This window comes from Caretta caretta, chromosome 7, assembly GCF_965140235.1.
Source record: "Caretta caretta isolate rCarCar2 chromosome 7, rCarCar1.hap1, whole genome shotgun sequence".
Taxonomy (NCBI): Eukaryota; Metazoa; Chordata; order Testudines; family Cheloniidae; genus Caretta; species Caretta caretta.
Genome location: NC_134212.1, coordinates 61,051,088 through 61,623,441, shown reverse-complemented (window position 1 = coordinate 61,623,441; position 572,354 = coordinate 61,051,088). Strand labels below are relative to the sequence as shown.

At 45.7% G+C, this 572,354-nt stretch overlaps 7 protein-coding genes, 2 long non-coding RNA genes and 1 other non-coding gene across 30 annotated transcripts; 6 read left to right on the top strand and 4 right to left on the bottom strand.

Moving 5' to 3' along the window:
* The first annotated feature begins 71,635 nt into the window (after positions 1 to 71,635).
* On the top strand, positions 71,636 to 82,668 carry LOC125640186 (CWF19-like protein 1). Of its 13 annotated transcripts, XR_007357720.2 has the most exons (8): positions 72,897 to 72,975; positions 73,257 to 73,310; positions 74,295 to 74,353; positions 75,288 to 75,397; positions 76,182 to 76,308; positions 78,541 to 78,649; positions 78,928 to 79,956; positions 81,144 to 82,668. XR_007357720.2 is itself a non-coding variant. In XM_075130747.1 (7 exons), the coding sequence occupies exons 2-6, from the start codon at positions 72,125 to 72,127 to the stop codon at positions 79,000 to 79,002; spliced, it is 423 nt and encodes a 140-aa protein (XP_074986848.1). In that variant the 5' UTR covers positions 71,636 to 71,729; positions 71,963 to 72,124; the 3' UTR covers positions 79,003 to 79,956; positions 81,144 to 82,668. The 13 variants fall into 13 exon arrangements, 3 of the variants coding, with proteins under 3 accessions (XP_074986848.1, XP_074986850.1, XP_074986849.1); XM_075130747.1 differs by lacking the exons at positions 73,257 to 73,310; positions 74,295 to 74,353; positions 78,541 to 78,649 and adding exons at positions 71,636 to 71,729; positions 71,963 to 72,152 and having other exon boundaries at positions 72,893 to 72,975; XM_075130748.1 differs by lacking the exons at positions 73,257 to 73,310; positions 74,295 to 74,353 and adding an exon at positions 71,649 to 72,152 and having other exon boundaries at positions 72,893 to 72,975.
* Positions 75,874 to 76,016, top strand: LOC125640731 (small nucleolar RNA SNORA12). The gene has a single exon (XR_007357883.1). It is a non-coding gene; the product is annotated as a small nucleolar RNA SNORA12 (small nucleolar RNA).
* A 4,243-nt stretch (positions 82,669 to 86,911) lies between the features above and the next one.
* On the top strand, positions 86,912 to 167,342 carry CHUK (component of inhibitor of nuclear factor kappa B kinase complex). Of its 2 annotated transcripts, none has more exons than XM_048858427.2 (21): positions 86,912 to 87,105; positions 87,915 to 88,009; positions 92,001 to 92,115; positions 97,258 to 97,327; positions 108,232 to 108,320; positions 109,055 to 109,144; positions 109,307 to 109,431; positions 110,433 to 110,540; positions 113,495 to 113,630; positions 114,072 to 114,266; positions 130,613 to 130,715; positions 132,731 to 132,854; positions 134,717 to 134,868; positions 139,575 to 139,636; positions 144,658 to 144,767; positions 147,778 to 147,827; positions 155,331 to 155,427; positions 156,196 to 156,343; positions 157,169 to 157,305; positions 164,064 to 164,163; positions 166,126 to 167,342. In XM_048858427.2, exons 1-21 carry the CDS (start codon positions 86,983 to 86,985, stop codon positions 166,150 to 166,152), a joined length of 2,256 nt encoding a protein of 751 aa, XP_048714384.1. In that variant the 5' UTR covers positions 86,912 to 86,982; the 3' UTR covers positions 166,153 to 167,342. The 2 variants fall into 2 exon arrangements, with proteins under 2 accessions (XP_048714384.1, XP_074986847.1); XM_075130746.1 differs by lacking the exon at positions 86,912 to 87,105 and adding an exon at positions 87,116 to 87,135.
* Positions 167,343 to 167,979: 637 nt separating this feature from the next.
* Positions 167,980 to 182,233, bottom strand: LOC125640187 (uncharacterized). 3 transcript variants are annotated; one of them, XR_012669334.1, is made up of 6 exons: positions 182,046 to 182,233; positions 180,453 to 180,623; positions 179,512 to 179,591; positions 174,813 to 175,950; positions 172,566 to 172,705; positions 167,980 to 171,642 (listed from the first exon to the last, which is right to left on the bottom strand). It is a non-coding gene; the product is annotated as an uncharacterized LOC125640187 (long non-coding RNA). The 3 variants fall into 3 exon arrangements; XR_007357730.2 differs by having other exon boundaries at positions 180,453 to 180,577; XR_007357729.2 differs by lacking the exons at positions 179,512 to 179,591; positions 180,453 to 180,623; positions 182,046 to 182,233 and adding an exon at positions 178,154 to 178,288.
* LOC125640185 (erlin-1-like) lies at positions 178,774 to 237,044 on the top strand. The gene is given in 13 exon segments (XM_048858429.2): positions 178,774 to 178,911; positions 191,643 to 191,766; positions 204,121 to 204,202; positions 205,604 to 205,650; positions 218,754 to 218,815; positions 221,273 to 221,398; positions 224,547 to 224,620; positions 227,483 to 227,541; positions 230,143 to 230,234; positions 231,478 to 231,567; positions 231,955 to 232,034; positions 232,301 to 232,438; positions 232,440 to 237,044. Coding segments are annotated over 12 exon segments (1,236 nt in total). The 5' UTR covers positions 178,774 to 178,911; positions 191,643 to 191,653; the 3' UTR covers positions 232,713 to 237,044.
* A 1,524-nt stretch (positions 237,045 to 238,568) lies between these two features.
* On the bottom strand, positions 238,569 to 338,537 carry ADAM8 (ADAM metallopeptidase domain 8). 2 transcript variants are annotated; one of them, XM_048858423.2, is made up of 26 exons: positions 338,393 to 338,537; positions 331,431 to 331,540; positions 324,162 to 324,238; positions 322,086 to 322,164; positions 319,335 to 319,411; positions 297,305 to 297,491; positions 292,971 to 293,036; positions 285,241 to 285,309; positions 284,040 to 284,209; positions 283,189 to 283,270; positions 278,684 to 278,832; positions 278,175 to 278,352; positions 273,227 to 273,316; positions 271,133 to 271,328; positions 270,269 to 270,368; positions 257,727 to 257,910; positions 257,422 to 257,499; positions 255,939 to 256,023; positions 255,562 to 255,676; positions 249,804 to 249,993; positions 247,164 to 247,226; positions 242,185 to 242,253; positions 241,334 to 241,384; positions 240,549 to 240,659; positions 240,263 to 240,373; positions 238,569 to 239,959 (listed from the first exon to the last, which is right to left on the bottom strand). In XM_048858423.2, exons 1-26 carry the CDS (start codon positions 338,442 to 338,444, stop codon positions 239,909 to 239,911), a joined length of 2,790 nt encoding a protein of 929 aa, XP_048714380.1. In that variant the 5' UTR covers positions 338,445 to 338,537; the 3' UTR covers positions 238,569 to 239,908. The 2 variants fall into 2 exon arrangements, with proteins under 2 accessions (XP_048714380.1, XP_048714381.1); XM_048858424.2 differs by having other exon boundaries at positions 238,569 to 239,956.
* A 19,736-nt stretch (positions 338,538 to 358,273) lies between these two features.
* TUBGCP2 (tubulin gamma complex component 2) lies at positions 358,274 to 451,685 on the bottom strand. 3 transcript variants are annotated; one of them, XM_048859473.2, is made up of 18 exons: positions 451,273 to 451,685; positions 447,392 to 447,549; positions 438,200 to 438,328; positions 434,311 to 434,487; positions 429,841 to 430,000; positions 415,071 to 415,278; positions 408,313 to 408,512; positions 406,089 to 406,278; positions 399,026 to 399,171; positions 396,058 to 396,238; positions 393,456 to 393,636; positions 392,539 to 392,711; positions 389,481 to 389,609; positions 376,053 to 376,173; positions 373,992 to 374,135; positions 372,459 to 372,587; positions 360,520 to 360,683; positions 358,274 to 358,651 (listed from the first exon to the last, which is right to left on the bottom strand). In XM_048859473.2, the coding sequence occupies exons 2-18, from the start codon at positions 447,539 to 447,541 to the stop codon at positions 358,537 to 358,539; spliced, it is 2,697 nt and encodes an 898-aa protein (XP_048715430.1). In that variant the 5' UTR covers positions 447,542 to 447,549; positions 451,273 to 451,685; the 3' UTR covers positions 358,274 to 358,536. The 3 variants fall into 3 exon arrangements, with proteins under 3 accessions (XP_048715430.1, XP_048715428.2, XP_048715432.1); XM_048859471.2 differs by lacking the exon at positions 451,273 to 451,685 and adding an exon at positions 451,150 to 451,238; XM_048859475.2 differs by lacking the exon at positions 447,392 to 447,549 and having other exon boundaries at positions 451,273 to 451,682.
* LOC125640651 (uncharacterized) lies at positions 436,158 to 446,963 on the top strand. Its single transcript, XR_007357847.2, has 3 exons — positions 436,158 to 436,353; positions 444,750 to 444,986; positions 445,270 to 446,963. It is a non-coding gene; the product is annotated as an uncharacterized LOC125640651 (long non-coding RNA).
* Position 451,686: 1 nt separating the features above from the next.
* ZNF511 (zinc finger protein 511) lies at positions 451,687 to 465,110 on the top strand. Of its 2 annotated transcripts, none has more exons than XM_048859478.2 (6): positions 451,687 to 451,963; positions 454,243 to 454,316; positions 455,580 to 455,781; positions 457,211 to 457,335; positions 458,817 to 459,002; positions 464,948 to 465,110. In XM_048859478.2, exons 1-6 carry the CDS (start codon positions 451,823 to 451,825, stop codon positions 465,015 to 465,017), a joined length of 798 nt encoding a protein of 265 aa, XP_048715435.1. In that variant the 5' UTR covers positions 451,687 to 451,822; the 3' UTR covers positions 465,018 to 465,110. The 2 variants fall into 2 exon arrangements, with proteins under 2 accessions (XP_048715435.1, XP_048715434.1); XM_048859477.2 differs by having other exon boundaries at positions 458,814 to 459,002.
* A 9,833-nt stretch (positions 465,111 to 474,943) lies between these two features.
* On the bottom strand, positions 474,944 to 478,951 carry LOC125640649 (homeobox protein MSX-3-like). 2 transcript variants are annotated; one of them, XM_048859476.2, is made up of 3 exons: positions 478,619 to 478,951; positions 478,001 to 478,584; positions 474,944 to 476,725 (listed from the first exon to the last, which is right to left on the bottom strand). In XM_048859476.2, exons 2-3 carry the CDS (start codon positions 478,431 to 478,433, stop codon positions 476,304 to 476,306), a joined length of 855 nt encoding a protein of 284 aa, XP_048715433.1. In that variant the 5' UTR covers positions 478,434 to 478,584; positions 478,619 to 478,951; the 3' UTR covers positions 474,944 to 476,303. The 2 variants fall into 2 exon arrangements, with proteins under 2 accessions (XP_048715433.1, XP_074986846.1); XM_075130745.1 differs by having other exon boundaries at positions 478,001 to 478,951.
* Between the last annotated feature and the right edge of the window lie 93,403 nt (positions 478,952 to 572,354).

Sequence of the window (572,354 nt, the reverse complement as noted above, 5' to 3'; positions counted from 1 at the left end):
CACTTTTCTCTGAGCAAAGCTTGTACTTCACAATGTCTTCTAGAGAAGTTTGCAGCTCCATCAAATCCACAAGCAGCCATCTGTTTGTGGTCCAATTGACAAGCATTTAACTCTTCTAAGATGTGGGTTGTCACAGATGCAGCCAAGGTGTCTTCTATAACTTGAACATCCAGAAATGCATCGACTGGCCTACCACTGACATCAAGATAACGTACACAGTGACTTAATACTTGATGCCCATTTGCATCAGTGCATTCATCAGCCATGTATGCACATTTTTTTTGTGGTGAGAGAGATCTTCACTTTTTCAGCTGTTGAGTCTTTCACTGTTGCACCACATGTGTCTAGCCAGTCAGTTGAGTTTCTTGCAGAAAGATAGTGAGCATTTGCTGGTCTTGTTCAGAACCAGTGTTCAACTTCAGGATGAACAAGTGACAATGCACTTAACATTGGCCTCCAGTTCGTTGTGTGTGGTATCTCTTGCTTAAATAGAAAGTATGATACCACAGGCATGTTTGTTTGCATGAACTGTGTTGTGTCTCCAGCATTCTTAACAGCCTCATTAACACTCACCGGTATTGTCCTTGGTCAATGGAAACTCAGAGTTCAGAGGTGCTTTCCCATGACTTCACCTCCCAGGTGGGGGGCAAGAAGGCACCTTGCTCGTTCCTCCAGCTGCTCACTGTTCACGCTGGCCACTGCTGTTCGTTGTGCCACTGTTCACTCCATCACTCTGTTGCCAATGGCCCTGTGCCGTCACCTTCTGCTGCCACCTGCCACTGTGACCTCTGCGAGTTGGTCTCTTGAGGTTCCACCCAGCTCTCAGTGATTTCAACTGAGCTCTCAGTAAGGGAACCTCACTGCTAGTGCAGGCGGGGCTGTCTCTTCCACAGAAACACTGTCCCACAGCAGGTCTAAGCACTTAGATCTGATTTCAGCTGTAGTGGTCACTTAACAAAACAAAAGACTATCTATGGAGCCTAATCAGCTCTGTCTTTAAACAGTGGAGGGGACAGGTCAAATAGTACTTGTGACTCAGGCAGACCATCAAGCAAAACACCTGTCCCCACCCTCTGTCTTGATGCCCTCAATCAGCACAGACTAAGTACAGTTCTACTGCCCTTTACTCATACAATAAGAACAACAACATTTCATTACCTGCCCTCCCCACACATTCAAGTGATTTGTAACCCAACCCCAACCAAAATCTATCACTTGGGCAATACAGCTCTATTTGCTGGACACCTAGGTAGATCAGGTATGAATGTAAATACAGTCTGGTCCTGAAGCCTTTCCCCACAGCCCCTAGCTCATCACTACAGCTGTCAGGGAGAGCTCATTTAGACTTTGTTTACAAATCATAATTTGAAATTATTAGGTTGGCCAACATCACCGAAATGAATGCACTGACATTGTCATAAAAAACAACAGCTGTATAAGGAAGCTAGTCTATGTTTATACTTTTCAAATCTATTATACTTTTTCAGATACACATAGTTTATCATACACTGTATATGCTTTTAAAGTGTGTATTAATGTTTCAGTTTCAATTCAAATTTCCAAACAGTCACTAAACAGGCAACACTGCACGTAACTAGTTCACAAAATTAGGTGGGGTGTTTGGGAAATTTGGGGGGGGGGGGGGAATCCCTGCCTGATAATCCCCCTCTTTCACCTTCTGCTCCCAAAGCCTAATACTAGCACCATCCTTCTGGCAGAGGAGCAGACACAGTTAACCCAGTCATGCAAGGCACTCCTTCCCTCTACCCCTGAGGCTGAATTCTCTGCTTCGGCAGAGCTGCCACCCACAGCCATGCCAAGGGAATCCAAAAGCAGGGCAGATCCCCAGCAATGCAGAGTGCTAGCCAGTGGATCAGCAGCCTGTTCCCAGAAAAAAAGAATGAATGGCATATAACTTACATTCAGAGGGACAAAAAAAGTGTAGGATTAAACTAAGAGAGGAGAAAACCAAAGAGATTTGGGGCTGGGCTCATGTTCAGGTGCTAGGCAGAAAGGCTGGCAAACGCTGAACAAGCCATGATAACGTTTGTATTGCAGTGTTGCCATCAGTGTCACAAAGCAAGCCCAGAAAAGGCAGGGTAGCCAGATCATTCACCAGCATGTGGGCTCCTCTCTTCTTTCCTCAGTGCTGCCAGCTTTCATGATTTCATAGCAAGTCTTGCATTTTTGGTGTTTTTTCTTAAAGCCCCAGCTCCTGGAGGCATGTGATTATGTGAAAATCTCAGCTTTCATTTGAAAAAATAAGTAAAGCCTACCCCAGATGCTCAAAGGCATTGAGGCTCAATTTCAATGGAAGTTTAGAGCCTAGATACCTTTGAGGATTGGGGCCTTCACGGTTCTAGAGAAAGGTTTAAAATGTGAACCCTACAGGCTCAAAAACTAGCCAGCAAATAAGAAGAACCCCAACATTTATTGTTTTTTAAAAAATTCATGATCTCTAAGCAAATCTCATGATTTTAGGAGCCTGACTCTTTTTTTTTTTTTTAAATCACTTGGGGTTGGCAATACTGCTTCCTGCATCCTGTGGATGACCTCCTGATGCGGCACAAAACGGGGTATTTGCAGGGTGATGTGATGTCATGATAGGGCAGTGACACAGACGCCTGTCAAGCCAAGCCCACTGTGCTTTGGGATCAGGTTGTAAGCTTGGAACTAGCGAGCCACTTTTCTTCCTGGGGAAGACCAGTGGGGTCAGTGAATGAGCTGACAGGGATGAATCTGCTCCAGTGTGTTTAGTGTTTGTCTCCAAGGAGCATGCTGCCCGGCATCCTGACTTCTGCAGCAGTGCTTCTTAAGGAAGTGCCGCCACCAAATTGCAGTATAAGCAACAGACACCACAATGAATCATCTCAACTGCTCTAGATGAATCACGATTAACCTAGTTTTACAACATGGGATTGTAAAACCCAGGGCCGGCTCTAGGCACCAGCAAACCAAGCACGTGCTTGGGGCTGCACTTTTCAAGGGGCGGCACTTTGGCCCTTATTTTATTTTATCTTTTTGTGCTTGGGGCGGCAAAAAACCTAGAGCCGGCCCTGGTAAAACCAGCCTCCTTGCCCCTTCCACTGCACGCAGAGGGGATTAAGCCCTGAGTGGTGAGCGCTTGGTAGCTCCGCAGCTGCCCTATCCCAGGAGGTTTCTCCAGGGGCTGGAAGTAAGTTCTGCCAGGGACTCCATATGCCAGCAGGATACGCTCAATAAATAAATGCATCCCAGGCTGCCCTGGCCACCCCTCATCTTCAGTGCTATCCACAGTTCCTCAGTGCATGGGTAGCTACAGATGTAGACACTGGGGACCATCTAGCAGGTTCTGTCCTGGCTTCTGCTATCATAGACCCCAGAGTGAATCTGCCCCACCTTATTGCTGATAAGAACAGATTTAATAATTTTATTAATATAGTGTTGAAGTAAAAAGAAAACGGTACAGAGATTAAGCATAGAAGTTTCTGGTTATCAGGGAATAAGGTACAGATTATCAAGGGGTGCGAAATTCAGTTTAGGAACGGGTAGCGTAAGGAATACATAATCTGCAATCTCCCCAATTGGGGATAAAAGTTTAACCAGTCAAAGTACAGACACTGAGATATAATGGCTATGTTCAGGTGGAGTATAATGAGCGGATACGATGAGGGGGATGGATCTACCCTCATTTGGTGGGATTTAATGTTCAGTGAGTTTATGGTTCCAGTTCATATGGTCCAATGGAAAAAGCCTCTCAGTCCCTTTCCCATAGTTGATGCACGATGTCGTACCGGCTCACACCTCCTGGTACTGTCAGTGGCCGGTGATGTGCTCGATGTATATGTCCCTGGACCATCGGATGGTGTCCGAGACCATGAGGCACTGCATGAGCTTTTCCTAGCACGACAGGATGGGGGCAGCTTTCTAAGGCAGCTATTTCCATGGTAGGTTTTGCATAGAAGATAAACACCCTGCTTCTGTCTGTATCCTCCCCCGCCTCTGTTGAGTCTCTTGTCTGATATCCATGTTTAAAACAATATGGCAATTTTTACTCTCAGTTACAGTGGTATAAATCTGGAGCCACTCGCTGTACACTGAGAGGACGATTTGACTCATTCTTGTCCCTCCTATTGATGCTCCCACAAAACTGGCAGATTAACAATTCTTAGCTCACAGCTGCAGCTAAAAGACCTCATTAATCCGTACAAAACTCCATGAAAATTAATGTTATTTATTACTGAATTGTGCGTAGCTGCCGTCTTGTGGGGAAAAGGCCCACCTGCCAAGTCACAAGAAACATTGCGAGGAAGAGGTTGGATGGTAGAAGGGAATCTGCTTAGTTGGAAACAGGAGAAGAGCAAATGTTACAACAGGGTGCCCATTCACACCCTAACCACTCACAGCTTGACCACCAAATTGCTAGCCAACAAAAACAACTGAAATCCAATGAATCATGCAGATTGGAGCAACCAGATGTCATAAAAACTTACTCTAACCACGCAGAAATGAAAACAGAAAATGGAGGGGAAATATTCTTCAATATTAATGCAACATCATCTTTAGATGGAAATAATCCCATGACAATATTGTTCTGGTTTAGAGGAGATTAAAGATTTCAACATAAAATAATAGAATTGTCATGCCTGGGCCAAACTATGCTCTGACGCACTAGTGCCACTCCACCAAACTGCTACGGTGATTGATCCGGTCTAACTCAGAGGGGAATACCCTAGTGAGTAAGTAGCTTGTGGAAGATTTTTGTGCATGTGTGAAACTAGACCTCTTGTCAGACATCCCTGTATAATAAATGGAATCCTGTTAAAATATTGAAATTAAGGTATTTAAGAGGGAGTCCCATGAAGTTTACCATGTTTATGTTTCGTCTCCGTTTACCTGTCTGACTTAACGTCATTGCTTAATGAACTGCCCTCTATGTAAACAATCCCACCTGACTTGCTTTAGCCTGGCTTTTAAAGCTGAAATTTTCAAAGGTGCCTAAGGGAATTAGATGAAACTCAGTGGGGTTTGGGCAACTATTTCCCTTAGGTGCTTGTGGAAATCCCAACCTAAACTCATACCTGCTTTGTGCACTACATCAAATCACATGTAGTGGCTCATTTCTGTATTCTGATTCTAACGTCTCTTCATGGGAGGATGCTAAACCTGATGAAAGCCAGATTTCTGCATGCTGGGGTGGGCAGCAGTGCTTTGTCAGTAGTGGGTTCTGCGTCATGCTATCCTTTAAGGTAGGAGCCAAGAATCATTGCTTTTGATAGCAAGATAACCAGCTACGGCCTGTATAAACTCTATCACCAAGTTCTGAGTCCTTCCAACTGAGGAGTAAATTCTCCTCTCAGAGACACCATGTAATGCTGGGGTAACTTCATTAAGTGGAGTTACTCTGGATTTACGTAATATAAATGAGATCAGAATTTGGCCCAAAGCTGCATTTGGCAGGGCCCATTAGAGAGTTCTGTTCCTCTGTCTGGAGGGAATTATTGTCATGTCTAAGGTTACTCTTGTGATACAGCATGGCCAGAGGACAGCAGGAGAGTGCCCCACACTACAAGAAGGATGTGGAAAAATTGGAAAGAGTCCAGCGGAGGGCAACAAAAATGATTAGGGGACTGGAACACATGATTTATGAGGAGAGGCTGAGAGAACTGGGGATGTTTAGTCTTCAGAAGAGAAGAATGAGGGGGGATTTGATAGCTGCTTTCAACTACCTGAAAGGGGGTTCCAAAGAGGATGGCTCTAGACTGTTCTCAGTGGTAGCAGATGACAGAACAAGGAGTAATGGTCTTAAGTTGCAGTGGGGGAGATTTAGGTTGGATATTAGGAAAAACTTTTTCACGATGAGGGTGGTGAAACACTGGAATGCGTTGCCTAGGGAAGTGGTGGAATCTCCTTCCCTAGAAGTTTTTAAGGTCAGGCTTGACAAAGCCCTGGCTGGGATGATTTAGTCGGGGATTGGTCCTGCTTTAAGCAGGGGGTTGGACTAGATGACCTCCTGAGGTCCCTTCCAACCCTGATATTCTATGATTCTATGCTAGAAGGGAGCCTTATTCCCTGTAGAGGGAAGAAAGTTTGCTAAGATTAATTAAAGCACCTGAAGCCAATTAGAGCACCTGAAGCCAATCACTTTATAAAAACCCCCTGCCTCAATCAGAGAGGAGGAGGAGTTGAAGCAGAGTGGATTGGTGTTGGAGCAGAGAGCAGTTTGGAGGAGTTGAAGCAGAGTGGATTGGTGTTGGAACAGAGAGCAGTTTGGAGGAGTTGAAGCAGAGGGATTGATGTTGGAGCAGAGAGCAGTTTGGAGGGAAGCAGAGGAGAGTTTGGAGAAGTGCTGCGGTGGGCTAAGAAGACCAAGACCCTAGGTAAAGGGACACCTGGTTTGTGCAGAGGGAGGGCAGGAAGCCCTGCAAGCTGAAGGATGGGAGAGGGAAATAGCCTAGGGGAAGGAACTGCTAGTTCAAATGGTTAACTGCTATCCCTAGGGCCCCTGGGCTGGGACCTGGAGTTGAGGGTGGGCCTGGGTCCCTCTTTCTCCACTCCCCTCCTCTAGGACACTAGTGGGGCAGTTAATACCCCACCCCTCCACCAAGAAGAGAAAGTGTGAGACCCATCATAGTAGTGCTGGCCATTTGCCACACTATGTAATGGATTTTCAGATAGTATCGGTAGTTGTGCCTTGGAAATACATAGCATGCATAATTGTTATGCAGACCTCACCCTATTATACTGGCCAGCAGTTTAAATGAAAAATTCCATTACCTTGTCCTGTTTCCTTTGTTCCCTGTTGGTGGGGGGGATGGGACAGGGAGAGGGGGACGATGACAGTTATTCACTTCAAACAAAAAATGTAGCCACAAGCTCTCATGTGATGTGATGTAGGGTGGGTGGAATGAAACAACAAGTGAGTCAGGAAAATGCTAGTGTTGTGTCGGCAGCCACATATACATAGTATATGTTAGTAGCTGAGAGGCCTAGGTCTATTCGACATTGGTGAGGCCTCATCTGGAGTACTGTGTCCAGTTTTGGGCCCCACACTTCAAGAAGGATGTGGATAAATTGGAGAGAGTCCAGCGAAGGGCAACAAAAATGATTAGGGGTCTGGAACACATGAGTTATGAGGAGAGGCTGAGGGAGCTGGGATTGTTTAGCCTGCAGAAGAGAAGAATGAGGGGGGATTTGATAGCTGTTTTCAACTACCTGAAAGGGGGTTCCAAAGAGGATGGCTCTAGACTGTTCTCAATGGTATCAGATGACAGAACGAGGAGTAATGGTCTCAAGCTGCAGTGGGGGAGGTTTAGATTGGATATTAGGAAAAACTTTTTCACTATGAGGGTGGTGAAACACTGGAATGCGTTACCTAGGGAGGTGGTAGAATCTCCTTCCTTAGAGGTTTTTAAGGTCAGGCTTGACAAAGCCCTGGCTGGGATGATTTAACTGGGAATTGGTCCTGCTTTGAGCAGGGGGTTGGACTAGATGACCTTCTGGGGTCCCTTCCAACCCTTATATTCTATGATTCTATGATTCTACACAAATGCCTTTATGGCCTGAGTTTGAGAGATGCTGAGCACTTGTGGGTCCCATTGCTTTTAACTGGATTTGTGGGTGCTGAGCATTTCTGAAAACGAAGCGCTTAGGGTGAAACCCTGGCTCCATTGTCAATGGGAGTTTTGCCCAAGGAAATCTGTGTATCAAGTGATTAATGTGACACTGTCAAAAAACCGGCACGAAATTTAAACTACTGTCATTTTCTTTATTACAAAGTTCACACATTTCTTCTAGATGTGTAATTTTTAATTAAAAACATCACTTTATCCATTACAGTAAACAATAAAAATCTGATCTCCACTTAGGAGTGGTCATACAGCGACAAACCAATGCATCTGCATAGCTCAGCATTTACAAACAACCCTACCATAACAAACCTATGCAAACGTCCAGCTGTTCTGAGAAACTCTGCAGTAAAAAAGTCATTGGGGAAAGCCCAACAGTTTAGGACAGTCACACATTGACAAACTAGAGTGTGCAACTCAGCACAGACATGCTACGCTACAATAACAAAGCAGTATGAATGTGTGATGGAAGGAAAAACATTCTGGGAAGTAAACAGATTTCATATTCAAATGTAGAAAGAATGAATGAAAACGAGGGTTTAAAAAAATTAAAATGTCATTTAAAAGACTGTACCGGTGTCCTGCTGAAATGCTGTAATGTTTGAGACTAGGATACTAGGATTGTTTCTACGTTGTAGTTCTTTGTTAGAACCATAAGCCCACACTAACTAAGGATGGGAGAGGCAGGCTAGGATAGTTTGGACAGGAGTGGCAAGTGCTGCTTAAGAAGCTGTTCTTTCAGACAAAAATTCTATGGGCTTGGTCCTCCAGTGCACCCAGGCTCTGCTTCCAAGGGGCTTGTCCCAGCTCCTTGATTGTCAACTGCCTGGCATGGGTGTAAATTAAAGCTGAAAGGAGGCAGCTTTAACTTATACCACTGATGTAAGTCAGATGTAGATGAACCTACATTACTATGGCTTTTCCCTTCCACTCTCCTGCCCCAGAACACCTTTCCCTTTCCCTCCCCAACACGCTCTCTCTCACGGAACTGACACAGCGCCTGCCGCCTCTTATGCGAAGAAGAGGAAGGGTTCCAGTGCCGGAGGTCTGAGGCTGAGCAGTGCAGCTGGCACAGGAGATGTCACTGCTGCCTCTGGTAGCTTTGCAGTGTTGAAGAGTCCCTTGCAAAGGGCAACTTTGAAGGGGCACTCTCCAGCTGCTTTACGTTCGCTTCATGCCTTGTGAACCTGGTGGACCAGAGAATCCACCCCTGCCTCCTCCTGGTGGATTTTTTTATTCTAATATTCTGCTGTTCCTGCATGTGCTGAGCTCCTCTTGATGTCCCTGGGAGGGCATGGATGGAGGGAGGGCAGACGATGGTGTTGAAATCTGCCATGTAACTCCAAGAAGAGAGTTTTATACTCAAGCCTCGCAGCCATAAAGCTATCAAGTTACCTTGTCTTCTGTCACTTAGTTTTCCTTCTCACCGCTAATGTGACCTTTGACTGTTTTATGCACAGACAAACATGGATTTGTTACAGCTGACATTTGAGGTAAAACTCCAATTACTGAATGCATTTAGTGCTGAGAATGGAGTGAGGAATCCATGCCAGGAGCTGGATACACAATAAACCATACTTGCCACAACCTATCAAGCATATTTTTCAGACTGCATGTAGCCTGCAGAATATATAGCATTTGTTAGAGTTTGGGCTTTAACCACAAGCAAAAGTGTGAGCAGAATGAGAATCCATGCACAGCACAAACCACCTTTGTTCTGCAAGTCTTTAGCATGTTTTTGCAGAAAGCATTTTCATTTTCTGGCTGGATTAAGCAGTGACAGCTAAACAGAGTGATCATTCTGGGTTTGCCAAACCTATGTGGAAATAGTTTCCTTTCGCAGGTGCTTCCTATGCTGTTCCCTACTGTTGCAGCATGTCCAGAGAAGAGCAAAACTTCAAACTGTGGAATTGTACATGAAGTGTTTTTAATTGTGATACCCCATGGCCCATTTCTCTAGGGTGTAGAAGAGCTCTCTCTGATAACACTGGGTCTCACTATGACAGATATGAGCTCTTACTGCTGGTAAAGGAAATATACCACAACTTCTGAGGCTTCTCTCACTTTTTCACAACAACCCGAGATCAGTGACACTGATATTTCTCTCACTACCACAGCAGTCAGGGGTTACACACAATAGTTACTGGTGCTGCTCTGCATGCCAGCCATAGGATCCACCACAGTCATTGCTGCTCCTCTCACTTCTGGGAATGAATGGATCATGCATGGGGCAAAAAGTAGAATCCTTCAGAATTCAGTATCCCATATCACATTGTTCCGGCCACCCAGTCCTGCTGTGTAGATACCATTTACCCCATGACATTTCCCCAATATTTTGGGAATATTTCCAGTTAGCAGTACAGATGAGCCTAACTTGCAAAGGTCAATCCTGATGTGAATTTTTCCTAACAGAAGGTGGTCAGCTCCGTGGTTTTGCTTTAGGCTTCTGTTTGTTCTGATAATGATTAGATGGTAGGACATGAGTACACAGAGTGGCTAATTCCCAGTGGTTACTTCTCTGCACCATGTAGATTGAGGGATAAACTGTTATTTTTGTTCTTAAATCAGCAAGATCCAATATCCTGATTCATAGTGTGGAAAAAAGATAAAAAGCTGAAGAATGTAAATGGGCAAGGAAACAAATCTGACATCAAGGGCCTATGATACTTTGAGTCAAGGACTGTTGGAGGAGGGAGCATCATACAGCTGTGTTGTAGGGAGTGACTCATGAATATACAGTATGAATCTCCAACTGTCCCATAATTGTAGTGTTGTGGTTTATGGCGCATAAAGATTAGGAGAATCTGGTAACAGTAGAAGCTAAAAATTATGGTTTAGACAATCATGTACAGGCTATGATTCAGTTCAAACACAGTGGATACTACCAGCTAGAGAGCCAAACTTTAGTTGCATTCAGACAAAATCCAGCCTTCCTCAGGCAGAATGATCTATTTTTCTTTGTATCACCCCTGGAAGTTACATGTCCTGGAAATGGGAACATTTCTAGACCTGGAAGATAAAAATTGGCCCATTACAAATTCTCCTCATTCCCATTTTTACACTCTCTCCATTCTCTGTTAGCACACTGTAGGCTCTAGTTTCCTCTCAGAAAACAGCTTTACCCCGTGGGGATGAAACTTGTCCAACATTCAGGAATTATGCACCATAGTTACTATCCCCAAATTGTGACATATCAGTGTTTGCCAAAGGCTCTTGGATTGCTCAAATAATAAAAGATTAGTGGTGAGTCAGCCATCTTGGCCATAATCCAAACCCTTCTCTGGGGCCAGTATTGCTGGAATGTCTCTGATGCAAATCCGTCTCCAGTTTTAGCAACCACCACCCCTTTTTACACAGGTTTTCCACCCAAATATCTATTGGGGGGCTCCTTTTCTGCCTGCTTTGGTCACCCTTTAGCCTGTTCCTGGCCATAATGAATAGTTGTATCCAAATGGTGGCTGACCAGCAGGAGACACGGATAGCAAAAGTGAGAATTAGAATGGATTGACTTTGGCTGGGGGTGAACTGTGAGCCTTCCCCACCAGCCATCTTAGTCACCAGGCATTGTGGTCCTGCATCTCCTCTCATTTACTCTGCTTTTACATCAGCATAGCTCTGTTCAGTTACTCCTAATTTACACCAATATAAGTGAGAGGCTCCCAGGCCTTGTCAGTTCAACCTGGCAGACTAAGTTAGGACATAACAAATATCTCTCCATCATACCACCCCACAAAGAGGCTGATGAAGAGCAATCTTCTCTGGTGAGAAGCCATCCCCAGTGGGTAAGTGCTAGGAGACAGCTGGAGGCAGATGGCAGGAGAGGATCAGTTATTTCCCTCTGACACCCAGGGAAGAATCCTGCACTCTGAGACTAGTAGTAAAGATAAATAATAGCACCTTCTACTGTGGCTCCCGAAGTGCTTTGCAGCCTAATTAATTAAACTTCTCAACTCTCCATCATCATAGGCACTTGTTGTTCTTACCCTTTCACGGTTGGGGAAACTGAGACACAGTGTCGGTGACTTCCCAAGGTTACACAGCAAGTGAGTGGCAGAGCTGGGACCAGTTCCCACATCCTTGGACTCCCAGTACTGTGCTTTAGTCAGGAAACCATGCTTCTGGTCTCCAAGACAGGAGCACAAGAAGCAATGGATGGCTGTATCCGGGGGCTGCCCAAGAAGATACCTCTACTCCAAGTCTGGGATTTTCAAAGGTACCTATTAAAGTATGTTGCTGCTGCAGGCGTCCACTTGCTGTGTCAAGTCACAACCTGGACTCTATGACCTTAAAAATAGCTGTTTAGATGTTGCGGCTTGAACTGGAGCTCAGGCTCCGAAGCCAAGGGAAGACTTCACAGCCCCAGCTGCAAAGTCTACACAGCTATATTTAGCACCGTAGCGTGAGCCTAAGTCTGTTGACCCCCAGCTCTGAGCCTTGCTGCCGCAGTCCATGTAGATGTATCCCAAGAGTTTGGTACTCAATTTCCCATGAATTTGGATGAGACTTGGGTGCCTAACTCTGTGTTAGGCGCCTTTGAAAATCACAGCCCAGAAGCCCATTCTCAAAGGGAAGGTGGCAGGAGATGGCCAAGTGTAGCCTGCTAAGAAGAGCCCTGTGCTGTAGAAACTCATCCATGGATTGCAGGCAAGAGGAAGGAGCTGGGGTTTGGACGGATGAGTTTTGTGACTGATTGCCTGGCCCATGGCTTTCTATACTGGTTGTGATCACTTGCAGTGACAATGTGACACGGAATGGAGTGGGTGGGACAGATTCACAACACATCAGGGAAAGCCAAAAAACTTAGAAAATGTTTAGAATTAGCTGAAAACATTGAATTGTTTATGGTGTATTATTCTCAGGAGAGACAGATACTGAGGGGGATGCATTAGAGAAAGGCATGCACTAGAAGCAGCATCTAAAAGGACTGTATAGGCAATTAATACACGTTCTGTCTCCATAGATTTCACGAGCCACAAATCATTCCCATGCTGCTTCCCTTAACAGGTGATGCTATGACCACCCCGGGCATCTTAATGACATGGGCCCACCCGGCCCCACTTCTGGGATTTTAGAACACCCAGTTCCAGCAGGCAGCCCTGAGTGATGCACTGACTTGTCTAGTCTGGCACTGCAATGTATAAATGGTGAGTGTATTACATAGCCCCATGTCCCAACCCACTTCCCCTGAGTTCTCTCTGCAGTGTCCTTGACTTTGTGGCTCAGAAGTAGCAGAGTAGTATTCTGAGATGAGGGGCTAAGTCTCCTCCGTCAGGTGTCCCCTCTCCTTTCTGGGAAGACTTATGATGCTATAACACTGTTAAATACACCGGAGAAGGTTGGAGAGCTAGTTTGCTCTAACAGAACCTTTTCACTCATCATAATTAAGGAGTTTCTCAACCCTGCTGTCAATGAGCCAGAAGGGTTGTAAAAAGCTGCTTGGGTCTCAGGAGGAGATTTTTCCCCAACGGAACATCACAGCGAAGACATCCCAGGTTATGAGAGACAGAATGGAGAGAAACCAAAGCACTGAAAGCCACCCTGAAAAGATTTGTGCAAAACAGGAAAGAATCAGAGAGGGGAATGAGAGAAAAGTAACATGCTACTTTGGGGATTCTCAACAGCAGCCTGGGTTTCAGTGCAGTGGGCAAGAGTTTAAGGATAAACAAGCTTGCGTTAGGAAGAGGTTTTAGGACTAACAAGGCTTGTGGGGCTAGAGACGACAGTAGTGTTTTAAAAGGGGAGGCTGCCTGAGACCTGAGTAGGTCACCTCTGTGGTAGTCAGTGATCACTCAGTGCTTGCAAGAGATCTGCTTTATTCTGGCCTTGTTCCACCTGGCTGTGCATAATAACAAGAGCTTCACAGCATCCAGCCCAGAGTCTCTGTCTGAGATGCTCAGCCCTTCTAGGCACAGTCCCCATTTCCCTTCCAAGCCAAAACTCAATAACAGTAACACTTAAAAAACCAGCATTGACATATCACACAATTACCAATACTTAAAACCCACCTAAAAACTAAGCCTAACAATATTCAGTGAGGCTTTGAAGTGCCCTGCGCTGTTGGTTGGCCCTCAGGACTCACCTGCCATAACAGCATCACTGCTAACAGGAAGTGGTATGTCCACTTGTTCTGCTTGTGCCAGGAGCCTGGGCTCTGTTATCTTAACCTGCTGTGGTTGTTGCCTGTCTGAGATGACCTCAAGCACAATGTCAGACTCAGTGCCCCTTATCTCCCTCCATTCGGGGATTTGGAGAAGGTGCAGCCTAGTCCACAGCAGTGTGTGTACGTCTCGGGTGGCACCTCATGATCACAGGGCAACCTCATATGTCACCACTGTTGTTTGTGACCCTTTTCTCCCATTGTAGAGATACACAGCACTATTGTTGTTAAGTGGTGGCAGCTCCCTGGACTCTAAATCACAGTGATTTCTTTTTGTTTTGCTTTATCTGATTCTTTATACATTAGCAAGTCTTCAGTGACTCTGACTTCAATTTCCTATTATGCAGGCATTCTTCTTTTCAGTGTGCTGTTGAACAAACTGTCAGCAGATGACAACCTATGCGTCATTGGTGCTGTTCTGTATTTTAACAGTGCTAGATATGGGCCAGCATCAGACCCTCAGCCATTCTCCACCAAATCATTGGATTGGGGATAATGGGGACTAGCTGTTACATATCTTAACCCCAACTTCACTGCAAACTGCTTAAACTCATGCTCACTAGACTGTGGCCCATTGTTAGACATTACTATGTCAGGTATACCATGCCTAGCAAAAATAGATTTGATATGCATAGCCTTCTAGTAAGGGAGAATAATAATAATAATGGACAAATACATAGTTTTTTCCAGACAACGTAAACAAATCTGCTTATGTTGCTCCATGGGGCCATTTTTTCCTGTGCCACCAACATAGGCTCTTTTGCTTGACTTGGGCTGAATTTTTGGCGTATGTGACAAGCCTTAATTACTTCCTCAATGTCATTGTTCATTGGAGGCCAGTATAAAATGTCTCTGGCCCTTCTCTTAGGTTTTTCCATCTCTAAATGTCCTGCTTTCCATGTTTCTCTCCCACATTGAATGCCTGTTATTCTCCAGGTTCAGCAGCTCCCTAACATAATCCCCAACCTCCCCGATCCCATGGAAACCCAAACACCTCAACCCATAGGGTCAAGGATGCTTGGGTCAGGGAGCAGATTGCTGAGAAGTGTCAAGGGGAGCAGTAACACTCCACAGCAATGTGGATCCACATGGGAGTTGTGATAAATGAAAGGGGAGGGAGGGTAGGTCCTTTTTATGGACAGCCAGCCAGTTAGCTGCGAAATCCCTTTTAGTAGCTGTTCTCTACTTGCTTTTCCTGTAAAGTGTTAAAAAAGCCCATAGGTAAAAGGAAGGGAGTGGGCACCTGACCATAAGAGCCAATGGGAGGGCTAGAACTTTTTAAAATTGGGGAAAAAACTTTCCCCTTTCCTGTTTGTTGTTCTCTCCGGAGATAAGACACAGAGCAGCAATGCTGTAAGAAGCTTGCGCCAAGTATGAAAAATCATCAAATCATGCCTAGAAACTACTTATTTAAAACCCCAGATATGTAAGTAGATCAGAAAATGTCTAGGAAGACACGATTAGGTTTATCTATTTAATTTCTGTAAGGCTTGTGGGCTCTTCTTTGCTAACCCCAGGTGCTTTTGTTTGCTTGTAACCTTTAATCTGGACCTCAAGAAAGTTATTTTAATGCTTAATCCTAAAAAGTGGTTCTTTTTAAAAATCTATCAATAGTCTGAGTTTTTAGATGTATTTTCTTTCTTTTTGTTTTTAATAAAATTTACCTTTTTTAAGAACAAGATAGGGTTTTTGTGTCCTAAGAGGTTTGTGCATATGTTTAATTAGCTGGTGGCGACAGCTGATTTCCTTTTTCTTTCTCCACTCTTTCACGGAGGGGGCAGTGAAAGGGCTTGAGGGTACCCCACAGGGAGGAATTCCCAAGTGCGCCTTCCTGGCTTCAAAGGGTTTTTTTGCATTTGGGTGGTGTCAGCATCTACCCATCCAAGGTCAGAGAGAAGCTGTAACTTTGGGAGTTTAATAAAGTCTGGATTGGCCAGTATTAATTTTTAGAATCCTTGCAGGCCCCCACCTTCTGCACTCAAAGTTCCAGAGTGGGGAATCATTCTTGACAGGAGTCAATGCTGCTTGAAGCTGCATTAATTCCAAACCCTTGCCTATATCCCTACTAGATGAGGTGGGATGGGATGGCAGACCTGCAGGCTGAGGAACAGTAGCAGCTTGGCTGCAGACAGGATGGCCAGCCATCATCTGCATACCATGTAAATGCAGCTTTCTGTCCCAGCAGGAGTGGGGGATGGGGGTATGCCCCTGGTCGTCACCATATCCTTCCCCTCTGTGGTGGGCATTCACAGGAAACCTGGCAAGATGAAGCTCAGGTTGTGTCCTAAGTTCTCTGTCCCACAACCTGGGCTTTGGGCCAGGAAGGTTGTATATGTACATGGTATTGATTTCAGACCCGTCTCTCTTCCATCCCTCCTTGCAGTGTGGAATTGGACATATTACCACTTTACTCAGGAATACATCGTTTTTTCTTCCAATTAATGCAAGGCACCAAACTATGATTGTTTTATACATGGTCAAACAAGCAGCTGTGTTGACATGGGTGTAGCTGCCTCTTGTAATCCTTGGCAGCTCTATGTGCCTCTGCTCAGCAGTGCTATTCTGGGACTGAGCATCTTTCCGCAACATGAGAGAACTGAAACTGTCTGATGTGACTCATGTAATGGGCTTGCCAGAGAAGGTCTGCTAGTAGAATTTACCTGAAGGCATTTCAAAACAGCTTGCTGTGGATGGATATAAGGCATGTCAGTAGATCAGAAGAATTAGTCAAAGCCTGGGAAACAGACTTAATAGGTGGAGTGGCATAGAGACAGCAGAGCCTGCTGGAGTACACAGAGACTGGGCCACTGATTTCTTCCCAGGGGGTCAAGGCAGCAAGGCTCATTCACAGTTGTGGGGACTAGTGTATGGAGATAGGGTCCCAGGCTTTGGAAGGGAAGTTGTAGGGAGATGTCAGAATTGATAGGGCCATGGAAACTTATCTGGAGGGAAGGGTAAGGGGGTTCTTTTAACCTGAAAGAGCTGAACAGCTGGGACTTACCTTCATGGGTTGGGGATGATCTTTAACTATAAGACACATAAGACATCAGAGGAGAAAGAAAATAGACTCTAACTCTCCTTGCACCCTTTAGGACATCACTAGTATTCGCTTGACTAGCCAACCCCCAGCAGTGGTTCCACAGCAAGCAAATCTGAACTTTACAAATGAAACCTGCTGGAACTCAAGGAGAGGCATTGAGCCTTCCTCTGCTGGGAACACGGTTTTGCTTTGTGGGGGTTGGATCTCAGTGTAGCAGGGGAGGAGCATCAGATGCCATAAACCTGCATCAGTGCCAAGTGGATGCCTTGAAGATCAACTAGTGTATTAAGCTTGTGTGTGTCCCTAATGCACCCCTGGGCATAAGAGGCCTGACCTGATTTTAACTTGCTTCAGATCCAGCCTCCAGTTATGGCTGTACATTGTTTGGAGCCTGATCTCCCCTTAGACTGATTTCACTTGGAGTTAGGAACCTAAATACCATTCAAAATCTCGGCCCTAACCTGCTTAGGTGCCTTTGAAAAATCCCATTAGGCATCTATCTGCATCTTTAGGCACCTAAATATTTTTGCAAATCTGACCCTTCGTTTCTGTGGGCCTTATCTCATCTGTAAAGTGGGACTACTACTAATTCCTTACTCCCACCCTTTCTCTGTTTAGACTGTAAGCTCTTTTGGGAAGGGTCTGTCTTTTACTCTGTGTTTGTACAAGCACCTAGCACAATGAGGCTCCAATCTTAGTTGGGGCCCTTTCAGCATTACCACAATACAAATACATAATAATAAATTGGAATTAATCCACGCATGGAAGGATAGTACTTTTTGGCACCCACTGAAGGTATGATCAGTGAGACATACACACTACATGTAAAAGTAGCATAGCATGCTACTACCTGTTAGAACAACTCCAGCAGGTCAACTCCAGCAGGCCTGGCATCCTGTCTCCTCTTGCCACAGAGTGTGGGGAGATAAACACTAAAAATAAAACCCAGCTCAGCACCTGAGTAATGTGCTGCATTTACTGTGAGAGAGCTACCAGCAGGGAGTTTCCAGTTAGCACATACATGAAGATAACAATATTTTAAGATAGCATCCATAAAATAACTCACTGCAGAAACTGGTTTTGCTATTGCAGGTAAGTTTTTGCTTGGATCATTAGCTGCTTTCAGGTGTACTCAGAGGGAACATAACTTTGAAAAGTGAACTGCAAAGAGAAAATAAAAACTCCATTTACTTCATTGCACTTCCTGGCAAAGTGTCTCACCAGCCAGAGCACCCCATTATGCAGGGTTTCATCCTCTGTAGTCCTGCCAGGTCTGCTGGTGGTCCCCTTTTGCCTTGTGACTCACTTCTGGCAGGACCAAATTTGGTCTCACCCCTTTCAGGGTAACCCAGGGTTTTCACCCAATAGTCCCAGGCCTAATAGTCTTTCTGACCCCTTCTGTCTTGGGTGTTCTCTCTATTCCTTCCAGTGAGGCTATAAGGGAACTCTCTCTCTTCCTCTACCCTGGGTTCCAGACTAGGGACCCTGTAGCAAGTGATCAAGGTCTGTCTGGTCAGACCTCCTGATTCTTCCCTGGGATGCTTCCTACAATATCTCCACCTTCTCCTCAGGGGGGCTCTTATTCTCAGCAGGGGTCTGCTCTGAGGCCCGGCCCCTAGTCTCAGCCCTTGAGGTAACAAAGGAAAAGAAAATAAGGTAACAGAAATAGATAGCTCCACCTTCTCTGTCTGGTGCCCAAAAGGGCTGGGGAGGAAGATACCAGTAAAAGGAGGACACTCAGGCCTAAGAATAGTAAACTATGCTTTATTGAAGGAAGGAAGAACTTACGCTCCAATCTGCGTGGGGAGCCCCTAGGACGCGTGGAGGGGCTGCAGGGGACTCTGGCCATTTGGGACAGCTGACCAGGCAGGACTCCACCGGAGGGGAGTCCTCTGCAGCGCTATATTCTCTGTGCTTATATCGGGGTTACATGGGGTCAACAGCTGGCTACATTCTTACATGTATGATTCATGCTTATTATATAAACTGACTCGTTTACAGGCAAAAATATGCTGAGCTATGCTACATCTTTTGGCAGGGTCTGTCAGGGTCTGTCAGACAAAGTTCATTGAATCTTCATTGCATCTTCCGCTTACATCCAGTCACATACTCAGTCCACCACTTAGCTCCTCGCCAATCTTCCGCAACCCTGCCCCCCCTACACTGTCCTACCTGGGTCTTCCAGCCATCTGTGCTGACGCTCTGCGCTCACAATCTACCTGAGGTACTTGGGTCTCTGCGGTGCTCCTCTCTGGGAGTTGAGAGTGAGATGTCTTTCCACTTCTCCAGGCTGGCCTCTTCTGAATGGAGCTTCTCCCCTTTTAAGGTTCCTCTTCCAAGATCAGCATGCTTTGCAGATGCAGTGGGACAGTGCTACCTGAGCTCAAAGCTGCTCTTTAACTCCTTCTTGCCTGGTGCTGGGTTTGTACATCCTGTCACAGGGTAATAATAGCTTACACTAACACAGCGCTTTCCCTCCCAAAGGGTCCTCCTGCATTTTACAAGCCATATGTACTAAGTATACACCAGAATTGCTCCATCAGTCCATGAATTCCCTTCTCTCTGGAGTAGGAAGTGGCAACTCTTTAACAGCACACAAGTATACTATACAAGTTTAGGATAGACAGTAAAGGCACATGTGCCATCACAGAGCAATCTATTCTAGAAGAGTTACGGTCCAGGACTAGCTGTATCTTTGACCTCTTTTTCTTTCCTTCATGAGCCCAGTGACAGGCCCAGCACCTTTATTTCTCTCAGGGTAGAATCCTGCAATTCACAGCACTTTTAGACTGGGTCTTATGACTACGACATCTCTGTTCACCAACCGTGATGACTCCTCAGGCCTGATGTGTTCGTCCATCAGCACAGACTCCCTTTGGGAGCTGAAGCAGAAGGTGACAGAGTGACTCAGAACAGCTTCTTTGGAACAAACTACAGTGGAGTCGCATCTTACATGGGGGTTAGGTTCTAAAGTCAGCATGTAAGGCTAAAATTGTGTATAGTCAAAATTACCCTTGAAAATCTCTTAAATCGCCCATAAAGTACAGTATACTGTACATGGTTTTGTGTATACATCCCTGTACAGTAATATGTATAATGTATACAGCAATGTACAGTATATAATAGAGTACTTATGCAAAATATAATTTTACAGTACTGTCTAATTACAGGGCGTCGTCAGGGCTTGATGTCGATCCAGGAGACGGAGGTGACGGAGAGCTTGGGTGACGGAGAGCGAGTCATAGACAAAGTGGTTGGCTCTGGTACAGCTCGAGAAGTTGATTGCATAGGCTCATCTGCTGCTGGTTGTTTTTCCTTGAAAAACATGGTGATTGGCAACTGTCGCTGTTGTTGTCTCTTGAGCAGCTCAAACGTTTCTTGATAGTCTCAAATCATCCGTAATACTAAGTGTGATTTTGAGGCTTCGTTCCATAGAGGGATCGTATTCAGAAATTAAATCATTCTTCATTGGCAGATGCAGCTTCACCAGTAGTCTGCACGTTTTTGAGGTTGAAGCGGTTCCTAAAACTGTTAAACCAAACTTGGCTGGCTTTGAATTCCTTCTCATCAGAAGGCTGTCCCTCTTTGGTGGGAGGTTTGAACAGCATGTAGAGGCTAAGAGCCTTTTCTCGCAACGTGTTGCCATTGAGAGGCACACGTTTACGGTTCATGTCCTCCAGCCATAAGTTTAATGCGTTTTTAGTCTTGTCTTATCACACACTTGGCTCGTCACCTTAGCAGTTATTGGAGCACTTGATGCCACAGCTTGATGAATTTCTCTCTCTCGAATCTTGATGGCACGGATGCTAGATTCATTGCGGCCATATTTACATGCCACATTGGAGACCGACATACCGTCTCTCTAAGTCCAACACAGCCAGTTTTTCCTCCAGTGTTGGAACAGATCGCTATTTTCTTGGTTGAGCACCAGATGAAGTAGTTGGCTTGCGTTTAGGGGCCTTGCTGTACAAAAAATACATATCTTTAAACACTAGAATCACATTCAGCACGGCAAGATGCTCACACTATGAGAGGCATGTGGGAACTGAGGGAACAGCAGATTCACATCTCCCATCTCACGCTCACTCTGGGGCGTACGCTCATTGAGTGGAATGGTGGGTGGAATCGCCCGCACTATTTACAGGTATCTTGTTGTTTTTCTTTTTTTTGCTGAGTGCGTATAGTTGAATTCATGTAAGTTAAATGCGCATATGATGTTTATTCAAGCAGCATCGCAATCAGAGAAAAGGGTTAAAGCCACCAAAGGCCTACACATGCTTAATATTTTCCTCAAGACTTAGGGAGGCCCAACTGATCCCAGACACCCCTACTTCTGGGAGCCAGGGTACAATCTTACTTCCTGTACACCCTGCCTCTCTCCCTCTGATCATTAGGGATGCTCTGTTAACCATTTCCAAACTCTTCGTCTGATGTTTCCTGTCCCAGTTACCGGGTGTTATGTCTCGCTTGTTCAGAGACAAAACTTCAAAGGCCTTGACACCTGTATTGTCAGTTAAGTACTGGTGGTTGGGTTAGCTAAAGACATTGACCCTGATTCCTGCAGAAGTCTCAAACCACCTAAGACTGACTTATCCATAATTATTCTTTAGCAAGCAACACAATAACCATGAAATAGTCACAAAATATTATAGATATCCACCATGATTTTCACCAGGACATGACAACAGCGTTTATTATTATTACTTGCCTTACATTTAGCACCTAGAGGTCAAAACTGAAATCAGTCTCCATGGTGCCGTGGACTGTACAAACACTTAACAAGTCACCCCCTGCCTTGAAGAACTTCCATTCGAAACAGACAAGACAAACAGAGTTCGCTCCAGTAGTCTTTGGATCAAGCCTTAAGTGATTTGCTAAATATCACATAGGGAGTCTATGGGAAAGTCAGGAATCAAATCCAGATCTTGAGTTTTAACCCCATGCCTGCCTCTCAAGACCATCCTTTCTAGTTAAAGATTGATGAGCCAACCAACAACTTTAGTCTAGCTAATTTTTTTTTTAAATAATACATTTGTATCCTGGTGAGTGCAGGCATTCAGCACATGTTGAAGAAATAAATGGGTTTTTATATTTCATATGCAGGCTTTTTTATTCTTTTAAAAGCACAGTGTAAAGGGGGAAATGCCCAGTTTTGCAGATGAAGTGTATATCCAAAATCCTGTCCAAAATGCTTTTTATGCATAAACAGATTGGACGTAGGGACCTCACTTCAGTTCCATAGGGCTAAATCTGCAGCCTTCTCTGCAATGCCATGTTTTCAAAAGAGATCCAGATTGGTTTCTGCTTCTGTTTTGCATTGTTATTTACCTTCCAGTTTTCAGAATGGAGAGAGATAAATAGTGGTGTCCCCCAGGGATCTGTACTGGTCCCAGTCCTATTTAACATTCATAAACCATTTGGAAAAGGGGGTAAACAGTGAGGTGGCAAAATTTGCAGATGATACAAAACTACTCAAGATAGTTAAGTCCCAGGCAGTCTGCGAAGAGCTACGAAAGGATCTCACAAAACTGGGTGACTGGCCAACAAAATGTCAGATGAAATTTAATGTTGATAAATGCAAAGTAATGCACATTGGAAAACATAATCCTAACTATACATATACAATGATGGGGTCTAAATTAGCTGTTACCACTCAAGAAAGAGATCTTGGAGTCATTGTGGATAGTTCCCTGAAATCATCCACTCAATGTGCAGCGGCAGTCAAAAAAGCGAACCGAATGTTAGGAATCATCAAGAGAGGGATAGATAATAAGCCAGAAAATATCATATTGCCTCTATATAAATCCATGGTACACCCACACTTTGAACACTGGTCGCCCCATCTCAAAAAAGATATATTGGAATTGGAAAAGGTTCAGAAAAGGGCAACAAGAAGGATTGGGGTATAGAACGGCTTCCATATGAGGAGAGATTAATAAGACTGGGACTTTTCAGCTTGGAAAAGAGGTGATTAATGGGGGCTATGATGGAGGTCTATAAAATCATGAGTGGTATAGAGAAAGTAAATAAGGAAGTGTTATTTACCCCTTCTCATAATACAAGAACAAGGGACCACCAAATGAAATTAATATGTAGCAGGTTTAAAACAAACACAAAGTGTTTTTTCATGCAACGTGCTGTCAACCTCTGGAACTCCTTGCCACAGGGTGTTGTGAAGGCCACTACTATAACAGGGTTCAAAGGGGAGCTAGATAGATTCATGGAAGATAAGTCCATCAGTGGCTATTAGCCAGGATGGGCAGGAATGGTGTCCCTAGCCTCCATTTGCCAGAAGCTGGGATTGGGTGACAGGGCATGGATCACTTGATGATAACCTGTCTGTTCATTCTCTCTGGGGCACCTGCCATGGGGCACCTGCCATTGGCCACTGTCAGAGGACAGGATACTGGGCTTGGTGGACCTTTGGTCTGACCCAGTATGGCCGTTCTTATGTTCCTTTTTGGAAAAAACAAAAACAAAACCCTCTCATGGGAAAACATTACAGTTTATTCCATCTGCATAAGAAAAGGCAGGATGCTTTGCTGGCTAATTCATCATGTGTGCAAAAAAAAAAAAAAAATTGTGGCCAAGACCTACTTAAAATATACCTCCAAAGTAAAGCAGGCCAAACTACATTGAGCCTAAAAGAGCTTTAGTCAGCATAGAAAGCAAGTCAGCCGTTTTTACTGAACCAGCCAATCTGTGATCCCCATACCTGGCCAGAATGTTGCGCCTGTATTATGTTGTACAAGGAGTAACATCTAACATATTGCCTGATAACAAATTGCTTGCTTCCATTATGAGCAAATATAGAAGTTTGGAGAAAATCCATGCAAAATCTTATTAGACATCCTCTACTGTCCTCCTTCATACGCTGAGACTCAGAATTCCATCTAGAACTGCTTAAAAGTTCTGAGCCTGTTGCTCCCTGTAGGTATAGGCAACTGATAATGATGAACTGGAAACTTGCAGATCATTTGTCTGTCACCAGATGAATCTCATCAATTTTTGTTGGAAAGGACATGAGATGTACAGTAATGCTTATGAGGACAAGTTATGTGTCTGAAGATGACACATGACCTGAACTACATGTCTTGTTTAAAAACTGTACAGATTTCCCTAATCCCCATTTTACTGATGTAACACCCAATCCTGCAGCCTTAATGCAAGCAAAACTCTCTGAGTGCTTTATTTGCATGGAATTGGAGGAATGGGTGTTTAAAGCCTGCTTCTGCAGACACTTACACAAGTCATCCCATTGATTTTAGCGAGATGCTGTATGAGTAAGTAGCACTCACGTAACTTTGTAGGATCAAAGCTTAAGTTTGTGAATAAGTTTTAAAATTGCTTTGGGATCTTTCAGGATGAAAAGAGCTCTATAAAGATCTGTATATAAATAAGCCATTATCAATTAAATGTAGTTGATGCAGTAGCAGATAAAACAATGTACATGTTTTAGTCCCTGCTTTTATTCCTTGAGAGATGGCTGCTTATTTCTCCATTGCATCAAGTGTAAAAGTATTACTAGTCAGCACCAACCATTCAGCTTGTCAGCAGGAAGACAAGGAATCACACACCAGGCAGGAGAAACTTCAGTGTTTCTTTCCCAAGGGAATCTTTGGCCTGAGGTTTGACTGACGGGGGGGGGGAAGAAATCAAAGGTGATATTGAAATAACTGGAAAGAATCATGAAGGCAGGCTTTTGAGACTCACACTCTCTTCATCAGGCAATGGGCATCAGAGCCAGAGATATCAGGCCAGATCTTTAGCTGATGTACATCCATGCAGCTCCACTGACTTCAAGGGAGTTCAGCTGATTTACACCAAGTGAGGATCTGCCCCATAATAGTGGCAGAGTGTGAATTTGGAGATACAACAACTCATGGAGGGGACTGGGCATATTACAACCAAATAACACAGGGCTGGGGTGTGGACTGGAGCTCCTTGACGAATGAGACATTCTTAAGGAATCCACCCTTACAGATAAAAAAAGTTTTGCTAAAAATTAACAATTTCTCTGGGTGCATTAGTCTGACCTAAGACAAAAGGTGCAGCACTCCAAGTAGGCAAACACCTTGGTGGACTTCATAAAGCCTTTAACTGAACAGTGGTTGGAACTTGGGGAATTTACCTCACAGCTACGAGTGTTAAGTACGCAGGAACATCCCACAGCAATCTGTAAACATCTTTCTGTCAGTGCCAAGTGGTTTATAGGGACATATAGGAGTGAATTCTGGGCAGGAAATCAGGATGAGCTCCTGCACTTTTAAAAACAGTGGCAGTGTTTCTGGATTCCAGCTCTGTATTGTCCTGCAGCAGTTTGAGTTACAATTCATCAGCTGTCAGAGTAGCAGCCGTGTTAGTCTGTATCCGCAAAAAGAAAAGGAGTACTTGTGGCACGTTGGAGACTAACAAATTTATTTGAGCATAAGCTGAAGTGAGCTACAGCTCACTTCGTCTGATGCATGCAGTGGAAAATACAGTGGGGAAATTTATATACACAGAGAACATGAAACAATGGGTGTTACCATACACACTGTAACAAGAGTGATCAGGTAAGGTAGGGAGCTGTAGCTCACGAAAGCTTATGCTCAAATAAATTTGTTAGTCTCTAAATTGCCACAAGTACTCCAATTCATCAGCTGCTAATCCACTCAGTCTGTGCAGCTCTCGGTGTTGTTTTGCAGGGTCATCGCTCTCACTCAAACTAGACACGCTGGGGTTAGCACTCATATGTCACTCCACTCAAGCTAGCTGCGGTGGAGTAACAGTTGTCACAGAGTCCATGGGCAATGCTCTGGAACTGCGCCCCATGAAGCCAGTCAGGACTCTGGGGAAGTCTCCTTTCTGGGAGCAGCCTGTCTTCAGGACACACAGCTCACACGGCTTCCACCTTCCTGAGTCTGACCTCGGAGCATTCAGCATCCTCTGCCCCTCCGTGTGATTCCCACAGTGAATCCGTCCAGGTGGGGTCCTGGGGAAGCCAGAGGGTCCTGCACCCGAACTTCACAGTCAGACGTGACTCTCAGCCAGCCAGTAAAACAGAAGGTTTATTAGACGACAGGAACATGGTCTAAAACAGAGCTTGCAGGTACCAAGAACAGGACCCCTCAGCTGGGTCCATTTTGGGGGGCAGTGAGCCAGACAACCATGTCTGCACTTCACTCCATGTCCTCAGCCAGCCCCAAACTGAAACTCTCTCCAGCCCCTCCTCCTCTGGGCTTTGTCCTTTTCCCGGGCCAGGAGGTCACCTGATTCCTTTGTTCTCCAACCCTTTAGCTTTCACTTTGCAGGGGGGAAGGGCCCAGGCCATCAGCTGCCAGGAAACAGAGTGTTGGCCATCCTCTGTGTCCAGACCCCTGCACACACCTGCCCTCTAGGGCTCTGCAAGGATCATACACCCTTATCCCACTGCCTAGATACTTAAGAACTGCATAGGGGAAACTGAGGCACCGCCACACTATTCAGAGGAAACATTAAGAACAGTCCCGCTTTGTCACACTAGCTGGGGTGGAGTAACTTGAGAGTACTAACCCAAGCTAACTTGCAATGAATGCCAAGACTCATCAAGCCCTTGGATCGCTACCCCTTCTTGCTTCTCCACGTGGGCACCAATGATACTGCCAAGAATGACCTTGAGCAGATCACTGCAGACGACGTGGCTCTGGGAAGAAGAATAAAGGAGTTTGAGATTCAAGTGGTGTTCTCGTCCATCCTCCCTGTTGAAGGAAAAGGCCCGGGTAGAGACCATCGAATCGTGGAAGTCAACGAATGGCTACGCAGGTGGTGTCTGAGAGAAGGCTTTGGATTCTTTGACCATGGGATGGTGTTCCAAGAAGGAGGAGTGCTAGGCGGAGACGGGCTCCACCTAACAAAGAGAGGGAAGAGCATCTTTGCAAGCAGGCTGGCTAACCTAGTGAGGAGTGCTTTAAACTAGGTTCACTGTGGGAAGGAGACCAAAGCCCTGAGGTAAGTGGGGTACCAGGAGGAAGCACAAGCAGGAGAGCACGAGAGGGGAGGGCTCCTGCCTCATATTGAGAAAGAGGGACGATCAACGAGTTATCTTAAGTGCCAATACACAAATGGAAGAAGCCTGGGAAATAAGCAGGGAGAACTGAAAGTCCTGGCACAGTCAAGGAATTATGAAATGATTGGAATAACAGAGGCTTGGTGGGATAACTCACATGACTGGAGTACTGTCATGGATGGATATAAACTGTTCAGGAAGGACAGGCAGGGCAGAAAAGGTGGGGGAGTTGCATTGTATGTAAGAGAGCAGTATGACTGCTCAGAGCTCTGGTATGAAACTGCAGAAAAACCTGAGAGTTTCTGGATTAAGTTTAGAAGTGTGAGCAACAAGGGTGATGTTGTGGTGGGAGTCTGCTATAGACCAACGGACCAGGGGGATGAGGTAGATGAGGCTTTCTTCCGGCAACTAACGGAAGTTACTAGATCGCAGGCCCTGGTTCTCATGGGAGACTTCAATCACCCTGATATCTGCTGGTAGAGCAATACAGCAGTGCACAGACAATCCAGGAAGTTTTTGGAAAGTGTAGGGGAGAATTTCCTGGTGCAAGTGCTGGAGGAACCAACTAGGGGCAGAGCTCTTCTTGACCTTCTGCTCACAAACCGGGAAGAACTAGTAGGGGAAGCAAAAGTGGATGGGAACCTGGGAGGCAGTGACCATGAGATGGTCGAGTTCGGGATCCTGACACAAGGAAGAAAGGAGAGCAGCAGAATACGGACCCTGGACTTCAGGAAAACAGACAGACTTCCTCAGGAAACTGATGGGCAGGATCCCCTGGGAGAATAACATGAGGGGGAAAGGAGTCCAGGAGAGGTGGCTGTATTTTAAAGAATCCTTATTGAAATTACAGGGACAAACCATCCCGATGTGTAGAAAGAATAGTAAATACGGCAGGCGACCAGCTTGGTTTAACAGTGAAATCCTTGATGATCTTAAACACAAAAAAGAAGCTTACAAGAAGTGGAAGATGGGACAAATGACCAGGGAAGAGTATAAAAATATTGCTCAGGCATGCAGGAGTGAAATCAGGAAGGCCAAATCACACCTGGAGTTGCAGCTAGCAAGAGATGTTAAGAGTAACAAGAAGGTTTTCTTCAGGTATGTTAGCAACAAGAAGAAAGTCAAGGAAAGTGTGGGCCCCTTACAGTGACAGAGGATGTGGAAAAAGCTAATGTACTCAATGCTTTTTTTGCCTCTGTCTTCACGAACAAGGTCAGTTTCCAGACTGCTGCACTGGGCAGCACAGCATGGGGAGGAGGTGACCAGCCCTCTGTGGAGAAAGAAGTGGTTCAGGACTATTTAGAAAAGCTGGACGAGCACAAGTCCTTGGGGCCGGATGCGCTGCATCCAAGAGTGCTAAAGGAGGTGGCGGATGTGATTGCAGAGCCATTGGCCATTCTCTTTGAAAACTCATGGCGATTGGGGGAGGTCCCGGATGACTGGAAAAAGGCTAATGTAGTGCCCATCTTTAAAAAAGGGAAGGAGGATCCTAGGAACTACAGGCCAGTCAGCCTCACCCCAGTTCCTGGAAAATTCATGGAGCAGGTCCTCAAGGAATCAATTCTGAAGCACTTAGAGGAGAGGAAAGTGATCAGGAACAGTCAGCATGGATTCACCAAGGGCAAGTCATGCCAGACTAATCTAATTGCCTTCTATGATGAGATAACTGGCTCTGTGGATGAAGGAAAAGCAGTGGACGTGTTGTTCCTTGACTTTAGCCAAGCTTTTGACACGGTCTCCCACAGTATTCTTGCCAGGAAGTTAAAGAAGTATGGGCTGGATAAATGGACTACAAGGTGGATAGAAAGCTGGCTAGATCGTCGGGCTCAACAGGTAGTGATCAATGGTTCCATGTCTAGTTGGCAGCCGGTATCAAGTGGAGTGCCCCGAGGGTCGGTCCTGGGGGCGGTTTTGTTCAATATTTTCATTAATGATCTGGAGGATGGCATGGATTGCACCCTCAGCAAGTTTGCAGATGACACTAAAGTGGGAGGAGAGGTAGATACACTGGAGGGTAGGGATAGGATACAGAGGGCCCGAGACAAATTAGGGGATTGGGCCAAAAGAAATCTGAGGAGGTTCAACAAGGACAAGTGCAGAGTCCTGCACTTAGGACGGAAGAATCCCATGCACCACTACAGATTAGGGACCGAATGGCTAGGCAGCAGTTCTGCAGAAAAGGACCCAGGGGTTACAGTGTTGTACCAATAAAATAAAAACCAGCAGGATCTTATTAAAGGGAAAAAGGCAAAATACCACATTTATTGTGAATACAGAAAGAATCATAGTAAGCAGTTAGTTATAGTTATAACATTCCATTCAATCTCATATTTATTCACTCATTCATTCATACAAACAAACACACACACGCGCGCACACACACAGGTTCTGCAAGGTTGTTATCATAGTTACCAGCCTTAGAGTTGCTCATGCCAAGCCACTGGCCAGGTGGCCTGAACATGAGGAGGGAGCAGGGCCTTGTCAGATGCTCATCTGATGCTCCTGGAAGTTGGTTTGCAGAATCAGACCCCAAAGTTCTCACTTTCTAGAGTCCATTTTTATAGGAACTTCTTCCTCTGCCAGTCTATGGGAATTGCTTCATCATGCTGTTGCTGAATCAATCAGCAGATGGCACATTCCTGACGGCTCCGTGCTGCTAGATGTTATCTTGTTCTTTGGTTCTCCCATTCTTGAGGCTGTTGGGTGGATTCCAGTCTGCCCTCCGGGGGTCCTCTGGTTATTTCCACTTGACGCCTTCTTCAGCAGATGGACACTGGATTCTTAGGCTGGCACCTCCCTGATCATTCAGTTATTATCCACACCAAGCATCCATCCACATACATCCTCTATCTCTATTTTAATCACAATTGTTAATACAACAAAACAGCGGGGAGTCTCTGGGTGCTGTTTCTATTGTTAGAATGTACTAACACAATTAGCAGCTTGCAAGTTTCACACATAGAGGGAGAGAAACAGTACCAAAAACCAAGAGACCTCTTAATTAATAATACCCTGGAATTTAAACTATGGGGAATCAAACTCATTTGTGATTTTAATACAGAACTTCTTTAATATGATCCAACAACAGTAGACGAGAAGCTGGATATGAGTCAACAGAAGGCCAAGGGCATTTTGGGCTGTATAATTAGGGTCATTGCCAGCAGATCGAGGGACGTGATCGTTCCCCTCTATTCGACATTGGTGAGGCATCATCTGGAGTACTGTGTCCAGTTTTGGGCCTCACTCCACAAGAAGGATGTGGAAAAACTGGAAAACGTCCCGCGAAGGGCAACAAAAATGATTAGGGGACTGGAACACATGACTTATGAAGAGAGGCTGAGGGAATTGGGATTGTTTAGTCTGCGGAAGAGAAGAAATGAGGGGGGATTTGATAGCTGCTTTCAACTACCTGAAAGGGGGTTCCAAAGAGGATGGATCTAGACTGTTCTCAGTGGTAGCAAATGACAGAACGAGGAGTAATGGTCTCAAGTTGCAGTGGGGGAGGTTTAGGTTGGATATTAGGAAAAACTTTTTCACTAGGAGGGTGGTGAAACACTGGAATGCGTTACCTCGGGAGGTGGTGGAATCTCCTTCCTTAGAAGTTTTTAAGGTCAGGCTTGACAAAGCCTGTCTGGGATGATTTACTTGGGGCTTGGTCCTGCTTTGAGCAGGGGGTTGGACTAGATGAGCTCCTGATATCCCTTCCAACCCTGATATTCTATGAAAACAAGCCCAGAGTGTGAAATGGAGGAGAGTTAGAGTCGTCTGATGATGAGAGAGCCTGTGATTTTCAATTTGTCCACTGTGGAATGGTGAGATGACTGGAGCCCATGCACACCCTGACCGGTATGGAATGCAGGGAACCATCTTTGGAGAGGAGACTCATGAGCTCTACTAGTTACTGAAAGGAATAACTTCACTAGCTCAAATGAAATGGGATAGCATTGTCTACTATATCAGAACTCCGGGTTTCTGCCCCCCTGTCACTGTACTGATGTCTGACTTAAGGCAAGTCTCAACTCCTCCATGCCTCAGTGTACATGTTTGTTAAGTGGGGATTAAAAAAGCTTCCCCAGCTCCCAGGCACACTGTGAGGTTTAAACAATGAGTGAATTGCCCACCTGGGATGGGAAATGCTCCAGAAGTGTAATGTAAAAGGAGCTACTAATTGAAGGGGTATAATGGATCGATCATTGGGCTGGGCTTCAGAAGACCTGAGTTCTCTTCCTACTTCTGCCGCTGGATGACCTTGGATAAGTCATTTTGTTTCATTCTGCCTCAGTTTCCCTATCTGTAAAATGGACGTCCCTTGTGAAGTGCTTTGAAGTCTACTGATGATAAGAGCCAGTCATTTTTATTAATAGAGAGGACTGTGGACATCCATGTTAGGTATCACTTGTTTTTGTTCCCATGTTTAGTCCTCTTTGACAACCCACACTGGACCCAGCAATAATTCATAACCATTACAAGTTACACTCAATAAATAAGGTTTCAGAGGAACAGCCGTGTTAGTCTGTATTCGCAAAAAGAAAAGGAGTACTTGTGGCACCTTAGAGACTAACCAATTTATTTGAGCATGAGCTTTCGTGAGCTACAGCTCACTTCATCAGATGTTTACCGTGGAAACTGCAGCAGACTTTATATACACACAGAAATCATGAAACAATACCTCCTCCCACCCCACTGTCCTGCTGGTAATAGCTTATCTAAAGTGATCAACAGGTGGGCCATTTCCAGCACAAATCCAGGTTTTCTCACCCTCCACCCCCCCACACAAATTCACTCTCCTGCTGGTGCTAGCCCATCCAAAGTGACAACTCTTTACATAATCAAGTCGGGCTATTTCCTGCATAGATCCAGGTTTTCTCACATCCCCCCCACCCCCATACACACACAAACCCACTCTCCTGCTGGTAATAGCTCATCTAAACTGACCACTCTCCAAGTTTAAATCCAAGTTAAACCAGAACATCTGGGGGGGGGGGGGGGGGTAGGAAAAAACAAGAGGAAACAGGCTACCTTGCATAATGACTTAGCCACTCCCAGTCTCTATTTAAGCCTAAATTAATAGTATCCAATTTGCAAATGAATTCCAATTCAGCAGTTTCTCGCTGGAGTCTGGATTTGAAGTTTTTTTGTTTTAAGATAGCGACCTTCATGTCTGTGATTGCGTGACCAGAGAGATTGAAGTGTTCTCCGACTGGTTTATGAATGTTATAATTCTTGACATCTGATTTGTGTCCATTTATTCTTTTACGTAGAGACTGTCCAGTTTGACCAATGTACATGGCAGAGGGGCATTGCTGGCACATGATGGCATATATCACATTGGTGGATGTGCAGGTGAACGAGCCTCTGATAGTGTGGCTGATGTTATTAGGCCCTGTGATGGTGTCCCCTGAATAGATATGTGGGCACAATTGGCAACGGGCTTTGTTGCAAGGATAAGTTCCTGGGTTAGTGGTTCTGTTGTGTGGTATGTGGTTGTTGGTGAGTATTTGCTTCAGGTTGCGGGGCTGTCTGTAGGCAAGGACTGGCCTGTCTCCCAAGACTTGTGAGAGTGTTGGGTCATCCTTTAGGATAGGTTGTAGATCCTTAATAATGCGTTGGAGGGGTTTTAGTTGGGGGCTGAAGGTGACGGCTAGTGGCGTTCTGTTATTTTCTTTGTTAGGCCTGTCCTGTAGTAGGTAACTTCTGGGAACTCTTCTGGCTCTATCAATCTGTTTCTTTACTTCTGCAGGTGGGTATTGTAGTTGTAAGAAAGCTTGACAGAGATCTTGTAGGTGTTTGTCTCTGTCTGAGGGGTTGGAGCAAATGCGGTTGTATCGCAGAGCTTGGCTGTAGACGATGGATCGTGTGGTGTGGTCAGGGTGAAAGCTGGAGGCATGCAGGTAGGAATAGCGGTCAGTAGGTTTCCGGTATAGGGTGGTGTTTATGTGGCCATTGTTTATTAGCACTGTAGTGTCCAGGAAGTGGATCTCTTGTGTGGACTGGACCAGGCTGAGGTTGGTGGTGGGATGGAAATTGTTGAAATCATGGTGGAATTCCTCAAGGGCTTCTTTTCCATGGGTCCAGATGATGAAGATGTCATCAATATAGCGCAAGTAGAGTAGGGGCTTTAGGGGACGAGAGCTGAGGAAGCGTTGTTCTAAATCAGCCATAAAAATGTTGGCATACTGTGGGGCCATGCGGGTACCCATAGCAGTGCCGCTGATCTGAAGGTATACATTGTCCCCAAATGTGAAATAGTTATGGGAAAGGACAAAGTCACAAAGTTCAGCCACCAGGTTAGCCGTGACATTATCGGGGATAGTGTTCTTGACGGCTTGTAGTCCATCTTTGTGTGGAATGTTGGTGTAGAGGGCTTCTACATCCATAGTAGCCAGGATGGTGTTATCAGGAAGATCACCGATGGATTGAAGTTTCCTCAGGAAGTCAGTGGTGTCTCGAAGGTAGCTGGGAGTGCTGGTAGCGTAGGGCCTGAGGAGGGAGTCTACATAGCCAGACAATCCTGCTGTCAGGGTGCCAATGCCTGAGATAAATAAGGAATCAGATATTCTGCTGGAGAAACTTCTGAGATCAACAGCATTACATCAGAAGAGAATTTGGCCCATGAGCTTTCTTACAGGTTGGTTTCTGAAAGCTCAAGCCACCGAGTGCTGAGCAATGGCTCCTCTGTGGAAATGGTTGTACAGATGCACTGAGGTCCTTTATGCTGTAACAGATGTTCAGCCCCAGGGAGGGTAGACAGAATTGTTTCCACCAGCTGGCATCCTCCCTAGAGTTCCTGCCACATGGAACAAGCTTACAGACACACGGAACAGCTGCAGGGAGGTGTTAAATCAGCCTCTCCCGTGTCCAATTCTGGCCCAGCCCAGCAGCTCACTTTGGTTTAGTGCTAGCCCCCTACACGCCTCCTGCTGCAGCAGCTGCCTTGTGCTACCACAACCTCACCTCCCTACCCTGGCAGGCTTTCTCTGCAGGTGCTTCCCAGTCCAACTGCATCCAAGCAGGATAATGGCAGATTATCTAGGCATCTGCTCCTTGGCTAGGAGGAGCTGCTTTTAGGGCCTGATCCAATTCCCATTAAAGTGTACTGGAGTCTTTACATTGTTTTTAATGGGAGCTAGATTGGGTGCTTAATGAAAGGGCCATAAGCATGACAATACAATACAAACATCTCTTCATGAGTCAGGGTGATTTTTCTCTGGCAGCCAGCAACATTTAGGAAGTGAACTTGTCAGATTCTCAAGTGACTCATTTCAGAGGAACAGCCGTGTTAGTCTGTATTCGCAAAAAGAAAAGGAGTACTTGTGGCACCTTAGAGACTAACCAATTTATTTGAGCATGAGCTTTCGTGAGCTACAGCTCACTTCATCAGATGCATACCGTGAAAACTGCAGCAGACTTTATATACACACAGAGAATATGAAACAATACCTCCTCCCACCCCACTGTCCTGCTGGTAATAGCTTATCTAAAGTGATCAACAGGTGGGCCATTTCCAGCACAAATCCAGGTTTTCTCACCCTCCACCCCCCCACACAAATTCACTCTCCTGCTGGTGCTAGCCCATCCAAAGTGACAACTCTTTACATAATCAAGTCGGGCTATTTCCTGCATAGATCCAGGTTTTCTCACATCCCCCCCACCCCCATACACACACAAACCCACTCTCCTGCTGGTAATAGCTCATCTAAACTGACCACTCTCCAAGTTTAAATCCAAGTTAAACCAGAACATCTGGGGGGGGGGGGGGGTAGGAAAAAACAAGAGGAAACAGGCTACCTTGCATAATGACTTAGCCACTCCCAGTCTCTATTTAAGCCTAAATTAATAGTATCCAATTTGCAAATGAATTCCAATTCAGCAGTCTCTCGCTGGAGTCTGGATTTGAAGTTTTTTTGTTTTAAGATAGCGACCTTCATGTCTGTGATTGCGTGACCAGAGAGATTGAAGTGTTCTCCGACTGGTTTATGAATGTTATAATTCTTGACATCTGATTTGTGTCCATTTATTCTTTTACGTAGAGACTGTCCAGTTTGACCAATGTACATGGCAGAGGGGCATTGCTGGCACATGATGGCATATATCACATTGGTGGATGTGCAGGTGAACGAGCCTCTGATAGTGTGGCTGATTTTATTAGGCCCTGTGATGGTGTCCCCTGAATAGATATGTGGGCACAATTGGCAACGGGCTTTGTTGCAAGGATAAGTTCCTGGGTTAGTGGTTCTGTTGTGTGGTATGTGGTTGTTGGTGAGTATACATTGGTCAAACTGGACAGTCTCTACGTAAAAGAATAAATGGACACAAATCAGATGTCAAGAATTATAACATTCATAAACCAGTCGGAGAACACTTCAATCTCTCTGGTCACGCAATCACAGACATGAAGGTCGCTATCTTAAAACAAAAAAACTTCAAATCCAGACTCCAGCGAGAAACTGCTGAATTGGAATTCATTTGCAAATTGGATACTATTAATTTAGGCTTAAATAGAGACTGGGAGTGGCTAAGTCATTATGCAAGGTAGCCTGTTTCCTCTTGTTTTTTCCTACCCCCCCCCCCCCCCCCAGATGTTCTGGTTTAACTTGGATTTAAACTTGGAGAGTGGTCAGTTTAGATGAGCTATTACCAGCAGGAGAGTGGGTTTGTGTGTGTATGGGGGTGGGGGGGATGTGAGAAAACCTGGATCTATGCAGGAAATAGCCCGACTTGATTATGTAAAGAGTTGTCACTTTGGATGGGCTAGCACCAGCAGGAGAGTGAATTTGTGTGGGGGGGTGGAGGGTGAGAAAACCTGGATTTGTGCTGGAAATGGCCCACCTGTTGATCACTTTAGATAAGCTATTACCAGCAGGACAGTGGGGTGGGAGGAGGTATTGTTTCATATTCTCTGTGTGTATATAAAGTCTGCTGCAGTTTCCACGGTATGCATCTGATGAAGTGAGCTGTAGCTCACGAAAGCTCATGCTCAAATAAATTGGTTAGTCTCTAAGGTGCCACAAGTACTCCTTTTCTTCAAGTGACTCAGTGCTCTTCCTGCTCCGTGTTATTTAAAACTGTACTGCACTGGGCAGAGGTGCCGATTCCGTGGGTGCTCCAGCTCTGGAGCACCCACAGGAAAAAAATTAGCAGGTGCTTAGCACCCACGAGCAGCCAGCTTTCCGCCTTACCCCCAGTGCCTCCCACCTGGCGCAATCAGCTGTTTTGCAGGAGGCACTGGAGGGGAAAGAAAGGAGGGGCAATAGGGGGCGCTCATGGGAGGGTGCAGGAAGAGGCGGGGTGGGGGTGGGGGCTTGAACGAAGGGGTGTGGTGGGGGCTGAGCCCCCTGGGTCGGAGCGGGGGTAGGAAGAGGTGGAGCAGGGGTGGGGGGGCGTGTGGCAGAGCAGGGGCGGGAAAAGGCTGCACAGAGGTGGGAGTTTGGGGGAAGGAGCTGGCTGGAGGTGGGCCCTGGGGTGGAGTGGGGGTTTGAACACGCCTGTGTCGAGAAAATCATGTCAAACCAACCTAATTTCCTTCTTTGATGGGGTTACTGGCTTAGTGGATAAGGAAGAAGAAGTAGACGTGATATATCTTGATTTTAGTAAAGCTTTTGATACAGTCCCACATGACATTTTCATACGCAAACTAGGGAACTGTGGTCTAGATTACATTACTATAAGGTGGGTGCACAACTGGTTGAATGGTTCACTGTCAGACTGACAAGGTGTATCTAGTGGGGTCCCACAGGGGTTAGTCCTGGATCTGGTGCTGTTTAATATTTTCATTAATGATTTGGACAATGAAGTGGAGAGTGTGCTTCTAATATTTGTGGATGACATCAAGCTGGAAGAGGTTGCAGCACTTTGGAGGACAGGATTAGAATTGAAAATAATTATTTGACAAATTAGAGAATTGGTTTAAAATCAATGAGATGAAATTCAATAAAGACAAGTGCAAAGTACTTCAGTTCAGAAGGAAAAATCAAATGCACAACTACAAAATTGGGAGTAACTGGCTACATGGCAATACTCCTGAAAAGGATCTGGGGGCTGTAGGGGATCACAAATTAAATATGAGTCAACCATGTGATGTAGTTGTGGAAAAGGCCAATATCATTCTGGGCTGAATTAACAGCAGTGTTGCCTCAGTGTAGGAAGCTAGTCTTGATGACTTCTTGAGGTCCTTCACAGCCCTATATTTTTATGATTCTGTGCTAAAAACAGCAGCATCTTGTCTATTGTAGCACTTGTACTGCTGGTGGCACCAGTACTGCTGTCAAGAAATCTCCTCGTGTAGGTGCATCCTCCGCGCCAGTCAACAAGGCACTGGCCCTCTAATCCCATTTCCATTAAAGTCAATTGAATGACTCCTGCTGAGATCAGTGTGAGTTAGATCAAGTCCTTAGTGTGACTAAGTAACTTAGTCAACCTCATTGCCAGGGGATGTTGTGAAGGCAAAAATGAAAACCTGGGTTCAAAAAAGAATTAGATAAATTCATGAGGGATCAGTCCATCAATGGTGATTAGCCAAGATGGTAAGGGACGCATCCCCATACTCTAGGTGTCCCTAAACCACTGGATACTGGACAACAAGGGATGGATCACTTGATAAGTTGCCCTCTCAAGCACTTGGCATGAGCCACTGTCAGACAACAGGATACTGGGCTAGATGAACAATTGGTCTGACCTAGTATGGCCATTCTCATGACTGAAAGCTTCGTCTTACCACACAGCAGTGAAACCCTCTTTTACTCTTTCCTGTTTCTCACTCTCCAGGGTTAGTCAGTGATCAGTCGCTAAGGAGGCGGTAATGGGCCTGACTTTTCCTCTCAGAGTGGTTTGAAACCAGCGTAACTTTATTTTACTTTAGTGCAGTTACTCCTGACTTACACCAGCGTGAAAGGAGAATCAGGCTTAGTATATGTTTGGGTAGTTTTACCTTCACACTCCTGCATGGTGCCGTAAGCTTCAGATAATGCATTTTCCAGACTGGAGGATATAGGTATATTGCAACCAAACTCTCCTGTTTGGGTCACCATGAATGTTGAGGGAAATCAACCCCCCCTGGAAACTGGGTAGCTTGCCAGTTGTACCCTGAGCTTGAAGAGAAGTATTGTACCCCTAGGTTGTATAGTCTACAGTCTGGGGCCAGCCGGAGAATCAGAGAACTGTAACTGGCTCCCTTATAGCCCTATCCCTGTGATTGTAAATTAAGATAAGCAGAGAATCTGGTCCCAAGTCTATTATGGAAGATTGTTATTGGGATTACTAGAGACGGGACCAAACATCCACAAATTTTGGTATGCCTGAAATCCAGATCTCGGTTTGTACGCCATTGCTTGGGAATATCTTCAATCATTGTTAATGCAGCTGATAACTGCAAAAGAATGAGGGGTGAACCCCTCCCTCTCCAGGTGAAATTCTGCTGGCTGCATGGGGAGCTAATAAACACCTGTGAACCTTGCTGTAAATGTACAAATGAATGTGTGCCCATTGCTGATTCACGCACAGTGCCTCCTGCATTCCAGTTTCATTACTGAGAGTGGGTTGGGTGAGGGACTCTGTAGAGAGACAATCCATGGCTGTGTTCCATTGAATAATGTTATGGACACTTAATTCTGTCCACTTCACTGGTTTATTCATATACCTGTTATTAAACCATTCCCATGATTCCTGGTTGGGATTAGAATGCTCCTGAAGAGTGGTGGGCTGCTGAGACAAAAGGCATTAGCTGTATTTGGATCCCACCCTAGAAGGAAAGGAGATTTCTCACACCATATCAGCACTTGAAAAGGAACGCTTGACAATCTTACTAATCATCTGTGGATCATACCCTGGGAACTTGTGAGTCACGAACACTCCTTAGCTTACAATGAGGGAAGAGGCATCTTTTCAGTGATCTTACTTGACTCTGTTCACCATTGCACATCTGCTCTCACTTGCAGGCAGATAAGAAAGTTGGGTGTGCAAAGAGTGTATTCACTTAGCAGTTATTCATTTCAAGAGATTTCTCTGTACTAGGGCTGGTCTACACACAGAAGCTTTAGTCAAAGAGGTGGTGTTAAACTGATTTAGTTAAATGGATACAAACTTGTACTTGAACATGTCTACATCGATTTAAATCTGGTTTATATTGATTTACACCTGTAAATGATGACGGTGTAACTTTCTGTGTAAACCAGACCTCAGTGCATGGGCCTGACACCGACACAGTCAATGCATAACTTGGTCTGCTCCATGCTTGAATGTGCTCCTCAGTGACTTCCTGTACGACAGCTGGAAGACTGAAGTGGGCACCGTATCTCCAGACATGCTAGTGTAACAGCCCTATAAACACAGAGCAGCCAGTCATGGCATTCTATTCATCCTCCTCCTTTCCCAGCTCTATTAAGCAACAATGTGTTTTCTGTTCTGTTTTCCTGCTTTCTCATGTTTCAGTGGGTTTTTCCTCTTCTTTCATGCTAGGACATGAAGAGGGAATGCTGAGGAAATAACACTAGAAGCAGCTTCCAATCACAACAGGTCAATTTTTTGATACCAAACACCAGACACACAGTTGTAGGGGCACCACCTAGTCAGGTTACCTGGCTAGCCTAGTTTTGGTTTGTTGTGGAGCCAGCAGGTTGTGTGGGAGCGTGGGTCCCCAGGCAGTGACCAACACTCACCCAAACCAGTCGACAAGGAGGCTAGAGAAGCTCTGGCTCTCAAGGGCTACACCCACAAAGCTCATCCTGGGTGGAGATGTGCAGCCCCACTGATTGGCTGGAGTGCATTGCTTACACCAGAAAGAGGCACAGGGAAGTTGTCTAAGCAAATAGGTGAATCTCTGGCTAGCTGCTATTATGGACCCTGCCTACTTTCCTGACTCCTAGTTCCTGCCTCCCAGCCTGCTCCTGCACTCCTTGTCCCAGGTCCCTGTTTGTTCCCAGTTCCTGTTTTCCTGCCTCGTTGCAGGTCCATGCTCCTACACTGTACCCTCATGCCAACTCCAGCTTCGACCTTTGGCTTGACTTCTGACTTTGTCTCCAGCTCTGACCTTTGGCTTGGCACCTGACTCTGACCATGGCTCTCACCCCAGCTCTGGTTCTAGGTGCTTGACTCTAACCATTAGGCATGACCACCCTCACAGGTTTAGGTAGGTTGGCTATTTCATAGGGTCATAAAATAAAAACACTGGTCCATCAGGTTTGGTATCCTGTTTCTTTAACTGGTCTATATCTGAAAATTCAAAGGACAGCACAGCAGTTCTCTTTCTCCCTAGTCCTAGTAAAACCTAAACAACTGTGCAAAGGTATAGCCAGCATGGTGAAATGGAGAGGGGACTGGTCTAGGATTGTGGAGAGCTAGGTTTTATTCCCAGATCTGTCACTGACTCGCTGGGTAACCTTGAGTAAATTAATTAGGTCCAAATTATAAAGAAAAGACCACCCATTTTGGGTGTGTCCATCGTTGGATGGCCAGTTTAAGCCACCTGGGGCATGGTTTTCAGAGGTGCTGAATACCTACAACTCCCACTGGCCTTATTTCTTAACTCCTGTAGGTGACTAATCTATGCCCTGAATCATTAGATTTGAACACCCATATTTTAACATCCATAACTACACATGCTTTTAATAGCCAAAAATGTATCCAGCCCTCTTGAAAACACCACCAGAGTATCTGACTTAATGATTTTTTGTGTGTTCTAACTAGATGATGTCATTAACACTATGTATGTGCCATCATTGTACACAGAATCATTTGGCTGAATATTTATCCTCCAATAAACTGAGATGATTCTTTTCCAAGGAGTCTCTTTGAACTTCCTAATAAATTTGCTTTTAAGCATCTATGCCTGGTTAGCTTCAACTTTGTATTTGTCTTAGTCTGTGTCAGTGGGTTTCTCTAGTAAAAGTAAAATTCTTACAAGGAACAAAAATAACAGATGTTCAATAATCACATGATGAAAAGCAACTGGGGAAATATCCAAAGCCTTGGTGGGCAGCTTTTCAAGAAGGTGCATGTTTGTGGGGCACATCTCTGAGCTATTAACAGCCACAAAACAGGATGTTTCCATTAAAATGGGTAACCTGAGAAAACACTGAAAAATATGATAAAATTGTTACTAAACATAATGAGCTAGTTGGAGGGGAACGAATGATCGTCTGAATCTCAGTGATTAATCTTTGAGATGATTGCACAATGCTACAAGAATGCTTGGACTGGAAATAAGATCAATGTTTCGTACTTCAGGATACAACCAGCTTTTCCTTTTGGCTTTGCTTCTGAGCAATTTCACATCTATTGATTTTACCACCAGTGAAAGGTTCTGGACCAACTACTGGAAACTATAAACTTCTATTCACAGATCATGTGCAGCATAGACGGAAACCCTGGCACCAAAGTGCCACAAACGTGACCTCTCTCTGTAGTTTATTCTCTTTGGCCCATTCAATCCTTGGTCTCTGCTGAGACTGACAACAGTTATTGGCCAGTGGTGATGGTGGGTTTTGTTTTCACTAGGAAGTGAGAATACTGAGAATACTGGATCACTAGGAAGTGAACTGAGACTAGATCCCTTCACTAAAGCTGCTGAATAACCATCAGTCCGTTTCTGTCACTGCTTAGCTGAGCTGAAATCACAGCAGTGGCTTAGAGATGAAAGGCTCCATTCCATTAGCAACCCCTTAAGTTATACAGTCGTTTGGTTACATAGAAGAATGCTTGGTCTCAAAAGTGAAAAAGAGAAAGAGAGGAAAGAGCATAAAAAAATCTGGCGTTAAATTACCTGGTTCAGCTTTTCCTGAGAGGACAGGATGTTTTATGGCTCCCTTTGTAGCTGTGTTTTCATCATATTCTATCTCCACCTGGAAATGATTTTTTCAGACATTTGAAAAAATTGGAAAAACGATCCTCAGCTGGTGTAAATCGGTGCAGCATAGAAGTCAATGGCTCTAAACCAATTTACACTAGCTAAGACTCTGGCCTTTTCGAATGCCTTTGTAGATAGTAAGGGATCAATTGAGAGAAAGTAGTCTCTTCCCCTGTAGTATTGGATAGGAAACAGATATGCAGATTCAGGAATCAAGTAGATCTGGCTTGCTGAATTTGGACCTATTAGTAAAATATCAATCTGTATATTAATTATGTATTATTATTATTATTTATTATTTTATTTTAATTTAATTTATTTAGTGTGGTGGTAACACCGAGGAGACCCAGTCATGGACCAGGTCCCCATTGTGCTAAGTGCTTTACAACACAGAACAAACAAAAGATCCCTGCCCCAAAGGACTTACAGTCTAAGTGAAATTAGATTTCTACATTTCTAAATCTAAATTAGACCTTATTACTTGGTACTAAATCTTGGTACTAAATCCTGTATAAATCTTATCTTATTTATACAATTTAGAGCAAATAAATGACAATATTGAGCCAATGGATGGGGTCATTTGGTTTGGAATTTTTTTCCATATTTGATGGAACTGTGCTAAAATAAAAAAAATAAAAATATGGAGGAATATCATGCTTTGTTCCACAATAGTGAGTCAACAGGTAGATTTACCTGCCATGTATTTGAGCATAAGTTTTCGTGAGCTACAGCTCACTTCATCGGATGCATACTGTGGAAAATACAGAAGATGTTTGTTTTTATACACACAAATCATGAAAAAATGGGTGTTTATCACTACAAAAGGTTTTCTCTCCCCCCACCCCACTCTCCTGCTGGTAATAGCTTAAGTAAAGTGATCACTCTCCTTACAATGTGTATGATAATCAAGGTGGGCCATTACCCTCTGATCCCACTGAGAGTTATCAAAAGAAACTCCAGCATTTACTCAAGAAACTCCCTGAAAAAGCACAAGATCAAATCCTCACAGACACATCCCTGGAACCCCGACCTGGGATATTCTATCTACTACCCAAGATCCATAAACCTGGTGATCCTGGGTGCCCCATCATCTCAGGCATTGGCACCCTGACAGCAGGATTGTCTGGCTATGTAGACTCCCTTCTCAGGCCCTACGCTACCAGCACTCCCAGCTACCTTCGAGACACCACTGACTTCCTGAGGAAACTACAATCCATCGGTGATCTTCCTGATAACACCATCCTGGCCACTATGGATGTAGAAGCCCTCTACACCAACATTCCACACAAAGATGGACTACAAGCCGTCAAGAACACTATCCCCGATAATGTCACGGCTAACCTGGTGGCTGAACTTTGTGACTTTGTCCTTACCCATAACTATTTTACATTTGGGGACAATGTATACCTTGAAATCAGTGGCACTGCTATGGGTACCCGCATGGCCCCACAGTATGCCAACATTTTTATGGCTGACTTAGAACAACGCTTCCTCAGCTCTCGTCCCCTAACGCCCCTACTCTACTTGCGCTATATTGATGACATCTTCATCATCTGGACCCATGGAAAAGAAGCTCTTCAGGAATTCCACCATGATTTCAACAATTTCCATCCCACCATCAACCTCAGCCTGGTCCAGTCTACACAAGAGATCCACTCTCTGGACACTACAGTGCTAATAAACGATGGTCACATAAACACCACCCTATACCGGAAACCTACTGACCGCTATTCCTACCAAATGCCTCCAGCTTTCACCCTGACCACACCACATAATCCATTGTCTATAGCCAAGCTCTGCGATACAACCGTATTTGCTCCAACCCCTCAGACAGAGACAAACACCTACAAGATCTCTATCAAGCATTCTTACAACTACAATACCCACCTGTGGAAGTGAAAAAACAGATCGATAGAGCCAGAAGAGTTCCCAGAAGTCACCTACTACAGGACAGACCTAACAAAGAAAATAACAGAACGCCACTAGCCGTCACCTTCAGCCCCCAACTAAAACCCCTCCAACACATTATCAAGGATCTACAACCTATCCTGAAGGATGACCCAACACTCTCACAAATCTTGGGAGACAGGCCAGTCCTTGCCTACAGACAGCCCCCCAACCTGAAGCGAATACTCACCAGCAACCACATACCACACAACAGAACCACTAACCCAGGAACCTATCCTTGCAATAAAGCCCGTTGCCAACTGCGCAACATATCTATTCAGGGGACACCATCACAGGGCCTAATAACATCAGCCACACTATCAGAGGCTCGTTCACCTGCACATCTACCAATGTGATATATGCCATCATGTGCCAACAATGCCCCTCTGCCATGTACATTGGTCAAACTGGACACTCTCTACGTAAAAGAATAAATGGACACAAATCAGATGTCAAGAATTATAACATTTCACAAACCAGTCGGAGAATACTTCAATCTCTCTGGTCACGCGATTACAGACATGAAAGTTGCGATATTACAACAGAAAAACTTCAAATCCAGACTCCAGCGAGAGACTGCTGAATTGGAATTCATCTGCAAATTGGATACAATTAACTTAGGCTTGAATAGAGACTGGGAGTGGCTAAGTCATTATGCAAGGTAACCTATTTCCCCTTGTTTTCCTAACACCCCGCCCCCAGACATTCTTGTTAAACCCTGAATTTGTGCTAGAAATGGCCCACCTTGATTATCATACACATTATAAGGAGAGTGATCACTTTAGATAAGCTATTACCAACAGGGGAGTGGGTTTGTTTGGGGGTGTGTGTGTGGGGGGGGAGAAAATCTGGATTTGTGCTGGAAATGGCCCACCTTGATTATCAGACACATTGTAAGGAGAGTGATCACTTTACATAAGCTATTACCAGCAGGAGAGTGGGGTGGGGGGAGAGAAAACCTTTTGTAGTGGTAAACACCCATTTTTTCATGATTTGTGTGTATAAAAACACACATCTTCTGTATTTTCCACAGTATGCATCCGATGAAGTGAGCTGTAGCTCACGAAAGCTTATGCTCAAATAAATTGGTTAGTCTCTAAGGTGCCACAAGTACTCCTTTTCTTTTTGCGAATACAGACTAACACGGCTGTTACTCTGAAACCTGCCATGTATGTTTTTCTGGGGTTGGATGAAGACAAGATCCTTAGCTAGAGTAAATCAGCATTGCTCCATTGACTTCAACACAGCTAGGCCAATTGGCACAAACTGAGGGTCTGCCTCCAAATCTGGAAGGATTATTGTTTATTACAGCATCAGGTTCTACACTGATGCACTTCAGTACTGATGACCCACAAGTTCAGAGCTGCGGCTTTACTCCTGCTGTTCTGCCTGTATCTGTTGCTTGTTTCTGGTAAGTTGCTTAACTAGTCTGTTGTTCAGTTTTGGTTCTGGATTTTCGAGCATTTGTGGAATTAACTGGCTGTGGGGGCTGCAAAGCAGAGCTCAGCTGCAGAAAGGCTGGCTCACCCTCACGCATGTCACGTTAGCTGGTGAGGAGTTTGCTCCTTGTTTAGGACTGCGACCCTGTACTAATCCCAGGGAAAAGCCTATGCATGCAGTCTCTGAAGGGCTAAAAGGAATGTATGTGTTGCATCATTTCCCATCACACAAGTGTAATCACTTGTGATCGGAGCTTCCATCTGGGCTGTCTCCCACTCACTGTCTGGGAGAGTCAGCAATCCCATTGTCCAGGGGATCAGCATACAGATCTCTCCACGAAAAGAAGTGAATTAGAAATATTCATGAAAATACATTCATACATTTCCAGCTTGGCCAAGGGTCTCTAGGAAACCCTTAGGAAACTGACTAACTCTCAGCTGTACTTTAGTCTGGGACTGACACATTCACCAAGGTGTTGGGAAGGCTCTCTGGGTGCTTTGTCCGGAAGGATTTCTGGCTACTGAATTCCATTCTAAATAGAAAGCCATTGATTTCGAGGTGGTTTCACAGTTTGGCCAAATAACTTTCCCGCATCCCCGCTACAACTGATGTTTGACTGTATCTCAGTTCAAAATAAGGGGTTACCACTGTATCTCAATAGCTAGCTGTCCTTAATGTATGAGACTATGACAAAGAACCTAGGCTGCCATTAATCCAGTTCCGATGTGAATTATTAATTAAAACTCCTTGGCTGTGTAAGGTACTCCAGGAACCTGTTCTTTCCCCACCCCTCTTTTTACTTACTGTTTCGGACACAGCATAGCTGGGGCATTGGCAGAGCTCAGTGGCAATCTTGCGTGACACATTTTGTACTATGCCAGCTCCAAAACAGAGCTGTTAGCTGCCTCTCCCCTTCCTTTTTATGAGTATTTGTGATGTAATTTCATTCCCAACTTTTGGAAAGTTTTGAAAAACAACAACATGCAGCTCATTCCAGATGCAGTAAATAGTTTCCCCACTCATGGCCAGACAACAGGCAAATTTTAGATACCAGACAGCAGCTACTCTCTTTGTTTGCCAGAGGGCTATGCATTCAGGGTCAACGCAAACAAACTTGAGCATCTCTGCATTTGAATTTGTTTGTCTTGCACAGGCCATTTATGGGGCGAAAAACCTGCAGAATTTGATCTCATTTTAAAACTGAAATAACCTGAGAAGAAAGGATCCTGTTATGCTGGGCCCCATCAAAAAAATAAACACTAATCCTTGGTTTCAGAGTAGCAGCTGTGTTGTACTCCTTTTCTTTTTACTAATCCTTGGCACCCCCATATTTATTGTTCATTCCCACCAGCTACGGATTTCCCCAATGTATCACATGCACTACTATTAATTGGTTCAATGGTGTTACATCAATAGTAATTAGGACTCTACCAAATTCATGATCCATTTTGGTCAATTTTATGGTCATAGGATTTTTAAAATTGTAAATTTCATGATTTCAGCTATTTAAATCTGAAATTTCGCAGTGTTGTAATTGTAGGGGTCCTGACCCAAAAAGAAGTTGTGGGAAGGTCACAAGGTTATTGTGCAGAGGGTTGTGGTACTGCTACCCTTACTTCTGCTCTGTTGCAGGCAGCAGTGCTGCCTTCAGAGCTGGGAAGCTGGATAGCTGCAACCGGGAGCCCAGCTCTGAAGGCAGAGCCACCATCAGCAGCAGTGCAGAAGTAAGGATGGCATGGTATGGTATTGCCACCCTTACTTCTGCGGTGCTGCCTACAGAGCTGGGCCCTCAGTCAGCAGCCGCCACTCTCTGGCCACCCAGCTCTGAAGGCAGCAGTGCAGAATTAAGGATGGCATGATAAGGTATTGCCACCCTTACTTCTGCGCTGCTGCTGGCAGGGGGCTGCCTTCAGAGCTGGGCAACTGGCCAACAACCACTGCTCTCCATCCATCCAGCTCTGAGGGCAGCATCACCAACTGCAGCAGTGCATAAGTAAGGGTGGCAATACTGCAACCCCCCTAAAATAACCTTGCAACCCCCCTGCAACTCCCTTTTGAGTCAAGACCACCAACTTGAGAAACGCTGGTCTTCCACATGAAATCTGTATAGTATAGGGTAAAAGCACACAAAAGACCAGATTTCACCAGGGGGAGACCAGGTTTCATGGTCTGTGATGTGTTTTTCATGGCCATGAATTTGGTATGTCCCTATTTATGGGAGTTAGGAACCTAAATAAGTTTGAGTATCTGGATCAGGGTGTTTGGGACAGAGCCTTGATGTCAGCATGTCATGGCATGGTCATGCAACATAGAAATACAGAAATTGCATCAGACGTGTGGTCTGTTTAGTCCAGAATCTTGTCTCCAACACTAGTCAGTACCTAATACTTCAAAGGAAGGTGCAACTAACCCAGTAGCAGACTTGCACTTGGAAATAACCTGCCGACAGCAGGAGTTTGTTCCTAATGTTCATCAGATAATGATTGATGCCCTGAGATCCCTTATAATATTTTTATCCTTTCCAGTGTAACTTTGGCCACTCTCATTAGCCATATTAATGTCTAGTCCTTTTATCTAAATTCTGCCAAGCTCTGAATGTCACGCCGAATGACTTGACACCCAGGCTGGCATCAATCTGCTGGCTCTGTATTTCTAAAATGATGACAAGCATAGGAAGATTCTCACAAGCTGCTTTGGAGTGTTCATGCAGTATGACAGGTTTCAGAGTAGCAGCCGTGTTAGTCTGTATCCACAAAAAGAAAAGGAGTACTTGTGGCAGCTTCGAGACTAACAAATTTATTTGAACATAAGCTTTCGTGAGCTACAGCTCACTTCATCGGATGCATGCAGTGGAAAATACAGTGGGGAGATTTTATATACACAGAGAACGTGAAACAATGGGTGTTACCACACACACTGTAATTTGCAAACTGGCCACCATTAAATCAGGCTTGAATAAAGACGGGAGTGGATGTGTCATTACACAAAGTAAAATTATTTCCCCATGTTTATTCTCCCCCCCCAGTTCCTCACACATTCTTGTCAACTGCTAGAAATGGCCCACCTTGATTGCTCAGTGGTTTGAGCATTGGCCTGCTAAACCCAGGGTTGTGAGTTCAATCCTTGAGGGGGCCATTTAGGGATCTGGGGCAAAAATTGGGTTTTGGGGGGAAGAGGGATAGCTCAGTGGTTTGAGCATTGGCCTGCTAAACCCAGGGTTGTGAGTTCAATCCTTGAGGGGGCCATTTAGGGATCGGGGGCAAAAATTGGGGATTGGTCCTGCTTTGAGCAGGGGGTTGGACTAGATGACCTCCTGAGGTCCCTGCCAACCCTGATAGTCTATGATTCTATGATCACTACAAAAGGTTTTTTTTCTCTCCTGCTGGTAATAGCTCACCTTACCTGATCACTCTCGTTACAGTGTGTATGGTAACACCCATTGTTTCATGTTCTCTGTGTATATAAATCTCCCCACTGTATTTTCCACTGCATGCATCCGATGAAGTGAGCTGTAGCTCACGAAAGCTTATGCTCAAATAAATTTGTTAGTCTCTAAGGAGCCACAAGTCCTCCTAGACTCTGTAAAGTTTACAATGGATAGTGCACTGGGAATGGAGGCAGGACATAAATCATTTCCCAGAGGGATGCTGTCATCAATTTGCCATTGAAGGAAGTTCCTCTAAAGCAGGTACGGAAGGAAACAATCCTCTGCTAGTCATAGGAGAGCCTGAGGGACTAATTAATACGTCTCACCAGCCTCTTAATTTAGCTGCTTCCTGCACATTGGAATTGGACCTGATGTACATGCGACATCTGGAGGATTTGAGCTGTAACCGCAGCAGCGGCACTGTAGTCTAATTACTGAGAAGTTTAGAAAATTTCCCTACCGCACAAACAATGCAAACTAAAAGTACATTCACTGGTGAGGACTGTTCCTTGGAGTTCATTCCCCTAGTTGCTCTCTTCCAGACTAGCTGTAAATAAGGAAAAGTTTTCTATTTCTTGGGCAGTCTGATGTACTCTGTGCCACTTTCCAGTGCTTTTTGCAGCACAGCCCTCCTAGCTAAATAGACTCCAACAACAAATGATTTCTGATTCCACGGGCCTCACTTTGGACATGCCCACATTTCTCTGGTTTTCCTATGTATTTTACACCTTTAATATAAATTTCTTTAAATGCTTGTGCTAGTCAGTTCAATGGGACCTCCACTTGCACAAAGCAGCTTGCAGGATTGGGGCCTAATAACAACACAGGAGTCTGTTAGCAAATGGGAAAAAGGATCTCTTTGGGGCTGAGCCATGCACCTTGCACAAGGGGGCTTGGGACTTAGGGAAGGACAGAATTTAAAACTCAGTTAGGTTCAAGAGGGAAATAAGTGAGAAAAGAAAGCATGCCAATAAATCTCTGCAGAAACAGCAGCCAATTTGCCATCTGAGTGAGGTTCCTTCCATTTTCCCAAAGGCTTTCTGTCTCTGGGGGAAGTTGTGATGAGTCTCAGAGCTTGGCTACACTTGCGAGTTAGAGTGTGTAAGCAGTGTCAGGATGAGCTCCACCCTGACATCTGGTGGTGAGGTATGGCAAGTTGTGGAAAAGAACTTCAGGGGCCGATCTCATTTGCATAGGCACACCCACCACGCCTAGAATGAGACCATAGCTGCCCAAATGGTCACTTTGGCTGCTGTGGGATCCCCAGTGTCTCTGTTATTGGGGCAGGAAGAATAAATTGTTATTACCCTGATTATGGGAACTGTGCTTGGAACTGTACGTGGCCTTTTGTTATGATGGAGCGATTCACCATCAACTAAGTAGCACTCGCTAGGCAAGGGTCATGGGTTCCAAAACTGTGTGAATGGAGAGAGGCTGGGGACAAGTATTAACACTTGGTGGTATGGGCCCCTTGGTGAGGGCCTTACATGCTAATTGCACTTCCTCCTCTCTCCACTGTGGAATATCAGAGCTAATTTTGATTTCATTAGAAGTCTAGCTATAGGCTGCTGAGCTCAATTTGGGCTGACAGTGCACCAGCACTGGGGCTCCCCTACTACAAGCTGAAATCACCTAAGAGCTGAAATCACTGAGTGTTGTGTTAAGTAGTGGGGGAGCCTGAAGCTATATTGTGGAGCGGTTGGCGGGCGGGCTGGCTGGAGTGCCTTGCGGACCGGCTGGTGGAGCAGTTTGTGGATGGCAGGAGCTGCTTGTGGAGCTGAGCGAAGGAGTTCGTGGGGCGGCTGGCAGAGCGGAGCGCAGCTGAGCGAAGGAGTTCGTGGGGCGGCTGGCGGAGCGGAGCGCAGCTGAGCGAAGGAGTTCGTGGGGCGGCTGGCGGAGCGGAGCGCAGCTGAGCGAAGGAGTTCGTGGGGCGGCTGGCGGAGCGGAGTGCTGCTATGGAGCTATGGGGCGGTCAGCTTCAGATCATGTAAGGTGCCTCTTACCCCCGTCCCATTTCCACCCAGGTTGGGAGGTAAAGCTCCGCAGATAAACTTTCGAACTCTGGGGCTGCCCTGACCAGGGACAGAGACTTTTGGGGCATTGGACTTTTGGGACTTTGTGTGATTTGGGGTTGCTGGACTCAAGAACCAAAGGGAAAAGGGCATGCCCCAATTTGCTTGGGGTGGGTTTTTTTTTTGCTCATGGGTTGTGTTATGAATCCTGTTGGTGGTGTTTCCCAAACATAATGCCACATTGTTTCTCTCTGTTATTAAAAGGCTTTTGCTACACTCAGACTAGGTGCTTGCGAGAGGGGAAGTATTGCCTCTTGGAGGCGCCCAGTGGGGGGTGGTATATATTTATCCCAGGTCACTGGGTGGGGGCTCGAGCCGGGTTGCATTGTGTTATTGGAATGGATCCCCTAGATATTGAACCTGGCCCTTGTTGCTGCCAACTCTGACGGGCAGAAGGGTTACAAGTGCATTAAAGCAGCCCCGGGCACCCTAACTTATGATGCCTGGCAAGGCACGTAGAGCACCTGGACTCCACAGCTGGAGTGCTCCTGGTAATCCACCTCCAAGAGAAGCATAACACTTGCTGCGCCCCGGCTGGAGTGCTGCGGCACCAGTGTGGACGCCCTGGTCTATTAATGCGCTCTGATCGGCCTCCAGAAGTGTGTCACAATGCCTGTTCTAACCACTCTGGTCATTACTTCGAACTCTATTGCCCTGTCCTCAGGTGACCAGCCATCAGACCCACCCTTTAAATTCTCTGGGAATTTTGAAAATCCCCTTCCTGTTTTCTCAGCAAGGCGTGGAGTGCTCTCAGGGAATCTTTCTAGGTGACCATGCCTCCACGCGCCAGGCGATTCCCAGTATGGAGCAATGACAAGGTACTGGACCTCATCAGTGTTTGGAGGGAGGAAGCTGTCCAGTCCCAGCTGCGCTCCAGCCTTAGGAATTATGAAACCTTTGGGCAGATATCAAGGGACATGATGGAAAGGGGCCATGATCGGGATGCTCTGCAGTGCAGGGTCAAAGTGAAGGAGCTGCGGAATGCCTACCACAAAGCGTGCAAGGAAAACCACCACTCCGGTGCTGCCCCCAGGATCTGCTCTTTCTACAAAGATCTGAACGCAATACTTGGGGGCAACCCCACCTCCACTCCAAAGATCACCATAGACACTTCAGAGCCCAGTTCAACAAGGCAGGAGGAGGAAAGAGGAGCAAGGCTGCTGAGGAGGAGGGGGACAGCTGCACTTCACTCCTGTGCAGGGCACCAAACATTGCTGGTGGCTTTCAGCCTGAAATTGCTCCCTCAAGGCATCCCTAATCCTTGCACCCCCATGCTGGGCCCCTCTAAATGCCTGAGTGAATCTTTCACCCCTCCCTTCACAAATTTTATGGAGTGGACAGCATGCGGATATAACCGTGGGGATGTTGTCATCGGCCAGGTCCGGCTTCCCATACAGACAGCACCAGAGGCCCTTTAAACGGCCAAAAGTACACTCCACAGTCATTCTGCACCGACTCAGCCTGTTGTTGAACTGCTCCTTACTGCTGTCAAGGCTCCTTGTGTAGTGTTTCATGAGCCACGGCATTAAAGGATAAGCGGGGCCTCCAAGGATCACAGTGGGCATTTTGATTTGCCCTATGGTGATCTTCTGGTCTGGGAAGAAAGTCCTGGCTTGCAGCTCCCTGAACAGGCCTGTGTTCTGAAAGATGCATGTGTCATGCACCATTCCAGACCAGCCTGCATTAATGTCAGTGAAACGCCCACAGTGATCCACAAGCGCCTGGAGAACCATAGAGAAATACCCCTTCTGATTTATGTACTCGGAGGCTAGGTGGGCTGGTGCCAGAATTGGAATATGCGTCCATCTATCACCCCTCCGCAGTTAGGAAAACCCATTTGTGCAAAGCCAGCCACAATATCATAAACGTTATCCAGAGTCACGGTTCTTCTGATCAGGATGCGATTAATGGTCCTGCAAACTTGCATCAACACAATTCCAACGGTTGACTTTCCCACTCCAAACTGGTTAGCGACTGATCGGTAGCTGTCTGGAGTTGCCAGCTTCCAGATTGCAATAGCCACTTGCTTCTCCACTGGCAGGGCAGCTCTCAATCTCGTGTCCTTGCACCGCAGGATGGGGGCGAGCTGGGCACACAGTCCCATGAAAGTGGCTTTTCTCATCCAAAAGTTCTGCAGGCACTGCTCGTATCCCAGACTTGCATGATGATGTGATCCCACCGCTCACTGCTTGTTTCCCGAGCCCAAAAGCGGCGTTCCCCTGTGGTGAGCATGTTCGTAAATGCAACAAGCAATCTCACGTTGTATGCATTATGAAGTCGATATCATCATCGGACTCCTCACTGTCACTTTGTAGCTTAAGGAGTAACTCGACTGCAATTTGTGATGTGCTGTCAAGACCCATCAGCATATTCCTCAGCTGTTCGGGATCCATTTCCGCAGACTGAAAGGGAAGACAGAACATGCAGTACAAAAAACATTGAAAGATGGTGCCAAATGTGGACGGAAGTATGGGGATTGCTGGGATGTGAAGCGATGCATCACAGGGCATTGGGACAGGACCCAGAATGCCGCGCACCCCACCACCCCCTTCCCAAAAGCCACAGCGCCAGAATGGGAAGAGGTGCTCTGTGGGATAGCTGCCCATAATGCAACACTCCCAATGCTGCTGCAAGTGCTGCAAATGTGGCCATGCCAGTGCACTTGCAGCTGACAGTGTGAACACACTGCAGTGCTTTCCCTGCTGCGGTCTCCGAGGGCTGGTTTAACTCACAGCGCTCTACATCTGCAAGTGTAGCCAGGCCCTAAAAGATACAGCTGAAGACCCTGGGTGGGTGTTAATGGAGGCGAGGGGCTTAGGCTCTCACCTGGCTCTGCAGGAATTGTAATGTGGAGGTTTGTCCAATCCCAGCTGCCTGCATCAGACATGTGGTCTGTTTAGCTCTCAAACTTTTTTACTGGTGACCCCTTTCACATAGCAAGCCTCTGAGTGTGACCTCCCCCTTATAAATTAAAAACACTTATTTATATATTTAACACCATTATAAATGCTGGAGACAAAGCAGCGTACGGGGTGGAGGTTGACAGCTCGGGACGCCCCATGTAATAACCTCGCAACCCCCTGAGGGGTCCCGACCCCCAGTTTGAGAACCCCTGGTATAAAGGGATTAGCATGAGAGTACATAGCTGCCTTATAGCTTGCTGGATGGGTAGCATAGGCGCAGTGTTGGTTTCCTTTGGCACTTGTGTGCTTCTGGGTGTTCTATTGCCTGTTTGCTCTGATTTTGAGAGTTAAGGGTGGTGGGAGGGATCAGGGGATGTTAGAGGACCCTAGCTTGCAGTTCTGTGGCCAGAGAATCATAGCATCATAGGACTGAAAGGGACCTTGAGAGATCATCTAGTCCAGTCCCCTGAACTCCTGACAGGACTAAAATTATCTAGACCATCACTAACAGGGGTTTGTCTAACCTGCCCATAAAAATCTCCAATGATGAAGATGCCTGCTTCTCACAAACCGGGAAGAATTAGTAGGGGAAGCAAAAGTGGATGGGAACCTGGGAAGCAGTGACCATGAGATGGTTGAGTTCAGGATCCTGACACAAGGATGAAAGGAGAGCAGCAGAATATGGACCCTGGACTTCAGAAAAGGAGACTTTGACAATGGCAGGGAACTGATGGGCAGGATCTCCTGGGAGAATAACATGAGGGGGAAAGGAGTCCAGGAGAGGTGGCTGTATTTTAAAGAATCCTTATTGAAGTTACAGGGACAAACCATCCTGATGTGTAGAAAGAATAGTAAATATGGCAGGCGACCAGCTTGGTTTAACAGTGAAATCCTTGCTGATCTTAAACACAAAAAAGAAGCTTACAAGAAGTGGAAGATTGGACAGATGACCAGGGAAGAATATAAAAATATTGCTCAGGCATGCTGGAGTGAAATCAGGAAGGCCAAATCACACCTGGAGTTGCAGCTAGCAAGAGATGTTAAGAGTAACAAGAAGGGTTTCTTCAGGTATGTTAGCAACACGAAGAAAGTCAAGGAAAGTGTGGGCCCCTTACTGAACAAGGGAGGCAACCTTGTGACAGAGGATGGGAGGGATAGCTCAGTGGTTTGAGCATTGGCCTGCTAAACCCAGGGTTGTGAGCTCAATCCTTGAAGGGGCCATTTGGGATCTGGAGCAAAAATTGGTCCTGCTTTAAGCAGGGGGTTGGACTAAATGACCTCCTGAGGTCCCTTCCAACCCTGATATCCTATGAGGATGTGGAAAAAGCTAATGTACTCAATGCTTTTTTTGCCTCTGTCTTCATGAACAAGGTCAGTTCCCAGACTGCTGCACTGGGCAACACAGCATGAGGAGGAGGTGACCAGCCCTCTGTGCAGAAAGAAGTGGTTCAGGACTATTCAGAAAAGCTGGATGAGCACAAGTCCTTGGGGCCGGATGCGCTGCATCCGAGAGTGCTAAAGGAAGTGGCAGATGTGATTGCAGAGCCATTGGCCATTCTCTTTGAAAACTCATGGCGACCGGGGGAGGTCCCGGATGACTGGAAAAAGGCAAATGTAGTGCCCATCTTTAAAAAAGGGAAGAAGTAGGATCCTGGGAACTACAGGCCAGTCAGCCTCACCCCAGTCCTGGAAAATTCATGGAGCAGGTCCTCAAGGAATCAATTCTGAAGCACTTAGAGGAGAGGAAAGTGATCAGGAACAGTCAGCATGGATTTACCAAGGGCAAGTCATGCCAGACTAATCTAATTGCCTTCTATGACGAGATAACTGGCTCTGTGGATGAAGGGAAAGCAGTGGACGTGTTGCTCCTTGACTTTAGCAAAGCTTTTGACACGGTCTCCCACAGTATTCTTGCCAGCAAGTTAAAGAAGTATGGGCTGGATAAATGGACTACAAGGTGGATAGAAAGCTGGCTAGATCGTCGGGCTCAACAGGTAGTGATCAATGGTTCCATGTCTAGTTGGCAGCCGGTATCAAGTGGAGTACCCCAAGGGTCGGTCCTGGGGGCGGTTTTGTTCAATATCTTCATTAATGATCTGGAGGATGGCGTGGATTGCACCCTCAGCAAGTTTGCAGATGACACTAAAGTGGGAGGAAAGGTAGATACACTGGAGGGTAGGGATAGGATAGAGAGGGCCTGAGACAAATTAGGGGATTGGGCCAAAAGAAATCTGAGGAGGTTCAACAAGGGCAAGAGCAGAGTCCTGCACTTAGGACGGAAGAATCCCATGCACTGCTACAGACTAGGGACCGAATGGCTAGGCAGCAGTTCTGCAGAAAAGTACCTAGGGGTTACAGTGGACGAGAAGCTGGATATGAGTCAACAGTGTGCCCTTGTTGCCAAGAAGGCCAATGGCATTTTGGGATGTATATGTAGGGGCATTGCCTGTAGATCGAGGAATGTGATCATTCCCCTCTATTCGACATTGGTGAGGCATCATCTGGAGTACTGTGTCCAGTTCTGGGCCCCAAACTACAAGAAGGATGTGGAAAAATTGGAAAACGTCCCGCGGAGGGCAACAAAAATGATTAGGGGACTGGAACACATGACCTATGAGGAGAGGCTGAGGGAACTGGGATTGTTTAGTCTGCAGAAGAGAAGAATGAGGGGGCATTTGATATTTGCTTTCAACTACCTGAAAGGGGGTTCCAAAGAGGATGGATCTAGACTGTTCTCAGTGGTAGCAGATGACAGAACGAGGAGTAAAGGTCTCAAGTTGGAGTGGGGGAGGTTTAGGTTGGATATTAGGAAAAACTTTTTCACGAGGAAAATGGTGAAACACTGGAATGAGTTACCTAGGGAGGTGGTGGAATCTCCTTCCTTAGAAGTTTTTAAGGTCAGGCTTGACAAAGCCCTGTCTGGGATGATTTAGTTGGGGCTTGGTCCTGCTTTGAGCAGAGGGTTGGACTAGATGACCTCCTGAGGTCCCTTCCAACCCTGATATTCTATGATTCTATGCCACAATCTCCCTTGCCAATTTATTCCAGTGCTTAACCACCCTGACAGGAAGTTTTTCCTAATGTCCAACCTTAGCCTCCCTTCCTTCAATTTTAGCCAATTGCTTCTTGTCCTATCCTCAGATGTTAAGAAAAACAACTTTTGTCCCTCCTCCTTGTAACAGCCTTTTACGTACTTGAAAATTGTTATCATATCCATAGGTGCTGACTTCTAATGGCACTGGTGGGTGTTTGACCCTCCTCTGTCCCCGGCCCCACCCCGACTGCACCCCCACCCCACCCCCACTCCAACCCCTTCCCCAAAGTCCCCGCCCCAACTCTGCTCCCTCCCGGCCCTTATTTGACTCCTACCACAAATCTCTGCCCCAGGCCTGCCTCTTCACTGCCTCCTCCCCTGAGAGCTCCACATCCCCGCTCTTCCCCACTCCCTCCTGGAGCTTGCTACAGCTGTTTGGTGGCGAGAAGCGCTAGGAGGTAGGTGGAGGAACAGGGTTGTGGCGCGCTCAGTGTAGGAGTCAGAGGTGGGGTGAGGCAGGGAGCTTGGCTGCTGGTGGGTGCAGAGCACCCACATATTTTTCCCTGTGGGTGCTCCAGCCCCTGAGCACCCATGGAGTCGGCGCCTATGATCATATCCCCCCTTAGTCTTCTCTTTTCCAGACTAAACAAACCCAGTTTTTTCAACTTTCCCTCATAGGTCACGTTTTCTAGACCTTTAATCATTTTTGTCAGTCTTCTCTGGATTCTCTCCAATTTGTCCACATCCTTCCTGAAATGTGGTGCCCAGAACTGGACACAATATTCCAGTTGAGACCTAATGAGTGCGGAGTAGAGCGGAAGAATTACTTCTTGTGTCACTTACAACACTCCTGCTAATACATCCCAGAATGATGTTTGCTTTTTTTGCAACAGCGTTACACTTTTGACTCATATTTAGCTTGTGGTCCACTATGACCCCCAGATCCCTTTCCGCAATACTCCTTCCTAGGCAGTCATTTCCCATTTTGTATGTGTGCAACTGATTGTTCCTTCCTAAGTGGAGTACTTTGCATTTGTCCTTATTGAATTTCATCCTATTTACTTCAGACCATTTCTCCAGTTTGTCCAGATCATTTTGAATTTTAATCCTATCCTCCAAAGCACTTGCAACCCCTCCCAGCTTGGTATTGTCCACAAACTTTATAAGTATGCTCTCTCTGCCATTATCTAAATCATTGATGAAGATACAGTAACTCCTTGCTTAACATTGTAGTTATGTTCCTGATAAATGCTACTTTAAGCAAAACGATGTTAAGCGAATCCAATTTCCCCATAAGAATTAATGTAAATAGCTGGGGTTAGGTTCCAGGAAATTTTTTTCGCCAGACAAAAGACTGTATTTTATATCTATATATACACACATATACACAGTATAAGTTTTAAACAAATAATTTAATACTGTACACAGCAATGATGATTGTAAAGCTTGGTTGAGGTGGTGACGTCAGAGGGTGGAAGAGGGTGGGATATTTCCTAGGAAATGCCTTACTGCTAAATGATGAACTAGCTAGCACTTGGCTGAGCCCTCCATGGCTAACACATTGTTGTTAATGTAGCCTCACACTCTACAAGGCAGCATGAATGGAGGGAGGGGAGACAGCATGGCAGAGAGAGACAGAGACACACACTGTGAGTGTGAGAGAGAGATGCGCATTGCCCCTTTAAGTATGCTGACTCTAAGTACATTGCCTTTTTAAGTAGATCAGCAAGTTGAGACAACAGCTGCTGCCAGCAAACTCCCTCCGTCCTGAGCTCTGTCCTGTCGCCCCCACACCCGGCTCTATGGAAATGGGGTAAAGGAATGGGGGGGGGGAATGGGGGACACCCTGACATTCCCCTTGCACAGCAAGCAGGAGGCTCCTGGGAGCAGCTCCAAGGCAGAGGGCAGGAGCAGCACAGGGCAGTACGGGGAGGGACGGCTGAACTGCCTGGCAATTGATAGCCTGCTGGGCAGCTGCCACACAGGGAACTTAGGGGAGCGGGGAGCTGATGGGGGGCTGCCGGTCCACCCTGGTTCCAAGTCCCCACCAGCTAGCTTCAACGGGCTGCTCTTTCTGCAAGCAGTGGACAAAACAGTCGGCTGCCAAACAACGTTATAAGGGAGCACTGTGCAACTTTAAAAGAGCATGTTCCCTAATTGGTCAGCAAGGTAACAACGAAACAACATTAACCGGGAAGACTTTGGGTATGTCTACACTACGGAATAAGGTCGAATTTATAGAAGTCGGTTTTTTAGAAATCGGTTTTATATATTCGAGTGTGTGTGTCCCCACAGAAAATGCTCTAAGTGCATTAAGTGCATTAACTCGGCGGAGCGCTTCCACAGTACCGAGGCTAGAGTCGACTTCCGGAGCGTTGCACTGTGGGTAGCTATCCCACAGTTCCCGCAGTCTCCGCTGCCCATTGGAATTCTGGGTTGAGATCCCAATGCCTGATGGGGCTAAAACATTGTCGCGGGGGGTTCTGGGTACATATCGTCAGGCCCCCGTTCCCTCCCTCCCTCCGTGAAAGCAAGGGCAGACAATCGTTTCGCGCCTTTTTTCCTGAGTTACCTGTGCAGACGCCATACCACGGCAAGCATGGAGCCCGCTCAGGTAACCGTCACTGTCATAAATATAAAGGGAAGGGTAAACCCCTTTGAAATCCCTCCTGGCCAGGGGAAAGCTCCTCTCACCTGTAAAGGGTTAAGAAGCTAAAGGTAACCTCGCTGGCACCTGACCAAAATGACCAATGAGGAGACAAGATACTTTCAAAAGCTGGGAGGAGGGAGAGAGAAAAAGGGTCTGGGTCTGTCTGTAGTCGTCTTGGCCAGGGACAGAACAGGAATGGAGGCTTAGAACTTTTAGTAAGTAATCTAGCTAGGTATGTGTTAGATTATGATTTCTTTAAATGGCTGAGAAAAGGATTGTGCTGAATAGAATAACTATTTCTGTCTGTGTATCTTTTTTGTAACTTAAGGTTTTGCCTAGAGGGGTTCTCTATGTTTTGGAATCTAATTACCCTGTAAGATATCTACCATCCTGATTTTACAGGGGGGATTTCTTTATTTCTATTTACTTCTATTTTTTATTAAAAGTCTTCTTGTAAAAAAACTGAATGCTTTTTCATTGTTCTCAGATCCAAGGGTTTGGGTCTGTGGTCACCTATGCAAATTGGTGAGGCTTTTTATCCAACATTTCCCAGGAAAGGGGGGGTGCAAGTGTTGGGAGGATTGTTCATTGTTCTTAAGATCCAAGGGTCTGGGTCTGTAGTCACCTAGGCAAATTGGTGAGGCTTTTTACCAAACCTTGTCCAGGAAGTGGGGTGCAAGGTTTTGGGAAGTATTTTGGGGGGAAATACGCGTCCAAACAGCTCTTCCCCAGTAACCAGTATTAGTTTGGTGGTGGTAGCGGCCATTCCAAGGATAACGGGTGTAATATTTTGTACCTTGGGGAAGTTTTGACCTAAGCTGGTAAAGATAAGCTTAGGAGGTTTTTCATGCAGGTCCCCACATCTGTACCCTAGAGTTCAGAGTGGGGGAGGAACCTTGACAGTCACCCTATGTCTCCTGGGTGCTGGCAGACGCGGTACGACATTGCTACACAGTAGCAGCAACCCCTTGCCTTGTGGTAGCAGACGGTACAGTACGACTGGTAGCCGTCATCGTCATGTCCGAGGTGCTCCTGGCCACGTCGGCTGGGAGCGCCTGGGCAGACATGGGCGCAGGGACTAAATTTGGAGTGACTTGACCAGGTCATTCTCTTTAGTCCTGCAGTCAGTCCTATTGAACCGTCTTATGGTGAGCGGGCAGGCGATACGGACTGCTAGCAGTTGTACTGTACCATCTTCTGCCGAGCAGCCATGAGATGTGGATGGCATGCAGTCCTTCTGCACCATCTGCTGCCAGCCAAAGATGTAAAAGATAGATGGAGTGGATCAAAACAAGAAATAGACCAGTTTTGTTTTGTACTCATTTGCTTCCCCCCCTCCCCTGTCTAGGGGACTCATTCTTCTAGGTCACACTGCAGTCACTCACAGAGAAGGTGCAGCGAGGTAAATCTAGCCATGTATCAATCAGAGGCCAGGCTAACCTTCTTGTTCCAATAAGAATGATAACTTAGGTGCACCATTTCTTATTGGAACCCTCCGTGAAGTCCTGCCTGAAATACTCCTTGATGTAAAGACACCCCCTTTGTTGATTTTAGCTCCCTGAAGCCAACCCTGTAAGCCATGTCGTCAGTCGCCCCTCCCTCCGTCAGAGCAACGGCAGACAATCGTTCTGCGCCTTTTTTCTGTGCGGACGCCATACCAAGGCAAGCATGGAGGCCGCTCAGCTCACTTTGGCAATTAGGAGCACATTAAACACCACACGCATTATCCAGCAGTATATGCAGCACCAGAACCTGGCAAAGCGATACCGGGCGAGGAGACGACGTCAGCGCGGTCACGTGAGTGATCAGGACATGGACACAGATTTCTCTGAAAGCATGGGCCCTGACAATGCATGCATCATGGTGCTAATGGGGCAGGTTGATGCTGTGGAATGCCGATTCTGGGCTCGGGAAACAAGCACAGACTGGTGGGACCGCATAGTGTTGCAGGTCTGGGACGATTCCCAGTGGCTGTGAAACTTTCGCATGCGTAAGGGCACTTTCATGGAACTTTGTGACTTGCTTTCCCCTGCCCTGAGTTGCATGAATACCAAGATGAGAGCAGTCCTCACAGTTGAGAAGCGAGTGGCGATAGCCCTGTGGAAGCTTGCAACGCCAGACAGCTACCGGTCAGTTGGGAATCAATTTGGAGTGGGCAAATCTACTGTGGGGGCTGCTGTGATGCAAGTAGCCCACGCAATCAAAGATCTGCTGATATCAAGGGTAGTGACCCTGGGAAATGTGCAGGTCATAGTGGATGGCTTTGCTGCAATGGGATTCCCTAACTGTGGTGGGGCTATAGACGGAACCCATATCCCTATCTTGGCACCGGAGCACCAAGCCACCGAGTACATAAACCGCAAGGGGTACTTTTCGATAGTGCTGCAAGCTCTGGTGGATCACAAGGGACGTTTCACCAACATCAACGTGGAATGGCCGGGAAAGGTGCATGATGCTCGCATCTTCAGGAACTCTGGTCTGTTTCAAAAGCTGCAGGAAGGGACTTTATTCCTAAACCAGAAAATAACTGTTGGGGATGTTGAAATGCCTATAGTTATCCTTGGGGACCCAGCCTACCCCTTAATGCCATGGCTCATGAAGCCGTACACAGGCAGCCTGGACAGTAGTCAGGAGCTGTTCAACTACAGGCTGAGCAAGTGCAGAATGGTGGTCGAATGTGCATTTGGACGTTTAAAGGCGCGCTGGCGCAGTTTACTGACTCGCTTAGACCTCAGCGAAACCAATATTCCCACTGTTATTACTGCTTGCTGTGTGCTCCACAATATCTGTGAGAGTAAGGGGGAGACGTTTATGGCGGGGTGGGAGGTTGAGGCAAATCGCCTGGCTGCTGGTTACGCGCAGCCAGACACCAGGGCGGTTAGAAGAGCACAGGAGGGCGCGGTACGCATCAGAGAAGCTTTGAAAACCAGTTTCATGACTGGCCAGGCTACGGTGTGAAAGTTCTGTTTGTTTCTCCTTGATGAAACCCCCCGCCCCTTGGTTCACTCTACTTCCCTGTAAGCTAACCACCCGCCCCTCCTCCCTTCAATCACCGCTTGCAGAGGCAATAAAGTCATTGTTGCTTCACATTCATGCTTTCTTTATTCATTCATCACACAAATAGGGGGATGACTACCAAGGTAGCCCAGGAGGGGTGGTGGAGGAGGGAAGGAAAATGCCACACAGCACTTTAAGCACAGCACTTTAAAAGTTTACAACTTTAAAATTTATTGAATGACAGCCTTCTTTTTTTTGGGCAATCCTCTGTGGTGGAGTGGCTGGTTGGCCGGAGGCCCCCCCACTGCGTTCTTGGGCGTCTGGGTGTGGAGGCTATGGAACTTGGGGAGGAGGGCGGTTGGTTACAGAGGGGCTGCAGTGGCAGTCTGTGCTCCAGCTGCCTTTGCTGCAGCTCAACCATACACTGGAGCATACTGGTTTGGTCCTGCAGCAGCCTCAGCATTGAATCCTGCCTCCTCTCATCACGCTGCCGTCACATTTGAGCTTCAGCCCTGTCTTCAGCCCGCCACTTACTCTCTTCAGCCCGTCACTTACTCTCTTCAGCCTGCCACCTCTCCTCCCGGTCATTTTGTGCTTTCCTGCACTCTGACATTATTTGCCTCCACGCATTCGTCTGTGCTCTGTCAGTGTGGGAGGACAGCATGAGCTCGGAGAACATTTCATCGCGAGTGCGTTTTTTTTTCTTTCTAAGCTTCACTAGCCTCTGGGAAGGAGAAGATCCTGTGTTCATTGAAACACATGCAGCTGGTGGAGAAAAAAAAAGGGACAGCGGTATTTAAAAAGACACATTTTATAAAACAGTGGCTACACTCTTTCAGGGTAAACCTTGCTGTTAACATTACATACATAGCACATGTGCTTTCGTTACAAGGTCGCATTTTGCCTCCTCCCACCGCGTGACTACCCCCTCAACCTTCCCCCCTCCCTGTGGCTAACAGCGGGGAACATTTCTGTTTAGCCACAGGCAAACAGCCCAGCAGGAATGGGCTCCTCTGAGTGTCCCCTGAAGAAAAGCACTCTATTTCAACCAGGTGACCATGAATTATATCTCACTCTCCTGAGGATAACACAGAGAGATAAAGAATGGATGTTGTTTGAATGCCAGCAAACATACACTGCAATGCTTTGTTCTACAATGATTCCCGAGTACGTGTTACTGGCCTGGAGTGGTAAAGTGTCCTACCATGAAGGACACAATAAGGCTGCCCTCCCCAGAAACCTTTTGCAAAGGCTTTAGGACTACATCTAGGAGAACCGCAAATGCCGGGGCAAAGTAATCCTTTCACATGCTTGCTTTTAAACCATGTATAGCATTTTAAAAGGTACACTCACCAGAGGTCCCTTCTCCACCTGCTGGGTCCAGGAGGCAGCCTTGGGTGGGTTCGGGGGGTACTGGCTCCAGGTCTAGGGTGAGAAACAGTTCCTGGCTGTCGGGAAAACCGGTTTCTCCGCTTGCTTGCTGTGAGCTATCTACAACCTCCTCCTCATCATCATCTTCTTCGTCCCCAAAACCTGCTTCCGTATTGCCTCCATCTCCATTGAAGGAGTCAAACAACACGGCTGGGGTAGTGGTGGCTGAACCCCCTAAAATGGCATGCAGCTCATCATAGAAGCGGCATGTTTGGGGCTCTGACCCAGAGCGGCTGTTCGCCTCTGTGGTTTTCTGGTAGGCTTGCCTCAGCTCCTTCAGTTTCACGCGGCACTGCTTCGGGTCCCTGTTATGGCCTCTGTCCTTCATGCCCTGGGAGATTTTGACAAAGGTTTTGGCATTTCGAAAACTGGAACGGAGTTCTGATAGCACGGATTCCTCTCCCCAAACAGCGATCAGATCCCGTACCTCCCGTTTGGTCCATGCTGGAGCTCTTTTGCGATTCTGGGACTCCATCATGGTCACCTGTGCTGATGAGCTCTGCATGGTCACCTGCAGCTTGCCACGCTGGCCAAACAGGAAATGAGATTCAAAAGTTCGCGGTTCTTTTCCTGTCTACTTGGCCAGTGCATCTGAGTTGAGAGTGCTGTCCAGAGCGGTCATAATGGAGCACTCTGGGATAGCTCCCGGAGGCCAATACCATCGAATTGTGTCCACAGTACCCCAAATTCGAGACGGCAACGTCGATTTAAGCGCTAATCCACTTGTCGGGATGGAGTAAGGAAATCGATTTTAAGAGCCCTTTAAGTCGAAATAAAGGGCTTCATTGTGTGGACCGGTGCAGGTTTACATCGATTTAACGCTGCTAAATTCGACCTAAAGTCCTAGTGTAGACCAGGGCTTTAAGTGAGGCATTACTGTATTGAACAGAACCAGACCCAGAACCGATCCCTGCAGGACCCCACTCATTACGTCCTTCCTGTGAACCACTGATAAGTAGTCTGGGAACGGTTTTCTAACCAGTTTTGCACACACCTTACAGTAGCTCCATCTAGGTTGTATTTCCCTCATTTGTGAGGAGGTCATGTGAGACAGTATAAAAAGCTTTACTAAAGTAAAAATATACCACATCTACCACTTCCCCACTATCTACAAGGCTTGTTACCCTGTCAAAGAGAGCTATCAGGTTGGTTTGACACAATTTGTTTTTGACAAATCCATGCTGACTATCATTTATCACTTTATTTTCTTCAAGATGTTTGCAAATTGATTGCTTAATTATTTGTTCCATTATCTTTCCAGGTACAGAAGTTAAGCTGACTGGTCTGTAATTACCCAGGTTGTCTGTATTTCCCTTTTTATAGATGGGCACTATATTTGCCCTTTTCCAGTCTTTTGGAATCTCTCCAGTCTTCCATGACTTTCCAGAGATAATCACTATTGGCTCAGATATCTCCTCAATCAGCTCCTTGAGTATTCTAGGGTGTATTTCATCAGGCCCTGGTGACTTGAAGACATCTAATTTGTCTAAGTAATTTTAACTTGTTCTTTCCCTGTTTTAGTCTCTTCTGATCCTACCTCATTTTCACTGGTATTCACTATGTTAGATGTCCAGTCACCACCAACCTTCTTGGTGAAAATGGAAACAAAAGTCATTAAGCACCTCTGCCATTTCCACATTTTCTGTTATTATTTCCCACCTCCCCATTGAGTAACGGGCCAACCCTGTCCTTGATCTTCCTCTTGCTTCTAATGTATTTGTAGAATGTTTGCTTGTTACCCTTTACGTCTCTAGTTAGTTCAGTCTCATTTTGTGCCATGGCCTTTCTAATTTTGTGCCCACATACTTGTGTTATTTGTTTATATTCATCCTTTGTCATTTGACCTAGTTTACACTTTTTGTAGGATACTTTTTTGATTTTTAGATCATTGAAGATCTCTTGGTTAAGCCAGGGTGGTCTCTTCCCATACTTCCTATCTTTTGCAGTGGGATAGTTTGCTCTTGTGCCCTTAATAATGTCTCTTTGAAAAACTGCCAGCAGTCTTCAATTGTTTTTCCCCTTAGACTTGCTTCCCATGGGATCTTACCTACCAATGCCCTGAGTTTGCTAAAGTCTGCCTTCTTGAAATCCATTGTCTTTATTTTGCTGTTCTCCATCCTACCATTCCTTAGAATCTTGAACTCTACCATTTCATGATCACTTTCACTCAAGCTGCCTTCCACTTTCAAATTCTCAACCAGTTCCTCCCTATTTGTCAAAATCAAATCTAGAACAGCCTCTCCACTACGTGTTTTCTCCATCTTCTGAAATAAAAAATGATCTCCAATACATTCCAAGAACTTGTAGGGTAATCTGTGCCCTGCTGTGTTATTTTCCCAACAAAAATCTGAGTAGTTGAAGTCCCCCATCACCACCAAGTCCTGTGCTTTGGATGATTTTGTTAGTTGTTTAAAAAAGCCTGTTGTTTACCCTATGTCAAAGCCATAGGGTTACCAGGCGTCAACTGGAAAGCCCGGTTGAAAAGGGACCCTGGCAGCTCTGTTTGGAACTGCCGATCAGGCCATTAAAAGTCTGGTCGGCAGCGCAGCGGGGGCCTAGGGCTAAGGCAGGCTCCCTGCTAACCCTGGCTTTGTGCTGCCCCCGGAAGCAGCCGCCAGGTCCCTGCGACCCCTTGGCACTGGGGTGGCCAGGGACGGGGAGGCTCCGCACACACCCCCAGTGCTGGCTCTGCAGCTCCCATTGGCCAGGAACTGTGACCAATGGGAGGTGCAGGGGGTGGCACCTGCCGGCGCAAAGGCAGCGTGCACCGCACAGAGACGCCTGGCTTCCCAGGCGCCTATGGGCTGCAGGGACCTGGCAGCTGCTTCCTCGGAGCTGCAGTAAGTGTTGCCAGGATCCTGTACCCTCTCCTGCACCCCAACCCCCTGCTCCAGCCAGCCCAGCGTCCCCTCCAGGACCCCAAACCCATCATCCGCCACCCCACCGCAGAGCCCACACCCCCAGTCAGAGCCCTCAGCGCCCCTCCCCACACCCCAACCCCTGCCCCAGCCCAGAGCCCCCTCCTGCACCCCAAACCCCTTATTCCCAGTCCCAGCTGGAGCCCTCACCCCCGCAGCCCCCTAGCCCAACCTGAAGCCCCCTCCTGCACCCCAAACCTCTCATCCCCAGCCCCACTCCAGAGCCCACACCCCCAGCTGGAGCTCCCAACCCCTATCCCAGCCTGGAGCCCCCTCCTGCACACAAATTCCTCATCCTTGTCCCAACCCCAGAGCCCACACCCCTTCCTGCACTCCATACCCCTTGGCCCCTGTCTGGAGCCCCCTCCTGTATCCCAAACCCCTCATCCCTGGACCCACCCCAGAGGCTGCACCCAGAGCCCATACCCCCTCCTGCACCGCAACCCCTGCCCCAGCTGGTGAAAGTGAGTGAGGGTGGGGAAGAGTGAGTGATGGAGGGAGGGGGGATGGCGTGAGTGGGTGCATGGCCTCGGAGAAGGGGTGGGGCATGGACGGGGCCTCAGAGAAGGGGCAGGGCAGGGTGTTTGGCTTAGTGTGATTAGAAAGTTGGCAACACTACTAAACTAGGATGAGCAGACTTCCTTCACTGACAGCTTGGCGTAAGTGAAGTTAATAGACTGGTAATTGTCCTGTCTGGAAAACCTGAGAGATGCTTCAGGTTACTGAGTCTGCTTATCTTGTTCCTCTAAATATCAAAGATGGCTCAGGACTGCTGAGTCTGTTTTGTTTTAGTCCCTTCCAGTGGGTTACTGGAATCTGATGTAACTTAGCCTAGGTTTCCTACATGGATTTCACTATGACAGAGGTGGGCAAACTACAGCCCATGGGCCACAATGGGCTCGCGGGACCCTCCTTCCCGGCCCCTGAGCTCCTGGCCTGGGAGGCTTGTCCCCCGGCCCCTCCCCCGCTGTTCCCCCTTCTCCACAGCCTCAGCTCACTGCTCCACCGGAGCAATGCTCTCGGCGGCGGGGCTGCGAGCTCCTGGGGCAGCGCAGCTGCAGAGCCTGGCCTGACCCGGTGCTCTGTGCTGTGCAGTGGCGTGGCTGGCTTTAGCCGGGTGGTGCGGCTGTAGCGCCGCCAGCCAGCGGTGCTCCTGGCAGTGTGGTAAGGGGGCAGGGAGCAGCGGGGGTTGAATAGAGGGCAGGGCAGTTTGGGGTGGTGGTTGGGGGGTGGGGGTGTGGATAGGGGTCGGGGCGGTCAGTGGGTGGGGAACAGGAGGGTTGAATGGGGACGGGGGCCCCAGGGGGGCAGACAGGAAGGAGGGCGGGTTGGATGGGGCAACGGGGGGCAGTCAGGGGCGGGGGTTCCGGGGCCGTCAGGGGACAGTGAGCTGGGGGGGGTGGATGGGGCAGGGGACGCGGGGGGGGGCTGACAGGGAATGGGGGGGTTGGATGGGGCAGGAGTCACAGTGGGGGGGCGTCGGGGCGAGAAGTGGGGGGGCTGGGGGCCGGGCCACGTCTAGCTGTTACAGGAGGCACAGCCTCCCTTAACCCGCCCTCTATATAATTTCTGAAACCTGATGCGGCCCTCAGGCCAAAAAGTTTGCCCACCCCTGCACTACGACCTTATGAGGCCTCCCGATAGTTAGGGAGGCTGTCACCACCACCGGGTTGTGGCCCGAGAATGGAGCTGGCCTAATGCTGGTGGAGTCAGTGGGCCCATGAGTTGTGGAAGTGAGAGATGTAAATGCGGTCTAACCATGAATGACACAACTGAGTGTCCTCCACCTGTTCACAGGTGAAGGTGGTGGAGTTGTCTGGGTGGTGGTCATGCCAGACGTCCACCAGGGAGTGATGGGCGACAATCTCTCAGAAGACGTCCTCAGTGGTCTGGCTCTTCTCTGCCCCAAAGCATTTCATGATCACTTTCACCCAAGCTGCCTTCCACTTTCAAATTCTCAACCAGTTCCTCCCTATTTGTCAAAATCAAATCTAGAACAGCCTCTCCACTAGGCGCTTTCTCCATCTTCTGAAATAAAAAATTATCTCCAATACATTCCAAGAACTTGTAGGGTAATCTGTGCCCTGCTGTGTTATTTTCCCAACAGAAATCTGAGTAGTTGAAGTCCCCCATCACCACCAAGTCCTGTGCTTTGGATGATTTTGTTAGTTGTTTAAAAAAGCCTGTTGTTTACCCTATGTCAAAGCCATATATCCACGGTGGTGTTAAAATCCCCAGCCACAGCCAGGCATTCATGAGGATCCAAAGCACTGGATGCCTGCCAATAGAAGTGCACCTGCTCCAGGCCCCGTATCAGGGCATAGATGTTGATCAGATTGAGAATCAGCCACTCCACACACACCTGGAGGTGCAGCAGGCATCCAGGCATGACTTTGGCAACCCCCTAGCACCTTGGAGCATAGATCTATGGAGAACAGGGTGGCCACTCTGCTTAAGAGCATGGTGGGGTGGCTGAAATATACTGTCTCCCCACTGCAGATGCCTGCTGGCTTCGGCGGCCAGATTGATAAGAGTCTCCTGCAGGAAGATCACAGAGTACCCCTCTGCCTGAAGGAAGGAGTGCACCTGTCACCTGCAGTCACTCTACATCCCCTGATGTTCATGGAGGCAAAGGTGGTGTGGGCCTCATTGGGGAGGCAGAGGATCTTCAGGGCCAGGAGTGCTAGCTGCAATCTGTGGCCCAGCCTGAAAACATTCAGGGAATGGAGGAGCGGTAGGCTGCGGTGTCCTGCTTCATGGTGCCCTTGCCAGTGCTTTTGTTTTCTTGCTGAGGGAGATGATATGTGTACGCCAGCAGTTACAAGTTACCACACAAGTATATTTATTCTTAGTGCAAAAGTTTTACGGAGAAGATATATAAAGAGCAATAAATGGATTTACATAAACACTAAACATACCAGAAATAGTGTATTTTCCATGTGGGCCATTGGTAAGCCTTCCAAACCTTCAGCAAGGGGTGGGGCCCCAAGGCCAAAAGTTCTCTTTGCCAAATCTAAAAAATGACCCTGAGTCTACTTTAACCCAGCCTTTTATACCAAATGTCTTATTGTGTCTCCCTGCCTCCTGAAAACAGGAAAAACCTTCCCACTGCCTATTATCCAAGAGGTCAAGCTTCAAAGCTAACCTTGGGGTTCTGCATTAATTGCATCCATGTGGTACAAAGAGCTATGGATATTCCACAGCTCATACTGTCTGGCCCATCGCAGTAGAATGTCTCTTTGATGTTTTTTTCATACTTTCAATGTAAAATACAATCTAGTCCCCAAAGATACTGTTGGGGACACTGGGGCATGGCCACTAGGTAACTCGAGGGAATGGAAGACCATGAGTGTCGATGAAGCCCCCTCACACTAGGCCCAAGTGTCCTTGGTGCCCTCCCCCTCCCCGCCTGGAGGCACTCGCAGCAGCTCTGTGTACTAGGCCCAAGTGTCCTTGGCCCCCCCGCCTGGAGGCACTCGCAGCAGTTATGCTGAAGATCTGCAACAATATGTTGCAGAGTCAGACTGCCTGAAACTAAGCTAGGCCAAACAGGGCACATATGGAAGAACAGTGCTGAATAAAGCAGCTTTATGTATGGTTTAAGAAATGATACAGAGCACAAGGGCACTAGCTGGGAACTGGATTGGCTGGCTATATGGATACTTAGGGCAGCTTGCTATTGGATAAGTATGCTGGGAAAAAGGATGTATAAAAGCCTGTGTAACTTCCTGCTCTGTGTGCAGGATTTGAGATTCTATTCTCCCTGTACCTTTTTGCACTTGCAAATAAACTTTTCTGCTTCTCCACCCCGTTGTGATTATTGGGTGTAGCACACCGGGTAGCGAACCAACTCCAGCTGTTGTTTAGCCTCTCGGCACTGGGTGCTGGCAACAATACCATATGTGGTTGCAGTATCTGTCTAGGGTTGCCAGGCATCCGGCTTTCAACTGGAACGCCCGATTGAAAAGGGACCCTGGTGGCTCTGGTCAGCACCGCCAACTGGGCCATTAAAAGTCCAGTCAGCAGTGCAGTAGGGGCCTGGGGCTTAGACAGGCTCCCTGCCTTCCCTGGCTACGCACTGCCCACGGAAGTGATGGCCAGGTCTCTGCAGCCCCTAGGTGCTGGGGTGGCCAGGGACTGGGAGGCTCTGCGTGTTGCCCTTGCCCCCGCCCCCAGGGCCAGCTCTGCAGCTGCATTGGCCAGGAACCATGACTTATGGGAGCTGTGGGGGGCGGCACCTGCAAATGCGAAGGCAGCACACATCGCACAGAGCCGCTTGGCCACCCATGCGCCTAGAAGCTGCAAGGACCTGGAGGCTGCTTCCTCGGAGCTGCGGTAAGTGCTGCTCGGATCCCGCATCCCCATCACCTGCCCCAGCCCGGAGTCCCCTCCCGTATCCCAAACCCCTCATCTCTGGCCCCACCCCCGAGCCCACACCGCCAGCTGGATCCCATATGCCCTCCCGCACCCTAACCCTCTGCCCCAGTCCAGTGAAAGTGAGTGATGGTGGGGAAGAGTGAGCGATGGAGGGAGGGGCATGGAGAGACTGGGAGGTGAGTCTGGGAGAAGGGGCGGGGCAGAGCTGTTTGGTTTTGTGTGATTAGAAAGTTGGCAACCCAAAATCTGTCACCGCTAGCTCTGGGGGAAACGGTGTCAGCGACACGCACACATACACGCACTCAGGAACAATCCTATGGAGCTGTGAATTCAGTGCCAGAGGAGTGGTGCGGTTGACGTGTATGGTGAGTGTGGCCGTAGGGAAGGGCTGGGCTGATGCGGGCACGGTCACAAGGATGTTGATTCCAGAGGCTGTGGGGGGAAGGTTTTAGTCCAGTAATGGCTGCAGCCAGGGTAGCCAATAGGTGCCAAATCTGCACCGCCAGATGCTTTTAAAAGGACCTTGAAATCTTTGTATTTACTAATTATTATCAATATTTTTTTAAATTATTTTCTCTGGAAGCTGGACCTTGACCATAAACAATTGACTTGACTATGCCCGGCCTGAGGTGAGTGGGCTGGTGTTTTGGAGCTGGTTCCAGGGGGAAGGGTTTGGGTGACGCACACAGCGATCAGGACTGTGTGTTCTGCAGGGGAAGGGTTTAGCTGACGCACACTGCAAGCCGGGCGATGAATCAGGGGAAGGGTGTGAGTGATGCACGGGGTGGTCAGGGTTGTTGGTTCCGGGGAAGGGGGCCGGGTCGCTCCGATGTCATCTTGCTGCGCGCGAAGGGCCGGTTCTGGTATGTCCGCGCTCGGCGGAGGGTGCGGCCGGAGCCGGGCTCGGCGGGGCTGCGGCTGTTTCGGTCTGAGCGCCCGCTGCTTTCAGCCCTGCCCCGGGCGGGGCGCCGATCGAGCTGTTCCACCCCCCGCTAGGGCCGCCCTGCTGGCGCCCCGGGCCGGTTGTGCTGGCTGCTCCCGAGCCGCGCGGTCCATATCCTGATACGCTCTGGCGCTTTCCCCCGTTTTCTTGTAGCTGTAATAGCCGGGCCGGCAGGGAGACTCTCCGTGCCAAAGGAGAGGTCTTCAGGAGGAAGTTGTTAGAAAACAGGCTTCATAATGGAAACCGTGTTGCAGTTTAAACCTTGTTATTGCTGTCAGCTAGCGTAACTGGAGAAGTAATGACACGGTTCCGAAGATGCCGAAGTATTTCCAATTTGATTTCGGTAAATAAAACGCTTTTGCAATGTTTTGTTTTTTAATACCTCTTAACAGAAAGTTGCACTGTGCCAGTGTCGTATATTTTTTTAGTGGTTTTAATCACCATTTGGGATGGGGTGTGACTTAGACTGTACTAAGCCTGAAGGTGAGTAAGGACTGAGCTAAAGGGCTCCATATCTTGTAGCCCAAATGGTGAGGCTTCCATTGGCATCACACACTTTTTTCTGTTTATTTAAAACCAAAAATGTCGGACGTTTCAGAAAAAATTGTAAAGAGAACATTAATATTCCATGGTTTAAACACCTAACATTCAAGATATGCTTGTTATGGCTACTCCTGTAATCCTAACTCTGCCCCTTGTGTGTGTGCGTTTCAATATAAGTTTTAATTACATGATATTATGTAATAAAGTTGACATGGTTGTAGAAAAATGTTGTCTATTTTGGGGAGATGTACATTACATGAGGCAGCACTTGTTTTTTCCTGATCCTCAGAGGTTTCAGGCGGTCTGTCTCTTAGGACTTCTGTTCTGGGAAAGTGTGTCTGTTTGAGTTAATCAGCATTTAGACAGTAGTGGCATTTTGGGCAGGATTTTCCCCAGCCACATGGGTGAATTGAGTGTGTGAATCCTTGGTTGTAAGCAAGATGGGGTCACAATATTTAATATTACCAATTCAAAAATTATAGATGCACAAACTCATTATGGTGTCATCTTGTCTTTATTTCTACTTTATTTCTCTCCTGGACTGGCCTTTGGGGATGTTGAAGAAAAATTTAATGTTGTTCAACATTGTGCAAGCTGTACAAGAGAAAAATGGAGAATTTGATGTAAGATTTATCTTTCTACTTCTGCATCGTGGTCTATGAGATTAGGAGTGTGTCACTGTATCGTGGCTACCACTGGCAAGTGAAAAAGTTCCTGGTCTTCAACAGTGTTAAATGAAGCCAAATGCTTATTTTATTAGACTCCTCTAAATCTAATGTGAATTAGAAGCACAATGCTTAACATGTGCATAGTGCTTCCCATCTTTAAGATATTGAACAAATATTAAGTCTCACAACCTCTTTAAAGTTAGTACTACAGCTATGTTTTATTCTCATATTTGCAGGTGGGAAACTGAAGCAAAGAGATGCAGTGACTTGCTCAAGGTCACTCACTGAGAGTATGTTTACACTATGGAGACTGCATGGACATAGCTGTGGAGCTGTAGCTATGCTGGCATAATCCCATAGTGTAGATGCAGCCTACACTGATGAAAGGGGTTTTTCTGTTGTCATAAGAATACTACCTCCCCAAGCAACAATATGTGCATCTTCACTGGGGTTTAGGTTGGAGTAACTGGCATTCAGGGGTGTGGATTTTTCACAGCCTTAATTTTAAGTGTAGACCGGGCCTTAGTTAGTGGCAGAGCCAGAAATAGAACCCAGGAGTTCTGGCCTTTGGCTCCCACTCTCATTCTATATTAATCGTAATGTAGAACTTGGATTACTTTACCAAAATTGATTTTTGGTTTCTGAGTGGCAGTTCATACAAAGGTAACTATTTTTCATAAAACCCAGCCATTTCTGAGTTAAAGTGGATGAAAGGAAGGGTGTCTTTACTTGTAAACATTTTGTAAGTTATATTTTTTTTTAAAAAGTGAGTTAAATAACAAGTGTTGTTACCTGTCACTTCATTTACAACCCCAAGCACTTAAGAGTGAAAAAATTAATAGCTGCAAGATGCTGTAAATCTTGCTCCTACACATATGAGAAAATAAATATTTATTTTCAAATAGAAATGCATATTTCATTATAACACATCAACTTGAAATCTGGTTTGCTTTTTAAAAATATTTTGATAAGTACTTTCTTCAGATTCCCTTAAATGGGAAAACTTGTGTTCTTTATCAGTTGGCATCAGTATTTTTGGGTGAAGTGTTTCTAATTTTTGTTTCTTGAGAATGATGTATGTAGCTTAATAGGAAAAGTGTGTTCTGTGTTTGTACAGTGCCTAGCCCAATAAGGTCCTGGTCCATGACGGGCTCCTAGCTGTTACAGGATTACAAATAAGTAATAAAACAGTATTGATTTATAATAAAATTAAGGATGTATGTGGACTTGCATTTGAGACTGATTAACGTGTTACTGATGCCTTTGTTTTTCAGACATGTTTATATTTTGAGACTGGTGATGAAAGAATATTGATTTTTGCGTTGGAGCCAAGGTAGCTGTGATATGTTGCAATAGACATTTATCATATTTAATAAACACGTTACTCTCAAGTGGGAGTGTAAAATGGGATAATCTCTAGACTAGTAAATATTGTTTTGAAGAGCTTTAGTGTAGTAAGTGATATAACAGGTATGTACAGTGTTGTCACTTTTTGAACCTTTTACTGCTTTTTTTAATGAGATTTTTGTTTTTGCATGTTTTAACATCTTCCAGTTTTTTATTTTTCTTGTAGTAAATTAACATAATTTTTAAATAAATGGGAAGGAGAAACATGGGACTCAGTGGCCTTTTTTCCTAATTCTGAAAGATGCTGTGAAAAAAGCGAACCAAACACCTTCACCATCTCATGACTCTGTCTTGAGCAACTGCAATTCAGTGACCTACTGTGAGTTAAACAGTGTTAGTAGGAGTCTATTACACTTGCCTAAAACTACTGTTGCTGTGGAATATAATCCAAATTTTGAGCTGAATATGAACTATTATAGGATCAAATTAATTCATTGTTTACTTTATATCCAACCATAAATTCCCAAGTGGATTTTCTTTCAGGCTGCATCCTATCCATAAATCCCATTCATTGCCATACTGGCTAATGCCCAACTCACCTGCATTCAAAGTAATTTTTTGCAGTTCCTTACGCTTTTTTAAGTCAGCTGATAATTGACAGACTGCTACAAAATCTCCTCTCAGATAGGGCATGGGAGGTTTCATGGCTTTTGTATTTTGAATCTTGCAACTGTGGGCCTGGTTAGCCATGAAAGTCACTCAATGTATTTTGTGTTCAGGCGGGAATTATCATGGCAAGGTCTGAGTTAGTTTGCTGTGAATAGCTGCTTATATATTTTCTGACCTCTTGTTATGTTCTCGTGCTTCCTTGCCCTGGCTAAGGGTGGCTAGTCAACAGATCATGTCTGGATTTTGCCTAGGCATTTGGTGGGCATTACCAGTCAGTGGTTGAACTCTTTGCAGAGGTGGTGGAAGAAGTAAACAAGTGTCTTTTGAAAGAAATTACCAGAGTCTGCACCTACAGTTGCAGGTAGGGTTATAGCATATCAGTGGAAGAATGCAACCTCAACTGCCTTGAAAGGGAACAGGTCACATTTAAACCTAAGCATAGGCAAACCCCTCTCTCTCTTTTTTTTTTTTTTTCCTTCTTGGCATCCCACATGGTAGATAAAAATTCCCAACCAGCAGATAGGGAACAGGACAAAAGTAAAACCTGTGACCACTTAAATGGCCACTTGAACATGCTAATTTTTCCTGTTACAGCAAGTGCAGAGAGCTGATTTTGTTGAAGGACAGTGACAATAGACAGGAATGTTTATTGTCTTCAACTGATAAAGACCAGAGGGGCTTCATATAATCCAGGAGGCTTTCCTCTCTGTTTGGGGTACTGAGATAGGAAGGAAAGCTTAAAAGTGTGTGCTGTAACATGTGTAAATCTTTTTGGTCAGTGTCCACAAACATGGATGCTCAGTGACCAGTTTCTGCTGAATTGATTATGGAAGGGTGCATTGTGGTGGTTTTCTGCCTGGCGGATCTGTGACAGTGTCAGAGTGGCCTCAACCTACCACAAAGAGTATAAAGGAGAAGGACAGTCATGAAAACTTTTCCAGAACTTTCAGTTTTCAGTTATTCTTCCAGCTCCTACAAGGCGGACCTGCCTCATAAGTTTAAGTCTGTAGAGACAGGTGATCATCTGTCTCACATGATGACAAGCAGTACTGAGGGGTGTACAAACCCCCGTGATGGATTTATTGTCTTACCTAGGAGAATAGTATGGTTTGTGTCTTTTTTCTTATTGTGTCTCCCATCTCCAGGTCTCCAGGTGATTCCTGTACCACTCACTCTTGTGCTACTGAAGATATTAAAGAGTCCTTTATTGTACAAGCGCAAGAACAACGGATCGAATTACTAGAAATCTCAGAGCACTTGGATATCACGCAAGTATGAAACAAGATTTTCACTTCTCATTTATTTAACCGTAATCCTTTCTGGTTTGTCATTTCATCGAAAAGTATCCTTTACATGACCAGAGTTAAGCTGTAGGCAGTTGTTGTAATAGAAGATACTGTAGGCCTGATTTTTTCAGAGGTGCTGAGTACTTAGTTATCCAGGTGAAGACATTGTGCCCTGCAAGTGCCCTGCATCTCTGAACATTAAGCCCTGTATCAGTAATTGCTGTAGGTAGATGGTTTGGTGTAGCATTTAGTTAAACATTGCTTGTATAACCTCCTATTCCTTTTATTTAAATAAAACCCCTGAGTTTCCCAAAGGTAGGTGCAGTTTTTTCAGCGTTTTTCTTAACGATTTAATTTATAAAAACAGCCTTTATGTTTTGTAGATTAGTCACCTCTCTGCTATACGGTGTCTGTAAGTAAAGCTCAGAAGCCAGGGGGAGTCAGAAATGTCTGAGGTGAGGGGATATAAGAAATAAGTCTTCATTTGGTGTACCAGTCATGTGCACACGGTCAGCTGAATTTGTTCCTGGAAGAGCAGGTACACCTCCATTTGCTCCAGTGGAATAGTAGTAGTGTATGCCAGCTGACTGGCTTTTTGGTGCACTTGCCTGGGTAGAGTTTAGAAAGCTCTTGGCCTTCTTGTTTGATCAATGACTAATAACTAGCAGCAATGTAGCTTGTTGTGTCCTTTGGACCCATTACTCCTTGGAAATCACATCTGCAGCAGAAGTGAGACACAAGCCAAAAATTAAGTCCCTGCTTTTTCTTTTAACTTGGGCACACCCTGATTTATCTTCATGCAAGCTGCCTGGTCAGCACTACACAGAGAAGCCTGACTTCAAGCAAAGCTGAGGCTTTTCTCACCCTGACTCAGAGAAAGCTCCTGTGAGGAAATGGGAACATAAATACTTAACTTTGTAAAGGACCTAGATGCCATGAATAAAACCAGACTCGCTTTTCAAGGTGAATATTAACATCCCTTCAGTACAGGAAGGGCCAGATCTTACCTCATGATCCTGAAGAGTTGACTGGCTAGCGTCTCGGCAATGGCACAGATGTGTTTGTATTACTATTTAAAGGAATGCAAGTGTTTAATATACCCTCTGTGCATTGGGAAGTAAAAGGGCTTGATTTTCAGCAGGTGGGGATGTGCAAATTATGTTTATATGTTGAAACCAAACTAAAATAATTAAAGATGCTTCATCCTGGGCTGTGTAAAACTCCACTAAACTGAGACAAAAACAGCATTAGCCAGACCAACTGCCTTGCTGTGGACAAAACCAGACATCAGCATGAGATGAACTTCCTCTCTCCTTGCATCCTGCAGATCCCCTCACACCACAACTTCTTTACAAACTCCGCATTCTCCAAATGCTTTTCACCATGTACTAATGGTGAGCATATTCAGACAGTTTCAGTCAAGAAAATGAATTTCTAAGTTGAGGGCCCTGTCCTACCAGCAGCATCCTCTCTAGTAAACCAAGGAGGCTGTACTCTGAGCACTTCCATTGATCTTGTGTCAGCAGCTCAAAAGGGCAAAGGCATCTCAGGCAGGCAAGCCTCAGGCCATCTAGAGCTTTACAGGCCAAAACAGACATCTGAAACTCCACCCAGCAGCCAATAAGCAGCTGGTGTAGATCACAGAACACTGGTGGTAGGAGCTCCTGGCAAGTTACCCTAGTTATTCTGAAGCAACTTTAGTTTCCAAATGGATTTAAGGTACTATAGTCCCACATTGCACTAGTGAATGATGAAGGCCTGCATAACAGAGGCCACCCAAATTGGGTTTGACACACATGCAGAGTAAGCTAGCTGCCTGTCTTGCTGTGTGCATGCAGAAAGTGGGGTGTGCATGCAATGCATTCATGTGCATATGTGCCTAGGAATGTACTGAAAAACAGGCCCAGTGAGTTGGTAACAAATTTCAGACATGCGAAGTCTTCCTTTCAGTGTTTTATAAATTCATCATCAGTATCATCAAATGTGCACAATATATTGAGGGCCATTACGCAGCTGGAGTGACCATAGAATCATAGAACTGGAAGGGACCTCGAGAGGTCATCTAGTAGTCCAATCCCCTGCACTCAAGGCAGGACTAAGTATTATTTAGACCATCCCTGAGAAGTGTTTGTCCAACCTGCTCTTAAAAATCCCCAATGATGGAGATACCGACAACCTCACTAGGCAATTTATTCCGAATGCTTAATCATTCTGACAGGAAGTTTTGGATGATGGCATCGTACCAGACATTGCAGAGTGAAGTTCCCAGATATGGCTCAATTCTGAGAATCCATGAATCTCTGGGGCAGTCCTGCAGGTGATGTCAGGTAGGTGTCAAGGTGCATCAGTGAAGAGTTTGAGAGCACAATGAGCTGGGGTGTTTTTGGCCCTCTTGGCAGCATGGCCAAAGAGCAAGCAATTGGAGGAAGACCAAATCTCGCTCGAAGCTGAACCATTTTATGCACAGCATATAGAATGCCTCTAGCTGCTCCAAGTCTGCTTGTAGGAGGGTCCAGGTTTCTGACCCATACAGCAGTGCAGGCAGTACACAGGTTTGTTAGATCTTGAACTTTGTCTTAATGCAGAAATATTTTTGCATTCATAGGCAAGACATAGACTTCATTCAAGAGGCAGTGAGACCTATTCTTCAGTGGATGTCCAGTTTGTTGCGACCATTTGAACTCGTCCCCACCTGCACCAGGGTTTCTGGTAGCCCAGCTCTGAGGCCTGGTCTACACTACAGAGTTTTTGTTTGCAAGGCAGCTTATGTTGACCTAATTCTGTAAGCATCTACACTAAAATGTTGCTCCCACCGATGTAACTCACCCTCTCCACTGACTTAGTAACTCCACCTTCACGAGAGGCATAGTGCTTAGGTCAACATAGTTTGGCTGACACAATATCAGTGACCCTGCGTTACTTATGTCTCCATTAGTGGCTTCCAGGAGGTGACCCATGATGCCCCATCGTAACTGCTCTCGTCACCTTTTAGAACTCTACTGCCTGGCAATCAGATGCTCATGTACATGCCCCTCCCCCTTTAAAGCCCCACAAATTTTAAATTCTGTTTCATGTTTGGTTGGTGTGGAGAGCTCACATAGCAACTGCCCAGCTGACCATGCTGGCTCCACACAGCAAACGTGCTCTTGCCTGGAGTACACAGCAGGTGGTGGCTCTCCTCGGTCTGTGGGGAGAAGAGGCGATGCAGGCACAGCTCTGATCCATCCGTAGAAACGTTGACATCTATGACCAGATCACTTGGGGCATGGGGGAGAAGGGCTACAAAAGGGACGTGCAGCAGCGCCGTGTAAAAATCAAGGAGCTGCAGGAGGCGTACCAGAAGGCAAGGGAGGCAAACTGTCACTCTGGTGCGGAAACGCAGACATGCTGCTTCTACAAGGAGCTGCAAGCCTTCCTTGGTGGAGACACCACCACCAAGAGCCCCGTGGATACTTCGGAGGAGCTAAAATCAGAGGCCCCTGCAGTCACGACAAGCAGGAGGAGTTTTGGAGGACAGGTGAATGGGGGAATCCAGTGGCACAGTGAGCCAGGACCTCTTTCTGACTGCTGGAGCAGTTGAGCAAGTCCCTACTGTCCAGTACCGGCGAGCCTGATGCAGGGGTTGGAACCTCTGGTAAGTATGCTGTTTGTTTTGATGTTGCAGGGACATGTGTTCATTTACTCTTTTTTAATCAGGCAAGAAGAGAGAGCAACTCTGCCTCTACTGGTTATTTCACTCTGTGCCTCTCATTCCCCTATTCAGCTAGGCAAAGGGGGCCCTGTGGAACAGTCTATTTATGTGCACCGGGATGTCCTGGGAATCTTCCATAGAGATTTCAAGAAAACTTTCCTGGAGGTAGTCTGCAGTCTTTGAAGGTTTCTGGGGAGGACTGCTTTATTTGTTCCACTGCAGTAGGACACTTTCTCACACCAGTGAGCAGTTACATCAGCAGGCACCAATGCAGCACACAGGCTAGCAGCAGACGGATCCAGTCTCCAGCCAGACTTGTTCAGGAGTTGTTCCCTTTCAGCCTCTATTACCCTTGGGAGTGAGATACCAGCTAAAATTACCACCACCTGTAGAAAATGGTGCTAGTATTCCGTTCAGTTGCCCTATCAACATATACTGATGCCCGTGTGCTCACCCCTATTATTGTCCCAAATCATCCCTTTCCTACCCCGGGCCATAATCATGGCTAAGGCTATGTTTCAGTCACGGGTATTTTTAGTAAAAGTCATGGAGGGGCGGTCCGGGGGTACCACAGGAGGTGGCTTGGGGCAGGGGTGAGGGGGAGTTGGTGGGGCTGGCAGGGTCTTCCAACCTTGCTCCACATCTCTGCAGCTCCTAGGTGGTGGAGGCAGGGGTCCTGCTGCTCCCCCACAAGCACCAACTGCCGCAGTTCCCATTGGTTGGGAACTGCAGCCAGTGGGGGGAGCAGGGCCTGCGGCTCCCCCTACCCCTCTGCTGCCTAGGAGCTTCAGGGTGGCCATGTCAGTGGGAGCTAGGGAGCCCCCGCACCCCGAGGTAAGTTCCCCTCCCCCCTGCACTCCCCCTGCCCCTAGCCCTGAGACCCCACCCACACACCCAAACTGCTGCTGCTGGCCCAGGGGCTGCCCAGCTTGGGCAGTCCCTGAGCCAGGACCAGCCGCTGCAGAAGTCATGGAGGTCACAGAAAGTGATGGAATCTGTGACCTCCGTGACAGACTCACAGCCTTAATCATGGATGAATACCAAGGGAGCATGTAGTGATCCACACAAGTTACAAGCAAGGAGAGTGAAAACACTTAAAATAGTACCTCTATGCATTGTGCTTTTTGCAGCTGGAAATTTGGCCTTGAGGCTCCCTTCATCCACACCACTGGAACAGCTCAGATGATGAGAAGAAAGGGGATGAGGGATGACATGTTCCAAGAGATTCTGCAAGCCTCTGGTGTTGCACATCGAGCAGAGGGCTTGGAGAAGCACCCTTGTGGACAGAATGGAAAGAGATAATGCAGAGAGGAGTGACACACACAGCAGGTCATGATGTTGGATCATATTAAAGAAGTTCTGTATTAAAATCACAAATGAGTTTGATTCCCCAGAGTTTAAATTCCAGGGTATTACTAATTAAGAGGTCTCTTGGTTTTTGGTACTGTTTCTCTCCCTCTATGTGTGAAACTTGCAAGCTGCTAATTGTGTTAGTACATTCTAAGACAGAGTCTATTCTCAAAGCAATTCACAGAGAGAGAGACTCAAAGCAATACTCTAACAACAGAAACAGCACCCAGAGACTCCCCACCCTTTTGTTGTATTAACAATTGTGATTAAAATAGAGATAGAGGATGTATGTGGATGGATGCTTGGTGTGGATAATAACTGAATGATCAGGGAGGTGCCAGCCTAAGAATCCAGTGTCCATCGGCTGAAGAAGGCGTCAAGTGGAAATAACCAGAGGACCCCCCGGAGGGCAGACTGGAATCCACCCAACAGCCTCAAGAATGGGAGAACCAAAGAACAAGATAACATCTTGGAGCCGTCAGGAATGTGCTATCTGCTGATTGATTCAGCAACAGCATGATGAAGCAATTCCCATAGACTGGCATAGGAAGAAATTCCTATAAAAATAGACTCTAAAAAGTGAGAACTTTGGGGGTCTGATTCTGCAAACCAACTTCCAGGAGCATCAGATGAGCATCTGACAAGGCCCTGCTCCCTCCTCATGTCCAGGCCACCTGGCCAGTGGCTTCGCATGAGCAACTCTGAGGCTGGTAACTATGATAACAACCTTGCAGAACCTCTGTGTGTGTGTGTGTGTGTGTGTGTGTGTTTGTATGAATGAATGTGTGAATAAATATGAGATTGAATGGAATGTTATAACTATAACTAACTGCTTACTATGATTCTTTCTGTATTCACAATAAATGTGGTATTTTGCCTTTTTCCCTTTAATAAGATCCTGCTGGTTTTTATTTTATTGGTATAACAATGATAGCGCTTCTCAAGCTCCAGACAGACATGCTGGAGATTCTTATAGACCTTCAGGTCCAAGTAACCCTTGCTTGCCTCCCACTGCAGTCTGTTGATAACTGCATTCTGGGACCTCCCTACACTCCCTGCCTCTACATTCCACATATATTTCTGGGCCATTGCAGTACCCCTACCACTCCACCCCGAGGGAGAGTACACGCAATCCGAGCTGAACATACACTGACCTATGAGAGACATGGTTGGTATATTTGTGTTTGAAATGAGAATGACTGTTCTTTCTCCTTCAAAGGTTCTTTTCCCTGTATTTATATAGTTTCATTCAGTTACAGTTATTTTTGTTTGCATGAGTTTGGAATAAAAGTCTATTTACGGAAACTTAGTTCATCTTTAATAGTTCACAACATATGGTAGCTGGGGCTGACATTCAACGATAATAGCAGTTGGTGCATTTGCAATGTGTTATTACTACACACACAGCACTCATAAGGTTCAAAGCGGAGTGCTAAAAAACAATGCCAAGTAGAGTACACTACACCAACACTCACTACTGTGGCTCACTTTTGAAATGGTCTTTCAAAGCCTCTCTGAGCTGTAATGCTCCCCGTCGATCTCTTCTTACAGCCCCGGTATCTGGCTGCTCAAAATCAGCCACCAGATGTTCTACCTCCATATTCCACCCTTGCAGAAGCTTTCCCCTTTTGCTTCACAGGTATTATGAAGCATGCAGCAGACAGCTATAGGCCTGGGGATATTTTTTCAATGAAAGTCCAATCCCATGAGTAGACAGCCCTAGCACTGATTCAAATGACCAAAGGCACCTTCAACAGTTATTCTGCACCTACTGAGCCTGTAGTTGAAGCACTCCTTGCTGCTGTCAAGGTGGCTAATGTAAGGTTTCATGAGCCATGGGAACGGGTAGGCTGGGTCTCTAAGGATCACTATTGGCATTTCCATATCCCCAATGGTAATCCACTGCTCTGGAAAGGAAGTCCCTGCTTGCATCTTTCTGAACATCTTTATCTGTTTTTAAAGATGTGTGTGTCATGCAACTTCCCTGATCAGCCCGCGTTGTTGTTGGTGAAATGTCCCTGGTGATCCATCAATGCTTGTAATACCATAGAAAAGTAGCCATTTCTGTTGATTGTACTCCTTGGCAAGGTGGTCTGGTGCCAAAATAGGGATATGCATGCCAGCTATTGCCCCCATTGGAATTTGGGAACCCTATTGCTGCAGAACCATTCAGAAGGTCCTACATGTTGTCAAGAGGACACGATTAATGGCCTTGCACACTTGCATCACATCAACCCCCCTGGTGGATTTCCCAACTCCAAATTAATTCTTGACTTATTGGTAGCAATCTGGCATAGCCAGCTTTCACACAGTGATTGCCACTTGCTTCTCCACCATGAGTGAAGCTCTCATTTTGATGTTGCTGCACTGGAGGGCTGGGGCGAGCTTCATGCACCATTCCATGAATGTGGCCTCGTGCATCTGAAAGTTCTGCAGCAACTGCTCGTCATCCCAAACCTGCATAACAATGCAATTGTGACAGAATCCAGAGGTCCGGTGCTCTGTGGAACAGCCCCTAGGATTACCCCTTCAGTATGTTACCCCCCTGTGGGTCATTCTCGGAGGGATAAACCCCTTGGCTTTACTGCCTCCTGGGACCAAACCTCTGAGCCTTCAGCACCCTGGTTTCACTCAGTGAGCTCCCCTCAGTGAATCCTTTTGAATTGGACTCCTGGAGAAGGCTTGCACATCCAAAGGGAGCAATGCACCCCTAAATTCCGTAATCAGGAGTGACTCTCAGACAGTGTTGTAAAAAACAGAAGGATTTATTAGATGTCTGGAACACAGTGTAGAAAGTCTGTGGTGAACATGAGAACAGAAGGTTACAGCAACGTCCTTCTGGGTCGGTCCTGAGCCGAGAGCTCTCTCTGACCCCCCTTGAATACCAGTCCAGAAGAATGTGCTGCTTCCAGGCACGTTGTGTTCGTAACGGTCAGTACAATATTGAAAAGCAGTGCAGGATCCATGTTTATTACAGAGATGGTGCATGTGCGGGTTTGTGGGGCTTTTGAAAAGATGCATGAAACATTATGGGATGCAGATGATAATATGGGTTGGAGAAAACTGCATCATGGGATGTTGAAACCATGTTCCTTGTCACCCCTGCATGACTTGTTTGCCCCCATGAGGCTTTTTAAACCCTTCCCAAAACACCCTGCACCAGATGGTGAGCTACCCACAGTGTACTGTTCTCTGCATCGATGTAAGTGCCGCTAGTGAGGACTTGCACTGCTGACACAAGGAGTGTAGTGTGGATGTAGAAAAGTGATTTTAATTACTGCGGCAGCTGTATGTTGACATCTTTGGTCGACCTAATTTTGCAGTGTAGACATGCCTTGAGGTTTTTGAACCTTGATTTTCTGCTCTGAGATGTTTTAATCCCATAGTGCTCGTGGTATCTTGGAAACTTTGAAGGGCAAAGCTGAAAATCTCTGGCTTCTCCACAAACAAGGCAGCATCCCCAACTTGGGTGGCAGGTATCGAAGGCTGGGGAAGGCTGAGGCTCCCCAAACAACCTTGCGTGGCCCTGCTCACGCTCCGCCCTGGCCCCTTCCTGTTTCCTGGTGCTGTGATATGGGGGGCTTTTCCTGCCAGGGCCCTAGGCTGGGGCTAATGCGGGCTGGCTTGCACTCCAGGGATTGGTGGGGGGCGTGCCACCTGCTCAGTGCTCCGTGGCTGGAGGGGGCCATGCCGCCAGCTCTCCTGCCCAGCACTTGGGTGGGAGGAAGTGTCGCCTGCTCACCCGCCTGGCACTCCAGGGCTGAGGGAGGGGGGTCACTCGGGTGGCCTGGGACTGGTGCCACACGGGGGCTCTGGGCTTTGGCAGGAGTGGTGGGGCCGGGGACTAACTTCCCCGAGCCCAGGGTTCAGAGGTGCTGACTTTCTAATTTCCCTGGGTGTGCCCCAGCCCTCCCTTCCCTCAAGGCTCCGCCCCTGCTCCTTCCCACCCCTGCTCTGCCTCTTCCCACCCCATTCTGCCCCCTCTCCTGAGCATGCCCCACCCTCGCTCCACCTCCTCCTGACCCCACTGCTTCCCCTCCCACCCCCAGTGCCTCCTGCAGGCTGCTAAACAGCTGATCATGGGTTGAAGGCGCTGCACAGGAGGCAGAGGAGCTGATCTGCAGTGCTGTTGGTGGGTGCTATTTTTTTTCCGTGGATGCTCCAGCCCCGGAGCACCCACAGAGTCAGTGTCTATGCCGGGGTTCACCCACCGCCCATGATCCTAAGCATACTCTTAATTGGTAAACATTTCTTGACCAACCTTGATTCTAATGTGTAGAGCTGCCAAGTCCTTGTTTCCAATTTTTTTTTTTTAAGCAGAAAAGAGTTTTATTTGTGTAACGCTTACAAAGAATCACCAAAAAGGATAAAGCAATCAAAACAGGAATAAGTATTTAAAGATGAGGAAACTGAGGAACTGAGATGCGAAGTCACTTGAGCAAGGTCAGGCAGCACCATGGTGGCAGAACAAAGAATAGAACGCAAATGTCCTGACTCTCAGTCTTGTGCTTTAACCAGAAGACCCTCCATCCTTTCTCTTCTCCATTTGTGGAATGAGGCCTGAAGTTTTATATTTGTTTGCAAAGATTCCATATGCTTCCAGTTAGTTATGTGTTACCTACGTAGCCACCTTAAGATAATAAAATCATAGTACTTAAAATGAAGAGGTTAACATAGTCATGCAAAATCAGGTATGTATGACATTCGGTATAAGGTAATGCTCTGTGGTTTACATTTTATTTTCCATAGTAAAATGCCTTTTAAAATTGAAAAGTGGGGGATGCATCTGAGTAGCCCTAATTCTACCTTAATAATGTTTTTGGCTAGGAATTGTATTTGTTTATAAGTAGGCTTGGCAGAATTTGATTTTTATTTGTTATAATTTTGACAGACATAGTTTATTCTTAAGCAATTTTAGATGTTTATTTAAATTTTCAGTTGAAGAAAATTATGGGGGTGGGGTTGTCAGACAAATATTTAATGACAAATATAAATAATACTTTATAACTTCTAAAACACAAATTGTCAAACTCACATATCAAAATATACCAAATATACTTAAGTAACATTTTCTTACTTTGCTGATCATCTGTAATCTTTGAAGATTAGTGCTAGAGATATTTTTCCATAGGTTTATGTGCCTTTGATGAACTTGACAGTCTCTAATAAAAATCAAATCCTGCCAACCCTATGCCTGAGTGTGATGTAGTGGCTCTACGCCCCCTTGAATTCAGGGGCAGTTTTGCTCCTGTACTCAACGCAACACAGCCTGTGTGACATCAGAGCTTTGACGCCAAATCTGCAACCTGCCCTGCCAAGGCTTTCGGGGAGCATTTCTGCGTCGCTGATTTGGGTTGCTGTTTTGCCAGGCGGGGGCCTGGTCAGAGGGGGCGGGGCCCGGGGCGAAGGGGGGCCCCCTCCCCCCGCAGCCGGGAGCCGGGTGGGGTCGGGGCCGTGGCTCCAGCACGCGCTGCGCCTCGGCCGTTAGCAGGGAGGGCGAGCGAGTGATGCTTTTACCCGCCGCCCCGCCCCGAGTCTCGCGGGAAGTGACGTCGGCGAGCTTGGGGAGAAGCCCTGGTTTCCGGGCTGGTGGGGGGTTGCTGCGGGCCCTGGCGTGGGATGGAGCGGCCCCCGGTGGGCGCGGCGCTGCGGGGGCAGCCCGGGGGCAGCTGCGGCCCCTGGGAAATGCGGGAGCGGCTGGGAACTGGCGGCTTCGGCAACGTCTGTCTGTACCAGCACCAGGTGCGGGGGAGCCTCCAATAGCCACCCGGGGTAACCGCCCTGCTCCCCGCGCGGGTGTCAGCCGAAGCCCCGGTAGCCCCCCCTTGGCCCTCGCGTGAGCCGCTGTCCCGACATTAGGGGCTTTGTCTTACAGAGGCAGCCTGTTGCCGCTCTCCAGGTTTTCACACTTACTATCTGGTCACCCCTCTTCCCCCCCTCCCCGCCCGGGTAATCTGCCCCTGGGTACTACTCCCCCCCGGCCCCACCGAGTCCATAGCTACCCCTATCCCCGGTAGCCCCTGCCAACTACTGGGTTATCCCAACGGATCCCTGGGTAGTGCCCCCACCCCTGGGTAGTCCCTGCTGATCATCTAGTGCCCTCTCAGCCCCCCCCCCCCAGCGTAACCCTTCCACCAAACCCACTGACCCCTGGATAACCCCTTCCCCACTGATAATTCCCTACCCCCATCAATTTCATTCTGGCATTTCGGTAACTCCATGTTGTTCTCTTCACTGCTTTCCCCAACACTCTCTGATCTCTGTGACCCCTGACCGCACTGACCACCCCCAAATACCTAATAACCCTCCCACCTCAGCTCCACATAGATGCCCCTGATAACCTAATGAACTGACCCCACCAACATCCCTTCATCCTGACCCACTCATTCCCCCCCTTGTTCTGGCCCTACACTGATTTCCCCCCCCCCACCCATTGATCCCCAGTATCATGCCCCTCTGCTACAACCATCCTACTCCACTGTGCTGAAACCTGGCTAATTCCCAGACTGATTGTTGTGCCATAGCACATTGATTGATTGTTTTTGTTGTAGGATTTAGGTGATAAGATAGCTATTAAATCTTGTCGACTGGAACTAAGCATGAAAAACAAAGACCGGTGGTGCCATGAAATCCAAATCATGAAGAAGTAAGTATGCTCCATCATGATCTTTTCCCTCGCTTTTGGGAGCGGGTGTCCTCAAATCAATTGGGGAGCATTTGCATTTCAGACTCAGAAGTAGACCATAGACTTTTCTTTTGGTCTTAATCTTATCCTAAGAGGTGAGAGTGAGCATCTTTAGTCCACTGGAAAGAAAGCTGTAATTAAAAAAAAAAATCAACTTTACACTGATACTGTAAAGGTAAAACGCTATAATTATGATAAATTAATAAGCTTCTCTTTTCACAGTCTTATAGTTTTATGGAAAAACTACCCTCTGCAGTGAGATGTCTTGTTTGCTCCTGGCCCAGACATGAACTTTGCATGTGACAGGATTTCATAGAATTCCAGTTGCCTGTTTTACGTTCACATTACTCGGTTTATCGAAGAGAAGGTTGAGAGGTGACTTGATCAATGCATTTAGGCACTGCTATGCAGAAAAGAGATCTGAGCAGTTTTTTTTTTTTTTTTTTTAAAAACCTGGCTGACAAAGGGTCCAAGGGCTGGAAGCTGTAATTGGACAAATTCTATCCTGAAACAAGACATGGTTTCCTAGTATTGGAACAGCTTACCGGGGGGAGTGAGGCACCTACCATTGCTTGGAGTCTTTAAAAATCTTTCTGTCATACTGACTGCCAGTTTTGGGGTTGGGCAGAGTGGTATGGGGTGTGGTTCACCTGCAGGGATCATCTGGGCACGACTCACCTAATCAATTTCCTGCCACTGCTGGGGCCTCCTGCATTTGTGGCACCTCAGTCGCTCCTGTCTTCTGTTTGTGGCACACAACAGTTTAGTTTAACCTCCAAGTTATTGGACTCAATATGGAGATAACTAGGTGAAATTTAGTGGTCTATAATTAAGGCTAAGATTATGTCATGGAGGTCACAGAGTCTGTAAAACTTTCTTGACATTTTCTGGTTCAGTCATGGGGCAGCAGGGGGCATAGTATGTTGAGAACTACTGGCTATGCTCTAGTGATCTAATATTAATGTATTTCCATTCTCCGTCTCAAACAAAATAGAAACTAAATTTTTATTTGAAGATGCCATAGATGCTCAGAAGCTGTAAATAAATGTTAACACCATTAGAAATTACATTTAAGGACAAGATTTTCTATAATTTGTAACATGGAAAGATGACTGACTTTCTTAAAAGGGTGGTGTGTTTTAGGGTAACTTGTAGTGGACAGACCCCTTAGCTGAGCTATTAGCTGCACTCCTGACAATTCAACATAAGAAGTGCACAGGGCAGAGCTGGAGCTGCATTTGGCACAGGAGTGCAACTCAGGGCTTTGCTATGTACACAGTACCCATCTTGAGAGCACCTGCACAAGTTCAGCAGCTGTTCTGCAAGTATGAAGCTATTATTAATGCATCTTGGGCACTTAACTCTTCTGTGTCCCCAGTACATTTGTGAGACATATATGAATCACAGTAAGCCAAAGTCATCCTAATAGTAACTGCTTATTTTAATTATTACTATATAGTGCTAGAAGTATGCATTTCACTTTTCACAAGTGAAGTGCCTGGCTCTTGGAGCTTCTGATCTCAGTTGGATAGATACTCTATAATGAAAGGCTCAGGCTGGAGGGAGGGAGCAGAAGTATATGGGCCCAGATCCATGTTTGTGTCCAGTATATTCTGTTGTATAGACTTTCTGCTACTGCTCTGATTCGTGTCTTTGCTGCAATGGGTTTCATCCTGTTTTTCTCTGAATATTGCATGTGAGTGATGTAGCATATATAACCGATGAACATAAAACTGAAAGAAAATGCACAAGTGTAAGTGATCACATAACTAGAGCTTGTTTTATAAAACAATATTAGGTTAACATAATCCCTATCCACGGAATTTCCGTGTAAACCTGTATGGCTTTCTATGCTGATACAGCACTACCTTGTATTTCGATAATGGAGTCCAGAGCACTTTGGCCTGAATATGTGCCAAGAAATGACATCTGCCTCTAAAATTCAGCTACCTCTCGGATGGCATATGGCCTGCTGTTTAACAGTTCATTGCTGTGCTTTAGAATAGAACATGAAGTGAACATTACAATAGCCATTTAAAACTGCAGGGAGAATTTTAGATAAATTATAAGTACTACTATTGGTATTTGGTCAAAACACCAGGGTTCATACATGGCATAGACTTCCTAATAAACATGAAAAGTCAGAACTTCTGTTCTACATCTCATCAGACTCACCGTGCCTTCAGTAGCATAGTAACATTTAATATCATACAGGTTCAGTCCTGACTCAGAGAAAGAGTGTCAGCTGCTGAATCCCTCTTTGCCTTGGTTTTCTTTGGTCTCCCATCAATGAACTAATCAGGCCCAGCCCTGCTTAGTTCAGTAAGAACAGAAGGGTGACATGCAATATCTGCCTGCACAGGCTGAAACACCACTCCTACATGTGAACAAAATCTCTCTTCTTACAAGAACTGCAGTAGTAGTTTAAAATTTTTGCTTTCAGCATTGTGTTCCTTTTGACAGGATTTCACCACTTGCCCAAAACATAGTACTTCGAAGGGTCACAGCAGATTCCATTACTTGACTCAGTTCACTCAGATTTGTCAGCTAACTGCTTCATTGGACAGCAGTACTGTGACGGTGAAATAGTCAGGAATGGATAAGGGCTACCGGTCTGTCACAGGACTGAGAAGGGGGTTCAATAAGGGGCTGTGTTCTCTTTGGGGGCAGGAGGCTCGGAAAGGCCAGAGTTGAGTTGGAGCATCACTTTATTTTTGAAAACTTCATAAATTTGTGTTGAACAAAATGTTGAGACCATGGGGCGCAAGCCTGAAACAGACTTGGGCATGGCACTGGTTCTCTCCTGGGCGCTGGTCAGAGCACTCACCTGATTACAGATACCCTGTGCATTCACTGTCCATGGGCTCATTCTCCAAAATCCTTAACTGAAGTTAGAGGTCAGGCCGGGCCAGTGCTTTTGCCCACATAAAGGCACTAGAGGCTGGGTTAAAGTGAGGAAGGAGAAGTAGAAGTGGGAGAAAGGGAAGAACAGTGGTAGGGAGAGACCGGGAAAGAAGAGGGACAACACTGACCGTAAAAATGGATGACAAGGTAACCACCATATAAAAGCAAAATTTCGTAGAGCGAGAAACAGCCTTTTGAGAAGGAACTAGCTGAAAACTGAAAAGGGCAAAAATTGTAGAAAAAGCCAGTCTGAGGGGCAATTATGATTGAAAGGTAGATGATATGAGTGAGGCTGCAAAATCTAGAAGGGAAGTAGAGACTAGGAAAGAAAATATTACTAGACGAGTTAACAAAAAAAAAAGATGGAAATGTTTAGAGTGTTATGGAGAGTTTGCTTTATGCAACATATTGAATCTCTTAGTTGACACTGAGTTGGCTGTGTGTTTCCATCAGAAGTACAATCTCAGTATTCCCAACTTTGGCTCTTTGGATCCTCTGTGTTCCCCTCATGTTGTTTTGAGAGGTTGACAGGTGTATTTTCAGACATGACCAGGAAATAGATATTAAATGGCTCCCCCTTTCCTTATGTACACATCTTCTACCTATGTAGGTATTCACATAGAAAAGTATCTGAGGGCATCACAGACCTTAACAAATGTATCTTCCCAACACTGCTGGGAGGTAAGGAGGTATCATCCCTCTTGTACAGATACAGAAATTGAAGTGCAGATTAAGTGACATTGCCCATCGTCACACAGGGACTTGAACCCAAATCTCTTGAGTCCCAATCCAGTCCTTAACCATAAGACTAACTTTCCACTCATCACTGATCTGCTTGTTCTTAGAAAGTATGAACTTTGTTTACTGTCCTTGGGTAACACTGGGATAACTTGATGACAATTACTTGCTGGCCATCGCACTTTTAACATTAAATGTTTTTGGGAAAGAAATCTTACTGTGCACATATTTGAAACACATTTTGCTTCTGTTGCTTGATCTTCTGCTGAAATATGTGTCAAGATTTTCATCACGCTTTCCATTTGTTTAGGTTAAACAACCCCTATGTAGTAAAGGCCTGTGATGTTCCAGACGAGATGAACTTCCTAGTTAATGATGTCCCTCTTCTTGCAATGGAGTACTGTTCAGGAGGTGATCTCAGAAAGGTAAAACCTGCTTGTTTGAAATTATAGCTGAATAAGTGATTTCAAAGTTGACTGTCTGTGCGACTAAGTGGATTGGGATTTTTGCACCTGTGTAACAAATGCAAGTGCAAATCCACAGGTGCACCCACACCAGTGTAAGAAGGGGTTTGCACCAGAGTATCTTACAGTGGTGAGTAGTACAAGTGCAATCCCCTTTTTACACTCCCGTCATAGGAACTAAATTAGTGTGGTACAAATTCTAGTAGTTAAATCAAGCTCTTATTTAACCAGCAGTGTGTTTGATACAGATACATAATAGAGAAGTTATTCTGGAGTATGTAAAAGTATGAAAGATGTCACACTAAATTGTCGATTTATTTAGATTCTCACATGGCTTCCATCAGTGTAGAATCTTCCTGGGCTGAAGCTACCAAAATGCTAATATTCCCTATTGATTTAGGAATGTGTTTAGGCCATTGCATGGGCGACTTTCATTTAGGAAGACACTAGACAGCACCTTGGAAGAAATGCTTAATGGTGTATTCACCAGCACTTTTCAGTAGTTTTAATAGAGGGCAGTGATATAGATCAGCACACTTTGTACTCCCTTCCCTTGCAGTGGGAATTGGGAATGACACACTTTCATTTGTAGACTAAGAAACAAAGGTAACTAAATGAGGGATTGGACAAGAATTTGATCTTGTATCTAAAATGATGAGGAAGGCTCTTGACTACAGTGTAAATAGCAGACAAGTCAGATGTGCCACAGACTAAGGACTGGGAGAGAGGCAAATGGGCTTTAACAATGAGAGACTTTGAATTCTGTTTAATCAGTAACTAACTTTTATCCTATTATATCCATGATTTTTTCCATTTCACTTTCATCTTCTCTTTGTTTTCTATGTTAAATACTTCTGGCTTTATTTGAAGCAATTGGAGCAATCCCTGGTTGGATATTCTCAGGAGGAGGAAACTGAAAGTCTGAACCCGGAGGGGACAGGTTAGGGATATACAGAGATACTGAACTGATAATATGGATAGCAGGGCCCCACTCAGAGGTTCTGCCTTCGGTGAATAGGAGCATGGGGAAACCTGAAGGACTAGGAGGAGGGCCAGGCTCAGGCGACCTTGGTTACATCAAATCTCATTTCAGTGTACCATTTGTTAGGTTTTTCAGACCTTGAAAGCTGTGTTGGTGCCTGTGGCTGTTCTGGAAGTGAAATGCTCTAGTCCAAATGATCACCTCTAATGCTTCACACCTAAAGAGGGAGAAGCACTACAGCATATTTTTAATCATCTGTGATCTCATTTTCATCTCTTTTCTGCACTTGTGTGGTGACATCTTTATTTTGCACTGATGTCAATATCTAGTTAAAGTTCTGTAACAGCACCAAGGCTGGAAAATAGTCTGATACTAAATTGTGGTCTTTATCAGTTACTGGTCATCTTGATCTGTGGGGAGTGTTGTCTGAAGAGAAATGAGCCTGATTCTGCCAATGACTCCTTCTCTGTCCTTAGGCATGCTGTGTATGCCCTGTCTACACTAGTAGATCACTAATGGCACCAACTTTTAAAAACATGATCACCCTAGCATGTATTTAAGATGCTTTGTTTGGTGATAGGAGACCCAGGACAGAGGATGGAGTCACTAAAGCCAAGGGAGGACAAGATTTCAAGGGTAGGAGCATGGTTGTCAAAGCCAGCTGATAAGTTGAGGAGCATGAGGCTGGAGGACAGGCCTTCATGTTTGGGCAGAAAGAGATCATTTTAGACTCTGACAACACTTTCAGGGAGCATAGAGGGTGGAAGGTGGATGGAGCTGGAGGAAAGAAACTCCAGGGGTGGTTACAGTGATTGAATGAGAGTTTTGGAAAGAAGAGATTGGGTGTGAGATGGGGGTCTGGGTGAGTGTTCTGTAATCAGGGGACAAAAGCCTTTTCCCCTGGGTGGAGAACACATGATGAAAGTTAGAAGTTGAGAAGAATGAGGGAGAGGGGGGAGCCTCTGGGTGACATAGGAAAGCAGGTGAGAACTCTGTAAGTGATAGGAAGAGGTCATGTTGGATGTTACGTTTTTTTCCTTGAAGAAATCCTGAGTAGAGGTAGGACTTGAGGGGATCAAAGATGGGGGGGGGGGGGATTGTCTGAGTTGTGCGTGTGGCATTCAGTGAGAGGGGAGAAGTAGAACTACTTAGCTGAGACAACGGAGTGAATATGTAGCGGAGAAAGCTTGCATCGTTGTGGGACTGCTGAGATGTGAGAACAAGGGTGGTGAAAAGCAGAAGAGAGATAATAGATGTTGATGAATTGGTGGTTCCAGAAGTGGTGTGGGCAGTGCTGAGGAGATGAGGTAATGGTAAGAGGGAGGAATTCAGTGATGGAAAGGTCAGAGAGAGTAGTATTTGATGAAGACCAGATCAGGTGAATGAAGGAGCTAATCAAATGAAGAGATGAAGGCAGGAAGGTGGGCAGCTACCTAGGGATCATTTGGGACATCAGTTTGGAGGCTGAAGTAGCCAAAATGAAAGTGAGGGATTGTGAAGCATGGGAGCCAAGAGTCAGTCATTGAGGATGGTCAGTGAGATGGAATAAGGTGGGCCATAGATCACAGCAACATGGAGTGGAAGAAAGAGGAGGGTAGTCCAAAAGATGAGTGAAAAGAAGAAGCAGGAAGGCATTGGAAGTGATAGAAATAAGAGAGGGGAGCCAAATACCCCAACTATAACCTGTGCAGGACAGTTTTGTGCAAGGAGAGTTGATGAGGAGTGATTGCAATAGGAAAGTTGCAACAGAGGCAGTATGAGGGGGAGAGAAGGGCCAGGGAGAGTCCAGGTCTCAGTGAGAGCTGGGAGATCGTGAAGTTGTGGTTGGAAGAAGTTTTCTTTTAGATGGACTTGGCATTTTAGTGGGGACAGGAGGAAGGAAACAGTTGAGGTTAAAGGAAGCAAAGTGTTAGCGAGGGAGGATTGGAATGGGACAAGTGATTATGGAAGTGAGGAAGGCAGAAGAGGTATGTGGATTTGTGGGAGTGAGAGAGGTAGAGCAAGGACAGGAGGAAGAGATGCAAATGTACAGATGATGGTGGGGAGTGTGTGTGGTGTTAGGATGGAAGGGTACAGGGGTGGGGGAATAGAGGAGCAGAGATGAAGATCGCACATGTAAGAGGGTAGCAAATGGTTAGTAGAGCCAGCCATGCTGGGGGCAATCCAATGGACAGTTGGTTAATAAGGCAAGCGCTTAGCTTTCAAGTAGATTGAAAAATCGAAGAATGAGAGACAGAGTGCTTAAATCCCAAATAAATATTCAGTGATGAAGAGGGATTAAATGATAGATAACACACAGCTAGCTAGGCCTTATGATGAAATACCAATCACTTGATCTGCCTGGCTAAATATATGATTAGTAGGTGAACAGAAATTAGGCGAAGTGACCTAAAAGTACTCACTGACTGCTCAATGGTTCAGAATGCCAGCTAGCATTTAATGAACTCAGTTGATCTGGTAAGGGCAGTAACTTGCAGGCCGGCATTGGATGGATCAACGTTAGAGGGTTATGCAGTCATTGCAGAAGAGAGCACACCTCTTTCTGATACATTCCAGGCATCAGCATGACTGAAGGGCAGGCTCTCTGCACTGCTCAGGTGGTGCAAAGGGAATGGAGACTAATTGCAATGCCCTAGTCAGGGATGCCCTAGTGTTCGGGAGGGGGAGTCTCCAGCAGGTGCAGAGCCCATGTAGCTGGCTTGTGTGCCTTCCTACCCATTGCTCCTTGTGCTGGTGTGTGTGGCTAAGGTGCCATGCAATTCCTGCTGATGGATGGTCCATAGCCAACTTGTTCAGATTAAAGCAGCTGTCACTCTGGGTCAAGCAGAGAACAGGGAGCTGTAACTGGTTCCCTGACTGCCCCTTCACCCCCTTAGACATAGCAAAAATCTGGCCCCGTGTGTTTCCTTCCTGTTCTTTTCATGGAGTACTAACCTAGGGACTACAGGGCATCATGCTCCGTGTGTGTGTGTGTGTATGCATGCATGCATGCATATACATGTGCTCCTTTCTGTTTCTTCTTGTCACTTGGCCTGATTTTCCTTGGCTCCTCAGAAATGGTTTAGACCAGGGGTCTCAAACTCAATTTACCTTAGGGCCAGTGCCAGTCCTCAACCCCCCCCAGCGGGCCAATAATGTCACTGAAGATGGTGTTCACGCCACCTCCCCAGCCCGTTTCCCACCCTTTTCCCTTGCTCCCTTGGCCTCATGCTGCCCCAAATGACTCTGCCTGGCAACTAATGATGCTGCCTCCATGGCTGACTCTGCCCAGCGACTAGTGGTGGTATCTGTGTCCCTCTCCCCCAGCCAATGGGTGCTGCAGGGGGCGGCGCCTGCAGTAGACAGCATGGCTGCATGGATCTCTCCTCCACCGGCAACAGCGGGGATATGGAACCGCTTGCAGGGAGACGAGCTGCCCGAGGTGAATTACACGTTGCCGAGTGCAACCCCTGGGTGGGTCCCAGGAGCAGCAGGATGGAGCAACGTTGTGGGGAGAGGCATGTGAATCTCTCCTGCCAGCTCCCCTCCTGACCCTCCCACCCACTTTCGGCGGGCAGCCTTGAGGGCTGGATGAAAGAACTTTATTAAATGTTTCCGCGGGCCGCAGTGGGGAGGTTCTTGGGCTGCAGATGGCCCGTGGACAGGGACTTTGAGACCCCTAGTTTATATTATTTGTTTAGCGCAGTTGATCCTCCAAGCAGTGATCTTGCTCCTGAGACTTGGGTCAGTCATAAATTTCATTTGTTTGCTTTCATATAATGTTTTGAATTTGTCAAGTTTTTGGGGAATGTGCAGACTCTCTGGGGGCCATGATCTCGCCGTAATGGCTGTCAGTTTTGAATCTGTCATTGCCTGGCCTCTAAACAGCCTACAAGACTGTGTTATATGTAACTACAACAACCTTCACACACTTGGAATCTTCTTTTCAAACCAGTTTCTTGCTCATATATACTTTTGTCTTTCTGTACCTTTTATTCTTTTTCACAGGACCAATTAATTTTGTAGCCCATTTTAATTAAGTGTGAATTTAATTGTTTTCTCATGTTGTAGTGATTGAGGACAGAAGATCTTAACAAATAATTCTTGCATTGCCGACTTAGACTTATTTTTCTTTTCTGTAGTTGTTAAACAAACCAGAAAATTGCTGTGGACTTAAGGAAAGTCAAATACTTTCTCTGCTTTGCGACATTGGTACGTAATCTGCTGCCTTTCTTGCCTTTTCATGTTCGCTATATGTAACTGTTTTGATGTTTCAACAAAACCCTGCAAAAGCAAGTTGTCAAAACAAAGCAGGTATCTCTAGTAGTGGAAGGCTCTTTTGTCCTGCTTACTGGGATAATTTGTGACACGTAGGGCTTCTCTGGAGGTTTAAATCTGCCTTAACTTCAGGTTAGTCTGGGTGAAAATGCCCACATACACAGTGTGCAGTTAATTACAGCACATTAAGACTAAGTCCACACTACAGGCCTTACAGCAGTGCACTACAGTAAGGTCTCCTGCGTAGCTGCTCTATGCCAGTGGGGGAGAGCTCTCCTGCCAGCATAATTAAAATCACTCCCAATGAGTGGTGGTAGCTAAATTGGCAGGAGAGCATCTCCTGCTGACATAGCGTGGTCCACACTGGCACTGTGTGAAGCAGCTCTTATAATATCAGATGCTCAGTGTCATCCTCTTGTTCCTCGTCCTGCTTTCTCCGCTGCTGCTGAGGGAAGAGCTGCATCTGCAGCCACATCTCTGCTTGGTGATGTGGTGGGTGAAGTCCAAAACCAAAGCCACCTGGTTTTGAGTGCTGAAATAAAGCCCAGTCCAAGGAGTGTCTGCATATTCACAGTTGTCAGCATAAGGTCCATGCTGGCCAACAGCAATTCAAAAATGGTGCTAGCTACCCAGAAAGGAAGCAAGGGATTGAGAGTGTAGAACCATAGGATTTAAAAAAAAAAAAAAATTTGAACTTGCCTGGCTTCTGCTATGCATCCCACAATGCATCCTGCAATATGCAGAATGAGAAATTCAGAATGCACCCAGTTCAGCAGCAAAGAACCATGGGATTCCCTCCGAGAATGCCATGCACTTAATATGCAATAAACCTCGCCGTTTGTTGTGAATTGAAAGAGGGCACAGCCATCCTGGATGCATGCTATTAGCGTGGCTTACAAATTGCATGCTAACTCAATGTGGATTAACCCCTCACCATGGTGTAGTCAAGCTCCTAGAGTTGTGTTTCCTGAGAAATTGATGAATTTGTATTGTCTATATTTATCATGCAACCCAAGATGCTTTAAAGAGCATACCTGCTAAGCATATTTTACTAATAGTAAAGAGTTTGTGAACACATAATGTATATACATGATTCTCTTCTTCTTGGGACTACAGGGTGAGTCAAATCTACCAAAAGAAATCTCTTTGCTTTTGCAGGGAAGAAGTGTTGTTCTTTGAGTGTTTGCACAGATCTGTTCCACTTTAGGTGTGTGTGTTTGCCTTATGAACTGCTTTTAGAGAATATTTTTCCCTCAGCTGTACCTATGGGGGCAGCTTGAGCCCCCTCCTATCTGATGCCACCGTGGGGTGGTACAAGAGGGCGGAGCCACCTCTGGACCCCTTTCAGTTCCTTCATGCTGCCCGTGACAGTTGTCATAGCAACCTTCAATTTATTATAAGTGCTACCTTCAATTCTTTGTCTATATACCCTCTTATTGTTAGGAGTAAGTTCGTTTAGCTAGTTATTAGGGCTGTCAAGCGATTAAAAAAAATTAATCATGATTAATTGCATAATTGCGCTGTTAAACAATAGAATACCATTTATGTAAATATTTTTGGATGTTTTCTACATAATCAAATGTATTGATTTCAATTACAACACAGAATATAAAGTATACAGTGCTCACTTTTACTTTAGATTACAAATATTTGCACTGTAAAAAATAAGAAATAGTATTTTTCAGTTCACCTAATACAAGTACTGTAGTGCAATCTCTGTCATGAAAGTTGAACTTACAAATGTAGAATTATGTACAAAAAAATAAGTTGTTTTTGAATGCAATGTAAAACTTTAGAGCCTACAAGTCCACTCAGTCCTACTACTTGTTCAGCCAATTGCTCAGACAGATAAGTTTGTTTACGTTTGCAGGAGATAATGCTGCCCACTTCTTGTTTACAATATCACCTGAAAGTGAGGTGTCACTTGGCTCTCATATGGCTCTCTTGTAGACAGCATTGCAAGATATTCACATGCCAGATGTGCTAAACATTCGTATGCACCTTCATGCTTCGGTCATCAATCCAGAGGACAAGCTTCCATGCTGATGACACTCATTTAAAAAATATGCATCAATTAAATTTGTGACTGAACTCCTTGTATGTCTTCTGTTCTTGTTTTACCTGCATTTTGCCATATATTTCATGTTATAGCATCTCGGATGATGACCCAGCATGTGTTCCTTTTAAGAACTTTCACTGCAGATTTGACAAAACACAAAGAACGTACCAATGTGAGATTTCTAAAAATAGCTACAGCACTCGACCCAAGGTTTAAGAATCTGAAATGTTAAGAGTAACACTCTGATGCGGAAACTACAGAACCAGAACCACCAAAAAAGAAAATCAACTTTCTGCTGATGGCATCTGAGCCAGATGATGAAAATGAACACGTGTTGGTCTGTACTGCTTTGGATCATTATTGAGCAGAACCAGTCATCAGCATGGGGACACGTCCTCTGGAATGGTGATTGAAGTATGAAGGGACATATGAATCTATAGCGCATCTGGCATGTAAATATCGTGCAACGCCAGCTACAACACCATGCGAACGCCTATTCTCACTTTCAGGTGACATTGTAAACAAGAAGCGGGCAGCATTATCTCCTGCAAATGTAAACGAACTTGTTTGTCTGAGCGATTGGCTGAAAAAGAAGTAGGACTGAGTGGACTTGTAGGCTCTAAAGTTTTACATTGTTTTGTTTTTGAGTGCAGTTATGGAACAAAATTCCTTCGTAAGTTGCACTTTCAGGATAGAGATTGCACAACAGTACTTGTAGATGTGAATTGCAAAATACTATTTTGCTCATCTTTACAGTGCAAATGTTTGTAATAAAAATATGAAGTGAGTACTGTACACTGTATTCTGTATTGTAATTGAAATCAATATATTCAAAAATGTAGAAAAACATCCAAAAATATTTAATAAATTTCAGTCGGTATTCTAATGATTAATAGTGCAATTAAAACTGCTAATAATGATCAATCACCATTAACTCATGCGATTAACTAAACAAAATTTAATCGACAGCCCTACTAGTTATACTGGTAGTCCTAAGACTAGACTAAGTTTGTTTTCAGATAACTGGCTTTTGGTACCAGAACGATGCTGTGCTCACTGGGATTTAAATCCTGCCACAGTTGCACTAAACCCATGCCAGTTAGTGATCCCCATCCAACCTGTTTAATGTGACATTGGGTGAATCCCGTATCAGTGACAAACACATCTCCAAGAGGTTTAAGCTCCTCCGAGTGGTGGACATCTTCGTATCAGCAGCCCCTGCCAGGGTGGTCCTGCCAATTGGTGAAGCCATTATGGAGCCAGTCAAAGTGTTATGACACCATTCTCCTTACCCCACACAGCAAAGGGTGCTGAAAGGAAATACTACATCCCCTCTAAGGATTATAAATACTTGTATTCCCATCCTCCCCTGGGTTCCTTGTTGGTGACAGCTGCTAATAAATGGGAGAGACGTGTACCTAGTGACAACACTGACAGGCAAAAAGATGCAAAGGAACTGGACTTGTTTGGATGCAAACTTTATTCCACAGGGAGTCTTCAGCTCAAGAATCAAATCAACAAGCACTTCTGAGCTGCTCTGACTCCACCCTCTAGGAAAACAACATCTTTAAATTTTATAATCTGCCAAAGCACTGTAAGCAGGAGTTTGCAGTAATAGTAGATGATGGCAAGTTGATTGCCAGAACTGTTCTCCAGGACATCGTGTGCAGTGCAGATGTGGTGGTTCGAAACATGGTATCAGCTGTTACAGTGAGAAGAAGTTCGTGGTTACAGTCATCCAGGATTTTGCCAGAAGTCCAGTAAACCATCATGGACCTCCCTTTCAAAGGTCCCTGTTTATGTTCAGATAAGATGGACGATGGGCTCTGTAGCTTAAAGGATTCCAGTGATCTGTATTCTGGTGAAAGAGAGGAAACATTTTGGTCATCAACAGCCATACAGACTCCAGGGTTTTCCTCCTCTGTCTCAAGATTTGCCAAGGAGAAAGGGCAGGAGTTATACAGGGCAGTCTCTACCATCCTCCTCTTCAGCATTAGTGGGCTCATGCTTTCCAGCTGCTGCATTCCAACAAGCATTTTGACGCGTTTGTTGAGGACAGTACACCAGTGTCTGTAGTTCCCTCTATTTCCTGCCCTTTGTTTTTCAACTGATTATCCCACTTTCTAAGACTGTGGGTCCAAATAACCTCAGATCAGTGGGTCTTAAGCATGGTAGAACTGGAATATTCCCTCAGGTTCATTTATACACCCCTCTCCCTCCCCCTTCCCTACTCTCCTTCAGTGACTGCTCTGACAAGATCATCCGTCATTAGGAGATCTGGTTGCTTCTTCAATTGGGGCCACAGAGGAAGTTCAATTAGGCCTCAGAGGGGAAGGCTTTTATTCCTGATCCCCAAAGCCAAAGAAGTTCTCAGGCCTATTGTAGATCTAAGAGAGTTAAACAAATTCCTGAAGAAAATAAAGTTGCTCATGGTTAGTGGTTACCATAGCCTTGATTATTCCTTCCTGGAACATGGGGACTGATACACTTAAAGAATGCTTGCTTCCATGTTGTGATTTGACACTGCCATTGGAAGTTTCTCAGATTTGTGGTAAATGGGTCCCACTGTCAGTTCAGTGCTCTAGTTTGGTCTCTCAGCCACTCCTCAGATACTCAAAGTGCATGGTGGTAGGTGGGAACTCATCTGCATAAATCAGGAGTCCATGTGTTCCCATACCTAGGGTACTATGAAATCTGTGTTCATGGATAGAATCATGGAATCAGAACGTTAATGCAGAATTCTGCTCTCCCCAGCATTGAGACCACAGCGGCAGGCAAGGTGGGCTGCATGGTTGAGCTACTGTGCAGCTACACTTGAGTCAAGCTGCTCTGGATCAGGAGCCTCCTGTTTTGTGTTGAGCAGAGCCTGAGGGGTGGGGGCTGAAGTTGGGGTGTCCCCTTCCCCTTGCTGGTCTCCATTGGGGTGGGGGTCAGGGGCGATCCTGTCTGTGTACCAGCCTTTGTCTCAGGAGTCAGAGTAGCAGCCGTGTTAGGCTGTATTCACAAAAAGAAAGGAGTACTTGTGGTACCTTAGGGACTAACAAATTTATTTGAGCATATGCTTTCGTGAGCTACAGCTCACTTCATCGGATGCATGTTTCAAGAGTGGTTGCTGCCACCTGCTGTTTGAACAAGTATTTAGGCTCTGAGTGCTCTGCTTAAAGAAAGAGCATACATGCACCTGCCCCCCCATGCGTGCCCACACGCTTCTGTGGACTTTTTGTATTACTGTTTAGCGACATCTGTTTGGTCACCTGAGCAAGTGCTACTTTAAAAAGTGATTTAAAATGTGTTAATTTTCACATGTACTGTATATCTGCAGCATGTTTTCCTTAAATTGTAGGATTTTTTTTGTAAAATATGTTTTCCCATTGCAATCCAATTCTGAACATTTTAATGCATTTATAGAAAGGCTACTTAATTGTCAGTGTATCAAAGAATTTTGATTTAAAAAATCCATAGATCTTTTAAAAATGGGAAAAAATCTGAATAAATCTGAAAATCCATAATAAAACATTTCATAGGGCCCTATGTACCTGGATAACTGGTTGAGGCTCAGGTGTTATACAGCATCTTCACTATCGTATCAATGTTCGATGCACTGGGGCTCCTGGTGAATGGAACAGATCAGTTCTACTACCTGTACCCCAAGATAGTTTATTGGTGTGGTCTTAGATTCCACAAATGCCAAGGTTTTACCACCTCAATCCAGGTTTGAGATGCTACAGGATCTGGTGCTATGTCTGAAATCATATCCTCTCACCATGGCACACAACTGCCTCCTGTGTACCTGTGTGGTTCAACACACCAGGCTACACCTCAGAAAGCTTCAGCCATGGCTAGCATCTGTGTATACCCCAAATCAACAACATGTGGAAAAGATGGTTCAGGTGCTAATATCAATTTTGTAGTCCCTGGATTGGAGGATAGACCGTCTGAAACTCTGTGTGGATCCCCTTTGCCCCCCCCGCGACCAACCCTAACTTTAGTCACACACACTTCAGACCTGGTCTAGGGCAGCAAGAATGCCTGATGTGTGTTCCTGCTCCTGGTGGCCAGCATCTTCTCATTACTCTTCCTGCTGAGTTGGACTGGGGTCTAGAGTCACAGCAATGGTATCTTTGCTATACTGCCTTTTCAGATGCCTGCTCTTGGCTTCCATTGCTCTGCCAGCAGCACTGCTAGGAGAGAATAAAAAGCACCAACTCTATCTCGAGTCAGCACAGCTCTCTGTCTAGGGAGATAGTGTTGGTCTTGGCTGGTGAAAATGTCTTCTCTACACCCAGGTGGGTGTATCTGCAGGAGGAGCTCCTGGAGAATGGCCTAATGAAGTCATTCCAAGGAAATGTCCAGCCAGATACTTTTAAATGGCCATATGCATGTTAACAACACTGAATTGTATTGTTAAATAAACAATTGAACACTGGAAAGTGGAAACTTACAAGTAATTTTGCAAAACAAGTCTTAACTCTGTCTTGTATTCCTGCCTGCCTTCGACTTTTAGGAAAGGCCCTATGTACTCTGTGGGGAGCTGCATCTAAATTCTTTGGCCTGGCCTATAGGGTCAGAGATTTCCCCAGTGGCTGGCTGGAAATTCTGTTGCCTGGCCCCGAGGGCCTGTGGTGCTCCACTCTAGCTGGCTGGAAATTCTGTTGCCTGGCCCCGAGGGCCTGTGGTGCTCCACTCTAGCTGGCTGGAAATTCTGTGGTGCCTTCAGGTAAACTCTGACTTTAAATTAAATTACATACTAATACTAATAATACGGTATCCCTCATGTGTGTTCCTGACATAACATTCAACTTATTTTACTGTGCCTCTACATTGCCAGTCCTCCATTTCCTGCAGATTTTTGTATTGACTGTGGATAAGTGCATTTTTGAAGCTGTAAATTACGGATTGAAGATTTTTAGCAGCTGGTATGGAAGAGGTGGGGCTTCTGGTTCCTGGCTCATGTGGGGAAGGCATTTTGGAATTGTGAGCTAAGCACATTAGTTAGATATTTCTGAAAAAATGATCTATAATGAAATACATTGTAGCAGGGTTGAAGACTCACCAGTGCGGCACCTCCTGCTGGTAGTCTTGGGAATTAGCTCTTGTCCAGCCCAGAGCGCCCTCTGCAGGCCCATGGCTCACCTGCCTCAGGCCCCTCTGTCCTTCCCGGACCCCGCTGGCCCTTTACCTCAGGGTTCTATCTCCAGCAGTAATCCACAGTCTGGGTCTCCCCTCCCAGGGGAACCCCCAACCCATTATCCTCACCTTGTCTCAGTGGCTACTGCCAGTCATCATCTAGCTCCCACTCACTGGGGCAGACTGCAGTCTGTAATGGCCACTCATCATTGGCAATGGGGTCTGGACCAGCTGTTTCTGCCTAACCCCAGACTGTACCTTTGCAGCCCCAGTACCTTCTTTAGGCCTTGCACAAGGCCTGCAGCCTGGGGAGTTACCGGGCTGAGCTCCCCAATTCCTCTTGCCTTTCCCCAGCACTACTCTACTTCAGGTACCTTCTCTCTCCAGAGCTAGAGAGAGACTGACTCTGCTCCTGGCTCACAGCCCTTTTATAGGACCAGCTGTGGCCTGATTGCGGCGTGGCCCTAGCTGTGGCTGCTTCCCCAATCAGCCTAGCCTTTCACAGGAGCGGGGTAACTCCCCTGCTACATACATAACAATGTTCATGGTTATTATTCATTTTTATGTTTCAGAGTTAACATATGGTCCAGATTTAATGGTTTGTAGTGTGCTAAAATTAAAAAGTTGCACTATTGCTACTTATTGCCACATCATTAACAATTGTTTGGTTTGGGGGTTTTGTTGCTAGAATCTTGGTTTTGCTTGCACATTACCAAGCCAAAAAATAAACACGAAGTGCATGCACAGTTGAATCCCAAAAGAGCAAATATATCTTCATTTTAACAAATTCCCTTTTTCCTTCTGTTTTCAGCTCTGTAGTCTCATATTGGGAAACCCCTAGTTTGATCATCTTATAGGTGTGGCTCAGTGCCCTTGTATGGATAGGGGAAGAGGATGCACCTTTTTAGATGGTTGTATTTAGTGCGCAGGATTTTGTAGTTAGTCTGATCCTGTTTCTTCTTAAATACATACACTATGAAGGAGAAGAAAGGAAAATGCAGCTGTAGTAGAGAGAGAGAGATTGGAACACTGAGCCTGGTGCAAAATTTAAGGCCTGAATCAGAGGCTGTAAACCAGGGGTTCTCAAACTGGGTTGGGACCCCTCAGGGGGTCGCGAGGGTTATTACATAGGGGGTCGTGAGCTGTCAGCCTACACCCCGAACCCCGCTTTGCCTCCAGCATTTATAATGGTGTTAAATATATAAACAAGTGTTTTTAATTTGTAAGGAGGTTTCTCATTCAGAGGCTTGCTATGTGAAAGGGGTCACCAGTACAACAGTTTGAGAACCACTTCTGTAAACCAAAGTCAGGCCATATTTTAAAGCAAATGAACATAAGTTCACTGTCCAGTACATGAACTTGGCAAAGTTGTTGCTAGTGTACTAAGCTACAGTATTTACATACATATATTTTAACTAGTACAAATGCATCCAAAACAAAATAAAATTTGACAAAATAATGAATAAGGATGTTTTGTCCAAGAGATTAGGAACAAGGGGAAATAACAAACAAATGTCATAAAACATGTATAAGGATATGTAAGTTGTTTGTTTCAGTCTATAAATGTTGTCTTAACCCTTTTTGTGGCTGAGGAGACAGCAAAAATTCCTCTGCTCACTAAGCTGTTCCTTGCCCCTGGGCACTAATATGTTAGTGTCCTTGTAGCTCCTATAAAACGCTAGTACTGTGCCTTCAGGGCAATAAACCTGGCCAAGTGCCTTTGTTACAAAACTGTGCCTGTTGTCTTTTTTTATAAGTAGCATTAAGGTTTGCTAAATTAGCAGGCTGCACTGTTTGCTATTGCTGATAACACTGGAGCTCCAAGGACAAAAGCACCAAGGGGTCGGAACAGCATTACCGAGGCAACAACGTTCCATCCTTCAATACTTAGCAGCATAAGAATGGCCCAACTGGGTCAGACCAAAGGTCCATCTAGCTCGGCATCCTGTCTTCCTACAGTGGCCAGTGCCTGGTGCCCCAGAGGGAATGAACAGAACAGGTAATCATCAAGTGATCCATCTCCTGTCGCTCATTCCCAGCTTCTGGCAAACAGCTTCTGACACCATTCCTGCCCATCCTGGCTAATAGCCATTGATTGACCTATCCTCCATGAATTTATCTTGTTCTTTTTTGAACCCTGTTATGGTCTTGGCCTTCACACCATCCTCTGGCAAGGAGTTCCAGATGCTCCAAAAAAGGAAATGTCTAACTAAGGGGAAGTGTTGTTCAGTCAACATTTAGTTGAAAGCACATTTCTGATTGAACCGACAGAGATGCTTCCAATTTAAGAAAGTTTCTGGCCTGTAATTCTGTAACTTCATGAGAAGTTTTGTAACCCCTATTTAGCACTTCCTTTAGGTCAACAAAAACTCAGTTCTCTGCATTCCTTTGAATCTGTTCTGTGCTTTCTTTAAGCAACCCTTTACATAACATGCTCTTAACTTAAAACAACCTTTCATTCACTCTGAACAAAGACTGTTCCAACACCATGCATCTCACTGAGATAAATGAGGCAGTTGACACTTCTTAGACCGGTTGTTTCAGGCTTTCTGCAGGTGCAGGAAGACTGATGTAATGGTTTACACTCAGTTCCTGTTTTTAATGCTTACTTTGCAACCATAAGCAATAAAAAAAATTTAACAAGAAGTCCAAAACATTTGATGTTTAGAGCACAATTATCCTGCAAGGTACAAATTCTGTAGCAGTCTTGAGTACAGGGGCCTGGATTATAAGGTGATGTGTTGGGGTGCATTCTTGTGGTGCTGGGATCTGGCACCCTATGCAGGTCAATGTGTAATGCACAGCTGATGGGCAGTTTCCAGTAGAATAATCAGGGAGACTCAGTTAACTGAGCTGGGGCGAGATGTCTAGGGTGCATTTGACACCCTTGTGTGTCACCTGACTTGGGGACTGTCCTAAAGGGAGGGTATAAGGCAGAATATGGCAGCGATGTGCTGCCAAGGGCATGTGGAGTTTCCCAGGCTGCACTTACTAGCTCCCATCTTCCTTCCATACAGAAAGGGTAGAAATATGGCCCCAATTTAGGTGTATGTAGTACTTGGAGGGCTGAGGCTTCTTTGTGCTGAGAGAGTAAGGTAAAGGTAGATTTATATATTATGTCATAAAGGATTGACCCTCCACGTCTTGGAAAGGTGAGAGTAGAAGATACTATGGAATTTCCAGGTTGTTTTGGCACAGTGGGGGAACTAGCCTGGGAGGTCTGGTCTAGTGAAATGGTAGGTGAGGAACCTCATGTGACAGGTAAAATACAGCATGCTGCCGTGTCCTGCAGCAGGAGAGTGGGCTGGAGAAGACAGCTGTCTGTACGAGGTGCTTCACCAGGCAATTGATAGGCCAGCTGGTTGGTGGCCAATAATGGAAATGCAGATGGCACTTGGTAGGGTAAAAGGTTCTCTGATTTGTTAATGCGGTGTGGGGAGGTTACAGAGGTGAAAGTGTAAATTCGCCAATTACAGAATTTTATTATATTTTAAACCATTCTTGTTTTTAAAGGGAAATACATAGACCTTAACTTTATTTATTCTTTTTTGGTCAGGAAATCGTATAGAGGTGTTAGAAATTCTTATAACTTGATTTGTACTGGTACTGGTGCTGTTTCTGTTTCTTATGTCAAATACTTGATTTTATTCAGGGTCGGGTATCCAGTATTTGCATGAAAACAGAATTATACACAGAGATCTAAAGCCTGAAAATATTGTTCTCCAGGATGATGGTGGAAAGGTAAGTCATATAACTGTGCCAAAGAATATCACCTTTGGTGTCCCAAATATCAGATCTGGAAGTCATGTAACAATTTTGCCTTGACTGATTGAAATGAAGAATGCTACTGCTTTCTTATTGAGTATAGCACTGAATCCCATAGAATGATGCTCATGCAAAAGACAACCATGATTTTAATAATGTTCATATTCCTTCTTAATATTACAAATTCTATTTGCTTATCCTTGAAGACTTGTCAATTGATCAGTCACTTTACTGTAAAGTATCAACTTTTTTTTTTATCCAGTGTTTTTGCTTCCTGCCAGTATCAGCAATGTGACATTGATTGTATCCTGGCATATGTTTGGATTTCTGCGGGGTACATATCTAGATTGTCCTTGTGCTCAGTTGGATACATTTTTTAGTAAAAGTGGCATTCTTGATTTACTATTTTTCTGTTTACTTTTCTTGATATCAAAATACTATATCTTGTAAATTCTCAAAAGTTTAGATGCTGTGTTCAGTCAAGCCTGTTCTAATTAGTTTCAGGACAATAATGAATTGTATGTGCATGTTGATGTAAATTAATGAGCTTGGCTTACATGGCTGAACAGCTCTGTGTAGCATTTCATGTTTTTTTTTAAATCTTGTTTGTGGATTTGTTCGTCCCATCCCTGGGTTTGACTCTGCACCTTTTACTTTGAATTTGCCCTTTTCATCATGCTTTATCAAATATTTGTCTTGGATATTGACAGATAATTCATAAAATAATAGACTTGGGATATGCCAAAGATCTGGATCAGGGAAGTTTATGTACATCATTTGTTGGGACCTTACAATATTTGGTAAGTGTTTTTGTTTTTTTTTCATGTTTACAATTTACTTTGGCATAAATTAGCACAATTCTACTTACACATGTTCCTCAAATCATACATTTTCCAGAAATAGAAAAAAATACATTCTCTGGAGTTTTGTCATTTTAAAAATAGTATGATATTGTTTTTTAGGCCCCAGAACTCTTTGAGAGTAAGTCCTACACTGTTACTGTAGATTATTGGAGCTTTGGAACAATGGTGTTCGAGTGTATTGCAGGATTTAGACCCTTTTTACACAATCTACAGCCATTTACCTGGTAAGACATTTGCTATGAGAGAAGGTGCGTGGGTTTGATAGAGTTGCTCTTTTTGTGGGGAGGTGGCTGTATGAACTAGAGCAGTGGTCACCAACTGGTTGATCGTGATCGAATGGTCAATCCTAGAGCATCTCCCAGTCGATTGCGATCTCCGGCAGCACAGTGTGTCTACCGTTAAGGCAGATTCCTTGCCTACCCTGGCCCCACGCCGCTCCCAGAAGCTGCCAGCGTAGCCCCGCGGGGGGGGGAGGGGGCAGCAGGAGTCTCCCACCGCGCACTGCTCCTGCCTGCAAGCATTGCCCCCATAGCTCTCCCGGCCAATGGAAGCTGTGGGGGCGGTGCTTGCAGGCAGAAGCAGCGCGCGGAGACACAAGCCCCCAGCTTCCCTCCTCCCCCAGGGGCCTCAGGGGTGCGTTTAGCCCCTTCCAGGAGCGGTGTGGGGCCAGGGTAGGCAGGGAGCCTGCCTTAGCCTCTCTGCACTTGCCGCCAACTGGGAGCCGCCAGAGGTAAGTGCTGCCTGGTGGGAGGCCACACCCCAACCCCCATCACTGAGCGCCCTCCTGCACCCCTGCCCCAGCCTGGAGCCCCCTCCCAGAGCCAGCACCCCATATCCCCTCCTGTACCCCAACCCCTGCCTCAGCCCAGAGCCCCCTCCTGCACCCAAACTCCCTCCTAGAGCTTGCATCCCTAACTCCCTCCTCCATCCCAACCCCCTGCCCCAGGCTCAGCCCAGAGCTCCCTCCCACACTGCGAACCTCTCAGCCCCAACCCCCTGCCCCAGCCTGGTGAAAGTGAGTGAGGGTGGGGGAGAGCGAGTGATGGAGAGAGCGGGGGATGGAGTGAGTGGGGTGGGGCTTTGGGGAAGAGGCAGGGTAGATCCTGGGTTGCTCTTAGATTCAAAAAGTGATCTTGGGCGTAAAAAGGTTGGAGACCACTGAACTAGAGCAAGTAAAATAAGAGTACATAAAGTCAGTCTGTCCACAGAGAATTTTATTTTATAGGCATGAAAAAATCAAGAAAAAGGATCCAAAGCACATTTTTGCTTTTGAAGAGATGACTGGGGAGGTTCGGTTTAGTACCCATTTGCCACAGCCTAACAGTCTTTGTAGGTAAGTATGTTTATAGTTTTGTGCACATTAATCTCTGAGTTTTCTTTTAAACCATTAAGAGCCAATAGTGCATATGACCAGATTAATTATTTCAGGTAGTTTTGCAAGAAAATGGCCACAATTTTACTACAAATCAAAAATATGAAAATTGCAGCAGGTTTCCATTGGTTACTGTGTTTTGCAGCACAATAAAGCTAATATCTAGCAGTTGTCTAGAACTTTATCCAAAACTTTGAAGGTTCTTATGTTTTATGAATGAAAAAGAGGATTACTGGAGTACTGTGGCTCTCCTTAGAGTAGTTGTCCACGTGTACATTCCATGACTGATGGTGCATGTGCACCTCATGTGCTTGTGGCCGGAAGTATCCACCCAGAGCATATGTGCCTTGAGTCTTGTCATGCTGTTCTGCAAGGGGATATAAGAGAGAAGGGCATTAGTTGCCATTAGTCCCTAATCACCTTGTGACTTGGAACACTCATGGTATCTGCAACTGTCAGCAACCTTCCCTACCAGTTAGTTAGCTTACAGTTAGTAAGCTATCCATTTCAGATGTGTTCTAGATCTACTAGGTAATATGTATCCTCTACGCCTTTCTCCCATTTCTTCAAATCCAAATAGTAGTATGGAAGATAAAGCAGACAATGCCCTTGTAATTCTGGTTGTTATAGCAAGGGCAAGATTGCAGTGGTTTCCAGTTCTCCTTCACAGATCTTGCACCCGCACCTGCAGTCCCTATACGTAACAGCATGGTCTATAGGACTAACTGATCTGGGGGAATCTTGTTTATCAGATGTGCAACACATCATGCAAAACTTCTGAAGCAATCTATTCATAAGTGCTATGACCTCAAGTGGGTAAGATTTGTCTTCTGGGGATCTGATCTTCATTGTCTGCAACAAATCAGTCCCTGCTTACTGCACCTGATACTATCTAGTATCTGTATCCTCTCTGAAAGTCCATTTAGCACCCATTTCAGCCTACCACGTATTAGAAGACAACAGAACCTTAGTTACCCAGGACTTGATTGAGAAGTTTGACAGGTGTGGTGAATGTATAGCCACCTTGCCATCCTGGGACCTTATCTTAGTCCTTACTCAACTTATGAGACTGCCCTTTGAGCCAATAAATTAGTGCTCACTGCTTCATCTATCAGTCAAGACAGCATTCGTTATAGCAGTATTATCGGCCAGAAGGGTAAATGAACTGCAAGTCTTGATGGTGGAACCAAATTTCCACAAGGACAAAGTTGGTCCTCTGTCCACATCCTAAATTCCTGCCCAAGGTGGTAACTGATTTCCATCTTAACCAATCAGCTTGTCTACAGATATCATAGAATATCAGGGTTGGAAGGGACCTCAGGAGGTCATCTAGTCCAACCCCTGCTCAAAGCAGGACCAATCCCCAACTAAATCATCCCAGCCAGGGCTTTGTCAAGCCTAACCTTAAAAGCTTTCTCAGATTTCATGTGCATTTAGGCAAGTCAATACTCCACAGACTAGATGCTAAAACAGCATTAGCATTCTATTTTGATTGGACTAAAAACTTTAGAAAGTTCCCAGATTCTTTTATATCCTACAGAGAGAATAGTTAAAGGTCAGGCAATTTCATCTCAGTGCTTGTCTAAATGGGTTACACTGTGCATTGAAGAGAGCCACACACTAGCCCATGTCCCTCTTCCTGTAAAGGTTCCACTAGGATTAAGACAGCCTTAGACATATTCCCATTACTGAATTCTGCAGATCTACAAAGTGGACCTCTATAAACACATTTATGAAATGTTACTTATTTAGCATTCAGATCTGACATGCACTTTGGTAGGGCAGTACTCCAGTTGCTGTTTAATTAGGACTCTATCCCACCTTCTGCAGAAGACAATATTGCATAACAAACTATCCCAACAGTGGGAATGTGTCAGGGGCCTCTCGAAGAAGAAATAAAAGTTACTCACCTGTAACTAGGGCTCTTTGAGATGGACTCTGCACATCACATTCCCTGCCACTCTTCCTTGGGGTCCTAATAATAGTCTCAGACTTGAGGAGGTAGCAGAAGGAACTGAGGTGACTGGAATGCCACGCTCCCTTTCATTGCCCCTCCCTCAGAACATGCAGCAACAGTGAGGAGAAGGGAGGGATGTGAGAGCTCTCCAGTTGGCACTGCTATGGAATGTTCCACAGTTAGAGCTGCACTACAGCACATCCCAAAAGTGGGAATATACAGAGTTAATCTCAAATGTCAGTATCAGATGAGTAATCTTCATTTCTCTTGGCCCCCATTTGGAATTGGGGGCCTGGGATGGGATTGTCTACTTGCCAAGAGCAACAGCAAAGGCATACTCCTCTCCATTTTTCTCTCTATGGTGTGAACACCAAAGACTAACCGGGACCATTGAAATGCGCACATTAAATACAGGCGAATTGTTTTTCCTTTAATAAATAAATAAAGATTAAATCTACATAGACTGCATTGAAGTGGGGTGGTTTCAAAAGTCAGGAGATGCAGGAGTTAATGTTCCAGAAGCAACATTCTGGAACCTTCCGCTGCCTTGTTCTTCCTATTTCTTGTTTCATATGTAGATTTCTATTACAGTTTCATGTAAAACATGTAAACTGTACACTATACTGGATTCCCAGTGTGGCAAGATGATGTTATTGTTGAAACCTTAACTTTTGCCTTGCCTATGGTGTAACTGTTCTGACATTAATGTCGTAGTAATAATTTTCTTGTATTGAATAAGTGTAACTACTTTATAAGAGGGAAATAAAACAGAGGATACATACTTTGGGTGAAATTCTGGTCCCACTGAAGTCAATGGGATTTTTGTGTCTCTTAGTATTTTTTTTCCTAGTACTGGTAGAAAACACGTTTGAATTAACTGTACTCTTCGTTGTAGAATGCCTGCCTTCTTTATTTGTATTACACATGTCAATGTATGGTTTGTTTTTGTTTTGTTTAGTATAATTGTAGAACCAATGGAGAGTTGGTTACAACTGATGCTGAATTGGGATCCACAGCAGAGGGGTGGAGGTATAGACACAGAAACCAATCGACCGAAATGTTTCCTGTTAATGGATCACATACTGAATTTGAAGGTGCGTTTTTTAAATGTGTTATCTAAATACTGATGGTAAAGACCTCTCAGTGGACAATGAATGTGCTAATTGAGTGGAAATCCTTGCACCCTCCAAATCCAGTGTCGGGGGATGCATTCTTCCTTTCCTCAGAGAGAAAACGCTTCTGCCTTAATTCAGTTCATACCTGAAAGCAAGAATATTAGTAGTAATGTGACTCTTTCACCCTTATTCTGGAAGCGTAAGGGTGGCCTCAGACAAATATGTGCCACGTGTTAAGGATGCCACTATTGACAGTAATTAAAACTCAATTTATCTAATCAGCCTAACTTTTATTTATCTGTATATCAGCACATCTTCTTTCTAGGACAGCGTATCATTTAGCCTGATACCTTAGTGCCATTTGTCTCTTGAAAGAAATTACGACTAGAAATGAAGATGACTTTGTTCTTGGTTTTACAGATAGTACACATCTTAAATATGACTTCTGCCAAGATTGTTTCTTTTCTCTTGCATCCTGAGGAAAGTCTTCATTCACTTCAGTCTCGCATTGAGCTTGATACTGGAATAAGTACTGGAAATCAAGAGTTGCTTTTGGAGATGGGAATTTCCCTGGATCCTCGGAAACCTGCTTCCCAATGTGTTATTGATGGTGTGGTAAGATTATTTCCATTTTACTCCATTTGTGTCATATCTGTTTTAAATTTTCACATTGAAAATCTCAGGGAAAATTAATTGCTTTCATTTCATCATAGTAGAGATTGTAGCTTAAGCTGTGGTCTTTCAGTTTAGTTAGTGGTTAGATAAGTTCTAGCACCGCTTGCTTTACAGATTTAATGTGAAGTCAAGTGAGTGGCCATACAGAATTCTACTCTTGGTGCATATGTACCCCATATGCATGAGATCACATTCTTTTGAATATCAGTGTCTGCTGTGGCTGTGCTTGTACCCCTCTTTTTCTCTTGCTTCCTTGTAACAGGGAATAAGGGGTGTGGCAGCTGCAAACTGCACTCAGTTCCTTCTTATCGCCTGTGGCTACAAGATAGAAAATCATAATGTCCTTGTTCTTCGTTTAGTGTCCTCTGCAGTATTCCCACTCCTGGGAATGCACCAACCGGTGCAGCTTGGATGGGGGAACCTTCTGGTAGCGTCTGAGTGCTCATGTGCTCCCCCCCCCGCCCCCCCCCCCAAAAAAGTCTGATACCAAAATGCTTAGGAGAGAAGTGTTCTCCTTCATATTGCGATGTTTGCCGCACATTTACTCCTCAGGCCCATAGAGAGAGAGAGAGAGAATGGATTTCAGGCCCTTTCGTTACACAAGGCTTGTCAGCCAAATCTCCAGGATCGGATATAGCTAGAGGATCTGAGTGGAAGGATAGTACTTCTGGATCCAAGAAGGCTTCAGTAGTTAAGGCTTTGGTTTCGGGACCGAACTTCACTTCCAAGTCAATTTGAGCTTGCAGTAGCCAAATCCTCTGATCCAACTCCAGAGATATTACAACCTCCATCAGAGCTTGCTCTAGCTAAGGATCACAAAGCTCAGGAGAAATTGCCTCAACCAAGCACTTCAGTTATGAGGAAAAGAGAGGCCAAACTGAAGCATATCTCAAGTGGTTCTTTGGGCCATTCAAAACTCAGTGTGGATCCAAGACCTAAAGATATAACAACTAGGGATCATTCTAAGGGAATGGATCTGAAAAAGAGACCAACAGAATCCTGTACCTCAACTACTAAGGATCCTTCAATTACAGTGCAGGTTCACATAGATCCGCAACATAGACTGATCTGACTACATATAATTTTTCTCTGAACAAGAGACCAAGACAGGAGCTTGAACATGATAGATCTCCAGAGACTGTACTCCCCCCATCTAAGATTCCAACTGCCTCTCCAAGAAAGACTGTCTCCATTCTCTAGATCCTAACTTCATTCGTATCTCCTACTGTTTCACTATTGGATCAGGGTAGGAGCCAGATCTGATGATAGCATCTAATAACAGTTTCTCTGAAACAGGGCTTTCTTTCTCTAACAGACATCTCAAGACATTCTACACAGCAGTGTCTGCTGTGGTGCTAGTATGGGGTAATTGGCAAGACTGGCACATGCCACTGTGGATGCCTTGCCCCTGTTGGCCAACTCCTGCCTATCCATACTATGCAAGAAGAGCCGACTCCTGAGCAGCCTCCATCTAAATCTACAGATTTAGTTCAAGTCCATGAACTATTAGATGGGATGATGTTAACTTTAAATTTGTCATTAGTAGTTTTGGAAGAAGCCACCCACCCAGTATTTGACATTGAGTTCTTCTGCCAAAAATAACTTTTTTTGCCAATACTGGAGGGACTTTGATAACAGGACCGGCTTTAGGCACCAGCAAAGCAAGCACATGGTTGGGGGGGCACATTGTCAGGGGCGGCATTCCAGCCATCCTTTTTTTTTCGGGGCAGTTGCGCTCTTGGAGCTGCACCACTTAGATGGGACGAGGGCTCCGTGCCCCTGGTCGTAGTGGGAAGGGGAAGCCCCAGCCCCTGGGTGCTGAGCTGCCAGGGCACAGCCGCTACCTGGGGAGGAGAGGGCGAGTCCTGCTGGGGAGCCGGGGCTGCGCTTCCTCATCTGCACACTGGCTGCTGCGCTGCCTTGTGCCACCCCTTATATCAGGGCTTCTCTGCGCGGCCAGGCAGAGGAGGGGGTATGCCCCTGCAGGCACTGGGAGACGGTGACATCATTCTGTCCGCTTCCAGTGCCGCCTGCGAGCCCCAGTCCCACCTGAGCTTGGGGTGGCAAATTTTTTGCTTGGGGTGGCAAAAAACCTAGAGCCAGCCCTGTTTGATCATCAGTAAAAGCTTATATGGACCAATACTTCCTCTTGTCAACCCATTTAAAAAAAGGCTGACAAATTCTGCTAGATCACATATGAAGGGTTCTCTTCTTTTCATGTTTACCCAGTACAAAGAACCAGTTCAGATCTTCCACACTTTATTCCCTGTGAAAGAGAAGGGGAAAAGTTGTACTCCTTAGGGAGAAAATTATTTTTTTCACGCAGAGGTGGCCAGATATTAGTTTCACCTGTGGGAAAAGACTTTGAACGTTACTAAAACTCTTCCAAAGAATCAGAGAAAATTAATGGTAGCTCTTGTCAAAGATAGTCAAAACATTGCCAAATGTGCCTTCAGGTGATCATTTAATGTTTCAGGTACTGCCTCATGATCAGTTGCATCAGCAGTAGATCTCCATAGGCACACATGGTTAAGATCATCATTACTTATGGGAATGAAATCAAAGATAGAGGATCTTCCCTTTGAAGGGGATGGACTATTCAGTGCTAAAACTGATGAAGTATTGGAAAAGATGAGACCTTCCACAGCTAACTCTCTTGACTTACTGCATTTGTTTAGAAGAGTGGTTTTCAACCTTTTTTCATTTGTGGACCCCTAAAAAATTTTGAATGGAGATACAGACCTCTTTGGAAATCTTAGACATAGGGTTCTGAGGAGCATGGGTTGAAAACCACTGTTCTATGGTAATGACTATCTTTCATGGATCCCCTAGATATAGTCTGTGGACCCCTAAGGGTCCATGGACCACAGATTGAAAACCACTGGTTTAGAAGGAAACCACCTGTGTTGGGATACCATAAGCAGTACTGTCCTCCTTCCTTTCTCTTCATACTATACAAAAGGAGACAAGCCGTAGCAGCACCAATCATTTTATCAATCCCAAGAAAGAAGAAAGCCCTTTAAACCTGGGATGAGGACAAAGAATTCTTCAGCTGCATTTTCGTTGCCCCATGTCAAGCCTCAGATTTTACATTGAAATTGAGAGCTTTGAACCAGTTTTAGAAAGTACAACCCATGTTTTTGGAGACTTGTCATACCATTTCTACAATGCATGATCAGCTATCGCCTCTGAGAGAGAATTTGGAAACAGTAAGGGAGTGTTATACTATCCTGTTTGAATCCCTTTCTCCCTACAGCCCTCTCCTTCCCTCCTTCTTCAGGTATCCTTCTCATAAGATTATATTAAGAACAGAAGTTCTACAGAGGTGGCCCCATTAACTTACAGAAACATGGGGTTCTTCTCTGTAACTTTCTGATCTCAGAGAAGAGTGGAGCTTTCAGACCAATTCTGGACCTCAGAGCTCTAAACAAATATATCAGAAAGTTTCAGTTCAGAATGCTACCCCTGCCATTGATTCTTCCTTCCCTGTCCACTCTAGCTTGGTTTGCTGATCTAAGTCTTAGATGCATGCTTTCTTATTTCTATAAGACCCTCACTGCAAATGTCTTTGTTCTATGCTTGGTCAAGACTGTTTTGAGTTCAAAGTTCTGTCTTTTGGCCTCTCTACTGCACCCAGAGTTTTTACCAAATACCTGTCTCTACTAGCAGCTTACCTATGGAGACAAGGAATTTTTGTCTCCCTAAGCTTAGACTATTGACTGCTGAAATAGCACTCCCAGGAGGAATTGAGAAGAGCAATTCAAGTCACTTGTTCTCTCTTTGAAACGTTGGGCCTTCTAACAAACAGAAGTCTCTACTCTCTGCATCCCAGAAGGTCCCATTCATTGGTGCAATTCTAAAGTCCAGGAAAGAAAGGGCTGTCCTCTTAGAAGAGAGGTTTTTGAAACTACAGACGACTATCTTGAAACTACTTTGGGAGCCCTCTCTAAAACTAATACACTTTTTGACTTTACTAGGCCTTAAGATCTCAATGACATATGTGGCACCATATGCCAGACTCGGAATGAAGCCACTTCAGCCCTGGGTTTCAAAAAATTTAAGATGGGCTACAAACAATATGCCAAAGAATGCTTAAGATGCTCAATATTCTGAGAACAATTCAGTTAATCCCTACTGTGGTAGCTAAGACCAGACTACGTTCTCAAAGGAGTTTTGGGTTTTTTTCAGCCCTGCTCCTCCTGTGTAATAGTTATGACAGACGCTTCCAAAAGGAGTTGGGGAGCACCTCTCAACAACTTTTCCATTTGAGGGCTTTGGAACCAATAAGAATCTGTATTACACATAAACGTATTAACTCACAGCTATTTGGATCTCAAATCCTTTCTTCCTCGGGTGCAAAATTCAGTAATTCAAGTAGACACACGCAGTATATCAGTTATATATTACTTGAATAAATAAGGAGGCTCAGTTGTCTCAGAACTTGTCTTCACTACCATGCTAAATCGGTGCCGCTGCAATCAATACAGTGGCGTTGATTTGCAGGTCTGGTGAAGACGCAATAAATTGACAGAGTACTCTCCCATCAATGTAATTAATCCACCTCAACAAGAAGCAGAAGCCATGTCGAAGGGAGAGTGTCTCCCGCTGACCTACTGCGGTGTAGACACCGCGTTAAGTCGACGTAAGTTACGTCGCTCAGGGGGGTGCTCTTTTTACCACCCTTGAGTGACATAACTTACATCGACTTAATCAGTAGTGTAGACAAGGCCTCAGCTATGCAGGAAGGCGATAAAATGTTGGGACTTGTGTATCCTACACAACATTTATCCGATTGCCTTACATATAGCAGGAGATCACATTGAGTTTGAGAACCAACTGAGCTAGGATCCCTCACAGATGCATAAGTGGTCTCTAAAAGACTCAGTGATTTAGGATGTTTTCAGTCTTTGGGGTCTTGTACGCGTAGACCTCCTTATCACCAGGTTCAATCCCAAATGTCCCTGGTTTTGTTCAAGAACAGGCTCAGACACTCAATCAGTGATGGATGTGTTCCTCCTCGATTTGGAGAAGGGTCGTGGTATCTGAGTGTTTTCCTCCCATTCCCTCTGAGCTTAACGGTAGTAAAGAAAATTAAGACCGGATTTGGCCAGGGTGATCCTGTTTGCTCCTGCATGGCTGAGGCACCATTAGTACATGACTTACTCCTTTTATCCAAGGGCAAATTCAAGATGCTTTCAGTAATAAGGGTCCTGTTGTATTGCAGGTGGAGGGGGGGAGTTTTCAATCCAGATCTCCAATAATGGGCAACAGGACTTCGACAGATTTAGAATAGTCATGTTCTGTGGACATGCAACACATTCTCATCAGTCTAGAAAACAGTCCACTAGGAAAAGTTGTGACTTAAAGTGGAAGAGATTTGCTATATGGGTATCTAATAAAGGTGTTGATCCATTCTCAGTTCTTCAACATATTTTAGATTTGTTAAACTTAAAAGTTATGGGTTTCTGTCTTCTCTAATGATGTTCATTTAGCTGTATTAGCAGCTTTCCATATACAGATGGTTGGCAAATCTGTTTTTTCCCCCCACCTTAGTTAAAAAAAATTTTTAAGGGCTCTTGTATTTATCATTACAAGATCCAGTTCTTCCACTGGATTTAAATCTAGTTTTAACACAATTTTTGTCTCTTCTATTTGAACCTCTTATGGCTTGTTCCGTGTTGCATCTTCCTATAAAGTTAGCTTCTATAATTGCAATTACTTCTGTTGGAAGAATCTGAGAACTACATGCATTGGTGGCTGCCCCCCTCCTCCCATACTGTTTTCCTTAAGGACAAGGTAATTCTTAAGCTGCACCCCAAATTCCTTTCAAAAGTAATTTAGGATTTTCAAGTAAATCAGTGTATTCATGTATTGGTATTATTTTCTGGTAATACTTATAAGGGAGAATCTAGATTGTATCCTTTTAGATGCAAAAAGAATGCATTATTATTATTTGAACAGGTCTCAAGATTTTAGCCCCTCTCCTAAATTATTTCCTATATTGGTCATTCCAAGGGTCAAGCTATTTCTACCTAGTACCTGTCTGGATGGATTATACAGTGTACAGAACAAGGATATAGAAACTCTTCAATCTCCCCTCCTGGTCTTAGAATCCATTCCGCTAGGGTAGTTGCTGTATCTGTAACATGTGCTAGACATGTTCCTCTTATTGAAATATGTGGACCTGCTACGTGGAGTTCAGTTCTCATTTGCACAGAATTTTGTGAATTAGATTTGGCAGCCAGATCTGACACATGGGTTGGCAGAGAATTTCTTCAATCATTATTTAATTAGAACTCCATGTCCCTCCCATCCATTTTTAGTTTACTGCTTCCCAAACTATCCCTCGAGTGGGAATATGCAGAGGACACTCAAAGAAGAAACAAAGGTTGGTTACTTGTAACCACAGTTCTTTGAAATGGACTCTGCATATTCTCACTCCCCTCCAATCTTCCCCACTTTTGGATGGTCTGTAGTTTCTATAGTTAGCATATTAATAGGTGGTTCTTTGAGTAGATGAGATGCAGCTATGTATTCCACCTGTGTGCATGCCCAGTTTACCGAAGCCAGAGAAGTTTGCTTAGCAGTACGTGGTGCTTGTGCCTTGTGACCATAGCCCCTCCCCTGGCTATATGAGGTGGGGCCACCCCAACACTCTTCAGTTCCTTCTTGCCACCTGTGGCTGGAGTTGGAGCTCTGTGTGGTGTTAACCTCACATTCCCTCACTAGTTTAGTGTTTTTATAGTTGTATATAGTTAGTAGTACCCTTTCTGTTAGGTAGATTAATGTTCATTGTATTTAGTTAAGTATTCCCCTGTGATTCCCTCTCAGAGTCGGGAGTGATCCATAACAATGATCATCGCTCATGGTGCTTGCAGTGCTTGGATGAGGCCCACATCAAGAAGTAGTGTATCTTCTGTAAATCGTTCATGAACTGGTCTCAAGTGGCGAGGAACGTTCGCCTATAACAGCACCTCAAACAGGCCATGTTTTGGCACCAACTCCTCGTTGGATTGGAGGTCACCCTTTGGTTCCAAGAGTGCATCCACCTGGGGCTCTGGAACAGGTGCCTCTCTGAAGAGACAGAGAAGCTGTTCCCCCTCAAGTGCAGCAAGGAGAAGGTCTCATAAGGCCAGTTGAGACAGCTCCAGGTCTTGTGGGGCTTTTCCCGCCTTCCTCAAGAAAAGCATCGGCTAGCATAGTGTTAGTGCTGGTGCATGGTATGGTGAATGTGTCTCTAACTGCTCCCCGGTACTGAGTTAGAGACTGCATACCATCGACTCTGGTTCTGGCCCCAGGGCATCAGTTTAGTCTAGCATTGACAAGGGCAATACCAGCACCAACTGTTTCTACATGGCATACCAGATGGCTACAGACCACCTTTGCCTTTCAGTCTCGACCTCTCCTTTGGTCCAGGACTTGGCCAGGGCTGTATCAATTTATAGCTCTGTTGGCTGGACAGGCTGCTGAACCCTTGGGTCTGTCGGCACTACTTCCCAGTGTTCCCCTGCCACAGTCCGTGGAAGCAGGGCCAGTACCAGGCTCAGTGCAAGGGACCTTGGCCCTTGGAAACTCCTACGTTGTTGTCAGCACCACAGATGTTACTGTAATGGATTTCACTTCCCTCTATTTCAGTTTTATCAGCTGTTTCAATACTGCTACTGACATCAGGGTCAATACAGATTCCAGCACCGACGTACTCTGTGCCGGTGGTACCACTTCCATCATTGCCTCTGGTCCCTTCCTCATTCTCGGTGACCAATGAGTCAGACCAGTTACTCGCTCCATCAGGACTGGCTCCACCTTTCTCCCTGGAGACTCGGGATTCCTTGGCATCAAGGTCAGGATCTTCCTCCTCCTGCTCTTCTTCATCCAATCCACATCAGGGACCATTTATGGAGCGCTACAGGCACCAGGATTGGCACTCGTCTTGCACTGGGGTTGGGGGCCCCTGGCCCGGTGCCTACTGGCCATCAATGCCCTATCCTTAGCAGTGGCCTCCTTGGGATCCGTGGGACCTAAGTTCCCCCTAAGCTGCCCAGCTGGCTATCAAGTGCTGCACAATTTAGGTGTAGCACTTCAGGTGTCTCTCCCCCCACTGCTGTACTGCTCCTGCCCTCTGCTTTGGAGCTTGCTATGCAGAGCAACGGAGGAGCAGGGCACTGATGTCAGTGTGTCCCCCTGCCCCGTACCGCATCTTTACAGAGCAGGGGCGGGGGTACACAACAGGGTCAGGACGGAGGGAGCTTGCTGGCAGCTGCTGCTGTGTCTGAACACAGTGATCTATTTAAAAGGGCAGCATACTTAAACCGGAGGCAGCATATTTAAAGGGGCAACGTGCGTATGTCTCTCTCTCTCACACACCGTGTGTGTGTCTCTGTCTCTCTCTCACACGCTGTATTTCACACTCACCTTCCAACACATACTTGTGGTGGTGTTGTTACTTCTTGATACTTCTTTCAAAGTGTGTTGTTTTAGTTTTTTGACTGGTCTATGCATTTCATAATTTTTATTTCTCTCATATGGTTACATTTAATTCTTTGAGTAATGAGTTCTAAAATGCCTAACCTGGCTGGAGTAATTATCTCTGTGGTAACTTTTAAAAAATATATATTCTATCTCGGTTTTTGGTTTCTAACGGTGGTGCACATCGCACATTACCTCGATATGGTGTGCATAACAAAATTCATTCTGCACTTGGATGGAAAAAAATAGAGGGAATGCTGTGTGGGACGCTCATTGTAGAGCTCGCATGCTTCAGCTTGCTCTAAGGCAAAGTCTCACTGGGCAGATTGGTGGGAGGAACTGTGGACCTACCGCAGATTTAGGCACCAGTTAGCCTTCCCCATGCACAGCCTGTGGAGCTGCTCCTTCCAGCTCTGCCAGTTCAGGAATGGGAGCCAGCCTTGGCGAAGTTAACCACCTCTTCTTCTTTGAGTAGTATCCCTATGAGTGCTCCCACTCTAGAAGTGTTTGCGCCTCAGATCGGATATTTTATGTAGCAGTGTCCATTCAGCCCACACATACACTCCCTCTGTCTCGTGCCCTGCATCTGAGCTTCTCAACTGCGTCGGTCTGAGCTGGAGCCTCAGCAGCATCCAAACTGAGATGACCTCATTTATGTTTTGTTCTCTTGTTTTGAAATAGTTAATGTTAGTTCATGGTTTCTGTTAGTAGTAGTACTACCTTTTTTCTTTTTAAATTTTTTTTTCAAAAAAATTCAATGTTTTTTTCTTCCCTTATTAGAATGTGAACTAATCCTCATCTTTAGTTATATTTTTCCTTGTCTTTTCCCTCTGTGGAAGTGAAATCTGGACAGGGTATGCCTGTCTCTCCTGGGTTTAAATGTTGCCTTTCCTGCTGAGAAGCAATCCTGGTCAGTGATAGACATTCCCACTACATATGCTGGTCTCGGGGAGTCACATGTGCCTCAAAAGTGTATTTTCTGCCCTGAGTTAAAACTGCAGCTGCAAATGATGGAGAGTTCACTCCAATCAGCTTCTGATCCCAGCCCAGGGACTCACTCTGTACAACAGTCCCTAATGAGGCTGATTCCATCAACTTCCTCGGTGCAACATTCCCCCATGATTTTGAAGAGGAAATCCTTGGATTCCTCTCAAAAAGACTCAAAAAAGCTGGCTTCAAGTCCCCTGGGTAGAGAAGATCCCCAACAAGGTTGACCACCTTGGGACCCACCCATCTCCGACTCGGTACCCATGAGGCTGCAGGCCAGACTTAGTCTGTGGTCCCTGTAAGAGTGATATCTGCCAAAGAGACATAGTATGGACCAGGTGGTCAGGCTCCCCCAGAAGTCCTCTCCTCTCTAGATTGGTGGACAATTCCAAATCAAGTAGGCAGCAGAATAGCCTTCTTAGACATTACCAATAAAGATTGATCACGGATGCCTCCATTGCTGGGTGGGGAGCACACAAAGACTGTCTGAAAACTCAGGGACAGTGGCCCGTCTCCAGGCTGTTCTGCACATAGACACCCTGGAACTCAGAGCTATCAGACTGGCTTACAAAGCCTTCCTACCCCAATCAAGGATCTGATGATACACATGCTTAAAGACAACAACAATGCATTGTGTAAATCAGCAAGGGGGAGCCAGATCCTTTCCCCTTTGTCAGGAAGCTACATGCATGTTGCACTGGTGGTCCTTCATCTCCTGGGTTTCCAACAGGTTGTCCACCTCAGCAGGGACTTGTTGGGGAACCACAAATGGTCTCTTAAAAACTGAGGCCCTCCTGGAGGTCTTTCAGAAATGGGGGCTCCCATAGGTGGATCTTTTTGTGATGAGCGTTAATGCCAGGTGCAAACAGTTCTGTTCCAAAGGGGGCTTGTGCCTAGGTTTGCTGTCAGATATCTGTTCTCCTGGGCCCCCAGCCTGATGTACCTTTTCTCTTATTGCCTCAATATCCACTGTGCTAAAGGAGTTAAGGCAGGGTCAAGGGTCGAGTTATCATGATAGCACCAGCATGGGCCTTGTAGTTTTGGTTCTCAACCTGGTGAACCTGTCCATTTAATGGCCCATCACTCTGCTCGACGTGCCAAACCTTGTCTCTCTCAGAGCAGCGAATGGATTCTTCATCTGGACTTGATGTCTCTCCTGACCACCTGGATGCTGGCTGGACCCAATCACCTGGTTGCTGGTTATGAAAAGAAACTGCTTTGCTGCAGTGCAAGACATTCTCCTTCACAATAGGAAACCCTCGACCAGGCTGACACACAGTGCCAAATGGAACAGACTCTATCTGGGCAATGGAGCTGTTTTGTTAAAGCTGACATTGCAATACCTGCTATTCTTCTTCAGAGAACTGCAACACAAAGTGGAAGACTTGCCCTTCGACAGAGACAAACTACTTTTAGCCAAAACCGACGAAGTTCTCCACTCCATGAAAGACTCCAGGGCGACCATTGGAAAGTTAGGGCTATATACAATCCCAAACAGGAGACAGCTTTATCAGCCATACCACAGAAGTGACAGCAGAGACCATATGAAGCAAGGGGACAAAGAAATAGACTACAAAGATGCCGACAGACCCAACCCCAGTATTCAGCATCTCAGCCACCACCAAACAAACCGCAATTTTGAAGTATTGGTCAAGGGTCTGCATGACCTTCCCATAACACCAATGTCAGTGGACAACATCCAAATCTTTGGGCACCGACACAGGCCATTTTACACCAACTGGGCCTCGATCACATCCGATCAGTGGGTTTAGAACTAATTCTAATGGGCTATACCATCCCTTTTGCATCTATCCCAACTACCCACCCCCCTTCCCTGTCCCTCTTCAGGGACCTTTCCCACAAGCATCTATTGAGACAAGAGGTGCATCACCTTCTGCAAATAGGTGCGGTGGAACTAGTCCCAATACAACACACCGGGAAGGAATTTATTCCCATTACTTTCTGACTCAAAAGAAAAATAGGGGGTGGAGACGCATCCTAGACCTGAGAAAACTCAACAAATTCGTCATGCCCACAGATTCAAAATGGTCCCCCTGAACTCGATCATCCCTATGCTGGAAGAAGGGGACTGGTTCGCAGCCCTCAACCTACAAGATGCATACTTTCACATTACAATCCACCCGGCTCACAGATGCTTCCTAAGGTTCACAGTAGGACAAGAACACTTCCGTTAGAGTCCTACCATTTGACGTATCGACAGCACCGAGAGTGTTCACCAAAACACTGGCGGTAGTAGTAACACACTTATGCGGACAAGGGATACTCCTATTCCTTTACGTAGACGACTGCCTAATCAAGGGCTCCACAAAGGCAGAAACAGAAAGAGGTGTTCAGCTAACCATCTTCCTCTTCCACTCCTTGGGGCTACAAATCAACAAAAAGAAATCAACCTTCACTCCAGTACAGCAACTGGAATTCATAAGTGCTCGCCTGGGCTCACTCACGGCCAGAGCATCCCTTCCAGAGCCCCACTTTACAATGATGACCTCCCTTATATCGATGGTCTCACACAGTTCATGGGTGCATGCACGCACCTGCTTACAGCTACTGGGGTACATGGCCCAGCACCCCAGACTATACATGCAGTGGTCAAGCACGCCAGACTACACATGCAGTGCCTACAAAGTCTACATACCACGAAGGCACAGCTTAAACAAGAGAATCACACCCATCGCAGAGGTGATTCAGTCACTGCACTGGTGGACAAACCCATCAAACGTGCTCAGGCATACCTTTCCAACAGGAAACACCATCAGTTCAAATCACAACAGATGCCTCCCTGATTGGATCGGGGGCCCACCTGAAACAATGTACTGCCCAGGGCAAATAGTCACCAACAAGAGAGACACCTTCACATAAACCTATTAGAACTACGCGTCGTCTGCAATTCCACTAATAAGAAACAGAACATTAAGGATATTAAAAGACAACATTGTATGCATGTTCTTTATCAACCGCTAGGGTGGAGTGTGATCCCATTCGTTATGTGTGGAAGCTCTAAAGTTATGGAACTGGTGCATAAAGCACAACATCACTATAACAGCTTCACATCTACCAGGCCACCTGAATATCATGGCGGACACACTAAGCAGACATTCTCACCAGAACACAAATAGGAACTGAATGAAGAAATAACACAATGCGTCTTTCGGAGGAGGGGAAATCCGTCCATAGACCTATTTGCCACATGAGCAAACAAGAAATGCCCAAGATCTTACTCATGAGCAGGACAGGGAGCGCAATCACTGGGAGACGCATTCCTGATCAAATGGAATGCCCCTCTCCTTTATGCTTTCCCTCCAATTCCTCTAATCTCCAGAGTCATACACAAAATACAAACAGGGCCAAGATCATCCTCTTAATGCCAACATGACGCAGACTAACTCAGTTCCCTTACCTGAATCGCAAGGCAATATGCACTGCATTCACTATCCCTCGATGACACAATCTCCTCTCACAGGACAATGAACAAGTCCTCCATCCCAATCCAGGGAAATTTCTCCTGAGAGCGTGGCTCCTTCATGGCTCTCAGAGGACGAATTAACCTGTTTGGATCAAGTATTAGTAGTAGTGATTAACAGCAGGAAACAAAACACACGACATGCTTACCTCCAAAAATGGGAGATTTTTCATTTGGTGCCAAAGCAAACAAATATCGGCAAACCAGGCCCCACTTCCATTGATCCTGGAGTACCTACTATTGTTAAAGAAATCAGGACTGGCTGCAAGCTCGATCAAGGTCCACCTCGCGGCAATAACTGCCTTTCACCAACAGGTAGAAGGAACCTCAATCGCCCACCCAATTACAAAGAGATTCATAATGAGCCTACAAAACATGTACCTGGACATCCGTGAACCCACTCCGGCATGGGACTTAAACCTAGTGCTCAAATCCTTAACCAGAAAACCATTCGAACCCTTAGCATCTTGCTTTATGCTCCGTTTATCAATGAAAATAGCATTCTTAATATTCATCACATTGGCATGAACAGTGAGCAAGATTGGGGCACTCATGGCTCCCCCCATACACAATATTCCACAAGGAAAAAGCAACTCTGAGGACTCACCCAAAATTCATGCCCAAAATATCGTTCTCATTTCACCTTAACCAGCCAATTCACCTACCCACTTTCCACCCTAAACCATACAACAACCCACAAGAGGTGGCATTACACATGTAAGAAGTCTACCACACTCTGGCCCTTTACCTAGACAGGACAAAGACCTTTCATAAGTCCCCCAGACTGTTCATATCGATAACGGAAAGGTCGAAAGGCGCAGCTATATCAACATAAAGACTATTTTAATGGATATCAAACTGCATCCACTTGTACAACTCCGTATGCAACACTGAAGCTCTAAAGGGTATCAGAAGATATTCGACAAGGGCTGTAGCAGCTTCTACAGCATTTCTGCACAACGTGCCCATTCTTGTCATACCCAGAGCAGCTACATGGGCATCCGAACACACTTTCACCAATCATTAGCTCGAGCGCAGATGCTAAATTAGGCTGCACAGTCCTAGCAGCAGCTACACAATCAACTCCGAAGCCCCTTCCATCCGCATGCGGGCACTGCTCTACATTCACCTGAAGGGGAGCACCCACAGGGACACGACTCAAAGAAGAAGAGGTTACTCGCCTTGTGCAGTAACTGAGGTTCTTTGAGACGTGTGTCCCTGTGGGTGCTTCACTACCCACCCTCCTCTCCTCTGCTTTGGGGTAAGAATCAACTGCTCCACGATAGAGAAGGAACTGAGGGGGTTGAGGCGTGTGCGTGCCAGAAGAGGTGTCAGTGCCACCACGAGACAGCTACTGCACATGCGCGCCCCAACCAGATGCTGCTAGCAAAATCTCAGATCGATGGCGCTGGGACGCACCTCCCCCTGAAGTGGAGAACACACAGGGGGACACGTCTCGAAGAACCTCAGTTACTGCACAAGGTGAGTAACCTTTTCTTTTGGACTATTTACTCTTATTTAAGCTTGGTACAGCTACATCTAGCGGTGATATCCGCTAGTCATCCCCATATTCAAGGTCACACTGTTTTCTCATGCCCTATGGCAGGTATGGCCAAACTGCTGCTTGTGAGCTGCTGTGGCTCTTTTACAGTTAAAGCACGGCTTGTGGAGCCACCTTCCTCCCCCTCCCCGCCCCTTCGTCTACCATACTGGGGGCGGGGGGAAAGCTCGGGGCTTCTGTCTTGTGGCGGGGTGGTGGGCTAGGGGCTTCTGCCTTGTGGGGAGGGAGATCTCTGGGCTTTAGCTTCACAGGAGGTGTTGGGGCAGAAGCCCTGCACCCTGGCATACGCCGTCCTGCGGGGCAGATAGCGAATGTCTTGCAGCTCTCGAACTTCTGAAGATTATACTATGCAGCTCGGAGGGTCAGTAAGTTTGGCCACTCCTGTCCTATGGCATCAAAAAATTTTAAGGGGCTCATATGTTTTCGCCCATCATCAAACCTCAGCATGGTACTGACAGATGGATGGGCTCTCTCTGTTTGAGTTTCAGGCTGTGCATTCTCTTTACCATCTGTCAATGAACATTGCCGCCTTGATATCCTTCTAGCTGATATGATGGCTAGGAGAGATTCAAGCTTTCAGGGCAAGACCTCCATGTATGATTTTCCTCAGGGACAGTCTTCCTTAAGGCTCACCTGATATGTCTGCCTAAGTTAGTGTCCAACTGTCACACCAACCAATCTATTCACTTCCTGGTTTTCCTTCTGAAACCTCACTCCTCCCTGGGCGAAGAGATTTCACACTCTGGATGTTGTTGTTTTATTTGAACAGAACCAGACCAAAGATGTATGTCTAGACTTTTCATGGTGTTTTCTGAGCGGGTTAAGGGTCAATCAGTATTTTCACAGAGACTAAGTGGGTCTTGGACTCTGTCAAGACCTGCTATCCCCTAGCCAATAAAGACACACTTGGACAAATTAGAACTCACTCCATCTGCCCAGGAAGCCTCTGTGGCCTGCCTTAGTGTCTCCATTTCAGAAATATGTGGAGCAGTGGCATGGAATTCGGTCTGCACTTTTATCTCCCAGTATTCCCTCGTGCAATCTTACAATCACTGTTCAAGTAAATGTCCCCTCACCCACCTTCTGGCTTTCGGGTGATTGATTGCTAATCATGAAGAGAGGAACCTGTGTGGGCAAATACTTGAAGAAAATATGGTTACTTGCCCTACAGTGATTGTAGTTCTTTAAGATGGGCTATCCACACAGATTCCACATCTTCCCCATGTTCCTGATGATGGAAGTCCTATTAATGGGATTTTTTTTTACTGGTGAAGGAACAGAGCATGGGTTGCTGCCACCCTGCCCTATATACTTTCTGCTGTGGAAAGTGACAGGATTTGGGGGTCACAGGCGCAGCCCCAAAGGACACTGCTATTCAGAAGAATCCAATCTTGGGCTTGTGTGTGGGGTCTGAGCCTAAGCTGTGCTCCATGTTTCTATCCCTCTGTAGCCAGGGGCCAATATTATAAAAAATAGGTGCTTAACTTTAGATTCATAGATACTAAGGTCAGAAGGGACCATTATGATCATCTAGTCTGATCTCCTGCACCATGCAGGATCCTTAATCCCTGTTTAAGGACCTAAATAGAATAGCTCTATTCACCAAAGTGCTGAGTCCTCATCAGCTCTGTGTATAAAATGATGGTTGTATCTGAGATCAGCATCTCCTCTAACTAGTTCATAAAATTGCATAGTAGCAAACCATTGGATTGGTGAGATGTGTTGAAGTCTTTCTCATGATAGTTTGTGTTTGGGATTCTCTCTGTTTATAATCTTTCTTTTCCTCACCAGAGAGGCTGGGACAGTTACATGGTTTATTTGTTCGATAAAAGCAAAATCGTGTATGAAGGACCCTTTGCTTCCAGAAGTCTGTCTGACTGTGTAAATTACATTGGTAAGTGTATTCCAATAGACTTTGAACCTGAATGCCCTTCAACTAGTTTAATACCCAAATTTGTCTTGTCTTAAAAATCTGCATGGGTATTCTACAGAGCGTCTGTCTGAGCTATTTTCTCTTTAAGCTCTTTAAAGATTTATATTAAAATCCCTGAGCATTGAGGGAACACAGTCCATCTCCACTGTCAGTAAATAAATCCCAGCTAAATAGAACCACAACCGGTGTAGCCAAAAACTCTATAGTGTGAGTTCTTGTGGGAGCAGATTGCTATGGAATCATATGAATTAGAAAGGGAAAAGATCTGTGTTACCTGACCATGTCTCCAACTATCACCTCTTAGTCCCCAGGTGTTCCATTACAGCCTTTGGTAACACAGCTTGGTGGAAGTGGACACCTTTGCCCATGACTTATTGACCAAGATGAGTCAGGGAGGAGATTAGATTCCAGAACCTCTTTTCTCTCCTGTTCCTGTTCGGAGTGTAATAGATTGTATTGTTATGTGGCATGAACACAAGGACTAAGGTTATACATGCAACCTTAACTTTGGCATCTAACTGTTGAGTGCTCAACTGTGCAACACTAGTGTTCTTCAAATGTAGTGGATTATCTGGAATTATGTGTATAGCACCATAGATGTGCATGGGATTTGACTGACAAATAGCAGTTCTTCTGTGAATGATTGCACATGTCCATTCCACTGTAGGGGTGTGACTGCTCCAGGGCACAATTGTCAGAGTTTTTCCCCTGTGGGTACTCATTGAGGCAGCACAAGCCCCCTCTGTGCCTTGTGCACAGTACGCAGGCAAACAGGGTGGAGCCACCCTAACCCTCCTCAGTTCCTTCCTGCTGCCCATGATGGTTGTTGGCATTCCCTTTTATTGCTTCTGCAAGGCTTTTTGTCAAGCATGTAAATAGTGCCCATTTGTAAGTTTCTGTACAGTTAGTGTAGGTTGGTTAGTTAGTGTAGTTTAAAAAAAAAAAAGGTTTTGTTGGTTTTTTTGGCTCTGGCACCCAGTCTGGGTACCAGCTCTAGTACTGGAGATATGCTAAGCTCTCTGCTTTTCAAGTCCTGCCACTCTTGTAGTAAGGTAATGCCTAACAGTGACCCTCATCCCAGTTCCCTTAAGTGCTTGGGGAATGCACACATGAGTGACAAATGTAGCATTCGTAAGGGCTTTCAGTGCTGCTTCAAGAAGGACAGGGCAGCCAGACTTAAATATCTGCTGCTGGGATTGGTGCTACATTGTCTGTCTGAACCATCTACCTTGGTCCAGGTATGAAGTGCCTTGGCATCCGTCAGTAATGCACCTCCAGCGTTACTGGTACTGAGAGGCAGATTGGTGTTGCTGGTACCGAAGAGGAGGCATTGTAAATAGGACTTGGTGCCTGAATCATCAAAGCAGACGAAGAGGTTGAGCTTATCTAAAGACTTGGGAGTGTGCCCATAGAGGAGGCACTGTCCAGGGCACACCTATAAGCAGGGAAGTTCATTGACTCCAGAGCCCAGTATGGGCCAGTTGAGACCGACGGAAGATCAAAATCCTGTGTGTCCCTGCCTAGCTGTTCTCACTGTCAGGAGTATATGAGAAATCAGTGATAATTTGGCTGAATTAGTCTTAATTCTGATGATTTGTAATTTTTTAATGAGTCTGAGTGGATCTTCACCCACTACTTTATTATTCTCTTCAAATAGATTATTTTCGTAGCTAAAAGAGTTTTGCAGTGTGAACAATAACACTGTCAGTGGTACAGAAATGCAATGTTAGCCTCTTACAAATATTCCAGGAAACTTCATTTACACAAAAAGAAAAGGAGTACGTGTGGCACCTTAGAGACTAACCAATTTATTTGAGGATAAGCTTTCGTGAGCTACAGCTCACTTCATCGAATGCTTATGCTCAAATAAATTGGTTAGTCTCTAAGGTGCCACAAGTACTCCTTTTCTTTTTGCGAATACAGACTAACACGGCTGTTACTTCATTTACACAGTTTTCTTTTTCTCTTGTGTGCAGTTCAGGACAGCAAAATCCAGTTGCCAATTTCACAGCTGCGTAAAGTGTGGGCAGAAGCCGTGCACTATGTGACTGGGCTAAAAGAAGATTACAGCCGGCTATTCCAAGGGCAGAGAGCTGCAATGTAAGTTGGTGCAAATTCAGTAGACCAGGAAGAGAGATGTGAACATGGAAGACATTTGAACTGAAAGCTGTAGGAATTAAAGGATTCTTGGATTCTTGGCCACTCTTTTGAAGTGCATTGTTCTTTTTGTCCATAAACGTACATTGTAAACCAGATGAGAACTTGTCCTAATCTGTTAAATTATCAGTGCTTCTATATATGATTAATATTTATCTCAGTAAAAGCAACTTCAACTTTAAAAATGAATAAGCTAGAGGTTGTTTCTCTAGCATTGTTTATTGCAGCTGGTCTGGGTTTATGGTGGCAGTAGTTTTATTCTTGAAAATGCATTTCAGCAGTAAATGTAAATTGAGAATTCAAATGGCTGGTGGTCAAGACTATTTGGTCAGAAGGAATGTTCTGTGGTCTTCATTAGGTCATAAATCATAGCAGAAGATGCTGAGCATTTTCAAAGGTGTATTTTCCATCAAATGTAATTGTATCCCAGATAAAATCTATGTTGAGTTGGAGTTAAGGTTGAACTCAAGTTAGTAATTTTGAGTAAAATTACATTGTCATAATGATGTAATTGTCCCCAAAACAAACATTAATAAGCCCAGGAAATGCCAAGTTAAAGTTAAACTTTAAAAGAAAAGATTATTGCATGATAGCAGTTGTAGTCCCAGATTAGTTTAAAGTAAACTGATGTTTAAAGATGCATTAGATTTTTTTTTCTTCTTCATAGTGTCACAAAGACCATTAGTCCATTTAAAAAAAGAGTATTCAAATGTAGCCTCTGCCCAAGATTTCAGTGAGTGTTAACTATATGGTAAATTGGAAGTTTCTGTTACTCTAAGACTGTTCGGAACACAAGGTAAATACGTTATCTTTAGAGAACCCACTTCAGAATTTAAATTTTTAACTCCTAAACTAATGGATTTACCTGTAAATACTCAGAAAATTCATTCTGTGTTCACAGTAAATGCTGTAAGTTTGGTGAGGGTACGCTGCATTCTTCTTCGTACACCAGAGTGGTCGAATCTCCACCTTATGTGCAAAACTCAACTCAGCCTTAACTGTGGAATCACGCCTAGCAGCTCCATTATATTTACTCAGTTTTATTGAATGTAGCAAAACGGTACTCCTCTCATTGAGGGGTACCTTCACAGGCTAAATTTAAAGTTTCAAAGTTCAGTTCTATGAAATAACACAAGTATCCTGTGTGTTGGAAAATGGTAGCAGTAGAATTTTCAGTGGGGAAAACTGTACTTCAGATGTTCATAAACCAGAAAAAGCTAAAAGGGATTTTCAAAAATATTTCACCATATTCCAGGAACAGATAACAGATGATGATAAAGATAGTTTTTGCGATTTTAACTATGATGGTTACTCTGTGACCAATATAATAGTACTAATATAGATTGTTCAGAGTAGTTTGCGTGTGCAGGGATAGATGGTCTTATTTATTATTGGTATTATGGTAGCACTGGGAAGCCCCAGCCATGAACATGCCCCTGTTGTGCTTGGTGCTGTACAAACACATACCCAGTCAGTCCCAGCCATGGAGAGAGAGCTCACTGTCTAAATAGCCAAGACAACTAAAATGGGGGAAAAAGAAGAATTATTCTCCCCAATTTACATATGGGGAATTGAGGCCAAGAGGGATTTAAGTGACTTGCCCAGGGTCACACAGGGAGTCTGTCCTTCTGCTGGAAACCTTATGCCAAAAGGTCGTAAAAAATTCAGTGCCACTGATGCATTTCCTTTAGATGTTAGAATTCAGGTTCTCCATGCATTGATTATAGCAGTTCATTCTTTGTTACTAACTCACAGAATTCCAGTTGTATTAATTTTAACAGGCTCTGTTTGCAATTATTGTTTAGGTTGAGTCTTCTTCGATATAATGCTAACTTAACCAAGATGAAAAATAATATGGTGTCCGCATCTCAGCAACTGAAAGCAAAGATGGAATTCTTTCATCAGAGTATTCATCTTGATCTGGAGAGATACAGTGACCAGATGGCTTATGGAATATGTAAGTATTTTCGGAATAGTTGAAGGTCCCAGTGAAGGTCATGGTGGGTAGACAGTTCCTGCTGCAGAGAATTTGTAATGTAAAAGATATAGATAGAGGTTTGAGGATGACGACTCTCACACAAGCAAATTAACTTATTGGGGGTTCAGCACAGTTTTGTTAGTGTGCTGTATTTTTTTAACTGGGGACAGAGGTCAGGGGACCTAGTTAACATTTTTATTAATGACCTGGAAGAAAACACAAAATCATCAGTAATAAAGTTTGCAGATAGACATGGTAGGTGAGTGATGCATTTTATCAGACCTAATTCTGTTGGTGGAAGGTACAAACTTCTGAGTTACACAGAGCTCTTCTTCAGGTCTGGGCTTTCCAATCCTGAAGAAGAGCTCTGTGTAGCTCAGAAGTTGGTACCTTCCATCAACAGAATTTGGTCTGATAAAAGACATCACCTTTGTTGTGTTTCTCATACCTTGGGACTAATACTTCTGCAACACCACTGCAAACAAAGTTTGCAGATGAGACACAGATTGAGTGAGTGGTAAATAATGAAGAGGAGGTAACTGATACAAAGTGATCCACATCGCTCTGTAAGCTGGGCGCAAGCAAATAATATACATTTTAATATGGCTAAATGTATGCAGGGAGTCCTCGAACTTACAACACAATTCATTCCTCAGAATTATGTTGTAAGTCGAAACCACTTTTCCCATAGGAATCCACGGTATAAAGGAGGGATTTGTTCCTGAACCAAGACATGATACACTATTTTCACCACAAGAACACAGATTTTTGTACTAAATGAATTATAGATGACTAACATAGCAACATCAATGTGTTTATTTGGTAAACAGCATTCAAATATCACACAAAATCACATATGCTTTGACTTCCCAGAACTTTTTGAAGGGCTCTTGGCTGGGGGCTTCTCTGCAATCTTAAAGTGTCCAAGGAAGTTTGGACAGATGTTCTCCTCTTCTCCTTTGTAAATTTCTCTGTAGCAGCTGTTACAATGAATGGAGCTGGAAGGGGAACCCTTGAAGTTGCTTGTCTGATTGGCTTTTATGGCTAGGCTAGCTTGTTGCTGGGTAGCCTTGCCGTTTGTTTTTGATTATCTGAGCCCGGGGCCTGGAGCCAATGAGAAAGCTTGAACAGTGAAATCAGTGATTGGCTGAGGCTCAGCATGTGATGTGTGCTGTTCTCCCTGCCAGCTTTCGTCATAAGGGCGAAACAAGCGTCGTAGGGGCGAAATGGGCAGACAATTGAAAAGCGTCATAAGTGGCATCCGACGTAAGTCAGGCATCATAAGTCCGAGGACTCCCTGTACATCTAGGAACAAAGAATGTAGGTCATGCTTGCGGGATGAGGGACTCTATCCTGGGAACCAGTGACTCTGAAAAAGATTTGGTGGGAGAGGTGGATAATCAGCTGAACATGAGCTCCCAGTGTGATGCTGTGGACATGAGGGCTAATGCAATCCTGAGATGTGTAAATGGACGTCCTGAGTAGTAGAGACGATTTTAAGGCTATATTTGGCCCTGGAATGCTGTGTTTAGTTCTGGTGTCCGTGGTTCAAGAACGATGTTGAACAATTGGAGAGGATTCAGAGCAGAGCCCTGAGAATGATTTAAAAACATTGAAAACATATCTTAGAGTGATAGTCAAGGAGCATAATCTATTTAACTTAACAAAAAGTAGGTTAAGGGGTGACTTGATTGCAGTTGCCAAGTACCTATATGGGGAAAAAATACTTAACAGTGAAGTCTTCAGTCTAGTGGAGAAAGGTATAATATGATCCAATGGCTGGAAGTTGAAGCTAGACAAATTCAGACTGGAAATAAGGTGTAAATTTTTAATAGGGTAATTAACCTTTGGAACTATTTACCCAAGGTTGTGGGTAAATTTGTGGTGGATTCTCCATCACTGACTATTTTTAAACCAAGATTGGATATTTTGCTAAAAGACAGGCTCTAAGAATTATTTTGGGAAGCTTCTATGGTCTGTTATACAGCAGGTCCGAGTACATGATCACAATGGTTCCTTCTGTACTTGGAATCTGTGGATGGCAGAAGTGAGGGAGTTCATGAGAGAAAGGGAATAGGAAAAAGAAGAAACAGAAGGACAGTCCCATTTTCGCACATACCTTGTCATGGTAGGGTTTTGCAGGCATCGCGGTGGGCATGTCCTAAAGAGGGATTTCTAGGAGATATGGGAAGGGCATGGCTCTATGAATTTAGTTACGGAATTTTCCTAGGTAGAAGGGCTGTGGGAGAAGGTGGCTGGTGGGGAGGGAAGTTGAGAATGTTGGCAGAGTGAAAGTGGGGTCAACATTGCAATAAACGAATAGAGCAGCTAGGTAGGGCAGGACTAAGTTGTCGAGGACCTTAAAGGTGAAGACAAGATGGCTGGTGCTTGATGCAAAGTGAAGGAAGAGCAAGGGGTTAATGTGGTCAGTAACAAGCCAGAAAGGTGAGTGCAGCATCAGCTATTTGAATAGGTAAGTCTGCTGTAATCGAGGCCAGAAAGGTTGCAGTAGTCAGAATGGGAAATGATGAAACCCTGGATGAGCATTTTGGTGGCATAAACAGAGGATAGGCTGTTACCTATGGAAAAGCAGCAAGATTTATACATGGTTGGTATGTTTAGCCATAGAGAGGGCTGAGTCAAAGAAATGCCACCTGAATGTCTGTTAGGATAGTCATGTTGTTCACAGATATGGAGGAAAGGAGAGAGAGGGCTTCAGGGAATGATTACAAGATAAATTTTTCCCATGTTGTGTTTAATCTGCCAACAGGACATAATCCTTGAAGAGATATCAGAGAGGATGAGATGCTGGGTTGGATGGAGGTAGATTTGTGAGTCATCAGCAATGATGGTGGTGGTTGAAGCCATGCTTGTTAGATATGTGCACCTAGACAGGACATAGAGGGTGTCAATGATTGCGCCAATCAAGAGAGTGGGTAAAGAGCCTGCTATAGGAGCGGTCAGAGAAGCAGGAGGAGGACCCTGAGAGAACGGAGCTAGGAGAGCCATTGGAAGAGTTAAAAAGTGAGGGAGTGGTCAGTGGTGTGAGAGGCTATCAAAAGGTCAAGGAGGAAGATGATATACGAGCCCTGAGATTTGGCCTGGAAGAGGTTGTTAGAGGTTTGGTGTGAGCAGCTTCCATGGAACAGAAAGGGTGAAAGCTGGATTGAAGAGTTAGAGTGTGAGGTGTGGGATCTTGGGTTCAGAAAGGCAGTTAAGTAAAGGACTAAATTTTTTTTTAAGATAGGGGGGACTCCTATTGGGAGGCGAACGAACCTGAAGTGAAGAGTGAGTTGAGGGGGTAGCGAGGAAGCTGTTCTAAGCATGCTTTGCTAGGCCTCCAAAAAATCTAGTTGCTATTGTGTTGAGCAGCATTTATCTCAGTTCATTTCCTTCTCACACCTCAGTTTGTACTTTCCTGAATCTGTTCTCTTAATCATAATCCGTGTGGCTGTCAAGATGTGTGGCACATGTTCATTCCATGACCTGCCCTCCTTCCCCTGTAAATCAGAGTCTATTCATTCTGGATTCTGGTGCGAAGGAACTGAAGGGGGATCAGGGCAGCTCTGCCTTTTATACTTTGGCCTGGGAGCAAAAGCATATGGAGGATGCAGATGCCACCCTGATGGGTACTGCATTGGGAAAAAGTCTTTGACTTTAGAATGTGCATGCCCAAAACACCAAAGTGGAATGGGTATGTGGAACACATCTTGAAGAACAACTTACAAAAGAGGTGAGTAGCTGTCTTTAAAAAATCTGCCACATGTTCATTTCCTTCCCTGGAGTTCCTGCCCATTCCAAAGTTTGAATTCATTGAAGGAAGCAAGGCTTCCTTGCCCCCTTTGTATAAATTTTTTTACATTTGAAGCAATGGGCAATTGGCATTGTTGACAACTTTATACATAGTGCAGTTTTGTTGATCATTTCTCACTTTTGCCATTCTGGTGGCACGTTTCTTTCTATGGTAATGGGGTACATGTTCCCCATTACCATAGTATCGGAGTCCCTTGCTGTCTCTAATATATTTATTCTCACAACAATCTGATGAGGTAGAAAAGTGCTGTTACCTGCATTTTTGATTCATAGATGTTAAGGCTAGAAGGGACTGTTCTGATCATCTAGTCTGACCTACTGTTTGACACAGACAGGAGAACCTCATCCAATGATTCCTGCCTCAAGTTCATAACTTACGGTTGAGCTATTTTTAATAGTGAGGGTGATTAAATGTAGTTACAGCTGACATAGGGATGTGCTGAATTCTCCATCATTTGGAGTCTTTGAATCAAAATGAGATGTCTCTTTCTAAGAGACCTGCTCTAGCTCAACCAGAAGATACAAGTTTGATGCTGGAATGACTGTGTGAAGTTCTTTGGCCTGTGTTATACAGGCCATGAAAATTTCCAAAAGTGGGAACTTGAAGTTATGAGATGAAGTTTATAGGCTTGATTTGCAAAAAGTAGCTGAACTCAAGATAACTGAAGCCATTGCAAGCTGTTTGGGTTCTCAGTACTCTTGAAGTTCAGGACACTTATTTATGTGCCTAACTGTGGACTTCAGAGTGTTTCTTTAGGCACCCATTTTCTAAAATTTTTGTCTGTATATGTATGCATTTATCTAGGTTCATTCCCAGTTCATTTGATATCTGTGCCTTTTTTGTTCATTAATCAAACTCCATTTCTTTTAAGCCTCAGAAAAGATGCTCAAAGCCTGGAAGGAAATGGAAGTAAAGGCCATCCAGTGTGCTGAGGTATGGGAGTGAAACCAGGATGCTTGATGTCTCGGGGAGGGGGACTTGGCAGGCTGAGATACTGAAAATTTTTGCATTTGGGTCAGTTTCCCCTCTGAAGCTTTACCGAGGAATAACTTATGCAGCCACAGAAGATGTGTATGGTGTAGAAAACTCAAGGGACTCTCTCAGGCAATTATAGCATGTTTAAAGGAACTGAATCATTGAGTCTGACTGATGAAATACATTCACTTACATCAATGTTAAATCATGACTTATTAAACTTAAGCTATGATGTGTGCCGTAGCTGAAGCACCTGTTCAAGATGCCTCATGTACTGAGTGAAATAGCAATAACAAAATTACTATTTCAGCCAGAGATCTTCCTCAAGAAACAATTCAACTGTCACCATGTTGTTCAAATATAACAGTTTATTTCTCCATTGTACTCTTTCCATTGTCTCCTTAGAGTCCATATTAGAAACACAAGATCATAGAAAACTATTACTCATTTGGGAGGTGATTTGGGAGTAACTGAGATTTTGTAGTCATTCCCACTTCCACAAGATTGACAGGGAACCAGTCACTTAACATCTTACCACTTCATTTTAAACTTGTCTTGACATCAGAGTAATTGAAATACCTAAACCCTCCACTTTGATGATCTCTTTATAAGGCTCACTTTTCATTATGGAAGCATCTCTTATGATACTGTTCATAGCTTCCAAGGCCAGAAGGGACCACTGTGATCATCTAGTCTGCTCTCCTGTGTAACACAGGCCACAGGACTTCCCTGAATTAACTCCTGCTTGAATTAGACCATCTCTTTTAGAAAAACATCTAATCTTGATTTTAAAATTTCTGGAGATGCAAATCCACCACAAACCTTGATAAGTGTCACGGATCCACAGGTTTGGTGCTACATCCTTAGCTTTTGAACAGTCTTTTGGAGGAATCCCCATAGTATGCCAGACCCTCAAGGGGTCTCATTCTTCCTTCAAGGAAGACAATGCAGACTCAGTGCATCCTTGATTGGAGGCTCCAGCATTCCTGCTTCACAGCATGAATTCTGCTCAGCAAGTCCAACTGAGAAAGACTCCTGGTAGAGACTTGTATGCTCTTCAGGGACTAATGCACCCTAGCCAGTATTTCCAATGACATCCTAAACAGTGTTTTCAAAACAAAGTAGGATTTATTAGAGACACGAGTGAGGTAATATTTTTTTTCCCAGTCCAGTAAAAGATATTACCTTACCTACCTTCTGTCTCTAATATCCTGGGACTAACATGGCTACAAATACACGGCATACAACAATGTAGGATTTATTAGTCAATTGGAACACAGCGCTGGAAGTCCTTAGATTAGCAAAGAGAAATAAAGGTTAAAGCACGGTCCATTCAGGTCAGCCTAGAACATTTCACCAGCCGAACCTAAATTTACTTATGGACAGTTTATTGCCCTTGCTCTTGTGCTAACATTGTCCTTTAGCTTAAATAGCTCTTCTCCCTCCCTGGTGTTTACTTCCCTCATGTGTTTATAGAGTGCAATCAGATCCCTTCCCAGCCTTCATTTTGCTAGGCTAAGAAAGCCAAGCTCTTTGTCTCTTCTCATAAGAGAGCCTCTCCATTCCCCTGATCATCCTTGCAGCCTTACTCTGCACCTCTTGCAGTTTTAATTAATTTTTCTTGAACATGGGTGACCAGAATTGTATACAGTATTACGGATTCCTTGTATAATGGTATTAATACTTCCCTATCTCTGCTGGAAATACATCACCTTATACATCCGAGGATCGCCTTTATCCTTTTCATGGCCTTGGTACATTTGTGGCTTATAGTCATCCTGTGATCAATACACCCAGGACTTTCTCCTCCTCTGTCATTTCCAACTATGAGCTCCCAGTTTATAGCAGAAATTCTCGTTTTTAGCCCCTAAGTACATGACCTTGCACGCTGTACTATTACATGTCATCCCATTTTATTCCTCCAATCCTCTAGGTTATTCAGTTCTTACTGGATAATATTTTTCCTCCTCTGTGTTGATGCCTCCCAATTTTGTGTTGTCAGTGAATTTCATTAGTACATTGCTACTTTTTGTCCCGAGATCACTAATTAAAATATTAAATAAGAACTGTCCCAAGACTGATAGTTGGAAGGCTCCACTAATAACCTTCTTCCAGGCACAACCCATTGTTCTTTCCCTTTTAGCCAGTTTATATTCTCGAATTCATCTAATAATTTCCAACGTGGAACTTGAAATCCGGGTAGATTTGATTGATTGTATTTTCCTGGTCTAGACTATCATTTATCTTACCTAAGAAAGTGGTTAGTGGTGTGATCTGCCTTTTGTAAACCCATGTTGCATTTTTTCCTATTTTCCATTTACCCCCATGTCTTTAAAGAAAAGATTAATTAAAGTTTTTTCCAAAGTCTTGCATGCTATTGAGATCAGACTAACAGGTCTGTAGTTGCCTGGAGCCTTTTTTCCCTTAAACTGCTTTTGATAGTTTCCAGTCTATATGGTACTACTATCCATTTACTAGATTTATTAAAAATCCTTGCTGCCGAATTTGTAATGTGTGCCAGTTGGTCCAGTATTCTGGGATGGAGATTATCCAGTCCCTCCACTTTGAATATAAAGATTGGATGGCTCTTTTTAAAAGATAAGCTCCAGCTCAACTACCAGATGTGGGTTTAATGCAGGAATCGTTGGTCTGTTTTCAGGTCTGTGTTGTGCAGGAGCTCAGACTGGGTGGTCATAATGGTCCCTTCTAGCCTTAACATCTGTGAAACCTTTATTCCAGCACAATGTTGATTTTGTCTTGGAATTGTACTGTTTTTTTCTCCAAAACAATAAAGCGTCACTTCATGTGTTCTGGAAGTAGTTGTGGGCCAGTCAGATAAATATATTGAAGCAGCTTTTACACAGTGCATTCAGATGGTGGAGGTGATTCCTATATTAGTGTTGCCTAACACTCTGCATTTTATTTATTTAAATAAAGTGTGTCCTGTGGAAGTGGGGTGTTATATAGAGTCCTGTCCCTTTCCACAAATTGCTCAACCTTTTTTTCTAGCAGGGGCCAGTTAGGAAAGGCTCAGTTTAAAGGCTTCAGGATCTGACATCCATAATCCTGTTCTTCTGGATAGGGGAGTTTAGGGTCCTACCTCTGATTTTTCTGGATGTCCATAAGATGCGGGGGATTCCCTCTTGATGGTTGTGCTTGCATGACACAGGAAATGTGTCCTTGGTGCTACTGCCAGCACACTAGCTGAATTATGGTCTTTACTGCAGCTTCCCCTGTTGACCATTCTTTGTTCAAGTGTCCAGGATGATTAGAAAATGCTACATCTAGTGTTTCCTCTGGTTCTCCTGAATCAAGGAGGATGTCCATATGTTTCCTTGGTGTTTTTCCCCCACCAGCCTAGGTATGCCATTGTAATGTCCAGTGTCTGGGTCCCGGCAGATTTAGTTTGATGACTTGGACCTCGAGGTCCATCTCCCAGAGTAATTGGTAGACGTTCTCTTCTCTGTCTATAGCTAGTACTGGAAGCCTTCTAATCAGTGCACTCTCAGGATAGCTTTAATGCCACGTCAGCATCTAACAGAACTTGTCTTTGGGCCATATTGGGTGGCTTGACTAATAAGGCTTAGTCTCAGCACTCTATTGCATGTTCCTGTCTTGAGCACCCTGAAGATGGAGCAGTGTTTTGATCCAAGTGCTGCTTCCACCTGGATTCTTTTTCTTAAGAATTAAGAAGTTAAGGTTGTCTTGTCAAACTCCAGTTGTTTCTCTTAGAAGGATAAGTGACATTTTTATTTTATCCTCAGGGTTTTTTCAACCCAGAGTACTTTTTGAAACTACTACCAGGTTTCTTGAACTACTATAGTTGCTCTGTATCATTTCTGTGAGGGGACAACTTTTCTTTCTTATGGCTTAACTTTCATGCATTTCCAAGGAAACAGATGCAGTCACCTGGATGTCAGCAGAACAATCCAATTCCATTTGATTAGGACACAGTCCATCTGGAATTCAGATACCTAATTCATATCCTTGCTGGCAAAATCAAAGATCGAAAAGATTCAAAATCTACCATCTACTGATGACTCAGTTTAGCTATTTTAAAAGAATTTAGGGAAAAAATCTGAACATCTACAAGTCTCAGAGCAAGGTCAACTCATTTGATTCCATAACCTGGGTAGAAGAAATGGAACCTCTTATGAGAAGAATTGCAGATCTCTGGCAATCAAAGCGTATGTTGATCAGACGCAAGGAGATACAACACCTTCTTCCAATGCTGTCTTTGGTCAGAGTCATTCAGTCTGCCATTCTCCCTACATGTGTCTCCTCATCTCATCCTGGTCTCTTCCATACCCCACACTTGGAGTAACAATATGTTCACTTGTCAACATGACTCCAGACTAGTAGATTCCTTCTACGTGTGAGAACAGACCATATGGACTTACCGCAAGTTTGTCTCCTCTTAACAGAGGGAATCACTACAGTGGCATTTTCCTATTCAGGTACATAGTTTATCTATTTATAGCTTTTTCAGTTTTGCAAGTTCTGGAAGCATCTCAACTTGGACTGTAATACAGTTCCACAGATTATATATGGGAGCAGTTTTGGCACCAAAATTGAGACTATCTGCTGATTCTGTGGTCTTGTGGATGTGGTTAACGCAACAATGCTGACTCCAGAGGAATCCTTTGTTAGAAGAAGATACGTTTTCAGTTTGTTGGTATTGTCTTTGTCTATCCAAGGTTGTTGAGGGTATCGTACATTGTGTGGAAATTGGTCTGATTTCCGTAGTAGAACTATAGCAGCAGCTGATCTAGTGAATGATTATTGTCCCTCAATGACAGCAAGACTCTCACTTTCAGTAAATTGTTTGTTCTACTCAGATTCACTTGTCTATTGAACAAAGTAATTTGGGGAATCTTTGTTGATTTTTATGTATTTCTGCTCCTGAAATTGTTTAATACGTGGACTGTCACTTTCCAGTCAAAACTTGAGATCTATGGCGAGTTATTTTTTCTCATTAGGCTGGAGATATCGGATACCTAGATGAACAGATTATGGCTCTGCACACAGAGATTGTGGAACTGCAGAGGAGTCCATATGCAAGGCGCCAGGGAGATGTCATGGAGAGTCTGTAAGGAAAAGGACTATTCTCTCATACTTGTTGAAATCATTTTACATTGTAACAGGTTTTATATTTTTTGTTCTTTTTTGGTTTTATTCTCCATTTTGAAGAGGTTAAAGTAAGTGTGTGGGTAGTGGGAGGGGGAAGAGTGGGTGTGTTTACACTTCAGTACTCTAGAATTATATACCCAGGCTATTTGAAAACTGCACGCTTGAGAGAGCTAAGGTTTTTCTTGCTTTGTTTTTAGCCCAAAGAGGGAAGTAAACTTCACTGAGCCATTATTGTATGAAAATGACAATATTTTCTCAAACATCAAGTGTTTCAGATGTGGTTTTGGAGCAATAATAACATTTGTTTAAAAAAAACAAAAACAACCTTGAACTTGAAAATCGTTAGTATATTCCATTTAAATCCTACTTTAAAAGAACATAAGGGTTGCAAAGTGAAGCACTCAAGTTAGGAAGTGCCAAAGTAAAGTTTGCACATGCAGTCTTAACTTTGTCCCTTTGTGCATACGTATAACCATATAGCCTGTAGTTATTGGATCTGTTATTTCCAAAGAAACTCTTTTCTATACAGTGCTCAGTGAATGTGTACTAACTGAGGTAGGTGTCTTCCTGATCTCTGCTTTATTCACTGTACATCCCTGAATGATTCCCTACACACTGTCCATCCTGGGCGTTCTGGGGCCGTATCTGCTCTGAGTTACGCTGCTGTCAATTCAGAGTAAGTGCACACATTTCAGTATATTTACTTTGGAGTGAAAGCAGCCAACGGGGGCAGGAGGAGGGGTGCTGGTTACTCTCTGATAATGGTAGTGGATCCAGCTGGCTTGGTGTGCAGTCTCCAGCAGTGCCACAGGTCTGATCAAGGCTGCAGACTACTGTCTGATGTGTTGATGAGTAATTTGTGTCATGAAATTGCTGGTTCGGCATTGGGGTTCAGAGTGGGTGGAGGAAGCCTACTTGAAACGGATAAGGGAAAAAATGTGCTGCTGAGTATGTAACCAATTATCACGTAAACCACAGACAGGCCGAGAGCAGAGAAGAAATGTCCCTTCCCTTCCTGAGTAAGTGAATGTTTAGAGCCAGGAAGTGAGAAGAAAGGATGATCTTGTGGTTAAGGCACTGGACAGAGGCACAGGAGATCTCGTTTTTTCCCCAGCTGTGTCAGTTTCCCTGTATGACTTTGGGCAAGTCACTGTTGCGGGGGGTGAAGAGCAGGCTGGGTGCCTGGCCTCTTGGCAGTTGGGGGCTGGCAGGATTGAGAAGCAGACTGGGGTATGATGGGGTGGGGATTTTCTCTCCATCCTTTTCTCAGATTTTCTCTCCTCTGTGTATTGATTTTTCAAGCACCAGTGCATACCAACAAGCACCGGGCTGGGATTAGGGCACAAGAAAGACTGCTGGATCTTCACACTTGTTTGCACAGCATCTAAAACTTAATTGAGGGAGTTGAATGCCAATAAGCTCTCTTCCCCCTACATTACGGGTGCAGTGTAGTGGTCTGCTGTCTAGTTTGGGGGTGCCAAGAAGAAGGCCATCTCTTAGCTATTTCCAGTGCTTATTTAACTCGTGACGAACTGGCGGTGGCTGTGTAAGCTCTTGTGATCTTGAGACATCAGCTGTTGTAATTCCCTCTTGTGGGGCTATCAGCAAGACTGATGCACCGCTTGCAGCTCGTTCAGATTAAACCGCATGACAGCTTGCGAATTTGAGTTGTTGAGCATATTCAGTCTGCATTGTGTTCTTTACATTAGTTGCCTATTTAAGTGGCAGATTCAGTCAGTTATCCTTACTGGTTTATAAAGCTCTGAATGGGACTGGCTCTGGTTATATTTAAGACTCCCTTCTTGAGTCTCTATCTAATGGAATTTTGCTCTCCCACACCACCTGGTGCTTTGGGGTTCTACCATCATGCCTGAAGCAGGCCTGCGGTCGAGCCTTGGCTGTGGCCGTCCCTGCAGTGTGGAACTCCCTCCTTCCTGAAATCTGGCTACTTCATCTCCCCACTCAAAAAACACCAAAAACTTGGTTTTTTCAGAGGTGTTTTTAAATTACTCCTGCTGTTGCTGCTGTTCTGTTTTTTTTCTTACTGTTTTTGTTTACCCACCCTGACGGTAATTTTGTTGAGGTTGGGGTATTTTCTGATAGTTAACAAGAAAATGCTGTTGTGGTTGTTCAGCAACCCCAGCATTTTTGTGGAGGAGGGTGCTCTATACATATATTATTACTGGGACAAAACACAGGACATTTGACTGGAATATGTGATTCCCTTGAAACTCCTCTGGGGGTGAGTAAAGGTGGGTGGGTGGGCTGGCCAAGGAATGGGAGATTCCAGGTTTATGAATGGTCTGCATGATGGGAGAAACTAATCTGCTGTGAAAGATTATGCTGAACTTTTTGAAATAGGAAAGGGAGGATTTGACATGACATTGGAAGCTTCCACATGTAGCTGCTTTTGAGTTATTTAAGGTAGGCAGAGTATCAAAACTTACTTTAAAGGGAGAAAGAAATGTACCTTTTTGGTGATCTCTTCCTCGTACTCTTCCTAAATGTCCACAATGGAACTGAGAGCAATCAAGGAAACATGAGTGCAAATGGGGAATTTGTCAGGCAGTTATACAGAAGAAAAGCAAACAAAGTTACTAAAATCAAACCTTCAATGTTTAAATGTTATATGGGAACAAAATCCTGGTAGATTTTATGGAAATAATAAATATGTTCAAAGTAATTGAAGAAAGCATAGAATTAATGCCATTTAGACTGAATATCAGCAAGGTAAATACAGAATTGTGAAGAAAAGGGGCATCTTTTTAGGAAATGTGGACTTCTATCATGGAATGAATTGACATGGATTCCTAATGTTGGAGGGGCAGGATATCTATTAGTAAGATTTAAAAATTGGCTCTATCTTAATAAAGACCTGAATATGAAATCTTGTTACTCTTGAATATTACAGATGATCAGTTCCTCTGTGTGTTTGAATACATGTATGAAGTGATTTCTTCTTTTTGCAGTGAACAAAAAGCCATAGAACTATACAAGCAATTAAAACCAAGACCTCCAGGTACGGAACAGGCTTATTCTATGACCTACATAAAACTCAAACCTTGCAAGTAATCTTTGCTTTCAACAGTAAATATCAGACTTTTTACATTTCCATTTGCAGCAGGGCAGAGGGAATGCTGGACAAGGAGGGGTGGAGATACACTTAGAGTGATGGGGTGGGGAAGACCGCAAAGTCTTGGTGGGAGCTGAGGGGAGTGGTTTGATGGTGTGCCTGTCCAAAGACATAGGTGGTGAGTGGAGGAAATGTCGGCAACATTTGTGAGTTGTGTAAATAACATCATATATCAATTTCACTACCAAAAAATTACATGGCCCATAAAATGTAACTTGTTTAGTGATCCTTTTCATTACACGTTCTTTTATATAGTGTCAGAACTGCCACACCCCTTAACTTTGGCCTGGACCTGACCAGGTGGGTCTGGGGTAGAGGAGGTAGGTGTCATGATGTATATATCAGTCCGGTGTTACATAGCATCAGCTATAAGGTAAAAGGTGATAGGGTTCTGGTCTTGTTGTCTAAGGCTTAATTGCTCCAGGGCTGTGCATGCTGTTAACCCTTCTTAGTCAGTTACTAAGGTTTAAAGAAAATCATGCAGATCACCAACCCAGCCTTGTTGCTCAGATCTTATTTTAGTGTGGGATGGTACCGTCAAAACCTTCTATGCTACTTACAGTGCTTTCAGTTTGTCAGGTCACTGTCACTGGCCAAACCCAAGCAGACACCCAGATGAGAGGGGAGAGAGGAAGAACAGATGCTCTAATGTGATCGTAGTGCCTTGATGGGCCACACTGAGAATGTCTACCCTATTACTTACAGTCTGCCCTGAGTGAAACAATCTGCCAAACTGGTGGTTTATTCTAAAATTAGATTCACCAAGCCAGTAACAAAATAGCTTCTGAAGTATTGCCACCCTTACTTTTGTGCTGCTGCTGTGACAGTACTGCTTCAGAGTTAGGCAGCTGGACAGCAGCTGCTGCTCTCCAGCCATTCAGCTGGGAAGGCAGCGCAGAAGTAAAGGTGACAATACCGTTTTTCATGGCTGTGAATTTGATAGGTCCCTAACCGTATTTAAAGTTCTACCACTCCCAAAGGATCAGATACATTGCCCACCAGGTCAACTAATATTTTAGATCTTACCCAAATGCATGCTTACAACCAATCCTTATTAACTAAGTCTAAGATTTATTAATATATATAAAATATATATAATATATAAAAAGAAATATGTATTTCTAAGAGCTCAATATACATACAAATGTGTGTAAAGTTCTTAGGTCAGCTTCGTAGCTGAGATGGTAAGGCTGCTGATTTGTAAAAGTCTTTCTGGAATCCATATAAAAAGGTTACAGTCCAATAGACAGTCCAGTTATAGAGTCTGTTCACGTTCTTCCATGAGAAATTCAGGGTAAACCCGGAAACCTCAGTCTTATGGCTTAGACCTTCCCTGTTAAAGTTTAAGCAGACCTGAGATGCAAAGGATCAGGCCCAAAGCTTCCTTTATAGTTGAAGTAGGTAGGGCACTGACAGGTAACTCTACCATGTGGGCTTTGATGAAAGTGAGCTGACAGTTTGTGATCTCTATTCAATGGGTCCTTTCACAGACAATACTTCTAGCAACAGCCATTCAAACTCTCAAGACAGTTCACAGGTAGTTACTATTTGGAATTACAAGCTTTGAGAAGAGATGAGGACAATAATATTATTACACCACCAGTCCCATCTAAATGATAATATCCCCCTTTGATCTCTGAGTCAATAGAATATAGTAATGAAGCATTAGAAGATAGGAACAGGATTTAGCAACTACAAGGTAATCAGATCACATTGTTAGATTTCTACTGGGATGCAGACAAACAGATACATTTAGCACTTACTCTTTGATTCTCTAACCATACAGGCAAAAAGGATATTCTAGTCTACTTAACATGGCTTTGATAACTATCTACGAGGAATGGCCCTGAGTGTTAAAGACAGAGAGAGGAACACTTTTTTTCTGAACTGGTGATGGGGGTGGTAGTTACTGTGAGCCTCAAGCTGGAGTCACACCTCTTCCACTGGGTAGGGGAGTCCTGGCCCTGGTTAGAAGGTTGGGCTGGAGCTGGTGGATGGTGTTTCTCCCTGTTCCTGTGCCAAGAGCCAGGAGGACAATGTCAGGGGAGCAGGTAAAAGCCACACCTCGGTCTGGTTAGGTAACCCTGAGAAACATCATGGTCTGAGGTTGACAGGGCTCAAGGCTTTATAGAACCAGGAGTTGATGCAGAAAGCAAAAGTCAGACATGGAACAAACAAAACGACCAAAATGCAGTTGTGCCACACCCTGTCCCTCCAGTTACCCTAAATGTTATAAGAAGAAAAGGAGTACTTGTGGCACCTTAGAGACTAACCAATTTATTTGAGCATGAGCTGTAGCTCACAAAAGCTCATGCTCAAATAAATTGGTTAGTCTCTAAGGTGCCACAAGTACTCCTTTTCTTTTTGGGAATACAGACTAACACGGCTGTTACTCTGAAACCTAAATGTTATGCTTCAGTTCATGGAAGCTGATCAGCCGTCCTCCCAGAGTTTCCCAGTGGCCTTTTTAACCCATGCGTATGGAATTGTTGAGCAAGATCACTATGACGGACACTGCTGTCCTAAAACCTCACCAAGAACTCAGCCTTTGTAACCGTTTCCTATATGGCGGAGGTGGTCCTACTGCAGTAGTACTAGAGTTCCCCGTCAGGAATGAGGGCCCCATTGTGCTGGTCACTGGACATATAGAAAAAACAAAGGCAGCTTTTGCCCCCTGAGAAGCTCACACTCCTAGTAGAAGGAGGTGGAACAGATGGATAAACAGTCAAGTCCTTCTTAGCATTGTTCTGGTTAAATGATTTTTTGGCTTTTTCTCAAAGGTCTGGAAAAATAGCTCATAGGCCTTAAATCCATTAATCTATCTGTGGTAACCAGTCCTGTGTCTGATTTCACTCCCATGACCTAGTCAAGTGTAGCTGATCAAGCTAGCATGCAAAAAATAAGTCTATCCATGGCACCACAAGTGATGGGAGGGGCCAGGCACCTGTGTATATACTTATGGGCTTAGACAGGCACATACTCAGATGGCTAGCTGCCACACCACCACTTACAGCTATACTTCTATTTTTAGCTCTCTAGCTAAATGAGAACTAGCGCGGTTATGCCTCTTTGAGTTGGAAGTTACACCTCTAGCTCAAAAATTAGATGGACTTTTAGCGAGTGCTTTGGTGGAGGCCTGGAGTGGGAGTGCTGTGGAGATTGTAGCACCCTTCTCTCTGAATGTCCCAACTTGTGCACATTTACATACTCACATGTGACATTCTCTTCATTTATTAGTTTGTTACAGTTATTATTTTGGGGGTTTTCAAACATTTATCGGGTGTTTCCTGCTTACTTAATAATTGTATCCTGGGCTAAACAAACTCTGAAAACTGAAGTCCAAGTCAAGTTAGTCCCAGGTTTCCATTTTTACTGCGTTGATGAGTCTCAAGTTAGTGCTACACTGAAATCATAGAATCATAGACTTTAAGGTCATAAGGGACCATTATGATCATCTAGTCTGACCTCCTGCACAACACAAGCCACAGAATCTCACCCACCCACTCCTGTAACAAACCTCTAACCTATGTCCTCCAGCAAGTGACCCATGCCCCCACGCTGCAGAGGAAGGTGAAAAGCCCCCAGGGCCTCTGCCAATCTGCCCTAGAGGAAAATTCCTTCCCGACCCCAAATATGGCGATCAGCTAAACCCTGAGCATGTGGGCAAGACTCACCAGCCAGACACCCAGGAAAGAATTCTCTGTAGTAACTCAGATCCCACCCCATCTAACATCCCATCGGGCATATCTACCGCCAATAGTTGAAGATCAGTTGCCAAAGTTAGGCTATCCCATCCCCTCCATAAACTTATCAAGCTTAGTCTTGAAGCCAGATATGTCTTTTGCCCCCACTGCTTTCCTTGGAAGGCTGTTCCAGAACTTCACTCCTCTGATGGTCAGAAACCTTCATTTAATTTCAAGTCTAAACTTCCTGTTGGCCAGTTTATATCCATTTGTTCTTGTGTTCGCATTGGTACTGAGCTTAAATAATTCCTCTCCCTCCCTGGTATTTATCCCTCTGATATATTTATAGAGAGCAATCATATCTCCCCTCAGCCTTCTTTTGGTTAGGCTAAACAAGCCAAGCTCTTTGAGTCTCCTTTCATAATCTGATGAGGTTCAATAAGGATAAGTGCAGGGTCCTGCACTTAGGACGGAAGAACCCAATGCACAGCTACAGACTAGGGACCGAATGGCTAGGCAGCAGTTCTGCGGAAAAGGACCTAGGGGTGACAGTGGACGAGAAGCTGGATATGAGTCAGCAGTGTGCCCTTGTTGCCAAGAAGGCCAATGGCATTTTGGGATGTATAAGTAGGGGCATAGCGAGCAGATCGAGGGACGTGATCGTTCCCCTCTATTCGACATTGGTGAGGCCTCATCTGGAGTACTGGGTCCAGTTTTGGGCCCCACACTTCAAGAAGGATGTGGATAAATTGGAGAGAGTCCAGCGAAGGGCAACAAAAATGATTAGGGGACTGGAACACATGAGTTATGAGGAGAGGCTGAGGGAGCTGGGATTGTTTAGCCTGCAGAAGAGAAGAATGAGGGGGGATTTGATAGCTGCTTTCAACTACCTGAAAGGGGGTTCCAAAGAGGATGGCTCTAGACTGTTCTCAATTGTAGCAGCTGACAGAACGAGGAGTAATGGTCTCAAGTTGCAGTGGGGGAGGTTTAGATTGGATATTAGGAAAAACTTTTTCACTAAGAGGGTGGTGAAACACTGGAATGCGTTACCTAGGGAGGTGGTAGAATCTCCTTCCTTAGAGGTTTTTAAGGTCAGGCTTGACAAAGCCCTGGCTGGGATGATTTAACTGGGAATTGGTCCTGCTTTGAGCAGGGGGTTGGACTAGATGACCTTCTGGGGTCCCTTCCAACCCTGATATTCTATGATTCTATGATAAGACGGGTTTTCCTTTCCTCGGATCATCCTGGTAGCCCTTCTCTGTACCTGTTCCAGTTTGAATTCATCTTTCTTAAACGTGGGAGACCAGAACTGCACGCAATATTCCAGATGAGGTTTCACCAGTGCCTTGTATAACGGTACTAACACCTCCTTATCTCTACTGGAAATACCTCGGCTGATGCATCCCAAGACCGCATTAGCCTTTTTACGGCCATATCACATTGGCGGCTCATAGTCATCCTATGATCAACCAATACGCTGAGGTCCTTCTCTGTTACTTCCAAGTGATGCATCCCCAGTTTATAACAAAAATTCTCGTTATTAATCCCTAAATATGACCTTTCACCTTCAAAATTTTTTCCAAGACCTTGCATACTACAGATGTCAAATTAACAAGCCTGTAGTTACCCGGATCACTTTTTTTCCTTTCTTAAAAATAGGAACTATGTTAGCAATTCTCCAATCATACCATACAACCCCTGAGTTTACAGATTCATTAAATATTTTTGCTAATGGGCTTGCCAGTTCCTTTAATATTCTTGGATGAAGATTATCTGGGCTCCCCGATTTAGTCTCATTAAGATGTTCAAGTTTGCCTTCTGCTTTGGATGTGGTAATATCTACCTCCATATCCTCATTCCCATTTGTCGTCCTACCGTTATCCCTAAGGTCCTCATTAGCCTCATTAAAGACTGAGGCAAAATATTTGTTTGAAAAGGTCTCTATCCATATCCAGATCGGATCCCGGCAGTCTATAGCACACCCCAAGCACTATCCCAGGGAAGGCTCTAGTAGCTTTCTTCCCCAATGTGATTTTTGCCCAAACTCAGAAATGCTCCTTCTACCTTTTGATTCATGCACTCTTGTGACTTTTCTTCTATGCCCAATGTCCTTGCAGTTCCTCATCCTCATGCCCACAATAAACATGATCGCTTTCTGGCATCTTCCCTTCCTTGCCATTGCATCTAACATTCTTAATCTTTCCCTCTGCTCCTCCTTCCCCACTTTTTAAATTATACTGGCTGGCGTGATGGTGGGGAGGGTGGCAGAAATTGAGACGGCCCTGAATATTGTGGCGAGGGTATTCTAAGGGCAGTCAGAGGAGGGATTTTTGCATAGCTATGTGATGGGTAAATAGCTGTAGTCATTATGGAAAGTAGTGCTTGGGCAGAGTGCCTGGAATTGTATAGTGAGTGTGGAGAGGTGGGTGATTAGTGTCAGCTCCCCTGTGCTCTGACTGGTTCAGATGATTGATGTGTAGTATAACTGCGTGCACTGGAGAAGGCTTTTTGATTTAGTAGACTTAACCCCCTTCTTTTTTAATTGGGTCATAAATGATCTGGAAAAAAGGATAAACAGTGAGGTGGCAAAATGTGCAGATATAAAACTACTTAAGATCATTGAATCCCAAGCAGACTGTGAAGAGCTATCAAAGGATCTCTCAGAACTGGGTGGCTGGGCAACAAAATAGCAGATGAAATTTAGTGTTTATAAATGCAAAGTAATGCCCGTTGGAAAACATAATCCCAACTATACGTATACAATGATGGGGTCTAAATTAGCTGTTGCCACTCAACAGAGACATCTTGGAGTCATTGTGGATAGTTCTCTGAAAACATCCACTCAATGTGCAGCAGCAGTCAAAAAAGCAAACTATGTTGGGAATCATTAAGAAAGGGATAGATCATAAGACAGAAAATATCATATTGCCTCTATATAAATCCACGGTACGCCCACATCTTGAATACTGTGTGAAGATGTGGTCGCCCCATCTCAAATAAGATATATTGGAATTGGAAAAGGTTCACAAAAGGACAACAAAAAAGATTAGGGGTATGGAACGGCTTCCATATGAGGAGAGATTAATAAGGCTGGGACTTCTCAGTTTGGAAAAGAGACTACTAAGGAGGGATACAATTGAGGTCTATAAAATCATGACTGGTGTGGAGAAAGTAAATAAGGAAGGGTTATTTACTCCTTCTCATAACACAAGAACTAAGGGTCACCAAATGAAATTAATAGGCAGCAGGTTTCAAACAAAGAAAAGGAAGTATTTTTTCACACAACGCACAGTCAAGCTGTGGAATTCCTTGCCAGAGGATGTTGTGAAGGCCAAGACTATAACAGGGTTCAAAAAAGAACTAGATAAGTTCATGGAGGATAGGTCCATCAATGGCTATTAGACAGGAAGGGCAGGGATAGTGTCCCTAGCCTCAGAAGCTGGGAATGGGTGACAGGGGATGAATCACTTGATGATTACCTGTTAATTCCCTCTGGTGCACCTGGTATTGGCCACTGTGGGAAGACAGGATACTGGGCTATATGGATCTTTGGTCTGACCCCGTATGGCCACTCTTATATTCTTATGTAGGTCTCTATTTCTTTGGCAGAGCTTGTTGGGTAAAATCCTTCTTTGACCTGTGGGTTTGTGTCTGAACTGTTTGCTGAGAAGCACTCTGCTAACCAGACGATTGGTATCCCTTCCAGATCACGCCTACAGTGACAGCACTGACATGGTGAAGATTATCGTGCAGACAGTGCAGAGCCAGGATCGAGTTCTCAAGGAGCTCTTTGGACACCTTAGGTACCAGAAGAGCTTTCCTTTCTGGAGGAAAACAGAGACAAGATGCAACTTCCATCATTCTGAGCTGGAGACCTTTTAACATACTAATTCTGTTGGGGAGCAGAGAGAGCCCTTGCATTCATATTCCAAGAGCAAAATCTTCATTCAAAGACCGTTCAGATTGCTGAAGGGCACATTCCCATCACTGTCCCTAAACCTTCAAAGCTAGTAAAGGGGAAGATCTGTCTCAGAACTTGCTATACATCCCCCTCAAATTATCTGTTGTCAGTGGGGCACTGCAGCTCCCCACCAAGAATTGCTTTCCCCTTCAAGGACATGCAGACACTCTATACTCCTCACATTCATTTGACTCATACTGTAACACAACCCCTTAACGCTTTTCCTAAAAGCATTTCACATCTCCTCTGGGAACCTTCTCTCAAGAAACAGTACATATGTGACTGTTGCTGAGGTGGAGGGGTCCATGGCAAGAGGTTTCTTTGTGAAGAAAGACTAAAATACAGCAAATTCTAAGTCCTGAAGCCTTCTTTCATTGAACTTTTTGTGCTGTGTACCTTGATCATTAGACCCGAAGACTTCCAGGAGCCACCGTGGTCCTAAAGAATCTTTCAGTTGTGCATCTATCAGTGTAAATGCTGAGGGTCAAGTACATGTTTATCCAGTTTTTCCTTAAATAGCAAGATGTAAAATCAGTGTAGCTACATTGATTCTTCCAAAGCCTGTGCCCCACTGAATGGCAAAGTGATTGTGATTTCTCCTTTGTTACAGCAAGCTGTTAGGCTGTAAGCAGAAGATTATTGATTTGCTTCCAAAGATTGAAGTGGCTCTGAATAACATCAAGGAGGCTGACAGCTCTGTGATGCAGATGCAGGGAAAAAGGCAGAGGGAGATCTGGCATTTGCTGAAAATAGCTTGTGTAAGTGACTTTAGGATTGAAGTCTCTAAACGCTAACAGTAACCTCTTTAGCCAGGCAGTGTGTGACCTGTCAGATCTCTGATGGTTGGTAAAGTGTTGTGGAAGGTTTGAAGCACTACGTGCTGAGTGTACAGGAATTGTTCTGTGGCTTATGCATGCTGTTTATTATTTGTTACAGTGACACTCAGAGGGCCACGTTTTGCTGGGTGCTGCACAGACACACAGCAAGAGACAGACAGTTGCTACCCTAAAGAACTTAGTCTAAATAGCCAAAACAAGGAAGAAGCCTGCTGTGAAGTAGCACATCTGCTTCCTACATTGCTGCTGTTTTGCTGGGGAAGCAAAGACAGACTGTGTGGCTGGAGCACCAGTCATATCAGTTTGAGTCTCTGCTCCCCAAGGCTACCCCCTCGGGTCCTGCAGAAGTGCAAGCCTTGCATCTCCCGGCCACTTGCCTGTTCAGTTCTGAAACCATATACAGCCCTCCCCAGCGAGGAGGGTTACTATAGTGCATGGCCTTGGGAGGGCGAGTGCCATAGGTGACTTCAGCTTAAAATGTACAGTATGTGCAATGTGGGTGAGTTACTGTGGATGTGAGAACCTTTAACACTGGCAATTCATCGCCCTCTGGGGCTTGAATTTGTTGCCTTGATGTTTCATTGCCATAGCTTTTGCATTAATGTACATTTATCTTGAATGATGCTCATAATGCACTATTCGCAGGTCTCTTGGCTTGTATACACAGTATAAACCCAAATGAAGCAGGACTAAAATCTGTGTGTCCAGTGAATATGTGCAATGAAAATAATTCTGCTTCTATCCTAGACTCAGAGTTCTGCTCGATCTCTTGTGAGTTCCAGCATCGAAAGTGCAGCCACCCCTCCAACTGCTACATGGTTGCCTCCGAACTCCTCTGGCAACATACCCCATCCCCTCTCTTCTATGGCAGCTCCTAGAGATGGGTAAGAGCCAAGGAAGGGAGGTTATTGCTAAGACCAGTCTGTCTCTTTTCTGAAGAGTATACCTATTTTATATGCAAAAGCTCTGAAAGCTTGCCCTCCCTCACTGAGTTGTAGTGTAGACAGGCTCCAACTGTGATACATTAGCACGTTGGACTTCTTGAAAAGCACACAGCTTGTGTGCTGCCTGGTACGTTTTGGTAGAGTAACTGTGACTTTAGACATACCATTGTGATGGCCGTGGTGTAAGAACCAGAATAGAATAAGGCTGGCCTATGAAACACTGTGAACCACAATCCATCCTCTCTTCTTGTCGAAGTCCTCTTGTTGGCAGAGGCTGCCTGGCCTTTCGTTAATTCAGATTAAAGCTGGCCGCATTTGGCGTCCATTGCAGCTGCAATAGCCTGAATCTTCTTCAGTTCAAGTGGACTCTGATTGTTCAGTTTCTCTTGACTGATCTGGAGCTGGGGTCACTGAGGTTGCCTGTGCTCAGGGCAGCAATTAACCTGTGATCTTGAGCTCCCGTTCAGTTGATTGTTGGCGAGTATGTGGAAGGACAGAGTCCTAATACATCTCGTATGTTACAACCATGCTGAATATCAGAATCAGAAACGAGGCTGAAGTTCTTTTATGAAACTTGCTGGCCCCGATTGCTGCTCTTGTGCTGCTATGAGGGTCCACCCAAACTAGCAAGGGGTTCTGGCACCGCCTGCTTCTGTGCTGTGCAGCTTTGGCTCAGAGCCCACATACCAGCAGCCTGTTCACTGCACAATGATCTCACCTTGGTTTCCACCCACCTGGTTACTCCGTGCAGGGTGACACCAACAGCTCTTTCAATTCTGAGTCTCCTCAAAACGGTGTCCAGTTGCTCTCTCGGATACCTAGAAGTTGTATGTGCTGCCTCCAAAGAGACAGAACACACACCAGCCTGTTAGTTTAGCTGAGGACTTCACCCTTTAGTTTAGTAGACAGCACTGAGATGGTTTTGTAGTAAAACAAGAGCAAGTTTTATAACAAAGAGCACATATTTAAGTGATAAGAATAGAAGACACAGATGTGGTTACAAGTAAAACAAAACAAAACATGCTTTCTAGTGACTAAAACTTAACTTCAGCAAGTTTCCAGAGACTTCAACTCACTTAGCTAAAGGATCCACCTTTTTCAGATTACTAGAGCTCTATCCTCTTTTGTCTGCCCAGTGATGGATGCCAAAATGGCTTTATGCTTCCGCTTGTATTTCCCAAAATCTGTTGTCTATTTCAAGAGCTACGAAGGCTTCATGGAGTGTGGGCTCCATCATGATAGCTAAGCGGTCTTCCCCTTCGCTCATTTAGCTTGATGGCTTTGTTAACTTTATATGTAGATGTACTTTTCCTCTGAGATGTTACCTGGCTCAATTTACCCTGGAGATGCAGGAAAGCCAGTGAGATGACATTCCTTTGTCTAGGACAGGCTGGATTTATGCACTCCTTGCAAAACACCTTTTTCCAGCACACATGTATCATTCTTTATACACCACCTGTTACATACATCACGTGATAATATTAAAGACCAGCATCTTACTGGTTTGCATACCTTCCATGATGCCTTGTGTTTACAGATTACGACAACACTGTGTTGAGGCAATGAATGTCAGGCCTGATGTGAGTTATGGTATGGTATGCCCTCTGCCAGTTCGCATTGAGGGACTTCCTGGGTTACACCTAACTGCTGTAAAAGTTCTTGTCTTAGCTCAGAGCAGTGTGCTTCTTTGCAGGCACCCTACAATGCCGAGATCATATCTTTAAAAATGGGTAGCTGCTGTGTCCTACTTTTTGAGTCTGTGGTTGAATCTGGTGTATCTGCTGTCTCACCAAAACTAGCTTTTTCTTTACTTTAACTAATTTATGTTCAGTGAATCTAGTCAAGTTGTACACTGGCAGAGGAAAAGTAATGTGCGCCTCAGAGTTACTCTTAGGCCACTGGAAGTTGGATCAGAAATCTCTTAAATTGGGTTTATCTGTGTGAAAAAGATTCATGTGATGTCATTCACTCTAGAAGCAGGACAGGTTCTTTTCTGAGTTTGGGAGTTGGCTACTCACTGAGTGGTGCAGACCTTGTCTGCTTGCCCCATTTGGAGTAAGAGAAGAATATATTAGCACCAGTATCACCACCTCCATTTTGTCTTTAGAGTGAAGATGCTTGCTAGCAGACATACAAGTTGCCCAGCACTGACATCTGCTGTATCTGAAGCACTATGAAAGAAAATAAATTAAGGGGCAGTTCATAGAGTTAAAGGCCACAAGGGACCACTAGATCACCTAGTCTGATCTCCTGTGTGTCACAGGCCACCAGTACCCACACGCTAAACCCAACAACCAAAATTAGACCAAAGTATTACAGTCCACAAGAGACTAGACTAATTAGATGCCACAAGGAGGGAAATAGGAAGGCTCAGGGTGCACCAATGCCTAAGGCATGGTAGGGAAATGATGAGAGAGAATCCTGGCAAGTGAGCCACACTCCACGCTGCAGAGGAAGGCAAAAAATCCCCAAAGTTATTGCCAGTCTGACCTGAGGGGAAATTCCTTTCTGACCCCACATTTGGCAAAGTGTTCATTCAGTTTTTGGGCTATACATATATCTTTAATCTCCTTCCCATCTATGCTACATAGCAGCCTGACCTCATCCTTCCTTATTCTCTTTTTATTTCTAGAACTAAAAAAGTCATATGTAGTGTTGTTGTAGCCATGCTGGTCCTAGGATATTAGAGACACAAAGTGGGTGAGGTAATTTCTTTTATTGGACCAACTTCTGTTGGTGTGAGAGACAAGCTTTTGAGCTTACCTGAAGAAGAGCTCTTTGTATGTCTCTCTCACCAATAGAAGTTGGTCCAATGAAAGATATTATCTCACCTACCTTCTCTCAAAAAAAATTCTTATTTATTTTAATCTCCTTGACAAGAGCTAATTCATATAGACTTTTAGCAGTTCATTTTATTCTTACATTTCCTAACCTCCAAGGTGTCACTTTCATTCCCAAAAGGTTCTCTGCTTACTATTAATAACTTTTTTGAGGTGGTTATTCATCCAGCTGGGTCTGGAGTCTTTCCCTACAAGATTTTTTTCCCTTGCTTGGAATGCAAATTTCAGACAGTTTTTTGAATAGTTGATCTGAAGAAATTGCAAGCCGCCTCCAACTCTTAAGTCTTTGAGCTCTTTAGCCCAGTTCATTTCTTTAATTAATTCCCTTAATTTTCCAAAGTTTTCCCTTTTGAAATGAAAAACCATAATTGATGCCTGGTTTTGATTATCCTTCCATTTAGTTGAAACTGAATCACTCGATCCAAGGTTATTTCCTACGACCAGCTCTTTTATGATGTCCTCACTACTTATCAAAACCAAGTATAAAATTGCATCACCTCTTGTTAATTCAGTGACAAGTTGAAAATGAAAACTGTCATCTATCGCATCCAAGAATACCTGGGCCATATCAGCATTAGCAACATTTATTTTTCAATCTCTATCCAGCAAGTTAGTCTCCATTATGACACAATTCCCCAAAGTATTTATCTCTCTAATAATATTAGAGATCTGTATCCATATCTGAGTCCAGCCCTGGAGATCTGTTGCATACCCCAACCATATCCTAATAGAACCTCTTTTATAATCCTTCCCCAAAATGATTTTGACCCAAACAGATTCAGTTTTATATATACTATCACACTGTATTTAACAGTTTACTGCATCATTGATATAGAACTCTATCCCTCCACCTTTACCTTTATTGCTATCTTTCCTAAACAGCACATACCCTTCAATGCCTGTATTCCAGTCATGAGCACTATTCCACCATGATCTCTTATCCCTATAATATCTGATTTGGCCTCCTGCACCAGTAGTTCCAGTTCCACTGTTTTATTGTCCTGACGACTTGCAATCATGTTCAGGCATTTCAGTTGTTTCCCTCAAACCTCACCCAGCTTTCTAGCTGAATTAGGTATACTCCTTTTGCTAACTGTAACACCTGCCTGACTACTGTTCCAATCAGTGTGTACTATTTTTCTCCTTGTTGTACATATTCTTCCCTTGTGGTGTTCCATTCTTCTTCGAGTCCTTGTCTATATGTGCTCCACATGCACTGGAGATCAGAATGCTTTAGTCAACAGTGTCCGTTGGCTGCAGCTGCTTCCTGCATAGCCTCAAGCTCCTCCCCTGTGAGGTTATAAAAGGGGATGAAGTGACCAACTGACCCCTCAATTCCTTTCAGCACTTTTGGCTGTGAGATGATGCCAACTGACAGTGCCATCTCATCCATTCACACATTAGTTTATCTATAAATAGTTTAGTTAGGGTGTATTGTAGTAGTTGATGGGTTTTAATTTAATAGTATTTTTTTTTATTTGGTTTGTTTTTTTCCAAGTAGGGAGACCTCCTTGTGTCTGTTTAAAATTTTTGAGGTTTTAAATGTTTATGTGAGGCTGTTATGCATGTTAATAATGCTCACTCCAAGGCTATGTCTACACTACGAATTATGATTGATTCAAGTTACATGGGTGTACAGCTGCGTCAGAACTGCGTGTAGTCACCAGCAGTGCCTGTGTCGATGCAAAGTGCAGTGCGCCACAGGTAAGTATCCCACTGTCTGGCACAATGCCTTTTGGGAAATTTTTGCAATGTGTTGTCGGATAGAAACAACTTGCCCAGAGATCTCTGGGAGCTGGGGGCCATGGTCCCAGCATGCAACTTTCTCCATTCAGTAATGCCATCCATAGTCCATAATTTTCATACCATTTTTTAAAAATCCCACAAACCTGTGCAGCACTTCTTGATGTTTCCCAATTATGTCTACTGCCTGGGTGAGTGAGATGTTAGGAAACGTTTAAGGATTGCAAGTCCTTATCGGAAGAGCTGCTAGATCCAGAGAAAACTGTCTGAAAACTATTGGTTAGAGAAATCAGCGAGGCCTGCATCAGACTGTAACATTACCCAGGGTACAATCTGGACAGTTGAACAGCTTTGTACCCATAACTCTCTAGCCTGGGGTGCCTTTTACACTGTGTTGCTATCAGAACAGCCAATTCTTGCCTGTTCACGCAGCCTTCAGCATGCAGATTCACTCCCAGCTAAATAATGAGCACTCTGACCAATCACTCATGAATTACATACAGGGCAACACCCGCAAGCTCTCTAGTCCCAGCCTTATTCCCACAGAGATGCGCATCTTGTACTGCTCAGTACCTTTCTGAACAGTATTAGATCATAGGAAGTTTTAACAGCTCTATTGGGGCCTCCATTCGACTCTCTTGCATCCTGTCCACTGCCACCTCTGTCTCAGAAAACTGCATTCATGATAGCCATTACCTGTCAGGAGGGTGGGTGAGTTGCAGGCCCTGATGGTGGGGCCTCCTTACATGCAGTTCTCCAAGGACAAGGTAATGTTCCAACCACACCCAAACTTCTTATCCAAGGCAGATTCTGTTTCATTTGCACAGGCTGTGTATTTGCCTGTATTTTTCCCTAAGCTGCATCGTTCCCTGGAGGAGTAACACCTCCATACGTTAGACTGCGGTTCTTCGACATGTGATGCAGACATGTATTCTAGGGGGCATGTGTGCACCCCACATGCCGGAGACTTTTGCCTAGCAGTACTCTTACACTGGTAGCGCTCATGTCTTTGTACAAGACGTTATCACCTAGAGATGGTCCGCACAGAAATTTTGTCCCTTCATGCAATCCGGATACGATATGAACAGGCGAGGCAAGCATGAAACTGTTCAGTCCTGGTCAGATAAAAGGTTAGACAGATGTGTATTCCACAATGGACCCTCTGTCCCCTCTGCATCAGAGTCTTCCTCTGGACGTTTGGTGCAAAGGAACTGAGCGTTGTTGCTTGTGAATCACCTACCTGGTGGAATATATTCATCTGCATCTACTCGAAGAAGAAACAGTTACTTATAGTAACTGTGGTTCTTTGAGATGTGATGCAGACGTGTATTCCACAACTCACCCTCTATTCCTCTGCATCAGTGTCTTCCCCTGGGTGTTCAGTGCGAAAGAACTGAGAGGGGTTGCGGTGGTGCGGCCTCATATAGTCAGGAGAGGGGCTACAGACATGAGTGCCACCCCCCTAAGAGTACTGATAGGCAAAAGTCTCTGGCCTGCAGGGTGAATGTGTCTACCTGGAATACACGTCTGCATCACATCTTGAAGAACCACACTTACAGTAAGTAACCATTTCTACATCATGCAGTATTAATGACCAGAGGGTCACCAGTTCTTACAAGATGCTTTTTGGATAAATATTATGACAGCAGCGTTCAGATGCAGTGAGTTTGGCAGGCCTGGTAACCGTTGTATTTACAGAACAGTGAGTCTTTTGCCATTTGCCATCAAGGGGCTCTTAAGGTCATACTTGGTTACTCAGAATTTTAGAAATTGGCTGCTTCAGATTAGATCCCAGGTAATTCATGATATTTCTATTCATCTTTGAGGTCTCCAGTATTATGGCACCTCTTTGGAACTCTGCTCTGTCCTGAGTGAAGTGCAGGATATTATTGTGCAGTGAATCATTCCTAACTTAATCTTTGCCCTGTGGATGGTGGCTGGAAGCCCTCTGTCAATCCCTTGGCATCAGCAGAGTGGCATGCCAAATACAGTTGCAGAGTAACTTTTTGAATTGCAGATAAACTGCTGTAAATTTATCTCCTCCTCTCCCTGTCCTCCTTCCGGAGGAGTGGGTCAGTCACAGTTTAAATCTGCCCCCTTATGCCTTTTTTATAGGGAAGTTTTTGCCCGTGTGATAGAAGAGAATCTGAACTATCTGGACCGCTTTAGCACTATCATTCAAGAGGCAAAACAGGAGCAGAACAGCAGCATGATGGTAAGTCTGTTTCTATGATTCAAAGGCTTGATTTTCAAAGCTGTCATTGGCTTGGAAGCTTTTGCTTACTGAGCGTATCTTAAAATATATCTCTGGTCCTTTGTGACAAGTCAGGCTACTGCTGTCAAGTGTATATGTGCAGTGTCCTGGTGAGTTGCTCACAAAGGATAGCAGGTGCACTGACAAAAGCATCAGCTAAGGAATCCTATTCCTGGCTCTGGAAATAGGCAAGCTATTCAAGCAGGGATGTGGCAAGCAGGGGACGGTGGTGGGAGCATTATCTCTCAAGATCTTGTTATAGAGTAGAAAGAACTGCCTGCAGTAAACCTTTTCTCCTGTTCCTGAGCCATGTCCACCCTTTGACTTGACAAGAGCAGAAGGGGCAGTAGGAATGGGCTTAAGGTTCAGAGTGAGTAGGGAATAGGAGGAACAAGTGGTGTGAGTGGACAAGTATGATGTCAATCTGGGACCTAGTGTCTGAGCAGAAGGATATTTCACCTTTCTCTAAATAATGAGAAACTGGAATTCATAAGTCATTGGGCTAGGCAGAAACTATGGGCCAGCTAGTTCTTCTCCTCCTATCCTTCCCCTTGAGCAGGCAAGGATCCTCACCTGTTTCAGCCCATCTCTAATGGATGAAATGAAGCTGTTCCCATGAGCACTCAGTATGGTGTCCAAACTAATGATGATGATCTGTGTCAGATGCCACACTCTTTCCTGGCAGCTTGTTCTGTTGCAAGCTCCTTATGCAGTTACATTTATCTAAATATCCCTGCTGTGACCTTGGGATTAAGATTTCACTTCTCCTCCAACTGTGACATTAAGCTACTCCCTAGCTGGAATGTTAGATGTTCCCTTCAATACACGTTTCCCTGAGAATGATTTCCTATGAAGCCATGCTAAAACCTACATATACAACATGCTTCCACTCCTCACCAGCCACTTGAGAACATGTTAAGGGGATCACTGCTCTGACCCCTATAACCTTTGTGGCAGTTGTGTAAGAGAACAGTAAAGAATTTTCCCAACACGGGAACAACATATGGCCAGCATAATCTGTCCTTTGTGGACCCCACAAACCCTAGAGTAGGATGGGGTAGGGAGGTAGAGTAGCCAAAGTGAGCACCGGATTCTTGAACAGCGATAGGCAGCCCTGGGGAGGTTACTGTAAGTTAGAGCAGCTCCCAGGGCAGAGCCCAGTTGCCCAGAATCTGGAGGATGAAATGTTATCTAAAGCCTCCTTGGCCTCCTCTTCTGGGCTGCACCTTTCAGGGGCACAGCACAGAATCTAGCCTTTAGGGTTTAATGTCTGGTTTTGATGACCCTTTGTTGCTTACTACTTCTCACCTTATTTTCTGCTAATTTACAAACCAACTGCTTATCAGTAGCTCTGACACTTTATCAAGTATTGCTGCTGAGACCACCACCAAGGTCCAGTTAGTGCCAGCTAATGTGGTGGGTTTGTGATAGTAGGGACTGAGCTGACACCATTAACTCATCTCCTGTGGTTACCCAATAGCCTTCAGACAGTAAGGACTTCTGGTCCCTGCTGATCTGTGTCAGATGAAACCAGTAGCCTAGAGGTCAAAGGTTAACTGTCTGCCAGTATACTGAGTTTCAGTAGCTCACAGTCCCTGGCCACACAAATTCTTCATTTCTGGTTTCTCATCAGTTCCTCCCCAATGCTGAGAATAGATTCAGGGTGACTTCTTTTCAGGCTCTTGATCCGGAAAGTAGTTGCTGTTTGTGAAATGTCAGAAGTCTTTGAAATACCTCGATTTGCTGTGGTTTTTACCAGCGGGTCTTGGATAGTTAAAACACTACCCACTTCAGTCTCTCCTTATAATTCCAAGACTGCCATCAGTGAGTGGTTTTGGACAATGCAGCTCCCAGGCAGGTGGTCATTGATTTGAAAATTGATAAGCTGACTGAACTCTAGTTGCTCTTTTGCTTCTTTTCTAGAGTTTTGATTGGAGTTGGCTGAAATAATTAAGGAAGTCAAGCGGGCATTGTTGCCATCCCCAATATGTCCATGTGCTCAAGGTTGGCTGACAGTCTGCGATGAGATGAAACAGCCCAGTATCAACGTTGTGCTGTTGATTCCACACTCTGCTGATTCAGGACTGAATAATCTTCTCTCCCACTGCATCCGGATGACAGTTAGTTCTGCAAGAGGCATTTTGTGTTTTGTAGATGTTAGCGGACTTGATTATAAAGTACATGGGCAGCAACAGAGACCCTACCTTGTATGTTTTGCTGCTAGAGGCAAATGTTTTCCAACCTGCTGCCTCATTTCAGGGCTTTTAAATCCATATTAAGCTACCTAAAGAAGTAGCCTGATTTTCAGAGATGCTGAGTGATCCTGGCTCCCACTACATCCCTGGGCACTGCAGATGCTCAGCACATTTGAAAATGACACCCTTTATATTTAGAAGCTTTTTAGGCACCTGGGTTTGGTTTGAAAATGTTTGCAATGGCCAGTCTTTCTGGCAGTATGACCCGTCCATGCAGTCTGTGCCTGATAGGCACTGCTAAGGGAGGCAGCTGTTGCTCTGACAGATGAGCTGAGATTAGAGCACTGTTCGAAATGTTCTGTCTATGGAGAACCTCTCCTGGCGGGATGTCCTCTGCCTCAGCATTTGGCGTTAATTTGTTTGGTGCTAGAGCTGCTGTGAGCTCTAGGGGAAAGCAGAGGGGGCAGGTACCAGGGAGGTGTTCTCCTTATTTCCTCTGAGTAGGGAGAAGGCAGGGAGTGCCTTCTAGGTGCAGACAGATATCTGCCTTAAGTGGACAAGATGCACAGTACAGGCTACAGCAGTATCTGCAGTGTCCTGCTGGGGTGCTGGGCTACTGCACCCTTTTCTCCTGGGGCAGGCATCTCACATGCAAAATGATGTATTACTTACGTTATCTTGCACCCCAACCCCCACTAAATCCCAACCATCTGAGCCCTGGTCTGCGGAATGCAATTTCTGATGGATGAAAGAAAAACACTACAGCCATGGCTTTCCACCCCGATGTGCACTCTTATCTACCGAGAAGCAGTTTTGACAGGTGTTTCTTACTGATCAGGAAATACTCTCCAATTCCAAACAGACGGAATTTTATATCCACTGGCTACTTTAAAATATTTAAGACTTCTATTTGTTCATTTGTGATAAATATTATATTATGTAGAACCTCTTCGTGATTCTTATTATGTTCCAGATTTGCGTCATTTTAAAGATGATACCCTCAAATGGTTTGACTTGCCAATGTTCTGTTTGGGCAGGACACAGGAGCGGAAAGGTAACAGGCTACCTGGACTTCAGTTTATGGGCAAGATTTTCAAAAATGGCTAGTGATTTTGGGTGTGCAACCCAACCTCTTTAATAGAGGGCAGGTGCTCAGCACTTTCTGAAAATTACGCCCTTTTAAGATGTCTTAAGTTGAGCACTCAAAGCATAAGCTGCTTTTGAAAATCTTGATCCATGCTTGTCTCTCTCCATATAAGGCTGAATTACTCTAAAACCAAAACATTTCAAAACCAGGTAGCTATGAAGTAACAAGTTCACATCACTTACCAAATCCAAATTCTGAATAGCAAGAAATAAAAAGCGAAGGAAATTGTAAATTTCACATCATCCACAAAATAACCAGCAATACACTAAGTGGGCCTCCATTCCCTTGCCTCCTTGTGCAGTCATTTACATCTGTGCAAAGTGGGTGTACATTTTACATGCACTTTGCACCAGTATGAGTGACCAAGGATACAAGGCAATAGAGAATTGAGCTCACTAGTAAACGAAGTACAAAAAAAAAAAGGAGTACTTGTGGCACCTTAGAGACTAACCAATTTATTATATTTCATCCCAAAACAGCAAACTGAGTTCTGATCATTGGGATTAAAATATATTCGAGCACTTGTCTAAATGTCTTCTGTGTCTATACCTCTTCATGCGGGAGATTGAAGATCCCTGATCCAGAGATCAGAACATTTTTGCCAGCAGTGTCCATTGATTTCATCAGTTCCCAGTGTAGCCTCAAGCCTCTCTTCTCTTAAGGAGATGGTCACGCCATCTACAAGGGGAAGGCGTGACCAAAGGACCCTGAGTTCCTTTCACCACTTCTGGCTGTGAGACAGAACCAGCTGGCAATGTTCCATTTTGTCCACTTACACATTACTTTATCTCAATGGTTCCCAAACTTTAACAGCCTGTGAACCCCTTTCACTAAATTGTGAAATCTCGTGAACCCCCTCCTAAAAATGAATATTTCCAGGGTTTTAAGTTTAAATTTCCTCAGTGTGATGGCTGCGCTTGCTTTTCCTGCATATCTCTTGGAAGTCTGGAACCACTGGAGAAAGATAAAGTCTCAGGTCTGGTTCAGCATCAAGTCTGTTTCTGTATTTGGTTTTCAGATGTGCATACGAGGAAAACGCTTTCTCGCATAAGTATGTTGTTGAAAATGGTAACAAAACTGCAGCAGTTTTTTCTGCCAGAAGGGGATATTTGTTTCTTAAACTCAGCCAAAAGTTGATCAATGACAAATTTCTGAAACTCCTTTTCAGTTCATAATCACAGGAGATCTCAATCAATTTATCTTTTTCCTTAGTGTTCAATATCTGTGTTGAGAAAGTGGTATAATCAAATGGGCTTGCGAATCCAGTAATGATCATCTGACATAGCTGGAAAGTATTCCCTGAAAGTTGTGCAAAGTCCTTTTAGGTGTGCAATTACATTGGTTTTAGTGCACTGATCCAACTGAAGTTTATGTTCTGCCAGGAAGCCATGAAGATTACTGAAACACTCAGTTTGATTGTTTTCCAAACAACTTTCCCAGAACTGCAACTTCTTTGTCATGGATTCAACTCGCTCTTGCACATTGAAAATTGTTATATTGAGGCCTTGAAGAGATAAATTTAGGTAATTAATTCTTGACAAAATATCTGCTAAATAAGCTATGCTATGGAGCCAGGCATTATTTTCCATACAGCTGACAAGGTAGAAAGGGTGGCTGTTGAAAAAAAACCTAGGATTTCTGTTCTAAGCTCAAACAAGCGCACAAGGATTTTGCCCCGTGACAGCCATCTAACTTCAGTATTGGTCAACAGACAATTGTGTATACTACCCATTTCTTCACAAAGTACGTGAAATATTCTGGAATTTTTTGGCCGTGATTTTATGAAATTCACCATTTTCACTGCATTGTCCAGCACTTCCTTCAGTCCCTCAGGCATGCGTTTTGTTGCGAGGGCTTGTCTATGGATGCTGCAATGAGTCCAAGAGTCTTTTGATGAAGCCTTTTTTGTTCGAGCTACAAATCCAGTATACTTTCCCGTCATTAATGTGGCCCCATCAGTGCAAATGCCTATGCAACGAGACCAATCTATTTCCTTTTCTTGAAAATATGCATTAGTCAGATTGGCGATATCTTCTCCAGTTGTACATTCTTCCAATGGTCAGCAAAACAACAAGTCGTCTTCAACCATACCTTCATTCACGTAACGTACAAACAGTAGCAAAATAGCTAGATTAGCTACATCAGTTGATTCATCCAACTATATAGCATAATATGGACTATTTTTCACTCTGTCTACAATTGTGGTCTCTACATTATTTGACATGTAATTAATTCTTCCTGACAACGTAATATTGGACAAAGGTATCATGTCAATCCTTTTCGCAGCCTTTTCTCTGAGCATGCAATGAATTACGTCTTTTATACATGAACCAATCAAGCTCTCTGCTATGGTATGGGCTTCTGATGCTTTTGCTAATTGGTAGCTCACGTGGTATGACGCTTCAAGTGAATTTTCATTATCAGTACTTGCTTTGGATATAAAACTGTTAATGTCACTTTTCCTTTCAGCTAATTTTCGCTTGAAAAAATCAACAGGCGTGTTGAGTTGTGCAGGATGCCTAGTTTCTAAATGGCACCGAAGTAGAGAAGGTTTGAGGCTGCTGTTTACTAGAACATCACCACAAATCACACACAGTGGTTTTGGACGTTCTTGATCACCAATGCATGTAAAACCATATTTTATATAATCGTCGTCATATTTTCTTTTTTTTGTAAGTGACTTTCTAGGACCATCATGATCATTAGACTTAATTTCCATAGTGTGGACTTGAGGAAACACTAGCTGATTCTTGCATCTTTACGCTTTCCCCTTTCAGCCACTTATCCATTGAACTTGTGTACAAAAGTTCTAATAAAAATAAAACAGAGAGACTGCTAACAACCAACAAACTAAGAAATGAGAAGATTCACTGAAGTCTCACTGAAGCAAAACAGCACTCCAGAGAGAATGACAATTACTGAGGCACCTTAACACTGCTACACTGGCTACAATGTGCTTCCAGCTGGTTTGGCTTGCAAACAGCTTTTCTTCTGGCATGAGGTCCATCCCTACGAGGGTGCCCTGCGAGGGACAAATTAGCTTGGACCACCCCCCACGTACAGCGTGGCCCCTGCTCACTCTGCCCTTGATGACAAGCCAGAGGTCTGAGCTGCCACCTGTGCGCCTGGGGTCTCAGCTACCGCCCTGCCCACCACAGGGCTCCGGCTACTGGCCCTGCACCGGGGTCTGGGCTGCCGGCTCCGCACTCTGTGGGGCTCCAGCTGCTGGACCCCGTTGACTGCCCCAGTCAACTGAGCTCAGGTTGCAGGTCCCGCTGACTGCCGGGGCTCGGACTGCTGCCCCCAACTGCCCAGCCCCACTCTCCCTGGGGCTTGGGCTGCCAGCCCCACATGGAGTGCTGGGGTTCGGACTGGTGACTCCCCTGCTGATGGGGTCAGGGCTCAGGCTGCCAACCCCAATGGCCCGGCCCCACTCTCCCTGGGGCTCGGGCTGTCTGCCCTGCAACCGGGTCCTACCTGCTGTCTCCAATGCTCAGGGTCCTCTGGCCGCCGTTAGTGAAATTTTTCTGGTGAATCCCCTGTAACGTTCTGCGAACCCGTTTGGGAACCAATGAACTAGGGTCTCTGGACCTATCAACACCCTTTAAAAGTATCCCTAAGAATAAAGAACCAAAAAAGTTGGATCTCCTGGGCATAAAAAGTCATTTGTCCTCGAGCGTACAACTTTGCTTAGCAAATTATCCGGCTCTTCTTTCTCACTATGACTATTTTCATGGGATAAGACTGAGGAGTTTCTGGATAAATGTCCATGTACTTTAGAAAGGACTTGAAATCTCTCATCTCAAGTCAGTTAATGGCTAAGACCTCTGTACAAGTTGCAACTGGTGCTGCTGATACAGCATCAAATTCTTTGAGTGCTGTTGTCTCTGTGCGTACACGGGCTCCATGCTCTTGAGACTGAAAGATTGTTGCAAGAAGTGTCCATTGGTCCACGTCTGTACTTTTCCACTCCTTGTGCCCCAGATGAACGGTATAAGGGATGGTGTGGACCGTCCACCTCTCCATTTCCTTTCTACTGCTGTGTGGTGTGAGACAAAACCCTCCAGTGTCCATGAAGCTGATCATTCGACTTCATTTCTGTAAGTATTGTAAAAAATAAAATTTTGTTAATAGCAGTTTAGAGTTAGTTTAGTTAGATAGATTTTGGGGACTCCCCTGTCTGGGGCTGCTGCCATTCTGGTAAAGGATTCAGATTATGCCCAGGATTCCAGGCTTCAAGAACAGCATCTCCTGCCCCCGATCCTTCGTGGTCAGCAATGACCATTAGAGGTGCCCATACTTCTTTGGAGAAGCTCATATCTCTGCTAAGTGGAGTATCTGCCATTCCATTCCCAGTTGAGCCCTGTAAGCTCAGGAATTCAGACGTAGGAAACATCTCATGGAACGTGCTGTGAGGCCCCAGCCTAATATGCCAATGTACATGGGCGGGTGGGGGGTCTGCCTGGCCCAGAAGCATTGAGGAACATACCACCCAGCTCCATTGTCTCTGAGACAGGGGCGAGCAAAGATAAGGAATCCTTTTCCCAAGCTCACCATGAGGGTAGAAAGCCTCTCAAAAGCCTAAAGAGAGATCCCCCTCCAGAACAACCTCCTAAGGTGAGGGCTGCTTCCCCAGCACCTTCACGAATGAGTGACTCTTTGTGCCTGGTTCCAAGAGGTTTAAGAGCACGTACGAGTTATGATACCATCCCACTGGATCCAAATAGTATAAGTACCTGCATGTTGGCACTGTTGATACCAAGCAAAGAGAGGCATGAGCCAAGGCTCGGATAACCATCGGTACTGGCAAAGGACGTTCAAGAACCCCATGTACCACTGGTACCAATGTGAGCGCATAAGGTAACACCAGCTCCCAAGAGAGAAGACTCTTCAATCCCCTCGTGACAGCTTCACTCCAGGGGATCTCTTTGTTGTTCTGGACCCAGGTTCTCCCTTTCTATTGGACCTGGTCTTTACAAGGGAGATTCTTACACTGGCAGTCCACGAACACTACTACTTACTGGACTCATGGATCATCCTTTCAAACCACTGGGTTTCTTGTTCCCAGTTGTCTTCATGGACAAATACAGCTTTCCTTGTGGCTATTACATCAGCACGTAAGGTGAGTGAGTTGTAAGCATCTTCTGCCATATATGATTTTCTGCAAAGACAAGGTTATTCTCAGACTGCACCCTAAATTATTTTCTAAAGTGCTGACTGATTTTTCATTTAAAAAATAAATCTGTCTGTTTACCTGTGTTCTTTCTGAAACCACACTCAACCAAGGGTGAAGCTGAACTACACATATTAGATATCATATGTGCCTTGTCCATTTATTTCACTAGGAAAAAATCTTCTCCAGTAGGAATAGAGAGGTTATTTTACCTGTGTATTTAGCACTGGTGCGACTGCTGCAGAAAAACTGTCTCCACTTCAGGTGTTCACAGTTCAAGAAGGATATTAATAAATTGGAGAGGGTTCAGAGAAGAGCCATGAGAATTATTAAAGGATTAGAAAATGTGCCTGATAGCCATACTCAAGTAGCTCAATCTACTTTGCTTAACAAACAAAAGGTTAAGAGGTGACTTGATCACAGTAAGTTAATATCTACATGGGGAACATTTAAAAATGGGCTCTCCAGTCTAGCAGTGAGAAGTGTAATGTGACCCAATGGCTGTAAGCTAGTTAAACTTAGGCTGGAAATAAGGCGTAAATTTTTAACAGTGAGAGAAATTAACAATTGGAACAATTTATCGCTGGCATGGTATATTCTCCATCATTGACAATTTTTAAATCAAGATTGGATATTTTTCTAAAAGATCTGCTCCCAGAATTATTTTGGAGGAAGTTCTCTGGCCTGTGTTAGACAGGCAGTCCAACTAGATGACCACAATGGTCCCTTCTGGCCTTGGAATCTATGAATTTAGGTCATCCCCTCTGCTCTTTGCTTCTGTTGCTGAAAGATCTAAGGTTCAGGCAATTTCAACCCAGAGGATTTCTAGATGGATGTCAGGTTGTATAAAGTTATTTTATGAGATGGCCAGTTTACAGCTACCTGGGAACATTAGGGCACATTCAGCCGGGGCCCAGGCAGGCTCATTTAGAGGTATTCCTACAGTTGATAATTGTAGGGATGCTACCTGGAGTAATGTACGTTCACAAAACATTATTGTGGCGATGTTGCATGCAGGTGCTCACCTGGGCGGGGCTCTATTAAAATCCGTATTTAATTAGACTCGCAGTAGTACCCTCTGTCTGTGTGGTGTACTCCTTGTGAACCACCGGATGTGGATCATATATAGGCAAGCATACAAAGAAGAAAGGGAAGTTACTTACCTGTTCAGTAACTGGAGTTTTCAAGATGTTTTCTACATGTGTTCTACAACCCACCCTCCTTTTCCCCACTACTGCCAGACCTAATATCTTGGACTGGGTAGTGGTGAAAGAGCTGAGGATCAGTTGGTCACACTTTCCCCTTTTATGCCCTTGGGGGTGAGAGGAGACAGGCTTGAGGCTGTGCAGGGAGCGGGTGTGACCAATGGACACTGCTGGCTAAAGTGTTCCAATATCTGGCATGTGGAGAACATATAGAGAATACATCTCAAAGAATTCTAGTTACGGACTAGGTAAGTAACCTCCCTTTGTAGTCTTGATTTTTATATCTAAATTTTCTTACAAAATATGTTATGTCGGAAATATTGTTAATACCCTTGACAATTAACAGTAAAATATTTTGTACCATGCTGGTTGTCAATCTGTTTGTGTAAATTAATAGAGGCTAGTCTACACTACACAGGCCCTGCTGATACAACTATATTGGCAGAGCCTTCTAGTGAAGGCACAGCATATGCCAACAGAGAGTTTTTCTGCCACCATCATAACACTACTCCCTGTCTACGGTATAGATAGATTAACATAAATCGCCTTGCACTGACCTATGTGTGCACGTTCACATTCAATTTGTCTGCAGCTGACATAATCGCCCTGTTACAGCAGTGCAGTAAAACCATCTCCCCAAACGGCATAGAACTGTGGTCAACCTACTGAGGTTGACACAGTGTGAATGCAGACACTGCATGACTTGTGTTGACCCTAATAGGCCTCCAGCAGCTGTTCCACAATGCCCCATTCCCTGTCACAGTGACCACTCTAGTCACAATTGTAAACTCCACTATCCAGTAGTCATAGAGACTTGAAACCACTCCTCCCCCTTTTTAAAACTTCCTGCATGCAGCATGATTTTGAAATGCCTTTCCCTGAATACCCACCTTGGTAAGCACATCTAGCAGCTCTCCATTGTGTGCAACTGCCTGACCATCCAGGCTGGTTCCAAGCACTAGACATGCTCCTGGCTGGAGTAGGCAGAAATATTGGATCTCCTGAGCCTGAGAGAAGAGACTTAGCAAGCACAGCTGCAGAAGAGCTATAGCAATGTGCAAACAAATTGTTCAGGGGATGCAGGCAAAGGGGTATAACAGGGATCAGCAGCAGTGCTGTGTGCACTTTGCCAGGGATGCCACAAAGTTAAGGAGTGCAATAGATTTGGTGCTGTGCTACAGACCTGCCACTTCATGTCATACTTGCTGCAGACCGCACCAGCACACCACCATGAATACCTCTGAGGAGCCTAAGCCAGAGACCCCTGCCATGAATGGGGAAGAGGAGGTGGGAAATGGGGCGGGGGACTCCTACCAAACCACGAGCCAATTTGAGACGTCAGTGTAGCCAGTCATGCCAGGTGATTGCAGATGAGCCTGATGAAGGGGAAGGGAACTCAGGTAAGCGTGTGCATGCACTTTTCATTACATTGCTCAAATTTAAGATGCACCCGAACCATTCCAGGCTTGCAAGACAAAGATATTGACTTTCATTGTTTTATTCATACTAGAAGAGTAGTGGTACAAGAGACAGATAGACCGACTTGGTATCTTCTTTTCATTCCCATTAGGTTGGGCGGGGTGGTGGTGGCATGCAGAGCATTTTGTTTGTATTGCATAGAGATTTCCTTTTTGTCCTCCTGAGAGATCTCGAAACTTTCAGGGAGATGCTCTGCAATCCTCTCCTAAAGGTTCCCAGGTTGCCTTATTTCTTCCTCCACAGGCGAACACTTTCCCACACCGCTTTGTCATGAGTTCGGCTGATACCATTGCAGTAAACTGGCTAGCGACGTTCCAGGCTCAGGATGCCAGTAGCAGCTGTGTTCTCTGTGCCTTTGTGATCCTTGTGTGAGAGCAGCTAAAACCACCACCGTCTGTGGAAAATAGTTCTAATATTCCGTGCTATTGTCTTATACTCATACCCATGAAACAGGAACCAACATTTTATAGCTTCATGCAAAAGAAAATCCTTATCCCCCTTGTCCCTGGTGGGGAACGGAGAGTGGTGCAGGGCTGAGCTGTTCCAAAGCTGAAACATGAATAAGCTTTTGTCATTAAAGTATTTATGCAAATGGGAAAGGCAGCTTTGAAACTTATCTTTCCCTTTCCCCTGTGACTGTAAATTCAGTGGTACAGCTGTACTGCTTTTATAAAGCAGCTTCGAACAATGCTCCCTTTACACCTGCAGAACTCCTGACCCTGATCGAGAGAGAAGAAAACTAGGGAGCACATGTTCTGAGAGATGCTGTACTGGACCATGGAAAAAAAGGACTGATATGACCAAAAGCATGGAAAAATGTGATATATTCCATTGTCATTTTGCAGTGTTTGTTGTAGCTGTGTTGGTCCTAGGATACTAGAGAAACAAGGTAGGTGAGGTAGTATCTTTTATTGGACCAACTTTGGTTGGTGAAAAAGAGACAAGCTTTTGAGCTTACCACTGAGCTTTTCTTCAGGTCACGTGTGAAGAACTCTAAGTAAGCTCAAAAGTTTCTCTTTCAGAAACAGAAGTTAGTCTGATAAAAGATATTACCTTGCCCTCTTGTTTTTCTAGCATGGAAAAAAAAGTCTCTGGAGTCCCACCAGGACAAAGAGGGAAACAACCTAAGCCATAATTCAGCAAATCCAAATGCTGTACATCCTGGTTCACCCTGCTTGCAGCTTTCTGAACAGCTGTGTTCTTAAAGAAGTGACTGTCATGCACTTTCCCTGACCAACCCATGTTGATATCTGTGAAATGTTACTTATGAGTCACCAATGCTTGAATAAGCATAGAAAAGTAGCCATTTTTGCTGATCTGCTTTGTGGCAAGGTGGCCTGTTGCCAAAAGAGGAATATGCATGCTGTGTATGGCCCCACTTCACTTTGGGTAGTCTATTACTGCAAATCTATTCACTATGTCCTGCATATTGCCAACAGTCACAGTCCTGTGTAGCAGATAACTGGCCCTACACACTTGCATAACTGAGTTACCTTCTGTTCTTTAGGGTGCATTGTCCTGTTCCCTTCCTTCCACATGTACCCTCATCCATAACACACCTTCCTTCCTCTCCTTTGTTTTTGTTTCCTCCTGTCACCATCACCCCCCATTTGTAACTTCAGGTCTAAATTCTAGATGGTCAATTCTTCAAGCCAGAATCTAGTATATTTTAGAACAGAGACAGTCGTGGCCTGGCTTTTAAATGCTTGTTTGTGCCATAGGTGGGAGATCATGCTATTGGTGCTTGGAACCTAAGTGTCTCTTACATTTTTATCCTTTATGTAAAGAAATGGAGATATTAGGTCATTTTCAGCTTTTTCTCTGGCCCGTTTGTGCTGCCTGGGTGGCACAAAACACTTGACAGCTATCCTGACAAAACTGCATGGAGTTTCCCCAATCCAACTTTAGCGGATGGCTACAGCTGTTGTAAGAGGAGCAGCCCTTCTGTTCCATAAATTAACAATGGGGATCAACAATGTAGGAGAGTATTGACTTTTCAGGAGTCAGACCACTTTTAATGTTACAGAAGAATGGCACAGTATCATTGCCCAGACCTGCCCCTAGCATTGACCCTCACTGCTACTGAGCATCACCCCTACACTGTGACACTCCCTAGCCCCAACCCTGAGCATCACCCCCACTGTGACACCTCTGCCCCCAGCATTTATCCTTATCGCAGTGAGATTGACCAGCCCCACCTATGCAGTACAGTACATTGTCCAACAGTATGACATTGCTCTGTAACACCCCCAGCTGCCCAGCCAAGACCCTAGTACTGAGCGCTGCCCCTAGTGTGGCACTGCCCAGCCTCACCCCTCCCAGCCCTGACTCTCATCCCTGTGTAAGGCTGCCCCATGCCACCCCAGCACTGAGCATCACCCCCAATGTGACACCTCTGCTTCCAGCTTTGATCCTCATCCCAGTCCTGCCCACCCAGCACAGGGCATCACCTTCACAGTGTGATGCCCCTAGCCCTGACCCTCCTCCTAATGTGGCACTACCCAGCCTGCCCACTCGCACGGAACGTTGCCCCTAATGAGTGTGACATGGCCCAGCCCCAGCACTGAGCCCCACCTCTCAGCTACCCACAGTGCGACACGGCCCAGTCCTGCACTGAGCCCGCCCCGTAGCGTGGCACTGCCTTGCCCCCAGCACTGAGCCCCGACCGGCACTGTGACACCGCCCGCCCCCGCGTTGGATTCTAGTACTACGCGGATCTGTGACGACAGGTATTTTGTCCTCGCTACCTTACCGTACATGGGAACTGGCCCCTTGTGGTCGGTGATTGGCTGGAAGGAAGTGGAAGCGGGTGCTGTTTGGCGCGCGTGCGTGGGAGCGATGTGTCCGGTGGCTCGTGAGGGGCGGCGCTGAGCAGGTACTGGGGGGTGGCAGCGATCCCCTCACACCACACGCCTCGACTGGGGAGCGCGCTGGCCCTACGGCTCGACACGGACCCGGGCGGCCGCGGGGGCGGAGCCCCGCACAGCATGCCTGGCGGCCGGGGCTCTGGGGCGGGGCCCGGGGCTCCTGGCTGCGGCCCGGAGCGTTCTCAGCGGTCCTCTGGCGAGCCCCTGGCTGCGCCTGCGGGAGCGTTGGGGGCGGCCGGGGACACGGCTCCGGAGGAACGAGGGACTTGCTGCGCTGGGGAAGGGCCGCTCGGCTGCAGCCTGCCGCTGGGCTGGTCTTGAAAGCGGCAGGACCGTTTCCTCCCGCTTCAGAAAGCGAGTCCGAGGCGGAGCGGGCCCGCGTGGGGCGGGCGGTGTAACGCGCTGCTGCCTCAACCGTTAGTGCTGAGGGTACGTAACGCCGCACTGAGATCCCCGCGGCTGACTCGGGCCAAGGAGCTGGAGTCCGGGCCCAGGGGGGCACTGCGAACATGGACACGGCAATAAAACAGCCTCTTAGCCCGAGGTCCACGAGCCGGAGTCGGCTGGTACGGGCCAGCCGCGGGTGTCTAATCCCAGCGTAGACCTGTCCTAAGAGCTCACGTAGAACAGACCCAAACAGCAGGTAAAGCAGTTCTTGCTTACAGGACATGGTGCGTGTTTTCAGGAGAGGCTGGGTGATGTGAGGTAAATGGATGAATGTTCACGTTGCATTGTTGGCTGAGAAGTACAGTAGCAGTGCTTGACGTTCTCCAGAGTTTTAATAGGTCTTGTGGAGAAACTCCCAGACTCTGATTGATTTGCAGCAGGTGGGGTGACTAAAGCAGCAATCCAGACTCCTGGCTGCTGAGGTCTGTGCTTAGAGAGCTGCTGCTGTATCTTAGTTTATTCTGGCTGAGGCATTTTTAATCATGCTGAAGAGTCTGGTGGTGTGATGTTATGTGAAAAAGTTAATAGTAAGAGCTCTTTAATTTCCCACAAGCTGAAGGTGAAATGTCCTGCGGGGCATGTTCTAGTATGGCTGTCTATTGGTGCTTGCTGAGACAGGCAATCATTACACCAGTTTCTTGATAGCCTCATTTGTCAGCTGTGGGTTTTTTAGGCTGATTCTTATGAACACAGACACATTCTACCCAGTCCCTTAGCTGCTGTGGTTTTGGGCTCCCTTCCCCAGTGAATAATTTCACTGCTGCCTACAGTTCTGAGCAGCCTCAGGGAGACTTACCCAGAAACTGGATAACTTCATTCTGTAGCTGATTGGCAAAATTCTGAGCAGTAGCTGCAGAAGCTCTAATGCTGTCTTATCTGCAGATACAGGAAGACAAGACTGCGCATTAGTTACACCTGCTTCTTTGCAATCTGTCATGAGAAATGTCACTTTTTCAAACAAAGGAAAAGCATAGAGTCTGGAAAAATAGATGACTAGCTTCTCCCCTTCACACCCTAAACACTCAGAAGCGGGAAGCTTTTGGTTCTCAGCCATTCCCTTAGGAGCCCTTTAATCTCTACCACATTTCTGATTTGCACCAAGCTAGTCATAACAGCAGCCCTCAGTCCGGGAAGGACTAATTTATCACAGATTGTTCTAGGAAGTGTCCAATTTAGTCCAGGAGAAGGATGTTTAGACACCTGGGATGGATGAGGAACTTAGAGAAAGGCTCCTTAATACTTTTCTAGATAGTTCTGCACCCTGGAGCAACTGTTGGCACCAAAGGGAAAGTTAATCTCCTTGCCCTGCTAAAACCCACAAGCTGAAAAACTTAGTTTCAGTTCTGTGAGATGACTATTTAAAAGTGCATAGTCTTGCTGGCCTCATTGAAATTGTGTGTGTTTATTCTTGCCTGTTCCTGCCACCTTTCAGCTGTTTGGCTGGAGCAGCCTAAGCAAGACATCAAAGAGCTGAGTCTGTACTTTCTGATCAAAGTCCTCCCCCACGCCCCAAGTAAACAAGGCTGTGTTTCAACTACTTCTGTGCCTGTTTGAGGGAAGGGCAGATTGTGTCTAAAATATTTATTACAATGGGAAAAAGTCTTAATAGTCCCATAACTCAGGAGCTCAAGGGCGTTTTCTCTAACTATTAAAATCCTGTTTGGGTAGAGGTGACACATGACAAATTTCACTCCCAAATGTGGAAGTTTTGGGATAGCCTAGTGTGTGAGTTCTCACCTTTTGTGCATACCCCAGCTAGTCATTGTTGGGTTAAGGCAGGAACTCCCCCTCCAAGATGCTTTCCATAAGTAGCCAGTCCAAGGGTTCTTGCATCTTCCTCTGAAATACCTGAACTGGCTTCTCTTAGAGATAAGATACCAGAGTACAAGTCATACTCCTGGGGGAATTCTGCACCAAAAAATTAAAAATTCTGCACGCAATATTTTAAAACTTCAAAATTGTGCAAATTTTATTTGTCAAAATAACACTATATAATCACACCAGTTTCAATTATTTTGGTAATTTATTTCAAAGTATCTGTCATCAAGTATGTCTGTAACTCTCTACTGCTGGGGGAATTTTTTGTCTGTGTTGTTAAAGAAACCCCTCTGACGGCTGGGCAGACTACGGCCTGCAGGCCACATCTGGCCTGTCAGACCATTTAATCTGGCCCTCAGCTCCTGCTGGGGAGCAGGGTCAGGGGCTTGTCCCGCTCCGTGAGGCTTCCAGGAAGCAGCCAGCATGATTTCCCCACTGGCTCCTATGTAGTACGCAGAGGCATGGTCAGGTGGCTCTGCACACCACCCCATCCGCAGGTGCTGCCCCTGCAGCTCCTGTTGACTGTGGTTCCCGGCCAGTGGGAGCTGCAAGGGTGGTGCCTGCAGACGGGGCAGCACGCAGAGCCACTTGGCCGCGCCTTGGAGCTAGAGGGGGGACATGCCGCCGGGAGCCTGCCCCAGTCCCCTGCCACAGCCCTGATCCCCCTTCAAACCCCTTGATCCCAGCCCAGAGCCCCCTCTTGGTACCCCAAGCCCCTCATCCCCAGCCCCATCCCAGAGCCTCCACCCCCTGCCAGAGCCCCAATAGCCTGCCCTATCCTGGTTCCCCTTTTGCTCTCCGAACCCCTCGGTTCCAGCCTGGAGCCCACTCCTGCACCCTGAACTCCTCATTTCTGGCCCCACCCCAGAGCCCACACCCCCAGCAGGAGCCCTTGCCCGCTCCTGCACCCCTACCCCGAATTTCATGACCGGCCATGCAAAATTTCCATACCCCAGTGTGGCCCTCAGGCCAAAACATTTGCCCACCCCTGCACTCTGACAACCCAATTCCTGTTTCTCTGCTCCCTCCCCTGCATAGCCCAGCTGGGGGGCCAGGCTCACTCCGCCCCCCTTCCCCCCCCCAGGGACCAGCTGCAGGCCCCCCAGAGCCCAGCCATAGGGCCCTCCGTGGCCTAGACACTCACATCCCCTCCCCCCTAGAGGTTGGCTGCAGGCCCCCTCCAGCCCAGACACACACACCCTTTCCCCCTCCGAGCCCAGCCATGCACCCTCCACCAGCCCAGATACTTCCCCTTCTCTCCTCCCCCCCCCTCCTCCCGAGGCCAGCTGCGGGCCTCCCCCATTGCAGAAACACACACCCCTTCTTCCCCCCCCCCTCCCCAGCCCACACACTTCCCCTCCCCCCTCCCCTGAGGCCAGCTGTGCCTCCCCAGCCCAGGCACACTCACCCCCTCCCACCTAGAGTCCAGCCATAGGGCATTCCCCAGCCTAGACACTCACTCCTCCCCCTCCGAGCCCAGCTGTAGGGCCTTCCCCAGACCAGACACTCTACCTCCTACCCAGGGATCCAGAGGAGAAACGGCCTGATACTGGGTCCCAGGCTTGCACAGAGTTTCCTTCCTTCAGGGCATGCTGGGAACTGCAGCTGCTGGGAGCCCTCCAGTTCACTCCACTTTTCCCCAGCCTTGTCTTCTATTTGTGAGCTGGGCTCTGCCGGGTCCAGTGGCCTCTGATGGCAGCCAACATCTCTGCAGCCCATTTCTGTGGGGGCGGGAAGGAAATTCTGCACACACAACATTAATTTCTGCATAATTCTGCCTTGTGCAGTGGTGCAGAATTCCCCCGAGAGTAAAGTTCAAAGTAAATTTTCCAGTGTGAAAATTGCTATGTTCCTAAAGAAAAATGTGCAATCTTAAACTTGCTGGGTTAAGAAGTGGGGGGTGGGGGGAGTGTTTACCCTCTTTTAGCTGTTTAGAAGTGTTTAATTGCAAATTTTGGGTGTTGGCTATCCATTTTTAGCTGGAGAGCTAGTAGGGTTGTGGTACTGTGTGAAGGAAGCAGTTCCTGAGCCAACCGAGAGGAAAGGGTTTTTAGTCAGTTTATCTGAAATTGTATTTAAACTCATAGTTAGCTGAAATGTTAGACAAACAGTTGAGAAGGAAGATTTCTGAAGATATGCCTTTTCTGCTTAGGGCACAGAGCTCTTTTTCCAGTTCTTTGGCTCTTGTAGGGGACACCTTAATCAAAAATGAAAATGAAAACCTTATTATTTCTAAAGGTAAAACAAGCACTGCATCTGCCTTTTGGGGGGAGAGAAGAAAATATACGTAAAGTATATAAAGAAGCAAAAAAGACAAATTAGGTGACTTATTTTTTGCAGATCACCTTAAATTATAGGTGTGACTGAGTGTCTGCAGTAGCAAAATAAGAACAGCTTGCTGAGGACAGCTGTACGCTCCTTCCCACATTCAAAGGTTTTTACTTGGCTGTTCACAGGTTTCTAAAGTTGCAGTAAAATTAATGGCCAAGTTCATTTAGTGTAGAGGCCAAGATACTTCACAAACCAATTAAGTACTGAACCCTTGATTCTTTTCAGAGTAGCAGCCATGTTAGTCTGTATCCGCAAAAAGAAAAGGAGTACTTGTGGCACCTTAAGAGACTAAGACGTGAGCTGTAACTCACGAAAGCTTATGCTCAAATAAATTTGTTAGTCTCTAAGGTGCCACAAGTCCTCCTTGATTCTTGTCACTTTGCCACTGTAACTTCCAGTTGCATGGAGAATTTAAAGGGGAGCTGTGAGGCGCACGAACAGAGTTCTTTTCTTTTTTTCTTTTTTTTTTAATTTCCTTATTTGTTACTAATAGCATCTCAGCTGACAGAATTTGAAAATATCAAATTCACTGCACATGACTGCTTAGGCAATAAGAATGGGCAAGTCAGTTTCTAATCTGTGCCTGCACTGCATTTGGACATGAATCTGCAATGTTCAGGCTACAATGCTGCAGAACATGTTGTGTTCCTTTAAAAAAGCTTCTGTGAAAATGGGGGGGGGGGGGGGGAGCATGGAAACATTTCTATTGGTGGGAGGCCTTTTTAAACTAGATTTATTTTCAGAACCTAAACCTTGGGCCTAAGTCGATTTTTCAGTGTCCTTCTAGGCCCATTTACACTACGTGTTCAGCCATATCACAGGGAAGCACTTAACATACTGTTGTCCCCAGTCATGGTTAGAGTATGACTTTGGTGTTGAAACAGGACTGTAAAAGGATACAGTCAACAGTGGTCCTTGTGACTGAGGTGTTTCTGTGGAGGAGCTTGGAAGGCAGGACCCATTGATGTGACTCCTTATTTAAATTGAGCCAATGCAGGAGCCAGGCTCCGGAGTGATGTCCTTTTGAGTGTTTGTGTTGCTAAGAAGGTGAGCTGCTGCAGTTTGAACCAGTTGGAGCCTTATGTCGGTGAATTCATTTCTAGATATATTGCTACGGTAATCTAGTTGAACGATCACAGTTGCTCAGGTCACTTGTGGCTGGGCCTGAGTCTGACAAGCTGAGACAAGCATAGATTGAAGAGGATCTTTCTGCAGCCAGAGATTTATGATGGGTCCAGGATTGTGTCTATAGACTTGACTATCTGAGGAGAGGTAATATACTGGCAGCAAGTTCTTCGAAGCATTTTACTCCACTGGTATTGCCTCCATCCAAACCAGGTTTAGTTTAATCATCTTCTTTTCATCCGGCACTACTGTTTCCTTTAATATTTGGATAGCTGGGTATGATCCATGTATTGCTGAGACCATGAGGCCCTATGATTTTACCTACTGGCTCCATGCAACCCATCTGTCAATAGTACTCCATAGGAGTGGGCTCTAGAGATGGAAGACAGTTTCCCATCATGACTCTTGTGGTTTGGTCGAAAAAGGAAGGATTGGAATGTTTTTTTTTCAGTGTGCTGTTGCATGCCTGTGCTGTGTCTCTGAAATAGGACAGCTACATTCTATGACTGACCGTATACAAGGCCTTACAGATCCAGCAGTCACAGTATGGCTATACACCGAAATCCAGGGATAAGAAGCAGTCATCAGTATGTCCACAGATTCAGCTCTGTCATGCCCTGGCCTGAAGCTTTATTGGGAGAGATCCAGGATATTGGCAGTGGAGTGGGAGACTGCTCTTTACTCAGAAATGGGAGGTTGGACTCTGAGCATTGGGCAATGAGATTGGTTACATTGAATAATAGTTTCTTAAGTACTTGTTGCATTTGGAATCTTTTCTGGGGGATGGTAGAATTTACTCCCCAGAAAAGATTTCGGTTGTCATTTGATTTCATGCAGAGCTTTTGGGATTTCCTTTTGGGCCAGTTTGAGAGGAAGGGTGTTGTGTTTTTGGGCCTGCATTTTATGACTGTTTCCTGACACTAATTATTCACGACTTTAATGTGGATTGCGCACATAGTTAGAGTTCCCATCTACACAACAAAATGCAGACATGCTTTAGCCATGTTGGGTCACAGGTGTCTCCTTTGACGTGTCTAACTGTATTTCTAGCACAAATGGGAAGCCACTTTTGTGTCCTTATTTTTTTGCAGCTGTTTACGCCACTGAAACTCAAGAACACGTTTGTTCTGCCACCTTGCTCACTTAAATATACTCCAGGGAATATATTAAGCTTTTAATAGATTTTTAATACCAGAAGTGATTCATGATCTAGTCTGACCTCCTGAATAATCCAATTCATGGAGCGTAGTGACTCCTGTATCTTAGGCCTTCTCTCTACACTGGCAAGTTTCTGCACAGTAAAGCAGCTTTCTGCGGTGTGATTCCCGAGATGTACACACTACCAAGCCATTTAGTGCACAAAAACTGCACAGTTGCAGTGCTGTAAAAAAAAAAAAAAAAAACCTACCCCGACAAAAGGCGTACAACTTTCTGTGCCGGGGGCTCCAATGCTGCGGTGCCAATGTAGACACCCTGGTTGATTACAGTGCTGCAGTTGGCCTCCAGGAGGTGTCTCTCAATGCCTGTTCTTGCCTCTTTGGTCGTGGGTTTGAACTCTACTGCCCTGCCCTCAGGTGACCAAATGTGAGCCCCACCCCTTAAATTCCGTGGAATTTTGAAAGTCCCTTTCCTGTTTGCTCGGAGACGCATGCAGTGGTCTCGGCGCATCTTTCCAGGTGACCTTGCCTGCTCCACGCACCAGGCGATCTCCATCTTGGAGCAATGCCAAGCTTCTGGACCTCATCAGCATTTGGGGAGAGGAGGTGGTCCAGTCCCAGCTGTGCTCCAGCGGCAAGAATTATGATACCTATGGGCAGATTTCAGAATGCACGACAGGGGCTGTGACCTGGACACTCTGCAGTGCAGGGTCAAAGTGAAGGAGCTGCGGAATGCCTACCACAAGGCGCAGGAGGCAAACCACTGCTCCAGTGCTGCCGCCACGAGCTGCCGGTTCTGCAGAGAGCTGTGGCTACCCCACCTCCACTGCGAAGGCCCCTGTGGATACTTCGCTGGCTCGCGTGCCAGTCGAGAGTGGACCGAGCCAGGAGGAGGAAATCTTGGATGAGGATGTGGAGGCGGAGGGGGACCCAGAGGCAGAGGATGACTCGGAGGTCAGAGCTGCATATAGCCAGGAGCTCTTTTCTACCCCAGAGGAGGCTAGCCAGTCACAGCTATTGGAGCTTGGTGAAGCGCAAACAGGCAAGGAGACCCCTGGTAAGTGGCTTTGATTTTGGGAATCGCTGAAGCGAGTTGTTGGAGTCAGGAGGATTGCAGAAAGCAGGTTTGTGTCTGTATGACGCACTTACCACCATATGCCTAGTCTGAGCAGCGGAACAGGGTCTTGACTCCCTCACTTCACGGGAATCTCCCTCAGAGATCTCCAGGAAACTCTCATGGAGATACTGGGCAATCCGCTGCCTCAGGTTCTTTGGCAGAGCTGCTTTGTTTCTTGCCCTATTAAGGGTGACTTTCCCCCGCCACTCTGCTGGCGGGAGAGACGACTGTTGCGGCACACAGGTGAGCCGCATAAGGGTCAGGGCGGGAGCCGCAGTCTTGGGGAAGACCCTCCCTTGATTCCCTGCTCACCCTCAGCAGTGAGATATCTTCCATAATGAACACAGCCTGTGGAAAAAGTGGGGACAGTAATGATGATAATGACTATAGTGCCGGCTCTCCCCAAGACCCACGTGCCCAGTGTACAGTACCGTCTTGGAACACTGATTTTTCCCCTGCAGTTACTCACCATTTTGGGGGTCTTGTGGCTCGTGTGCTTGCTTGGGGTCAGCCAGTTAGTGACAGGTATGTGAATAGTGGCTGTGTTTTAAATCACTGAATCAGTGGTCTGTGTTGCAAACAATACTGCTTCTGTAAAATGTTGCATTTTGGCTTCACAGAGATGACCTTGGGAGCCCAGCCTCCCTCTTTATCGGCGGCTGAACAGCTGCGCAGAATTAGAAAGCAGCCATAAAGAACTAAAGAGGATTTTCTGCGTGATGTTATGATGCACTCCATGGCCAAAAAACAGGAACTGAAGGCGTGGCGGGACAGCGAGAAGAGGGACCAAAAGGAGAATGGGACATGCCAGAACAAAGCTATGGAGCGGCCCTTAAATGTTATGGAGTGCCAAGCAGACATGCTCCAGGCCCTACTAGCACTGCAAACCTAGCAGCTCCGTGCCTGCCCTCCCCTGCAGCTGCTGTAGCAAAACTCTTTCCCATGCGACCCCCCCAGACACCACCAACACACTCTTATCAACCTCCTGGCTCCATTCCACTCCTACCCTGTCAGTCCAGCCTTGCGGACTACCAGTACCCACTACACTCAGCACCCATCCCTCTGCTGTTTAGCTCTGCTGAAATACAGTACCCACTGCGCTGTACTCCAAAGGACAAGGTTGCATATGATACTTGGACATATACAAATCTTTAACTGTCCTGGGACCCCACCTCCTCCTAGGACCCTCCCTTTTCCCAGGCCTGACAGTGCTGATGTGTGTGTTTTGTTTCTCTGTCTCCTCCAATTGTTGTTTTTTAATAAAAGAATTGTTTTGGTTTGAAAGCCATCTTTATTCCATTAACTGAAAGCAAACAGAGCCCTGCAAAGTAACAGTCAATTTTCTCATCTGCACCAATCACAATCACTTCCTAGCTTTACAAGCACTGCATTCCTGAGCATAGCAACAAAAATATTAGTGGCTTTCAGCTTCACATTGCTGCCTCAAGGCATCCCTGATCCTTATGGCCCCATGCTGGGCCCCTCTAATAGCCTGGTCTCTGGCTGTTGAAATTCAGCCTCCAGGCGCTGAGCCTCAGCAATCCAGCCCTGAGTGAATTTTTCACCCTCCCCTTCGCAGATATTATGGAGTGTACAGGATGCGGCTATAAGCATAGGAATATTGTCATCGGCCAGGTCCAGCATCCCATATAGGCAGCACCAGCGGGCCTTTAAATGGCCAAAAGCACACTCAGCAGTCATTCTGCACTTGTTCATTCTGTTGTTGAACTGCTCCTTGCTGCTGCCAAGGTTCCCCATGTATGGCTTCATAAGCCACGGCATTAAGGGGTAGGCAAGGTCTCCCAGCATCACAATGGGCATTTTGACTTCCCCCTACGGTGATCTTCTGGTCTGGGAAGAAAGTTCCTGCTTGCAGCTTCCTGAACAGGCCAGCGTTCCGAAAGATGCCTGCGTCATGCACCTTTCCGAATCACCCTGCGTTAATTGTTGATGAAATGCTCACGGTGATCCACAAGTGCCTGGAGAGCCATTGAGAAATGCGATTAATGGCCCCACACACTTCCGTCAACACGAGTCCAACAGTCGACTTTCCCACTCCGAACTGGTTAGCGTCCGATCGGTAGCAGTCTAGAGTAGCCAGCTTCCACAGTGCAGTCGCCACGTGCTTCTCTGACAGGGCAGCTCTCATTCTCGTGTCCTTGCGCCACAGGGCTGGGTCGAGCTCCTCACAGTCTCATGAATGTAGCTTTCCTCATGCGCAAGTTCTGTAGCCACTGCTAGTCATCCCAGATGTGCATGATGATGTGATCCCACCACTCAGTGTTTGTTTCCTGAGCTCAAAAGCGGCATTCCACTGTGGTCATGAATGCCACAAGCAATCTCATGTTGTAGCTACTACGTGTGGCAAGATCAATCTCTAACTCCTCTTGCCTTTGTAGTTTAAGAAATAACTTCACTGCCACTTGTGGTGTGTTAGTGAGAGTGAGCAGCATATTGGTCAACAGTGCGGGATCCATTCCTGCAGCTCGAAGAGGCAGAGCACGCAGTACACAAACCATGGAAAGATGGCGCCAAATGCAGACAGAAGCACAGGGATTGCTGGGCTGCGAAGCAATGCATCACGGTGCATTGGGACAGGACTAGTATGCCCTGTGTCCCACTCCACCTTCCCACAACTCTCAGGGGCAGAAGAGGAAGAGATGCTCTGTGGGATAGCTGCCCAGAGTGCACCATTCCAAATACCACTGCAAGTGTGAACACTCTATTGCGCAGGCAGGTGCCTGCGCAATACATAACAGTGGTTTCCCTTCAGTGCTCTCTAAGCAGTGTTGTAACTGCTGGCAATGTAACTCTGGCAGTGTAGACATATCCTAAGATGACGACTTGTATTTGAGCTATAACATATCTTCTAGTAATATTTTTCAGTTGTTAATTACACTAATTGTTAAACATTTGTGCCTCGTTTCCTGAACTTAGTCGTTGGCTCTTGTTTTCCCTTGTCTGCTAGTTTAAGTAGCCCCCCACTATCAGCTGTCTTCTGCCTGTATAGGTAAGAATAGACTGTGATTAAACTTCTTTTTGATAAGATAAATAGATTGAGCTCCTTTAGTCTCTCACTGTCAGGCAGATATTTCAGACACAAAGCATTCTTGCGGCTCTTCTCTGAAATCTCCAGCTTGCCAGCATCTTTCTTGAAGTGTGGCATCAGAATTGTAAAAGTCTCACCAATGCTGCATACAGAAGTAGTATCACCTCCCTCCTCCTACTTGCTGTTCCCCAACTTATACAGCCACAAATTGCATTTGCCTTCTTAGAGCACTGCGCTGGGAGCTCATGCTCAGCTGCTTATTCGCCATGACCGCAAGATCACTTTCAGAATCCTGCCTTCCAGAATAAAGTCTTCATCCTGTACTGTGATCTACAGTCTCAGTTCCTAGATATATGAAGTGTTGAAATGCATGTGGTATGATTGTACCAAGTTATCTATATTGCCCTATTTAAGTGCTTTATCCTTGTAATTACCACCTGTCAATTTGTCATTTGCAAAGCTTATCAGCAATGGTTTCATATTTCCTTCCAGATCATTGGTAAAGGTATTGAATAACATTGGAGCAAGAACTGATCCCAGTGGAATGGCAATAATCCACTTTTTAATCAGAATGTTATGCAGTTTTAAATCAAATGGTTTCAGAAGACAAAAGTGTATTATGTCAATAGTTATTACTTTCATCAGTCAAACTTTTAATGTTGATTAGAATTAATTATATTTCCTTCCTTCAGTTCTTTGATAGTCCTGTATGAGTTAGTCCTGTATTTCTGGCTAACTGGCTTGTAATTTCTATCTTATCTTAAAAAGAAAAGGAGTACTTGTGGCACCTTAGAGACTAACCAATTTATTTGAGCATGAGCTTTCGTGAGCTACAGCTCACTTCATCGGATGCATACCGTGGAAACTGCAGCAGACTTTATATATACACAGAGAATATGAAACAATACCTCCTCCCACCCCACTGTCCTGCTGGTAATAGCTTATCTAAAGTGATCATCAGGTGGGCCATTTCCAGCACAAATCCAGGTTTTCTCACCCTCCACCCTCACTTTGGATGGGCTAGCACCAGCAGGAGAGTGAATTTGTGGGGGGGGGTGGAGGGTACTCCTTTTCTTTTTGCGAATACAGACTAACACGGCTGTTACTCTGAAACCTATCTTATCTTAACTACTCTTAAGCCTTGGCACAGCAGTGGCTTTCTTGGAGGTCTCTGGAACTTCCCCAGTATTCCAAGATTATTCAAATTTAACGTTAGTGGTCTGTTACTGTAATGATAGTGAGTGTCGTGGCGGGAGAGAAGAAGAGGTTGAAGAGTGGAATGGGGACAGGAGAGTTCTGAGCTGGCACCGTCTGGCTCTGCAGTACATGCACTACGTGTGGTACATGGGTTGTGATCAGCTGGTGTGTGGGTTGATTTAAAAAGAGGAAGACTTCAGTCTTTATTCTGAGCTCAGTAACCTACAGAATTGCTTAAAGAACATGTGAGAAGCTCCACATGTCTATTTAAGATGAGTTAATTAAAGTTGCTAAGGAAAGCAGAAGAAAATTCAGAGACAAGAACAGAGAATTAATCTACCTTGATCATAATTGTGTGAATTGTGCGGCAGTACTGACAATGTTGCTTTTGAAGCGAGAGCATACAGGTGAAGGGGGCACTTTCCCCTTAATTTCTGTTCAGGGATGGAGAAAATGTCTCCATTGCCCACCCCGTCAAAGAACAAGGGCTAAAAAACCTCAAAATCTTGTGACTGACTTGAGGAGCAGCACTGAAAATACTACTCCTCCTCCTTTCTAGCTTCTGACCTGAGTGGCTCGACAGAGGAGGCAGCTGTAGAGCAGCCTTCTGCCTTTTGGTGCTGCTGTGTCCTAGGATGCAGATTACAAATATGTGTTGCAATTTCTCTTGAATTTTAGATGTTGTACACAAGGTCTTGAAACAATTGATGTAGCGGATGGTGCTAAGAAAGCTTGTGCCTCTGAGTTGAGACATCTTAATACAACTGAGTGGGCAAAGCCCTTGTACGTGGGTCTGTGGAGTACTGGTCAGCCACATGGTACTAGCTCCTTCTCTTGATTTGCAGCTGACAAACCACAATTAAATGAAGTTTAAAATATATATAGTACTCTCCGAATATTATCCATGTAAGTATAGGATTGTCGTGCAATTCTGAGCAGGAATGGAAATGGTCTGTGATCGAGAATGGGAGAGGTGTGTCTGAAATGTTCTCTGTGAAGTTCTGGTCTGCATTATAAAAAGGTTTGGGAGCTTCTGCTACTAAGAAAAATCCATAGGCGAGAGAGGGGTTAGGGAGGGATTTTCATTCACTGACAGCAACATTGGTGGATGACCATGTGTTTTGTTCCCACAGATGACGTTAGTATGACTATGGCCCAGCCTGGGGCGGTAGTAGCAGCTGCTGCAGGAGTCCTGGTTCTCCTCCTCTACTCCTCCATTCACAAAGTTGATGAGGGCCACCTGGCAGTGTATTACAGGTACTATTCCAATGAGTACATCCAAGGTTCTCAACATTCTGGGTTTAATTCTTTCCGTTATGGTTCATCCAAGGAAGGTCTTGTGTAAGAGTTTGCCCTGCTCCATGTTCTGTGCCTGGGCCTCATCTCAGGATGGGCAGGAGAGCCATTATTGCTGACTAAAGAGGTAAAAAATGACAGTCTAATAATCATGAGATATTATAAAAATGTTTTCTGTTTGGATTTTGAACTCCCCTGTCACCCTAGTGTGCATGAAACAATTATGGGGTTAAAATTCAGCTTTAAATGCATACAGACAGAGGCTCTAGCTCCCCAACTCCCTCCCCCAGTACCCAGGGCCTTTCGCATATCCCTGTATGCTTGATTCATAACTCCCACTCTTCCCATACCACTGTGTGCCTAGTCCCCAAGTCCCTTGCGTCCCCCTCTACTGAGAGTCCTTCCTGTATCCCTGTGCACCTGATCTGACTCCCCACTCCTTCCTGCACCTCTGTATGCCTGCTTTCCAGCTCCCACCATGCAGACCTTTCCTGAACCTCTGGGTGCCTGATCCTGAACTCCTTACCCTTCTTTGGGTACCTGGTCCATGCCCAGCGCTCTGGCTTAGAGCCCTTCCCCGCTGCTCTGTGTGCCTAGTCCCCACCTTCCACTTTAGGAGGCCAGCTCCCAACTCTGTCAAAAGGGAGCAGTTGAGGCAAAAAACCTAACTGGCTTCAAGACTGAACTTGGTAAGTTTATGGAGGGGGTGGTATGATGGGACTGCCTACAATGGCATGTAGCCAATCTGATTTTTAGCAGCAAATAGCTCCAATGGCTGATGATGGAGCTTAGCTCTGAGTTACTACAGAGAATTCTTTCCCAGGTGTCTGGCTGGTGGGTCTTGCCCACGTGCTCAGGGTCTGATTGCCATATTTGCAATTGGGAAGGATTTTTTCCCCCAGGTCAGATTGTCAGAGACCCTGATGGATTTTTGCCTTTCTCTGCAGCATAGGGCACAGGTCACTTGTAGGTTTAAACTAGTGTAAATGGTGGATTCTCTTAACTTGAAGTCTTTAAATCATGGTTTGAGGACTTCAGTAACTCAGCCAGAGATTAGGGGTCTGTTACAGGAGTCGGTGGATGAGGTGCTGTGGCCTGCCATGTGCAGGAGGTCAAACTAGATGATCATGATGGTCCCATCTGGTCTTAAAGTTTGAGTCTACGCAAGTTGTTTTTTGCCCAAGTTCTTAACTGAGTATGAATTACCACTGCCCTATTCATGCCAGTTTGCCACAGGTCTTGTCTGTCCTAGGTTTCTAGCTATACTCAATGTGTGTCGTGCACTGGGACCGTGACCCACACAGCAGGCACATCCCACACTGAACACAGATGTCCCTAAGGCAGCAACACTGGTGTAAAAAGTCCAGTGTAAGCAAGATCTTAATCTGATGGTCTTATTGATCCTGCTGATATTTAAGAATAGGGAATGAAGGAAACAAGTTACCTCGGTCATAGTCTAGCCGGTTGCTGAACTTCCCATGGGTACTGGCTGCTGGTAAACTACCTAGAGCAGAGCTCCCCAGACTGCTCTGTGGACTTCTTGCAGGCAGGTCATTGGCTCCTCCTATTCATAGATTCCAAGGCCAGAAGAGACCATTATGATCTCCTGTATAACACAGGCCAGAGAACTTCCCCCAAAAATAATTCCTAGAGCAGAGCTTTTAGGGAAAAAAAATCCAATCATGATTTAAAAATGATCAGTTATGGAGAATCCACCATGACTCTTGGTAAATTGTTTGAATGGTTAATTACCCTCACTGTTAAAATTTTTTTGCCTTTATTGGATCATATTTGACCTTTCTCTGTTGGATTGAGGCGTCCATTATTAATATTTGTTCTCAATGTAGTTATAGACTGTAATCAAGTCATCCCTTAACCTTCTTTTTGTTAAGCTAAATAGATTGTGTTCCTTGAGTCCATCACTATGAAGGCATGTTTTCTAATCCTTAAGTCATTCTTGTGGCTCTTCTGTGAATCAATTTATGAACATCTGTCTTGAATTGGACACAGTATTCCAGCATTGGTCATACCAGTGCCAAATACAGAGGTAAAATAACCACTCTACTCCTGCTTGAGATTTCCCTGTTTATACATCAAAGGGTCACGTTACCCCATGTGACTTCTGTATTGTACTGGGAACTCATTGTCTACCTCCCTTCCCCCAAAAAATCTTTTTCAGTCACTGCTTCCCAGGATAGATTATGGCCGACATCCTTACTTCCAGGATGTATGCTTTTACATATGTCTCCATTAAAATGCATGTTGCTTGCTTACTAGGCAATGCGGCTCACTCTGAATCAATGACCTGTTCTCTTCGTCGTTTTCCACTCCCCCAATTTTTGTGTCAACTGCAACCTTTATCAGAGATTTGTTGTCTTCCAGGTCATTGATAAAAATATTAAATAGCATAGGGCCAACAACCAATCTGTGCAGGACCCCACTAAAAACACTCCCACTCAGTGATGATTCCCCATTTACAATTGCATTTTGAGAGCGATCGTTTAGTCATCATTTAATCCATTTAATGTGCCATGTTAATTTTTACCTTCTAGTTTATAATCAAAACGTCTTGTGCAACCAAGTTAAAAAAAAAAATCAAATTAGTTTGACAGGATCTATTTTCCATAAACTCATGTAGATTGGTATTAATTATATTCCTTGACCTTAGTTCCTTCTGTGCTGCAGACACATCAGGCAAGTCCAGTTCCTCTACTGATTATGGTAATTTACTAGTTGCGGCGTTTCTTCCCAGGCAATGCCAACACATTCATTTTCCTCTATCACTGTCTTCTGCTGGTTCTTCATTGGCCTTACTCACTTTCTCTTTCTTACCACAAGTACCCAATTCAGTGCTTGCTGAGCATGCTTCCTATTGTCCATACAGTATACATGTCCCAACCACCTGAACTTTTTTCCCTTTGGTTCTATTTTCTAACATCTTTCTGCTCTGTCAGCTCTCTTACTCTTGTGTGAATCATTCAGTGTCCTTTTCAGCCTTCTGGAATGGACATCCTCCAATCTCTTTTTGTTAGCTACTGTTATCGGCCAAGTCTCTGCTCCGTATAGCAGCGTGATCCTTACAATTGCACGGTATAATCTGACCTTTAGTTTGTGCAGATCTCTGTGTGATCAGACGTTCCTCCTTCCAAAAATGATGTTGCTAATCTCATATAAATGTTTATTACAGCCACCTGAAAATGTCGTCACTGTCCCCAGCTACCAGAACTTTTCTATCTGTTGGATTTCTTTTCCCTCCACTTCTGCATTTGTTGTCCAGTTTCCTACCTTCATAGTCTTGGTTTTCTCTGCTTTTACTTTCAGTACTTTTTATTTTTTTTGGCTTCCTGTTCTGCCACAGAGGGCATCAAAACGAAGGGCAATCATTCTGTTCTGTGACGTACTTAGTAAAGCTATGTTGCCTGTAAAGTCAAGGTCTTGTAACTCATCTCCACTAATCAGTTATATTCTGACCACCATGCTGCTTGTTGCCCACATCATCACCCAGTCTATTGCTAATGCTAAGAAGATTGGTTACAGGCCTAGGTGAGAGGTTCAGTATTGTGACTGGAGTTAGACAAGGGTGTGTGTTATCACCAGTCTTACTGCGCATCTGTCTCCATAGCTCGTCTGGTCTCCCATTGCTCCTAGCAATATTCCACAGGGTCTCTGTGAACCCTGTCGGATGTTTTCTTGAAGACGAGAAAGTTGATGAAGGTGGGTTTTTGCCATGCAGTAGTTTTTTTCAATGATCTGTTGAAGGGTGAATGCCTGTTCCCAGTGTGATGTACATGGATAGAACTTACCCTGCTAATTATATTGCTCTCCTTTAATTCTTTATTAATTGGGTGCTGTATTAGCAGCTACATTATCTTGCCTCGGATCAATGACAGACTGCTAGGCCTATAATTACCCGGATTATCCTGTTGTTTTTTTTTTGAATATTGGTACATTAACTTTCTTCCAGAACTTTCCCAGTATTCCAAGATTTATTAAAAACCAACATTAATGGTCCAGCGAGCTCCTTAGCCAACTCTTAAAATGTTGAGATGCGTGTTATGTGGACCTGCTGATTTAAAATGGTCTAACCTTCGTAGCTGCTGTTTAATATCCTCCTATTTGTTTCCAGTTGCTAAATTAACTCTAACGTAAGTTAAATGTACATTATTTTCCTATTTTATTTTTCCACATAAACAATTGCTGTAGATACCACAGAGATTTTATGTGATTGTGGTTGAGAAGAGATGTCCAGCAGACAATCTCTCTTCTAAGATGTGGGTGACCCAGGACACTGTTTGGAGCCCCCAGTTCAAAGAGTACTAAATGCAGAAATGAATGGCAGTGTAATTGTTACATTCCCCAGCATTTATGGAATGCAGAAGCGAAATCCCATAGCCTCCTTAACTTGGCCATGGTGCTCACCCTGCAGGTTTTGCTTTACACTTTAACATATGCAAATGGAATATTGAATTGCACCCTAATCAGACAAGCAGGAAATATAAGATCTGGGCTATGCTGGAACCGTCCCTTTTCCATTAAATAAATTGGGGTATTTCCTAGGTCAGCAAGCACAATGATGAATTCATCATCACTTGGGTTTTTAATTGCAGTGCAGACATACCCCACAGCTGGCCTGTGTCAGATGACTCTGGCTCACAGGGTTCAAGCTATGGGGCTGTTTAATTATGGTGTAGACATTAAGGCTTGGGCTCGAGCCCAGGCTCTGGGATCCCACAAGAGGGGAGGGTCCCTGAACGTCTGTGCTAAATTAACAGACCCACAGCATGAGTCCTGTGAGCCCAAGTCAGCTGACACAGGCCTGCTGTGGGTGCTTAATTGCAGTGTAGATGTACCCTTGGAGTCTTTAAAGTAAGACTGGATGTCTCTGTAAAAAAGATGCTCTAGTTCCACCACAGGATATTGGGTGCTAAAGTGTTCACGTATGTAGTCGGGAAGAACAGTTCCTTTGACTGCAGGAATCATTGGGTGAGATTCTCTGGTCTGTGATACCCAGGAAGTCAGACTAGATGATCTAATGGTTCCTTCTGGCCCTAACATCTGTGAAAAATCACCTTGACCCTCAGTTATTACATGCTCCGCACAGTGGACAAAACGTCTGTTGTGTTGGGAGAGATTAGTGAAGAATTGAAGGGTTTTTTGCAGCCCCTGCAAAATGCAAAGGTCAAATCTGACTGTTCCTTAACTCCCTGTGTGGCTCATCACACAGCACACACCTGATAATGTTCTGCTGCACATCTTCAATTTTCATACATTTTTAAATCTTTTCAAATGTTCCTAACTTCATTTAAAATTTTTTGGACTGAGATGACCTCTCTTTGTCAAATTAGAAGTTTCAAAGTTCAGCTGTTTTGAGGTTTCTTCTGACTTCCCTTACAATGAGTGTAGTCAGGTTTTTTGGGGGCTTTTTTGAGTAGGAAAAATATTTTTTTCTAATCTCTCCACTCTTAAATGGCTCAGCAGTTTTACTAATCTTTCTAAAAATGTCACCTTTTGGCAGAGACTGGCCATGGGAGTGTTCAACCCCAAAAATAAATCCTTCAGGAATTCTAAAAGTTAAATCTGGCTATTTTTAAAGGAAGCTGCTTTGTAGCCCTAACTGTAGAAGTTATCACTAGCTGCTGTATTCATTAAGTTGATAATACTTACGGCATCTGCTTTATGCTTGTCCCTTCTGCTCATGTTGTCAGGTGATCAGGGGTCATGTACTTCATGAGTTATCCAAATGGGATTTCATCTGGGCCAATCCTGTATTAAACTGGGGCCAGTATTTCTCCTGTCTAGAGCCTAATTTTATCTGTGGTCAAAATGTTTGATGCATCTGTTTCTCATTTGGAGGAAACTGTGGTTTTAGAATGTGTCCTAAGACCTCATGCCTTGATGTAGGAAATTATTAAGATGTGGGAAACTATATACATGTACACAATAATTTGCATAAACAGACCCAGTAGGGAAATATTTGCCATGATTGGGTTTGTGGGAGCTGAAGCCCTTAAATGATGGTGTGGACACTGTCTGTGGTTGTGTAATGTGTTATAAGTCTGCCACTGCTTGGTTTAAAACATTCTGGGACTTTTTATCTCAAACCTGTGTGTGAAAGTTTTGATATAGTCCTCACGTTTTGGAAGCAGTTTCTGCGAATGGAAGGGTAGAAATTAGGGAGAGAACCCAGCGCTTTCTATATCCTGTTCGCAAAGCCTGTGCTGGATTATTCCTTTCAGGGCTTTCTCCATTCTAGCTTCCAGTGACCCAAGTGGCGGGGCTCCGGCCACTTGCTTAAGAGATGATTCTATAGTTAATACTTCAGCTCTCGCTGTCATGAACCATTTGGGATAATCCAGGCTGGGCTTTTTTTCCCTCAGTTTTATCTTATTACTCTTGTCACCTGACTATCAGTCCATGCTTGGTATTATGGATAGTCCCCTGTGTCTCCCGCCCTCCTTGGCAGTTTATTGCCCCAGGCTGTTCTCTAGGTATTAATTGTACCTAAAGTTCTGCCAAGGATCCTGCAAATTTTATTTAATACCTCTTCCTTTGAATAAAGCACACATAGTGATAAAACACTGAGGACCATGGAGAGAACTTCAAGCTTTGGCACACTTACTCTTCATTCTTCCTTGCCAGTCCAAAAGTAGGGGTTCTAGTTCTTCCCATCCAGCAGATGGAGACAGTGCAGTTTTGATGACAACGCACATCCTTATTAAAAGGATCCAGCTGTCACTCTCATTGTTTCTCCCTATAACCGTGGTTCTCAACCTATTTACAGTTGTGGGCCATATATGCGGCCCATAATGTGTTATGTGGGCCACATCCAATACTACCTGTATGGCCCTGACGATGTCACATGGGCCACAGCTCTGCTGATTGGGCCGCAAACGGCCTGTGGGCCACAGGTTGAGAACCACTGGTCTATAACATGTGGTGGTTATACATAGGCACTGCCATATGGGATCAGACCCTAGACTCATCTAGCCTCGTCTCCTGTGTCTGACGGGGCAAGCACAGGTGTTTCAGTGGAAGGTGTAAGAGCCTTCAGTAGCGGATGTATAATAATCTGCCGCCACATTAGTTTTCATCCTGGTTTCTAATAGTTAGAGATTGGCTTAAGTCCTGAAGCAATAGGTTTAATATCCCTGCCACAATGTTTGTTGTCATTAACTATGCTAACTCTGGACATTCTTCTTATCCCAAGAATAAATGGGATATAAATGTTCCATCCTTTTTTTAATCTTGTTAAATTCATGGCTTCAACTACTTCATGTGGCAGTGAGTTCTACAGTTTAATCATGCATTGTATGATAAGGCCCTTTTTTGTTCATTTTGAATTTTCCACCTTTATTTACACTGCACTTTCCCTTGTTCTTGTGTTGAGACAAGGAGAACAGATATTTCCAATCTCCCTGAGCAGTCATCATTTAAGATACTTCTGTCGTGCCCCCTGTCAGGGTTCCTTCCCCACTTTGAATTCTAGGGTACAGATGTGGGGACCCGCATGAAAGACCCCCTAAGCTTATTTCTACCAGCTGATGTTAAAAACTTCCCCAAGGCACAAATCCTTCCTTGTCTTTGGATGGGTACTGCTGCCACCACCAAGTGAGTTAGACAAAGATTCAGGAAAAGGACCACTTGGAGTTTGTTTCCCTAAAATATCCCCCCAAGCCACTTCACCCTCTTTCCTGGGGAGGCTTGAGAATAATCTACCAACCAGATAGGTAAACAAGGTGAGCACAGACTGGACCCTAAAAACCAATCAGGTTCTTAAAAACAGAACTTTATTATAAAAACAAAATAGAAGAAGCACCTCTGTAAACTCAGGTAATTTTAGGAAGGTAATTTTACAGGGTAATCAGATTCAAAACACAGAGGATTCCCCTCTAGGCAAAACTTTAAAGTTACAAAAAAACCAGGAATAAACCGCCCTCTTAGCCTAGAGAAAATTTACAAGCTAAAACAAAAGATACTCTAATGCATGTTCTTGCTATTACTTACTATGTCTGTAAGTTTAGATGTATCATTCAGTAGGAGCTAGATTACTTGCTTGGTCTCTGTCTCTCTTTGTCTCCGGAGAGAATACACAAGCCTAAAACAAAAACCTTCCCCCACAGATTTGAAAGTAACTTTTCCCCTTATTGGTCCTTTTGGTCAGGTGCCAACCCGGCTGTCATAAATAAATATAAAGGGAAAGGTAACCACCTTTCTGTATACAGTGCTATAAAATCCCTTCTGGCCAGAGGCAGCATCCTGTTACCTGTAAAGGGTTAAGAAGCTCAGCTAACCTGACTGGCACCTGACCCAAAGGACCAATAAGGGAACAAGATACTTTCAAATCTTGTGTGTGTGTGTGTGTGTGTCGGGGGGGGGCTTCTGTTTGTGTTCTTTGTTTACGTGTATGTTCTCTCTTGGGACTGAGAGAGGCCAGACAGAAATCCATCTTCTCCAACCCATCCTAATGCAAGTCTCCAATATTGCAACCAGTATAGGTAAGCCAGGCAAGGCGGATTAGTTCATCTTTTGTTTTATGTGAATTTTCCCTGTGTTAAGAGGGAGGTTTATTCCTGTTTTCTGAAACTTTAAGGTTTTGCCCAGAGGGGGATCCTCTATGTTTTGAATCTGAATACCCTGTAATGTATTTTTCATCCTGATTTTACAGAGGTGATTCTTTTACCTTTTCTTTAATTAAAATTCTTCTTTTAAGATCCTGATTGCTTTTTCATTGTTCTTAAGATCCAAGGGTTTGGGTCTGTGTTCACCTGTACAAATTGGTAAGAATTATTGTCAAGCCTTCCCCAGGAAAGTGGTGTAGGGCTTGGGGGGATATTTTGGGGGAAGACGTCTCCAAGTGGTCTCTTTCCCTGTTCTTTGTTTAAAACGCTTGGTGGTGGCAGCATACTGTTCAAGGCCAAGGCCTGAAGTGTGTACCTTGGGGAAGTTTTTAACCTAAGCTGGTTAAACCTTTAAACAGTTTTAACCTAAACTGGTCTTGCATGCGGGTCCCCACATCTGTACCCTAGAGTTCAGAGTGGGGAAGGAACCCTGACACCGGCTATCTGAGCTTCTTAACCCTTTACAGGCAAAGGAGGGATTTTATGCTGCCCTTAGCTGTATGTTTGACACCCCCTCTTATTGGTCTCCTTTTCAAAGTAACAGTCCCAGTCCCAGTCTTTGCAATCTTTCTTCATACAAGAGTCTTTTTCTGGGCCCTTGATCACTCTTGCACTCATCTGTGAAACCCCTCTAGTTCTGTAGCATCTTCTTGGAGATGAGGGGTGACCAGTGCTATACAGTGTCCGCACAAGGCCACACCATTGATTTGTATAATATTCTCTATTATTCACCATCCCTCTGACATTTCCTCCTCCCTTGCCCCACATATTCAGAGTTTGATGCTTCTTCTCCAGCCACTCGTAACAGACTGAGGAGAGTAAATGGGTCTTTCATTATGCCCAGGAGAAAAGGAAGCAGAATTTTCTGTTATGGTCAAGCTCTGTCGTATTGTAAGTGCACCTTGGGAAGCTGGTAGATCGGTTGTGTAAGGTGGAAGAAATGTAGGCAGTAAGAAAAGAGCTGAATGTGGGATTGTGCTCTGCATAAACAGATGGTGCAGTTCTGATACCAACATTATTAGCATGCTTTCATTGGAAAAGTAATTAGCAACCCCTTGATAATTTGACTGAATTAATGCTTTTTGATGTAATCTGTTACTTCTCATTGGGATCCATCTTTAGCCATGATCCTTTTTATAAATTGCACAATTTAAGAAGTAAACTAATTATCCTGAAACAACTGTCTCCTTGCTTGGTAGGCTCTTCCCGACTCCTGACAAACAGCGGCTACGCTGTAAGTTTTTTGTCAGCAGGAGAGCCGACAAACAGCAGCTACACTGCACAACTTTTAGTGGCACGGCTGTAGCGACACAACCAAGTCGCTAAAAGCTGTGTAGTGTAGACATAGCCTCTAAAACCTGGCTAGATTCAGCACAAAAATAAGTTTTAACTAATAATGTAATTCTTTCCTCTGTTGCCCTGGGAACAGCCTCAGAATGCAACTGCAACATCACAATTATTAGGCATCTCTTTGTTTCCTATGGTACTTGTGTTCTCACAGAATGATGTGCAAAATGGGTCAGCAAGTAAATTTCAGGAGTGCGTTTTTTACAAAGTTCAGTTAATTAAAACTTCATTCCACTGTGTGCCACCTCACTGTAGCTTGTGGACGGGTGGGAGGTTGGAGGCTTCCAGTGCACACTCATATCGGCTTCAAATCCCAATTTCATTTTGGTGTGCAGTGCTTCTTTGCCTTCACACATTTATTCATGATAGCAGTGGTCTAGATGTTTCTTTAAAACAAAAATTGAAATTTATATAAATTGAATTCTTCTATTTTCCATAGGTTTAATTAAAAAAAAAAAAAACTAGTTCAAAAGTGACAACCTATGCTAAGACTTAAACTAAAAATCTATTAAAATAACTCTAAATTGAATAAAAATAATATTTAGCAGTACATACTTGTTGCCAAGTTTTAAAGAAAGTGACACCACTGAATTGGTGAAAGTCACTGGCTAAGCACCTGGAACCAGAGTTTGCTGAAGTGCTAAACTGTCTTCTGACAGCAGAAACATCTACTACAGGTGCAGAGAAAATATTTTCTTCATTTCAGTTCATTCAACTCGTTCAGTTCAATGACTAGCTCATTCAGCATTTGAGACTAACTGGGATTTGAAAAAGGATAGCTTGTTTTTCTTTTTCCAATATCTGAATAAGATCTAGGTGTGAGAAATGAGATGTACTGGGTCTAGAGTCTTGAAAGGCATAGTGACCGAAGACAATCTGGTCAGTTCACTTACTGCAGATACTTCCTTTGTTTAATTGATCAGTTTTAAATGCAAGACATGTTTTGACTAACTTTTCTTATGTATCCTGCACATTCAAGGTAGTTTTGTTTAACTGAAAATTTAAGATGCTGGTTTTGTGCATTAATTGATTTTGAATTTTCATCCGAATAGAGCCTGTCATTAATCTAGTAAAAAAGAAAATGATGAAAGATACATTTCTTAAACATATTCAGATTCTTAATTTTTCCTCTAAGCTAAATAGTTACCTCATAGTATATCCTCCTGATTAGCAAATAGAAGTATCAAATTTATTGTAAATACTGTGTTTAGTTGCAGATCAGTGTGTTTTAGTGGTTACCAACCAATAAGAATCAGCCTTTTTTAAGAAAATAACTAAAAGTACAAATGCAAAACGCTATTAAAATTAATTATTTAAATCAAAGTTTCCTGCTTACTGATTTAAATCATGATTAATATTGGTGATATAAATAGCTTTGATTTAAATTGATCTTCCCCACTAGACCATCTAGGGAGTAGCTCTCCATGTTTCTGTAATATTGGTTCTAACACCTCAGGGTAGGTATGAGTTTATTGCAAGGCTTAGAGTGCCCTCCACAGCCCCTGCATTACCAGAATCCACCTGGTCACTTACGCTCAAATAAATTTGTTAGTCTTTAAGGTGCCACAAGTATTCCTTTTCTTTTTCCTGGTCACTTAGAGATTATGAATGGTGCTGTCCACAGTGCCAGTCTCTTAGCAAAGCCTTTGGGTTAATATGCACTCCTCTGTGGGACGTTAATGTGGAAGGAGGAGGAGGATACTGAAAGTTGTGATTTGATGTATGTGTAAAATAGTGTTTTCCAGAGCTCTGTTAGCAGCCTTGGTTTATTCTAAATTGTAGCTTGGGTACTACTGAAGGTTTGTACAAGGGTTGTGTTACTGGAAAAGGCTTAGCAGGAATACCCCTGTTGTCAAATTGGAAGCTGCATTTTTTGTCCGTCGCTGGCATGAAGCTGGCAAACTGAACACAGCAGGTACAGGGCAAATGTTATCTTGTACTAGTACCCCATAAAAGAGCTGATGAAATCAATAATTCCTGGGAAACTTTTTGTATTTAGTCTGCATTGAATAGCTTGCTCTTTAGTCCAGTGACCTGTTAGGTCACAAATATATTTTCTTTACCATATGATTCTGTAACGCTGTATATTAATGGAGCCCTGTCAAATTTGATTTGCCCGGGCAAGTGACTTGTTTTTGGTGGGTGAGCAAAATAATCATTCTCACCCTCCCATTGTCAGTCATGGTAACAAGCAGGCTAGTAGAGCTTATCTGAGCTGTTGTGACTTATTGACCTATAGAAGCTCATGGCCATGTCTGTTCAGTACTTTGAACACTTACCAGAGGTCTGGAAGGGTCAGTACATCTACTTCTTCAGCTTCTTGAGAACTGACCCATTTGTCTCTTCACAGGGGTGGTGCATTATTAACCAGCCCAAGTGGACCAGGCTATCACATCATGCTTCCATTCATTACCACCTTCAAATCAGTGCAGGTTAGTAACCTCTCGCAGGGGAGCTGGAATAGGGTGGGGTTGTATGGAGTATCTGTCAAATATGACAGTGGAGCTGGAATTTTGCCTAAATAAAGGCCATGTTAGCCAGTTCTTAGTAGCATAAGAGCACACTAGTTTGGCACACTGATCAGATATTAGCCACCTTCCTTTCTGATGTTGGGGTGCAACCCCTGGTGTACCCATAGTACTACAGATTCCAGTATGCAGCATGGCCTGTAGCAGCTGCAGGTCCCAGAATGCAGTGATACATTCTGCTGCAAGAGGCCAGGCCCCACTGCACATGGTGGCTGTGCACTACTTAGTAGATCACAATGAACGACATTTGCTCTGTTGCCTTTTGTCGTGCTTTGCCCTCCCCTGAATTGTTACCACTGCAGTGAGTTTGGAAGGGCTGAATGAATTAATCCACTTTACTGTGGCTAGAGATGCTGGTGGCTTCCTGAGAGCATGTAGTGTGGAAACACCCTGCACTGCAAATAAATGTTGGCTCCATGCTGCGTTTCCAGTGGGAGCTCTTCACTGGCACAAACAAAAAGCTACTCGCTGACCCTGAGGCTCCTGCCTTGGGACATCTCCGCTGCTGACACCATGTGTCCTCCCAATGCTTGGGTCTGCAAGTGTTCACTTTGCCATTTGCCAGGCAGGGAGCTGCAATCCTTTTGGGCACTGAGGGAAGGAGAGGAAGGGGGAAAGAGAATGGAGTTCCCTGCACCATCCCCTTCTTCCTCAATCATCACCCTGGAGTAGATGCCAGAGAAGTTCCTTCTGCTCCCTGCCTATAGCAGCCCCAACAGCTTGAAGAGCGGTGCTCCTCCTAATGCAGGGTTGGCAAACCTGAGCCTGAGAAGTGAGCCAGAATTTACCAATTTACATTGCCAAAGAGCCATAGTAATACATCAGCAGCCCCTATCAACCTCCCCCCGCTCCCAGCGCCTCCCGCCTCCCCGCACCTCCCGATCAGCTGTTCCATGGCATGTGGAGAGGAGCGAGGGGGGCATGGCAGGCTCAGGGGAGGGGGCAGGAAGGGGTGGAGTGGGGGCAGGGCCTGTGGCAGAACCAGGGGTTGAGCAGTGGGCACCCCCCCCGGTACATTGGAAAGTTGGCACCTGTAGCTCCAGCCCCGGAGTTGGTGCCTATGCAAGGAGCTGCACATTAACTTCTGAAGAGCTGCATGTGGCTCTGGAGCCACAGGTTGGCTATCCTGTCCTTGTGCATCCCCCTCTTCTCAGCAACAATTACAGAGCATGAGTGCTGAGCTTCCACTGAGTGCATGGCCTGAACTGGACTAGAAAGCTCTGCGAGGGCCTGTCTAGGGCTTGGCTGTTGACTGGTAAGTGCCTGGTTTCTCTGTGAGCCCTGATTACATGTCTCTTGTTTCAGACAACATTGCAAACTGATGAAGTAAAAAACGTGCCTTGTGGGACGAGGTATGTTGCTCCTGTATGTTCTTCCTGGATGTGGCAAGCCAATGTGGTCGGTCTAATTCTCAACTTGTGGCTAATTCACTCTGAGGCACTCAGGCCTGGGGGCTGAGAATTATGGGCAGAGGCCTTTGAGTAGCTTTTGAGGGGGGTTTGATCTGGCATAAAGCCTGTTCAGAATGTTTGTCTGTAAAGAGTGGATATGGGTGGGAATAGTAAAGATTGCTCTTACATTGCTCCCTGCTGGGGCCAGAACTGACTTTCTGCAGTTGTCTGTGCCACTTTCTCCAGCGTGTGTTCTTGTCTGTCTCTCTTGTTTTACTTTTCTCCTGTTATCTGATCCTCCATCACTCATTCTTTCCCTTAGCCAACCTCTTAGTGCTTTTAGTTTGGAATTTGCTCTCTAATGATAGAAGGCCAACCACTGATTTCCATGCTATCCCAGGGAAATAAGAACAGCATCCCCTTGGATTGGGCTTGCACATTTGGAATGTAGTCCCACCACCTGAAATGAACCCTGACAAAAAGCCAGGATCTGGTTCATCGCAGACTAATTGTTAGTCTGGGTGGTCAGAAACTTTCTCTGAAGTAAAAGAGCAGATGAATATTGTACAAGATACAAACCTTCTAAGTAAAGTTTAGCACTTCAATAGCATTTAAATATCCAAGTGCTGTCTACGCATTAGTTAAAGCAGCAGTAACAATGCTTTGTGTGTGCAGTGCTTATCTTCACAAAGTATTCCAAAGTGCTTTATTTATACACGTGTTCATGCATTGTTAATGTTGCAAAATCAACCTCTTGGGTCTGGAAAATTCTAGAACTGAAAGTTTCTTCTGAAACATTAACCTAGCTATATTGCACATCTTATATATTTTATGGCATAAGTCAGTAATATTCCACCTATTTCTGTGGGTCAGTTAACGAGATCGTGCCACAAAATGAAACCCCTCTTTCTTGAGTTATAGACCAATCAGCCTAACTTTGATACCTGAAAAGGTACTGGAACAAACTAAGCAATCAGTTTGAAAGTATCTAGAGAACAATAAGGAATACAGCAGGTCCCTGGTATATGTTGGGGTTGTGTTCTTGAAAAGGGCCACGTATACCAAAATGATGTATACTAGGCACCCGCTGGTACAGCAGTGGCATGGGCAGGAGTGGGGTTGGGGCGCGGGGGCTTCTCCCACTCCGCCCGGCACTCCTGCCAGGGTGCGGGGAAGTGGAGCAGGGCAAGCCACTGACCCAGTTCCCCGGCTGGAGTGCCAGAGCTGGGCAAGCCCCCGCACCCAGGTGGGTGGTGTGGGGCAAGTGCTGGGGCAGGAGCAGAGCCAGGATTGGGGGGAGAGGGGGGCTGGATGTATACACCTCCCCCTTATCCCTTGTTTCGCATATCCATCGCTAGTCAGTAGGGGAATGTGTTCCGATTCACGTCTGTCCGCATATCCATCGTTTGCAGTATTGTACTATAAGTTGCAAACGATGGATATGCGGATTGGGACCGATGTGAATCGGAACATGTTAATCTATTGATGAGCGATGGATATGTGAAACAACGGATAAGGGGGAGACATATACCAGGGACTGCCTGTAGCCAGCATAGATTTGTCAAAAACAAAATCATGCCAAAGCAACTTACTTGACTCCTTTGACAGGGTTACTGGCCTAGTGCAGAGTGGGGAAGGAATAGATGTGATATATCTTCATTTTAGTAAGGCTTTTGGTTCAGTCTCATAAACAAACAATTACTATAAGGGTACAAAACTGGTTGAAAGACCGTACGCAGAGTAGTTATCAGTGATTTGCTGTCAGACTGGGAGGGTGTATCTGGTGGGGCACCACAAGGATCGGTCCTGGGTGCAGTAGTAGTCGGTATTCTCATTAACTACTTGGATAATGGAATGGAGAATATGCTTATAAAATCTGCAGATGACACCAAGCTGCGGGGAGGGGTTGCAAGCACTTTGGAGGAAAGGTTTAGCATTCATGAGGACCTTGACAAATTGGAGAAATTGGACTGAATTCAACAAGATGAAATCCAATAAAAATAAGTGCAAAGTGCTTCACTTAAGGAGGAAAAATCAAACGCACATCTACAAAATGGGGAATAGCTACTTAAGTGGTAGTACTGCTGAAAAGGATCTAGGGGCTATAGTGGATTACAAATTGAATGAGTCAGCAAGCTGAGGCAGGTGTGAAAAAAGACTGATTTTCTGGGGTGTATTAACAGGAGTGTTGTATGTAAGACATGGAAGGTAATTGTCCCGGTCCACTCAGCACTGGTGAGGCCTCAGCTGGAGTACTGTCCCCATTTCTGGGCTCCACGCTTTAGGAAAGATGTGGACAAATTGGGAAGTCCAGAGAAGAGCAACAAAAATGATAAAAGGTTTAGAAAACCTGACCTGTGCCAAAAGGTTAAAAAAAAGTGGGCATGTTTCATCTTGAGAAAAGATGACCGGGGGAACCTATAACAATCTTCAGATATGTTAAGGGCGGCTGTTGTCATAAAGAGGACTCTGATCAGTTGTTCTCCATGCCTAGTGAAGGTAGGACAAGAAGTAATGTGCTTAATCTTTAGCGAGGGATATTTAGTTTAGATATTTAAGAAAAACATTCTAAGTATAAGGGTAGTTAAACTCTGGAATAGGCTTCCAGGGGAGGTTTTTGAACCCTCATCTGTTGGAATTAATATTATTTATGTAGGGTGTTACCATGGCACTAATTTAACCATAAATTCCTGAATTAAATCCAAGGGCCCCGTACACAATTTCTCTAAACATTCCTTAAAAAGCCTAAATAATCAATGTATTACATCCAACAGTAACAAAACATTTATAAACGTTTGATCAAGATACTTACAAACGGGCTAAACCCTGGGGTGCTTAGACCTGTATTGGTTGGCTCCAGCATGGTCAGGCAGGTATTAGCAATGAACCCTTTAAGAGTTTACTTCTTTTCCCTTCAACAAATAAGTGATGTCATTCTCAATTACTAATTTTAGCTAAAAACCCATTTAAGACAGTTGATTCTTATTTCCAGTCTTCATCCAGATAAGATTTACAACTTCCTTTCTTCCCAAGGCCTTTCCTCCCCTCCTTGCTGATCAACAATTTGTCCATTGCCCCTCTGTTCACATTGGCTTTAACACTGCTGTGTGGATTGGGAAAGGCCATGTTGGCTCACTTTAAGAAAGATTCTTAGTTTTATGTAAAACAATCTGCAATCACCCCCATCGGTCAGAGGCCTTCTTTTTAGAACTTCTCCTTATCTGATTAGTTATTCTTTGAACCAGACATCATCCTTCCTTCATTCCTTCTGGCCTTATGACTCATTATTTCCTTCCTTCTACTTGCTAGTCAGGGCCTTTCTTTACAACACATCTATTTCCTTAACTAAATTCAAGCTAACCCTAATTCTTTAGTTTTTGTATTTATCCTACATTCTCTGCCTTAAAAACCTACATGCTATGTGGGTTTTACTACATTAAGCATTTTAAACATACCTTTTATGATTTTGCAACATCTTACATAACCGTTAAACTTGACACTACAAAATCAAAGTTTCAGTTACCACAGTTTATATGGTTAACTACCCTAGCTTTAAATGACAGTAGTTACCATGGATATAATCAACTTTGTTTGTGCTTGTTCCACCACCAGGGGCTAGTTAACTCCTGAATTTCCTATTCTTGGCTATTAATATTTTAAGATCCAGGCTCAAAGGAAGACTAGGATGCCCACACTTGAGTACTGCTTTGATAGCGTCCTCTTGGAATCTGAATTCAGCCTGTATTTCAGTTACAGTGGATTTTGTTATGAAACAAAACATTGGCCACTTGAAATAACACTCTGGGTCCACGCTAGAAGTGGTTTATTTCCAGCCCACACACAATATTTACCATTCCACTTCACCAGTTCCTCAGCATCTCAACTATATTGTGCAGATTGGAGATGGCTCCCCCAGAGTGAGCCCGCATGCTGGCAACTGTGTCTGTAAGACATTACAGCTGCTGCAGATGTAGGTGAGCAACAGAACAAGTCCAAGGCTCACCAGATCTTGTCATTATCTTGAAACAGTATTTGAGGAGAAACAAACTCTTTTAAAACCTTATGGGTTAGTGCCTTCCAGTACTCCCAGTGGTAGTACTCTAATAATGGTTTGAACGTGGTGTTCTGCAGTTATTGGATGGGATAGTATGAGTGGGATAAAGAGTACTATACCAAGTTTTTAATTTCTCTGTAGTAATAAGAGGGCAATTTACCTTGCTCTATATGAGTGAGGATGGCCTTGATTTTTGTCTAGTGCATATTTCTCCGTACACACATTGTTATGGCCCTGACTATTGGCCTGCTTTGATCTTTATTAGTTTGGTTATCTGTTTCATCTACCTTATGCTGTACTTCCTTAAACAAATTAACTAAGTCATGCATATTATATACATTCCAAAGTTCTTAATATGTTCTTTGCTGTGCTCATTCATTGGACTCAATAGGTCCGCAGCCAGCTTGTGTTGGAATGCTAGTTTGTGTTCCCACGAGGTCCAGCTGATTCCAGTTTGAAACCACCCTGTACAGCACTGGTGGATAGACTCCAGCAGTTTTGCCTTTGAATTGATTCAAGTGCCTTTTCCTCTACATTTCTGTCAAGAAAGGCTTTCTAATAGTCCTCTATCATTTTACCATACAAGTGGCCAAGCCCTGGCAGACATAACCCTTTTGGCAGCTGCAACAAAGTCAAATTCAACAACACAGGTACATATATAAATTGAACATCGTTGCACAGCAGTTCTTTAAGGGACCTTAATTCCCATTCATTACTAGGTCCTACCTCCACCTTAGAGCATTTTGAGTTTTTCTTTTTTTTTCCCCCACCCCCCAATGTACAGTATTTGTGCTACCCTTATTGATATGTGCCCTTTTGAGAATCAGGAAGGGTAGAAATAAGCCCTTATTTGAATAAATTTTACAGGAAACACACAACATGTATAATGTTGCTTATGCCTAGCATTCACGTATGGAAAATTCAAGTTACCATTTCGTAAACAGGGATTGATGCTGATTGTTGTTCCTTACACAATCACCACGATTTCACTTTTCCGCAAGGCCACTTGCAGAATTGTACTTGATACACCGGCATCATTTATTTTGCACCATAACTTAATTGGGCTTCTGGCTGTCACTTTGGATTGTTTCTGTGTTTTAAGTTGTGTTCTCTGTGCACCAAGACTTCGTATGCATGATTACACCAGCTTCTCCATACAATTCCTACAGACTGAAAAATCAAAACACAATTTCTGGTGCTCCCTTAGTGGGAACCTTTGAACAACTTTTAGCTGAGTAGCATCTCGTCATCAATCCTTGTTTTTAGAACTTGCTTCTATTCATACCAGATAAACTGCAGGGTTGGATTTTTGTATTTTATAGTAGGCCCCCATCTTGGTGCCGGAAACGTTTTTGTTTGTTTTTCCCTCCAGTGTTCACTGCACCATCACTCTGTCCCCAACTTGCCAATCTACACCTTGGGCTGGTTTGTTAAAGTATGCCCTCATTTTGGCATGAACCTGCCCCTGTTGCTGTGTCTGGATAAATCCATGTTTTGTTTTTTCCCTGGTGGATTGCTTTTAGCACAAACCAGGCAATTGTTAACATGAATTTTTACATCTTTTTTTTTACAATAGGGCCACCAGGCTGCCTTAATTAGTCACTGATAAGTGGTATCAGCATTTTGCTGGGCCATTGATGGCACATCATGCACCAGTCTTAACATTTCCCTTTTAAGGGGTTGTGGTGGAACTTTCCCTGGTAAAGAGTGTTTTACCATTTAACTCCCCAAGCATTTTTTTTGTGTACAAGCAGATATCTGTGGATCAGATTCTTGCAATGTTACTAAATCAATGGTTTTTGCTTGTGCTCGAATGGTAACAGCAAGAACTGGATAATTGGGGATGGGACCACACCAAAGCCTGGCTATCAGCACCTTCATTCACTCTGTTTTTCTTGTTCACTTCCCCATGTCTGGTATGAGCTTTTACTTTAACCACATATACCACTGAGTTAGCCCATTTACCTGCTAGTTCCCATACATCGGACAAAAGGGCTTGATAGCATAAAGGCTTATAATCTGCACTGCAAAATGAATTTGTACTAAATCAAGGAAGGTGATTGTTGTTAAGGCATCACAGACCCTTACAGTCTGAACATATTACACTAGCTGGTACTTGTCCTTTATTACTGAGCGATAATGCCTCTGATACAGCAGCAACACACTGTACAGTGTTTGAACTACATCTGCGTTGCACAGGTTCATCCTGAACCGAGAGAGCCCAAACCATAAATTCTGTGACAGGTCCCTTTTGATATTAGGGCAACCCATTAGCATATATTGTCAGACCCTCAGGGTGCAGCCCTTCGGAATTTAAACTTATGTACTGCACGTCGATAAAAGGGTTAGGGGCTCCTCATGAGAGGGAATTTCACCAGGACACTTGTATGGATTACCATCAATGAATAGTTCTGCTGGCAAAGGTGAGGATTGTTTAAGAGGACACACTTCAGTTTGGTGCTCTTCCAGCAGCAGAAACCACAGTGTCGGTGTAGGACTAGACACTGTTCTATTTTTAATTTTACCAGACAGAAGACACTGTAGAGGATGATGAGCAATGTACATTTTTATGCATCTCAACCCCACCAGATATCTGAAATGTGTCAGGGCCCACCACACAGCAAAAATTGGTTTTCATAGGGAGAAAGTAGACTGCTTTTCAAATCTAGTCAGTACTCTGGACGCATAAGCTTTCTCTATCACTAGTCCTGAGTTAACACGGTTGAAATGGCTGTGTCCCTGGTTGTTACAAACAATCCAAAAGCCAAATGGTACAGTTGCTCTAAACATGTCTAAAAAGCTGCCTAATAACCAATTTACTACATCCAAATAGTAATAAAACCATTTATACACATTTGATCAAGATACTTAAATGGGATAAACCCAGGGATGCTTAGACCCGTATTGGTCAGCTCCAGCATGGTCAGGCAGGTATTAGCAATGAACCCTTTTAAGAGTTTACCCTTCGAGTTCACCCTTATTTCCAATCTCTATCTAGATAAAATTTTTACAACTTCCTTCCTTCTCAAGGCCTTTCCTCCCCTTCTTCTTACTTACCAACAGTTTGTCCATTGCCCCGGGTTCACGTAGGCTTTAACACAGGTGTGTGGGTTGAGAAGAGCCATGTTTGGCTCATTTTAAGATAGATCTTTTTTCACGTCTATCAGTGAGAGGCCTTCTTTTTAGAAACTTCCCCTTATCTCATTAGTTATTCTTAGAACCAAACATTCTCCCTACTTCATTCCTTCTGGCCTTATAACTCATTATTTTCAAGGAATTCTACTTGCTAGTGATGGCCTTTCTTTGCAATACACATTTCCTTAAGTTAACCGTAATTTTTTTAATTTCATATTTGTCCAACCTGTTCATAAAAACTTCTGACAGTGTAGGATAAACACCTCTCGGGGATGGTCTAAGTTTAGTTGGTCCTGCCTCAGCACAGGGGGCTGGACTTGATGACCTCTCAAGGTCCTTTCCAGCCTTACATTTCTATAATTCCCTAACCTCCCACTCCCGCAGTGCATGATTCTATCTGTTCCACTCTTCTGTTGCCATTTCAAAACTTTGTTTTGACTCACCACTCCAGTTGTGTTGCGCTCATACATGGTAGCTAACAAAGCTCAATGTGAAGTGTCAGAGGAGGAGATAAAGCATTCTCAGTCAAGCTGTGGACCAGACTTCCAAAGGAGATTAGCCTCATCCAGCGTGTGACTGCTCTTGGCTCATTGCAAGATTCTCCCCTTTGGTAAAGTATTTCCACCAATCACAGTAGTGATTTTATTTATGTATGTAATAAACATGATATACTTGTGTTATATTTGAAGCAAAGTCACCTTATTCAGGGAGGGGGAAGAAACAGAAATCCTCATGAAGTTTACAGGAAGCCTGACCCTGGAGATTCAGTCCACAGGGGAAAAGCTTAGATATACCGTGTTGGGCGCTGCAGACAAACTAAACACTTCCCAGATATGCCTGGAAGCCTGAACGGCCCATCATGTTATCTAAGATCTGGAGTAACCACTAGGAAAGGCTCTAAGGACTATAGCTGGAGAGAGTAGTACAAATGATTAACAGAAATGTCAGGATTTAGCAATGTTAATCATGACCAAAGGAACGTCAAATACTATTTACGTGCAATGTAATTTCAGTTGCAGGGGAAGCTGCTTAGGGACACAAGCTTTAAAATCACATTTCCATCTGCAGAGGTTGTACCTTGTCTCTAGTATAGTTAAAAGTAAACTCTATGATGCCTGTAACTGGCAGATATAAGCAAAACAAACTTTTTCCCTGTATTTTCAACGTATGTACTGTCCATGTGACAGCTTGTGTGCCGGGTCATTGTCACTCAGCTGTTGGCTCATTGCAATTCCTATTTCATCATTAGTATAGTGAGATCACTGTTCTGCAGGGAGAGCATATGCATGCTCTGTCTCAAGTCCTGCGGGAAAATGTGAACCAATAACAGCAAAGCTGAAAAAGAAGAGGCAGCTGGTAGGTGTACACTCAGAGGAAAAGAGAGAGGCCAAGCATGTCTGACAGTGCTCTCAGGACCACCCAGAAGACTCTTCTAAACATCAGCAGTAGAGCAGTAAACCTTTACAATGTTTCTTAAAATAAAAGTTTTCCAGTAAGTCAGCCATATAAACTGAAGGGTGATCGTACAGGAAAACTGTTTTTTGCAGTTAAGTTTAAAAAAAAAAGAAAAGAAAAAGAAAAGTTGACAGTGTCCCTTTAATTACTGGAATTTCCTAACTCTCAGACCTTGACTTCTCCAACTTAACATGAGAATTTAATTTAAAGCACTGCACACCTTCCAGCTTCTGCCATAAAATGAGGCAGGGTTCCTGCAGATGACAACTTCATTCACTGCCCAGCCCTGGTTCATGCACAGAGCATGTTCCATCCTGAGCACCAAAGCAAGATTTCTATGGAAAAAACAGTATGGAATCATGTAACTAAAGACTCTGTGACAATGCATATGCACAAGGAAGATTAATTAAGGCTGCACAAGCAACCTTAATTCTGGCATTTCCAAACTTATAAGTGCTTGACTTTCATTCTTTTATCATAGTTCTTGGTGTGAAAGGAACTAGGATTTTTATAAGGAGCACATGGGAGTGTGGGGGTACGCATTCCATTATGTGGAATCAGATTGACCCCAGCAGTGTTGTCAGCGGGGTCTGAACGCAGGAACTTCAGATCACAGCAAAGACCTCTTCCCCTTGAGCTAAAGGAATAACTGGTAGTATTACTAAGCTGTTATCCTCTGCAGACTAATCACTCCCAGGAAGAGGACACACATGTTTGCTAGACATCAACAAAATGTTGAAAATCAGGATTTATAGGTTCTGTTTTTGGCTCTGGAGGTCCAGTGGTTATGACTGCAAAGCCAAGTACACATTTGGCAGATTAATTCCAAGCTTTGTTGTGGATGAGATTTAAATCTGCCATATTGGAGACATTGATTCTATTCTTATCTCTGCTAGAAGTGTGACCTTGTGCAATGTCTGTAACCTCGTCTGTAAAATGGGGGAATATTAGCTTGCCTCACAGGGTAGGAGGTATGAGGCCTCGTTCAGTATTGAGGGTTGTGAAGTGTGTAGGACTAGGCAGTGAAAGAGTTAAGTTTTGGGTTGTTTTTTTAAAAAGCTAAACTTTTTAATAATTGACAAAACTGCCCATTTTGTTTTTACTAACCTTGTTTTTAAAAATGGCTGATGATGAAAGTTTTAAAATAAATTCAATCTGAGGCAGAGAGCAAGGATGAAAGTTTGTCAAGATAGTTAGACTTGAACTTGTGCTCTCTTGGCTCCAAGGCCAGTGCGCACCCTCCTAAGCTAAAAGATATTTTCATGTGGTAGATGGGCAGGCATTTCCCTAGGCTACAACGCATTTTGAAGTGACTGGCTGGCAGCTCACCAATGCAATTAGAATACTTAGAAAATTAAGGAGCAAGAGAAGAACAAGGTCTACTACATGTGTTGTAGTGGGTGATTTTCAGAGGCCAAATATCTATGGGTGTCCGTGGGGTAAAGCATCTCCCAGGATGACCCACCTGCCAAATTTCAGGTTCCTTCTCCAAGCCAGGGAGGAGCTAGAGTTGTTTAAAAAGTTTAATATTCTTTAATAATTGACAGAACTGCCCATTTTTTTCACTAATCTTGTTCTTTAAAATGGCTGATTTTTCTTTTGAAAGTTTTAATATAAATTCAGTCTGAGGCAGACAGCAAGATTGAAAAGTTTGTCAAGACCGTTAAAGCTGGATAAAGGTGAAGTACGTACTATCAGAGATTGAAGTGTCAGAAGAGGTGCTAGGGCAAGTTGGTAATTTTAAAGAGCAGTAAGCTACCAAAGCCCAGATGGTACATCCAAGAGTTCTGAAGAAGCTTGAGTATGAAATGACTGAGCTGCTAACAATGGCAGGTGCTTGTGCATGTTAGGATATAGAAGGAATGGGATGGAGAATAATGCAGAGAATGTTGTAATGCCATTATATAAATAAATCTGGATATTGTGTGCAGCACCTGGTCACTTCATCGTAAACAAAGATGGTAGAAATAGCGGGAGCTCAGAGAAGGCCAGCAAGAATGCTTAAGGGCCTGGAAAATCTCTCATTTGAAAAGATTGGGATTGTTACCTTGGAAAGCAGATGAATAAGAAGGGATGTGATAAAAGTGCATAAAATAATGAATGGTCTAGAGAAAGTAAATTGGGAACTTTTGTTCTCCCTGCCTCCTAACATAAGACCAAAGGGACATTAAATGAAACATGGAAAAAAAAGGAAATATTTTTCCACACAGTGCATAATTAGACAGGGGAACTTGCTGCCACAGGATATTGTTGAGGCTAAGAAATTAAGATGGAAAAAAGGATTGAACATATTTGAATATTTGGAGCTGCCATAACTAATTCTTACAAAAAAGGAATTGCAGCAGAGATAAAGCCTCAGATTTAAGCTACTCTCTCTAATGATCAGGGATGAGACCACCTTCACAGGGGGAAGATTATGCCTCATATGTCTACTTTGGGGTTCTTGCACCTTCCACTAAAGCAGCTAATGCTGGCCACTGTCATACCCAGGGTACTGGGCTAGATGGGCCACAGGTGTGATTCCATCTGGAAATTCCTGTATTCTTAAAGTTTGTCAAAATTATAAACAACTAAAAACAGGTCTATAATGTAAGATGTTGAGCAATCTTATCTCTCAGTGCCACAGTGCACTCAGCCGTGTTTGTGTAAAACTGAAAATCTCTGAATCTAATAAAGCCTCAAATCTCTGGCCTACATATGTGCAAGATGGCCAAGTTTAATTGCAGGAGAAACTTACACTTTTTGCATTTCCTGACTCTGGAGTGCTTCGTATTGTATTAAATGAAAGGATTTCTTGATTTTTCTTTTTTAAAGAAAAATAATCCAGATCATGTTGATCAAGGAGTTCACAAATTCAGCCAGCAGAGCCCATGATATCATAAACAGGAGTTTTTCATTGTTGGGGCTATGCTTAATCACTTTCTGACTCAGAAGTTCTCTTTCCTACAGGCACCCACCCTTGACAGACCTAACTTAGTCCCCTCCCGCCTGCCAAATGATGCTGGTCAGTTCTTTGCTATGAAACATTTTCATTTGCAGTGCTCGTAAGACCCTGTTATTGTGGAGCCCTTACATGGGAAATCCTTAAAAAGAACAGAAAAATTAGCACATGTGGAATTGCCAAATGTAACAATGTATAACTCAAACTAATGAACTGACTTTCTTCAAACTTGTCTTTGTCTTTTAAGTCTCAGTGAGATCTGCAAAGCAAGCCAAGTCAGAAGTTTGCAGTAAGAGCCATGCTTGAGTTATCTGAGCACAGAAATTCAGCTTGGAATATACAAGATCAGTGTTTAGTGTTCATACTTGTGTGATTCAATAATGGCTTAGCTCATTTTGCTAAAGTTTTCCCTCCAAATATTACCTTTGAACTGAGAGAAAAGCATGGGAGATCCTAGCCCCAAAGGAATGTGTGTTTGAGAAAGTTATGTGGGTTGGAAAATAGAATTTAGAACTTTCCCTTTTCTGTAGTGGATGGTACTGGTTCTCTGTGTGACAAATACAGCTTTAGTTGGTGGGATTTTTCTGTTATGAATCATATTAAAAAGTGAAGGGATCGAGGGGGAAGGACTTGCCCAGCAAGGAAAACAGAAGCATGGCAGAGCAGGTTTGCTACTTCACAGCTTTTGGGAAAGCCTGCAGGCTGTACTTCTGGTGCCTTCCCTTAAGGGCTCTTAGGGAGCTACTCAAATGCTAATGAATTAAGACTCTCAGCCCACTGTGAGACAAGAAAGTATTAGAGGGAACACAAATTACTCAAGGTCATGTCATGAGCCATAGCAGAATTGGGAATAGAGTTCACATTATTTCACTCCTAGTGTTGGGCTTTAGCCATAACACCACCCTAATGTAGTCAGCAGTGTGTCTTGTCTGGTGTGGTGTAACTTAAGTTGTGACAGTAATCTTTTTGCAGTGGCATGGTATCTATTGAGCTCAGTTCAGCCTTGCTGCTTGTTGCAAATGGTCTTGCGTATGGGCCTGTTTGGAGTCACTAAATGTGTGCAACTTGTGCAGACAGAATTCTCTACTTTCAACAGATATTCTGTCCTAGTCTGTCTCCCATCTGTATCTTTTTTTTTCCTAGTGCTAACAGTTGCATGGCCATTCCAAGGGCATTTTCCTTTTCTTATTCACATCTCTGGCTAAACACAGTGAGGCATCAGAGGGAAAAATGAAAATGCACTGGGGTCATCCTGGAGCTCACTTTGATTCACGCAGAAGGAGTGAAATGCCAGATATTAAGCTGGGATTTACTGCCATCCGCAGTCCTCCAAGACAGCATGGAAAAGCAGTGTGTCCTGGGTAAAAAGTCAACTCTACAGATCTCCAGCAAACTCCACTAAGAAGGATTGTTGGACTCTGAATTGGGGCTGCTGTGAATATCTGTCCATGTAACTCACAAAGCTTTTTTTTTTTATAGTGGTGGGGTTATGATCTACATTGACCGAATAGAAGTTGTGAATATGTTAGCACCATATGCAGGTATTTACTCTTTTCTGTTTCATCAAGCAATATTGTACCTGACCATGTATGTCTGTTGGTGCAATGGAATAGTCTCCCTAGGGAAGAGGAGGAAGTCCCACTATGTGGGACATCTAAAACTGGACTGGTCAAAGCACTTGTAAAAAGGTTGTAGTGAACACTCCTGGGTGAGAGGGTGGGATACACGTGGCCTCCCTTCTGTGGTATGGATTTTGCCTTTTGACTAGGCTGTTTTATCTAGTTCTACCTGAGATTCACTAATCTGTGCTGAAGACTTGCATCTGCTCCCACCCCATGCTCAGACAGGGAAAGCCTTGTTTTCAGAACACTTCAGCACTGAATACACTCCTCATGTACTGAGCCGTTTGAAAATCTGGCAACTTATTTATCTGCCAGTGGGAGCTGGGCTTTTTTGGAAAACTGGCTCCAATTGTGGGTGTCAACCACTTGGAAATGTGGCCCATAGAGTCCAAATCCAGCTCAATTCCTAGATAGTCCTTCTTGTGAATGCCCTAGACTACTTGGAAGGTGCCCTGGTTAAAAATAATTGAGCCCAGAAGAGAAAAGCACTGATGCCAAGCTGTCAACAGGGTGTTCAGCACTCGAGTGCTGTCTCATCCTGCTGTTTCTGCTTCTCTCATGTGTCACTCTGTTTGGGCTGAGCTTCTCTGGATCCACCTGAGGCACATGATTGAGGCGTCATTGCCTTAGTACCCTGGTGACTCGAACACAGTACCCACCTACTAGACTTGTCCCATTCTAGAGCACTTACAAAAGTGACCCTGCAATGAGCATCTCCAACTGTTTGATCTTTTTAAAGCCTTTCTTCAAGTAGCCTAGCATCCAGCAAAGGCCAGGAAACCATGAAGAAGGATGGCTTTGTGCTTAAGGCCCTGGATTTGGGGCCAGGAGAACCAGGTTCTCTTTTGGTGCTAACACAGGCTTCCTGTGTGACTTTGTGCCAAGTCCCTGCCTCCCTTTGGCCTCTGTAGGCCACCAATAGCATGGGTAGAATGAGGCTGCCCTATCTTGCAGGGTGGCTGGGAGATGCCATGGTTAATGTTTATAAGGTGCTGGAGAAGTGCAGAGAGCTTCATAGAGTGTAGCTCTGTGCAGGTCTTGCCTTGAAATATGGGGGTCTTGCAGAAGATGGGCAGTCATGTAGGCACAGTGGTGCTCTAACCTTATTGCTTGCATTTATTTGCTATGTCGACTATTAACATTACTGTAACGGACTTTATAAGTGAACAGACAAAATGGTGCCTGTTTTTGAGAGACTGCAGAGCTAGTGAAGTTACTGCATGTGTTGTTAAATAGGGATGTGAACAGCTGAGGGGACTTTCCTTTCTTGGGAGCAGCATCCTCTTTATCTCCTGTTTTATAAACTAGTTACTCTTGGCTTGGGCCTCACTCTCAGGCTGACAGCTGTGTTTGTAGCCTTTGTCCCTCAGGGGAGTGCATTAAACCTGAGCATTGCAGGAATTGCCTACCTGATTTTTCCAGATAGCAGGACAAAAATGGGCATTGCTCACATCAGGTTGCTCCAGACAATTAGAATAGGGGCAAAAGTAGAAAAGCAAAATCTGAATATCTTTACTACATCAGAGCAGCCATCCTACAGCAGCTATAGCATAGGCTGGCAATACCACTTCCATTCTCCTTATCCTGATGCTGTTATGGCTCCCCTCACCAGAGAATCTGATTCTAACCCCATGTTTCCACACTCCCCTAGACTGGAATTTTCCAGGCACGGGTTGTCCGAAGGTGAATGAGCAGGTGCAAACAAACTGTAAAGAGATTGACTGCCTCTTGATCTTAAAATCATTTGGACTTCGAAATGGCAAGCTTGGTTTGCAAAGAGCCCACATTCAGAAGAACTTAGTTTGCTTAGTTTGGGGGGCAAAAACTGCAGAACCAAGCAAATGCAATAAGCTCAGCTACTCAAAAGCTGGTAAAGTTTACAAGTTTTTGAGCAAGGTGGAGTAGCTTGTGAAGGCAGCAGGCTTGGCCTAAGGCTTCTGTTGCTCCACCGGGTCACCAGTTGTGGAACAGGAAAGTGAAATCCCTGCCGCTGCAGCATGTGGAACAGCCTCTGGCTTTTTTCCCTTCAAAGCAGGGAAACATAACGCTGGGAACTAGCGTTACTGCAGCATTGAGAAAGAAACACCTGCTCAGGTGTCGGGGAGTCACAGCATCTACTAGGCCTGTATTCTGTATTCAGCACTGTCTGTTCCTGTATATGGCTCATAGCAGACTTCCCTGTTTTGTTTGTTGCAGACCATAAAGCAGGGCTGTGCAATATTCTTATTTGTGCATAATTATCCTACTCTTCTAGGTTTAGTTTGGACAATCTAGAATTGAGGGGATCTTACCTTGTGAGAGTGCTAGGGCTGTTAGAATGGCCATGTAGACTGAAAAGCATTGTTGTGTTGCCCGGTGGTAACTCTCTTTCCTCAGTGTTCGATGTTGTGAAGAACTACACTGCAGACTACGATAAGACCCTGATCTTCAATAAAATTCACCATGAGCTGAATCAGTTCTGCAGTGCCCATACCCTCCAGGAAGTGTACATTGAGCTGTTTGGTAAGTATGTGGGGACCAGGGAGTATACAACAAATGAAAGTGTAATTCAGTAGCCAGCTATGCCTCTGCCCACAATTGTCTCCATTCACAAGTGTCCGTCAGGAAGCCAGGGTTGTGCTGAGATCACCAACAAGAACAGCCTCCTTGAGAAGGCACAGTTCACTACAATTATTCTAAGTCCTTATCAATGCAGGTTGTTTCATTGTTCATGTGATGTCATATTGTGGGTTTATGGGGATAACAGTAGCTGTTAGCCCAGAACTGAACTTTGGATATAAGATCAAACAAAGCCTGTGTAAGTGGTCATAACCTGTCACCACTGCAACAAAAGGAGGCTCCTGGAAACAGAAGTTTGGAATGTCACACATTGCTCAGACCCTTGCACCATTGCTAAATGAGTCTTCATCACCACCTTGGAATCCTCCTTTGATTTCTGTGTGGAAGAAATGGAAGGGAGTTCTTTTCAGTCCCTTTGCCTCTTGTCATAAATATAAAGGGAAGGGTAACCACCTTTCTGTATACAGTGCTATAAAATCCCTCCTGGCCAGAGGCAACATCCTGTTACCTGTAAAGGATTAAGAAGCTCAGCTAACCTGACTGGCACCTGACCCAAAGGACCAATAAGGGAACAAGATACTTTCAAATCTTGTGGGGTGGGGCGGGGGGGGAAGGCTTTTGTTTTGTGCTTTTTGTTTACATGTTTGATCTCTCTTGGGACTGAGAGAGGCCAGACAGAAATCCATCTTCTCCAACCCATCCTAATGCAAGTCTCCAATATTGCAACCAGTATAGGTAAGCCAGGCAAGGCGGATTAGTTCATCTTTTGTTTTATGTGAATTTTCCCTGTGTTAAGAGGGAGGTTTATTCCTGTTTTCTGAAACTTTAAGGTTTTGCCCAGAGGGGGATCCTCTGTATTTTGAATCTGAATACCTTGTAAAGTATTTTCCATCCTGACTTTACAGAGGTGATTCTTTTACCTTTTCTTTAATTAAAATTCTTCTTTTAAGATCCTGATTGCTTTTTCATTGTTCTTAAGATCCAAGGGTTTGGGTCTGTGTTCACCTGTACAAATTGGTAAGAATTATTGTCAAGCCTTCCCCAGGAAAGTGGTGTTGGGCTTGGGGGGATATTTTGGGGGAAGACGTCTCCAAGTGGTCTCTTTCCCTGTTCTTTGTTTAAAACGCTTGGTGGTGGCAGCATACTGTTCAAGGCCAAGGCGAAGTGTGTACCTTGGGGAAGTTTTTAACCTAAGCTGGTAAGAATAAGCTTGGGGGTCTTGCATGCGGGTCTCCACATCTGTACCCTAGAGTTCAGAGTGGGGAAGGAACCCTGACACCAGCTATCTGAGCTTCTTAACCCTTTACAGGCAAAGGAGGGATTTTATGCTGCCCTTAGCTGTATGTTTGACACCCCCTCTTATTGGTCTCCTTTTCAAAGTAACAGTCCCAGTCCCAGTCTTTGCAATCTTTCTTCATACAAGAGTCTTTTTCTGGGCCCTTGATCACTCTTGCACTCATCTGTGAAACCCCTCTAGTTCTGTAGCATCTTCTTGGAGATGAGGGGTGACCAGTGCTATACAGTGTCCGCACGAGGCCACACCATTGATTTATATAATATTCTCTATTATTCACCATCCCGCTAATATTTCCTCCTCCCTTGCCCCACATATTCAGAGTGGGGAAGGAACCCTGACACCTCTCCTCTGCTCCTGACTCCCAAATGAGATCCTTTGTCGTCGTGTCTCCTCCCCCGCCCCCCCTTCTTGTCACAAGTGGCATGTGTTGGTGTGTCATGTCTTGGCTTGACACCCAACTTCTAGATGCATGTTACCCATCCTCTACTAGTACCCCAATCAGGGCAGAGTTTACGAAGCAGCATCTGGGGGATGGTTGATTTTGGAAGAGCAGGGCAAAGGGGGTTCCTGGCATGGGAAAACCGGTTGGATTAGGACTTGAGTCTGAATGTAAATTGCTGTGTACAGCACAGATATGGTAAGGCTGGGTGGGCTCAATAAATATCCATGGTAGAGAGAATCTTCCTAATGCTATTTGCAGATTATCTTTAACCTTTTGGAAATTGGCTAATTCCAAAGGAGGAGTGTCCTGGGGAATGATTGATTTCCAAGCGCAGATGGGGATGGGCATCGTTCATCCACAAAGGCTTCCCTTTGCCTCTGTACTGATGTGCATGGGCCCCCGTTATCAGATCAGGCAGTAAAGCTGTAACAAGCCGGGGAGAAGGAGTGTTGTAGAGTGCTCCAAAGATGGCCAGGCTTTGGCTCAATCTTACTTCCCTGGTAGCTTGATCCACAGCATGGCATCCTTGACAAAGACTTTATTTCCAGCTCCAGTGCTTCATCCTAGACCTCATTAACTGCACTCTTCCCAAAAAGCATAGCTGTATTGGAGGGGTGGTGGATGGAGAAGTAGATTGTGCTGTAGGTGGGTCCTGATCTCTCCAGGGCCTTGCAGATTTAAGGACAAAGCATCAAACTGGCATTGGAGTCAGTGTGGCAAGGGATGGTGGAGGGCAGGCTTGTGCCCTAAGTTCCACATGGTATTTCCTGCTGTGGCATTGAATAGAACAGTTGTTGTGTTGCGTCTCCCATCAGCACTGGCTGCAGTGAGTTTGCTAGTGGGGGAGCCAGCCTGGAAGCAACCAGCCTTAACCAGTGTCAAGGTCTCCTCCTGGAGAGATGAGGGGGAACAGGGTTTCCAGTGAGCTGTCGACGGATGCAGGCATTTCTTACTGTGTCCTTTAAAACTCCATGCTGAATGTCCCAGAGAACAGCAGGTGAGAGGGACATTCAGCATCAAACTAAACATAGAGGTTATCTCCCAAAAGCATACATATAGAGCTCCCACTGCCACAGCAGCTGGTGTCCGTATGGTGCAGCAGGCCAGGCATTGGGCTGGCAATAGTATGCCCATGATCCCAAGTTCACACACAGCACTGTGGAATCAGGAGGCGGGCAGCATATTGCAGGGTTTTGCAAAGTTCTTTATCCTTATTTTGTACTGTCTGGATGGACCTCCCTGCTGAGCGCTGTATTGACACTAATCACTACATGCACGTTAGCCAGGGAGAATGCTAAATTTTACAGTGCAGGCTGCAGTGTTGCTGAATCTCTCTTGTTCCTTGAACACAGATCAGATTGATGAGAACCTGAAGCTGGCCCTGCAAAAAGAGCTGAATGTCATGGCGCCAGGTCTCACCATCCAGGTAGGCTCTTTCCTAACGGGAAACTCTTCTATATTTCACTCCCATAAAGATTACAGTTGAAAAGGGATGGAAATGGTTTCCTGCCTCCATGTTTCATATGGCTTTCAATTAAGTACTGGGCACATGCCAATTTGTCTGCTCTCTGCGAGGAACATCTTCTTGTTCCCCATGCCAACTGCCACCACTTCTGTGCACCCTTCAATGTGATTACATGTATTGCATTGAAGTGTGCAGCCGCATCTAGCAGAAAAATGTTGTAATTCCACGGTCAGCTTCCCCAGCATGCTTCTGCATAGAAGCATTCTGTCTCAGCCGATTTGCAAAGATCTGGCCATTCTAGCCACCTCAGCTTTTCGCAAAACCCATTTAGGACTTAGATGTTGCCCTTTTTTCCATGGAAAACTTGTCATTATGGTCAGAAAAGAGAGACTATGTGAAAGAGAGAGAAGTGGTCCCTTCTTTCTGCACAGATCTGCATGTATTAGTTACATCTGCAAACATATTAGTGACAAAAATAAGTTTTTACTATTTCTGTCATCCCTGCAGAGCCAACCCAGCTCTGAGAGTGTGAGCGGGAGTCTGTCCCAGCCTACTCATCAGCACACTTGTTAAAGGTAACTTGAACAGGAGAAAATTGGGCTTGTTCCTCTTCTGTGTCATGTGTACAGAGGGAGGTTGTTTCCAAAAGACTTTTTTCTGCTTGCATTTTACATTAGAAATCAGGTTCCATCTAGGCTGTGAGACTCTTTGTGATGGCTGAAGAACCTGTGAGCAGTCACTTGAGAGGCCCCCATTCTGGTACCCCATCACAAGAATTAAACAAGTGAAAGCTGAGTCAGCGGGAAGGGTCAGACTCCTTCTACTTTGCTTGTTTTTGTTACCAAATTTAACTTGCTCAATTAATATTTTGAGTGGAGGGAGCCTATATTAAAAAATCTATGGCCTCAGTCCTTCCATCGGGTGTGAAGAGCTCACAAAAAACATCCTTCCACCTCACAGCTTGTCTTTGCAATTGCACAGTCCCTGTAGACAGTGACAGATTGTGGTAAGCATCATGTCACAATCAACTTTGGAAGAGCCCTGAGGCCTTGCCTTTCCTAACCACCTAAGCCATCCAGATTTAACAGGCCTGATATTTTTAAGGTAAAAAACAAGCGGGGAAAAACCTTCTTTAAGTTTAAAAACCAGCTCTTTTTCAAACCCTCTGTATCCATCAAAAAGAGCAAAAAAGGGCACAAGCACAGTTTTAAAAGTTCTTTGCAGGTCACCATTAACTGAATTTAAATTGCAGAACTAAATCCTGTCCTCAGACATGTGCTATCCTATTGAAGACAACTGAGGATAGCTCTCAGCCTGCCAGATCTTTGTCACTTGTTAGGAATTGGAAGGCAGCCAGCTTGACTGAGCCCAAACTGAGTTTGCAGGAAGCCACATTGTTTAACTTGTAAACTAAGCACACTTCATCTTGAGTCCTGCCTGGCATTTTCAGTCCCGTCTCAGAATAGCATTGCATTTTGAAGTCTCTGGTATAATGTTCCTTACTGTGCAACTTGCCCAGCATTCTGTATCCTGTGTCACTGAAGCCATGTGCTCACTTGGCTAAGGTTGCATCAGGATTTTTAATAGAGCCCTTTATGTACAATGGCTTGTAGCTTTCTAGGCTGAAATTACATGTGCTAGGCAGGGGAGCGAGCTCTCTGTTTTGATGGCCACTCCGCCTTACACTGTGGTTCACCATGAGGCCCCATTCCAGCTTCATGCCTAGGATGGTCTGTCCTATCTCAATGCATTTCCCTCCCTATATTCTTCCCCAGGCCTCATTCCCATCCAAGGGCAACTCTGTATCCATACAGATGTAAAGAGGGTGTTCTGTTATCTGGAAAAGACCAAATCCTTTAGAAAATGCAGTAGGTTATTTGTTGCATATAAGGAGAGATGCCATGGAGGAACACATTGTTGAACAGACTCTTGCACTGGGTTAGGAGATGACTAGAACATTCATACATCTTAGCTAGGGAACTAGTACCCCCTGGTTTCAATACCCACTTCATGAGAGCCACCACAGCAGCAGCGATCTGCCTTAGGCAAGTTTCCCTGCTGGAGACTTGCACAGCAGCAACTTGGAGTTCGGTGCACACTTTCATCAGATGCTAGTCTCAGATTTAGCACCATGCTCCAGTGCCAAGTCTGGGAGAGCTGTGCTGTCATCCATATTTAGCTAAGGATCTGGTGGAGCTCTGCTTGCTAATCGCCCACAAGAGGAATGCACAGAGGCCCTTAAAGGAGAGAAACATTACTTTCTAGTAACTGTTCTTGGAGAGCTGCCTGTGTACAATCACACTGTCCTGCTCTTTTGGGTTTTTCTGAAGGATAAAAGTTACACATGTGAATGTTGCCGACTCCCTTCCAGTTGGCTTTGTTGGGGAGGGGAGTTCTGAAGAGGGAATGCAATGAGGAGACCAGGATGGCGTGGCAGACCAGAGTATGGAGGAAGTTGTATGTATGAGGGCAGCTCAAAAAGAGGCAGCGAAACAGGGAGACAGTGGAGAGGTTCAAAGGGGGTGACCTTTTCAGAGTGACCTCATCGGTGGAGATGTTCTATTCTCAGTGACAACTTCTTGTAGGACAGGAACAGAGAAGCTGAATGGAACCACCAACCTGTAAGTCACTTTCTTAACCTCACATAGTGATGTCCAATGTCTAAGTTCTGCTGGTATGAGATTTAGAGCTTTCTCTACTAGATGGCACTGCCTGGATCAGGTTATTTTAGCAGAATAAGTTGCGTTTCTTGCAGGTGGTTTCCCAGCTGTGCAGTTCTAATTGTAGAGTCTGTTTTTAAATGCCCTTTGGCTTCTTTTTCAGGCTGTGCGTGTTACAAAGCCCAAAATCCCAGAAGCCATCCGAAGAAACTTCGAACTAATGTGAGTACTTGCGCAGCAGATCCCATTGTTTAGCAGGTTCATGCTGCTCACACCAACTAGGGTGTGTAATAGTTCCAGAATGTCCTATCAGGGGGAGTGGTGGGCCCCTTCACAGCCACTGCAGTTGGTGCCCAGGACCCCATAGAGGGGTCCACGCTTCTTATTCCTCATTGTATGTTAGTGGAGAAATTCCATGGAATTGACTAGAGGAGGAGGCGGCTCTTCCTCTTACCATCTTCTGTTGCTAGAATTCAACTCCTGCTGGGAGCGAGCAGAGACACTCACGGAAGGATCTCCTTCCCTATCCATGAGTAGCAGAACTCATCTCAGCAAAGCTCTAATGGTTTCATATGTATTGAATTAGACAGGGCTCTTCTGTAAGGTCACTATCTCACTGCAGTAGTGTGCTGAACGCTGTATCTATTGAGCATGCTTTGTGAGTGTCCCTTCCCTGGTGGAAGGAAAGGCCGAATTGGCCACTGGCTCGGATGTAAATGGAGATTGTCAAGGACTCAAGTGCAGCAAAGTGGGGCTCTTCTCTCACCCTTCTCTCCTGTTCTTCTGAGGAGATAGATTCCCCCTCCCCAATTTCACGTGGAGATGAAATTTGAACTGGCTTTTTTGCCTTCCTGTGTCACAGGGATCCTCAGTATCCTCAGAGAGCAGCAAGCTTGTGGTGAGGGCAGTCTGGGGCTCTGAATCAATGAATGAGATGATAGCTTGCCTGAATGTTTAGTGTAAACACCTTTAGAGGAGTCCCAATAGTCAGCCCTGGAACTTGATCTTCCCCTGGGTCCATCTCTGCCCCCTTCTTAAAACTCCAGGGCCCATCCTGTGAATCCTGTGTTCTAACCACCATCCTTTGAAGCAGAGGACTGCTTGGCCTCCCCTTAAGAGAAGCTCCTTAATTGGCCACAGATCTCTTGTCCTCTAGGCTCATCAGGTTTTCTGTGTCACTCCCCCGAACTCCAGTAAGAGCGTTGTATGGAGGTCCCTCAGACAGCCAGAGTAGCCGTCTGTGCCCTGTGGATGCAGCTTAGCTCACGGGTAGACACCTTATGTGCATCTGCAAGAGATGTTTGGGGTCAGGAGAAGTTCAGTGCATGGTGAAGTTCCTGAGTCTAAATCCTATTTTAATATTCTGGCTCAGCTGCTTTGTTCTTAACCAGTCTGTTTGTGCCCTTCTCAGATCTCTAGCATTTTGAACTTCTCTTCCCTTTCATGTGCCTCTGCAAATAATGAAAGCTCTTCCATTTCCTTCGCTCGTGTTAGCAGGAATATACTCGGTGCTTGGGCCGGTTGTTAATTACATCTACCACAGCTAGCAGAGAGCACCAGAATGCAAAGGACAGACATTGTAGGTCCTCGCACAGGGTAGCATGCTGTCTTTTGGATAGAATAGTGGAGTGGAGAGTTGAAGCAGGTTACCTTGGAAGGGAGCTAACTGGCTTTGGCTCCGCTTGGTCACGTGGATATGATGCTGATTTGCCCGGGTTCACATCTGGAACCAGGAATAGAGAGTACCCTCTGCTGAAGGGGTGTTGTTGCCTTGTTGTCAGGACACGGTTTAGTCTTGGGGTTGTTAGGGAGCCTTGGCTGTTTGGCTTCCCAGATGACAATGGTGGCACAGATGCAAGCATCTTTTCCAGGGTAACTGACCCTTCTGGCCCAGAGGCTCTGTCACTGCAGTGTGCTCTATCTTGGAGCTGTCCCGGAAAAGCAGTGGGGTGCTCTAGCTAATGCAGAATGCAGTAGCTTGTCTTTTGAGTGGAGTACTTGTTTGTGTAAGCTCTGTGCCTTGTCCCAGGTACTGGCTGCCTGTTTCTAGGTGCAGGTCTTTGATCCATAAAGCTTGCAGTGGTCTAGGATACACTTCCTAGCAACCCCACCCATAAGTCATGTCAATTACAAGCCACCCTTGCCGTTTGGTTCAGGATGGGCAGCAAGACTTTCTCATGCAGGATACGGTGTCGGACTCTTCTGGCTGAAGCCCTAGATCATTGCAGGTGCAGAGGGCAGGTATTTCTGCACTCCACCCCTTTCATGAATTTAGTGCTTCCATGTAACGAGGCTCCCATGTGCAAAGGACCATTCAGGGCCATCTTTAAAACAGTAACTCCTCCTTCTAAGCTTGTACTGGGCAGAGCCTCAGGGAGGGCTCGGTTAACCTCCCCTTTGCTCAAGCAGTCAGCTGGCTTCCAGTTATGTCTCGTGGAGTAAATCCCGCTAACTGGATTCTGAGTTAAATGATATTAAGAGATTTACACATTGGACTCCAAGGGCAGCCTGTGGTGACACAGCAACCACCAGTTAAGTGCAGCACGAAAAAACCCAGGAGCAAAAGCAAAATCCCAAATAGACAAGCGAGCTGCTCCTATTCTACAGTCAATTTACTGGAGTTTTTAACAAGTAAACCTTCAGTTCACCCTATATTCACCAAGCATGCTTGTCTGTGTGCTGTCTCTGATTGTTCTGTACCTGCCACTCCGTGTCTCTCCCACCTGCACTCAACTGCTCTCTTTTGGGATGGTGACATTGCTGGCTGTGTTTGTTCTAAATCTACACCCTGAAAGCTCACTTGCAAACTCTTTTGTGGTGCAGGGAGGCTGAAAAGACCAAACTGCTCGTAGTAGCACAGAAGCAAAAGGTTGTGGAGAAGGAGGCGGAGACTGAGAGGAAGAAGGCTCTCATAGGTATGTTGAAGAGTCATTGACACACAAGTATGCCAAGGACTAGTATCTTCAGATTTCATCTGAACATGGACAGAACATCCCAGCCAAGCCCTTTGGACAGTCTGCTGTCCCTAGCCAAGCAGGAACAGGCTAGGTCGCTAGTCAGGTGGGAGACATTCAGGATAAATCGTGCAGCTGATGATTCAGTAGATGAGGCTCCTCCCTCTGAATCAGCACTGACTCCCTCACTGGGGACAGCAGATCTCTGAGCACCTCATCACAAGGCCGCATTGCACCCTGCAGCAGTTGGTGGCTACCAGTTTTTGTGGTGATGCTGCTTCTGACCATTCAGTGATGCAGTGGGGCCTGTAATTGCCCAGTGGGCACATGGTGCAGAAGCACATTATGCTATGAAGCTGTGTGTTTTAACTTCGGCAGTTTTATTCTCTCTTGTCATGTCAACAGTTTGTGTTGTGCTGACCCCAGTCCCCCATGTGGTGTTAGGGATGCTGTGCTGATGGAGGGGCCGTCTTTCAGAGGGGTTTTAAAGCCTACTCCTGGGGGTCATGGCCCTTTTGGAAAGGAATGGAGAGCAGCCCCAGTGGTCCTGTCCAACTCTAGTTCAGGGAGCACATGCCACTTCCATGAATGATTCCCCCTTGTAAAGTGCTACATTGTGGTGCAGGATAGGGGCTTAGAAGCTCACTAGAGTTCTCAACATCCCTCCCTTGGAAGCTGCTTAGAACTTTAGAGATGTTCCTTTTGAAGAGAAATTCTTAGTAGTTTGGCTTCTACCCAAGATGTGTGCATCACATCACTAAACGGTTTGTTTTCAGTACATTGTAAGGGCATTCAGGATGGAGCTGCATACTGCACTGGGGACACTTGTAAGCCAGATCAGTCCTGTGGACTGGAATCACAAGCTGTCCTGGTGAAAGTGGCTGAGCTCTGCAGGCTGATTGTCTCCACACCAAGGAAGTTTGTAGGGCATAATTTACTGGTAGCACCACCTGTGTGAAAGGTGGCTGAGTTACTGCAGTGCTAGAACCCATCACTGTTGTGTTTCCTGATCGTGCCACCCAGCTGTAACTGTTAATTTTTGAAGCACCTTGAGGGGATGGAAGAAGTGAGCTGTAGGGATAGCCTGGTACTGAGCCTCTTATCAGCAATAATATCCAGTGCAGTCCATTCAAAACTATTGTCCACATGCTGTGGCCATAGGTGCTTGAGCGAGCATTGTCTGAGCTGCAGTTTGTAATTGCAGAAGCTGAGAAGGCGGCTGAGGTGGCCAAGATTCATTATCGACAGAAGGTTATGGAGAAGGAAACAGAGAAGAGAATTTCTGAGATTGAAGGTAACTGGAGCTTGAGTAGTGACATTTCTCCTCTCTTCTTTCTCTCTTCGCTCCCCCTCCCCCTGCCCCGCTAGCTGTTAGCACAAGGTCTCCCAGAGGCACCCTCCCCGCACCTCCAGTAACTATGGGTGGAGGAGAAACCCGGGGATCCATGGTGCTATCACAATGCAAATAATAAACCTCACACAACTGTAGCTCTTAACTGAGGGTAAATTCTCCCTGAGTGTTTTCCACCAGGTCTTCAGTGCCTGCACATGTGTGTTGCTCAGCCTGGCTGTGACCAGGCATAGCCAGTGATCTCCTTACATCACAGTCCCAGAGGGCTTGTAGTAATGTTGCTATTTCAGTTCTAATGCTCTTTTCTATTTGACTTTCTCTTGCTGTTAGATGCTGTTTTGCTAGCAAGAGAGAGAACAAAAGCTGATGCAGAATATTACACGGCTCAGAAAATGGCTGACTCTAACAAGGTATGGGGAGTGCTTTTGGAACAAAGTGACCCAAAGCGTAGACTTGCTTAGTCTCTTCACTCCGCTGAGGAAGGGGAGGGCTCCAAATGGCAAGTGATATGGGAATGTTTAATTTATCTGATATCAATCCAGTTTTCTGGCGCAGGGATTTAAATGTCGACCACAAACCCCTGTTGCTGGGTGAGAGAGGACCTGTGGGGATAAATCCAGTGATGTCTGCATGAGAATGTTGCCTCTTATGGGATGTGCTCTCTCACTCTGTATAGCTGAAACTCACGCCAGCGTATCTGGAGCTGAAGAAGTATCAGGCCATTGCTGCCAACAGCAAGCTGTATTTTGGTAACAGCATCCCCAGCATGTTTTTGGATTCCTGCACCTTCAAACACGTGGCTATGAGGACCGTGCCAGAAGCCAGCCTCCTTTCAAAGGAGGATCCTGCACTCTCTGGGGGAAGCCACCTCAAAAAACCAGAGAGCACAGGCTGATGCAAGAGGTGGAAAAGCTTCAGCAAGCTCTGGAGGAAGCGGCTGCGTCGTGCAGACCAGTGTCCTCCCTGGTGTGCTACAGGGGCGCTGTCTGCTCTCTGCCATGCCCCAGTGGGGCGGACGCAGCACACGCAGCCTCTTTCTACACAGATGTGACAATTGGATTGATTTCTTTAAGCAACAACTGTGTTGAGGGCTCTTCCTTTCCCTTTTCTCACTCCCTGTTTGAGCTGGTGCTTCCGAATGAGGGACAATCCTGTACTTAAACCTGCCTATACTGGAATATTAAAGGACAGAAGCCAGGGAGCCTTCTGCAGGAGGTGCAGTTGTTTAGAAGGCCTGTGTTCTGCATTACCTTTGTGGAAGGAGGTTTGGCCTAGGGGCCCTCGAGGGCGCTGGGTGAGTGGGATGGAAAGCGTGGTCGTTTTGCTGCCCACGCCCTGAGGCTGGACTGACTCGTTAACCTCCCTCATGCTGCTCTGAGGCCTGTCGCTCATCTAGATGTAAACTTAATTTCTTCTTGTAAAATGCTACCGACTTTCATCTGCGTCGTGCCTCACTGTGCACACCTGCTCAGCTCCCTAGATGCCAGAGGTCCTGCTCGGATGGGCTTGGTGGCAAGTAGATTTTTTTTTTTAAATAGGAACCATATAGTTCTAATCCTTTCTGTAGATAGCAACACTAACTGCTTTGAACTTGGCACTAGTCTATAATGGTAATGCTGTGCTACCTGGGCTGCCTGTCTCCTTAGCTGCCCTACGTGCAATGAAGATCGTGTTCTGCTCTTCGGTGCTGTATGGCTCTGTCTCCTCCCCTCCAAAGATGCGGACTGAGGAGCAGGCAGCATATGGTGCCAGGTACTGAGGGCAAGGGGCAGACTTGTGAAACCTGCCCTGACCACAGATGCCTCTGCCAGGCCCCCCCCAGCCTCCTTTCAGTTAGCTTTGCCTCCTTGCCCTGGGAGGGCTGCTGCCTCTCTGCATCTGGCAGACAAAGGGAGGAGAGCAAGTGCAGATGGAGGACGTAGGAATCGGTGCTCCCAGGTCTGGGTCAAAGTCGTCTCCCTTCCCCCGCCCGCCATGCCATGCATGAGGGACTCAGTTGGCTGTCTTGCTGCCCACCTCTCCAGTGCTGGGGTGGCCCAGTGTTCGTTCTGCCTCCAAGCAGGGAATGGGCTCAACCTGCTGCTTCAGCTCAGTCTTGCTCCACCACTTCTGCAGCTCTGCCCCAGGGTGTCGGGATCAGGCTGCTGAGCTTCTGCGGTGGGAGGTCTGCAGAAGCAGCTCCCGATTGGAGTCATTTTATGTGGGGGTATTCTGTTTTTGAATGAAGTATTGTCGCTTCCCCAGAGAGCAGGTGCTCAGTGTGAACAGCTCCCATTGCCCAACCCATTGCCTGTTAGCATTTTTGACCATCCGTAATGTCCTCAACTGAGTGGTGCTGCTGCTTGGGATGCTTCCCTGCTCGTGGCACAGGAAGGAAGCCCCCCTCTGCTGTCTGTCCCTTGACCCACTATCCTAGGGTGGGGGGAATTCCTACAGGAGCTGTGTTTGGTGTAGTCTCCTCCCCTCCTCTAAGGGTAGGGCCACTGTTCAGGTGGTATTTCACATACTGTTGTGTAGATGCTCCCTTTTAAGTCCTGGGGTGGGGTTTAGATCACTGGGATTGGTTCCAGAATGTCTTGCCTCCCATCTGGCCCTGACCCCCACTCTGCTAAGGTGGGAAAAGAGCAGCCTCATCCACCAGAATTGGAGTCTATGTGCTCGTCCCACCCTCCGGCTCCACGGGCTGCACTAGCCCACTCAGCCCTGTGGGTGCTTCTTGGAAACGCTGAGCACCTGCATTTTGCCCTGCAGTTGATGTTGCAGGGAGTGTGGAGCTGGGGCTGGACTGGGGGCTTGTCTGGGGAATGTGCTCTGTATTTTTTCCTGAATGCTAATAATTTACCTTGTTCTCTGAAGTATTCAGTTCAAGGTTTAAAAACCTGAACCTGCCTTAGCACCTGCTGATGCGCTCACTCAGGAGGCCAGGGCTCTCACCAGGACTGGCCCACACACACTGATTTTTGTGCCGATTTAACTATTTTACTCAGGGGGTTCCCTGGTTGAAATAGTTAAATGAGTGTGAGCCCTCGAGTGCGTGCTGTTACACTGCTGTGAAGGTTCCTCTTCCTCTGCAGGACTAGCAATACAGCCCCAACCTCTTTTGTCCGGGTATAATTGTGGCCATGCTCAGGCAGCTGGTCTACTCTGTCTTACTGTCAGTGGGCTACAATTTGTGTGTGGACCGGGCCTGAGGCTTGCAGCTTTGCTTCTGCCATTTCTGTTCCTCGTGTCTGTAGATCTCATGTGCCCAAATGGCTGTTCTCTCCTAAGCATTGCTCCTGTGCTGCCCTTCCTTGGGGAGTCCTTGTGCTGCCTCGCTCCCCTGGGGAACAGAATGCCCCCTTTCTACTTTGCAGCATGAGCCCTGTGGTTCTTACTGGAGCTATTGTTCTCAACCCACTGCCCTTTCTGCAGCATTTCTGCCTTTACTGTGTTCAGCCAGAGTGCAGCGTATCTCTTGGAGGAGGTGTCCCAGCATGAATACAGTGTGCTTTACAGACCTGTTGCTCTGCATCCACTTTGCTGTTGGCTGTTTGGGGTGCACATTTAGTTGCTGCAGCCAGAGTATTCTCTTGTCCAGATACTTTCAAGCTAGTGCCCATAGGAAGGGAAGGCCCTGTGACTCCCTGTGCATTGGGCTGTCAGCATTTGTTTGCCAGTCTCTTAGAGCCCCACTAAGGTGGGAACCAAGGAACGATTAGGCACCTGAGGATTAAAATGCCATACAGCCTCCTGGAGCCAGGCAGCAGCAGAGATGGCACTTCTTGATTGGGAGTTTGTGCACTCCTGCAGCTTCTGGGGTGAGGACAGACGAACCTTACCAAAGTGCCATTGCCTCCTTGCCCCACTGTGATAAGGTGGGAGAAGAGCAGGCTCATCCACCAGAACTGGAGTCTACATGCTCATGGCTCCATGCTGAGCTGAATGGCACAGTCCTACTGACAGCCCCCTGGCGGTTCCACCATCTTGTGGAGAGAAGCCAGGCATTGCCAAGCAGCCTGTGGCCCCATGGACTTATCAGAGTTTGAAGTAGCAGCCTCTGAATCTGCATCCTGGCCAGGGAGAACTCACCTGCTCTGTGGTTGAAGGTCTGCTAGGTGAGATGGGCCTGAGCCCTCTGCTGTAATGACCAGCAGCCACAGCACACTGGGTGGCTCTGGCTCTTTGCTCTGCCAAGACTGCTGGCTAGCAGGAAGTTAGACTGGTTGACATCTGTGCCTCTGTCCCCAGGGAATTAGTCTCTGTGCCTCCCATTTCCCCATGCTGTTAAGCACCAAGCTATTAGCTGATGTGTGTCAGTCCTCCAGCCATATGCCAAGTACCTGCTTTCAAGGTCTCTGTGCTCTAGTCCAAGTTCTGAGCTGTCCAGTTGCCTGGCTGTGGGCTACACCAGTCTGCATTCCTGGGAGGGCCTGCACTACAGCAGGAGAGCATGGTCACAAGTACAAACTATGACTGAAAAAGCATCTGCTCCAGCTGTTTGAAAGTCTGCTATAAGCAGGGTTCTGTGCCCACTAGTGGTCTCACTGACTGAGGATGAGTGGGAGCTTAGTGTCTAAGGGATGCCTGATGGGTCGGGGATGGGGACAAGCCCTGTACTCTCTCGGGTGCCTGGGTGTACAAGACCTATGTATTGCTGTAAGAGCAGACCACTCCTCCAGCTCCAGGAGGCAGGCAACAGCGCACAAAACTGCAATGGCTGGCTCTACAGCCAGTGGGTGATGCTAGATTCAGGGTGCATACAGAAAACAGCTCCTTCTCTGCAAGAGGGGAGGTGCTCCTTGGGCAGTAATGATCCTCCCAAACTTCTGTTCACTTGTGGCCTCAGTCTGCTGCCAAGGAGGGTGCTGCAGGCTGGACTTGGCCTGTACAGCTTGGTGTTAGATGTGCTCTTTATCTGGCTTGGAATATATATGTCAGATGCTCACTCTCCCTTGCTTGGTGTGATTTGCTTTTTGTACATTTCTCTTTAAGGAATGCTTGAGGATGTTCCTAAGGGTTCACAGTCCTTTGGCAATATTTGATCAGTGCTTCCTGCACTAGACAGAAGTCGCCTGTTTTCCTAACCAACATTTTAGGGTCCACATTCTGATCACTTTTACCTACTCTAAAATACTGTCCATGACATGCTGGTCATAAGTGAGACAGTTGGTTTGATCAGTGTTGGTCACTTGTGCATTAGTTTGAATTCTCACAAGGCTCATGGTCTGGAATTTACCTGTTTGAAAATGAATTTAGAAGTGTCCAAGTTTTGAGATAGCAAACAACTTTCCCTCCATGAGCTGCTGGATTGTGTCTGAGGGTGGGGGGGGCCTTGGGGCCTGGACAAGTTTCTATGGAATTTACTTTTTTAAAAATTCATTTATATGGCAAAATGTTAAATTTTTTGGATAAGAATAAAATTATTTTGATACCATGTATTCGGTGGCTACCTTGCCCTCATCCTGCCTGCGTTGGGACTAGGCTGCCTCTTACTAGGTCTCCATCAGATTCATGTGAAGGCAGGCAACTGTAGTCTCACCCTCTGCAAACTCAGGGGAGGACCCAGCCCAGTATAAACAGATCAACCACCTCCATTTCCTGTCCTGTCTAGGTTTCCCTACTGGAAATACTCCAAGTGTCTTGGAGGGTACACAGAACCTGTATAGCCTAACACCTACCTTCAGCCCCTGCTCTCCTGCTGCAGCTAGAGGCTGTTGTGGGGGCTCTGCTGTTTAGGGCTCTAAAGCAAGATCTGCTCATGGTTGGGGGCTGAGGTTCTCAGAGGGAAAGATTTCCCAAGCCCAGGGCTTCTGCAGACCTAGCACTCACCACTGGTGGGATCCAGGAGGGTGGAGCAGTGATGGCCAGATGGAGAATCATTACCTGCCATGCAGTCACATGCATCCATCCTCCCACAGCTCCAGGGTAATGTGCCCTGTACATGCACCAGGGCAAGGAGACAGACCCCCTAACCCACTGTCCCTGGGCTTTCTTGCATCAAATTGGAGTAACATAACCCTGCTCCACAGCAACGGTGGCCAGCGTGGGGCCCTCCTTGTCACTGGTGTCAAGGTAACAAGGGTGCCAGGAGCTTAGCCTCTCCTGTCTCCTTGGGTCAGGGGAACTGCAAAAGGGGTTAAGGCTAAGTTGTAGGAGAGCAGCCTCAATCCCTTCCCTCCTGTTCAGGCCAAGTCCATTTTATGGCTGATGAAAAACCAAACTTGTTTTGTTCAGTTCAGGACAGCAGAGGGCCACATCCATTGATGGGGGCAGAGATGTACTATCTGCACTGCTTTCTCACTGCTGAAAAATGGAGCAGCTATACTGCATTCAACAAAGACATTTAGGCTCCCCTGCCTTCCATAGAAACCAGATGAAGTTAGAAGCTTAAATATCTGTGTACTGAAGGGAGAGATGCAACCTTCCTCCTGTGAGCACAGGCCAACCCTGGGCTGCTGGACAAGTGAAGAATCTGCTCCGTTGCAGGTGGGTTCAGAGCAGCAGCTTTCCTCTAACTGTCAGTAACCGATGGAGGGGAGAGCCATTGTATGAGCTGATTTACCTCTGCATGGTAGCTGCTGCTGCTAAAGTGCTAAGCAACTCTGTGTGTGGATACCCTCTCCTGCCCTGTGGCCCCCATGAAGTCAGGGTTGGGCCCCAGGACAGCAGTCCTCTAAAGTACAATGTGAGTTTAGACTAAAGCCCTCAGACCATGATCGAGACAAAGACTAGGGGCTGGATCTGTGCCCCAAGCTCTCCAAAGACACATACAGGGCTGCAAGGGATCAGGAGAGTCCTACCTCCTTCCCTTAGCAGTCACTGTTCAACCCTTCCCCCAGCCAGCATCTAGAAACCCTGCACCAAGCTGGCCTGCAGCTTTGACTCTTACCAATGCCTTTGATTCAACTCATATCAAACTGAGCAGCATCAGATTTAACACCACGCTGAGTGAAAAGGTCACATTAAAGGTTATAAATTATCATGATTAAAAAAAAACAACCCATCTGTGACTTGCCCTTCAGACAGACCATAACTCAGACAATAATTTAAATGACAAAATACATTGGCTGCCAACAGAATAACCCAACACCAGCTGACTGTGATGTGCTCTGGGTGAGTAGGGCTGTTTGCTCAGCGCAGCATGTATTACTGTGGCATCAAGTTACTGCAGTAGATTCTGGGGTCCTGGCTGCTACCTGCCAGGCACCGTACAGCACTGGCTCCTGCATTGGCAGTAGCTGGTCATGCCTACGCAGGGCACAGCCAGCAGCTTTGGAAATCTGTGCTGGGGAGAGAGCGGCTACTGCCTGCCCAAATCCAGGAACATCCCGAACGCCAGCTCCAGCCAGGAGTCCCAGTTCATCCTGACATGCTTTGGAAGGGCTAGAAAGTGCCATAAGAGGGTCTGTGCTGCGGATAGTAGGAGCTGACACTTGAGACATTGAGGGAATTGGGCTGGCAGCTTGTCACAGTTGTTTTGCCTATAAGGAGAGGCCCTATGGAGGGCTGGGGAGCCAGCCCAGGCTCCTGGATGTGTCACTGTCAGCAAAACCATTTGGCTGGATTCAGGCACTAGGGGCAGGGCAAAAACATGCTAAGGTTCCAGCTGTTACCTAAGAGGCCATTGCTGGAATGGCCTTCCACAACCCCACCCTGACTGCCGAATTGGATCACCCGCAGGGGCGGGGCACGTTTGCTATGTCCAGCACCTGAAAGCAACAACATAATTCCAGGCGGCAGCATGGGGGGATGCAGTGGGCAGAGATTACAGCTGCCAGCTTGCAATGCTGGGGTTAGTCCCCTCAATCTAGCTGACATGGTCCATGCTAGGATGGGTGGTCTTGGCAGTGCGTTGCCATGACACAATGATCTGCTGGGCTCATTGCGACAGATCATGCATGGCATGGAAATAGGAACGGTCCCCTGAGCTGCTCCCCCCACCCCCCCATGCCTGCATGGGGAGGGGGGGCTCTGCAGTGAGAGAAGTGTCCCTCATTTGTACTTTTGGGAAGGCCTTGCCCTTTCACTAGTAAAAACCTGAGAACGTTTCCCTACATCTGCTGGTGTGAGCCCCCCCTGGCCTCCAAGCAGCCATTGCTGGCCAGCCCTGCTGTATTGTGCAGCCACAGCATCTGTGTTAAGGCACAGCTGAGTCAAGCATTTCATGTAAACACTCAAGACCTTGAAGGAAGACTCTGCTAAGCGAGTCGAGTACCATTAAGCAAGAAGCAGAAATGCTCAATCATTCTAGAGAAACACTGGAGCCAGCCACGCCTTGCTGTCCCAGCTGCCACAGTCTGGGTCATCTCCGTGAAGCTGGAGGCTTCAGTGCCACCTTCAAGGAAGCAGCCTGCTGGAAAACAGAAAGAGAGGAGCCATGAGAGGGGCTGGGTCCTGGGACGCTGCTAAAGCCACCCTGGCAGTGACTGAATGACCGTGGCACATTGGCCCAGCCCAGTGCCCTCACTGGCACAGGAAGGGGAGGAACAGCTCAATCACTATAAAACAAAACAAAGCTGACTAGCCTGCTACTCAGCTAGTGAGGGAGCAGGGCATGATAGCCACCTAAACAGGGAGCCTAGCCAGGGAAAGGGAACCCCCCCCCCCAGGTAACACAACAGCCAATCTGATCGCAGACACACAGAGCTGGGCTCACCTGGGGCTGACTGGATTGACACATCAGGGCAGTAGGTTTGGCAGGCGGAATAGGCAGAGCTGACAATTTGGTCCCATCCATGCTACAGCCATTCAGCTTATCTGCCTTATGCTGGCAAGAGCAAGACAAAAAGCATTCCTTTAATGGCCATTTCAGCTGCAAAAACTGGCAGCTGTTCATGATAGCCACCTAAGCAGGGAGCCTAGCCAGGCAAAGGTAACCCCGCCCAGCCCCACTGGGTAACACAACAGCCAATCTGATCGCAGACACACAGAGCTGGGCTCACCTGGGGCTGACTGGATTGACACATCAGGGCAGTAGGTTTGGCAGGCGGGATAGGCAGAGCTGACAATTTGGTCCCATCCATACTACAGCCATTCAGCTTATCTGCCTTACACTGGCAAGAGCAAGATGAAAAGCATTCCTTTAATGTGCAACGTTATAAATCTTTTGGGATCAGCGTCCATTTCAGCTGCAAAAACTGGCAGCTGTTCTCCCAGAAACTGCTATCAGAATAGGAGAATGGGAAAGAAAAGAAATGAGACCCCACCCCCCCCCACCCCATCCCAGTAAGCCAAGGCAGGGCCTCACTAACGACAGCTGTAATGATTTTTTTCCAGTGCTGGAGGCAGCTGCAGTGCAGCTGGTTGGTTGGCAGAAAGCAGCCCATCGCACAGCGCAGACCATACAGTATCTAGCCCTGGACACTCCTGAGCACCTGGAGCACAGCCTAGGTGAATTCAGGCCATGCCACTGTAGTGGTGTGGATGCAGCACAGCTGACCCCAGCACTCCTGCCTCTGCCCCCCCAGGCCCAGCACACCATGCTGCCCATTCCAAGGGTTGACTCTGGCAGGCACACAACCTCCTGGATAAGGCCCCCCAGCTCTTGTGTGGGCTGCCCCCCATCAGACTGTCCCCCCCACAGCCAGCCATGGGCCCTCAGTACTGGTCGCGGAGCTGGGGGTGGGTGGGGGAAGGGGTGTGTGTGTGCAGATCCCCTACTTGTGAAGTGAGAGCTGAGTGGCTAGTGGGCAGAAAGTCCAGTGTGAGGACCCAGGATGAGACGCACCTGTTTGCTTCTCAGCTCGGGGAGAGGCCGGGTCGGTGGCTTCGGCTTCACCTAACAACAGGGTGCAATAGAGTCAGTCACCCAGTTCCAAACCAACTCCCACCAGGTGCCCCCGACCCCTACCACAGCTCGGTGCTGCCACGTGGGCTCAGCAAAAGCACTGGTGGGGCCAGTGGCACGAGCAGGGGCCACTGGGGCAGGGGCCACACTTTCCATGCAAAGAACAAGGACAATCTGCTGGGAAGGAAGTGCTGTGAGGCTCTGGCCAAGTAACTCAGCCTGCCTGGCTCTGGCTCTGATGGGGCCAAAGGCTATGTGGAAGTGGGGGTGTTTGAATTTTGCTGATTCAGGCTTTCAGCATCATGGAGAAGCCTAACCGGGACCTTGGCTGAGGGGGCTTCTGCACCAGGGGTGGGCAGATGCCCCGGGAGGTGCCAAGGGTGTTTGAGACTCAACCCACCAGCATTGCAGGGCTAGGGGGTGGCCTGTGGACATGCTGCCCCACAAGCCTGTGGACATGACAGCTCCACATGGGGCTGGGTAATGGGGAAGAGAGTTCTGCACTGGGAGGAGCAGTGGGGTCATCACACACCGTCTGGGTACTGCGATTGCAGCACGGGGAGCTGCAAGGAGGCCTGGCAGGAGAGGGCAGGGGGCACCCCCGAGCAGCACATGCTGTCTTGGGGCCTGAAACCAGGCTGAGGATGGCTTCAGGCAGGGAGGTGACATGCTGGGCAGGCCTGCAGGCGACTGATGTCAAGCACCAGCTCCAGTAGGGATGGTGATGCTGCCAGTTAGGGTCCCCGCTAGCACGTGTGCGCGTTCCAAAGCTTGGCGAGAAGCAGCATTACCTCGCCAGCAGCTGGTTTGGGCTTTGCAGAGACCAGAGGGGGAGGTGCCACGTTGGGTTTAACTCCAACCTAATTCAAATGCAGAGAAAAGAAAACAAGCCTAAGGTTTCGCGGTCTTTGAATGAAAATACTGTGTCTCCTGTCAGTTCCCCGGCCAGCAGCACACAGCAGCCTGCGCTGGGATTCAATGGGGGAGCAGTTACTCACATGGCCACGTTTACACATCTGCAGGGCCATGTCCTGAGGGAGGGACTGGAGTCACAGCACGTGCATTCACTACAGCACTGGCACCCCTCCCCCGCATACTGCTGCCCCCAAGGGAGCTGAGGCCCAGCTACAGGGGCTTTTTCCAAGCAGTTCTTCGGTCTGGCGCTCTACCCAGAGGCAGCATCTCTGCTCTGGAAGCTGCTCATGGCGGATGTTCTGTCTAACACTGTGCGCAGCCCTAGAGCCAGGTGGCGTGGCGAGATGAGGGTATAAGGGTGTCTTGAACTGCACTTAGCGCAGCCTTGCCAGGGACGGAGCTGCCTGTCTGGGTGGGGGTTGCCTTGGGCTTTTGAAAGGCTCTCATTTATTGTGATGCCAGAGGCCATCAAGGCCCAGGAGCACTTTTCCCAAAGCAGTTCAGTTGTCATCGGGCCAGTAAGCAAGACTAAGAGTGACTCTCCAGCTGACAAACTGGAGAAATGGTCTGAAGTAAACAGGATGAAATTCAATAAGGACAAATGCAAAGTGCTCCACTTAGGAAAGAACAATCACAGTTGCACACATACAAAATGGGAAAGGACTGCCTAGGTAGGCATACTGCGGAAAAGGATCTGGGGGTCATAGTGGATCACAAGCTAAATATGAGTCAACAGTGTAATGCTGTCGCAAAAAACGCAAACATTGTTCTGGGATGCATGAGCAGGAATGTTGTAAGCAAGACACAAGAAGTAATTCTTCCACTCTACTCCGCTCTGATTAGGCCTCAACTGGAGTAGTGTGTCCAGTTCTGGGTGCCACATTTCAGGAAAGATGTGGACAAATTGGAGACAATCCAGAGAACAGCAACAGAAATTATTAAAGGTCTAGAAAACATGACCAGTGAGGGAAGATTGAAAAAAATTAGGTTTGTTTAGTCTGGAAAAGAGAAGACCAAGGGGGGACATAATAAGAGTTTTCAAGTACATGAAAGGTTGTTACAAGGAGGAGGGAGAAAAATTGTTCTCGTTAACCTCTGAGGATAGAACAAGCAGCAAATGGCTTAAATTGAAGCAAGAGCAGTTTAGGTTGGACATTAGGAAAAACTCCCTGGTAGGGTGGTTAAGCTCTGGAATAAATAGCCTAGGGAAGTTGTGGAATCTTCATCACTGGAGATTTTTAAGAGCAAGCTAGACAAACACCTGTCAGGGATGGTCTAGATAATACGTAGTCCTGCCCTGAGTGCAGGGGACTGGGCTAGAAGACGTCTCAAGGTCCCTTCCAGTCCTACAATTCTGATAGCTGGGTGCTCGCCTGGGAGGAGGCAGACCCAGGGGCTAGTCCCTGCCCCATTGACCCCTCCAGTATTTTATACGAAGCAGAACAGCTTCAACAGGTTAGACTGAGAACCCCCAGCCCCCACTGCCCACAGCCCAGTGGTTAGCGCACTCCCCTGGGAGGGTGAGACCCAGGTTCAGAGCCTATTCTAGATTGAGAGGTTCAAACCTGGGTCTCCTGCCCCACAGGGACATGCTCTAACCATTAGGGTAATGATTATAAAGGGGGGGCACTAGACCATCTCCTCCTCCAGCCATTTGGTGAATCTAGCCCCTTTTAAAAAAAGTACTGCAGAAGCAGGAAGCCTGCCCAAAGATCAAATGGGGCCACTAGAAGATTGAGATGTTAAAACAGCACTCAAGGAAGACAAAGCTGTTGTGGAGAACCTAAATTAATTCTTTGCATGGGTCTTCACTGCAGAGGATGTGAGGGAGATTCCCAAATCTGAGCCATTCTTTTTTGGTGACAAATCTGAGGAACTGTCCCAGATGGATAGGTCCATCAATGGCTATTAGCCAGGATGGGCAGGGATGGTGTCCCTAGTCTCTGTTTGCCAGAAGCTGGGAATGGGCGACAGGGGATGGATCGCTGGATGATTGCCTGTTCTGTTCCTTCCCTCTGGGGCACCTGGCATTGGCCACTGTCAGAAGACAGGATACTGGGCAAGATGGACCTTTGGTCTGACCCAGTATGGCCGCTCTTATGTTCTTACTGAGGTGTTGATAGAGGAGATTTTGGAACAAATTGATAAATAAAACAGCAGTAAGTCACCAGGACCAGGTGGGATTCACACAAGAGTTCTGAAGGAACTCAGATATGAAATTGCAGAACTACTAAGTGCAATTAGTAACCTATCGCATAAATCAGCCTCCGTATTGGATGACTTGAGGATAGCTAATGTAATGTTGATTTTTAAAACGGCTCCAGAAGCGATCCTGTCAATTACAGGCCGGTAAGACTAACTTCAGTATCAGGCAAATTGGTTGAAACTACAGAGAATTATCAGACACATAGTTGAAAACGATTTGTTGGGGAGGAGTCAATACAGCTTTTATAAAGGGAAAATCATGCCTCCCCAATCTATTAGATTTTTTTGAGGGGATCAACAAACATGTGGACAAGGTGATTCAGTGGACAAAGTGCACTTGGACTTTCAGAAAGCCCTTAACAAGGTTCCTCAACAAAGACTCTTAAGCAAAGTAAGCAGTCATGGGATAAGAGGGAAAGTCCTCTCATGAATCAGAAACTGGTTAAAAGATAGGAAACAAAGGATAGGAATAAATGATCAGTTTACAGAATGGAGAGAGGTAAATAGCAGAGTTCCCCAGGGGTCTGTACTGGGACCAGTGCTGTTCAACATATTCATAAATGATCTGGAAAAAGAGGTAGACAGCAAGGTGGCACAGTTTGCAGTTGACACAAAATTACTCAAGATACTGAAGTCCAAAGCAGACTGAAGAGTTACAAAGAGATCTTACAAACTGGGTGATTGGGCAAAAAAATGGCTGATGAAATTCCATGTTGATAAATGCAAAGTAATGCACATTGGAAAACATATTCCCAACTAAACATACAAAATGATGGGGTCTAAATTAGCTGTTGCCACTCAAGAAAGAGCTCTTGGGTCACTGTGGATAATTCTCCGAAAACATCTGTTCAATGTGCAGCAGCAATCAGAAAAGCTAATAGAATGTTATGAACCATTAGGAAAGGGATAGATAATAAGACAGAAAATATCATAATGCCACTATATAAATCCATGGTACGCCCACACCTTGAATACTGCATGCAGTTCTGGTCTCCCCAAGTCAAAAAATATATATTAGGATTGGAAAGGATAAAGAGAAGGGCTACAAAAATGACTGGGGGTATGGAACAGCTTCCATATGAGGAGAGATTAAAAAGACTGGGACTGTTCATCTTAGAAAAGAGACGACTGAGGGGATAGGAGAGAGGTCTATAAAATCATAAATGGTGCGGAGAAAGGGAATAAGGAAGTGTTATTTACTCCTTCATGTAACACAGGAAATGAATAGGCAGCAGGTTTAAAACACACAAAAGTAAGTACCATTTCCCACAACACACAGTCAACCTGTGGAACTCACTACCAGGGGATGCCTGTGAAGGCCAAAGTATAACTGGGTTAAAAAAAATTAGGTAAATTCATAGAGGATTGGTCCCACAATAGCTATTAGCCAACATGGTTAAGAATGCAACCCATGCTCTCTATGTCCCTAAGTCTCTTACTGCCAGATGGTGGGACTGGATGACAAGGAATGGATCATTAAATAATTGCTATGTTCTGTTAATTCCCTCTGAAGCATCTGGCACTGGCCACTGTCAGAAGACAGGATACTGGGCTAGATGGACCATTGGTCTGTCCCAGTATGGCCATTCTTATGTTCTTATCTAAAGGCTCCTTATGAAGGGAGTTGGAACCACTTTTCCTGTGACCCTTTTAGGAGGTCTTTGGAGATTTTCCCTTCCTGGGAGAGAGCTGACCCGAGGTCAAAGAGGCACTGAATCTGCCCAGAGATTGGTGTACGGGGAGGTGTCCTTCTGATCTGGTTCTGAAGTGGGGCAAAGGGCAGTGCTCCATCATTAGTAGTCTAAACTTCATCTCCTAGTTCTTCCTCACTCTGAATTTAAGGGCCAGACAGAAGTTACACTTCTGAGGGTCATGTAACTCTCCAAGGCAGAGAACACAGTTTGAGTGACCTTCGCTAACTGGGCTTCCCTCCTGGCGAGAGAGGCAGTGTTTGAGGCAGTGTCCAAGGAAGACAAGGCTTCCCAGAGGGAAGGGCGAGGAACAAAACTAAGTCTCTTAACTATTAAACTAAGATAATCTAAACTGAAATATCTAAAACTAAACTAGCAGCTAGGGGAAAAAAGGTATAGCCGTGGCACACACCAAAGGTGGACACATGAAAGCTCCAGCTCAGGCTGAGGTAATTGAGGAAGAACTGAAGGTGGTTCACTTGCACAATCCTATCGTCTCGGTGTGAGGCATGAGGCAGTGTAGCATGCACAGACACACTGCAAATCTCTGCTCAAAGGCACACGGGGCGCATGCCCATCTGAAGTGGAGTACCCACAGGGACACTACTCGAAGAAGAACGCTGTGCTCTCCAGTTGGGGCATCCACAGAAAGTCTATGCTAGAACACAGGCATTTCCACACACAGCTCCCTCCAGCGCTACGTCCCTTCACCACGGAGCACGGTCAACTCTCCGCCACCAGATCTGAGAACAGGAGCACAGAGCAGCCCAAGTGAGCTGTGCAGGGTCACACAGTCAGGGCCACAGCGGTGACTCCAGGCCCCTGGATTCATTGCAGTCAGCTCAGCTGCCATGAGGGGTATTCAGCAGACTGCTGCTAAGAGTGCAGCTGTGACTGTCTCAGGCATTTGACAGCAAAGCAGTAACATCAGACACAGCAGTCCCAGGCCAGTCACTTACCTGCACAGGTTTGGCTGGATATGCTAGCGAACTCTGACAGGCACTACTGGCCACCGCAGGAGGCTGAGAAGGAACAAGTAAAAATTATTTGCTTCTCATCAACCAGTGTGTTTACCCCTCTCCCTGCGAAAAGCGTGACTGGAACCCAAAGCGAACCCAACAGACAGTGTCCTACCTCAAATGGGGAGATCCCCCCCGCACCCAGCCCAGCTCAGTCTGCCCCAAACGGAGAAACATCCGCCCCATCCTGCCATGGCCCAGCCCAACCCACCCCAAGTGAACAGATGCCCACCCCATCCCATCCCGCCATGGCCCAGCACACCCCTTCCTGTGTGGAGGGATGCCCACTTCATCCTGCCATGACCCAACTCAGTCCGAGTAGAGAGACACCCGCTCCATCTTGCCATGACCCAGCCCAACCCGTCCAGAGTGGAGAGATGGCCATCCCATTCCAGCCCACCCCAAGTGAAAAGATGCCCACCCCATCCTAGTCTGCCCAGAATGGACAGACACCCACCCCATCCCACTATCGTCCAGCTCAACCCACCCTAAGTGGAGACACACCCAGTCCAGCTCAGCCCAGCCTGAGTGGAGAGACGCCTACCCAATCCCGCATGGTGCGGCCCAGCCCGCCTTGAGTGATGTTGGGGGCTGACCCAGCATACCCAGCTACTCAGGCCAACGAGCTGCCAGCCCAGAGCAGAGCAGGGTCCATCTAACCCTAATGGACAATCCAGGAATGCCCTGTCATTAGGGTTGGCAGCAGGCAGATGTCTTGCAGGCTCCAGCACCAGCCGTGAGCAACACACAGCCACACTGGGGACACCGGGGTTTGTTGTGACACAAGCGAGAGCCAATAAACACTGCCCAGGTTCAAACCCGTCTGGAAGGTGATTTCTTGCTGGGAGAATTGGAGGAGGCAGCCCTGACACAAGCGGCCAAAATGCCCTGCCCGATCCAGCCAAGAGAATAGCCCTACAGACTGGTAGCCATGGTAATCAGCCTTTGGGGATGCAGAGCATGTTCGGCATATGGAGCTCTCCTTGGAGTTCAGGTGCAGGGTGCTTTGGGGGTCCCTGCCCAGAGTGATGGGGACAGTTAGTGAGGGGATCTGCCCTTCCACTCCCCCAGGAGGCACCAAAGGAAATTTAGTTCATGCAGCTCACCCCTTACCACTTAGTTAATGAACCTCCCCAACTCATGCAGCACCCAGCCAGCCCCTCAGCCATTTCTGCCTGCTGAACTCCCAGTTCATGCCTGCCAGCCCACACAAGCCATGTCCCCCACATCATGTGGACCGTCATCCCAACCTGACTCCAGACACTGCCAAGGCTGCAACCCCATCACCCATACCTATCTCCAGCACCGCCACCATACCCCGCTGCAGCTTCCCTGCCCAGGACTCTTGTTCTGCCCCAGCCCTCTCAGATGGCAGGCACAGAGGAGAGGTGCCCCGGGAGCAGAGAGCATCACTGTCAGCTTTGTGCAGATTCATATTTTGCAAAGTATTTGCAAATATGCAAATTAGCTCATTAAACTACTTTCAAATTTGCAAACAATGAGTGTCTGGCCAGAAATGTCATTGCGAAGGGCAATCCACCAGAGGGCAGGGCCAAACATGGAACTGCACCAAGCTCAGCAGGTGGGTACTAAAGGGAACAGCCATGGGGGGAGGAACTAGAAGCAGAAGAGGTAACCCCGGGACAACTGGGGGGTAATGAGGGTGCTAAAGGAAGCTAGGAGTAGGGGTGCTGGTTGAATGGGGGGCTCTCAGGTCAAACAGCCAACTGCAGTTTCCTTCCTTTTACTGGCCTCCTGCCTATCAGACATGACGGACCAGGCCGGGAGGGTGGGAAGGCCCTCTCTGGCACCTACCTCATCGGTGTGGGGTCTATATGCCCCATCATAGTCCCCCCCTTCCGAGGGTAGATACACTCCTCAAATCCAGTTCTGCCCCGGTTGGAGCTCACCCAGCCCCAGGCTCACCCACTCAGCATGTGCTATGGGGCCTCTCCTGGTGGAAAGTCCTCTTTCTTCCCCACATTTTAACCTGGAGCAAACTAACTGGGGAAATGGGAGCATCTTGGGGAAGCTCAGACACAGCCTGGGCTATAGGGAGATAATACGGCCAAGCTGCGGGACCATCCCCCCAGCTCAAAGAACTGTATCAATCCTTGGCATCCAGCTCCATTGCAGGGCTCTTACAGCACCCAGTTGCCTAGCAATAGCAGAAAGCACCAACTGGAGAAGCCGAGGCGCAGAGGGCCAAGCCTGCATCCCTTAGCCTATCCCTGTGCTCAGATTCACACCATCCTGGGTTTGTTCTCCCCTCCAGCTCTGCAGGAACAGGCTCCTAACCGCGTAACTTGTATGACAGTGCTGCCTTGGTGTGTAACGGGGGCCTTGTGCTGCCTGTGTGGGCGTGGAAATGCAATTCCCACCACTCCAGCAGAGGGCTCTTGGGAAGGACAGTGACGGTCCACTGAAGAGGTTACAAAGGGGTGATAGGAAGCAGCCTGACTCCCCTCTCTACAGCATCATTGCAGGGACACAGTGGCCAGGAGCCCAGAATTCCCCAGTAAAAATCCCCAGCCACGAGAGCTGCCCTCCTGCTCCCCAGGCTGCCTGGGCCACACATACCTCGGGCGGCGGCCTGCTGGGAGTCATGGGCACGTACACAGACCTGGGGCTCTTCAGGTCTGAGGTTGTGGCGATCAGATTTGGGCTGCTGATGTCACAACTCTGAAGCTCATGCCTCACGTTCCTAGTATTGCTTCCCTCTTGAAACAAGGGGTTGGAGAGCCCATTGGTGGTGGTGGTCACAATCCTCCTGAAACACACACACAAAAGAGCCACAGCCATATTTTCCCTCTGGTTTGATTTCACCCAAAGGCCCCCAATTTTGAGGTCTGCTGAACACCTCAATGGCTCTTTGGCAGTGAGGCACAGAACAGCCCAGGATTCACCAGGGTCCTGCTGCCACCTTGCCCTAAAAACGTACTACGTCACAGATGAAGGAGAATAATACACTTTTCAACACTACTCATGGAAAACCATATATCATAGAAAAGATCAGACCTTAAAAGACGGATGTTTATCAAGGACCTCAAAATGTGTCCCAAGGGACTGGAAAGCATAACCAGCCCTGTGTCATCACAGATCATGATGACATCACCATTACATGCTGATTACTGGGCACATTGGGGTTCATTTTCTTCTTTTTTCAGTTTTTAAAAACAAGCCCAGCATTTTAAATCACTTTATTGCAAAAATAACTGAAGCCCACGACAGTTAGTGGACCTGGGTGCTCTTCCTGTTTCTGCCTGAAGTGACTTTGTACCAGCTCAACTCCTCAATTACCTGAGATGTAGAGCTAACAGGTCTGCCTGTCTGTCTATCCCATACTCATCACCTTGGAATCCAGAGACTGTGTATTCTCCAATTTTGGAATGTGGGCAACACATTCTGTAACTCCTCTGAACACGGGTTCTTACTTCTAAAGGGTGTAGTGACCATTTTAATTTTACCAATTAAATGATAGTTTAATTTAGCATTATTTTTCAAAGAGCCGCTGCAAGTAGTGAATTACCTTTCCTAGCTGCAGCACTGGAATGACTTAGTTTTGGGAGGGCGGTAGGGTTGGGGGGAGGGCAGTAGGGTGGGGGGGAGGGCTGTGTTAATTTCTGATGATTTTTTAAATTTCTTTTTAAAAAAGGGGAAATGGGAAAATTAAAATGGGAAAATTAAAATGGATTCTGCTCCAACCCCATCTTGGTCTTTGACTCATCCTGTGCTGCACACAGTCACACAGCTCAGTCACCGGCAGGAGAGATTCATTCATTTATCCTGCACCCAGCTCCTAAATGATTCTTTGGGCAGAGATCAATAGGGAAGTTCCAACACCATTGACAAATTTTCCAGGTTATGAGGGAATGGTCTCATGCAGCTGTTAAAAAGTCACATATATATCAGGTGAGGCATTTCCAGTACAAAAAGAGAAGTATTAATGCTACTTAATTAATGTTACAAGAGTAACAAGAAGGGTTTCTTCAGGTATGTTGGCAACAAGAAGAAAGCCAAGGAATGTGTGGGCCCCTTACTGAATGAGGGAGGCAAACTAGTGACAGAGGATGTGGAAAAAGCTAATGTACTCAATGCTTTTTTTGCCTCTGTTTTCACTAACAAGGTCAGCTCCCAGACTGCTACGCTGGGCATCACAAAATGGGGAAGAGATGGACAGCCCTCTGTGGAGATAGAGGTGGTTAGGGACTATTTAGAAAAGCTGGACGTGCACAAGTCCATGGGGCCGGACGAGTTGCATCCGAGAGTGCTGAAGGAACTGGCGGCTGTGATTGCAGAGCCATTGGCCATTATCTTTGAAAACTCGTGGCGAACCGGGGAAGTCCCGGATGACTGGAAAAAGGCTAATGTAGTGCCAATCTTTAAAAAAGGGAAGAAGGAGGATCCTGGGAACTACAGGCCAGTCAGCCTCACTTCAGTCCCTGGAAAAATCATGGAGCAGGTCCTCAAAGAATCAATCCTGAAGCACTTGCATGAGAGGAAAGTGATCAGGAACAGCCAGCATGGATTCACCAAGGGAAGGTCATGCCTGACTAATCTAATCGCCTTCTATGATGAGATTACTGGTTCTGTGGATGAAGGGAAAGCAGTGGATGTATTGTTTCTTGACTTTAGCAAAGCTTTTGACACGGTCTCCCACAGTATTCTTGTCAGCAAGTTAAGGAAGTATGGGCTGGATGAATGCACTACAAGGTGGGTAGAAAGCTGGCTAGATTGTCGGGCTCAACAGGTAGTTACCAATGGCTCCATGTCTAGTTGGCAGCCGGTATCAAGTGGAGTGCCCCAAGGGTCGGTCCTGGGGCCGGTTTTGTTCAATATCTTCATAAATGATCTGGAGGATGGTGTGGATTGCACTCTCAGCAAATTTGCGGATGATACTAAACTGGGAGGAGTGGTAGATACGCTGGAGGGGAGGGATAGGATACAGAAGGACCTAGACAAATTGGAGGATTGGGCCAAAAGAAATCTGATGAGGTTCAATAAGGATAAGTGCAGGGTCCTGCACTTAGGACGGAAGAACCCAATGCACAGCTACAGACTAGGGACCGAATGGCTAGGCAGCAGTTCTGCGGAAAAGGACCTAGGGGTGACAGTGGACGAGAAGCTGGATATGAGTCAGCAGTGTGCCCTTGTTGCCAAGAAGGCCAATGGCATTTTGGGATGTATAAGTAGGGGCATAGCGAGCAGATCGAGGGACGTGATCGTTCCCCTCTATTCGACATTGGTGAGGCCTCATCTGGAGTACTGTGTCCAGTTTTGGGCCCCACACTTCAAGAAGGATGTGGATAAATTGGAGAGAGTCCAGCGAAGGGCAACAAAAATGATTAGGGGTCTGGAACACATGAGTTATGAGGAGAGGCTGAGGGAGCTGGGATTGTTTAGCCTGCAGAAGAGAAGAATGAGGGGGGATTTGATAGCTGCTTTCAACTACCTGAAAGGGGGTTCCAAAGAGGATGGCTCTAGACTGTTCTCAATGGTAGCAGATGACAGAACGAGGAGTAATGGTCTCAAGCTGCAGTGGGGGAGGTTTAGATTGGATATTAGGAAAAACTTTTTCACTAAGAGGGTGGTGAAACACTGGAATGCGTTACCTAGGGAGGTGGTAGAATCTCCTTCCTTAGAGGTTTTTAAGGTCAGGCTTGACAAAGCCCTGGCTGGGATGATTTAACTGGGAATTGGTCCTGCTTCGAGCAGGGGGTTGGACTAGATGACCTTCTGGGGTCCCTTCCAACCCTTATATTCTATGATTCTATGATACTGTACAAGGCACTGGTAAGCCCTCATCTGGAATCCTGTATACAGTTCGGGTCAGCCATGTTTGAGACAGACGAATCCACACTGGAACTGGTGCAGAGAAGAGCTAATAGGATGATCAGGGGAACAAAGGGCCTATTTTATGAGAGGAGATTACAAGAACGTGGCTTGTTGAGCCTAGCAAAATGCAGGCTGAGAGACTCTGACTGCTCTCTACAAATCCATCAGGGTAAACACCAGGGAGGAGGAAAAGCTACTGAAGCTAAAGGACAGTGTGGGCACAAGTAAAAAAAAGAGATAAACTGGCCATGAACAAATTGTGGCTGGAAATGAGAAGAAAGTTTCTAACCATCAGAGGGTGAGGTTCAGGAACAGCCTCCCAACAGGAGCAGTGGGGGCAAGAAACCGAACTTGTTTGAGAATGGAGCTGGATAAGTTTCTGAAGCGGATGAGATGCTGGAGTTACCTGTGATACCAGGGACTGAACACTATGCCACAGGGGGCCCCTTCCAGCCTTGTGTCCTATATTCTTATATCCCACAGGTTTTGCATGAAACAGCCCCATCAGTTGTATGAACACGCTTAGCTGCTCTGTCCCAAATCTGGATGCAGAATGCTCCCAGGAAGAGGGCACAAAGGGGCTTGTGTGTTGCCATGCAGGGTATGACAGGGTATGTCTCGATTGCTTCCTCATGCCTGACTGGGGAAAAGCCCAAGAGGGTGTGTGCTTGGGACTGCAGTAAGCTCGTCCGCACGGCTGAGTGTCCAGCTGTGAATCACAGGAGCAAACCCAGCCCTGTGCTGCTCACTCGCACTGTCAGTCCTCTCCCTTTCTGGCACATCCTGGCTCTGCCACCTCACAATCTGTAAGTGCTGTGAGCAATAGCAGCGGCAAAGGTGTGGTTGTGCCTTGGGGCGCTGAGAGGCCAGCTGAGAATCCCAAGTGCTTGGCAGACACTCCAGGCATCGAGCTACTGCTTTTATAACAATGGCTACTAACTGCCAATCCTCTGAAGCCCACAGAACCTCCGCCTGCGGATTGTAACCCGATGCCCAGAGGCGCCAGACAGGATCGGGGCCCCACTATGCAGACACTCTACAGTGCACGTGGTCCCAGCCCCAGGAGCCTGTGATGAGGGGACAGGGAGAGGGAGAGGGACACCCTCACAGTCTGTTACACACACACTGGGATATTGCTGCTCCTTCAGATTTACTTCTCATTCCAGTTGTATCTAACTCCCCATTGGCCTGCCCCTCCCAAGAAGCCCTAAAACCCCCAGACGATGTCCAGGCTGGGACCAGAACCCAAGGGCGGGGGCGGGGAGGCCTGCGATTCTAAGCCCTCCTCGTAGTCGTGTAGCAACTTCCCACAAATGGCCTTTGAGCTGGGGCTTCTCAGCTCTGGGGCAGGAAGGAGGGTGAGCATTGGCCCACCTCTTTCTGGTTCAACACGAAGAGGGGCTTTCACCCTCAGAGAAGCTACTGCACCCTCCCACTGCTTCAGGTCAGGGGTGTCACACTTGGCCCAGGCATCGCTCAGGGCACATTGGTGAGAAAATGCAGTTGTGAGTGAACGAGAGCAGCAGAGAACAGAGAGCAGCTCTTTGGCCCTGTGCCCAGCCCCTCCCCAGAACCCTCAATATTCCCCTCCTGCCTAGAGAGGACACTGGCAGGGCCCTGTCAGCACCAGGACCTGCAGCTCCTTGTTTGGTGAGAGCACAGGGACAGGGTCTCATGGCACTGCAGGGAGAGTCCAAACAACTGGGCCCTGCAGGGGGTTGGGAACCATACCACGCTCTCCAGGGGGTGCTCACTTAGCAGGGAGGCCCATCAGAAACTCCTGCTGTCAAACAAGAGTGGACAGGACCTGCACCCACCCCGCTCCTCCAGGGTCCTCCTGAGCAGGCTGGTCAGTGACCAAACACCCACCAGCAGGCAGCAGATGAAGGCGGTGGGGGTGTAGGAAGGAAGAGCCCAGAGGGGCTGGCCCAGCGAGGTCTCCAGAGGGTGGGTGAAGGGGTGGTATTTCAGGGATTCAGGGAATACAGCTTCCCACACCTGTCACTGATCAGAACCCAGAGCAGGGGCTTCGTGAACAACAGCAGCTCCCATGTGATGGCCAGACAGTGGCTCCTCTTGGCACAGGGCTGGGCTTGTCAGTGCAGGTCACAATAACAAAAACCACCGGGACAAATTGACCCGCTTGTCAGCAGCCTCGGCTGAAGGGCTAGGGTTGGATAGGCTATGGGGGAATGAACTCTTCTCTCCCACAGGCCGTAGGGGAGGTGCACAGGGGAAAGCGTGGGGACACTTGCCTGTCAGCACAGGACTCAGACAAGCACCTGGATATCTGGAGCCAAGCACAAGTACTAACGGCCAGTGGACTGGTGTGGAGAGAGTCAACCAACCGTATCGATTCAGTCTGTCCATCCAGCTGTCCAATCAGCCTGTCGCTTGCTCCTTACCATGGAATCTGGCTATTGTGTATCCCAGCAAATCAGAGGAGCTGCCTGCCATGGGGACTGAGCTCTGTGGGAGCACAGTACAGCAGCGGGAGTCTTACCCTTTCTGGAAGTATTTCTTCGCGTTGCCTTTGTAGAACACAAAGCCTCCGATGGTCAGTATGGCTACCAGCACCACCACTGTCAGCACGGCTGCCACAACCATGTTGCTTCCACCTGTCGAGAGCCAGAGAGAGGGATCAGGGAGGGATTCAGTTTCGGGAATTCAGTCACCTATCCCAGCCCAGCCCCTGGTGGGCAGGGCCAGACTGTCCACTGTTTTTCAGTGCTTTGGCCAATCTAAGCAGCTCCTGAAAGGAGTGTGTTACACAGCCTATCAGATGTCACCATCAGGACATTGCTACTGCCTGCAGCCCAGCTTTTTCCTCCAGCAGGTCCACCCCAAACCCTGCCCTCCTGGCCCTAGTGAGCGCTGTACCTGATGCAATCTCTGAAAGCTTCCGCTCGCAGTAGGGCGCAGCCCAGCCGGGCTCACAGTGGCATTCCCGCTTGTGATTGCAGACCTGAAATCCAATCCGGCAGAGTTAGGGACCAGGCAGCAACTCTGACCGTGCTTTACAATGGGAGGGTTTGGGCTCAATACTGCAGCCTCTACCCAGGTCACACTCCCATCAGTTTTAGCAGCAGTTTGGCTTTACTGAGTAGGCATGCAGAATTGGGCGCCTTGTAACTGCTGCATATTTGCTCTGGCCTCAGGATCAGGACCGGTGAATTATACTGACAGGAGAAGCCCTGTTCTCCTGAAGCAGGGTATGAGTAACTCGTGCTGGCATCACCCAGGACTCAGCCCAGACAGTGCCTGTCTGTCTGACATGCAACAGCATGTGATGCTGCTGTGCCCCGTTTGTCGCACTCAGCACCAGCGTCTGGAACAGTCCAGCCGCCCCATCTCAGCACCCGTGAGCAGCTCACAGATGTCCCACCGGGGCAGAGCCTTCCACAATCACAGCTGCTGGAGGAGAGGAAGTTCTGCTGAACTCATTGGCAGACAATGTTCCCTCCCAACTTGGGCCAAATTGCTCCCTGAACCAAAGTGCCCAGCAAAAGCCAGGGCACAAGGCCATTGGAATGTGGCCTGATCTGTTCCTTCAAGGTGGACTTGCTGAGAAAACCAAAGTGCTGCGGGAGCTCTCTCAGGGACAAGGACCCTGTTACCACACAGTGACCACACAGCCCAGCCATGGGTGGCCTGTGACCATGTGCTTTGAGGGAGGCAAATCTTTGATGGCGCGACATGAAAAGAGACATCGTGAGTAGCGCAGACAGACATAGCAAATGGACCCTGTGGGTCTTGGGAACATGACAGGTCGCTGGCTGAAAGGCTGCATTTACCAGCAGATCACAAGAGGAGACATCAGCACCGAGGTACTGCAGACTAAGCACGGGACGTGCAGTGCTACAGGACAGGGAGAGCTGCTCTGAGATCAAAAAGAAAAGGAGTACTTGTGGCACCTTAGAGACTAACCAATTTATTTGAGCATAAGCTTTCGTGAGCTACAGCTCACTTCATCGGATGCATACTGTGGAAAGTGTAGAAGATCTTAGATCAGACACAGAATGGGGTGTGGATGGATAGAGAGGAAGGTCTGTGAAGCACCAAGAACCCATGTGAGATGGTCCCAGGGGTCCATCAGTGCATGGCAGAGGCACACAGCACATTCATGTCTGCTGTGTGCACTCAAAGAAAACATGGGGTGTCTGAGCGAAGACCTGTCAGGAACAATGCTTAGCATCTTTCACCCACACACCTCCCAGCACTCTACAATATAATCAGTGCTCCGATGTTACAGCTGGGGGATCTGAGGGACAGTCGGTCCTGTACAGTCAGAGGACACCCAGGGGATCGTGGCCACACCAGCACCTCTGTGTGATGCCATGCCCTTTCCATGGCCTGAACCTACCCCGTGACCGTTGCACTTTGCAGAGCAGTTTTTGGCACCGTAAATCAGGAGGTCCTGGCAGCGACCGGCATAGCAGACCTGGAATGAGAAGGCACAATGCTTTCAGTACGGTATATACGGTACCTTGCCATCACCCATCCTGCACTCACAGCAATTCAGCAGCTATGTTACCTCCCTGCTCCTGACCTTCCCCTCCTCTCCAGCAGATCCCATGGAAAACCCATCCTTCCCCAGCACCCGCAAAGCCAAGCACACGTCACCAGCGCAGCAGACAAGAATAGCAGCAGCCTGTGCAGGGTGCTCACCATTTCTTCCCCACACTTGGTGCCTGTTGGCACTAGCGCAAGATTCGCCACCACATCAGTTTCTTCCTTGTCAGTGACAGCTGCTTTGCAGGTCACCCCCCCGAGAGACAGGGAGTAGACGCCACCCCCTCCAATGGGGGTCCTGTTCCCACTCAGGCAATGCAGCGTGCCACACTTAATGTCTCTGCGGGAAAAGTAAACGTCAGGAATGAGCGTGCTGGGTCTCATCTCGCCTTAGCATTGGCATGGCCTCAAAGCCTCGCACCCTACAGCCTGTGCCAATGTGGGACAGCTCCTCTGCCTCTTGCCTGGAGGGTGGTCTCAGTGCTAGCAAAAGGTCCTGGCTCAGCAGCCCTTGCCGATGTCTGGGCCCAGCATAGCACCCTCCCACACCTAGGGGCCCCAGCTATGACCTGCAAGAAACCATCTCTAGGGGGAGAGGGGAGCTCAGCACCTGACCAGTTGTGAGGGCAGGGGTGTGAGCAGGCCCAGCTCAGCAGCTCCTGGACAGAGACCACCAATTCCTGTTGCACACACCACCAAAGAGCCGCCTGACAGTTCAGGTCAGCACTGGTGCATCGCACTTGGGCTGGCTCCTTAGTAGTGAAGGGCTCCCTCCCTCTCTCCTTCTGGACCCCACACACTTGGCCAGGCTCCATGGCCATATGCTGGGAGCCAGCGGGGCAGCTCCAAGCTGTGCAGCCTGCACTACCCTGCCAGGATCCTAGCAGGAATTACGGTAAAATGTCCATGTCAGAGACCAGCAGGGGCCCTCAGTAACATCGCTGCCTGAAGCCTGAGCTCTGTGGGGATATCAAAGTAATCTGCCTCCATTGACCCCTGAAACGGACTAACCTTCTCCTCCCAAAAAAAGAGCAGAGAGTTGCAGAGAATGGATTCTTCAAAAAAATCTGAACATTTACACAGATACCTCGCTAAGAAGGGTGTTTCCAGCTTGCAGCATGGAGAGATAGCTCAGACTCCAAGTGAATACTTGGCAGCCACGCCAGGGCTCGGAAAAAACAAATGGCCACCAAACTGGACATTCTGGAGATGATCTCTTGAGTTTGAGGCCATGAGAGAGGACCAAGAGTCTAGCAGCAAAGAAGGAAGTTACGGATTTGGAAGAGCAAGTCACTGTGCTAGAGACTGGCCTCAGAGAGACAGAGCTGCAGAGCCGCATGGCACAGATGGAGCAGAGAGAGAAAGATGCAGCTTAAACTGCATGATTCAGAAAACAGAAGGAGAAGGAACACAAGAATTAAGGGACTACCTGAAAACACTGAAGGAGGAAATCCAATCTGGCATGTAAAAACGGTGGTTGAGGAATTGTTAAATTTGAGCTCTCTGAGAGAGGTGACAGTGGAGAGAGCGCATAGAGTGCTGCTCCCCTGCAGCTAAGCCTTTTAATAGACCCAGAGACCTAACTGTGAAATTTCATGGTTATCAGCAAAAAAATTTAATTATGAAAAAAGCCAGAGAACGTTCAGAACTCATACTCAAAGGCTACAAGCTGCAGTTTTCCACAATCTCTCTACCCTAACTTAAAAAAATAGGAGGTGGGGGAAATTACATCAGCACTCAGAAGGGCAGAAATCCACAACAACTGGGGATTCCCAGTCAGACTCTCTTTCAGCTTCAAAAATCAGCATTATTTAGGCTATGTCTACACTACAGACGTTACAGCGGCAGGGCACTGCAGGCAGGCAGTAACATGAAGTGGGAGGGCAAGGAAAAAGAGAAGAGTGGCTAATCCTACAAGAAGAGGAGAAGAATCAGTGGAGATAGCCAAAGTTTGGAGTCCCAGGAGGATACAGGATGACTCGCAGAAGATTGCCAGGGACGACAAGAGGAAGGCCAGAAAATCACACCAACACCAGCAAGAGGCAGGTTTATGTGATTGGTGACTCCCTACTGAGAAGAATGGACAGGCCTGTCACCAGAGCTGATCCGGAGAACAGAAGGGTGTGCTGTCTGCCGGGAGCTAAGATACGGGTTGTGGACCTAAGGCTGAAGAGTATCCTAATGGGAGCAGGAAAGAATCCACTGATTGTCCTTCATGTGGGAACAAATGATAGGGCTAGATTCTTGTTGGAAAGCATCAAGGCAGACTACGCCAGGCTGGGGAAGATGCTTAAAGAAATAGAGGCTCAGATGACCTTCAGTATGATTGTACCTGCCCCTAGACGAGGAGAGCGAAGGCAAGACAAGATTATGATGATCAACAGATGGTTCAGGCCGTGGTGGCATAAGGAGGGCTTTGGGGTGTTCAACCACTGGGAGGCATTCACAGACAGAAGACTGTTCTCATGGGATGGACTCCACCTAAGTAGGGAGGGAACTAGACTTCTGGGATGGGAGTTGGCACAACCAATTAAAAGAGCTTTAAACTAGGAATTTGGGGAGATGGTTGGGAGATGCTCATGTAATCTCCACACCTGATTCTAATACTGACTGGGAGGAAAATACAGAAAGTGAGAATGCAGCAATGGAGAAAGGAACGGCAGCGGCTATGAGAACGGACAAAAAGAGGAAAGAGTGCCAATACCAATGACACTAACTGTCGGATAGGCGATACTGGAAGTAACCTGACTGTACCTAATCAGGTGACGAATCTGGGCTAAGCCAAGCAGAAACAACTAGGATGTTTGTACACCATTGCAAGGAGCGCACTTTAGTACGTTTTTCCTGGGTGTAAAATGGAAGAACTAGCTCTACTGGTGCAGGAAATGAAACCAGATATTATAGGGGTAACAGGAACGTGGTGGAACAGTCGTCATGACAGGAACACAGGTGTCGAAGAGTGTGTGCTGTTCAGGAAAGACCGGAATAAAGGTAAAGATGGGAGCATAGCAACATAGTATATTAATGACAAGGTAGACTGTAAAGAAATTAGAAGTGAGAGAATGGATAGAACAGAGTCTGTCTGGATCAAAATCACTTTGGGGAAGAAAGCTACCTCTGAGATAGTGCTTGGGGTGATCAGGGTCTGATCTGGGTATGGAGAGAGACCTGTTTAATGTTTTTAATGAAATAAATACTACAGGGAATTGTGTGATTATGGGAGACTTTAATTTCCCAGATATAGATTGGAGAACAAATGCAATTGATAATGGTAGGGCTCAGATTTTCCTGGAGGTGATAGCCGACAGATTTCTTCAACAAATAGACACTGAACCAACGAAAAAGATGATGCCATTTTAGATTGGTTATTGGTGAATAGTTAGGACCTCATAGAGGAAATGGTTGTAGGTTGCAACCTTGGTTCAAGTGATTATGAGTTAATTCAGTTAAAACTAGATGGAAGGATAAACAAAAACAGACCTGCAACTAGGGTCCTTGATTTCAAAAGGGCAAACTTTAAAAAATAAAGGGAATTAGCTAGAGAAGTGGACTGGACTGAAGAACTCAAGGATCTGAACGTAGAGGAGGCTTGGAATTACTTTAAGACAAAGTTGTGGAAGCTATCTGAAGCCCGAATCCCAAGCAAGGGCAAAAAAATTGTAGGGAAGGGTTGCAGGCCATGCTGGATGAGCAAGCATCTCAAACAGGTGATTAAGAGAAAGATGAAAGCCTCCGAGGAATGGAAGATGGGATGGGTCAGCAAAGTAAGCCATCTCTCGGAGGTCAGACAGTGTGGGGAAAAAGAGTTCTGCCAAAAGCCAATCAGAGTCGGACCTTGCAAAGGGAATTAAAACCAATAGTAAAAGGTTCTTTAGCCATATAAATAAGAAAACATGGAAAGAAGAAGTGGGACCACTAAGCACTGCGAGGAGCAATAAATACTGGGGTAGAGATTAAAGATAACCTAGGCATGTCCCAACACCTAAACAAATATTTTGCCTCAGTTTCTAATAAGGGTAATAAGAAGCTTAAGGACAGTAGCAGGGTAGCTAATGTAATGAGGGTATGGAAGTAGAAATTACCACATCCGAAGGGGAAGTCAAACTCAAATAGCTTAATAGGACCAAATTGGTGGACCTAACCAAAAGAAGGCTGAGGGGAGATATGATTGCTCTCTATAAATACATCAGAGGGATAAATACCAGGGAGGGAGAGGAATTATTGTAGTTAAGCGCCAATGTGGACACAGGAACAAATGGATATAAACTGGCCATCAACAAGGTTAGGCTTGAAATTAGGCAAAGGTTTCCAACCATCAGAGTGAAGTTCTGGAACAGCCTTCCAAGGGGAGCAGTGGGGACAAAAAACCTAACTGGCTTCAAGACTCAGCTTGATACATTTATGGAGGGGGTGGTATGATGGGACTGCCTACAATGGCACGTAGCCGATCTGTGACTGCCAGCAGCAAATATCTCCAACAGCCAGTGATGGGACACTAGAGGGGAAGAGCTCTGAATTACTACAGAGAATTTTTCCCAGGTGTCTGGCTGGTGGGTCTTGACAAAATGCTCAGGGTCCAAGTAATTGCCATATCTGGGGTCAAAAAGGAATGTTTCTCCAAGTCAGACTGGCAGAGACCTTGTGTGGGAGGGGTGAGGCAGGGGGAGGGTTGCCTTCCTCTGCAGTATGGGGCACGTCTCACTTGCAGGTTTAAACTAGTGTAAATGGTGAATTCACTGTAACTGGAAGTCTTTAAATCATGATTTGAGGATTTCAGTAACTCAGCGAGAGGTTATGGGTCTATTACAGGAGTGGATGGGTGAGGGTCTGTAGCCTGCAATGTGCAGGAGGTCAGACTAGATGATCATGATGGTCCCTTCTGGCCTTAAAGCCTATGAGGAGGGAGCAAATTATGAACATGGAAGGTTATTGGTTTCCGCAGACATTTTTTGCTTCAGCTAAAGAAAAGAAGAGAGGAGTGGGCATGATATATGTTAAACATGTACCTTTTTAGATTAAAGATCAATTTCAGGATAAAGAGGGATAGATTATCTTATTGAAGGGCACAATTGCTGGGTTATTAATAACAGTGGCTCAGTGTATGCTCCCAAGCAAAACAAAAAAACCTTCTTTAAGGACTTCTTTAAAATACAGCAATGCTTTGGGGAAGGGGAAATTATACTTGGAGGAGACTTCAGTTGCACATTGATTCTCATTGGGACAGGTGGAATAAAAAAGCCAAGGTGGATAGGGACGTAGGTGCAGCATTGACGTCTCTGTGCCTACAATTGAATCTCTCAGTTTGCTGGAGAGAATGGCACCCAGGGTACGGAATTACATATTTCATTCACACCCTCATCAGTTGTGTACTAGAATAGATTTAATGTTAATCTCTAAATTCTTAATAAAGCAGACAAGAACTGCAGAAATTGGCACCATTACATGGTCAGATTGTGCACCATTGAAAATAATACTTGATGGCTGGGATGGTCCCCAAAAATCACTTTTTGGGAAAATGAACTGCTTACTTCTCCAGGACAAAGGTCGAGTTGCAGCCATTGATCAATACTTTCAAATAAATATACTGACAATATAAAAAAAAAAAGAGGTCTTCTCTGGGAGGCAAGTGAAGCAGTATTTAGGGGCCAGTTAGTAAGCAGAATCTTTCAACTGAAAAAAGAAAGAGCTCAAGAAAAAATAAAACTAGAACAGGAGATACCAAGTTTAAAAGCCATTCATAAAAATGTAGGTTAAAAAAAAGCATATGCACAACTAACTAATATGAAAGGGAAATTCAGTATGTTGATAACAGATGCCACTGAAAATGCTCTTAGGTATTCAACGCAGATGTTTTATGAAAAAGGGGAATAAATGTGATAAACTCTGGGCTCAAAAGCTTAAACAGATTAAAGATCAAATATTATTCCATCAATTAAAAACAATCAGTAAAGGATAATTACACACCCTAAAGAAATATGTGCTACTTTTGCCACTTACTATAAAAACCTCTATACGTCAGATACTCCAAATTCTGAAGTTACTGAAAAATATCTGGAAGTTTCAGACTTGCCAAATATAAATAAAATTGATAAAGAAACTTTAGATAAAGAAATAACAGAAGAAGAAGAAATTTTAGATGCAGTAGCAAATATCAAAAGTGGTAAAACTCTAAAACCTTAGTGGCTTCCCAGCTGAATTTTACAAAGTATTTAAGGAGGTATTAGTGGGTCCCTGGAGTGGTACTTTTAATGTTATTCTGTTAGGGAAGGAACTTCAACAACCTATGGAAGAAATGGAGGTTACTTATTGTAACTGGGAGTTCTTTTGAGATCTGTGGTCTCTATCTATATTCCACACATGGGTATGCATGTGCGCCATGTGCCTGAGTCCAGAAATTCTTACAAGCAGTGTCTGTTGGCCCACACATGCACCACAGATCTCCTCATACTCCCTACAGAGGATAGAAGAGACAATGCGGGTCAAACTTGTCCAGTTCCTCTTCTTATTGCAATCCCACATGATCCAAAGCAGAGGGGATGGAGGGCAGGCAGTGGAATTCATATGGGGACCACACATCTCAAAGAACTTGCAGTTAAGTAAGTAAAGCCCACTTCTTCAAGAGATGGTCCCTATGTATCTTCCACCGATGGGTGACTGGCAAGCAGTGCTGAGACTAGAGGTGGGTGTGAGGAAGCTTGTAGCAAATATGCTTGCAGCACTGCAGGTTCCACTGCTGCATCCACAGCAGAGGCATGAACTAAAGTGCCATGTGTCGCGAACATGTGGACAGAACTCTAGAGGCTTCCCTGCAGGTGTCTTGTGACATAGGGATGCCCTGGAGGCAGCCTGCACTCTCATGGAGTGAACTGTGGATCTGGAGGGAGGGATTTTTGCTACCCTGTAGCACTGTAGGATGCGTCCTGAAACCCACTTAGAAATGTTCTGGGACGATGTAGCTTGTCCATGTGATCTTTCTGCAATGGTGATAGAACGTCTCAGTGATTTTCTAATAGGTTTGGTCCATTGCAAGTAGAAGTAAGTGAACAGTTTGATTGATGTGGAACTCAGAATCCACCTGAAGGAGAAACTTAGGGTGTAGGTGAAGAGGGACCTTTTTCTTGTGAAAAAAGAGTCCACCAGGACGGCTCTGAGTTCACCAACCCTCTTGGCTGAAGAGACAGCCACAAAAATGCTACCGTCATGGACAGGTGGGGGCATGGAACATGTCACCATGGGTTCGAAGGGAGGACTGGTGAGTCTTGATAGGACAAGATTAAGGCCCCATTGAGGTGTTGATTTAACCACTGGTGGGAAGGTCCTGATTAGGTCTTTCATAAACCATACTATAGTTGGGTGAGTAAGATGTAACGTCCCTCCACCGGAGGGAGGAATGCACTAATCACTGCTAGGTGCTCTTGCAGCGAATAAAGGGAGAGACCCGAGGTCTTCAAAGACAGGAGATTAATCTAAAATGACCAGGATACTTGCAGTGGCTGGAGAATGTTGGTGTAGTTGTGCCCAGGCCAAGAAATGTCTCCATTTAGCCAGGTAGCAGGTTCTAGTAGAACCTTCCCTACTTTGGTTAAGGATAATTTGAACAGGGGCCAAACATGAGCGTTCTGTCTGATGCCCATCCAAACACCAGGGCGTGAGGTGGCAAGACCTTGGGTTGGGATGCTGGATTTTCCCCGTCCTGAGCTAGGAGGTCTGGGAGTGGGCAGATCCTAATTAGGGGGCAGACAGGATTCATCAGAAGTGTCTGGGTGCTAAGAGAATACTGTTGGCTTCATTGTGACATATCCTCTCTACAACCGTGGAAGCAAAGGAATGGGAGGAAAGGCATATCTGAGGTTGTTTGTCCATCGCCCTGGGAGCCATTACCCATGGCTCTTGCGGAGCAATATAGGGAACGTTTCCTGTTCGTTTGGGATAAAAAGAGGTCCCATTGTGGTGTTCCCCATTGTGTAAATATCTCGTTTAGGACTGTGTCGTAGATCTCCCACTCGTGGTCTGCCAAGAAGTCTCTGCTTAGTCTGCCTTCAAGGGAGTTGTGGATATCCAGAAGGGTAAGCAGCCTGTATCATAATACAGTTCCTGATGCATCAGTTCCATAGTCTGATGGCTTCCAGGCAGAGGGGATCAGATGTTGCCCCTCCCTTATTATGCAGACCACAGTGGTGATATAGTCTGACATTATCTGTATATGGAGTGAGTGTATGAGCTGGAGGAAGGCCTCGCATGTAAGGCAGACTGCCCTCAGTTCCAGAATGTTGATGTGTAGTCTGGCCTCTTTTGAAGTCCCGGTGCCCTGAGCAATGTCATTGTCCAAGTGAGCACCCCCCACAGGAGGGAGGCATCCATCACAATGGTGGCTCTGTGGGTGGGAGAGCGGAAGGGAACTCCCACCATAATCTTTCCTGGGTTCGACCACCAGGCGATGGAGGAGATAACTCTGGTGGGAATGGGCTCCTTGTCCAGTCGACAGAATGAGTGGAGTCAGGTTTGCACGCACCGCAAGTGGAACCTGGTGAATGGTGTCGAGTAGGTGCATGGGGCCATGAGGCCTAACAGTGAAAGGCACCTGTGCACATTAGTTCCTGGTCTGCAGGTAATGCGTGAAATAAGGGTGCTCATGATATGAAATCTGACTGAGGGGGAGGAACGCTCTCGTGGAAACCATGTATAAAATTGCCCCTATAAGGTTTATCAACATTGTGGGTGACAAAACGGACTATTCTCTAGTTAAGTGAATGCCTAGATCTGATGGAAGCTGTTGAGGAACCTTGTTACTGACTTGATCTCCTGATGTGAGCAGCTTACCAGGAGCCAATCATCCAGGTATGGCAATATCATATAGCCCTAGCTTCTCATCTGGGCTGCTACCACAGAGAAAACCTTTCAAAATACTCCGGGTGCCCTTGCTTGCCCAAAAGGAGAGGATTTGAAACTAGAAGTGTTCCTGGCCGATCATAAACCTGTGTGAGGAGTGAATGTCCACATGGAAATATACATCCTTCATGTCAAGAGTTGCGGATCACATCCCCTCCTGAAGGCAGGGGATTACTGCCGCCAATGGAATCATCTGGAATTTCAGCTTTCAAATAAAGATGTTGAGTTGCCAAAGGTCTAGGAAAGGTTTTAAGAAATACGATGAGTAGAAGAGGAGACTGAGACTGTTGATAAGGGAGAAACATATCATCTGGTGTTATGTAAGAGTCCATATGCCCTGGTGTCCGAGAAGTTCCAGGAGTCCATGGCAGCAGGGCAGTCCTTGGATGAATGAGGTGGTACTGACAATGGGTCTGGACCAGCACTTGTGGATGGAGCCGTTGAACATTGGTCCTTACACTTCAGTACCCAGATGATCAATGGAACTTTTTAACTGCTTTGCCCTCCAATCTGGGGGTCTTTAGCAGAGCCAGTCCCTCAGGTTCCATGCATGAAGTTTCCATGGGAGTGCCCTCTTCCCTCATGGTTAGCCCTAGAAGAAGAGTCTTTGGGCTTAAGTGGTGGAGGTTCTGCTCCTAGGCATATGCTTGGAGGGAACTGCCTGTTAGTTGAGGCCTCTGTACAGCGCATGTGCAGGCCAACGGACACGGCTTGGAAGAATTTCCAGACTCAGGTAGGCATGTATACCCACCTATGGAATACACATAGGGACCATCACTCAAAGAAGCTATTGTTGTTCTACCCTGAAGCTGGAAAAGACCCTACCATATGTAGTTCTTATAGGCCCATATCACTGCTGCATCATGACAGATTTTAGCAAAAATACTAGCTAGCCGATTGCAGTCCATGCTCTTGGTGAATATAAGCTCACATCAAACTGGGTTAATTAAGGATAGACAATTTCAAACAATATTCAAAGACTCCTTGGAATCATCCATAATGCTAGAGCAAAGAAAGATCCATTTATTTTGTTATCATTTGATGCAGAGAAAGCCTTTGGTAGAATAGAGTGGAACTTTCTGTTTCAAGTCCTGTCCTATGTGGACATTGGTTCCCAGTTCCTTAAAATGCTCTTCACACCAGCCCAAAAGCAGGTGTGTGAGTTAATGGATTTAAATCTCCATTTGAATTATGCAGAGGAACTAGGCAGAGATGTCCATTGTCTCCTTTTTGCCCTGGCCATGGAGCCTTTTGCACAGAGAATAAGGAATAATGAATATATCACAGCAATAAAACTTGCAGGAACACATCCAAAAATAGCTTTATTTGCAGATGATGTAATACTATATTTATCTGAGTGAAATATTTCCCTAAAATTAATATATAAGGAAATCCAGGACTTTGGGAAAGCATCTGGATTTACAGTAAATTATGCCAAATCTGAACTGCCAGACTTAAATTTGCCAGACTTAAGAAGTCATTCTCCCAGAAAACATTTGGGTACAAATGGGCAACAAATTCTGTAAGATACCCAAGAACAGTCACAGTGGATCAGACCAATGGTCCATTTAGTCCAGTAGTCTTCAGAGGCAATGAACAGAACTGGGCAATTTTGACTGATCCATCCTCTGTTGTCCAATCCCAGCTTCCGGCAGTTGGAGGTTTAGGGGCACCCGGAGCATCTTGGAATTTGTATCTTAAGCAACCTAGACAAGGTTTACGATTTAAATATCAAACCACTACTTCAGCAAATGAAAAAAGATCTGGAGTGCTAGGGCTAATATGCAATTTCTTGATTGGGAAGAACAGCCAAAGTCAAAATGAACATTTTCCAAGGGTATTTTACTTGTTTCAAAATCTTCCTGGTAATCAAACCAGATAAAACTCTAGCAGGAATACAGAGGATGTTGTTAGAATTTATATGGACTAAGAAAAGACCAAGTGTGAGTCCAGATACTTTGTATTGACCCATTAACCAGGGTGGACTAGCTGTTCCAAATATTCTATCCAACCAGACAGCTCAAAGCAGTAGTTGACTGGGGGCTCTAAACCAGCCAGTAGTTGACTCTAAACCAGCCAAACACTGGGTCTTTACTGAAGAAGAAAATTGTGGCAATGTAAGCTCTTCTAGACTACCATGGACTAATAAAAAAAAAAATCACACGCTCCAGAAATCTGTACACATTCTTTATCGTAAACTATGGGTTTGGGATGGAACTAGAGATTAAATAAATCATGTTACCTCACCAGTGACACCCATTGCAAACAATACAAATCTTAACCCAAATCACGAACCGGAGAGCTTAAAGACTTGAAAAGCCATAGAATACGCACAGTTGGCCAGTTATTCAGCAAAGAAACTTTTCTAACTTATTTAGAGATCAAAACTAACTTTAACTGGACCATTCTCCTCTCCCAAGTACTAGTACTTTCAAGTTATGCATTAAGTTTTTTGACTTTCTAGAAAAGCAGTTTTATACAGAAAGCTAACTTTAATAAAAGAAATGGGGTCTACTCAATTAGGAAACAAACAAGTATAATTAATTTATTGATTGACATCTCTGCAGATAACTTTCCTAACAAAAAAATGCCCATATATGGCATGGTAGGAAAAGGACGTGGATAGATGAATTACCACAGACGAATGGGCTTTTATCTGGAAAACAGGACCAGTAAACCTCAGTCTGTAGCACAATAAAAGAAAATGTATTTAAGATACTGTTTCAACTTAAACAGGTTCTGCTATATACATAGAAAGAAAGAGAAGGAGAGAGTGAGAGAGATTGAATGGGGATAAATGGTGGCGAAATTGTGGTGAAAGAAGAGATTTTATGCATATATAGTGGACATGTTCAGTCACTGAACAGTACTGGGATGAAATTCGTAACCAGATATCACCAACTGTTGGATATTTATTATCAAATGATCCCAAGCTGCTGGGCTACTGATAGCCTAACCACAGAAGAACGGTTCAAAAAACATGGGAGGTTGTTATGGAAAAATTAACACACCAGTTACATACCCAACAAAATAGGTAGGGGACAAATAGTTACTTAGATACCTAGTTACCATTTATTCACTATTCAGACAAAGTACCTTCGTCTGCAAAAGAACCAGCACACCTGTCCACTTGTTTTTGTTTGTTTGTTTATTTAACATTTGGTAGACAGGCCTGGTCTGTTAAATGTGTGTAATCAGAGAATTCACTACATTTAATAAAATCACCAGAAATGATATGTCATTAGTAGTGTAAAGGTGCTCAGTGTAACATGGTAAAACCCTGCTAAATAGAGAGATTCAATAATTATATAACTGAATAGTGTTTCTCTAAACACTGCTGTAATGATTACTGTATTGTCTCTGATATTTACATAGCTGGAATTTGTAAACCTGTCAAAACTTCCTAGATAAAGACATGGCTTAAAATAAGAAAAAGTGCCCTGTCCCTGAAAGCGAAGGACTGGAGCATGGCCCCTCACACAATGGCCGGGAACTGCAGCTTGGGGACACCACCTCCTCCCTATAGAGATCTCCTCCGCTGGGACCAGCTCACAATGACTCTGCCTTGTCCCCATAGAGATCCCCTCCCGCACTGGACCAGCTCACAGTGACTCCGCCCCTGCCCGATGGGACTAGTTCACAATGATTCCACCTTCGCCCCACAGAGATCCCCTCCCCCTCAGGACTGGCTCACAGTGACAACACCACCTCCCAGTGAAGATTCCCTCCCACTCCGGATCAGTTCACAATGACTCCACTCCCATGCACAGACTCACACACCCTTGGCACTGGGTGCTTCAGTTCCTTACTTTGGGCTGCAGGGCCTTTTCCCGTTCTCTGTCAAGCAATGCAGGTAGTCCTTCTGGCGGCCATTGTACTCAAAGCAGATATCAGGGGCCACCTGGGCCTCTGCAGGGACACAGAGAAGAGCTGACGCTGGAGTTTCAGAAAGGCAAGCTAAGCTAAGCCTGTGTGAGCAGCACCACACCTCATGGGGTGACACCTCTGCCCACCTTTCCCCCAATACCAGACACATCAAAAACTTTCCCCACCACCCTCTCCCTTTGGCAGGTGACTCTGGGGCTCCACAGTTCCCTGCACCCCACTGGGCACCTTACAACCCACATCACCCTTCCGACACAAACTAGTGATAAAACAATGCCTGTCCCTAGTGCCTTCCATCCCAGATCTCAAAGCTCTTCATAAACATTCAGGCCAATACTTCCAGAAGCAACCACAGAATCCAGGAGCCTCTGATCTTGGGTGTCTGACTTAAGGAACTTTGAAGCCCTCAAACTTAGTGGCCAGGGCAGCTGATTTGGCAACACCAATCCCTCCTGTCCTACACACAGTGAAGTGGGGAAACTGATTCACAGAGAGGCCAAGGCCAAGCTAGTCAGGCCTGGGCTTATCTGTAGCTTCCTAAACTAGTGGCCTAAAGTTCAGAGTGCAAGCCACTGCCCTTGACTTTGTTGGGTTACAGCAACTAGCCTGCCAAGTGCCATGCGCACTGCTGGGATGGGTGGGTGTATGTCCCATGAGAGCATTGAGGGAGACTTGGGCTCCCAGTCTATGTGCTGCAGCCTCAGCAATGGATACACACAGCACTGCACTGGCGTGAGCTCGCCCTGCGAGCATGGAGCTGAAGGAGCGCATGCAAAGAGCCACGTTACCTGCACCCCAGAGCGTGCGGCAGTGCTCGCTGTGCGAGGGGCACACCCCGTTGTAACAGTAGCCATTCCCATACTGGCATGGCACACCATTCTCTTGGAAGACGTCCTCCGGGCACTCTGCTGAGAGGCCAGTGCAGTGCTCGGGCAGATCACAGCTGTTCTTACGGGCACGGCACAACACACCAGCAGCCTTCACCTTAGCAAACACAAACACAATCCCCAAGGAATGGGGGGGGTGGGGGTGTCAGCGAGTGCCCATCAGTCAGGCTGCACCCTAGCCTTACACATTCTCTGTCTGGCTTGCTGATCTGGCAGAGTGGGAGGGGCTGATCCTGGTCCCACTGAAGTCAAAGCCAGTTGGAGCTCTGGTATAGACTTCAGTCTAGGGTCTTAGTCAGGGAACTACCTGGGGTTGGAGTATGACTTTGGGGAGTTGTGCTAAGCCCTACCCTGCAGTCTTCAACATCAAGTGGTCATGGGTGAATACTGCTTGGACCAGGAAAGTGAAAACACATCCTTAGCATGTGAGCTGGCCCTGGAAACATTCAACCACTTGTAATGTGACCCTTCCTCAGGGACTCACACCCAACCTGTTCGCCTTAACAATTTGTACAATGTTATCTGGAAGCAACTGAGTTCAACTACCTTTTTTTAACCACAGAGTCACAGCTGTTAAGGCCAGAAAGGACCATTATGATCATCTAGTGTGACCTCCTGAACAACAGGAATGGCCACCGGTGATTCCTGTTTCAGAACCATATCTCGTGGTTCAGCGAGAGGATGTCTCACACTAGGACATTCTGTACTGATTTAAAGACTACAAATGATGGAGAGTCTACCACTTTCCTACATCAGCTGTTCCCATGGCTAATTACCCTCCCTGTTAAAAAAATAAGCTTTATTTCTAGTCTGAATTTGTCTTTAGCTTCAGCTTCCAGTCATTGGATCTCATTCTGCCTTTGTCTGCTAAACTAAAGATCCCTCTGTAAAAGTCTTCTCCCCATGTAGGTACTAATAGACTGGGATCAATTCATCTCTTAACCTTTTCTTGGGTAAATTAAATAAATTGAGCTTCCTAAGTCTTTCTTTGGCAGGCAGGTTTTCCAGAACTCAATCATTGTTGTGGCTCTTTTTTGAACCCTTTCAATTCCCTTTCTGAAGTATGGACTCTAAAACTGGACGCATTAATGCCATATGCAGAGATAACATCATCTCCTTGCTATTGCTCAATATTCCCCTGCTTATACAGCCAAGGATCACATTCACCCCCTTAGGGTATATCTACACAGTAGGTGTGATTTCCAGCTCAGGTAGACATATGCATGCTAGCTCTGTTCAAGCTAGTGAGCTAAAAACAGAACTGTGGTTATGGCAGCATAGGTGGTGGCTCAGGCTAGAAGCCAGAGTATGTACCCATGGGGTCAGATGGGATTGTACTCTGGTGGCTAGCCAGAGCTACTGCCTGGTCAAACAGCTATTTTTAGCACACAAGCTCATCTATCCACTTGGGCTGGGAATTACACCTCACAACTGCTGTGCAGACATACCCCTAGGTACAGCATCCCACTGACAGCCCATGTTCAGCTGGTTCCTATCATGACTCTAAGTCCCTTTTTAAGCCCTTGCTTTCCAAAAAGCAGCCCCCCAGCCTGTAAGTGTAGCCTACATTCAGTTAGTCAGTTTTTAATCCATTTAATTAGGGCTACAATGCTATTGACTGGCAGCCTTTGGGACCCCCGGGACAAAGCCCTTGACTCAGAGAGCTGTATAGTTGCTTTGGTGTAGCTAGGGGTTACCTGAGAAGCCAGACATGTTTGTTCACATCTCTGAGCATCCCAGCGGCTTCATACCATTTTACCCGATAACCTGGCAGTAGCATGTGCGTGTCGGGCTTACTTAGACTGTCATCTTGAGGAGAAATATGCTGACCATAAAGCCAGGAAATAGCACGTTCATGCACCCATGTGCTCGGCACTTTAGCAGGGCTGGAGGATTGGCCTCATTTCATTTCTTTGGGCCCTTTTCCCCAGTTGTCAATCAGCCAGACTTCCCCAAGGCAGCTCCTAGCAGACATCATCCGGAGACTGATTTTACCTTACACCATTGGCAGCATTCTCCCTGAGCACATTCTGCTCCGTCACTTAGTCGGCAGGTGGTGGCATTGCAGCAGGGATCCCTGCATTCCTAATAAACACAACACACATGGGTTAGGGAATGGATACATTGGGGATGGGAGCAGTGAGTCACCTGGAGAACCTCCTAAAATCAGCAACCCTTTGAACGTCATCAAGGGGGGCTCCTGCAAAAGGGCTGTGTACGTCTCCTGTTGTATGGCACCACTGGGGGATGTAGGCAGAAATGGCACTGTTTTCTCCTGTGAGTACACTGTGAAGTTATCTGTACGCCACATTCCTACCCACACAGCAATCTGTTACTAGCTTCTGACTATGGACAGTTATTATAATCATCCTTAGCTCTTCTATAGCATGTTTCTATGGGTCCCAAAGCACTGTACAATGAAGGGGACGTACTGTTATCCCCATGTTACAGAAAAAGGATGTCAGAATAGCAGGCCAGTACCCTCCCAGGAAGACACAGCCAGTAACAGGGGGGGAGTAGCTGGGAATAGATAAATAGCAGGATAACATCCTTCTGTGAGCACCAGGAGAACAAAACATCTGCCTATTGATCCTTGGATGACTCTGTGCTGCTATCTCCCTTTGGCTGACTTTCAGACCAGGGATGAGAAAGATTGTGTTTTGCAGACTGGCTGCCTTGGAGTGATTTGCTTAATTGACAAGTTCAAAAATCTAAATCCAAACCTGAACACAAGATTACAAACTAAACACCATGGGAAGGTGCGAAACACCACTTCTTCTATACTGCTTGCTAGAGAGGGCAGGGCTCCGGCACCAGAGAGTACATTGCCAAACCCTCTGCCCACTGAATAGAAAGGGTGTATTAAGAAGGATGTGAGTCACAGGAGAGAAAGAGAAGAGAGGCATGGCCTGGAGAGGTTTCTGCAGTCACTGCTCCTTGATCAAATTCCTGGCACTAATCAGAAAGTTACCAAAGATCTGCAGAAGTTTTGGGCAGCTGCTGAAAACAGGCATCTGAGCAGGAAGTGCTAGAGGGAACTCCCCCCTTATCTACCAGAGCCAGGAGAGTTCCCAGAAGTCACCTACTACAGGACAGGCCCTACAAAGAAAGTAACAGAACGCCACTAGCCATCACCTTCAGCCCCCAACTAAAACCTAGCCAACGCATCATCAAGGATCTACAACCTATCCTGAAGGACGACCCATCACTCTCACAAATCTTGGGAGACAGGCCAGTCCTTGCTTACAGACAGCCCCCCAACCTGAAGCGAATACTCACCAGCAACCACACACCACACAACAGAACCACTAACCCAGGAACCTATCCTTGCAACAAAGCCCGTTGCCAACTGTGTCCACATATCTATTCAGGGGACACCATCATAGGGCCTAATCACATCAGCCACACTACCAGAGGCTCGTTCACCTGCGCATCTACCAATGTGATATATGCCATCATGTGCCAGCAATGCCCCTCTGCCATGTACATTGGCCAAACTGGACAGTCTCTACGTAAAAGAATAAATGGACACAAATCAGATGTCAAGAATTATTACATTCATAAACCAGTCGGAGAACACTTCAATCTCTCTGATCACTTGATTTCTGACCTAAAAGTGGCTATTCTTCAACAAAAAGACTTCAGAAACAGACTCCAACGAGAGACTGCTGAATTGGAATTAATTTGCAAATTGGATACAATTAACTTAGGCTTGAATAGAGACTGGGAATGGATGTGTCATTACACAAAGTAAAACTATTTCCCTATTTTATTTCCCCCCCTCCCCCCTCCACTGCTTCTCGGTCGTTCCTGTTAACTGCTGGAAATGGCCCACCTTGATTATCACTACAAAAGGTTTTCTCCCCGCCCTGCTCTCCTGCTGGTAATAGCTCATCTTAAGTGATCACTCTCGTTACAGTGTGTATGGTAACACCCATTGTTTCGTGTTCTCTATGTATATAAATCTCCCCACTGTATTTTCCACTGAATGCATCCGATGAAGTGAGCTGTAGCTCACGAAAGCTTATGCTCAAATAAATTGGTTAGTCTCTAAGGTGCCACTAGTACTCCTTTTCTTTTTGCAAATACAGACTAACACGGCTGCTACTCTGAAACCTATCTACCAGAGTGTGCAGCAAGGGGTCTTACCACAGAGCCTCTGCACTGGTGGGAATGGACAGACCGCAGAGTCATTCTGAATAATTACTTTTATTAACATCGGAAAAAATGTACAGGAGGGCTTGGCCTGAGACTGGCTGGAGACAACGCTAAGCATTAATGCCGCAACTCCTGACAATGGTCTGTGACTGACTGTGCTAAAATTCACGAACCTTGGGGCATTTCTGAACATTTTATAAATATCCAGCACTCACCCAAATGCACATGAATAGAAAATAGTAAGAGCCCACAAACAACCACCACCAAAACTCAGCACTTCTACTTGTGAAGAGATTAATGAACCAGTTTATTGGACCAACTCTAGTTACATACAGAAAGCAGATCTGTGTTTTAAAGAGGACCTGCAAAGGAAAACAAAATGGATATGCACCCTTCATGGCTTTCTGGGGCTGGAACTCACATTTTCTGTACCAAATGAACGATAACCAGTTAAATCCATGCAATGCCTTGTAGGTTATACTCATGTGAAATGCCTTATACCAGTAATGGAATGGAGTTATTGGAGTAATTGGTTATGGAAATAAGCGATCCTGCTGTAATGGTGTAATGAGGCAGAATGGCCTCATTCTGATGCAGAGGGGGTTTAACTCACCCTGCTGGGCTCAGCTAACTGTGCACCATCCCCTTCGCAGGAAGTGCAGGGGTGGAACAGGCAGTATAAGAGTAGGATCCTGCAGCTCAGCTGGAGCCAGACCAGGGAAAGAGCCAGAAGTCCTTCCCAGGGAGCTGAACCACTAGCGGAGCCTCTGATAGGCTGTGGCGGGCAACAACTCTCCAGAGCCAGTTTGGAGAGAAGGCAAACCACTGTCCCGGGAGACTGAGAAACTCGAAGAGGGAATGGAGAGCGAGCTGCTCGGCAAGAGGCCTGGGAACCAGCTCCTAGTGGCTGCGTAGCTGCCCACCAGACACCAGTAGGAAGAAGCCTAGGGAAATGAGACATTTGTCCTGTTGTGTCAGCATGAGGCAAGGCAGCAACCCCATGTTTCCCTGCCAACCCCACGACAGGACCACCCATTACTTCTAGGGCCCTGGACTGGGACACAGTGGAGCAGGGTGGGCCCAAGTCCCGCCAACTCCAGCCTTGCATTCGGCCTGGTTGAGTGCTAACCCTTAGGCTGGGAGGCCTGAGCTATAGACTGTTTGCCTGCTCAGTCCTCATCCAGGAGGCCTGGCCTATTACTTGCTCTGTTGCCCAGCCAGTAGACCTGACAGACCAACCCAGCTTGAGCGCTGATTCCCTGATGCCCCTGAAGGGGGCACCCTGGCCCTGAGACACAGTAAGCATAGAAATGGGAATAAGTGAGGCTGCAATGGATTTCCCTAGAGCCCCCCATGGGGGTGTTTACCCCCCTGAATTTCCCCAACACCCTCACCAGTTTTGTGAACTAGTTACATGCAGTGTTGCCAATTTAGTGATTTTTTGGAAATTTGAATTGAAATTGAAACATTAATACATATTGTGACAGGATCAGGCCAGATGCCTACATGAGAGTGAAAGAAGGCAGATATATTAGCCCCAGGTTAAGTAGGTCCCTTTTCCCTGGGTAAGGTAACAGGGAAAGTTCCAGAACAATCAGGAACTTTCTGGAAACAATTAAGGCAGACAGGCTGATTAGAACACCTGCAGCCAATTAAGAAGCTGCTAGAATCAATTAAGGCAGGCTAATCAGGGCACCTGGGTTTTAAAAAGGAGCTCACTTCAGTTTGTGGTGCGTGCGAGGAGCTGGGAGCAAGAGGTGCAAGAAGTGGAGAGTGAGAGGCGTACTACTGGAAGACTGAGAAGTACAAGCGTTATCAGACATCAGGAGGAAGGTCCTGTGATGAGAATAAAGAAGGTGTTGGGAGGAGGCCATGGGGAAGCAGCCCAGGGAGTTGTAGCTGTCACGCAGCTGTTACAGGAGCCACTGTGGACAGCTGCAATCCACAGGGCCTTGGGCTAGAACCCGGAGTAGAGGGTGGGCCCGGGTTCCCCCCAACTCCCTACTTGATACCGGAGAAGTTGAACTGGACTGTGGGTTCCACCAGAGGGGAAGGTCTCTGGCCTGTTCCCCGATCCACTAGGTGGATCAGCAGAGACTGTGGGGATTTTCATGCCAAAATAAAACCCAACAAAATGCTGGCCCTAACCGGGCACTGGCACATCTTTCCTTGCCTGGCCTCTGCCTGTGTGTCCAAACCCTTCCCCTACTCTGTCTGTCTGCTCTGGTCAGACTGTGAGCTGTTTGGGACAGAGACTGTCCCTCACTAGGTGTATGTACAGTGCCTGGCACACTGAGACTCTGATCTTGGTTGAGGCCTTCAGGCACTACTGCAATATACATAGTAAGAATCATATGCTCTATGTCACCCAGAAAGTCCTCAAACACAACTAGGGAAGCCACATTTGCCATGTGTGAAGCTGAAACAAGCAGAAGAAATCATTGTTTACGATAAAAAAAAACAAAACAGCTTCTCTGTCCCTCTGTATCCAGCACAAACAAGCAAAACCAAGGGGCACAAACTGAAGATGCAAAACATCTTTCACAAGTCACTTTTAAGCAGAAATATGTGCAATACCAAGTGAAGAACACAGGAAGGAAGTGTTATTCATCAGGCAACTACAGCAGCAGGGGCTCTGGAAATCTGCTTGCAGCAACAAAAACAGCTCATTGGCTCTGGTCAGCTCGTATGCAGTGGCAGGGCATTTGGGTTCCAGACCAACCCACAGTTCCGCTGCCACGCTTCCCTTCCCTTATTTAAAATCTCCCAGTGGGAGTCAACATACCTTGGGTGTCCCACAATCACACTGCTCCCCTCGCTCTACAAACTGGTTTCCACAGACAGGCACCCCGTACAGCTCATCAGCCTTGGGGATATTCAGTAAGCAGCTAGTCCGGGGATCACTAAGAAACTTCTGCAGGTCACTTACACTGCAGCTGCTGAAGTACTTTGGGTAAATCATGCTGGAGGGAAAGAAAAACAGGCATTATGGCAAACAGCACTTTTTGGTTAAAAGCTCCATTTACCACCACTAACTGCACAACACCCTCTATCCCTTCACAGCTAAAACATCTGTGAGTCGAACCTTGCAAAAAACATAAAGCTGAAGAAGAAAATGTCCATGAGGACTCAATCTGCTCTCACTAAAGTCCATAAGAGTGCTACCATTGATTTCAATGGAAGTGAGTACCTTAACTACAGGGGCACCAGCCTGATGTGTTCAATCCGAGGTCAATACGTACACTGGACAGTGATGCTCGACGCCCATGGCCATTCTCTTTTTGTTCTCCTTACCCAACACTAGCTGCCATAACACATCCTCCATCGGTCTTTGGGGCCAAGCAGCTGCAGCCACCAACGTCTTCATCATGAGACATTCCCAGGTTGTGTCCCATCTCATGAGCCACGGTTGAGGCAGCTCCTATAGGATTCAAGCTGTGGTCCTATGCAACAATAAGAAGGATACAGGCTAGTGGATACCAAATGCTTCAGTCCTATCTTTCTTTGGGTTTCTACCGTGCCCATCACCATAGTTTCTTGTCTGGTTCAATGTCAAGATAAATTTAGGCTGCTAAGTAAGAGATTGAAGTCCAGGGCCTCCATAGTAGCATTCTCTGAAATGCTTGCAAGTGCAGGGCCAGTTAGACATGCAGAACTGCAGGGTCTCAATGCATCGATAAGACAATGGTGTAGGGAGGAGAAATTTAGGTTTATTAGGAACTGGGGAGCCTTTTGGGAAAGGAGGAGACTATACAGGAAGGATGGGCTCCACCTAAACCAAAATGGAACCAGACTGCTGGAAGGTAAAATTAAAAAGGTCATAGAGGAGTTTATAAACTAAAGCCTGGGGGAAAACTAACAAGTGTGGAGGAGCACACAGTTCAGACAGAGACATCTCTTAGGGGAGGATCCATTAACAGGGATTCTCTATATCTTAGTAAAGAGGAAAGGATAGACGTTTATAAAGTACAGATAGGAGCTGAAGAGAAACAGCCCAATGAAAAAAAGTCCCATTCATTTACATCACATGAAGGCAGACAACTAAATATTGACACATTTTATAAGTGCTTGTATACAAATGCTAGAAGTCTAAATACTAGAATGGGTGAACTTGAGTGCCTGGTTTTAAATGAGGACATTGATACAATAGGCATCACATAAACTTGGTGGACTGATGATAATCAATGGGACACGATAACACCAGGGTATAAAATATACAGGAATTACAGAAAAGGTCATGCTGGTTGGGAAGAGGCACTCTCTGTAAAAGAAAGCATAGCATCAAATACAGTAAATATCTTAAATGAATCAAACTGTACCATAGACACTCTATGGATAGAAAATTCCATGTTTGAATAATAAGACTCTAGCAGTAGGAATATACTATTGACCACCTGACCAGGATGGTGACGGTGATTTTGAAATGCTCAGTGAGATGAGAGAGGCTACGAAATAGAAAACTCAATAATAATGGAGGATTTGAACTATCTGCATACTGACTGGGGTACATGTCACCTCAGGACAGAAAACAGATACAATTTCTAGACACCATTAACGTAGGTTTCTTGGAGTAGCTAGTCCTTGAACCCACAAGTGGAGAGGCAATTCTTGATTTAGTCCTAAGTGGTGCACAGGGTCTGGTCCAACAGGTGAATATAGCCGAACTGCTCAGTCATAGCGACCATAATGTAATTAAATTTAACATCCTTGTGGGAGAGGAATACCAAAGAAGCCCTCATCACAGAAGCATTTAACTTCAAAAAGGGGAACTACACAAAAATGAGCAAGCTAGTGAAATGGAAATTAAAAAGAACAGTCACAAGAGTGAAATGTCTGCAAACTGCATGGAAATTTTTAAAAAACACCATAATAGAGGCACAAATTAAATGTGTATGACAAAAAAAAAAAAAAAAAAGTAAGAGGACCAAAAAAATGACAGTATGGCTAAACAGAGTAAAAGAGGCAGTTAGAGTTAAAAAGGCATCCTTTAAAAATCAGAAGTTAAATTCTACTAAGAAAAATTGAAAGGAACATAAACAAGTCAAGTATAAAAGTATAATTAGGCAGGCTAAAAAAAGAATCTGAAAAGCACCTAGCAAAAGACACAAAAACTAACAGCAAAATTTTTTTAAGTACACCAGAAGCAGGAAGCCTGCCAAAAAATCAGTGGGGCCATAGCTAGACAATCAAGGTGCTGAAGGAGCACTCAAGAATGACAAGGCCATTGCGGAGAAGCTAAATGAATTCTTTGCATCAGTGCTCAATGCAGAGAATGTGAGGGAGATTTCCACACTTGAGCCATTCTTCTTAGGTGATAAATCTGAGGAACTGTCCCAGATTGAGGAGTCAGAAGAGAAGGTTTTGGAACAAACTGATAATTAAACAGTAATAAGTCCCCACAACCAGGTGGGATTCATCCAAGAGTTCTGAACGAACTCAAATACGAAATTGTAGAACTACAAACTGTGGCATGAAGCCTATCGCTTAAATCAGCTTCTGTACCAGATGACAGGAGGATAGCTAATGTGATGCCAACTTTTTTTAAATGCTCCAGAAGCAATCCTGGCAATTACAGGCCAGTAAGCCTAACTTCAGTACCAGGCAAACTGGTTGAAACTATAGTACAGAACAGATTTATCAGACACATAGGTGAACACAGTTTGTTGGGGAAGTGTCAACACGACTTATAAAAGGATATTATGTATTAGAACTCTTTAAAGGGGTCAACCAATATTTGAACAAGGGTGAGCTAGTGGATATAGTGTACTTGGACTTTCAGAAAGCCCTTAATTAGATCCCTCAACAAAGGCTCTTAAGCAAAGTAAGCAGTCATGGATAAGAGGGCAGGTCCTCTCATGGATGAGTAACTGGTTAAAAGACAGGAAACAAAGGGTGGGAATACATGGTCAGTTTTCAAAATGGAGAGAGGTAATTAGTAGTGTCCTCCAGGGATCTGTACTGGGACCAGTGCTGTTCATCAGCTTAGTCATAAATGATCTGGAAAAAGGGGTAAACAGTGAGGTGGCACAGTTTCCACGTGATACAAAATTGCTCAAGATACCAAAGTCCAAAGCAGACTGCGAAGAGTTCCAAAGGGATCTTACAGACTGGGTGACTGAGCAACAAAATGTTGATAAATGCAAAATAACGCACATTGGAAGACATAAAAACAGCCGCTCAATGTGCATCGACAGTCAAAAAAGCGAACAGAATGTTATGAACCATTAGGAAAGGGGGAGAGAATAAAACAGTAAATATCAAAATGCCACTATAGAAATCCCTGATACGACCATGCCTTGAATACTGCATGCAGTTCTGGTTACTCCATCTCAAAAAAGGTCTATTAGAAATGGTACAAAGAAGGGGAACAAAAATGATTAGGGGTATGGAACAGCTTCCACATGAGGAGAGATTAAGGAGACTGGGACCATTCTGCTTAGAAAAGAGCTGACTTAGGGGGGATATTATAGAGATCTATAAAATCATTAATGATGTGAAGAAAATGAATAAGGTAGTTTTATTTACCCCTTCACATGGTACAAGAACCATGGTCACCTAATGATATTAATAGGCAGCAGGTTTCAAACAAACAGAAGGAAGTACTTCTTCACACAACGCACAGTCAACCTGTGGAACTCGTTGCCGTGGGATGATGTGAAGGCCAAAGTATAACTGGGTTCAAAAAAGAATTAGGTAAGTTCATGAAGGATAGATCCAACAATAGCTATTAGCCAACATGGTCAGTGATGCAATCTCATGCTCTAAGTGTCCCTAAGTATCTGACTGCTAGAAGATGGGACTAGATGACAGGGGATGGTTAACTTGGTAATTGCCCTGTTCTGTTCACTCCCTCTAAAGCCTCTGGTAGCAGCCACTGTCAGAAGTGGCTGCTACCAGAGGCTTTAGAGGGAGTGAACAGAACAGGGGACCATTGGTCTGGCCCAGTATGGCCGTTCTTATGTTTCCTCTGAAATCAAGCTCCATTGCCGCCCTAATTGGCTAGAAAACCAGAAGTCAACTACTACAATTCCAGTAAATAGAGAATACAACAGCGCGGACCCAAATGGAGATTTAATAACAATTTCAGTTCCTGAGGGCTCACTTCTTGGGCTGAGAGGCTTGGGTGTGGATAGAGAAAGGGTGAAGGGGAACATTCAAAGAGTCTGATTTTTTTAATATATAAATCAAGTCCCAGGCAGCTAAAAAGGAAAGGTCTTGTGTCACTGTAGCTGTTTTGGGAAAGCAGCTGGGCTCTTTCCATGTGTTTGAAACATTTGTAAAAAGAGAGTTTGAACATTGTACATTCCACCCCAGAGAAAGCTCCAGGCTACTCAGGAGCCACTCGTCCACCATACATCTCCGTCCATGTCAATGGTGGGTACCTGCAGTACCCCCAGGGTCAAGTCTGGTCAAACCAATCAAAGCTGCTCACAGGCAGCTGAGTGTGGCCCTAAGTGTTTAGGTCACAGATCACAATGGAATGTGCCATTTGGGCAGGATTTGGCCTTTCTGATCTCCCTGAGCCAGTACAGAGAGGCCTACAGCTGGATAGAGCTGGAGATAGCCCCTCCCTGGTTGCATGAGCATGTGTCACTCGCAGCCAGAAAGGCAAAGCACAGAGAGCCTTCAGTTTGATGGGGAGACAGGAAGAGCATGGGAAGCCATGGAGCCAATGGTACAGATCAGCCAGAAGCAGAGGGTGATTTCTTTGCCATCAGGCCCTGGCGTGCCCCCAGCTCTGGGATCTCACTTCTGTCCCTCTTCTATTGCTTAGAATGGAAGCAGTTATCAAGCCCCACCTGATTTACTCCTCCTGAGTCCCTGGTGCACATTGCATACTTCTTGGCCAGTCCCACCGTTGTGCCTTGGAAGTCTATGCCTCTGCAGGAAGGCAAAACACTCATAAAAGGACAAACATCATCCACAATTAGTACTGTGGCCTCAAGCAGCATTGCCACATCCGTGGCCAGTGGCACAGCATGCTAGTGTTGGTACTGTGTCCCCCAAACACAGTGTACCACATCAACTATAGCCCTGTCTACATATTACTCCCCACATATCCCAGCTAACCAAACTCCCCCCAACTTCCCCACATGTCCCCCCAGCTACCCCAGCAACCCCACAGCTCCCAGCAAACCAGAAACCCCACCAGCAGCTCCCAGCAACATCTCCATTTATACCAAAAATTTGCAAGAGATCTAAATCCTCCTGCTCTGGGGAATGACCCCCAAGACTTAACTGATGGAGGTCAGGAAGGCATGTCACTTGTGGGAAGGTTATCCCAGAACTGGCCACTTCATGGTTCTTGCCCCGCCCTCTGAAGCAGCTTGTACCAGCCCTCTCAGAGTCAGGGATGCCTGCACTGCTCTCTCTGACCAGTCCTACCACGCTAGCATTGCCACACACAATTCAGAGTAACAGAGTCTAAGGCCAGAAGGGGCCACCAGATCACCCAGTCTGTATCACAGGCCACCAATCCCACCCAGCATTCGCACGCTAAACCCAACAACGGACATTAGACCACATCTGGGCATTCCTACTGCATCAGATACTGTAAGTATCCCAGCCCCAGCATTGGGCTCCCCAGCGCCCTGTGCCCACGGTCAGCAGCCTTGGCTCATGTTGTGGGCAGTGTAATGGCAGTGCTTACGTGATCAGTTGGGCATTGTCATGCTTCTTCTTTTGTAACAGTTCAGACTCTCGCCAGTGAAGAAAATTGTCCAGTGTGGTGTCTGGGTTTGGACTCACAGTGATCCTGTCTTTGTAACTCCAGACTTCCAGGCCTATCAAGGCCACACGGATATTAAGAGTCTGATAAAGCTGCAGCAGAAAGCGAGACTGTATTAGAGCTGGACTGCAGGAGACAGAATCTCTCCACACAAAGATGGCACTTGGCAACACTCAGGACGGAGGCTTGGTACCTGAGCCTTGTGCCCTTCTGGGAGAGGGAGAATTCATCGTTTTCACTCAGAATGCAATTCCAAACCCATAGCCTCTACTGCTGCTTCCCCCCCCCAGGCCAGGCTCTGCCTGTGGATCCGTATCAAAGGGATCAGGAGGAAGCCGTCACATTTCAGTCAGCTTTTAACACCCCGGTAGTTTTCACCATTCTTGTTTGGCCTGCAGCTCTGGGCCACATGATTTGGCAATCCCAAAAGCAACGGGAAGGGCACTTGTGCTGCTCTGAGGAGAACTGAACTCTCCCAGACTAATTTAGGGCTAGACAGTGGCATGACACGCAGTACTAGCGGGCACCCAGCAGCAGCGCCACTAGGGCCTGAGCCTTAGGCCAGCCTTTGTGAAATCAATGGGTCTACATATATTCCTAAAGGTAATCACATCCTTATGGGTTCTCCTGGATCAGGGCCAGAGTGCTCAGGAACCTGCCAGATCAGGCCTGAGTCTGTAAGTGCCATTTCTCCCGTTCTGTACTGCCCCAGCACGCTGCTTACACACTGCAAACAATTGTCTCTCGAAAGTGCCTGCCACAAACACCATGATACAGAGAATGTGTTAATAAATTTTCCATCTGGTTGGTTGCCTAGCAGGACTGAGATGGGCCCCGTACTTTGCACAGGAAGACATTCCAATCAGCCCCAGTTTCTATTCTTATATAGGCTGAAAACTGGAGCAATGGTCTTTTGTCCCTTAAACAGGAAAGTGATCTTGTATTTTGACTCGTCTGTGTATCAAGAGTTCATTGTTGCAAGCAAACTATGGGACAAGTTCTGCCAGCCTTACAACATGGGAGTCGGTGGGAACGGTCTTAGCAGTGCTGGGAGCTTTGCCTGAGCAAGAATTGCAGGACAGGACCCCATCCTCACTGCAGCCTGGGGATACCTCACTGTTACCTTGTCAACATGATTTACAATTTCCTTCATGCGATTCTGAATCATCCGCATGTCTTTGGATTTCTTGTACTAAGGGAAGAAACAAAGAGATTTCCAATTAAGCTGCTGTAATGGAATGCTCAACCGTATGGTTGTTCAGCCTGTGGGTGTGTCACATGTAACACACCTTATTTAAGCTCACAACAGCCATTCCTGGCAGGGTATTAAAGGATCCTATAGTGAACACTTCTGGTGTAACTCTCTAGTAAGCTAAGTTCTCAAATACTGTGATGTGAACAAACCCACAATGGGGGTCAGCGCAGATGTAAGCAGCTATGCCCTAGGTGGTATAGTCTTATATCAACATGGACCTGAGTGGAAGCCAGATGCATTTTGCTTTCACACACTCACAGACGCAGACAAACGAAATGCACAGATTGAAAAAGAGCATCTGGCAAGTGTATGGGGATGAGAGAACTTTTAGAGCTACCTGTGTGGACTGGATTCATTTACACTGATAACAGACCATAAACTACTTATAACCCTCATCAATGGAAAAGATCAAGCACTTGGATCAAGACCACTGAGACACGAAAGTCTATTGCTACGGTTAATGCAATTTAATCAAATTGCTAAATATGTTCCTGAGCAAAATGTGGTAGTAGCAGACCCTCTGTCACATATCCCAGCATCACACTAATCTACCCATTAACTCAAAGATGATGTAAAGCTGTACGTGGATGTGTAGACACATACAGACCAGTGCCGGAAAAGAGACTACACCAGCTTCAACAAGCAACCTTGAGAGACATGCAACTTCAAGATCTAAATTACATTAGGGCTGGTTGGTCCAAGTATCTAAAGGACACTAAGGAAGGGACAAGAGACTATGCAGTGTGTGGGTAACTAAGAGAGTCAAATGGACTCATGATTGTGACAGAATATACCCCTGTGTTCCCACCCTTCACACTATTGTAATAACGTTTGTACAAAATATGCCTTGTGAAGTATCATTTGAAAACTCAGAATTTGCTGGTCATTATTGTCCTGGAAAAATATGTGTGGCAACATTGTATATGAATTTATAAGATTCCACTATATGGTGTTATTAACACACGTTCCAAGCAGGTCTGTCTGAAACAAAAGAATGGGTGCTCTGCTTAATTTGCATTTAAGCCATAAACAGAGTCATCAAGCAGGAAGGAAAACAAAAGAAGCGCAAACAGGTGAGAACAAAGCAGCAGGGAACCTCTTCCACATAGACTTTTTGTCTCCTGGTACCCAGCTAGAAATGTTTTTCAAGAGGGGTGACTGAAACTATGAAAAGGAAGGACAAACACCTAAGGCACCCTTCTCTCTCTCTGCCCATCGATTCACTGCATCTGAAGAGACAAAAGAAGCAGCTCATGGACTAGGGGAGGAGTTCTGACCTAAGAAGTTTGGTCAGTAAAACTGCTGAAAAACGTGTGGTGAGAAAACTTTGCTTTGTATTTAACATAGTTTGTTAAGTGAGGCACCAGTTGAATTTTATCTTTATTTTTCTTGTAACTGTTTCCGACTTTTATGCCTCATTACTTGTATGCACTTCAAATCTAACACTTTGCAGTTGATGAACTTGTTTTATTGTTTCATCTAATGCAGTGTGTTTAAATCAAAGTGCCTGAATAACTACTTGAAATAATAAGTTGGCATATTATTCCTTTTAAAGAAATAACGGACCTAATATAAGAAACAGTTACTTACTGCAACTGTGGTTCTTCAAGATCTGATGCAGATGGGTATTCTAGGTAAAAGTGTGTGCACGCCCCATACGCCGCAGCTGGAGACTTTTGCCTAGCAGTACCTGTAGAGGGGTGGCGCTCATGTCTTGTGTCTGTCGCTCCTTCCCTGATTATATGAGGCAATGCCACCACAACCCCCCTCAGTTCCTTCACACTGAACGTTCAAGGAACTACCTCGATGCAGAGGGGATGGAGGGTGGGTCGTGGAATACACGTCTGCATCACATCTCGAAGAACCACAGTTACAGTAAATAACCGTTTCTTCTTCAAGTAGATGCAGAGGTGTATTCCAAGTAGGTGAATCACAAGCAGTACTCCCTGTAGGAGGTGGGGCTTGAAATATATCAGAGTAAGGATCGCAGGACTGCTCTGACATTAGTGCAGGGCTTCTCAAACCAGGAGTCGGGAGCCCTCAGAGGGTTACGAGGCTATTACATGGGGGGTCGCGAGCTGTCAACCTCCACCTCAAACTCCGCTTAGCCTCCAACATTTATAATGGTGTTAAATATGTATAAAAAAGTGTTTTTAATTTATAAGGGGGGGGGTCGCACTCAGAGGCTTGCTGTGTGAAAGGGGTCACTGGTACAAAAGTTTGAGAACCACTGCACTAGTGTCTGCTCAGGAAGATGTAGTGATAGCATAATGGTCTGTAAATGTATGGATGGATGATCATGTGGCTGCCCTGCAAATGTCTAATATGAAAATGTCATTAAGGAACGCTACCAACACTGCCTGTGCTCTTGTCGAATGAGCTCATATCTGCTGAGGAGGCGTTGCTGGTGCTATTTCATACGCAGTCCTGATACAAAATGTTATCCTTCTGGAGATGGCCTGTGCACAGACCACTTGTCCTTTCATACGGTCCACATATGACAAGAACAGGTGAGGCGAAGCATGAGACAGTTCAGTTCTGTTCAGGTAAAAGGATAGACACCATCTCATGTCTAACATATGGAGGCACTGCTCCTCCGGAAGCAATGTGGATTAGGGAAGAACACAGGAAAACACACAGCCTGGCTCAAATGAAATTAAGAGACCAATTTGGATAAGAACTTAGGGTGTGGTCGGAGTGTTATCTTGTCCCTGGAGAACTGCATGTAGGGGGACCCCGCCATCAGGGCATTCAATTCATCCACCCTCCTGGCAGAGGTAATGGCTATCAAGAACGCAATTTTCTGAGACAAGAGGAGCAGAAGACAGGATGCAAAATGCTCAAATTGAGGCCTCTTCAGAGCTGCTAAAACAATGGTCAGGTCCCAAAGGGGGGCTGTCTCTCGGACTGGAGAAACCTTGTCACCATAGCATTGGAAAAAAACGATTTCCCTTGGATGGGGGGGGGGGGGGGGGAGATAAAATGCTGATATTGCTGCCAAGTGCACTCTCAGGTAACTGAGTGCCCAGCCCAATTTCTAAGGTGTGGCAGGTACTTTAAGATGTCCTGGATGGAAGACCCCACCAGATGGGTCCTGCAGACTGAGGACCACACAGAAAACCTCTCCCACTAGGATGGCCTACTTAGTAAAGTGGAAGACTTCCTGCTGATAAGTAGGACCTGCTGGACAGCCTTTAAGCAATGCTCTTCCTCCTCATTCAGCCATGCAGCATCCATGCCATAAAGTGCAGGGAGCTGATTGCCAGATGCAGGGTGCGGCCATGGCCCTCTGTGAGGAGGTTAGGGCGGAGAAGAAGCAGCATGGGAGGCTGGGCAGACAGAGCGAGGACGTCTGAGAACCAGCACTGTCTCGGCCATGCTGGCGTGATCAGGATGAGTCTGGCTCAATCCTCCTTGAGGTTGGTGATGACCTTAGGAACAATTGGAACTGGAGGGAAGGCGTGTAGTCGACTGCCAGCGGCAGTGGAAGGCATCAGAGAGCGAGCCCGGGCTGGGTCCCCCACAACTGACAGCAGAAAAGACAACACTTCCTGTTTTCTCTCATCGCAAATAGATTGATCGTGAGGATGCCCCACGCTGAGAAAACATAGGGGGACACAGCCAACCGATTGAGAAAAAAGAAAAGGAGTACTTGTGGCACCTTAGAGACTAACCAATTTATCTGAGCATAAGCTTTCTCACGAAAGCTTATGCTCAGATAAATTGGTTAGTCTCTAAGGTGCCACAAGTACTCCTTTTCTTTTTGCGAATACAGACTAACACGGCTGTTACTCTGAAACCGAATGAGAAAGTATATCTGGACAGCAAAATTTGCTGATTCGCGATCGTCATCTAGTGACAATGAGGTATATATCTTTCTGCCCAAAAGGTCCAGCCGCTTAGAGTCTCTGTCCTTTGATGTGGACTTGAACCAGCCCTGCTGGGCTCTGTCATTCATTGCCATGACCATCAGGGAGTTTGGGACCAGATGGGAATAGAACCCTTCATATCCCAGTGCAGGCATGAAATAGCGCTTCTCCAAGCACTTAGCCACCAGTGATACTGAGGCAAGAGTACCCCAAATGTCTCTCACAGGTTTGAGAACTGCATCATTTACTGGGGAGTGCATCATTTATGGGGTGGCACCTTCCCAGGATCAGAGGGCGGATAATTGTCCACGAGTTTGTGGGTATTCTCCTGGAGAAACTCCACTTGAATACCCAGGGATGAAGCCACCTAGTGTAAAAGGTGCTAGTATGCCTTAAAGCTCTCTGGGGTGGAAGGGGAGGATGAACCCAGCAGCACCATCTTGTACAGGGATGAGGACCTTGGCTGAGCCACAGCTGGGTCCTGCTCCTGGGATAACATATCCGGACTGGGAAAGTCCAAAGGCTCCAGAGGACCGGGAGACGTGGGAGCTTGAGCCTGTGGCTGATCTGCAGCCACCAACGCAGAGCAGATGGGTGATCTCACCTTTGACTGGGACGACGAATGAGACCTCCAGGAGAGAAGAGTGTCCCACTGAGGCCAGGGGGCCCCTGGTATGGGTAAGGCATTGGTGGCCAGTAGGCACCAGGCCAGGGGCCTCCATCCCAGCCTCAGGGCACATGCCAACCCTGGTAGCCATACTGCTCCACTGGTGGCCTTCAGTCCTCCTCAGGCAAAAGGGAGTGGGAGGATGATAATCCTGACTCTGAAGTGGAGGAGCCCTGGGATCTAGGGGACAGAGGCAAAGCAACCCTGAGGGAACCAAAAGGTGATCCGGCTCATCCATCGACCAGAATGAGATTGGACTCTGTGTTCCCGATGAAGCCGGTATCACTAATACCAAATATATCAGCGCCAAAAGCAAGGTTGGAGAGGAAACAGTGGCACTGGAGCACCTGAGTGCCTAGATGTCGAGCATGGTGACAACCGCCATGGACGCACCTGTGGCATTGATTGCACCAGTGCTGAGGAGGGTATCAGTACTGAGGTACCCCATATTGACTTTGGTGCCGTTCCCATCCCAACGACTGAGACGGTGCATCTAAGTGCAGTGCCGAGGGGCCCAACGGTTCAGAGGCATGCTCCATCTATGGAGCTACTGAAGGCGCCAGTCTTGCAAAGTCTTGGACCAGCAGTAAGGATGGGACTGAAATGCAGAGTAGGTCCACTGAAGCCTGGTATGCCGATGTCACAAACATAGTGGTTACTGGTATTGCTCCTATCAGCACCAGACTCAACAGATGCCGGGCGGCCAGAGCCAGAGTTGACGGAACAGGGTTTCTGCCCTCCCTACTTGGTGCCGCACCATCCTGTGTGCTGGAGCCAGTCCCGCCCAGCCTGAGCTCTTAGGGGAGGCAGAAGAGTCACCCCACGACCTGGAGCACTCATGGTTGGTCTTATGAGAGCTCTTCTTTTGGGCCAACGATGGAGAACAGCTTCTGCGCCTCATTGGAGAGGCGCCTGCCCTGAAGCAAGCAGCAGCAGCAGCATTTTCCAAACTGGAAGGTGATCTGTGGCCAGAGGAGGGCCTCAGTGCTGGGTCAGGCTACACGGCCTGTTCAAGCAGGTGCTGTTGCGGCAAAGGCCCCATGACACCTGAGTCTTCTTTTTAAATGATCTACAGATCGAACAGCACTTTTAAAGGTGGGCTTTGCCAAGGCAGAGCAAGCACTGTGTGTGTGTGTGGAGGGGGGGCATTCTTAGGGATCGCCACTCCACATGAAGGGCAGCGCTTGAACCCCTGTGAGGGCATCACCAGAGAGCACTACCCCTACATTCTATGGCTTTCTTCTTTTTTTTAGTTTACTAACAAACACTAACTGACTAATTGTACAACAAACTAGGCTAAGAAAGGATAAATGCAAAGTTGTTAGACTACAACCACACAGAGCTCCCACTCCACCCAACAGGTGGTGAGAAGGAACTGAGAGGGGTCACGATGGCTCCACCTCACATAGCCAGGGGACAGGCTACAGACACAAGGCTGGTGAGAGACAGAGTGTGGCAGGCAGGCTACAATTGCACACAGACACTAGGGGTGTGACTTGCATGCTGGAGGGCTATTTGTGGGAGACCCAGGTGGGAGCTCCTTTAGCAGGGCATTGTAGGGCATCCAACGTTGCAGGGCAGGGATGACACAGCTGCTCACTGGTCTGGATTGTGCCCTGGTATGTCACAATGATTAAAGGGAATTGCATTGCAATTCCAAACGAAATGACAGGAGAAATCCTAAACCTCATCCATGAAGGACATCAAGAATTAACTAAATGCTGTGAATGGGCCAACCAGTGTGGTGGCTGTGCATCAGCAAGGACATAAAGAATAAAATATCTGCAAGTGAACATTTCAGAACTAAGACAAAGTACCTTTAATAACAACACCTCTGCCAGACAGACCTTGGAAGAGACTAGCTGCAGATTTATGCAAATTCAGAAGACAGCATTACCTTGTCATCATGGAATATTTTTCCAAGTATATAGAAATAACGCACTTGGAAGACATAACATGTTGCAGTGTTATAGAGAAACTGAAGTCCACTTTCGCTCATTTTGGTATTCCAGAACAACTAGTGGTAGACAACAGACCACAATTCACCGCAGCAGAATTTAAGTAATTCCAAATGAAATAAGATTTTGATCCCATTACTAGCAGCTGCTTTACCCACAAGCGAATGGAGAGGCTGAAAAAGTTGTATGGACAGCCAAGAAAATAATACAGCAGGAATATTCATTTCTTATTCTTCTGAGTTACAGATCAACACTGACAACATATAGTCCAACACAACTCCTGATGGGAAGATAACACAGAACTACTGGTCCAACTTTGGAAAAGAATGTATCCAGACATGAAGAGAGTAGCCAAATCAGATAAAAAGGCAAAAAAAGCTTACAAACATTTTTATAACAGATGTCACTCAGTTAGGGAACTGCCAGGTCTAGACCCTGGTGACCATGTTTGTGTCAAGCTGGATGCAGAAAAGCTCCAGCTGTTATAAAGGAAAAGAACTCATTGCCCAGATCATATGTGATCGAGACCAACAGTGGAGAGTTCCTCAGAAAATATCGACATCTCCAATTTATTCCTCAGAAATAACAATCAACAGAACAAACTCTATAGATAGCAGATGCAGAACAAGACGATGATGACTCACAGATTCCAAACAGACAAGAGACAGTCGTCACAACTCATGGACAGCCAAATGACCATGTTATTACACGTTCAGGTTGTGTAATTAGAAAAAAAGTACAATTCAAAGACACTGATCCGTACTGAACTTCAAAGACAGTGTGATAGTGTAAATATTGTAATGGAAGGAATGTAGAAGTTAAAGGGGGAGATGTAATGGAATGGTAAACTATATTGTATTGTTCAGCCACAAGTGGTGGCATCTATAACATACCTTACATAAGCTCACAACAGCCATTTCCTGGCAGTGCATTGAAGGTTCTTGTACTGAATCGCTCTGGTGTCTCTGGGAGGGAAACTCTATAGCAAGTCCATATCTGGTACAGAAACCAGACCTGCTAATTGCAGTCTTGTAACCTACCGTATACAAGTAGTACATGACAGCAGTGGAGAATGAAATGCTGGTCTCAGCCTGTTCCCCTTACCTCCGCATTGTCCACGACCAAGACCAACTCCACATATCTGGTCCCTTTCTGAAATGGAGCCGATTTCTGAAAGTCAAAAGCAAATGCCATGCAGGATTTGAATTCCATCTCTGATAGTTCTGAGCACAAGCAGCGCACGAGCCATGTTCTCACAGGGACACCTTCCTTCATACGTGTTGTATTCTGGAACATGGCCTACCTGTTTCTGGGTGACTTATTTTAGCTGCTAAACTTGTTGGTGCTGGTTTGCTTTATAACTTCTGCCTCCCACTCTAAACTGCAGAAGAAGTGTCCCAAGTTCCCAAACAGCCACAAACCCAATGGTCAATATGGTTTGGCTCAAGGGGTACATATCATTCATGAGCAGTCCCAAGTTTCTTGTTTCTTTCACTAGTGGTTCAATATACAGTAACTTAGTGTATTAGAATGAATTTTCTCAAAGTCCATGGGCTAACAGTTCTGGGGCTTGTACTGCAAATACTTCCATATAAACTCTTTCTATACAATTCCCAGGGGATGCTAAAACAATAAGCTAAATTATGGGGAATGACACTTGCACGGAGCCTGAAACAATAGCTCAGAGAGGGCCCAGCTCAATGGATTGTAACTCTGAAACCCAGGGAAAGCAGTTGGAATGTAAATTTAAATGCAAAGATAATTAATCGTGTCACTGCTGATCATTTAATCAGAAACACTTGCCCAACGTCCTTACCCTATCAACCCAAACTGCCTCCCAGGAGCCCAAAACCCCAACTGATCCCACCTCCAGCCTCCTCTGTGGTGCAGGTGGGAGCTGTCAATAGAAAACACACGGCATTTTGAAGTGGAATGTCTTTTTATGGACTATCTGCATCACGATAGCACCTGGCCCCTCAGTCTGGGTCATGGCACCAGCGATGGATGCTGCACACACTGGCAATAAAAGGGCAATCCCTGCACGAAGACCTCACAATCCGGGGGAGAAAAATCAACAAACCAAGGGAAGGGGAAGGACAAGGTAGGAGGGAAGCCACCTAGCACACCCACTGCCAAGCCACTGCTCCCGGGTGTTTTGCGCATGTCATAGCGGAAGGCAACTGCAGGGATTTGAAGTAGGACAACGTAGTAACTCTGGGGACTTTGACAAGGGCAACTCCTGTATATGGGGGAAGCATGGCAGAGAGCATGGCGGTATCTCCAGGGAAACAGGACTAATGGACATGGCAGGTTGGCGTCTCTGGCAGAACAGAGGCAGGGCTGACAGCTCAGTAATGCAGGAAAGGAAATCTGTAGGGTAAATATAAGAATGGCCACAATGAGTCAAGACCAATGGTCCATCTAGCCCAGTATCCTGTCGTCCAACAGTGACCAGTGCCAGATGCTTCCAAGAGAATAAACAAAACAGGGCAATCATCAAGTGATCCATTCCCTGTCGTCCAGTCCCAGCAACTGGCAGTCAGAGGCTTAGGATACCCAGAGCATGGGGTTGCATCCCTGACCATCTTGTCTAATAGCCATTCGTGGGCCGATCATCTATGAATTTACCTAATTCTTTTTTGAACCCAGTTATACTTTTGGCCTTCAAAACATCACCTGGCAATGAGTTCCACAAGTTGACTGTGTTGTGTGAAGTTCATTTTAAGCCTGCTGCCTATTAATAAATTTCATTGGGTGACCCCAGTTCGTGTGTTACTTGAACTGGTAAATAACACTTCCTTATTTACTTTCTCCAAACCATTCATGATTTTACAGACCTCTATTATATCCCCCATTAGTCAGCTCTTTTCCAAGTTGAACAACCCCAGTCTTTTTAATCTCTCCTCATGTGGACACTGTCCCATACCCCCAATCATTTTTGTTGTCCTTCTCTGTACCTTTTCCATTTCTAATCATTTTTTTTTGAGGTGGAGCGACCAGAACTGTATGCAGTATTCAAGGTGTGGGCATACCATGGATTAATATAGTGGCATTATCATATTTACTGTTTTATTATCTACCCCTTTCCTAATGGTTCCCAACATTGTTAGCTTTTTTGACTGTCACTCCACATTGAGTTGATGTTTTCAGCTGGTAACTGTTGATTTAAACCCCATCATTTTGTATATATAGTTAGGATTATGTTTTCCAATATGATTACTTTGCGTTCATCAACAATGAATTTCATCTGCCATTTTGTTGCTCAGTCATCCAGTTTTATGAGATCTCCTTGGAACTCTTCACAATCTGCTTTGGATTTTAGTATCTTGAGTAGTTTTGTGTCACCTGCAAACTGTTTACCCCTTTTTCTAGATCATTTAGGAATATGTTGAACACACTGATCCAGTACGGATCCCTGGGGGACTCTGCTATTTACCCTTCTCCATTCTGTAAACTAGCCATTTATTCCTACCCTTTATTATCTGTCCTTTAACCAGTTACTGGTCCATGAGAGGACCTTCCCTCTTACCCCATGATTGCTTAATTTACTTAAGAGCCTTTGTTGAGGGACCTTCTCAAAGGCTTTCTGAAAGTCCAACTACATTATATCCACTGGACCACCTTGTTCACATGTTTGTTGACCCTCTCAAGAGAATTCTAATACATTGGTGAGGCATGATTTCCCTTTACAAAAGCCAAGTTGACTCTTCCTCAACAAATCATGTTCATCTATGTGTTTGATAATTCTTCTTTACTATAGTTTCAATCAGTTTGCCAGGTACTGAAGTTAGGCTTACTGACCTGTAATTATCAGGATCACTTCTGAAGTCTCTTTTTAAAAATTGGCATCACATTAGTTATCATCCTGTCATCTGGTACAGAAGCTGATTTAAGTGATAGGTTACACACCACAGTTAGTAGTTCTGCAATTTCATATTTGAGTTCCTTCAGAACTTGTGGGTGGATTCCATCTGGTCCTGGTGACATATTACTGTTTAATTTATCAATTTATTCCAATACTTCCTCTATTCATATCTCAGTCTGGGACAGTTTCTAAGATTTGTCACCTAAGAAGAATGGCTCAGGTGAGGGAATGTCCCTCACATCCTCCACTGTGAAGACTGATGCAAAGAATTCATTTAGCTTCTCTGCAATGACCTTGTCTTCTTTGAGCGCTCCTTTAGTACCTTGATCATCCAGGGGCCCCACCGATTGTTTGGCAGGCTTCCTGCTTCTGGTGTACTTAAAAAAATTTGCTGTTAGTTTTTGTGTCTTTTGCTCGGTGCTCTTCAAATTCTTTTTTGGCCTGCCTAATTATACTTTTACACTTGACTTGACATATTTTATGCTTCTTTCTATTTCCCTCAGTGGGATTTGACTTTCAGTTGTTAAAGGATGCTATTTCTCTCCAACCATCTCTTTTACACAGTTGCTTAACCATGCTGGCATTTTTTTGGTCCTCTTACTATTCTTTTTATTTGGGGTACTCATTTATTTGTGCCTTTATTTTGGTGATTTTGAAAAGTTTCCATTCAACTGGCAGGCATTTCACTCTTGTGACTGCTCCTTTTAATTTCCATTTAACTTGCTTCTTCATTTTTGTGTAGTTCCCCTCTCTGAAGTTTAAATGCAACTGTGGTGAGTTTCTTTGGTACTTCTTCCCCCACCCCCCAAGGATGTTAAATATAATTACATCATGGTTGCTATTACCAAGTTCAGCTATAGTCACCCCTTGGATCAAATTCTGTGCTCCATTTAGGACTAAATCAAGAATCGCCTCTCCCCTTGTGGGTTCCAGAACTAGCTGCTTTAAGCAGCAGTCATTAATGGGTCAGGCTAAGCCTTGGAGGATCTCAAAGGTAAAGACATGCAGTCTGTGTTTGATATGGTGGGAAAGGGGAGGCGGCAATGAAATGAGGATTGCCTTTGCAGCCAGGCCTGCATTTGTCCAGGTCAGAGAGGACGGGAAGGGAGGGAAAGACAGACTATGTGAGTTACCTAAGTCACACAGGGAGTCTGTGGTGCAGGAGAGAACTGAATCTGGGTCTCCTGAACCCAATGCTGGGGCCTTGACATCCCAGGGACAACTACAGCAATTGCTCACAGCCAGACTTTCCACTTAGGAGGCAGTGAAGTATCTGAAGTGTGAGAAATGCCTTAGCCTTTTTGAAATCTCCTCAGCCCGTGTCTATGTGCTCCTCCTTTCAGTATCCCTTGGAAATGAGGAGGAGATGCTGGTACTGTGTGACCAGCCAGCTCCTTGCAGGCCCCCAGCAAGTGCGTGCAGAACCTTTGCAATCAGGCACTGTGCTAGGGACCCGATCGAAGGCCCAGCAAAGTCAATGGAAAGACTCGCACTGACCTCATTGGGCTTTGGATCAGGCCCTACATTCCTACAAATTAAAACTACAACACAGAGGAACAGGGTGATTTCCTACCCAGTGATGGGGCTTCATTGCGGCAGCAACTTTCGGTTCATGGTCGTATTCCAAAGTGACATTGGCATCTCCGCAGGTCCCACGCTTCACTCTCAGGTGATCCGCTCGGTACACCGCATGCTCCCCCTTATCATCACCTCCCAACGGCTCAATTAAATAGACTGTTTGATCGGCCCAGAAAAATCCACTGCAAAGAGATGGGGGCAACATGAATCGGTGTCCGGTATCCGATCAGAGAAAGGGTTTCACACACATTCGCAGAGGAAACACAAGGTGGGGGAGGTAATATCTTTTATTAGACTAACTTCTGTTGGTGAGAGAAACAAGCTTTCAAGCTTAAACAGAGCTCTTCTTCAGGTCTGGGAAACTAACTCAAAGTGTCACTGCTAAATACAAGATTTGAACAGATTGTTTAGCATAAGAAGTGACATAGGCTGACCCACTGCACTTGAGAGGCTGGGTGCTGTCTGGCTGCAGTGTAGGGTGGTCACATTACAAGGAGAACGCAGTCATTTTTTCACCTGGCTAGAGCCCCTCTCTCAGCCACGGAACTGCACACTCCTCACATGTACCTGGAGGTTAACAGTTCATGCATATATGTGTAATCAGGACTTCGGCAGACCACGTACAGGCCATGGCAGCCTGGCCCTTGGCAAGGTCATGGACAGGCCATGGCAGCCTGGCCCTTGACAGGCCACGTATATCAATCTGGGATCTTTTCAAAAGGAAAATCTAAACAGAATTCCCTGCTCTGAATTCAGGGCCAGCCTGGGCTCTCAATGACTGTTTCTCCATGTCAAATGCCATTTAGGGAGAAAGAAGCAAACCTGGCCCTGCCAAATTCAGCCAGGATCTGTCCCTGTAATGTGGGGAAGAGGCAAGGCAGGGCAGGGCAGTCCCTAATAGATACCCAGGTCCTGTCACTGTAGCATAGGTGGCCAGTAGGGAAGGACAGGATAGTTCCTACTTTGAACCTCCGTGCCATGGTTCTTTGTCCCTTCAATTCCTTTACAGAGTTACCAAGTATAGAGGCTAATGATAAAACCATATGGCCTGACCCCACAATCCTGCCTTCCTGCTGCTCCCAGACACATTCCCTGCCACCAATGAGAGGGTGACTGCACAATGGGGCTGTCTCCTAAGAGACTCTGGGGGTATACTTTGGAGGTGAAATGAGTGATTTGGGATTACTTTTCCCTTAGGAAAATAGGAAAATGAGCTGCTCTCCAGAGCCTGTCAGCCCTGTGCTGCCAAGTACCTTCCAGAGAGCAGGGCACTTGTGGCAATCATGTGTGGCACTTGAAGATTGTTTTTCAGACAAACTGAAAGGAGGTCTGATTTCACTGCAGGGTGGAGAATCTTTTTAATTTAAACAGGATTTTTTTATTTTGTTATTTTAAATTGTAATATATTTTTCTTTGTAAAACTAAACCTGTTTAAAATGAAATTTAAATGTAATACAAAATATGTTAAGGCTAAACTTAGTAGAATCTCTAAAACATTTAAATAAAAAATAAATATACTGAATCCCTGAGCCTCTATCAAAACTGTGTTAAAGGCTGTTTTTCTGTAAAAAGAAAGAATCAGGGGAAAAACATCTAACTTTCAAGGTTAAGCATTATAAATAAGGCACAATAGGTCATGTACTGTATTAAGGGATGCATCATGGATAGTTCCCTGAAAACATTCACTCACTATGCAGCGGCAGTCAAAAAAGCGAACAGAATGTTATGAACCATTAGGAAAAGGATAGATAATAAGACAGAAAATATCGGAATGCTGCCATATAAATCCATGATACACCCACACTTTGAATATTGTGTGCAGTTCTGGTCACCTCATCTCAAAAACAAATATATTAGAAATGGACAGGCTACAGAGAAGGTGCTCACTGCATTCATGCAGGTAACCAGAGGGGCAGGTTCAGAAGCTCCTCAGCCAGGGCTTGAGGCACTTGCATCTCGTCAGTGCCAAGGTTCCCCTCTGCTACCACCAGGCTACAGCGTGTCTCTTCCGCTCTCTCCTTGCCTCCAAACAAATCCAGTGACATAGACTGACCCACTGCGCTTGAGCAGCTCGGTGCTGTCTGGCTACAGTGTAGGGTGGGAGAGCCTCACTACAGGGAGAATGCAGTCATTTTTTCACATGGCTAGAGCCCCTCTCTCAGCCAGGGAATAGCACAATCATCACATGTCCCTGGAGGTTACCAGTTCATCCATATATGTATAATTAGGACTTCAGCAGGCCACATACATGCCAAGGCAGTCTGGCCCTTCCTGGCTCTGGGATCAGAGTGTGGTAAAGCAGCTAAAGACATTATAGTACTCAAGTGTAGCCACCTGCAGGGACTGAATGTGGGAAAAGCCTGAGCTGCGGCCACTTGAACGAAAGGAAAATGCACATTAGCACGGAGACAGTAGCAGCCTCACAACCCCGTGTCTGTCTAGTGTAAATGGTGAACTCTCTGTAACTGCAGGTCGCTAAACCATGATCTGAGTAATTCAGTAACTCAGCCAGGGGTTAGGGGTCTGTTACAGAAGTGGGTGGGTGAGGTTCTGTGGCCTGCGATGTGCAGAAGGTCAGACTAGATGTTCAGGATGGTCCCTTCTGACCTTAAAGTCTAGGTAGGAGTCTATTTCCAGCTCTGCTTGTGGAAAATTCACCCAGCCTCTCAGTTACATTCTCTGTAAAATAGGTGAAGGATAGCTGCTACCTCTGAGGTAGGCACATGAGTTGTGAAGAACACAGAAATAACTAGAGCAGTTAAAGAAGCTGGGAGTAGAACTTATAAGCATTTAGCTCAGTGCATCTTTCCCAGGCTACAGAGCAGTGTGCGCAGCAAGGAGGGTCTCTCTTCTTCTCCCCTGCCTCAAGGGGGACACTTTACCATTTATGCACAACAGGGGAGAGGGACTGAAACCAAAGGATGGAATCCAAACCTCAGTGAATGTTGTGGTGTTGGAGGCTCCAGTCTGATTCACAGCAGTGTCTATGGCTATGATTCCACAGAGAATCCTCAAATAGCAGAGCCTGTTTCCTAGATCCAGTTCAGATGGGGCCCACCTCGTGGCAGACCCACAAGAATGGCTGATCTTATGAGGTTTCCCAATTTGGGCCATGATCTCATGAGAACAGCTCATTGAACTGTAGCTCCATCCAATCCAAACCCAAACCTGAGCCAGGTTTATCTCAACCCAGCCCCTGTACCTTTGTCTGACATCTCCAAAGCTCATCTCCTTGGGCCATCTTGGGTTCAACTACATATGAATGCAAGAAGCATGACTAAGAGTCATCTAGGGCCCCCATGGGAGGAGAGGGCAATAGAAAGGTGGGGAAAGGGCAATGCCAGGGCATTGTTCATCACTTCATCAAAAGAGAAATGCCCCTTTTGGGGCACTGGTCACAGGAAATCAGAGCATGTTCTTGGCAGAGATCAAAGTCTCTAGCAGGGGAGTTATGGGGCAACTGGAGAGATTTGAGTGCAGTAAATCACCAGGTCTCGACAGCATCACCCAAGGACTCTGGAGGGAGGAAAGTGTGAGGCCCAGTGTATCGCAAAGACAGACCCATCCCCTGGAGATGGAGCAAGACATGCATGACTATCTGTCAGCCCCAGAGCAGTAGCCTCCTCTCAGCACCAAGCCAGCTGAGGGGAAGGTCTGATTAAGGACAAAGCAGGATAACTGGAACTTCATTGGGTCTAATTAGGGGAAACAGATCTTCTCTACCCTATGAGTATTGCCTGCTGACAAGCTATTCACAGGTCAGCTGCAATCTTAAAAGATGTAACATAAGATGCTTCACATGATACTGTTAACATAAAACCGGACTAACTGTGCTACCTGAGGGGGAGGTGGTAGGAGGAAGGGGCTAACAGCAGGAAGCCTCCAGGGCTGTTATGTGATAATGAAGGACACAGTGAAAACGGCCCCTCCTTTGCCCTTGATGAAAGGGCAGCACATATAGAGCTAATGAGTGAAACAGCTACTGCACACCATGAAGTGTGAAAAGAAAAGGAGTACTTGTGGCACCTTAGAGACTAACCAATTTATTTGTAAGTGTGAGAGACCCATGGCCTCAGGGGCCAGAGGCGCCAATGGTGCATCGAGTAAAAGAGCTGGGTAATTCCTTGACCACTCACATGATTTGTTCTCAGAGAAGCTAAGACAATGATGAGGGGAATCATGTTTTCGGGCGGAAGCTAAATCACTGCACACAGCAGGAAGAAATTCCTGCTGGGCTGTGCTCCACGACCACCATGGTACAATTAGAAAGGGGAATGATGAACCTGAACATCTGCAGTATCCATATTGACCTGAAATGGTGGCAGAAAACTGGACTAGATCACCCGCACAACTGATTCAATCCAGTATGGAAGGGAGGCGAGAGACCAGACTAGATGCACCAGGATTCCAACCAGATAGGACTGTGAGGTGGGCCACCTGGCGGTATGTACCAGTAGAGTGATCACATGGAGCAGTTCTACATTCTTCACTAAGATTAAAATTAAATAAACATGAAACTATACAAACTATTAGCAAAATGTAGCCTGGGTAAGGCTGCTGATCCAATGTTAGAAACAATTACTGATCACAGAAACTGATCTAAGGGGACAAAGTGATTACAGTTCTGTTACTTTCTGGAGAGTCTTAATTTCTTGTGTGGGGAAGATCTTCCTGGGTTCATTCTGCTAAGGACGATATGAGTGGGGTGATGAGCTGGCTTAGTCATAACTTTACCACTTTAATTCTGGTCTCCAAGCACCCAGATGGCAACAGCACATACACCTGGGAAGGAAGCCACTATCACTAACGATGATTTAACTCCTGAATGACTAATTCAGTGAGAAACAATCACTCCCTGTTTTAGTTTATTCACAATTTCCTCTAAGAATATATTGGCTTTCCCCTCCCTCTGCAAAGGCCTTATTTTACTGGTTCTCTCTGAGCGGACACTGAAAAAGCAGGAGAGACATTTCAAAGCCACTTGGCGTGTGTTTGCTCTGCGCACCTTTTAATATCAGATGCCAAAGACAGCCTTTGTGGCTTATCAGCCCAGACATAAACTGTAGATTTTACACTGCAAGGATTAAGGTCTCAGAGTTGTTCTGAGAAAGATGGACACAGATAATTGATGCTGTTAACAGACAATCTGGGCTTTTCACATCAAAGAGCCATTTAGCAGACTACAAAGCAGGTTTGACACCTACGAGTTAAAGGAACCTGTCCTTCCCAGCAACAGCAGAAAAACAAATCTGTAGCTCTATCCTTCAAGGAGAGTCTATTTAAGATCCAATATACAGCATGACTGGCAGTATCACCAATTCTTAAGTACTGATATTAGCTATATTAGGAGAAAAATATCTCCACTGAAGTCAATGGGTCAGACTCAGAGGCAGTGTGTAAGGATATGTAAGCTAGCCCTGCCTAGAATCTAACTCTCTTAAACACACTTATCCACGCATAAGGGAGCCTAAATTACTGTAATTTACATACCAAGGAGCAGCAGGAAGGTGTACGGAGAGTTTACGTTCCATAAGAGGGGGTGATTGTTGTTGCTTTTCTTGCTATGCTCCTCCCTTCTGGGAAAGTCATAGCCACGCTGAGAACTGACATGTAAGGAGGGCAGAAGTGGGGGTGAGTCAACGCAGGGAGACTAAAGGTATGTCTGTACAGCCCAAGTTGACACACTTGGGCTAGTGAGGCTCATGCTAGTGCTCTAAAAATAGCTGCGTAGACAGCGCTTTGAAGTTACGGCTTAGGTTGGAGCTCAGGTACTGAAGCCTGTCCCTCCCCAACCCCCCCGGCATCAGAGCCTGAAAGTGCTGTCTGCACAGTTATTTTTAGAGTGCTAACGTGAGCCCCGCTACTCCTAGTATGTTGACTGGAGCTGGGAGGCTCACTTCCGTGGCTGTGTAGACACATGCTAGGGTGCTAGGGGAAGACCTAAATTACACTGGTTTATGCTTTGGCCCATTGTCTTTTCTTGTATAATTGTCCTTTCCCACCACAAAGGGAAATAATCTCAAACTCCCAAGGAAATGACTGGTGGGAGCAGAAACTGAAAGCTGGGACATGTGCAGAAGCAGATTATCTGTGGGAGCAAACCATCTGGGAAGAGTTTGAAATGTCAGAGGGCCAGAGCACAGAGAATGTACAGACTAGGGGGAAACCAGGAGTTTGCTACTTTTGTACTTCTAGCTGGACTGCCCAGCACTCCACCCCTGATGCTGGTTTCCAACACATACAGCAATCCAACTTTTTGCTGCTCCGGAGGGGCAAGTCTACGGCCCCTTTACACATACACACACACACAGTAGCACCTTACTGCATAGATTGCGCCATTCCCTACTCATGGGGAAAGATACCAGTCAGCAGAGTAAAGAGTACCACAATCTGCCCCTCAGGGATGAAACTGAAAGAAATGCCCACTTCAGTTTGGAGTCGACCGTGTTTTCCATGGGGGTTAGCAGGTACCTAATCCCAAGCACCAGAGCACACCCCCGAAGGCAGGGTTTATTGGCTGATTTATTTCTGAGGTTATTAGATGGGCAGTCTTGGGCCCAAACTCACTCCCAGGGAAGTCATTTGAGAATTTTGCCATTAACATAAATGGCAGAAGGCTAGGCCCTTTGTGAATCATGCCAAGAGCCTGGGTTGGTGTGTCTTTGTCACATGGGACTGGGAGCTGCCCTGCTTGAGCACCAAGGCTAGGCAAAACCTCCTGTTATGCAGCCTCCAAAGCAGAGCAAAGACTGACATAGGTGCAAGAGAGGAAAGGCAAACCTGTCTTCCCCCCACACTGTAACATCATTCATACTGTGTAAGGAGCCAGAGATGCCTGATCTCTGGGAGGGCAGTAGCGAGGGGTAGGCAGAGCTGTGCAGGGGCGACTCCCATCCCCTTCAGAGGCACTGGGACCCATGCAGAGACCCCCAGTGATTCGGGGAGGGACGGGGAAATAAAATTCCTGGAAGTGAAACTCCCTCATTTTCTTACAGCTATTTTACTGGGGAACTTAAGGGTAGCATTGTAATATCTACATTTTAAAAGGGCTCTAAAGTTGATTTAGTGAAATACTGAGCATCTGTAGCTGGCAAACTGGCAGAAACAATAATTAAAAATAGAATAAGAAAACACCTACAAGATCAGGAGAGCATTTAAGCACCAGGGTTTCTGCAAAGGGAAATAGTCTCTCACTACTCTCTGAGAATTCTTCAAACCTGTCAATAAAGCAGTGGATAATGGAAAACTAGTTGACATAATTTATTTGGACTTTCAAAGGGCCTTTGACAAAGTCCCTCACAATGGGCTACTAACGAAGCTACGTTGCTATGTGGTCAGAGGCAAAGTACTGTTATCTGGTTTTGGCCTGAGCAGCTAGCCAAAAATTTGGGTCTTGTAGGTTGTTCAAGTTGGGAAGAGAAGTGGACAATGGAGCTTGGAGTCTTTGATGCCATCTTGTTTAATTACAAGGAAACTACAAAGTCCTGTTTCTCTGAACACAGAAGGAACCCAACAACAGGAGATATGGTTTTTTGCTTACACCCCCAAGCCTCTTTCAGCCACCACCACCGTGTGTGTGTCCAAGCTATGTCTAGTTTTCTTCTCAGTTTGTTTCAGTGTGCTTCTTTCCCCCTCCCCACCAACACCCTTGCCCCAGACAATAACTTGCAAAGCCCGCATTCACATAATCCTAATTCCTGAGCAGATTCTCATATGCCTTTGTTTTGGGTGGGGGTTGCTAAAAAGGAGCTTAATCATTTCTTACAGCTATCTTAAATGAAGGGTGGTGGTTCCACCTACCAACTTCACTGATGTTTCATCCAATCCATAATAGTATTGTCATGTATCAAAAACTGGCTAAGAGGCCGACAGCAAAAAGTAGGATTAAATTAACTGCCCCAAAACTTCGTTAATAGAGTTAAGGTTGCCTAGTAATGCCTCAGCTACTTTCAAACCTCTGAAAGCCAGGAAATAAAGAATTATGGTAACTCAAACAAATGTCCAAAAACTAGGAAAGACTAAGTTAAAATATACATCATCCCTGTACATCCCTTAATTCTGCCCTCTGTAACTGGCAATACCCACTAGGAATGGCTCAGTAAGGGTGGTGCCATAATAGGTGGACATGAACAACTATGAGAATATGTAATTGTTTGAGTTGGGTTCCACATATCTGAATTCCAGTATTTATCTGCAAACACTCCAGCTGTGTTCACGGTGTCGGGTATAGCTGTAGTGAATGGTGGAGGGAGTAGTTGGAGCAGGTTGGCAGAGTTGTCACTGTGATAACAGGAGAAATACATGTGTACCAGGAGAGATCAAGAATGTCTAATTTCAGCACTGAGTTTTGTGGGTTGTCAGTAGACGTGCACAGGGATCTTCCAGCCATGGGATTTGGGGGGAGGGATAGCTCAGTGGTTTGAGCATTGGCCTGCTAAACCCAGGGTTGTGAGCTCAATCCTTGAGGGGGCCATTTAGGGATCTGGGGCAAAAAGTGGGGCTTGGTCCTGCTTTGAGCAGGGGGTTGGACTAGATGATCTCCTGAGGTCCCTTCCAACCCTGATATTCTATGGTTGTTAGCCATCTGTTACCATAAACATCCATGGTCTCCAGGGCTTAGTGAGGAATAAGTGAAAGCAACGTCTCGGCAAGAATCATCAGTAAAGGGGTGGTAACATGTAGCGTATCTGGGGTAGTTTATGTGGAGCAGGCTCAGTGTTTGGGTGCAGGCCAGGTGTAGGTAGCTCCTGTTCTCTACGCTTGACCTAAACCCAAATTTTGCGTTAGCAAACAGATGTTAGACTGGGTCCTACAGGGCTCATGTGCTCTGTCTCCAGAGTGTTCCGGAGCAGGTGAGTGCTAGTATGTGTGTTCACATCACGCTGGGATATGGCACAAAAAGGGCAGAGTTAAGGTTGCATTGTGGAGTTGGCGTGGACTTTAATTCTGTAGTTGCTGGTTTTCAGAGGTTTGTTCTCAAATGGGGACAGAAATGGAGGAGTATTGCTGTTGGTTGGATTAGAAAGCAGAGCTGAAGCCCTCCCTCCATTCTCCACTGCACAGCTCTGACTCTCCTGAGCTGCTCTGCCCTCCCCTTTCTCCTAGAAACAGCAGCATCAGAAGCAGCTGTCCCTTCCTCACTGCTGCAGGCAGCATGGGGAAGAAGGGATGTTCTAGGTTCTTTCCTGGGAGGAAAGAGCAGTGGAGGGAAAGGGACCCTGGAGACACTCCCTCAGCCTGGTGAAACAGTCGCGGGGAGGAATTGTTGAGGGGGGTAGGAATGGGAGCAGATATATATGGCGGGGAAGGGAAGTAGAGCGAGGTATGTCGCAAGAGGGGAAGTTACCCAATTTTCCCCACTTATGGCTCTGCTCTGTCAGAGCTCCCAGGGTGCTCTGCCCCTTCAGGGCCTGAGGCTAGCCAGCCCTGTTCTGAGGTAGAGACCCTTTAAGAACAGCTGTTTGGGCCAGGTAGAGGCCCAGGTGGGAAAAAGTCAGGTGATTGCCTGATGAGCATCTGATCCCGATAAAGGGGAAAGAGTCAGTTTGAGAAGTGGAGGGGGGTGAGCCCACCATGGCAGGTTCTGGAGGAGGTGGAAGCCTAGGCAGATGGGGCTGATCCACAAAGGGATTTAGGCATTGAAACACCTAACTTTAGGTACCTAGAAAAATCCCTAGAACAACCATGGGATCTACAAAGCCTGAGTTTGGCACCTAGTCTCCTATACAATGCATGGGGAGAGATGGGCACCTAAGAATGCAATCCACAAAGATAAGCATGTGCATAAATGTTTGTAGGCTCCAAGCTGAGTTGCTGAAGACATGGGAGTATTGTTGTATCGTGGATACCTAGTCTCTTCCAGACCATTTTGGTGCACTAATATCACCCCCCGATGACTGAAAGGTTATTCTGCCTCTGTTAAAACAGGACAGTCAGACCTGTAGCAACTACAGAGTTATTAAACTGTTGTCAGCCTCAGGAAAAGTCTTTGCTTCTGTGTTGACATCTCTGATCAGCAATGCACTTCATGGCAAAGGCTGGGATATTCAATGTGGCTTAGACTTAGGTTGTTCCACCACCAACCAGATCTTTACCAAGAGACAGCTTTTTGAGAAGATGGGTAAATTTAATAAGCCTCGTGCAGTCCTTTTTATAGACTTCCATCAGGCCTTTGATTCAGCATGTGACACAGAGGCCCATTGGTACCAACTGGCAAAGGGTTCATTATTCTTTACAAGCAACTCCTGTCTCAGACCTGACAAACTCACTACACCAATACATCACTTCCATGCTATTTATTCATAAAGCGTAGCATGTGAGGTCTCTACGGAAAGCTTGTAACTTCTCAATACTCATAATCATTGCAAGATGTGCATACAGGTAATATTTAAGGAATAATGCAACTATATCAAAAATTATGCCTTATGGTCTTGGAGTAAAAGTTAGTCACCATCGAATCATAGGTCTCAGCGATAGCTCATTTAAACAGGAGGAAGTTGTCACCCCTCCTCGGTCAGCTGGGGATGTAATGCCAGGCTCAACTGTCTGTCCTTAACCCTTCCCAGAACAGTCAATGGAAAACCATCAAAGACAACTACAAACAATCAAAACCACTTGAATGTGAGAAGGAACATAACAACAGACTGGGGATCACCCTGTCAATAAAGACAAAGGACTGATTCAGTATATCACAGGGTGAAGAAAGACTCTGCATCCATTCACTGAGGAGACATCTTGTTGAGCAGGAGTATTTCATGAAAGACTGGATCCTGGGAAGCCAGCCAGCTCTGCCACAGACTGCACTGTGCGGGCGTGGGGGGAACTTACTTTCGGCCTTTTGGCTAAGATCAAGTGTAGTTAGGGAAGGTAACTATTAATACAATATAGGCCCTAGTTCACAGTTTATGATTTTGTTTTATATTGTAACAATTTGTTTCCAACATTTTTTCTTGCTTCTAGTGGAATCTCTATTCCTTCCCTTAAACAAACTGTCATTTGTTTTACTACAAGGGCTCACAAGGGCTGTGTGTGATACAGGAGTGGTGGTTTAAGGTAAAATTGGGGTACACTGCTCCTTTGGGGGCAAAGGATCTGGGATTTCTGAGTAGCCAGTATCGGGGGGTGGATATCACAGGGGAATGTTTCAAGGGGACTCGGGGACTGGGGTGCACCTATTGTGAACCTGCAGGGCAAAAACAGGAGGGCTGGTGCAGCCCAGAGGAGAGTGCTTGAGCAGCTGACAGGCTAGTGGTGTCAGGGAGCTGACACCCAGCCTTCCCATTTAAGACTCTCTCTCGCTAAAGACAGGGAGTAACAAGGTGATTCAGCCCTTGGTACCCCGGAGAAACATCAGACTGTGCATCAAGCAAGTCTGGGTGCTGTGATGAGATGACCAGCAGCTGAAGCTAAGGCTGGAGGCAGGACTCTGTGTCCCAGCCCTGTGGCTTCCGTTGGGAGCTGCAGCTGGGACCGCATGCCCCAGCCGGCAGCTGCAGTGGGGCCACATGTCCCCCATGGCTTCCCAGGGCTGTCGCCGGAGCTTGGCGGGGGGCTGCAGCCAGGGCCGTGCATCTCTGTCCTAAGGCTGCGGCCAGCTCCAGAGCGGAGTGTGTGCACCCCCAGAGACTGCGCTCCCTGCTGCGGCCACTGGAACCAGGGCTGTGCCCTCTGCCATGGTGGGGGGCTCAGCCTGTGGGTCCCTCCCCAGACTCCATTCTTCCCCCTACCTAGCCCTGACCCCAGTTATTTTTTAGTAAAGTCACAGACTCCATGAATTTTTGTTTATTACCTGTGACCTGTCCGTGACTTTTATTTAACCGTGACAAAATCTTAGCCTTATTTATAACTTACAAAGCAAAGAAAGGAATGGGAAAGGTAGTCTGCCTGCACTGCCCCTGACATCCTCGGGTGCGGGGATGAGAAGGAGATGGCAGGCACAGACCAACAACGGACATGGCCGTGAAATATCATCCAGTTTCAGGAGCATGGATCACATGCATACTCAAGTGGAATGTACATGGGACCTTCATTCAAAGAAGAACCAGCTGTCTTGTGTGAGGCCTGATCCTGTACATTTGCTTTGAGCACGCTTACAGGGTCAGGCCCCAGTGGTGAGACAGACAGGTAAATGTCTAGTTTGAGAATCCCACTTTGGGGCCTCTGGGGCTTTAACTTGAGCTCGGGCTCTGAGCAGCGTATTCACTGTGGGGTGGTGTCAGTACTTAGGTAGCTTTGTGCATGCTCACTGTAAGAAACATAGGCACCTCCTATGCTCTCAGAAAGTATGCAGAGTAGTTGCATTGTTCCCAGGATATTACAGAAGTTGGTCCAATAAAAGATATTACCTCACCCACCTTGGAAAGTAGGCAGCTATGAAGGGTTATGACAAAATAATATAAAATAATGAATGGTTTAGAGAAGGTAGATTGGGAACATCCGTTCTCCCTGCCTCATAACACAACAAGGGACATTAAATTAAATCGAAAGGTGGCAAGTTCAAAACAGATAAAAGGAAACGCTTCTGCTCAACATGTAATTAGATGTGGGAACTCATTGACAAAGGATATTGCTGAGGACAAGAATGTATCAAAATTCAGAGACATTGATATGAATAACAAGAATATCCAGAGTTGTTGTGAGTGTTAAAAATATTTTTTTGTAAGACAATAAACCTCCTGCTTCCGGGTTTAAACCAATCTCTAGCTATTAGGAATTGGATAACACTTCTGCTGGAAGGGAAGAGCTGTGAGTTCAGACCACCCGGAATTGCCTAAAGAGGCCTCCCATGATCATCTGCAGGCAGAACCAGCAAGAGTTGGTCCTCCATCACCTGGAAGGGCTGGGAACAGGCAGAGGCCAATCAGGGCACAGCAGGCCAGATAAAAAAGGCTGGCTGCTTCTGCTAGGGGCAAAGTGAAGATGGAACGAGAACCAAGCGGCTTGACTGAGAGCTGACCTGGCTGAGGGGGCTAGACCATGGAAGAGACAGACCATTGTGAAACCAGGGCAGGAAGAGGTGCTCCGGTGGTGAGAGTACACCATAATATAGGCAAAAAGAAAAGGAGGACTTGTGGCACCTTAGAGACTAACAAATTTAGTCTCTAAGGTGCCACAAGTCCTCTTATTCTTTTTGCGGATACAGACTAACACGGCTGCTACACTGAAACCTGTCATAACTTAGGGATTACATTCTGGATCCATTGGGGAGAACCGCCGAGCATTGTCCAGGAACTAAAACCAGGGGTAGGGTGTGGGGCAATTACTGCACACATCTGGGCAGTACACACCGACAGAGAAGTACCACTTCTGGGCAGAACTGCATAGACTGGTTTGGAATGGGTTCCAGAGGCCCACAAGACAAAGAATGGGTTTTTGGTATAAAGGGCTGCCTGAACTGTGTGACCCTAATTTTGATGCAAAAACTGACATGAGACTGTAACCAAGAAGGCAAACCCTGTTGGAAGGAATGGAACCTGCCAGGGTCTTCCTGTGGAAGACAAAAGACCCCTCTAGTAAGCTGGCACACGTGTGGACAGTGCATTGTTTTAGGATAGATGTTTTCTCTGTAATGGTTTTGTCCTAAATAAATGAACTGTGCTCTGGGAAAGCTGGCTGGTCACTGGTAACCCTGTCATAGACCCTGGGAGACAGCAGAACAGCCGGCGCTGGACTAAAAACAGATCTGCTGGGATAAGCATAACTGCAAACCTTAATCCTCAGTCTGGAAGGAGAAGGATGAGGGTTCCCACCCACAGAGAGGTGACATGAGGAAGCCTGAGACCTGAGCAGACCACAGAGCGGGCCAAGGTGCAGTTAATCCCAGAACTGGAACACTAGCCACTGTCAGAGAGAGAGGCCTGGACTAGATGAACAGCAGGTCTCATCCAGTCCAGCAATGTCTAGGTTACTAGGGGTCATAGAAACGTTGCATTTTTTACACTCTTGTGAAAGGTGAGAACTTCCTTGGTTTTTTGGCAACTTTACTTTTTTTTTATTGTAGGGTGAATAAATCTGAAAGATGTTCAAATAAAAGACAATTAAGAGGGTTTGTTTCTTGGCAAATTTAAGGACCTAGCCTATGTAAGTGGTAGATAAGCCGGGTTTATCAGAAAAGTTTAAATCTGAGAAACCAACTACTAACACCTGAAGAAATCAGGACACCAAGCCCTGGAGAAACCAGATTCAGCTTCAGTGAATCCATTGTTAGGAAAAGAGAGGAAAATAGTATTCTCTCTATTTATCAGCCAATTAAATAGTAGGAATGAACATTTTTTGCATAATTAATTATGCTTCTGCCTGCCATCAACTAGGCCAGCAGTCCCTCTACACATGTGTCTCTGGCAGAGGTAGCAGGTCACCTGCAAAGCTTTCCCTGCCAGCTTTCTGAAGTGCTCCAGACAACAGAATGGGCCCTGTCCTACTGAATCATCTGCCACTCTCTCTCCTCCTTCTCCTCACAGACATCACCCCTTCCATCTCTTCCTCTCCTTGAGCCCCCTTCAGTCCCCTCTCCAGTTAAGACAGCTGACACTCCATTTTGGATTCCTGTCCAAATCTGGAAATTGAAACGTTTCCCTTTTCAAGGATTGAAAGTGAGGGGATGGGGGAAACAGTAATCACAAAAAAATGTTTCGAAAAATCAAAACCAAAACCATTAATTTTATTTCCCGAGAGGAATGTGGGAATTTTGGTAAATATTTTTATTATGCTTATGTGTGCCTCAGTTTCCCTCTGTGCTTTGCATTGCTATGCTCTGAGGGTAAAGACAAGAGAGGAGGGGTTTGACTCACTAGCAGCCTGGTTGGAGACTAGAGTCAAACAAACTGGACAAAGTCTACACACACGTGAATGGAGGACCCAGAAGAGACAATGGAAACCCCACTGGTTGGGACATTCACACCTAGTGACTTACAGCCCAAAGGAAGGAGGTTCCCCCCACCTCTCTGCCAGGAAGCAGAGCAAATGCCCAGAGCTGGAGATCAAAGGGGAAAGGAGTCATGTGGCTGTGCTGAGAGCTGAGATAGAGGGGCTGTCACCTGGAACTGAGAGACAGCGAGACAAGATGGAATCTAGGACCTAGGGGTGACAGTGGACGAGAAGCTGGATATGAGTCAGCAGTGTGCCCTTGTTGCCAAGAAGGCCAATGGCATTTTGGGATGTATAAGTAGGGGCATAGCGAGCAGATCGAGGGACGTGATCGTTCCCCTCTATTCGACATTGGTGAGGCCTCATCTGGAGTACTGTGTCCAGTTTTGGGCCCCACACTACAAGAAGGATGTGGATAAATTGGAGAGAGTCCAGCGAAGGGCAACAAAAATGATTAGGGGTCTGGAACACATGAGTTATGAGGAGAGGCTGAGGGAGCTGGGATTGTTTAGCCTGCAGAAGAGAAGAATGAGGGGGGATTTGATAGCTGCTTTCAACTACCTGAAAGGGGGTTCCAAAGAGGATGGCTCTAGACTGTTCTCAATGATAGCAGATGACAGAACGAGGAGTAATGGTCTCAAGTTGCAGTGGGGGAGGTTTAGATTGGATATTAGGAAAAACTTTTTCACTAAGAGGGTGGTGAAACACTGGAATGCGTTACCTAGGGAGGTGGTAGAATCTCCTTCCTTAGAGGTTTTTAAGGTCAGGCTTGACAAAGCCCTGGCTGGGATGATTTAACTGGGATTTGGTCCTGCTTCGAGCAGGGGGTTGGACTAGATGACCTTCTGGGGTCCCTTCCAACCCTTATATTCTATGATTCTATGATACAGCAGCTTGTTGGGTGGAGCCCTGGGGTTGGCCAGTCTGAACTCCGTCTTAACCTTTGTTTCTCGACGCTAACCTAAAGACTTGCTGATGCTGAATTCCAGCTGAATACTAAGCCCTACTCTGTTTTCAAAAGGCTGCTTGGTGCCACTGCAAATACCTACTGAGCTGCACTGATCCCTGAAGAGGGTCAAAGTCTTTCACCCGAAGCAAATCTCGGGCCTGGTCTACGGTAGAAAATTAGGTTGGTTTAACTACATTTGTCAGGGGTGTGAAAAATCCACACCTCTGAGCAGCGCTGTTAAGCCAACCTAAATCCCCTTGTAGACAGTGTAGCGCAGACCTAGCTACTGCCTCTCGGGGAGGTGGGTTACCTACGCCGATGGGAGAATCCTGTAGAGCTGAGCTGCTGTAGCATGTAGATATACCCTCAGCTGGACTCGCTGAGCAGAGCTTAAGGTGTGAAGCAGGAGGGCTGGAGCCCAGAGGCTCAGTCTCAGAGGGGGTGAGGCGGTGCACCCTAACCTGAAGGAAGAGTGAGATTACTCGGGGGTCTGGCAAACCGAAGGATTCCTCCAAGGGACTGTTTAAAAAATGGGGTGTAGCACTGATCCTGTGGATCCATGACAACCCCACCCCCATATTTCAACCAGCTCTAATTCTTTCCCCACCCCAACCCCACCCCATTGTCTATCTTGCCTACTCAGGCTATGAGCTCTCCAGGGCAGGGACAGTCTTTCTCACTTTATACAGCACCCAGAACAGAGGGGTTTTCAAATTGGTTGGTCCTTAGGCACTACCCTAATAAACATAATAATTAACAACAGAGTGGCAGGGGGATAATCTGGGATTTCTAGAGATCAAGCATGATTCTCTATCAAGGGGCTGCTCCTCTAGTCTGCACCTGCAGGCTCAGGTAGCAGAAAAATATCAGCTTCTGATATGTCATGCTGCCTAGACGTATGTGATTCAATCAGACAGTCTCATCACTACCTAAGACATCCTGTCTTCAGGGCCAAGTATTACATGAATCTCTGTCATTGTGCAGAAGGGCAGTCACAGCAAGTCCAGCAGGGTTCTCTACCTTTGTTTACGTTTACATTGATAAAGTGACTTCAAATTAAAAGGTCTGAGCTGCAAAGTTCAGGTCTGGAACCACACACCCCGAAAAATCCTGAGTATCCACATCTGGGGTTTGGTTCAGGCCCATCTCTAATACAAACATTTCCAAAAGGCTCAGATTACACTGCTGGGAAACAGACATGCAAAGCCAGTGAGTCAGAAATACAGCTCAAAGCCAAGTCAGCACTGACTGCAAATAATTCCTGACTAAACACTTCATATACAATCACAATGTCCAGGCCTAATTTCATCTTGGTTCCCCCACATTCCCCTACAGTTACAAACAGATCGAAGAATCACGTTCCCTTCCTCTCCTGAACTGCTGTGCACTGTAAAACAGCAGCAGTGTTCACGCCAGAGATGGCTGCATTTCAATGGTTGGAGAAAGTGATCCCTGTATAGATACAGGTTGCAAAGTACTTTAGGATCTGTGACAAAGTTCCTCCTCTACCTTGGTGGGTCTTGCGCTTATTGGCGGATTTGCTCGCCTTGGAGCTTCATGGCAGCCCTCAGCTTGGCTGTTTTCGTGAACCTACAGTCCAGGATGACTCCTCCTGTGTCTGACCAGGAGTTGGGAGGTTTGGGGGGAACCCGGGCCCACTCTCTACTCCAGGTTCCAGCCCAGGGACTTGTGGAATGCAGCTGTCTAGAGTGCCTCCTGGAACAGCTGTGTGACAGCTACAACTCCCTGGGCTACTTCCCCATGGCCTCCTCCCAACACAGGTAGAGGAGGCCTGGGATTATTTTAAATCAAAGCTGCAGAAGCTATCGGAAGCCTGCATCCCAAGTAAGGGGAAAAAATTCATAGGCAGGAGTTGTAGACCAAGCTGGATGAGCAAGGATCTCAGAGAGGTGACTAAGAAAAAGCAGAAAGCATATAGGGAGTGGAAGAAGAGAGGGATCAGCAAGGAAAGCTACCTTATTGAGGTCAGAACATGTAGGGATAAAGTGAGACAGGCTAAAAGTCAAGTAGAGTTGGACCTTGCAAAGGGAATTAAAACCAATAGTAAAATGTTCTATAGTCATATAAATAAGAAGAAAACAAAGAAAGAAGAAGTGGGACCGCTAAACACTGAGGATGGAGTGAAGGTCAAGGATAATCTAGGCATGGCCCAATATCTAAACAAATACTTTGCCTCAGTCTTTAATAAGACTAAAGAGGATCTTAGGGATAATGGTAACATGACAAATGGGAATGAGGATATGGAGGTAGACATTACCATATTTGAGGCAGAAGCGAAACTCAAACAGCTTAATGTGACTAAATCAGGGGGCCCAGATAATCTTCATCCAAGAATATTAAAGGAACTGGCACAGGAAATTGCAAGCCCATTAGCAAGAATTTTTAATGAATCTGTAAACTCAGGGGTTGTACCGTATGATTGGAGAATTGATAACATAGTTCCTATTTTTAAGAAAGGGAAAAAAAGTGATCTGGGTAATTATAGGCCTGTTAGTTTGACATCTGTAGTATGCAAGGTCTTGGAAAAATTTTGAAGGAGAAGGTAGTTAAGGACATTGAAGTCAATGGTAAATTGGACAAAATACAACATGGTTTTACAAAAGGTAGATCGTGCCAAACCAACCTGATCTCCTTTTTTGAGAAAGTAACAGATTTTTTAGACAAAGGAAACGCAGTGGATCTAATTTACCTAGATTTTAGTGAGGCATTTGATACCGTGCCACATGGGGAATTATTAGTTAAATTGGATAAGATGGGGATCAATAGGAAAACTGAAAGGTGGATAAGGAATTGGTTAAAGGGGAGACTACAACGGGTCCTACTGAAAGGTGAACTGTCAGGCTGGAGGGAGGTTACCAGTGGAGTTCCTCAAGGATCGGTTTTGGGACCAATCTTATTTAATCTTTTTATTACTGACCTTGGCACAAAAAGTGGGAGTGTGCTAATAAAGTCTGCGGATGATACAAAGCTGGGCGGTATTGCCAATTTAGAGAAGGATAGGGATACCCTACAGGAGGATCTGGATGACCTTGTAAACTGGAGTAATAATAATAGGATGAAATTTAATAGTGAGAAGTGTAAGGTCATGCATTTAGGGATTAATAACAAGAATTTAAGTTATAAGCTAGGGACGCATCAATTAGAAGTAATGGAGGAGGAAAAGGACCTTGGAGTATTGGTTGATCATAGGATAACTATGAGCCGCCAATGTGATATGGCTGTGAAAAAAGCTAATGGGGTCTTGGGATGCATCAGGAGAGGTATTTCCAGTAGGGATAAGGAGGTTTTAGTACCGTGATACAAGGCACTGGTGAGACCTCATCTGGAATACTGTGTGCAGTTCTGGTCTCCCATGTTTAAGAAGGATGAATTCAAACTGGAACAGGTACAGAGAAGGGCTACTGGGATGATCCGAGGAATGGAAAACTTGTCTTATGAAAGGAGACTCAGGGAGCTTGGCTTGTTTAGCCTAACTAAAAGAAGGTTGAGGGGAGATATGATTGCTCTCTATAAATATATCAGAGGGATAAATACCGGAGAGGGAGAGGAATTATTTAAGCTCAGTACCAGTGTGGACACAAGAACAAATGGATATAAACTGGCCACTAGAAAATTTAGACTAGAAAGTATACAAAGGTTTTTAACCATCAGAGGAGTGAAGTTTTGGAATAGCCTTCCGAGGGAAGCAGTGGGGGCAAAAGATCTATCTGGCTTTAAGATTAAACTCGATAAGTTTATGGAGGAGATGGTATGATGGGATAACATGGTTTTGGTAATTAAATATTCATGGTAAATAGGCCCAATGGCCTGTGATGGGCTATTAGATGGGGTGAGATCCGAGTTACCCAGGAAAGAATTTTCTGTAGTATCTAGCTGATGAATCTTGCCCATATGCTCAAGGTTTAGCTGATCGCCATATTTGGGGTCGGGAAGGAATTTTCCTCCAGGGCAGATTGGAAGAGGCCCTGGAGGTTTTTCGCCGTCCTCTGTAGCATGGAGCACGGGTCACTTGCTGGAGGATTCTCTGCTCCTTGAAGTCTTTAAACTACGATTTGAGGACTTCAATAGCACAGATATAGGTGTGAGGGTTTTTTTTATAGGAGTGGTGGGTGAAATTCTGTGGCCTGCATTGTGCAGGAGGTCAGACTAGATGATCATAATGGTCCCTTCTGACCTAAATATCTATGAATCCTCGAATCCTCAAATCCTCACCATAGGACCTTCCTCCTGGTGTCTGATAATACTTGTACACCTCAGTCCTCCAACAGTCCGCATACTCACTCTCAGCTCCTAGTGCCTCTTGCTCCCAGCTCCTCACACGCACACCACAAACTGAAGTGAGCTCCTTTTTAAAACCCAGGTGCCCTGATTAGCCTGCCTTTACTGATTCTAGCAGCTTCTTGATTGGCTGCAGGTGTTCTAATCAGCCTGTCTGTCTTAATTGTCTCCAGAAGGTTCCTGATTGTTCTGGAACCTTGCCTGTTCCCTTACCCAGGGAAAAGGGACCTACTTAGCCTGGGGCTAATATATCTGCCTTCTATTAGTCGCCTGTAGCCATCTGGCCCGACCCTGCCACAGATCTTTATTATAATAGCATATGGTGGTCTGTTTTCCAGTATCTCCAACCCCAGTTGTTCAAAAATCATTTAACATTTTTATTAATGACTTGAGATGGGGACTGGACTAGAAGACCTCTTGAGGTCCGTTCCAGTCCTACTATTCTCTGTTCTATTAAAATATAAAATCATCACTGATCAAGTTTGCAGATGACACAAAGATAGGGGCAGTGGTAAATAATGAGGACAGGTTACTGATACAGAGTGATCTAGATCACTTAGTAAACTGGGCACAAGAAAAAAAATATGCATTTTAATATGGCTAAATGTATACATCTGGGAACAAAGAACGTAGGCCTTTGTTACAGGCTGGGGGACTCTAACCTGGGAAGCAGTGACTCTGACAAAGATTTGGGAGTCGTGGGGGATAATCAGCTGAACATGCATTCCCAGTGTGATGCTGTGGCCAAAAGAGCTAATGCGATCCTGGGATGCACAAACAGGGGAATCTTGAGTAAGAGTAGGGAGGTTATTTTACCTCTGTATTTGACACTGGTGCAATCACTGCTGGAATACTGTGTCCAGTTCTGGTACCCACAATTCAAGAAGTATAATGATAAATTGGAGAGGGTTCAGAGAAGAGCCATGAGAATGATTAAAGGATTAGAAAACCTGTCTTATAGTGATAGATCAAGGAGCTCAAGCTATTACTCTTAAGAAAGAGAAGGTTAAGGGGTGACTTGATTATAGTCTATAAGTACCTACATGGGGAACAAATATTTAATTATGGGCTCTTCAATCTAGCAGAGAAAGGTGTAACATGAACCAATGGCTGGAAGTTGAAGCTAAACAAATTCAGACTGGAAATAAATCACACATTTTTAATGGTGAGAGTAATTAATCATTGGAACAATTTACCAAGGTCATGTTGGATTCTCCATCACTGACAATTTTTAAATCAAGATTGGATGTTTTTCTAAAAGATCTGATCTAGGAATTATTGTGGGGAAGTTTTATGGCCTGTGTGATTCAGAAGGTCAGACTATCACAGTGGTCCCTTCTGGCCTTAGAATCTATAAACCTATGACTTAGGCCACAAAAATCATGATATTTTAAAAATTTCGTTCATTGAATTTGCCTTTTGGTTTTTGAGCCTTCAGGGGTCACATATTCAAGCTATTCTCCACAACCAGGAGCAAATTGACTTTTTTCCCTAAATGAAAGGTGAAATGCCTCCTTAAGTCACCTGACTCCAGTGGGTGGGACTTTATAGAAACACCAGATGAAAAGAGGTTTGCCATAAAAGTTGTGAGAGTTGGCAACACTGGTTTGAAAGTACACCAATATATTGTGACATCACTGTATCGCACAACATAACCAAGTTCTTCTGACACAGTGACACATATTGGGGCTGATTCTCTATTGACCTGCACAGTGTATAGTCATTTACACTACTGCCAAATGGGTGTAAAATGCTACCAGATCAGAATAGCAGCATTTTATACCCAGTCTGGACTACTGAAAATGACACAAGTGTGGGGCAAGGCACACTCAGGCCCCCTGGTGCTTTTTGCTTTACATGTTTGGGTTCTGATGTTCCCTCCCCTCTGCGTGCCCTGTGTCAAAGATCATACCTGAGTCCTCTGCAGGTACTGATGCTTGCCGCTGAATCACTGTGTCCGTGAACATCCCCGTGATAAAAGCAGTGATCCTGCAGCAGAGAAAGCAGAAGTCAAAAGCCAATCAGCACCATACTGGGAACACTTAGGGTAGAAAAGAAGTCACTAACAAGGTACAGATCCTGGAAAGCAGAGATCTGTTACAGAGCTTCTTCCAGGCAAAAACAAGCCTTTCCCGCCTCATTTATTACCCACGCGTGATTTTCAGATCTTTCAAGAAACACAAGTGCTCCCAGCTGCCACCTGAAAAGCACACGAGGTGTGGGAGGTAATATCTTTTATTGGACCAACTTCTGTTGGTGAGAGAGACAAGCTTTTGAGCTATACAGCGCTCTTCTTCAGGTGACCTTGGGTAAGCCTGAAAGCTTGTCTCTCTCACCAACAGAAGTTGGTCCAATAAAAGATATTACCTCACCCACTCTGTCTAAAAACCTGGGACCAAGACGGCTACAACAACACTGCCCACCTGAACAGCAGGCAGTTCCACACCATACATGAGCAGTATACTACAGTGACATGGGCAGCCTTACATTCATGGGCAGATTGGAGGCTTGACTGGATCAGCACAATACACAACACAGCACTGCTCCTGACTGCCACGGTGCCTGAGCACAGAACACGTAATCAGCACTAATACACACACACACACACACAGAAGACTGAGGAAGTAACGTGACCAAAGTCACAGGGTGGGATTAGAAATCAGACGCTCTGAACTCCCAGCTGTAAGAGCTGGCTAGCTGGAGGGGAAAAGACTATCAAGGGGCAGGAGTGTTGTCCCCCAGTGTAGGCAAGGGCCAGGAAGAAAAAAGCATCCGGGTACAGTGTGGGCATTATCCCCACAGAAGGCCAGGGGAGAGCTGAGAGGCAGGGGAGGGAATCCAGGAACAGAGCATGCTGGGGCATGGTGCGGGACACACAGGAGCGTCCAAGCAACCTCACAGGTATCGTCCCCCACAGTAGGCCAGGCCAGGCGAGCGAGGGAGCATGGGAGCATCCAAGAAACAGCGCAGGTGTTGTCCCTCACAGCAGGCAGAGGTGGGGGATGGGGCGCAGGAGCTTCCCTTACAGAACTACGGAGGTTCCTCTCTACCTGCTGCTCCATAGGGCAGGTTTGCAGCTACAGGAGGCATAGAGGGTAGGACAGTGAGGCATGGGGTGAGAGGAGCCCTGGCCTTGCCACTCTGGGCATTTGCAGAGCTGCTGAAGGAAGGAAGGGAATTCATTCAAATTAGCTGTTCTCCATACACCGGCCCCCTATCTGCACTGTGCAGCAGCTGCTAAAATGGGAGTGTCCGCTGTGCACTGCAAAATTTAGCTGAAGTCTGGAGAGCCCACCGGGGCTATACTACCTCCCAGTTGCCCTGGTCATGGGGAGCTGTAAGCCAGCTCTGCAGGTCGAGGACTAGACCCTCCCAACAATCTCCTTTGCTGGGGCTAAATCACTGACGGCACTTCCCAGTGAAGGGCTGGTGTTGCGGCCCATCATGAAAAGCCCAGGTGGCCTGCTGAGCTGTGTGCCAGGGTTTGCCCAATACAGTTAGAGTTTACAGAGCGCTTTGGAAACATTATCTAAAACCATTAGCCCAGAACACCAGCAGGGCAGGGAAGAATAATTAGCCGACACCAATCAAACCTCACGCTCCTGAGGGCTGCTCTGACCGCTCACCACTGAAAGCAAGTTCGCCACTAATCTCTGTGGCACCACTTCTATAATGGGAAGCCAACTCATGTACTGAAAAGGAAGCATTGCCTAGTGGTGAGAGGTTATGGTGGGGTGTCAGAAGAACTGGGTTCTGCTTCTGGCTCTATCAAGACAGCTGGGACTTGTGCGATTGTGTGCTCTCTGAGCCTTTGTTTCCCTAGCTGTGACATGGGGTTGACAATATTATTGCTTTCTCTCAGGGAACGTGAGGCATTCCTTGGTGCTTTGAGATCTTTGCCAGAAAAGGGCAAAGTAATGTTATGGTCTAACTCAGCCAGAAGCTACTGGACCCAATACAGGAGTCCCTGGGTGAGGTTCTCTGACCAGTGTTATCTGATCCAGTCTGACCTGTAAGGGTCCCTTCCAGCCTTAAGGTCTATGGCTCTATGAAAGACCCAATGCCAAATGGCCTGCTCGTGGGGAGGAAGGTGGGTCAATCAGCATCCAGCAGCCTTCAGCCCCTGTCCTACAGACAACATCAGCATCTGCAGCCTTCAGCAAGGACTCGTTGTGGCCTTGCCCCCCAATGAGCACAGCGTTGTACAGAATGCGGAGGGCAGGCAGGCACACGGGAGGCAGTAGGAAGACTGCCAACTGGATTGATCTTACGTGCCCACAGGTGTATGAAGGAGAAGAAGGTGAGTGCCCATTTCCCAAACATGTCATGGATCATATGAGCAGCTCAGTCCACCTCTGTTCACAGAGCCCCAGCCTGTCATCCAATGGTAAAAAGGAAGCGCTTACCACAAGGATCTGAGCCTCCTCAGCTCCATACCTAACCAATAGCACCTCAGGCACCCACAGCATAGCACCGAGCACCAAGGAAATGTGAAGCACCAAACAAGATGTCTTGCTTTGCTGTGAAAAGGACTGGGGGAGACACCACAGGTTCTAGTGAATTTGTTTTGAGAGTCCAAAGCCTCAGCGCAATCCCCCAGCCCCAGTAAGTCTCCTCTAAGAAACATGCACCAGATCATACAGCACAGCCCTTGGATTCATACCTGAGTGTCTGGCCTCTCAGTGACCTCGGTACCATTTTCTGAGTAATAGGTTTCAGTGTAGTGCTCCCCAATCAGTCCCCTGAAAAAAAGAGACAGACAGAAGCAGTGAGGACTCACAGCGCCACCTGCAGCTCCGAGTGACAGAGAACCACATGGTGCAGGAGGAACCAGCATTACCCTGTACCCCTCTGGCCCAATCCTGCTTGTCTGACTCACAGCAGTGGGTGCCACTGAAGTCAGTAGTACTGACACTGCTCCCAGTGCCAATATGCGATTGAGAAAAGCAAGCTGGACCTGGCACCGCATCACTGCTTGAACTCCCACCAGAAAATCCCATCAATGGTTCCTCATCTTCACACTTCGGATGCATCCTATATAGAGGGAGGGGGAGGCAGGGTCCTGCACAACCTCCATAGAAGAAGCTGTTATTGCCTCTGTTGCGTGTAGGGTGACCAGATCGCAAAAATAAAATATTGGGACACATGTGCGGGGAGGGGGGCAGCCACAGGCTCGCAGTCCCCACCGGAGCCATGGGGGAGGCGGGAGCACAGTCCTAGGAAGCCGCAGGTTGTGGGGCGCATGGCCCCAGCTCTGGCCCCCACTACAAGCTGCGTGTCAGTCAGGGGCACATAGCCCCAGCTCCAGCCCCCACTGCAAGGGGGGGGTGTCTCAGGGGTGGGGCAGGGAGCTGGGGATGTGGGAAGAGATTCGGGGTGCTGACTCCGGAAGGGAGTTTGAGTGCGGGTGGGAGGGGGGTGCAGGTTCCAGGCATGGCTTACCTCAGGCGGATCCCCGAAAGTGGCGACAATTGCCTCTGGGTCCTAGGCGGAGGCACAGCCAGGCGGCAGTGCACACTGCCTCACCTCCAGGAGCCACCCCCAAAGCTCCCACTGGCCGTGGTTCCTGGGCAATGGAAGCTGCGGAGCAGGCTCATGGCGGGGGCAGCACGCAGAGCTCCCCTGGCCATCCCTGTGCCTAGGACCCAGAGGGAACTGTCACCACTTCCAGGGAGCTGCGTGGATCCAGGTAGGGAGCCTGCCAGACCTGCGCCAACCGGACACCTGGCAACTTTACAATATCGGGTACAATATCGGGACAAATGACATCCCGACCGATGTACGATCGGGACGCAGGACAAAGAGTTAAATATCAGGACGTCTGGTCACCCTAGATGGGGTCATGGAACAGTAGCTGCCATTGACGTTCTGTCTGCTGAATGGTTTGTAAACGGGTGCCTGACTCTTTGCCCTGCAGCCAGCGCTTGGGGTGTGTTCACGGTTACCCAGACCATCACCATCATTTACTCCAAACAGGCTCCAAAAAGACAAAGTCTTTCAAATGGAGTAAGAAGGACAGGGCCAGTAGGTGGGCTGGGACTGGTTTCTCCTGCCTAAATGCTGGCGGGGCAGCCAGATGGGGATAGATCCATGGGTCACAAAATTTTGTTCCCCTGCCATCAGTCTGCCAACTTGTACATGCAGGTCCCTTGTAATGAGCTCCAGGGCGTACAGTAACAGTAGGGGGAGATTTACCCTTTCCTCCTTAAGAGTGGGGGCCAAGAGGTAAATGGGTCCAGTAGCATAGTATCCCAGCGGAGGCAGCAGGGCAACTGCCAATCACACCTCATACGGAGCTCAAAGCAGTTTGAGTAATAGTGTCTCCTCCTGAATTCGATGGACTGAGAAGATGGTATTTGATGCTAAATAAGAGTTAGACCATTGTGAGGGGGACAGAATAAAAATGTAGGCAGGCAAGGGGCTTGGGTCTGAGGGTGAATAAGAGCTGGGTTTAGGATCATATCTGATGGTTCTGTGTCAGAAACGGAAAACAAGTCCCTTCTTGTTTTTGATCTGAACCTAAGCCGCTGCAGCGGCCAGTTTCTATCCAGGGATCCAAGTCCCTCTGAAATTCAAAAAGGTTCAGCTAGAGGTCCAAGCTGTTGGCTCTCCTCCAGCTTTATGCCCTGCAATGTTCCACGCGCAATCCACACAAAGTGGCCTGGGGAGGAAGCTAACCTAACGACCCAAGGCTTTCACTAGGGAACCCTGCAAGCCACACTAGCCACTGCACACTTACCTGTTCTTTTCCAGACGGAGAACATAGTCCCTCCCTTCTGCACGGATGCTGTAATGAACGTGGTCCGGATACGTGTTCTGCATGGGGTAAAACAACAACAGAAACTTTTCAGAGTAACAGCCGTGTTAGTCTGTATTCGCAAAAAGAAAAGGAGTACTTGTGGCACCTTAGAGACTAACCAATTTATTTGAGCATGAGCTTTCGTGAGCTCTGCATGCATCTGATGAAGTGAGCTGTAGCTCACGAAAGCTCATGCTCAAATAAATTGGTTAGTCTCTAAGGTGCCACAAGTACTCCTTTTCTTCTTTCAACAGAAACTTGTCATCATTGGGCTAAAGAGGTATGAAGTAGAAGATTTCTATCCTGTGTGCTGCGCAGACCTCCCAGGACAGTCACATGGGACCTTAGACTCACCTACCCGAGCCCATTCAATGTTCTTCTAGTTATATGTGGATTTTGTTGAAATATTCTATTGGCATATTTCTGCCCTGTTTTCAAAGGCGTTGTGCATCTGCAGCTCCCACTGATTCAGGGTTTGCGTGAGGGCCCAGCACCTCTGGAAACCTGGATGCACGTGCTCGCTGCCAATGTACCCATTATAGACATAGCACAAGTGGAAACCAACAGCCAACTATACCAGCACAGAAATAATCTCAGTTTGCAAAACCCAGTATGCCTTGGATTAAAGAACACTACAGATGAGTACAATGAGATTAAACTAAGACTCAGTGTTCACATCTGGCACAACGCCACAAGTTGTTGCACAAGGAACTAAAATCTTACTGCTCATCAAAATGCCTTTTTTGGCATTTAATTCATCATTTACTCAAAATCAAGAACCACAGAGTCCCCTGATAACTCACCCCCTGACTCACTAATGCTTCCCCTAGTAAAGTCTTTCTTCTCTTTGACTGATTATGCGCACAGCCTCATTGTGTGAGAATCAACTTCTCTTTCCGTGTGCTCTCAAAAGTAGATGGTCAGGAAATCATACTGAAGACACTTGGCCTGAAGAAATAAACTCTGCTTCCAGAGTCATTCTTTATTCCTACAAGCTCCTGCAGTGCACAAGACACAGCACCTTTTCACCTAGTAAAACAGATCATTGCCATTAAGTTTCTGGATAGCCTCCCAACTCCCATGTGTGCATAAGCATGGGTGGTTGCAGTAAAAGGGACAATAAACAGGCGGGTAGGTCAACTACATGAGTGCACATATTGGACCACATTTCTTGGGGAGCCCACTTGTGATGCAAACAAGCTGGAAAGCAGCCAGATCTGGCCAACTGAGAAGCCCTCAGCAATGGTGTGCCAGACTGCTAGGCCACACCCTCACCTGACCTGGGTGCAGGGAGCACAGCAGGGCACAGGGGAGGGGTTATGGCCAGAGTGTGCCGTGCTCCAGCAATCCCCAGCTGGCCTACAGGACCAGGCGGTGGAGTTTACAGCAGCCCCACAAGTGAGAGGACATGTATCTAGGAGTTAAACCAAGGGACTGGGAGTTGAAACCAGGAGTCAGGATGCCTGGGTTCTTTTCCTGCCTGTACCAATAACTTGCTGTATGACCTTGGACAAGTCACTACAGCTCACTGACTCAGTTTCCCCATGTGTAAAATGGGGACAACCCCACCTACCAGTAACAAGAATCGTGAGTAAATTGCTTTGAGATCCTCAGCTAAACAGTGATGCTAATGAATAATTACACCCTTGGTAGTGTGGAGGCCTCCCTCTCTGGTTAATGACAGCTGACCAGGCGACCGAGCATCTCACGGCAGAGTCGCTGGCTAAGGCTCTTCCCGGACGGAAGCCACGGCTGGCAGAAGTGAACTCCTTGGGCACACAAGGCAAACTCAGCAGCTCTGATTTGCTGGGGTTTGCTCTCAGTTGGGGAGTTTGACCTCTCTAGTGGGGGTGATGGTATAAACCACCACATAACAGTCTGGAATTCCCCCCCAGGAAAGCATTGGGGAACTGCAATCAGATAGGGGCTGGGGTTATACGGAAAGTATTTCTGTGCCACAGTCAGAACCAGCTGGGAGAGGAAACATGATTTTCCTTGTGAGTCAACTGCTCTAATTTCACTGCTTTGCGTTTTTACTTTGGGCTCATTCTGGGAATGAAAAATCCATTTCTGGTTAAAAAAAAAAAAAAGCCCCTTTGCCTGCTGAGCAAAATGCAGCCAGGGTCGCTCTTCCCCCTCAAGTGGGTACTGGCTGCAGCCCTGGGAAGTGAGGGGCTCTTCAGCAAAGTGCTGAAGACTTGAGAGATGCTGTCAGCTAAACAAACATGATGCCTAAGCTGGAGACAAAGAAACTGTCCATGGGGCTTGGTGATAAATTTTTCTTAGATGAACGTTACTGTCTCTTTTAGTGTTCGCCAACAAAATGATGTTTTATTATTGTTGGCAACTTAGGAGACAGAAACCAATCCTTGAGAAATGCAGATCTGCAGAAAAGCCACTGAAGGCGCTAGAAGAGAACTCTGACTGCAAGCTGGATGGGAAAGGTAGATCAGTGATCAACTTTCTGAGAAACCACAAGAAATGCAAAGCCATTTAAAAGGCCTGATAAAGCTTCCCCCAAGCTCCTACTTCCAGAGGGCTTTTCAAGTGTTTAAAATGCAGAAGGTCTGACTCAGAACAGTGGGAGACTGAGCCTGGACTCTGGTTCAACTCCTGCTCACTCCAGTGCCTGCTGAGTGAGTCAGGGCAGGGCCATGGCTGCAGGATTTGGCCTGAGGTGCAGAAAGAGCAGTTCTGGACAGGCAAAAAACTGGGACAGGCAGGATCAGGCACTGGGGGCTGGACTCTTGGAATACTTCTCATCCCAGTGAGTCAGCAGGAACTCCAGGAGATACACCAGTGTCAGCAAGGTGGAATAACAGCCCAACAGCTACCTGGGCCTTCAGTGCTTTGGGAAAATGTAATGTGCAACAGCTGGTCAGGGTGCACTGGGAGAGGAGGCAAGGGAAAAGGGAGGTTTACACCATCTTTCTGTCCCCATTATCTGGGGGCCAAACCAGCCCTGGCACAAGTTAAAGCAGTCTCAGGAGCACCCTCATTTGTGCTGGAGAAGAGCAGCCAACATCACTGGCATGCATGCACCTTAACCCTGTCCCCACCTCCTCTGCCCTAGAGTGCCCCAGCTCATCATCCCCTACACAAAGGATCCTCAGCTGCTACCTGAAACTTGCTGCTGTGGGTCTTTTTTTTTTTTTTTTTTGCAGTGTAGATGTAGCCATAGAGAATCCCCTGCAAGCCACCCCATCTCTTAAAATGAGGGGATCCAGCTCAGGTGCCCCTGCTGACCACAGCTGTAGCAATATGGCCTGGGAAGAGAGGTGACCCCTAAAGCAAGTGTTCTTTGGGGAGGAGATTCCACCTTTAAGGCAGAAAGAACAGAGCATGTTGATGGCAGGCTGCTTTTTTAAGGTATCAGGTTTGCAATATTAGAAACAGTCCTGGGGAAATGGCTGAGAGGACAGCATGAGCCAGCTTCACCATTCGTAACCTGGCCATCCTAAACATGTGCAGATAGACCACCCACCCCTGCACCGCTACATCCCATCATGCACTGCAGTCTCTCGTTGTATGCATGTCTTACAGATATCTAACAGATGGATGTACTATTACATGTGATCTCTTCCCTTTGGTACGAACACGGACAGAAAGAAAGGAGGAAAGTTGTTCAATGTGCACAGCACAGATGGGATCTCTAAATAGCCTGGAGAATGTTTATTTCACAGACAAGTTTAGGTTTCTGGAGCAAAGAAACAGATGCCTTTGGGAAGAATTTTTGAAGCTATTTTATCTGAAAGGGTTTGAATCACAAGTGAACATGCTGTACCAAGAATTTACTAGGCAATTTATATCTCAAAATTGACATGATACCTAGGCCTTCTAAGGTGCTAATGTTTGTGCTTTTAAGATATGATTTCTGCTGCTTTCTGAATTTTAAAGACTAAAATGCAGTCCAGAAACTACCATTAGGTTATGATCACAAATTCAGCCTTGCTGACTCCAAACATTCAAAAATCATGAGTCAAACCCCAACAAAGATAAGATTGGCTTGAAAATCAAGAGATTTTTTTCAAAATAATAAAATGTGGATTCTTTTGTATTTGGCTTCTTTTTTCTGAGCATTTTGGGTTCATGTTTTCTTGCTTGTCTCCACAACCACAAGAACTAGTATCTGACATTTTTTACAAAATGAAAACTGAAATTCTCCCACATTCACATAACTCCAGGTGCTGAGGCTTTAAGAAAACACCAAGTATCATAAGACTTGTGCTAAATCGTGAGAGATGGCAACACTGCAGAATGATCTAACATCCTTTCTGCTTCCATTTCATCACTTCTTCCCTTTATCCCATCAACCGGGGTCGGGTCATCATGTAAGCATCCACCATCTTTGTCTGTCTGTGGTAGCATTAAGGTCCACCTGCTTACCATCTTCTTTGATGTGATCCATCCATCATCACTTCCTCAGGGTCTCTTTCCTACCATGCTATCTTCACCAAGTCCCCTTCATTCACCCTCTGCACATATCTGAACTGGCGAAGTCCCATTTCCTGGATTTTGTCAGCCACATCACGGACTTGGACTTACATCCTAAAACTTTCCTTTTGACATCTCTCTCTTTGTGTAACTCCTCTTCTGGCACGAAGACATCTCATCTCGAACACCTGTAGGCTTTGAACTTGGCCTCTCTGTTTTGGCCATGTTTCTGCACCATATAGCATTACAGGGCACACCACTGTTCTCCACAGTTCAGTCTCAGTGGCAGACGTTTGTTATACACAGCCCTTGAGATGTTATTCCACACTTTTCCAACACTCCTCAGTCTGGACTGGGACTCACATTCAAGCTCACCATTTTCCATAACTCAGCTGCCAAAGTACTTGAACTGGTCGGTCTGGTTTAGTTCCACTCCATTAAGCTCTATGTCAAGTGTCCCTGTGGCTCCTCTACTGATCCATGCCCTCAGTCTTAGTCAAGCTCCTTTTCATCAGATGCCAGCTTAGTTGATCATAGCACTGGTTTATTATTTTCTCTAGGTCTTCTTTTGAGGAGGCCCTTATTGCTAGGTCATCTGCATATAGCAGCTTCTCCCCCTTTCCCACTGACATCTTCCTGCTGATGCAGTCCATCAAAATGATGAAGAGCAGCGAGTTGAGGGCCGACCCCGGGTGCATTCCAACTTCTACATCAAAGGGACTTGTTGTTCCACAATATGTTCGGATCTCTGTTTTCCATCCACTTTATCATAGGCCTTTTCTAGGTCCATAAGAAGCTATCCTGCTGGTGCTTGAGCTGCTTCTCCATCCCTTGCCAAATTACAAACATGGCATCCCTGCGCCTCGTCCTTTCCTAAAGCCACACCGTGCTTGGTCAATGAGGGGTTCCAGCATTTTTCTAATTCTAGCATCCAAGATACATTCCAGTATCTTCATCCCATGTGACAACAGCTTTGTCCCTCGATAGTTCCAAATTCCTGGAAGCTTCCCTTCCTAAATATTGGTACCAGGACAGACATGCACCAGTCTTTTCTTGTCATACAGCTTCAACCACTTTGATCTATTTCATGCCGCTCTTGCCCAAGACTTTCACCAGTCTGCTGTCACTTCATCAGGTCCCTCTGCCTTATTGGTCTTTGTCTCCTGGACTGAATTTCCACTTCCTCCTCTTATGTCAAGCTCAGGTACCGCATTAGGATCACATGTTGACAACACCACAAAGGGTTTGCTTCATTTAAGTGACTCTCAAAGTATTGTTTCCACCTCTCCTTCACTTGTTTAGGTATTACTAACAGTCTCCTCTGATCACCATTCACAAACCATGTCACATTACCATCCTCCTTTCTTTGGGGCCCATTTTTCAATGCTGCAGAACTTTCTGCCAGCCAGCTGTGGGTCATTTACAAGCTCAGCATGCAAATTGTCTAGGGCACTCTCTTTGCCCTTCTTCATTGCCCACTTGGCAGACCACTTTGCTTCTTTGTATTTGCTTTCATTTACACTTGATGGGTTCATTTATTTTCTTTGTGCACCATTTTCTTGTTTCAAATTGCTACTTGCACTTTGTTGGTCCACCCCCACTCCTCTCCTTTGGTTTTCTCTATCTGCATCATCCACAAACCTCTTCCACTGTGGCAATCTACATTCTTTGGAAGTGGTTCCACGCCTCTTCAGCTGATGCCAAATTTGTTTCCTGACACAGATTTCATTCTGCCATTAGTGATTCTAATTTTGACCTCAAACACAACAAGAGGCTGCTTTGATTGGTCGCTCAAGAGTGCCATCATTTATGATAAAAAGAAAAGGAGGACTTGTGGCACCTTAGAGACTAAAAAATTTATTTGAGCATAAGCTTTCGTGAGCTACAGCTCACTTCATCAGATGCATTCATTTTCCACTGAATGCATCCAATGAAGTGAGCTGTAGCTCACGAAAGCTTATGCTCAAATAAATTTGTTAGTCTCTAAGGTGCTACAAGTCCTCCTTTTCTTTTTGCAGATACAGACTAACACGGCTGCTACTCTGAAACCTATCATTTATGATGGAGATGATGCAGAAAGCTCACACTAGCTGGTGTCATTCATCCCATAAGGGTGTCACATTAAAGGAACTAAGAGTCCGAGTCTGGATCTTTGCTGACTGTGCACTCAAGGTGCCTGCCAGACAGATCAAGAGGGAGAGAATTCCTTTCTCTGAACCAGTGTGCATTTCCTGCAGCATTCTCTATTGATTTCAGTATATGTTCAGAAGGGAGGGATGGCCCAGCGGATAGGGTGCCAATGTGGGACTCTGGAGGCCTGAGTTCAATGCCTGGCTTTGTCACACCCTTCCTGTGTCACACTAGGCAAGTCACTTCACTTCCAAGGGGCTGTGAGGTTAAATGCATTAAAGATTATGAAGTGCTCAGATATAATGCTGACTGGGGCCATAGACAGCAACAGTATGTGAGTGTTGTGATCCTGTTTTCTCTGTTCTGCAGCTTTCCGTGTGTCTGTCTGTTTACAGAGGCAGCTGCAGTTCTGCAAGGCAGCACTGAGGTAGCCTATTCCACAATGTACGTTCTCTCATATTCAGTTATTTTTGCTTAATCTAAAACAAAAGTCAGTCTCCGACTGCTCAGTGTCTGGGAAAGCTGGAACTGTGCATGGCTAATCTGGGGGTTGGCACCAGGCCCTCGTTTAACCGCCTCTGAGTCTGGGGTTGTTGGAGCTGGGCTTGTAGGTCCCCTGATATTTCAGAGGCGACAGATACTTACGAGTTGAGCAGAAAGGTCTCTTTTCCCAGTAGCTGCAGGCACTCTGCGAGGTGTCACCCTTTCATATTGGACCACATGTGTGAGTTTCTCCGATGGGCTGGCAAAGACTCCTGTAAAGACATTCAAAGGGTCAGGGCTTTCTGCAGAGTTCCCTAGAGGAGTACAGTGCTGCATGATGTTACAGGGTGGTAGAGCAGCTGTGCTCAATAACCCCATTAAGGCTTGTTCCTAATCCCAGAGAGGGGGATGGAGCGAGGCTAGCTTCATAGCTCCCTGCCCCTCCGTATTGCCCTCACTGCTCATTGTTGGCTGATGTTTTGCTGCTTCCTCACAGTATGCACAAAGCATGCAACATCCAACACAAGCCCAAGGCACTAGCAGGCAGCAGTGAAATGCCAAAGATGGACTAGCAGCTCCCCTGTCCTGCATTCTGCAGTCTTTGGCCACCAAGCCCTTACCAGATGGTGTCCCCAAGTGAATAAGGACAGGCCAAGCTTTACAAAAGAGAATGAAAATCTTCAACTGAGTGAAAAAATACGTGGAGGCTCCAAGACTACACACAATTATAATAATATTTGTACAAAGTAGGTCTTGCAAGGTAACATCTGAAAACTCATAATTTGCTAATCCACACTGTCCTGATAAAATGTGTGTGACAACATTGAAAAGTTGTAAGATTCCATTGTGTAGTGATTTTAACACATGTTCCAAACCGAGGTTGGCAACCAGGTCTTTCTCAAACAGAGGAATGGGTGCTCTGCTTAATTTGTATTTAAGCCATAAATAGAGTCATCAAGCGGGAAGGAAAATGAAGGATGCTCAAACAGGTGAGGAAGAGTAGCAGAGCACATTCTTTCCTGTAGCTTCTCTGTCTCCTGAATCTCAGCAGGAAATGTTTCCCAAGGATGGGGGCTGACACTATAAAAATGAGGGACAAATACCCCAAGGTCCCGTCCTCCTTTCTCTATCCATTGATTCACTGCACAAGAAGGGACAAAGGTAGCAGCCATTAACCAGAAGAAGGGGTTCTGGCCTCAGAAGTTTGGCCAGTAAGATGATTGAGAGCATGTGGTGAGAAAAACTTTGCTAGTTGTGTTTTATCTTTTCCTGTGACCATTTCTGATTTTTATGCCTCATTACTTGTACCCACTTAAAATCTCTCTCTTGGTAGTTAATAAACTTTTTTTGTTGTTTTATCTAATCCAGTGTTTAAACTGAAGCTTAAACTCCAGTTGAGACAACAAGATGTGTGCATATTATTTCTATTAATAAAATGATGGACTTTATATGAATTTGTATTGTCCAGGAGAGGGCTGGGCAGTACAGGACATACATTTCTGGGGGAAAATCTAGGACTGAAGGTATGTTGGGGTCACCCTGCAGTATAACTGAGGTGTGGCTGGCTGGCTGCAGCACACACACAGTCATAGCTGGAGGCTGTTTGTGAACAGGTCAGACTGGAGGCTACAGCAGCAAAGCAGTGTCAAGGGCACCCCAGGTTAGAGGGCAGGGTTGACACAGCTACTCATTAGTCTGTATTCTGGGTATGTCACAAGGTGATTACAGCATCACCTCAGGTTTCATTTTATTTTGTTAAGACGCCAGTTGCTAGCTTCTTGACTGCAAAGCAAAGCTTGAAAATGCGACACCCAAATGTTCAGAAAGCAGAAGGCAAATACAGAGGACCCCAAATGTATTATTTTTAAAATATCTCATGATTTCTGGGGCCTGACTCATGATTTTTTAATGCTTGAGGTTGGCAATACTTTGTTGTGGATTTTGTAGGATGTTTTGCATTTACGAAAGCTTATGCTCAAATCAATTGGTTAGTCTCTAAGGTGCCACAAGTACTCCTTTTCTTTTTGCTTTAGAGTTAGAAACCATTCTAATCTGTCAAGTTCTGGGGCAACACTCTAGACCCTGGCATGCCACTCGATGGCCACTGTTCACACATTTCAGCAGCATCACCCATGCTGGCAGGTTTGACAGCTGTATGAAGCCAACAGTCCCCATGTCCTCTAGCCATGTTAGTTAGTTACCTTGCTGGAGCACTGGGATCCCCACAGGATGATGAATAGCAAAGGGAGAGCAGACCACATCGTTCTGCTGGTGCTAAGCAAGCCTCCCCCACAGTGCATTTCATGCCTGAGCTGGAACCAAAGCTACTCTTCTCACTACCCCTGCCCATTTGTGAGTCACAATCTCACTGCCAATGCGGGCTCGGTTCTGGCTGTCATGATGTAGCTACTTTCTCTAAAGCAGCAGCTCATCTGGGCTGGATCAGATGGGTACATGAGAGCCATCTGTTGGCAGCACTCTCTGGTCAAACCACAACAGCAGCCTGTAGATGGTACCTAGATATCCCAGCCTGGCTATCTGGATGAATGACTGGGTGACCCAGAAGACTGGCTGGGCTGACAGATATAAACTCAATCCACTCACGAAATCATAAGAACTGCCCCTTACCGCATGTACTGCCACAGCAGCTGGGAGTGCAGACTAAGAGTCCTAAAGTTAAACAGCTGTGAGGCTGGATGTTCTCTGCAAAGGGCCCACTTGCCCTAGGAAACTGTGGAAAGTCAGACATGCCTGAGACCATGTGGCTGCTCACACTTGGCCTGTTCAGAACGCTTGAGACGCGTGCATTACAGAAGATGCACACACTGCAGCTTGGAGGCAGGTCTGTACTGCAACCCCCTTTTTACAGAGCGGGTACTGAGGTACTTGCCCAAAGCTGCCCAGCAAATCAGAGGCAGAATTACAATTAGCACTCAGGAACTCTTACCTCTCATCCTCCATGCTCATGCCTCTAGAACAGACCAGAACCAAAGCATTGCGACGATGCTGCTGTTACGCCACCGGGAACTAGGGCTACACTTTGACATGGACACAAACTCCTTCAGCATGGACCAGGCTTGAATTGATTTGTCCAGCCCTTGTACTATGTGGGCCATGGCTGGTGGTCTTGGGTACACAGCAAATGCCTCACTATGCCTGCTGCACACTGAGCTCAGCCACCTTGATAATCCCATTTCACCCAGCCCAGTCAATGCAGGCCTATCAGAAATGGGGCTGGATGAGAGCTACATGGCTGAGGCACAGTTGAGCTAATACCTGACAGTTGGAAGAAGCAACCAGAAGAAATAAGCTATTGCTTGTTGGTGTCTGCCCTTTGTCTCCCAGACTCCTGGGTGCTTCTAGAAGTCAAGGGAACAACACTAACCCAAAAAGACTTTATCTGTCTGCAGCTGGCTAGAAGGTTGTTTTCAATGGCTGAAGTTGAATCTAGACAGATTCAGACTGGAAATGAGGTATAAATTCATCACTGAGGGTAACTGATCACTGGAACAACTTACCAAGGTTGTGAGGGATTCTCCATCACTGGCCATTTTAAAATCAAGATTGGATTTTTTTTAAAGATATGTTCTAGCTCAAAAGGAATTATTTGGGGGCAGTTCTCTGGCCTGTGTTATACATACAAGAAGTCAGACTAGATCAGTGGGTTTCAATCTGTGGTCCACAGACCCTGGGGGGAAGTGGAGGGAGGACAGACTATGTCTGAAATTTTTAGGGGTCTGCAGATGAAAAAAGGCTGAAAACCACTGGACTAGATGATCACAGTGGTCCCTTGAAACCTAGGAATTTACTTTCAGGTTCAAGCACTTGCTTCAGGGATCCAGGCCTCTGTTCCCTTGAGGTTGGGTCACTGTGAGGAGCCATATGGAAACTCCAGCTAATGATGAATGCAGCAGCTTGCTTTCTGAGGCCTGCTCTTCACACAAAGCTGTACTAGTTTACCTAATGGGGTGGTTCTAAATGGAACTAGTTAAGGCAGTTGAAAACCCCTGTGTGGGCAATTTAGCAATTGCAGCAAGTTCGCAGATGACACTAACCTGGGGGGAGAGGTAGATATGCTGGAGGGTAGGGATAGGGTTCAGAGAGACCTAGACAAATTGGAGGATTGGGCCAAAAGAAATCTGATGAGGTTCAACAAAGACAAGTGTAGAGTCTTACACTTAGGAAGGAAGAATCCCATGCACCGCTACAAGCTGGGTTCAAGCTAAGCAGCAGTTCTGCAGAAAAGGACCTGGGGATTACAGTGGACAAGAAGCTGGATATGAGTCAGCAGTATGTCCTTGTTGCCAAGAAGGCCAACGGCATACTGGGCTGTATTAATAGGAGCATTGCCAGCAGATCGAGGGAAGTGATCATTCCCCTCTATTTGACACTGGTGAGGCCACACCTGGAGTATTGTGGCCAGTTTTGGTCCCCACACTACAGAAGGGACGTGGACAAATTGGAGAGAGTCCAGCGGAGGGCAATGAAAATGATTAGGGGGCTGGGGCACATGACTTATGAGGAGAGACTGAGGGAATTGGGGTTATTTAGTCTTCAGAAGAGAAGAGTGAGGGGGGATTTGATAGCAGCCTTCCACTACCTAAAGGGGGGTTCCAAAGAGGATGGAGCTCGGCTGTTCTCAGTGGTGGTAGATGACAGAACAAGGTGCAATGGTCTCAAGTTGCAGTGCGGGAGGTTTAGGTTGGATATTACGAAACACTATTTCACTAGGAGGGTGGTGAAGAACGGGAAAGAGTTACCTAGAGAGGTGGTGGAACCTCCATCCTTAGAGGTTTTCAAGGCCTTGCTTGACAAAACCTTGACTGGGATGATTTAGTTAGTGTTGGTCCTGCTTTGAGCAGGGGATTGGACTAGATGACCTCCTGAGGTCTCTTCCAACCCTAATATTCTATGATTCTATGATTTAATTTAAACCTAGCTTGGACCAATTTAAACTGATTCCTTGTTAGACCAATATGAGCCAGGCTTCTATATTTTCAAAAGCGTGCAAACAAGAGTTCACACCAGATTAACTAGGCCAGGGGTGGGCAAACTTTGTGGCCCAAGGGCCACATCTGGATGGGGAAATTGTATGCAGGGCAATGAATGTAGGGCTGGGGCAGGGAGTGTGGCAGGGATTGTGGGGTGCAGCAAGGGGCTCAGGGCAAGGGGTTGGTGTGCAGGGGGGATGCGGGGTACAGGAGAGGGCTCAGGGCAGGGGGTTGGGGTGCAGGAAGGGTATAGGAGGGAGTTGGGGTGTGAGGTGCAGGAGGAGTTCGGGGTGCGGGCTCTGGCCCGGCGCCGCTTACCTCAAGTGGCTCCAGGGTGGCAGAGGCGTGCAGCAGGGCTAAGGCAGGCTCCCTGCCTGCCCTGGCCCTGCCCCACTCCCGGAAGTGGCCAGCATGTCAGGCGGTGGGTCCTGGGGGTGGGGTAGGGCAGGCAGCTCCGCCGCATGCTGCCCTCGCCTGTGGATACCACACCCAAAGCTCCCATTGACCACGGTTCCCTGTTCCCAGCCAATGGGAGCTGCAGGGGGGCGGTGCCTGCAGGTGAGGGCAGTGCACAGAGCCCTCTGCCTCCTCCGCTCCCCCAGGGGTCGCAGGGACATGGTGCCAGTTGCTTCCAGGAGCAACGCCGGGCCAGGGCAGGCAAGGAGCCTGCCTTAGCCCTACTGCGCCATGGGGCTGGCAATCCCGCGGGACGGATTGAAAGCCCTGACAGGCCGGATCCGGCCTGCAGACTGTAGTTTGTCCTCCCCTTAACTAGGCTGTCTTAAAAAATGGTTTGAGTTAAGTAAGCATAATTTGTTGCGTGAAGGTAAGTCTGAAGAATTGTTTCCCATATGCATCACATTACCACCAATTCATTACTGAGTGCACTGCAAATTATGCAGCTATTTCACTAAAAAACTGAGGTTTTTAATGGAATAAGTGAGAAAATGTATAATAAACTCAGTGCTCCAGCCCCATTATTTTGATAGGTTCATTTATTTTACGCTGTCTACATAGTTTAAATTTTCAATATAAGAAAGATTTTTGCAGTAACATCTGAGGCCTGGTTACACTAGAAAATTCGGTTGGCATAACTACATTGCAGAAGGGTGTGAAAAATCCACACCCCTGAGCAGGGCAGTTAAGCCACCCTAAATCCCCATGTAGACAGGGCTAGGTTGACAGAAGAACTAGCTATGGCCTCTTTGGGAGGTAGACTAACTACAAGTGACAGGAGAACCCCTCCCGTTGGTGGAGCTGGTGTCTACACTGAAGCGCTACAGCGCCGCAGCTGTAGTGTTTTAAGCGTAGACACAAGCCCTTTGAAGTTGAGAGGCAAAGCCAGAGGTTTTAGCATCTGGGTGAAGCATTTGTGGCTTCTGGTCCTTTGTGGGCAGTTTGGAACAATGGGGTAAATATATTAGCTAAGTGTTTCTGAAAAAAATTATCAGCAGTGAAATCATACAGACAGCTGCTAGCAATCTTTATACTAAAATTCTTGCAAATGTATTTGTGTTAGACCTTCCAATACTATCACTGGTTGCAGCCGGCCTTTGCAAGGTGGCAAGGAGAAAGCCCTCTTGCTAGAAAAGCACCTCTTCTTTGTTCTATGAATACCTGTCAGTTTTGCTGAAATACACACGTCTGAAAAATCGCCATTTCCCTTCCCTCACTTGTGCCACTCAGGAAAAGTTTGCCAACAGCCAAAATCATAACCCAAAACCACCAACACTGGACAGCAACCTGCTCCATACCGGCTTGTCCCCTCCACCCCCAAGCCCAGCACACAGCTGCACAACCCCTACCCGCTTCCCTGGCCGCATGGGGTAGCAATCGCCCAGCTCGAGAATGAACCAGGCAGAGTCCGACGCCCTGAACAGCCAGCACATGGCCCCAGTTCCCCATTTCCTGAGACTACGGCCCGGCCCGCCCCGCCCCGGCGGCCAGTCCCCGCACTGAACAGACCCGGACCGTCCGCCCTCCGGCACCTCATGGCCCCGACGCCCCTCCGAGCGGGCGGGCGGGAAGCGCAGCCCGAGCCCGTCCAGACGCGCCGCTGCGGCGACAGCGCAAGTTCCCCGACGGAGCCCGCCGCGCCCAGCGCCGGCTGCAGGGGGCAGCGAGCGCACTCACCACGGCGTCCCAGCGCCATGCACAGCGCCAGCAGGGCGAGCGTCCGGGCCATGGCGCGGCTTCCCCGCGCTGAGGTGCGGAGCGGTGCGGTGCGCTCCTCTCTGCCAGCGGCCCCGGCTCCGTCTGACTCAGCCCCGCCTGACTCAGCCTCCCGCCCAGGAAACTGAGGGGGCCGAGCCTACCCCCCCCAGCGGCCCCTCCCTGGGCCGGCCCCACCCCCTGCCCGAAACTGCCCCCCTTCCCCACACTGAACACTGCCCCGCTGCCCCGAGTACCCACCCCAACTACCCACCCCCTGCCTGCACACTGACACCCCTCCCCCTGCTCACTGACCCCTCTACCCTGAATACCCATCCTCACCCTGCACACTGACCCCCCGCCCACACTACTCACCCGCACACTGAGCCGACTCACCCTGCACACTGACCCCGCTGCCCAGACTACCTACGCCCAGACTACCTACCTGCTCACTGAACCCCCCCCCAGCCCAGACTACCCATCCCCACCCTGCACACTGACCCCCCTGCCCAGACTATCCAACCCCACACTGCATCCTGTCCCACACTGACACTCCCCTTCCCTGGCACTTGTCTCCACCTTGTACACTGATACACCCTCCCCCACCTCCCACCCACACATTGCCCCACCAGCACTGCACACAGACCTCGCCTTCTCTGGCCCCATCCTGCACACTGACCCACCCCTGCACCTCACACTGACTCCTCTTCCAAGGCCCCTCCCTGCCCCCCCCACTGATCCCCCATCCCTGGCCCCCCGCATACACTGACCCCCTCTCCCAGCTCCTCCCCATCCTGTACACTGATGCATCCCTGACCCAGCCTAGCACCTCCCTACCCCCCACACCTACCATGGTTATAAACTGTTCAGGAAGGACAGGCAGGGCAGAAAAGGTGGGGGAGTAGCACTGTATGTAAGGGAGCAGCATGACTGCTCAGAGCTCCGGTATGAAACTGCAGAAAAACCTGAGTGTCTCTGGATTAAGTTTAGAAGTGTGAGCAACAAGAGTGATGTAGTGGTGGGAGTCTGCTATAGACCACCGGACCAGGGGGATGAGGTGGATGAGGCTTTCTTCCGGCAGCTCGCAGAAGCTACTAGTTCGCACGCCCTGATTCTCATGGGTGACTTTAATTTTCCTGATATCTGCTGGGAGAGCAATACAGCGGTGCATAGACAATCCAGGAAGTTTTTGGAAAGCGCAGGGGACAATTTCCTGGTGCAAGTGCTAGAGGAGCCAACTAGGGGGGGAGCTTTTCTTGACCTGCTGCTCACAAACCGGGAAGAATTAGTGGGGGAAGCAAAAGTGGATGGGAATCTGGGAGGTAGTGACCATGAGTTGGTTGAGTTCAGGATCCTGACACAGGGAAGAAAGGTAAGCAGCAGGATACGGACCCTGGACTTCAGGAAAGCAGACTTCGACTCCCTCAGGGAACGGATGGGTAGGATCCCCTGGGGGACTAACATGAAGGGGAAAGGAGTCCAGGAGAGCTGGCTGTATTTCAAGGAATCCCTGTTGAGGTTACAGGGACAAACCATCCCCATGTGTCGAAAGAATAGTAAATATGGCAGGCGACCAGCTTGGCTTCATGGTGAAATCCTAGCGGATCTTAAACATAAAAAAGAAGCTTACAAGAAGTGGAAGGCTGGACATATGACCCGGGAAGAGTATAAAAATATTGCTCGGGCATGTAGGAATGAAATCAGGAGGGCCAAATCGCACCTGGAGCTGCAGCTAGTGAGAGATGTCAAGAGTAACAAGAAGGGTTTCTTCAGGTATGTTGGCAACAAGAAGAAAGCCAAGGAAAGTGTGGGCTCCTTAATGAATGAGGGAGGCAACCTAGTGACAGAGGATGTGGAAAAAGCTAATGTACTCAATGCTTTTTTTGCCTCTGTCTTCACGAACAAGGTCAGCTCCCAGACTGCTGCGCTGGGCATCACAACATGGGGAATAGATGGCCAGCCCTCTGTGGAGAAAGAGGTGGTTAGGGACTATTTAGAAAAGCTGGACATGCACAAGTCCATGGGGCCGGACGAGTTGCATCCGAGAGAGCTAAAGGAATTGGCGGCTGTGATTGCAGAGCCATTGGCCATTATCTTTGAAAACTCGTGGCGAACGGGGGAAGTCCCGGATGACTGGAAAAAGGTTAATGTAGTGCCAATCTTTAAAAAAGGGAAGAAGGAGGATCCTGGGAACTACAGGCCAGTCAGCCTCACCTCAGTCCCCGGAAAAATCATGGAGCAGGTCCTCAAAGAATCAATCCTGAAGCACTTATATGAGAGGAAAGTGATCAGGAACAGTCAGCATGGATTCACCAAGGGAAGGTCATGCCTGACTAATCTAATCGCCTTCTATGATGAGATTACTGGTTCTGTGGATGAAGGGAAAGCAGTGGATGTATTGTTTCTTGACTTTAGCAAAGCTTTTGACACGGTCTCCCACAGTATTCTTGTCAGCAAGTTAAGGAAGTATGGGCTGGAAGAATGCACTATAAGGTGGGTAGAAAGCTGGCTAGATTGTCGGGCTCAACGGGTAGTGATCAATGGCTCCATGTCTAGTTGGCAGACGGTGTCAAGTGGAGTGCCCCAGGGGTTGGTCCTGGGGCCGGTTTTGTTCAATATCTTCATAAATGATCTGGAGGATGGTGTGGATTGCACTCTCAGCAAATTTGCGTATGATACTAAACTGGGAGGAGTGGTAGATACGCTGGAGGGTAGGGATAGGATACAGAGGGACCTAGACAAATTGGAGGATTGGGCCAAAAGAAATCTGGTGAGGTTCAATAAGGATAAGTGCAGGGTCCTGCACTTAGGACGGAAGAACCCAATGCACAGCTAAGACTAGGGACCGAATGGCTAGGCAGCAGTTCTCCGGAAAAGGACCTAGGGGTAACAGTGGACGAGAAGCTGGATATGAGTCAGCAGTGTGCCCTTGTTGCCAAGAAGGCCAATGGCATTTTGGGATGTATAAGTAGGGGCATAGCGAGCAGACCGAGGGACGTGATCGTCCCCCTCTATTCGACATTGGTGAGGCCTCATCTGGAGTACTGTGTCCAGTTTTGGGCCCCACATTACAAGAAGGATGTGGATAAATTGGAGGGAGTCCAGCGAAGGGCAACAAAAATGATTAGGGGTCTGGAACACATGACTTGAGAGGCTGAGGGAACTGGGATTGTTTAGTCTGCGGAAGAGAAGAATGAGGGGGGATTTGATAGCTGCTTTCAACTACCTGAGAGGTGGTTCCAGAGAGGATGGTTCTAGACTATTCTCAGTGGTAGAAGAGGACAGGACAAGGAGTAATGGTCTCAAGTTGCAGTGGGGGAGGTTTAGGTTGGATATTAGGAAAAAAATTTTCACTAGGAGGGTGGTGAAACACTGGAATGTGTTACCTAGGGAGGTGGTAGAATCTCCTTCCTTAGAAGTTTTTAAGGTCAGGCTTGACAAAGCCCTGGCTGGGATGATTTAATTGGGGATTGGTCCTGCTTTGAGCAGGAGGTTGGACTAGATGACTTCCTGAGGTCCCTTCCAACCCTGATATTCTATGATTCTATGGAGCCATCGCTCCTCCCAGTCTGCAGCAGTGTCCTTATGGCTGGAACAGGACGTGGGGCAGGAACAGAGGCAGGGATTTGGCTGGAACAAGGATGGTGCAGAGGATATGCCAGAACTATCTCCCTCCCACCCTGTCTCACCCTACATTGCCCCCCCCAGTCCCCTATTGGGGCTCTCTCCATCCCCACCCCTTGCCTATTTCATTCCCATGTTAGTACACAGGGGCTCATGCACAGGTGCTGGTGGATTAATTGGTGTTGGCCCGCAGCTGTATTTCCACCATCACAGGCCAGCTCCTCCTCTAATCCCACACAATAAAGCATTGAGATCCTGGGTAACTAATACCCCAAAACTCCATTGTGAAGCTGTCATGGATCAATCTCCAGGGCACCAGCGACCCCTCTCCCTTTCCAGGGATCTCTGCAGCAAATTCAGGTCAGCCAGAGTCCCCTCTGGCCCAGTACTTTCAGGGAATATGGATAGACACAGGCAGCCTTTGCAAAACAAGGGAACCATAGATCAGTCCCCTGGCTACAGAAGTTGAACCTCTGTAGGTGAGCACACAGAGAGGCAAAGGTTAAACCATCATCCATGCTGGCTAAGCCTAGTATTGCCAATTTCAAGAGATCAACAATCACAAGTCGGACCCCCAGAAATCATGAGATTTTTTTTTTAATTATATTTTGGTTTTTAGGTCAGTCTCTCGATTTTTGGACTCACCCTGGGATGGGCAGGGGATGTCTTGTGACAGTTAGTGGTGCCCACTCTCCCACATGTGCTGGATAAAGTGATTTTGGCCCCAGCTGCAGGAGCGCTCACCCCCACATCTGCCCCTCTCCTGCCGAGCAATTAGTCCTGTCTCCCAATTCCCCATCAGTTCTGTCCCCACCCAATGCCCTCAATTCAGCCCTTCAGCCTCCATCATCACCACCCCATCACTTCAGTCCCCCTACCCCATTGACCCCCACAGCCCTCAGCGCACCCTTCCAGCACTCACCCCATCTGCTCAGAACCCACCATCAATACAGCACCCCCACCCCCACCCTCCTCACTTCAGCTTCACTGCAGCCCCCAGGCTAGAGTTCAACCCTCCCAGCCTCATCTCTGCTCCTCTTGGGGTTCTTCATCCTCCTCAGGCCCGGGGGGCCTGCAGTGGGGTCCCCTCACCCACTTCCCAGGCTGGCAGGGGAACCCCAACAGCAGGTGTCCTGGCCGCCCAGGGCTGGGGCTGGCAGCGATTTCTCAGTAAAAGGATTAAGCCTGACTCATGATCTTTCTCAGGATAGAACTCTCAGCAGTGGCTGAAAAAAAAAATTGACACGTTTGAGAGTTCTATTGCGAGATCATGATTCAGGCTTAAATTTACTTAGAAATCGCGTTTCTCACCATTAATTCGTGAGAGTTGGCGTGTCTGCAAGCCAATGCCAGGAGCCAGCTGAGCTGTGATGGACTCCATCTCTGGTTCTCTCCTAGTCTCTGTCCTCAGTCCCAGGTGAGACCTCCTGAGTCCCTCCAAAGGGCAGCTCTTATTCCACCCACCTGACACCTTTTCTTCTTTGTTCTCCAATTCAGTCTACTGCTAGGTATTGCTTGTTCGGTCATGGGGGGACGGATCTCTTTGTCTTTCTGGATCCTCTGTTGATTTGGGTTTGTTTCAACCAGTTCTTTAATGATCGCATCATTCCCCCCAAAGTTAGGTGACTTACATATTTCCTGTCTCCTGCACTCGTCCCACTAGGGAGCAATGCATTGTACAGAGGGAAATGGAGGCATTCATTGAAGACATAAAAATATTACAGAAAATTCCCACGTCATCCCTGAAGTGCTTTGGGATGCCAGACTCCAAAAATTTGACTCTTATTTCTAGTTGGAACTTTTCTGACTTCTCCTTCCAGCCATTGGCTCTTGTTCTGTTTTTGTCAGCTAGATTAAAGACCCTTCTGGGATCAGCTGAGGACTAACAAGACTGAATTACTTGTGCTATAACTGATAACCAGGTCAAAGCAAGGTGATTGTGGGGAAGGGTCACCCTCACATATGCAGTAATAACCATTTTTGCAAGCCCCTCAATGTCAGCATGAACAACCGAGGAATACAGGAGCAAAATATATACAGGTGTTCAGAGTTGGAGGACAAAGCTGTGGGGTGTAGATGCAGAAGCAGAGTTCCTGGTTGGGTCTCTTAATATCTCAAGCAAAGTTCTACAACAGATTGATTTGTGACAATGGAACTGGGGGAATAGCAAATGAATGTCAAACCAGACCCTCGAGCTCAGTACAAAGTAGTTTTATACCAGAGGTACTCAGCGGTTCCTGACTGCCCAATGTTAAAATGGCAAACTCAGGTGAATTCATGTAAGAACACAGAATGTGCCCATGCAGCCAAGCTACTCTGGCAAGTCCGTATAAGGAGAAATACCACTTGCAGTCTGAAGAAGAGGAACAGGAAGCCCCATGTGTGACTAGATTAAAGCACAGCCTACAGATCCATCTGACTGGGGGAAGTGTCTGAACTGTCAGCAGGGGAAATCAGTGCCTGGCCTGCGTCAGCAAGGATTAGGGTGGTGCTTCTGGGCTCCAGCACTCCTGCTTCATGCCACTCGCTCTGCCCTGTGAGCCCAATTGAGATAGATGCCTAGTAGAGACTTGTATACACTGCAGGGACTGATGTACCCCAGCCCGTATTTGCAGTGACACCAAACAAACCCCACTGTTTGAAAAAAGCTATTAATCAGCTGGACACAGCATTGGGAAGCCTTAGGTTAGCATAGAGAAAGGAAAGTTAAAGCATGGTCCATTCGGATCCAGTAGAGCAAACCATCAACCAAGCTGTAGTGAACTCCATTTCAGGCTCTGTCTCTCTGACTCTTGTGTTAGCCCCACAAGAGAGCAGCCAGCTTCCTCCAGCCTCCTACTCTTTATCCCCTGCTGGTCAAGTTTCAGGCCTTTGTTCTCAAGCTGGTCTCTCTTCTGCTTCCCTGCTGAGAAGTGGGGATAACAGCTCCTTCCTCCTGCTTGTTGTTTCCTAGGTGACTGTTCCGATTTCTGTTGTCTCTTTCGGATTCTGCATTGACATGGGGTCAATTTGAGCCAGTTCCTTAAGGACCCTGTTCACTGAGGCCCAGACAGCAATGTAACAGCCCACCCCCATGTCCTGCACTGCCCCAAGAGCAGACTTAACTCTTTTCCTGCCACTGGTAGCAATGCAAAGTGCAGATGGAAACTGAGGCACACATAGGCGTCATAAAAATATTACAAAAAATTCCCACTTTGTCATACTCTGTCTCTCTCTTTCTCCCCCTGCCCCCCCCACCCCCTAGCCTCTGCCTCACACTCAACTGGCCCTGGCTCCCCCTGAACTCTCAGCCCCTTCCCCACACTGGACTGACCCTGCCCCCCCAACCAAGTTCCTGCCCTTGACTGCACTGCACCTGGCTCCCTCTGAGTCCCCAGCCCCTGCCCCTCAGTGCACGATTCCAGTAGCAGCGGGTTGTCTTGGCAGCCACAATCCACCCAGTGAGAGACAGGGAGGCCAAAGTGCAGAGGCAGCCACACTCAGGGGAGGGGTGGCAAGGCAAGGCTCCTGGTGAGGGGCTGGAAGGTACCTAGTCTCCAAGCTGGCTCAAGGCCCCAAATTCCCCAAAGCTGGCAGGTTCCAGTGTTTGGATTTGGTTCAGGCCCATCTTGAAATGTCAGGCCCTTTCATCTCCCTCTGCAGCAGCCGGCTGGCTGTCACCTTGTGTACGTGTAACCCTCTTGCCAGCTCAAGGGCTAGAGGGAAGCAGCCCTCTCTGGCCAGGGGCACACGGAGGGGAGAAGAGAATGGCACCAAACCTGCCTGTGCTCGAGGGACACACACAGCCTTGGGGGCTGGGCCAGAAGTCCAAGGGAAGGTAGGATGACCGATGGCAGGGCCTAGAGAGCCAGCAGGTGGCTGGACTGTGAGCTGTGCCCGCTGCCCAAGGTGAGCACTGGCTGCAGGGTGCTGGGTTAGAGCAGCTGCACAGCAATGGAGTGGCTCCCTGATGCACGGCTCTGACACTCCATCTTGGTTGGTTCTCTCACCCAGAGAGCAGCGCCCGGCAGCCAGGGACTCGCTCCAGCTGGAAGGGACCCCAGCCCCTCGTGTCAACACTATCCCGGACAAGGCCTGCAGTGAGGCTTAAAAGCATGCATTACGATTAGACTGACCTGCTCTGCAGGCTTCAGTCTGTGTTGCTGTGGGTTTGGTTAACTCCTCATTTGATTCCTTGGTTTCCTGCCTGTTCCCTTCCTCTTCTCCTAGCTCCCCTGGCCTGGCTGTGGGAGTAGTGTCTAGCCTTAGCTGGCTCCCTCTTGTAGCAAGTCATAGAGGTTTATGCACCTGGCCACCTGCTAGAGGACTGAGAACAAAGAACCCAGGGCCACTGGTCCTAGGACAGTCACCGCACCCTTGAAGAGCAGGAACAAAGGGCTCTACTCCTTGGGGTTGGATTGCCCTGCGGAGTGCACAGTACAGCAGAGACCTGTTGCATCTCTATCCTAAGTCATGGCAACGTGAACCCCCCCACCTCTGGCAAGCAGCTCTCACAGCCTGCAGGACACAGGGCACAAAGCTTGGGGTGGGGTGGGGAGTTGGTTTCTGACAGATGCATAGCAACAAACCACACAGAAAGCACCTCCATTTCCTGGCTCTGCAGAGGATGTGAGAATGATTTTATCACCAGCGCCTTCCAGGAAGTGAGGCAACCAGAGAGCCCGCCTGCCCTGATCCCTCCAGCTCAGCTCCAGCCAGCACTGCTCCCTATAGTGCACACTGCAGTGCTTCAAGCAGCAAACTGTAATGTCCTGAGGCGTGGACTTCCACCCGTGCCTGAGGGAGAAGCTGCAGAGCCTTGTTCAGCTAGGCCCCTTTGTGCTGCTGGTGGGGAGTGGGTTCCCTGGGGACAATAAGCAGCAGTGGGTCAAATGAAACACAACAGCTCTGTGCCAAGGGCCTTGCACAATGGAGTCACCATGGCCCTGTTCCAGTCAGCCAACAGGTGTGTGACCATCTGCTCCACGAGGGGAGGGAGCTGAGCAGGAGGCAGCACCCGCTGGAGCCTAAGAGGAGGATGGTGCCTGGCCCCCACCCCACGCTGAGGTATTCATGCTGCCCAGAGAACAGTCACCACAGTGAGCTGGAGGATGGACCCCAGGCAGCTGCAGCAGATCAGATGGGAGGGGGTGGCAGGGCCAGGCAGCATCCTCTTCAGCTCCAGCAGGTGCTGCCTCCCACTCAACTCCCTCGCCTGGGCAAGTCATTCAGTCTCTCTGGGCCTCCACCACATCTGCCTGCTCTGTTCAGCCCATGAGCTCTTCGGTCAGGGACTGTCTCACGGTGTTTGTGCAGCCCCTGGCACTCCTAGGCTCTGATCTCAGCAGGCCCATAGGTGCTAATGTAATACACCTAATGCGAGGAGTTGTGTTGGAGTGGCAGCAAGGCATCTCCAGATTGCATGAAATCCTTTCATTTAACTCTTGCGTTGATCACTGTGTAATAGCAGAGAACAGATTCTGTGTCTGAGGCAGAGTCCCTAACACTCTCCATGGCTCTCTAGCCTCCTTGCTCCTGTCCTTCCTGTTAGACACATGTAAAGTCCACAAGATGCCACACTAATAACAGACATGTGTTGATCACATAGCTAAGTGAGCTATGGGCTGAGTCGCGTGAGCTGGGCTCTGACGCACGTGCCCTGAGCCATGACAGCCATGTACTGAGCCACATGCAAAGTCTGGTGAGCCATGTGCTGAGCCGTGTGCCCTGGGACACATGACCCATGCACTGAGCTGTGTGTCCTGAGCCAGGTGAGTTATGTGTTGAGCCACATGCCCTGAGCTATGTGCCCCAAGCCATGTGCTGAGCCCCATGCTGAGCAACATGAGCCAGGTGCCCGAACCTGCTTGAGCTGTGTGCCGGGACATGTGCCCCAAGCCATGTGCGCTGTGTGCTGAGACAGGAGCCCCAAGCCACCTGTGCTGTGTGACCCACTGCATGCTGAGCCAAACCCTGCACCTGCCTTTCTCTTGAACATTAGCACCTCATTAAAGAAACCACCCTATCAGTGTTAAACTAGGACAAACAGCAGTTTTTGAAGCCTCATAACTGGAACCAGTCTTGGTCGCTTCCCAGGACCAAGCAGGCCCTGATTCTTGGGGACAGTGACTCCTCCAGATGAACCTCAGTGCTGCCTCCAAGGAGCTTGGTGCCAGAGCTCTCCTCAAAAGCTTGCAGGATTTCTGGCATAGAGAGGGAGGTGAGTTCTGGTGCTCAGAAATGGTTAAGCGGGTTGTTCCCGATTACCCAGGAAACTTGCCTTTGAACAGAGGATTTCAGTCTGGAAGGGGAGCATTTATGAAGGCTAGCAGAGGCTGAGAGCAGGGGGCTGGAGCAGAAACATGAGGATGACGAAAAGTCCCAGGTTGCACTTAACTTAGGAAATTACCTTTATTAGAATGTAGAGAACTCCAGTGGAAATACATTACAGATGCTGATCTCCTGGGGCCAAAGGCAAAGCTGCTGGCAGCAGCTCAGATTCTGCTAACTCTATGGTAGTGGCACCTGTTTTCATCTGGTCTGACTTTGACCCATCAAAAAGAGGACGTGATAGTGTGTGTAATGTGGAACTATAGGAAGACAGAGTGCTTGTGGAGAGAGATTAAGGAAATGATAAATGAATGACAGCATGTCCAAAGAGCTGAGCTGTGCTGTTAGCAATATCCCTGGAAAAGTGAGAAAGTGCCTCCCCAAAGAGGAAACTGCTCAATGTGCTCATCTTTCCGGTGCCAAAATGCAGATATGGCAACCGCCTGGGACAAGAGCAGCACAAGGCTGCATCAGCAAGCAAGGGAGGTTGTAGAATCCCAGTCACTGGAGACCTTTTAGAACAGGTTAGACAAACACATATTGGGGTGATCAAGGAATACCTTGTCCTGCCTCAGTGCAAGGGGCTGGACTAGCTGACCTCTCGAGGTCCCTTGCAGCCCAACATTTGTATGGTTCTATTATCAGACCCCAATACAAAACCAGCAAAGGCATGCTGAACAAACTCAACACCCAGGGCAAATGTGTGCATGTACAGCTGTGTATTCCTTCATCAGCACTTGGGGCAAAACATAGAGTGAGGGTGTTGTGACACTACGCCCCATATTCTTCATAGAGACATTATTATGATGTAAGATTATGGCATAACTATGATGTATTTAATGCAAGATAGGTCATGTGAGATATCATTGAAAAGGTTAGGATTTACTTAATATGATTATCCTATTTGTATGCATGTATCATTTTGTTATCTTAAGTTAGGAATATTGTCTATGCATCTTTTACAAATGTGTTTACATCTGGGGAACATCCACTAGGCAGAATGTAATCAGTCTAGATGGCTGGATAGGAAGGGCCATTAGAGAAAACAATAGGCCTTAGAAGAAGTTTATCTCCCACTGGGGAGCCTTCCTGAGGACCTTACAAACAGCCTCCGAGTCATGGCTGCTATGACACTACAAGGGCATGTTACCAGATGACCTGGTGCTGGACTCCATCTTCGAATACCAGTGTTTTTCCACTGAAAGGCATGGGAACCAAGCTTGGAGAGAAAGGGTTCCTACCATGTGCAAAAGCTATTTAAGATAGGGAGTGACATCATTATGGTTCTTCACTGACTCCCCGCCCAAAGAGACTCCTGGAAACACCTGAGGAACAAGGACTGAACTGGGGGAGCGCTAGACCTAGGCTAGAGGGATTTCTAGGATGTGAAAGGAAACGTTGGGGTTTTAAGCTGCAAGCAAGTGCAGCTTGCCCTTTAAGAGCCTGCAGCCAGCTTAAATCATCAGTTAGGATGAGAATTTGCTACTCATATCCAATCTCTTTAGTATATTAAGCTTAGATTGCATTTTAGTTTATTTGCTAGGTAACCTGCTTTGATCTGTTTGCTATCCCTTATAATCACTCAAAATCTATCTTTTGTAGTTAATAAATGTGTTTTTGCTTTATCACAAACCAGTGTGGAAGTTATAACTTAGGGTAAAAAGCTGTTGGATATTTCCTCTCCACATTGATGGAGGAGGCAAATTTCATGAGCTTACGCTGTACAGTTCTCTGTGCAGTGCAGGATGGTATAATTTTCGGTTTGCCCTCCAGAGGGGTGTGGACACTTGAGTATCTGGGCAGTTCCTTAGCTGAAGCCTTCCCATGCAGAGCTCATCTCAGCATCTGTATGTAGCTACAGCTGCGTGTGTCCCCCCTGTATGTGGGCTGGAGAGGGCTTGAAGGTCTGTCACAGCAGTACAGTGTAAAGGGAGCCCAGGCTGGTGAGTCAAGTGGACTCAGTTGTACCCCAGTCCCAGGTGGCATCCTGGGGGGAACTAGTCACAGGTGTAACAGTGAGGGTGTAACCTGCCCCTCCCTACCAGTTTTTTCACAAACTTAAACATCATCATCTTGCAGAAAGACTAATCCACTTACAAGCACGTACTTGCACCTCTGTGTTTGGCCCACAGAGTCAGAGTCTGTCTGAGCTGCTGTAACTCACAGGCCAAAAGGGTGAGAAGCGGGTGGCAGGAAAAGCAACTGGTAGTGATGAGTTGGTGAGCACACTGAGGCTATCCAACCCTGTAGATATCTGAGATGCAGTTTGGCATACTGCACCATAGAAGAGCACACTGCCATGTGCCCTAGAAGTTTGAGGCAGTTCTGAACCATTGTGGCAGGGTGTGCCTTTAGATCTAGAGGAGGGATAGGCAACCTATGGCATGTGTGCCAAAGGCAGCACGCGAGCTGATTTTCAGTGACACTCACATTACCCGGGTCCTGGCCACCAGTTGGGGGGTTTCTGCATTTTAATTTAATTTTAAAGGAAGCTTCTTAAACATTTTAAAAACCTTATTTACTTTACATACAACAATAATTTAGTTATATATTATAGACTTATAGAAAGAGACCTTCTAAAAACGTTAAAATGTACTCACGCGAAACCTTGTATTAGAGTGAATAAATGAAGACTCGGCACACCACTTCTGAAAGGTTGCCGACCCCAATCTAGAGCAACGAACTGTATTGTTTGGAACCTCAGCGCTAGCAGGAAAGCCCTGGCCCTTTTAGAGTCCAGGACTGGCCCAATGAATTCTATTCTTTGAACGGGAGACTAAATGGATTTCTCTGTAGTGATCAGGAATTCCTGCATGTTGAAAGTGGTACAAATAGTGGCAACGCTGGAGAGCTCCTGAGACCTAGACTGGCCTCTCACCGCCCAGGCAACCAGCTAAGGAAACACATGAACTCCTGACCTTTGCCAGAATGCCACTATCACAGCCAAGCATTTAATGAAGATGTGAAGGGCTGCTGGTAATCCAAAAGGCAGTACTGTGAATTGGTAGAGGGATCTGCTGACCTGAGAAATTTTCAGTGGCTCTGGTAAATTGCCACATAAAAATAAGTTTCTTTTGGGGCTGTCAAGCACTTAAAAAAATTTAATTGCCATTAATCGTGCTGTTAAACAATAATAGAATATCATTTATTTAAATATTTTTCAATGTCTTCTACATTTTCAAATATATCGATTTCAATTACAACACAGAATACAAAGTGTACAGTGCTCACTTTATTTGTGATTGCAAATATTTGCACTGTAAAAAACAAAAGAAACAGTATTTTTCAATTCACCTAATACAAGTACTGTAGTGCAATCTCTACCATGAATGTTGAACTAAAATGTAGAATTATGTACAAAAAACCTACATTCAAAAATAAAACAATGTAAAACTTTACAGCCTACAAGTCTACTCAGTCCTACTTCTTGTTCAGCCAACTGCTCAACCTTGTTTACATTTCCAGAAGATAATGCTGCCTGCTTCTTGTTTACAATGTCACCTAAAAGTGAGAACAAGCGTTCCCATGGCACTGTTGTAGCCGGTGTCACAAGATATTTATGTTCCAGATGCGCAAAAGATTCACATGTCCCTTCATGCTTAAACCACCATTCCAGAGGACATGTATCAGTGTTGATGACGGGTTCTGCTCGATAACGATCCAAAGCATTGCGGACCAATGCATGTTCATTTTCATCATCATGAGTTAGATGCCACCAGCAGAAGGTTGATTTTCCTTTTTGGTGGTTTGGGTTGTGTAGTTTCCACATCAGAGTGTTGCTCTTTTAAGACTTCTGAAAGCATGCTCCACACCTTATTCCTCTCAGATTTTGGAAGGCACTTCTGATTCTTAAATCTTGGGTCGAGTGCTGTAGCTATCTTTAGAAATTTCACATTGGTATCTTCTTTGCATTTTGTCAAATTTGCAGTGAAAGTATTCTTAAAACGAACAACATGCTGGGTCATCATCAGAGACTGCTATAACATGAAATATAGGGCAGAATGTGGGTAAAACAGAGCAGGAGACATACAATTCTCCCCCAAGGAGTTCAGTCACAAATTTAATTAACGCATTATTTTTTAACAAGCGTCATCAGCATGGAAGCATGTCCTCTGGAACGATGGCTGAAGCATGAAGAGGCATACCAATCTTTAGCGCATCTGGCACATAAATATCTTGCAACACCAGCTACAACAGTGCCATGCGAACACCTGTTCTCACTTTCAGGTGTCTTGTAATTAAGAAGTGGCCAGCATTATCTCCCATAAATGTAAACAAACCTGTTTCTCTTAGTGATTGGCTGAACAAGAAGTAGGACTGAGTGGACTTGTACACTTTAAAGTTTTAAATTGTTTTGTTTTTGAGTGCAGTTATGTAACCAAAAAACTACATTTGTAAGTTGCACTTTCATGATAAAGAAATTGCACTACAGTACTTGTATGAGGTGAATTGAAAAATACTATTTCTTTTCTTCACAAATATTTGCACTGTGAAAATGATAATCAAAAATAATACAAAGTGAGCACTGTACACTTTGTATTCTGTATTGTAATTGAAATAGATATTTGAAAATGTAGAAAAACATCCAAAAATATTTAATAAATTTCAATTGGTATTCTATTGTTTAACAGTGCAATTAATCATGATTAATTTTTTTAATCACAATTAATTTTTTGAGTTAATCACATGAGTTAACTGCAATTAATTGACAGCCTTAGTTTCTTTTAAGTCAAGAGCAGCATACCAGTCCCCAGGATCTAACAAAGGCATAACAGATGTGCTAAAGTAGCCATCTAGAATTTTGCTTTCTTCAGGTATTTGTTTAACTGTCTTAGATCTAAAAGTGAAAAGTGACCCCTGAAGAGGGACAGGAAAGGGGGGAATAGAAATACACTGAAGGGTGTATTCCAGTTCCACCGTGGTTAAAACCCACTGATCCTTGGTGATGCAGGTCCAAGCATTTAGGAAGTGGTATAGGTGGTTAGCAAAATTAGGAGTAGAGAAAGATAGTATGCTGGGAGGTGGCAGACTGTTCTCAACCAACAGGTCAAAATGGATGTTTAGAAGACCCAGTTTGCCTATAAGAACTGACAGCTGCAAAGACGTGTGGAGGACGATGCCTAGTGTGATTCCTGCCCCTCTATTTGGGCAGGTCCTGGGAACACTGCAAGAAGGTCTGAAACTGTTGGAACCACTCTAGGTGGAACCATTTTCTTTTTGTTGCTGGTGTATAAATCCACAGAGGCTCAAGGGACTCACCCTTGAAGCTCATCAGTTTTATTGGAAAATAGCGAGGGGCCTTCAAAAGAGGTCTTGAATTGTTTGTTGCATCTCTGGGAGGGGGAGGGGAGGCTTGATGACGGCAGCCAAGATGAACACTCCATAGTGATGGCAGAAGCCACAGCTTGAGCTGCAGAGTCTGCTGCCTCCAGCTCGACTGCAGTGTTGTTCTGGCAATTAATTTGCCCTCCCCCACCATAGCAGAGAACTCCTGTTTTGCCTCATCAGGAACATTGTCTTTGAACTTCAGGATAATATCCCACAGGCTGAAACTGGAGCAACCCAACAGAGGCTGCTGGTTTATGATCCTCAGCTGTAAACCTCTTGTGGAAAAAAGCTTCCTGCCAAACAGGTCCAGCTTTTTTTTGAACCCCAGAGTTTTCAGCATAATCCAGTACCCAGGCCTGGGTGCTGGCAGGGTGGGGGAAGCAGGAGACCGGTAAAACAGCGTCCCAAAGTCTGAAAAAGTCCTAAAAACTACTACTAACACTAAACTACTGTAAAAATAACAAAAATACTATCTATATAAAAGTACTGAACAGTTCCTTTTCTGTTTTAGAAAGTGTGTCTCAAGAGATGAGAGAACAGCAGAGACTCAGACGTGGAACATGCAGCAGTGAGAAGGAACTGAGGGTGCCGTCAGTCCGCCCCACCTTCATCACCTTGGATGAAACCATGAGGGGAACAACGGCTCATCCGCGGACCAATAGACACTACTAAATCTCCAGCTCCAGACACACAGCGCATACGTATAACCCTCAGTGGAATATCATCACTTGAAGAAGAATACTGGTACTTAACCGTGCTCCAGGGCTGGACATGTGATCACTGGAGTGAGCAGTTCCAATCCCGGTACTGGGCAAGACTCCAGAATGGTGGGAGAAGCCAGCACCAACAGGTTAAGCAACTCCCTGGCTGCCTTGATTGTCTTCGGTGTAGATAGCATTGGAAAGGGCTCCTGAGCTTGCGGTACCAGAAGGTGCACTGATCCTTCAGGGATTGGTCTCAATGGACCCTTTCTCGACTCTGGAGTCAGCAATCCATCTTGGCTTACGGACAGCATCTGGGGGCTGCATCTTCTTTGGCTGCACCTATGAGTTCTTGCCTCAGCTCAGTGCCTTCACAGTAGACTTCCAAAGCCCTGATACCGAGTCTTTAAGAAGAGACTGTATAAGTCTCCCCTTAGGCACTGGCGGTGCGGACCTGCCTGTGGAGTCAGTCAGAAAAGAGGTTTCAGAGTAGCAGCCGTGCTAGTCTGTATTCGCAAAAAGAAAAGGAGTACTTGTGACACCTTAGAGACTAACAAATTTAGTCTCCAAGGTGCCACAAGTACTCCTTTTCTTTTTTCAGAAAAGAGGGTGCACTCCAAACTAATTCAGATGCACTCATTACCCATTCAGAGCAAGAAGTTTCCGAAAGCAGATGAAGTGCAGACTCCATAAACAGGTACTTGAGTCTGGCAGTCCTTTTTCAAGCAGGATTTGATCCCTCTACAAAGATGACATTTATCACTTACATGCACCAATCCCAGACACTTGAGGGAGCTGAGGTGGGGGTAGCTTACTGGCATAGACCTGTTATTAGAGCAACAAGTCGTGAAGCCAGGAGAATGAGGCATTAGCCCAGTACCCAACTAAGCATCAGTAACCCTATACTAAAAAATTCTATTCTAAACATTCAATAACTATTTAGGGATGTACCATTCAAGCCTAAAAACTAACACAACAGGTACTATATATACTACGGGAGGAAAGATTTGTGGATACAAAGATCACAACTGCAACAACCAGAAAGGAACTGAGGAGGATTGGGGGTAGCACGGCCCTTTATACCTGCTTCCACTGGCGTGAGGAACCAGAGGGTGCTCACATTGCCTCAACAGGTACTGCTGAGGGAAAAAATCTATGGACAACTGTGCATGAGGTGTACACACCTATATTGGAATGGACATGTTCTATCACTTAAAGAAGAACCTGCACCTACTTTCTATTGGAACATAAAGTTTGGTAGTTCTTCATGAATGCAATTTTTGGTATTTTTCTGCTAGTCAACTGGACAGTACCAAACTGGGCCCTAGAACCATCTCTTACCTGCTATATTGGTGTTTGAACCTGGCAGAGAACTATCCCTACAGCTCTCACTGCTTCCTAAGAAGGAATATCCTGTGAAATTAACGCTTAGTTATTGGCCACATTCAGCTAGTAGCTCATCAACTCTGCCTTCGGATGAGCTTTCACTGTAGCCCACTAGAGCATCCTGGTGAACATGCACGTAGTGAGATTAACTTAGAAACTAAAATGCTAAACTCTACGAGCAGCGCAGTGTCAGCAATCTCAATTCCGTTTTATAGTCTGTGGGTTTGTCAATGGGGGAAATATTTTCGGCCTGAATGGCCAAACACAAGTTCTCTTATTTATCTGGCATCTTATCCCACTTTAATTAAAATGCTTTGGAAGCAGCATAACTACTTTGGAATGAGTTATCTACTCTACACTTCATGTGGAAACATCCTTATTTGTAATTAACTATACCACTTCAGGCCATCCTCTTCCATTCTGCACTGCTTCACATCTGGATTAGCCTGTATTTCCCTTGTGCACCTTCTACTGCTCCAGGGTCATCCTGACTAGATGTCACCTTCCCATTTAAATGTTGGTGTTCAGCCCAAGTGTGCCCCTTCACAATTCAAGTTTGTAGCAAGTTCACATGCACGGAGTCCATTATAGCAGCCATGTGCTATAAGTCCTGTGCTTTCATGTGCTCCTATCTGGAAGTCCTCGATTTCCTTGTCTCCCTGGGGAGATGAGCACATTCAGTCCCATCTTAACAAGAGTCAGTGGAATGTGAAGAGAGATGAGAGGCTATCACTGCAAATGTGGCAGTAGGGGCACTCCCAGGACATGGACTAGTGCCACAACAAAACAAAGGAGCTCCAGCAGAATTACAAAAACAACAGCTTCAGTAACGCTCCCAGTACATGCACTAGGAGGAGCTGGACTGCAGTTTTGCCAGGGAGGCCACAATGAAACGGATATTCCTGCGCCATCAGAAGGCACCCAGCTGACCACAGGCGTCAGCGAGGAGATATCCTCAAACAACCAAGGTCTCTGGCATGTCCAACCCTGAGCCACAGACCCAGGCAGATACATTGCCAGAGATGGTCCCCAAGGCCCAGCTGGAGAGCCAGCCTGACAGCACTGCAGAGGGGACCTTTTCCTGTAAGTACTGTGTGTTGTATTGCAATAAACTGCCCTGATACTGACTGCATAGGGGGATTTAAACAACTTTGTTCTGGATACCAGCTGGGTGCCACCATGTGGGGCGGATATTACTATGAGAGAGGCCAGACATGTCTACCTCTGTACAGCACCCTAAACTCTCCATCAGCTTGGCTTTTATTATCCTCCCCTTCCCACTAGCATGCTCAAAAAGGCATCCGTGCTAGAAAGTGTATGGTCAAAAGTGGTCAAAAGTTTAATGCATGTGATGAGAGGAGAAGTGGAAAGAAAAGACACTCCTTTCCTGATCTGGTGATGGAAGTGATGGTTCCTATAAGCCTAAGGCTGCAGTCAGAGCCATCAATTATTCAACTAATGAACCTATTGTGAGGAAAAACAGCCTCCCCTTGTTAGGCCATCCCAGAAAAATAGAATGCCCTGAAGGCCACCATATCTGGGTTCTGCGGAAATGGGAATATGTAGCCAGAACCAAAACCATATAGGGTTCTACAGGTCAAATCCAACACCCTGAGTTACACCTGAAAAACAACTACAGTGCAAACCCACAGAGCATAAGGGCTCTTTAAGCACTGCAGGCAGCCTTGTGTTTGCCATGCATAGGCAGCTGCCTGCACATGGCATACACAAACACTCCTGAGGAGCAGCCCTATGTGGAGTACATGCCCATAGTCTCTTGCAGAGCTGACAACGGCCTAGATAACTGGAGCCCCTCAATGTGCAATCCTGAGTAGTAGGGGATGGAGATGATGAGCTCTGCCATTTCTCTGGGTCACTCCTCCCAACCTAGCAACATTACTTACTTGAATAATGAGTGGGTTGAGCCTCAGACAGATGTTCTGATTCCATTAGACCTGGGAACAATATTTCAGATGAACCTCTCCCAACTTTCCCACCCAATGAAAAATGAGGATTCATGTCAACCAAAACATTTGCAAACTTACATGGAATTCACTGAACTATTTTGGTCAAAAATTCAAAATGACCTTTTGTTTTGAATTTTACTTCAATTTCATTTAAAAAGTTTGAACTAAAAAATGGAACAAAAAGTTTAGTTTAATCCAAAAGAAAAAAATTTCAGTTTGCCAAAACCCAAAAATTTGTTTCAGGTCATCTGAAAGTGAATTTCTCTTTCCATTTTTCAGTTTGGACAGTGAACTGAAAGTCTGTTATTTGCATAGCTCTGGCATCTATGCCACAATCGCAGACAGACACTGAAAAAGGGCCTGGATCCAAACCTAAGTCAATGGAGGGACTCCACTGGGCTTCAGCGAGCTTTCTTCAAGCCCTAAGTCACAACACGTAACTACCTTACATCTCTATCTGTGAATTAGCAGAACTACATAAGATGACCAAGCTGTAGTCACCCAGAATGACTGAAGTGAGCTGTAAGTTCAGGCCAACAGAGACCAAATAATTCTGATGTTTTATTTCTTTATATATTATACAACACACACAGTTTTAATATTTGGTAAAAAAGTTAACAAAAGTATCTCAGAAGTGACAAAATCCTTTCCACGTTTAGATTTCAGAAGCTCAAACACGATCTTACTAGATGACTGCTGTTTTCCAGCTTTTATGGAGTTTAAAGTGCAAACTACTCACAGATACAACTGGGCGAGAGTACTGCATTCTGGTGTGAAAGGTGCAGCATCTAAAATATGTAACATAAAAACGTCATTGGGTGGATACAACGACCCTGGGAAGAAGGGGAGCTTCGGAAACTCCTTTCTGACTCCTCTGTGCAGAAATATGCTCCAGCCGCTCTGTGTAGAATCCATTGAAATCCAGCCTAGAGGAAAGCAAACACATGTTCAATAGTCTTCCCACAAATGGCCCAGAAGTGTGAAAACAGAGAGAAGTGGTAACAGGCTTCAAATGCTATTTAAGGGTTTCAAAATTCCATAGTAAAAATGAGAGAAATTCCTGGGCATACACCTAAAATTCACCAGTTGCCATAATTACCATTATTTATGATTTACAGTGTATTTATACCTGTGTATTTACAGTGTATTTATACCTTATAAAGGTAAATTCCAGTTATCTAAATGGCTCAGGGGTGGAAGCATATTGGAATTTCAGAAAATCAGAGTTTGCCAAAATTGGAATTTTTGTAAATGAAAATGTTGATTCTGGGAGACTTTTCCGACATCGTTTACCTGTGTTTAAAACAGAATCATCACAAATATTCCATAAAAGCAAGTTATAAGGCTTTTTGTCTGAAGCTTTCAACGTACTTTACAAAGGAAGATAGGCAGCATTAGCCCCATTTTACAAATGGGGAAACTGAGGCATAGAGGGCTGGCATGATTTGCACTAGGCCAAATAGCAAGTCAGTGTCAAAACTGGGAATAGATCCCAGATCTCCCAACCTTCAGTCTGGACTATGCTGTAAAACTGAATGTTACTAATCCAAGTCTCTACTATTGTTAGGGAAAAATGATTCTGAAACATCAAGCAAAGCAGTGTGTTTTAGGAAGGGTCTCTGAGTAACAAATGGGTATTATAAATTTTGGTTACAAGCTACTACTAGCCATTTAAAATTACTTCTATGAGCAATAAACACACAGTCTCCTGAAGGAAAAAAACAAGACTATACACTTTAAAATAAGGATTCTTGCTTTGTGAATCAAAGCTACAGCCTATGGCTCACTGGGGCTGTGCATCTTACATCTGTCCATCAATTCTGTAACTGCAGCTATTTCAACTTATAAATGTTAATACAAGGAACATTTCCATGCTTTTAAGTCCAAGCTGGTAAGTATCCTAGGCTGTAACTTCACTGCTTTTCCTCCTGTGACACATCAGGTTAGGAATGCCAAGTCTCTCTGCCCCGCTCCATCCTCACTCATCCCCTTAAACCTACAATTGTTTGATGCCTTAGTTGAGAATTTCCAGATATTAACATATTTGGATTTCATTTAATTTTAATCTTCTCTCATTAAAAAATAACCCCAGTCCAGTACTGTACATGGCTTGCCACCAGTGGACATCAACAGCAACAACAGTCGCAGTTCCTCTGGGGAAAAAAATACTGGCAGGAATGCATAGAGTGAGAGGCACTTCTGTTTGATGCACTTCATCCAAGCTCAACTGACAAGGATTTCCCAGTGCATACCCTGTAGGGATGAGAAACTGGCAGTGCCTCAGCAGGCCCTACACATTTCGCACCATGTTGCAATGTAGCTCCAGAGAGATCTTAAAGACCCAGTGTTACTAATAATACCGGGCACTTTTATAGTAGCTGTTCATGCGTAGATCTGAAAGCATTTCAAAGGCAGCACTATTATCCCCATCTTGGAGATGGAGAAACTGAGGCATGGAGCGGGTAGGTCAGTTTCTCAAGAAGTATAGTCATTTCAGTGACACAGGACAAGGCTATGACCAAATACAGTGAGACGAGCATCATTTACAAAGTCAGATTTGCAATAGCTTAAAAAAGAACCTCCACTTCCCCAACTTTATTTCTTGCAAAAGTACATTTTAAAAAAGCTACTTGCTGAACTACTGACTAAAGCTTCTTGCTATTCCAGTGTTACACTGATAGAACAGCTGGCTGCCATGATACCACAAAAAAGGAATAAAGAACAAATTTCAGTCTGGTCTAGAGTTGGACTCTTTCCTTCCTGTGCTACTAGGAGACAGTTCCACTCTGCTCACCTGTAGATGATGTTGATCATGCTGTGCTCACAGTCATTGGTGCTATAAACACTCAGCTTATCCAGAAGGTCCAGGAGATGTGTTGAGAAATTGCTGTCAAACTTGTTGATAGTTGCCTCGAAGCCAGATGTTAGTTGGAAGGCGTCTGCATGCTCTGCTAAAAGCTATCAAGAGGAGGCCACAGTAAGTGAGAGTGGTTCTGGGTGGCAACCAGACACACACTGTACAAGGACTCTCTCTTTTCTTTTTTCAAACTTCTGTTTCTATGGAAGAATACTGACATAAAATTTCAAAACTGCTCCATCCCAGACGCACCTTTTCTCATGCGGCATACAACAGGATGAACAGTTGTGAAATGAATTCTATATACTGCCCCTCAGGTATGCTGCAAGACCCAAGCCTAGAGCATGCTCCCTGGGCAAGGTACTGACACTGAGAAGACATCATGCCCTGGGGGTTTAAAAACCTTGCCCTGCTGGTCTGACACACAATCCAAAGGTCTGAAATGGATCCTGTTAGAGTTGTGTAGTAGTATCTTCAGTAGTAGTGTGGCTTTAACTGATCTCTACAGTATTTCATCACAGGCACTATGATCAGAAGCATCCTGTGGGTGGCTTGTTTTCAAATGCTACGTGCTGCTGTACACGAGATAGGTTCATCAGGCAAACAACACAGGCAGGGAATGTCCAGCAGACCACCTTCAAGCATTTACACTGCACTGCTCTTTCGTGGCCCCCTAGTGGCTGTCTGCAGGAATGGTGTGTCAGCCTAGCAGAAGGCAGATTGTGAGCTGCAGGGTGAGAGAAGTTAGCATACATATACACAGAAAGGAAACAAACAAAGTAGGTGTCCTAATCTCAAACGGGATGGGCTGGAAGTGGTCTAACAGTCTCCACACTAACTGGTTCATTTGCCACAAGATACTACTTTGGAGATGTGAAAGAACCCGAGCCACAAAGAACCCATGCGTTAGTGCCCACTGCCCTTGATAAAAACAGTTCAGAACTGAGTAATAAGACCAATGTTTGCTGTAAGCAACATAATTCTGCTGCAGCTGGGTAACAATGTACATGTTTAGCAGGGTCAGCGCTCTCATTAAACCACAGAGGAAGAAGGAAAATGACATGAAAAAATGCTTACTAATCTTTTGTAATTGTTGTTCAAGATGAGTTGCACTTGATCCATTCCACTCTTAGTGCCTGTGTGCCCCATGCACCATTACCAGCAATTTTTCCCTCACTGCTATAAAATGCCTAGCTGACCCTGAGCCCCCCTCAGTTCTTTCTTTCCAGAAATTCCGACATAGAGGGGTAGGAGGGTAGGTCGTGGAATAGACATCATCTCGAAGCACACATCTCGAAGAACAACACATCTCGAAGGCAACACATCTCGAAGAACAACAATTACAAAAGGTTCAAAACCGTCTTTTCTTCATCCAGTGCTTGCACATGTGCATTCCACTCTTGGTGACTCCCAAGCAGTAATAAAGCTGGAGGGATCAGAGTTCACATTCATACAGCTTAACCAAATTTGGCATCATCCCTAGAATAATAGGTGATGGTATAATGGGAGAAAGTGCACTGATGACCGGCTTGCTGCTTTACAAATGTCCTAGATAGGGATTTGCACTAAGAACACCGCTAAGGATGCTTGAGATCTTGTGGAATGAGTAGTCAGGTTACTTGGTGGCCAAATGCCTGCCTGTTCATAGCAAGTGTGGATACATGAAGTTATCCAAGACAAAATCCTCTGTGAACAGTTGGATGGACTGCTGAAATGGTTCAGTCCTGTCTATGTAAAAGTCTAGAGCTCATGTAACATCCAGTGTGTGTAGTCGTTGATTCCTATTTCTGTGAGGTTTTGGGTATAACACCGGTAAGTAGAATGCTTGATTGCTATAAAAAATTGAAACTGCTTTACAAAGGACACTCAGGGGAGGGTGTAAATATACCTTATCTTTAAAGAAGACTGTATATGGAGGTTCCGAAGTCAAGGCATGGAGTTCCAAGACTCTTCTAGCAGAAGTGATGGCAATTAGAAAAGCCACCTTCTAAGGGAGGTATAGTAAGGAGCACATTGCTAAAAGATCAAACGGTGGTCCCATAAATTTAGACAAGACCAGGCTCTAGTCCCAAGGGTGGAGGGACAAGCTCTCTTCATTGAGGATACAACTTTTCAAGGCCTTTAAGGAATCGGATTGTCATGTCATTTGAAAAAACAGAACTGTTATCCACACAATGGTGGAAAGCTGATATTGTTGTCAGGTGAACCTTGACAGAGGAAATTGCTAAGCCTTGCTGTTTCAGGTGCAGCAAACAGTATATGTTGGATGGACGAATGTATCAGCAAGACTCTGGTTTGGGAAGCCAAGACTGAGAACCGCTTCCATTTTGACAGCTAGGTGGCCCTGGTGGAGGGCTTTCTACTGCTTAGTAAGACTTGGCGAATTTGCTCCAAGCAAGCTTGTTCTCTGGGATTTAGCCATGGAGCTTCCAGGCTGTTAAATGAAGGGAACACAGGTTCAGGGGAGCAGCTGACTGTGGTATTACATAAGAACATAAGAGCAGCCATACTGGTTCAGACCAAAGGTCTATCTAGCCCAGTATCCCGTCTTCCGACAGTGGACAATGCCAGGTACCCCAGAGGGAATGAACAGAATAGGTAATCATCAAGTGATCCATTCCCTGTCATCCATTCCCAGCTTCTGGCAAACAGAGACTAGGGATACCATCCCTGCCCATCCTGGCTTATAGCCATTGATGGACCTATCCTCCATGAACTTATCTAGTTCTTTTCTGAACTGTATTTTAGTCTTGGCTTTCACAACATCCTCTGGCAAAAAGTTCCGCACACTGACTGTGCATTGTGTGAAAAAATACCTTTTGTGTGTTTAATAGGCAGCAGGTTTAAATTTCATTTGGTGACCCCTAGTTCTTGTGTTATGAGAAGAAATAAATAACACTTCCTTATTTACTTTCTCCACTCCAGTCATGATTTTATAGCCCTCTATCATATCCCCCCTTAGTAGTCTCTTTTCCAAGCTGAAAAGTCCCAGTCGTATTAATCTCTCCTCATACAGAAGCTGTTCCATACCCCTAATAATTTTTGTTGCCCTTTTCTGAACCTTTTCCAATTCCAATACATCCTTTTTGAAATGGGGTAACCACCTCTGCACGCAGTATTCAAGATGTGGGCGTAATGGATTTATATAGAAGCAATATGATATTTTCTGTCTTATTACCTATCCCTTTCTTAATTATGCCCAATATTCTGTTCGCTTTTTTGACTGCCGCTACACATTGAGTGGATGTATTTAGAGAACTATAAACCATGATACCAAGATCTCTTTCTTGAGTGGTAACAGCTAATTTAGACCCCATATTTTATATGTATAACTGGGATTGTGTTTTCCAATGTGCATTACTTTGCATTTATCAACATTGAATTTCATCTGCCATTTTGTTGTCCAGTCACCCAGTTTTGAGAGATCCTTTTGTAGCTCTTCACAGTCTGCCTGGGATTTATATATCTTGAGTAGTTTTGTATCATCTGCAAATTTTGTCACTTCACTGTTTACCCCTTTTTCCAGATCATTTATGAATATGTTGAATAGGACTGGTCCCAGTACAGACCCCTGGGGACAACACTATTTGCCTCTCTCCATTCTGAAAACTGACCATTTATTTCTACCCTTTTGTTTCCTATCTTTTAACCAGCTACCAATCCACGAGAGGACCTTCCCTCTTATCCCATGACAGCTTACTTTGCTTAAGAGCCTTTGGCGAGGGACCTTGTCATCTTTGGAGCCCTTTTTAAGAATTGGAGTCATATTAGCTATCCTCCAGTCATTTGGTACAGAAGCTGATTTAAATGATAGGTTACAGACTATAGTTAGTAGTTCTGCAATTTCACATCTGAGTTCCTTCAGAACTCTTGGGCGAATACCATATGGTCCTGCTGACTTATTACTGTTTAGTTTATCAATTTGTTCCAAAACCTCCTCTAATGACACCTCAATCTGGGCAGTTCCTCAGATTTGTCACCTAAAAAGAATGGCTCAGGTTTGGGAATCTCCCTCACATCTTCAGACGTGAAGACCGATGCAAAGAATTCATTTAGTGTCTCCGCAATGGCCTTCTTGTCCTTGAGTGCACCTTTAGCATCTTGATCGTCCAATGGCCCCACTAGTTGTTTAGCAGGCTTCCTGCTTCTGATGTACTTACAATTTTTTTTTATTATTTTTTGAGTCTTTGGCTAGCTGTTCTTCAAGTTCTTTTTCAGCTTCCTAATTATATTTTTACACTTGATTTGCCGGAATTTATGCTCCTTTCTATTTTCCTCACTAGGATATAACTTCCATTTTTTAAAGGATGCCTTTTTGCCTCTCACTGTTTCTTTTACTTAGTTGTTTAGCCATGATGGCACTTTTTTGGTTCTCTTACAGTTTTTTAATTTGGTGTATAGATTCATAGATATTTAGGCCAGAAGGGACCATTATGATCATCTAGTCCGACCTCCCGCACAACGCAGGCCACAGAATTTCACCCACCACTCCTAAAAAAGACCTCACACCTATATCTGTGCTATTGAAGTCCTCAAATTGTAGTTTGAAGACCTCAAGGAGCAGAGAATCCTCCAGCAAGTGACCCGTGCCCCATGCTACAGAGGAAGGCGAAAAACCTCCAGGGCCTTCCAATCTACCCTGGAGGAAAATTCCTTCCCGACCCCAAATATGGCGATCAGCTAAACCCTGAGCATATGGGCAAGATTCATCAGCCAGATACTACAGAAAATTCTTTCCCGGGTAACTTGGATCTTACCCCATCTAAAAACCCATCACAGGCCATTGGGCCTATTTACCATGAACATTTAATTACCAAAACCATGTTATCCCATCATACCATCTCCTCCATAAACTTATCGAGTTTAATCTTAAAGCAAGATAGATCTTTTGCCCCCACTACTTCCCTCGGAAGGCTATTCCAAAACTTCACTCCTCTGATGGTTAGAAACCTTCGTCTAATTTCTAATCTAAATTTCCTAGTGGCCAGTTTATATCCATTTGTTCTTGTGTCCACATTGGTACTGAGTTTAAATAATTCCTCTCCCTCTCTGATATTTATCCCTCTGATATATTTATAGAGAGCAATCATATCTCCCCTCAACCTTCTTTTAGTTAGGCTAAACAAGCCAAGCTCCCTGAGTCTCCTTTCATAAGACAAGTTTTCCATTCCTCGGATCATCCCAGTAGCCCTTCTCTGTACCTGTTCCAGTTTGAATTCATCCTTCTTAAACATGGGAGACCAGAACTGCACACAGTATTCCAGGTGAGGTCTCACCAGTGCCTTATATAACGGTACTAAAACCTCCTTATCCCTACTGGAAATACCTCTCCTGATGCATCCCAAGATGACATTAGCTTTTTTCACAGCCATATCACATTGGCAGCTCATAGTCATCCTATGATCAACCAATACTCCAAGGTCCTTTTCCTCCTCCGTTACTTCTAGTTGATGTGTCCCTAGCTTATAACTAAATTTCTTGTTATTAATCCCTAAATGCATGACCTTACACTTCTCACTATTAAATTTCATCCTATTCCTATTACTCCAGTTTACAAGGTCATCCAGATCCTCCTGTAGGGTATCCCTGTCCTTCTCTAAATTAGCAATACCTCCCAGCTTTGTATCATCTGCAAACTTTATTAGCACACTCCCACTTTTTGTGCTGAGGTCAGTAATAAAAAGATTAAATAAGATTGGTCCCAAAACTGATCCTTGAGGAACTCCACTGGTAACCTCCCTCCAACTTGACAGTTCACCTTTCAGTAGGACCCGTTGTAGTCTCCCCTTTAACCAATTCCCTATCCACCTTTCAATTTTCCTATTGATGCTCATCTTATCCAATTTAACTAATAATTCCCCATGTGGCACAGTATCAAACGCCTTACTAAAATCTAAGTAAATTAGATCCACTGCGTTTCCTTTATCTAAAAAATCTGTTACTCTCTCAAAGAAGGAGATCAGGTTGGTTTGGCACGATCTACCTTTTGTAAAACCATGTTGTATTTTGTCCCATTTACCATTGACTTCAATGTCCTTAACTACCTTCTCCTTCAAAATTTTTTCCAAGACCTTGCATACTACAGATGTCAAACTAACAGGCCTATAATTACTTGGATCACTTTTTTTATACATTTAAGTTGAGCCTCTATTATGGTGTTTTTAAAAAGTTTCCATGCAGCTTGCATGGATTTCACTTTTGGTGCTGTACCTTTTAATTTCTGTTTACCTAACTTCCTTATTTTTGTGTAGTCCCCTTTTCTGAAATTAAATGCTACAGTGTTGGGCTGCTGTGGTGTTTTCCCCGCCATAAGGATGTTAAATTTAATTATATTATGGTCACTATTACCAAGCGGTTCAGGATCAGATCCTGTGCTCCACTTAGGACTAAATCAAGAATTGCCTCTCCTCTTGTGGGATTCCAGGACTGGCTGCTCTTAGAAGCAGTTATTTAAGGTGTCAAGAAACTTTATCCCTGCATCCCTTCCTGAGGTGACATGTACCCAGTCAATATGGGGATAGTTGAAATACCCAGTTATTAAGTTTTTTATTTTAATAGCCTCTCTAATCCCCCGGAGCATTTCACAGTCACTATCACCATCCTGGTCAGGTGGTTGATAATATATCCCTGCTGTTATATTCTTATTATTAGAGCATGGAATTACTATCCACAGAGGTTCTATAGTACAGTTTGGTTCATTTAAGATTTTTTCTTCATTTGATTCTACACTTTCTTTCACATATAGTGCCAGTCCCCCACCAGCATGACCTGTTCTGTCCTTCTGATATATTTTGTACCCGGATATTATTGTGTCCCATTGATTATCCTCATTCCAACAAGTTTCTGTGATGCCTCTTATATCAATATCCTCATTTAATATAAGGCAGTTCAGTAAACGCATCTTATTATTTAGACTTCTAGCATTTGTATATAAGCACTTTAAGAACTTATCACTTTTTAGCTGTCTGCCAATATATGATATAATTGAATGGCACTTTTTTCATTTGACTGTTTCTCATCAGATCCTACCTGTATTTATCATCTTCCATCCTCTCCTCCTTACTAGGACATAGAGAATCTCCATTAATAGATCCTCCCCTAAGGGATGTCTCTGTCCGAATCACGTGCTCCTCTGCACCTGTAGGCTTTCCCCCAGCCCTTTGTTTAAAAACTGCTCTACGATCTTTTTAATTTTAAGTGCCAGCAATCTGATTCCATTTTGCTTTAGGTGGAGCACATCTTTCCTGTATAGGCTCCCACTTTCCCCAAAGTTTCCCCAGTTCCTAATAAACCTAAACCCCTACTCCCTACACCATCGTCTCATCCATGCATTGAGGCCCTGCAGTTCTGCCTGTCTAACTGGACCTGCGTGTGGAACTGGAAGCATTTCAGAGAATGCTATCATAAAGGTCCTGGACTTCAATCTCTTACCTAGCAGCCTAAATTTGGCCTCCAGGACCTCTCTCATATCCTTCCCTATGTCACTGGTACCTACACGTACCACAACCACTGGCTCCTCCCCAGCACTCCACCTAAGTCTATCTAGATGTCTCGAGAGATCCGCAACCTTTGCACCAGGTAGGCAAGTAACCATGCGGTTCTCCCGGTTATCGCAAACCCAGCCAACTATGTTTCTAATGATCGAATCACCCAATACCCGTTTCTTCCTAATAACTGGAGTTCCTCCCCGCACTCCCCAGAGAGGTATCCTCAGTGCGAGAGGATACCACATCTGGAAGGAGGGTCCCAACTATGGGATCATTTCCCTCTGCTCCAGTTAGATGTTCTCCTTCCCTGAGACTTTCATCCTCCTCAACAGCATAGAGGCTGTCAGACTGGGGGTGGGACTATTCTACTGTGTCTCATTTATGTACCTCTCTGTCTCCCTTAGCTCTTCCAGATCAGAGACTCTGGGCTCCAAAGCCCGTACACAGTCTCTGAGAGCCAGGAGCTCCTTGCACCAAATGCACACACATGCCACCTGCCCATTGGGCAGGTAACCATACATGCTGTATTGGGTGCAATAAACTGGATAGCCCCCCTCTGTTGCTGGATGTCTGCCTGCATTATTTTTTTATTTATTATCTATTTGAGTGATCAAATCCAGGTGCAACAGAAGTAAGATTGGAGTCACCACTAAGAGATCAAGTCGAGTGGAGAACCAGTATTGGTGTGGGCACACCAATTGGAACTGGGGGTAAAGCATAATAAAGCTTTACCGTCCAGGGTGGCAGGAAGGCGTCTGCAATGGAACCCAGACTGCAGCCTTGACAGCAGAAGAATTGATGACATTTTCTGTTGTACTTGTTCACATATAGGTCTGCCTGGGAAGTCCCCCACTGCTTGAATATGCCTCTGGCTACATCCAGGCGAACAGACCACTCGTGATGACTAAAGAAAGACCTGCTCAAGTGATCTGTTATCTCGTTCTGCACCCCTGGAAGGTAAGAGGAGTCGAGGTAGACTGAATGGGTTATACAAAATTCCCATAGATGAACTGCTTCCTGAAAAAGGAAGGATGAGCGAGCTCCTCCCTTCCTGTTGAGGTAAAACATGGCTGCGGTGTTGTCTGTCAGAACAAATAGGTTTCTCCTTCTGATATGAGGCAGGGATGACTGACAGGCAAGACTAACCACTCTGAACTCTCTAATGTTGATATGAAGAGAGATCTTTGTAAATGACCAAAGACCTTGAGTTCTGAGGGGCCCCAAGTGAGCTCCCCATCCTAGCACTAACGTGTCTGAGACCAGAGTCATTGACGGTCGAGAAGGGATGAAGGGAACATCCACACAAGCGTTGAGAGGATCCAACGACCAATTCAGAGAAACAAAGAACCCGGGAAGGAACTGTGAATACAATGTCCACAGGAAGATGGCTTGGCAAGTACCCTGAGACCATCCAAGTCTGGAAGAGTATGAGATACAGATTCACATGTTGTACCACTTGTGGGCACAAGACCATGCGGCTCAGGAGCCTTACACAGTTTTGGGCTGTTGTGATTGGATGACATTTGAGGTGTGTAACCAGGGATTGGACCAACTGGAATTGTAACTTGGGAGAAGGGGGGTAACACCCTTGCCTGGATAGAGTCTAACACACACCAATAAACTCTATCCTCTGTACCAGACAAAGTATAGATTTGTCTGCATTGATCAATAGGCTTAAGGCCTTGAATGTTGACTGGATGAGTCAAACACTGGACACAACCAGAGCCCTGGCCCAGCCCTTGACTAGTCAGTCATTCAGATATGGGTAGGCCTGAACTCCTAATCTCCTCAGGAACACTGCCACTACAGCCATGCATTTTGTGAATACCCGAGAAACTGCAGACAGGCCAAATGGAAGCACCGTGAACTGGTAATGTGACTGCTTCACTACAAACCTGAGGAACCTTCTGTGCCCACAGTATATTGAGGCATAGAAGGAGGCATCTCTTAAATCAAGGGTGGCGTACCAGTCCCTGGGATCCAGAGAAGGAATAATTGATGCCAGGAGGACCATGCAGAACTTTATATTTTTGAGATAGTTGTTAAGTTGATGCAGGTCTAAAATAGATCCGAGACCTCCCTTGGCTGTCAGGATTAGGAAATAACGGGAGTAGAAACCCTTCCAGGCTGTGGGGGGAATCTTTTACTACCTCTATCTGTATGCCCAGATTTAAGGCTACTCCCTTTAACAACTCTAGGTGAGCTTTATAGTCATCTGGGGGAGGTGAGATGCCCTTGACTGAGACTGCCTTGTCAGGAAAGGAGGACAAGGAGGCCTGCACTGGCTGTGGATGCTCTTCCTTCCCTTCTTTATCTATGGGGTCCTGTTGAACCTGGTTTTGGAATCTGGTTTGAAACTGGGAAGAGTAGGACCCAATCTCCGACTCAAAAGAAGACAATTCTCATTCTGGTGGCCACAGGAGTGCAGCTCCTGACTGTGCTGGCGATCAGTGCCAAGGTGGAGAGGTCTGCAGCAAGGCCAGCATCATGAGTTTCCCCTTGATGATGCTGAAGGGCAAGCTGTCATGGGTACAGGAGACTGGTCCAGTACCATGCGTTGTAATGATCCAACCAGTTCACCCGTGTCCGCCAGCACTGAAAGTGACGACTCTTGTACTGCGAGCAACACCAGTACTGACAGCAAGAGGAGATCACTAGCAGCTGCAAACACCTCTGGCAATGTTGGTATTGAGAGTGTTGGTATCGGTGCAGTGCTGCAGATATGGAAGTCTCTTCTGGCTCCAGACTTGACAGTACCTGCATAGGTGCCGGCTTCCATGGTACCAAGGCAGAGGAGCACTTGGGTTTAGAGTGCAATTTACTCTGATCCCCATACCTGGCAGACTTCATGTAGATTGCCCCCTTTCAGCAGTCTGCTTTTTATGCCTCTTCCTAGGCACTAGGATTGGTACCAGGACTCTGACATGATAGGATGCCAAAGCAGTCAGTGCTGATTCTGTCTGTCTGGCTCAGATGGAGGTCTTGGTGCCTTCTCCATGAGCAGAAACTTTAGCTGGGCTTCCTGATCTTTATTTGTGTGAGGCTTAAAGCCCTTGCAAATTTGGCAAAGGTCCCAGTATGAGCTTCCCCAAGGCACTTCAAGCAACTAACTTGTTGGTTGCTCATGGGCATAGACTTATTATAGGAAACACAGGGTTTGAAGCACAGTGACCAAGGCATCTCTTGGCACCAGGGATTGATGGAAAAGCAAATAAACAGAAAATCTAACTGTAATTTTACTACTAGTGACTAATTATTCACAATACATAAAGAACAAAATCAACTGTGAGAACTTGCAAATGCAAGAAGAATAGTTCCAGAGACGATCATGGTTGGCAAAAAGAAGCTGAGGGGGCACAGGGTTGGCTAGGAGCTTTTTACCAAAGCTAGTGGCACTTGGCAGCAGAGGGTGCTCAAGCCACTCCAACGAATACCACTGAGGGAAAAATTTCTGGCAACTTTGAACTGGGCACATACACACCAAGAGTGGAATGCATTGTGCAAGCACTCAAAGAACACTTGTGGTGAAATGAGAAGGTAGGCATTAGTGGAAATGTGCTGTTCTGAGGTATTCGTGGATTTGTAACACTGAGTCTGTAAGCATTCTGTATCTCAGCAAGGATCTGTGCTGAACAGCTGCTGTGTGGAAGTGTCCCTTACTCAGCAGGCCTGCTCCATGTGTGTATGGAGAGGTAGATCTGCTAAATTTAGTGACCAAAGTAAGCATTCACTGCTTTTTATCCCTGTTGACAGGGCTGGCTCTGTAGGGGTAAGACTGACAGAAAGCTGGATTCTGTTCCTTTCCTCTAGCATCAGAATTGTGTATTAAGTTCCAGTCAGTTACACTATGCAAACCCACTGAAGAGAACAGAGCTGCATGGCTGTCACTGGAAGCTTGCAGAACCTTTATGCATGATGACCATCCCTGAGAAGAAAAAAGCTCAGCCTGACTGTCAGAGCCTTGGCTGAGCTCGTAGTGCTAGCAGTTAGAAAAATATTTTTTTTTCTCTTGTAACCTGAGCACATTTGATCTGAATTCACTAAAGGCATGTGTAAGGGCATAACAGACATGGAACCTTGAGGGGCCATTTCTCAGAATGAAGTCGCTCTTTGAGGAATGTTTTGAGTGTATTTATTTACATGAGCTTTTAAGTTCACACTTAAAGGAGCCTGGCTGGTTAGTTTAAAGAACACTTATTCCCTCCTTGTTACCAAATGGGAACAGCACACGCTGCTGGCTGGATGATCGTGAAGTACCTCTATGGCTTTTTCAGTGCAATGGAAGAAAGGTAGAAATAAGAGAAACCTGACTTCCAAGGTGCTGTCTGGAAGGAAGAATTAGCCAGTTAAGAACAAGCAAATAAATATTCTTAAAAGTGGGTGCCTTACTTTATTAGTTAGCTGCTTCTTCACAACTTCCTCGGCACGCTCCTGCTCTGTTGGTGGGCCCAACATTGTGCCGTGCTCTAATGTAAGCCGGCCCATTTCATTATTCAGCTTCATGCTTTGGGTAAATCTCTGTGGGAAGAGTAGATGATAAAACATGGTAAACATCAAGCCCCATTTCTATAGTTAAAATGAAGCATAAGAACTGGTTTTAATTCAGGCAGGACTTTAGAGCTTCAATAGTTCACAAAAGCCTTCTTCCATAGCAGCGGGGTACATGGGATCAAATCCTGGTTAAGGCAGCGATGAAGTTAGTGTTTCCCATCAGACTGCCTATTTGTGTACGTCGCTAAAACACAATATCATTATGCATGAGACACTAGTGCTGGGTCATGATAGGCAGACACAACTGTATTACAGGTCAGGACTGAGGTGCATTGGGGTGCCCACAACTGGAACAGTAAAGGGTGCTGCAGATCAGTACAGTGGTGCACTGGCAGAGTTTTGGGGAAGAGGACAGAAAGGAAGACTCTGGGGTGCTGAGGGTTAGAGCTGAGATGCAATGACAGATATATACAGAGAACTTGCACAATGCACAACTGAATATTCCTGACTACCGACTCCTGTTCTAACCACTAGGTTAGAAGGCTGGGTTCAAGGAGGAAAGAGATTAGATCAAGGCTGGGAACAAACAGGTGCAGGAACTATCACAGCTGTGGGCGAATGCTTTGAGCAGCCATTGAATGCTGCTGCTCCTGGGTTTAACAGCCAGTCTGCTGACTCTTCCAACCAATCAGGCATAGATGACAAATCTGAGGAACTGTCGCAGACTGAGGTGTCAGAACACATGAACAAGGGGGTCACCCAATGAAATTAATAGGCATCAGGTTTCAAACAAACAAAAGGAAGTACTTGTTCACACAATGTACAGTCCACCAGTGGAACTCGCAGCCACGGAATGATGTGACGATCGAAAGTAGAAGTGTGTTCAAAAAAGAATTAGGTAAGTTCATGGAAGATAGGTCCATCAATGGCTAGTAGCCAAGATGGTCAGGGATGCAATCTCATGCCCTGGATGCCCCTAAGTATCTGACTGCCAGAAAATTGGACTAGATGACAGAGGATGGTTCACTCAGTAATTGCCCTGTTCTGTTCATTTCCTCTGAAGCATCTGGCAGAGGCCACTGGTGGAAGACAGGATATTGTACTAAATGGACCATTGACCTGACTCAGTATGGCCATTTTTATATTCTTTACAAGCACTATGAGTCAATTCTCATCCATAGTAAACTATCAGTATTCTTGTAAGAATAACATAAAATCAAACTTTCCCTAGAGTAGGATGTTTCAGTCATCATCTTCTTGCCAAAGCAGCTGCCAGAATAGTAAAAAGAAAGCTAAAGAGGCCAGTGAAAGAAGCAAAGTATTTCAGAGGGAGGAGAGAAGGGCAAGTCAAAAGAAATGGCACTGTGAGAAGAGGGAAGTGGCATTTTGAGCAGCTGCAAACACTCTGCTGCGTGCTGGGAGGCCCCATACCTGCATACAGTTTGTGAACATGACACAAACAGACATCAGCTTGGAAAAGATCTTCAGTAGCTCAGGATTTGTTAGCATGCAGTCCTTTAGACAGTTATCCAGAAAGCTCGTATGGTGGCTCAGGACATCATCAATATTGGAAGCCTGTTATAGGAAAACACAACAATAAACAACACATCAACCAGTTCCTTACACTAACCTGCTACCAGAGATTTAAAATATCGGTTAGTGATGTGAAATAAATTAATGGAAAAAGAAAAAGTAAAATTGCTATGAGATATTGAGAAGATCATAGTGCTTAAAATGTAAAGTTAAACTCAGACAGGAAATACATTATAGGAACAAAATGAGATTGGGAAATGCTAACTGTTTCTGTAGGGTTTTACAAGTTTTTAGTCATCTCAACTGATATGGCAAGTTTACATTCAGATAAAACTCTACACTGACTCAAGATGTGCAGAGATTAAAAACGCAAATTGAGTCATGAGAAGGGTATTATAGCAAACGCATCCAAGACATCTGCTCATACTTCTCAGAGCCAACAAGGGTCAAAAGCACAACCTTTCCCAGAACTGGAATGGAATAGGGATAAACCCCGTTCCCTGATGAGTCAGGGACGTTGGTTCTATCTTTCCTTATGCCAAGGGGTTCCTTTTCCATTTCAGAGCTCTTTTTCATGAGAGTGCTTGGTGAAAACAGGGGGAGATTGGCACAATGCAGAACATTAGACTGAAAGGGGCTGCCCTTTCCTGTCATTTCTAAATCTCAGTGATCCTAATTCATGGAATACCAGGTAGGGAAAACCTGGCCCAAACAGTCCCAAGGTATGATTAAGAGCTAGTTCTGTGCTCCAAACCTGTAGTGCAATATATGCCTTATTGAAATCAATGGAAGTTTTGCCCAGATACTTGGGGAGGTCTAAACCCTTGCTGACAATTCCCTTACAAAACTTATATATATGCCTTTAATAGCAAATTAGTGATTAGGATTATTCTGTTTCATAACTGACTGTCATAACAAACAAAAGCAATGTATATGTCACCCAATCTTCCTGACCAACAGTCCAGTCCTCTGGACCCTCAGGGAGGGTCGAGTGAACATACAAAAGAATTCAGAGTGATTATTAGTCATAGTCACAGTCAGAGAGTCAGCAAAAGCTCTGTATCAGTGATTCCTGGGTATGTCTAAAACCTTTGCATCCCAGTACTCTGGGACCATTCTCCCCTCATGCAAAGAGCTGCAATCTTTCTTCTGTTCCTGTTATTTTGTTCTCTTTTGGTAGATGGGATCCAGCCACTGATGGCACCATGTCACATGGTGGTGTAAGCAGGAGCTGGAGCACAGAGAAAAGTGTGGTTCTAAGAGAGAAAAAGCCTTTATTAATAATAGAGATGGGAAGTGATGAAGAAGAGTCAGCACAACTGTGGTGTGGTGAGACCAACAATTTTAGCCCTGTAAATGTCTGCCTGCACAGAAACAGCCTCTGGAGGAATACATTTTGGAACGAAAGACAGCTACTTTTGTGAGTCTCCCACACCCAAAAGTGTGTGTTGCAAACTCTTCTGCAGGAGTTAACTACTCTCCTAGCAAGTGCTGGTGCACAAAGACATATAAAAAAAAAAAAAATCAAACTAGCATTGTAAACTTCAACCACTGGAACAGTCACACGCCAAGGGACAACATTGCTAGGGAGAGTTACTCCAATCTAGACTTCTAAGAAGGCAATAAAATAATGGGGAGTAAGACAAGTGTACGTCTGGAAAACTCTTGTCTGGATCCCCTTAGCTGCTCCTCCTTAAATTTCTTTCTTTTCTAGGCAGAAGCACTGTCAAGCTTCTGATGTTATCACCACAGGAACAGCACTTAAAGAATTCCCAACAATCTCTTCTGGAGCAGTAAGTGTGGGGAACACAGTAACTGTTTTCTGGAGAACGGTATATTTAAATATTTACTTTAAGTAACTGAAATCTGATTTTTTTCTTAAACAAGAGGGATAAGAGTAACAGTTCGGTGACTTGGGACTCTTGTCCATCTGGCCACAGGTCAAACCACTAAACTCACCGATTTCAAGTTTTTCTCAAGGATATGCCATGTTGGTTCCATCACTTCAAACATCATATAATACTGGATATTCTGTACAAAATTCAGCATCCGCTGTCGTAGTGTGAAAGCACCAGCAAACCTGAAAGAGGCAACAAGCTGCAAGCTCAGAGATGGGAACTGGCACTGGCATTGACTTTAGAGAGGCAGGTGAAGCACAACTGAAGACAACCATACAGAAGACAGGAAATAAAACGTTTGCTCACCTTCTCGTAACTTGTTCTTCGAGATGTGTTGCTCACATCCATTCCAATTAGCTGCCCGTGCACTGCATGCACAGTTCACCAGAAAGTTTTTCCCTTAGCAGCATGCATCGGGTCAGCTCTGGAGCCCCCTAGAGTCATGCCTTCATGGCACCGCATATAGGGCCCTGCTGACCCGCCACCTCTCCAGGTTCTTCTTGTCGGATACTCCAACAGAGGGGAAAGCGGGTGGGTTTGGAATGGATATGAGCAACACATCTCGAAGAACAACAGTTAAAAGAAGGTGAGTAACCGTTTTTTCTTCTTCTTCCAGTGCTTGCTCAAATCAATTCCAATTAGGTGACTCCCAAACCTTACCTAGGAGGTGGGGCTGGAGTTTATGGAATCACTGATTGAAGCACAGCCCTGCTGAACACGGCATTGTCCCTGGCTTCCTGGGTGATGGCGTAATGTGAAGTAAAGGTGTGGACCGAAGACCACGTAGCCGCTCTACATATCTCCTGGATCGGTACCAGGGCCAGGAAGGCCAATGAAGATGCTTGAGCTCTGGTGGAGTGTGCAGCCAGAGAGGGGGCAGGGACCTTTGCGAGATTGTAGCAAACCCAGATACAGGATGTGATCCATGATGATATCCTTTGCGTGGACACTGGGAGGCCTTTCATCCTGTCCACTACCGCAACAAACAACTGGTTTGACTTGCGGAACGGCTTAGTTCATTCAACATAAAAGGCCAATGCATGCCGCACATTCAAGGAATGGAGCCTCTGCTCGTAGCTACTAGCATGGGGTTTCTCGAAAAAGACTGGAAGGAATAGGTCTTGATTGGCATGGAAATTTGAGACCACCTTCAGGAGGAACACCAGGTGAGGTTGCAGTTGCACCTTATCTTTGTAAGAAATGGTATATGGGGGGTCAGATGCGAGAGCCTTGAGCTTGGACACCCTTCTGGCTGATGTTATTGCCGCCAAAAAAGCCACCTTGTAGGAAAGGTAGAGAAGTGAGCACGTCGCTAGGGGCTCGAATGGGGGCCCCCCAATCAACCTCGAGAGTACCAAGTTAAGGTCCCATGTGTGAGGTGGGCCACCGAATATGAGGATATAGCCTGTCCAACCCCTTGAGGAACCACTGCACCATTTCGTTAGTGAAGATGGTGCGTCCATGCTCTCCTGGGTGAAAAGCTGAGATGGCAGCCAGGTGAACCTTTATCGAGGAGTGAGACAAAACCTGCTGTTTCAGCTTTAGGAGGTAGTCCAAGATAAAGGGGACCGACAATTGTGTTGGAGGGATACGACTCCACAAGCACCAAATTGCAAATCTTTTCCATTTGGCTAGGTAAGTCGCTCTGGTTGAAGGTTTTCTGCTACCCAGAAGAACCTCTCTAATGGGGTCTGAGCATGTGAGCTCTAGCAGGTTCAGCCATACAGTTTCCAAGCTGTGAGGTGGAGAGACTCGAGATTGGGGTGTTGAAGCCTTCTGTGATGTTGAGTGATGATGTCCAGAACAAGCGGTAGAGTGATTGGAGTATCTACCGATAGCTCCAGTAGCATGGCGTACCAGTGCTGATGTAGCCAGGATAGTGCCACCAGGATCACTGAGGTTCCAGTGCTCCGGATTTTGAGGAGGATCTTATGAATCAACAATATAGGAGGGAATACGTAGAACAGGCAGCTCTTCCATGGAAGCAGAAATGCATCTGCCAGTGAATCCGGGCTGTGGTTCAGGAAGGAGCAAAACTGTAGACACTTCCTGTTGGCCCTTGTGGCAAACAGATCTATCTGGGGAACTCCCCACTGCTGGAAGATATTGTTTATTACATCTGGATGGATAGACCACTCGTGACTGTGAAAAGACCTGCTGAGGTGGTCTGCTAGGTCATTTTGCAACCCTGGAAATAGACTCATAGACTTTAAGGTCAGAAGGGACCATTATGATCGCCTAGTCTGACCTCCTGCACAACGCAGGCTACAGAATCTCACCCACCCACTCCTGCAACAAACCCCTCACCTATGTCTGAGCTACTGAAGTCCTCAAATCATGGTTTAAAGACTTCAAGGTGCAGAGAATCCTCCAGCAAGTGACCGGTGCCTGATGCTGTAGAGGAAGGTGAAAAACCCCTAGGGCCTCTGCCAATCTGCCCTGGAGGAAAATTCCTTCCCGACCCCAAATATGGCGATCCGCTAAACCCTGAGCATGTGGCCAAGACTCACCAGCCAGACACCCAGGAAAGAATTCTCTGTAACTCAGATCCCACCCCATCTAACATCCCATCATAGGCCATTGGGCATATTTACCCCTAATAGTCAAAGATCAATTAATAGCCTAATTTTGGCAATCCCATAATACCATCCCCTCCATAAATGTATCAAACTTAGACTTGAAGACAGATATGTCTTTTGCCCCCACTGCTCCCCTTGGAAGGCTGTTCCAGAACTTCACTCCTCTGATGCTTACAAACCTTCTTCTAATTTCAAAGTTTAAACTTCCTGATGGCCAGTTTATATCCATTTGTTCTTGTATCCACATTGGTACTGAGCTTAAATAATTCCTCTCCCTCTCCGGTATTTATCCCTCTGATATATTTAAGAGAGCAATCATATCTCCCCTCAGCCTTCTTTTGATTAGGCTAAACAAGCCACGTTCTTTGAGTCTCCTTTCATAAGACAGGTTTTCCATTCCTCGGATCATCCTAGTAGCCCTTCTCTGTACCTGTTCCAGTTTGAATTCATCCTTCTTAAACATGGGAGACCAGAACTGCACACAGAATTCCAGATGAGGTCTCACCAGTGCATTATGTAAGGGTACTAACACCTCCTTATCTCTACTGGAAATACCTTGCCTGATGCATCCCAAGACTGCATTAGCTTTTTTCACGGCCACATCACATTGACAGCTCATAGTCATCCTGTGATCAACCAATACCCTGAGATCCTTCTCCTCCTCTGTTACTTCCAACTGATGAGTCCCCAGTTTATAACAAAAATTCTTGTTATTAATCCCTAAATGCATGACCTTCCACTTTTCGCTATTAAATTTCATCCTATTACTATTACTCCAGTTTACAAGGTCATCCAAGATCTTCCTGTAGGATATCCCGGTCCTTTTCTGTATTGGTAAAACCTCCCAGCTTTGTGCCATCCGGAACTTTATTAGCACACTCCCACTTTTTGTGCCAAGGTCAGTATTAAAAAGATTAAATAAGACTGGTCCCCAAACCGATCCCTGAGGAACTCCACTAGTAACCTCCTTCCAGCCTGACAGTTCACCTTTCAGTGTGACCCGTTGTAGTCTCCCCTTTAACCAGTTCCTTATCCACCTTTCAATTTTCATATTGATCCCCATCTTTTCCAATTTAACTAATAATTCCCCATGTAGAACCGTATCAAATGCTTTACTGAAATTGAGGTAAATTAGATCCACTGTGTTTCCTTTGTCTAAAAAATCTGTTACCTTCTCAAAGAAGGAAATCAGGTTGGTTTGCCATGATCTACCTTTTGTAAAACCATGTTGTATTTTGTCCCAATTATCATTGACCTCCATGTCCTTAACTACTTTCTCCTTCAAAATTTTTTCTAAGACCTTGCATACTACAGATGTCAAACCAACAGGCCTGTAGATACCCGGATCACTTCCAAAAGTACGCTTCCAAAGGTATGGACTGTGCTATGCAGAACTTCCAGAGCTTGAGGGCTTCCTGACACAGGGGAGAGGAGTGTGCTCCCCCATCTGTTGATATAAAACATCACTGTTGTATTGTCTGTCAGGGACAATATGCACTTGCCCTCCAGGAGAGGACGAAAGGCCTGACATGCCAGTTGGACTGCCCTGAGCTTCCTTACATTGATGTGACTGCCCTGAGCTTCCTTACATTGATGTGAAGCATCAGTTCCTCCTGAGACCAGAGGCCCTGAGTTCTGTGCTCCCCTAGGTGTGCCCTCCACCCAATGGCTGAGGTGTCGGTGGTCAGACATAGGGATGGACAAGGTTTGGAGAATGCAACCCCTGCGCATACCAACTGCAGGTCGAGCCACCAGTGAAGAGATTTGAGAACCTCCGGTGGAAGGGTAACCACCATGTCTAGACTGTGCCTGTTTGGTCGATACACCAATGCTAGCCAAGCTTGGAGAGGTCCGAGTCTGAGCCTCACATGTTGCACTACATATGTGCAAGATGCAGAGTTTTAAGTAACTCCTTACTGTGGTTACAGAGAATTGTTTGAGGTCCTGTATGATGTTGTGAATGGCCTGGAAGTGGGATTGAGGCAAGAACGTTCTGGCCTGTGTTGAGTCTAGCACTGCCCCTATGAACTCTATTCTCTGAGTAGGGGTGAGCGGTGACTTTTGAGTGTTTAGGAAGAGGCCCAATGCGTTGAAGGTGGATCTTATGAGGGAGACATGCTGATCCACTTGTGTTCTGGACCGGCCCTTGACTAGACAGTAGTCTAGGTAAGGAAATATCTGAACCTGCCTTTTCCGCAGAAAAGTGGCCACGACGGCCATACATTTGGTGAGCACCTGAGGTGCTGATGATAGGCCGAACGCTAGTACTGTGAATTGGTAGTGGGAACTCCTGACAGTAAGCCTTAAGAAGTGCCTGTGGGACAGGATTACGGCAATGTGGAAGTATGCATCATTCAAGACAAGGTCAGCATACCAATCTCCTGGATCTAGGGAGGGGATGATAGTGGCCAAAGAAACCATTCAGAAGTTTAGTTTCTTAACGAACCTGTTGAGATTGTGCAGGTCCAAGATGGGTCTGAAGCCCCCTATTGCTTTTGGTATTAGGAAATACCAGGAGTAAAACCCCTTTCCCCTGAGATCCAGCTGAACCTCCTCCGCAGCCCCCACCGATAGGAGGGTTTGTACCTCAAGGACGAGAAGTTGCTCGTAAGAAGGGTCCCCGAAGAGGGACAGGGAAGGGGGGCGGGAGGGAAGGGGGGCAGGAGGCAGGGGGTGAGGAAAATTTGAGAGAATATCCCACTCCTGCCATGCAGAGGACCCAACAATCTGAGGTGATTTGGGACCATGCTCGGTAGCAATGGGACAGACATTCCGAAAACATGAAAGAAGGATCCAGTTGAGAGGTTGGCATAACGCTTTCGGGCGCATCCTCAAAAGGTCTGCCCAGGGCCTGGTGGCTGCCTGGATGACCCAAATCCCCTGTTATTTGGGATTTGGCGATGGTGGTTCTGATTTCTGGGATGCCTACGGTTCTGGTCCTGCCTAGACTGCCCCTGGTATGGTCGTGTCATGGGCTGAGGCCTAAATTGTCTACACTGGGTGGCAGAGGTGTGCAGTCCCAGCGATCTCAGAGTGTCTTTCAAACTGTGGAGTCTCAAATCCATTTTCTCTGAAAATAATGTGGACCCCTCAAACAGTAGGTCCTGAATTGCCTGTTGGACCTCCCTGGGGAGGCCCAAGTCCTGCAGACAGAAGCAACGGAGCATTGCGATGCCCGAAGACAACGTCCACGTTGCGGAGTCCGCCGAGTCTAATGCGGCTTGCAGCAACATCCTCGTGACCGTTTTGCCCTCATCAACGAGAGCTGAGAATTCCAACTTAGAATCCAGTGGGACAAGGTCCGAGAATTTGGACCCTGCATCCCATGTCTTAAAGTTATAATGGCTAAGGATCTATAATGGCTAAGGATCGCTTGTTGGTTTGCGATATGAAGCTGGAGCCCTCCAGGGGAATATATCTTCCTCCTGAAGAGGTCCAGCTTCTTTGCACCCTTAGCTCGAGGAGTAAACCCTTGTTACCCTTGCCTCTCCCACATGTTAACAGCTGCCATTACCAATGAGTCTGGTGAGGGGTGGGTAAACAAATATTTATAGCCCTTCGAAGGCACAAAGTACTTTCTCTCAACTCCTTAGCTGTAGGAACCAGAGAGGATGGTGTTTTCCAAAGAGCTTTTTTGTTCTCCTTAATGGTCTTTATCAGGGGAAGGGCCAGCCTGGTGGATCCTGCTGGGGATAAAACGTCCACCATTGGATTGGACACATCAGTGACCTCCTCCATCTGTATCCCAAGGTTCTGAGCGACCCGCCTCAGAAGTTCAAGGTGGGCTCTGTTGTCAGGAAGGGGAGGCCCTAAGGATGTTCCTGCCACTGCCTCATCTGGAGACGAGGATGACGAGTCCCAAACATGGGAGGGACCCTCCTGTCCACCCAGCTCCTCAAAACACTGCGGCTCTTTCCCCAAGTCGGAGTCTGCCTTGATGCTGGCCCCGGTCGCAGCGGCAGTTACGGTACCGTCCGTGGTACTAAGTGTAGCTGCGGTGCCGGGTACAGTGCCAGATGTGCTGTCAATGCCAGGCGCGGTACCGATTGTGGTGCTGGTGGTGGTGGCTGATGCCCAGAGAAATCCCTGGCTCTAGATGCAGTCCTTCTCTCAGACGCGACCGAAAAGGAGCGTACAGAGGTGGACTCCTGAAGTGGTGGATAGTTCTCTGAAAACATCCACTCAAAAAAGCAGTCAACAAGCAAACAGAATTTGGGAATCATTAAGAAAGGGGACAGATAAAAAGACAGAAAATACTGTATTGCTTCTATATAAATCCAATGGTATGCCCACATCTTGAATACTGCGTGCAGAGGTGGTCACCCCATCTCAAAAAAGATATATTGGAATTGGAAAAGGTTCAGTAAAGGACAACAAAAATGATTAGGAGTATGGAATGGCTTCTGTATGAGGAGAGATTAATAAGACTGGGACTTTTTAGCTTGGAAAAAAGAGACGACTAAGGGGGATATGATAGACGTCTATGAAATCATGGCAGGTGTGGAGAAAGTAAATAAGGAAGTGTTATTTACTCCGCCTCATAACACAAGACCTAAGGGTCACCAAATTAAATTAACAGACAGCAGGTTTAAAACAAACAAAAGGAAGTACTTTTTTAAACAACCCACAGTCAACTTGTGGAACTCTTTGCTGGAGGATGTTGTGAAGGCCAAGACTATAATAGGGTTAAAAAAAGAACTAGATAAATTCATGGAGAATAGGTCCATCAATAACCATTAGCCACGACAGCCAGGGATGGTGTCCCTAGCATCTGTTTGCCAGAAGCTGGGAAAGGGCAACAAGGAATGGATCACTTGATGATTACCTGTTCTGTTCATTCTCTCTGGGGCACCTGGCATTGTCCACTGCCGGAAGACAGGATACTGGGCTAGATGGACCTTTGGTCTGACCCGGTATGCCTGTTCTTATGTTAATTCAAAAACTCTTCAGAGGTGTATGCTTCAATATCATTGCCAAATAAATCTTTAAAAAATTATGAATAAGACAATGGATTTCACCTTCCAATTCTTTCACCATCTGTGAAAAGCACAGGTTTACATAGTACCCATATGTAGGGTTTACATAGTACCCATATTTCCGTGCATATTTTCTGCTAGGCTGGGACTATAGCATGGTTGCCCAGACAGACTAAATTTCCCAGCCTGCCTTGCTCTCCTGCTTCCAAGAGAGAAAGACTGGCTGGAATCACCAGGGGCTACCATGATTTTCCTCACACTGAGGATGAAGGGAGGTTCTAGTCCACACTGTTCATGGAACTCCAACCTTGGGCCTTAAGGCTAGGGACCACTGCATGTGCTCCTTCATGAATTTCAGAGTGCCTCCCTAAGACCATTTCCGTCCCCTGAGAGAAATCACTAACCATTACACCTGCAAACCTGAGACAAGGCAGTACAGCCCAGGAGAGATCTCATTCATTTTAAGGCCTAGAGACCATTACAAGGGTACTTTCAGACAAGCAGAATTACAAGGTACTTTAATAAAATTTTCCTTCTCTAAAGATTCTGAGTTGTCCATGAACTGTGCTTGGTGCAAATCAGAAAGGGGCATGTTAAGAATCTTAGTACCTTCAGGGTATTCTGAGCTGACCCAGTCTCTGGTGTAAAGTAGGGTAGCCCCATGGCTACCAGTTATCCACAGACCCCAAAGGGCCATTAAAGCAACAGGGAATCACCAGGGAAGGTTTGTTATTAACTGTGATGGAGGAATAAAGCAGCTCCCCAAATCAAAATCCTTAATTGCAGCCAGCTCACATTGCAAAAGAAACAATTATTTTAGCAGAGAGAGAGTTTGGGTTCATGTCTTGGAAACAGTTTCTGCAGGACTGACAGACCAAAGCAACAATTGCTTTGTACATATATAGAGGAGAAACTGTGTGTCTGGCTTTCATACATCTGGAAAAGAAACATCCCTGGGAAAGGCAGACATGGCCCTTCCTCAGATCAAATGGGCTCTGACACAGAGGTAACTATGCTTTAGATCAGCTAGGTCATAGCAATGCAAAACGCATGAGACAACCTGGTCTTCTTAGTGACAAGAAGGAAACAGGATCAAATGAAAGAAGTAGTTATGTGGCCTATGAAGTATTGCAGCCAGGACCAGTAAACCCACCAAGCACATTAATTCCAGCACAGAGTGCTAGGATGTAGTACCAGAGATTTGGTTGATTTCCCCTAAACCCTGGCTGTCTCCACTATCAAGCTCTTGGGTGACAGTGGGAGAGACAGCCAGAGGAAGAAGGGGTTACTAACCTTGTGCAGTAACTGTGGTTCTTCGAGATGAGAGTCCTTAGGGATGCTCTACTGTAAGTGTACCTGCATCCATGCGCTTCTGATCAGAGATTTTAGGTAGCAGTCTCCAATCGGCCCGCACTTGTGCTCTCCCTGTCTTGTTCCTTGTCTTGAGGCTATCTAGCCCTGTGCAGGCAAACTGCCCTTAGTTCCTTCTCTTTATTGAGAACTCCAAAGTAGAGGGGAGGAGGGCGGGTCGTGGAGCACCCATGGGGACACACATCTTGAAGAACCACAGTTACTGCACAAGGTGAGTAACCCATGTGATAAATGAGAGGGGGGATAGCGCCCTTTTGTGGACACCCAGCCAGCCAGTTGGCTATAGAATCCCTCTTGGTGGTTGTTCTCTATGTGCTTTACCTGTAAAGGGTTAACAAGCCCACAGGTAAAAGGAATGGAGTGGGCACCTGTCAAGGTTCCTTCCCCACTCTGAACTTTAGGGTACAGATGTGGGGACCTGCATGAAAGACCCCCTAAGCTTATTCTTACCAGCTTAGGTTAAAAACTTCCCCAAGGTACAAACTTTGCCTTGTTCTTGAACCCTATGTTGCCACCACCAAGCGTGTTAAACAAAGAACAGGGAAAGAGCCCACTTGGAGACGTCTTCCCCCCAAAATATCCCCCCAAGCCCTAGGGGAAGGCTTGATAAAAATCCTCACCAATTTGTACAGGTGAACACAGACCCAAACCCTTGGATCTTAAGAACAATCAGGTTCTTAAAAGAAGAATTTTAATTAAAGAAAGGGTAAAAGAATCACCTCTGTAAAATCAGGATGGTAAATACCTTACAGGGTAATCAGATTCAAAACATAGAGAATCCCTCTAGGCAAAACCTTAAGTTACAAAAAGACACAAAAACAGGAATATACATTCCATTCTGCACAGCTATTTTACCAGCCATTAAACAAAAGAAAATCTAATGCATTTCTAGCTATATTACTTACTAATTTTTTACAGGAGTTCTGAGCTGCATTCCTGATCTGTTCCCAGCAAAAACATCACACAGACAGACAGACCCTTTGTTCCCCCCCACTCCAGCTTTGAAAGTATCTTGTCTCCTCATTGGTCATTTTGGTCACGTGCCAGTGAGGTTATCTTAGCTTCTTAATGCTTTACAGGTGAAAGGGTTTTGCCTTTGGCCAGGAGGGATTTTATAGCACTGTGGACAGAAAGGTGGTTACCCTTCCCTTTATATTTATGACAGCACCTGCCCAAAAGAGCCAGTGGGAGGGCTAGAACTTTTTAAACTTGGGAAAAAACTCCCCTTTGTCTGTCTGTTGCGATTCTCCGGGAAAGAGGGGAACAGGGAGCAGTTATGCTGTAAGAAGCTTTAAGCCAGACAAGAAAACCATCAGATCATATCTAGAACTACTTTTAACAACCCAAATGTGTAAGTTGATCAAGTATGTTTAGAAAGATGTGATTAGGATTATTTCTGTTTATTTCTTATGGCTAGTGGACTCCTCTGTGCTAACCCCAGATGCTTTTGTTTGCTTGTAACCTTTAAAGCTGAACCCCCAAGAAAGCTATTTTGGGTGCTTAATTTTTGGAAATGCTCTTTTAAAATCTACCAAAAGCTCAAATTCCAGATGTATTTTCTTTCTGTTTTTAATAAAATTTACTTTTTTTAAGGACGGGATTGGATTTTTGGTGTCCTAAGGGGTTTGTGCATATGTTGTTTAATTAGCTGGGGGTAACAGCTAATTTCCTTTGTTTTCTTTCTCAGCTCTTCCCGGGGTGTGTGTGTGTGTGTGAAAGGGCTTGAGGGTATCCCACAGGGAGGAATTCCCAAGTGCGCCTTCCTGGGTTCCAAGGGGTTTGCATTTGGGTGGTGGCAACGTTTACCAAGCCAAGGTCAGAGAAAAGCTGTAACCTTGGGAGTTTAATACAAGCCTGGAGTGGCCAGTATTAATTAAAATCCTTGAAGGCCCCCACCTTCTGCACTCAAAGTGCCAGAGTGGGGAATCAGCCTTGACACCCATTCTTTCTTCTTTGAGTAGTATCGTTATGGGTGCTCCACTGTGGGTGACTCTACAGCGGTATTCCTGATGGAGCGGTGGGGCTTCACAGTTGATACTGATACTAATACTGTGGAGGCAAACATAACATCACATGCTGAGTCATGGGTAACTGCATAATGTTCTGAAAATATATGAGTGGATGCCCACGTTGCTGCTCTGCATATTTCTGTAATGGGAACATTTTTGATGAAGGCTACAGAAGTGGAAACGGATCTCATGGAATGAGTTTGGACTCCAGATGGAGGTTGCAGATTTCAGGCATGATAGCAATAGTTAATGCAGTTCGATATTCATCTGGAGTCTGATTTAATATTGCACATCACTTGAATCTGACTGCAATTGAGAGGAATAGTTTAGGAGATTTCCTAAAGTCTTTTGTTCTATCCAAATAGAATGCCAAAGCTTTCCTGACACCGAGTGTATGCAATATTGCTTCTCTGTTGCTACGGTGAGGCTTTGGGAAGAAGGTGGGAGGGTGAATGACCTGTTTTATATGGAAGGACAAAGCTATTTTGGAGAGGAACTCTGGGTGTGGTCTCAGTGTGACCTTACCCTTAAAGAAAATTGTGAAGGGAGGGTGTACCATTAGAGCCCCTATTTCCTTGATCCTCTGAGCTGAGGTGATGGCCACTGGAATGCTGTTTTCATAGACAGATGCATAAATGAGCATGTGGCCAGGGATTTGAAAAGGGGTTTTGTTAGGCCCCTGAAGACCAGATTAAGGTCCCATGCTGGTAAGGTACATCTGCTTTGTGGGAAGAGGTTACACATACCCTTGAGGAATCTCTTTGCTGTTGGATGAGCAAATATTGAATATCTATCTTCCGAAAAAAAGCTGTTATGGCTGCAAGAAGCCTGAGGCAATTTCGCACTGTCACAGTGGGATAAACCTTCAGATCTAAAGCACTGGCCAGCATTGTCTAGAATTGTACCTGGGGAAGGAAGGCCTTGCTTTTGAAGCGTACAAGACTGCTCCTATGAACTCTATTTTTGTACAGGAGACAGGACTGACTTCTCTGTGTTGGTGCCTAGTGTGTCAAAGGTGGATTGGATCACAATCATGCTGGATAGCACCTGAGCACTGGACCACCCTCTCACCAATCTGTCATCCAGGTAGGGAAACACTTGAATGCCTGATTTTCTGAGGAAAGAAGCCACTGCTACCATATACTTTTGGCTCTGACATATTGCCATATGGAAATGCGCATCTTTTAAGTTGAGTGCAGAATTCCAGTCTCCAGGACCAAGGGAGGGGATAATGGAAGCCAGCATGCCTGTGCAAAACTTTATACTGTTCAAATGTTTGTTGAGGTGTCACAGGTCTAGTATGGGTCTGAGGCCTCCTTTTGCTTTTGGGATCAGGAAGTAGAGGGAATAAGACCCCTTCCCTCTGTTCAACTGTGGATCCTTCTCTGTGGCTCCCAACTGGAGGAGGCACTGCATCTCCCAAAGGAGAGCTTCCTCATGAGAGTGGTCCCTGAAGAGGGACAGGGAAGGGAGTGGGAAGGGGGGATCGAAATGAACTAAAGGGTCTATACACTGTGCTTCAGACCCACTGGTCTGTGGTGATGCAAGAACAAACACTCGGGTAGTGTGATAGCTGGTTGGTAAACAGAGGAATAGGAGAGGTTGGCAGTACGGAAACTGGTAGGCTGTCTTTGATAAACACATCATAGTGTTTGCTTTGCACTCCCAGATTGCCAAGATGAACTAGCAGCTTCTGAAGAAAGGGGAGGTCTTCCGCTATATCTTCTGCTCTTCTTTCTCGCTAGGTCCTAGTGGCAAGGTGTGAAAGCAAAATAGTGTGACTGCTGAAGACCAAACTTCTTTTTCTTTGGGGCAGGTATATATGTGCCCAAAGATCTGAGTGTTGACCTGGAGTCTTTCAGGCTATGCGGCTTGTCATGTAGACTGCTTGGAGAAAAAGGGATGATCCTTCACAGGGAAAGTCTGTTCGACCTCTTGAGGGAGACCTAATGACTGGAGCCATGAACATCTGTATATTGAAATGGCCGATGCCATGCCTTGACAGCAGAGTCAGCAGCATCCAACCCCGCCTGAAATGATGTTCTAGCCAATAACTTTCCCTCATCCAGCAACCGAGAAATTCTTGTCTTGCATCCTTTGACTCGGTCTACAAATTTTAAACCAGAAGTTAAAGTCATACTGCCCCAGCAGTGCCAGCTGGTTAGTGATCCTGAACTGCAGGCCAGCTTTCTGCCAAACAGGTCAAGTGTTTTACCATACTTTGATTTTGGGGTATACACCTATTGCTCTGTTCTCTTTCTTATTGGTGGCTAAGACCACCAGCGACCTCAGCGGGGGTGGGTACACTTTACTAATATTTTACTAGCACTAAATTCTCTTTAAAGAAGAATAACCATCAAGTACAAGGTTTGAATTAATCAACAGGCTTTCTATCAGATGCTGAAATGCTGCTTAAAACAACTTCTCTTCGCTTGGCAAAAACACGTATAATGACTTAGCGAAGGGACTAGAACAGGGGACATTTAAAATGTGTAACCACTAAGAAGAAAAAAAAAAAACTTCACAATGCTCCAATGGGAGAAAAAAGCCATACCACTTAGCCGAATGCAGTGAGTACTCCTTAGCAGCCTTATTGCTGATCCAAACATTGCACAACTGTCTCTCCACATGCTTGCAATAGAACATGTGTCTGAAAAGCATCTGGTATCTGGTTAAAGCTTTCCTGGAAATAGAACACAGGAAGAACAAAAATAATAAAGATTAAACCCCATTCTAATTAGCAGACAAGATAAGGTTGCTCTATACGCCACACACAATACAAAACCACCAAAGCAAGGAAATAAAAAGCTAAGGCATCTAACATGACATACCTTTTACTCCTCCACCCAGAGATGCACTACTCACCACTAAAGCAACCACAATCATAATTGCCCCAGTAGCGATGCCAGCCTTCCAGCACCCCCTCCTCAAACTCCCCAACACCATGAACAGCCAGCCATCCCCACCCCCCACCTGACTGTTCTGCACAGTTCTGAAAAACCACACTCATGCCTGTCTGGGAAAGGGGTGCTGGAAGGCTAGCTGATGCCAAAGCATGCAGCAGTGCACCAACTACACTAGAAACTAATGTTAATGCTTCAACTTTTCACCAAGATTTTTAAGAGAAAAAGGAGAAAGACATGTGGCCAAGGACTAGGCTCTGGACACAGTGACAGTTCCTCTACTTGCTGTCATTGCACTAAAAGTGGGAACAGAGGTGGGTGGGACTGGCACTTCTGTTAATACCTTTGGACACCAAACGTTCAGTGCCACAAAGAGGCGCTGTGCCCCACCCAATAGATGCAGCTCTCTGCAGAATTCTAAAGCTCTGCAGCAGGGACCTGCATCCCAAAAGCAGAAACATGAAGGGACCACCTCACAGAACATTTGCTTTTTAAGTACAGCCCTCGTAACAGAGCAGACTTTAGTCTAGAGCCTCTCCAACTATGGAAGAAAAAAGAGTCAGACACCTGGAGGCTGTGGTACTTTTGCTGACAATCATAGAATACCAGGGTTGGAAGCGACCTCTGGAGGCCATCTAGTCTAACCCCCTGCTCAAAGCAGGAACAATCCCCAACTAAATCATCCCAGCCAGGGTATGTCAAGCCTGACCTTAAAAACTTCTAAGGAAGGAGATTCCACCACCTCCCTAGGTAACACATTCCAGTGTTTCACCACTCTCCTAGTGAAAAAGTTTTTCCTAATATCCAACCTAAACCTCCCCCACTGCAACTTGAGACCATTACTCCTCATTCTGTCATCTGCTACCACTGAGAACAGTCTAGATCCATCCTCTTTGGAACCCCCTTTCAGGTAGCTGAAAGCAGCTATCAAATCCCCCCTCATTCTTCTCTTCCGTAGACTAAACATCCCCAGTTCCCTCAGCCTCTCTTCATAACTCATGTGTTCCAGTCTCCTAATCATTTTTATTGCCCTCCGCTGGACGTTTTCCAATTTTTCCACATCCTTCTTGTAGCGTGGGGCCCAAAACTGGACACAGTACTCCAGATGAGGCCTCACCAATGTCGAATAGAGTGGAATGATCATTTCCCTTGATATGCTGGCAATGACCCTACTTATACAGCCCAAAATGCCATTGGCCTTCTTGGCAACAATGGCACACTGTTGACTCATACCCAGCTTCTTGCCCACTGTAACCCCTAGGTCCTTTTCTGCAGAACTGCTGCCTAGCCATTCGGTCCCTAGTCTGTAGCGGTGCATGGGAATCTTCCGTCCTAAGTGCAGACTCTGCATTGTCCTTGTTGAACCTCATCAGATTTCTTTTGGCCCAATCCTCTAATTTGTCTAGGTCGCTCTGTATCCTATCCCTACCCTCCAGTGAATCTACCTCTCCTCCCAGTTTAGTGTCATCTGCAAACTTGCTGAGGGTGCAATCCACACCAATACTTCTCCCAAGTACTCAGCTCAATGAACTTTTTTACTTAAGCCTAAACCCCAGAATATGGATCTAATTTACACCCACTCTCACCTTCAGAGAGCAGAAATCTTTTCTTTTAAGCACGATTTTTTTTTCAAATGTCCCACAAGCCTGTTGATTTTTAAAAGGTGGGGCCCAGATTAAGGGATATACCATTTTGGTCATTTATTAACAGCTAATTATGGGACTGCAGGTGAACTCATTTTGTTCCTTCCTGTTGAAAAGCAACCTCCTGTCTGTTTGTGTGTCACGGGCAGGATTGCCAGTGTAAAACCAACAGACCCCGGTTGTTGGTGGGCAGGATCGAACCTGGGACCTCTGGAGCTACATACATGAGCTCTAAGCCATATGGCCCTTAGCTAAGGCTGTAGATCAGACTCAATCTCTCTCTAAGTGGTCTTGGTGCCACTAGACGGGTCAGCGCACCTCACCCAGGAGGTGTGGGGGTTATACCAGCACTTGCTGATGAAGGCAGGAGATTGTGCTGCAGCTTAAGTGGAATTTTCAAACTCTCATAACTTGGTCAAATAAAAACTAACTTTCACCACAACATTGAAGGCATTTCTCAATGACAATGGTTTGCCCATACCACCCCTCCATTTTGTTTCAAGAGCTACTAAAGACATGCCTTTTTTTAAAATAGAGGAGGAAATGTATTTCCTCAACTCTTCCCTCATTCAAAGAATGGCTGATCCATTTGCTCAAACTTTAAAACAAGAATTCACCTTCAAGCAGAGACCTAACCTGGAATATTTATGCCTGAAAGGCAACCATTTCAGAAAGTTATGAGTGACTGACAACAGGGGATGATGAGGGTTAGACTGGAAATACTTAGGCAATCTTAAGTTATAAAATACGTTGCTAGCATTTCCAGCTAAGTTTTATGTTTTTATATAGTTTAAAACAGAAGCCTGAAATTCGAAAGACACCTCAGGTATTTTGGTCATATAAACCAACCATTTGGCAGAGTTTTAATGCAGATAAAGTCATGGTCTAAGGATCTAACAGGCATAGCAATGGAAGTAAATGACCTCAGTGCTGCCCCTTTACGTATCACTAACCTAGGTAGTTTACATCTTTGAAGAAAGAGACATTCTGTCTTGCTTTTTTAACTACTGTATGAGTTCTGTGTAGAAGTAGGTTTGTGTTTTTTCTTTGTGGCCTAATACTTTACCTGTTTATAATGAGTGACAGAGGCCACTTGACAATGTAATCAAAAGAAAATGCTTCTAGGCCACTGAGAGTGAGCTCTGTGGGATCAGCATTGATAATTGCCTTTTCCTGTTTCGTTTCAATGGCCAGCACTCTCAAGAGCTGTGTAATGAGATCATGGGGCATCAAGTCAATCTGTAAAGAAACAAAGAGCAGGAAAAAGATGCTGCTGGACATTTTCTATTATTGTGTAGCTGCAGACATGTGTGGCAATAGGACTGGCCTGAATGCATTGTATGGAATGTTGTTAGATTCATTCTCAAGTCTTGAAAACAACACCCAATTAAGTAATAGCGACTTGTTGGAAGGAATATCATGCTGTTGATGAGCCAATCAGCAGTGTCAGTTCTGTTGACATTAGAGCATGAACAGATAGAAGAATAGTCATTTTGATGTTTTGTGGAGAGATCATTAACTTCAAGAGAGTTAAACAACGAGCAGCAAAGATCCATCTCTGCTGACTGTCAGTTACTACTGGACAGCTAGACTTGAATAAAGGTTCAAAAAGCTCTTGGGACTTTCGTGCTAAAATTTCGGAACATAATAGGTAGACAGATGCTACTAATTGACTCAAACACTTCATTTTATTATTTTGGGCTATGGGGTTCAGAGCTAGGAATAAAAGCAGAAGCACTGTACCCACTCAGCAATACTGTGTCCACCTCATCCTGTCAGCACAGGAGTCAATAATGAAGCAGAAATGGAAGTGGAAAGGAGATTATCCTGAGACAGCTGAAGAGGGCTCTTTCTTCCATCTATATTTTCTGGGATTCTTTGCTTTGCTTTTACAATTTTCTTTAAAGCATATGGATTTTTCTAGGACATGGATGGGCCTCACTGCTCTATTTCAGATTATTTTCTTTTTATATAGACTCTTACCTTTAAATCATCTTTAAATGGGTCTGTGTTGGCAGTGCTCATTCTCAAGGCTAATTCAAGCAAAGCTTCTAATCTAGTAGGTATAATGTCATCTACCGGCTTTTTCAGTTCCTCTTCTGTTAGATCCATGAAGTGAACAAAGAAATCTCCTTGGTCCATTAGGAAGTAGTGCTTTATAGACCTGCTCAACAAAATGCAAAGACAAAAAAGAAGAGAGTTAGAAAGTAAGTTAACTATCTATAATGCTAAATCTAGAAAAAAAGGAGCAGAAGTCATCAGCTCTCAGCCAGTATGCAGGTTCTAATCACAGGAAAATCCACCCTCTACATGATACATACAACTAGAACTATGATTTCTTCCTTTTTCCCCACCCTCAGATCCAGATGTTGTATGTTCAGATTTTATTAAACATTTGTCCCATTCCTGGGCAAAAATTCTTGTGAAAACATGCATTTTACCTTTGGATCAGAACAGTCAGGTGGGGCTCAGCCTAGAGAAGATTCTGCCCCCAGTGACTGACAACCTAACCTTGGTCTACCCAACTGCATCGTTCCTGTGCAGCATAGCTGTCCTGGAGGATGAGGATCTCTCTAAAGTAACCAGGGCCCCCCCAATCCATTCAGAGGTATCAATTAGGTGCAGTATCTTGAACTCTACTCTGATGTGAAGGAGCGGAGTTCACAGAACGTGTGTGATATGTTTGCGTAGGCTTTTGCTGCTAATGAGGTGAGCTGCCATGTAGAGTGTCAACTTCAGCCTTCTTGTGGTGGCAGGAGCAAAGATGAGTCCGGCATGACCCTGAGACTGTGTGTCACCTGGACAATCTGATGCCCTTGATCGCTGGTGAGTTTAGAGTATGAAGTCACTCAAAAAATGTGCCTCGTCTTATCGTCATTTTTGTCTTCCGTATGTTGAGCCTGAGCCAACTACTCTCATCCATCTATTGATATCTTCCAGGAGCTGAGATATCTTGATGATTGCAGAAATTGAATCAGTGGAGAAGACATACAGTTGTGTCATCTGCATATTGCTGGCACATGAGTGTATGGTGTCTCACTCAGCAAGAACTCAAATAGGTGTTAAAGAGGGAAAGAGTGGAGGACTCTGCATGAGACGGGATGGGTGATGGGGTGCAGTTCCCTATTACAATTCTCTGGGATCTCAACCACAGATAGTACCCAAAACTCTGGTGTTCACCAAACGCACAGCAGGACTCATACACTGAAAGGCTGCTGAGAGATCTAGTAGTATCAGCAAAGAAATTTATTTCCTGTCTAAAATAAGAAGTTGTTCATGTATCAGCCCTGCAGGGCTGTTTCTGAGCAGTGTTCTGGCCTGAAACCTGACTGTGGTACCCAGCACACTGACCGAGGACAGACTCTATCGGAGCTTGGAAGCCAGCAACTTTTCAATGTCTTGGCCAAAAGAGGGGAGGAGATTGGAAACATGACAATGGTTGGCGAACTATTAGCACTAAGTGGAAGCTTTTGAAAGATGGTAGGGTATCTGTAAGCTCTCTTTCAAAGAAGCTTTTATGGTCTTGACCATGAATGACAGTTAGCAGTTTCAGAAGAGATGGGCAAGACACACCTCAGAGCTTCCAGGGCCTCTATTCAGGGGATTGGTCTAAATTCCACCAAGGGAGGTGGGACAGGAGGCAACCTTGGCTCTGGAGAAGTTACCTTTGTTGCAGTGAGGTCCTCTGATTCAAGCAATTTTGTTTGTGAAATAGGCAGAGAGCTCTCTACAGAGATAGGGGCTTTGGTCTGCAGGGATTATGGATCTGTTACGTATCTTACTCCACGGACCAGCTCTGCTGGTCATGATTTGACAAATGCAATTCTATAAGGTTCTTTCAGTTGCCTTTAAGGCTGTAGCAGCTGTTCACAGGTAAGTACTCACTTTTTCAGGGACTGACCACGAAGAATTTGCACCATAGGTGCTCCAGCCTTCTGCTTTCACGCTTTAGTTGATGTGGTCTTTTGGAGAACCACAGTGACCTGTGTGGGCAATATGGGGGAAGGAGCTATTTTAAGGCTTGCTTGTTGAGGTTTCTGGCCAGCAGCTAATTGCAGTGTTCTACTAGGTTGTTTTTGCACTGGTCCTTTGCCTGGGTGGTTCCCCCAGTAAGTGTCTTCTGAAGGTTCTGAAGGTTTTGAGGGACCAAGAACTGGGTCACACAGGGATCTACAAATATGCTTGACAACTGAAAGTTTCAGATAGAATACATCTGCTGTTGGATGAATAGATTACATACAACATAAAAGTGCATGATCATTAAAACCAGACTGGACAAATCACTACAAAGCATCCTATTAAGAATGATCCTGCACTGGCCCTGAGGAATACATTGGATGATTTAATACATCTGTGATTCTGTGAATTCCAACTGAGATACATTTTTGACCTAATCCTTGACAGAACCATTTGTTTTTCACATTAAACACATAAATCTAGTTTGTTTTATTTTTGCAGATCAGAATCTCTGTTGGAACTGCAATGATGGCAATGGTAACGTGGCATGGAAAAAGCCCAAAGGTAAAAAGATCATTACTTCACTATTTACATACAAACTAACATACATTTAGGAAATAAATCAAACCTCAAATGAGCCACAAGTTCTTTTTCCTCCATTAGGAAATCCAGAAGAACCTTGCTAGCATAGTTATAAGCTTTTTCTATTTGCTCCACATATGCTCGCTCTTTCAATGTGTAGATGACTTCTTTAGCCTCAGGGCAGGTAACATCACAACCACATTCTCGAACAACATTTAAATATTTCCCTAAAAGAAAAAAGTGGCAGCTGATGTTTAGTCTGACTAATAATAATGCAATTAATTTGCACTCTCTCAAACAGGGAGACATTTAGGCCAAAACTTTCAAATAGAAGGGTAACATTTTCAAAAATGTCTATGAGGTTTAGAAGTAAAAAGGACTTAAGCACTTTTAAAAATTTTACCCTAGGTATCTAAAATTAGACTCTTAAATCCACATTTAGGCACTCAGAACTAGCCTGATATCTAGAAATGCTGAGCAACCTTAGCTCTCAATGAAGTCTATGGGAGCTGCAGATACGCAAAACCTTTGAAAAATCAGGGATTATCTCTCAGAAGTGCCCAGCACCTATCACTTCTCATTGAGAACAATGGGCACTGATGGGATTTTGGAGACTTGTGAAAAACTGGATTACTTCATTTATGTGCCTAAATCAGAAGAAAGACCTTTTGAAATTCAGGCTCCTTGTGGGTGCTGAGTTCTTCTGAAAGTCAGGCCCCAGGCTACATGTGAGGATTTCAAAGCAGTTTAGAAAGACTCACAACCCCACTTTTGTGAGGTAAGTATGGATTATAGGACTGTCAATTAATCTCAGTTAACTCACGCGATTAACTCAAAAAAATTAATCACAATTAAAAAAATAATCACGATTAATCACAGTTTTAATAGCACTGTTAAACAATAGATTACCAATTGAAATTTATTCAATATTTTGGATGTTTTTCTACATTTTCATATATTTTATTTCAATTTACAAGACAGTGTATAGTGTATCGTGTATAGTGCTCACTTTATATTATTATTTTTATTACAAATATTTGCACTGTAAAATGATAAAAATAGTATTTTTCAATTCACCTCATACAAGTAGTGTAGTGCAATCTCTTTAACATGAAAGTGCAACTTACAAATGTAGATTTTTTTTTGTTACATAACTGTACTCAAAAACAAAACAATGTAAAACTTTAGAGCCTACAAGTCCATTCAGTCCTACTTTGTTTTCAGCCAATCATTAAGACAAACAAGTTTGTTTACATTTACAGGAGATAATGCTGCCCGCTTCCTATTTACGTCACCTGAAAATGAGAACAGGTGTTCTCATGGCACTGCTGTAGCCAGCATTGCTAGGTATTTACATGCCAGGTATGTTAAACATTTGTATACCCCTTCATGGTTTGGCCACCATTCCAGAGGACAAGCTTCCATGCTGATAACACTCGTTAAAAAAATAATGCCTTAATTAAATTTGTGACCTAACTCCTTGGAGGAGAACTGTATATCTTCTGCTCGGTTTTACCTGCATTCTGCCATATATTTCGTGTTAAGAACACTTTCACTGCAGATTTGACAAAATGCAAAGAAGGTACCAAAGTGAGATTTCTAAAAGTAGCTACAGCACTCTACCCAAGGTTTAAGAATCTGAAGTGCCTTCCAAAATCTGAGAGGGATGGGGTGTGGAGCACGTTTTCAGAAGTCGTAAAAGAGCAACAGTCCAATGCGGAAACTACAGAACCCGATCCACCAAAAAAGAAAATCAAACTTTTGATGGGGGCATCCGATTCAAATGATGAAAACAAACATGTGTCAGTCCGCACTGCTTTGGATTTTTATAGAGCAGAACCAGTCATTAGAATGGTTGAAGCATGAAGGGACCTATGAATCTAGCGCATCTGACACACAAATATCTTGTGACACCGGCTACAACAGTGCCATGCGAACATCTGTTCTCAATTTCAGGTGATGTAAACAAGAAGCGGGCAGCATTATCTCCTGCAAATGTAAACAAACTTGTTTGTCTGAGCAACTGGCTGAACAAGAAGTAGGACTGAGTGGACTTCTAGGCTCTAAAGTTTTACATTGTTTTATTTTTTGAGTGCAGTTTCTTTTTGTACATAATTCTACATTTGTAACTTCAACTTTCATGATAAAGAGACTGCACTACAGTACTTGTATTAGGTGAACTGAAAAATATTATTTCTTTTATTTTTACAGAGCAAATATTTGCAATAAAAAATAAATATAAAGTGAGCACTGTACACTTTGTATTCTGTGTTGTTATTGAAATCAATATATTTGAAAATATAGAAAACATCAAAAATATTTAAATACAAGGCATTCTATTATTAAGAAAGCAATTAATTTTTTTAATTGCTTGACAGCCCTAATGGATTATCATCACCGTTTTACAGACAAGTAAACTGAGGCACAGTGAAGGGAAATGACATACCCAAGTTCACATACAATGCTACTGCCAGAGCCAGGAATAGAACTCAGCACTCCCAGGTTCCAATCCTGTGTCTTAACCATTAGTTGATCGTTATTCTCTGGAAGGAGTATGCCAAGGCATACTGTAGTCTTCCCATAATAAAAAAATGTTGATTAATAGCCCCAAATCATACACTGACAGTTGCAGAAAAGTTGATGTGACTTAACTGAATGGGGGGAGGGATAGCTCAGTGGTTTGAGCACTGTCCTGCTAAACCCAGGGTTGTGAGTTCAATCCTTGAGGGGGCCATTTAGGGATCTGGGGCAAAAACTGGGGATTGGTCCTGCTTTGAGCAGGGCGTTGGACAAGATGATCTCCTGAGGTCCCTTCCAACTCTGATATTCTATGATCACTGACTTTCATTATGCACGTCTGTGCATCTCAAGTGCAATTTAAAATGTTAATGTCGTTTAGTGCAACTATGACCTGAGCAGTAGAAGAATTTATAGCAACCAATCACTTTCATCATGTGTTGTCACTGTACATCTTAGACACTTCTATACATTCAGAGTCACAGTCACTTACTTACCTGTGCTAAGTATCTTGTCAGCCATTTTCTGTAGGAATGATGGAATTTGTTGCTGAACAACAGTATATCTTTGATCCCAATATTTGTCATTATAATCCTCTTGTATCTTCTCCTTCTGCAACTCATGTTCTTCCACCATGAACTCACTGTGCAATTAAATCAGATTTTTTAGATACAACAACAAGTACAAAGAAGATTACTCTTTAACTTGACCTCAAACAGGTAATGTGATCTATCAGAAATGGGAATCCATAAGACTTCTGGCTCTTGGAATATTTCCTAATAAATGTTTCAGGAGCACTGGCGTCTTGATGATTGGTATTCAGTTGTGGCAAGAGAAGTGGCAATATGGTGAGTCTCAGTATTGACCTGTAGCTTTCACCAATGGGGAATGTAAATAAGTGAAGCCATATATAAAGCACCATTTGTAATTACGTAATTTCAGAAGACCTCTACCAGGTCTAAACACAATTCAACTACAGTGGAATAAACTAAGAAATTAGCATTAATTTTAGTGAAATATGTACATTCCCTCCACAAGAAAACATGCTTTTCTCAAAGATAAAATATCAATATGAACTATAATTTTTCTAGCATTCTAAAAATGTTATCCAATCATTAAACACACAATGAAAATATTGCATAATCTGTTACATTACAAAAAAAAATGCATCAATAAAAACTTAATTCCAAAAAAATCCAGGATATTTCACATTTCAGTCAATCTCAGCCTGGACCAGTCCACACAAGAGATCCACTTCCTGGACACTACGGTGCTAATAAGCGACGGTCACATAAACACCACCCTATACCGGAAACCTACTGACCGCTATGCCTACCTACATGCCTCCAGCTTTCATCCAGACCACACCACACGATCCATTGTCTACAGGCAAGCTCTACGATACAACCGCATTTGCTCCAACCCCTCAGACAGAGACAAACACCTACAAGATCTCTATCAAGCATTCTTACAACTACAATACCCACCTGCTGAAGTGAAGAAACAGATTGACAGAGCCAGAAGAGTACCCAGAAGTTACCTACTACAGGACAGGCCCAACAAAGAAAATAACAGAACGCCACTAGCCATCACCTTCAGCCCCCAACTAAAACCTCTCCAACGCATCATCAAGGATCTACAACCTATCCTGAAGGATGACCCATCACTCTCACAGTTCTTGGGAGACAGGCCAGTCCTTGCTTACAGACAGCCCCCCAACCTGAAGCAAATACTCACCAGCAACCACATACCACACAACAAAAACACTAACCCAGGAACCTATCCTTGCAACAAAGCCCGTGCCAACTGTGCCCACATATCTATTCAGGGGACACCATCATAGGGCCTAATAACATCAGCCACACTATCAGAGGCTCGTTCACCTGCACATCCACCAATGTGATATATGCCATCATGTGCCAGCAATGCCCTTCTGCCATGTACATTGGCCAAACTGGACAGTCTCTACATAAAAGAATAAATGGACACAAATCAGATGTCAAGAATTATAACATTCAAAAACCAGTCGGAGAACACTTCAATCTCTTTGGTCACTCGATTACAGACCTAAAAGTGGCAATTCTTCAACAAAAAAACTTCAAAAACAGACTCCAACGAGAGACTGCTGAGTTGGAATTAAGTTGCAAACTAGATACAATTAACTTAGGCTTGAATAAAGACTGGGAGTGGATGTGGCATTACACAAAGTAAAACTATTTCCCCTTGTTTATTTCGCCTCCGACTGTCCTTGTCAACTGCTGGAAATGGCCCACCTTGATTATCACTACAAAAGGTTCCGCCCTCCCGCCCCCACTCTCCTGCTGGTAACAGCTCACCTTTCCCCGATCACTCTTGTTACAGTCTGTATGGTAACACGCATTGTTTCATGTTCTTTGTGTATATAAAATCTCCTCACTATATTTTCCACTGTATGCATCCGATGAAGTGAGCTGTAGCTCACGAAAGCTTATGCTCAAATAAATTTGTTAGTCTCTATGGTGCCACAAGTACTCCTTTTCTTTTTACAGATACAGACTAACACAGCTGCTACTCTGAAACCTGTAACTCAAACTGTTGATAACATGTCCTTTTAAATAATCCTGTTAATGGATGTAGTGAGGTGGAGTGGCCTCCCTCCAAACTTGAGAGCAAGGGAACAGTACAATCCCCCTGGTGAGAAGAGACAACCTGTACCGCCCCCCTCACCGGAAGTACCAGGGCGGGGCAGGACATATAAAGGGAGGGTGAGGCAGCTCAGTTGAGTGGGAGACATGGAAGGAGGCAAATATCTCCAGTCCACTGCAGAACTCTGAAGCTGAAACTGCACTGTGCAGAACCCTGCCCCCAGAGGAGACCGATCCTGGACAAGCAATGGCAGGACCCCTGGGCTCGGGTAGGAAGTAACCCAGGTAAACCAGATTCTGTCTGGTTTTGTTGCTGGAGCATGAGTCAGCGTGTTTTGGTGGGATCTCCAGTGACCTAGTGGAGTAGCGTGGGGCCGGGTTCTCCTACCTCCAACCCCTCCAGCCCCGGGCTGGCGGCCTATTCACCCTAGGCCAGAAGTCCTGTGCATTCTTTGTGGCTTGCCCCAGTCAGGAGACCGGGGGGGTCCAGACTGTATTTGCTGGCTGCCCTAGCCAGGATGCTTAGGCTAAAGTCTGCCCCCTTTCTCTGCCCCAAGAGTCCTAGACTGTTGAGTTCGGTCTGTCTTAGCCCGGAGACTTAGGCTAAAGACTGCTCTCTGCTCTGCCCTGCCCAGAGGGCCAGTTTCCCTTATAGACTGTTAATGCTGTCTACCTCAGCCAGGAGGCTGTGGGATAAAGACTGCTTGTGCTCTGCCCACCTAGAGGCCTAGAGCCCTAGACTCTTGATCGGGGTCAGCCCTAGCCAGAAGACTATGGGCTAAAGACTGCTTACTGCTCTGCTTCACCTCTCCCGAGGGGGCTAGAGCTCCAGACTGTTAATGGTTGTGTCCCCCCTGCTAGGAGGCTATGAGCTATAGACTGCTTGCAGCTCAGCCCCGCCCACGGGGCCTGAGCCCAACTGCTGCTGCCTGCTGCAGTGAGGAAGAGTGGCCTCCCTCCCTGCTTGAGCGCGAGGGACCACTACAACAGACTGTAGCTAACACTATACAAACAGAGCAGAAATTGGGTGGTTTTCAATCTGACCTGAGTGTGTGTGAAATTTCAACTATAACTCTGCATTAATAGTTTTTTGCACTTAATTTCCTTGAATTTCAAAAACAAAAGAGACAAAGAAGGTTCCAGTACATTTGCTATATGGTCACAGACTAAAAAGATGTGCATTTAAACACGTGGTCTAACAACCCCACATTCCAATCAAATTTTGCTGAGTCTGGGGCTGTGCATCCCCGTGAAAATTAGTGACTGACAGAACAGGGGACCCAGCAGGAAGTCTCCCTAACCAGCTGGGCCCCCTATTTTTGAGGGTTTTTTGTTTTTTTTTTTAACATAGCCCTGGAGAATGCAAGAGCACATTTAATTATCACATTTTCAAGTATGGCAGGATGATGAAAAGGAAAGCTAGCTGACAGGGAGCTGAAGCAGTCATGGTTAAGATGATTCAAAGCTCAAATGGTCTGTCATAATCAGTTTACACTGCATTCTGTGTGCAGACCTCCACACAGACATGAATTCATACAGTACGTATTGTTCAAAATGAGATGACAGCAGCATGAAATTTTACAATATTTTTAGTTTTATTAAATTGTCATTTTAGTTGTTGCTAAATGAAATTCCTTAAACTATGTCAAAGCCACCAATCCTCAGGAAGAATGTTATCTATACTACAGGTAGAACCATACAACTGGGTCAGAGTCTACTTATAGCAACAAGGTCCAGTATAACCAAACAGCAGCATTCTTCTGGCATAATCTTGTTGGCTTGCCCACATCTACCATGATGTACAATAACCCTGGCATCAGTGCATTCTGAGGAAAAAAAATAAGCAGCCGTCCCTCCTGCATGTTGCCGCAAACACTCATGTCAGGGGCAGAGGACTGCAAGTATTTTACATAATGGATTTTGGGATGTTCTTCAGCACAGACACCTGGGATGTAGGAAGATTGGCTAGCCTGGTTACACAGACCCAGATGGGTGTGTGACTGAATACTCCCCTGTATTCACATCCTACATACTACTGTAGTAATCGTTGCGCAAGGTATGCCTTGTAAGGTATCATTTGAAAACTCAAAATTGGCTGGTCAGTATAGTCATGATAAAATATGTGTGGCAACATTATGTATGAAGTTAAAAGATTCCTCTGTATGATTTTATTAACATGTTCCAAACCCCACAGCTCTGCCCTGAAGAGTTTGGTCAGTAATCTTGCTGGAAGCATGTGGTGAGAAATTTTGCTTGAATCTGATACAGTTTGTTAAGTTAGGCACTAGAAAGTGTTTTATTTTTATTGTAACCATTTCTGACTTTTATGCCGCATTACTTGTATTCACTTAAAATCTCTCTTTGTGGTTAATAAATATGTTTTATTGTTTTGTCTAATCCAGCATGTCGGGGTAACTCTATTTAGGATAACAGGCTAGTGTATATTATTCCCTTCAAGGAATAAGGGGCTTAATATATTTGGACTGGCCAGGAGAGGGATGGGCAGTACAGGATACACATTTCTGGGGGGAAATCTGGAACTGGGAGTGTGTTGGGGTCACCCTGCAATATAACCAAGGCTGGTGAAAGCCAGACTGCAACTGACAGACTGCAGTTACAAAAACACAACTGGGAGTGATCTGCATGCTGGTGGCAGTTTGTGAGCAGTCCAGGTTGGAGGCTACAGCAGCAAGTTATTGTACAGCACCCCAGGTTACAGAGCATGGTGACATAGCTCCCCACTGGTCTGAATTGTACCCTGGTATGTCACAAGTTGGTTCTATCTCCAGTGCAGGTTGTCACAGCCTGAAAAATTGTGTTACAGCCTTGTTATTGAGCAGTACTGGTACCACTCACACTGAGGAACCATGTTTTAACCATGGCAAGAGAAGTAAGCCTTGTGTGGAGTCAGATAAATTTTGTGGATGACACAAAGCTGGGAGGTATTGCCAATACAGAGAAAGATCGGGATATCATACAGGAAGATCTGGATGACCTTGTAAACTGGAGTAATAGTAATAGGATGAAATTTAATAGTGAAAAGTGCAAGGTCATGCATTTAGGAATTAATAACAAGAATTTGTGTTATAAACTGGGGACGCATTACTTGGAAGTAACAGAGAAGGACCTCGGAGTATTGGTTGATCACAGGATGACTATGAGCCGCCAATATGACATGGCCGTGAAAAAGGCTAATGCGGTCTTGGGATGCATCAGGCGACGTATTTCCCGTAGAGATAAGGAGGTGTTGGTACCGTTATACAAGGCACTGGTGAGACCTCATCTGGAATACTGTGTGCAGCTCTGGTCTCCCATGTTAAAGAAGGATGAATTCAAACTGGAACAGGTACAGAGAAGGGCTACTAGGATGATCCGAGGAATGGAAAACCTGTCTTATGAAAAGAGATTCAATGAGCTTGGCTTGTTTAGCTTAACTAAAAGAAGGCTGAGAGGAGATATGATTGCTATCTATAAATATATTAGAGGGATAAATACCATGGAGGGAGAAGAATTATTTAAGCTCAGTACCAATGTGGACACAAGAACAAATGGATATAAACTGGCCATCAGGAAGTTTAGACTTGAAATTAGACGAAGGTTTCTAACCATCAGAGGAGTGAAGTTCTGCAACAGCCTTCCAAGGAAAGCAGTGGGGGCAAAAGACATATCTGGCTTCAAGACTAAGCTTGATAAGTTTATGGAGGAGAGGATATGATGGGATAGCCTAATTTTGGCAATTAATTGATCTTCAACTTTTGGTGGTAGATATGCCCAATGGCCTGCGATGGGATGTTAGATGGGGTGAGATCTGAGTTACTACAGAGAATTCTTTCCTGGGTGTCTGGCTGGTGAGTCTTGCCCACATGCTCAGAGTTTAGCTGATCGCCATATCTGGGGTCAGGAAGGAATTTTCCTCCAGGGCAGATTGGCAGAGGCCCTGGGGGTTATTCGCCTTCCTCTGCAGCGTGGGGCATGGGTCACTTGCTGGAGGATTGCCTGCACCTTGAAGTCTTTAAACCACGATTTGAGGACTTCAATAGCTGAGACATAGGTGAGGGGTTTGTTACAGGAGCAGGTGGGTGAGATTCCATGGCCTGCGTTGTGCAGGAGGTCAGAACAGACATTCGTAATGGTCCCTTCTGACCTTAAAGTCTATGATTCTATGATATTGTATAGCGTGGCCACAAACTCAGCAAATCTCTATAGTATAGATTGGCCTTAAAATTGAAAGCCAAGCCACTGAAGGAAATTCTGGTTTGAGTTATAAAAGGATGAAAAGTAAATCTAAAAAGTGTGAACTCTGGAAAATGTCATTTTCCCATATTATGATAAAATCCCTTTATGCCATTTTTAAGTTATCAAGCTTTGTAAAAAGAAAAATATTACTGCTGGACTGTGAACAAGCATGATCTGCACTGGTTTCTTATTGCTTTCCATGTGGAACATGAGGAGTTGGTTTTCATTTATAAAGCCCTCTGTGGCTTGGGACCAGGGCAGTTGAAAGAAGCCCCTCTCCCTGTGACATACCTCCCACAGCTGTGGATTTCCCTCAAAAAAAAGAAAGTGAGCACTGCTGGCAGAACATTCTTCCCAAGAGCTCCTGACTTTGGAATTTGCTTCTCCATCCCTGGAAATAGCTTGAATCTGATTACCTATATTCCCAGGCTTTGGGGAATGCATGGCTGCCCTGAGGGCACAGCAGGGGAGATGACTGGACTTCATTTTCAGGGTTTTTCCCACTCCCGCCAGGATCAGGGGCAAAGACAGGCTACTAGTTTTATTCTTCGTTGTACAATTATGTTTTTAATATATACAAAATAGGCACTTTATTTTGGTGCTACCATCATTTACTCAAAAGCATATCAATATTACAGTGCACTAGAAAATGTAAAACTAACGATCAGGATTTATTAACTTTGTTTCAATGTTTCTGTACCTGTATGGATCATTGATGATTCCTCTATAGATCCACTTCTCCAGAATTTCAAAATAAGGCACACTGGCTGCCTTGGTTAAGTACAGACACAGCTCTTGTGCTTGGCTGTCTCCTGTATAGTTGAAGGTCCTGTCGTGAAGTAAGCTAAGGGTTGACCCTCCCATGCACTCACCTTTATCCACAGAAGTGGCTATAATTAAAAAAGGAAAAACTCTTAAGGCAAAAAAGGCATTTAATTTAAATCAACACATTCACAGAATGAGTCATTTTGTTAAAGGCTATCAAGGCTCAAAATAACAGACTGAGAATTCTGAAACACTGGTTCAACTATTGACAATTCACACAAACATCTTGTCATGGAAAGAGTTATCAGCTAATTATTTGACTAGATTTCAGCATAAGAATTGTGGCTTATTAACTCAGCTGCTACATTGAATGCAGCACGCTCCGCACTTTTGAAGTGCACACATGCTATTATTTAGCTGATTCTCAGCAGCCATTCTGCTATGCAGCCAACATTTAAAGGTGACCTGAAAACAATTTTTTAATAAAACAAGAACTGATGTTAAAAAACCCTCAAGTCCCCCAAGTCACTAGGGTTAAAGTCAAGCACATGCACACGTGTTTGCAGGATCAAGGTCCAAAAAGCTCCCTATACCTAGGGAACACAGGAACAGGTCCATTCTCCAGATGGGTAATTGAGAAATCCTAATTTATGTCTACACTGCAGCTCAGAGTGAGCCTCCTAGCCTGGGTAGACAAGATTCACACTAGCTCAAGCTAGTGTACTAAAAATAGCAGTGTGGACATTGTGACTCAAGCAGCAGCTCGGGCTTTCAAGTCCACCTGACCCTTTGGGACTGAGCTCAGGTAGCTAGTCTGAGTCTCCACTAGAGCCCCAACATCTAAACTGTTATTTTTAGTATGCTAGCTCGAGTGGAGCTAGCAATTGTCTCTCTACCTGGGCTGGGAGACTCACTCCCAGCGGCAATGCAGACATACCTAAAATGACTTGCTAAAGGTTACATAGGACATTAGTGACACAGGTGGGAAGAGAAGCTTTGTCTCTAAGGGTACATCTACACAGGAAGTGGCAGCAAGTCTGAGCCCAGGTTGACAGACTCGGGCTTGCGGGGCTCATGCTCCAACACTAAAATAGATATGTAGATGTTGCGGCTCGGGCTCTGAAGCCTGGGAGGAGGGAAGGGCTTCAGAACCGTAGCTCCAACTCAAGCCACAATGTCTACACAGCTATTTTTAGTGTGTAGCACAAGCCTGAGTCTGTCGACCTGGGCTCAGACTTGCTGCCGCTCACTATGTAGATGTAGATGGTGGTAGATGTTTATTTTCTCCACTAACACACAGGTTCTCATGCAAATTGCTTCAACCTCTGAATTCAGTTAGGATAACAGTAACATTTGGGTAAGGGGGATGCTTTGCTAAAGCAATGGGGCAAGTGCAAAGTACTACTAGCTATAATTGAGAGGAATCGGTTGAATTGCACGTGAGACTGGAAGTATGTGGTCATGCCGGGGAAATACACTCCCAAACTTGGCACAGCATCCTTCAGCTATGCCAGAACGGCTTTCTTCTTTAAAAGTACTATACTAAAGAAATACTGTACTTGGGGAAAATGAATGGGTTAGTATTACAGTGTGGGGCAGGAGATGGGAACTACAGGACACCTTCAGGTTTCAGAGCAAGGGGAACCTTAACTTAGCTTGTTAGCTATAGCATTCCAGGAAAGGGAAATGTAAGGAAGTGGCACTTTTAAGACAGTTCGTCTTGTCTCCCTCAAGCAGTACATGCCCTCCCCCCAACTTCAAAATTCAGAGAATCTTTAAAGAACAGATATTTATTTTGACCAAAAATCTCTGGTTAGGCTACAGAGGTGTTTTAAGGTCCCATCAAACTGAAAAGGTTTGATTCAACCTTAACTATGGTTGTCACTAATGTGCCTCCATAACACTGTTTGTTAAAGTCAGTAACAAGTCAGTAAACCTGTTAATACAGCACTAATTAAACCATTGCTACTTGGTCCTCTTCTGTAATCTCATAACAGAGTTTTGATAATTAAAATCCTCTTTAGAGTTCACTTTGAACACTGTACAGAAGCAGATTACTGCATGTAATGTGGGCATCATTTATAGTTCTATACAGCTTTTGGAACCTCATGACAAAGGCATGAAAAATTTAACTATCATTAGAAAGTATGGACACCTACCAAGTGAAGCAAGAATCTCCATGGTCCTCATTGTGGGCTGGATATAAAACCAGAGTTTCTGTAGGGACAAAAGCCCTTGTCTCTGAAGATGCTCCAGCTGGGTGATAAGAATCATGTATTCTTTGATAAGGGTCCTCATTGCTGCTGCCAAAGCATGATTTACCTGTCCGTACTCGAACGAAGATTTTTCCTCAATGAACCTGCAAAAAGCCGTACAAAAAATTGTTTGACAAGGCAGTGTTTATATTTTCAGGAGCTGTATTTACATGTCATTGTAGAAGCACGAAGGGCAGAGTGCAACCTAGTTAGAAGCTGCACTGTCATCTTGAAATCTATACAGTTAAAATATATGTATCTAAAGTAGCTTTAGGGGCTATACCTGCCTTGACTCCCTCCAGTCAATTTTTGTTGTTTAACCATCACATTTTTCTATTTTTTAAAAGTATTTCCTCCCCCTGGTGTTGTCTGAAATGTAGGGTAATAAGCTATTGCTGACTTCAAACATGCTTCTGATTCTAGCCACTGGGGGACTTTAACAACAATATTTTTTATTAAAGTAGCACCCAAGGGCAAACACAGATGAAGAACATTCCCTGCTCCAGTGAGCTTACAAAAAATACACACAGATGAAATCAGGGAACAACATACATGCAAATAAGCATGGTGCTGATCAGCACACATTAATTAGTTACGGGCTCCACTTTGGGTTTTTAATCTGGGAACACAGGTCAGGGGAGAGGAATGGCAGGTATGGGGGAGTTAGCGAGAGTAAAAGAGTAGGAAGAGGAAGGAAGGAACAAGCAGTCCCAGCTCACCACCCACCTAGTCACGGTCACAGCAGGGCTCAGCAATTAACTGCTAGGTGGTAAAGGATGGGCAAGTTGGCAAAGTGAAAGTGAACTTGACATTGCAATAAACTAAGAAAGCAACTCAGTACAGTGGAGTTGAAGTGTCAAGGGCCGTGAAGGTGAAGCCAGTGGAGGGACATAGAGAAGGGGGTGATGTGATCAATAACAAGCCAGGAAGATGATCTTAGCAGCAGCAATGTGAATGGACTAAAGAAGGGCAAGGTTGCAGAGAAGAGGTGATTACTGTAGGACCTGGATGAGATTTCAGCTGCATAGACAGAAAGAGAAGGCTGAATCTTAGAAATATTACATAGGAAGAAGTGGAAAAATTAGACATGGTCTGGGTTTTTAAACAAGTTTTTTCCAAATTAATTAACATCCCACTAGAATCAGTCATCATAGCAGATTTTAGTGAGGTGTTGGACTCTTTTTTTGGACAAGTCAAGCTGGCCCAAGCATACACAGTCACATGCTAGAAGCATTATAAAAGATCATAGGTAAAAAATAGGGTGAAAAGATGTATAGAGGTTGCAAAAGCCTACAATGAAGGATTTTACTTTTTTTTCTCCTCTCCACATTCCACATATTCACAAATAGATTTCTTCCTGATTTCTACAAATTTGATGGACTCAGTGCTTTATAACAAAATCAAGTCTATCATGATCTCTGATCATGGACCAGCAATACTACAATTTCCCCCTCCCAAGACAAACTGGATTTGTAAAGGATGGAGACTGAACTCCTCTCTTTTGAAAGATAAACATTCTCAGTACTCTGTCACAGATAAATTAGGTTTTTCTTCAAACAAATGATATGCCAGAGATATCCTGATCTACCCTATAGGATAAGCTTTTATTAGAGGAAGGATCATTTCATACGCAGTGGTTAGAAAGAGGGCATACCAGGCTCAGCTCCTGGAATTAACCAAACAATTTAAAGGTCTAGATTTAGAATGTGCAAACTACCCCTCCCAAGAAAATCTTTAAAAAAATTTAAAAAAATCAAAAAATCAGTGTGAAGTAAATAGATTGACTTCAGCACAAGCCAAATTTGCTCTTTTTAGACTCAAACACACACACTGTGAGTTGGGAAACAGAGAATAAAATTCTTGCATGCGGATTAAAAGTGAGAGGCCAAACATCCTGAATAGTATCACTCAAATCAGAATAAGGATAGGTTATTACTAATTAAAAAGAGCTCAATGATCAATTTTTGAAATTCTACCAGTACAATAATAATTCACCACCTGACCCAGAAGAGCCGAATAACATTGTTAAAACTCAACCTCCCACAAATCTCAGAAGAGCAACATGCAAGGCTGGCCTCTCCCTTGCAATTCGAGGAAATAATCAAGTTCATAGAAGAAATAAGCCTGGGCAAGACTACCCCCACCAGGATGGCTTACTGATAGAATTCTATACAAGTCTCAAAGAAATTCTGGCTCCTAAGCTGCTATACATTTTCAAAATGCCTTAAATAAAGATATGTTAAGTCCTACTATGAGGAAAGCCCTAATTATTGTACAATTTAAACTGGGTAAGGATATGCAAAAGTGTAATAACTATAGACCCATCTCTTTAATCAATACTGATATAAAATACTTTCAGAAATACTGGCTAAGAGGCTTGAAAAAGTAGTGAGTGATATAGTTCATCCCAATCAAGTGAGTTTTTTTTTTTTTAAAAGCATGATTCAGATCACACACATCAGGTGATTAATGTTATTGCATTCCACCAACATTCCAGAAATTCCCATGCAATCATTTAATCATCTTGATGCAAAGAAAGTCTTTGACAGAGTGAATTGGAAACATCAGTTTTTTTACCCTAGATAAATTTGGGTGGGGAAATTCTTTATTTCATGGATAAAACTGTTATATTATAATTTCAACTCTCACATCTTAAAAAATAGCACAATATCCCTCCTTTCATCTTTTTGGGGAAACTAACCAGGAGTGCCTGCTCTCCTCTCTCCTGTTCAATCTAGCATTAGAATAACTTGCAATACTATATTAGGGAACACAGTATTTAAGGGATCAAATCAGGGACTCAGGAGACAAAATCCTTCCATATGCAGACATCATCTTATTTATTAAAGATCTGGATCAATCTATTCCAGATATCCTTCGAACAACAGATAACTGACAAATTCTCTGGCTTACAAGATACACTGGGATAAGTCAGAAGCAATGATGATCTCATTGGAGCTAGTTGGAAGTGGCTCTCCTGTAGGAACATTTAGATGGCAACAGAAACTTCAGATATCTTGGCATCCTGTTCCCAAAGGAAATTAAGAACATATGCAAGGTTAAGCTAGCCTCAATCATGCGATTAGCAACAATTTAAATTGATGGCAGGCACTATCTCTCTCCCCTTTAGGAAAAATAAACAATTAAAATGAATATCTTTTCCAGGATCCTTTTTATTCTGCATTCCCTGCTTATCTATATTCTTCCCTTTTATTTTGCCAAAATTAACAACATATTCAGGTCCTTCTTGGGAGGTGCTGGTAACAAACCCAGACTCTCCTTACAAAGATTACAGCTCCCTGTCAAAAGAGGTGGGTTTAGATTTTCCAACTTCAAACTTTATCATCAGAGAATAATTCTTAGCCAAGCTGCACAGCAGCTCATTCCCTCCTGCTGTAGAGCCCCAGATCGGCTCCAGCTGGAAGAAGAATTGGTTGTTCTCTTATCCCTTTCCAATGTGCTGCACTTGGATTACTACTGATTCCCTAAAGAACAATTACCACTATTGTGGCAGCCAGAAATACTTTGCATATGTCCAGTAAATTTAAAAATCACCCCCTTCTACATAGCAAGGCCACTATCTGGGGTAACCTGAAACTCTGTCTAGCAGGCAACCCCATAATTTGGCCAGATTGCATTAGGAAAGGGATTTTGACTATCAGTCAATGTATTGAAAATTATACCTTCCTCTCTTTTACATTATTAAGAGAGATGTTCAATCTACAGACCAAGGTGGAGTGGGAATATATCTAATTTAAAAATCAGGGAGTAGCCGTGTTAGTCTGTATCCACAAAAACAACAGGGAGTCCGGTGGCACCTTAAAGACTAACAGATTTATTTGGGCATAAGCTTTTGTGGGTAAAAAACCATGTGCAACTGAAGTGGGTTTTTTACCCACAAAAGCTTATGCCCAAATAAATCTGTTACGCTTTAAGGTGCCACCAGACTCCCTGTTGTTTTAACTTAGAAATGCCATCTCCTACCTGTTTGGTTCCAATACCTGAGCTACCCTGACCCACCTGAACTGCTTTCATTTCTCCAAATATTATCCAGATTGCCAAGAACTACGGTAATACAATATACAAACTTGGACGGCAAATTTGAATTAAATAGATTTCCTAAAAAAGAAATGGGAGGAGGAACTAGGACAATTATTCTCTGCTAACCAACGGAAACGTATTTTAGCCAGTGCTCTGAGCTGTTCCTTGGACCTCCGTTTATGATTAATCCATCAGAAAAATCATATGGAAGATGCATTAGACCCCTCTCCGACTGTTCAAAACAGGTGCCGCTAAGTCAGACAAATGTTGGCACTGTGATTCAGCAGGTGCTAACTTCACCCATATACTCTGCAAATGCTTCTATAACTGTAGGTTTTGGGCAGAACTTAACTGCAGAGTTATTTTATTCTTATAAAATGAAATTGTCTTACAACCTAAACATATAATTTTAAACCTAATGGATGTTAACTGGAAGCTGAATAAATCTGAAAAACTTTGGCTAAGCAGACCACTAACAATTGCCAAAAATATAGCACTACAAAAATGGAAATCCAAAAAGTGACCAACAATTGAAGACTGGCACACAGATTTCAGAAGCTTGGCCCTCTTTCCGTGATGGCCAAGAAAAATTTTCAGAGATATGGGATGTTTTCCTGGAAGTATCTGAATGATCCTATTAAATGCTTCCTTCCTGCTCTCTACCCATTGCCTCCCCCCCGCTCATCCCTACACCGCCCTTGCTACTCTTCTTTGTCTTAACAATTTTTCTTTTACTAGTTGGATATTTATAAACAAAATTTTGTTTATACAAAATACAAAGAATTGATATATATTTTAACCTTTCCTAGTATATATATAATTAAATGTTTCAAATATAGCTATTATAAGAAGTTTATGTATAGTTTGTCATATTTTAAGAACACTAATAAGTTCACAGAAAAAGAAACATGGTCTGGATGTGAGAGTCTGGAGAGGGTGGAGACTGTTACTGGCCTGAGTGACAGGACTACAGTGATGTGATCCACAGTGATAGAGAGGTGAGAGATGGGGAAGGTTTGGAGCGGGGCTCAGTTTTGGCCATGCTGAGTTTAAATTGGTGGCTGGACACACTTAAAGAGATGTCAGACAGACAAGCAGAGATGCAAATTTGGATGGAGGGAGTGGGGTCTGGAGTGGAGAGGTAGATTGGAGAGTCAACAGTGTAAATATGGTAGGCATCTGGATAAGATTACCCAGGAATAGGATAAGGAAGGAGAATAGGATGGATCCAAGGCTGAAGTCCTGTGGAATACCTATTGAAAGTGTGAGTGGGTGGGGGAAGATGAAAGGGAGGCATTGAGCAAATTATCAGAGAGGTAAGAGAACCACAAAAAGACAGTCACAAAAGCCAAAGGAGGACAAGACTTTAAGAGGAAGAGCATGGTTGATAGTGTCAAAGGCAGGAGAAGTCTGGAGTACAGGACCTGAGATCTGGCCAGAAGAGTTCACTTGAGGCTCTCGCGAGAACAATTTTTAGGAGCATAGAGGGTGGGAGCTACTTGGAGCAGCCCTAGGAAGGAGCTGGAGCAAAAGAACTCCAGAGAGAAAGTAGTGAGGGTGTGTCTGAGGAGTTTGGAAAGGAAGAGAGATGACAGATTGGATGATACTTTGAAGGTGAAGTGAGCTCCTTTCTAAGAACTATCATTAATACTTATAGGAAAGGTTTGGCCCTGACATGGGCAATTATCACAGTTGTTTTTCTGATCGGGTGGTCCTTTAAGGACATTCAGTTGCTGATTTGATTACATTTGTTGTGCTTTCGCACAACAGGGGCGAACAACATGTAACAGGGGCGAACGCATGAAGATTGTCATCTCCTCTCCAGGAGTCCCAGGATTCTGTCTTCCCCATAGGCAGTGGACTGCACATAACCAACTTCGGTCAACATACAGAAGGTGTGGATATTCCTCCACAAATGGAAAATAAAAAAAAAATGACCAAATTGTGTTGTCTGGTTTGTACCTCATCACAGTCACATCACAGACAACTGTCCCATTTATACTTAGAGCGGTGACACAAGGGCGATCCACCTAGCTACCACAGAAGCATTAGAATGGCTTTCAAATCTCAAGATTCAGTTATAATCTCAGCCCATGGCTTTTCAAATGCCATATGAAAGAAGAAGGATACTTATAGGGGAACTAGAAGTAAATGGATTACTCCACTTTACTTGATCAGTATATGCTGAGTGCTCCCAATGAGCAGTCACCCCAACCCCACTAGCCAGAGTTCAGAAGAGCATTCAGCATGCAAACACCACAAACTGCACTTTCTGCCCCCCATTTAAGACCCCAAAAGCCCAGAACCCCATTAACAGCTGTATTGCTAGGACATCACCACTACCGCTCCACTCTGATGACGCTAAGGTGCTGACCCAATAGACACTCAGGTAGGGGCTGGGTTGTAAGCCAGCTGCACTACTTTGAGGAGCTCCTATTTTTATTTTACATCCCAATAAGTATAAACTAAACTAAGGTGGTTTCTAAACCAGGCAGCATACTTGCAAATAAAACATCTGCATAAAACATCACAAACTGAGATTCTGTAATTCAATTCTGGGTGTCAGACCCAACCAGACAGAGACATCCTGACATGGAGAAAACAAAGGCCACATCAGATACCTGGTCACAGTGGAGTAACTCGCAGCTACGGGAAGAATCCGGGTCACTAGCTCTTTGACTGACATGTCCAAATTGGGATCCACTAAGAAAGCTCGGTTCTGCCTGCCTATGAGAGGCTGTGCTGTGATGTATCTTCCATCCACGCCAATCAAGACATACAGCAAGTCTTCCACAATTGTGGACTCTTGAGAAGCTAAGGGTAAGCTACCTATTTGAAAACAGAGGACAAAAAGTACAAAATCTGAACACACGACAGAACTACTCTCAGTCCCTTTTCATTCCTCTGTGGCTTTTTGATTGGTATGCTCAGGCTAGATTAAAAGACAGTGAAACATGGAGGTGAGGTGCTGTTAAAAGGGACAGTATGCATCATTCTCCTCAATGGCAATGCTGTCTTCCCACCTTTTAGTACAAGCAAAGTGAAATTAGGTCTTGTAGTAAGGCTAAACCAAAGCAATCGTCAGGGAAGAGGGACCACTGGGCACTGAGTTTTTATTGAATGTTCAGAATTTATCAAGAGACTTTGTAAACGAAAATCGCATAGTTTTGATCTAGTACTTGGACCTCAACAGAAAATACTATGAGTCAAGCAGAACAAGACTAAGCTACACACACAAAGATGAGCTAAGGGATGGAAAATAATTCATTTGGGGTAAAATCCATAAAATGACCGCTTAGCTTTCTAAACCAGAGAACAGAATCCTTTACTTTGTTTGTGTGCCAAAATGTAAGTTATACAGATATACATACATACCCAGCATATATGACCATGATAGCTAAGGAACAAATTACATTCACTTTGCACCTCTGATCTTCCCACCTGTACTCTGCCCACTAATCTAACTGCACTGGAACTGGGGAAGTACCAGTCTTGTCAGCAGTTTTCCTAGAGTTGAAATTTTTCAGTAAAAAGAAATGAAGGTTACTTACTTGTAACTGGAGTTCTTCAAGATGACTGAATATTCACACTTATGGACACTGCACTGCTTGATGGAGCCCTATGGCAGAACATTCTCCCACTCCAGGCAGTGCCTGTTGGAGCACTTGTGTACCCCCTCCTACTCCTTCTCTCGGTGTCTCTGAACATTCCGAGGGTGAGGCTATAAAAGGGAATGCTGTTCCCTCTACCACCTCAGTTCCTTCCACTGCCAACCCAGAAGGCTTGGATAGGACTGAGAAAAAGGGGAAGGTACGTGGGAAGTGTGACTATGCAGAGTCAATGCAAAGAAATATGATAACAAATAAGCAACCTTCATTTCTTTTTAGAGTGGCTCTAGATATTCCTATTTACAGGTAGATTGACAAGCGGTGCTGAAAATCCCTGAAGAGGAGAACAGAGTCCTAATTAAATCATCATCAAACCAAAGAAAATGTAGGACTAGAAAGGACCTTGAGAAATCATCTAGTCCAGCCCCCTGTGGTAAGGCAGGGCCAAATAAACCGGGACCACCTGACAGTTGTTTGTCCTACTTGTGTTTAAAAACCTCTAACGACATGGATTCCACAACCTCGCTCAGTAATAATGATTGAGCCACCTCTCTGCCAAATTTGGCACCCGCTCTAGACACTAGATCCAGTACATAATGTTTAGAGAATGTGTGCACTGATTTCCAAGTAGCAACTTTACAAATTTCTCTAAGAGGAACACGTTTAAAACAAGCAAAAGATGCAGCTACAGCTCTAGTAGAATGAGACAGCAAAACAGGCAGCTCAGGAATTTCCGTAACTCATAACACTGAACAATGCATTGTTTAACCCATCTGGAAGTAGTCTGAGCAGACACACCATGACTCATGATTCTTACAAAATAAACAGTCTAGATGACTTCCTAAAACTCTTAATTCTATCTGAGTGGTATGCAAGAGCTCACCTAGCACCAAAAGTATGTAAGGCAGACACTCCTTTATTATCATGAGATTTGGGAAAGAAAACTGGTAAATTAATCGTCTAACTGATATGAAATTCAGACACTATTTTTGATAAAAACCTGGGATCAGGAGTAAGAACCACCTCATCTTTGTCAAAATTCATAAATGGCATAGGTTAGCCATCAAGGCATGCAATGCATTCACCCTTCTGGCTGATGTAATAGCAATAACGAAGACTGCTTTAATAGATGAATAAAATAGGGAACCATACACAAAGCGTTCAAGTAATGATCAAAACATGGTAAGCTGAAATAACAGCCAGATGAACTTTTAAAGACGAATTAGACAATCTTTCAGACGCCAAGTACATTAAATATGGCGAAATACAGGGTATGGAAGCTGTCACTGAAAAGTCAAATTTATCCCTCAACTAAGCAACAAATCTGGTCCATTTTAACAGGTAACACTTTCTTGTAGACAGCCTTCTAGAACTAAACAGAACGTTTTGTACCAACGAAGAACACGATGGCTCAAGACTAGTCAAAGTCCGATAGCCTAACCTGTCACATGAAATAACCGTAGATTTGAACAAAGAATCCTGTCTTGTTGCTGTCAGAAGATATTTGGAGACCGACGAAGACGCATGTTTTATCTGTCTGACGGCTGATGAAGATCCATGTATCACTGCTGTCTTGGCCAAGCTGGGGCAATCAATATCATTTTTGCTGTCGTAACAAATCTTCTTCGCCACTTTCTAAATTAATGGAAAAGAGTGAAAGCATACAGAAGGCCTGTAATCCAGGGAGGCTTTGGTGCCAACTGTGCCAACTGGCAGAGGGAATAAGAGGTGCCCAGGGGTTTACAGGGATCCCCTAGATCTGATGTTTACATGATAGCATGCCAAAGGGTGGCACGTGAGGTCTCTATCAACAGCCAGTAATGCACTGGTCAACCTAATCACTGCAAGATATATGTATAGATGATATTTAAAGAGTTGTTTTCAATATAGATACACTATGTTCTTAAGGTATGTGAGTTAAGACAGGTTGCCAGAAGGTGATAAACAAGTTCTGTTCAAGCAGGGGGTAATGAATGCTTTTCTCTCAGGCTAGTCATTGCATATGATCTGAGAACAATCTGAGAACCAAGCCAAGGGCTGATTCTATAATTAATGTGCAAAGCTCTTTCCCTGAAAAGCCCAGTGACTTTGGCTTGTAAATTGAGCTAAATGGAATCCCCATCCAGTGTTGGAAGTTCTGACATTATAATTGGTGAACGCCAATTGAACAGAACACTCCTGAGAACGCTTGACCTGTTTGTTCACATGTTTAGGGCAAGTGTGTGATGTTGTACCCCATAATGCTTTATGGGAATATGACATAACCGGAATATGTTTTATGCTACAGGGCCTGTGCAGAGCAGTGAGTACCCATAACTGGCAACATGCAGAGCCACTCAAAGAAAAGACAGTTACCTTTCTGTGTTGCTCTTGTCCATTCCACATTAGGTGTGTGCACTCACCACATGCACCGGTACAGGTAGTTTTTCCCTCGGCAGTATCCATAGGGGAGCAGCTCTGGTGCCCTCTGGAGTGCCGCCCACATGGCATGGTATAAGGAGTGCTGCCAGCTCCCCCCACCCTCAGCTCCTTCTTGCCAGAAACTCCGACAGTGGGGATGGAGGGTGGGTCGTGGACTGGACATGAGGGTGTAGCTGTGCTCCACTGTACTGAGGACCTAGCAGTCCACAGTTATCGCCGACCACGCCAGGAGGGAAAAGGAAAGGCGGTTGCAAAAAAATTGGGAAAACAGGATCCAGGAAACAGACTAGTAGGTTGCCCCTGGGCGCACCATCAAAATGACTTTTTAGCTCCTTGCTTGGAGCAGATCAAGCCCATCTGGGCAGAGGCTGGGGGCAGGTGGCTCATGCACCATCTGTAGCCCTTGGGCTTTTTGGGGGTGGGTCCTGCCAGGGATGGCTCCCTTGCCCCTGGGGAAGTTGCGGTTTGAACCGCTTACATGCTGGGCCTGGAACTTAGAGCCCCAGGATTTTCAGGGTGGTTCGGGAGTCCTTCAGTCCATGTAACTTCTTGTCCTTTTGGCCATCGAAGGAACCCGGACAGGAGCAGCCAGGATTCTCACTGCATGAAGATGACGGATGCCATGGTGCGGGCGGCGGAGTCTGCAGCATCAGATGCTGCTTGAAGGGCCTGGTGATTGACCACCCTCAACTGTAAGCTAGACAACGAATACATTTTTCGTCCAAACAAGTCCAGTCTCCTGGAGTCTTTATTTTTAGGGGTAGCTCCGGGTTGCCCTTGGCATTCCCTGTGGTTAACTGCCTCGACCACCAGGGAATTTGGGGCAGGATGGGAGTAAAGGTATTCATGCCCCTCAGTGGGGACTAAGTACTTACGCTCTCCCTGTTTGGAAATGGGGGGCAGAGAGGAGGGGGTTTGCCACAAGGCGCTGGATATCTTCAGTACCCCTTTGTGAAGGGGAAGGCCTACCCTAGCAGGGGCTATGGAGGAGAGGAAGTCAAATAGGGAGTCCACTTGCTCCTCCAACACCTCCACCTGCAGGCCAAGGTTGGACATGATCCTCTTCAACAGCTCCTGGTGCGCTTTAGCATAATCTGGAGGAACCGGGTGAGTGGGCTCCATGATGCCCTTGTCCAGTGAGGAGGTGGCGGCGGCGGCTGGTACCGCGGGTTCCATGACACCCATTGGTGGTCCGACAGGCTGTTCACCTTGGTCCACATGGACTTTTGGGGTCTTATCCCCCAGGGCCTCAGCCCCTGGAGGGAGTTGTGTCGTTGATGCCACAGGCCTGTCTGAGGCTCCCGAAGCCGAGCAGGCAGGCTGGGAGGGCTGGGTGAACGCCCACGGGTTTCAGAGGTACCATGGGCCTGGCCACTGGGCAGAGTTTGGTACCGACAATGCAGGCAGCACCGAGGGTCTGGAAGACTGCCCTGCCAATGTGGAGCCTTGCTCCATGCTGGAGCCATATCCAGAGCGATTGCTGCCCAGTGACCCAGATCCACTGGAGCGGCAACCATGTGCCTGCCAATAATCACGGTTGCGTCTAGAGGAGGGCCGGTCCGAGCATGACATGTGCCTCCATGGTGACCGTCGGTGATCCACACCTTGCACTTTGAGACTGGTACCAGGAGTGGGACCTGGAGGTATCACGGGCCGGGCGCCAGGGACACCTCCCTGAAAACAGTGACACCTGTCCCGGGGATCGTTGGCAGGGACCATTGCTGCGGTCCTCTTATCGTTCCCGGGATCTGTAACAGCGTTATGGTGGTGCGTGATGGTGACACGAAGGTTCCGATCCCGACGTTCCTGCCGGGTGACGTGTGCCTCTGAGGTACCTGTGCAAGGTAACTGGCGAAGTCCGCCTCAAATCCCACTGCTGGTGCCCGAGGTCCAGTGACTTAGAGGGCTCCAATGCGTCTGCCTCCCTAACTCCAATGCATGATAGCTTTGAATGGGTGAGCGGTGGCAGGACATTCCCCACGATGGGGTGTGGTACCATTGAGGCAAGGGTGGAGAGAAAGGTCCCAAGGCAGGCTCACCCCGAGGTCTGGGCACCACCAGAGCTGGGGTGGGCAAGACTGCGAGAGTCAGGATCTCCTGCAAGAGCCTGGAGCACTTCAGGCATCGACAGCACTTGAAACTGATGAAGGCCCGCCTCTGTGTCCAGGCTTCCGATGCCACAGTGCTGGGTTGGACCTTTGCTCCGGGGCTGGAGTGAGCACCGACTCCAGCAGGAGCACTTGGAGTCTGATCTCATGCTCTTTCTTGGTCTTAGGTTTAAAGGACTTGCAGATTCGACACTTATCACGTATGTGTCCCTTCACTGAGGTACCTCAGACAGCTACTATGCGTATCGCTCACGGGCATATACCATTTGCAGCAATCGCAGGGCTTGAAGCTTGGGGACCCGGGTATGCCACGCGCCCCAGCTAAGTCCCCGACGAGACTAACAAAACTCTAACTACTGCTAAGGGCTAACTAACTCGATTACTAACTATGTACACTATGAGACAGGCCAGTCCTCGCTTACAGACAGCCCCCCAACCTGAAGCAAATATTCACCAGCAACCACACACTACACAACAGAAACACTAACTCAGGAACCAATCCTTGCAACAAACTGCGTTGCCAACTCTGTCCACATATCTATTCAAGGGATGCCAGCACCGGACCTAATCACATCAGCCATACCATCAGGGGCTTGTTCACCTGCATATCTACCAATGTGATATATGCCATCATGTGCCAGCAATGCCCTTCTGCCATGTACATTGGACAAACCAGGCAGTCTCTACGCAAAAGAATAAATGGACACAAATCAAACATCAAGAATTATAACATTCAAAAACCAGTTGGAGAACACTTCAATCTCCCTGCACACTCAATAACAGACTTAAAAGTGACCTTCAAAAACAGACTTCAACGAGAAACTGCAGAACTGGAATTAATTTGCAAACTTGACACCATCAAATTAGGCCTGAATAAAGACTGGGAGCGGCTGGGTCACTACAAAAAATAAATTTTCCCTCTGTTGATACTCACACCTTCTTATCAACTGCTGGAAATGGGCCACATCCACCCTAATTGAATTGGCCTCATTAGCACTGACCTCCCCACTCAGTAAGGTAACTCCTATCTTTTCATCTGCTGTGTATTTATACCTGCCTACTGTATTTTCTACTCCATGCATTTGATGAAGTGGGTTATAGTCCACGAAAGCTTATGCCCAGATAAATTTGTTAGTCTTTAAGGTGCCACAAGGACTCCTCGTTGTTTATGTACACTAACTTTGTAAGAACTCTAGTTTGTATGAATGAAGCCTACGCAATGCTAGTAAGAGCAGTGAATGTTCCGTGCACTGTCACTGGCGGCAAGAAGGAACTGAAGATGCATGGAGCCAGCGGCGCCCCTTATACTGTGCCATGGGGGCGCCACTCCAGAGGGTGCCAGAGCCGCTCCCCTACAGATACTGCTGAGGGAAAAACTTCTGGCACCGGTGCATGTGGTGAGCACACACACCTAATGTGGAATGGACATGAGCAAGCACTCGAAGAAGAACCTACAGTGCTACAAAAGAAGCCTGTGACCCAACAAAAGTTGACTGCAGTGTGAAAAGGCACAGGCTCTCAGAGCAATGCACTGTCAAGGTGACTACACATTAGCTGTAAGGAAAGTGGTAGAAAAATCAGAATCCCAAGGCTTGAGAAGGTCAGGGAGCACCATATGGTTGTAGCAACCAAGCCACAAAGCAGGGTGGATAAAAATCAGTGATTTTTAAAAAAATTTTTAAAAATCTGATTTTTTTTATTTAAATCTAATTGTTTTGATAAAATGTTTGAGGAAAAAACCTATCTAAAGATAGTTTTAATTAATATACATTATAGCTCAAAAATATCTCATCATGGAACAGGGATTATAAATTCTAATTCTATAGTATGAGACAATATATTCATGTAATGTTTAAGAAAAGTTTTGTAAATGAATTCCAATAGTTCATGGATTTTACGGGGTACCAGGGGCTTCTGTATAGATTATTTAGGTTAATCTTTCTATCTATCTACCCAATGAGACTCAGTGCTCACTCTAGAAGAGACCATCAGAGATGCTTAGTTTTGCAGTTCTCAAACTGCGGATTTGTGTCTCCAGAGATAACATGCCTTTTAACAGCAAAAATGTTTTTAAACAAATAAATAAATATAAAGAGGTGAGAAACGACAGACCTTGTCCCTCTGCAAATTTGTGTACAGAGTAAATCCCTTACCTCTCTCTAAAAGTGAAAAGTTTCAAAGAGTTCAATGAATAGAAGATTGTTGGGGGAGGAATAGATCTGGACAAGGAGAAGAAGTCTGGAGATAAATGTGAGAAGGGAGGGACAGGCAGCAGAAACAAAAATGAAACTGTTTGAGCAGCATATTCCAAAAGTCTTGAGGTCTTTCTGAGTGTAGCCTTCATTGATTTGAGATCTACCATACCATTCTCTCACTAGAAGGGAAAACCTATAATGGCAGCAGGCCGTAAAAAAGAGATCCAGTTTGGGAAATAAGATCCATTCAAGAAATATATGTTTGCTGATGATGTTTTAAAGAAAGTCACACCAGTGAACTGGTGGAAGTCACTTAAGCACTTGGATTCAGAGACTGTTGAAGTGATAATCTCACTTTTAACAGCAGTAGCTTCTTCTGCTGGTGTAGAAAAAATATTTTCTTCCTTTGGACTAATTCAGTCCAAATTGAGAAATCGTTTGGGACCTGAAAAAGCAGGATAACTTGTTTTTCTTTTCCAGATTATGAACAAACAAGAAAATGAAGGCAAAGACGACTGAGTTAGCTGCAGAAGGCAATATTCATATTCTGATATAGCTGTAAAACTAATCTGAAAAGTTTTCAAAATAAATCACTTAAAAATGTATAGTGTATACCTTCTAAAAATGAAACCTACATCTATCTCTGAGTTGTAAAGAATATGTGTTAAGGTTATAACAACCAACAAGAATGCACTTTAATGTAGAAATCCATGATTATATTGAGTCTTCCTGACTAGTGATTTAAATCAATTTGATTTAAATCAAATCCACCCTGCCACAAAGCTTAGTTTACGGAACCAGGGAAGAACAGACACCCCCATTTGCATGTTCTTTGGGCAGGAACGGTCTTTGCCTATGGGTCTGTACAGCATCTAGCACAATGGGTTTTCAATTTTGATTGGGGTCTTTGTGTGTTAAGCAATATAATAATCCTGAGACAAGACAATTCATTATAGTTAAGGTGGAAAGCATATCACATTATCCTAAGAGTTAAAAATCTTACTTTTTTTTTTTTTTAACTTCTACTTTTGTGTAAGTACTAGAACCCGCACCCTAGTCAGTTATGGCAACTCTTAAAAAGGAACCCAAACATTCGAAAATATGGAACTGCACAGCTAAAACCAACCAAACAGATGCACCAGAGGCAAAGAGATCTCAGAAACCCCTTTCTGATTAGAGGGCTACTTTGTCTGAGCGCCAAGCTCACAAACAATTTACATAACTTGCTGGGCATAGCAGCTGAAGGGAATCTCCAGAGCTGCAGCCATTCTCCCCATCATGTCCCAGGAGGCTCCAGAGTCATTTGGAGGAGGAGAAGGGGTTAAGGCAGCCTCATCATGGGATAAGAGAGAAAGGAACACACCTGAGGATTATCTTATCCTCCTTTTCTGAGACATAGCCTGACTCCATATCAGGTAGAACTACTGATCCTACAGGCTCATGGAAAGGAGGCCAAGGGATTCTTCTTGCAGGAGCCTCTGCCTTCTTGGGAACAGACTTCTAAGGTGAGAAGAGAGAACTGATGGAGAGCAACTGCCTCCAGGCCAAGAACTCCAAGGAGCACAGTACCAGTACAGAGAAATTCTAGGTAAGATATGAACTCATCTCAAGATGATGTCTGAGGTTCCTAAAATTATCCTGTGTCTGATCTAGACTCCCAATCAAGATGTTCTGAGAACTCCACAGCATCAGTTCAGATCCAACAGGAACTGTGGAGCTCAATGTCATTGGATCCATGACTTTCTCCAGAAAAATGGTTACCTACCTTTCCATAACTGTTGCTTTTTGAGATGTGTTACAGATGTACATTCACTGTAGGGGTGTGCATGAGCCTTGTGCAGAGTTGTCAGAGAACATTTTCCCTCAGTGGTACCCCGGGGCAGCTTGAGCACCTTCTGCCATTGTGCGCAGGTATAGAGAGGGTGGAGACACCCCCAACCTCCCTCTGGTCCTTCTTACTGGACAGAATCCGATAGAGAGAAGAAGAACTTGGAGATTTAACTATTTTATTTCTTCGAGTGATTGCACATGTCCATTCCACTGTAGGTGACTTACAAGCAGATTAATGTGGAGGTGGGTTCAGTCTTCGTGAGCAGCCGTTATAGAACAACCCACCCGAAACTGGCATTGTTTTTGGACTGAAGGGAAACGGCATGATGAGCAGCGAAAGTGTGAACTAATAACCAATATGTCACTTTGCAAATCTCAGATAGTACTTGTGCCAGGAAAGCTGCTAAAGCTGCTTTTGCTCTAGTTGAATGGGCCAATACTCTAGGGAAGTGGTGTAATATTAGCTAACTGGTAGCACAAATGAATGCAAGAGGAAATTCAGAAAGATATCATCTGAGTGGAAACTAGACTGTATTTCATCCTGTCCGCAAGTGAGACAAATAACTGTGTTAAGGATCGAGAAGACCTGGTGCAGTCCAAGTAGAAGACTAAAGCCCTCCTTACATTCAATGACAGAAGCGTGTCCTCATCTCTATCCATATGAGAAGAAAGCTGGCAAATAAATTTCCCAGTTCAAGAGGAAATTGGAAACCACCTTTGTCAGGAATTTTGGGTGAGGGCGGAGGTAAACTTTATCCTTATGGGAAACTGTATAAAGAGGCTCTTAAACAAAGGCTGTCAACTCATCCACTCTCCTTGCTGAGGTTTTTGCAACCAAGAAATGCCACTTTCATACAGAGGTGGAGTATGGAGCAATACGTGAGAGGTTCAGAGGGTGGTCCCATTAATTTTGTTAGCACCAGGTTGAGATCCCTTGGGGCAACAAGTTCTTGTATCTGTGAGTATAACCTTTTTAGAAATCTGATAGTTATGGGGTTGAAAAAAAGCAATCTATTACCCACTGAATGGGGAAAAACAAACAGCTGCTCGATGTATTCTAACAGGACTAACTGTCAGATCTTGATATTTTAGGTGCAATAGATAGTTCAAAACATGCTTGCTCAGAATCTTGCTCTGGAGAGACACATTTCTATTAAGACCAGATAGAAAAACATTTCCATTTAGCCAGGTAAGTACACCTGGTTGAAGGCTTTTTGCTATTTAGAAGTACTTCCTTAACGTCTTCTGAGCAAGCACTTTCTAATGGTGTTAACCATGAAGCATCCATGCTATCAAGCAGAGGGCTTGTAGATTTGGGTAGAGCAGACAGCCAAGGTCCTGGGAAATCACATTTTGATCCAACAGGAGAGACAGAGAAGGTCTTACCGACAATGCTAGTAGGGCTGAGGTCTAGTATTGCTAAGGTCACGCTGGTGCTATTAGTATACAGCAAGCATGGTCCTGTTTGGTCTTCCATGAGACTCTGGAGAGGAATCGTATCGGAGGACAGGCATAGAGCAGGGAATAAAGTGTTTGTAAAGCATTTGCCATAGAGCAGGAAGTAAAGCATAGTATAAGGCAAGCAGTAAAGCGTTTGTTAATGAACCTGGCTGTGACCCCCCTGGGGAGCAGAACTGATGGCATTTTCTGTTGGCCTTTGTTGTAAACATATCCATAAGGGGAGCCCCCCACAGCTGAATGGTGGATCTGGCCATTCATGGTGAATTGACTTGTTCAGGTGATCTGTCGATATGTTCTGCTCTCCTGGAAGGTAAGCAGTTTTTAGGTGAATAGAGTTGGTTATGCAGAACTCCCACAGGAGAATTGCCCCCTGGCACAACTGCACTCAACACTCTTTACTTTCAGTTTACGTAGAACACAGATGCTGTGTTGTCCATTAAAACTACCAGATTTCCCTGCATAATATGTGGGTGGAAGGTCAAAACAGGCTAGATGGACAGCACATAGCTCCCTGACGTTTACATGGGTCCTCAGATCCTCTGAAGGCCACAAACCTTGAGTTCACACTCAAGGTTCCCATATATGCCACCCCTGCCCCAAATGCAGGGATGAGGCATCCAAGACCAATGTATACATTGGTTGTGGGGGAACGAAGGGAACTGAAGAGGGACAGAGAAGGAGGTGGGAAGGGAGGACAGAAACAAATTGAAGGGAATATCACAGATACACTGTGCTTAGGACCCACCAGTCCAATCCAAGAACAGAGGAAGTGGGATAGATGATTGGCAAACATATGGGAAGGAACAGATGAGCCTGTAGGAACAGTAATATTGCCATCAACAAACCTGTCAAAATGCACGCTTAGAATGAACTGCTTGTCAAGAGGAACCTGCTGTCACAAAGGAAGAGGGGGTGGAGGTGGTTGATGCCAGTAACTCCTGCCCCTTTTTCTTGGAAGGTCTTGGGGCCATGGGATAAATGTCTGATATCTCTGAGCCTGCTGGGGCTGGAACTCCTTCCTCTTTGTCACAGTGTATTGACTCCAAGCAACTTCAGAGTTTTCCTTGAATCTTTTAGGCTACGTAGCCTATCGTCCATTTTTTCCACAAAGAGGCAGTCCCTTCAAAGGGCAGATCTTGAATGTTCTGCTGTACTTCAGGCGGAAGATCGGATGCCTGCAGCAAAGCTGCTGAATCTGCTATATCCAAGCTGTCCTGGCCACCAGCTTGCCCTCTTCCATCACCACATTAAACTCCTGCCTGAAGTTCTCTGGTAGCCTGTCTTTAAACTTCATATTTTCCCACAGAGTGAAGTCAAAGCAACTTAGAAGAGCTTGCTGGTTAGCAATTCTAAGTTGTAGCCTTATCATCTAATAAAGTCTGCAACCAAACTAGTCCAGTCTCTGATTCCTTCCTCTTTTGCGTTGATGCTTGGTGCCCCTGCCTCATTCACTCATTATCTGCTGCCACCACACCAAGAGCCTGGGGAGGGTGAATGTAGAGGTATTCAAAACACTTAGAAAGGACACAGTTCGCTGTAGGAGCTAGGGAAGAAAGGGTGTGCCAGAGTGTTCTGACTGGCTCCAGAATTGCTTCATTAATCAGGAGCATCACTTTGGAGGGACCCGTCGAAGCTAGTATGTCCACTAATTTGTGAGATTTCTTGCAGACCAATTCCACCCTAATGTCTTACACTGAGGCCACCCTTTTAAGCAGTTCTTTGTGAGCCTGGTAATCTTCCCGTGTCAGTGAATTGCTCACCATCTCTAAAGCCTCATCTGGTGATGAGGAAGACAATGCACCAGAATGCTGAAGCAATGTCTGGTCTCTCTTGTGGTGGAGGAGCTGTCTGAGCAACTTCCAGCTGCTTGGTACCTGCACTAGGTGTCAGAGAGTGGTATCTGCGGTGACGATGATCTCAGTACACCCTCAAAGAAGTCAACTGAGGTGGGTGAGGTAAGGTCCTACCAGGAGAGAGACACCCCACAGAATCCAGAAAGGCCACTGACATGGTGGTGAGGCCCGTGCTTGCACAGGCCATTGTGACTTGAGATGTGCTCACTGCTGGGACTATGAGACCCATTTTGAATGGGACACAAAGACCCAAACTTTGAGTCTGAAGGAGATGACTCTGAGTCCTGTGACAAGAGTGGAGCAGATTCTGTGTGGACAGGAAATAGATAAGCATAAGCTGAGCCTGGGGATGGTAGTACTGAGGATTTTAATGGTGGATTTCCTCTGGAATGTACTGGCTCTTAGGCACTGGAAGTGTAGAGGGCATCAGGTTGCATGCTCTAGCGGAGGTGGTGTAGGAACTGCAGTCACCAGTATTGGCTGAAATTCTTCCTGTATCGCCAGGGTCACTTGTACAGAAAGACTGAGTAGTTCTCTGGCAGCTGTGTATGCCTCTGGCATACTGGGTCTTGACCTTGTTGTCTTTGCATAGGAACTTCAGGGTTCAGCTGCAATGGAAGTGGCAAAAGTTCCAAAACTGACAAAAACCCTTTTCAAGATGAGGAGCATTCTGGGAACACTTCCCCTCAGAGTATCCCCCCGAGTCTTTGCCTCTAGGTGGCCTTGGCAGCAATGATCTTGCTGAATTGGGTACTGGGTCTTTGGAAGTTCTCTCTCTTCTTTGACAGATCAAGGTGCTGCAGACATCTCGGGTGGTGTACTCCATACTTAAAGTGTAGCATTCAGAGCATGCTCTGAATCAGATGGCTTGCTGCCTCCATAGGAAGACACTTAAAGCTCGTTGCTCTAGAGAGGCTAAAATCCTTTACAAATGTGATACCTGTCACTGACCAGCACTGACCTGGCACACAACCAGCAGGACTTAATCCCTGGAGAACTAGGCATGGCTGCAATACCGGTCCCAAGACTCAAATTTGGTCCAAAAAGGACCTAAAGCTAAAACCTATCACTAACACTAATTAAACTCTATACCTAACTAAAGAGAACAAACTATATACAAAATGTGAGGGGAAAAACTTGCAATATCAAGATTGTTGGAGCACTCTAACAACTGTCACTGGTGGTATGAAGGAACAGAGGTGTTAGGGGTGGCTCCATCCTCTTATACCTGCACCCAGTGGTGCATGATGGCAGAGGGCGCTCGAGCTGCCCTGATGGGTGCTGCAGAGGGAAAATATTTCTGATATCTGCGCACGAGGCATGCACACATACCAACAGTGGCATAGACATGTGCAATCACTCAAAGAAGCAGCATCATTTTCATCTCCACAATGCTGGGGGAAGGTGGCTCCAGAGAAAATCTTGCATGAACTGATCTGACAGATCCTATGAGTATACAGTCAGGACTAGCACCGTGACATTTCCAAGTCACCCTACATCCAATACCTCAGAGCCATCAGATGACATTGATTCCTGGAGCTTTGGCCAGATGTTTCTGACATGCACCCAGGTGGGGATGAGTTATCTGAATGGCCACGATCTCAGGTGACCCCATCTTTCTGAGGGGCTACAGTATCTGAAGAAACGTGTCACACTGGGATCTGACTGGAGCAAACACATGTGTTATCATCTGGTTTCAAACATGGCATCCAATAAAATTTTGGGGCTGGGATTTGGTATTGACAAATACTGTAAACAAAGCTTTAAGGCTTTTCTCTCAGCCCATTTCTTACTTAGCAGAGTTAACTGGAGCTAAGCTTTCTCCTCATCTTGAATATTTGGTGAAATCTGAATGAGACCAGAGAGCAAATGCACTGAATAAAACATTCGTCATTTTTGTCTGTGTGATACATACCTATAGGCACTGTTGCGTCAGTGCTTAAACTGGATCCAGTTAAGAAATCCCCATTAAGTGCAGATCTCTCATACACCCAGGCTGGAAATACTGGAATAGGCTGACAAGAATTCTTCTTGTTTTGCTTGTCTCGGAGTATCTTTCGTATAAGCTCAAGAGGCTGTCAGAAAGGAGAGAGGGGCTTCTTTAAAAACACCGACCTGGAAAAGCATCATTTCAAACCAGACATCAATTACAAACTGCTGAACTAGTCACTCTGAGGACAACGGTGGAGAGAACAGGATGCAGGACCTGGCTACCGGTTGTAACACTGCAGGGCTTTTTTCTTTGTATGCTCAAGCATTTTTAGAAGCTTTGTTTATTTCACCAAGTAAAGACAAAACAGCCTGGTTTTCCCATTCCCAACTCTAGGGCTCAGTCACTATAAGAAGACAGAAAGGCAGGTTAACTTTTCTGCCTACAAGGGACTGGCCAGTACCATGGAAGACGTCATTTTTGCATTTTGCCATTCTCAGGTAGAGTTTACCAGTGTCCACAGAATAAACAGGTGATTTTAGAGTTTTATTTCTCAGCTGTGACAATTTACTATGGATTGAAATCTGGGTCACAACCCAGAATTAAATCCCATCTTCCAAATTATGAAGAGAATAACGTGTTGGCTAACAAACCACAGAACAGCTCTAGTGATACTGAGAATCTGAGGAAATGCATGGCACTTTCCCACCCTAATGCACCATTCTCCCTGGTAAACGTGTGACACATTCCACCCCTGTACACTGTTCCCTGCAATCCCTGGCACACACTGACCCAGTGCTCCCCACAATATGCAGATGCTCATAAAAATATCCTAAGATCTACCTGATGCAGGAACTGGCTTTGCTGGACTCTGTGCTTCTCATTTGACCAACCCCAAATATCCTCTGTGATGCGATGAATTCTCTATGTTCTTGTCTTTTCCATTTCTTTCTCCTCCAACAATACCATCACCTCCACCTTGGCCAGTTCCATCTCCAAACACTTCTGGCATTAGTAGGGCTAGCCTTAAGCACAAGCAAAGCAACCAGATGCTTGGGGCCCTCTATTGCATGCAATCTCCCTTTCTAAAATTAGGACCAGATGAGGAGGCAGCTCATGGTCTGATTCCCTTCTCCTTCCAACAGTTTGGGCTTCTGAGCCTAACAGTCACAAAGCTAATCCTGAGGACTAGACACTGGCAGGAGTTCTAATGAGAGAACCAAGGACTGAAGTCAGATGCACTGGCCACTAGTGACTCCAATAGGACAGCACATCACACTGTCCCAGGGATAAATGTCATGAAGACACTGGAAGAGGAGTGTGTATTCAAGGTGCAACTCCACAGCCAGAAAAGAACCTTATATTCTTGATGGTGAATCGGGGTTGAGGACAGCTCTTATACTGGATTTCTGTACTTCCAAACCATATTACTATCACTGTGTCACACTCTGGGTGCAACCCACACCAGTTAGAGGTTGTCATCACTTGCCCTGTAACCCTGAGTGCCTTAAAATTGCTCTGGTGCTGTAGCTGGATGCTCCCAGCCGGCATACAAGATGAGTATGTGTAATAAGTTGCCCCGGATCAGTTCTGACTCCAGCAGCCTGCTTGTTACAACACAGCCACATTCTGGACTCCACCTGCTTAGGGTCATCTTGCCAGGTATAACCAAACCCCTCTCAGTGCCCAATTTTCCCAAAACTGTGCACTCTGCAATGTCCAGCCCCTTTCCTGGACCATTCAGAGGAATAAGATTTGTTTGCTCCTCTAAAGAGACAAAGTGCACAGTTTATCACTATAACTGGAGTTAACTATCACTTCAATTCTAACACAGCACTGGGTTGGTTTCAATTAAAAGTAAAACAAGTTTATTATCAAAAGGAAATAGGATTTTAAGTGAGTTCAAGTATAAAGGACAGAGTTAGAAATAGTTATAAGCAAATAAAAGTGAAAAATGCTTTCTAGAGACCAAAACTTAACAAAACTACAGTCCTGGTTCAAAGTTAGATTCTTACCACATCACCTTCCAGGACATGGCTGACCACCCACTTGGTCAGGATCTGCCACCAAGTCCAAAGTGCTCCGTTCTTTTGTCTTCTTCGATGAAAGATAATCTGAGGTTCTTTGCCTCTCTCTCTTTTATGGTACAGTGAACCTTTAATTGGGGGTAACTATCAGGAGAATCCATTTCAAAGTTCATTCACGCCATAAGGAAGGAGTTATGGAGTCTTGTGGGGAAGGAAGTTCCATGCTGGCTTCTTTCCCAGCTGGTTTGTTAAAATATAAATTGATCTGTTCCTGCAATCTCCCCACTGACATGATGTTGAGTGGTTATCTCCTCCCCTTGTTAGCTTGATGGTTCTGTTTACCTTTTATGTAAATGCATTCCCACTGTCTTTTAATGTACCTTGGAAGTACCTTTGACTAGGTTGGGGTAACTTCAGCCATGCCTTGCAAACACACTTCAAGATCATAATTCCCAGTATGTTTGCAATTTTGAATTTGTCCTCTGTATATACACTACAGAATAATATTAATGATCAGTATGTTATTAGCTTTCTATTGATAAGTTACATGACACCTTTTATATACAGGTTATGATATTAGTGAGTGGAGGAATACTGAACGGGTCAGGCCAGATGAAACTCTCTACCAGATACCTCTCAGTTCCTTGCCCTCCTGCACTGGGATTTTGTTATGATCATATACAGATCCACAGAATCTGTGCGATGCTCCAGCTTTTAAACAGTCTCTTGGAGGAATCTTTTCAGTGTGCCAGACCACCAAAGGGTCGGTCTCTTCCTTCAGAGTAGGCCATCTGGCCTCACTGCCTCCAAGACTGAACCTCTTGGCTCCAGAGTTTCTGCTTCATACTGTGAGCTCTGCTCAATGAGTCCAACTGAAACAGACTGCTGATTAGAGACTTGTACATTCTTTAGGGAATGACACATCCCAGCAAGTATTTGCAGTGACACCAAACAGCATTTTCAAAAAAGAGCAGGATTTGTGAGTCAACTGGAATACAGAATTGGAAGCTGTCATAAATATAAAGGGAAGGGTAACCACCTTTCTGTATACAGTGCTATAAAGTCCTTCCTGGCCAGAGGCAAAGTCCTTTTACCTGTAAAGGGTTAAAAAGCTCAGGTAATCTGGCTGGCACCTGACCCAAAATGACCAATGAGGGGACAAGATACTTTCAAAGCTGGAGGGGGGGAAAAAGGCTTTTGTCCGTCTGTGTGATACCTTTGCTGGGAACAGATCAAGGATGCAAGCCCTCCAACTCCTGTAAAGTTAGTAAGTAATCTAGCTAGAAAATGCGTTAGGTTTTCTTTATTTTCACTTGTGAAATTTGCTGTACTGAAGGAAATGTGTATGCCTGTTTTTTGCATCTTTTTGTAACTTAAGGTTTTGCCTACAGGGATTCTTTATGTTTTGAATCTGGCCACCCTGTAAAATATTTACCATCCTGATTTTACAGAGGTGATTCTTTTATCTTTTCTTTAAATAAACTTCTTATTTTAAGAACCTGATTGCTTTTCGTTGTTCTTAAGATCCAAGGGTTTGGGTCTGTGTTCCCCTGTACCAATTAGTGAGGATATCATTATCAAGCCTTCCCCAGGAAAGGAGGTGTAGGGCGTGGGGGAATATTTTGGGGGAGTAGGACTCCAAGTGGTCCTTTCCCTGGTTCTTTGTCTAAATCACTTGATGTTGACAGTGTTTAATTAATCCAAGAGTAAAGACTTTGTGCCTTGGGGAAGTTTTAACATAAGCTGGTAGAAATAAGCTTAGGGGGTCTTTCATGCAGGTTCCCACATCTGTACCCTAGAGGTCAGAGTGGGGAAGGAACCCTGACAGAAATCCTTGATTTAGCATAGAGAAACAAATGTTAAAACATAGTCCATGTTGGTCTAGCTAGAGCAATCCACCATCCAAGCTATAATGGACTCCCTCTTAGGCTCTGTCTCTCTGACTTCTTTTTCAGTCCCAGATGAGAGCAGCCAGCTTCTTCCAGAAGCCCACTCTTTATGCCCTCCCAGTCCTCTGTCTCCAGGCAGGGCCATGCTGAGTTTGCAGCCCCATCTACCTAGTATTGAGTGTCAATTGTTCAGTCATTGGGGCTTTCATTGTCCCTTTGGAACCCATTTTGATCTGTATCAGTTTCAATCAGTTCCTTAATTATACTATTTACTGCAGACCAGATAGCAAGGGGACACCCACACCATGTCCTGCGTCCGGCCGCCTCCCCCCCAACACAAGAGAAGACTTATCCTTTTTTCTTCCACTGGGAAGCAATGCAAAGTACAGAGGGAAAGTGAGGCACACATAGGATTCATAAAAATATTACAGAAAATTCACACTTTGCCACAACTACACCACAAGGTAATAAAAGATAATGATTAAAGCCCTACACACTCCAAGTAGTCTTGTATCTCCAGACTGTGGAAGAGATAGTACCTGCTGTACACTGGAGCTAGTTGTTACACTGCCAAGTTGCTTGCGTAACTCCTCAAGTTCTTGCATGGATATCTTGGAAGTGGTTGACGGAATGGTAAAACTGGTACTACCACTTGTTGTGGCATTCACTGCAAGTTCTGCCCTTTCCTTAGCATTCTGCTGTAAATACTGGAGTGTCTACAAATACACAACAACAAAAAGAACTTATTCATGAATGCAGCAGAACAAGGATTTAGACAAGATGCTCTAGAAATATCCAAAAATGATAGATCAGAGAGACCTTCACCCACATGGACACAGTCATTGCACATCTCACCCCTCTTTCAACAACTCCTTGATTCAAAAAAAGAAAAGGAGTACTTGTGGCACCTTAGAGACTAACGAATTTATTTGAGCATGAGCTTTCGTGAGCTACAGCTCACTTCATCAGATGTTTACCGTGGAAACTGCAGCAGACTTTATATACACACAGAGAATATGAAACAATACCTCCTCCCACCCCACTGTCCTGCTGGTAATAGCTTATCTAAAGTGATCAACAGGTGGGCCATTTCCAGCACAAATCCAGGTTTTCTCACCCTCCACCCCCCACACAAATTCACTCTCCTGCTGGTGCTAGCCCATCCAAAGTGACAACTCTTTGCATAATCAAGTCGGGCTATTTCCTGCATAGATCAAGGTTTTCTCACATCCCCCCCACCCCCATACACACACAAACTCACTCTCCTGCTGGTAATAGCTCATCTAAACTGACCACTCTCCAAGTTTAAATCCAAGTTAAACCAGAACATCTGGGGGGGGGGGGGTAGGATGTGAGAAAACCTTGATCTATGCAGGAAATAGCCCGACTTGATTATGCAAAGAGTTGTCACTTTGGATGGGCTAGCACCAGCAGGAGAGTGAATTTGTGTGGGGGGTGGAGGGTGAGAAAACCTGGATTTGTGCTGGAAATGGCCCACCTGTTGATCACTTTAGATAAGCTATTACCAGCAGGACAGTGGGGTGGGAGGAGGTATTGTTTCATATTCTCTGTGTGTATATAAAGTCTGCTGCAGTTTCCACGGTAAACATCTGATGAAGTGAGCTGTAGCTCACGAAAGCTCATGCTCAAATAAATTCGTTAGTCTCTAAGGTGCCACAAGTACTCCTTTTCTTTTTGCGAATACAGACTAACACGGCTGTTCCTCTGAATCCTTGATTCAAGTATTTTATAAGCTGTCTTTGTGCAAGATAAGGGATGTAAAATGTTTACCAGTTAACTGGTAAGCATTAGTCTTACCTGTTAACCCACCTTAACTGTTAACCCCCGCCCCCCGCCAGCCCCAGCTGGTTAATCATTTAAACGAAATATATTAATCATTTAAACGGTTAACTTTTTAAACAGTATTTACATCCCTATGCAAGATCCTCTTTTTAGTGTTGCCTGGCAAGCAAAAACATACATTTGTGTGACATTAAGGTCACTAAGTTAAACATTCAAAAACAGTTTCCTGTCTGTTAGATGTATGCCATAAAACAAACAGTAATATATTAAGATATATATTTTAAAAGAAACTGGACTATAACAAACTCTATGTACCTTGTAATTGAGTTAAATTTAGTGAGAATTTTTTTCATTTCTTGACTTCTGGGCATTTAACGTGCAATGTGAATGCTACATTAACATAACTTTTTCTACCCCTCACCCCCTTTTTCAAAGAGGAAATTGTTGGGATATGTAAGGGTTAAGTAAAGACCTGGGAAACTGCTGGTATGCTGACATGGTATTAGGGGGTAGAAGCACAGGCACCATTTCTGCACTTGATAGATAAAGTGCTATCCCTCTCCTTTCCCTTCTGCTTGTTAAGGATTGATAAGCACTGCAGCTGCATAAGGAATGTGGGGCTCTAAAGGATATGCTTTGTGTAAAGCAGTGTTATCTTCCCCCTTCCTTTCCCAGCTACATAAATGAGCTTGGGGTCATGGCCCCTTCCTCCCTTCCCTGTGAGCTGCTGATCAAGAGAATTTGTGCCTGCAATTACTGCAAAGAAACAGATCTTCAAGGTAAAATTGCCTGTAGAATATGCTTAATGCTGTAAACAGTAAACAGGGGCAGGGATAATTATATTCCGTATATACCTATTAATATTCATTGTATGGGCATTCATATTACTCAATAAGGGTTTTGGGAGTGTTCTAGTAAATGTAGGTATTTACATACTAACTTAGATAAAAAGAGTTTGCTGTAACTAATTCAGTGCTTACTCAACAATTGGGTCGAGGGGAACAAGTACCGCAACAAAGAAGCCCGTCTACTCAATCCGCCTCTGGGTCCTCCTGCTCATTCTCTAACAGAAATCACAAAGGAAAAAGGGAGGAAAAAAGCTCCAAAGGGGTGCACTTTACAAGCTCTGTAGATGTGGCACTTACAAGGACACAGCAATTTAAAAATCACAATTTTATTTGCATTTTTTCACCTTCTATTGTTTCAAATAACCTCCCAGACAACTGTAACAGAGAACAGAGGGGAAAAAGTCTCTTTCTGTATGTTTACTCTGTGCATTTGACAACCCTTCCTGTATTTATCTTTACTCTTTCCCTGATGTAGCCAGTTAGAAACAATAGATGAAACTGTGAATTTCTCACAAAGGAATAGAGAGATTAATTTTTTAAAAAAACAACAAACAACAGCAACAAAGAAAACAGAAGATAAGATTCTGAAACCAAGAAATTGTCAGGGGTATTAGCGGCAGGGAGAGTACCTGTAACTCCTTTCAATTCATTTAAAAAAAAAACTGAGATGATTTCAGCTACACTGTGTTCGTTTACTTGTTCACATTGCAAATACCAAGAGTGCAGGACTTGTAATATGCAGTGAGACGTGCTTGAAGAGTGGGTTTGAAAAAAACAAAATTAAGATTTATAGCACAAAACTTTCAACAAAGAGAGACGTCAGTGTTTAAATTTTTTTATGTTTTAGGTTTTTTTCATAGAAAACAAACACTTTAGGGCATGAGGTTATCTCCCCAGGAAACTAACTGCTGAAGTCTTGAAGGTCAGAATTCTCAAAAGTGACCTCTGGTTTTGGGTGCCCAACTTTGAAGCACTTGGGACTGAATCAACAGGACCTGCAGATGCAGCCATGGGTGCTTAAAGCTTCTGTAAATCAGGGCCAACATGTGTCAAGCTGGCCATCTAAAAATAGAGACATCCAATATAAGAAGCCACTTTTGAAAAATTTCAGCCATTAAGTTTACTTTGTTGAAGATTTCCAGATAAGTTTTAAGAAGAAAAAATTTCTGCATTCAAAATCTATCTGCAGATCAAGTTTTGTACTCTGAGTACTTTCTCCACAGATATTAGTTCAGACTCTAACTAAGGCCCCCAAATCCTGCAATATAATCTGTATGCTTACATCCACATGGAACGGAAATGAAATCAATGGGGCTCTGCTTGGACACAAGAGTTATCCTGTGCAGAACAGATTGCAGGATCAGGGCCTTAGCAGTGCAGTGATGAGCATAAGAGAAGACCTGTTCTGGTGAAATGTCCAATTTTTAAATGCTTAGAACTGTTATTTTTCTAATTTTATACATATTATGCACAAAGACATCTTAACATCTCAGAGTGTAAAATGTATGTTTTTTACCCTTATATAATTCAAAATAGCTTGAATGGATTTTTCTCAAAATCAAAATTAAAATTCATGTCTAGACCCAAAAAAAAACTTGCTGGGAAACAGGGGGTTAAAATGAATGCCCTCACATACTCTATTGTAATCTTAACTAGTTGGTTCAGATATGTTTATCTGAACAGCTTCTTAATAGGGTTTACTATAATCAGAAATCATTGTTGCTACTTCCAAATATTATGTATCAGACTGACAGAAACGCAGAAACAAATATGCTACCTCTTTGTCTTCTGTGAGCTTTGACAGCAGATACACCAAAGGATCTAGATTTCTCGTATTTTTAGATTTCAGCTCATCATACTTCTTTAAAAAATCTTCTGGAGTTCGAGAAAATTCTGCTATTTTAACCTGTAAAACATCATATAATAATACAAGTTAAGTACTTAAACATAAAGTTTAGCATTTTAGGAGAAAGTTTCAAATGCACTATTTAGAAGAACAAAGAAAATGTCAAATCTTGGCTTTGGTGTTTGTCAAATGGGGCTACCTTTGCATACCCAACTTTACAAAGAGCCACAGAGGTGCTGTGCAAAAACCAGTATGTGATCATATACCATAAACACTTGTTCATAAGCCGAATATTTTTGGTAAAAAAGCGACACATCAAAGAGCGGGGGTTGACTTATAAATGGGTCTACACCAAAAATTTATGATTTTAAACTCTATGGAATCATTTAATTGAATATCTAATACATTGTCGCTTTGTTTACCTGGAGCGTCTGCAGGCATGGAGCCCCTCAACTCTCTGTGGCTGCGGTTCACCATTCCCAGCCAATGGGAGCTGCGCGAAGTGGCTGGGAACGGCGAAGCACGGCCACAGGGAGCTGAGGGGCTCCATGCCTGCAGATGCTCCAGGTAAACAAAATGTCCCAACCTGCCAGCGACTTACACTGACAGGCTGGGCGCCAAAGTTTGCCAACCCATTTATTGATGTCAATACTGCAGCCTTTTAAAGTTGCAAAGGCTTTGTTTAGTGGACTAGACTGGCTTGAAAGGAATACTAAAAGAGCAGTGCTGCAGATCTGCATGACATTTGACCGATGCATTTCACAAAATGCTATGCCTTACAAGCCAATCAGAAAAATACAATGAACAATAGTACTATAGCACTGGTGTCAGTCTGCTACTGTATAATTTGATCTCTTCATGCACTTCTACCAATGGACCCCATAAGTCTCTAGCCAATATGAAAATATAACATGCAGAATCGATGGAATCTCTAATAAAATTGAAATAGCCTGTTATCCCCACAGACATGCCAATCTACAGGGCTGCTTTGAAATAAGCAAAGAACAATAATAATTTGACAGTGATAAAGCAGGTGGCATTCCTATATAAAGTCCTACAAAATCTATAACTATAATAATAATCTATTTTCATACTAGTATTTAAAATGAACAACGGTGAAATCAAAAGAAAAAGGTCTGCTTATCACACAGCATTCAAACTTAAAGTTGTTGAATATGCAGAAGCAAACAATAATTGTGCCGCGGCTCGTAAATTATGTATCAATGAGAAGTAAGAGAATGGCGAAAAAATAAAACAACACTAAAAGACATGCCAAGAAGCAAGAAAAAATGTCCAACAAGGTGCGCTTTATTTCCTGAGCTAGAGAAAGATCTCAGTAATTGGGTTGTTGAATGTCGACAAAATGGGTACATTGTCACTAAAACTGGAATTCGTCTGCGTGCTCTGCAAATGTCGAAAGATGACAAACACAAGGCAGTAAAGCCATCAATGTTTGTTGCATCAGCGGGTTGGTGTACTCGCTTCAGGAACCATCATAGCCTCTGTCTTCGTCAGCGAACAAAGAAAGAGCAAAAGTTGCTGAGAGATCTGGAAGTAAAAATCGAATCTTTCCAAAGGTTTATTATAAAATATCGAAAGGAATATGCATTTGAACTGTCACAAATAGGAAATATGGACAAAACACCGGTGACATTCTATCTCCCGAGCAACAGAACGGTGTTGGTGAAAAAACAGTTTTAATTAAAAGCACTGGCCATGAAAAAAATTCATTTTACGGTGGTTTCATCGTGTTTGGCAAATGCATCAAAGCTCCCTCTTGTTGTTATTTTTAAAAGAAAAACCTTGCCTAAAAACATGAAATTTCCTGCTGGTGTCCTCATATGAGCACACAAAAAGGGATGGATGGCTGAAAGTGGGACTACTGAATGGCTGGAAAAAGCGTGGAATAAGAGATCAGGTGCACTTTTCAAGAAACCTGATATGCTCGTTTGGAACATGTTCAGGGCATACAAGACTGATGAGGTGAAAAATGTGGCCAAACATATGAAAACTACTTTGGCTGTAATACCTGGAGGCTTAAATTCAGTTCTACAACTGCTTGATGTCTGCCTGAACAAACCCTTTAAAGACAGACTATGCAAAATGTGGTCTGAATGGATGTGCTCAGGTATGGTGAAGTTGACAAAAGGCAGGAATCTTATGAAGCCCGAAATCAATCTGGTCGCCCAGTGGATCTAGGACGCGTGAGTGTCCATTCCCTCAGAAATGACAGAAAAATCATTTAGGAAATGCTGTATCAGCAATGCACTCGACGGGTCAGAAGATGATGCCATATTTGATAATGACACAACAGAGGCTGATGATGAGAAGGAATTTGAGTCTGAAGACAACACTGCCGACATGTACAATGACAATGCAGGTACAGCTGTGACTGAAGCAGAGTTTAATGAACTGTTTGGTGAATCAGAGACTGATTCAGACTTTGAAGGATTTTAAAACTTTTTAAAGTCTCATATTGTTCTAAGTTACTTGTTTTAAATATCCATTTACTGATTTTAAATATGGACTGTAATTTTGAAGGTGAATACATATTTGTTCAGTTATTATTATAACAATAAAAGGTTTTTCGTTATATTAAAATAATTCTAGCAAAACTTTTGAGTGTTTCTTGTGACTCCAGCTTTTAAAATATAGCAGGGGTTGGCAAACTTTGGCTCCCGGCCTGTCAGGGTAAGCCGCGAGCGGGTCAGGACGTTTTGTTTACCTGAAGCTTTCACAAGCATGGAGGCCCTCAGCTCCCAGTGGTCGCAGTCTGCCGTTCCCAGGCAATGGAGCTCTGGGAACAACAAACTGTGGCCACTGGGAGCTGAGGGGCTCAGTGCTCGTGAACGCTCCAGGTAAACAAAACGTCCCGACCCGCCAACGGCTTACCCTGATGGGCCAGGAGCCAAAGTTTGCCAACCCCTGAAATATAGGGTCGGCTTATGAAAGGGTCATACAGTTTTTACTATTTTTACCTATCCATCATGAGGGGTCAGCTTATAAATGAAGGGGCTAATGAATGAGTATATACAGCAACTAAAGACTATCAAAATGCATATGCACAAGTGCAAGGAGTAAGCTTACATGTGTATGACAAAATACACCCCTGCGTCCAAACTCTACACACTACTGTAATAATGTTTGTATAAGATATGCCTTGTGAGGCATCATTTAAAAACTCATAATTTGCTGATCAATAATGTCATGGCAAAATGCACATAGCAACATTATATGTAAAGTTATAAACATAAACTGAAATCATGACTGAAGTATTTTTCCCAGATAAGTCTGGGGAGTGGCTAAGCCACTTTCTTGGAGACAAAGGGCAAGCTGATGCTTCAGCCAGGTGTCAACAAGGCTGATGGACCATTACCTCCTGAGTGGCCATTCCTTGGCAAGGAAGAGAGCAGGGACAAAAATCTACATTTTAGCAAAGACACAGCATGGACTTTCCTTTCCTCACTAGACTGCCTGTCATCTTGCTCCCAGCTGGAAACACTCCTCAAAGGGGAGACAGGACTATAAAAAGAAAGGGCACGCACCCAAGACACCCTCCTCTCTCTCCCCTGTCTCTCTCTGGCATTGCACCTAAGATGACAAAAGAAAACGGCAGTTGAACTCGGGGAGGGTGCGGGGGGTGGAGGAGGGTCTTGACCTAAGAGTTTGATCAGTAATCTGCTGGACCATGTGCTAAGAAACTTTGCTTGAGCATCAGGTTATGTCTACACTATGGACCTTACAGCGGCACAGCTGTACTGCTGCAGCTGTACCACTGTAAGGTCTCCCATTTAATCGCTCTGTGCTGGCAGGAGAGAGCTCTCCTGCCAGCATAATTAAACCATCCCCAACAAGTACAGTAGCTATGTCGGCCGGACAGTGTCTCCCGCCAACATAGTGCTGTCCACATTGGCACTTTTGTCAGTGAGACTTATGTCGGTCAGGGGTGTGTTTTCATAACATCCCTTCACAACAAAAGTTTTGCGAACAAAAGTGCTAGTGCAGACAAAGCTTAATATAGTTTCTTCAAACAGACACTACTAACTGGCATGATTATATTATGTTATTTTGACAAATAATATGCAGAATTTTAAATTATTATGTGCAGAAATTTTATTTTTTTTTGGCACAGAATTCTCCCAGGAGTAACTCTTCATACAGTTCTTTTAACTATATGGAATTGTATGGAATTTCCAGGATCTAAAAATAAAGAGTGAAAATAAAGATATACCGTCATCTGCAACTATCTGCTAGAAAGAAATAGAATACTGGGGTCTCTTACTGACTCTGGGTGAGGAGTACAGTCCAGTTGTTAAAGTAACAGACTAAGTTAGGGTTCTACTTATTTATTTAATGTTGTTTATATTTACAAAATTCTCATTCACCTGTGGATCTGAAAATTCTTTGCAAAGATAGGTATACAGAATATCCCTATTATAAGACACCATGGCCAAGATCTGGCATATTTTTTCTGAAAGACAGTGTGGCTAAATGAATGAGTTACAGATCTAGGTTCTGATCCAGGTTCCTTCAGAGAGGGCCTTGTACAAACTCTAAACTCCAGATTCCCTCCCCATTTTACAGACAGGGTATGATACCTATACTCTAGGCCAGGGGTGGGCAAACTACGGCCCAGGGGCTGTACCCAGCCCTTCAGACATTTTAATCTGGCCCTCAAGCTCCCACCAGGGAACAGGGTCCGGGGCTTGCCCCTCTCCATCGCTCCATCCGGGGAGCGGGGCTCAGGGCTTGCCCCACTCTGTGCGTGCCATAGCTCCGTGCAGCTCCCAGAAGCAGCGACGTGTCCCCACTCCAGCTCCTATGCATAGGGGCAGCCAGGGGGCTCCGCACGCTACCCCCGCAGCTCCCATTGGTCAGGAACCATGGCCAATAGGAGCTGCAGGGGCGACGCCTGCGGACGGGGCAGCGTGCAGAGCTGCCTGGCCACGTTGCTGCGTAGGAGCTGGAGACGGGACATTCCGCTGCTTCTGGGAGCTGTGTGAGGTAAGCGCCACCAGGAGCCAGCACCCCATACCCTCTGCTGTGCCCCGACCCCCCGCCCCAGCCCAGACCCCCTCTCGCCCTCTGAACCCCTCGGTCCCAACCCCGAGTACCCTCCTGCACCTCCAACCCCTCATCCCCAGCCCCACCCCAGAGCCCACACCCCCAGCCAGAGCCCTCAACCCCCCCACACCCCAACACCCTGCCCCAACCTGGAGCCCCCTCCTGCACCCTGAACTCCTCATTTCTAGCCTCACTCCACAGCGCACACCCCCAGCCAGAGCCCGCACCCCAACCCCCAATTTCATGAGCATTCATGGCCCACCATACAATTTCCATACCCAGATGTGACCCTCAGGCCAAAATGTTTGCCCACCCCTGCTCTAGGCAGTAGGAAAGCATGAGGTCATGCTCAACAACAGGGATGTGAATTGCACAGAACTATTAATGATCATAAGTGGAAGAAGTGAGGCAAGAACTCATTGTCTCCTGGCCTTCCTCTAGGCCAAATGGTACTCTCTTGGGTGCCGGGAGGGGGGGGGGGGGAGAAGAGTAAAGAGGGGGAAAGCAGCAACAGCAGAAACTCTATACTCGTACTCAAGATTCTCCTGTTTATGAATCCAAGGATAGCATTAGCCTTTTGGGCCACAGCACTGTACTGAGAGCTGATGTTCAGCTAGTTATCCACCACCAACCCCAAGTCCTTCTCAAGAGTCACTGCTTCCCAGGATAGAGTCCCCCATCATATCAGCCAGGGTGGATAAAATTCAATGATTTTTTTAAATAAAAGAAATCAGATTTTTAAAAATCAAATTTTTTTGATAAAATGTTTTTTGAGGAAAAAACCTATCTAAAGATACATTATAGCTCAAAAATATCTCATCATGGAATAGGGATTATAAATTCTATAGTATAAGACAATATATTCATGTAATGTTTAAGAAAAATTTTGTAAATGAATTCCAACAGTTCATGGATTAGAGACCCAATTTTACGGGGCTCCAGGGGCTTCTGTATAGTTTATTTAGGTTAATCTTTCTATCTACCCAATGGGACTCATGGCTCAGTCTAGAAGATACCATCAGAGATGCTTAGTTTTGCAGTTCTCAGACTGTGGATTTGTGTTTCCAGAGATAACATGCTTGTTAACAGCAAAAATGTTTCTAAACAAATAAATAAATAATATAAAGAGGTGAGAAATAACAGACCTCAACCTTATTGTCCCTCTACAATTTGTGTACACAGAGTCAATCCCTTACCTCTCTCTAAAAGTGCAAAGTTTCAAAAAGTTCAATGAATAGAAAATTGTTGGAGGCGAAATAGATCTGGACAAGGAGAAGAAGTCTGGAGATAAATGTGAGGAGGAATAGGCAGTAGAAACAAAAGGGAAACTGTTTGAGCAGCATATTCCAGAAGTCTTGAGGTCTTTCTGAGTGTAGCCTTCATTGATTTGAGATCTACCATACCATTCTCTCATTAGAAAGAAAAATCTACAATGGCAGCAGGCCGTAAAAGAGAGACCCAGTTTGACAACATTTAAATGTAGTTCCTCTACCCTTGGGTAAGGCAGGCATGCGTGCAAAATGCAAACAGTGCAACAAAGAAATGCAAGGCCTGGTTGCCTGAATAAAACAACATCATGAGAAGTGTTCCATCCCATGAGGAAGCTGCGCTGAAGATGATGAAAGGAACATGTCTGAACATTCAGGATCTTCAGGTTGGTAAACTTTTTTTATTTCATACTTCTTTCTTAAGGACTGCCTGTCTTCCTTCTGGACTATTCTTGAATTCTCATGTTTGAGCAAAAAATATAGTTATTACTCTATGGTACTATCATTTTAGATGCAGTTGCGAAAAAAATAAATAGCTGAAATAGGCAGATCTTCCTTTTACAATTTCACCTTTAAAGTAGTACTAAGTGTCAGTGAATGCAATGAGTAATACTAAATGAGCAGTATGGTAATAATAATTAAATAACTGCATTGACTTATTTTGTTTAGGAGAATCCATCCTCAACACACAGGATTCTGAAGACTATCCACCTTCAAGATCACCATCATTTTCTATAGTTTCAGAGTTATCTGCCCATGATAGTGTTTCAGTCACATCATGTATGTCACATAGCCACAGTATATCACCTGTAGCAAAAAGAAAAAAAAACCTCCATCATCCGGAAACAACCACAGATAAGTTTATGATAAGAACGAGCAGATTAAAAAAAGAGGTAATCGATGAAAAAACTGCCTGGTTTGTTTATGAAACAAACTCTCCTTTCTTTCTGACTGAGAACCCACACTTCATTAACTTGGTTCAGTCATTAAGACCAGGATATAGTCCACCCAACAGAGCAGATATTGCAGGCAAATTGCTGGATAAAATGTATGAAAGAGAAGTTGAGCAGTGTGCAAAAGGTATAGAGGGTAAAATTGTTAACCTGAGTCTTGATGGGTGGAGCAATGATCCTGTCGTATGTGCTTGTGTGACAACAGAAGAAGGGAATGCCTTCCTTACAGAAACAATTGATATATCAGGAAATGCACACACAGCAAAACAGAATGTCTAGTACGCAGCTTGGTCACAGACAATGCTGCAAATGTATCCAAAATGAGAAGAAGTTATTTAGAAGAGAGTCCCAAACGAATAACATACAGTTGCAGTGTTCATTTGACGCGCCTCCTAGCCAAAGACATCAGTGTTCCAGAAATAAAGGCTAACGTTGTTGAAATTGCAAAATACTCCCGTAACAATCACTTTGCAGCAGCTGCTCTGAAAAAAGTGGGAGGAACCAAACTAACTCTCCCATAAGACGTGTGATGGAACTCAGTAGTGGTCTGTTTTGAGCACTATATCAAGAACTGGCCTACCCTGATGACAGTTTGTGAACAAAATCATGAAAAAATAGATGGCACTGTCATAGCCAAAGTCCTCAACATTGGGCTTAAGAGAAATGTTGAACACATGCTGAGTACCGTGAAGCCTATTTCGTAGCCCTGAACAAAGCGCAGGGAAATAGCTGTTTTATTACTGACTCTGTTGAAATTTGGAAAGAACTGAGTGAGATCCTAAAAAGAGAAATATGCAATGACAGAGTTAAATTACAAACATTAAAAAAATGAATGGGACAAGCACTATCTCCAGCTCATTTTCTTGTAAATATTCTCAATATTCGGTGCCAGGGTCAAACCTTAAATGCTGAAGAGGAGGAGTTGGCTATGACATGGACATCCAGCGATCATCCCTCCATAATGTGAACTATAATGAACTTCAGAGCTAAGGGTGAACCATTCAAGAAATCCAGAATACATAACATTGTTGTTTTAGTTAAACAAAACAATTTAAATGTCTGTCTGATGATGTTCTCCTCCTAATACAGCGTGGCAAGGAAATCCTCCAAATATTAATGATTAACCTGTTGAATTGGAGATAGTTCACCTCCTAATGACTTCACAACTACCTGCTTCAATTACCTTTTGTAAATGAAATAATCAAACAATCATTCATTTTCTGATATAGCTGTAAAACTAATCTGAAAAGTTTTCAAAATAAATCACTTTAAAAACGTATAGTGTAACCTTCTAAAAATGAAACTACAACTTGGAGAGAGATGTAGAAGCATATGTATTAAGGTTATAACAACCAACAAGAATAAATGCACTTTTATGTAGAAATCCATGATTAAATTGAATCTTCCTGACGAGTGATTTAAATCAAATCCACCCTGATATCAGCATGGCCTTTATTCTTTGTTCCTAGATGTATACATTACATGTCATTATTAAATAGTATATCATTTGATAGCACCCATCTTACCAAGCAATCCAGATTGCTCTGCATCAGTGACCTGTCCTCTTCATTATTTACCACTCCCCCAATTTTTGTGTCATCTGCACACTTTATCAGTGATGATTTTATATTTTCTTCCAGGTCATTGATAAAAATGTTAAATAGCATAGGGCCAATAATGATCCCTGTGAGCCCGCACAAGACACATCCCTGTTGGATGACAATTCCCTGTTTATGGTTACACTTTGAGACCTGTCACCTAGTCACACTCCAATTAAGAAAAAAATGCATTTCAATCATCACTGCAGCCTAGCAGCGAGTAAACCCAAATTAACTCACCTTAGCACTGTGTGCAGAGACAGTTGTGGTAACATAAGGGGTTCGGTTCTTTTGCAGAAGATCTATGTACACTTCAGCTCCTTCCTCTCTATGAACACGTAGCAGGCTTAACAGCTCATTGACATCATGGTGAATGCGGAATTCACTCATGCTTCCACCTAGGGTTACAGATTTCACAGTACACTGAATGCAAAACACAACAGATGATCCTTACCACTAAAATTCAAAGCTAATCAACAAGGGTAAAAAAGTTCAAAATTGCCTTAGTGGCCTAGGAGACCAAGTCTCATTTTCAAAAATGACTTTGGCACTTCAGAGCTTAAATTTCCTTGAAAGTTAATGTAATTTAGACTCTTCAGTACCTAAATCATTTTTGAAATTGGGACTTAGAGCTTGTTTACACAAATGTACGACTACACTACAGAACTTAGCGCTGCTAGTGCAGAGGCTCGTAGTTATGTCAACAGGAGAAGCTCTCCCACCGACATAGCGCTGTCCACACCGGAGCTTAGGTCGGTTTAATTTACATCACTCAACGGGGTGGTTTATTCACACTCCTGAGCGACATAACTTATACCAACTTAAGCTGCAGTGTGTACATAGCCATGGAGTTGTGCAGAAATAACAGTTTTTGCATAACTCCATGTGTGGACGCTTTTTCTGGAATAATAGTGCTTTATTCCTCTTTAGTTCAATCCACTTTTAAATTGTATTAAACTAAACAGGAACAAGGCACACACATTCTTGAATAAGTGTGTCCACACATAGCTGTCCCTGAATAGTTCCATGTATAAACAATAGTTCCTAAGCCCCTTAGGCACTTTTGAAACTTTTACCCCACAGCTTTGTAGTATGCAGAGTACAGGCTCTACTCCGCAGAGGTTAAATTTGAAGGTGCTGCTGCAGGCTTCTGAAGGCTGGATTGATTATACTTACATCAAAATAAAAAAATCCTTTGTAATTCACACCTTGTTATTTTTATGCAAGTATGAGTTTGGTCAGTGATTTCGGAATAAGTGTCCATATACAGACTTGTACCAAAATCACAAAAGATGTGACTTAAAACTGAGTTAGGCCTTGTCTATCTGAGGGAAATTGACCAGGATAGCTATTTCAGAAAAATTATGCCAGTATAATTTAGCTTTGTGTAAACATATATGTGGACACAGTTGGCAACGGGCTTTGTTGCAAGGATAGGTTCCTGGGTTAGCGGTTCTGCTGTGTGGTTGCTGGTGAGAATTTGCTTCAGGTTGGGGGGCTGTCTGTCCATTAACCCAGGAACCTATCCTTGCAACAAAGCCCGTTGCCAACTGTGTCCACATACCTATTCAGGGGACACTATCATAGGGCCCAATCACATCAGCCACACTATCACCTGCACATCCACCAATGTGATATATGCCATCATGTGCCATCAATGCCCTTCTGCCATGTACACTGGCCAAACCGGACAGTCTCTACGTAAAAGAATAAATGGACACAAATCAGACATCAAGAATTATAACATTCAAAAACCAGTCGGAGAACACTTCAATCTCTCTGGTTACTCAATTACAGACCTAAAAGTGGCAATTCTTCAACAAAAAAACTTCAAAAACAGACTCCAACGAGAGACTGCTGAATTGGAATTAATTTGCAAACTGGACACCATTAACTGAGGCTTGAATAAAGACTGGGAGTGGATGGGTCATTACACAAAGTAAAACTATTTCCCCTTGTTTATTTCCCCTCCTACTGTCCTTGTCAACTGCTGGAAATGGCCCACCTTGATTATCACTACAAAAGGCTCCCTCCCCCCACTCTCCTGCTGGTAATAGCTCACCTTAAGTGATCACTCTTGTTACAGTGTGTATGGTAACACCCACTGTTTCATGTTCTCTACGTATATAAATCTCCCCACTGTATTTTCCACTGAATGCATCTGATGAAGTGAGCTGTAGCTCACGAAAGCTTATGCTCAAATAAATTGGTTAGTCTCTAAGGTGCCGCAAGTACTCCTTTTCTTTTTGCAAATACAGACTAACCTGTTATTCTGAAATAATGACAGTAGCCAATTTCCACATGTAGACTAGCTGTTATTGATTACAGTGGAAAAGCTAGAGAAAGAAAAGTATTTCCTTTCCTTTGCCTCTCAGCCTCTGCCTACTTTGTCTCTTCATCTGATGACCAGATCTCTAAGCTCCCCATTAGTTACACTGACTCAACCATAAAGTATGCTTGGGGAGACAGTCTCCCATTGAAGGGGGAGGAAGCCCTCTAGAGGCTAAATGGCAGGAAGGCAGCTAACCATCAGTTTACACTAGCAAGTCTGCATGTCAAATAGGAAACATCTTGACCAAAGACACAAAACTGAAAAGCCCCGTTAAGCAGGAAATGGTATTTAAATAATAGGCAAATACTGAACAGCTGAATACTGGCAACAAGATACAAAGGTGATGGGCATGGTACAGAGACACAGATTTGATTACAAAGAGCAAAATGCTCTAAGATCTGCAGGGTCTTTCTCTAAACCAATATTCTGCTCTACATATATGCTTGGATCGCAGAGTGAGGTCTTGTCTAGACTAGGGTTTGGAAATTTTTAACTAACACATGTTAATAACCCAAACATCTTCCAAATCCAAATCTAGAAAAGCCCTGGGAGAAAAGAGTAGCACAGCAGATCTTCTCATCTTTAGAGAGTCAAGGGTAAAAATGTGTCCAGTTTCTACTTATTACAGTTCCACACATTTTCTTGCAACTTCAAATATAGTAACAACTAATGGGAAAGAGATAACTGAATCCTCACACAGTTATTCTGAAATTAGCATAATTTTTTAATATACTTAGCTAACCTCACTGGGAATGTCAATCAAACCCACCCACTTAAGAAAGTAACATACTAACAGTAAATCTGTGGGAAAATAAGACTGAGGGGAACCTGGTGGATTTATTTCACAACAGGATTTGACCTGTAAAGAAAACAGAAATACATCTGGAGTTTTGGCGAGGAGGAAACAGCGACTGATTTTGACTTATTGTCAGTAGATATCCTTACATACCAGCATAAATTAGACAGTACAGGACCAGGCAAAGAGAAGATGAAAGGAGCAGAGAGAGAGAGAGAGAGACTGCATAAAAACAAAAGATGATACTTCAGCTAATAATTTTAAAAGATCCAAATAAAATCCAGACAGAGAACAAACTCTTAGAATAATGGGACCAAAGGTCCTGTCACATTAATTCAGATTAAGGTAAGTGACGTAATAATGTGCATAGTTTGGAGGGAAAGATATTCCCACAGAATTAGAGCGAACTTTGATCCCTGCAGGCAGTAGTGGGGCTCCTCCATAACCAAGAGCAGTGACACAACCAAAATGCTATAGCCAGGGGGGCTAGAAATCACCTGGTATACAAACTAAGCAGGGAGCGCCTCTCTCTATTGGGTGAGCCCCGTGCCTGAACCTCTAAAGGAAATCTCTGGTCAAGAAAGCCTTTCTACAACTCTGCACGGACACTACTGTCATGCACCTGCTCGCCCCAGAAGATACGGTAATAAACAAATCAAAGACCAACAAGAACCCAAGCGGGCGTAGGGCCAGAGACCCCCCGAGTCGTAATGTTGCTATTGGTTTCGGCGGGAGGTCAGATCCCCTTGGGGATCAGTGCCACCGCGCAGAGCCAGCTCCCCCTGCCCGCCGCGTTGCTACGACGGAAACGGCTACCCCAGGCCCGCCGTTGCTGTGGGGTCCCCAACCGAGGCCCAGGTTCCCGCTCACCCCCTAGCGCCGGCGACAATCGCTCTGCAGCCTGCCTTGCGCTGAGGGGCGTATGGGACAAGGCCGAGCTCCCAACCCCCATGCGTCCCACCGCCCGCGCCCGCTTCGCTGGAAAGCGGGTACCTTGTGCCGGGGCTGAGCCGCTCCCGCCGCCGCCGCCGCCGGTTGGGAGGGGAGGCGGCGCGCGCGGAGAAGGCCCCACGTCGATAGGCCGGTAGGTGGCGCTCCGGGACGCGCGCCCAGTGGGAGAGGGGAGAGCCAGGGGCTATTCAGGAATTCACACCGCAGCCGTTAACGGTAACCAGCAGCACGCCTGCGGCGGCCAAGCTGCGCGCGGGGAAGAGGTGCACAGGCTCCGATTGGCCGACGCGGTAACGGCAGCATCCCTGGAGCCAATCAGAGAACAGTGTCGGGACCTGTCATTTCAGGGCACCTCTGTCCCTGTTTCCCCACGCTGCCTAGCTCGCTGAGGAACCGCGGGAGCGGGGTGGTCTGGAAGTCTCCTCACTAACCACAGCCCCGGATCGCTCCCAGGCCTCACGATACCCGACCCACTCCGATGTGACCTGGAAGTACCCGCCGACCCGGAAGTGATCTGCTCTTTCCCCCCTCGCCCCAAAAAGATGGCGGTCGGGTGAGCGCGTCCTGTTCGCGGAGACACCGCTTCGACAGGATGCTGCTGCCGCCGGAGCTCAGCGTCTCACTGCGAGTGGAGCGGCCGCTGCTGCCCGTCCGGCCCCGCACCCCGCCGCGGGCCCCCTTCTGCTTCTCCCCCAGCCGCCTCCGCTTCCATCGCCAGCACGAGTTCTTTGAGGTAAGGGCCTTGGCTGCGACTACAGCTCCCGGCAGCCCTCGCGTGGCCTCCGGCCTGTTACCCGCGGGGCAGGCTGGGAAATGCAGTCCCAGCGGAGAGGGTACCTGTGCGCCCGACGGCACCAGCTGGGCCGAGCAGCAGCGAGCTCTGTTCTCGGTGCTCCCCCGAGTTCCTCCGACCCAGTGCCCGGGGGCTGTCCCTGCCCTCGAGAGACACCTGCTCCAGTGCCGCCGGAGCACAAATCACCAACTGGATCCAGCCGAGACTCTTTGGGCGTCCTGTGTGTTTCGGTCTGACTGAGCTGTGAATCCCCGCTGTGCCCCTACCCGCGCCTCACCTCTGCTCGCTCTTCACGCTGTTCTGCCCCCCGCAGGCAGGCAAGCAGAGCAGGCCGCCCAAGAGAGGCTCAACTTTTCTAGACCGCTGGAGCTTCTCACGTCATTGCCAGACTGGCCCCAGCCGCAGCCAAAATCCCATTCCCCCCAAATCAGGAGTGTTAACACTATGCTCCTGTTGAACAGCGGGAGCGTTTCATGTAGTCCTGTGACTCAGGACCTGTGGTTACAGGAAAATTGCCCGAACTTGAGAGACTTGCTGTAAGCCTATCCTACCGGTGGCAGGAGTCAGTCCAGCCCAGCAACCTCCAGGGATGAGTCCCTCATGTGGTCTAGCTGGGGAATGTTTTGGGTTAAATCTCCCTCATCCCTGATGTGCTGAGCACTGCTGATGGCCAGGGTCTTCAGGCTCCTGGACGTGGATCGTATGTGTCTGCACTGCTAGACTACATGACATAGTTTTATGCAGATACTCATGTCTCTAGCCCATTTGGTTGCAAAAAATGTCTTTTAGTGCAAAGCAAACTAAGGTGAGCCTAAGTCTGCAGACAGATGGCTGCAGTACCTCTGCTGCTGTTCAGAGCTGTGTAAGTAGCAATGACAGTCAGGAATCCTGTCTGTGTTGTGCAGCTCTCAGGAAATGTCCGAGCAGCAGCAGAGACCAGCACTAGAGTTCGTCACAGAGGTTGAGGACCAAGTTTGAAACCAGTTAGAACCAGGAGCAGAACTGTGCAGACTCGTCGTCCACCACCACCACCACTCTTCATCACAGCAGCTCAAAGGCCCTACCATTGTGAGGGTGGAACAATGGCCAGGTTGGGGTGAGAAGCACACAAGTGGGCCTCAAATATATAAGCCTTCTGTTAGCAGATACAAAAGCTAGAGCCCTCTAGCATGGCCAAGGACAACACACTGGAAGGAGTTACAACCCTCCCCTTTCCCAGCATCTAGAGTGGGTTTGTCTTCTTTCACCTGGATAGTGAGGCCTCTGCCTTTGGTTATAGACTCTGGCACTGTTAACTGAGTTTGTAACTAGTTAATGGCATGACTGGCACCTCACTGTGTTGCTTAGGCTGGCACATGGCTGTCTCACTGTAACTAATTCAGCAGTTTTGTCAGTCTTCCGTCCTCCCAACTTTCTGTGATATGATGTCTGAAGGTAATGTTCTCTGTGTTAGTGGTGCCTGTCAGGGCACTCTATCACCTGGTGAGGCACTGTGGGAGAACTGCTGAGTCTATTCCAGAATGCTCTGGTATGCAGCTAAGGCAACATGATACGTGCAGATGTGTGAATGTGATTGTAATGGCAGAAAAGAAGCTGTATGGAAACAGATTCACAGTTCAAAGTGACTGTCGTCTTTGAAAGCTGCAGTGGACTGTGTCCCTTTTTTTTATTTATTTTTTTATAAAGAAAAAAACTGAAACCAGTCCATGATAGCAGCACATTTGTTGCTGTGCTGCCTGATTTAGCCACTTGGAACTTCTCAGCCATGGCACAGATAAAACTCTTGACTCCTGCTCCAGAAGCACAGCCCATTTCTACTAGAGCTATAGAAGAATCCCCTTTGGATGTGTGATCCTTTGCAAACATTATACTCATGAGTTAGTCTCGGTGACCTTGAGTGTCTCTAGAATTATGTCCTCGGTTGTTAGCAACAAAGCAGCTCATAGTAACAGTAAAGGACACTGGTACTTGTGTGTACGTAAACCCAGGGGCTCTATTGAGTATGCCAAGTTGCACTTTTAATTGTGGTCTATAAGCTGAGTTTAGCAAAGTTAGGTCAATATGTTATCCTTGATCCAGAGTCGAGTTCACAGTAACATGTATTCTCATTCTTAACTCTGTTTTAACAGAGTTACTTGTTGGGAATAAAAATAATTTCCAATTTGCTTTTTGAACACACATTGCTGTAACATACCTATAATCGCTATTCCCTGTTCCAGGATGGAGACATACATAGACACTTGTATCTCCAAGATATCTTAACAAATGTTACTGAAGTGACCGAAAGATCCAAGTAAGTGATGTCGTTCAGACAAATTCTGTTGTGGGTCCTGTAACAAAAATGCATTTGATTGATTTTTGACCCTCCCTCTAACTACCAGGTTGTGGTCCATGCTGTCTGTCAGTGTTGAATATATCTGGCTCAGACTGGATTCATTAAGAATAAACAAATGTTGAATAATTATGGAGTACTTTCAATCATTCCTAGTACCAGAGCAAAGTAAACTGATTCCCCTTTGTTATTTCTTGACAAAGAGAGGTCTCTTGATGGATGGTACAGTTTTTTTTGTTTGTTTTATTGCATCTTCAGATAAGCTTTGGCTCCTGTTTCCTTAAGAGGAATATTTCTCTTTACACCAGTCCAAAAACGTCAGCATAAGTCATTGGAGTTGGGTCTTATCTGTCTTCAGTCTCTATTTTTTTGCACTAACCATGAAGATGGAGATGGAGAGGAAGGAAGGAAGACATCACAAAGTGCCTTGAAGGTGGATGATGTGATAGTTATTGAACCTGAAGTTTTCCATATAGTTATTGAAAGAAATTCAGGTTTTGAGGAAGTGTCTGGCTTTAAAATGATGTTAAATCTGAAATGTTGGTTATCTCTTTGCCAGATCTGGAGAAATCATCCCTTCAGAAAACATGGGTGTAAATGGGCAATGCATTCCTGAAGATACCTGGGAATATAAATCTCAGCTAACCTAGAAGATCTGAGCAAATTACATGATAGATCATTACTGCAGTCAACTAAAAAATATTTGGAGTTCAGGGGAAAATATGCAGTTGTTTGGTCAGGGAGAATAACCTGGTCAAAATGAACACATTGCCCAAGATCTTCATCCAGTTTTTTCTGGGATGATTACTGAATATTTTGAAACTAGAAGATACCTAGAGAACAAACTGAAAGTGAGTGTAGCTATTTCATAGAGATCTACTGGGATTTTGTAATATAATAGCTCATACTGCTGCTCAGTATTAATTCATTCCGTAATTTATCGTAAGTTCAGCTCTGTATGTATGACCCACAGATTCTAGCTGTGACTTAGGTAAAAGGAGTTTGAGCCACAAATATGAGTTCCTAATTACAAAATCCTCACAAACTACTTCTATTGTGTCTCCAGTTTAATAGCGCTCATCTTCTCCTGTGTCGAGTAGATATTAATGAAAACTGCCATAATGTAGAGATTTTATTTAGATGTATGCAGAAGAACTGAGCCATATGCTCTGGGTGGCCTTGACTTAACCTAAAAATACAAATGTTTTCATCGCTTCCTTCTAGGGTGTCAGAATTCTGTTGTCATATTGTTGGGTGCTGCCAGGTCTTTGATACCTTAGAGGGTTATGAACATCACTACAACACACTGCACAGGAACATGTGCTCTTTCTGCAAACGCTCTTTCCCCTCTGGGCATCTGTTGGATACTCACATCCTAGAGTGGCATGACTCTCTCTTCCAGATAATGGCAGAGAAGCAAAATATGGTGAGTTGCAAGCAAAGATTTCATTGTGTATCCAGCACGTGATAAATTTCTAGTAAAAATCCCCCCTGCACAGTAAACTTGCTACGCCCTCTTCCCCAACTCATTTTTGGGTCAGGACCCCTACAATTACAAGACTGTGAAATTTCAGATTTAAATAGCGGAAATCCTAAAATTTACTATATTTTAAAATGTTATGACCATGAAATTGATCAAAATGGACTGTATATGGTATGGTCCTAGTTATAGACAGAGTACAAGACACAAGTTGATTCATGCAAAAGGAAAACAATAATATTCTTTGCAGTCTCTAGTGCCTTCTGTCCAAGGATCTCTAAGCACTACATGTGCTTAATGCCTCATAATGTCCAGTGATTTAAGAATGTATTATTCTTGTTTTTCTGATGGAGAAACTTTGGCTATCGGCGAGGAAGAGACTTTCCCATGGTCACACACAGTGCCAGGAGTAGAACCCAGATCTCCTGCATGTAGGACTAGCCATCCTTTCTCCTTTGCTTATTGTAAAAATGAGAATTGGTGGATAAACACAAGTGTGTAAGTCTGACTTGAGCTAACTTCTCCCTAGGACAATAGTACCTAAAGTGAAGACAGGAAAGAAACAAGGGAAATGGTTTTCTTGTCAAACAGGCTCTGTGCTGCTTGTGCAGTGCTGGAGTAGTCGGTTTGCCCATCTGTGGAATTGGAATAGTTAACTGGTTTAATCAAACTTTGCTAATATTTAAGCATCCTGAGTTCAGTCAGCAGATAATTCTCTCTTCTGTCCTCTGTAAACTACACATTTTTATCAAGGAGGTTTCCTGCTGCCACCATTTGCAGGTACTTTCCAGTATTGGACTTCCCAGGAGTTTTGCTTGATGGGCCTTAGGAGTTTGGACTTTGCTTCATACACAGGCAATCAAGAAACCATGTGCAAGGGGTGGCAGAAAATGAACAATATTTTCCTAAAATCCGAGATGGAAGTAGTTTCCCAACAAGTTAAACTAGTTCCAAATTTTGTGAAACAATCTCAGCGCACCCATGTAACTTGGAGATTGTAATGTGTGAATTTTATTGGTTTTCATAGGTTTTTAAGGCTAAAAGGAACCATACAATCGTATGGTCTTAATAATAACACAGGCCATAAAATATACTTCACCCAGTGGCTCCTGTGGTAGAGGGAAAAGTCATTTCCTCCATGCATAAACAAAAGCTGGAGAGCCCAATAGTTTGTGATTGGACTAAGTCACTTTTCAGAGAGAATCCAGTAGATGATGATGATGATACATCTTTAGAATTGTGTATCAATGTGGAAGTGCCAGGTAAACATCTTGCCTTGCCTTGCCTTGCCTTGGAGAAATTCTGTGAGAGTAACTCCCATCTTGCTTATACTGCATGAGTTTTAGAATTACCTTTCCCTCTTCTTGCTTTTTAGTATCAGTGTTTGGTAGAAGGCTGTGCAGAGAAGTTCAAGAGCAGCAAAGACAGAAAAGATCACTTAGTCAAAGTTCATCTTTATCCTTCTGATTTTCGATTTGATAAACCAAAAAAAGCTAAAAGGTAAGTGCGAAATATACTGACAAAGCAAGAATTTATCCTTCTGTGTGCTGAGGACTGGTCCTCAGAAGCAGAGAACACCTGAAAATCCAGCAACCTCATGCTTCTCTGGGCTTAGTCAGTAGCACTTCATATTTACACAAGCTAGTGTCAGATTCCAGAGCTCCTGCATTCCCTTCCTGTAATTGCACTAGTTTATTTCTGGCCTCTTGTGTATAACATGTTTACTGAGTGCAAAAATGTTACAGCCTAGCATGTGAATTCATGAGCCAAGGAATACTGGACTTCAGGTCCTTCCAACAGGGATGACTTGCCCACATCACATGCGTGAAAGGGGTGCTAAAAAGACATTTGCTCACTCCTCACCCGTGAACCAATGAGTCCTCCCCATTTTGCCCAGCCCCCTGCTTCCCTTGCACTCTCCCTGAAGTACAGAGAGCCGAGCTGCAATCCCAGCAGCACCTGCTCTGCTCCGAAGGGTGCACTCTGTTTCCTTTTCTGAGTGAGTGCAGGGCTGAAGGGCAAACAATCTCCATTGTGACAGCAGTGGCAGGAAAAGGCCTGCCAAGCTGTGTCAAGTGCAGGGATCCATCCCCAGAATGGGTGCATGGGCCTGGAGAGCCCAACACATGCTCAGGAATCCTATCCCAGATGGAGGAGCCTGGCAAGTCAACCAGAGGGTACCAGTGACCCTGCACAAGTAAGGGCCAGAGCCATTCCGTCCCAGTTCACGCTATCTGTGGGTTAGGGTGCTGCCCACAGCCAGACGACACCGGTCCCTCGCCTCTTCTGCAGCACTCTCTATTCTGGCGTGGGCCGAGGGATGTGCTGGCCACCGCTTCCCGCAGCCCCCATTGGCCTGGAGTGGCAAACCGCAGCCAGTGGGAGCTGAGATTGGCTGAACCTGTGGACGCAGCAGGTAAACAAACCGGCCCAGCCCACCAGGGGGCTTACCCTGATGGGCTGCATGCCAAAGGTTGCCGATCCCTGGCTTAGAACTTGGAAAGGAAGTGAACTGCTGATTGTAGAAAGTGTCTTTCTTAGCCATGGGTCAGGCACCAACATTCATCTCTTTGGAGCATGACGCCCTAAGCTATGGAAGGAAGGAAACTCATTGGCCCTGCTCAGCCAGATGTATCCAGTTATGCTTTATGGGTATAAGGAAGAAGCTTGTGGTGAAGCCCATGTACTGTAATGCAGTAGTTCTGACTCTCCACTCTGAAGACCCCCTTGTAAGAGAGTTCCTCCTGTGAGACAGCTTCCCCTCTAGAACTGCAGTGCTCTGCTTGCTTGAACATTTTACAGGCCACCAAGAGTGACCAAGGACACTCGCTGCCTTCTGCTAGCCCCGCTCTGACTCTCCTGAGTCTATTTTACTTAATTTGTTTTGTAACCTCCTGATCAAATGACCTTGGGCCCTTGATCCTTGGCTGACTAGGAGACAGTTGGCAGCTCCTGAAAGGAGGGTTTTGTTTCTGCAGCAGCACTAAGCACAGTAAGCCTCCCTCTAAGCTGGATGTGAGCATGCCAATGGATGTGAATGTGGAGACTTATGAGCAGTTGCAAGTGGATTCCATGGAAATCTGTCCCAGTGAGAGCATGGAGAATCCCACCCAGCCTGTGAGTGGCCCAATTTCATCACTGCAGGAGAAAAAGCTCTATAAATCCAGGTCTGTTTTCCTTTATGTACACTCTTTGCAGCAGGGACTGGGTCTTCATATGTGCTGGGGCAGTACCTTGCGCAATAGGGCCCTGACCTTAACTGGAGCCTTTGGATGCTCTTGTGATATATTGCGAAGTAATACCTTTAAGTGTTCATCCCAAGTGAGGGGTGAGCCTTCTAAATACACATTTATGCACAAAGCTTAGCACTTGTGAAAAGTAAACATGACTTTTAATTGATGTTTGCAAAGAGCTTTGAAGAGAAAAGCAAATTCTAAGTGTTTATTTGCAGTTTACTAGGATTAAACTGCTGTTTCTGTACTTAACAGGTGGCAGCTGCAAATTTAATGCATTGTGCATTGATAGTGATTCATTTCTTTGATTCTTGCGGTCATAACTGAGAATCTTTGCAGTAACAGAGAAGTGTAATGAATGAGAAGCACACACTCACCCAAGGAAATGCCCTCAAATTCACCTTTTTTAAATAATCAGCCAGCCTGGGGGACCCGGAAGGGGTGCAGTCTTCTCTTGAGTCTTACTTTGTAGGGTTACCATATTTGAACATTCAAAACAGAGGACACTCCACATTGGGGTGATGTCAGCCTCACCCACAGTCCACCCCCACTCTGCCCCAGGTCATGCCCCTCCCTGCTCGGCCTCGTCACCGCAACCCTCCTCACCCCCGGCCTGCCATTGGCTTGCTGCATCCCTCCTCAGTCCCCCACCCACCGCTCGCCTTTTCCCACCTGCCACTCACCTCCTCACTCCCCTTCCAGAAACCCCCATGCCTGCTCCGAGAACCCCTGCCTGCCACTGGCTCGCTGCTTGCCTCCTCACCCCTGCCCACCGCTGGCTCTGTCGCCGTTCACCTCTTCAACCCCCACTGCCTGCTGCTGGCCTTTTCACTGCCCCCGCCTGCCGCTGGCTTGCCGCCTGCCTCCTCACCCTCCCTCCAGCCCGCAGCTGGCTCCCTCACTGCTCTTCTCTTCACCCGCCACTTGCCTCCTCGCCCACCCACCAGCCACTGGCTCGCTCGCCCCCACTCGCCTACTCACCCCTCCTGCCGCAGGTCCTTCGGCTCCTAGGATCGGGTCAGGGCTTGCAGGCACTGGCAGCGGGCAGAGAGCCCTCCACCCCCCGACCCAACCGTAGGAGCCAGAGGGACCTGCTGGATGCTTCCCGGGAGCCACCCCAGGTAAGTACCGCTGGGACCCCCCACCTTGCCCCCTGGGAGGTCCCTCTGGCTCTTAGGATCGGGGTGGGGGGGGAAAGGGCTCTCTGTGTGTTGCCGGCGCCTGCAAGGCCCGCTCCGCAGCTCGGCAGCTCCCATCTAGGGTTACCATACATCCCTGTTTTCCTGGACGTTTTTAGATATTTAAAAATTCCTCCCGGGTGGCGATTTAAGAACTAAAAAGCCGGACATGTCTGGGAAAATATGGATATATGGTAACCCTATACTTAAGATCCAGCTAAAGCAAGTGGATTTGATTGTGTGCTGTACCTCCAGCAGGTGAGATGAGGTTGTGCAAAGGTGGCTCCAAATTCTGGGCTGCTCTGTGGATTGAAACTGCCATCAGTATAGTTGGAGCAGCCTCTGGTGTAACTGGGACTTGCAAGGGGCAGTGTAGAGCTAATTGTGGTTCCTGTACAACCCTTGTATGCTACTGCAGCAATGCACAGGAGCCAGGATGGGGGTCAAAACCTATAGCTTTTTATGTTTTCTTTTCTTTTAAATCTGAAGTTCATTATGTGTACCAATTTAAATTTATTATAAGTATTTTCTACATTTTCAAATATATTTCAATTACAACGCAGAATACAGTGCTCACTTTTATATTATTATTTTTTATTACAAATATTTGCAAATTGAAGCATGATGGGGGATAAGAATGTTTAACATATCTGGCAGATAAATACCTTGCAACGCTGGCTGCAACAGTGCCATGCGAATGCCTGTTCTTATTTTCAAGTGACATTGTAAATAAGTAGCAGGCAGCATTGTCTCCTGTAAATGAAAATAAACTTGTTTGTCTTACTTCTTGTTCAGCCAATCACTAGGACTGAGTGGGCTTGCAGGCTCTAAAGCAGGGTTGGGCAAACCTTTTGGGCCAAGGGCCACATCTGGGTGGGGAAATTGTATGCAGGGCTGGGGCAGGGGGTTGGGGTGCGGGAGGGGGTGTGGTGTGCAGGATCAGGCCCAGGGCAAGGGATTGGGGTAAAGGAGGGGTGTGGGGTGTATGAGGGGCCCCAGGGCAAGGGATTGGGGCAGAGGAGGGATGTGGAGTGTACGAGGGGGCTCAGGGAAGGGAATTGGGGTGCAGGGTGCAGCAGGGGGCTCAGGGCAGGGAGTTGGGGTGCAGGAGGGCTGCGAGGTGCAGGAAGGGGGCTCAGGGCAGGGAGTTGGGGTGCAGGAGTGATGTGAGGTGCAGGCAGGGAGTTGGGGGGGCAGGGTGCAGGAGGGGTTTGGGCTCCGGCCTGGTGCCGCTTACCTAAAGTGGCTCTGGGGTGGCAGTGGTGCGCACCAGGGCCAGGGCAGGCTGCCTGCCTGCCTGGGCCCTATGCGGCGCTGCTCCAGGATGCAGCTGGAACCATTTCCCTGCGCGACACCTGGAGAGGGGGGGGAAAGGGCTCTGCGTGCTGCCCTTGCCACACCTCTAGGTACCTACCCCGAAGCTCCCATTGGCCGCAGTTCCCTGTTCCCAGCCAATGGGAGCTGCGGGAGGCAGTGCCTGGAGGCAAGGGCAACACAGGGAGCCCTCTGCCACACCTCCCCCAGGGGCCATGCAGGGATGTAGTGCCAGCCGCTTCTGAGAGCGACGCGGGGCCTGTGGCACCACGGGGGACAATCCCGCGGGCCGGATCCAAAGCCCTGACGGGATGGAGTTTGCCCACCCCTGCGCTAAAGTTTTACATTGTTTTGTTTTTGACTGCAGTTATGTAAATAAAAATAATTCTCCATTTGTAAGTTGCACTTTCATGATAAAGATATTGTACTACAGTACTTGTATGAGGTGAATTGAAAAATACTATTTCTTTTTTTTACAGTGCAGGATATTTGTAATAAAGTGAGCACTGTACATTTTGTATTCTGAATAACTGAAATTAATATATTTGAAAATGTAGAAAAAAATCCAAAATATTTATAATAAATTTAAATTGGTATTCTATTATTGTTTAACAGTGTGATTTAAAACTGCAGTTAATCACAATTTTTTAATCAAGTTAATTTGTTTTGAGGTAATCACTTGAGTTAAAGTGATTAATTGACAGCCCTAATTGTTAGTAACACATGAGGTTTTTAAGTCTAAAATAATTCCTGGGATCTAATTCACTTGTCAGCATTTCTGCTGTTTTATTATTTGCATTTTCTCTCAAACCTAAGCTCGTCACTTTCACTTAACAAAAATTCCCCACCAGTTCTGCTGAGCTGGCGTGAGCACTGGTGGGAGCCCTAGTATAGACAAGGCTCTACTGGCCAGGCACATTTTTACCATTTTGTCCATTAATATGGTGAAAAAATTTAAATGAGATAGTGGAAAAATGGCTCTAGCTGCAGGAGACTTGCTAACACTGGTCCAGAAAAACAGGGTGAATATTTTTGTAAAAGTCCCTAACTTGACTCAGGCCTCAGTCCCAGGCTTCAAGCCTTGCCTACCCATAATAATGGTAAAAATTTCAAAGCCTACAAAAGGAGATTGCACCCATTTAGCTATATTGCTTTTTAAACCAGTGAAGTTAAATCAGTGCAACTTTGTTGTGTAGACAGGGCCTAGCCACAGACTTTTCAGTCTCCTTTAAGATACAAATGTATAACTTCAAGCCTGTTGCATGCCTCATTAAACTTCACTTTACCAAAAAATCGAATTGGGGGCGAGTAGTGGTTTTCCAAGTTCTGCCACAAAATAAGGTCCTTATGCTTCAGATGCCAAAATAAGACACTGCTGACATTAAACTGTGTAGATGTTCAAAAAATGATAATGTGTGTTCTGCGGGGTTTGACTCCCTCTTGGTGAGGCTTGCCCTGCTAGCCTCTTGGGGCTTGGCTCCTTGATTTCAGAAGAGGGAGGAATAAGAGGAGGTATCCTTCAGATGTATCACACATGGTGCCAAAATGAGCTTGTGGAGATCTTCATAATGTGATATTCCCCCCCACCCCCCTTTGGGCAGTGAAATAGTTAAGTGTTGACATGTCAACTCAGATGCCTAACAATAGCTCACCAACTTGATGAGATGAACAGGGAAATTCAAACCTCACAGATGCTGTTTCAGATTGTCTGCAGGCAGACACTGCTGCATCTGTTAAAAACCCTTCAAAATGTGAACAGAATGTATCATTCGTAGATTCCAAAGCCAGAAGGGACGATTGTGATGATCTAGCCTGACCTCCTGTATGTCACAGGCCAGAGAACTTCCCCAAAATAATTCCCAGAGAAGATCTTTTAGAAAAACATCCAATCTTGCTTTAAAAATTGTCAGTGATGGAGAATCTATTGTGACCCTTTGTAAATTGTTCTAATGATTCATTACTCTCACCATAAAAAATTTATGCCTTTATTTTCAGTCTGAATTTGTCTAGCTTCAAATTCTAGCCTTTGGATCGTATTATATCTTTATCTGCTACATTGAAGAGCCCATAATTAAATATTTGCTCCCCATGTAGATACTTGTAGACTGTAATCAAGTCACTGCTTAACCATCTTTTTGTTACACTCAAGAAGCTTAATCTATTTAGCTTATCATTATAAGGGGACATAACAGTTTTCAAGTACATAAAAGGTTGTTACAAGGAGGAGAGAGAAAAATTGTTCTTAACCACTGAGGATAGGACAAGAAGTAATGGGCATAAATTCAAGCAAGGGAGGTTTAGGTTGGACATTAGGAAAAACTTCCTAACTGTCAGGGTGGTTAAGAACTGGAATAAATTGCCTGAGGAGATTGTGGAACCTTCATTGTTGGAGATTTTAAGAACAGGTTAGACAAACACCTGTCAGGGATAGTCTAGATAATACATAGCCCTGCCGTGAGTGCAGGGAACTGGACTAAATGACCTCTTGAGGTCCTTTCCAGTCCTATGATTCTACAAGGTATGTTTTCTAATTCTTTAATCGTTCTATGGACTCTCTCCAGTCTATCAATATCCTTCTTGAATTATGGGCACCAGAACTGGACACAGAATTACAGCAGCAGTTGCACCAGTGGCAAATACTGAGCTAAAATAACCTCTCTATTCCTACTTGAAATTCCCCTGTTTATGCATCTCAGGATCACATTAGCTTTTTGATCACAGTGTCACACTGGGAACTCATGTTCAGTTGATTATCTGCCATGACCTCCAAATCTCTTTGTGTCACTGCTTCCCAGGATAGGGTCCCCCATCCTGTAAGTGTGGCCTACATTCTTTATTCAAAAATGTATACATTTACATTTAACTGTATTAAAATGCATATTATTTGCTTGTGGACAGTTTACGAAGTGATCCATATAGCTCTGAATCAGTGACCTGTCCTCTTCATTATTTACCACTCTCCCAATCTTTGTATCATTCGCAAACATTATCAGTCATGATTTTATGGTTTCTTCCAGGTCATTGATGAAGATGTTAAATAGCCTTCATAAGGGCTAGAGGGATTTTTAAAGAGTTTAGGGTGTGGAGAACTAAAGGGTTGCCAAGGAGAGGTAGAAGTATGCTGCATCCTCACAGACCCATCTGTCCCCATTCAAGTCCTGCCTTTACATTGCTGACTGTGTCCCTATGAAGCAGAACTTTTGCTAATGCGTACTCTGTTAAAGAGCAGTCATTGTCATTCCCTTTCAAACTAAATTGGTATCTTGTTAGGCATCTCAGCAAAGTGACCATTCCGGTTAAGTGTGCTTGCTCTGAGTGGCACATACATAAGTACAAAGAAACAAGACCTCAAGATTTTTGTATTAACAGGGTTTGTTTTTGTTGTAGAATCCCATCAACTGTTTGCTTCGGGCAGGGCGCCAGCCGAGGATTTAAAAGCATGAAGAAGAAAGTATGAAGGTCATTGCAGCAGGTTCACAAGGAATGACAAGTAAAGACAAGCAGAAAAGGCCTCACCCACTGAGGTTAATAAAAGATACAACTAATCATTCATGGGTTTGCTTGCTCCTCTTGGTTGAGCACAATCTGTGTGTTGAATCTGCTGTACGCTGAGGGCAGGGAAGGCTTGGGGTTGTCCATTGTGATCATGGATAATCCAATGCCAGCAATTTCTGCAGCAAAGGAAAAAGCAAGAGAGAATGAAGGAGGAGGGGATCTTGTGTTTGTAGATGTTTGAGTTCCATAAATACATGGAGAACGGTCACTTAACCAAAGGGCTGTATTTGTGTTTCCCTTCCCCACTCCACCAAGGGCTTCTGTACTCCCTCCACCACTCACTCCTTTGTCCGGGGATGAGGTGGACAATGTGGTAAAGGTGGTGGTATGCCAGCATTCCATCACAGTCAAAGTAGGAGCAAACACTCCCCTGCCTAAAAGGCTGTGGGGACATTGATGGGGGCCAGCTGGAGGATAACTGGGAGTCCATGGGCTCAGTCAAGTCTGGAGACCTCAGCCCCTGTCATGCTACCTGGAAGACTTGCGAGGCTCAGGAGGAAGGTGCTCTCCAGAAGTGGAGGGATCTCAATCTCCTCTTCCAGGGTGCCAGGGCCCTATCAGGGGAGAGTCAAGGGACCAAGGAGTGGTACTCTGCAGCCTACCAGTGAACTCACAGATTCCACAGTTCCCTGACACCTTTGGGATCAAGCACAGGTTGCAGGTGGTGCCGCTGCCCCCAATTAAACCAACTACCATTGCATCTCTGAATACAAGAGGCTGTAGGGTGAGTCTCTGCTGGTGCTAGGTACTCTCCTCGCTTTGGGGACGTGGGGTGGTACTCTGTGATCTTCTTGCAGGAGACACACATAGATTCAGCTGCCAAAGCCAGCTGGTGGCGGGGGTAGGAGGGAACAGGATGTACTTCAACCACCTCACTACACTCTTGGATGGGGTGGCTACCCTGTTTTCCCCAGACTTATGGTTCAAGGTCCTGGGGTTGCCAAGGTCATGCCAGGGTGCCAGCTGCACCTCTAGGTCTGCATGGAGGGGCTGACCCACAATCTTGTCAACATCTGTGCCCCGATACCAATCCCAAAGCGGGTGCAGTTGTATCAGTGGGCATCTGCCTTCCTTGGCACTTTGGATTCTCCTGGTCCTGGTGCCTGGTCCTGGGCAGGGATTTTAACAGCACCCTGGATGTACATGAGAGAAGTGCTAGGCCACAGTGGATATCCTCAGGGAGATCATTATGCCCTGGTAGATGTCTGGAGCAACCACCACTTGGATGACTCCACCTCCTTTTCCTGTGTCTGTTTGGAGGATACTCAGTCATGCCACGCCTGGCTGGACCACATTGACATTTCCTATTTTAACTCCTTGTGGGCCCACTCCTCCAGCATCAGGTTGGTCCTCTTCTTGGACCACCATGTGGTATCTGTGATGGTTTATTTGATGCCTGGGCAGCTGCGGCTAGCCTACTGGCATTTTAACAGCCTCCTGGAAGATGTGAGTTCTGTGGCATCCTTCCAAGAGTTCTGGCTGGCCTGACTGGGGGGAGAGGTGGTCGGATGTGGGGAAGGGACATGCCCAGTTCTTCTGCCACGACTACATCGGGGGGGCCAGTCAGAGGAGGGATGTGGCGATTGAGCAGTTGAAGTGAAAGGTTTTGGAGCCAGAGAGGTGCCTGGCCACTCACCCTGGGGATCCATCCTGCTGCAGGTAGTGTCAGGAGAAACGGGATGAACTCTGGGCCCTTGATGACCATTGGACGCAGGATGCTTTTGTCTGATCATGTATCCAGCTTCTTCAGGAGGTGGATTGCAGCTCCTGCTTCTATGCCATGGAGAAAAGGAGGACATGGAAGAGGACAGCACCCCTCTTACAGATCCAGTGGAGAAGCAGCAAAGGGTGGGAGCTTTCTATGCAGACTTCTTCTCCATGGTCCAGCTAATGCTGATGCTTGTGAGATGCTGTGGGACAAACTCCCTACAGTCAGTTCAAGTGACCAGGACTGGCTAGAGCTTCTTCTCACTCTGGCTGAGTTCTTGGAAACCCTTCATCTGATGCCTAATATAAAATCTCTAGGCATCAAAGGGTTGAACTGGGGAGTTCTACTGTACATTCTGGAACGTCCTTGGGCCAGACATTGCCATTGTCTGAACCAAGGCCCTGGGGAGTGGGGCATGTCTCATGTTGTGCAGGGCAGGCCATGCTTGCTCTGCTGTCCAAAAAGTGGGTCCTCCATGACATGAAGAATTGGTGCCTACTATCACTACTCGGCCTGGACTTCAAGGTCATAGCTGTGAAGAAGTAGGAAATCTTTGTAATATTTTTTATGAAGCCTATGTGCCTCTGTTTTCCCGATGCTTTACGTGGCTACACAGTGGGGGAATAAGTTTGCTTTCAGGGCAGGCTGAGACACATAGGTGTGTGTGTTGTCTCACTGTTTGCGCCGGCAGAATGTGTCATTAAAAGGACTGAAAGAGACCGACCCGCATCAGTGGAAAATCCGAGAGGACAATAGAAAGCCCAGTCATCAGGACATTGACACCTAACCACCAATCACCCAGAGGGAGGAGGATTTCCCCAACTCTCAGCAGGGAAGCTGAGCAGAGACTACATCTTAAGAACAAAGGACTGGGAGGTATAAGGTGAGGGAAAAAGAGTTGGCTTGTGGCAGAACCTTGGAGTTCTCTCACCTGGGAGCTGACTAAGGCCATGTCTACATTGCACTTTCGTCATTAAAACTTTTGTCGCTCAGGGGTGTGAAAAAAACATTGGTGTGGACAGCACTTTGTTGGCAGGAGCCATGCTCTTGGTGACGAAGATACCACCCCTTGTTGGGAGTGGTTTTATTTTGTCAGAAGAGCTCTCTCCCAGCGATAGAGTGGCTACACTGCACACCTTACAATGGTGCAGCTGCACAGCCGCGCCGTTGTAAGGTGTGCAGTGTAGACAGAGACTAAGGAAGGAAGTCAGAGAGAGAGACAGAGAGCCTGAAAATGGGGTTCATTATAGCTTGCCTGGTGCTCTGGGCTGACCAGAATGGACTATGCTTTAACCTTATGTCTCTATGCTAACCTAAGGATTTCTGATGCTGTGTTCTTGGTGACTAATAAACCCAACTCTTTTCCAAACATTGCTGGAGTGTCACTGTAAAAACTTGGTGGGATGCATTAATCCCTGAAGAGTGTATAAATCTCTAACCAGGACAACCTCTGTCTGGTCTGAGATCTTCTCCAGCTGGCAAGTAGGTGTGGTCGGTCACTCCACCTCCTGTACCTTGACCAGGAGAACACCTGTGACAGGGTGGATCACTGGTATCTCAGCAGGTGTTTGGCTTTGGTCTTCCAATTCATGGGGTTTCTCTAGGTGCTGTACACCTCTGCAGAATGCTTGGGGAAGCTCAGCTGCACCCTGACCAAGCCCGTCATCTTTGGTCAAGGGGTGCATCAGGGCTTTCCGTTTTGTGGGGAGCTGTATGCTATTGCCATTGAGCCCTTCTCAGTCTCCTCTGCAAGAGAATGACAGGTTGGTGCTTTGAAAGCTTCACTTGAGAGTAGCCCTACTGGCATGTGCTGACAATGTGCTCCTCGTGACCCAGGATCTGAGGGAACTGGCATGGGTGGAGGCTTGCCATGCCATATATTCAGCAGTCTCCGCTGCATGGGTCAAGAGCTCTGCTTTGATGGTTGGTAAAGGTGGCAGGTGTTCTCTCTCCTACCCACGTTCTCTGCCATCTGGTGGAGCAAGAGTCCACTGCTCTATCTTGGCATATACCTTTCTGCCACCAATCCCTCCTAGCTAGAGAATTGGATTGATCTAGAGGCCAGGTTGTCTGACCAGTTGCAGAGGTGGATGGGGCAGCTCTGGTGCCTTTCCCTTTGAGGCAGGGCGCTTCTGATCAACCAGCTGTTCCTGTCCATGCTCTAGCACCAGTTCAATACACCGAGCCTGCTCTTGAGAAGTGTGGCCAGCCTCCAGAAGAAGATCCTGGAGTTTGTCTAGTTGGGGGTGCATTGCCAGTCTCTGTGGGTGTCCCGGACTGTATCATCATGCATATGCACAAGGGGGCTAAATTAAGATTGTGTTCATGAGCAATGTTCCTTCTGGCATTTTCTGACTTGAGAGTGCTTGACTTTGCAAACTTTTAATCCTTTAATTTTGGATTTTCTAATTTTTATGGATTAGTTTATTGTTGAGAGTAACCTTAACTAATGTTAAACACAGTTTTTTGTTTGAGCATTGTACAAAGTCTTGTTTGAGGGGGGAACAATCGCAAGTCTGTCTTGTGATAGGAGAGGACAGGTAAATATTCAGAAAGCCATATCTAGTTCCCAATTGGTAAGAAACAAATAAACAATATACATGAAAAGAGCTGTAAATTCTCTTTGTTTCATGTAACCCCCTTTTCAGAAAGTACCTTTGAAAAGGACCAGTGTAAAGTATCCCAGTACAAGCCCAAAGGAGCCCATTAGCAGCTGCTCCAAGCCTGGCTTTGACTGCAGCTCCTCTGAAATAATGTTATGGGAAATCAGCAAAGGCAGCCGTTGCCATTTCATCCAGGGCACTGGTGACTTTCCCAGTATACAAATGCCCTGGAGGGAGAGAGTGCTAAATGGCTGATAATCTCTGATGTCACAATGTTTCTGTTCAGGCAGCCGCAGGGGGCAGCAAATGTTCAGGGTGTGAAAAAATCAGGCTTTTCTGGTGCTCTGGTTTTCCCAAACTTCCTAAAAAAACCAGCAACATCCAAACCCAAAATACACATTGAAAATCATTCCACATACATAGTCATTAGTGGCTGAAATGTGGTTCAATTCTCCATGGCATGCTTTCAAAAAAGGGTTCTGAAGCAAGGTTAGATTCCGAGGTACTGACCCTCTTAAATCAGAAAATACTGACGAAACCTGAACTATGGTATCACTACTGACAGCCCATAATAGCAAGGCATGAAAGAACAACTCTCCCAAACCCAGAGGAAATACCTTAGTTAGAAAGCAGCTAGTTTATTGTTTTAAAAGTTCAGTTGTATCTACAGTATATTCCACTTATTAGCAACCCCTTGGTCACCAGCAAAAAAGTGCTTCTATCCATCAGTTGCTAATACACTATGTGGAAGGCAGGTTTGTGAGGCTGCAGCCGTGCAAACCTGCCTGCTCACAAGGCAGCAGCGGTGGGGAGGGTTGCAGCCAGGATGTGGGCATTTGTACATGGAGCTAGGGGCCCACAGAGCTGCATGGTGCCTCTCCCTATGCTCTCTGGGAGTTGGGCCTCAGTACCTCTCAGCACTTTCTTTCCTGGGTAGGGCACAGCCCAGAGAGTGCAGGGAGAAGTACCATGCAGCCCTGCTACTGCCCAGCCCATAGCCCCCTACCTCCTGTGTGGTCCCTGTGCACGTGCAGATTTGCAGGGCTTCAGCCCCAGAAGGAAGCGCCATAACCCAAAGAAAGGAGATGGCCCTGGTAAGATGCCTCCTGGTTGGAAGGGTTCTTCAGGCGGTTTTGTTCACAGATGACCGTGATTGTTTGCTGATAAAGCAGTTGCAGTGGTTTCTGAATCCATTCCTGCTGCCTCAACAGCTGTGGGAGGGGTCTCCACCCCATGGGGAGTGGTGGGAGTTTGGAACGAATGACCGAGAGTATCACACATCACAAAGTCCTGTGCAGTATAGTCCAGGAGCTCCAGACACCCAAAGCCAGAATCAAACCCATAGACCAAGCAGCATACCACTTATAGTTTCTAGGGTTTAGGAACAAAGTAATATCCCTTTAAATAATTTGTGAGCCCTCTAGTGGTACTCACTGTTCTATATTTTAGAAGTTGCCAGAACACAACCAGTGTGGCAATGTGTGTATGGAGCTAGGTCTGGCATATTGTGTCCATTGAATAAACACTGCTAGTTGGATTCCACTGTGCCTGTATGGTTCCTTCGTGCCCTGTTTGTTGCGTAAAGAGCAAGAGAGACAACACTTTAGCAGCAAGGCAGGGATCGTAATCTGGGAATACAGTCAGGAATAGGGAGCAGCCTAGGGACAGTGCAACTAAAAAGGGAACTGCACTTTGCAGCACTCAGACCATAAGTGATCTGCTCACTTAGAGAAAAATTGTGTTAAAAATGTCTGGCACTTTGGGGGGAATGGACTTGTTTGGTAGTTCAGTAGCAGACTGGCCCCGCCTCTAGAAAGAGATTGAAACAGGATAGACGAGCGAATGGTATAATTGATGAGAAGAGAATCCTAGTTTTACTGAGCATAATGAGCTAAAACGTGCATCTTGCTAAGCAGACTAACAGCTTCTTAAACTTGCAGCCAAAATATTTGCTGATTATGTAGAAATTCTACAAACTCGCCTGTTCCCAAAAGCCATGGTGATCATAGTCATTCCTGCTTTTAGAGTAACAGCCGCGTTAGTCTGTATTCGCAAAAAGAAAAGGAGTACTTGTGGCACCTTAGAGACTAATCAATTTATTTGAGTATGAGCTTTCGTGAGCTACAGCTCACTTCATCACGAAAGCTCATGCTCAAATAAATTGGTTAGTCTCTAAGGTGCCACAAGTACTCCTATTCCTGCTTTTATAAATGGAGTCAAAAAGGCAATGAAAGAATTTCTGAGTATGTGCTTGAATTAAGGAAAGTAACAGAGCACTGCCAGTTTGGAGAGAGTTTACATGGTGCAGTAAGGAACTAGTTACTGTGTGATATGCAAAATGAAGCACCTAAAAACAGTTATTGACTGAGGCTGATTTGGCCCTAAAACAAGCACTATAAATTGCTGTTTCAGTGGAGATGGCCTAATGGGACTGTCTCTTCTTCCCAATTAGGACAGTTAACATCATCTTTAACATCCTGCCAAGGACTGCCATGTCTTTAGGAGAGTCTAGACAGCTAAAAGGCTGGGCCAGAATAGGGGAAAATGTTGAAATTAAACTGTGTAACCTTTTATGCTTGGAATGTTTTAATTGTTTTCCTTTCTTATGCAAGCTTAATAAAAGGGATTTTAAAGGGGGTTCTTCACAGTGGGAGCTGGGACTAACATTACAATTTAACATTGTAACAGTAAACAAGGGCTTTAAACACCATAGCTCAGTTGCTCCCTGGACCCCCACTCTTTAGCTATACAACAGCCTGATATAGCCTTTACTGGGAGGGATAAAACACACCCTTTGCCAGTGGGTTAAACCACTGTTTTGTAGACATTTGTAGAATGCTGGGAATGTGGGTCCATGTTCTTTCTTGGCTCTGGTGGGGGAGTGTGGTCTAATGAGTAGAGAAGGGACCTGCAAATTAGCACTTCTGAGTGGTCTTTGCTTTTAAATGCTTTGCATTTACAATGTGCTCATTAATCTGTGGGTCTCAAACCTATTTGTGAAGAGTGGTATGTTGGAGTAGCCCCATTTTGAAGACATGGAGCATGATTCATCAGTGCTTTGTGGCCCCTTTGTGCTGGTTGAACTGCACCTCCATAAAGGGACGTACAAGCTCCCTCCCCTTGTCCCCTGTGGCAAATACTTCACTGCTGCAGGAATGAATTGGGCCACCGTAGCCAAGCACACAGATTTAACACAGACTTTCCGAAACACAGTATGGCTAAGTGACTGAAAAGTAGGTCTGCCACTTATAAGGCCTGGGTTCTCTTCCTAGCTCCCCCAGAAGTGCCCTTGTGCAACTTTACTGATCACCAGTTATCTATGAAGATGCCTCTATCTTAAAGCAGGTGTATGACACCCTACTCGATATTAACTGTTAGTGATTAGGGTTCACAGGCTTGTGTCTCCCAGCCTAGCTACTTTCCTTGTGGCCAAAGGACAGCTGCAGGGCTGGCATGCTCCTGCCCTACCACTTTACTGACACTGTTAGTCTATGCAGTTGTTTGGAAACAATGAAGAAGGCTCAGGGGGGCTTGGAAGCAAGCTCAGTGCAGTAGGAATGTTCAAAAAATAACAAGCATGTGCCAAAGGATATTTCCTATGGCTTACAAATCTCAAGAGATTTTTTATGGAGGAGGTGAAAGGCACTGCTCTGACTCTACGAGTATCCCTTTGCCAAATGTCCAGTTCCTGATGCACGGCCCTAGGGATGTTTAAACCAGTGTTGAAAATGTTTTTAGCATTGGTGAAAGTATCTATTTTTTTATTGATCTGGATCTAAAAATGGCTAACCTAATTTGCTGAAACTTTCAAAAGAAACGTCTGTTGACATTATAAGCAGCGAGTCTAGGAAATTACAATGGAAAGGATTAGGTAACTTGAAATATTGGCATCACTGCCACTTTGCCAAAAACATTATTGTAATGGGGAGACTTTGTCAAAGGAGTGAGTCTCACGTTTTGTCCTGAAGGCAATGAGATCTGGTTACTCTAATCTCTTCTTGGAAGGGATTCTACAGTTGGGGGGCTGTTGAGCAGAAATCTATCTCCAGCTCTCATACCTTTCACTCTTCCAGTGGAAAGTGTCATCATTCCTGAGGAGCACAACTGCTGCATGAGGTTATGGCCTCAGTGTCTTGAAGGCAACCCTTGTGGATGTGGCCCAACAGCACTCCCTTAGAGGCTGCAGTAAAGCAGAGGCAGTTCAGAGCAGGAGAGGGCAGGTATGGGGAGAACTGGTTGAAGGACTGGGCATTGGAGGGCAGTTGCTAGAACCATTCCCACAGAGGCTTGAGTAGTGCTGTAGCAGTAGCTTCTTCAAGGGATGGATTCTAGCCCAGTCGGTGCAGAGTGTCTGGCATCCAGCAGGTGGCAATAGTGCCTAAAGGAAGAGCAAAGGCAGGTCTGGAGCCCCAGCCCCTTACTCCACACAGCCAGCCACAGTTTGAAACTTGACAGGTCTCCAAGAAATACTAGTAATTTCCTGTTCCGAGGGCTGATGCTGCTTAGCGCAAACACACACTGTTTGCTACACGTTTAGAATCATGACAAAGTCTGAGACATGGGCTTCCAGTTAAGAATGGCTGCTAGGCACCAAGCCTTCCCTGACTGGGAGCAGGGCAAATGCCTGGGACCCACAGGGCTGCTTAAGGGGCAGTGAGCTGTAGGACCCCTCCCCACCCCATCATTCCTGGGAGCAGGAAGGGACCCTAGGTTTCCCAAAGCCTCCTGCAAAGGGTAGGGGCAGTGTGACGGGTCACCCAGAGAGGTGCATTCCCCTGACACCATGCTGGGGCCTTCTCTGGCAGCACCTCAGGAAGCTTCTTAAGAGCTGTGGCTGAAAAGACACACTTAAAGCTCTGGCCAGAGCCTGGGCTTGCCCTACTTCCTCCCAATGGTAAGCAGCCCCAGGCTGCGCCCTTCCTGCCATGAGCCCTGGGCCAGGAAGATAGGCAGTGAGCTGGGGAGCACCACAAGAGCAGCAGCCCCAACACTGTGTGGTGTGTGTGTGGGCAGGGGGGAAGCAGGGCTTCAGAGTGCTAGAGAGTGGACCGGAGCCATTGCCTGGGGACTTGGAGCAAGACCCTTGGCAAATGGGAGGCCTCCAACACCTGGAGAAGTGGTTCTGCTCTCCGGTGGGGCAGCTACCTCTATTCTGGTCACTCCTCTGAGATGGCTGGGGGTCGCCTCTAGCAGTGGCAGTGCACAGTAGCTGGCTGGAGCAATGGCGGAGGTAGCTTTTTGCAGTACATCCAAAGAGCCCCAAGAATTACTGCACCAGCAGGGCAAGGAGCAGTGCTGTGTGTGCGGCACAAGCCTGACACCTGCTGGGCAGGCAGACCTGGCTAATCTGTGTGGTATTTTACAGGAATCCCTCTTGGCTCTGCCCAGCAGGCAGGCCTCATTGTGCAGGCTGAATACACTGGCTCTGGTGGTCTCTGGTTAGGAGACTGTTTGTTACATTTTGGGGAAAGCTACAATATTTTTTATTAAGAACAAAGCTGTGAGCGGCACCGCTGCCTTGATTAACTTAGAGGCTTTATTGACTGGCTGCTTTGTACAAAACAGGGAGATTTCTGCCCCAGCCCATTCAGGGCTCTGTACAAAACCCAAACTATGTACATGGAATTAGCTCTGTGTCTTTCACATGGGCTGAAATGCACACAGCCTAGACATCTGTGAATACTAGTGAGCATTCACCTATAAACAGCTTAGTATCCTGAAATACAGCCCCCTCGTGACCAATACAAAAATCAGACTGTCCCCTATTTACAGCAAGAGAGCACTAAGGGACCTGGCCTCGAGTCACTGCCAGCCCTACGGAAGGCAGCACGGACCTGGCAGAGCTCCATCCCGCAATAGGGTGACTCCGTAGGGCTGGCTGCTCAGGAAATAATGGGTGTAGAGTCAGGCCCATTGGTCCCATACCGTGAAGTCATGACTGGGTGGAACTCATTCATGCCAGAGGGAGCCTTGCAGAGGGGTAGTCGGGGTGGGGGGGGGGGGGGAGAAGAGGAGGTCACTGAGGAGGGCTAATTAACCAAACCCAAGCTGGTTCTGGAAGAATGTGCGTGTGTTGGTGGGCAGGGGTGAACGGTCTCTGCTTTCTGCTGTTTTACTCTCGTCCTTCAACACCTTGCGCTCTGCCATGCAGCACTGGGAGCAGGGGAAGCACCAGGCTTCTCACGCAGTGCTGCAGTATCCGTGTCAAGCACAATAGCATCCACGGGTGTTCAGACCACACAGTACCATCACACTGAGTCAGTCAGACCAACACAGGCCAGAGACCTGCTCTCTGCAACCCCAGCATCGAGACCAGTGACTTGTGGGTTGTTGTAAACACTCAGGGACAAGCTCCCCTAGACTAGGATATGCTTGGGAGAGGGAAGACGCTAAGAGGAAAGGCCATTAGAGACCAATACAACTAGATTGGAACTTCCTGTCGTACTGTGATCAGGTCTCCCCTGTTCAGAGGCTGGGAGACAGGATCAGATTCACCCCAGGATCAAGAGGAACCTGACACAGTTGAGCTAAAATCATCCCTGTGCCAGCTGGTCTGGGAATAAGTGCATTGCACAGGAGTGCTGCAGTGAGGGAGCCCATGGGGAAGGAACTTTTTCTTGCCTACAATCTGGGAGGCAGCGATCCTTCAGTGTTGAAGCCCAAACACTATTCTGAGTGGATTTTCGCCTGCTGTTCCACAGCCAGGGACTGACCCTCAGCAGCTGTAAGCCACTCAGTGCATGCTGGTCAGAAGGGGGCTAGTCCACAATCAGCAACCAGCGAAGAAGTGGGTTTGCAGGCCCGCATATTGTGCTGCCCGCCCCATGTGCGGCAGCACAGGCCGGGGCACACAGACCCTGGTCCCTGCACCAGGTTGTTAGGACAGGTAGTACATGCCATAGGTGACTGGCGCTGTGAAGAGACCTGGGACAGGCTGCAGGGCTGCTCTACCGGGGAAAGTGCTGGTGGCTCCATACAGGGAGGGGGAGCCCACGTGTGCTCCCAGCGGGAAGGGCAAGGCAAAAGAGGGCAGCAAGGGCTTGGTGGCCAGTTTGAGCTTCTCCAGCTCTGCTTCCTGCAACCTCTTGGCCTTAGCCCTGCGGTTCTGGAACCAAATCTTGACCTGGGTCTCTGTGAGATTGAGGGAGCTGGAGAACTCAGCCCGCTCGGCGATGGACAAATACTGCTTCTGCCGGAACTTCCTCTCAAGTGCTAGCAGCTGCGAGGTGGTGAAGGGCGTGCGGGGCTTGCGATTGTTCTTGTGCTTCCTCAGAGTGCAGGGTGGAGGGCTTGGCTGCCCTGCAAGGTGACACAAACAAAACAGCCCAGCTGCTTAATGGGGAGCGGCCTTGGCCCGGCTGCCAGGCCAAAGGCGCAATCTCCGGGACCCTCCAGCCCTGTATTCCTACCCTACCCACCTCAGACGTGGAGTCCATCCTGGGTTCCAGCCCTGCCATGAATGTGCGTTTCCCCAGTGGGGCTAGCTCCCTCAGGGCTGGGAACCCAGCATGGCACAGAGCAGGTCTTCCCCTGTGACCGCATGACAGGTACTCACAAAGCCCCTATTTGGGGCCCAGAGACTCCCTCATGCGTGGAACCAGGAATGCTGAGCTGGGATGTGGATGGAGCACTGGCCATCAGGGACCAGGGCACTGTGGCATGCAGGCTCCACATGTCAGTCCCTAGGAGCTCCTGTCTCAACTGGAGAAAGCAGGCAGGTCCCTCCCTTGCCCATGGGGTTCCCAGTGCCCAGCTGCACTGAGTGACCAGAGTGCCATTCAGTTTACAGGGGCAGAACTGCCTGGGGTCAGAGCCATGGGGTTCACCGTGCGCCTGGCCTGGGCATGGGCATAGGAGCTGAGCTCACAGCCAGGCACCAAGTGCTGTGAGCTGTGGCCCTGGGCCCAGGTGGGACCCCCAAGGGAGGAGTGCAGGCCAGGTCCAGGTAGCCTGCACACCATTAGCAATGTACAGCGCTATCTACAGGGGAGAGCACTGGGCCTTTCCCCCACTGTTCAGAAGCGAGTGGCTGGCTAGGGCTGATGGGGGCACAGAGTGATGGCAGGGCCAATGGCCTGGCAGACTCTACCAGGAGGCCGTAGGTCCCAGCAGGAGCCTGGGTCGGGCTGTGCTGCTCACACAGGACTCGTAGGCACAGAGCATGGGAAGCTGCAGCCACCTTAGTGTCAGCTCGGGGGTGAAGCGATGGCACCTCAGCCTGGCTGGAGCTTCGCAGCACAAGCGAGGGGCTGGGGTGAGTTAGGGCCCGCTGAATGGCTGTTGTCTCCCCATCTACTATCCTGCGGGCAACATGCCCTTCCCACTGGTGGGACCGGGTCCTGACCATTCTGCTGTTCAGAGGAGGCCACAGGTGAGCCTGGCTTGGGATCTCAGGTGGGGAGAGGGTCACATACCAGCAAGGGAGGGAACCCACGCCCCATGAGTTTAGTGCTCCCCTGCTGCTCTTGCTGGCAGGGGAGGGGGTGCCAGGTGTCCCGCTAGTTGGACTGACAGTTGCCCAGGCTGGCTCTGTGCTCTGACACACAGAGGTGCGGGGTAACTTTAGGTACTTACTTGGTGGAGAACAGGCAGACTTTGCAAACCAGGAGTTGGGCTCCTTGTCACCAGGACTCTCCACTGCTGGTGGCTGCTGCTTAGCCCGCTGCTCTGGGAAATCTTGGCCTGACTCTGCAGTGTACAAGCTGCTCTGGGCCCGGGCAGGTGGCACTTCGGCAGTGGCAGCAGGGTGTGGCTGGTGAGGGCGGCTGCTCCGGGGACACAGCTTGCGCTCTGTGATCAGCAGGGACTCCACACTGAAAGGCAGCAGAGGGCTGGAGGTGGTTTGGCCCCTGCATCCCGGTGCCTTGGAGCCCATTCTGGGCAACTCCTCCTCAGCGAGGGGGCTCCCCTTGGCAAGGGCAGCCACTCCTTTGCTGGTCTCTGTGCAGGCTGTCTCCGGGCTCAGCGACCTCTGGCAAGGATTCATCCTCAGGGAGGAGGGAGCCATAAAACTGCTGCAGAGGGCAAGGGGGCATACGCACCCTGGGAGGCTCCAGACACCGCCCCAGAGCTCAGGCCCTAGCAACAGCCTCAGGGGTGAGGTCCAGGCTCCAGGGTCCCAGCTCCAGTCTCAGGGGTGGGGTCCAGGCTCCAGGGACCTGGGTCCAGCCTCAGGGTCCAGACTCCAGGGACCCAGCTCCAGCCTCAGGGGTGAGGTCCAGGCTCCAGGGTCCCAGCTCCAGTCTCAGGGGTGGGGTCCAGGCTCCAGGGACCCAGCTCCAGCCTCAGGGGTGGGGTCCAGGCTCCAGGGTCCCAACTCCAGCCTCAGGGGTGGGGTCCAGGCTCCAGGGTCCCAGCCCCAGGCTCAGGCACCACCAGTGCAAGGCTCAGGGTGGGAGATGGGATCCCGGGCTCCATGCTTGAGGCAGGGCAGCAGGCTCGCGATGGGACTCGGGGACCCTGCAGGCGTCTCCCGCACTTTAACAGCTATAAAAGTTCTGCCGCTCCTCTTTCATGTGGCCGCCCTCCAATCTCCCCCCTGCAGCCCGTGACGTGCCGGGCGAGGGGCTGCCATTGGCCGCCTGCACTCTCAGGCCGGAGCCGTCTGGCAGGGGCGGGGTGGCGGCGGGTGGCCCCCGGGCTGCAGTCTCTGGGAGCACAGTTCAGTGCAGTTAACAAGGTGGGCAGCGGCCTCTCTTCTCCCATTGCTGGGCGCTTGTTGGCACCAGGGAGAGCAGCTCCCCCGAACTTCCCACTAGCATTTCCCTCTCCCCAAAATCCTGCCTTTGCACACCAATGGGCCCAGAACATTTATTTCATCAGCCCCTCACTAGCCACAAACCTGGCAGCCCCCCAGTCTGCCAGCAGCGAAGGCTGGGAGCCCCGCCTGCTCCAGGGGCTAATTTGCTGTTTTTCAGACTGGGAATTGTTCTTTAAATCCCCTCCCCCCCCGGCTCAGTTTTCTTGAACTTTGCTGCGACTTTCAGTCTCCTATTTTACTTACCACGGTAATTGCTAATTTATTACATTGGTCCTAGTCTTTCTGCCGTGCAGCTCGTCTTGGTCCTTCTGATTGTTGCTGCTTCATTTGAAAAGCACCGGGCAATCCTTCACCATAAGTTGGAGCATTTTAATAAGGCAGACAAATTATGTTTTGGAAGGCGCCAGGCGCAGCAGGATCAAAAGGGAAGCTACCTCGGGGAGAATAGGCAACAGTTAACTCTACTTAATTGTCCTCCCAAAATTTAATGTCTAGTGCATGGCTGAAAGGACTAGATTCGCACACAGGCGGGCTTTTTATTGGCTGTTAACTGTTGAGCTGCCGGAATTACTTGAAAAGCAATTAAGTTTGACATTATTACCACTAATCATGTTTTCTCTGAGGGACACATTAAATACAGCTAAAAGTAAACTCTAGTGCATAGGATGAAAAGGTCTTTTCTTTTCAGATTTACAAGAGCTTTTCGATTGAATGTTTGTTGTATTTATTCCAGAACATTTGATATTGTAAATGGTACAGCTGAAAAAATTCCAAATGTGCTACAGTATGTTTCAATCCATTAATCTGAAGGTGGATTTATGTTCGTTTGTATTTTTTTAATTTAGCATGTGTCAGAATTTATTCACTGAAGTGACACAACTCACGAAGTAACAGCATATTGATTTGAGAGAAAAATCCTGGTTTACCACTCTGGTCCGTAATGTTTTCTAAATAAGAAAATATTCTTCAATCTCTCCTTTAAGTGGTTGCCTAATACAAAGTGGGCTATGTTCACTTTAAACAGCTGCACACACGGCTCTGCCTGCTCATATACCCAGTAAACAATTCCATTTGGTCAAATAGTTTAGCAAGAGTTAATGGGAATCTGCACGTCCCAAGGAGGAGTGGGTCTGTGATACTGTAGAGCCGGCAGTCCACCAGCTCCAGGACAATGCACATACCTCTCCCTAGAGTTAAATAAACATGTGTTCTGTGTGATTTTGTGCTCACCTAGGAGCACACGATGTGCTTGAAAATCTATTTGGTATCTGTAAAAATAAATGAATATCAGGATCTCTAGATATTCTGATTTTGATCAAAAAAGGTCTCAGGAATTGTAAAATTTTATTCCACTTAATGTCCATATGTAAACAAACATCTACAAAGGAATAAAGTCTGATCTACCTTTGTTGTGCCATGGGGACCCTCATCTTTACAGAAACAGCCTATGCATTATCTGATTGCTGGTCAACCCCACTAATGTTATAAATAAGATTAGACTAACTACATCTTTGACAATGTTTGACACTGCTGTAACTCCTGGGACAGCAAGCACGGACTGCATCCCCATGTGCTGCAGATCAGAAATGACTCAGGGTCCAACAAACACTCCGGATGGAGAAACAGGACTCCGGGGGCCTTCAGGAATCCTGGGATGGACATTACACAGAAAACAAAATGTTGGCTTTCAAACCCAGAGTTGGCTGTGGGGGGAAAATCCCTGTCTAGAAATTGCCAGCACCTTTGTATTGAGAAAATTGCAGCGTCCTTGTTCGGGCAAACTCTGGGAAACACTCAGCATAGCCTGCAAGATCAGGCATTTGTGAGCTGAAGGGATGCACAGACCAGACGGGGAGCTGCACAGGCAGAGCCAGTGTCTGGAGGAGACTGCCTCTAAAGCTGCTGAGAAAGACCGCAAAGGTACATTAGTCCCTATTCTGGGCCAGCCCTGCAACCTGTGGACACTTCCATGGGAGTCTGGCCTGGCCAAGGACAACGGGATTAGGCCCCTTGCAGCAGTCTGTTCTTATATCCCTGCCTATCTCCTCTTCAGACAGCAGACTTCAACTCCAAGGACACCAAGAACTTCCCAAAGAGATGCACAGACTCCCTGTACATTTGGAATTGTTCCCTATGCATTCAGTCCCTCTAAACTCCCGACACTACGCAATACGGTTTAGCAGGACTGCTGTCGGACAGGTAAGAAATGCAGTGATATGTTGCTGAGCCTTAACGAGCAAACAGCAACTGGGACAAGGTTTTATTCTTAGACAAAAAGTTCACTGACTTGACACTTTTAACACGTACATTATTAACTGTTCTGCTATCTGTTTGCATGTACTGTATCTGTTCACAGTTGGCACACAATATTACAAATTATTCGGGAGGGGAGGGAGTTTTCAAATGAGCTTTATTTTGGTTTTGCATGTAAGCAGTTGGATCTAATGATCAGAGCACAGGACAATCCAGCTAGTATGTGTATATATATATATATATAAATGCAACACTAACATCATTTTGAGCAATTTGGACCATTTAAGGACAATGGATGGCTCATGGTGAGAAGGAAGGAAGGTTAGGAATATGAACATCCATTGAGCCATGTTATCTAGTTACAAAAATAAGGTCAAGGTGTAGGTAAGAATCATGGCTTCATGTTCAGGAAGCCTATAAAATATTTCTGTTATTTTGAAAAAAACTATTCATTTAATTAAATACAGATTTGTTTTCAGTTTATTGCAATTGCTCGGCAATGCTAAGGAAATTCAATTAAAACAAAGTTCTCCCCAGTGCAAATATAGAAGCACTGGCTGAAAAGCCCACAACACAGGCAAATTCCCTGGGGCTCTCATGCCATATTGTAAGAACTCCTCTAAGGTTATAAAGAGGGACTAAAGTGATTGTAGATAATTGTGTTAACATTGTTTCTTTAAAAGTGGAGATTATGATAATCTGTTTTAGGAGTAGTAAACTTCAGTGTGCTTTAGGGCGAAGAAATTTTTAATGAATATAGTATCATTGCAGGGATAGATTCTTTATTGCCATGTTAATTTAAATATGTGTAATATATAAATATATATACACACACACACACTCACAGGGGCAAGGAGGACAGACATATAAACTTGAATACCCTGGAATTTGTGAATTGTTTTTCTCTAACAAAGTGCAGTGGATAAATAAACTGACAAGCAGAAAAATCACCATGAAATACTTTCCCATAAATGCTGGGTTTTCATCTGTATGCATGTTATATCCATGTTACTATGCACAAGGCCTGAATTAATGGAAAAAATAGTGCAGAATGACTTTCTAGCCACTGTACCTAACATTGAACTGAATGCTTTCCTGACAAAGCACTAGAATCAAATACAACTGGGCATTTGTCTTCTCGGTAAATTTTGTCGTCCTCGTTTTGTGGTTGTGTTTATGCCACTACTGATGCTTAGTGCTTTGCATGTGTGGACTGGAAGGACTTCTCCTTTCCCGTTGCCTACAGCAGGACACACCATCTGTTTTCAGGTTGGTTCTGGTCTCTATGTGCCTGGACTTTTTTTCAGTTTGCCCGCATTCTTGTGTCTAGTGCTTATGTCACACGGCAATACTGTTTACAACACACCATTATATTATGGCGCAGTGTCTTTAGCAGCCTCAGACTCTTTGTCTGCCAGTTTAAACTGGTAGCATCTTTCATTCTGTTTCACCCTGTTGCTATCCGTTCATATGGCAATGATGCAATGATATTTTCAAAAGGAAGGACGATGAATGAAGGGTTTATAATCTTAGAATGCGTGATTGACACACCTTAGGGTAGCTTCTTTTTACATTGAATTGAACTGAAATAAATCTAGTTAGATTTGACATTGTGAAACAAAGACACACTCAATGTAATAAGACAGAAAGGAAGCTGGGCTGGCCTCAGACCAAGCTGTAGAATACTTGTACTTTCAAGGCATTTTTAATATTCAGAGCTATTGGACTGTGAATTGCTCAAAAGTTTGTGTGTTTGATCATTTGTTAGTTACATATACTGGGCCAAGATAAAACGTCTGATCATTAACCTTGGCTAGTAGCTTCAAATTTCATTTTTAAAAGCTTGCTTTTAGACAGGGAGAAATGAAGCCTATTTGCTCTGTATGGCCAACTGCAGCAAGCAGTGGGAACAAAAACCATTTGAAAAAGAGTACTGTAAACAAGGGAGAGCGAGACTGTGATGAAACTACAGCTCCCGGCTCCCTTCCCCTCTTTCTCTAAGGGTCCTGGGGACCCTGCTCTTACCATACTGGTCAGAATGTAATTTCCATCTCATGACAATCACAGTGCAACCATAGGCATAGCTTGACTTCTCTATTTGGGAGGCCTGGGGGCCAGTACTCAGGGGGTGCATCTTTCCATTCTTCTCCCAACCCTGGCCCTTCTGTGCTGTGGCCTAAGGGCAGGTGCCACCTCTGTTCCCCAAAGGCAGTGCATCCCACTGATGCCCAGCACCCCTTCCCTTGCAGAGCCAGGGGCAAAAGCCCTGATCTCACCCCCCAAATCGAGCCAAAGCTCCATGACCGCCTCCCCCATATGCAAGGTCCCCTTGACCTCTGCCCCCAGGGGCACTGGTGTGTGGGGGGGTGACTGAGGTCTCTTGGTGTTGCCCATCACTGGTGGCAGGCATGGCACATTCCGCTCAGCCCTGGGACTGTGACAGCACCACCTCAGCCTGCATGGTCCAGTTCTTCTGCAAGCAGACAGAAGAGCACTCCCTCCCGCTGGGGAGGGGAACAGAGAGAGGAGACTGAACCTGTTACCCCAGTCAGAGCAGGGATTCAGCCCCAGAGAGCCCCATACTGGCCCTGGGGGAGAGGGGGTGACACCGAGACTAGTTTGGTCCAAAATGGAGGACAATGATGACAGATGGCTCATGGGGAGGTGGAGAGGGTGGGGTGGACTGTGTTGTATGAAGAATTAAGGGTGTTTTGGAAGGAGTGGGGAAGCCACGTTGGTGGGGGGGGGGGAGTTGAGGAGTGTGGGGAGACACCAAGTTTGGAGGGAATGGGGCAGGGGAACCCTGGGTTTGGCAGGAGAGCCCCCAGTTGCCAAAACGGCTGACCAAGTGGCGATGGGAAGGGGTCAGGTCAGTGTCCTGGGGAGGAGGATTCTCTGACCCACCACTACAAAACAGCATACCAGGGGTGCTAAAACAGGCAGGGCCCAGGGGCCATGGCGGTTCCACTTTTTACCATGAACCTGGCCTCCTTCCCCTCCTCTTCCCAAGGCCCTGCCTCCCGGCCAGGCCAGAAGCAGACCCCAGCTTGGGGAGCCTGGACAGCTGTAGGGAGCCATGGACCCTCCACCTTCCTGGGGTGGGGGTGGAGGGACCCAGAGCAGCTCTCAGCCCGTGTCCCTGCCCCCTGGGCTTCCTGTCCAGGGAAGGTGGAGGTTCCATGGCTCCCCACAGCTGCCCGCGTAGCTCTTACCACGGCCCGTCCTAGCTCTTTGGCCCCGCCAGTAGGCTGCAAGATGGAGCTGGGTATGTGTAAGCGGGAGTATGGTCCCGCTCTTGTGGGGAACTTTCCTGGCTTCTGCACTACCCCAGTGAAATGGGCTAGCAGAAGGATCTGAGTCCTCGCTCCCACTTCCTTTACCCAGTGGCCTCCCTGCGCTCGAGGACTCCCCTTCCACTCTCCTGTCTGGCAGAGTCCTCGTAACCCCAACAAGGATGGGCCAAGGATTCCTGGGGGGCTCGACCCCCAACCCTGCTGTGGTCACCTAGGACAGGGGCTAGGGTGTCCCCACTCCAGGGTGCTCTCTCTGCACTGGACACTTCCCTGACCCACTGATCATTAGATACATAAAAGAATAAGGAAAAATGGGAAAGGTTAAAGGAAAACACATCACCCAGCTCTGTGGCAGGGAACATCACAAACAGTGTCTCTGGAATGTCAGGGCAGTTCACAGTCTGTTCCTTATAGGTCCCAGGCCTCCATCTTAGGCCCTGGGTGTGCTGCCGGGATGCTGTGGGTTGGACACTTGCTCTGGTGGTGGCCACACACTTCCGGGCTTTGGGTGGTGGGACCCTTCTTCCCAGTGTCAGCCCCCCATCAGGTTAAGATCCCCCTCCCAGTCTGGCCTGCAAGGACCCTTGTCTGGGGGTGTCTTTCTGCGCTGGGCCCTTTGCCCAGGGTCCCCCCTAGGCTGGCCCCAGTTGCTCACCCCACCCAGCTCCAGACTGCTCCAGCCCCAGCTCCAGCTCCGCTCTGCCTCAGCACTGATGCTACTGCTCTGCCTCCAGCCCCCTGGGCTGCTTCTCTGGCCCCTCTGGCTCTGTGGCTGCAGCCCTGCTCCCAGCACAGGGTCTGCTCTCCCTGGGCTGTGTCTCTGGCTCTGGTTGCTGCAGCTCTCTTCCCAGGACAGGTCTGCTCTGTGGGCTGCTTCTGTGACTCTGCTCCCAGCTCTGACCTACTTCCTGGGCTGCTTTTCTGGCCCCTCTGGTTGGCATGGCTCTGTTCCTCAGCTCAGCTTGGGTCCCTGCTTTCTCCTTAGCTTAGCCCCACTCTGTCTGACCCAGGCAATTGCAGCTCACACGGAGGACAGGACCCCCCTGGCCTCCTGACTCCCTGCTTAGCCTGACACGCTGGCAGGTCATTGGCCTCTCCCCATTGTTCTTGGGGGCTATCAGTCTCAAGGTCCTGATTTCCCATCGACCCTTCCCCTTTTAGTACTGGGAACTAGTCAACCAAAACACCTCCGTTGAATGTCAGTAAGGGGACAACAGTTCCCTTACATATGGGAAAGAGCTGCATGGGTAACTGTGGGGAGCCACTGACTGTCCACCTGCCCTGGGTGGGGAGCCTGGAGGGCGGGGACATGGGCCAGGGGCTGCTCTCAGGCCCCTCCACCCTGGCTCTGGCTTGATCGGGGTGTGGGGCCTTGGGGAAAGAGGAGGGGCAGGGCCATGTAGGGGGCAGGGCCTCGTGGCCCCCCACTTTTAGGCAGAATCCGTCACCCCTGCAGCACACCCACACCTTGCTGCTAGCAACTGATATGGAGGGGACAGCTCAGTGCATGGGGGGGGGTCCCTGATACTCCCCACTGCAAAATAGCAACCCTCCCCACCCATTGCCTGCAAGCCAGACTCTGAGGAAGGGAGGAGAAAACCTTCCAGCTGTGCCTCCGCTGCTCCCCCGACCCCAGCTCCCCGCCGCCCCCGGGGTAAAATCCCTCTCTTCCAGACCCACCTCCCAAACTCCCCACTACACATGCTTTCCACTCAGGCTCTGTCAGGCAGGGCAAGTGCTGTGTGCTCTGAAGCTGTGCTGAAAAGCCAGGGTTAGGAGGGGAGTGGAAAGATGCAGTGGGGGGGACCTGTGGAGGATCCCAGTCAGCTACAGGTAACCCAGTACAGTAACTGGCCTCTGTGACGAAGTGGGAATTTTCTGTCATATTTTTATGAATCCTCAGCATGCCTCAGTTTCCTTCTGTAGGGTGCATTGCTACCCAGTGGGTGCAAAAGGGTTAACACTGTTCCTGGAACTGTCTGGGAGGCAGGGGGTGGGGGTCACCTCTCTGTCTGGGGGGCACCAATAGGATCATTATTAAACTGGCTTAAACTGGCCCACATCAGTGGAGAGTCCAGCCAGACACAGAGATGCCCCCAAGGAGTGAACAGCCCCCATCGAAGAGCAGGAAACCCTGGCAGGGACTTGGGGACTGAGCTAGAGAACAAGGTGTCAGGTGGCTGGAATTAAGGGGCTTTCTGGAGAGACTCAGGAGCCTGGACGTGGGGAGACAATCAAACGGAGCTGGGGAGAGCCAGGGATGGAGTCCATCCCACCTTGACTGGCTCTCATGGCACTGGCTTGCCTAGGACGGACAGACTATAGGGTAGTCTGTGTGCTCTCCAAGGGACGTTCAGCTTCTGTAGCCAGGTGACTGGTAGACAGTTCCCTTGTTTTGCAAAGGCTGCCTGTATCTGTCCCTAATCCCTGAGAGCACTGCGCCCAAGGGCCAAGCACATGCCTCCCACAGGACTCTAGTTTGGCTGGATTTGCTGCAGGGATCCCCAGAGAGAGACAGGGATCTCTGGTGCCAACGGCCCAGTCTCAGAGTCATGGAGACCACAGCCCTGCCCCTGTGGCACTGGGTGAGTCATTGGGTCCCAGCCCTCTAAGGGACTGCTTTCAGGCTGGGGCATAGTCCAGACCCTGTGACTCCATGACAATTGCCACAGGGCAGCCTGTCTGCAGAGCTGTTTGTGGGTATTATTATTTGAGTTGTACAGTCTTAGAGCCTAGGAGTGCCAGTCATGGCTCAGGGCCCCTTTGTGTCAGGCCCTGCAAACAAAGAGCTTAGGATCTGAGGTTCCCGGATACTCAGAGGACCCTTTTAGATCTGGAGTTGGGGAGAATAGGGAGAAGGTGATTGAAAGCAACAGCACTTTGGCCCACTTTGAAAGGAGCCTTCATCTCCAGGTGAGGAGCCTCACCTTGTCTGATAGCACATCTCTGCCAGGCCAGCCCAGCCAGTCTGAGTCTGGCCACCTTCACCGGCGCATTGGCCCTGAACTTATTACCCCTCAGGGCCATGCTGCCCCCAACCTGCGCTCTGGAGTGTGTGTGTGGGGAGGGGGATTTGAATGTGTGAACCTGAGTGCACAAATAGACTCATTCACTTTCAAACCCGCCCTTCATTCCTTCAGGGAAGGCCTGTTTGTTGGCAGGTACCAGCTCAGCATCCCATTCTCCAGCCTAGGGGGCAGCTGGCTGGGTTGAGACTCACCTCTTGCACTCTGGAGTCCAGTGGAGTCAGCCCAGATTGCTTGATGGGCCAGCTCCTTTGTAACAAGCCCCAGCCCAAATAGCCATGTGCTCCTCCACACTCTAGGGGGTAGAGCAAAGCTGCCTCCCTTTGCGGGGGTGCCATTCACCTCAGGTAACTGGGTGAGCAGGTCACGGTTTGCTGTTAGTCTGTGGAGGGGAATTATCTCCAACACAGGCACAGAGCAACTGAAAGAGGAGAAACCACCCCTGCCAGACCAGTTTGCTTCCCCCAAGCATTAGAGGAGTGGATTGCCCCCTGTACTCGTAGGCTGCAGAGAGGCTGTCTGTGCAGTGCACGCATGCTGTCCCTCAGGACTTTGTGATGGGGGGTTCTCCCCAGGCTGGTTCTGAGAGGGCTGAATTAGGTCAAGTGGGCCCAATCAGCCAAGTAAGTAGCAAATGAGGGAGACATAAGCTGTGTGGAGGGAGGAAACTCACCTGTGAAGGGGCCTGCACATAGGCCAGGAGTTCAGAGCAGAAAGGGGCTGCAGTCAGTGCCTGGGGGAGGGGAGGTGTGTGTTTGGAGGCTACAGTAGGTAGCCTACAGTCACTTGGAGGAGGAGGAGGGAGGTGTGGGGCTCGCAAACCCAAGGGGGGAGGAAGCCAGACAGGTAGGAAGGGCTCGGGGAAGGCAGTGAGGTCCAGGAGTGAACAGACCTTGGCTGCTGATTCCCTGAGCTGGAACCTGGAGGAGAAGTTGGGTGGTTCCCCTGCCAGCCCCTGAGGCAGTGGAAGGGAAGACTGCCTGAGACTGCTGAAGAAAGACTTTGATACCCTGGAAGGGGAAAATGTACATAGTGACCCCGGGTTGGGGCCGAGTCATGAAGAAGCAGCAGCAGCTCATGGAGCGAGAGAGGGCCTGCGGACTGAGATGGAGAAATGGCATGTTCCTGTGGGAAGGGGCTGTGACCTTGTGAAGTTAATCCCCTGAATAGCGGGGAGGAGGTGCTATCTGGCGGTGAGTAGAATGCTCCTGTCACAAGGAGTCGCCTTGACAGATTGCTATAGGAAGTACTTTTCTCCCCTAGAATTTACAGTCTAAGCAAACTGTTTCCTTGTCTGTGTGGCCATTACTGTGGTACTGAGCTCTCCTTTAAGGCAAGTGCCCACAAGTGGGGCCTATTGGGCAGAATGAATGACTCCAGCAGTACAGCTGCAGTAGAGATTGGGGGCTGTCTGCCCAGTGTTAGCATCTGTGAATGTGTTTGTAGAGGCAGTAGAAGGACAAACAAAATATAGGAGTTTTAAACAAAATTGCCCCAATTTTTCAAATGTGCATATAAATATATACACAAAATACATACATAACCTCTGCTCCCATCCCCCTCCCACGCTATTCACAGATTCCAAAGCCAGCAGGAATCCACTGTGATCATCTAGTTTGACCTCCTGTGTAACACAGACCAGAGAACAGCCTCACATTAATTGATTTAAAAACTGTCAATGGTGGAGAATCTACCACAACCTTTGGTAAACTGTATTCCGATGGTTAATTTGTCTCACCACTAAAAATGTACACCGTATTTCTAGTCTGAATTTGTCTAGCTTCAACCTCCAGCTATTGGATGGTGCTACACCTCTTTCTGCTAGATTGACAATCCCATTATTATCTGTTTGTTCCCATGTAGATACTTATTGACTGTACAGTACTCAAGTCAACCCTTAACTTTCTCTTTGCTAAGCAAAATAGATGGAGCTCTTTGAGTCTGTCACTGAAAGGCAGGGGTTCTCACAACAAATTTTTTGGTGGTCTCAGAGTGTGGCCACTAGCAAGAGTTGATGACTGCATCAACATTTTCCTAAAATACATATTTAGCTTTAGGCAAAACAAATATGCATATATATGCATCCAGATCATTGTAATTTCTTTTATGTAGGGTTGTTTTTTTGTTTTTTTTTTTGCAGACTCAATAAAAATAATGCTGTGAAAAGTGACATTTGTATGTTTGTTAATATCACTTTTTTCACAGCAAGTCCTGGCAAGTTAAGACCTGGATGGAAGGGTGAGGCAGCAGGGGCTAGGGGCAATGGATGGGTGGCCCTGCTGCCGTGTGGTCAGAAGTGTGGGTTGGCACCTGGAGCTAGCGGTTGGTGCCTTAGGCCAGCACCCACTGGAATCCAGGGTCGGTGCCCACAGTTGCATGGCCAGGGCTGGGGATTGGCACCCAGTGCCATGCAGCTGGGGGTTGGTACCCAGAGCTGGCACCTGCTGCTGTGTGACGGGAGCCAGAGGTCGGTGTTTGGGATCCGCGCCTGCTGCTGCACAGCCAGGGGCTAGGAGTCAGTGTCCTGGGCCTGCACTCCCCGGAGCCAGCTGCTGCGTGACTGGGACTGGAGATTGGCATCTAGGGTGAGCACCTGCTGGAGCCTGGGGTTGGTGCCTGCTGCTGCGTGACCTGGGCTGGAGATCTGCACCTAGGGCTGACACCTGGGGATCGGTGCCCATGGCCAGCACCTGCTAGAACCCAGGGTCGATATCCAGGAGCAGTGCCCGGGGTCAGCACCCAGGGCTGGGGGTCGGAGCACGGGGCCGGGGTTTGACTGCCACCAGTAGGTGGGGCTTGGGGTCTGCGCCTGCCGCCGCATGGTCAGGGCTAGGGGACGGCATCCAGAGCCAGCACCTGCTGGAGCCGAAGACCAGTGCCGGGTATCTGCACCCAGGGCTGGCAGCTGCTGGAGCTCAGGGTTGGTGCCTGGGGCTGGCACCCGGGGTCAGTGACTAAGACTGAGGGTCAGAGCACACGGACAGGGGTCAGCACCTGGGGCCAGCTGCTGCCAGCCAGATTGGGGGTCTGCACCATGTGGCCAGACCCAGGGATTGGAGCCTGCTGTCGTGTAGCCAGGGGTTGGAGTCTGAAGCCCCATGGCTGGAGCTCTAGTCTGCAGCCAGGCTCCCTAAGTCCCCACGGCCCAACTACCCCCAGGGTGGAAGTCAGAGTCCCACTAAGCCCTCCTGTTCCCTCCCCTTACCCACTCCCAGGTAGAGAACTTACTTTTCTCCTTCAGCATTGTGCCCCATCTGTCTCCGGAGACATGCAGATTGGCGCATCCAGGAGTAACAGGGAGGGCGGGGGATGGGCCGACGCTTTGCTGTCCCGTTCTCCCCCACCCCATCACCGCCCAGGAAGCTGTTGTGGCTGTAGGGAAACCCCCTGGTGGCCGCATTTTAGAAATGGTGCTAAAAGGCATGTTTTCTAATCCTTTCATTATTCTCATGGTTCTTCTCTGAACCCTCTCCAATTTATCAACATCCTCCTTGAATTGTGAATACTAGAACTGGACACAGTATTCCCGCACCGGTCACACCAGTGCCAAATCCAGAGATAAAAACCTCTCTACTTCTACTCGAGATTCCCATGTTTATGCATCCTAGGACTGTATTAGCAATTTTGGCCGCAGCGTCACACTGGGAGCTCACATTCAGCTGATTATCCACCATGACCCCCAAATCTCTTTCAGAGTCACTGCTTCCCAGGATAGAGCCACCCCATCCTTTAAATATGGCCTACATTCTTTCTTCCCAGATATACACATTTGGCTGTATTAATGTCAGGGTCCCTTCCCCACTCTGAATTCTAGGGTGGGGACCCGCATGAACGACCCCCTAAGCTTATTCTTACCAGCTTAAGTTAAAAACAAGGTACAAACTTTGCCTTGTCCTTGAACAGTATGCTGCCACCACCAAGCATTTTAAACAAAGAACCAGGACAGAGGCCACTTGGAGATGTCTTCCCACAAAATATTGCCTCCCCTCCCCCCCAAGCCCTACACCCCCCTCTCCTGGGGAGGCTTGAGAATAATATCCTAACCAATTTGTTACAAAATCATCAAAGACCCAAACCCCTGGATCTTGGAACAATGGAAAAATCAGTCAGCTTCTTTTAAGAACGATTTTATTAAAAAAAAAAAAAAAAAAAAAAAAGAGAGAAGTTAAAATCAGGATGGAAAATACTTTACAGGGTATTCAGATTCAAAGCACAGAAGATCCCCCTCTGGGCAAAACCTTAAAGTTACAGAAAACAGGAATAAACCTCCCTCTTAACACAGGGAAAATTCACATAAAACAAAAGATAAACTAATTCACCTTGCCTGGCTTACCTATACTGGTTGGAATATTGGAGACTTGGATTAGGATGGGTTGGAGAAGATGGATTTCTGTCTGGCCTCTCTCAGTCCCAAGAGAGACCAAACACGTAAACAAAGAGCACAAAACAAAAGCCTTCCTTCCCCCAAGATTTGAAAGTATCTTGTTCCCTTATTGGTCCTTTGGGTCAGGTGCCAGCCAGGTTAGCTGAGCTTCTTAACCCTTCACAGGTAACAGGATGTTGCCTCTGGCCAGGAGGGATTTTATAGCACTGTATACAGAAAGGTGGTTATCCATCCCTTTATATTTATGACAACCCCCAAATCTCTTTCAGAGTCACTGCTTCCCAGGGACACCCCATCCTGTAAATGTGGCCTACATTCTTTCTTCCCACACATATACATTTGGCTGTATTAAAACACATTGTTTGCTTGTGCTCACTTTACCAAGCAATCCAGAATCAGTGACCTGTCTTTGTTGTTCACCACTCTCACAATTTTTGTGTAATCTGCACACTTTGTCTGGGATTTATTGTTCTCTTCCAGTCATTGATAAAAATGTTAAATAGTGAAGGGCCAGAACTGATCCCTGAGGGACCCCACTAGAAATGCATCTGCTCAATGATGGTTCCCTGTTTAGGGTTATATTTTGAGACTATCAGCTAGCTGAGTTTTTAATCCATTTAATGTGTGCCATATTAGTTTTATATTCTAGCTTTTTAATCAAAATGCCACATCCTACCAAACCTGTGTATATTACATCAACACAATTACCTTTATCAATTGAACCTGTAACCTCACTTTAAAAAAAAATCAAATTAGTTGGACAGGATTTATTTTCCATAAACCCATGTTGATTGGCATTAATTATATTACCCTCCTTTACTTCTTTATTAATTGAGTCCCATATCAGCCACTCCATTATCTTGCCTGGGATTGAAGTCAGACTAACAGGCAGTCCTATAATGCCCCAGTCATCCTATTTACCCTCTTAAAATATTGGCACAACAGCGGGTTTGTTCTGGAACTTCTCAGTATTCCAGGACTTTCCAAAAAAACCCAACATTAATAGTCTAGTGAGCTCCTCAGCCAGCTCTTTTAAGGCTCTTGGATGCATGTTATCTGGACTGGCTGATTTTTAACATGTCTAACTTTAATAGCTGCTGTTGAACATCCTCCTGAGATACTAGTGAAATGGAGAGAGGGTTATCATCATCAGGATGGTTACTACAGCATCTGTTTATTCCAAAATGCAGAACAGAAATACTTTATTCAATAAACATTTGAACACTTCTGCCTTTTCTGCATTATTATTATTAATAACTCTACCATTTCCATCTAATAACAGGCCAACACCATTTAGGATTCTTTTTATTCCTAATATACTTTAAAAAGCCATCCCTCTTATTCTCCTTAACTCTGCTTTCCATAGATTTCTCCTTATGTTCTTTTGCCTCTCTCATCAACTTTCCGTAATTCCTAGCTTCTGCTTATATACATTATCAACTTCCATTTTATATATATATTTGTTATAGCTGCCTTCACTTCTCCCCCAATCAGTAGTTTGTTTTTTAAACAAACAGTATGACCTTCTTCCTCAATTGAGGCTTTAACTCTTAGTTCTGTTATCAGTTCCTCTTTATCTGTCAAAGGTCTAATGCAGAATTCTCTACCTATGTGTGGATGTTCTTCTCCCTTCACCACACACATACACACTCACTACCCTCCTTGGTCAGGAGATGTCAGGGCCACAGTGAGTTGCAGCAGCGTGACCTTGAAGGCCACATACCCTCTTGGGGCTTCGCACCTGGATGCTTGCTCTCCAGTGACCTGGTATGTCTGAGCAGATCAGAGCCTGGGTACTCCAGCAGGGGATCAAAGAGTCTTACACACACACACGCAGCCTCTGCAGGCAGTGGGCACGGCAGTGTAGGGAGAGGCGGGCTGATGTTCCCACATGGATTGTCCATGCACCTAGCTGGAGTGGGAGATGTAGGGCAATACAGGCTGAGCTCCACCCTGCTGGCCATGGGGCCACTGCAGATAGCATGGGGAATGGAGCAAAGCTGAGCGCGCTGCTCCAAGTGCCAACAAGTCTGCACTGGCACGGGGAAGAGCAGCCAGGACTGGCATCCTGGTGGCAGTAAGGCAAAGTCATGGGCTGAGGCCCCAGTGCAAGTTCTGCCTGCCAGCTCCAGGGACAGCCACCTAAATGTACATGCCCATGTGCCCTCATGTACATGCCTCTCAGGTGGCATAGAGTTGGGATATTTCACCACCTCCTACTTGTTCTAATGTTCTTGGTAACTGGGCAGTAAAAGTTCATGCCAGAATATTCCCTTTGGTCCCTGTCTTGCACAGCAAGTGTTCATGGAACTGGCCGGGGTAATGAAGTGCAAGCTACAGCATATGTCCCCAGCAGAGGTGTGATGCACTGAGGCTGGAGACATGGTAATCAGTAGATATAAAACCTGAGGGTGGCATCTCCTTCCACAGCGCAGCCTTGAGACTGTCTTTGTCTCAAACTGTGGAGATGTGTGGTTTGGTGCTGCAGGGTATGTAACTGGTTCCCTCCTTGATGATGGCCACTGTCACAATGGTCACTGCAGAAGTGTTCTGACCTATCTGTCTGTAGCCATGGGTCATTTCACGGGTCCTCTGTCCAGTTAACCTGGACCTCACCTGCTGAAGATTATCAAGACGCTTGAGCCCTGGGTATCCTTAGGCATCAGCTGAGAATGGAAGCTTAAACAACAGATGGTGTGTTAGAGAGCACTCAGGATGAAAGCAGAGTCCACCCAGCCCTGAGAAGATGCCACTGGTGTCTTTGTGAAGACATACAAATTGTTAAATTTTGTCCGTGTTCCTAGGAGAATGCCAGTCCTTTCCATTGACTATTAGCAGCACCATCCCCTATAGTTCATGACAGTTCAGTTTGCATCAGCACACACCTCACCTACCAGATCCTTGAAAGCCTAGAAATCAAAAGTGAAGGGAAAACTCTCTCCTTTCTTGCAACACTGCCAACTCCAAAACTTCACAGAGCATTCACTGCCGCTCGCAACAGAGGCCAGAAGGCAATGCATACTCATCTTCATCAAATTAACTGTCGTGCAAAGCCTTGAGGGTGATTTTATCCTTGTTTGTATCACTGCATTGGCACCTCTGGGCAGGGCTGGCACCAGCGTTCCAAGCAAGTGCTTGGGGCGGCAGTTAGAAAGCGGCGGCAGTGTTTCCATGGCAGTGGCAAGGTGGCAGCAGCCCCTCTGTCCCACTGGCCGCAGCAGCAAATCGGTCGCAGCTTATCCCTTTTGCCGTCCGCGGCAACAGTTTTTTTTCCTCCACTGCTTGGGGCGGCAAAAAACTGTAGAGCTGGCCCTGCCTCTGGGTCAGTCTGTCCCACGATGTGCTAATTTGGAAAGTTATTCTGGTTTAACATTGTTGAGGTCATCACTAACACGTTGCATGACAGAGCAGTTGTATGAAGCTGGGATGTGTCCTCACCTTTAGGCATCTCCCCCCATGACTTGATGTGGCTTTGCAGGGGAGATAACCTCCTGCATATCCTGTGGCCACTTCCTTGGCCCTGCAATGGCCAGTCCAGGTCAGTGTCTTCTCCCAACTCCCTCTTTGGGTTTTCTGTGGCTTGACCCTGTGGCCAAGCCACGAACAGTTCATTCCCTTTGTGGGGTAACCAAAGATCCAACTTTAAAGTTCACAAACAACATCCAGACTTATAGTTCTTCTGTCCCTCTTGGGCTTGAGTGAAATCCTCTGCTTCCTGGGCCCCACAGAGACTCTTTGCACTGCTTCTTCCCCAGCAAGATTCCCCCATTGCTTTCCTTCACCAGGGACTCCAACAGTTTACCTCCGAGAATCTCTCTGCTCCTTGTAGATGTTAGCTCAGGGCTCCCCAACAGGAGCCTAAGCTACTGCCTTTGGGTGACTTCGCCTTCCTAGAGGAGAACTCCCCTTGTTCCTCTCTACTGAGTTCCCAGCTCTATTTAAACAATGCTTGCCCTGCTTCTCCCCCACAGGTGGGGTCAGTCACTATAATTAAGTGCCATTACACACAGCTGGGGTCATCAGTTAGCTCTTATGATGCCAGCTCATCAGTGGGGCTGAGGGATAGCTGGTAAGTCCTAGGCAAGGCTCAGCCCAGCTTGCCTCTGTGGTCCAGCCTGCCCATGAGGTGGGGTATTTTTTTGGTATCTATCTTTGGCCAACAGCCCTCAATAGAAACACATTCTCAATACCTGTGCCAGTCAATGTCCCCATGTAGACAAGGCCTGCGATTTCTGTTGGCAACCTCCTTTCTCACCGCTCTGCACAGCACATCTAGCATTGCTTTGCTGCCTAAGGACACACATTTGTCTCCTTCCTTCAACCTGCTTTTCAAGCCTTTCTGACTGAAACTAACCACTGCTAAATAACCTGGTGTGTGGAGTGGGCTCACATGGAACCTGAACTATCACTAAACACAGCTTTGGTTTAATTCCCTGTGGTTTTTATACAGGGTTGGTGTACCTATACCTCATTGGCTTGTTCTCCAGGGTTAGGGAGGGGAGAGGGGGCTCAGGAAACCAGATACAGTTCCACGTGGGAAATTATTAGTTAAATTGGAGAAGATGGGAATTAATGAGAATTGAAAGGTGGCTAAGGAACTGGTTAAAGAGTTCATATTGAAAGGTGAACTGTCAGGCTGGAGGGAGGCTACTAGTGGAGTTTCTCAGGGACTGTTTGGGACCAATCTTACTTAACATTTTCATTCATGATCTTGGCACAAAAAGTGGGAGTGTGCTAATAAAATTGACCGATGACCCCAAGTTGGGAGGTATTGCCAATAGAGAGGAGGAGCAGACTATCATGCAAGATCTGGAGGACCTTGAAAACTGGAGTAATAGAAATGGGATGAAATTTAATAGTGCAAGGTCATGCACTTAAGGACTAACCATAAGGATTTTTGCTTTAAATTGGGGATGTATCAGTTGGAAATGACAGAGGAGGAGAAAGACGTAGGTGTATTGGTTGATCACAGGATAACTGAGCTACCAATGTGATGCAGCTGTGAAAAAGGTTAATGCAGTCCTAGGATGCATCAGGTGTGGTATTTCCAGTAGAGATAGGGAGGTGCTAGTACCATTATACAAGGCACTGGTAAGACCTAATCTATAAATATGGTGTGTAATTCTGGTCTTCCATGTTTAAGAAAAATGAATTCAAACTGGAACAGGTGCAGAGAAGGGCTATTAGGATAAGAGGCATGGAAAACCTATGTTATAAGAGGAGACTCAAGGCGCTTGGCTTACTTAGCCTACCCAAACAAAGGCTGAGGGGAGATAGTATTGTGCTCTATAAATACATCAGAGGCATAACTTCTCCCCTTCACTGGTATTTAACTGCCAATGTGGACACAAGAACAAATGGATATAAACTGGCCATCGACAAGTTTAGGCTCAAAATTAGATGACAGTTACTAACCATCAGAGGAGTGAAGTTCTGGAGCAGCTTTCCAAGGGGAGAAGTGAGGGCAAAAAAACCTAACTCACTTCAGGACCAAGCTTGATAAGTTTATGGAGGGGATGGTATGATGGGACTGCCTACAATGGCATGTGGCTCATCTGTGACTGCTACAGCAAAAAGTCCCCTATGGCTGGAGATGGGGTATTAGATGGGGAGGGCTCTGAGTTATTACAGAGAATTCTTTCCCAGGAGTCTGGCTGGGCAGGTCTTGCTCATGTGCTCAGGGTCTAACTGGTCACCATTTGGAGTTAGGAAGGAATTTTTCCCCCAGGTCACACTGATAGAGACCTTGGGGGCGGGGAGGGGGGATGTTCAGCTTCCTGTGCAACATGGGCACAGGCCATTACAGATTTAAACTAGAGTAAAAGGTGGATTCTCTGTAACTTGAAGTCTTTAAACCATGATTTGAGGAGTTCAGTAAATCAATCAGAGGTTGGGGGGGGGGGTATATTACAAGGGTGGGTGGGTGGGTAAGGTGCTGTGGCCTGTGATATACAGGAGGTCAGACTAGATGGTCACAATGGTCCCTTCTGGCCTTTATGTTTGAGTCTGAGAGAGAAACTGACACAGCCAGGAGCAGGACAAACTGAAGGGTGTAAGAGGCTGTAACCATTGAAAAGTTACTGTAGGTAACTACACCAAGAACAAGCTGCTGCAGAGCAGTGAGGATGTCACCTGTCAGATGAAGGCTGCAAGAGCTGGCATCATTGCTCCCTTCCTGAAACATACAACCCATGCTTCTGCAAATGGATCCAACCAAGAGCGGCAGCAGCAGGGGGCAGGGGCCTGTACTACCCCAGCAGGTCTGCCTAATGCTCTCCCCCTTCCTTTGGTTTCCCTGTCTGTAATCCAGGACCTTCTTAGTACCAACTGGTAAGGGGCACACGACATTACAGGAATCTCCTGAGACTGATATGTGCACTCCAGTTCATGTAAAGTCTCAAAAGCTGATATCAGCTTGGTCATCAATATCCTTGCAAAACTTGTGTACAGATGTCTGTAAGGTGGAAAAAAGGTTTTTGTCTGATGAGATGTTTATCGATCTGTTTACAAACAAACTACATATTGGTTTGTTCACAAAGGGTCTCCTAGCACCAGTCTGAACTGAATGCAAATGGGTTGAGAATTTTGCAAAAAAAACAGTGGAGAGGGGAGACCCTGCTTGGAGGTATCCTTCAAAAGCTTGCTCTGCTATAGTTTGGGTCCAAGAATACACCCAACCATCTCTCACCTAGGAAGTAAATGGACAGCAAACTTGCTTCATAAAAAAGGGGTCTCAACCAAGCTTGGTTGAAAATGGTGGCAAGAACTTTGGGTTAGATCAGCTTCTTTAGAGGAGATTAACCTCTTATGTTTACTCCCTAGAAAGCATGTTATGATTTTGTTCTACAAAGTAACCATTTGTTTCCAGTATTCTTACTCACTGTCCCTTGCATTTATTTGATGATAAACTTGTCCTTTGTTTTCACTATAAATAGATCGAACTGCTGTGTCTTAAGCCGAAAGGTGATGCTGAGTTGAATCTTACAAGCTGATTTGTTCTGTTCCTTTGGGAATAGCAGGCCTGGTAATTCTGAGTGTTCAGTGGCTAAGGGCCTTGACACTGGGGGACACTCTGAGGGCACAGGGGTTGGTGTGTGCCTCTCACTACTTGTCCAGAGAGTGAGGTCTGCAGAGACCTGGAGGGCTGCGCTTGTGTGGCCAGCGGCTGGTGGTGCCAGGGCACTGAGCCACGGCAGGCACAGACAAATCAAACATTTCATGCAAAGAGCTGGTGGTGGTGAGGTGCCTCACAGCCCTGGGTATCCCTGGGCACGTTACACCCTCCTCACCAGCAGGGAGACCCTTGCTTCCAGCACACATGCCAGTGTGCCACAGCTGTGCTCCGGGGTTCACCAAATAACTGACATGTTTGGAGGGGGAGGTTTTCCTTCTGCCTCTGCTGTTTATATAAAGAACATCTGTCCCTGTGGAAGTCCTCACCGATGTATGTGTGCATACCCTTCCTCCTCAACCTCCTATTCCTGCTGGCATCTGCTTGTGGAACCCCAGTGCCTCGCGAGAGATTGTCAGTCTGCCAGAGGAGGCAGGGGGGTCAAGGTGAATCAGGGGAGTTGTCTGTGGGTCACAGTGGAGTATGGGTCCCTTGTCAGCCAGGGCCAGCAGTGACTGACAACAATGACCTTTGGTAACACAGGCCTCCCACATCGGATGAGAAAGAGCCACACTTGGGGAATGATGGCTCTCTATGCCCCTGTAGGGGTTAGGCCAGGTAGTGAGGTTTATCTGCTGCTTTTGAGATAGAGTACAAACAACTATTGCTTAAGTCTCCTCAAGCTGCTCCTGGCAAAGAATCAAACATGATTCATTTCATACCCCCCTCTCTTCTCCAGGGCATTTTAAAACTGTGGGACACTGGAAAAATGATGACTTTATGGTTTTGTTTTGTTATTTTTTTAAATAACTAACCTCATATTTCCCCCTCCTTCCCCCTGTCAGCCTGCCCTAGAAAATTCAACCTGTTCCTAAATTACAATAGGTGTTTGAAACTGATCACCTGACTCAAAACAGAGATTGAATAGAACGTTTCCATCCCTGTTAAGGTCACCTCCAGATTAACATTTTAACTATGGCAGTGTTACCATCAAAGAGAACCTGAAAGGTCACAGTACAATGGCAAAGACTGTAATGTATATGAGCCTCCACATTTACCTCTGTGTCAGAGTTGGGGCAATGTGGAGGGTCAGGTCACATCCCAAGGACTGAAGGCTGCTCACCAGTATGGATATAGTACAGTCACCCAGTTTGTACCAACTGTAAGAAGTCACAGGTCTTCGCTCACTCTCCAGATATAAAGGTGAATACAACTCATGGGGTCACTTAAACCAGTGGTGCTACATGTAGAGCAAGCAGCTGGCTGTAGCTCTGTTGCTGTCTAGCTGTGGGCAAGTCCTCACTGCACTTCAGTCTCCAGATGAGAGAAAGGCAGAGAAAGCCACTGTCTCCCCTCACAGCCCTGTTCTCCAGTGATGGTTCTAATTCTGAACTGCTCTGAAAATGTAAAATGCCCCCTTTGTGATTACTATGTCAGACCAATCCTTTGATAATACCAACCTACAATTTAATTTACAGGCCCCCCCCATGCACATTAGCGCCTTTCCAGCCCCAAGGAGCTAGGCTTCCTGCCCCTGCCTGGTGCACAACCCAGGGTCCCCCAACACGGGACCCACTACACATAACCCTCTCCCCAACCTATTATCTGCCTGCCAGTTATAATTTGATGAAAGGTTTTTTACTTTATTAGGTCTGTCCATAGCCTGAAAATGCCCATTCTGGTCCCATGTCAGCAGCTGACTGTCACGCTCTGATTCAGTGTTAGCATACCCAATTGATCATTATTGCTTTCAAAGTCCCTAATACATACACACACACACACAAACACACACTTTCATCTTAGAGAAAAATCCTTTCATTTTATTGTGTGTTGTGAATAGAAATACTTGGCTGGGCTGAAGAGTTTTAATTTACTGGCAGAATTAGACGATATATCTATTCATTATAAAAGGTCCTGTTATTTCATTCTCCCGCTGCATCCATCTGGCTGGCTTTTTAGTTCTTTAAAAAACAAACAAACAACTTTCTCTTGATTTATCATTTCTCCTTATTTATAATCACTCCTTGGCTCTGCTCAGACAACATCTCTACAATCTGCTTATCCAGAGTGGCCATCCCTCAGGGTTCTGAAAATCAAATTCTGATGGGGGTGGTAATTGCAAAATGCTGGGGCACATGTAGCATCTCTGCTGTTTTACCAGCTTACAGAGCCCATTGTTGACACCATGTGGAGGTTACAGAGACTCGGGACACCATGGTGGAAGTGATTACCAGACTGACTTTATTTTCTGCTTACACCTCCCTGCTATTTGCACCCCTAGTGGCTTTATCTTTCCACACCTAATACTATACCATGTTCCCAGCTGGTGCTCCAGCTTCCCTGTCTTTGGGTATGTCTACATTGCAATTAGACACCCGCAGCTGGCCTGTGGCTTGGGCTGCAGGGCTGTTTGATTGCAGTGTTGACTTCTGGGTTCTGGCTAGAGCCCAGGCTCTAGGACCCTGCAAGGTGGGAGGGTCTCAGAGCTCAGGCTGCAGCCTGAGCCCAAATGTTCCTCCCACTGTTTGGAGGCCAAGGGCCTAGAGAGTGGCAGTTGCAGCAGTAGAGTTGTCCTTATCCTTTTACCATGTATGACCTTAGTGCTGCTTTTTGTCTACATCAGGGGTCGGCAACCTTTCAGAAGTGGTGTGCCGAGTCTTCATTTATTCATTCCAATTTAAGGTTTCGTGTGCCAGTAATACATCTTAACGTTTTTAGAAGATCTCTTTCTATAAGTCTTTAATATATAACTAAACTATTGTTGTATGTTAAGTTAATAAGGTTTTTAAAATGTTTAAGAAGCTTCATTTAAAATGCAGAGCCCCCCAGACCGGTGGCCAGGACCCGGGCAGTGTGAGTGCCACTGAAAATCAACTTGTGTGCCGCCTTTGGCACGCGTGCCATAGGTTGCCTACCTCTGGTCTACATGTTTCCACCTTCCATCATTTGTGTCTGTTGGTGCTGGCTGGGTGTGGTATCTGGTATGCAGGTGCATCTGGCACTGTAGTATTTTGCTTGTTGTTGTTTTGGATTTGCTGTAGACAATAGAGGAACATGGGACCAGCCCAGATAGATTAGATCCAGAGCACACTGGATCAGTCCATTGTATCCTGTGTCCAACAGGACACTGCACCAGATGCTTTGGAGGAAGGTGTAAGAACCTTGCAGCAGGGAGGCAATGGGATAATCTTCCTGGCTGCTAGTAGAGCTGGGATAAATTTTTCAGCTGAGACTTTTTCTTTTTTTTTTTTTCTTTTTTTTTTCTTTTTTTTTTTTTTTTGGTGAAATATGCAGATTCAGCAACACCAGCTTGTTTTGTGAAGTCATGTCAGTTTGTCAAATTGTTCCTGTAAGAAAAAAGACAAAACATTTTGATTTTTTTTCAGGTCAGAATGACTTTTCATTTGGGAATTTCCTTGATGGTTTTTTTTTTTTTAAATCAAACATTTTAAATGGTTGAAACTGAAATGAAACCTTTCACTTACACAAAATCAAAATGAAACATATAGTTTTGGGTTCAATGAAAGTTTTGTTTAGACAAAATCTATTTACCATAAATTTAAAAAAAAAAGTTTTTGGTTCAACTGAAAATTTTCTTTTAAAATTTTTCAAAATTGCCAGCAAACTCAAAAATCTGTTGTTCATCCATCTCTGGTTGCTAGTAGTTAAAGATTGGCTTAAGCTGGCAGTCATGAGGTTTTATAGTCCTTCCAAAACTAACAAAAATATCCAGATTTATAGTAGCCAATCCTATCCGTATAAATGTCCAGTTCCTTTTTTTGAGTCTTGCTAAGTTCTTGGCCTCAATTGTATCCAGTGGCAATGAGTTCCACAGGTTAAGCAGCTGCTATTTGTAAAAGTATTTCTTTTTACTGGTTTTGAATTTGCCACCTTTCAGTTGCTGCTTGTTTTTGTGTGACAGGGAAAACTGAAGTTCCTGATCTACTGTCTCTAGACCATTCAGTATTATAAACTTGTATCATGTCCCCTATTATTCATTTTCTTCCCAAGGTAACAATCCCAGTCTTAAGCAGTATTGAATACTAAGTCTGTATGTGGTATGGTGTGAGACACTGCATGGACCTCTGCCCATCCCTCTGTTGGTGTCCAGTAACACTGATCATGGGTCCTTATTATCCCACTATGCCTTTTTTTTTTTTTAAATACATCTCTCTGGGCAGCTGCTCCTGCTCTGCTATTAGACTGGCCATGAGGCAGGGAGAATGCAATGTAATCAAATTCTGCTGATGTTGCAAACTGTGCAAATTCCCAGCAGGCAAATCGCAGTTCTTTATCTGTAATAATGGCCTGTGGAGTACTAGGCAAAGTGAGCTTCGCCGCATTCTCGGCAAGAGGGTGAGGATTTTGTGCATAGGGGATATATTTCCCAATAATCTGAATAGCAATCACACATCACAAGGCAGCCTGGATTTCCCATTGGACATAAATCCATGCCATGCTTGTTTCAAGGTTAATCAGCTATTTCATTCATCAGTTGATTTGTTTGTTGATTTGGTACACGTTCATTTCATATATTTTCCTGGTTTATGAAGTCTTGGACATAACTGCTCGCATTTTGGCCAATAGTCTGAGCCCTGGATGTTGCCTGACATTCTGTCTGGGTCAAATTTTCAAGAGTTCAGCATATTGGGTGTATGGTGCTATGGCCAACAGGATCACAGTGGAAGCTGCATGAAGCTCAGAAGCTTTTAAACCTGGCCTTTGTTTACATGTCTGAATGGGAGCTGAGCTCATTTGGAAAACTGGTCCCAGTTCTGGGTGCTGAGTTTTGAAAATCTGGTCCTACATTATAGAATTGTTTTGGTTTTTTTTCCATATGGCAATAAGCACATATATTACCCCCACCCCCACCCCCCGGTCAAATAGATCTCCCTGTTAGGAAGTTTCACCCAACATTTTCTCTTCCTTGCTTTCCTCCCACTATCCTTAGTTATACACACTTGCACCACATTCCCTACTTGATATTTCTCTCTTTTGAGTACTTCTGCAGGGTTATCATGGTCTCCTCTTTTATCACTTTTTGGGCCAAGTTTTACATTTTCACCTCTCTTTTTAATCTTTTCTCACCTGACATTCCCTCCAGCCCCTGGTCATTTTTGTTACTCTCCCCGAACACATTCCCATTTGTTCATATTGCATGTTACTGGGCAACTCATTTGCAGTGTCCCTCTTCTCATCTCTCTCTTTCCATTCTATACATAGGGCCTAAACATTACTGTAATAAACATCTCTATAACATAGGCCCCAAACAGTCTGTCACTCTGCAGTAACTTCTGAATGATGTAATATTCTGTGTACTTGTTCACAGTTTCCAATAATTATAGATGTCCTGTCATAAATATAAAGGGAAGGGTAAACCCCTTTAAAATCCCTCCTGGCCAGAGGAAAAATCCTCTCACCTGTAAAGGGTTAAGAAGCTGAAGGTAACCTCGCTGGCACCTGACCAAAATGACCAATTAGGAGACAAGATACTTTCAAAAGCTGGGAGGAGGGAGAGAAACAATGGGTCTGTGTCTGTCTGTATGCTGCTTTTGCTGGGGATAGAACAGGAATGGAGTCTTAGAACTTTAGTAAGTAATCTCGCTAGGTATGTGTTAGATTATGATTTCTTGAAATGGCTGAGAAAAGAACTGTGCTGAATAGAATGACTATTCCTGTCTGTGTGCCTTTTTTGTAACGTAAGGTTTTGCCTAGAGGGATTCTCTATGATTTGAATCTAATTACCCTGTAAGGTATCTACCCTCCTGATTTTACAGAGATGATTCCTTTACTTCTATTAAAAGTCTTCTTGTAAGAAAACTGAATGCTTTTTCATTGTTCTCAGATCCAAGGGTTTGGGTCTGTGGTCACCTATGCAAATTGGTGAGGATTTTTACCAAACCTTCCCCAGGAAGTGGGGTGCAAGGGTTGGGAGGATTTTGGGGGGAAAGATGTGTCCAAACTACGTGTCATAAATATAAAGGGAAGGGTAAACCCCTTTGAAATGCCTCCTGGCCAGGGGAAAGCTCCTCTCACCTGTAAAGGGTTAAGAAGCTAAAGGTAACCTCGCTGGCACCTGACCAAAATGACCAATGAGGAGACAAGATACTTTCAAAAGCTGGGAGGAGGGAGACAAACAAAGGGTTTGTGTCTGTCTGTGTGCTGCTCTTGCCAGAGACAGAACAGGAATGGAGTCTTAGAACTTTTAGTAAGTAATCTAGCTAGGTATGTGTTAGATTATGATTTCTTTAAATGGCTGAGAAAAGAATTGTGCTGAATAGAATAACTATTTCTGTCTGTGTATCTTTTTTGTAACTTAAGGTTTTGCCTAGAGGGGTTCTCTATGTTTTTGAATCTAATTACCCTGTAAGATATCTACCATCCTGATTTTACAGGGGGGATTTCTTTATTTCTATTTACTTCTATTTTTTATTAAAAGTCTTCTTGTAAAAACTGAATGCTTTTTCATTGTTCTCAGATCCAAGGGTTTGGGTCTGTGGTCACCTATGCAAATTGGTGAGGCTTTTTATCCAACATTTCCCAGGAAAGGGGGGGTGCAAGTGTTGGGAGGATTGTTCATTGTTCTTAAGATCCAAGGGTCTGGGTCTGTAGTCACCTAGGCAAATTGGTGAGGCTTTTTTACCAAACCTTGTCCAGGAAGTGGGGTGCAAGGTTTTGGGAAGTATTTTGGGGGGAAAGACGTGTCCAAACAGCTCTTCCCCAGTAACCAGTATTAGTTTGGTGGTGGTAGCGGCCATTCCAAGGATAACGGGTGTAATATTTTGTACCTTGGGGAAGTTTTGACCTAAGCTGGTAAAGATAAGCTTAGGGGTTTTTTTCATGCAGGTCCCCACATCTGTACCCGAGAGTTCAGAGTGGGGGAGGAACCTTGACATGGTGGCACAGTGGTGGGATTAACCTGAAATCATTTGAGATCCAGTTGAGATTTTTTGAACTAGAAATACAGATTTTAAAAAGGAAAATTTTTTTTTCTTTGGAAAGAAAGTCCAGAAAGCAGCTTTGAAACTGAAAGCAGCTTGGTTTCTCTCTGCTTTGTGGCCAAGCAGAGACAAAAGGCGATTATCTTGTGAATTGCAGGTTTTTTTTGCCTGGAGGCAGGGTACTTAACTCCTGCAGGGAAATCTTCCAATCCAGAGGTTTTTTTTTTTCTTTTCTTCCTAAAAGTAAATAGGGGGTGTGTGTTCTACCCATTTGCTTTTTCTTTGGGCTGGGTAAGCAGGTTTCCAAGTAGTTGGAGGTTTTTTGCTTTAATTTGGGCCCAGAGCAGAGACAAGGGAATTGTCTTTTTCTGTAGGCTGACAATCACTATCAGAGAATAGGTATTCTATTGCAGCACAGCAAAATTTTACAGCCAAGTTTTGTTTGTTTATTTCTAAACCTCAGGTGTAAAGTTAGTTAAAAACAGAGAGGTTAGAATGACCAAATCCTCAGCTCAACTACAGCTGGAATTAGCCAAATTTCAGGCTGAGGAAAGACAAAGGGAACATGAAAGACAGATAGAACTCATGCGGCTGGAGAAGGAGGTACAGGAGGCTGCCCACAAGAGGGAAATGGAGGCAAGGAAGCATGTGGAGGAGGAGAAGGAAAAAGAGAGGAAGCATGTGGAGGAGGAGAAGGAAAAAGAGAGGAAGCATGTGGAGGAGGTGGAGAGGATAAAGGCCCAGCAGAATATACCAACAAACCCTAGCAATCCTTCTCCAGGTACCACTTCCCATCCCAGAAAGTTCCCCACCTACAAGGCAGGTGATGATACTGAGGCCTTCTTAGAAAACTTTGAAAGGGCCTGCCTTGGGTACAACATCTCTACTGACCAATACATGGTAGAGCTGAGGCCGCAGCTCAGTGGACCCTTAGCTGAGGTGGCAGCTGAAATGCCTAAAGAACACATGAACAAGTATGAACTGTTTAAATCCAAGGCGAGAGTCAGAATGGGGATAACACCCGAGCAGTCTCGTCGGAGGTTCAGAGCCCTAAGGTGGAAACCAGACATGTCATTTACCCGACATGCCTACCACATTGTGAAACATTGGGATGCCTGGATATCAGGAGCAAGTGTTGAATCTCCAGTAAATTTGCCCTTCCTAATGCAAATGGAACAATTCTTAGAGGGTGTTCCTGAGGAAATAGAAAGATACATCCTAGATGGGAAACCCAAAACTGTAATTGAGGCAGGAGAGATTGGAGCCAGATGGGTGGAGGTGGCAGAGAAGAAGAAAACTGGTCGCAGTTGGAGCGGAGACCAGAAGGGACCACCCCAGACCACACCCTATTACCGGGGGCCGCCCAAAGCCCCACCTACCTCCCAAAGAACCCTCCAGACCCCTTATCGTCCCACCACCCCGTTCTCCAGCAACCCTCCTCGCCCCAGTGACCCATCAGCTGGACGATGTTTTAAATGTAACGAGCTGGGGCATGTAAAGGCCAACTGCCCCAAGAACCCCAACAGATTACAGTTCATTGCACCGGAATCACACCAGAGGTCCACAGGCCCAGATACCTCCCAGATACCCTTGGAGCGGAGGGAAACTGTGAGTGTGGGCGGGAAGAAGGTCACCGCGTGGAGGGACACCGGAGCACAAGTGTCAGCTATCCATGCTTCCTTAGTGGACCCCAATTTAATCAACCCAGAGATCCAAGTGACGATTCAACCCTTCAAGTCCAACTCTTTCAATTTGCCTACAGCCAAGTTACCTGTCCAGTACAAGGGCTGGTCAGGAATGTGGACTTTTGCAGTCTATGATGATTATCCCATCCCCATGCTGTTGGGGGAGGACTTGGCCAATCATGTGAAGCAGGCCAAGAGGGTGGGAATGGTCACCCGCAGCCAGGCTAAACAAGCCGTGAGGCCTAGCTCTGTTCCGGAAACTTCTATCAGGACCCAGTCAGAGGTGATGGACCCGGACCCCAGGCCAATGTCTGCAACAGCAGTAGTGGATCCAGTCCCAGAGACCCAGACGGAACCAGTCCTAGAACCGGAACCAGCCGAACAACCAACACCAGACCCCGTGTCAGCACTGAATCCAGTACTTGCAACCTCAACACCAGAGGGCCCCACCGAACCTGAACTGGCAGCAGCCGATAACCCTACACAAGAGGCTCAGCCGGAGCCTGAATCCCAACATAGTGCACCAGCGGAGAGCGGTTCACAGTCAACAGAAACAGCTCCATCCCCTATATCGCTTCCAGAGGGACCAAGCCTAGGTCCACAATCCCATGAGGAACTGATGTCTCCAGCATCAAGGGAACAGTTCCAGACCGAACAGGAAGCAGATGAAAGCCTCCAGAGAGCTTGGACGGCGGCACGGAGCAACCCACCGCCTCTCAGCTCTTCTAATCGATCCAGGTTTGTTGTAGAAAGAGGACTTTTATACAAGGAAACTCTTTCTGGTGGACACCAGGAAGACTGGCATCCTCAGAGACAGTTGGTAGTTCCAACTAAATACCGGGCCAAGCTCTTGAGCTTAGCCCATGATCACCCTAGTGGCCATGCTGGGGTGAACAGGACCAAAGACCGTTTGGGGGGGTCATTCCACTGGGAGGGAATGGGCAAGGATGTTTCTACCTATGTCCAGTCTTGTGAGGTGTGCCAAAGAGTGGGAAAACCCCAAGACCAGGTCAAAGCCCCTCTCCAGCCACTCCCCATCATTGAAGTTCCATTTCAGCGAGTAGCTGTGGATATTCTGGGTCCTTTTCCGAAAAAGACACCCAGAGGAAAGCAGTACATACTGACTTTCATGGATTTTGCCACCCGATGGCCGGAAGCAGTAGCTCTGAGCAACACCAGGGCTATAAGTGTGTGCCAGGCACTAGCAGACATTTTTGCCAGGGTAGGTTGGCCCTCCGACATCCTCACAGATGCAGGGACTAATTTCCTGGCAGGAACTATGAAAAACCTTTGGGAAGCTCATGGGGTAAATCACTTGGTTGCCACTCTTTACCACCATCAAACAAATGGCATGGTGGAGAAGTTTAATGGAACTTTGCGGGCCATTATACGTAAATTCGTAAATGAGCACTCCAATGATTGGGACCTAGTGTTGCAGCAGTTGCTCTTTGCCTACAGAGCTGTACCACATCCCAGTTTAGGGTTTTCCCCATTTGAACTTGTATATGGCCGTGAGGTTAAGGGGCCATTGCAGTTGGTGAAGCAGCAATGGGAGGGATTTACACCTTCTCCAGGAACTAACATTCTGGACTTTGTAACCAACCTACAAAACACCCTCCGAACCTCTTTAGCCCTTGCTAGAGAAAACTTACAGGATGCTCAAAAAGAACAAAAAGCCTGGTATGATAAACATGCCAGAGAGCGTTCCTTCAAAGTAGGAGACCAGGTCATGGTCTTAAAGGCGCTCCAGGCCCATAAAATGGAAGCATCGTGGGAAGGGCCATTCACGGTCCAGGAGCGCCTGGGAGCTGTTAATTATCTCATAGCATTCCCCACCTCCAACCGAAAGCCTAAGGTGTACCATATTAATTCTCTAAAGCCCTTTTATTCCAGAGAATTAAAGGTTTGTCAGTTTACAGCCCAGGGAGGAGACGACGCTGAGTGGCCTGAAGGTGTTTACTACGAAGGGAAATGTGCTGGTGGTGTGGAAGAGGTGAACCTCTCCATGACCCTTGGGCGTATGCAGCGACAGCAGATCCAGGAGCTGTGCACTAGCTACGCGCCAACGTTCTCAGCCACCCCAGGACTGACTGAACGGGCATACCACTCCATTGACACAGGTAATGCTCACCCAATTAGGGTCCAACCTTACCGGGTGTCTCCTCAAGCTAAAACTGCTATAGAACGGGAGATCCAGGATATGTTACAGATGGGGGTAATCCGCCCCTCTGAAAGTGCATGGGCATCTCCAGTGGTTCTAGTTCCCAAACCAGATGGGGAAATACGTTTTTGCGTGGACTACCGTAAGCTAAATGCTGTAACTCGCCCAGACAACTATCCCATGCCACGCACAGATGAACTATTAGAGAAACTGGGACGGGCCCAGTTCATCTCTACCTTGGACTTAACCAAGGGGTACTGGCAGGTACCGCTAGACGAATCTGCCAAGGAAAGGTCAGCCTTCATCACACATCTCGGGCTGTATGAATTTAATGTACTCCCTTTCGGGCTGCGAAATGCACCCGCCACTTTCCAAAGACTTGTAGATGGTCTCCTAGCGGGATTAGGAGAATATGCAGTCGCCTACCTTGACGATGTGGCCATATTTTCGGATTCCTGGGCAGACCACCTGGAACATCTACAAAAAGTCCTTGAGCGCATAAGGGAGGCAGGACTAACTGTTAAGGCTAAGAAGTGTCAAATAGGCCTAAACAGAGTGACTTACCTTGGACACCAGGTGGGTCAAGGAACTATCAGCCCCCTACAGGCCAAAGTGGATGCTATCCAAAAGTGGCCTGTCCCAAAGTCAAAGAAACAGGTTCAATCCTTCTTAGGCTTGGCCGGTTATTACAGACGATTTGTACCGCACTACAGCCAAATCGCTGCCCCACTGACAGACCTAACCAAAAAGAAACAGCCAAATGCTGTTCAGTGGACCGGAAAGTGTCAGAAGGCCTTTAACAAGCTTAAAGCGACACTCATGTCTGACCCTGTACTAAGGGCCCCAGACTTTGACAAACCGTTCCTAGTAACCACAGATGCATCCAAGCGTGGTGTGGGAGCAGTTTTAATGCAGAAAGGACCTGATCAAGAATTCCACCCTGTAGTGTTTCTCAGCAAAAAACTGTCTGAGAGGGAAAGCAACTGGTCAGTCACTGAAAAAGAATGTTATGCCATTGTCTACGCTCTGGAAAAGCTACGCCCATATGTTTGGGGACGGCGTTTCCACCTGCAAACCGACCATGCTGCACTGAAGTGGCTTCACACCGTCAAGGAAACTAACAAAAAACTTCTTCGGTGGAGTTTAGCTCTCCAAGATTTTGATTTCGACGTCCAACACATCTCAGGAGCTTCTAACAAAGTGGCTGATGCACTCTCCCATGAAAGTTTCCCAGAATCAACTGGTTAAAATCGTCCTTGAGATGTGGAAAATATTGTTAGTCTTTATGTACTTGGTAGTATGTTTAGAGATGCATGTGTCTTATTAACTCTGTTTTTCCTAGAGCTCCAGGAAGAAATCCCAGCCAGTGTTTCACCCTAGCTGAGATTTGGGGGGCGTGTCATAAATATAAAGGGAAGGGTAAACCCCTTTGAAATCCCTCCTGGCCAGGGGAAAGCTCCTCTCACCTGTAAAGGGTTAAGAAGCTAAAGGTAACCTCGCTGGCACCTGACCAAAATGACCAATGAGGAGACAAGATACTTTCAAAAGCTGGGAGGAGGGAGACAAACAAAGGGTTTGTGTCTGTCTGTGTGCTGCTCTTGCCAGAGACAGAACAGGAATGGAGTCTTAGAACTTTTAGTAAGTAATCTAGCTAGGTATGTGTTAGATTATGATTTCTTTAAATGGCTGAGAAAAGAATTGTGCTGAATAGAATAACTATTTCTGTCTGTGTATCTTTTTTGTAACTTAAGGTTTTGCCTAGAGGGGTTCTCTATGTTTTTGAATCTAATTACCCTGTAAGATATCTACCATCCTGATTTTACAGGGGGGATTTCTTTATTTCTATTTACTTCTATTTTTTATTAAAAGTCTTCTTGTAAAAACTGAATGCTTTTTCATTGTTCTCAGATCCAAGGGTTTGGGTCTGTGGTCACCTATGCAAATTGGTGAGGCTTTTTATCCAACATTTCCCAGGAAAGGGGGGGTGCAAGTGTTGGGAGGATTGTTCATTGTTCTTAAGATCCAAGGGTCTGGGTCTGTAGTCACCTAGGCAAATTGGTGAGGCTTTTTTACCAAACCTTGTCCAGGAAGTGGGGTGCAAGGTTTTGGGAAGTATTTTGGGGGGAAAGACGCGTCCAAACAGCTCTTCCCCAGTAACCAGTATTAGTTTGGTGGTGGTAGCGGCCATTCCAAGGATAACGGGTGTAATATTTTGTACCTTGGGGAAGTTTTGACCTAAGCTGGTAAAGATAAGCTTAGGGGTTTTTTTCATGCAGGTCCCCACATCTGTACCCGAGAGTTCAGAGTGGGGGAGGAACCTTGACACTACGTTTCCCAGTAAACCCAGTTAGAGTTTGGTGGTGGCAGTGGAGATCCAGGGTCAAAGGATAAAATTAATTTGTACCTTGGGGAAGTTTTAACCTAAGCTGGTGAAAGTAAGCTTAGGAGGTTTTCATGCAGGTCCCCACATCTGTACTCTAGAGTTCAGAGTGGGGGAGGAACCTTGACATGTCCCTTTTGTATCCTTTTCATAGAATCCTAGAATATCAGGGTTGGAAGGGACGTCAGGAGGTCATCTAGTCCAACCCACTGCTCAAAGCAGGACCAATCCCCAATTAAATCACCCCAGCCAGGGTATGTCAAGCCAGGCCTTAAACCTCTAAGGAAGGAGATTCCACCACCTTCCTAGGTAACCCATTCCAGTGCTTCACCACCCTTCTAGTGAAAGTTTTTTCCTAATAGCCAACCTAAACCTCCTCAAGTTGCAGTGGGAACCATTACTCCTTGTTCTGTCATCTGCTACCACTGAGAACAGTCTAGAGCCATCCTCTTTGGAACCCCCTTTCAGGTAGTTGAAAGCAGCTATCAAATCCCTCCCCAACATTCTTCTCTTCTGCAGACTAAATAATCCCAGTTCCCTCAGCCTCTCCTCATAAATCATGTTCTCCAGCCCCTAATCATTTTTGTTGCTCTCCACTGGACTCTTTCCAATTTTTCCACATCCTCCTTTTAGTGTGGGGCCCAAAACTGGACACAGTACTCCAGATGAGGCCTTACCAATGCCGAATAGAGGGGAATGATCAAGTTCCGCGATCTGCTGGCAATGCTCCTATTTATACAGCTCAAAATGCCGTTGGCCTTCTTGGCAACAAGGGCACACTGTTGATTCATATCCAGCTTCTCGTCCACTGTAACCCCTAGGTCCTTTTCTGCAGAACTTCTGCCTAGCCACTCGATCCCTAGTCTGTAACCGTGCACAGGATTCTGCACTTGTCCTTGTTGAACCTCATCAGATTTCTTTTGGCTCAATCCTCTAATTTGTCTAGGTCCCTCTGTATCCTACCCTCCAGCGAATCTACCACTCCTCCCAGTTTACTGTCGTCTGCAAACTTCCTGAGGGTGCAATCCACACCATCCTCTCGATCATTAATTAAAATATTGAACAAAACTGGCCCCAGGACTGACCCTTGGGGCATTCCGCTTGAAAGCGGCTACCAACTAGACGTGGAGCCAAGAATCACTACCTGTTGAGTCCGATGATCTAGCTAGCTTTCTATCCACCTTATAGTCCATTAATCCAGCCCATACTACTTGCTGGCAAGAATACTGTGGGAGACCGTATCAAAAGCTTTGCTACTGCTTTGCTTTTAAAGTATAAACTAAGGACATTTTTGAAGAAATGCCGAGTACAATGTCTGATCATAGCTTTAGATATGGAGAACAGATAATTCACATCAGTTTGTATCTGTTAAGTAACCAAAAATGGCCCATCTCTTTTCAACTATTGTCTCCTGGTTGGCTACAGATAAATAACAGTATGAGGAAATCCAGTCAGGCAAGATGTCATGACAGGACATTTGGCCAGAAAGTGTTTGAATTTCAGCATCATTTAAGCCATCTAGGTATTGCAGCTTTGCTGTTAAGGGTTAAATAAAGCTCTATTCATGGAAGAACTTGTGCACATTTATGATAATGAAACCCCTGCTTTAAAAATAAAAATGGGCATGTGATTAAAGCAGAGAAACCTCATGCCAGGTTAAAGAGCCTATGGGCCTAACTATCCCCATCTTGTTATGCTTGCAGGGAGGAGAAAAGGAGGGAACCTGGCTCAGTTCAGGGCTGACTGGCAGAGGCAGGAGCTAGCTGCCTTCCTATATGAGGGGAGCGTCACTAGGAACCTGACAGCCAGGACGGCCACTGGAAAAGAAGCTCTGCCTCCCCGTCCAAGGGAGACTGCAGAGGAGTGAGCAAATGAATGACTGAACAATAGAGACACTGTAGGGTTAGGCCTTGCCAAACTGACAGCTGTCCGTCCGGAGGCACCAGGAGGTATGCCAGGATGCCAACCAAGGTCCATGAGGGAGGGCTGCTTGAGTCAAGCCACTACAAACTGTTGGACTGTAGGGTCATGCCCCAAACTTAAAGGCCAGTGGTAGGAAGTAGCCCAGGGCAGTGGACTTAGATCCTCTGCCAAAAGGTCCCTGTTTTGGGGTTTCTTTGCTCACAGCCCTGTACTAGGTTAGGGCGATAGGTAGGGCCCAGGTGCCCCTACCCCACTGCCTTCAAGACTGAGGCATCACTGCCAAGGAAGCAATGGCTGTAAGGCAGTCATGCCAACCACTAGGCTGCTCAGCCTTCCAAGAACCCTGTTACAATGCAAAACAAAACTGATGTAAGCAGAGTCAGGATGAGCTCCACCCTGACATCTGGTGGTGAGTTGTGGCAAGTTATGGAAAAGAACTTCAGGGGCTGATCTCATTTGCATAGGCACACCCACCCCACCTAGCATGAGCCCATAGCTGCCCTAACGGTCACTTTGGCTGCTGTGGGATCCCTAGTTTCTCTGTTATTGGGGCAGGAAGAATAAATTATTATCCTGATTATGTTGAATCAAGGACAGTAGAACTGTACTTGGCCTTTTGTTATGATGGAGGGACTCGCCATCAACTAAGTAGCACTTGCTAAGCAAGGGACATGGGTTCCAAAACTCAATGAATTGAGAGAGAGGTTGGGGACAGGTATTAATGCCTAGTGGTATGGGGCCACTGGTGAGAGCCTTACATGCTAATTGCACCCCCTCCCCACTGTGGAATATCAGAGCTAATTTTGATTCCATTAGGAGTCTAGTTATAGGCTGTTGAGCTGAATTCACTCTTGGCTAATGGTACACCAGCACTGAGGGTCCCCCACTACAAGCTGAAATCACAAAGGAGCTAAACTTCCTAAGAGCTGAAATCACTGAGTGTTGTGTTAAGTAGTGTGGGGGGGGCCTGAAGATATATTGTGGAGCAGTTTGTGGGACAGGTGGAGCGGCTCATAGGATGGCTGGCAGAGCAGAGCGGCTGGTGCAGCGGAGCAGTTTGTGGGACGGCTGGGGTGGCTGGCAGAGCAGAGCGATTCATGGGATGGCAGGTGGAGCAGAGCGGAGCCCCATGCAGAGGCAGGGCAATCAGCTTGCAACTACGTAAGGTGCCCCCCTTAACCCCCCCATCTCCACCCAGGTTGGGAGGTAAAACTGCAGATAAACTTTCGAACTCTGACACTGCACTGACCAGGGACAGAGACTTTTGGGTTGTTGGACTTTGGGTGACTTTGGGTTGATGGACTCAGAACCAAAGGGAAAGGACATGCCCCAATTTGCTTGGGGTGGGTTTTTGCTCATGGGTTGTGTTGGGAATCCTGTTGGTGGTGTTTCCCCAGCATAATGCCACATTGTTTCTCTCTGTTATTAAAAGGCTTTTGCTACACTCAGACTCTGTGCTTGGGAGAAGGGAATTATTGTCTCTTGGAGGTGCCCAGCGGGGGTGGTATATATTTGTCCCAGGTCACTGGGTGGGGGCTCGAGCCGGTTTTGCATTGTGTTATTGGAATGGAACCCCTAGATACTGAACCTGGCCCTTGTTGCTGCCAACTCTGGCGGGCAGAAGGGTTACACTAAAATGAGATGTGCCTCCTCATAGTTGTTCATTTCCATTTTGTTTTAAACTGCGTAAGGTACAGGAAGTTGATACTGTCACAGATTTTTGGGACAAGTTATTACAAATCTCACTTTCTTGTGAATGCAGCACAGAGGTTATGGGAAAGTCCTCCGCAGGACTTGCTTTCTCAGTCTTCACAGCAGCTCATTAGCTGCCCTCATTCACTTTGGCATTTTGAAGTGGCAGTCACCACCCTTACCAGAAATCACCAGGGAGCTGTGAACTCTCATTCACATCATTCCCACTAAGAAGCATGATTTAGTTTCAGATCTCACAGCTGATGTTGACAGCGAGCCTCAGAAATGACATTGTTAGACTAGGAGCCCTTCTAAGGGCTTGTTTACACAGGGATGTTTACTTCAAAATACATTTTAGTGCTTGAGCTAATCAAATAAAACTATTTGGGCTGGGAGCATAATGTGGTAAAATCTCATTCTGTGAGCAAGTTAATGATAGCTCAGGAAGGTGTCCTATGATTCTGTAGATTTTTATGAATCAAAAGTTCAGTGGTGTCACTCTCTGCAGACTGCAATGGGACTTGCTGCTCCCTCCCAGCACCAGGTCCTCCAATTGGTGGAAATGTTGATGATGTCATTGGAAACGGGTCCAGCTAGGTATCCTTTGAAAGCCCTTTCTCCCATGAACACAATGGTTCCAAACATGACATCCTAGAACAATTTATATAGATATGTATTCTAGAAAATGTTAAAAATCAACATTTATTTAATCATGCTTTAACACAGGGATGCGTTGTTTCACAAAAGAAGACACCACTCTTTGGAATCCTTGGGTAATTAGCCTTGACATGTAGGATTGAAAACGTGTGTTCATCAAAGTCATCAGTGGTGTGTTGTCCCTGTCTAGAACACCACTGCTAGACACTCACACTAATCCTCATCTGTGCACATATATCACACACATCTGTGAAGGCAGGCTGCTGGTCAAACATTTGTAGGGTGATGAGCATCTGGTCTTTGCACATGAGCATTTGATTAGCTGAAGGATTGATTTGGAAGCCACCGTATTTCACACACAACTGATATGATCAGTCCATCTTCCAAGCCTCATCCATGCCCAGTAGGGGAGCGTAGTTTTGGTTGCATTCAGTTATCCCATTGCTTGATAATTTACTCTCTTGAAAATAGGTATAAATGCACTCCTTGCTGGTGGCAATTTTTCTCTGTTTGCTTCTTGGAAACATCCACCAATGAAGCTCTGCAAGTGTCATAATGTTGGTCTTCACATGGTAACCTCAGGATGTGAATGACTCCAGTGCATTTATGATCTCATCAGTGACTATTTCAGCCATTCTGAGCGCCTTCAGAGCAAGGAGAGAGACTTTGGATGCTGAATCAAATGCCTTTCAATGAGATTATCTTATCTTTCCACCCAGCCTTCCAGTAGTGTCACATCCTGAAAGGGCGTGGGAACCTGGCAGTGTGGCAGCTTTTAATGTTCCAAGTGATAGGAACACCTCTTGGAGGGTTATACAGTAATTCTGTTCCCCAACAGTAGGCACAAAAAGAGAGTCTTGCAGAAGTCTTGGGTAGCGTCTCAGAGAGCACTAGAATATCTGTTTTGTGCAAAAATCCGGAGCTTAGAATCCAGAGCGCTCTCTGTGTGCACCAATGGCATGCAAATAATTTTAGTGTCTGCCTCCTCATGGGAACTATGAAGACATTCTACTGAACAGTGCAAGGCAGCCGCTTCATTATGCCATGTGATGACAAAATTCTTTGACCAATTATTTGCATGTAGTAGCATTTTTCCTGAAAGGTGTTTCACGAACTCATCCTTTGTGCGAATATGAGACAGAAGCTTCTTCATTGAGACACCGGAGATGTTTGTGGATCAATGATTTTGTACTGGACAGTGCAATACCATGGAGTCTCTTCTTTCTGGTAATATTTTTAATTGATTCCTCTGCATATCAGACATGATATGGACTTCGTCATAGGTCCGGTATTTTCTCTGTAGTCTCATAATGAATTGTGCAGCCAAATCTCGGCAGGTGTTAACAGTTTCTAGTTTGTTGAATGCTTTTACCTCAGACCTACCATCTATGATTGCCAGCAGAGGCCTGTCAGTGTACCAAAGGTACCAGACATAGTTTCAGTAGGTGGTGGCTTAGGAAGACCATGCAAGATGTGCATTAGTTTGCTCTTCACGTGGCACAGATGCATTGTTGCATCACATTTGAATATTGATCATGGTACCACAGAGAACTTGTACTTTCCTATAGTATCACATAGATCAACATCACTCTGACATCTGGATGTGAGCAGGAGATGAACAAACAATGACTTATCTGTGGTTAGTTCTGTAATAGTCCCTACCATCTTCACACTGACTTTCTTCTTTGCATTCAAGCTTTAGTCTGTTCTTCTTGATTGGAGCTTATAGACTGATGGAACCTTGGATAATTCTTTAGGTTTTGAAGGCTTCATACAAGTCATGATCCAAAATATCTACTCGACTTGACATCTTAAGCTATCTCCTCACTGAAGACTGCTCTCGTCCTGATATTGATGATCCTCAGTCTATACGTGAGTGCGTTGCCAGTACGAATAAGCTCATTCTGTAGCTTCAAAATTATCCCTTCTTGGCATTTAACAGACTAAATGGTGGTTGGTTACTTCTGGTGAGGTCATAAAATATACCCTTATCCCACAGTTCATCCTCAATAAGTGCTTTAAGAGCCTTTCTGGTAAGTATGTGTTCCTCTTCAGTCCTGTTCAAAGCACATATTTCTCTGAATGTCACCTCTACATCAGCCATCACCATACGTTTTGCTCTGTGAGGCAGTTTATGAACTCCAGCTGAGTTGCACAGTTTGCAGTAGTAAAATTAGTATTTGTTTCTGTTGCTTTTACCTTTTGACGCAACACATTACATACATTCTTGGTGTAGTGTGGTGACCCGGATAGGCTAGACTATGTGAACTGTGAGGTGAGACAGAGGTAATCCAGTGGGATCGTTTACATTTTTTTAGAACTTTATAAGAGAGAACCCCAAAACTGTACCAGGAGCAGAAATAATATAGAACCTTACCAAAGACTTACTATTACTGCTACTAAACTGTAGGTTACCAACTCTTTAACATTTGTGAGCCTATGAACACTGTGCAGTTAGTACCAAATGCATTGTTAACAAGAACAAAAGAGATTACTTAACAATATACTGTCCTGTCTGAGAAGAATAACATTTCCTCTCCTTGGCTGTAAGTCGAGCTCCACTCTTGCTGTCCTTTTCTTCGGTTTGAAGTGCCCCTTAGTTTTGATGTTCCTATGCCTGTATCTCTTTTCATCGAGTTATCCACAAGCAGGGTTTCTTCACCTAGTGGGTCCTCACTTATCCATTAGGCAACTTTTGAACTGTATTCCATCAAAGATGTTCAACAGTCATTATCTCTGTTCATACATGTTAGGTCCTTTGTGGGTGGGCTTCTCATTTACCGTTTTCAGGATCTGTTTTCCTCTAAGACAGCTTTTTGATCAATTCCCTTTTTCACCACTTATATTTCCTGTCAGTTTCTTTCTCCCTTGTTACTCTCTGTGGTGAGTCTGTAGATTTTTTTTTCTCTCTCTCCTTCCTTTCTCTCATTCCCATGACTATGGTTTCCTCACCCCCCTCCCCGCCGCCGCCGGCATCTCCTGACCAGAAACCTTTCTTTCTGCCTTTTCACTTCCCAGTCCTCTCCTTTTATTTTATCACCTCACCCCCTAATCAGGCTCCAGTTCATTCACTGGCTCAGCATCTCGATTCTTCTTCTTTTCTAACAGCTTTTTCCAGCTGCCCCTTTGGGTGGATTCTGAGCCCCTCCCCAGCTCGAGCTGCCATCTCCTTGGCTGCTGCAGCAGGTGGTAGAGCCAGGGTGAGGTTACTACAGTAGCACTTGATGTGGTATGTAGTGTCGTATGCATGGATGTCTTTTGGGTCAATGCACCTGTCAAGCTGTCCTGCAGTGACTCAGGAGCATGAGCACCAAACCTTATGGCAGACTGTTGGGAATCAGGGCACAAACCCCAAACTGGTTGCGTTCTATACTTAGATTTCACTAACCAAGTATCAAGTGTAAACTCCACAGGCGCTATACCAGCCTTAACATGGAGTCACAGACAGTCCCCTTGGGTACTCCGGTCTGTCTCGCCATCTAGGAGCTCCTACCTTTATGATAGATGGTCCCTTACACCAAGAATCACAGCAATATTCATGTTACTCCCAGTCCCAAAGGATCAGCCACTTACCCCAGGTTATCAACACCTTATATCTCACACCAAAGATAATGCTTCTAGCCAGTCCGATAATAAATCTTATAGAGATTTATTAACTAGGAAAAGGAAATAAGTGTTAATTACAAGGTTAAAACAGGTATACATATACACAAATGAGGTAAAAGGTTTTAAAAGGTAAAAATCTTCCATAATAAAAAAAGCTTTATATGGCTTTTAGGGCTAAACCAGGCAAAGCAGCTGGGGATCCCTTGCTTAGGCCTACAAATCTTGTCTCCAAAGAGTCTAAGTAGCAGTGAGATAGGGGGTTTTTGTTCCCCTCCTTGTATGTGCTTTGAGCTGCGAATTCAGTTGACTGGAGGAATCCACTTGCATGACTTGTCTTTGGAGCAGGGAAGAGCAGAGCAACAAAGTCGTTTGTCCTCTATCATCCCATAATAGTCCATCTAATGATGGTGGGCCTTCCCTGTTGGCCAGGATGTAACACCTTCTGTTGGAGACCAGCACTTTTACACTAGTTAATGTCTCTCCTGTCTGGTGATTTACACAATCACTGAGGCTTACAATACAAATGATACGGGATACAGACATTATAATTGAGATCAATACATGCAGCAATTCACAAGCATTCAATAAAGTCTAAATACTAAACACATTCTTATAAACCTAACACCTACTTTAACAATACTAATACACACATCAGCCAGACTGATGCTAGCTCTGTATTTGTCAGTGTTCAGCTGAGACATGGGGACCGTGTCATGAACTGGCGCGTGGTCTGCCCACATCACAGCACCCACTTGTTTACTTTCCATGCAACGTTCTCACTAAGAGTAACTGCTCCATACATTTTTCTCACCTGGCTTATGTGTGGAAACTGTGCTTAAGGGATGCCTTTGGGCTTCAGGCTTATCATAGAAGAAGCGAGTGTTCTTCTTGAAACGCATCCCATGGGACCTAGAATAAGGAAAGTCTTGCCCACAGCTGGCACTTGTCCCAGTATCTCCAACTTCTTCCTGAAGCTCAATGTACTTCCTCTTCATCTTGGCAAAATTCAGTTTATGGGCTCACTTCTTATAGTGTATAAGGTGCTGTGTTTAACCAGGTCCTCCACAGTGATATACTCCAATGATTCACCTACTAGTCAGTACTCTTCATCTCTCTATTGATGCCTAAAAGCGATCAAGACCAAAGTAAAAACAAAACTTTTGTAATAAATTATTGTGGGACTGTAATTAATTTTTGATATGCAATGTATGTCATGGAACTATGTGCATATTGTTTGTGGATGGATTCGATTCATTTGCCTCATCACAACTCTTTTGGCACAATAAACAAAGCCGACAATCAGTACCACTGAACTGCTTCTTTTTTTTTTTTTTTTTTTTTTTTTGCCAATAATGACAAATCAACTTGAAGAGCTCCTTCCTTCCATTTGTAGTAATTTGTAACTTTAAAAAAAAATTAAAATAAAAAATCTGGTCTCATGTTCTGAGCATCAAACAATAACACAGTGCTGTCAGTCAAGGGCCACCATTTAATTCGGTGAGGGCTGCATGTTTGACATGCCTGTGTTTAAAGTATAATTAAAAGATTTTAAAGCATTTTTCTGAAATATCTATTGTCCTAGGTTTGTCATGTTTGGAACCACTGTGCTCATGGGAGAAAGGGCTTTTGAATGATTCCCAACTCAACCCATTGCTGTTGACATTGTATTATCCAAATTTCCAGAGGAGGTGGAGCTGGGAGCAGGGGGGGGGGAATAGCAAATCACACCAGCCACACTGCAGAGGGTGACACCATTGAAATTATGATTCTGTGGATTTTTATGAATCAAATGACACTTCCCTGACCTTTCTATCACTAACTTGCCCACAGAATTACACCTCCTCCAGACTAATTCCAAAAGCTTATGCATCTTAAGCTACTTTCCTTGTGAATCATTGAGTCCACCCAGCACTGCGCCTTTTTGAAATAAGTGCACAGCATTATGGGAAGATATCTCCTGGTGTAAAATTCTGCCACTAAGCGCTATGCATTATGGGATACTTGCATTGTGTTCATGCACAGTTAGCTAACTGGAACACGGTCCCTTTGAGAAGCATAGGAAATGACTCTGAAGTACTGGCTCTCTGTATCTGTCTGGTTCTCCATTCCTATGAGCAATCTAACCAGAGATTATCCCACTGCTTACACCATGTATTAAGTATAAACATTTAAAAAAAATGCTTAAAAACATTGGCACAGTAACCTTCTACAGCTAACTCTGCTTATTGGTTAATGTTTCTGGGCTTTTTAAAAAACAGATTTGTCTTAACTGGGGGAAAAGAGGGGAGTGGTACCAGGATAGTAATCTGGATAAGATCTTCCAAAATATGAAACAAAACTAAAATACTGCAATGAAAAAACAGTGCAAATAGATGCTTCTCAGGCAGCAATCGGAGCAGCATTGTTGCAGGAAGGAGTTCCAATTGTGTATGGATCAAGAGCACAGATGCTAACACAGCAAAATTATGCTCATATGAAAAAGGATTTATTTGCTATTGTCACTAGATCAGAAATTTAATCACTACCTATATGGATGCAAAATAAGAGTTGAAATCGATCACAAACCTCTAGAGAACATTCTTGAGAAACGTCTAGCTCCTACATCACTAAGGCTTCAGCATATGAACTTAAAGTTACAAAGGTATCTTTAGAAAATGAAATACAATCCAGGAAGAGAAATTCCTGTATAGCAGATTTTTCTCTCTCAATTTTGTAGAGGGACAAGATTTCCCCCCCCCCCCAAAAAAAGTGGGGGGTCGGGAACTTGGAGGAAGAGGTGCACATGGTATTACAACAGTGTCTATAAGAAAGCTATCAGAAATAGAGACACAGAGAGGAAACAATGCAATGAATCTTTTGTAAGCAAGAATAAAGTCAGGATGCCCTGGTCAAAAACAAGTTCCCGTAGCTATCAGAGATGTTTGCAATAAAAACAGTGTTGTGTTTGAAGAATGGACTAATGCTGAAAGGGAAGGAAATAGTGATTGCAAAGAAAATGCATCCAGAGATCCAGAAAAAGATCTAGGAGGGACTCCTCAGTATGGTAGTATGCAAAAGACAGGCAAGAGACTCGCACAAATAGAAGAAATGGCCTGAGACTGGTACTTTGCACAAATGCAACAGAGACAGAACTGCAAAGAACCTATGACAACTCATGACACACCTAGCACAGCCTGGCAGCAATTGACAACTGATCTATATGAACATAAAGGAAACCACTCTCTGCTGATAGTTGATTATTACAGTTGGTTTTTCGAAGTCACTCAATGGTGCAACATGCTAGTCAGCACAGTAGTCAATCCCACCAACGCAATATTTGCCAGGCATGGTATTTGTGATGACCTCATTTCAGATAACGGACCATAATAGATACCGGGATAATTTTGAAGATTTATAAAAGATTGGGGTTGCATACCCACAGATGGATAGCTCCTGGGTGGATCTCCATTCCTATGAGCAGTCTAACCAAAGAGAATACAATATTGGAAGCCACTGGAATTCTGGGACAGATTTCAATGATTCCTCTCCTGTCACCCCATCATTAATCTGGCTTTAGGAGCCAGCTCTGTTTCCAAACTGCTGTCAGGCTCCATGGAAGAAACGCTGCTGAGGGCAGCGATGCTGCCTGTTGTTAATACAAACAGACAGATACACATGTGGGACTGGTGGGATGAGACAGTGCTGCAGACCTGGGATGACCACCAGTGGGAACAAAACTTCAGGATGCTGAAGACTCCTTTCCTAGATGTAAGAGGCCAATGCTCCAGGTCAGCCTGAATGACAAGGTGGGCAGGCTAATCAGGGAGTCAGGAGGCCAGGGAGGTCCCATCCTCCTTGTGAGCTGGAATTGCCTGGGTCAGACAGAGTGGGACCGAGCTAAGGAGAAAACAGGGACCCAAGCTGAGCTGGGGAGCAGAGCTGTAGCAACTAGAGCCAGAGGGGCCGGAGAAGCAGCCCAGGGAGCTGGAGACAGAGCAGCAGCCGTGCTGAGGCAGAATGGAGATGGAGCTGGGGCTGGAGCAGTCCGGAGCCGGGTATGGTGAGCAGCTGGCAAGAGCGAGGGGGGACCCTGGGCAGCGGGCCCAGCACAGGGAGACGCCTCAGCCAGGAGGCTCTGCATGCCTGACTCGGAGGGGGATTGGTAACCCCAACAGGGCGGGGGCAATGCTGGGAAGAAGGGCCCTGCCACCTAGAGCCTGAGAACATTTGGCCACCACTAGAGCGAGTGTTCAACCCACAGCATCTCTGCAGCACAGCCAGGGCCTGGGAAGGAGGCCTGGGACTTACAAGGAACAGACTGTGAACTGCCCTGACATTCCAGAGACACTGTTTGTGATGTTCCCTGCCACAGAGCGGGTTGATGTGTTTCCTTTAACCTTTCCCATTTTTCCTTATTCTTTTTAAAATTAATTGTTAATTAAATAACTTGCATTTGCTTCAAATTGTATGTAATGATCAGTGGGTCAGAGAAGTGCCCAGTGCAGAGAGAGTACCCCAGAGTGGGGACACCCAAGCCCCTGTCCTAGGTGACCACAGCAGGGTTGGGGGTCGAGCCCCCCAGGAATCCTGGGCCCAGCCTTGTTGGGGTTACGAGGCCAGACAGGAGAGTGGACTGGAGGCCTCTGGGTAAAGGAAGTGGGAGTGAGGACTCAGATCCTTTTGCTAGCCCACTTTACCAGGGTAGTGCAGAAGCCAGGAAAGTTCCCCACAATAGCGGGAATATTCTTCCGCTTACATAGAGAAGTGTGCAGAGCTCACCTCAGAGCTGCAGTGATGGCACACCAGCACGAAAAGCAGCATATTGATGAATTGGAGAGGGTTCAGAGAAGAGTCACGAGAATTTCTAAAGGATTAGAAAACGTGTCCTACAGTGATAGACTTTCAAAGAGCTCAATCTATTTAATTTAACCAACAGAAGATTAAGGGATGACTTGATCACAGTGTATAAGTACCTTCACGGGCAACAAATATTTAATAATGGCCTCTTCAATCTAGCAGAGAAAGGTGTAACATGATCCAATAGCTGGAAGTTGAAGCTAGATAAATTCAGACTGAAAATAAGGCAAAAAAAAATTAACAGTGAGGGCAATTAGTCACTGAAACAATTTACCAAGGTTCATGGTGGATTCTCCATCATTGACCATTTTAAAATCAAGATTGGATGCATTTCTTAGAGCTGTGCTCTAGGAATAATTGTGGGGAAGTTCTCTGGCCTGTACTATACAGGAGTTCAGACTAGGTGATCACAGTGGTCCCTTCTGGCCTGAGAGTTGAGAAACATGTGCCCATCACCATCTGGAAGCCTGCCACCCCCAGTTATTATTGGTCAGTAGCTAACCAGTTTGGTGACGGCACATAAAGTGTCAGGGCTGCTGTCATGGAGGCATGTGTTGTAGGTGGAGAAGGGAACGGGGGCTCCCAGTGCTCTCAAAGCACTGCAGGATATGGCTAGGTTGGGGTGCTGGCTATGAACATCGATAGCATCCCAACATTCTCCAGCAGGACTCTCTGCCTCTGTCTCTAGCAGCTGTACCTGCATGTCCTGTTCTTTGTCTATGTGCTCCCCTGAGAGCCTCTGGGACTGTTCCCTGGTACCATGGTGAAAGAAACCTTCCCTCCACTCTTCAGCCTTCTGCTTCCTCTGATGAGATATAGCCACAAGGTCAATGAATAAGTTGGCCCTCATCCTCTTTCTGTTCTCTTGGAGTTTACCAGGCATTCAGTGACTATCCTTGAGGGCCACAGCATGGCAGGTGCTAGGGGGCCAGAGAAACAGCACATATAGTTCTTGTCCCGGTTCTCATTTCCTTGCAAACTATGATCAAATGTTACTTTTCCTTCAGTTTTGGAATCCCATTGCCATCTGTTCTTCCCAGTCTGGGATGTGCTTGCAGAAGAAAAGATGCTTTCCACCATACTTCTCCCTTGCATATGATTCCTGTTCCAGTGCTGGGTAGGTGATGGACTGGGCGCAGGTTAGTGACTGCACATGCATGCCCCAGGACATTAGGGACAAACCTCAGAGTAAGTACCTCCAAGAGGTAAATAAGGGTCTTGTTCAAAGATTATGTCTACACTTGGAGTTGGGGCTGAACCATGTAGTGTACATATACCTCACAGGATTCCTATCCCATTACTTCAAAAAGTGGAAACTGGGTGAAAGAAAATGGAGCACGTCGGCATAATTGAGAAAATTTTTGAGCCAACACCATGGTTTGCTGCAATGGTACTGGTTATAAAGAAAGATGGAAAAATGCAAATCTGTGTGGATTTTAAAAGACTTAATGAAGCAATTGTGAGAGAAAAATATATCCTCCCAACACTGGATGGCTTCCTCCCCAAAGTGAAAGAAGCTACAGTATTCTTCTAGTTGGATGCCTTGAGGATTCTGGCAAATTCCTTTAGCCAAAGAAAGTTCTAAACTGACTTCATTTATCACACCTTTTGGGAGATTTTGCTTTTGGAGATTACTTTTTGGGATTACCAGTGCACCTGAAATTTTCCAAAGAAAGATGGCAGAACTGTTTTTGAATACAAATGGAGTTTGTAGTTTTCATGGATGATGTTGTGTTCTTTCATCAGAGAGCCATATATCAGAACAAAACCCTCAATGAAGTTCAAAGCCTAATCAGACAGTATGGACTGAAGCTAGGCAGAAAACACATTTTTTTTTGTTTTTCTCAAATCGAGTTTCTAGGACAGACAATAAACAGAATCAGTTGTAGCCCTGAGCGAGTAAAAGCAATTCAAGAATTGAACACACAAACTAGTGTACCAGAACTGAAACATATACTGGGGATGGTAATTACCTTAGTCAAAACCTACAAGACATTTCTACAGTGACAAAACCACTGAATGAATTGTTAAAGTCTTGGCTATGGAGACTGTCATAAATATAAAGGGAAGGGTAACAACAACCTTCCTGTATACAGTACTATAAAATCCCTCCTGGCCAGAGGCACAATATCCTTTTACCTATAAAGGGTTAAGAAGCTCAGGTAACCTGACTGGCACCTGACCAAAAGGACCAATAAGGGGACAAGATACTTTCAAATCTGGAGGGAGGGGAGAAGAGAAGGCTTTTGTCTGTCTGTCCTGTGTGCTTGCCGGAGAGAGATCAAGAAAGCAAGCAATCCAACTCCATTAGAATTAGTAAGTACTAGCAAGGAAATGTGTGTTTGCTTTTGTTTTGGCTTGTGATTTTCTCTGTGCTGAGAGGAAGGTGTATTCCTGGTTTTCTTTTTGTAACTTCAAAGTTTTTGCCCAGAGGGAAATCCTTTGTGTTTTAAATCTGATTGCCCTGTGAGATTAGCTTCCCTTCTAATTTTACAGAGGTGCTTCTTTTACCTTTTTTTCTTTCTAATAAAGTTCTGTTTTCTTTTAAGAGCCTGACTGATTTCATTATGGCCCTAAGACCCAGGGGTTTGGGTCTGTGATCACTTTGTAACCAATTGGTTAGGATATTATTCTCAAGCCTTCCCAGGAAAGGGGGTGTAAGGGCTTGGGGGGATATTTTGGGGGAATAGGAACTCCAAGTGGTCCTGTCCCTGATCCTTTGTTAAATCACTTTTATTTAAATTTCTTTTATCTCAACAGCTCTAGTTCTCAAGTACTATGTTATGTAGAAACTCACAATCGTCACTGTGGATGCAAACAGCTCTGGCCTAGGTGACCTATTGTTGCAATAACATAGCTCTAAGTGGAAGCCAGTTCTACCATCTTTCTTTGGAAAATTCTAGGTGCAATGGTAAAGGTAATCTTTGAAAGCAAATCTTCCACATTTACAGAGGCAGACAAACCATATGCACTGATTGAAAAGGAGTGCCTGACAAGTGTATGGGCATGTGAGAACTTTTACAGCTATCTGCATGGTCTGTTATTAATTTACATTGATAACAGACCATAAACCACTTGTAACCCTCATCAATGGAAGAGACTTGGATCTTGGACACCAGTATCACCACTGAGACACCAACACCTATTGCTATGGTTAATGCCATTTAATCCAATTGCTAAATATATTCCTGGGAAAAATCTGGTAGTAGCAGAGACTCTGTCATGGAGCCAAGCATTGCATTGAACTTCCCATGAGCTCAAAGATGATGTAAAGGCATACGTGGATGCTGTGGACATGTACACACCAGTGTCATGTACACAAACTACTCCCAGCTACAAAAAGCAAACTCAATGGACGTGAAATTTCAGGAAGTTCTAAGTTATATTTGAGGTGGCTGGCCCAAGTGTCTAAAGGATACTAAGGAAGAGAAAAGAAACTACTTTGCGGTGTATAGACAATTAAACGAGTCAAATGGAATCATTAATAAAGGCAACTGCATCGTAATTCCAAACGAAATGAGAGGTGAAATCCTAAACCTCATCCATGCAGCACATCAAGGATTAATTGAATGCCATGAATGGCCCAACCACTCAGTGTGGTGGCTGGGTATCAGCAAGGACATAAAGAATAAAATATCTGCATGTGAACATTACAAAACTAACAGACCACAACAAAAAGAACCTTTTAATAACACCTCTACCAGGTAGACATTGGAAGAGATTAGTTGTAGATTTATGCAAATTCAGAAGACATCATACATGCTGGAACTATGGGTGCTGCAGCACCCCCTGGCTTGAGGTAGTTTGCATTATATCCAGGGTTTACACTTTGGTTCAATGGCTCTCAGCACCACCACTATAAAAATTGTTCCAGCACCCGTGGACATCATCACTATTTTTCTAGGTATACAGAAATAATGTATTCAAAAGACATAATATGCTGCAGTGTTACCGAGACTGAAGTGCACTATTGCTCACTTTCGTAATCCACAACAACTAGTGACGGACAATGGAGCAACAATTGACTGCAGCAGAATTTAAGTAATTCCAAACAAAATATAATTTTGATCATATTACTAACAGCTCACATTACCCACAAGCAAATGGAGTGGCTGGGGGAGCTGTACAGACAGCCAAGAAAATGCTACAGCAGGAAGATCCATTCTTTGTTCTTCATAGTTACACAACAGCTACTGGATAGAGTCCAGCACAACTCCTCATGGGAAGAGAACTCAGAACTACTGCTCCGACTTTGGAAAAGAATCTATCTCCAAAGTGGCCAGATATGGAGAGAGTAGCCAAATTGGATAAATTGGCTAAAAGAGCTTACCAACACTTTTTTACAACAGACGTCACTCAGAGAACTGCCAAGTCTAGAACCTGGTGACTGTGTTCATGTGAAATTGGATAGAGAAAAAAGATGGACAGCTCCAGCTGTGGTAAAGAAAAAGAATTCAGCATCCAGTTCATATGTGATTGAGACCAACAGTGGAGAGTTCAACAGAACAAACTCTGCAGAAGGCAGAACAAGAAGACGGTTCTAGGATTCCAAACTGACGACAGCCAGTTGCAACTAATGAGCAGTCAGATGACCAAGTTGTTATGTATTCAGGTTGTGTAATTAGAAAATCAGTACAATTCAGAGAGACTTAACAGACTGATCCATACTGAACTTGAAAGACATTGTGATAGTGTAAATATTATAAATGGAAGGAATGTAGATCTTAAAGGGGGAGATGTAATGGAATGCTAAACAGTATTATAACTGTTCACTCACTTGGTGGCACTGGGTGTAAAATACCTTATTTAAACATACCTCAGCCATACCTGGCAGATCATTAAAGGATCCAGTGATGAACACAGCTGGTGTGTGTAGAAGCGAGCTCTGTACCTAGGCTACATCTGGTTCAGAAGTATACGGCAGAGGCGTGCAGCAAAGCCATGTCAGGGAATGCCTTCCTGGATTCACCAGCTGGAAACAATGGGGAGATGCAGCTCTATGTGTCCAATCTGACCCCTGGTGGTCACCAGTGACTGCTCCATGTCTCTCCAGTGCTGAATGAACACACCATGCTATGGGCATAGGAGCCATGCCTAGTCTGCTTGGCCAACCAGAGGCCAAGAGGATTGTGTTGTTTTCTGACCCATCCCTGACTGTTTGTTTTCCCCCAAACCTTAGCTGCTGCAGCTTCCTGCCCTGGGGTGGTGCAGCTGTGGCGGCATGCCCTTCTCCTGCTGCCTGCCGCCCCCTGCCGCACTGTGTGCGCAGCGTAGTGTGAGAGGCACTCCTTGGCAGGTACCTTCACTCCGGATGCAGCGCATATACAACAGTGAGGTGGCGGTGACTGATAAGAGCAGGACCTGCAGCTGCCTCCACGCTGACCCCGCGGGCAGTAGGAGACCCCACCTGACCCCGAGAGGGTCTGGTTCTTTTTCCCCCTGACCTAACCCAGATCTGACACTTGTAGGGTTCCAGCTTATAGTCTGGTGGGCACAAACAAAATGGAAGTGTATGTCATGGAGGAGAAAGGAACTTGCATTGTGATTCCGTCGGGGCATCTTTTCTGGGTAAGTGAAGGTACTTTCCATGCATTGTTTGAGAAGTGCAACCTCAACTCCGCTGCTTTGGGGGTTCTAGCATTGGAGGGTTCTTTTGTTTTTAACATTAATGTTTCTTAAAGGTGATATGCACTCAGACACTCAGGCTGACAAGTGCCTGCAAAACTAGCTTCTCCTTGGTGAGGTCTTGTGTGAGAATAGAAGCATGAGCCAGACCAGGCTGTTCTCTATTGACTGAGGAAAGGGGCAACTATGGGATGAAATAAAGACATGCCCAAGCTGTAAAAATTGAATCTGAGATCAAAATCTGGGATGTTTGACTTGGGCAGTTTGTTTAGCTCCTACAGGAAATGGAAACTTACCTCCAAATCCCAAGCCAGGTCAGAACTTTCTAAAATTATGGGAAGGCTGGTGTTTGCATGGAGGATTTAGGGTTAGGACCCTCTCTGGTGTGAATGGCAATGGATGATGCATTTGAAAGCTCTTACTGTATGAAGTAATTGATGAGAGAGGTTCTTTTTTCCCTTAGTTATAGAGCAATTTTGGGTTTCATCACTGAGTCTCATGACTGTCATGGTCTGTCAACACAAATACCACTCCTTACTGTTACTATGGGATGGCAGGGTTCATTCTAAATGTCTGATTTAGGCAATGTCCATTTACCCTTGTTTTGGTCTGGCCCCAATTGCTGTCACATTGGGTCTGCGTCTGTAATATTTAGGATGTGCAGCCTTTGTATGCTCAAATGAACAGAGCAACACACTAACTCTGAAAGATAGGCTAATCAGCAACAGCTGGCTGTGATGTTGGATTCTGAATTAAACGGTTGGACCAGGCAGTAAAAATCCTATAGAGGAGGTTCAGTAGAATTGGCTTAGAACCAGACAGACTCTTTTAGCCAGAAACTCAAACTGAACACCAGTCTTGTCTCTTCTGTGGGGCTGGCCACAGGCCATTTCTCTTCCTGTCACTGTTGTTGGTGTCTTTCACCTTTTGGCGCCTCTGACCTTCCTGGTTGCAGCTAGTTCTGGAAACGGAGGCCCTGGAATAACATGACACCATGTGACATTAGTATTTCTGAGCTAGCTGGAAGCAGGGAGTAGGGAATTCTCACCAGAAAGTCAGTTCAGGCTGATTTCAGCACCAGGTGATTTCTGTGCAGGTTGACTCAGATCATTGTGTCTGGATATTTTTTTTGAACTGACCCTCTGATCATTTTAGGTTCACCCAAAGTCTCACACATCTGCCAGCACTTGGTAGATGCAATATCAGTTATCCAACTGAACTGCAGATCCAGTATTGAGCAATGGACAACTCTCCTGGATGTTCTAGGATTGAATGAATCCTGCTTTGCTAGCAGTAGCAGGCCCTACTGAGCAGGAAGGATGGTGGAATAGCTACTCTAGCTCAGCCAGACCCCCTGTGTGACCCCTCATGGTGTCTGTGCCCTTGGCTCAGTGCCCACTTGGGATCTTCCAGTCAGTTACACAGACCAGATTACTTCAAAGAAAACACCCCTGTTTGTGGGCCTGGTTTATTAACTTTCTTTGCCAAGTACAAACCACTTCTTTAGTATCCCAAGTTCACACCCCTTTGAGGGCAGCACCTTGTCACACTCTGATCGTCCATCCATCAACCCTGTACAAACCAGATTTGAACAGTAGAGGTTCTGGCCTGATGGCAAGGATGAACTGTCCTTTGAACCCTGCAGTGAACCCTGAACCCCAGTATGAGGAAGTTTAAAAATGCTCAGCTTGCTTTTGGGCTCCATCTCCTACCTGAGGAAGAGCGGACATTTCCCATCCTGGTGTTCTTTATTGAATGTTTCCACCCTGATGTGATATCCCTGAGTCAATGTCTGCAGGCTGTCCAGTGCGGTTCAAGAGACCCAGACGGGAGACCGTCCCTGCCTCAGAGTGTTCATGAGCTAAAAAGGCTGACACAGAATATATATACAGGAAATCCAGTGAGGGGAAGAACTTGGAGCTGGTTTTTCATGTTGATGTTGCTGTTGATGTTGGCTCAAAAATTCATAGATTCCAAGGCCAGACAGGACCATTATAATCATCTAGTCCGACCTCCTGCATACACAGCTCATAGTGCTGCCCTTTCAGTACTACAAGGCTCACTGCTTGGCGACATTGTGGAAGGAAGTGGGTCTTTGGGGTGGACTTAATGTGGCTTAGCAGAAAGGGCCTGGAAGTGGGCATAGGAGTAGTGTGCTAGGAAACAGAGAAGGGGGATTGGGAGAAGGAAACTAAGCGGCACATGACATCAGTGGCTGATTGAAGGCACTGGAGAAAATGCAGTGAGAGCTGAGAGCAGAGAAGGAAGCTGGAGTGCAGTTGTGCAGGTGTTGAATGTGCAGCAGAACACATGTAATGCATAAGGAGTGCAGATTGCAGTCTCTTCATTAGTACCCTGTTCAAAAGAGTGGGGAGCTAAGCCTGGCTGGCCAGCCCAGGGGTCTGCACCAGGACAGAATATGGGCAGATATGAATGTAGTATGGGCAAATGCTAGTCTCTCTATAGCTGAGACTGAAATCAGGACTCCATTATAAATCCTACTTCCACTGCACCTATATCTGTGGATGGGAAGCAACTTCTAACCTAAACTGTCATGTGGCTACTCTTGGGCATTAGTAGCATTTCTCTGGAAGCTTTGGAGTAAATTGATGAATGGATTTGAGTTCCAGAATGTTGAGAATGGCCCTTTTAGTATATTTGAATCATAATGTATGATTTTTGGGGGGCAGTCCTTGTAACTTAAAACTGACTTTCTTTTTACACAGCAAATGTTCAATGCCTCTGTACCATTCCATGCACAAGCTACTCTGAAAGGGAAGTATCAGAAACAAAGTTATCAGCATCCCTTGTCATTTGGCAGGTTCCCCATGTGGACGCTGACATGGGAAGTGTCAGTGTCAAAGCTCTGCACGTAAGACCTGGGAAATGAGACTGAGTGATGGATGCGGACTGTGGCAGCTGGGAGAGAGAGAGGGGAGTGGGTACCTTTCTGCTCATGAAGCTTTTGGCACATATGTCGTTGTGGGCAAAAATCTCCTCATCCTGTGTGGAGTTGTGTGCGTTCGTCTCTCTGCCCTGAAGATAACTTATGCTATATCTGCAGTTGAAGCTGGGAGTGTGAGTGAATCCAGCTGGTGCATTAAAAATAGCAGTATAGCCCAGGTTGTGGCTTGGGCTAGCCGCTTGAGTACATACCCACCTGGGTGCGTACTTGGGTGGCTAGCCTGGGCTGCTGCCTGTGGTACACTGGCTACACTTCTATTTTTAGTGCACTAGCTGGAGCAGAGCTAGTGTGGGTACATCTACACAAGCAGGGAATTGCACCTCCAGCTCCAAGTGTAGACGTAGCCTTAGTGTAGGTAGTTTTATGCATATGGCACTTTATTTCTTTCATAGAGATTTCTGCTTTTCTTTTCCTAAAGAGGCAATGAGATAGAAATGAAAAAATCCTGGTGCGGAATGGCTTATACAGAATTCTTCATGTAGAGGTGCTCATGAACTGAATGCGAGGCTTTCCCTCATGTCTGCCTTTGGCTTCCCGAGAGGAAATCAAGTTGGAGAGCCAGGCTCTAGTGCTCCTGCTAGGGAGTTGTAAACTACTGTAGTTGTTGTTGTTGGAATCTGAGCCTGTTTCCCTTGAGACAAAACAAGATAAACACAAACAAAGGGAGAAAGAACAGACACAAAAAAATACCAAACACAGTTTCTGACTCCCATGTTCACTCTGTCTGGCTTGCAGCCTTGCTGCTGGGAAACGCAGACCTAGCACATGATCTGATCAGGCATGCTGAGACCTGGCAAACTACTTGTACCAGTGTGAGCTGTTTAAGGCCTTGCTTTAAGCTCCCTCTCCCCTCACAGGCTCCCAGCGATGTTGCAAAAGATGCAGCCCTCTTCTAGGCAAAAGCAGAGACAAGGACAAGCTGGGGAAAGAAAATGACAGATGGGGGGTGGTGATAGCAGGAGCCCAAGTCTTCCACCCCAGGTGCTGTTCTAGTGCAGGGGGTGAGATCAGTTCCCCCGCTCTGGCCAGGACGTCTCTCAGAATCAGGACAATGCAGGCCTAGAAGTGTCATACTGGATCCGGGGTCCTAGGAGTGGGTGAGGGTGGCATCTTTAACAACAAAGCTCACTCCTTCCGGCCTAACCCCACTGCTCCGGCTCTCTGTGACACCCCCTCTGCCCCGCCCCAGGTAAGCAATATCCAAGAAGAGGTGGCTGCCTCATGGCAGTGACATTCCCCAACCAGAATCCAGTTGGTGAATGTCCTAACTGACATTTCCTCCCGTTTCTAAAAGCTTTCAGCTCACGGCCATGTCAACTGCAGACCCCTTTGCACTGCTCCATTAGGTCAAACCATCCCATCTGGCCCAGCCCCTCTGCTGCCAGTCCCGCTGCCTCTTCTAGTCAGTTTTACATAACAGGGTGAATTGGGCTGTTGTTACTTTGCAAGTTGGAGTCCAGGCCCCTACGCAACAGGGGGAAGGAGAGAGGAGTGAAGCAAGTGACCTAAACTCCCTGTTAGGGTGTAGGGAAATTAACAAACAATAAATATTGTTAACTTTCAGTTCAGGTTCTTTCTTATTATGAAAATTAAAGGTAATGTTCAAAGCGGGGAAAAGATATAAGGAATGTCTAAGTAGCGTGGGGCTTGCATGGGAGTGTGGATTGGTTGGTAAAATCCTTTTTTTTTTTTTTTCTCCTCCCCCCGAGTTGGCCCTTGAGCCAGTAATACAGGGTATGTCCACTTAGCAGAGCTAACTCTGGCTCTTACCTGGGTTTTAGCCCTAATCCCCCTCCCACCTAGACTGAAAAACCTCTGAGCCAGGTTTGGGTGGGAGGGTGGGTGACAGCCTGGGCTCTGCTTTAACTTGGGCGGGAAACTACCTATCTACCCACGCACTTTGCAGTTAGGATGCTGGCAAATTCATCGAGTACTGATAGTCCTTCAAAGCCTTCCTACAATTCCCCCCAAAAGGGGCAGTCAAGTTCTCCTGCAATTGAATGGGCAAGTTATCTAGAGCATCTCAAACCAAAGAATCATGGGAGACACCCTCCCAGACATACACAGGCATGTGCAGAAACAGTGAAGGAGCCATCAGGTAGGCAGAGATTTACAGTGGGCACATGCATACCTGGGCTAGGCTAACCTGGTTGCTCAGACTTGGGGCCAATCACCCAGGTTAACTGTGCCATGTAGATATGGCTATAGTGTAAAAACTTCTGACAATCACAGAATGGAATTAGACCCAGCTTTGAATATAGCCTGTCATCCTGCCTTGTTATCCATTGTTCAGCCACAGCTGCCCAGTTCAAAGTAAATCAGGCAACATTCACACCACAAAAGGGAATTTTGTTTATAACAGAGCAGATTAGGAGCCATCTTAGCTGTTCCAGTCAGGGGCTTTGTGGAGATAGGTGAAGACGGAGAGAGGGAGAGAAGAGAGAGAAATCCTTGGAGGGAAGGCTTTGGGAGGGAACACGGGTGCAAGGCTGGGCACAGAAGGACAGGACTGTGACTGGGGGAGCTGGTTCTGTGCAGGTTGAGTTTGCAAATGTTTGGGAGAGGTGGGCAAGACAAGATGCCCCGTAGAACATGGACGTGTCAGCATGGAGGGCTCAACATGGGCTGGATAGGTGGGGAGGGAAGGCCAGCCCCTTAGGGCAGGCAAGGGCTGCAGAATGGCCAGCCACAAGAGTGGATATGTCACACACTCAACTCCAGAAAATCATCAGATTGGCCTGATGAAAACCTCATGATTTTTAAGATTCACTTTATTTTGTCTGTCTAGTTGCTGAGCCTTTATGAGGTAATCACTGGCCCCCAAAGTGGGTGGGGTATTTCAGATTCAAAGTTCAACCTCCAGTGCACACACTCAAATGCAGTCTCTGCACTGGCTTCTTGGAGGGGGCTCCCCTTGACCCCTCCCAGGTATTCTGCATCTCTCCAACCCCCTCCCTCATCATGAGCCTACATCCTTCCCAAACCCACCCAGTTTCCTGCCCTCCTCACATTTATCCCCTGTGCTCCTTTCCGTAGAGTTAAAACTCACTCAGATCTTGCCCTCCATTAAGATGCCATTTTCCAAAATGGCTACTACCACCCAATGGTTTGACTGAGTGAAGCCAAGCTGCCCTCAGGGAAGTGTGTGGCTCTGTGGTGTCAGGAAGCAAAGAGGAGCCTTGTGAGGGCTAGGTGCATGGAGACAGTGGCCATTTTTGCTAGGGACAGAAGGTGATTCTAGTCCTATGAAGAACAGGAGATGGCAGCCCTTTATGAAAAAGGGTGGTTCTTTGTGAAATTCCTTGAAGTAGAACATTATTCTTCAGCCTCTGCTGATGGAAAAACTTCCAGGTATAAAGAATAACAGCAACAAATGCCCATTACACGTAAAGAAATCTTTACATGTAGCCCATGCACAAGACTGGTGAGAGTTTTAACTATAGAGGATGTTTGAAGAGTATGTCTTAGTCCATTATTAGGATAGTTGGGACAAAAGGTCTGATTCTGGGAGCTAAATCTCTTGAAGGTCCTCTTTTTAATTTCATTTGAACTCAAACTGATTAGCAGATTTACTTGTAAATTCTCAAATCCATTCTACACTCCGAGTCAGTGGTGAAATTTTGGGGAGGAGACTCTTTTTTTTTTTGCCAGGTGGAATCGGCAGCCACAAGAGCCAGGTTCAATATTGGGGGTCCTTTGTAACAATACAACATAGAATCTGCTCAAGTACCCACCCAGGAACCAGTGAAAATTATACACCACCTCTTGGCACCTCTAAGAGGCAATACTTCCCCTCTCGCAAGCACTGAGTCTGTGTGTAGAAAAGAAACTTTTAATTAAAATGGGGAAGAAATCCACCATTAACTTGGGAAAATGCCACAAGCAGGATTCAGAGGCATATGACCATGAGCAAAACAACCATGCCGGAGTAGGTTGGGCAGTGTTCTTTGCCTCAGGTTCTCAGCTTGCAGTGAGAAAGTCCAACAAACAAAAGTTCCTTTAACGTGCCCATCCCCACTCCCTCTACCGCCCCCCCACCCCTCCCTAGGTGTTGTCCTTGGTCAGTGAAGACCCCGAGTTCAGAGCTGCATTCATCTGAGTTCACCTCCCACTCTGGATAATTTTGGAATATTCTGTAGCTGTTCATCTTCACAAGCATTTCATGTCCCTGTAACAGCTCAATTGCTCCTCTTCTGGCTGCAGTAGGCAATGGAAGTGCCCGAAGACTATGAGAAGCGGTGCTTGTGCTACTTCTGGCCCTGGCTGAAAAAGGAAGTGAAGGAACAATCTAATTTCCAGCCCATGTTTCCAGACCAAGAGATCTGGCTAAGTCACATATATTTCCCTAATTTTCAGAAGTGCTCAGCATTAGCAGGGGGTACTCAACCTCTCTGAAAATCAGGCAAAATCTTCTCTTTGGAGCTGAGGAACCATCCAGTCATATTTGGAAGGCAATCAGATACTGCAGCTCCAAGTGGCACATAGGAGCCTTTCCATAAATAAATAGTAGAGAAGTTTGCAAACCACTTTGTGCATTGTGCTGATTTCCTTTCAAACATCCACATTCACACTGTAGGAGTCTCTTTTAAAAGGTCATAAAACCCTTTCTACATTGGCACTGTGACAGATGTTTGTGTGGTTAGAGGTCCCCTTTAATTACTAAAGAGAGAAACCAGAACAAATATGTGGGCCCAATTGTCCTGAAATTGCAGTTTAGAATTCCTCCCATGTGTGCTGAACAATAGGTGGGAGGAATGTTAAAAGCTCCTTGAATAAACAAGCACTACATTTTCTTTTAATAATGGGTGGTTTTGGTTTCAGAAGTTGGGAGGGATTTGTGAAATATACAAAGTAAAGAGGCAGAGAGATTTTCAGGAGGGGAGAAAAATTTTGTGTTCTTTCTCTAAGCCCTGTTCCGTTACTCTTAAGCAAGCTGAGATTTGCAGTAGCTTTGTTGTGCTGCTGATTAATGGACTGGAAAATACAATTGCCCTTCTCTGACTGTGAAAATTGCTTTACAGGCATCATAACTTAACTGCTGGGAGATACTTACATTGATGTTCTTTTGGAGAGTTTATACAAGCTTTGTATTGAGCCACACCCTTCCATAGTACCCACTGGGCAAACTGAGATCAAAAGCAGAGGAATTTAAATGCATTTGGCTGTATTTGAGTAAAAAGTTATTCCTCTCTGTGACTGGCAGAATTTTGCTAATATACTTTTTAAAGATCTTTCTCTGATTTTCCAGTTTTTACTTTTTAAACTAACTTTAATATATTTCTTTAGTTGCCAAAATAAAGTAGTTTCTGACTTTAAGAAAACATCCAAACATAGAAGATGAGACCAGAATGATAATTCATTGGGCCACTAGCTGCAGAACTGCTTTCAGTTGCTATGAATTCTAGTTTCTGGAAGCCAGCAACTTCAGCCTGTAATTTCCAGTTAGATTTCACAGTGGAACCAATCTGTACTATATTTGTGCTACACGTGGGGCTAGTCTCCTCTTCATAATGACCCTTCCTCACAGTTTGTGCCAGACTTAAACTGTTGATTCGTTTGCCTGGGTAGAGAGCAAATTCTGGGGGAATCTGCAGTCAGTGTATTGATCTCCAGAGGGTGTCAGCACTAAACAGCTATGTCTCAGAGTCACTTGTTGGTGATTCAGAAAAGACGGAATGAAGATTCTAATGAAAAGTGGGAAAGAGAGAGGGGCTATTTTTCTATGGAAAACACACTCTGGAGGCCCTGGCAGCCACGCGGTGGGGGGACCGGGTCGGGCAGCTGGCCCACCCCGTGTGGCAGGTGTCCTGGGGTCCAGGGCAGCCAGCCCACCCCGCAGGGTCTGGGGCAGCCGCCCAGCTCTGCTAGCTCCGGGGGCTGGGGCAGCCACGTGGCAGGGCACCGGGGCAGGTAGCCAGCCTGCCCCACGTGGCAGGGGTCCCAGGGTCAGGGCAGCCGGCCAACCCCTGGGGTCCGGGGGCGGCAGCCCGCCCAGTGGAAGTCGGGGTTGCCACTGTCCTGGCCCCTGTGGTCCTAGTTACATATTGTGGGCTGCATATGTGATCCACAATGTGTAATATGTTCGCAAAAAGAAAAGGAGTACTTGTGGCACCTTAGAGACTAACCAATTTATTTGAGCATGAGCTTTCGTTCACGAAAGCTCATGCTCAAATAAATTGGTTAGTCTCTAAGGTGCCACAAGTACTCCTTTTCTTTTTGCGAATACAGACTAACACGGCTGTTACTCTGAAACGTGTAATATGTTGAGAACCACTGTCCTAGTGTAACCAATTTAATATTTTTATTAATGATGTTTGCACAAAAAGTATGAGTCTGCTATGGAAATGTGTTGATGATACAAAGTTGAGGCATCATCAATACAGAGGAGGATCAGATTATTATTCAGGAAGAATTTGTTGACCTTCATACATTCCAAGGCCAGAAGTCATCATTGTGATCTTCTGGTCTGACCTCCTGTATAACACAGGCCAGAGGACTGCCCCACTATAATTCCTAGAGCAGAGCTTTTAGAAACACAGCCTATCTTGATTTTAAAAATTGCCAGCGGTGGAGAATCCACCATGATCCTTGGTAAGTTGTTCCAAGATGGTTACCCTCACTATTAAAAATGCATGCTGTATTTCCAGTCTGAATATGTCTAGTTTCAACTTCCAGCCACTGCATGGTGTTATACCTTTCTCTGCTAGACTGAAAGTGCATTATTAAGTATTTGTTCCTTTGAGTATATCACTTTAAGGCATGTTTTCTAATCCTTTAATCATTCTTGTGGCTCTTCTCTGAACCAGTGTTAACATCCTGCTTGAATTGTGGGGGCACCAGAACTGGACACAATATTCCAGCAGTGGTCACACCAGCGCCAAATCCAGAGGTAACATAACCTCTCTGCTTCTATTTGAGATTCCCCTGTTTATGCATTCAAGGATTGCATTAGCTCTTTTGGCCTCAGTATTGCACTGGGAGCTCATGTTCAGCTGATTATCTCCAGGCACCTCCCCCCAAATCTTTTCCAGAGTCCTTGAAGACTGGAGTAACAGAAGTAAGATGAAATTCAATAGTACAAAGTGCAAGGTCTAATAATAAGAATTTCTGCTCCATGCTGGGAGCTCCTCAGTTGGAAGTGCCAGAGGAGGGAAGAGATCTGGGTGCATGGGGCAATCACAGGATGTTTATGAGCCACCAATGTGATGCACCTACAAAAAAGGGCAAATGCAATCCTAGGATGTATCAGGTGAGGCATTTCCAGCAGAAAGAGGGAAGTATTAATGGCACTGTGCAAGGCACTGGTGAGCCCTCATCTGGAATCCTGTGTACAGTTCTCATTAGCTATGTTTGAGACAGATGAACCCAAACTGGAACAGGTGCAGAGAAGAGCTACTCGGATGATCAGGGGAACAAAGGGCTTGTCTTATGAGAGGAGATTGCAAAAACTTGGCTTGTTGAGCCTAGCAAAATGCAGGCTGAGAGGGGCTCTGACTGCTCTCTACAAATCCATCCGGGGTAAACACCAGGGAGGGGGAAGAGCTATTAAGGCTAAAGGACAGTGTGGGCACAAGAACAAATAGGGAGAAACTGGACATGAACAAATTGCAGCTGGAAATGAGAAGAAAGTTTCTAACCATCAGAGGGTGAGGTTCTGGAATGACCTCCCAACGGGAGCAGTGGAGGCAAGCAACTTAATTAGTCATAAAATCGAAGGCCAGAAGGGGCTACCAGATCTCTAGTATTGAGAAAGAGATGGACAATTTTATGAGTATGACTGTATGATGGGATTTCTTGTGATAGTGGGGGGGGCACGGCTCAGCAGCCCTGGGAGTCCCTTTCAATGTATGTCTTATGTTCCTAAAAGTCATGCTTCAGGACTTCAGCTGGTTACCTGTTGAGTCAGGAAGGGATTTTTCCCATCCACTATGTTTTTGGCCTTCCTCTGCAGCATGTATTGTGGGTCTCTTGCTGGAATTGTTTGGGTGTCCACCCCCACACAAGCATGGAAGGGGTTAATGGAGGCCAGATGCGCCAACTAACCTAATAGATTGAATGCTGAGGGGGAAGAGCCCTAATTAGAGAAACAGGCATACCTGTGCCAGAACAGGCGGGGCCAGCACAAAACCAGGTAGCCAGCTGCACACAGGGGTTTGCAGTGGCTGGGAAAAGGCAGATGCTCTCAGGAAAAGAGGAGGACTTGGTGGAGGCTGCAGTCGCTCCCTGGGAAGAGAGAGGAGACTTTGGGAACTGGTAGGCCCAGGAACTAAAGGGTAACCAGTAGTAGGAAGCAGCCCAGGGATGGAGCAGTGAGGCCAGAGAGAGAAGGCTCAGACTGCTGAGCTGAGGGTCCCTGGGCTGGAACTGGAGAAGAGGGCTGGCCTGGGTTCTCCTGCCAGCCACTGGGCAATTGTCAGTGAGCAGGAAGACTGCCTAGGGCTATTGAGGAGCTAACCTCTCCCTGCCGAAGGGAGCATTTCAAGTGACCTTGCTGGAGGGTTGAGTCACAGCGAGGACAATGCGGTTGCTGAGATGGAGAGAGGGGCTGTGGGCTGGTCAGGGAGGTTGTGATGGTGTGGGAACCATGGAAAAGGGCATCACCTGAAAGAGCTAATCCCCAGAGCGACCAGCAGGAGGTGCCTCAAGTGGTGAGCAATACACCCCATGATAGTATGTCTCCCTTAATCGTTTCAGCATTGATACACCTTGGTTCTCCTTTCCTCTGCCTGTGGCACACAGTACTACCGTAATACTTTTGTCTACCTTCGGCTGTCGGGTTTAACGTGCAGGTGCTGTTTGGTGCTGGTGGCCTTTGCTATATGAGAGGTCAAACAAGGCGATCTGGTGGTCCCTTCTGGCCCTACTCTCTATCTCTCTGAAAGAGTGTCAAAGACTGGAAGTGCAATGGGCTATCCTCTGTTGGCTAGTTGTCTATTAAGGAGATTTTCCTAACTTTAGAAAAATCAACTCCTGTTTTAATTGTATCACTATCCCCTATCATCAGTACCTTTCAATAAGGCAGCATGTCTCTCCGTTTTCTAGAGAAAATATTTTGTACAGGAAGCTAATTTTAATAGAATTGATGACTTCTGGTTTAATAGGAGACCAAGAAATGCAATTAATTTATATCTATCTTTGCTGGCAACTTTTCTAATAAAGACCTGTCTGTATACTATATGATGGGAATGCCTCTGAAAATATATTCCAGAGGAATAAACTTTGAGTTGAAAAAAGAGGATCAGCAACCTCAATTCTTAGAATACAAGGAAATTCCTGTTTCATTGGAACCAGAAATGTAAAAATTATGCAGACTGGGGGTGGGGGTGAATGTTGAAGAGTGAATTTTATGCTATTAAAATGTATTGAGATGTGATTCATTATCCAATATTACCAACTGCTGGACATTTATTATGGGGTGATTTGTTGATAATCCTTCTGGGGTGTCTCAGCAGAAATGGTCACACACAAGGAAATTAAGAATTAATCACTAATACTGGACTATTGGTAGCTTCCTCTTATTAAAGAGAATTATTGCCCCAAATTAGCAGAATGGTGTCAAAAAGATGGCATGTTATTGTTATGGAGAGGTTCGTGCATCAAGTACATACCCAGCAAAAAGACACAGGCCAACTACTTAGGTAGCAGGTTACCATTTGTTTGTAACTAGGGGATGAGCCCAAATGTTTCAGGGGTGGGTATATTAATGTAACCCTTCTGCCAGTCAGAGTTGGTAGCAACAAGGGCTGGGTTCAACAATACAACACAAAACTGACTCGAGCCCCCACCCACTGACCTGGGACAATTGCACACCACCCCCTCAGTGCCTCTAAGAGGCAATACTTCCCCTCTCACAAGCACAGTCTAAGTGTAGCAAAAAATTTTATTAAAAGGAGGGAAATAATACGGCATTAATTTGGGGAAACACCGAAAACAGGGTTTATAAACATAAACCATGATCAAAAGACCCACCACCAAGTAAGTTGGGCAGAGTCCTTTTCCCCTAAGGTTCTTAAATCCAGCAACCCAAAAGTCCCTTTAACGTAGCCATCCCGTATCTGCACCCCACTCATAGTTGCTGTCCTTGGACAGTGCAGACCCAGAGTTCAGAGGTGCACCTGCAGAGTTCAACTCCCACCCTGAGGGAAGGGGAAATAAGGAGGCACCTTACTTGCTCCACTGCTCAGGCACTCACTCACCACCCCTCTCTGCAGAGCTGCCCTGCTGGCCACACCAAGATGTCTTCAGGGCCCCCCACTTAACGCAGCTCTCAGTGATTTCAGTTGTTAGTGGGGGAGCCTCACTGCTGGTGCACACTGGGCAGTCTTTTGCATCAGAGACACTGTCCCAAAGCAGGTCTAATACTTAGACCTAGGTATCAGTGATTTCAGCTCTGCAGCATGTAACAAGACTCTCAATTGAGTCTAAAGTAGCTCTGTTATTACACAGTGGAGAGAGGGAAGGGTCAAGTGGTGGCTAGAACCCTTGGGTACCACACCACCAGGTACAAGTGCCTGTCCCCACCCTCTCTCAACTCACTGGGCTTTGGAACCCATGTCCCCTGCCTATCGAGTGATGTTTAGTTGAGGGTGAGTCCTCAACTATGATGAAGATGTCCTCAATGTAGCGCAAGTAGAGTAGGGGCATTAGGGGACGAGAGCTGAGGAAGCGTTGTTCTAAGTCAGCCATAAAATGTTGGCATACTGTGGGGCCATGTGGGTACCCATAGCAGTGCCACTGATTTGAAGGTATACATTGTCCCCAAATGTGAAATAGTTATGGGTGAGGACAAAGTTCAGCCACAAGGTTTGCTGTGACATTATCGGGGATACTGTTCCTGACAGCTTGTAGTCCATCTTTGTGTGGAATGTTGATGAAGAGGGCTTCTACATCCATAGTGGCTAGGATGGTGTTTTCAGGAAGATCACCGATGGATTGTAGTTTCCTCAGGAAGTCAGTGGTGTCTCAAAGATAGCTGGGAGTGCTGGTAGCGTAGGGCCTGAGGAGGGAGTCTACATAGCCAGAAAATCCTGCTGTCAGGGTGCCAATGCCTGAGATGATGGGGTGTCTAGGATTCCCAGGTTTATGGATCTTGGGTAGCAGATAGAATACAGTATGCCAACATTTTTATGGCTGACTTAGAACAACACTTCCTCAGCTCTCGTCCCCTAATGCCCCTATTCTACTTACGCTACATTGATGACACCTTCATCATCTGGACCCATGGAAAAGAAGCCCTTGAGGAATTCCACCATGATTTCAACAATATCCATCCCACCATCAACCTCAGCCTGGACCAGTCCACACAAGAGATCCACTTTCTGGACGCTACAGTGCTAATAAGCGATGGTCACATAAACACCACGCTGTACTGGAAACCTACTGACCGCTATACTTACCTACATGCCTCCAGCTTTCATCCAGACTACACCACACAATCCATTGTCTACAGCCAAGCTCTACAATACCATATTTGCTCCAACCCCTCAGACAGAGACAAACTGAAGGACGACCCATCACTCTCACAGATCTTGGAAGACAGGCCAGTCCTTGCTTACAGACAGTCCCCCAACCTGAAGCAAATACTCACCAGCAACCACACAACAAAAACACTAACCCAGGAACCTATCCTTGCAACAAAGCCCGTTGCCAACTGTGTCCACATATCTATTCAGGGGACACCATCATAGGGCCCAATCACATCAGCCACACTATCAGAGGCTTGTTCACCTGCACATCTACCAATGTAATATATGCTATCATGTGCCAGCAATGCCCCTCTGCCATGTACATTGGCCAACCCGGACAGTCTCTATGTAAAAGAATAAATGGACACAAATCAGATGTCAAGAATTAAAACATTCAAAAACCCGTCAGAGAACACTTCAATCTCTCTGGTCACTCGATTACAGACCTAAAAGTCGCAATTCTTCAACAAAAAAACTTCAAAAACAGACTCCAACAAGAGACTGCTGAATTGGAATTAATTTGCAAACTAAACACCATTACATTAGGCTTGAATAAAGACTGGGAGTGGATGGGTCATTACACAAAGTAAAACTATTTCCCCATGTTTATGCCCCCCCCACACTGTTCCTCAGACGTTCTTGTCAACTGCTGGAAATGGCCCACCTTGATTATCACTACAAAAGGTTTTTTTTTCTCCTGCTTGTAATAGCTCACCTTACCTGATCACTCTCGTTACAGTGTGTATGATAACACCCATTGTTTCATGTTCTCAGTGTATATAAAATCTCCCCACTGTATTTTCCACTGCATGCATCTGATGAAGTGAGCTGTCGCTCACAAAAGCTTATGCTCAAATAAATTGGTTAGTCTGTAAGGTGCCACAAGTACTCCTTTTCTTTTTGTGGATACAGACTAACACGGCTGCTACTCTGAACCCTTTATTACTCCTTCCCCAATAACAAGGAGACTGGGGATCTCACACCAACCAAAACTGATCATTTGGACAAGCAATCCCATCATGCTGAACACCTATGCAAGGTGGGTGTGCCCATGCAAACAAGATCAGCTCCTGAAGTCCTTTTCCACAGCTCACCATTAGATGTCAGGGGAGAGCGCATTCAGACTCTGCTTATATTAAAATCAACCCATAGAAGCAACCAATTTTTGGGCTCATCAAGGAGCAGCTCTAAAACAACTCTGGGGCAGCTTCTTTTTTCCTTTCCAATCTTTGGACATGTCTTGATCCTTGAATTTTCCCTTTTTGGTTGCACCTTAATCCCAGCCATGTACCTGTTTTTGTAGTTTGCTGAGTACTGTATGTTTGCTCTGCAGGTTAGAATAACATCACAAAGTCTGGGCTTAACCCATTTACCTGCCCATATGTTTTCTCAGCAACAGATTCTCCTCCGCTTGTGAGCATGTGCACATATGCATTTCCATTCGGGAAACAGGAGTAAGTTTAAATAACTTGAAAAAAGAGACCCTTCCCCTCCCCCACAACCCTTGTAGGGGCCAAATCCCTTTTGAGAAATACTAAGCACTCTCAGCCCCCACTGAAGTCAGGATTTGGCCTTAAATTTAGTTTTGCTCTGATTCTGACAGACACAGCACATAAGTGTTAGGAAGGACTTTCTAACTTGGCATAAGGAGCTCACCATTTACTTCCCAGCCTGCCCTACTCAGAAGATTGCTAAGGCTTGTTTTGCTTGGAATTATTGTATTACCTAGCCTTGGTTTCCACTGCCTCCATACAGTTTGTAAACCAGAAAGCTGAGGTAAACAACAGCTTTTGGTAGAACTGTGATAACCAGAGAGTTTTAATCATTAGTTGCCATGTCCTGACTTGACCAAATTGTTTCTCAGGACACAATAACCTTCACAACAATAGAGAACTCTTTCCAGACACGTAGGTGTTCATCACTGAGTTGCCAGGAATGTTGCTTTAGAATGAAATGGCAGAGCTAATACACGCTGTTTTGAGAACTTGTTTAAATGTCCATTAGATCCTAAACTGTGCAAATGCAAATAGTTTGTATAAAGGAAAACAAGGAATGTTCAAAGCTATTATTGGGAGGAAAAATATCTATTCTGAGGGCAGATTCAAAGCAGCTTTATGCCACTGACTGCAAAAACCATGTCAGACTTGATGACACAGGATATCAGGCAGGGTGAAAATAAATGTGAAATTTATTCTGGAGAAATGTTTCAAACTGAGAAGTACTTATCAATATACTGAGCACATGTACAACAGGGTCCCCAGTTGAGACAGAAAATGAAGTGCTAGTCTACATGTTAAGTAAACTCACAATCTCCGTTGCACCAAACCAAACATAGTGTTCTCTCAGGGGAGCTCTGGAGTTACTGCGACTTGAACTGGAATAATAGGAAGCTGCAGGGGAAGGAGTGGAGAACTCATGAGAGTAGTGTGGGAAACCTTGCAATCATGGGCAATGTTTATACAAATCGAAGGAAGCCAATTAAGTCACATAATAGAGGTCTGTTCAATACTTCTTCTTGATCAAAGATAATTGGAAGATGAGTCTCAGGTGTCTGAATCTGTGCACAATCTCTCACAGCTGACCCAGAGACTTGGTAAATTTGAAAACTCTAAGAAGGAAAAACAATGAGGAATCCTTGTGGCACCTTAAACCCACTTGAAGTTATTGGAATTATTGTATAACCTAGCCTTGGTTTCCACTTCCTCCGTACAGTTTGTAAACCACAAAGCTGAGGTAAACAACAGCTTTTGGTAGAACTGTGATAACCAGAGAGTATTAATCGTTAGTTGCCATGTCCTTGAAGTGGGTTTTAGCCCACAAAAGCTTATGCCCAAATAAATTTGTACAGGCTCTAAGGTGCCACAAGGATTCCTCGTTGTTTTTCCTTCTTAGAGTATTTTGATGGCTGAGGGTTCTGGCTCACTCGCTTGTAAATGGTTTGTCAGGGGGTGATGTTTCATAATGAAATTCTATTGAGTTCATAGGTGTTAATGAACTTCCTTCTTAGATTTCAGAGGGGTAGCCATGTTAGTCTGTATCAGCAAAAACAACGAGGAATCCTTGTGGAACCTTAGAGACTAACAAATTCATTTGGGCATAAGCTTTCATGGGCTAAACCCCTCAGCCATCAAAATACCATATCTGTTGCCCATCTCCTCATTAAACTCTGATTTTCTGCTTGCTGGCTTGGAGGCTCTGTACATTAGACATTTGTCAATTCCTGCATCATTAATGGTAAAAATTGCCAAGTATGATACCACAAGCATCTTTAAAAGATCCCTTGGCAGGGGCTCAGGAACTAATCTCCTTGCACAGTCGTGGCCCTACCTCCTCACAGACTGGGGGCTCAGGGCCTATCTCCTGACAGACTGAAGCAGTGTGGCGGGGTGTACTACCCTTTTAAGGGCTAGTGGCATGTACAGTCAGGCAGTCTGGGGGGCAGTCAAGGAGCCCCCTGCCCTTGTGGCTGGACTATATAAGCAGGAAAAGGAAGCAGAGGAGGGCAGAGCAGCCGTGGTGCCTGCTCTAGGTTGCAGGCCCCAGGTCATTAGTCTGACCTGGGCCCTAGAGATGCTGTTTTTCTGACTATAACTTAGGTGGCTGAGAGGCAAGCGCTTTATGAGCTGGTTAAGCAGCTCCTCCCCTGACCTGATGTAGAAGGGAAGGGGAATGCCAGCCTGCCTCCTAGAACCAGGAAGGAACTAGGAGCCCAGTTCTAGGGGGGTTGATTCGGAGCCGTTCCTAAAATGGACATGGGGTTTTTGTTGGTGGGTTTTGGCCTCCTACTTCTTGAATCCCATACAGGGAGTGTGAGGGGTGTGGGGGGGTGAAGCCAGCCCACAGCCCTAGCTCCCCAGGGACTGTGTGAGTGTCTGGATGGGAGATGTCTATACATACATGGAAGGAGTAAGGGGAATTAAATAGGAAGAACTGGACGTATTAGTACATGAGATAAATTATGCCAATTGGTGTCACAGAGACTTGGTGGGAGAAGTCTCATGACTGGAATATTGGTATTCAGGGGAGTAGCTTGGTACAGCTTGTTCAGGAAGGACAGGCAGGAAAGAAAGGCAGGAGGTGTTGCATTATATATCAAGAATAGATACACAAGTTCTGCGGTCCAGAAGAAGGTGAGAGGCAGATGAGCTGAAAGACTCTAGGTGAAGATGAAAGTAGAAAAAACAGAGGTGGTCATGATAAGAATCGGTTATAGACAAGCAAATCAGGAAGAGGAGGGGGATGAGTCATTTATAGAACAAATTACAGAAATACCAAAAACACAAGACCCATAATGGGGGACTTCAATGACCCAGACATCTGTAGGAAAAGTAATATAGCAAAACACAAAATTTTCAGAAAGTTCTTGGAATGTATTGGGGACTACTTTTTGTCCCAGAAAGTGGATGAAGTTACCAGGAGGACAGCCATTTTCAACTTGATTTTGTTCAACAGGGAGGAATTGGTTGTGAATCTGAAAGCAAATTGGGTGAAAGTGATCATGGAATAACAGATTTCATGATTCTAAGAAAAGAAAGGAGGAAGAGCAGTGGAATAAGGACAATGGACTTCAAAAAAGCAGACTTTAACAAACTCAGAGAACCGGTAGGTAATGTCCCATGGAAAGAAAATCAAAAAGGAAGTCAGAAGAGCTGCCAAACAGCACAAGCACAACTGTGAACTAACCCAACACAAAGGAAAGATAGGAAGAATAGTAGGAGGCCATTATAGCTTCATCAAGAGCTCTTTAATGAAAATCAGAAAGGAATCCTGCAAAAAGTGGAAACATGGACAAATTGCTAAGAATGAGTACACAAGAATAGCATAAGCATGTAGGGAGAAAATCAGAAAGGCTGAGGGACAAAATTAGTTACACCCAGCAAGGGACATGAAAGGCAATAAGAAGAGGTTGTTTAAATACATTAGGAGCACGAGAGAGAAGAAGGAAAGTGCAGGTCCTCTACTTAGTGGGGAAGGAGAGCTAATAACTGATGACATTCAAGAAGGCGGAGGTGTTTAATGTCTACTTTGCTTCAGTCTTCACTAAAATGGGTGATGAGTGACCAGATACTCAACACAATTAATACTAGAAAGGGGGAAGGAACAGGTAATGATTATTTAGATAAATAAGATCTGTTCAGCTCAGCAGGATCTGATGAAATTCATCCTTGGGTACTTGAGGAACTAGTTAAAGCAATCTTGAAACCATTAGCAATTATCTTTGAGAACTCATGGAGAATGGGTGAGGTCCCAGAGGATGGGAAAGGGCAAACATAACACCTATTTTTAAAAAGGGGAACAAAGAGGACCTAGGGGATTATAGACCAGTCAGCCAAACTTTGATACCTGGAAAGACCCTGAAACAAATGATTGAATAATCAGTTTGTAAGCACCTGGAGGATATTAGAGTTATAAGGCATAGCTAACATGGATTTGTCAAGAACAAATTATGCCAAACCAACCCAATTTACTTCTTTGACAGGGTTACTGGCCTAGTGGATGAGGGGCAGCAGTAGATTTGATATATCTTGATTTTAGTAAGGCTTTTGACAAAGTCACACATGACATTCTCATAAGCAAACTAGAGAGATTTGGTCTAGATTAAATTACTATAAGGTGGGTGTCATGTACATCTTGTACACAATAGGTTGCAGGTCAGGCACTTGTACCAGATATGGACTGGCTACAGGGCTTCCATCCCAGAGGGAGACACGCACCAGAGATTTGTTTGCTATAAGAGCCTTTAATGTATTGCCAGTAATGGCTATTATGAAATATGTTACATATGTCACCATCTAGTGGTTGAATGGTACAACACAGTTTAGCATTCCGTCACATCTCCCCCTTTATGTTTTACATGCCTACTATTTACAAAATGTACACTATCATGCTATCTTTAAGTTCAGTATGGATCAGTCTGTTAAGTGTCTCTGAATCATACTGTTTCTTCTAATTATATGACCCAAATGCATAACAACTTGGTTATCTGGTTGTCCATTAGTTGCAACGAGTGGCTGTAGTAAGTTTGGAATCTGAGTCTTCTTTTTGTTTTGTGTCGCCATCTGTAGAGTTTACTCTGCAAATTGTTCTTTCTGAGGAACAAACCATAGAAGTTGATGGTTTCTGTTGAACCCTTCACTTTCAGTCTCAATCACATTTGATCTGGGTGATGAGTTCTTTTTTCTCGTCCAATTTGACATGAACATGGTCACCAGGTTCTAGACCTGGCAGTTATGTAACTGAGTCATGTCTGTTATGAAAGTGTGTGTAAGCTCTTTTTGTCTTTTTATCTGATTTGGCTACTCTCTTCATGTCTGACCATTCTGAGGTAGATTCTGTTCCAACTTTGGAACAATAGTTCTGATTAGTCTTCTCATCAGGAACTGTGCTGTACTATATCCGGCCATTTGTGCTGATCTCTAACTCTGAAGAGCAAGGAATGGATCTCCTGACTGTAGGATTTTCTTGGCTGTCTGTATAGCTCTCTCAGCCTCTCCATTAGCCTGTGGTTAATGTGGGCTGCTAGTAATATAATCAAAATCATATTTTGTCTGAAATAATTTAAATGCTGCTGTAGTGCATTGTGGTCTGTTGTCCATCACTAGTTATTCTGTAATACCAAAGTGAGCAAAAAGGCACTTCAGTTTCTCACTAACACTTTTGGTTATGTTATGTCTTTCAAGTATAGTAGAATCTCCGAGTTACGAACTGACCACTCAACCACACACCTCATTTGGAATCGAAAGTATGGAGTCAGGCGGCAGCAGCAGCAGAGGAAAAAAAAGCAAATACAGTACTGTGTTAAATGTAAACTACTTTAAAAAAGGGAAAGTTAATGATTTGACAAGGTAAGGAAACTGTTTTTGTGCTTGTTTCATTTAAATTAAGATGGTTAAAAGCAGCATTTTTCTTCCGCTGTATTAAGCAATGTTCAGTTGTAAACTTTTGACAGAACAACTTTAACGTTTTATTCAGAGTTACAAACATTTCAGAGTTATGAACAATGTCCATTCCCAAGGTGTTCATAACTCTGAGGTTCTACTGTACATTGTTTCTATATATGTGGAAAAATAGTCCACTATGACCAGGTAATGATATCCTCTGAATCTGCATAAATCTGCAGCTAGTCTCTTCCAAGATGAGTCCTGTAGAGATATTGTTCTATATGTAGAGCATTGTCTCTTAAAGTTATTTATACAGGATCTCCTTTCAAAAGTCCTCTATCATCAAATCCTCTGAGTTCTGCCGCTTTTCTCATTAGGCCCATAATGGTTGCCATACTGTGGAGAAGGTGGTTGGTCTTTGATCAAAGGCACTCTGCATTCAAAGCTTTTGTCTTTGTTAAGTTATTTCTGTGCAGTTCAGAATATGTCCAGGTCTAGTCAGAACTGTGTCAGTTGACTTCAGCACTTGGAGAAGTTGAAGGTGATTGTAAGTCCCTTCAGAGATGACTGTGATGTCTGCTTCTAAGGCCTGGTCTACACTACAAGTTTATGTCGGATTTAGCAGCGTTAAATCGAATTGACCCTGCACCTGTCCACAAACAAAGCCATTTTTTTCGACATAAAGGGCTCTTAAAACTGATTTCTGTACTTCGCCCCAACAAGGGGATTAGCGTTGAAATTGACATCGCCGTTTCGAATTAGGGTTAGTGTGGACGCAATTCGAAGATACTGGCCTCCGGGAGCTATCCCACAGTGCACCATTGTGACCGCTCTGGACAGCACTCTGAACTCGGATGCACTGACCAGGTGTACAGGAAAAGCCCCGGGAACGTTTGAATCTCATTTCCTGTTTGGCCAGGCGAGCTCATCAGCACAGGTGACCATGCAGTCCCAGAATCAAAGAAGAGCTCCAGCATGGACTGAACGGGAGGTACTGGATCTGATCGCTGTGTGGGGAGAGGAATCCGTGCTATCAGAACTACGTTCCAAAAGACGAAATGCCAAAACTTTCAAAAAAATCTATGAGGCCATGAGGGACAGAGGCTACAGCAGGGATGCAACACAGTGCCACGTGAAACTTAAGGAGCTCAGACAAGCGTACCAGAAAACCAAAGAATCAAACGGATGCTCCAGGACAGAGCCCCAAACATGCTGCTTCTACGTTGAGCTGCCTGCAATTCTAGGGGGGGCCGCCACCACTACCCCACCCCTGTCCATGGACTCCGATGACGGGGTACTCTCCACCATGCCTGAGGATTTTGCGGACGGGGAAGATGAGGAGGAGGAGGAGAACTAGCTTGAGGAGAGCACACAGCACACCGTTCTCCCTGACAGCCAGGATCTTTTTATCACCCTGACTGAAGTACCCTCCCAACCCAACCAAGCCGGAGAAGGGACCTCTGGTGAGTGTACCTTTTTAAATATAATACATGTTATAAAAGCAAGCGTTTTTAATGATTAAGTAGCCCTGAGGACTTGGGATGCATTCATGGCCAGTACAGCTACTGGAAAAGTCTGTTAACTTGTCTGGGGATGGAGCAGAAATCCTCCAGGGACATCTCCATGAAGCTCTCCTGGAGGTACTCTAAAAGCCTTTGCAGAAGGTTTCTGGGGAGAGCAGCCTTATTCCGTCCTCCATGGTAGAACACTTCACCATGCCATGCTAGTAGCAAGTAATCTGGTATCATTGCATGACAAAGAATGGCAGCGTATGGTCCCGGTGTTTGCTGTTATTCAAGCAACATCCGTTCTTTATCTCTCTGTATTATCCTCAGGAGAGTGATATCATTCATGGTAACCTGGTTGAAATAGGGGAATTTAATTAAGGGGACATTCAGAGGTGGCTGTTCCTACTGGGCTGTTTGCCTGTGGCTGAAAAGAAATCCTCCCCGCAGTTAGCCACATGGTGGAAGGGGGGGGCATTGGCACTGAGCTGTTTGCGTTTGGCTAGGAGGGATCTTCCCTGATACCAGCCATGTGGTGGGGTGAGGGGTAAAGCAATCATCCCAGAGAACTGGATGGGCACGGTGGTTAGTTTGGTTTCTGCTGCTGCAATTTAACAGGAAAACCGCAGCACTAAATGGCCAACTCTACGTGCTTTGCTTGGTATGGGAGAGGAGGGTGCTGCTGTTATGAAGGTTGCAGAAACCAAAAGACTATTGCTTACCATGGCCGCCTGCAAGCTGAATTCTGTTGCCCGGCACTGCGTGTGTGATCTCTAACACCAAAGCCGCAGGCACCCAATATAAGATGCAAAATGCGACCTTGTACCAAAATCACATGTGCTATGTAATGTGAATAGTGTTGTTCACCGTGAAATAGTATAGCCATTGTTCTGTAAAATGTATCTTTTTAAATACTTCACTCCCTTTTTTTCCTCCAGTAGCAGCAAATGTTTCAAGCCTCCCTCCTCCGTCCCAAAGGCTATCTCAGATAAGGTGGCAAAAAAACGCACGCGCGATGAAATGTTCTCTGAGCTCATGCAGTCGTCCGACACTGACAGAGCTCAGCAGAATGTGTGGAGGGACACAATAGCAGAGGGAAAGTGGCCGATGAATGTGAGGAGAGGTGGCGGCAGGAAGATCAGAGGAAGCCTGAGGCAACGCTGGGGCTACTGCGGGATCAAACGGACATGCTCTAGCGTCTGGTGGAGGTTCATGAATGGCAGCAGGATCACAGACTGCTGCTGCGGCCCCTGTTTAACCGCCCTCCCTCCTCCCCAAGTTCCATAGCCTCCTCACCCAGACGCCCAAGAACGCGGGGGGGAGGCAGCTCCGGGCACCCAACCATTCCACCCCAGTGGACAGCCCAAGCAACAGAAGGCTGTCATTCAAGAAGTTTTAAAGTGCCCTTTTCCTTCCCTCCTACTCTCCTCCCACACCCTACCCAGGCTACCTTGTGAGTTATCTCCCTATTTTTGTAATCAATTAATAAAGAATACATGTTTTTTTAAATGATAGTGACTTTATTTCCTTTGCAAGCAAGCTGTGATCGAAGGGGGGAGGGTGGGTGGCTTACAGGGAATTTAGAGGCAACGGGTTTTCATCAAGGAGGTGGGTTTTCATCAAGGAGAAACAAACAGAAGTGTCACACAGTACCCTGGCCAGTCATGAAACTGGTTTTCAAAGCTTATCTGATGCGCAGCGCGCCCTCCTGTGCTCTTCTAACCTCCCTGGTGTCCGGCTGCGCGTATACAGCGGCCAGGTGATTTGCCTCAACGTCTCCCCCTTACTCTCACTGAGATTGTGGAGCACACAGCAAGCAGCAATAGCAATGGGAATATTGGCTTCGCTGATTGATTACCGACTGACTGGTAGCTGTTTGGCATTGCAAGCTTTCACAGGGCTATTGCCACTCGCTTGTGAACTGTGAGGGCTGCTCTCATCTTGGTATTCTTGCACTTCAGGGCAGGGGAAAGCAAGTCACAAAGTTCCATGAAAGTGCCCTTATGCATGCGAAAGTTTTGGAGCCACTGGGAATCATCCCAAACCTGCAACATTATGTGGTCCCACCACTGTGTGCTTGTTTCCTGGGCCCAGAATCGGCGTTCCATGGCATGAGCCTGCCCCAGTAACACCATGATCTCCAAATTGCTGGGGACCGCGGCTTTAGAGAAATCTGCGTTCATGTCCTCATCACTGCGCTGCCGTTGCCTCCTCACCTGGTTTTTCAGGTTCTGGTTCTGCATAAACTGCATGATAATGCGCAAGGTGTTTACAATGGTCATAACTGCTGTGGTGAGCTGAACGGGCTCCATGCTTGCCGTGCTACGGCGTCTGCTTGGACAATCCAGGGAAAAGGGCGCGAAATGATTGTCTGCTGTTGCTTTCACGGAGGGAGGGAGGGAGGGTTGACTGACGACATTTACCCATAACCACCCGCGACAAATTTTTGGCCCCATCAGGCATTGGGAGCTCAGCCCAGAATTCCAATGGGCAGCAGGGACCGTGGGAACTGTGGGATAGCTACCCACAGTGCACCACTCAGAATGTTGACGCTTGCCATGGTACTGTGGACGCACACCACTGAATTAATGTGCTTAGTGTGGACGCATGCACTTGACCTTATTCAATCTGTTCTCAAAAATTGACTTCTGTAAAATCGGAGTACTTTCGTAGTGTAGACATGGCCTAAAAGTCAGTTTTCAATTCAATAGTCTTTCACTCTCCAGGCCAGTTCTATGTCCTCAAGCAGGATAGATCCCGGAAACAATGTCTGTAGTATTAGACAACTCACTGACTACCTTGGTGTGGCAAACCGCTGCAAAATGTCCACATTTTATATATTTATTTATGTCCATATCGTGCACCTTTGGCTGGACATGCATCATCTCTTAGGCTATGATTTTTTCCACATCTTGTGCATTTAGGCTGAAAGGCTTTGGTGCTTGCCTGGAATTTCCTCATAGCTTTTATGGTAATGGCCTTCAGAACTCACGTGTCTGTTTACAGCTTCTACGCTGGTTTCAGTTTTTTCAAGTTTGACAAGCTGCTCTAGGGTTTTGCTGTTTTACTAGCTCAGACTGCTCTGCTATTTCAATAGCTATAGGTAGGTTTAAGTCTGTCTTTAATTGTAGCTGCTGTGAAAGGTTCTTTCTGTTAACCACATAATCAGTCTGTGTCTGATATTTTCATGTTTTGTCGTCCCAAAATCACAGTTTTCAACCAATGCATGCAAAGCTGTTATAAAAGATTCAGCATTTTCTCTTGGTTCCTGAATTGTCTGGTAAAAACATGCCCTTTCATAAACCACATTTCTCAGAGGTATAAAGTACGCATCAAGCATAGCTCGAATCCTTGTATAGGTTTCAGAGTAACAGCCGTGTTAGTCTGTATTCGCAAAAGAACAGGAGGACTTGTGGCACCTTAGAGACTAACCAATTTATTTGAGCATGAGCTTTCGTGAGCTACAGCTCATAGTCATCTATGTGACTATCTTCAGTAAAGTCAAAAGATTTAAAGATTTGCTCTGCTTGCTTCCCCATAGCATAAATTTAAGAGCACACCTGAATGTCTGCAGTTTTCTTGTGGAATTTGTTTGTAATGAAAATCCTTGCAAAATATTGTTTCCAATCTGTCCATTCTGTAGGTCTACCAAAACTGAAGTTCTCAGTGGCACTGAAGAGTGGTATGTTGCTGAGATTGATCCTGGAACCTTTGTTGCTTTGACACCCGTTTGCAATTTTTGTTGCTGATTTCCTTCTGTTCTTCTTGGATACTAGTTTACTTCTGACACCATGTCACGTACATGGTAGGTTGCAGGTCAGGCTCTTGTACCATATTTAGCTCTTTTGTGAGCTAAATATGTTACACATGACTCCACCTAGTGGCTGAACAGTATGATACAATTTAGCAGTTCATCACAGTTGGTGCACTGCTGGTTGAAAGATGGTACTCAAAAAGTTATCAATGGTTCCCTGTCCAACTGGGAGGGCATATCTAGTGGGGTCCCACAGGGGTCAGTCCTGGGTTTGGTACTATTCAATATTTGTATTAATTACTTGGATAATAGAGTGGAGAGTAAGCTTATAAAATTTGCAGATGGGAGGCATTGGAAAAATTTTGGAGGATAGGGTTAGAATTCAAACAACTTTGTCAAATTGGAGAATTGGTCTGAAATAAATAAGACAAAATTTAATAAAAACAAGCGCAAAGTACTTCATTTATGAAGGAAAAATCAAATGCACAGCTACAAAATGGGGAATAACTGGCTAGGTGGTCATATTACTGAAAAGGATCTGGGGGTTATAGTGGATCACAAATGGAATGTTCCCAAAAAAGACTTGTATAATTCCGAGATGTATTTACAGGAGTGTTGTACATAGGACATGGGAGGTAATTGTCCTGCTATATTCTGCAGTGGTGAGGACTCAGCTGGAGTACAGTGTCCAATTCAGAGCACCACACTTTAGGAAAGATGTGGATAAACTGGAACAAGAGGAGAGCAACAAAAATTAATAAATGTTTAGGAAATCTGACCTATGATGAAAGGTTAAAAAATGGGGCATGTTTAGTCCTGAGAAAAGAAGACTGAGGGAGAAGCTGACAACAGTCTTCCAATATGTTAAAGGCTATTTTGTAAAGAGGAGGTGATCAGTTGTTTTCCATGTCCACTGAAGGTAGGACAAGAAGTAACGGGCTTAATCTGCAGCCTGGGAGATTTAGGTTAGATATTAGGAAAAAGCTTTCAGACTATAAGGTTGTTAAGATCTGAAATAGGTTACCAAGCGTTACCCGTCTTTGGAGTTTTTTAAGAACAGGTTGGACAAACGTGTCAGGGATGGTCTAGGTTTACCTGGTCCTGCCACAGTGCAGGGGTCTGGACCAGACCTAAATTTCTATGATTCTACAATTCGGGGCAGGGGGGAAGAGAAGGGAGACAGCAGGGCTCTCGCTCCTCATAGACGGTGTGTGTGCACGTGCTGGGGGGTTTAGCTCCTCTTGGACACTATGTGGGAGGGACTAGCTCCCCCTGGACTGGGTGGGGGCGAGGGTGCTAGCTCCTCATGGACTGTGTGGGAGACAGAAACAAACTTTTCTGCCTTTTCAGATCTCATTGGTTTTTTAACTTTGAATTTAGTATGAACCAGTTGAATAAACTAAAATGAAGAAAACATTCTCTCTGTGCCTCCAAAAGAGGCTACTGCTGTCAAAAGCTAGGTTAGCACTTCAACAAACTCTGGTTCCAGGTGCTTAGCCAGTGACTTCTCCCAGTTCAGTTGTTTGGACTTTCTTTAGAACATGGCAGCAAACTTGCCCTGTCTGATATTTTTACATTTAATTTAAATGCTTTGAATAGATTATAGTAAATGTAGACTGTAACACATCATAATTTCAAATTTAATTTAAAATAAATTTTATTTAAAAAAATCCTGTATTTAATTTAAATAAAAAAATCTGGGTTTTTTTAAACATACATTTTTATCCACCCTGTTTAAAAGTAGTCTCTAGGGTTGGTCAGAAATTTTTCACCAAAATGATTTTTCAATGGAATATGCAGTTTCTGTGAAAACAATTTTCCATGGGAAAATTTAGATGTCAAAATGTTTTGATTTTACGTCAGGAAAACTGAAATGAAATATTTCCTTTCCTTTCCTTTCCTTTCAGGTCAGTTTGATCCAGACTGGCATATTTCAGTTTGTTGAACTGACCTGAAATGTTGAATTTTGAAATCAGTGGAGATGTTTCCCAGAGACATTTAGATATGGGTCCTGGCCAAACTGGAGTAAGTCAGAGCACTGACAAGTTGAGTGTGGCACATGCATGAGCCGTACTGTCAACCCCTGCTCCCAGTGATGCTTAAAATTGCCCCAGTGGCACTGTGAACACATGCAATATGATTTCCAACTGATAATAGCTTAAGTTCAATTGGCGTAAGATGCTCAAGTGCTTTTGTAAACCCACTAAATACCTATCTGCATCTTTTGAAATTTTTCAAATTTTTAAATTCCATCTAAATTGATAAAGAATAGCCCACTTTCACCTGCTTTTTTACTCTCCCCATCTCTTCACTTTTTTCCCCATGGGAAAAAAAAAAAGATGAGGACAGGTGACTGAAACAGAGTGCTCTATAATACAGCCAAATATGAAATCAAGTGGCTAGGAATAAAGGGTAAGATTCTGTCTTGCACCTCTTAAGAGATACAGTTGAGACCTCAGAGCCAAAGGGAAAAGAGGGCTAATGCAGCTTTAAGCCACATTTGCACCCTCCTGATCCTGGGCTGGCTTGGGGGCTGGAGAGGTCCCTTGTGTAATTTACATACCCTTAGGGGGCAAAGCCTGACTAATTTATGCCTGCAGCCCTGCCCATAATCTTTACAGCACTTTGTGCTGTGATTTTGTCCCCAGTGCACCCTTTCCACCACCAGTCCTGCCCCGTACACCTTCTACACAAGGCCTTCTGAGGGGGGGGAAACCCACTTTTCCTGCTGTTTTCCAGTGGGGAAAAAGGGGGAATTTTTTAAGTAATAGAAAATGGAGAGAAAAAACTATTTGTCACTTTTTTCAATTTTTCCCCCCATTGGAGAAATAGGCTATGTCTACACTACAGCAGTAAGTTGATCTACACTACGCAATTCCAGCTATGTGAATAACATAACTGAAGTTGACGTACCTTAGGTTGAGTTACCGGGCGGGGTCGACGGGAGAAATTATCCCATCAATGTACCTTACTCTTCTCGTTGTGGGTAGAGTACAGGGGTTGACTGGAGAGCAATCTGCTGTCAATTTGGCGGGTCCTCACTAGACCCACTAAATCGACCGCTGGTGGATTGATCTTAGAACGTGGATCCTGACTGTAGTGTAGCCTAAAAGAGACGTTCTTGTTCAACCAGAAGATCTAGGCTTGATGCAGAAATTACTAGGTGTTAAGCAGGAGGTCAGATGGGGTGGTCATAAGGGTCCCTTTTTGCCTTAACAGCTTTGAATCTATGAATCAAGTGTCATTACCAGCTCCCTGCTGTACACATACTGTTGATGTATAGATTCTTCAGATGTGATAGTCTGGTGATATTACCAAGCGTCTCCACTGCTCACAAAGGAAAGACCAAATTAAGGCTGCCTCTGAATTTCTACAGATGTTAAACAAGTCAAAAATAAAAGATTGAAATAGGCCAGATATTAAGAAACAATTATTTATTCTCTGCTGCACTTTAGTCAGCAGCAGCCATTCCAACTATCAACAGGGAATGAATCAATTTGCAACAGCTGTGTGGACAGCATTTGATTTACAGTAAATAGCTGTCCACTGCTGCAAGTTGTTTTATACCCCTGTGATGATCAGAGCTGTGGACTGAGCTGTCAGAGGGAGACAAAATTCTTCAGTTAGTTGGTGACTAATTTGAACTTTTAAAAAAATCTTGCTTGTAATGGATATAAACATCTGGAAATGTTTTAGAGGTGATCTGCTTCCTATTGCACAGTACAGAGCTCACAGTCTTTACCAACGACACTTCTGTGCACCATTATTTCCTGGTACTAGAGGTGAACAAATAATTTATTTGAGGAATTTAGCCTCTTTTTTCATTTCCAAATGTTGGTGAGCCCAGTTTTCAGACAGGCTTAACTCTGCTCAGCATGCTGTTCTTACAGCAACGCCCCCGCCATCCACTCTCCCTTCTCCTCTTCTATAGCTTTCCAGTCTCTCATAAGTGTAGAGGCATAGTTATCTTTCAAAACCCTAATGGATCAAAATCCAATTCTAGTGGCTGCTGTTCACTAATCCTATGAGATAAGGTTGCAGAATAGTTTCTCTAATAACCCCCTATTTTTATAAATCAACAACTTTCTAAAACTCACATTTTGGGCTGAAAATTTCCATACATAGCCACTCTCCAAGGTGTCGTCCCCCCCACCCCCAAATTTAAGCAAAATCAGGTGTTTTTGAGTTATGGGGAAAGTAGGAGGGAAAACATTTCCCTGTCTGGAAAAAGAAAATTGTAACCACACTTGTTAGAAAAGGACTTCAGCAAGCTTTTGAGCTATATGGAGCCCTTACTATGAGGAATGTAATCAGGTGACCAGGCTGCGATAGGTTTGGGGAGCCATGATATACGAAATGTTTAAGTGAGTGAAATAATTTCTGAGTAAACTCAGTGGCATCTGCAAAAATGTGAACACAGTTTCATGATGTGCTTCCCCTTGTGCCATCACTACAAACTCTTTGCTCAGGCTGACAAAACGTGGCCAGGATGGTACATGGTTCAGTGGCATACAGTCCTGTGAGTCTGGGAAGAGGTCTTGCTGTCTCTTCAGAAAACTGCCCTATCCAACTTCCTTTCCTCTGAGACCTCTTCTCTGACAAACCTAGCCTCCGAATCCCAAATCCTCCCCTCCATCCAGCCTCCTAATCCCAATCCTTCCTCCACCTAATCCAAATCCTAACCAGCTGCCTAACTTCCTAATCCCAACTCTTTGCTCCATCCAGACTCCTAATCCCAATCCTCTTCTTCCACCTGGTCGCCTAATCCCATTCATTCCCTCCATCCAGCCTCCTACTCCTAATCCTCCCTTTCCACCTAGCCACCTAATATCAATCCTTCCCCTCTCCCTGTCTTCCTAATCCCAATCCTCCCCTCTTCTTGGCCTCCTAATCCAAACCCAGACATCTGCCCAGTCCCCTAATCCCAATCTTTCCATCCACTTAACCCCAATATTCCCCCTCTATCCAGACACCTAATCCCAGGCTAATGGTACTGTGGATCTGGTGGACTGGCCAGGGCTCAAATTACTCTGGGGACATGGGATTAGCCAGGGCCCATGACATTCTTGAGGTGTGGGATTAGCCAGAGCCTATGTCATGATGGAGGTATGAGATTATCTGGGAGCTATGTCATTATGGAGGCATGGGATTAATTATCACATATCACAGTGGAGGAGAGGGATTAGCTGGAACCCACATCACTATGGAGGTGTTTGATTAGACAGAACTATATTTTATTTGAGTGAGGGGTTAGTACACTGGATCTGTGGGATTAGCCAGGGCTCATGTCCCACTGCAGTTGTGAGGTTAGTCAGTTACTGTGCAGATTTGGAATTATCCATTTTCCGTATCTGTCTGGAGGCGATTGCTTACTGCGTTGTCTGCATTGTCACAATTTTGTAGACATTTGCACCGTCAGTGTAGAGAGTTAAGGGAATTTCTTCCTTTTCCCATATTGTGGCTAATGTCTGAGGATCCTGGTGCTTTCTGCCCTCAGGAAACGTGCACCTGAGTTTGGAACACTTGGTACAATCAGCCAAGGCATTCAGAAGAGTTGCAGAAAGAGATCTCAGTGTCCACTAGTGGAGTTACATCCTCCAAGAAAAGTAATTAGCAATGGCAGTGGGATGGAAGGTTAATCCTCCTTAATTACCTGCATATTCATTCTTGAGGAACATGGTGGATCAGTTTGCTCCAGGCATGTATCTGCTGCCTTGCCTTATCCCTTCCTGTTTTCCTCTGCAGCTACCAGAAGAGGGTTCGATTAGACATGGTAGTATTTGTGGTGCTTAAATGCAACAATTTGAATGTGTCCTGTTTTTTCCTCAGTCCCTCATCAGTGTGAGTGAGTGGAAGTGACACTTGTTCATAAACACTGGAACAGTGTACATCAAGAAGGATGATGATGAATTGGAGAGGGTTCAGAGAAGAGCCACGAGAATGATTAAACGACTAGAAAACATGCCTTGTAGTGACAGACTCAAGGAGCTCAGTCTATTTTGCTTAACAAAGAGAAGGTTCAGGGGTGACTTGATCACAGTCTATAAATACCTACACAGGGAACAAATATTTACTACGGGACTCTTCATTCTAACAGAGAAAAGTGTAACTGAAAGTTGAAGCTAGACAAATTCAGACAGTACATTTTTAACAGTGAAAGTAATTAACCACTGGAACAACTGGCCAAGGGTCGTGGTGGATTCTCCATCACTGACAACTTTAAAATCAAGACTGGATGTTTTTGTACAAGATCTGCTCTAGGCATTATTTTGGGGAAGTTTTACCCTGCGTTACACACCCATGATCACAATGGTCCCTTCTGGCCTTGGAATCTAGGAATCTATGAGTTGGCAGAGGCTTTTTGCTGCAGATCACTTTTGGAGGCTGTGGTTTTGAAGAGTTATAGGCTTTCTTCATCCCAGTGCAAACAAAATACAGTTGAGGCCTCTTACTATTGCCAGCTCCGTATATTTTAGCAGGGGGCTGTGTGCGCCTCTCAGACACTCTTTATGTCTGCAGATGGTTTTCTCATCCATTATGATTATTAATCATGTTTATTATAGTTGTACCCAGGGTCCCATTGGGCTAGGCACTGCACAGATACACAGCAACAGATGGACCCTGCCTCAAAGAGCTTACAAGCTAAATAGACCAGGCAGGCCCGGGGTGGGGCCAGGAGTCCAACACACCACAGAGGAAACATGTGATGGCAGAAAATGTCATGTTAGTGTCACAATTTTTTTTCTTGTGTGGGTTGAGTTAGGAAGGTATCAGCCAAAGAGAAGGGAGGGGAAGGGATGAGGGGGACAGGGCAGGGGAGGAGAAAGCAGGTGTGCATGAAGCTGAGATGAGGAGGCTGCGAGGGAGATGGTTGGAACAGACAACCAGTCACTGCAGGGCAGAGCAACTGCTAGGTTTCTGCACTGAAGAGGGTTGGTTTTGGTCAGGGTTCCCCACAGCTCTGCAGGGGATGTATACCTCGGACAAGGGAGAAGAATTATCCACTCAACGGTTCCTGCACCTCCCACTGCATCGCAGAATCGGGAGATGAGCTAGATGGACCACGTGTCTGATTTGGCCTAGCAGTGCCACTGGTCCTGTGTTTTTTGGAGTGTGCATACAGGGTTCTCCATGGGGAAGTGGAGGTGGGGCTGGATAAATCCTCTGCACAGACATGCAGGGTTGGCTGAGTACTCTGAATGGAGCTGCTCTCCTTAATAGCCCAGGCAAATACTCAGTTGCTCTCCTGACCATCTTTCATGCTCTCTGACGCCTCACGTTGGCCAGGTAGTTTGCTGTTCTGCTTGCTTTGGAGAGAATTTTAGGAAACAAAATTAGCTAAGCACGTTTTTAAAAGTCTCCTTTTTTATTGGTCCATTACTTGCTTGAAATGGTAGAATTATAACTAATAATGCGGAAGTGTTCAATAAATACTTCTGTTCGGTATTTGGCCTGCTCTCATGGTCTTTTTGCTGCTCCTGTCTTCCACTCCCCCCCACCCCCATCCTATCTTCTGGCCTGCCCACCCTACCTGCTTCTCATCCGCTCAGCACAAACAGTATATGACCTCATCCAGAGATGAGCCTGGACTCCTACATTAAACTTTCTCTCCAGAAGCAAAACACTCCCAACTGAGGAAGCTTGGCTCTGGCTCTGGGTGTGAACCCCATGGTTGGCTTTGCTCCCTGCAATGGAAAAACTGAAAATCCCAGATCCGACCCAATCACTGAGACAGTTCAGCTGTGGTGCCGTCACTTCTTCCCTCTATATCCCCTTCCCCATCACTGTCCTGGCTCTACCCACCCAGCCCTCCCCATATCTCCCCCAGACCCACCAGTCTCCTGCCTTGTTCATTTTTTCCATCCATGCTCCCCAATTTCCTATCTCCCGTGTGCCGCCCATATTATCTCATTTTCTATTCAGTCTCCTCCCACACAAGGTCTCTCTCCTGCTCCCCATGCTCCCCTGAGCAGATTTTTAAAACTCATATAGATATTGTGAGATAACCTGAGAGCAGGTGATGCTGCTCTTGGCGGATGGTCCCTGCTCAGTGCCCACTATAAAAATAGTCATTTGCCATTATTCACTCTGGGGAAGTTGCTCCCCATCCCAAATCTTTGTGATCACTTTACCGTGGTGCCTACAGTAAGAATCACCAAGGCATTGTCGAGCTCTCGGTGGCAATGGCTTAGAAAAGTCCCCCACCATTTGCTTTGGGAACCTACTTCCTAGTGTTTTTCATTCTAAAATATCACTCAGCCATGGCTAATTCTCTTCTTATTCAATCAGAACTCCGTGAGAAAAGAGCTGACCCTCGGACATATGGCAGGCTTTCCTTTGGGTGGCATTTCTCATCAAGAATGTCATTGAATGGACCCGTCTCAGGACCTTCCTTTAGGCCAATGTAGATTGTACCCACTGTATTCTTGCTCCAGAGCAAAAGTGACACACACAGAGCCCTTCAGTGACTGGCGTGGAGGAGTTGATAGCCCAAGGAGCCCCCAACAGAGCACAGCTAGTTCTTACTCCTCAGGCGATGCCCTTGGCTCTTCTGGCAGTGAGTAGCAGTAAGCTGACAATGGAAACAACCCAAGAAGGAGGAGTGAAAAGAGGAGAGGACATTGTTAAGGATGCCATTTCTCTTGTGCAGACAGTGTATCTCTAGGGATTTCATGCCCTCTGCCTCAGCCACTCATGGGCTGGATTCTCTCTCTGTTCCATTCATTTCATATTCCAGGCCTGGAGGGAGCTGCCCTGGACTCTGAGCAGCTGCTCGATGGCATTCTCACCTGTACCCAGATTTGCTTCATGGAAATGTTCCTCCAGTGCATTTTCTCCTCCTCACTGAACTAACTAATTGGGGTTAGCTTTCGGTTGCTGGGTGGTGTTTGGTGGCCTGTGCTATGCAGGAGGTCAGACTAGATGATCCGGTGATCCCTTCTGGCCTTAAATTCTATGATGGTGTTTGCCTTTCCAGGTGGCTCTTGTTGACATGCCAGTTGAGACCTGACATCCTCCATTGTGTGCTCTGACTCCTTGAGGCCCTGGCAAATGTGAACCTGGACTTCAGTGAGGATGGCCACCCTGGTGCTAAGACCCAAAGGAGCATTGTACAGCTATGCTCACATTAGGGGACACCAAACTGTCTGAGGAGATAATGCATGCAGTAGGGCCTGGTCAGGTCACTTTCCACGCTAACAAGGACACACTTGGGATTCTGTGGATATTTCAAAATTCCAAAGGAGCACCAGGTTATTTAGCTTGTCAGTGCAGATTTTTCTGTTTAAAGCTGGACTGACTTCACTACTGTGGGATCACTGAAGAAAGTAGCTGCAAGAATTTCTCTTTGAGGCATTAATTTGGAAATCTAGCTGTGAGAAGTAATAGATTTAAATATCTTTTTGTGCCTTAGTCATAACCCTTGGATATCTCCCAAATAACTCCCTAGAGCAGCCCTGGGCCCATGTTGTCCCGTCCTCCCCCCCCCCCCCCCCTCGGGGTGCGTCTCGGGGCTCCACACAGTGGCCCATGCTCCCTGGGCAGCTATTAGGGATATCGGGAGGGAGAGGAGGAGCAGGGGGCATTGCCCTTTGGTGAGGGGGGGATAACGCCCACCTCAGCCCTTCCACTGGGAAGAAGCTGGCGCCCCTAGCAGGGGCTGCACTTTGTGGCTGGGGGGAGCTGATCACCTTATCAGCTACAGCACTGAGAAGTGCAGCTCCTGCTGCCCTCACTCTGCACCTGCCCAAGGCTTTCTACGCCCATGTTAAAAAGTGAGCGGGCATAGCTCCGGCCCCCCTGCTCTGGTGCCTCTGTGCCCTCGAGGTGTGGGGGGCCCAAATGTATCTTAATCTGCCTCTCAGAGTTCAGGCACAACACATCCAGTGAGGTTGACGGCTTTGATCTTAACTTCTTTTGCAACTGTTTGAATCAGATAATGGCAGATGTTCAGGGTGGCCAGAGCTGGTTCCTTCCCTGCAGTACAACTTCTAGATCTCTAGTCCAGTCACGTTTTAATAAATAACCCAAGAGATGGGGACTCCTTTCTGTTTCTTCAGAGATGATTCCATGGCCAATAAATCAGGCCATCTCCTTCACATTTGGCTTACTTTGTCCTTAGCTTAATTTCATCCCCTTACTCTTTATTTCACCTCCCCAGGCCACCCTCATAATTCCTGGCATTCCTTCATATTTACTTCTACAAATACATGCAGGCAGTGATCCCTGCAGCACCCTCCTGGACAACTCCCACCCCTCGATACTTGAGTTCATTTTCTATTTGCTTGGTTCTCCAGCCAGTTATATCAATGCATGGCTGGAACAATAGAGAATTTCCTGTTTACTGGTGCATAGGCCTTTGCCTGTCTGCACGCATGCGCACTAGAGAGATGTCCAAATCATCCACACTGCAGTTGTGGGTCTGGCTGACTTCACACTTACCAAGGTTACAAGTTTTCCTGGTACTACAAATTTTCAGACACTTGTACATGTCTGCGGGGAAGTCTCCTCTGATTGGCTGCCCTTTGCCATTCCCCCTGCCTCTTGGGTAAGGGCAGCCAGTCAGAGCTGCTGCATTTGCCAAGGGTCAGCCCGGTCTCTCAGCATGGGGAGAAAGGACGCTCACTCCTCTCTCCCTGCCTCCTAGCTGATGAGCTGAGAGCTTCTCAGGGCAGTACCAGCCCTACTGGCTCCTTGTGCTGTCACCTCCCAGGCCTAGAGGAGGGAGAGAAAATCCTCCTTGTGCTGTACTCCCCTGCGCTTGTGAAGTTGATGGGCCCAAGGGTTAGAAGGAAATTGTTGGTATGGGTGAGGGGAGGTAAAATCAATTTGGTGGACTTTTTGGGGGAGCTTTTGGTAAAATAACTTGTTCTGGGGATGAAGTTACACTCCTTAAGCAATGACTTGGGTCTGTGGAAGGGGAAATGACTTCTCATGTCAGTTTTTGGGGCAGGGAGTGTTTGAAAAAGGAAGAAATGTGTTTGAAAAATGAGGTGGGCAATCTTGGAGAGGGGACTAAGTGAAGTTATTTTCTGGAAGTAAGAGGAGGGTGTTTTTAAATCCACTTGCTTTTGGAGGGAACCAATCAGGGCCAGCTCTAGGTTTTTTGCTGCCCCAAGCAAAAAATTTGCCGCTCCAAGAGCACAACTGCCCAAGCCAAAAAAAAAAAAAAAAGGTGGCCAGAATGCTGCCCCTGATATTGTGCTACCCCAAGCACGTGCTTGCTTTGCTGGTGCCTAGAGCCAGTCCTGGAACAATTAAAAGCTTTGGTGGAGAGGGAAGGGGATAATGAATGCTGATGCAGATGGAGAGAATGAAATGCCGAGGTCTCAGTGCCCTCATCTCTCCAGTTTCTCTCCTTGTTTTCTCAGTATCTGAGCAGAGAGCATTGTGAATGTATGCAAATTATTTAAATGTATGTTAATAGTGCATATTTATGCAAACCTGCAATTTATTGATTTTCATGCAGACAGAGCCTATAGGCAGGAAGATGTGTGACTTACCAAATCTAAAAATTTGGGATATCCCCCGGAGCACAGAGCTGGGAGAGGGAGAAGGGCTGAGGGTTAGAGCATGGGACTGGTAGCAGGGATCGCTCAGGAGTACTGGAAAGCTGGTTCATTTAGGCTGGCTGTGCAGCTACAGAGCTCTATAAGATGCCTTGATTCCTGAATGTCCATGGTTCCAGTGTCCTGCTGAGCTCCCTGGCACACCTGACTCCACTGTGCTGCAGAATTTAGGGCTATCTTGCTCCCAGGACATGCCATAAATGTTTCACACTTTTAAAGCCGGAAAGGGAATCCCCAGACCAAACCTTTGTTATGCTAGAGCTCAGGCTGAAAGCACATACCACAATCCAGATCAAACCAAACAGCAAACTAGTAAAGAGAAGGAGAAAGTGGCTGTGGAAGCAGCCACCCAGAAAAAGCAGCCCGGGTTGGAGCGGAGTGTTACACTGAATTTAGCCAATGGAGTGGAAATCTATCAACTTCATGAAAAAGCTCGTACAGATACAGACAGACATCCTCTTCCTTTCCAAATGCAAACAGATGGACATCATACCAAAAGGACTGAAGGTAAAAAATCCATTACAATCTACATACCACACAGACTATGCTGACAGCTTGTGCCACACACTCTCAAAGAAACTGTGGAACCACCTGGTCAACATCCTTTACAGCAAACAGGGAAAGATTAAGAATGAGCTCTCAAAACTGGATACCCTCATAAAAAACCAACCTTCCACACAAACTTCTTTGTGGCTGGACTTTACAAAAACTGGACAAGCCATTTACAACACACACTTTGCTTCTCTACAAAAGAAAAAGGACACTAAACTATCTAAACTACTACATGCCACAAGGGGCCACAACAGTGGTTCCCTTAACCCACCCAGCAATATTGTTAATCTATCCAACTATACTCTTAGCCCAGCAGAAGAATCTGTCCTATCTGCGGCCCTCTCCTTCTGCCCCTCCACCCCCAAGAACATGATACAGTTCTGTGGTGACCTAGAATCCTATTTTCGACATCTCTGACTCAAGGAATATTTCCAACACACCTCTGAACAACATACTAACCCACAGAGACCTTCCTACCAAGACTACAAAAAGAAGGATGCTGGGTGGACTCCTCCTGAAGGTCGAAACAACAGACTGGACTTCTACATAGAGTGCTTCCGCTGACGTGCGCGGGCTGAAATTGTGGAAAAGCAGCATCACTTGCCCCATAACCTCAGCTGTACAGAACACAATGCCATCCACAGCCTCAGAAACAACTCTGACATCATAATCAAAAAGGCTGACAAAGGAGGTACTGTCGTCATCATGAATAGGTTGGAATATGAACAAGAGGCTGCTAGGCAGCTCTCCAACACCACTTTCTACAAGCCATTACCCTCTGATCCCACTGAGGGTTACCAAAAGAAACTACAGCATTTGCTCAAGAAACTCCCTGAAAAAGCACAAGAACAAATCCGCACAGACACACCCCTGGAACCCCAACCAGGGGTATTCTATCTGCTACCCAAGATCCATAAACCTGGAAATCCTGGATGCCCCATCATCTCAGGCATTAGCACCCTGACAGCAACATTGTCTGGTTATGTAGACTCCCTCCTCAGGCCTTACGCTACCAGCACTCCCAGCTATCTTTGAGACACCACTGACTTCCTGAGGAAACTACAATCCATCGGTGATCTTCCTGAAAACACCATCCTGGCTACTATGGATGTAGAAGCCCTCTACACCAACTTTCCACACAAAGATGGACTATAAGCCGTCAGGAATAGTATCCCCGATAATGTCACGGCGAACCTGGTGGCTGAACTTTGTGACTTTGTCCTCACCCATAACTATTTCACATTTGGGGACAATGTATACCTTCAAATCAGCAGCACTGCTATGGGTATCCGCATGGCCCCACAAAATGCCAACATTTTTATGGCTGACTTAGAACAACGCTTCCTCAGCTCTCGTCCCCTAATGCCCCTACTCTACTTGCACTACGCTGATGACATCTTCATCATCTGGACACAGGGAAAAGAAGCCCTTGAGGAATTCCACCATGATTTCAACAATTTCCGTCCCACCATCAACCTCAGCCTGGACCAGTCCACACAAGAGATCCACTTCCTGGACGCTACGGTGCTAATATGCGATGGTCACATAAACACCACCCTATACCGGAAACCTACTGACCGCTATGCCTCCCTACATGCCTCCAGCTTTCATCCAGACCACACCACATGATCCCATTGTCTACAGTCAAGCTCTACGATGCAACCGCATTTGCTTCAACCCCTCAGACAGAGACAAACACCTATAAGATCTCTATCAAGCGTTCTTACAACTACAATACCCACCTGCTGAAGTGAAGAAACAGATTGACAGAGCCAGAAGAGTACCCAGAAGTTACCTACTACAGGACAGGCCCAACAAAGAAAATAACAGAACGCCACTAGCCATCACCTTCAGCTCCCAACTAAAACCTCTCCAACGCATCATCAAGGATCTACAACCTATCCTGAAGGATGACCCATCACTCTCACAGATCTTGGGAGACAGGCCAGTCCTTGCTTACAAACAGCCCCCCAACCTGAAGCAAATACTTACCAGCAACCACACACCACACAACAGAATCACTAACCCAGGAACCTATCCTTGCAACAAAGCCCATTGCCAACTGTGTCCACATATCTATTCAGGGGACACCATCACAGGGCCTAATAACATCAGCCACACTATCAGAGGCTCGTTCACCTGCACATCCACCAATGTGATATATGCCATCATGTGCCAGCAATGCCCCTCTGCCATGTACATTGGTCAAACTAGACAGTCTCTACGTAAAAGAATAAATGGACACAAATCAGACGTCAAGAATTATAACATTCAAAAACCAGTTGGAGAACACTTCAATCTCTTTGGTCACTCGATTTACGGACCTAAAAGTGGCAATTCTTCAACAAAAAAACTTCAAAAACAGACTCCAACGAGAGACTGCTGAATTGGAATTAATTTGCAAACTGGATACAATTAACTGAGGCTTGAATAAAGACTGGGAGTGGATGGGTCATTACACAAAGTAAAACTATTTCCCCATGTTTATTACCCCCCTTCACACACACACACCCCCGTCCACTGTTCCTCAGACGTTCTTGTCAACTGCTGGAAATGGCCCACCTTGATTATCACTACAAAAGGTTCCGCCCCCACCCCACCCCCGCTCTCCTGCTGGTAATAGCTCACCTTACCTGATCACTCTCTTTACAGTGTGTATGGTTTCAGAGTAGCAGCCGTGTTAGTCTGTATTCGCAAAAAGAAAAGGAGTACATTGGATGCATCCAATGAAGTGAGCTGTAGCTCACGAAAGCTTATGCTCAAATAAATTGGTTAGTCTCTAAGGTGCCACAAGTACTTCTTTTCTTTTTACAGTCTGTAGTGATTCCTTCAACAAGAGTTCTCTTAACTGTTAAAGTGAAAAGAAAAATAGAAATCAAACGTCTGTGTTAAATATTATGTCTCCA

What these genes read in the sequence shown, in the direction of transcription:
- LOC125640186 (XM_075130747.1), top strand. Translation starts at nt 72,125, where the DNA reads ATGCCGAAGTATTTCCAATTTGATTTCG. An exon ending in AGAAAAATGGAGAATTTGAT is followed by an intron (nt 72,976 to 75,287) that starts GTAAGATTTATC and finishes GATTTTGCCTAG; the next exon opens with GCATTTGGTGGGCATTACCA. An exon ending in GTCTGCACCTACAGTTGCAG is followed by an intron (nt 75,398 to 76,181) that starts GTAGGGTTATAG and finishes TCCCATCTCCAG; the next exon opens with GTCTCCAGGTGATTCCTGTA.
- CHUK (XM_048858427.2), top strand. Translation starts at nt 86,983, where the DNA reads ATGGAGCGGCCCCCGGTGGGCGCGGCGCTGCGGGGGCAGCCCGGGGGC. An exon ending in TTGGGACCTTACAATATTTG is followed by an intron (nt 109,145 to 109,306) that starts GTAAGTGTTTTT and finishes ATTGTTTTTTAG; the next exon opens with GCCCCAGAACTCTTTGAGAG. An exon ending in CCAGATGGCTTATGGAATAT is followed by an intron (nt 134,869 to 139,574) that starts GTAAGTATTTTC and finishes ATTTCTTTTAAG; the next exon opens with CCTCAGAAAAGATGCTCAAA.
- ADAM8 (XM_048858423.2), bottom strand. Translation starts at nt 338,444, where the DNA reads ATGGCCCGGACGCTCGCCCTGCTGGCGCTGTGCATGGCGCTGGGACGC. An exon ending in GAGACCTTTCTGCTCAACTC is followed by an intron (nt 324,239 to 331,430) that starts GTAAGTATCTGT and finishes TACCCCATGCAG; the next exon opens with AACACGTATCCGGACCACGT. An exon ending in CAAAGTGCAACGGTCACGGG is followed by an intron (nt 256,024 to 257,421) that starts GTAGGTTCAGGC and finishes ATTGGATTTCAG; the next exon opens with GTCTGCAATCACAAGCGGGA.
- TUBGCP2 (XM_048859471.2), bottom strand. Translation starts at nt 451,231, where the DNA reads ATGGGGGTTGGGAGCTCGGCCTTGTCCCATACGCCCCTCAGCGCAAGG. An exon ending in TCTCTGCACACAGTGCTAAG is followed by an intron (nt 438,329 to 447,391) that starts GTGAGTTAATTT and finishes GATGTTTTACAG; the next exon opens with GTTAAAATAGCAGAATTTTC. An exon ending in TTGAGAAAAACTTGAAATCG is followed by an intron (nt 374,136 to 376,052) that starts GTGAGTTTAGTG and finishes TTCCTATAACAG; the next exon opens with GCTTCCAATATTGATGATGT.
- ZNF511 (XM_048859477.2), top strand. Translation starts at nt 451,823, where the DNA reads ATGCTGCTGCCGCCGGAGCTCAGCGTCTCACTGCGAGTGGAGCGGCCG. An exon ending in TGGCAGAGAAGCAAAATATG is followed by an intron (nt 455,782 to 457,210) that starts GTGAGTTGCAAG and finishes CTTGCTTTTTAG; the next exon opens with TATCAGTGTTTGGTAGAAGG. An exon ending in AAACCAAAAAAAGCTAAAAG is followed by an intron (nt 457,336 to 458,813) that starts GTAAGTGCGAAA and finishes TTGTTTCTGCAG; the next exon opens with CAGCACTAAGCACAGTAAGC.
- LOC125640649 (XM_075130745.1), bottom strand. Translation starts at nt 478,433, where the DNA reads ATGGCTCCCTCCTCCCTGAGGATGAATCCTTGCCAGAGGTCGCTGAGC. An exon ending in GTCTGCCTGTTCTCCACCAA is followed by an intron (nt 476,726 to 478,000) that starts GTAAGTACCTAA and finishes GTCACCTTGCAG; the next exon opens with GGCAGCCAAGCCCTCCACCC.